The sequence below is a fragment of the Delphinus delphis genome, chromosome 13 (genome assembly GCF_949987515.2).
Source record: "Delphinus delphis chromosome 13, mDelDel1.2, whole genome shotgun sequence".
Lineage (NCBI taxonomy): Eukaryota > Metazoa > Chordata > Mammalia > Artiodactyla > Delphinidae > Delphinus > Delphinus delphis.
The window spans coordinates 45,514,947-46,091,662 of NC_082695.1; the positions used below are offsets into that span (position 1 = coordinate 45,514,947).

Consider the following 576,716-nt stretch of genomic DNA (forward strand, 5'->3'; position numbering starts at 1 on the left):
GATTTCTGTAGCTTTGTAGTATAGTCTGAAGTCAGGGAGCCTGATTCCTCCAGCTCCATTTCTCTTTCTCAAGCTTGCTTTGGCTATTCGGGGTCATTTGTGTTTCCATACAAATTGTGAAATTTTTTGTTCTAGTTCTGTGAAAAATGCCAGTGGTAATTTGATAGGGATTGCATTGAATCTATAGATTGCTTTGGGTAGTAGAGTCATTTTCACAATATTGATTCTTCCAATCCAAGAACATGGTATATCTCTGCATATATTTGTGTCATCTTTAATTTCTTTCATCAGTGTCTTATAATTTTCTGCATACAGGTCTTTTGTCTCCTTAGGTAGGTTTATTCCTAGATATTTTATTCTTTTTGTTGCAATGGTAAATGGGAGTGTTTTCTTGATTTCACTTTCAGATTTTTCATCATTAGTGTATAGGAATGCCAGAGATTTCTGTGCATTAATTTTGTATCCTGCAACTTTACCAAATTCATTGATTATCTCTAGTAGTTTTCTGGTAGCATCTGTAGGATTCTCTATGTATAGTATCATGTCATCTGCAAACAGTGACAGCTTTACTTCTTCTTTTCCAATTTGGATTCCTTTTATTTCTTTTTTTTCTCTGATTGCTGTGGCTAAAACTTCCAAAGCTATGTTGAATAAGAGCGGTGAGAGTGGGCAACCTTGTCTTGTTCCTGATCTTAGTGGAAATGCTTTCAGTTTTTCACCATTGAGGATGATGTTGGCTGTGGGTTTGTCATATATGACCTTTATTATGTAGAGGAAAGTTCACTCTATGCCTACTTTCTGCAGGGTTTTTATCATAAATGGGTGTTGAATTTTGTCAAAAGCTTTCTCTGCATCTATTGAGATGATCATATGGTTTTTATTCTTCAATTTGTTAATATGGTGTATCACATTGATTGATTTGCGTATATTGAAGAATCCTTGCATTCCTGGAATAAACCCCACTTGATCATGGTGTGTGATCCTTTTAATGTGCTGTTGGATTCTGTTAGCTAGTATTTTGTTGAGGATTTTTGCATCTATGTTCATCAGTGATATTGGCCTGCAGTTTTCTTTCTTTGTGACATGCTTGTCTGGTTTTGGTATCAAGGTGATGGTGGCCTCGTAGAATGAATTTGGGAGTGTTCCTCCCTCTGCTATATTTTGGAAGAGTTTGAGAAGGATAGGTGTTAGCTGTTCTCTAAATGTTTCACAGAATTCGCCTGTGAAGCCATCTGGTCCTGGGCTTTTGTTTGTTGGAAGATTTTTAATCACAGTTTCAATTTCAGTGCTTGTGATTGGTTTGTTCATATTTTCTATTTCTTCCTGATTCAGTCTGGCAGGTTATGCATTTCTAAGAATTTGTCCATTTCTTCCAGGTTGTCCATTTTATTGGCATAGAGTTGCTTGTAGTAATCGCTCATGATCTTTTGTATTTCTTCAGTGTCAGTTGTTACTTCTCCTTTTTCATTTCTAATTCTATTGATTTGAGTCTTCTCCGTTTTTTTTTTTTGGATAAGTCTTGCTAATCGTTTATCTATTTTGTTTATCTTTGCAAAGAACCAGCTTTTAGTCTTATTGATCTTTGTTATCGTTTCCTTCATTTCTTTTTCATTTATTTCTGATCTGATTTTCATGATTTCTTTCCTTCTGCTAACTTTGGGGTTTCTTTGTTCTTCTTTCTCTAATTGCTTTAGGTGCAAGGTTAGGTTGTTTATTCGAGATGTTTCCTGTTTCTTAAGGTGGGCTTGTATTGCTATAAACTTCCCTCTTAGAACTGCTTTTGCTGCATCCCATAGGTTTTGGGTCCTTGTGTCTCCATTGTCGTTTGTTTCTAGGTAGTTTTTTATTTCCTCTTTGATTTCTTCAGTGATCACTTCGTTATTAAGTAGTGTATTGTTTAGCCTCCATGTGTTTGTATTTTTTACAGATCTTTTCCTGTAATTGATATCTAGTCTCATAGCATTGTGGTTGGAAAAGATACTTGATAGAATTTCAATTTTCTTAAATTTACCAAGACTTGATTTGTGACCTAAGATATGATCTATCCTGGAGAATGTTCCATGAGCACTTGAGAAAAATGTGTATTCTGTTGTTTTTAGATGGAGTGTCCTATAAATATCAATTAAGTCCATCTTGTTTAATGTATCATTTAAAGCTTGTGTTTCCTTATTTATTTTCATTTTGGATGATCTGTCCATTGGTGACAGTAGGATATTAAAGTCCCCTACTATGAATGTGTTACTGTCAATTTCCCCTTTTATGGCTGTTAGTATTTGCCTTATGTATTGAGGTGCTCCTATGTTGGGTGCATAAATATTTACAATTGTTATATTTTCTTCTTGGATCGATCCCTTGATCATTATGTAGTGTCCTTCTTTGTCTCTTCTAATAGTCTTTATTTTAAATTCTATTTTGTCTGATATGAGAATTGCTACTCCAGCTTTCTTTTGGTTTCCATGTGCATGGAATATCTTTTTCCATCCCCTTACTTTCATTCTGTATGTGTCTCTAGGTCTGAAGTGGGTCTCTTGTAGACAGTATATATATGGTTCTTGTTTTTTTATCCATTCAGCCAGTCTGTGTCTTTTGGTGGGAGCATTTAGTCCATTTACATTTAAGGTAATTATCGATATGTATGTTCCTATTCCCATTTTCTACATTGTTTTGGGTTCATTATTGTAGGTCTTTTCTTTCTCTTGTGTTTCTTGCCTACAGAAGTTCCTTTAGCATTTGTTGTAAAGCTGGTTTGGTGGTGCTGAACTCTCTCAACTTTTGCTTGTTTGTAAAGGTTTTAATTTCTCCATTAAATCTGAATGAAATCCTTGCTGGGTAGAGTAATCTTGGTTGCAGGTTTTTCTCCTTCATCACTTTAAATATGTCCTGCCAGTCCCTTCTGGCTTGCAGAGTTTCTGCTGAAAGATCAGCTGTTAACCTTATGGGGATTCCCTTGTGTGTTATTTCTTGTTTTTCCCTCGCTGCTTTTAATATGCTTTCTTTGTATTTAATTTTTGACAGTTTGATTAATATGTGTCTTGGCGTATTTCTCCTTGTATTTATCTTGTATGGGACTCTCTGTACTTCCTGGACTTGATTAACTATTTCCTTTCCCATATTAGGGAAGTTTTCAACTATAATCTCTTCAAATATTTTCTCAGTCCCTTTCTTTTTCTCTTCTTCTTCTGGAACCCCTATAATTCGAATGTTGGTGCATTTAATGTTGTCCCAGAGGTCTCTGAGACTGTCCTCAGTTCTTTTCATTCTTTTTTCTTTATTCTGCTCTGCAGTAGTTATTTCCACTATTTTATCTTCCAGGTCACTTATCCATTCTTCTGTCTCAGTTATTCTGCTATGGATCCCATCTAGAGTATTTTTAATTTCATTTATTGTGTTGTTCATCATTGTTTGTTTCACCTTTAGTTCTTCTAGGTCCTTGTTAAATGTTTCTTGCATTTTGTCTTTCTATTTCCAAGATTTTGGATCATCTTTACTATCATTATTCTGAATTCTTTTTCAGGTAGACTGCCTATTTCCTCTTCATTTGTTAGGTCTGGTGGGTTTTTATCTTGCTCCTTCAACTGTGGTGTGTTTTTCTGTCTTCGCATTTTGCTTATCTTACTGTGTTTGGGGTCTCCTTTTTGCAGGCTGCAGGTTCATAGTTCCCGTTGTTTTTGGTGTCTGTCCCCAGTGGCTAAGGTTGGTTCAGTGGGTTGTGTAGGCTTCCTGGTGGAGGGTACTAGTGCCTGTGTTCTGGTGGATGAGGCTGGATCTTGTCTCTCTGGTGGGCAGGTCCACGTCTGGTGGTGTGTTTTGGGATGTCTGTGGACTTAATATGATTTTAGACAGCCTCTCTGCTAATGGGTGGGGTTGTGTTCCTGTTTTGCTAGTTGTTTGGCATAGGGTGTCCAGCACTGTAGCTTGCTGGTCATTGAGTGAAGTTGGGTGCTGGCATTGAGATGGAGATCTCTGGGAGATTTTCGCCATTTGATATTATGTGGAGCTGGGAGGTCTCTTGTTGACCAGTGTCCTGAAGTTGGCTCTCCCACCTCAGAGGCACAGCACTGACTCCTGACTGCAGCACCAAGAGCCTTTCCTCCACATGGCTCAGAATAAAAGGGAGAAAAAGTACAAAGAAAGAATTAGTAGAAGTAGGAAGAAAGAAAGAAAGAAAGAAAGAAAGAAAGGAAGGAAGGAAGGAAGAAAAGAAAAGAAGGAAAGAAGGACAGAAGGAAAGAAAGAAAGAAAGAAAGGAGGGAGGGAGGGAAAGAGGGACAGTGGGAGGAAGGAAGGAAGGAAGAAAGGAGGTAAGGAAGGAAAAAAGCAAGAAAGAAGGAAGATAAAGTAAAATAAAATAGAGTAAAATACAATAAAGCTATTAAATTTAAAAATAATTATTAAGAAAAAAATTAAAAAAAAAAAACAGAACGGACGGATAGAACCTTAGGACAAATGGTGGAAGCAAAGCTATACAGACAAAATCTCACACAGAAGCATACACATACACACTCACAAAAAGAGGAAAAGGGGAAAAAATCATAATCTTGCTCTCAAAGTCCACCTCCTCAATTTGGGATGATTCGTTGTCTATTCATGTATTCCACAGATGCAGGGTACATCAAGTTGATTGTGGAGCTTTAATCCGCTGCTTCTGAGGCTGCTGGGAGAGATTTCCCTTTCTCTTCTTTTTTCTCACAGCTCCCAGGGGCTCAGCTTTGGATTTGGCCCCGCCTCTGCGTGTAGGTTGCCGGAGGGCGTCTGTTTTTCGCTCAGACAGGACAGGGTTAAAGGAGCCGCTGATTCGGGGGCTCTGGCTCACTCAGGCCGGGGGGAGGGAGGGGTACGGAGTGCAGGGCGAGCCTGCGGCGGCAGAGGCCAGCGTGACGTTGCACCAGCCTGAGGTGCGCCGTGCGTTCTCCGGGGGAAGTTGTCCCTGGATCCCGGGAACCCGGCAGTGGTGGGCTGCACAGGCTCCCCGGAAAGGGGGTGTGGATAGTGACCTGTACTCGCACACAGGCTTCTTGGCGGCAGCAGCAGCAGCCTTAGCGTCTCCTGCCTGTCTCTGGGGTCCACACTTTTAGCCGCGGCTCACGCCCGTCTCTGGAGCTCCTTTAAGCAGCGCTCTTAATCCCCTCTCCTCGCTCACCAGGAAACAAAGAGGTAAGAAAAAGTCTCTTGCCTCTTCGGCAGCTCCAGCCCTTTTCCCGGACTCCCTCCTGGCTAGCCGTGGTGCACTAACCCCTTCAGGCTGTGTTCACGCAGCCAACCCCAGTCCTCTCCCTGTGCTCCGACCAAAGCCCGAGCCTCAGCTCCCAGCCCCACCCGCCCCGGTGGGTGAGCAGACAAGTCTCTCGGGCTGGTGAGTGCCGGTCGGCACCGAGCCTCTGTGCGGGAATCTCCCCACTTTGCCCTCCGCACCCCTGTTGCTGCGCTCTCCTCCGTGGCTTTGTAGCTCCCCCCTCCGCCACCCGCAGTCTCCGCCTGCAAATGGGCTTCTTAGTGTGTGGAAACCTTTCCTCCTTCACAGCTCCCTCCCACTGGTGCAGGGCCCGTGCCTATCCTTTTGTCTCTGCTTTTTCTTTTTTTTCTTTTGCCCTACCCACGTACGTGGGGAGTTTCTTGCCTTTTGGGAGGTCTGAGGTCTTCTGCCAGCATTCAGTAGGTGTTCTGTAGGAGTTGTTCCACGTGTAGATGTAGTTCTGTTGTATCTGTGGAGAGGAAGGTGATCTCCGCGTCTTACTCTTCCGCTATCTTCCCCTCGTCTCCCTATTTTATGATTTTTGATAGTAGCCTGTCCTAATGGGTATGAGATATTATCTCACTGTAGTTTTGATTTGCATTTGCCTAATGATTAGTGCTGTGGAACATCGTTTTCTGTGCTTATATTTTTTATACCTTCTTTAGAGAAACATCTGTTCTAGCCCTTTATCCATTTTTGAATCAGGTTGTTTTTTTGCTGTTGAGTCAGTCAATAAATTTTTAATGAATGAATAAAGTGGGAGAGAATCCCTGGAGATTTAAAGATTAACATATACACACTACTATATATAAAATAGATAACCAAAAAGGACCTACTGTATAGCACAGGGAACTATGCTCAATATTTTGTAATAACCTATAAGGGAAAAGAATCTGAAAAAAATTGACATATATGTATGTATAACTGAATCATTTTGCTGTACACCTGAAACTAATACAACATTGTAAATCAACTATACTTCAATAGAAAATAATTAATTTAAAAAATATAAACTTTAAATAGACTATATGCCTTCCAAATTAATGTACAAATTCAATGCAAAAACATAAAATTACCAGTATATATTTTTTTCACATGAAAAAAAATAAAGTAATGCTTAGGAAGCCAGGTTAAAATTTAAAAATTTTCAGTGATTTTTGATTTGGGGCCTTAAATGCTGAATAATGGCTTGCCTGGGAGAGAACAAGACATTTGGGAAGGAGAGAAAAGGGCATTCTAGAAAAGCACAAGTTTAAAGGAAGCTTCAAAATTTCCTAGGCCAGTATCAGGGCAAGAAACTTCTAGATTTCTGCTTACCTTCAAAGCTCTGTAAGTATTTTTAGTACAACTGACAATTTTATGGTTTGGCTATGAATAATTAAACTGGATGTGTTCTTTTTACTACTAAATAAATTATGTTTTTATCATTTATGTTATCTGTTTCACTGACTACATTACACCTAGGTAGTATGAATAGGTTTATATGTAAATAGGACTAGCGAATTCCTTCTATTAGCCTTAGATATAATTTGCCTTGACAATTATCCTTTTTCTGATTTAAAAAATACATACTTTTGTATGAGTTGAATATAGTAAAAAAGGGAAGGCTTACTTTTATAGAGGATTTACAGTTAAAAGTTAAATAAGTATGGCTTATCTTCTCTCTTTTGTGTAATAAGGATAAACTACTCCATTCCACTTGGATGAATGGTTAAGATTATTTCCTTCTTTTCCTTAAATTAAGTCTGAATTAGTCTCCATTTGCCTAGGTAACTGAACATCTAATTTTGGACATGTGAGAACATATCTCTTTATTGTAGGACAGAGGTGAGAAAGAGGGATGTAGGGTCAGTACTTAGGAATGTTTTGTGGACCCATCAACTGTAATTTTCATTAGGATGCTCTTTTTGGTCCATTACTACATGGTGGCAGTACGTTTACCCTCTTCCCCAAATGCGGCTACTGGACCTTGACTATCATTTCAAAGGAAATGTCATTTAACAGATCAATTATGGGCAACAGTGCAACCACCATCTTCAGAGTACCGGCTATTCCCAGGGAGCTACATATAAATGAGGTATCAATATCCATCCTCTTCCATTCTTCCAATATCAGAGTCTTATCCATGGAACACAGCTATGCTTCTATTACACTTAGGTATTAGAGTTCTCTATCGAAATAAAATCAATAGGAGATGATAGGTGATAGACAGAAAAAGAGAGAGAGAAAGAGATAATAAGTATATATTTATCATAAAGAATTGGCTGGCGTAATTATGGAGTCTGGTAATTTCAAAGTCTGCAAAGTGGGCTAGTGGTGTGGGAGCCCCAGGGAAAGCCAGTGTTCCAGATCAAAGGCCATCAGGCATGAAGATCCAGTGTTGATATGAAATCTGAAGACAGAGGGCTAGAGAGTCCTCTTATGCAGAGAAGGGTTGGTCTTTATATTCTATTCAGGCCTTCAACTGGTTGGATAAAGCCTAACCACATTATAGAAGGTAATCTACTTTATTAATTAAAATGTTAATTTAATCGAATGGTGAGATCTACCAATTTAAATATTAATCACATCCCCCAAAAAACCCTAGCAGAAACACCGAGAATAGTCTTTGACCAAATATTTGGACACCCCTGGCCCAGTTTTATTGACACATAAGATTGTCACGTTGTAAATAGAAAACTATTTTCTTACCTAATAACTATTCTTTATGTATCTTGATGACTTAATTTTTGAGCAGTGTAACCACAAAAGTGGTGTCTTCTCTCCTGTGTCAAGGAATCCCATGGCTAGAAACGTGAAGTTTTGGCTGTTTTTTTCAGAAGAGACTAGATAGGGGAAGGAAAATGGTTGTGCATACAAAAGGCACAAAAATAATCATCATTTGTAATAACAATTTCCTCTTTTTCTTTATTCTTTTACTAAATGGGCATTCATCCATGTACAATTTAGTTTAACTTTATACAAAATGAATTTCACATAATATAATGTTTGTATCTTGCTTCTTTCACTCAACATTATGTTTGTAAAAACACCTGTGCTTTTTTGTTTAGCTACAATGCATTTATTTTTATAGTACTCTTACTTTTCTATGAATACACTACAATTTATTTATCCCTTCTACAGTTGATGTCTGGACATTTGGATGATGTCTAGCTTTGAGTATTGAGAACATCACTGATGTGAACATTCTTTTTTATCTATCCCAGTGTTCCTATGCACACATAACTTTATGATATATACCTAGGTTTGAAACTGATGGGTGTCTGGTATCTGTTTACCCAACTTTACTAGGTAATGCCGAAGTATTATATAAAAAGATTGAATCAATGTATATTCTCACCAGCCCTGAGAGTTCCTGTTGCACTGTTCTTTGCCAACAGTAGTTAATATAAAATTTTAAATTTTGTCTATTTTATAGTATGTCATTAAGGCTTTAATTTTTCTCCCTTATATCCAATGTGGTTAACCATTTAGATTTTCTCTTTAGTGGCATGTCTAAGCAAGTCTTTTGACCTTTTTTCTTTTTCCAGTTTTTTTTTTTTTGAGCTATGATTGACATTGACCATTTATCTATTACTTTATTTTGTTATTGAGGTTTAGAAATTCTTTTCATGTTCTAGATCTAGTCCTTTGTCTTTTTTCTCTTTAAAAAATTTATCTTTATCTTTGTTTCCTTCAGCTCAACTACCTCTATCTAAAGTTTATTTTATTTATTCTAGTAAGCCATTAGTTGTTTTTTTTTTTTAATGATTTATCTCATCAGTTTTGGAGTCAGCTTTTATCTCTCAAATACTTTTATTGCCTTATAACCTTATAATTTCTCTCTTCTCTGTTTTAAACTTATATTAGTGAATTTCTGCTTCCAGTAATGATGGAAGTCAAGGTTGCACCTACTGTACTTCTTGCTTCTGCTGAACTCATTAATAGTATTTTTGATTGAGTGCTGGTGTTGGTCACTATGCTTAAAACTCAGAATTCTCTGGGCCTAGGATAAAAGATCTTCATCCACAAAGGATTTACGTTTGATTCTTCCATGCAACTGTGCATAAAATCTGTTGAGAGCCACCTCAAACCAAGTGTGGTTTTAAGCTACCTAGCTTATCCAGGCTACAGATGTCTGCTAGAGGAATGGTGGCTGAGCTGTGACCACAACTTCTCAGGGACTTTGTTTTTACCTTTACTGTTTTGTATCTAGCCCACTTAATGCCAAAGAAAACAATAGCACAAAACTAAACAAGCAAACAAAGAACAGAATCGACAGAAAGCCCTTCTTTGTAGACTATTACAGTCAAGGTTCACGGTGGAAGGTGGACATCAGTTTCACATTTACCCTGAGTGTGGACCCTTCTGGATCCTGGCTTCATGTGGTGAAGATTTCTGTTAAACTTCCCTCCTGTGTTAGCACTGGGCCTTGATTTCTTATCTTCTCATTTTGTGAAGCACACACACACAACCCCTTACCGGTAAAGGCTCTCAGGGCAAAAGTGAGACTCAACTGTCTGAAACTCTAACTTGAGCAGAACCCTTTTGTTGAAGTCGGTTTTCTCTCATACCTTTCCCTATTACCCACCTCCTTAGCAAGTCAGTGTTAATGCCAGGTATTAAAGAGATTCTTCCTTCTAAAGAATGTTCTGGAAATGATCTGTTACCCAGGAACGACACAGTTCTTGGCCATTAGTGATAGAGAAGCAATAGGCTGACTTTGTTTTTGGTGAGAAATGAAGGATATTTTCCAGTTTGAGTGTTAAACAATATGTTTTCAACCCTGTTGCCAAGAAGGCATTTATTGAGTGGTCATTACCTGTAAAATACCTTTACCTGTTCTCTTACACCCTAACACAAGCCTTCCTTCCCTATCACCGTTTCATCAATTGGACTCCATATACCAATATTGGCATGATGATAACATGTCATTATCATTATATGCATATTAAGAGGTGTTTAAAGACTAATTGGGTTCTTTCATGGTTATCTGGGTTTTTCATCTGAAAGTTTTAAAAAATATTTAGAAAAATCTTGTTCCTACTAGAGTTAAGTGTGATATGTCCTCAAATATAAGTAATATATATTCATTTAGAATAATAAACTGAAGTTCTCAATTCATATGTATACCGATAACATCCACAGCTACCCTTTGAGTATCATTGGACACACTCCTAGCATATTTATGTTTATTGAATGAAATAGATGTTCTGCAGAGTCTTCCATCAGTTACTTTGATCTGTTGGTATATTACCTATTATAAGAATCTCCTTACTGATTTCTTTGGTATTGCTGTTTTATCACTTGAGAAAGGAATCACGCTACAATTGGGCTGCATAAATTGTCTCTTTATTGTATTCCACTTCTGATGGGCTAAAACTTTCTTCATTACTCTTCTTTTTAACAATATATTTTTTTAAAGTACACATACACACACACTAACTCATCCTTATTCCACTTTTGATGTCTCTGTGATGGTGAAGTTGCTTAAGAGAGAAGCAAACCATTTAGCAATATTCCAAAGTGACATAGTGCTCTCAGGAAAACTCCCCTTGATAAAGGCATGACAGTTTTTCTGCCCCATAATGGCTGGCGGCTATAAAAGACACACACTATACCTGGAGAAGGGCAATATAAAATAACTGACTCCAGGCCAAACTAAGCTGCTTTATGCCATCAACCTTTTCACATTTGGATCCAAATTAAAATCTAATTTAGAGGGAGCTTAAACTTTAAAAAGCACACTTAATTCCTTCAATTTGCAGAACTATTCCATTCCATTAGGCAACTAATTTCTACCTGTCAGATTTGGAATGAAAGTGGTCTCTCTCAGGAGGAAACTTTTTTTTTTTTTTTAAATTTTCTTTTTTTAATTGAAATATGGTTGATTTACAATGTTGTGTTAATTTCTGCTGTACAGCAAAGTGATTCAGTTATACATACATTCTTTTTTATATTCTTTTCCATTATGGTTTATCACAGGATATTGAATATAGTTCTCTGTGCTACACAGTAGGACCTTGTTGTTTATGCATTCTATACATAAAAGCTTACATCTGCTAATCCCAACCTCCCACTTCATCCCTCCCCCAACCCCCTCCCCCAGGAGGAAACTTTTTACTTGTAGTAATTAGATATGGGGAGTCTGTGATGATGCCTGTGCTTTGATAGCTGCTTGTGTTTAACACTCCAAGCTTATGAACCCTTGGGTAAACTCAATTGAAGTGTCAGCTTCAATACTTGCCTGATAGGAAAGCTGAAATGAGGTCACATCTTTCATAATTAAATAACACAACTACTTTAATTTTTATTAGAGAATCATGAAAGGTTACCTTATATAAAATCCGAGAGCATAAATTCCTTTGTTGATCTATTATTCTAATAAGCTCCTGAAGAAAATCTGAAGAGGTCTTGATTACAATTAGATAAAAGCAGGGAGAATGCACATGTTCACCAGTATCAAAGTAATGACTAAAATCAGCAAGCAGGATGAACTGTAAGAGCTACGTCAAGCTCCTCTCTTTGATGTTATTCTTGACTTGTGCAAGGTAGCATGTTACAGTGGAAGTCCCAGGCTGGTAGGCGGAATACATGAGTCCCAAGCCTTGCCACCCACTAGCTATGAAACCTTGGCCAAAGCACCTGCATCACTTAGTTTCATTATTCTGTCATTTACAAAGTGATTTTTTTCTTAAATTCATGCGAGACTTAACATTTTATAGATGTACATATTTGAATGCTTCTTCCCAAAAGCATTTATCATATTCAGTGATGAATATAAAAGTTCTTGTTACATTAAAGCTACATTTTACCATAAGCTATTTTTATCCAAACTGAATCAACAACAAAAAAACTGTTGTCACCATTACTCAATCTTCATTACAGAGCAGTTTATTTTCCCTTCCTTCCTTCCTCACTTTTTCTCACTCTTTCTTTTGATATTCTGATATAGGTATATGTGAGATATAGGGCTTGTCAGGAAGAAATAAGGAAATGACCTTTTGTGGAATATATTAGGGAATTTAAATATTCACATTTAAATTCACACAAATTATTCCAGAAAGAAAAGTAAGTTTGGTGATGCTTAAATTCAAGCTTGTTATTGTTTCAGATTAAATGTTTCTTAAAATACAAGTGGGTATAAGTTACTTTAACTTAAAGAATTTATAAATATTAAGACAAACACATGTGAAAGATTTGGGGACAGAGGGTAAATTTGTGAATTCAAGAGACAAGGAAACTTTTCTCTGAGGCCTAAATGTTTTCATAGTTTTTAAATGTAAATTAAGAATATCTAAGATCCACATAAGACTAGAAATGGGCTTTTCAAACTCTAAAGTGTGCAAGATTCCTCACTTGCCAACTGTTGTAGATTTAGTTTTCAACACCTTCATATCCTGATTCTCTGAAGGAAGCTGAAAAGTTAATTCATGATGTTCATGCAGAGCTCTTTAATTTGCAAATTATTTTTGCATAATTCATTCAGAAATAAATGACTATGTTAAAAATACAGGCAACCTAAAAACATCATTGGCATCCTTTAAATGATAACCCACAAATATAGGATAGAGAGAGATGTCTTTGGTTTTCTTGTAGTATTAGATATATTTATATCTCCAAAGAAGATATCAAAATGGCTAATAAGCAAGTGAAAAGATGTTCAACATCATTAATCAGTAGAGAAATGCAAATCAAAACTGCAATGAGATATCACTCCATACCTGGTAGAATGGCTGCTATCAAAAACCATAAATAACAAGCACTGGTGAGGCTGTGGAGTAATTGAGATCCTTGTGCACTGTTGGTGGGAATGTAAAATTATATAGTCACTATGGAGAACAGTATGGCAGCTCCAAAAAATTTAAAAATAAAATTACCATATGATCCAGGATTCCACTTCTGAATATATACCCAAAATGATTAAGAGGAGGATCTGGAAGAGAAATTTGTATACCAATGTTCCTAGCAGCATTCTTCACGATAGCCTAAAACCTAACTGTTTGGAAGTACATTGACATCCATCAGTGGACACTTGGAAGCAACCTAACTGTTCATTGACCAATGATTGGATAGGCAAAATGTGGTATATACATTTAATGGAATGTTATTCAGCCTTTAAAAGGAAAGAAATTCCTATATATGCTACGACATAAATGAGCCTGGAAGACATTAGCTAAGTGAAATAAGCCTGTAACAAAAAAACAAATACTGTATGGTTCCAGTTAATAAATTACGTAAGTAGTCAAAATCACTGAGATAGATAGTAGAATGGTGGTTGCCAGTCCCTGGGAGAGAGAGAAATAGGGAGTTTTGTTTAGGGTGTATATAGTTTCACTTTTACAAGGTAAAGAGAGTCCTGGAGATAGATGGGGATGATGGTTGTACAACATTATGAATATATATAATACCATTGAACTTACACTTAGAAACAGTTAAGATGACACAAAAATGTTTGGCACAAAAATGATATACACTTAGACAAGAGTAAATCATTGCATCTTTTGGGAAAGCCACCAGGAAGCTGAAAAATCATAAAATATCCACAATAATCGTTATTGCATTTTTATGTCTCAAAATTTATTTTAAGGGAAGCCATCCAAAACATGTACAGAATTTCAGCAAAACAAATATCCAGCAAAGTTATATTTATCTCACCATTATCTAAAATAATAGTATAATTTTGTAAATTACAGAATATTGTTAATTGAGGTTTAATAATTCTAGAAGTAGGTTAATAAAGAAAAACTTTTTAAAAGAAGAAATATTTTAACATGATCTAATGTGAACTAGAGTACCCAGTAGAATTTTGGAAATAAATATATCCAAATGCTAACAGTGATTTTCCAGGGTATAGAATCATGACCTTTTGTTCTTCATACATTTTCTTATTTTCCAAAGTATTAAAGGTATTTCAATTTTTTTTAAATTTAAATGATAAAAGCCCCCAAATAACATATTTATATATGTGACTAAATTAATTGACCTGTGATACACTTACGAACACAGGAGTTTAAACATCAAATTTTAAATAAAATATGTACATTTAAATGTACACTTGATATGTATACTTATTTCCATTGACATTTAATATGTTTCACTAATATTGAACAGGAGATCATTTACAATGAGAAACTGTATAAAAATCTAAATTAAGACACATTTTTTTATTGCTAAGAGAGCAATGCAAACAACTATGGATATTTGAGATGATTCCAACTTCTAATAGCCTTGGGCTTTTTTGGCATTATGGCTTTGGTGATCACTAAATGGAACGTTGAGATGTTGGATATTTGGAATAAGATCAAATAAGAAAAACAGCAGTATACTCCAAATCATCAAGAAAAAAAATGTCTTCCAAAATAGTATATATAATTCCACCAGTATCCTGTGCAAACCACACATACATAAAATTCTTCTTTTGGCATTTTTAAAAATAATGAAGTTAAAAAGGAAAGAAAAGTTGCAGCACAGCGAAAAGTATTTTTAACTTAACTAAAAATCACAGTAAAAATCTAATTATTTTGAAGAGAGAATTGACTATTATTTTGAAAATCACAATCATGTAAAGCAGATTCTTTTTCATAGCTGACTATTCATGAATTTAAGAAAGAACTGTATTAAACTGCTATCTGTGCCTACTGAAAGACAAGTTTACATAGAAGAATCTCATACTGGCTTTTTATTAGGCCCTTAACAATAATGAAATATCAAAGATCATATCAGATCTTTAAAAATAAACATAAACTGTCAAACATACAACCTTAGCTTAGTTTAATATCTGAATAACAGATAACCTTAATGAAGAGAACATGTAAATATGCTCTAATATCATAGGTACTCATCTGTTTGTATTTGTGAAATTTTTGCCAATATAAAACATGAAAAAAAATAGTAGCAATGCTCATAAAAGTAAAAATTTATTATTGAGATGCATTTTTATTATTCCATAAGAATGTAGACAAACACAAAAGAAAGTAATCAGTCGTTATATTTCACTGTTTCTAACCTTATGAATTTCTCAGATAAATTTGTCAATTGTCCTTAATATAAATATATTTCTGGGAATACCTGGCCTTTAAAGTCAGGTATCTATTTCTTTTTTCTAAATTTGATCACATAGCACAACTAAAACTAAGTCAATTTTACCATTCCAATATATCCAAATATTTTAAATCATATTTGTCAGATTGGAGAACAATGATTGAATTCAAAATACGTTTTGAAACAATTTAAATTGGTATTAAGATTTACTTCTAATATATCCATAAACCTATGTAAAAAAAACAGAGACTTAAAAAGTATTTTAGTAGGTATTGTCTTTTTTTTTTTTTTTTGTGGTACACGGGCCTCTCACTGTTGTGGCCTCTCCCGTTGCGGAGCACAGGCTCTGGACCCGCAGGCTCAGCGGCCATGGCTCACGGGCCCAGCCGCTCTGCGGCATGTGGGATCTTCCTGGACAGGGGCACAAACCCGTGTCCCCTGCATCGGCAGGCGGACTCTCAACCACTGCGCCACCAGGGAAGACCAGGTATTGTCATTTTTGCCTTTGTACTGAATAGTTTTAAAATCCAGATCACTTTTCTATAGGAGACGAAATTATAAGAATGACTTAATTAAAAACATGTTTACATGGCATAATATGGTTTACAATTCTGGGAGATTTTCACAAGAGGAAAGTCTAAAGTTTTAAATTCTATAATGCAAGATTATATTGTAGGTTTTGTGGGATCTTTTTGCAAATTTTTGAAAGAATACAAAGATTTGACTTGAAAAGTACATCTTCAGTTGCAAATATTGGCCATGAGACTTACTCAAGTCTCCTTGATTATGTGACAGATATACAAAATTTTATCAACATAAATTCTTATGACTAAACATTCTGTAATTTTTATACGTCATTTTATTTTAGTAAATTATAATGCTGTAAATCCGATCATTTATATTTTAAACAGTGTTAAATATAAAGACTAAGTACATAAATTAAGTGATATTATAGCTTAATGTTTTCATGTAGTGGTTTCCTGATAACAAAAATCAGTAATAAGGTAAATATAAGGCTTAATTACAGAAGAAATTTCAATGAACTAATACTATATCAACTTCAGTGAAAGCACTTGACTAATGTGACTCTGGAAAATGTTAATAGGAATAATCAAATGCTGGGTTTAATACAGTGTTTTTTACCTTTTGGCTAGTGTGAATAATGCTTCAGTGAACATTGACATAGAAGTATCTATTTGTTCCCTGTTTTCAATTCTTCTGGATATATACCTAGGCGTGAAATTGCTGGGCCATATGGTAATTCTATGTTTAATTCTTTGAGGAAACACCATACTGTTTTCCACAGTGCCTACACCATTTTCCCTTTCCACCAGCAATACCTAGGGTTCCAATTTCCCCATATCCTTGACAATGCTTCTATTTTTTGTGATGATGATGATGCTTACTTATAGCTATCCTAGTGGCCGTGAAGTGATACCTCATTATAGTTTTGATTTGCATTTCTCTTATGGCTAATGATGTTGACCATCTTTTTATATGTTTACTGGCCATTCATATATCTCTTTAGAGAAAAGTCCATTCAAGTCCTTTGCCCATTAAAACATTTTTTGTTTGTTTTATTGTCATTGAGTTGCAAGAGTTCTTTATATATTCTGGATGCCAGATTCTTAGCAGATATGTGATTTTCCTATATTTTTTTCCAGTTCTCTAATTTGCCTTTTTACTTTCTTAATGTCCCTTAATGCCTCAAACTTTTTAATTTTAATGAAGTCTACTTATTTATTTTTTTCTTTAGTTGCTCATGCTTTTGATGTCCTACCTAAAAACTCACTGCCAAATCCAAAGTCATGAAGATTTATCCTATTTTTGTTTTTGCTGGGAGTTTTATGGTTTAGTTCTGATATTTAGATTGTACCAGGTTATTATTTTTTATTGTGTAATGGACACTGTATTTGAAAAGTTGTTTGTATGAATAATTTAAATCTTAAAATGATATAATTTTGCTTTTGCCAGGTATCCATTTCTCTTAGCTTTCTGAGATTACCTTATTCCAATTTCAGTAATTGAAATGATTTAATTTGCATTTCATTTGTATTCCTAAACCTTCCACACTTGAGTGTACCAATCTTAAGCACAGTGATTTACCAGGGAACCTCCTTATGATCCCTAGACTCCACATTTTGTCCCCCTGATTACTGAAGTTTCAAACTATTGATTCAGCCTCTCAGTGTCTTAGTTGATTCTTCCAGAACTCGCAAAAGTCCATGGGGGAGATACATCTCAAAGGTAGGGCTCATTTATTTGGATTTCTTTCTTCTTCAGGATCTTGAACTTGCAATTCTTCATTATCTTTTAGCTCCTTTGTTCTTTCGAACAGATTTTTTTTCCTTAATATATTGTTCAGATGTTCTGTGTGATCTCAGGAGGAGGGTTGGTCTATATATCTTTTTCTTCATTACCAGAAGCAGAAGCCAATATAATGTTTGCTAAAAGTTTATTTTCTTACACTATATGTTTAATCAAAAACTAAGATAAGCTTCCTCTTTGAAAAATGGGTGATGCTCAAAGGAACTAACATTTCAGAATTCATAACTCCCTAACACCTACTTTTCTTTAAGGGTCAGCCTGTGTGCCCAGCAGTGCCTGCTGAAGTAGTTTGTTTCCTCAAGCTGTAGCATAGCTTCTGTAGTACTGAAAACAGCGAACACACAGTTTCTTTGCTAATAGGAACTCTGTCTAGTCACAGCCAGATTTTAGAGACTGATCCTTTATTTTACTCTCAGATCATTAAAGGAAGTTCACTGGTGGTGTCTTCCAACATACAATGATTAAAAACTGACTCTATTCTTAAAGAATCCATTTTCTTTACCCAAACAATTTTTAGACATAGAATACCTTTCTGTGTCCTAATTATTAAGTCAAATCTCTACTGGAACTGATTGGGTCATCAGGTGAAACAAATTTTTTTAAAGAACAATTTCGCAGTTAATACCAACCAATTTTTTGTTATGTGTTTTATACTTAAAAATCAAATTATCAGCATCATTCTTACACTAAACTCTTTCATATATGAACAAGTTATAAACAAATTTAATTCTGGTTTTATTAAATAGTAAACTTAGCTCAACAGATAAAGAAATTTGCTAGAAGAAATGAACAACTGGTTGAAGAGCACTGTCTTACATGTTCACCCTAATTAATGTATTAAAAGAAAAACAATCTCCTATTTCCTGACTGTGACTTTTTCACATTTATTAAATTATACCATCTGTTACTTGACTTGAAGCTATAGTGTATTATATATTAGAGTCTCTATCTATGTCCAGGTGAATGATACCAGCTAGGAAGCTGACAGCAATGAGAAAAGTAGTTCAAACATGCCGCACTTCCCCTTTAGATGTCTATTTCTATTTAATATTCTCAGAAGAGCATGTGAATGTGCAATATGATTGTATGTGTTTGATAGAGAAGGTTCTATGGGAGGATGAGGGAGGTACTTCTAAATCCAGAAAGCTTGGTCTAATAGAATAATGCTGAGATGATGGGGCTGAGTCATCTTTGCTGCATTTTTGTAAATTTCACAAATATTTTCTTGGATCATCAGACCAGGGACTGTATATTTCTCTTCACTCTTGTCCTGCTACCTAGTTTCCTGAAAACTGCACAGCATGGCCAATCATTGCTCTTGACTAGCCCTCAGGACATAACTCCTTATGATACAGAATCGGAATTGTTAATCCTCCAGCCAGTTCCAATATACATTGCTCCAGCAAATACCCGAATAAATTAAAAGAAAGAATTAAGAGGAATAATGGAATAGCACAGCTTTACCATAAAATAGAGTTTACCTTTGCACTGAATGGCTATCAATATCAAGAGGCACAAACTAATGGACAAGTGAGATGAGATACACAAGAAGATAAGGCCAAGAAGAATCTGCATCCTTTCATGGAAGGCACAATCCACAGGTGAGGTGGAAAAATCATTCAGTTAATTTGTTAAGCATCTGCGAAAACATACCCCCAAACCTAATTTGAATGCTAAAACAACCCGTTCCCAATCACATGCTTCACTCCATGTTTGGCTCTGCTGTTAGAGCCATAGCAACAAGAAAATGGAAAAAAAATCTAACTTTTCCTTTCCCACACTGTTGAATTGTATCAGTTTTGTTGAACATTTGGGACTATGTACCTTTTGCAATGACAGATTGGCAAATCTGTATTGCTACAGCTAACATAAATGTTTAATTTAAAATTATGTGTTGAACAAAGAAATATTTCTATGACATTCCAATAAGTAGGTTATAAATCTGATTACCATGATATTTTTGTGACACTTTCCTAGGTATGGTACCAAGTTGATTGTCATAACTCGAATTGATTTAGAATTTAGTTGATTTCACTTAATGGATTACTTTAATTAAAAGAAAAAGCTCAGAGTCAAATCAAATACCATAAATTTTCAGGATTTTTAAATAATCTGACAGCTCATGTTGTGTTATTAAATTTGAATGATTTTCACAAGAAGTTAACCCTCCCTCCTCCATCCATCCAAATCAATGGCCCTGATAAAAGAAAACGGTCCCAGAAATATACCTGATCTATGGGTACACTATGATGAATCACTGCCATACTTTTTTTTTTTTTTTTTTGCCGTACGCGGGCCTCTCACTGCTGTGGCCTCTCCCGTTGCGGAGTACAGGCTCCGGACGCACAGGCTCAGCGGCCATGGCTCACGGGCTCTGCCACTCCAGACCGGGGCACGAACCCATGTCCCCTGTATCGGCAGGAGAACTCTCAACCACTGCGCCACTAGGGAAGCCCCCGCCATACATTTTAAAAGAAGTTTTAAAGCAAAATCACTTAGTGAACACTTTACACTCTTTCCAATTATCTGTTTCATCTCAATTTCATCTCTTCTCATCGTCTTCCCTCATTTCCTCACCTATCCCTCTTGATTTAAAAGAAATGTTCATAGTTCTGTGGAAGGTTATTGTACTGTGCGCAGAAACACTTATGTAGTGGATTTGAACCAACATGTTGTACCACAGACTAATTAAAAACCTCCTAGGGTGGACACAGACATCAGTACATTTTTTTTTAATTAATTAATTTATTTTTGGCTGTGTTGGGTCTTTGTTGCTGCCTGTGGGCTTTCTCTAGTTGCGGCGAGCTGGGGCTACTCTTTGTTACGGTTGCAGTGCACGGGCCTCTCATTGCGGTGGCTTCTCTTGCTGCGGAGCACGGGCTCTAGGCGCGCGGGCTTCAGTAGTTGTGGCTCGCGGGCTCTAGAGTGCAGGCTTAGTAGTTGTGGTGCACGGGATTAGTTGCTCCACGGCATGTGGGATCCTCCTGGACCAGGGATCAAACCCGTGTCCCCTGCACTAGCAGGCAGATTCTTTTTTTTTTTTTCACACACACACACACACACACACACACACACACACACACACACACTGTATTTTATTTTTACAAGAGATAAATAAACTAATACCAAGCATTGTAAATGGATGACCACAACAAAAGCAGCAATGATTGCAATTACCAAACACGAAACACACTCATGACATCAGTACATTTTTAAAAGTGCTCCAGGTTATTCCAGTGTAAGGCCAAGGTGGAAATCTACTATCATCTGTCATGAATCATAGTTCATAAAAACAATGTGAGGAACTGGTTAAACTGCCTATTTTCAATCTTACCTTCATAGATTCTTTGTCTGAAGGGTAGGGTGAGGCATAGGAATCTGAATTTTTAAAAATAATCTACAAGTGTTTTCAGTACAGGTGGTACATGGTCCACATTTTGAGAAACACTGCCATATGGGGACGGTACTTACTCTGCATTTTACTTTATCAGTTACCCTTCTCTCACTTGTGATTTTAGACTCCCGTTTCACATTTTAGTGAAAATAAACTTGTTCATTTCTACCTAAACAAAGTGCCTTCCTCCATAGCCCTATCTCCTTTACATACTGCTCTCTCTCTTGCAAGAAAAAAAGTTTTAAAACACAAGTCTCAATCATGTATTTGTTCTTTCATACCCCATTCATTTTCCACCCTGGACCAGCTTCATAGACATGCAACCTATATAGGCAAAAATGGTCATGAGCTTGGTAGGGAGATAGGTAGTCTGAGACGTAAGAGAAAAAAGAAAGCAGAGTAAAGGTAGATACAAAAGCATTTCAAAGACAAAATGATCAATGGTATTAAATGCTACACAAGTCAAAAAAAAAAGAAATAAAAACTTTAAAATGCCCATCAAATTAAAATATCAAAGAGATTTTTACAATGGTGAGATAATGAAGAAAGCAGAACTGGCTACGTAATTTTCAGGACCCAGTGCAAAATAAAAATGCAAGGCCCCTTGTTTAGAAAGTACGAAGAATTTTCGGAGACCAGGGCACTAAGCCAAGGGCAAGACCTGGAAATGAAGGTTTAATGCTCAGCTATATCAATACCAGGAAACCCAAAGAAACCCCTGGGTTTAAACACTGGACAATCATGCTCATCTTCTTAAACACGTGGAATGTTTTCTATTTTCCTACAATATTTGGTTCAGCCACAATCTCTAGAAGTCTATAAATAGTTTATGTTATAGGAAACTAGTTTAAAGTTTACTCCAAGCTTAATTATTAGGAAATTCAAATGATATGAAAGTTGTAGTGTGTAAGCATCATAGTTAAAACTCTTCAGAGCAGGATATGAGAGGCTTAAATTAGAACAAAAGTGCATGTCTATTGCTGATTTTCATTCCTCAAATAAAGCTTTTTATCACTTAGATATTATTAGTCACTGCTAAATTAGAAATCCATGCATAAACCTGTAATAATCATTTCCATCAGGAAAGTTATTTAGATATTTTAGTGATGTATCTTTATGGTCATTTGGATCTGATAAGTTAGCGTTTCACAAAGGGAAGGCATGGAAAAAGAATCTTTTAAAAAAGAGGTTTTCAACCAAGATTTTTTCCCCACATGTATAAATATGAATGATGGAAACATTTATTGTATAGGGAAATTAAGAATAAAGTTTCCATAGTGATAAACTTAAGATCCGGATCGGTAGAAATGGCCGCAAACTCAAAGATGGGAAGACTGACAAGTCTAATAAACAATAGTAAAGTAACATCAAAAGAACATGAGCAGTAAGACCAGCACATATCCCCACAAGCTGGATTAGTCCTCTTCAGGATGATTGACATTTCCAGCAGCTCCATGCTACTCATTGTGCACCTAGCATGGAATGAGTAGAACCCCCAGAAAATGTAGTTATTCTCTCTTCTGATTTTGTCATGAGAATCCATATTCACTGTAGGAAAAATAAAACCAGATAATAAGAAAATATTAAAAGCCCCAAGTTCTACAATCTAAGATACATGCTGATGTAGGTCTATGTAAATATATATCACTTATATAATTGATGTTCTTTATAATATAGTCTATTGCACAGTTACTGTTTTCAGATGAGAATATATTGAATTTCCCGTATCAAAAAATATAGTCTATATTATCTTTACAAATATAGTAATATATAGCATTTATTATAGAGAAATCAAATACTTTTGACATTTATTTGATATCTTGCCATTTTAAACAATGTTGGAATAAATAGCTTTGTACATATATTTTTGGGTACATTTCTGATTTCTTTTCTTAGAATGAATTCCTAGAAGGTAAAACACTGTATCAATTTAAGGAAACGTTTAAATATGTTTCCCTAATGTACCATTTGGAGACACTAATGGGACTATGGATTTGACATAGAAAAATGTATATTTGCAAATAAACACAAATTTCTGTGAAGTTCAGAGAATGCTTGTCTCTCCAGAAAGCCCATGTATAGATATTTATCCAGGGAGTTATTTAGCCCATGTTAAGAACACTTATGCTATATTTTAATCCCATTATTATACAAATATATTTATACAAATATCAAGAAAGATCTATTATAAAGAGTTACTGATGATTTTGCTGGTGACGTGGTGATAGAGGGAAATGTAGTGTTCTATTGTTTTCTTTGAGCATCTTATAAAAAACATGCTCCACTTTTATAATCTGTAAAGAAAATAATATTTCTCAGTATTTTTATTGGACAAACAACAGACCTTCCCCTGTCCTTCAAATTTTACTCGATTTATAATCATGTCCCTACCCACTCACAGCCAAAATTCTTCACATATTATTTTTATACTAAGTGCATCTACTTAATTAAAGGCTGCTCAATATTCTTGTGTGTGTGTCTGTGTTTACATATTTATTTATTTTTAGCATCTTTGTTGGAGTATAATTGCTTTTCAATGGTGTGTTAATTTCTGCTTTCTAACAAAGTCAATCAGCTATACATATACATATATCCCCATATCACCTCCCTCTTGTGTCTCCCTCCCACCCTCCCTATCCCACCCCTCTAGGTAGACACAACGCACTGAGCTGATCTCCCTGTGCTATGTGGCTGCTTCCCACTAACTATCTATTTTACATTTGGTGGTGTATATATGTCCATGCCACTCTCTCACTTCATCCCAGCTTACACTTCCCACTCCCCGTGTCCTCAAGTCCATTCTCTACATCTGCGTTTTTATTCTGGTTCTGCCCCTAGGTTCTTCAGAACAATTTTTCTTTTTTTTTTTTTTTAGATTCCATATATATGTGTTTAGCAAACGGTATTTGTTTTCCTCTTTCTGACTTACTGCACTCTGTATGACAGACTCTAGGTGCATCCACCTCACTACAAATAACTCAATTTCGTTTCTTTTTATGGCGGAGTAATACCATTGTATATATGCGCCACATCTTCTTTATCCATTCATCTGTCGATGGACACTTAGGTTGCTTCAATGTCCTGGCTATTGTAAATAATGCTGCAATGAATATTGTGGTACATGACTCTTTTTGAATTATGGTTTTCTCAGGGTATATGCCCAGTAGTGGGATTGCTGGGTTATATGGTAGTTCTATTTTTAGTTTTTTAAGGAACCTCCATACTGTTCTCCATAGTAGTTGTGTCAATTTGCATTCCCACCAACAGTGCAAGAGTGTTCCCTTTTCTCCACACCCTCTCCAGCATTTATTGTTTGTAGATTTTTTGATGATGGCCATTCTGACTGGGGTGAGGTGATATACCGCGTTGCAGTTTTCATTTGCATTTCCCTAATGATTAGTGATGTTGAGCATTCTTTCATGTGTTTGTTGGCAATCTGTATATCTTCTCTGGATAAATGTCAATTTAGGTCTTCTGCCCATTTTTGGATTGGGTGGTTTGTTTTTTTGATATTGAGCTGCATGAGCTGCTTGTAAATTTGGAGATTAATCCTTTGTCAGTTGCTTCATTTGCAAATATTTTCACCCATTCTCAGGGTTGTCTTTTCGTCTTGTTTAAGTTTTCCTTTGTTGTGCAAAAGCTTTTAAGTTTCATTAGGTCCCATTTTTTTTTTTTTTTTTTTTGCGGTACGCGGGCCCCTCACCGCCGCGCCCTCTCCCGTTGCCGAGCACAGGCTCCGGACGCGCAGGCTCAGCAGCCATGGCTCACGGGCCCAGCCACTCCGCGGCATGCGGGATCTTCCCGCACAGGGTCACGAACCCGTGTCCTCTCCATCGGCAGGCGGACTCTCGACCACTGCGCCACCAGAGAAGCCCATTAGGTCCCATTTTTTATTTTTGTTTTTATTTCCATTTCTCTAGGAAGTGGGTCAAAAAGGTTCTTGCTGTGATTTATGTCATAGAGTGTTCTGCCTATGTTTTCCTCTAACAGTTTTATAGTGTCTGGCCTTACATTTAGGTCTTTAATCCATTTTGAGTTTATTTTTGTATATAGTGTTAGGGAGTGTTCTAATATCATTCTTTTACATGTAGCTGCCTAGTTTTCCCAGCACCACTTATTGAAGAGGCTGTCTTTTCTCATTGTATATTCTTGCCTCCTTTATCAAAGATAAGGTGACCATATGTGCACAGGTTTGTCTCTGGGCTTTCTATCCTGTTCCATTGATATATTTTTCTGTTTTTGTGCCAGTACCATACTGTCTTGATTACTGTAGCTTTGTAGTAGAGTCTGAAGTCAGGGATCCTGATTCCTCCAGTTCTGTTTTTCATTCTCAGGATTGCTTTGGCTATTCGGGGTCTTTTGTGTTTCCATACAAAATGTGAAATTTTTAGCTCTACTTCTGTGAAAAATGTCATTGGTAGTTTGATAGAGATTGCATTGAATCTGTAGATTGCTTTGGGTAGTATAGTCATTTTCACAATGTTGATTCTTCCAATCCAAGAACTTGGTATATATCTCCATCTGTTTGTACCATTTTTAATTACTTTCATCAGTTTTTTATAGTTTTCTGCATACAGATCTTTTGTCTCCTTAGGTAGGGTTATTCCTAGGTATTTTATTCTTTTTGTTGCAATGATAAACGGGAGTGTGTCCTAATTTCTCTTTCAGATATTTCATAATTAGTGTATAGGAATGCAAGAGATTTCTGTGAATTAATTTTGTATCCTGCTTCTTTACCATATTCATTGATTAGATCTAGTAGTTTTCTGGTAGCATCTGTAGGATTCTCTAGGTAGAGTATCATGTCATCTGCAAACAGTGACAGCTTTACTTCTTCCTTTCCAATTTGGATTCCTTTTATTTCTTTTCCATCTCTGATTGCTGTGGCTAAAACTTCCAAAACTACGTTGAATAATAGTGGTGAGAGTGGACAACCTTCTCTTGTTCCTGATGATAGAGGAAATGCTTTCAGTTTTTCACCATTGAGAATGAGGTTGGCTGTGGGTTTGTCATATATGGCCTTTACTATGTTGAGGTAATTCCCTCTATGCCTACTTTCTGCAGGGTTTTTATCATAAATGGGTGTTGAATTTTCTCAAAAGCTTTTTGTGCATCTATTGAGTTGACCATATGGTTTTTCTCCTTCAGTATGTTAATATGATGTATCACATTGATTGATTTCCATATATTGCAGAATCCTTGCATTCCTGGGATAAACCCCACTTGATCTTTGTATATAATCCTTTTAATGTGCTGTTGGATTCTATTTGCTAATATTTTGAAGAGGAATTTTGCATCTCTGTTCATCAGTGATATTGGCCTGTAGTTTTCTTTTATGTGACATGTTTGTCTGGTTTTGGTATCAGGGTGATAGTGCCCTCGTATAATGAGTTTGGGAGTGTTCCTCCCTTTGTTATATTTTGGAAGAGTTTGAAAAGGATACATGTTAGCTCTTCTCTAAATGTTTGATATCATTTGCCTGTGAAGCCATCTGGTCCTGGGCTTTTGTTTGTCGGAAGATTTTTAATCACAGTTTGAACTTCAGTGCTTGTGATTCGTCTGTTTATATTTTCTATTTCTACCTGATTTAGTCTCGGAAGGTTCTGCATTTCTAAGAACTTGTCCATTTCTTCTAGCTTGTCCATTTTATTGGCATAGAGTTGCTTGTTGTAATCTCTCATGATTGTTTGCATTTCTGCAGTGTCAGTTGTTACCTCTCCTTTTTCATTTCTAATTCTATTGATTTGAGTGTTTTCCCTTTTTTTCTTGATGAGTCTGGCCAATGGTTTATCAATTTTATTTATCTTCTCAACAAACCAGCTTTTAGTTTTATTGGTCCTTGCTATTTTTTCCTTAATTTCTGTTTCATTTATTTCTGATCTGATATTTATGATTGCTTTCCTTTGCTAACTTTGGGGGTTGTTTTTTCTTCTTTCTCTAACTGCTTTAGGTGTAAGGTTAGGTTGTTTATTTGAGAAGTTTCTTGTTTCTTACGGTAGGATTGTATTGCTATAAACTTCCCTCTTAGAACTGCTTTTGCTGCATCCCATAGGTTTTGGGTCATCGTGTTTTCATTGTCATTTGTATCTAGGTCTTTCTTGATTTCCTCTTTGATTTCTTTAGTGTTCTCTTGGTGATTTAGTAGTTTATTGTTTAGCCTCCATGTGTTTGTATTTTTTACCAATTTTTTCCTGTAATTGATATCTAGTCTCATACCGTTGTGGTCAGAAAAGATACTTGATATGATTTCAATTTACTTAAATTTACCAAGGCTTGATTTGTAACCCAAGATATGATCTATCCTGGAGAATGTTCCATGAGCACTTGAGAAGAAAGTGTATTCTGTTGTTTTGGGTGGAATGTCCTGTAAATATCAATTAAGTCCATCTTGTTTAATGTATCATTTAAGGCTTGTGTTTCCTTATTTATTTTCATTTTGAATGATCTGTCCATTGGTGAAAGTGGGGTGTTAAAGTCCCCTACTATGATTGTGTTACTGTTGATTTCCCCGTTTATGGCTGCTAGCATTTGCCTTATGTATTGAGGTGCTCCTATGTTGGGTGCATAAATATTTACTGTTGTTATATCTTCCTCTTGGATTGATTCCTTGATCATTATGTACTGTCCTTCCTTGTCTTTTGTGATAGTCTTTATTTAAAAGTGTATTTTGTCTGATATGAGAATTGCTACTCCAGCTTTCTTTTGATTTCCATTTGCATGGAATATCTTTTTCCATCCCCTTACTTTCAGTCTGGAAATGATAAATGTAAATAATTACAAAATATTTATTTATTTCTTAAATGCTTTGAAATCAATTGACTCCTTAAAACAAAAAATAGTAACAATGCATCATGGAGTTAATATCATAAATAAAAATAAAATATGGCAACAAAAGGATAGAAATGATGTAAATGGAATCAACTTGATGTAAGGCTTGTTTTAAAGGGATATATTGTTAATTTAAGGTGGATTTTAATAAATTAAAGATGAATATGGCAATCGTTAGAACACTGAATAAAATTAAAAAATTATAAGTAAAGTGCCAATAGAGATGATAGAATGAAATATTTTAAATATTCAATTAGCCCAAATAAAAGCACAGAAGGAAAAACAGAATAGTGGGGCCAGCCACTACTGGCATAGCAAGATGCTTATCTTAAACGCAAGCATATCAATACTTACAGTAAATATAAATAATTTAAAGTTTTAATAAAAAACCAGAGATTGTGAGACTGGAGAAAATTAAGCAAATTCCAACAATATGTTGTTTATAAAGAGATATACTTTAAATAAAAATCCAATTTTGTAAATTAGATTTTAAAAATTTTTTACAAGCCAATTCACATCATGACTGAAATATATTTTTAACTATAACTAACTATAAATTAATTATCTTAGTTTTTTCATATAAAACACTTCTAGCCACCTAAATAATTTTTAAAAGAGCTATTCGGTAGTTAGTAGTCATAATAGCAAAGGCTAAAATTTATGGAATGCTTACTGTGTATTCCTGGCATTAAGAGTGGTTTATAAGCATGATCTCATTTAATAATTACACCAAATTACTATGTAGTAGATATTATATCATCCTCATTTCAGAGCTGATGTAACATATACAGAGGAGAGAAGTGACTTCTGTAAGGTCACACATCTAGTAACCGAGGTCAAATGATGTAACTCCAAAGCTCTCCAATTTTGTAAGTTCTATCCACCTTTCCATGAATCTTTCTGAACTCAAATTTGATCACATCACTTGCTGCTGAAACCCTTTTAGTGGCTTCCTATTGCTCTTGGTATAATGACAAAACTATGAGATACAGCTTTCCTTCCTTCTACCTGTTCTCTAGTCTTTCAATCATTATCCAATTCCTAAACCTGCCTTGCTATACTTCAACTATGATCTTTATCACCTGTTCTTCCTACCAGCTGAAACCATCTTATCTTTGGGTACTTACCATGTATTTATCCCTTAAGCCTCCATACAGTAAAATTTTCTTATGAAAAACCTCTCATACACCCAATCTTCAGTTTTCAATTTAACCCAAGACTTCAGTCTGGGTTAGAATCCATTCTATGTTCTATGTCTTGCTGGCTTCCTCTTCTCATAGTGCTCATGACTCACTAGGTCATTCTGTGCAATTATGCAAAAAAAATCTTACAAGAATTTGGTTGATATTGAGGGCAAGGCTAATATTCAAAATTTGCCTTTCTTATTGATATTTTTTCTAGCATAGCCCTTGAACAGAAGCTACTTTATATTGTGTTCTCTTTAAAAAGTGCTATAGTATTTAAAAACTGAAGGAAAAAGAAAACAACTAGCTCTGTTACTCAGAACCATCAAGAGTATGTGGGGCCTCAGTTAAAACATACACACACACACACACACACACACACACACGCAAACAAAACCACTTCTATGGTTGTCCGGATAAAAAATCTTTATGAAGATTAGTATTGACTTTTAGCATTGTTGACACTAGATAACCTTCTGTAGCCTCTCACCTCCTCACTCATCATGTCTATACTTCCCCCACCTCTCCTCCTTTCTTCTGTGGTCCTGGTTTGCTTGCTGAGCAATGATACATTTGTATAACTTATGTTACGGGCTAGTTAAGTTCTTTTCTTTTTTTCTTTTTTTGTAAAGTTTACGTTATGTGCTTATCCTAAGTGATAGTCTCCAAATATAAGGTTGCCATATAATTTGCGGTTGCCTTTTCCATGTTTTCCATTAGACAGTAAACCACAGGAAGGTGTGCATATTAATATTTGTATCATCACAGCTTTTCTCATTACTCTACTCCCTGGCCAATATCACCAACAAAAACAAAAGTTTTTATATTCTTGTTTGGAATCCTGTGATTTCTTAATAGAAAATTAGGGCAAGGGATAGGAGGAAGCACACGTGATGGAAGCTCAGGTAGTGATTTACAGTGCAAAATGATAAGTTTGAATTTAGTGAGAGAACTAAGAACGGTGCTTTAAGGAAAAGTTAAGGGGAGAGAAAACGCATCTATAACTTGTGACAGAAGTTTTGTTCGGGAGTAGAGAGATTTGGAGGAAGAAGATGCCATTTATATAGGGGATAAGTGAGCAGGCAGGGATAAAGACAGAATATAAGCTATCCTGAAGTGCATTTTAATGTATCTCCCATCCTTGCACTGATATAGTTGAAAGACCACTGTAGGTATGCTGTTTGTTTGAATCAGCATTGGTTGCCATTGGATCAAATAGATTCTAATTTTAAGTTCCACCATGCTTGGAAAAAAAAAATTTTCATAGAATTTTTTCAAAGAAACCAATAACTTGGTTACCGCTAACATCTTTAACTTTGGTTGGGACCTCTTTTGAAATGAATATATATACTTTGGATAAAAACTGAGAAATATCCATTCAACATAAAACTGTTCACAAATTGTAGAAATTCTGTGTTGTGTAACCAACTCTCCTCTCTCAAGGAGTTCTCAGTACTTGGGTCTGTATCCTGTGGGTATCTAAACTTTAATTGATTATATGCATTTCACTTGCATTTTCACATTCTTGCCCCAACTCACACTAAAAGACATTAAATGTAATCATTGCAAAAGTCCCTGGTCTCAACTGTTTTATCATACCTTTTAAGTTTTAGAAGATTAAAATAACAAAAGCCTCTTTGAGATTTCTGTATCTAGTTTGGCAGGTGGGTAAATGGTTCTCTGGAGTAAAGTTCTTTCTTATTGATGAAATAGCTTCTATAATGTAAGCACCTGTTAGATATCTGGCAGTATGGATTCAGATGACGGTTTCTGTGATACCTATAGAAAGTTCAGAAGATATCCCCTGGTGCTTTCCCCACCCTATGGAAAAGAAAACAGTGAGTGGAGAACCATAAAGTTATTTCTCTTTTAAATTGTCATTTACTTCTCAGATAATCATATGTAGTGATCTTAATAGGTGCAGGTTACCTTGGATGATGTGTTTTACCTGGTTTCCCTCCAGACCAGAAAGGTAATCTTAAATTGACTCAAGATAAAATTGTATCCAGATAAAAACAATCTCATTACACATTTCCTATTTATATTTTTTATAATTTCTTTTTAGTTACAATTGGTGCTATTTTTTAAGTAAACAAATATGCCACAACAATAATATTGTGTTGCAACCAAAGCAACAACTTTCAAATTTGTTAGTATAAAGAACTGTTACTTACACTCCAAATTTTATATCCTCATATTTTACAAATGTAAGTAAGTAAACCACACTTCTTGAATCAATCAATTAGTATATAGTAAAATACTTAGCACTTTAACTTTTAGGCAAATGGTCTAATAACAAAAATTGGTTAATTTCTTTTCTTTTTCCCTCCAGTGTTAACCTTCAGTGGGGGCTTTGCATGCATTTTAATTTGTATTAAATTTATGCAAAAATAGGTTAGCATTTCCTAGCAATCATTTGTTTTGCATATTTGGCGTTCAACCACCTGCTGTATTTGCCTTATGCTCAAAGTATGCTGTTGACAGTTATTAATAATGCAGATTAAATTTGCTTATGATGACAGGCCCTACACTAAGTAAAAACAAAACAATATAATCCTGCTTTTGTTTTCTCTGTTTAAGTGGTGGTTTAAACACATTTGATTTGCAAGAGCACTAATTTATTACCATTTGGAAAGTCTTATTGAACTGATAAATAGACAGTATGTGAAAGTGAATATAATTACACAATTTTTCAAGTATTGGTCTGTTTTATAAAGTTAAAAAGTATGTATGTGGTCTAAAACAAATATCTTTAGGTCCTTTTTATATTTTCAGAAGTCATTAGTATTTGCCACTAAGATATATTACCATTAGTGGATGAAAACATCTAAGCTGAAGAGAGAAATCTTTTCTGAAGGTAAAAATTATCACGGCAACCATGGATTTTCCATTTTGCATGTATTTCTGCTTTATTCTTCTTGGTATACATCTAAAAACAGCAGCGCAAAACAAGTGCTTTTAAAACTTAAAAGATGGTGATTAAGACCTGACAAAAGGGACATTTGTTATACTTTATAGGCCTGTATTTGGAGAGTAGCAAAAATGATGGATGTGGTAGATAATTGTCCCTGAGACCCATGTATTTTGACCTGAAGAATTAGCCCTGCTTTCACAGACCTTCACTGTGAATTGTGGCTATCTCTGATGTTTCCATTTATTTAACAAGAAAAATATATGGACACTCATGATCCCATAGTCCTTGCTGCATGATTGCTTCTTGGATGCTTTTAACTCAGGGATTAATTCTTTGAATTTATTGAAGAAAAAGCAATATAAGCAAGTTAGATTCAATTTATCCTTATAAATAATGTAGAAATTATAAATTTTTATGTTCATCTACATATGTCTATATATGTCAAAATTTCGTTTTTCATTTTATATTTAACATATTGAATTAATTTTTGCCCATCTATTGATATGTTATCCTGATATATGTCTTACAGATTTTTGTTTCAAAGCCATGCATAAACAGACTCATATGAAAGATTTGATTTGGCCAATGCAGTAATCAGTCAGTCCTACCAGGAGTAGGAAAATTAAGTTACATTCAACATAATGGTTTCTCACATTTGAGCATTATGTGCCAGACTTTGTGCTAACCATTTTTATTCATCATGTATTTAATTCTCATATGTATTTAATGTCTCATAGATGACATTATTTATCCCCATACTGCAGATAAAGAAACCAATGCACAGAGATTTTTTTGCAAGGGGCAGAATGTGTTAAATTGGAACTGGAACTCAATTGCAATCAAATGATTTCAGAGCCTGTACTGTAACCAACCCACTATTACCTATGTTACTCCCAGTGTGAATAGGAAGAATGGAAACACTCATTAAGACTGCAGTAGGGCCACTGTAGCCACTCGTTGATCTAGACCTTTTCCTACTTTTACATGTGACAAAAGGCAAAGGGGCAGTATCTGCAAGAAGAGAAGCTGTATCCATATACTAGAGCCAAAGATTCTGGCTTTAAAAGAAGCATTTGGTTGTTCACCCTGTGATGTTTAACTTTTCTGAGCCTCTGTTGTCTTATCCATTTATGGGGAAATAATATCTATCCACAGATTGGCAGATGGAATAATATTTTTAAGGTGTTGAGAGAAAATAGTTCTAAATAAAAATATAAAAGTATATCTATAAATATAAAAGTATATCATAATAGAAAACAAATAGAATATGACAACCAACTTCTAACAAAAAATGAAGCTAAATAACATTCTTGTTGAGGATCCACAATAATGCATAGAGTTTACCATTAACAGATCCTCATTGAAGAAATTCTGGAGAAGGCAATTCAGAAAGAAAGAAATGGAAGGCATAGGAAGGAATGTCATGCCAATAGGAATGGTACCCTAGACTTTTAAACTTGGCAAATCTAAACAGCATTGACTATATGAGGTTTGGCCCCCTTCGCTGAGCTTAAAATCTAACAAGGAGGTAAACCATATACAATTTAATACAATTCTCTTGAGTAGAAAAGTTGGTGTGTAGTATACAGACTGAGATACAACTAGCATTTCTCTTTCTGAATGTTAATGAGATAATGTAATCTAATATATGCTCCACGTGCATAATCTAAAGGCCATTAAAACGTTTGAACATTGAAATGGATGCTCTTTCACCACCAACCTCAACCCCTGTCACTAGCCATCAACTCCTCTTCTTCCATAGTTTATGTTCACTTGTAGCTTCTCAAGTGCACCAAACTGTTGCTTTCAGTCTTTATTCCTCTGTCTGCGGGGAATCCACACTTTCACCTACTTAATTCATCCATCTCCTTCAGATTCAGCTCCACGATCATCTCTTCCTGGAAGCCTTTCCTGCTTATGCCTAACCTATCCTAACCTGCCTCTTTCCAACCTTATTCAATTGAGTTAGACACCTCTCTTTGGTGCCCTCAGAAGTATACTCTATATAACTCCTTCTTAGGTATTCACAAACCATATCAAACATATTTGTTTATATGTTAGTATTCCTGAATAGATGTTAAACCACTTTAGGGAGGATAATACAGTATTAATTTCTTTTTCAATGATCACTCTTAACCCCACCCTTGTTACATATCTGTAACAAGACAATTATATGGCAATGCTTAACCAGTAATTTAGTAAGTTGAAGCGCAAACTGCAGAAACAGTAATGTGTAAACATTGCTGAAAGTTCTGATGTAGTTCCAACAAGTTTCTAAAGATCAGTCTGCTGACAAAGTCCTTGGGATTTGTAGTGGAGATTGTTTTAATTTTAATTTTTGATTTTGAAGTAGTTTCAAACTCACAGAAAAGTTGTAAGCACAGTTAAAAGAACTGCCTTTTATCCTTCATATAGATTCACTAATTGTTAGCATTTTGGCACATTTTCTTTTTCTCTATTTATTTACATTATTATTATCATTATTATTAGTCCTATTATCGTTGCTGAACTATTTGAGAGTAACTGGAATATGTATCTCTTAAGAATAAGGACATTCACTTATATACCATCAGTATGACTATCAAATTCATTTAATTTAAACTGTGTGCATTTTATTACCTAATGTAGAGTCCATATTATATTTTCCTGATTGTCCAGTAATTACCTCTATGTATTTCTTTTTCCAAGTCAGAATCCAAACCAAACATACCCATTGCATTGAGCTGTCATCTCTTCAGCCTCCTTTATTATGGAAACTGTCTTTCATGGCATTTCTGTTTTTGAAGATACAGACTTGTTCTTTTGTAGAGTGGGCTTGCCTGATGTTTGTTCATGATTACATTCAGGTTACGCCGTTTTGGCAAGAACACAGCATGAGTGGTGTTATCGTCTCAGAGTATCACATTAGGAGGCATGTCATGACAGTTTGTACTCAATATTGGTACAATATTGATGTTAATTTCACACTTGTAAAGTTGGTGTCTGCCAGGTTTCTCATCATAAAGTTACCACTTTCCATTTGCAATCTGGGAGAAAGCAACTTAAGACTTAGTAAATGTTTTATTCTCCACCAAATTGTCACCCAATATTCTTAGCATTTATTGATGATTCTCAGCTAAATTAATTATAACTATAATATTGATGATTATAGATGATAAAAAGATGATTTTATTACTATTTAACTCTTTCTACAGTTAGTAATTTATATGCCACTGTAAGAAAGAGCTTTCCCATCTTTCTTACTAATTAGCTAATTCAATTATTTATGTACTTTTTTATAAGTTTGAGCTCATAGGTTCTTATTTCTTTCCCCTTGGGTTTTCATTACTGTCAGTATTTATTTTGGTGCTTAAATGGTCTGAGATTCGACTAGTGGAAGCTCCTTCAAGTAGGCCTTTTGTCATGCTCTCATTAATTTTTCTTACTTCCCTATTTTCTAACACCCAAGAAATGCCACAGTCACTTTTTACACTCCTTACCCCAACCTTAGAATCAGACAACCCTCCCTGGATCCATCATTACTTTTACTGAGGACAGTTATTTAGAAACGGAGTTCTACGTGTTAGGTGTGCTCATATATGTATATATTTTACATATATACATGTAAATCAGAAATTCTTACTGATAACTCTATTTTCAGTGCCATTCTACTGAATTTTTCATGGCTTCCCCCATGTCATATCAACGTGTTCATTCTACAGGGAAAACTCTGGCTCCCAACATCAATATATTTATTCATTTGCTCAGTCCTATAAAACACAATGCAGTTTCAGAATTATTACACCCTTACCACTATGAACAACAAGCTTACTAATTAAGGCTCCATATTTTTGAAGTTCTTTTTACCTTTAGACTGAGGGAATATAGTCAAAGTGCTGTGTTCAAAATTATTTGTTTTTTTTTTTTTTCCTATGTGATGAGCTGTTCATTGGAAATACACTCAGGGTTTTTTATATTCAATCTTACTTTTTTCTCCATTTTTGTTGATTTAATTTCTTTTATTAATATGCATATTGACAAATTCCAAAATCAAAACTATGCAAAAGGCACACGTAAAGAAGTATCATTCATTCCTCATTCCTTTCTCCTTATTTACAAATCACCCTCTGTTAGTGACCAGTTTCTTATTATAATACCATTCTAGTTTTCATTTGCAAAAATAAGGACTGTATATGTATAAACAAACATGCATACATACATATTTCCTCTTAATTTCAGACATTAAAAAGCATGCTACCTTTACTTTTTTAAAAAAAAACTTAACAGTATATCCTGAAAATCACAAATAATTAATAATTCATACACATCACCCTCTTTTTTTGTATAGCTTGATAATACAACAATAACTTCAGTATGGGATTCAGATTATTTTCAATGTTTTGCAATTAAAAGTAATGCCACAATAAATAAACTTGTGCATATGTATTTTTGAATTATGGATGATGTATCTTTATGAAAAAATTCTTAGAAGTCAGGTTGCCAGATATGACTATGTAATTTTGTTAGATGCTGCCAGATACCCCTCCATAGGCATTGAATCACTTTGTATTCCTACTAGTGATGTATAACACAGTCTATTTAGCCGCATACACTGTATTCCCTGTTTGGCAAGTGAGAGATGGTATGTCAGTATAATTTAAATTTTCATTTATCTTATTATGAGTGTTATTTTGGAGTCATCTGTAATTGTTGTCTTTTTCTTATAGCTTACACTCAGTATGTCAACAAATCCTATTAGATCTTCAAATTTATTCCAAATCTTACTTTTTACCACTTCTGCTGCTAACATCTTTAATCCAAAGTGCCATAATTTCTCACCTAGTTTGTTGCAGTTGGCTCCTAATTCCTGCTTCCACCTTTTCACCACTATGGTATATTCTCAACAAAGCAGTCAAAACGATCCTTTTACATTTTAGCAGATATGTAACTCTGATGGTTTCTCATCTCACATTCTTCCAGTGACCCCAAGGCCCTAAAATCTCTGACCTCATTTCTCCTGCGCATCCCTGTGCTCCAGACAGACTGCTTTCCTTCTGGTTCTAGAGCACTATGGGCCTGCTCTCTCCTCAGGGCTTTGCACCAATGTTTTCTCCATCGAGAACCCTCTCATCTCAGACAATAATGTGGCATTATTGGACTGCTCACCAACTGTCTTTGTCCTAAAGTCCCTGTCCTGGTGAGGCTTCATGACCGTACTTCAATTACCTCTCTCACACCTAGCTCCCCACCTCTGTCATCTGTTCCCCACCATAGAACATGGAAAGTCTAGGAGAGCAGAGAATGCCTGGTTCTACCAAGTATTGTTGAATAAATAAGATAAAGTAAATATAATACTAGGATTGTGGGCTTTATTTATTCGTTTTTTAAATCCAATGATCAGGGTAATCACTAGGATCATAGGTAACATCCACTAATTACTCAAAGACAGAAAAGAAAGATTATTTGAGGACAATGTTTCATAGACTATTAACATATACACAAATACTGGCTCAATGCTCCCTCCTCCCTGTTAAAAGCAAGACCCTTGTGGCTAATACTGATGAAAATGTCATTTTAATATTTTAAGTAAAAAATTATACATATTTAACATATTTATTTTGCAGTTAATTTCATTGTTATACACTATATTTTGAATTACATTCAATTGATAATAGGGTTAAGCATATTTTTGTGTATCGTTTTTGTGTTTTTTACATCTGGGGTGTTTTCTAATGTCACCAACCAATCTCTGATTCTGCGGACACCAACTGGATGTCCATCCTTTCAATTTGATTCTGTCACTCACTACCTGGAGTTAGCACAGACCCCACAGGTTCAGGGCTCAGTCCCGCAAGGCTGCCCCCCACTTCAGATTCAATTGCAGGTCTGGATCACCAGCTGTAAATAGGGGTTGCCAATTCCTCCTTCAGGTTCAATAATTTGTTGGAACAACTCACAAAACTCAGGAAAGCATCTACTTACATTTACCAGCTTATCATAAAGAATATTAAAAAGGAAACAGATAAACACCCAGATGAAGAGGTACATAGAGAATCCCAAGCATAGGAGCTTCTGTCCCCATAGAGTTGGGGAGCACCTGTGTCCTGGCAGGGGGCTGTGTTCTCCAAACAGCAAGCTCGTCAAAATCTAGCTTCATCTCAAGTGTTCCTTCCTTCTGCAGAGGTCTGGGTGGGGCTGAATGTTCCAGCCCTAGGATCACCTAATTTTCCTGACGACCAGACGCATCCTGAGGCTATCTAGGAACCCCACCCTAAATAGCATAAATGCAGGTATGTACAAAAGGAGCTCATTGTGAATAACAAAACACACTCCTTGGGCTTCCCTGGTGGCGCAGTGGTTGAGAGTCCGCCTGCCGATGCAGGGGACACGGGTTCATGCACCGGTACGGGAGGATCCCACATGCCGCAGAGCGGCTGGGCCCGTGAGCCATGGCCGCTGAGCCTGCGCGTCCGGAGCCTGTGCTCCTTAACGGGAGAGGCCACAACAGTGAGAGGCCCATGTACCGCAAAAAAAAAAAAAAAAAAAAAAAAAACCACACTCCTATCACTTAAGGGTTTTAGAATCTCTGTTCCTGGAACCCAGGAAAAGACCAAATATGTTTCTTATTATACTCCAAGGTCCTTTTACAAACATTCTATTTTCAACGTATTTGCAACAGATCTTGTTTAGGGGAAGAGTTTATCAGCACTTTATCACATAGGTGGAAATTCATCCCATTAGGAACTTATTTATTTTTTTCCAAATATTTAGCCAACATTATTTACTGGGTAAACCCTGCTGTTATAGAGTTGGGCCCCAACAAAGGTCCTCCTGCCCAGTATCACTTGAGTCAATAGAGGAAGACCGAGTCCAGTTCAGAAGCAAAGAAAAAGTTTTATATTTTGATCAATAAATGGCAAGGTTCGGGATCCCACCGCTAGAGCGCATGCTCTCCCCACAGGTGTGGGCGGGGCTGCTTTATAGGGATGACGCAGTGGGGTTGGGCGGTGGTTGGGTGAGTTCTCGCGGGACGGGTGCAGCGGTGCTGCTCGGGGCTCCAGATCACAGTGCCCGGCTCAGTGGCTCTGCGCACTGCCCACCGGCTGCTGGCTTGAACTGAGTGAATTGCGCAGCCCTTTTGCACACGGCCCACCAAGCTGAGGAGATGACGTGTCGGCGCAGCCATTTTGTTTTTGTTTTTTTTGGCGGTACGCGGGCTTCTCACTGTTGTGGCCTCTCCCATTGCAGAGCACAGGCTCCGGACGCGCAGGCTCAGCGGCCATGGCTCACGGGCCCAGCTGCTCCGCGGCATTTGGGATCTTCCCGGGCCGGGGCACGAACCCGTGTTCCCTGCATTGGCAGGCGGACTCTCAACCACTGCGCCACCAGGGAAGCCCGGCGCAGCCATTTTGCACCAGGAACGTCGGCCTGAAGTGCCGGGTGAGAGGCTTCCGCATGCACCCCCCTGCGAGCACATGAAACTAGACTACACACAAAGGAGAAGAAAAAAAAAGGTTAGACTTTTTTATTATCCAGATTCTATTTTTGTTTCCCGGGTATTGTTAATGGACTTAGTGGGTGACACTCCTTCCCTCTTTATTTCATTTATCATTTTATATGGCTGTATTATTGGATTTTATATTCTGTTTTATTAATATGTTTGCCATTTTTTAAAAAGAGCACCTCTTTTAATTGCTGTCATTTTAGATTATATATTGATATCTACTCATTCAAGGCTCTTGACACACCTGTTCAAAATTTTGGGCTACTTTCATAAGTTTACACTTTCAAATGGAGTTTTTATCTCCCAATTCCAATAAGAACATTTAGGATTTTGATGATAAGTGCTTTAAATATATGTATTATTTTGGGAGGAACTAACAGCTTTACAATGTTGAACCTTCATTCCTATGAACATAATTTATTAAGTCCTTAAAAATATCATAAAGTGCTATTTATTACCTTACGTCTTCCGGAGAAGTTGTATTTTTTCTCATTTAATGGCTCTGATGGATTTTCTAAATTTCAAATGTTTGTTCTATACCTCCTGCTCCCAACTTAACTTTATCCTGCAGATAGATCCTTCTCACCTTCCGTCCGTTTAGAGAAATAGTTGTTTCTAGCCAATACTAAGTCCTTACTAAGCTCAAAAAAGACAAGGACTATTGTGTCTCTAATGCCTAGTCATGGGGTTTTTAATGCATAAATATTATGAATAAATGACTACGTGGTAAATGAATGAAAGAGGTTAGGGATTCTATCATTCAAATTATGCCCTAGATGTAATCGGTAAAGCTGTAAGCACATTCAGTCAACATAAAAGGCAGACTTTTTCATCCCCATATTTTAAGGAAAGGATTGAATTTAGCTAGTGTCTCTTGATAAGAATAAGAAAATCTCAAAGATTTTTGTTCTGAGCCGAAACAGAATTAAGTTCTGTAAGTTGGGCAATTGGAGTCAAAGCTTCTAAAAATCTGTATCTGTGTTTGTGTCTGAGTGTTTTTGGTCTCAATATAGGTATGAAATATTTCAATATAGAGTAAAAAATATTTTCTATGTATTTTAGATATTATTATGTTATCAAGTTAAAACAGGTATTACTTGTATGTATTACCATGAAGATTAGAGATTATTATAGGTATGATAACAAAATTTAGAAGTATTGGAAATGGTAACCAATATATCCAGACAATTTAGATTTTGCAATTAATATGCAAAACTTTTTATGCAAAATACAAAAACTTCTTCTGTAATATTAGCCTAAAGCAGATTTGAACATTTACTGAATAGGGTATAGAATCTAATTGCAATCTAAGTCTAAGAGGGAAAATTAAATTATGAGTTCAGTCCTTTAAATCCAGGGGAAGTAAAGCAGTTATTGATTATAAATTTTAATTTAAAATCAAGTCTTTTTTTCTAAAGAAGAAAAAGCTTAGCATTGGAGTCACCTGAGAAATATCCAAAAAGAACTGTGTTCCTGATAACAACTTTCAGATCCCTTAATAAATAATATGAGAACAAAATTAATCTGTCATTATAGTAATAAGACATGTACACCTGTAGAACTTCTCCCATTCTTGGATCCTGTTTTTTTAATGAACTGTAATATTTCCCCATCAATTTATTATTTATCATCAGTTGATAGACATTTAAATGTAAAGCGGACTCCATGACTTAGGACAGTAGTTTACAGCCCTGACTTCATATTAGTATAACCTGAAGGGCTTTTAAAAAATACTTGTATCTAGGATCCGTCCCAAACTAAATAAATCAAAATTTTCATCAGGGCTTAGGCATGGGTAATTTGTAAAAGTTCTTTACGTAATTCCAATGTGCATTTAAGGTTGAGATCCATTGATTTGGGATAGAAGATAGATATGTGAGGCATAGTCTAGAAAATTCTGGAGGTGGTCAAAGTCAGCCTCTCTTCTCATTTTACCTAAAAAGCTCATTTATCATGCACAAATGGTAAGCTGTCTCCATGAATCCTTCCCAAAGGTGGCTCACTCAGTAACAATTTAATTGGGAGAAAGTGCACTGTTCAGAACCACTCAGTCAATAGATACTTATTGAAAACTTAGTCTATTCCAGATACTAATTTTGTCAGTGGGACTTTTGTGGAGAAAAGATAAGGATTCTTGCCTTCAGTGAATGCACAGTCTACAAGGGAAAGCAGTCAATGAAGCTTTCAGTGACAAAAAAGTTACTGGGTTCTTAGTTTTCACAGATTTCATAAGAAAGAATAGTCATTTTAACATTCAGTCTGTGTTAAGAACTGTAAAACTTAGAGGGAGTGCAATGCTTTGATGAAATAAGTGAGATTTCCATCATAAGTGAAAAGGATAAATGCAAGAGAAACTCCTTCTGTTTTGTTTCTACCTTGACTCAGAAGCATATCTCTTCTTTTAAAAGTTTTAAGAGGAAGAGTGAGTAGCTGATTGGTAAGATCGGTGTGAAGGAATGGAGAATTTGTGGCCGACGCCTTCCATTCCCTTTTAGGATTTTTCCTTCTTGAAGAGAGTATATGCTGTGTCTTGTTACTGCTTCCACTTGGAAAAATCACTTGAGTCAGGGCCCAGCCTGCCTTCTTACACCAGTTTTGGGCACATTTTTCTCTCAGTCCTTTTTGTAAGCACGAACAAGCTGCGAGACAGTGAGTCTCTGTTCTGTAGACCTAAAGTCTACTTTACACATGCTATGAAAGGCCTAGACCAGGATAACAAATGTTAGAAAACTTGATGATGACTTTCTACCCTACCCTTGGTTTCCGCCCCAGCCTTACCAATAATAAAACTGGTAGTGTGATTTTGAAAACAATACTTGATTCTTAGATTTTGTTATTGGGATGATGGTGGCCAGAGGGGGGCAAAATTATGGTGAATTACTATTCTTAAAAGCTCATCAAAAAGAAAATATAGGGATTTAAATAGCCCTGAGAAAACCATAATTCAAAAAGGGTCATGCACCACAATGTTCATTGCAGCTCTATTTACAATAGCCAGGACATGGAAGCAACCTAAGTGCCCATTGACAGATGAATGGATAAAGAAGATGTGGCACATATATACAATGGAATATTACTCAGCCATGAGAAGAAATGAAATTGAGTTATTTGTAGTGAGGTGGATGGACCTAGAGTCTGTCATACAGAGTGAAGTAAGTCAGAAAGAGAAAAACAAATACCGTATGCTAACGCATATATATGGAATCTAAAAAAAAAATGGTACTGATGAACCTAGTGGCAGGGCAGGAATGAAGACGCAGATGGAGAGGATGGACTTGAGGACACAGGGTGGGGGAGGGGGAAGCTGGGGGAAAGTGAGAGAAGCATCGACATATATACACAACCGAATGTAAAATAGATAGCTAGTGAGAAGAGCAGCATAGCACAGGGAGATCAGCTCTATGCTTTGCTATGACCTAGAGGGGTGGGATAGGGAGGGTGTGAGGGAGGCTCAAAGGGAGGGGGTATGGGGATATATGTATGCATATGGCTGATTCACTTTGTTGTACAACAGAAACTAACACAGCATTGTGAAGCAATTATACTCCAATAAAGATGTATTTAAAAAAATAATAAATAGCCATTAAAGTACCAATAATAGAAAAAAATGGAACAAGAATTCATCAGTGTTTCTGCTAAAAGGTCTAAGACACCAAATGGTCTGAAAACAGATGATTAACCCCAATGCCTTAGATACAAATATCCCTACAGTGGAAAAGGACAATTCGTTAAAGAACCAGTATTGCAGAATAGCACTGAAAAAAACAGTCATCTTCTATCTAATTTTTATTCACTGGAAAAAATACTATTCTAATAAATTGTTCACCTAATCAGAATTTTCTAAAAGGAAAGAAATACGGTTTTACGTGTGAGAGGGTTTTTTTTAGTTATTATTTTAAAACTTTTTTTAGCTTATTCTGAATTATGGAGGAGGCCACAGAATGTGTTTTTGGATAAGACTACACTTTGTTGATTTTTGAGGGTAGAGGGGGAAGTGCACCCCAGGATTGTGCAAAAGCATGGAAGTAGTAGCCAAGTCATTTTTGTTGTTGTTAAGCCTTGATGTGGTGGAGGTTTTTTGCATGAATAGAAAAAAAAGCCGAGAGAAAAATATAGTAAGCATTCATTTGGCTACTGCACAGAATTAACTAATTTTTTTGTAGTGTTTTCTTTGTAAAATGAAGCAGTACATTATTAATACAGTTGAAGCCACTTTATACCAGTCATAATCCCTTTTATTTCCTTCCAGTCTAAGATTTATATAATTTCCTTCCATATTTGTCATTTTTATTAGATATATTCATATATCATTAAAAATATGAGTATGTTTTGTTTATTAATTTTATATAAACTCTACATATTATATGCATGATTCAGCAACTTGCTTTAACCACTAAAGTTTTTTTTTCCTCAATCTTGTCAATATATGAAGGGATTTTTCAAACCTATTGTGCAGTTATTTAACATTTTAATATATTTGAGTTTATTTATATGCCTATTGACAGATTTTAGGTTGTTTCCAACCTAAAAGGTTGTCTCATTTCTATTGTTTTTGTTTACAATCCTTGAACAAGTTTTCTGGTAAGCAAAAAAGGTGTTTTCTGAGATGAATAGCTAGTTAGCTAGTCAGAGAAAGAGAGTTAGGTTATATCGATAGTATATATATTTTTTCAATTTTATTAGGTTTCCCTAATATTTTCAAGACTGGTGAAAGCTGAAATGTATGCAAGCTCTTGCCATACCACATTTCTTTCAACATTTGATTTTTTATGAGTTATTAATACTGACCAGTGTAATGGGTATGCAATGTATTTATTGTTTTCTCAATTTTGTTTACTAGTGAGTTGAGCATGTTTTCACAGGTTAGTTGGTCATTTGGATTTACTCACCTATGATTTGCTTTTTATTTTTTTCTGCCAATATTTTGTAAGGGTTTTTTGTTTTTTATTATTACTTTATAGGATTTTTTTCCTTGAAATATATATCTAAAAAAAATCTGTGATGCAATTATGTTCATTCAGTTTGCTGCTTATCTTTTAACTCTGTGTGTCTTATGGTATATCTGGGGTACCAGACTACTTAATTTTGGCCTAGTCAGATATACTTGTTTGTTTATCCCTTTGCCTTAGTGATTTATGCTTTTGTTCTCTTATGTAAGAAATCTGTTTTTATACTGAAGTCATAAAAATACTTATGCACTTTCTTCTTAGTTTCACATAGTTTGGCCCTATATTCTGGGTTTGTAATTAATTTTAAGTATTTACTATAGCATGTAGTTGGGAACCATTTATAGTCTTTCTGCAGATGAACAGCTAATAATCTGCCTAATAATTCAGTTAATAGTTAAAGCCCTTTCTCCAGCAATTTGTCCACCACCTTTTATTTCTGTATATTGTATCCATAAGACAGGCATGTGTTTCTGGGCTCTCTGGTTTATATATTAATCTATTTGTCTCTTTCTATGTACATATCAGACTGTTTGGCAATTCTGGCTTTGCAATACATGTTGACATTTGTATCTTTAGTTTTCTGCCTGAGAGGTTCTTCAGCAGAATTTTGTTTTCAGGTTTTCAGTTTGTTTGTCTTTGCAATTTGAGGAATTTCACTCCAATTTTTAAATACTTATTTGTCAACCTCAAAAAATCCTATTAGAATTTGATAAGAATTATATTGAAATTATATACTAATATAATGAGGATATTTTTAGAATAGTAATTCTTCCCAGTCATGAATAAGTACTAATAACTCTCAATATTCATAAATTGAAAGATTCAGTATTAAAAGATGTTAACTCTCATAAAATTAGTCAATAAATTCAAAGCAATATCTGACAACCAGATTTTGGGGTGGGGTGGGAAATTCTACAAAGTGATTCTAAAATTTATATGTGAATATAAAAAAAAGGAAAGCAAAGGCAAATCTTTCAAAGAGTAAAGTTGGAGGATAGACTTTATCAGATAGAAATGTGTATTATAACACTGAATTCATTAAGACAGAGAAGTTTTAGTGTAAGGAATATCAAATAGACCAGTGCAATAAAATAGAGACAGACAGATGTATGGTCTCCTAATTTATGACAGAGGACACATTGAAGTGAAGTTAAAAGGATAGTATTTTCAAAAAATATTGGAGGACCAATTTGTATTCATATTGGGTAAATGAAAAGAATATTCTATTGATATATCACATAATATAATTATTCCTGACAAAAATTGGAGAAAAAATTTCCATGAACTTGGGGTAGAGAAATACGTATTAAATAAGACAAAAACAAGAACATAAAGGAAAAAAATCAAAGTTTATAAACTGTCTATATAAAATATGAACTATTTTTATGGAAAGGCAAAATTAAGACAGTGAAAAGATAAGCTGTAGAGTTGAAGTATATATGTATGTATACATGTGTAAAATCTTATAGAGCAATAAGAAAAGGGGGGGAATCAAATGGAAAATTGGAGAAAGTAGTTGAGCTCTTAAAGAAAGGGAATATCCAAATGTCCACTACAAATTGAAAAGAGGCTCTAACTCATTGATCATTAGAGAAAGTAAATTCAAAGTATAGTACTACTCTATACCGACCAAAATTAATAAAATGAAAAGATAGATAAGAGATGTATTAATAGCAATGTGGAGTTTCTGGAATTGCTTGCAGTTGTTTCACTAGAAAAGCATCTGCCAATATATAATAAAGCTACCTGTGACCCAGTAAGTCTACTTCCTAGATATATACCCCTAAAATATTTGTGCATATATTTACCAAAGTCATATACAAGACTGTTCATAAAACTATTCATATAAATCACCTCAAATTCCATTCATGAATAAATTGTGATACACTCAGATGATGGAATAATGTATATTAATGAGGATAAGTAAACAACTGTAGTCAGTAACATGGATGAATCTCAAGAGCAGTATTCCGTAAAAGAAGTTACTAAAAAGAAGCACACATTACATGATGCTGTGAAGTTTAAGAACAGAGAAAATGCATCCATGGGGTTAGGAACCAAAAGAGTGGTTATCCTTATGGTGGAGAATTTAGACACTGGAAGGAGACATGAGAGATGTGTCTTAGTTGCTAGAAATGCCTGTTTCTTGTTCTAGGTGCTTTTTACACAGGTGTGTTCACTCTGTGAAGGTTTTTGCACTCTTTTTAGATCACCCTTTGTTTTGATGTGTGTTTGTACCAGCATCCAGTTAGGAGACAGCTCATCAACTATTTTAACAGGAGTGCTTTACTAAAATGAATTGTTTACTTATTGATGAGCTAAAAAAATGCAAAAAGAAGAATCACACCATAGAATCACAGCAGCAGCAACTACAAGGAACACTCTCCCTTCTATGAATGAAACACAAAGGGAAGACATTGGCTTTTTTAAATCATGGAAGATTGAAAGAATGATCTCAAGGTACAGAAACCCAGACGTCTGGGGAGAGAGTATTGCTCTGTACTTGAAGAAGGGACCTGTGGAGCTGGCACCCAGACACCAGATCTGGAAATTCCCCATGGTTGATGCTGGTGTCTCTGAGAGACACGATGCAGCTGGTTCTTTAAATATTGCAAAAACTGCTAAGAGTTGATACAGGAAAAAAAACTGCAGTGGTAGAATCATTATGCGGGGAAATGGACAGGAATAGAACAAACAGGGAAGCAAGCAGTAAGGGGCAAGTGTCTTCCTCCTCCAGATCTGCAGTATCCCTCTAGCACTCCTACTGGCAGAGCTAACAGGGAGCTGGCAGAACAAAAATGGAGTTTCAGCATCTCTGCCACAGCATCACTAATCAGAGTACAGACTAATGAGCTTAAAGTAGAGAGGCAACAGCTTGACAACTGGCAAAATATAATACTTCAACAAAAATCATCCTCCTCCCAAAAAGGAAAAAAAATGTTATATAAGAATTAGAACAAATAATGAAAGATTATTTTGTGCCCATAATTTCTAGTTCAGACACAAAACTCAGAAGCTATAAAATAAAGCGCTTGTAGTCATTCATTAATAAGTTATGACTGCAATAATCAATATAATCAAGTTTAAATTTTAAGTGATAACCTGAAAAATAAAACACCCATTTCTCAAAGACCTAATTTTCCTAAAATATAAATGGCATCTATGATTCACTGAAAAGACCAATGATCCAATAGGAAAATGTGTGCAAATTATTTGAACATACAGTTCAACAAAAAGGAAATACATATTTCTCTTAAATATGTGCACAATGCCTAACTCATTTTAAATGAAAGTAAATGAAATTTAAAACTATACTAAAATTTTATCAGGTTTTTAAAAGTTTGACAAAATACTGTGTTGATATGGAGAAATAGGAATTATATATTCCCGGTGGGAGCCTAATTGAAATATTTCTAAGAATAACAAATGTTCAAGCCATTTGACCAACATTTCCTCTTCCAGGAACTGATCTACAGAGCTAATCAAATCTATGCAACATGCCATAAGAGAATAAAAATATATTTATGACTGTTGAGGAAAAAAATCATTATTGCTAATAAAAAGTTATGAAAAAAGTATATTATACAATTTTTATTTCTAAAAAAATTCATTTATTAATTTACCTATATTTGTATAGAATATCCTTTAAAGTATATTCAAAGAAACCTGCTAATAGTAATTGCCTGTGGGGAGGGTAAGTGCTTGGATTGGAGACAAGGTTAGAGACACTTCACTATATAGCTTCACACTATATTCAAAAAATAAATAAATAAGGATATTTTGCATTGTTGATATCCATAGATTGACAGTACTTTCAGCCTCCTCACAGGTCACTTAATTGATTAGGGTCATTTCCATTAATTTCCCTCATCCATGGAAGAAAGATATGGAAAGCAGAATGACATTATCCTTCAGAAACAATATTAATGTCAAGCCATTGTACTGTAAAGCAGTGATTTATGTAATTGCACTGATTTGAAATACTATTGACATTGTATGCTATTGACATTGGTTCCACGTTTTAATTTTTACTTGAACATTTTAAGTATTGAAATTCTTATGTATGTGAATAATAATAATGGTGATAATAATAGATAGAACAGTAGTAATTTGAAGCTCTAAGAGACTTGTTGAGCTCTTAAAGGAATATTGCATTTTTCATGCCAGTTAGGTTTAGCACAGTTAATATACAAATCTATAAACCACCTTTTTATTCTCCTAATGACAAATAGAATTATTATAATTAAGTTAATGATCAGATTTGTAGCTACTTCAACCATCTGTGAATGAGCCACAAGCACAGAAATGAGCCCCTAGTAGAGATTTAACACATTTTGCATACAGGAGAGCCTCACATCAGTTACTGCTTTCAAATACTTATGCATAACAGTAGTTAAAATAGCTATCCGTCATTAATTCTTTTTTTCTTTTTTACATCTTTATTGGAGTACAATTGCTCTACAATGGTGTGCCAGTTTCTGCTTTATAACAAAATGAATCAACCATACACACACACATGTTCCCATATCTCTTCCCTCTTGTGTCTCCCTCCCTCCCACCCTCCCTATCCCACCCTTCTGGGTGGTCACAAACCACCGAGCTGATCTCCCTGTGCTATGCGGCTGCTTCCCACTAGCTATCTATTTTATGTTTGGTAGTGTATATATGTCCATGCCACTCTCTCACTTTGTCACAGCTTACACTTCCCCCTCCCCATATCCTCAAGTCCATCCTCTAGTAGGTCTGTGTCTTTATTCCTGTCTTACCCCTAGGTTCTTCATGACATTTTTTTTTCTTAAATTCCATATATATGTGTTAGCATACGCTATTTGTCTTTCTCTTTCTGACTTCACTCTGTATGACAGACTCTAGGTCCATCCACCTCATTACAAATAGCTCAATTTCGTTTCTTTTTATGGCTGAGTAATATTCCATTGTATATATGAGCCACATCTTCTTTATCCATTCATCCAATGATGGACACTTAGGTTGTTTCCATCTCCGGGCTATTGTAAATAGACGTCATTAATTCTTTATGAAAATACAAATAATGTATTGTGCACTTTATACACAAACAGCACTGTCCAGTAAATGACCTTGGGAGCACTCTCTGGATTGCCTGGTGAAGAGCTGGTTGGAAAACGGGGGTTCTCCTTTCCAGGAGGAAAGGCTATTCTTGACCTCAGCTTTAAGGGAGAAAGATCCCAGTTCTTTAATCTCCAGGGACTACAGCCAGCTCTCCCATCCTTCCTTGAAGAGTTTCTCTCCAAGATTTTTGTTGTTATAGCATTCTCTTTGTCATTGAGTCCCGTAAGTCCACTCCCATGCTCGATTCGTTAAAAACAAAACAACAGTGGAGAGGCTTTTCTCTGCTGGAGTCATTCTGCAGAATTCCAGACTCACTGTGTGGCCAGCTGTGCCCTAGGCCAACCACATCTCTCCAAAGGATGCCAAGAGAACTTGTTCTGTTTTATAAATTCCTGCTTCAAATGCTGGAATTTCCATCGTCATAGAGAATTATATTACATATAATGACATAGTAGTTGTTATTGTACAAATGAGAAAAGGGAGTCTTAAAAAAATTACATTATTCAAGATCACACAACCTGCTAATTATAGAGTCCATATTTGAGAGAGGTTTGTCAGAACCTTAATCCTTAACTTGCCTGACTGTTTATGTGTTTTCATTGTTGTCACTTTTCTGTTATAAATTGTCAGTAGAGGGGACTTCCCTGGTGGTCCAGCGGTAAAGAATCCGCCTTCCAATGCAGGGGACGCAGGTTCGATCCCTAGTCAGGGAACTAAGATCCCACATGCCTCGGGGCAACTAAGCCCGCGCGCCACAACTGCTGAGCTTGCGCACCTCAACTAGAGAGCCCATGAGCCCTGGAGCCCATGCGCCACAACTAGAGAGAGAAGACCCTCACGCCACAGCTAGAGAGAAGCCCGTGCACTGCAACGAAGACCCGAAGCAGCCAAAAGAATAAATAAAATAAATAAATAAATATTTTTAAAAATTGTCAGATCGATTTAAAACCAGGTGATAAGGAGATCCTAAGAAGCCTACCAAAAGTAAACTTTTTTTATAATGGAAATACATATCTCACAGCTTTATTGCATGGTAGCTTTTTAAAATACACTTTTTTTTGCGGGGGGGGGTACGCGGGCCTCTCACTGTTCTGGCCTCTCCTGTTGCAGAGCACAGGCTCCGGACGCGCAGGCTCAGCTGCCATGGCTCACGGGCCAGCTGCTCCGTGGCATGTGGGATCTTCCCAGACCAGGGCACAAACCCGTGTCCCCTGCATCAGCAGGCGGACTCTCAACCACTGCGCCACCAGGGAAGCCCTAAAATACACTTGTTTAATCATCATAAACTTTTCATTGAATATATAAAAAAATTATTGCAGGCTTTTCCACAGATCTGGAATATAACCAAAATCCTTTAGTAAGGATAATTTTGCTTCTCTCTATGGAATGTCTAGGCTGTTTACCTTCCTCATTTTGGGTGCTTAGTAAATTGTCCTCCTAGAATCATGGATTATTGCTTTCCTAGATTTGACTTCAAGGTATTCTCCAGGTTATGACATCCAGTATTATACTCCCAAACAGAGACAAACGTTTCCCTGTCATCTACAAAAACAGTTTTCCATACATAATCCTCACCTATTGAGCCCTCACTCTCTCATGCCTTGAAATTCTACTCATCCTTAGCAGAAGATTATAAGATTCTACATTTTTGTAAGTAAACACTTCTTTTCCCTTAAAATGCAGAGGTTAAACTAAACTCTTGAGTTAGAAATCTTGATAGTTTTGCATATAATTTTCCTCAGTGCTAAAAAAAGTTTACAGTATCATTGGTTCATTGATAGATCAATGAAATAGGATTGTTTAATTATGGAAAAGCAGACACAGTCATAAAATAATCCAAATTTTGTATTAAAAATTTTGTACATGTACAATATATTCTCTTTTCTTAAGTATCACAATATCCTGTCTCACACTATGATACTGAACAAATTACAAGACACTATTTTAATCATGAGCAATCTCATACTACTATTTACTAGTGTCCCCCAAACATTAGGCTTTCTTTTCGATTTGATTGCTGCCTGAGAAAACTCAGCTCTCTGCCTTCAAAATCACTAATGTAAGTTGGAAGAAAATAATCATCCTTACCATATGATTTGATGATTTGTTTTGTCAATGTATTCAAATAGCATAAAGGATGATGCAGAAAGTTATCTTGATATAAGATTTTAAAGTTTCTGTTTAGTTATACCCATTATAAATATAATTATATGAATCATCTCAAATTTCAATTCAGTTTTTGAATCATCTACAATTTGTACATTGGTTTTATTGTGTCAAAGTATAGCTTTTTAATAAGTCAACAACAAGATTATTGCCCTGGGAGAAAATAAAAGCATGGAATATGAACATACAATATAGGATATTTCAAAAGTTTGTGTTGTTTCTGTCTACTATTCAAATAAGGAGTCTTGAACACGTTATAAGCATAGGAGACAACAGTGCATCTGGACTTCATTAAAGTTAAAAACTTCTGCTATGCAAAAGGTAATGTCAAGAGAATGAGAAGACAAACCACAGACTGGGAGAATATATTTGCAAAAGACATATCTGATAAGGATTGTTATCCAGATCATACAAAGAATTCTTAAAGCTCAAAAATAAGAAAACAACCCCCCCCCAAAAAAAATGGGCCAAAGATCTTAACGAACACCTCACCAAAGAAGCTATACAGATGACAAATAAGTATAGGAAAAGATTCTCCACATCGTATGTTATCAGAAAAATGCAAATTAAAATAACAATGAGATATCACTACACACGTATTAGAATGGCCAAAGGATATGGAGCAACAGAACTCTCATATGTTGCTGATTGAAATGCAAAATGGTACAGACCCTTTGGAAGACAGTTTGAAGATTCCTCACAAAACTAAACATATTCTTCCAGCAATCGTACTCATTATTTACCCAAAGGAGTTGAAAACTATGTGCACACAAAAATCAGTCCACAGATATTTATAGCCACTTTATTCATAATTGCCAAAACTTGAAAGCAACCAAGGTAGGTGAACAGTTGAATAAAATGTGGTTGATCCAGACAGTAGAATATTACTATTCAAGGCTAAAAAATGAGCTGTCAAGCCATGGAAAGACATGGAGGAATTTAAATGCATTTTACTAAGTGAAAGAAGCCAATCTGAAAAGGCTACATTTTGTAAGATTCCAACTATATGACATTCTGGAAAAGGCAAAATTATGGAAACAATAAAATCAGAGGGGCTGGGGAGTAGGAATGAATAGGCAGAGCACAGAGGGTTGGGGGGGGTGAAAATACTCCGCATGGTACCATAATGATGGATACATGTCCTTAGCCATTTGTTTAAACCCACAGAATGTACACCACCAAGAGTGAACCCTAATGTTAACTATATGAGTGCTTACCATGTGTCAGTGTTTCTTCAGTTATAATAAATGTACCGCTTTCTACTTTCATGGGGGATGTGGATAACGGGAAGCTACACATGTGTGGGGGCCAAAGGTACAGAGAAAGTCTATCTTCCCCTCGATTTTGCTGTAATCCTAAAACTGCTCTAAAAAATAAAGTCTTAGTAAAGAAAAAGATATTTAAGACATGCAAACATTTCTAAGAATGTATCATAAGAAAATAAATTGCATAGCTCTATGTATAAAAATATAGAAAGGCACAGTTTAAAATACCTAAATTTAGGGGAAAAAAACCAGTTAATATTATCAACCTAAGATTTATTAAGCAAATTATGACATAATACTTCCATGAAATACTATCCAGCCATTAAAAATGGTGATAAAGATATGTGTATTTGTAACACATGGAGTCACGTTACTGTCATATTTTTTCTAAAGAATCGTTGATGTAGGTTTATATAGGTTATGTATTTTCTTAAAGAAACATACATATAGACAAAATTTGGAAGGTTATACAGCAAGACATATGATTACAGATTTATTTTGCATTTTAATTTGTGCATTTAGCAGTATATTCCATTTCTTCTTCAAAGAACAAATATATGTTGTGTAATTAAGTAAAGGTTTTTAAAGAGAATATAAGGAATCACATGTGGCAGAAATAAATTATTTTTAATTACTTTTGGTAAATGTTGGTAATTTATTTTCATCATATACCTGAGGCTCCCAAAGTTATTTATTATACCGAGCTGAAACCAATTTGAATGCCATGATTGAAATCAGAGGCATTGGTCCTAATATTTTATCTCTAACAGTTTGCTGATAAAATGATGTGGAAAATACATTACTTTTAAATTATAGGTTATAAGATACAAAACACGAAACACATCCAGTCCTATTGGATCAATGTCTTGTTAGTTCTCTGGATATGGAGGTGCCTAATTTCCTTCCTGCATAACTGTTAATACTGAAAAGGTCCCATAGTTAAATTTTATTTCAAAGAACACTGGCAATTACTTAAATGTATATATGAAATGGTATAGTTAAGCTGTTTTAAACTATATAATCAACTGGTACCTTGAAAGAGCAAATATCTTTTTTTTCCTTTAATTATCACGAGGGAAAAAATTAAAGATTTTGAGGAAGAAACATTTTACTATTTAGAGTGCTATAACCATCTCTTTCTTCACTTTGAGCTCAGAAGCAAAACAAAACGAGAACAGAGTGAAACAAGCAGCTACTACTCCTACTTTTTCTCTTTGAGTACTTTTCTGCATGATTTCAAATTGTTTCAGGAAAATAGAACAATGTTTTTCATAATAATTGTGGCTAACGTGCATCACTACCATTTTGAGTTGGATTGAGATACTGCTGAAGGAATTTTTCTTTATCATAGTAAAATCAATTTAAAAATAAGAATATTTCTACCATATAATATGAATGACTAAATAAGGGCAGGTTTTATTTTAGAAAGTATTACAATCAGACTGTTTGTATTGACACACAGCTCATCCAAAGATAAATACCCAAAGATAACCTTTGTCATTTTTTTCATTAAGAGTAGTGAGAAGAAAAATATGACAATAGCTACTGTATAATGCATTAAAAAGCTTTATTAAATTGTCAATGTTTGTTTCCTTTTTTGGAGTTCATCTGAAATATTAAGTTTGGTATCTGATAGATATATTTTGGCAAGTGACAGAGATTCACAGAAGACGTAACTGCTGATATAAATATAATCAATTAGGGAAGATAGACCTGCTACCAAGTAAATTACAACAGAGTGTGAGGTGCATCACCAGAAGCAGAGTTGAATGACTTTTGGTTTTCTTTTACCGAACTGTGCAGGCTAGTGGCGGTTTTCAAACTTTAACATGCAGCAGAACAGCCTGGAGTGTTCACTATAAAAGAAGTTGCTGGGACCCCTTCAGAGCTTTTGAGCCTGTAGGTCTAGGCTGAGGTTTGAGAATTTTCATTTGTTACGAGTTTCCAGGTGATGCTGTTGGTGCTATGCTGGGATCATACTTTGAGAATTTGTTTTTGAGTCTTTATTGCAACCATTTCCAATACATAATACAATATACATACTATATAATGCAACCACATCCACCTGTCTCTAAAATAGCCTTAAAATGTCTTTACTTTTTCCTCCTCTACTTCTCTATTTTTTCTTTTTAAAGAACATCGACACAAGTGTTTAGGAAAATTACATTTTAAGACTCAGGATGATACGTAGAAAGCTATTCCAATTTCCTCACCTTCCTTCTTGTGATTCACACAAAAGCTTAGTGAACTCTATTCAAATTGATAGATAAAACTAATCTGCTTTTGAATCGAGCAAGTTTTCATCATCTTCTACGATAATAACATCAATATTAGTAAAATAGCTAATATTCTTACCTAAGTTTGATTTAAATAAAACTGGAAACAAAAGTAGATAATATTATGCTATTTATTTTTTTTAAACTTTCACATTTTCAATTTTTCAAATCATGAAGTATTCCATGAACAATAGGGCTAGAACACAGTTAATAGAGTCTAGGACATAATTTTTACAAATAAAATCTTTAATCTGCCTTACATTTTAAATTATGCATTAAAAACTTTTAGATGTACTCAGATGCTTCTTAACTGCAAATAACAGAAATCCCCTGTGGCTAACTTAAACATATCAGAAGATATGACAGCTTTCGGTCTAAAAGGTGCAGTCAAGACAGGAGCTCTCAACGAGTGGGCTGTAGAAAGAGGTGATGCCATTGCTCCCAGACACTAGTCCTGGCTGCCAGACCTTAACCTCTCCACAGCTGTGTCGGTAAACTGACTACCCACGACAGTTCAGTTTCACTCTTGACGAATCCAAGTCCTAGTGAAAGGATCTGATTGTCCAAGCTCTGTCATACGTGAGCCTGTAGATGCCAGAGAGTGGGGGTGATACCATCAGACACTCTTGGGCTACTAATAGAGGGAAGCAGGGCTCCACCGCGCCTGTGCGTGATTCCTTTCAAACCAAAAGGTGTTTAGATGCCTTTTAGCCCCACTATAACAGGGGTAATAGAAAAATAGAAACAAAAACCCATTATTCCTGCTGTTACCTTTTTGTTCACATTTAATGACTCACATTCTCCTTGCCCACATAGAATTTCACGGCTGATTAAATTCAAGAAAAAAAAACTTTACATGTGATGTTATCATTAGATTTCACACCTTCAGGGATGGGAATTCAGAAGAGGTATTATTACTACTTTTTGAAGAATTAAAAAATTAAGCCTCAGAGAAGCTATGTAACTTCTTCACAAACACAGACAAAAAGTTTCAAACGAGATAGGCAGCACCTTTTGACTTCCTTTTTACAGTAACATACTGGTAAAATGTTTGGTTCAAAAAAAATTATTCCATGTCTGTTTCTTTCAGTAATGGTACTATATCTATTAGGATGCATTTGATTTCAAGTTACAGAAAGCAAAACTAGCACTGGCCTACAAAGGTAGACATTTATTATATCAGAAAAATGAGTCTCAAATTGGGGTTGCTCCAGGTTGGATAATATACTTCAGTGGTTTCAGACCCTTTTCTCTTCCAACACTCTTAGCTTCTCCTCATGGCTACATCTTCATGCATAGTGCACACAAACAACCCCACCTATGGACAGGAAGTCACCGACTTGGCTTATAAACATCTTGAATTGAGAGACCCTCCCCAGAGTTCCACAGCACTCTTCCCCTTAACAACTTAACACCAGTATGGTAGGGGATGTCTAAGCCAATCATTTTTGTTTGAAGATATTGAAATATAGGTCTTCCTTTCAAAAAATTTCTTGTACATGTGTTGATGATTAGAAAGATAGCGGTGTTGTGGTTTTTGTTTGTTTGTTTTTGATTATGGCCTTTGTATTGCAGTTATTGCAAAAGTTTTCAAAGCAGTAGACAACTGCAGCATTCTTGGGCACATGCCATAAAATGTCATCCAAGACAGCTGCCCGGGATCTGTGTGTGAGCTTGACATGGCATGAAAGCTGTCTAGTAACGAGTGAATATTTAACACCTTGTGTTATGTTAGACATGGTATTAGTCCTTTCAGAATTTTTTATTTTGTTTTGTTTTTAATAGTGTGAGTGCTCCCTGTTTGACATTTAAATTTATGATTAGGAATGCTGGCAGTTGTTTGATTCACTATCGAAAAGAAACTCTCCTAATAATTTCAAATCAATCCAGAGGTTGATTTAATTGAACAAGACATTAAAATACCAAGACAAATTTGTTTTTAAAGACTATCCATTTGCAAGTGCATATGTGTGAGAATCGGTCTGAGAGGTGACAGGTGGTGAGGGGAACAGGGATGGAAAGTGTTTATGTGTTTGCTTTGAAAATATAAGGAAATATGTTTTTAATAATAGCAGAGATACAGAATCATAAGTTTCAGTTATGAAGTAAGGCTTATGAAATCCGGTGCTAGGCTACCTCATCAAGATGAGAAGAGAAAGGTTAGAGAAGTTTTCTGTTTCAGTTACCTCAGGGGAAAAACTAATAAATAGAGTGAAATTTTTCTAGAATTAAATTTTGTATTTTTTTCCTATCACAGATACAAAATTTTCTCCCAAATTTTATTCATTAGTGGGGAGATGTAAGATTGGTAAATGTAATAGTATAACCATTTAAATATTTAAGCCATGCATTTTTTCAGAAATTATATTTATCTATTTATAAAAGTTACATGTATTATGGTATACTAAGCATGTTTATTTAAGATGAAAAGTGATCACATAGGCCCTATTTTTGTTTGCCATGGATATATGTTATGTGGATTTTTTTTCTCTTACTACTCAGAAAAATTTTAGTTTTCCTTATTTATCAGTTACTGTGAGAGATTGTTAAAAATCTGCCACATGATTGTGGATGTGTCAGTTTCTTCACTGTAATTCTGTCATATTTTTGCTGCACGTAAATTTCAAAATATTTATGTTCTTGTTATATCAGGAGTTTTATTTTTCCTTTAATGCCTTTAATACCTATTTTTCTGTTATTCACATATACTAGCTTTCAATTTGTCTTTTTTGGTATTCCTTTAGTTTTCTTTCTAGTGACAAATTTTCTTTGCTCTTAAATTGTAGTCATGTCTTCTGTAAACAGAATAAAGAAACAAATTTCGTTTTTGATCAACCTGAAATGTATTAACTTTCACATTTCTGATGTATTTAGACACCACCTCATTTTGTGCTTCCTTTCTTTTTATTTTCTTTTGTAGGTGGGGGGGCTTCTTTTTTTTTCTTCTTAACACTGTTCACATCTATTGGTTAAGTTGTCATTCTTTTTTTTTGTCACATACACATACTTTCTCTATTATTTTAATGAGTGTATGCATATTCAGCTTATTTTGTCTGTACTTGATCAGTATCTTTCACGTTATCCTCAGAAAACTAAGAAATTTATGACATGATATTCTAATGTCAAATTCTGTCATTCCTTCTTTTACAGATTTCTGTTTAGTATTTAGTTTGACCTTGATCCTGATTCATTCTAAATTCTACTTAGTTTCACCAAATAGTCATTATTATTACACGTTTATGAATTCTAAATTAAATATTTATTTTCAAAGAAGTAGCTTTATTATTCAGTTTTAAATAGCAAAGTGTTATTTACATGTGCCCATTTGTTTGCCAATATCTTTACTCCCACTGCTTCTGGCAGTTCATTTCTTCTGGGATAAATCCCCTTCTTTCTCAAATACATCCTTTAGTGATTCTCGATAACAGCTGCATTTGTTTCCCTGAAAATGTGTTTTATTTCACCTTCAGCTTTGAATGATCATTTAAATAAATATGGTGTTCCACACTGAGAATGATTTTTTCTCATTGTTTTTAAGATAGTATCACAGTATCTTCTGTTTTTTTCCTGTTGCAGAGTTGGCAGTCAGTTTAATTTTCCTATATATGAGAGCAATTTTTAAGAAACTTTGTCTCTGCCATTCTAGAGCTGCAATTTCTATCCTGGAAATGGCTTTATTATTTTTTGTGGAATTTAGGAACCTGAAAAATCCTTGTTTATAACTCTTTGAATATTTTTTCCCCCTCATTTTCTCTGTTCTGTGCTTCTGGAATTCCTCATTATTATATGCTGAACCTTCTTACCCTATTCTTTATGCCCTTCATTTCTTTATTTTTCTGCAAGGACTTTTGGTAAACATCTTTTAATATTTCCCAGTTCATCACTTCTCTCTGCAGTTGTCTCAGATCTGCTGTTTAATCCTTTTTCCCCACTGAGTTTTCATTTCAATAATGACATTTTTATTTCTAGAACATCTATTTTGTTATTTGCAAAGTCACACATCTGGCTTCACAATGTGTTATCATTTTCTCATGTTTTTAATTTTATACTCATTATCAGAGACAGTTCTATTATCTAAAGTTCCTTGGCATATAATACCATGTTTGTAGTGTCTGTCGGTTCTTAGTTATTGAGGATTGCTTCCTTATATCTTACGTAATTTTAGCTAGGATACATATATACAGCGGGGCATTGATTCGTTGAAATCCTGTAGGGCTTGGGTTCAGTGTATGTCACTCCAAAGAAGTCTTTGTTTTTCTGCCTGGGGAGCACTCAAGGGTAATAACAACTGTGAAAAATAAAGACTGGAGAAATGAAAAACGTACCTCAAAACCACATACACTCAAAAACAAATAAAATACTGAACTAAGAAGAAACATGGAAAGAAAGTGAATGATAAAACTTGACATTTTTCTACTTCACAAAGAGTAATGCCTGACTCTTTGTTCACCTTGGCCAATTATTTCCATTATAGGTTCCACATTAGTCTGCTCCTTTTCATTTTAAGTCACTGAAAAGAATCTATAACTCGCTAGCTGCCTTTACGAGAACTGAAGTTTGTTTACATTAAAGAAAATTTTTAAGTGTTTTTTGTTGCTGTTAAAACTTGTTTTTTACCTTGCACAAAGGAAAACTGTTACATATTTTACAGCTCTTTTAACAGTTTTATTTACCACTACATTATATGGCAGCAGCATTATCGAGCAAGTCAGTGTACATTTATCAAGCCTCTACTCAATACACTATACTAAGTATACTTTTGAAATGTGTACTGACATTGACACTGACACTTTCTGTTATTGACAAGTGGGTTATTTTAATTCAAAATGATATAATCAGTTGGAGGAGAAGCTCTTTCACAGAGAGAATAAGTTACTCCTTTTCTAGTAGAATGTGTTTTTGCATATCTTAAAAGTTTAAGTGTATTCTGACCGTTTATATTCGGGTTTGATTAACCTTAATTTTTTAGATTCTATTGAAGGTTGTGTTTTCTAGAAACTGATTCTGGAGTGGAGTTTAGAATGCAAGATGTTTGTTAGGGTGTGACATTGGTAGAAATCAACCCCTGGGAAAGGAAGAGGAAGGAAGCAAGAGTGGGCAGAAGGACAAGTTCAGCTGCAGTGCAGGTCTGGCAACAGCCTTGACTGAACCTACAAGAGAGCTGGTGCTAAATGACCCACCAGGGTTGTCCCAAATATAATGACATATAATCCAGGATTTTATAGCCTTCTTCCATCAGACATTGGCTATATACGTCCTGGAAAGGGCATGACTTCTCAGATTGGATTGGCAGCTGAAGGCTGTCATTCCTGGAAGCTGGTCATTGAGCCCTTCTATGAGGCAGGATTTGGGCATCACGTTGCCATGTCTACTATAGATTCCAAATATTCTTAGTTGGCAATGTACTTAAATCATGTAGAATTCATTGTCTAGAAAATGATGTAATTGTCATGGTGTCAATCTTGAGGTTATACTATAGAGAATTAAATGTTAGGAACTTAACTGAAGAAATAGAGGTAAATGTATTATAATTAACACAGTCAGTTGCTCTCAGTATTTGCATTCCAAATTGGATGTGAAGCGTTTGAAAGGATTTTGTAGTCATTTTAGCCTGATTTAACAAACTATGAAAGGAGTTAGGGTATTTCCTATAATGCATCTGAATAATCAAGGATTTTACCACAATCACAGTGTTAATTCCCATCCTCCCTAATCATGAGGATGAAAGCACACTTGCTGCTACTTGTTGCCTTTTCGTCCAGGAGAGTCTTGAGCACACATTTGGAATGTAATCTCATTCCCCTTCACCAAGATACAGCAGAAGACAGGTTCTAACATTCACTCTTGTACAATTTAAATATAAAAGGTTGCTTAGTTCAGTCTTGTTTTTTAGAAGTGCTGAACTGTAGGTGCCTAGTACTCTTCTACTTCTGGCCACAGAAATCTCCTGCTAGTGGCAATTATAAAAGTGTTTCTCTTTCCTTCACTCACGATTTTTTGATATAGTGACTTTTTTTTCTTTCCAGTACATTTCACCCTCCAACCCAAAATAATTACTGTTACTTTACTGCCCACTTTACTTCCCTTTTTGTTTGTTATTGCTAACGAATGCATATGACCCATACATGTGACGTGGGTCATATGCAACCCTAAGAAACAAGTAATATGATATGAAACTAAGTCTCATATGGAGCTAAGCTTACCATCCTGGACCTTGAAAAAATATTGTTTCAAAGGGGGACAATATGAAAGTAAATATCTTTACTTTGGCAATCTTAACTGTCTCTATTACCACTAAAATTATGAATTGGCTTATCTGAGAGATTTCATGGTCTAAGAAATTCTTCAGGGGACTACTAAATTTTGAAAGCCTAGAACTAAAAAATAAATTATCAGCCTGAAATACTCTCTGAAAGAGAAGATACTGGAAAGATACCAATAGGCTTCTTTCACAATTCCAGAGTGTTCCACCTATGAGAACTAGTGATGAGAATGAACTTCTTCCCATGAAGTGCTGCTCGATTCAAGTAAATTAGTAATGAAATCAGATTGTGCTTTCAAAACTTTCCATTAACTTTAAATGTATATATATGTTTAACTTCAGTTAAATAAAAATATATGTGGATTCATTGGGAATAAATAAATAGACTGTAAGACTAACTAAAAGTATAATTTCTTAAATAGAAGGGAATGCTGCTTTTAAAATATGGCTACAAATTTTTTGACAATCATCTTATTGCGAGGTGGGCCCCCCTCCCCTTGTGTCTGAGTGGGTTTGTAATTTCTTTGACTAGGAGATTATGGTAGAAATGACTGGGGTTTTCAAGGCTAAGTCAAGAAGTCATGTATCTTCTGCCTTGTTCCGTGGAAAACTTGCTCTTGGAGTCCAGGGACATGATGGAAGAAGTTTGACTATCTTCAGGCCACCAAAGTTTGAGGAAGCCCAAGCCATGTGGAGAAGACTCAGGTAAGAGCTCAGGTCTGCAGAGCAATCTGAGCTCAGGCTGAGTCACCCCACCTAGGTGCCAAACATGCAAGTACAAGATCCTCGAGATGATCCCAGTTCTGGTCCTTTGAGTTATTCCTCAGTAGCTGAGGTTTCCAAGTTTAGGCTCAGGCCTTGTGAAGCAGAGATATGCCGTCCTTATGGTACCTGTCCAAACTCCTGACCCACAGGACTTCTGAGCATAATAAAAGGATTGTGGTTTTATGCCACTAAATTCTGAGGTGATTGTTATACAGCAGTAGGTACTTGGAATGCTCAGGTGCTACAGTTGTATGTACAATCTTACTCCAATAAGAAGGAAAAGAAGTGGAGTTCATGACAAAGCCTTAACTTCAAATATTTCCAGCACAATTCTCTAATTACAGGATGTTCCCAGAGTCAGACCCACATTAACTGTCAGTAATTTTTGTATGCAAATCAATGCTCAAATTTATAAGCTATTTTTACTTTTAAAATGTTCTGTACCAAGTTTACATTTAAGCAAGAAACTTTCTATTCTTTTAAATTATTTTATCTATTAAATATGCACTAAATGATTTCCATATATATGTAAAATAAAAATTAGAAAAATGTAAACCTTTTGTTAGCAGTGATTTAACCAATATTTCTTGATAACTCTATTCAAAAGTACTGGGATGTATGATACCCACAAGGATAATATAGCTACTTGATAAATTGATTTTGTATGTGTTACTTAGATGTTTCAATAGGCCTTCTGTTGAATGAAAATAGACATTTAGTAAAACCATTTTCAGGGTAAAATATTCAATAGCTTTTCCTATTGCTCTAAATAAGAACATTTCCCCTTGTATTAAAAAAAAAAAAAAATCCTTCCTGACTTAGCATTTTCTTTTTTAGTCTTTTCCTAAGGCTGAGAGTTTACTAGCTAATCAGCAAAATTCCCGTAAGTACTTATCTAAGAGGAGAGAGACTAAAAAGACTATAAAATTGCTGCATACATTCAAGCCCATAGTGATTTGGAACTTTTATTAAAAGTTTGCTGAAAGTTCCAAGTATTTACAAGCCTGAAGTAAGACCAAGCTACTGATAGGTTCCCTGTTCAACTCTCAAATGGCATTAGCTTTGGCCTCTATTATTAGTGCGTTTCATAAAATGCCATGGATTATGTGTAATATTATGGACCGATCCATGCACTGTCTGAGCTGGAAGGAAACTTGGTGGTCTAGTTCAAACCACCAACTTAAAACCAGAATTGAATTGCTTCACTGACTGTGTTACTACCTCAACTCTCTTAAAAAATAAGTTGCTTATATCCTTTTCACTGAGTCAGGTTCCAGCAAAGTCACAACCAAACTCCTCTCTGTATATTTCTAATATAGGAAATCTGTCTGGCATATTTTAGAAAGTTAACTACAGCACAACCAGAAATTTGATACCTCACTTTTCCATAACTTTTGAGATAGCTATCAGAAAAACTTACAAAGTATTAAACATAGACATTTACATCTATGTGAAAGGGCTCATTTAATAGTGTTGTCATATAGAGATTTATTATCTATTTACAGTTATTTGAGTAGTTGACAATTTCTGCTCGATTCTGACATCATAGAAATTCCTTTGTCAAAATCATATCACTGAAAGAAGGACATCGACCACAAGGCTAATCTTTCCTAGTCCATTTTATTTCCCTTCCTAAGTCTCTAGGTTAGTAAAACTTTTAGGGAGAAGTTTGGCATGAAAATTGCAAGCAGCTCTGAAGGTAAAATGTTATTATACAGTACCATGAACAGAGAATAAAAAGTGAATCTGATGGGACATATCAGAAATCTGAGACATAAAGCAAACATACATTCCCCTTTTCAGATTTTATTGATATTCTGGACCTAAGAGCTCCATAATGCTATATGAGAATCCTTCATGGATTATGGAGTATTAGGGGCCCATTCTTTAGGGAAAGAGTTATGAGTAGACTTCATTACAGCAGCTGAGGATATCATATTTTATCAGCCACAACAACCTGAAGTGCTTAGCCAAAAAAGAAAAAAGACATGGTATTATTCCCTGGAACTTGTCATTAATAAATAAGTAAACAAATATCATTACACAAAACATAAGAAATTGAATACAAAATGCAGATATGTTGGATGCCATATAATCAGTAGTAATTGCCATTGTACTGTTAGGCGGTTGTGTTTTTCTATTAAATGCATGTGTTTTTTAAGAAAACACATAGAACTTGCTGCTTCTTCATTCTAATAAAAATTATATATTTCAGTGGCTAAATTTCCACTCTTCAAGCCCCGAGGGTAAAAACACGGGATTTCTTTATTCCATATCTGATGGAGTGATATGTTGTATGAGAGCTCAAACTCTGGCAATAATAACAAGTAAAACTCAGAAATGCATATAATGCTTCTGTATTATCCAATCTAAAGACAAGGTAAATGTTTTGTTCTCAAAAGGCTATTCCAAAAGATATTTTTTCAAATAAAGAGCATATAACCCTCTTATTTGTGATTTCTCAAAATACAGAGTCTTTTCCTACATGTAAAGGAAAGGAATGTTCAATCAATACATTTTTGACGATATTATTGTCTATATATATCATATGATATATAGATATAGCTGTATAGTGAGTACAGGCTACTACTGAATTTTACAGTTTTTATCTCAGGTCACATGTATGATAGAAACAACCTATACATGATGTTTAAAGGACCACATAGTGCCGGACCATGGGAATTCAGCAGTAAGCAAGACAGTCTCCTTCTCCACAGGGGGTTAATAACTTAGTGAGGGGAGGAAAACTTTAAGTAAGTAAAACTTTAACTATTTAAAACTTTAAATAGGTAAACAGACAATTAACTATTTCAAATTATAACAAGGTCTGTTTAAAATGTTACCCGGATGTATAATGTCACAGGGTAGAGAAGACCTACTTTGTTTGAGTAAGACAGGTAGTGAGTCTTCTCTGAGAAGGTAGTATCTGAGCTGTAAGCCAAAGTGGGAAAGAGCACTGATTCAAAAATCCTGACTGAAAAAAGTTCAGAGAGTAGTGTGAGCCAGTGCACAGATACTAAGGTAGCTGAAATGGGTAAGTGGAAGCTAGAAAATGGGGAGAAAACAGGATCAACTGTGACTGGGAGACTGGTTACTCATCTTTTTTAGTGCTCTTTGAGAAGTAATTTTCAGCAAAGAGGATTAAAAGTTCTTGATCTGTCATAGATTTAGTGATTAAATGGGGATACAACCTTATGTATAATCACAGATGAGTGAGATCCGTGACATCTGGGCTCTACAGAGTGTTTGGGTGAATACACTTATCTTAGTTTTGGACAGCGTCTTAGGCAGCACAGCACTGAGAAATGTGTGGTAATTTTCTTCAGAAGTTCCTGTCTTTGACACAGCTCTATGAACTACAAACTTACCAGGAAAATTTAGGAGTTTTCATGTTCAGAAGGAAGAGCTGGATTGGTCAACCCAGGACCAGAGTTGTACCTATGGAGCCTTGCTCATGATGTAAATCACAGTCCATAGCTGATAAATGGCAGGACTGAGATCTGACTCTTTGTCTACATAATCTTTCTTATTTTCCTCCTGAGTTCTGTCTTAGTTATTGTATTCTTGCTTGCTTGCTTGCTTGTTTGCTGTTTTCTTTTTCTGTTTTCCTTTTGTTTTTATTTGATTTTTTTGCAGGTTATTTCACCATTTTTCCTATAACTGTCTTCCCTTACATAAGTTGTTTTCATTAAAATCTCTTCCTACGAATCATAAGGGGTGATAATGTTTCCTGTAGAGACTCCAATTGATAGACTTATGAAAACACTAAATGTCAAGATGTCAAAAGGCACACCCACATATGCGGCAGAGTCACAGAGAAAAAGAGTGGGGCAGGAGCTAAGATCTTCAATGAATAAAGTTGTGGGACCAGGATGTAGGTTGTTGATGGGACTTTGTCAGATGTCAAAGGATCTACGTTTTTTGGAAAGAGAAATGAGGAGAAATGACTTGAAAGTGACAATGGGGAGCAAGGAGATCATTTTTCTTTTCCTGACCTTGTGTTACTTGAGAGGCATGCAGGCAAAGAAGTTTGTTCAGGAAGCAGCCAGATTTAAATTAGGGCTGGAAGTGACTAGCAAAACGATAGAAGATGAGACACCAAAAGCATATACCCTAGGTTATATACAAGGTTCCTAGGATTCAGGCAAATAAGTGGCAGGAAGGAATATTCAGCTGCTATTGAAATAGACCAAGTTATTTGAAACCTGTAAAATTCAAAACCTGCGGAAAGGCACGTTTGTGGAAAGGATTACGTAAAGGCTGGGCAGGCATTTTGGAGATATTAACAGCAGCAGCATGGTAGATTTCTATGAATAATTCAAAGGAAGACACAAGACAAGGGGGAACTTTCAGCACTTGGCATTATCTAAGGGTTTAAGTAGCAGTTGCCATTCAAGTACTGGACTAAAAAAAAAAGAAAAAAAACCCCCTGAGTTTTAGAAATTCTGGGACAAATCAGGATATTTATACTCTGTGATCTATGTAGATTTATGGTACTTTTTAAAGACCATGGAGGAGACTTCCAGCTTTCCATAAAACCTCATTCTCCTCATTTTCCATCCTAATGAATAGCTGGATTCAAGGCTGTCCAGCTAGCCAACATTTTTCAGCTCCCCTGGCAATTAGGTATGGCCATGTGACTAAGTTCAAAACAATGGGTATGAGAACAATTATTAAAATTTTTAATATCTTAATGTATGTCTAGGGTTTTTAAATGAAAATGCAAGCAACTATAAATGAATATATTCTTTTTCCACAATTTATACAAATGTAATATATACCACTTTCAGTATCCTTTTCTTTTTTCATTTAACATGTCTTATAGATATACATAAAAAGTATAATCATTGGGCTTCCCTGGTGGCGCAGTGGTTGAGAGTCCGCCTGCCGATGAGGGGACACCGGTTCGTGCCCCGGTCCGGGAAGATCCCACGTGCCGCGTAGCGGCTGGGCCCATGAGCCATGGCCGCTGAGCCTGCGCGTCCGGAGCCTGTGCTCCACAACGGGAGAGGCCACAACAGTGAGAGGCCCGTATACCGCAAAAAAAAAAAAAGTATAATCATTGTTTGACTTTTTTTGTAGTGTGTAGTACTATGTTTTAGATATTTACTATATTTTTTTAAATACTCAGCTTTAAAGGATTATCTGGTATTATTCATTAATTCAACAAACATTTATTGAGTACCTACTATGTATCAGGATTATCTCAGAACTTTATCAGTGAACAAACCAGATAAAGATTAAAACCTTCATGGAATTTATATTCTAGATGGAAGAGACAGGTAATATGGGAACGCTGTTCCAATCAAAGGGAAGGGGCTTATTACAGCACATACCTCCTATGTTGGAAGAAGAGAAAGACATTGTGCCTAGAGCACAGTAAGTGAAGGGAGAATGGTAGACGATGAAGAAAAAACCAAGGAGCAGCCACTGGCAATACTTGAATAATTCTTTGAGTGAAATGCTAGAACCATTGCAGGCTTTAAGCAGTAGATTGATTTGACTCACATGGTTTTATCACTGACAATATTGCAATAAATAAACTTGTGCATATTTCCATTCATGTATGTAAAAATATTGTATGATCATTCCCAGATTCAGGATTACAGGGAAAAGGATATACGCTTTTGTAAATTTGACAGGTATTGTCAAAAATATCTCCCAATGGAAGTTGAATAATTCACATTCCTGCCAGCAATATGAGTATCTGTTTCTGTTTTTATTTATTTCTGTACTCTTTTCCTGATGTTTGTGTGTGTGTATTATCATTGTTGTATTTTTTTTTTTTTAACATGTAAGAACTTGCTTTTTCCTTTTTTCTATTTGCTGTTGTTTGGGGAATTTGAACAAACTCACATGAAGATAGAAAAGTTTCCTGGGTAAAAGGGGAAGTTTGATATTCTAAAGGAATGTGGGTTAATTAATAATGTTACATCCTAAAGAGTCAGGGCAGGACAACACTCATAAATACAGGAGCAAGTATGGGCCTGATGTTGGTGAGAGAATTTCCATTTTTAATGAAAGGAACGTGTGTGCTGGTGCTTATAGGGTTGCTGGTTTTTTGGAAGCCGGAACTAGGCTTTACTTGTCAATGTACTCTTATTTTCATTGTGAAATGAAGGCCTAGCTCATCTATTGAGAATAAAAGAGATTTTGGAAGAAAGAGAGACAAGTGTATAAGATAAAATACCTCTTGTAGGAAATGAAAAGAAACATTGCCTAGTGAAACATAATTCAATTGAAATCGCTGTTAGACAGTGATCAAATAGGTGACCATGAATGTGTAGTGTCACCAGTTGGCTCAGGTGTATGATTTTCTCCTCAGAAGTCAGTGTACAAAGAGATTTACCCAACATTAAATCCTTGCAGGGCAGGTGGGATGAAAAGATATCAGGTCAAGTTTGTTTAGAAATTCTTCAGGGAGAGCTTGAATTATTGGGTTGTGAAATCTAAGCTAGAAGGAGAGAAAATGTATTGTAAAAACTTTGGAGAAAATTTTAATTCCGTCCTTCCATTTAGCACTGTATTCCATGGCCTGTATCATGCTATGTGTTAGCAAAGCATAACCTCTGCTATATTAGTTAAAACATATTTTGGCTGGTATCCCTAATTAACAAAACTCAAGGAATGTAACCAAAAGGAATTCATTTTTTCCCCCACATACTCTTGAAATCTTTTAAAGAGTAGTTTGTCTTTCATCACAGGATGACACTCAGGGAGCCCCTCAGCATTACTGATCACTCTCAGTTAAAAAAATAAAAAAGGTTTTATAACTCCCATTTTAAGTTACAAACAGTCTCAATTCAGCAAATAATTAACAGGATGAAGGTGACTTTTTTTTTCTCACCTAGGTGTGGCTTGGTCTGTATGAAGAGAGTGTTGATTTTCTTTTTTCATGCTTATTTCCACCTTTGCTACTAGATGCCATTTTCATCTTCCTGGAAAAAGCAAAGGGAGGGAGCAGTAGTAAGGGTAGCAGAAAGTTCTTTATTGATTGATATTTTCAGATCTTATTTATGACCTCTAGGCCTGATGCAAACTTAAATCTCACACTCTCCCATGGGGTGTTTATTACTTATGGTCTTTGGAGAAATTAACATTGTTATTGGTCTTTCATTATTTTTTCCCTTAAATGGAATGGACCTGTTTTTTTGGTGTTTATTTTTTTGTGATTGCCTCTAGGAATCAGATGCTCAATGGTCAACCCCTAGCTTCTTCTCTGTTAAGACATGAAATTCCTAAATGATTCCCATGCAGCTCTTTCCTCTCTCCTGCAGGTTGTCATAGGGCCACAGAAAACTCTAAATCAATCTTTATTCTATATTTTGTGGGAGTTCAGTTACTTCTCAACAAAGTCTTGTTTCTCTCTGAATCTCTCTCTCTCCCCCTCTCCCCATCTCCATCTCCATTTCCATCTCCATCTGTATATCTATCATCTCTTTCGTGCTTGCCCCAGGCCAATGCAAACAGCTTCTTGCTTTCAGACTCCTCAACCATATATCAGACACAAGTATGCCCCTCCAAAATCTAGGGGATATGTACTAAGCTCTTCTATTTATCACATGGAAATCCAACATCTTATCTTGAAGAGAAGGAGAAAATGGTCTTGTTTTCTGTTGGAAGTTTAGATGGGTGAGTTGTAGGGGACATATCTCTTCAAACAACCATCTTTACAAATTCTCTTTCCCCCTAGTTTCTGGTATTTAATATGGGTGTGGCTGGGCCATTCCTCGGCTGTGTGGGTCCCCGAGTCAATAGTTTTTCAGAGAGTTCTGTCTATAAAACCGTTTCATTATAAATAATTTACAAAATTCATGGGTCTACGTGATATATCAATACAACATTTTCTTCTTTTTATAAGGACACCAGTTATATGAGATTTAGGGGGCACATGCTAATCCATTATGATCTCAACTTGATAATATCAGCAAAGACCCTATTTACAAATAAGATTACATTCTGAGGTTCTGGCTAGACATGAATTTTGGGGGGATTCTATTCAACTCAGTGCAATCTCTGAGACATACAGCCCTAGATAAAGGCTCCCCCTCTCAGGGTCTAAGGACAGTATATGGGTGTGAGACAATGAGTTGTATAAAGGAATTTGGGGTATTTCTTTTATAAACTCAGCGTAATGTGATCTGACTCATATGCACTTTGACATTTCACATCTATTTTACCTTGTTGCTGCACTCAGAACTTCCAATTAAGTATCCCCTTACAAGCATATATGTCCAGCCAATAATGAACTTACAATCATGTTAAGAATGTCTGTATAAAGTAAGAAGTAAATATACAAGTTATAATCAATAGTATAGTCAAGTAATATTAAAAATGTTGCAACAACAGCATATGAAAGTTTATAGGATACAGCTAAAAGATATGAGTGTTGAACAACAGTGAATATATATGGGAAAAAACCCCTGAGTTGTACATTTTAACAGGGTGAATTTTATAACATATAAGTTTTATCTCAATAAAGCTGTTTCTAAAAAGGGTGCAAGAATTGTCAACCTAAGATGAAGTTAATTGAAGCCCACCTTTCAGAGTAAATCCACCTTAAGGTGTCTTCAAGAAATTGAAAAGTATAAATTGAAATTATAAATTAGCTTTAAAAATATCTATATCTTAAGTGCTGTGTGTGTGTGTGTGTGTGTGTGTGTGTGTGTGTATGCATGTGTATGAAATACCTTTTTTTTGGAAATAAGGTTCATATTTTAAAAGCTGAATAATTAAGAAGCTTAATTTTATACAAATACTAATATAAATTTATATCAATTAAATAAAAGACAGTTTTACTCTCAACTTACACGTATCATATCCTGAAGGGAGATTATAAATCTTCAAATTTTCTAAGACAAACAGCCTAATTCTTCACAGGACACAGGCTGAAACCATGTTTTGCTTCCATCAAGACAACATGTTGTTACCTAGTTGAGGAGAGATGCTGTCAGGGTACAGAGGGCATTTTTATTAGGTTGTAATCTTATTTAACATCTTTGTTAATCATCTAGTGGGGAAAGAGACGCAAGCTAATGAAACTTAAATCACAATAAATTGTCAAGTGTTTTAATACCAATTAGTGCAGAAATGATAAAAAGGGACCTTCAGTGATTAAAGGGCAACCACAAAACAGAATTCAGCTTGGAAAATGGAAAATGGTTGACAAGTAGCCCTTGAAAGTAAAAACCAAAATGTGTAACTGTTTTTAAGGTCACCATTCTAAAGATAAATAAAGGATATTTAGGGCTTCCCTGGTGACACAGTGGTTGAGAGTCCGCCTGCCGATGCAGGGGACACGGGTTCGTGCCCCGGTCTGGGAAGATCCCACATGCCACGGAGCAGCTGGGCCCGTGAGCCATGGCTGCTGAGCCTGCGCGTCCAGAGCCTGTGCTCCGCAACGGGAGAGGCCACAACAGTGAGAGGCCCGCGTACCGCAAAAAAAATAATAATAATAAAATTAAAAAAATAAAGGATATTTAGTGAAATTCAAGAAGTCTTTACATTTTGTAATGTTAATTTCAATGACAGTTTTTGCATTTTAACTTGGTTTCCCTTTAAATTTTTAAGTAGAACATCTTTTCTCACTAGAAAGCTTATGGAATTCATGGACGAAAGATTTTGCCTTTATGTTCATAGTTTTCTTGCCTTAGAATAAAAATTTGAGAAGGTAGGAAAAGAGAATGAAGAAGTTTAAAAAAATGAAAAGGAATTTAAAAGGATTACAAGTAAGTTACCTTCATTAACCATCTTTTAGAAGTTAAAACAAAAATTTGTAAATATTTCATGAAATCTTTCAAGTCAGTTTTTCACTACAATGTGTTAAGAGAAGTCTTATAACTAGAGATATCCCAGATATCCAGGAAATGGGCTTTCATTAGTTCACTAAAAAATTCCTGACAGTTTCACAAACTATTCAGAGTGGACCTAGAGGTGAAATTTTAATATAATATCTCCAGTTAGTAAAAATGGTACTAATTATTATTTGACATATAGAGAATAATAAATGTAAGCCCAAATGGTAATTTGAACAAACAGTATCTCACAGATAACTCCTATAATATGTGAGGAGAGAGTAACTACCCTTTTTGTGTAATTATTTCAATGTGATTTTAATCATTAGCTTTAGGAAAGTCTTCAAATATTAAACTTCACACAAGTTTATTGCATATTTTATTATAAACATATAAAGTAAAAGAGCTAGTTTCAAAACAGAAGTTGCTTTTGCATGCCAAAAATCTTGTCTCTGCAATTAACAATTTCATGCCTAACATGTCTGAGATGAGCAGCCTCAAGAATAACTTGTAAAACATACAATGATAAAAAATCATCATGTATATTGTAGGGAAGGAAAATTTGCCACCCTAAAATGTCTGTTTGGATTACTTTGAACTGAAACAATCAAGGCCCCAAAGACTCAGAATAAAACTTTGACCTTCCCCTTAACTGCCTAAAAGAATATACACAGAGGACCTGTCCCAGGGAGGGAACTATCACCATAGATAACTATAGCATGAACTAGGTATGTTAGACAGGGAGGAACAAAGCAAAAAAATTCCTGTTAGAATTACTTTTTCTGTTCAGTTTTCTCTTCGTGACCCAGTAAACATTTGTTTACCAAACATTTGCTTTCCATCTCCATCTCAATGCCTTCCTCCCCTTTGAAGTCCCAAACCACTACCCCCGACATCCTCTTTTGTCTTTAGGGTAAGATGATATTTAAGGTGAGAGCTTTAACCATTTTGGTGAGTTACTGTTTTTCTGGATCTCTCCCATGTGTACATGCTGTCAGACTTTCTTTTGATTTTCTCCTGTTAATCTATACCATGCCAACTTAATTCTTAGAAGAGCCAGAAGAAACTAGAAGGGTAGAGGAAAATTTCTTCCTCCCCAACAGTATGAAATGTGCCATTTTTTCACATCTGGATATTTTATATTTGATAGGTATGAAAAAATATCATCTTTATAAAAATGACAAAGTATTTCATCTTCAGTGTATAGACAACTTTTAGAAATCTTAAAATAATATGATTTTATAGGAAAAGATTACAAACTATAAAGAATAAAATGTTTTTCTGTAGTAATCAATTTCAGGAATATACATACTTTACTGCTTTGCACAAAGCAAAAAACAGAAAAACCCACAAAATTACCACTTTTAAAAGTGAGAATAATTTCACTGAAATGAAAGTAAAATATTCAAATGGTTGAAATAGGTAAAGTTTGAACTCTCTTACCGGAATCACTTAAATTACTGACTTTCATAATTTAGTTTAGAAAAATACAAAAGTACAATGACTGTATGTTGTAAAATTGAGTAATAGCTGTATCTAAAAATCAGTACACGCTGGGCCTGATTTACATAAACTTCTGTATCTTTTGCATATCTTTACTGTGTAAGGTCCTCACTTTGAAGTTGATGACAGCATGAAAGCAAAGGAGAAATAAAATCACAGTAAAAAGGAGCAAATTTTTCAAAGACAACAGCAGATGGGTAATCTGTATTTATAGCCATTCGCCCCAAAATACACCTGGGTATTTGAGGAACTTTATAAACTGAAATTATTTTTGAATAATAATTTTGCTTTGGATAATATCTGTTGTGCACTTTTCAAAGTTTAAAACTTAATCTACACTTTTGCCCTAAGAATGGAACTTTGACAATGTCAAGTATATCAAAAAAAGAAAAGAAAAAAAAAAAGTAGCAATGGCCATGAAACAAAACAAAACAAAAAGAGGCAAAAAGGCAAAACTGTTTTGACCCTAAATTCTCATTTTGTCCCACTCATTCTATTTCCATGTACACATATTCAATCCATAATAACATCAAAATATGGTCTAGTTTCGCTTTTTAAAATTTTTTCTTGAATTGTAGGTGTATTTCAGCCGATTATAAGATATGCTTCCCCTTTAGTTTCATGTGTGATAAGACATTTAGTGGTCTCACCTTTTCCCCATAGCACACTTCGGCATGAATCTTCGCTTCACATCTAAAATGAGGTGGTGGTCTCACAGTGGAAATAGAGTATTATCAGCATGGAGTTAAGGCATATTTAAGCTCAAATCTATTGTCATCTTTCTGGAGCAAATTCATTGCTTTCTCATGGGTTCTGAAAACTTTAATAGGGTTTGAGTTTAGGATAAATTCTCTAGAGTAGCTGAAGATTGAACTTCTGTCGATTTGTGTTCATCCTAAGTGAAGCACCAGAACTCTCACACAATTACCAACGTTACTGTTGGTGTCTATAAACAGAACATCTTGGCATACTATCATATGAAGGGTTCCAAAACACTCTAATTTTATCTGAAGCCTATGTTAGGGGATTTTTCTTTCCCAGAAAATTTAAAAGATGAAGTAATATAAGTAAAAATTAGTTTGTAAGTATAAAATGAAGTTAATTATTTAAATATTTACACAAGATGGAAGTAAAATGAGAGTAAAGATTACACATTCAAAAGTTGGTAACAATTTTATGAAAATCAGAGTAATACATTTTACTTATTGATTACACTGTTACATGCCAGGCACTATACTCAATGCTTAGATGTTATGCCACATTTAATCCCTACAGCTACCCTGTGATGTAATCATTGTTATCTTTAACAAATAAAATGAGGAACCTGAGTTTATGAAGCACATTGGACTAAATTATGCTATAGTAATAAACATACGACATTACCAAATCTCAAAGCCTTAAGACAATAAATGCTAAAATCTTGCACACAGAGAGTCCAGGGTAGATCTGGGTGTTTCTTTAGGGCAGCTGCCCTTGGTATGTCCACTGAGTGATCCATCCAGCCAAAATGAGGCCGGGAAACAGTCTTGCATGTGTCTGTGAGTGGAGAGAATCATGGATGCTGGAGAGCACACTAACTTGGTGGGTCATGGTAGAGCTCAACTCTGCACCAAACCCGATTCCTTTTCTTTGTGGGCATGTGCCTTGATGAAGTTGCCCAGCTTGCTTTGTGACATTGTGAATGAATTCCAACAATGAAATGTGAGTGCTAGTGATAAATTTCATTCCCAGCCCTGGTTCATACACAATTCTCAGGCATAATCCCCCAGGTTCTTTTCCCTCCCACCATCTTCATGCAGATAATCACCAGGATCCTGGAAGTCATATATTAAAGATGGGCCAGACCCAAGATGGAAAGAATCTGGATCCCTGAATCAGTTCTCAGAAGGAGACGACAGCCACGATAAGTAACAACCATTATGTACATCAGTAACTGAGGAATAAATTTTTATCTTGTTTCAGCCCCTATAATGTTTATAGTTTATATGATATGGCTGCCTCATGCCATCAATTCCGCATTCATTCTTTTTTTTCCCCCAAATTGAACTCTTCTGAAGTCAGGATGCATCATGCAATCAAAGATATCTTAAAATTATCTGCTGGCACTTTTTCCTTCATTATAAAGCAATGTTAGTTTTCACAGTCAACAGTGTCTTAGATTTAAAGAAATATAGTAATCCACAGGTCATCTTGATTTCAAAATCCATGATCTTAATCACTACCTACAATGTGTATCCCCTTAAGTTATGGACTGCATTGGGTAAGATGGCTATTTGGTTCATGGTATCATGGTTTGTTACCAGATTCCATTTCAGTGCTTCTTCCTTCCTGCTCAGCAATTCACATGGAAAAACATGAATGTTATTGTAGACATCTTTTTTAATTGCATTCCAGGTGTGTAGGCAAAAATTGAATTTTAAGTGTTTTCTGCTCTTTAGAAAATCCAAAGAACATGATACAAATTGAAAATATTCCACATATTTTCCAGAAAAGAAGCTGCCGTGTGGTCACAAATGAAATAAGGTTTGGCACAGATTAAAATGACTTCTATCATAAATTAGAGTTTAAGTACACATAGTGGTAAAGACCACAAAGAGATAAAATACACATAGAAATAAAGGTCGAATGACCATTTGTTACAGTGGACTAATTCTACAGTAGGGCAGTAGCAGCATGGTTCGCATTATAAGAATACAGACCTTGACTCCTGCCTCTGTAATGTACTAGCTTTGTGAAACTGGGGGTGGTATTTAAGCCCACCGAACCTACTTTACTCATCTGTAAGATTACAATAATATTTATTTTATAAGATTATTGTGAGGATTAAAACAAATATATTAATAATAGGTACCCAGTATATGCTAGATCCTTCTCCCTATCCCTTTTGTCTTACAGGATTTTCAGTTGACTTTTACATTTATCTGATTTATGACTTAAATAGATGAAAGTGATTACAAAATTAGCTGCAATCTCACATTGCTTGCTTCAATAAAAAAGTGAAAGCAAAACTAAACCTTTTACTGTGTGCCTCATTAGCTCAGTAAAATCTAATTTTCTCTAATTTCTTTCACTTCCTATGGGAAAGACCAAGTGATTATTGTAATTCATAGTCACATTTCACAATTTTTTCATACCTCTCTGGACTTTTACTTTGTAAGATAGAACCTGAATTTGAGTTCTAATTTAGACCGCATAGGTGAGGGGAAGGTGATGGTATATTTTGAGGAGAAACGGCAGAAATTTCCTTCACTAATTTGTGAAATTTTCTCAAAGTTGCTAAAATCTCAGAAAGGAATTGGACACATTCTCATATCTAAGGACAAAGAAATAGGCCATTTGCAAAAGAATAGGCCATAACAACTCCCCTGGGGTAGCTATACTTCTGTCTTTCTTAAATGGGGAAAAATAAACTGCTGAATTGGATGGTAAGATATCTATGAGAATATCTTCTACTTACTATGGGCTAGGGGATGTAACTAGAAAATCCATTTTTACAAATAGTATGGTGGTGTTTTTCCATAGTGCTAGCAGTTCCCAACCATCTCATATCCTGTAATACACTGGTGCTAAGAAATTCAAGAGAGTGGCAACGTTCTTTTACAAAATGTATTAATGGAGGAACAGTCCAGCAAAATTTTGCTGGAACAGTCCAGCAAAATCTGGAGAAAGAGATATCACTGTGTGATGTGTGTGATTTAAGAGCAAAACAATGATTATAGAGTTTCTTCTTTCAGAAGTACTGATTTAAGAAACAATGTAAGTAAGCTTGTGAACTTTCAATAATACTGGAAGCAGGAAACACTAGGAAAAGATGGCAATAACAGAATTCATTAGATGAGAACTTGAGGGTATTATCATTTGGATATTAAAAGAAATGAGACAGAGGCTGAAGAGGTTAGTTGTATCATTTTTTAAAGTTTCTATTAAAGCATAATATGTGTAATATTCTATATAATAATTATATTTACATACAGACAAGTACAAAAATAATAACTGTACAGATCAATTCGTTTTTGTGACTGAGTGGATTCATGTGATCAACAGTCAGATTGAGAAATAGAACATTATTAAATATCCTCCATTATCCTGCTTGGAGTCACTGTCTCCCCTCAAAAAACACCTTCCTTTTAGCATCACTTAGTTTTGCTAGTCTTCAGCTTCATATAAATGGAATTATATAGTTTAATATTATATTTTGAGATTAATCCACTCAGTAGCTTATTCACTTCCATTGATTTCTAACATTCCATTAAATGAATACACAATATCTCTATCCATTCTTCTATTGATAGGCATCAGGGCTGTTTCCATTTTGGGATCCTTTCAAATAGTATTGCTATGAATATTCTTATGCATGCCTTTTGTGAGGATATATGCACAATTCCTGGGTTGTATACCTAGGGATATATTACTGAGTCATAATATGTGCATATGCTTAGTCTTCAAGATATAGTTAAATTTCCAATGTATTTATACTTCTGCCAGCGGCATATGATAGCTTTTACCAAGAATTGATGACGTCATTTTAAAAAAAAGTTATCCCGTTTAATGGAAATGTGATAATATACTTAGTTTTTACTTTGCACCTCCTTTATTACTTATGATATTGAACACCTTTTCTATTATTTATTGACTCTTTGAATATACTCTTTTGTTAAGTACCTATCCCAGGTTTTCACCTATTTTCCTATTTGGTTGCTTGCTATGTACTAATTGATTTGTATTCTTATATGTTCTGGATATAAAATTATGTTTGGGACTGCTGAATTTACTGATCAATTTAGGGAAATTGGCATCTTTACAGCATCAAATCTTTCAAATTATGATTGTGTTTCATGGTTTCACTTATTTAGGCCTTTTAAAATTTCTAGAGGGTTTGCACATATTTCATTGGATATGTCCCTAAATGTGTGTGATTTTTAAATACTATTATAAATGGTAATTTTGTATTTGATTTTCTTGTCATTTTTTTCTGTACTATCCTTGTATCCAAATACTTTGCCAAACGTACTGATAAATTCTTATAGTTTGTATATTATTCTGTATTTTCTAAGAACATAGTATCTTATGTGACTAATGGCAATTTTATTTTTTCCTTTTTAATTCTTGTGCCTTACATTTTTCTCTGTGTGTATTGCCTTGAATAGAATCTCCTATGAAGTGTTGAATAACAGTGGTGAGAACAGGCAACTGTGTCTTTTTTGCCCAGTCTTTAAGGGACATTCTTCATTATTTCACTAGCAACTGTATTTTTGCTAATTTTTCTAGATATAGTAATATGGTTAAGAAAGTTCCTTTTATAATGCTTGTATGCTGTTTATTTTTTAATATAAATGATATGACATTTTATCAAATATTTTCTTATATCAATTCAAATTATCATATTTTTTTCTTCAATATGTCTGCTACTGTGGTTAATTATGTTTGTAGAGTTTTGACTGCTAACCCCAAATTTTTCTTTGATGTAAGAAATGCAAAGAAATTATGATATATAATCATGTTTTATATATTACTAGATTCTTTTTGCTTGTACTTTATTTAGGATTTTGTATTTATGTCCATGAGAAATCTTGGCTTCTAATTTTATATCTTTCTATGTCCTCATGAGACTTTGGCTTCAAAATTTTGCTGACCTCATAAAATGGGGTAGGAACTGTTCCCTGTTTTTCCATTCACCAAAATAACTTTCCAAAATATTGATATTATTGTTATCTTAAATGTTTCACTAAATCACTACTAAAACTGTATGGGGCTGATCATATTTCATAAAAACGTTTTAAAATACAAATCTGGTTTCTTTAGTAAATACAGGATAATTATGGTTTTCTTTTTACTTCTGTTTCTGTTTTGGCAAATTTATCTCTTTTGCTCCTCATTCTTATATTTCTCTGTTCCCAACTCAAATCATGTTTCTTCTGCCTGATAATTACTTTTAATATTTTTAAAGTATAATTCTTGTACTTGTGACAGATACTACCAATGTATATATTGTTGTATATATATATATATCTTAAAAACATTTCATTTTGCTTTCAGTTTTAAAACTTTTTTCTGGACATAGTATTATAGTTTGCCAATTATTTGGATTTAGCACTCTAATGATTGCATTATATTGTCTTTTGGTTTTGATAATTTTTTCTAAAAGTCAGTTGGTGGTCTTATATGTTGCTATTTTAAGGTTAGTGTAGCTTTTTTCTCTTGCTGCCTTCAAAATATTCTTTCCTTTTCTTTGGTTCTCAGCAGTTGGACTAGTGTATGCCTAGTCATGATTTTCTTGTATTCATTAACAATTAGAGTTTGCAGTTTCTTGGATCTATGGGCTGAAATTTTTCATCAGTTTTGTAAAATCTTAAGTTACTATCATATCTTGAAAAATTTCTTCTGCCTAATTTTGTCTTTCCTTCTAGGGACTCTATGACAGATATATTAGATATTTCAGTGATATATGTACACACATTTTTGTGCACAGACACACACATTCTTTTTGGTCCATTCAGTTATTCTCCTTTCTGTGTTTTAGTCTGTATATTTTCTGTTGATCTATATTCTAGATCAAGGACACACTCTTCCACTAACTTGTTGTTAAATCTATCCACAGAGTTCTCTATACTGGTTATTGTGTTTTTTAATACCAGTATTTTACTTTGATTCTTTACATAAATTTCAATTATTTGGGGAATTCTCCATATTTCATCTCTTTTCCCCATATATATCTACATTTTTCTAATTAGAATACTTGTCTGATTACTCTAAAATCTGTTTCACATAGGTCTGTTTTTACTGTCTGTATTTATTTTATCCTATTGACTTTCAATCATTTAGTCCTTTCTCTTGGCATGTTTTGTTAATGTTTTGAGTGATTCCAGACATTATGTAAAGAGCATTTTTTATAGCATCTGTAGCACCTTTTCTCGGGGAAGTTTACTGTCTCTCTTGCTAGGTGGATAGGGAGGAAGCTGATCACATTAATCCAGTTAGGGGCTGACTTGGCTTGAGTCTAGGTTGTAGGTTTTTTTTTTTTTTTTTTTTTTTTTTTTTGCGGTACACGGGCCTCTCACTGCTGTGGCCTCTCCCATTGCGGAGCACAGGCTCCGGATGCACAGGCTCAGCGGCCATGGCTCACGGGCCTAGCTGCTCCGCAGCATGTGGGATCCTCCCGGACCGGGACACGAACCCGTGTCCCCTGCATCGGCAGGCGGACATCTCAACCACTGAGCCACCAGGGAAGCCCCTAGGTTGTAGGTTTGATAAGACTTCTAGCTCTGGTCTGCTCAACCTATTTCTAGGTCATAAACTTTGAGAGGTCCCACCTTAGATTTTTGGTCTTTCAAAATCTCCTCTTCCTCCACTGACCTCTGAACTATTACTTTGTTAATCACAGCTAAGCTTCTGCTGAAAACTCCACTCTTCTTTGCTCAGCCATGCTTGGTCTACTAATAAGCCCATCAAAGTCATTATTTCTGTTGCAGTGCTTTTTTATTGCTAGCATTTTTTTTTTTTTTTGGTCCTTAGGATTTCCATCTCTCTGCTGACATTGCCCATCGGTTCCTGCGTGCTGTTTACTTTATCCATTAGAGACCTTAGTGTATGAATCCTAGTTGTTTTAAATTCCCGGTTTGATTATTCCAGCATCCCTGTCATGTCTGGTTCTGATGCTTGCTCTGTTTCTTCAAATTGTGGGTTTTGTTGCCTTTTGGTATGCCTTGTAATTTTTTCTTGGTAGTTGGATATGATGTTCCAGGTAAAAGGAACTTCTGTAAATAGGCCTTTAGCAATGTGGTGATGTGTAGGGAGGGAATGCATTCTACAGTCCTATGGTTAAGTCTCAGTCTTTTAGTGAGTCTATGCCTGTGGACTGGGAACATCACAAATGTTTCTCAGGGATTTTTTTTTTTTTCTTCCTGATGAGGTAGGACAGCATGGCTAGAGTGGGTAGGGAGTTTAGGTACTTCTCTTCCCTAGGTCAGTTAGGCTCTGAAACTACCCCAGCAGGCTAGGCTCTGGTTAACTAGTTTCTCCTGAGTATAGGTCGTGTTAAGAGTGTTCGGGCATATTTAAAAATAATTCCTTTTCCCAACCCCCAGCATGAAACTCAATGGGAATTTTTTCCTCTGATATTTACTGTGGGAATCTGCTTGAACTCCTGAAGGTAAATCTCACAGTATTGTGGGGGCCCTCCTATGATAAGATCCCCCTGGGCTTTTTAACTCTCAACGGTTGTCTACACTGTGTCGCCAGCAATTTGTCAATTACAGCTCAGATTTTCCTACTGTGGCTCTGGTTCCCACAGTGGTTTTCTGTCCTTGGGTCTGAGCCCTAGGAAGCCATGATTCCCTGTATTTACCTGTCTGTCCCTCTAATCTTGGGGGCAGTGGTTTGCCCTTGTCCCCCCCTCCCCTCTCTTATGGGTCCAAGAAGAGTTGACAACTCAGTGTGTTCAGTGTTTGACTTGTTAGGATGGAGAGTGGTGATTTCCAAGCTCATTGCATGAGGACCCGGAAACTGGAAGTCTTTAGTTTGTGTAAGATTTCATCTTAGCTTCCTAGATGGTCCCTTTGACTTTAGAATTCAGTGGATTTCACAAACAGAGAAGCTGAAGAGCTTGGGACTCAGTTCTCTTCCTCTCGTTTTTTCCTTAGAATCTGATCCTGATTCGCAAATACTCTAATTTGTGCTTTTTTTTGTCATCTATCCCCGTGAAACTCCCTAACACTATGCTGTTATTCAGAATCTTGAGCACTTTGTCTCACCTTGAGTGTGGTTCCCACTCAAATGGGAGAAAAGCAAACAAACAAACAAAAAACAACTGCAGAATGTTGTCATACCTCTCCAAAAGGTTTTGCCTTCTTAGGCATTTTGTTCCCTTTAAGTCCAGGTTGCTTCATCAGCTGTCTAATATGTTAAAATACACACACACATTTTAAATTTTCTCTCTCTTTTCTAGTCTTTGGTAGGAACATGGAATTGCTAGAAGTCTTTTTATAACTTTTAGAAGCTGCTACTTAAATCGTTTCTAACATATTCACTGACACATTATATTTTTTTCTCAAATTTCATCGTCATTGCATCCAAAAAGGCCACCAAACCTCATTTTCATTATCATACAGTTAAAAATATTTGAAATTTCCATTGTGATTTCTTTTGACCCAAGTTATTTAGAAGAGTTTTCTATTTTTTAGACATTTGAGGATTTTTCAGCTTTTTAAAAAAATTATTGGCGTGTAATTGCTTTACAATGATGTGTTAGTTTCTGCTGCATAACACAGTGAATCAGCTATACATATACATATATCCCCATGCCTCCTCCCTCTTGGGTCTCCCTCCCACCCTCCATATCCCATCCCTCTAGATGGTCACAAAGCACTGAGCTGATCAGCTATCTTTTTGTTATTGCTTCTTAGCATAGTTCCACTGTGGCCAGAAAATTTATTCTGTATTATGAGAGATCTTTTAAATTTGTTGATACATGCTTTATTGCTCGGCCTATAATCAATTTTGGTAAATGTTCCAAGCATGCTTGGAATGAATACATGTTCTTTAGTTGTTATTGGTGGCATTCTGTGTGTCAGCTTTAGGCTGAATTTTTTTTTTTTTGCAGTATGCAGGCCTCTCACTGTTGTGGCCTCTCCCATTGTGGAGCACAAGCTCCGGATGCGCAGGCTCAGCGGCCATGGCTCACGGGCCTAGCCGCTCTGCGGCATGTGGGATCTTCCCAGACCGGGTCACGAACCCGTGTCCCCTGCGTCGGCAGGCAGACTCTCAACCACTGCGCCACCAGGGAAGCCCTAGGTTGAATTTTTTAAAAATAATTTTGTCTCATCTTCTATAGCTTTAGTGTTTTTTTGTGTTCTTGTTCTATTACTGAGAGGAATACCTGAAAATTTTCCCAATATATTTGTGGTAGTGTTTATTTCTTTTTTATTTCTATCAATTTTTGCTTTACATCGTATAAACCTAGGTTACTACATGCATACGAATTTAGAATTGATTACCCTCCTGGCACATTGACCCTATTATCATGTTGAAATATCTCTCTACAGCTCTAGTAATTCTTACTGCCTTAAAGTCATCTTTGATGTTAACATAACTATACCAATTTTCTTATTGTTTTTTTCATTTTATTTTGGCATATTTCCCATACTTTTATAATAACCTTTTCTTTACTTTTAAATGTCAGGTGTCTTTTTAAAGCAGCCTATACTTAGATTCTATTTTTAAACGCAGTGACCACTTTCATTTCATTATTTATTCCTCATCAAATTACTGGATTTGTTTATACATTTGGATTTATGTATATCTATTAGATTACAAGTTTTTTTCCTGTTTCTTGCACACTTTTGAATTGATCAAGTTATTTTAAAGTTATTTTTCTTCTTTATGAGATTGTTAGTTGCAAGCTCTTTTTCTGCTTTATTACCCAAGAGACCACAACAAGAATCTTTCACTTAGTAAGATTTAATATCTCTGAATACTCTCCCTGCTACCTCCAAGATGCTAAAATTTTAAAATAATGTGACATTATAGACACCCCTGCAACTTTTGTGCTATTGTTTTCAAGCATTTTCATTTAATTATTATAAATATATTTATGTAATTCAAGCAACACATTATTATTAATATTTTGTAAATTTAGCATTTTCATTGTTCTTTGTATTTTCCTGCATTTCCATGATTCTGTTCATTTGTAGCTTTCAGAGAAGCTAGGACTTCAACAAAGGAGATAAATCAAAGAAATTGGGAAGGAAAGGAAAGAGTATTAAAATCCATTGATTTACTACTACATGTCAGGGCGTGTGCACTATGTTGGTAACAATAAAATTAATGATGAATTTCCTGCATACCATGAGCCAGGCACTATCCTAATTCTCTATATGCAGTACACCTTTAAAGCTTCAGAAAAATCTTCTGGAATTTGGTTTAGCTCTTTATGATATATGGAAATAGGTAAAGCTCACCTTTCAGTCAACAAATATATATTGTATCCTTTTATGTGCTAGGAACAGTTTGAAATGTTGGGGACACAGGAAAGAAATGACAGGCAAAATCCTGGTCATTTTGGTGGCTACCTTCTGGCATGAAGAGATAGGCAATAAAAATGAACAGGTTAATATATGAAGGATCATATGATGTGAGAGATGATATGTGCTGTGCAGAAAAATAAAGTGTACATTTGATGTGCTATACTAACAGGGTGATAAGAGATGGCCTCAGTGACAAAGCTGCATATGAGCAAATTCCTGATGAAAATATCAGACTCTAAAAATGAAGTAGGGCTCAGAAAAGTTAAAAATTATAAAATTTATAAAACCAATGGAATGCTGAGTCAGTCTCCCCAGTTACAAAGTCTGGGCTTATTCCACTGGTCCACAGAGGTAGGAAGAGTAGAAGTAGGGAATACTGAAACAAACAAACAAACAAACAAACAACAAAAAAACAGGCCTCAAGGCCTTTTCCAGATAAATATTTTCTAACCCTATCATTTTTTGTTTCCTTAGCTCATCTATTCTGCTTCCTTCCTTAATGGCAAAAAAATTCTTATTTCTTAAAATTGATATGTATATATAAGATGTCCCAAAAATATTAATGCAACTTTAAATTTGATAGATAGATAAATCTACATACCCTTCATATAAATAATCAATCTTTTCATGCTATATATGAGGAAACAAGTACAGACATTCTAAATTTACTCAAAGTTGCATTTAAGAATCTCTCTCTCTGTTTCCTTGTAATCAAGAGTCAGTCACTACCAATTAAAAATGCATGCACTGGTGATAAAGAGCAGTGAATTTTACTTTCATGTTAGGAGGAAAAATAAATTGTGTTTTACAACATCTCCTATTGTTCATATATTTTTTTCTCTAGCTCTCCTAAAACTTAACTGAAAACTATTTCAGGAAAAAAATCTTATTGCAGTGGGGTGGGGAGAGAAGGAGCAACTAATGAAAAGAAGCTGAATTTCATCAAAGACTAATCTAGTATGCAATAGGTAGCATTGTCAGATATAGTACAGACACCCAGTTAAATGTATCAAATAAATAACAAAATAAACAATAAATAAGTTTTTTGTATAGGTATGTCCCAAATAGTGCATGGAACAGACTTATACTAAAAAAAACCACTCATTTTTATCTGAAATTCAAATTTAACTTAAAATGCTGTATTTCTGTTTGTTAAATATGGCAACCCTAGTAGTAGGAACAACACATAAGATGATCCAGAAATTGAACCAATTCAGCAGAAAGAGAATTTGGAGCCAGAAGGAAAATAGACTCCCAGGAAGTAGGCTGCCTTACTACCTCTGTTACTTCAGGAGTTTTGGATGTCCAAAAAGAAGAGGTAGGATATTAGGGGTGGGGGTTGATACAATTTAATCTATTGGGGTTGGGGGCAGGAAATCCCACATGAAATTTGAATTATTTTTACATAAGAAAACTTTATAAATACATTCCTTTCTCTGAAAGCAGTATGTTGACTGAGTTTCCTAGGTTAGATTAATTGATTGAGCCTCAATATCTCCATTGTCTTAATCTCCTTTCATAAATACTTTATGAAAGATTCTTCTAGTTATGTTTTTCTATTTTCTAGAGGTAAATCCACACATAACTGCTACTTGCAGCTGCCAGAACATCCTTGAAAGCCACCTAACTACCCAATCTCCAAAAGATTCTAAAGAGAAGTTATTGGTTTTTTTTTTTTTTTTTTTTGCGGTACGCGGGCCTCTCACTGTTGTGGCCTCTCCTGTTGCGGAGCACAGGCCCTGGGTGTGCAGGCTCAGCGGCCATGGCTCACGGGCCCAGCCGCTCCGCGGCATGTGGGACCTTCCCAGACAGGGGCATGAACCCATGTCCCCTGCATCGGCAGGCGGACTCTGAACCACTGCGCCACCAGGGAAGCCCTAAAGAGAACAGTTTTAATGATCATTGTTAATCATCACGTTGATTCTTTTAAAAATTAATTATCACTTTCATGGTGTATTTTAGAAAATATCCCATATATGCTTACCAATTGGTATTTTCAAATGTAAATAAATATATATGCAAAAAGCCATGCTGAAGTTATACATATAAAGTAAAAATGGTTTTATTATATTTGGGGGCAAACTCTTCAGTACTTGAAACCATATTATGCAATGTGTTATATAGATATGACTCCATGTTAAAAAGTGTTTATTAGCATTACTAAAGATATAAGAACAAAGCAACACAATAAAGAAATACAGAAATAATTTTACAAAATTATAAGTGTATACTGTTACCGTGTAGAAATGATTAAAACATTGACACAAATTACTATGACATGCAGTATTATTTGCCAGTTAAGTATTACTTGGATATATTTGTTGATTGTGTTTCTTTATCATTTAGTCAGTTTTACTGAGAATAACTAGAAGACTGATCCAAATCTATGAATTAAACTTAGATTACTCATTTTTATTTTACCGTGTCATAATGTATTTCTCATCCATATAAAATTTCACCAGTTGAGTAAATTGTTTAAAATTCTTCACAACTATAATAAATCTATACAACATGATGAAATCCAAAGCTATATGGAGGTAACAATAATTGTTAGCAACTATTAAATGTAAGTTATTTAACCAACTTGTTTTTACACAGCAGTAGAGGCTTTAAGTGCACTAAGCTTGTCAAAAATGTTTAAAGGCAGTTTGCATTTATATTCCAGTGCACTGCTTCTAAAGGTCATTTTTCTAAAGCATGCACAAAGAGACAAAAAGACAAAGAAGATCCATTTATTCTCATATTACCGTTTCATCAAAACTAGGGACTGAATTGCCATAGGGAATATGGTATTGGTGACATTTTCTAAGATAATGATATCTATTTTATATGGAACTTTTAATACTTTAGACTTAAGAGGTAGAAGAAAAAATAATATACAACATTTAATATTGTGTCACTCTGTATTTGTATCATTCAGGCTCTCCACAGGAAACAGATTTCACACACAAACAGGGTGTATTTAAAATATATCTGAGGAGATATTAGTGAAAAGACTATTTACAAGTGTGGGCAATTAAGCAAAGCAAAAAGTTTGGGTGAAGCTACTTGGGGCTAGCAAGAACTGTTAGTAATCATATATCTGAAGAGGTAAGAGGATTGAGCAGTTACTAGAACTGGAAAATGTAACTATAGCTAGCTGTAAGAGGGGGTCCCAGGAAGGAACTGTGGTGTTTAATAGATTCAACAGGAGTCAGTGTAATGTGTAGCCCAGTCTCAATGCCCCCCTTCCATCCTACCTTTTGCAAGTGTTTCCCACTGATTAAATCCAACCGTATGGGAAAGGAGCTCATTGATGCATTCTATAAAGTTAACTTCTCAGGAAACAGAATATGGTGGGAAAGGGTGAGGAGGAGACCTGGAGATGCAAACAAAAATACCCAGCACAGTCCACCCCTTTTGCTTGTCAATTTCTACTCTTACTCTTTTTCTTGATGAAAAATGTGTGAGCTCATGCAAAATACCATAAGCTCTCATTTAATCATGGGATGATAGCACTGTAGATATATTCCCACCCAAAGTATGTCTTTAGCCACCGCCATTTCTTAATGTAAGTGGAGAGAAACAATTAATATAAAACCTGACTTTAACAGTCCCATTTCTGCACCTTCTGTGTTTCAACACCCATTTAATGTTCCTTTTACCCTATGTAATTACCTAGAATGGATAAGACTCTTTATCAAGTGCGGTGACCCAAACGTTTATTCTTGAGATCTGAATCTTTTTGGCCCCATCTTTATTAGACTGAGTGTTCCATTGATTACTATTGGGAAAAAGTGTACTAAAAGGTACTAAAAGCCAGTGAATCCTCTAGTTCCAGACATTGTGTTTCTTGTCCTATTATGTAGCAGCCATCCACTTTCTCCTTGATAATGAATATCAATCACTTCATCAGGATACTGACCCTTTTCACTGAATGACGTGAGGAGCACAAAGAGTAATTTCAGGTTTTTTTGTTTTGTTTTGTTTTAATTTAAAGGAGCGTAACTGTGTTCTCTAGTAGAAGCATTTCTACCTTGGACACTGAGACGTCTAAGGCACCAAAGTCAAGGTCATGGAAACAGAAAGCAAAAAATGCTTCTGGTGATTTATTTTATGCTATAGTAAAAAAAGAACACCCCTACCTCTAACCCCTTAGTTTCCCCATTCTAAGTACTCTAGCTGTAGTAAAGGGAGACCCATATAGTGGCTTCTGGTTTATGGCATATATTACATGATAAATGGAGAATGTCGTGACCTTAAAGAGACTTGTCTGTCCCTCAGTGGTATAACTAAACTTTCAGCAGGCTGTTCCACAATTCTATAAAGCCAGCTGCAATTGAATCATGAGGACGTGCTAAGTAAGTAAAATTCATGGATGCCAGCTCATTGCTTCACTTCTTTGCCATACAAATGAATAGCATACACTTTGATTGGTGGTGATGTTATTTGACATGTTAGGATATCTGAAATTCCCTGAATAGTGTCACTGGCAGAAGTGTTACAGACAGGAAGGCATATTTGCATCCCAGATTTTATATATACATATCTACCCCTGTGTGGGGATAGATCTGATAGATACGATGAAAGGGGACAATGTAATTAGCCTGCTACCGGGAGGATGGCTACTCTTTGGGGAAATAATACATTATTAGGTGCTCAGCATTAGCCTCTGGGTTCTAGCAGTAACCAGATCAGCCTTGGTGAGGATAATTCTAAGTAACCAAAGTCATGCATGGCCTTTATGCCATCCTCCATGGCTACTTCATATGCAGCTCTATCAAGCAAGCAGAAGGATGTTTGGAAAAGAGTCAGTGACATCATCTGAAGGGTCATAGTCTCTCTCCTTTTATTTAAAGCCTCCTCTGAAATGAATCTTCTCTGACGATCATTTACAGCAAACACAATTACCTTCATCACTGATGCCTATATCCAGAAGTTCTTTCAATTATTTCTTGTCTAGACTTATCACCAATCATGCAAATCTTGTTCTTTTCGAAACCTTGATAGGTCATCCAACCCATTAGCTAGCACAGGCATTTTCTTTAGACAGACTCTCCTTTTACATGAAGGAGACAAATAGGTGTACTGGCCCAAGTTCTGTCCACTAGGAGAATTTCCCTTTACTGAAAATTTCAGTCTTCCCCTGAGTGGGGCCATAATACAGTGGCTATCCATTGCCAGGTGGTGTCAGTATAGTATGTGGGTGGCTGCTTTTTCCTCCAGCACAAGGTGCTCATAGAGAACTCCTTTTGAAGCTTGAGATGTGATATGAAGGAGAGAGAGTAAAACAAAAGGAACAGCTACCATGGGTGTCTAAGGTACATGTTTGTGTAGTGTACTTGTTTCCTCTGATCCATCTTTGTTTTGTTCTTACACACTTTATCTCCAGTTCTCAGTGGAATGTTGAGATATACACCCAGCTTTATGACTTAGTGAATTAGATAATGCCCAAATCATCATAGGTATTTTAGGTCACACTTTTACTTGGTGCTTTATTATCAGGAGTTTGGATACTAGAAACACCCCAGGAGCAACTTTTCAAATGACCTCTGAGATTGGCAGGTGAAACATTTAATAGTGGCAATATCTAGATCAGTCTGGGTGAGGGGACATCTATGATGTTGAACCCACAGTTTTATCTTTGAGAAAGAGAGCATGGCCCTAGTATAAAACTCAAACTGAGTCTGAGCCATGGTTTCTTCTTAAGTGCTGCCAGAGGCTCCACTACAAGTTTCTGTTTTCTTCCTACTGCAGGGAGTGGCAACTTTTTCTATAAAGAGACAGGTATTAAATATTTAAGGCTTCATGGGCCATACAATCTCTTTCACAACTATCCATCTTTGTCATCATAGCACGAAAGTATCCATAGACAATAAGTGAAAGGAGAAGTGTAGCTATATTCCAATAAAATTTGCTTTGTGGGCATGGAAATTTAGATTTCATGTAATTTTCACGTTATGAAATATTACTCTTGATATTTGTTTCAACTATTTAATAAAATAGAAACTATGCTTAGCTTACAGGTTATACAAAAATAGGTGATGGGCCAGATTTGGCCAACAGACTGTAGTGTGGCACCCCTGGTCTACTGGGATGTGAGGCCCAAGTAGCAGGGCAGCTTGAACTGCAGGCTGGACCTGCTGAATAAGTGGTTCTTGCTTCAGGTCCTCTCAAACTAACAGTTTTATGGATTACCCAGTAAAAGTATTGATGTAGCATACCAAATTGTGGTATAACTTGACTTCAAAATCCAAAAACATAATGACATACGGTCACTTTCTCTTTGTGGTGAATGGTGAAGTAACTTATCTCTCACTTTAGAAAGGATATTCTGATATGAATCATAGTCTGCTAGCAACTTTACCAATGTGTCAGGCCCCTAAACATTCACAGAGTATATCTCTCATCCTTTGGCATGCATAAATCTTACTGGGACATCTAGAATATTTACTGCTCCCTGATTACCATATCTATCTGGCACAGCATCTTCAGTATAAATGAGGAACATGATGTTCTATTGATATTTCTTTTCAAGATGCTTTACAGATGCTTTTTCCAGTTACAACTCTGTTGAGCGTTATTAGGCCCTGAATATTAGTTAGAATATTGGTTTAGCTGATGTAATACTGTTTTGTTGTAACAGAAATTATTTCTCTGTTTTGTGTATAATAATAGATTACAGTTGACTCTTAACACAGGTTTGAACTGCCCGGGTCCACTTACATGTGGACTTCTTTTCAATAGTAAATACTACGGTACTACACAATCTGAGGTTGGTTGAATCCACAGATGCAGAACTGTGGATACACAGGGCCAACTATAAGTTACTTACAGAGTTTTGACTCCGCAAACGGGTCAGCACCCCTAACCCCCATGTTGTTCAAGGTTCAGCTGTATAAGCAAGTACAGGCATATATACTGTACTGCTGGGTTGGGAACCTACATCTCCCTATTTTGTTAAGTAACTCTTCTTGAGTCCTGCTCTTACCTGCATAATTCACCACTAAGTCTGTATCCCTTTCAGCAGGAAGGAATATGAAGAAAGTGATGGGCATGTCCATTCCCTTTAGTGGGACAACCTGAGAAATGAACACATTGCTTCTATTAATATTCCATTGGTCAAAACCTAGTCACCAGACCAGAACTAGTAACAGCAAGGAAGGCTGCATAATGTATCTTTAGCTGGCTCCCCATGTGCTCAGATTTAGGGATTCTAACATTAATGAAAGATGGATGAACAAATGCTGGGCTAATATGTAATTTATTATTCTATAGAGACAAGTTATTTAAAGAATTCTCTGTTCTAGTCAAATAACCATGACTCATTCATAGAGATGACTAAATTTAACATAAACAGTTGTCTCATTGAATAATAGAATATTAGAACTAGAGAGAAACTTGAGATGATTTAACCCTAAACACTTATTCACATAAGAATAAAGTGAATCCCAGAAAAAAAATTAGTTAAGGTAGCAGAGCTACTTCCTGGCAGACCTGGCATTACATCCAATAATCCTACTTTATAGTCTTTCTTCTTTCCACTAGTTCATAGTATTTATCTTATATCTAGGGTTTGTGTAGGAAAGAAAAGATGGGTGAGGCACAGTCTGGCAGATAGACAGTAGCCCACTGGAACCAACAATATAATAAGAAAATATATATGCAAATAATTAAGGATAAACCAAAATGGAATAAAACAAATGATGTCATAGAATGCTGAAACAAAGAAAAAGCAATGCATTCCCGTGTGTGAAAATAGGATATTTTATGTATGAAGTATCTTTTGAATTAAATATATTTTCATAGTAAGATTATATTAATAATAATTTTTAAAATAATAAGCGAAAAACTACCTGTTATCTAGAATATTTCAAATTGCTTTAAATTGTGCTACACTGGATTAGAAATGTAAGCACCAAACTAAGACAAAATTTAATTTATAGTAATACATCAAAGACTTAATTAGCAGCAAGCCTTTATATGTCTCCAAAAATGCTAATAGAATGTATTTATATGATCAGCATCTACTATGGTCAAGTGCTATTCAAAGTACTGGGTTTAAACTGATAAATGGCATAGAATTGCACCTCCAAGGAAATGAATGGAGTTTAGAGACCTCAATGAATCAATACACAAAAAGCGCTTAGATTTTGCCTAAGCTTATTGAAAATGTTGTATGATTGTTTGATATTAGTATTGCTTTTTCTCATAATGGATATTCACTTCTGCAATTTTGCTGATATTTGATAGAAATGTCCTAATCATCAAGACATCTATAGTGTTCCAATGCAGTAACAGTTATTCCCACATGTAAATTTTCTTGTATGAATAAATATATTCATTAATAGGTCATGTTTGACTAACTTTTTTGTGATGGTAACTGTACTATATCATGGATGCTAAACCGTGTAGTTACAGCAGCCATGTGGAATAGGGAATGAATTATAAAATTATAAATGAATTATAAAATTATAAATTATACAATGTTGTAAATACAGTGTATGTCAAATCTGTGGAGAAAGTTATGGCTAAATTTCTTTTGGAAATAAGAAAATTCATCATATATTTTTCTAGAGTGTGGTGCATGAACTGAAACTTAAAAGACTAATAGAATCTTGCCAGACACATAGGTGAGGAAGGGGAGGAGAGCAGTGGGACGGGAGTGGAGCTTGTACATTCCACAGAAGAAAGCAGCAATGAGGAGAAGCATAGTCACTTTGCAGAGCTTTATAGTATGGCTTTGGATGCAGTTCTGAACACGGTGAGGAGTGAGTGAGGAGTGAAAGGAATGCAAAACCCAGTTCCAGCCAAGGTAGAAAGTTTGACTTTCTCCTCTAGTCAAATGGAAGCCATTTAATGGGGAGTAAAATAACAAGATTGGCCTTTTAGAAAAAGTCTTCTATATCCATGTAAGATAAAGATCATAGAGTAGCAAAACTTGGAGCAAGAAAACTCGTTATATGACAGTATTGAAGTGTAAAAGTGCACAAACCAAGATAGTAGGCAAGAAACGGAGATTTTCTTGAAGAAACATATGGCTGCCAGGTCTCAGGTTGAATTTAAGATGCGTTTCCAGTCATTTTAGGAACAAAAGATAACATGTAGAATATCTTATATATAAACTTTGGTGTTAATTTGGATAAAAACAAACAATATATATATGTATAAGTTGCAGCATGTTAAGGAATATATATTTTCTTTTCAACTATTTAAGAAAATAGAATGCTGTTCAGTTTTAGCAAAAATAACTTTTAGGATAGTGGGTAGGCAGTATTTGATATGAAGTGTGTGTCAGCTGATTTTTTTCTAGACTTTCATAATTTAAAGCAAAACCATTTAGGGTGTACGGTTACTGCCACCATTGTTTCCTACAATTTAACATATTGTTAATGAATTTATTCTGAACACTAAAGACTTGAGTTTTGCCTGTAGAATTGATAAGACATGGTCAATCAGGTCACATTTGTCATCATTGTCACTGATCTTTAACGCTGACCCCAAGGATCTCCTTCTTTGGAGAAGAGAGAGATGTTCAGCCTGAATGCTCATCTGATACTGGCTTTTGTACAGAAAGCAATAAACACTTTGTCAATTATAGTCAACAGAAATTTTCACTCTTCATACCTAATAAAAAATTTAGTTTCCAAATTCCTAAGGAATGTTCTTACACTCCCTCCCCTGCCCCTAGTTACTTTTTAAGGATGCAATTATATACAGAACTAGATTGAATTGTCTGATGAAGAATCATGTTATCTGAAACCTAACATGAAAGTTTGGAACCAACAGGCCAAGTTTGTATGTAAGAATTTATCCAAGAATCATTGAAGTTGGATATTATGATAGAAAAATATTTTCATCTGAAATATTCAGGGAAGACGTTATTGGATCAGATGAGATTTGAAATGGATTTTGGAGGAAGAAAAGAATTTTGCTAAGAGACATAAAGTCATCTCATGTATAAATCATCCTATAAGCCAAATCAATATGTAACAAACATAAGGTAAATTCAGTGGACAGTATTTAATACGTTATAACTTGACTGGATTAGAGAATTCAAAAGGGAAATTTTAGATAAACTAGGAGGACTGCAGAAACTAGATTATAGAAGCTTGTGAATTGTCAACATAAGAATTTAAATATCTTTTAGACGAGAACTCTGGGTAGTTTTGTGAGCAAGAAGGCAATTTTATTAGAGGCTTTTTAATAATATGACACTGGTGGCATTTATGATGATTTGATAGGAGAGGAAAGCTAATGATGGTACAGCTCTTCAGAACTTTTCAATTCTCTAGGTATGAAGAGATAGGCCCTAAAGGTAATGTTTGTAAGAGATAAGTGTGAAAAATAATTCAAAGGAAGTAGTTAAATATCATGATTAACTGTTTACTGAGAAAGAGTAGAATTAAATATGATTTTAAGTAGAATTAAATATGATTTTAAATATGATTTAAAATCAAAAGTCTGGCTGGCTTAACTGGTTTTTCTGCTTAGGCTCTCACAAGGCTGAAATAAAGGTATCAGCCAGGGTAGAAGCTCTTATTTGGAGGCTCTGAGGAAGAATCTGCTTTAAAGCTCATTTGAGTTGGCAGAATGCAGTTCCCTGTGGCCATAGGTTTGAAGTCCCTGTTTCCTTTTGGACTGTCAGCTAGCAGCTGTCTGAGCCCCCCAGAGTCACCTCTCTAGTCCTTTCCACAAAGCTTCCTACATATTCAAGCCACCAGTGGAGGACAGACTCCTCTTCATGCTCTGGAGTCCTGGCTTGCCCTTCTGCCTCTAGCTGGAGAGAGAACTCTGCTTTTAAAAGGCTCATGCGATGAAATTGCAACTTCTTGGATAAACTTCCTTTTGATTAATTCAAAACTAAGTGCTTAGCAACCTTAACTGAATCTACAAAATCCTCTTTGCCATCAAAAGCATAATCACAGTTTCTGAGATTACAAAGAAACCAGGGTGGGAGGGTCACTCTAGAAAGCCGCCTACCACCTGGAACATTTGTTTTACTTTTGTAGTAGAATTTTTAAATTTTCAAGATCTCCTAAATGTAATATTTTTCACATTTCTCTCATTTTATTATGTATAGTTGTCCTGTGGGCGTTACGAATTCCATCTTCTCAGATGTTAACACTTTTTTTTTTTAAAGCTTGGTATCTCACTTTCATAGTAGCTTGCTATAGCTCAAAGATTTGCCGGCAGTTTATGTTTGGTTTTGAAAATGCCTGTTCAACAGGTGAGGGTCTGTGGGGGATGCAGGTAATGGTGGTCTTTGTGGTGTTGACAGGACCCCCTCAAGATAGTTAGCAGTAACCTTGGATCATCCCCTTAGGCCTTAGTCCAAGCATCCCACTCAATGCTTTAGTCTTTGGCCAAATGCCCTGGTCAGTGAAGTCACAGAGGGACAGGCTGTGAAGCTCCCAGGCTAAGTGGCTCTAAGTGGCCCAGGTGACTCTTCCTGCCCCAAACTTACCCTTAAGCATGTTCTCCTCTGGCTTATGACTACTTCCAGGTTTGTTTCTTAGTATATCTAACAGTACCTGCTTTCTAGCTTTCAGGAATTCCACAACATAGCTTTCTTTCTTATTTTATTGTGATAACGGGTTTATTCTGTCATTTCATAGGATTTTAACAGGCTTGTCATCTTGATCCTCTCACAGAGCATTCACTTTGTAAAAAGCACCTTGTTGTACTGAGAAGTACAAAGATGTATAAGACATGATTGATTCTTTGATTTTGTGGGGAAGAAGTATTAAATAAAGAATTTACTCAATTTGTCATACATTCAATAAACACATATTCTAGTTCTTCAAGTTACCAGATATTGTGGTGCTTAGATAAAAGGGCAACCAATATGGGCACAGTCTCTGCCCTAACAGAGGTGACAAACTAAAGATGATATTTAAAAATAGATGAGCATTCATAAGTAGGAATGATAAGTATCATGATAGGTGGAGGAAACACAATATAGGTTAAACACAAAATAGGTTAAAGAACTCTAGATGTGGTGGGGAGGGAAGAGCTGTGAAAGAATTGCCCTCCTCTGAGATCTGAGAAAAACAAACTGACAATAAAAAAAGGAGTCTGATAAAGCTGGTATTCTATGGAGATATGTGTCTCTGGTTTGAAGTGCTATCCTTGTAGCTACATAGGTTTTTTTGGCCCTGGCCTTGGGGCTGCAGTCTTCAGGCCCATTTTCAGTTAACCCTCAGATGAGAATATATCTTACTACAATTTGTTATGTGCCAAGGCCATACTGATATGCATGACATCTACTTATGTTCCTATACAAAAAGTGAATCCACAAATCCTTTTAATCAATTACTAAGTACGTGGGAACAATTATATGCTAAGTATTGCATAACTGTATGAATATGTGTGCTTATATAAATACTTGGCACGTTGGAATATAAGAAAAAATAGACACAAAAAGGAAACTTTACCCCTGAAAATTTAGTCAAGCAGTAAATTATAATCTATTGATTCTTTTGTATCACCTTCAGTTTCTAAGGAAAGTAAAATTTCTGAACATATTATGGAATTTTCTGAGAGGATCCCAATAGTTCCCAAAGGAATCAAATTACATCCTAACTACAAGGCTGAAAAATAAAATCAAAATTCCTTACTAATTGAAGAAAGGAAATACCTTTACAGAAGAATTTCATCAAGTAAACGTTTTCTTTCCTTATTGAATCAGAGCTGTATTTAATCAAGGCATGAGTGGACTGCCAAGTTCTCTTCTTATGTTTTACAAGAAATAAAGCATCCAAAAATAGATTTCTGCTTCTTAGTACACTCTAAGTCACTGATGTTTCAAATCTCAACTAAGATTATACTTTCACAGATTAATTCAAATGGAGGGATGAAGGAATATTCCTTATAACTGAAACAAAAATAACATGAATGTAACGTGAAAGATCAGCTTGGGTTCTATGTATGGCAAAAAAGAAGATGATAATAGATCCGGTTTCCTTAATAGCTTAATTGTTGTATAATTGATATACAAAAAACTGCAAATATTTTAATGTATACAATTTAATGAATTTGGACATATGCAAACACCTGTGATACCCTCACCACAATTGAGGTCAAGGATAGATCCAACACCTCCCAGAGTTTCCTTGTGTTTCTTTGTTGTTGTTGTGTTTGTTTGTTTGTTTTGATGTGTGTGTGTTAAGAACACTTACCATGATATCTGCCCTCCTAACAAATTTTGAAGTGAAATAGGTCTGTTTTTTCAACCTTTGTTTGTAGAGATAGAAGACCCCCTCCAAAATCCTGCCCAGAGTGTGACTAACTGTTGGACTATCTCTTGACTGCCTTTCAATGACAAGTAAAACTTTGCTTTCCGTCACCCTCCTATAAGTATACTGGAATGAAATTGCAAGACTGCTCTTAAATGAACATATGGCTAAATGAGCTCTACAACAGAAATAGACTCGATATTGAGCTTTGTGCAACAATAAATTGCACGTTTAATTGCCTGAAGCAGTAGTACATATGACCTTATTTTATGGCAATTATATTTATGGAATCAATTCAAATAGGAAATCCAAGATATCTTTTTCAATGAAGAAATTGCAAGAATAAACTGCACAAGTCTTCAAATTTGGTTTAACCTTGCAGAAATGTACTGACTGTTCATAGATTTTTTTTTTTTCACGTATGAGAAATATATATGGTTAAGAAGGTGTCAGATTCAATAAGCAAAAAGCCTTGCTGTGGTTCTTCCCAAGAAGAATATTATTTCTCAAAAGAAGCAAAAAAATTCTACTCACAAATAACACTACAACAAACCAAAGAGATTAACTTTTGAAGCACATAATGCTTTGGTTGGGTTTATTTCATTATATTTCATCTACCTTAAGCCATTCATTGTAAGACACACCATTATTTTACCATCTATACCAACAATAAGGAAAAAATGCTGCCAATTAAAGGATAACTCAGTGTTTTAACAATTGTCTTACTCAACGCAGGAAATAGTCACACTAACTTTTCCTCTATTCTGGGGTTTTAGTAACGGCTCTGCCTTTAGCTACATTGTGGTGAGCAATAGTCTACTACTGATCTTAACAACAAAAGTTAAACTGCTTCTTGAGGATATCTTTCTCCCTGAGATCCTATAAGCACTTGGCTGCTGCTTTGCAAGAAAATGAGGAATTATAGCCAGTTCCCTAATGATGAATATTTTTTTCACAAATATCAAATTTACCCCCCATTGATCACTTTTCACGCCTTCCTGATTACATAGTAACCTCTTCATTTAATGCCAAATTGTGGTGTAATCCTTTAAAGACATTTTAAATGGCAATTACACTTAGCATGTGTTGTAACAAGAGGACACATAACTCTTTTGAGAGAAGAAGAATATGCAGCTATGGCTAAATGTGTCCACACAAACAAGTAATGAAACTACATCACAACTGCCACCTGCCCAAAAGTGATAATAAGAGGGTATAATTGTAATTCACATCAACTTAAGATCAACACACACACACACACAGACACACACACACACACACACACACACAAATATACAGCTAAAAAGGAATAAAGTATGATGGAAAAACATCCTGAGTTTCTTCCTTTCTCTGAAGTTCTTTATAGTTAATTTTGGTGCTCACTTCCTAGAATTTGTTATGTGGTTACAAAACTTTTATCTCAAATCCTGTCTTTTTCATAATCTAAGTACCTAAGCACCGAGATGAGGAAGAAAACATTTCAAACACTTCCTAGGTAGTAAAAGCTATTGGTTAAAAGTTTTTATTTTGTTTTTTTTTTTTTTTTTTTTGGAGAGTATAGGAAACAATAGAATTTTAAGTGTGCATCACATTTGAAAAGATGCTACTTGAAAAGATTCAACTAAGCAAGTTAGTCACCCCCTCTCTCTCTTTCCCTGAAACCTCTGGTAACCTCCATTGAGTCCTGTGGGTGAGAGATTTGCAGCCTGCCCCCTAGTGGCCTAAGGCGTTTGCTTACTGTGTTAGCCTGTTGGGCTGCCATAACAAAATATTTACCATAGACTGGGTGGCTTAAACAAAATAAATTAATTTTCTTACATTTCTAGAGGCTAGAAGTTCCAAATCAAGGTTTGGCAGGGCTGGTTTCTGTTGAGGACTCTCTTCCTGGCTTGCAGATGACTCCTTCTATGTCTTCACTTGGCATGTGCATGTGCATGGGGGTTGAGTGAAGAGAAGAGAGAAAGGGAGAGATAGATAGATAGATAGATAGATGAGAGAGAGAGAGAGAGAGAGAGAGAGAGCGCGCCTCTTCTAGCAGGGACACCAATCCTATCAAATCATGGCCTCACCCTTAAGATCTCTTTCACCCTTAATAACCTCTTTAGAGGCTCTATCTCAAATATAGCCACAATAGGGGTTATAGCTTCCAAATATGAGTTTTGGGGGTCGGTGGGGCACAAAATTCAGTCCATAACCCCCCCACTGGTTTAAAACTTCTACTTCCCATGTAACTTAATAGCAACAAGTATTGATATGCCCCTGACTTTTTTTTGGGGGGGGAGATGAAGCTGTTTAATGAACCCTACCCCACCTACAATTATTTATTTACTTTTTATTGAAGTATAGTTGATTTATAATGTTGTGTTAACTTCTGCTGTACAGCAAAGTGATTCAGTTATACCTGAATATATATACCTTCTTTTTTATATTCTTTTCCACTATGTTTTATCCCAGGATATTGAATATAATTCCCTGTGATATACAGTAGGACCTTGTTGTTTATCCATTCTATATGTAATAGTTTGCATCTACTAACCTCAAACTCCCAATCCATCCCTCCCCCCTCCCCGATGTTTAATAGAACTAATTGTAGAAAAGATTTTCCCTAAAGCCAAGTAGTTGTCTCAGCCACTTCTGTTTAGGGAAAGTAGTGCTTGCATAGTTCAAGGTCAGTTGAAAGAGTTTTTAATCCTAAAACCCCACATAGCTGACAAGGGCCACAAACTGACATTTGTTTCTCTTAGAACTGGCATGTGGCTAAGACAATTCAAGACCAGTGACTTTGCTGAGGTTTGAACAGAACAGGGACCTGGCTCTGAAAATTTTATGGCAAGAAGGAGAAGAGAAGAATGCTTTCTTCCTACAGGCAGCTCATTCCATAGAAAAGAAATAAGAAGGAACTGCTTATACATGCCAATTTCTCCTTCCAGCCTCACATCAGATAAAAGGGCAGAGAGACCAGAAGTGATACTGTTAGTTGAGTTCCTTCCACATGAAAGGAAATATCAGGAGGAAGAAAATGCATTCCTTCCAAGAGACCTCAAACAGAAAATTCTAAATATTTCATTTGTAATATTTTGCTGACAATAATTAAGACAAAAGACAAAAATCCCAATATCAGTATTACCATATGAAGTGATATCATAGAGAATAATTTAATAAAAAATCTCTATACCACTTGATTGATATCTCTGTAAAACATTCTTGTTGCAGAAGACATGCAGAGTTTTTGTGCATCCATCATCCCTGTTTTTAGTTAGACTCCTGAGTTTCCTTTGGGAAACTCTCCCTCCTTCATGGCCTGAAATCTTGGGAACTGTCAAATAAAGTGACCCAAGGTTATATAAATCGAATGCCAAATAAAAGTCTTTAAGGGTCTTTGAATCTTGGGTAGGGTTCTGCAAATAGGAAAGCAGCCCTGAAAGTAATGCTGCTTTGAGTCCATTACCTGTTTCTACTTTTAGCTTTTTTCAAAACCAGGTTGTTTAGCTTTTCCTTTGATTCTTTAATTATTCTTCAAATTTTAATAATGTGTTTAATTAGTCTTTGCTTAAATACCACTGGTGATAGAACCAATTACCTCATGTACTATCTTTATATGTTAAAAATACTCTCCCTTTTCTAGAGCTGAAACTTGAGCCCTATAGCTTCCTCCATTAGTTCTTTTATTTCCCTAGGGATATAAAAAAAGAGATCCAAATCTTCCATAGTGCCATTCTTTCAAATTATTGAACTCTTTATTTTTTCCATATTAATTCCATATTAGTCTCTAGAACACTTTCTTAGATGGCGTGACTTATATTGTTACTATCCTTTTTTAAAATCATCACTAATTTATTACTCTAAAAGCGAAATGTACAAAATTGATTATAATGTTTTTTGTGTGCTCAATTGAATGCAGAGAAAAATGAGACTATTAACTATTCATGTCTTAAGTCTCTCCTTTAGTGGTCTTGTCTCCCATGAATAGAAGCTAAATCATTTTAGATGTTAGTATAAATACAACCACTATTACTACTTTATAATTATATGTGCATAAATATATACATATAATTATTTCATAATTATTTAAAGATGCTTTCCATAGATAAGTGAAATAACTTCATATCTTTACTTGTACTTTTTCTAAGTGAAATAACTTTACCTATTCATTTGTATGGTAACACATTTTTATGTTAGAATTTAACCAGAATGCAAAATAAAAGAATAAAAGAGACAAATGGGAGCAAAGTTATAATGGAGTGAGAAAAGGAGCTCAGAGGTTGAATCCATAGGAACAAATGAAGAGAGGCAAAAATTATAATTAATAAGTTTAGCATAATAAGCTCTCTATATATGTACTTGCTATTTCTTCTCTCATCTTCCTTAAAAGACATAAAATTATATAAAGTAATAATTATAATAATATATTGTTGGGTTTATAAAATATATAAATGTAATATATATAATAATATTAACTGGAGTATCAAGTTAGTATAAATCTGAAGTAGATTCTGATGTTAAGTTGTATATGATAAGCCCTAGAACAACCATTAAGAAGATAATTCAATAACTATAATAAAAAATTATTAAAGAAATTGAAATGTTACCCTAGAAAATATTCACTAAATACAAAAGAAAGCAGTAAAGGAGAAACAGAAGAAAAGTATGAGACATATAAAACAAAAAGTAAAATGATGTGGCAATTAGGCAAGAAAAAGAAAATAAAAGTTCTCCAGATTGGAACAGAAGAACTAAAGCTATCTCAATTTGTAGATTACATGATCCTGTATATAAAAAAGTCCTAAGGAATCCAGTAAAAAATCTATTAGAACTAATACATTTGTTCAGTAAAATTGTAGGTAAAAGATAAACATACAAAATTGTATTCTTATACACTAGTAAGGAACAACATAAAATTTTAAAAAATTCCATTTAGAATATCACCAAAAAAGATAACTTACTTAGGAATAAATTTAACAAAAGAAATGCAAAACTCACTCTGAAGCAACCTCCTCAATAATGATCCTATGTGTGATTCTCTTTGAATACATACTGCTTAGGGTTTGTTGAGATTCTTGCACCTATAGATTAATTTTTTTCCAAATTTTAAAATCGTCAGCTATTATTTCTTCAAACATCTTTTCTTCTTCCTTCTTTATGGGAATCCCATTACATGTACCTTACTATGTTTAATGTTATTCTGTTAATTTTTCTTCAGATTAGATAACATCCGGTGTAGATCACACTTCATACTCACTGATTTTTTTTCTTTCTCTGCTGTTTCATATCTGCTATTCAGCACTTCCAATAGGTTCTCTCTTCCTCTCTCTTTTTGGCTACTGCACTTTTAAACTCTAGAGTTTCCGTTTAATTTTTTTTAGTAGTTTTAATTTCTCTAATAACTGAAAAATAATTTAAATTAACAGAGAAACTAAAATGGTGCTTAAATATATGTGTTTAACACAAAAGAACAGAGTACAGGAGGAACTGATACAGGAACAAAAAAATACAACATAAAAATCAAATGTGGATATTGTGATCTGCAGAACAGCTATTAAGTAAATAGTAACTCAAAATATAGTTTAAAAAATCAACAGAGGAATCAACAACAATGACAAAACAGAAGAAATATAGAAAATAAACACCAAAATGGCAGATGTAAACCCAGCTATATCAATAATTACATTAAATGTGAATGGACTAGTCCTTCATTCAAAAGGCAGAGATTGTTAGACTGGACACAAAAAAGCATGACTTTCTTACATGCTATTTATAAAGATACATTTTATATTCAAAGACACAAATAGGCTGAAAAGATAGAAAAATGTGTGCCCTACAAATTGTCTCCATAAACTAACTGAAGTGGCTATATGAATATCACAGAAATTGACTTATATTTCTTGTAAGAAATCTTTCTAGAAATAAAGAGAGACATGTCATAAAGATGAAAGAATATATTAAGAAGATATGATGATTATAAATGTATATGCACCTAATACTCCCAATAATATAAGAATTAAAAATATCTTCACATCTAAATACTCCTCTCCTGGAGTGAGGAGTGGGATGAGTTCTTCAGTCTTTATAACCATATGGGTTTTGTGCCATGAGCTCTTTAGCATGAAGGAAAATATTTTCCTTCTGACAAGTGTGATTGTTGCAAACAATTAGCTAAGAAAAAAGAAGACAGAGGTAACTAAGCTTTGGAACTCTGTCCCAAAGTCATGAGCATAAAGGAAGCAACCATTTGCTCTTAGCTCTTTTGGGAATGATTGGCTCATGTGGGCGCCACATTATGGTTATGTGGAATTTTGAGCTGACAGCCGAAGGACATACTTTTTTTTGTTGTTCATATATGACCTTAACTCTCATTTTTAGGTATTAGGAAGATTCACTCTGCTGAGGCTGAGTCTTAACCATACCAAGAATATTGTGCATTTTAGGTTTTCACAGCATACTCCGCTGATTCTTTACAGAGCTTGTCAACTTGTCATGAAAAGATCCAGCTTTAGAGAGTTATAAGCTATGCCACTTTTAATTCTTCTTCCCTAGAAGAAAGAATATGTTTGGCTGGTTTTTAACATTTCGTATTTTCATGAAGGCTAATATTATTAATTTATTCTTCCAGCTAGTTTTGGTTGTGCCATCTTTTAAATAAAAGTGAATCATTTTGGGGAGCACACGGAGGAATGATGCAGAGCACAACACATTGTCAGAAGTGTGGTTTGAGATTCAGGAATGTAATCTTGTGTTGTTTGTTCTGTTCTCTTGCCATAGAGCTAGTTTTCTCAATAATAGCTGCAATGGAAATATCAAATATGAAAGCTTCATTTCCCCATCCTTCAAAAAGCCTTTTAACCTACTTTGAAATTCCCAAAGAATACCTAGATAAATGCCTATCAACTGAAAAATGTCAAAGCTAATGCTCTGCTTCAGAATTAAAGCACAGAGAAAAAGCCTGCAATACAGGTACAAACTTCTTTGGTGCCTCTGAAGCATTCCTGCCAGTGTTAACTCACAAGGGCTCATTCTGCTTCTGAGGCCACTAACACAGTTTGCTCCCACGTCTGCTCACAGTATATCCTTTCTTGTAAATAATGGAGTAAGAATATAGAAATTGGGTGAATGAAATGGGCAGATAACCCTTGAAATAAATTAAACGACTGTGGAAGTTGCATTGATATTCCAGACCAAACCCCACGGCCTGTTTATGCATTGAAGGGGTCACATGTTGAATAGAATCTTAAGGTTCTGAAGCCTAAATTCAAAGTAAATGGCCTAGTGTCCCAGGAGAACTGGTTCTAAAAATGCCAGGTTTCAAAGCTAAGTGAAATAGCGATCATCTGAATTCTCTCAGCCTAAAGACATCCTTTACTTCAATTTCTAAAGCGTTCCTCCTGGGAGTGCTTAGTCTTTCTCTTTGGTGTTTCTGGTCATGGATGTCATACATTCAAACTCTGAGAGTAATCATGAGAGAGGAGCAAAAGAGAAGCACCTAAGAGTTCTGCATTCCCACTGCAGAATTTAATAAACGGTAATGATATCACAACTCTTACTCACCTTAGCTGGTGTTTTGGAAAATGCTCTGCCCAGAGAGTCTTGGATGTGTATACGGGGGTGAAAGTGGGGACAGGAGGTGGTCACGTTTTGTGCTTTTATTTCCAAAACTCAGCACGTGCAGTTCTTCTACAGAGGACTGCCCTTAGGTTGCCAGAGCCTCATTTGCCTGTCTTGTACAGAGATCAGGAAGCACCTGGGAATTTATATCTCCCTCACCAAGTCAAAACGACACTGAGGCATAACTTACATTTCAGAAAACCCTTGCAAGATCAGGATGAAGCCATTTTTTGCAGAAATTTGCCTGAGATGATACCTCGCTTAGATTTTCCATTTCATAACCCTTCCCTGCCCTGCTTTCCCTACTCCCTTGCCAATTCCCCATGAGGCATTTTCTTAATAAATCTCTCACCTGTCAATCCACGCCTCAGGGTCGGCTTCTGGGGATCTCAACCCATGACGCAGCCTGGCACCATGGGATTAAGCCACCCTAATAAAAAGAGCAAAGGCATTTTGGTGAAGGTTAGAGGAGCAGAGGGGCTTCAGTAACTAAAGAAAAAAAAGGGTGCTGGTAACCTTTACTATCATGTATCTTATTCTTCACCACCCTTTCTCTTGCATCTTTTTTTTGTCCCTCTTCAAGAGTACTGTGCCTTTAAACTCCCCTTAGAATTTCCTTGTGGGAAAACCATCATTCATTTCACTCCTTGCTCTCCTTCCATCAAAACATATTTGTTCATAATGCTAGTTCTCAGAATTTTGGACACTGTCCTCTAATTTGATAAAGTAATTCTAGCAAAAGTTAGTTGCAATTGTTATATTACTCATCTCTTATATTATACACAAAAATACCTGTAGCATATATATTCAAAGCAGAGCATTAAGATAAAAAATGAAAACAACTCAGTTCCTATCCTAAAGACAGGTAAAATCTTTTTAGTATAATAAGTTCACAGTAAAACTATTAGAACATTTCAAATGTCATAAGAGATACATGTACAAAGTGCTTTATGTGTTCAAAGAAAGGAAAGGAACTCTGTGGCAGTTATTTTTGCATATCATTTCATTCAGAAATTAAGTTAAATAATGTAAGTATTTAACATATTTAACATATTAATGTTAAATATTAACATTTAGAATGTTAAGTTAAATAATGTAAAGAACTGGCTCTTACTTTCTACAGGTAAGGCAGTGAGCTCAAATAAGTTAAGTACTTGACTGAGGCACATTGCAGATGAATGCCAAAGCCAAGATTGAAAGTACTCTTTTTTGCATCCAAAGTCTGTGCTCTTTCCTCTACATTACTTCAAATAAGGGCAGCAAAGAATGCTTGAAATTTAAAGTGTATTCAGGAAATTAGGTAAAAGATATCATTTATATCAGGGATTGAGGTATTTACCTTACCTGTATTATTCTTGCACTAATCCTGTAGAGTAGATATTATGTCATCCACTTAAAAATTAAAAAAAAAAAAATCAGATGAAGTAAAACTTGCTCAAGCTCACAGAACTACAAGGTGTGGGTTTGATCCCAGGTCTTTCACTCCAAAGCCTGATGTTTTACTTAATTTTCTTTTGGCTAGAAATTGAGAGGAGAGTCTGCCAGATCAAGTGGAGAGTAGAGAGGAAAACAGAGCAGGGGAGCTCCGAGTGTGTATGGGGAGAGGGAGTAGACAGTTGGCTGGGGTATCATCTGATGAACGAAGAGCAGGACGACAGCATAGACTGGCCAATGCTCTGCTTAGGTCTCAAGGGGTTTTGATGTCAATTGATGTGCCCATCAATTGTGCCCAGACTGTCACTGAAGATTTTCAACCAAGAGCATAGCATGGTCAGAGCTGAGTTTTAATATGCTAACTTCTTATATTTTTGTGGTAACATATGAATATTTTATATATATATATATATATATATATATATATATATATATATAAACCACAAAAATAAGGAGTATTTACTATTTTCGTCAGTGTGTTTTAAATGAGGTGAATTGGGGTCAGGTTAATTTCCTATTGCATCCTTTAACTTTACCATGTAGGATATTGCTTATTTTATCGTTATCTATGATAGACTCTTCATAACCTTTGGATGCAATTTTTACTAATGTCATCACAGTTTATAAATAACAAAATGCCAACTGTGTCAACTGCTGTGCATTCTCAGAGGATCTAAGCCTGACTATAAGGATGAATTGCCCATCAACCAAATACAAAACAGGGAGCGAAAATTTAATCTAATTCAGCAAGGTAACAGTGACCACAAAGCTTGAGGTTGAGAGTTCTGGATAGTGGTAACATTTGATGTTAGGTGAAAGATTAGATCATTAACAATGGCATTTGTTTACCATAAGGCAAAAATTGAGATAATCCTTGGGAGATCAACAATTTCAGGAACCAGGCAAGAGCGTCAGATGTCCCAAGATACGGCTGGAATCAAGGGCAGTTTCCAGGCTCTGTCTATCCTGGATGTGCATGTGGGGTAGCTAGGAAGGGTGAGGGGAAGGTGACAGAGGCATGAAGAAACACTGGGCAGCAGGAAACTGACTAGAAAATTCAGAGAGGAACACTTCCCTACGCCCAAGAGGAGAAAGGATAAGACATCTATTACGTGGTGTTCTAATCAAACTTAGCAAGCTGTTTATAAAACACTAAGAAATGGCTCCATGTGAAGTCAGGACGTTTCTAGGCCCAGGGATCAGATAGGAGAATATTTACTCTTACACTAAGAAGGACTGACACAGTAAGTAACCATGATTTCTGTAAGAGATACTGGGACAAAACAAGAGTGTAAATCAGTTCATTTATTCATTCTATCAAAATGTGTTGGGTACCTACTAGATGCCAGGAAGAGTTCTAGGTACTGGGGATAAAATAGTGCAAAATAAACAAGCAAACAAATAATGAAAGGTAAAAGTTCCTCCCTCTTGAAGCTTACCTTCTGGTGGGGAAGACAAACAACATACAGAGAAGTAGTAAACGTATAACGCGTCAGTTACTGGCAAGTCCTCTGCAATGTAATTACAAAATTATAGTGACATTTCTCCTTGGTATAATCCCGGGCCAAAATGCAAATGTAAGGAAGGAAGGACAGAAGAGAGGATGTAACTCCTGACTGGTTGGCAACAAGGCTGAATGGAAGGAAAGGTCTTTAAAGGATCCAGAACAATTCACGTTGTCACTTGCAGAGCAGGAAGTGAATTATTTGCATATCAACTGCCTGCCTCTCTGTCATTTCTGAAGCAATAAATGTACTGCAAGAATGTGAGAATGAATCCAATTCGCTTCCTTAGGAACAGCACAGCATAGTTGGTTTGCCACTTTGAACAGGAGCACTGTTTTATTTTTTTGAGTGAAACCATCGTTTACGGTATTATACATCTAGATGGTTAAAGTTTTCTAAATTATCAATTACAGAGACCAGGATTCTGAATTTAATAGACTGTTAATCTAGGTTCATTAAAGTAGAACTAATTTTCACTATGTTATAAACTATGTCTCTAATTTCAAATTAATGGAAACTCCTGGAAATTACTATCAAACTTTGAAAGCATTATCTGCTATTGAAATGCGTACTTCTGAAGAAGACTGCCTGTTGAACCAGTCAGCCTCACCGTTATTACCATTAACTCTCACACGTTGATTAAATACTAATGTGACCCCAAGGAAATTTCAACTAAGGGTTTTTTTGTTTTTTGTTTTTTTTCTTTCTATAGGCCTCATGCCTCCAAAGCTATTAAGGTACTCTCTTCTTCTGCTAATTATCTGAAATGTTATTAATCTGAAGGCTAAAACTCAATAGAACTTCTTCAAAGCTACTCTACAATGACAGTGGAGTTGAAGTTAAAAATATAATTAAGAGATTGAAGAAAAATATTCTAGTGGTTAATTTCTAAACTTTTAGACCTTAACACACATGCTATTATCTTCTTTTGTCTGATTTTTTTCTTTTTTCCCCAAATTGTTTTTAAATGGCGAAACTGCAGTCTTTTGCATTTTGCAAAGAGATTGGGAAATAGTCACCATTAAAAAACAAATAGGGCTTCCCTCGTGGCGCAGTGGTTGAGAGTCCGCCTTTCGATGCAGGGGACACGGGTTCGTGCCCTGGTCTGGGAAGATCCCACATGCCGCGGAGCGGCTGGTCCCGTGAGCCATGGCCGCTGAGCCTGCGCGTCCGGAGCCTGTGCTCCGCAACGGGAGAGGCCGCAGCAGTGAGAGGCCCGCGTACTGCAAAAAAAAAAAAAAAAAAAACCTTTCATATTGTAGCTGATATTTTTAACACTTTGGTTCAAAAATCTATGTAACCTATAATCTATATTATTACCTTCCCAGTGGAACCCTCACTCCCACTCCCATTGTACCACTCAAGTTGAATGTGCCCTCTGGAGAGATGAAATTCTAGTAGCCCTGGTATGGAGTTGTCACTCTTCTACACAGGTCCTGAGCCTCAGGAAATGCAAAAATAAAACAAGCATGTATTGCATCTACTTGTCTGGGGAAGAGATAAAATTCAGGATAGTCAGAAATTCTGTCTGTTTAGCTCAGAAAGAGACATAAAGAACTGTTAAATTCGGTGTTCCTGTAAGTTATAGGATAGGCATATCCTTTAAAGACTAATTAATAGTGATTTCACATTTTTGTCATAATAAATGGTCTGTAATGAATGAAACCAAGTTTTATGGATCTAGTGTAGTTGGCTTCTTCTGTGCATGAAAACTTTAAATATTTGACAGCTATCCATATCAGTAAGCATTTTCAGAAAAAAAAGAATTATTTTACATACGAAGGATGTTTCACTTATAACATCCTGGCCTCATAATACATTGAGAAAGTGGTCATTATATTCTAATCACTAGTATCAATTAGTAAGCACAATGGTCTTGACCTAAATAAGAAAAAAAAATTATGTCAAAGATATTTTTAGAATAGCAGAATTGGGTTTATTCTAGGCTGAAATAGACCAAATCTTACTTTCAGATTGTTCATTAAACCTTTGCTTCTCTGTTTATTTTTACTTAAAAAAAGTTTGTTTCCTCAGAAGTAGACATGGTTTCAGCACATTGACAGGGTATCCATTAGTCAACCATTCCTTTATTCAAAGCTTTACTCAGCAAGTATTAATTGATCGGTAAGGACAAAGAGAAGGGTGCTTGGATTCAGTCCTGGAGTTTATCCATTGTTATAAGGGTGAAACAGAAGAATGGGTTTAACCTTTACCAACTTATTTTTCTCATTCATAACATGAGAAAATAAAAGTACTTATTCATAGTGATACTATCAGTACTAAATAAAATAATGTTAAGAAAATGTATTTGGTACAGTGTAGCCCTCCTGTGCCTTTTGTTCTGATTATATTTATTTTCTTCTTTTTTCTGACAGGCCATTCATTTTATTCCTGGTTTGTTTTGCTTTTCTATCTGCACTGCCTAAAATGCACTTCTTTTCTATAGTGAACTCTTATTTAACAATGAAGTTCTAAGTTACCCATCGTCTCTGTTACAAAATCTGTATTGACTCTGCCTTCTCTGCCCATCCTCCCGACAGGTAGAATTGACTTTCCTCACTTTTATACTTCCTGTATGTGTCATGGAGGTTTCTTTCATAGCAAACACAAATTTCTGTTTCACTTTTTGTTTACATCTTTGTTTCCTTAACTAAATATAAATTCCTGAAGACTTAGAAATACTTCGTATTCATATACTCTTCCTCAGAAAAGTGCCTGAAATATATTTAACATGCAGCAAGTGTTGAATGGATGACAGCATGAATAAATGCATATTTTATGCCTTAATGTCATTATTATGGGTATAACGGGAATGTACATGATTCAGTGAGTTCCCAGAGAGCTTGCATTGAGCTTAGGAACTTCATAAAAAGTATATTATTTAACCCACTGAAACCTGTATTTATAAGCAAGAAACAAATATTAGAAAATTAGAAATAAGTTTTCTAAAAACATGGCAAAATTGGGATTGGCAATGAAGGCTGCCATGATTTAAAGCTCCAAAGTCTCTCTCTCCCTCTCTCTCCAAGGGAGAGGATGTATTATATATACATACATATAAAATATATATAAACAAGCCCTGACTTATGGTGGTTCAACAGTGATTTTTCAACTTCATGATGGTGCAGAGAGTGATACACATTTAGTAAAAACCATACTATGAATTTTGAATTTTTATCTTTCCCTGGCTAGTGATACTCCTGTGATGCTGGGAAGCAGCAGTGAGCCTTAACTCCCAATTAGCCATTTTATAATGGCTGTAAACAACCGATACGCTTACAACAACCTGTTTTTCACTTTCAGTACAGTAGCCATTATTATGTTATGTTATGTTATGGACTGAATCATATCTCCCCAAAATTCATATGAAGAGATGAAATTCCAGTACCTCAGTATGCACTGTATTTGGATATAGGGTCTTTAAAGAGGTATTAAATTAAAATGAAACCTTTGGAGCATGCCCTAATCCAATCTGACTGGTGTCCTCCTAAGAAGAGGAAATTTGGACTTACAAAGAGACACCAGGGAAAAGGCCACGTGAGCATATAAGGAGAAGGCGCTGTCTTCAGGCCAAGGAGAGAGACCTCAGGAGAAACTAAATCTGCCAACACCTTTGGTTTTGGATTACCAGCTCCCAGAATTGTGAGAAAATAAATTTCTATTGTTTAGGCCACCTAATCAATGGTATTTTATTAGGCATTCCTAACAAACTAATTTATATATGTGTGTGTGTGTGTGTGTTAATATATATTTTAATATATATATACATGTATAATATATATTTAACTTGCACTATTATTACATACATACCTAGTTTTATATAGTCAAATAATATCACAATACTTACAACTAAAAACAATGGTTATGTGTCTCACTCTGGATTCCTGTTCTCCAGAGACTACCAATTTCACCTCTTTTAGCTGTTTCCTCTTGTATTTTCTTCTTATTTCTACATAGCATGCTTATTATTATGCTATATTATTTTTACTTTCATATTTAGATATTATTATTAAATTCCCACCAGAGAAGATGGAGATTTGCTTTTTTTACATTTTTTCCTCTTTCTTCTAGGACATATATTTCATAATTTTGCTGAAATAAATATGCAGTGTTAACATAATTATGACCACAGAAATGTTATTCTAAGCTCAGTTGCAGAAAACTAGAATACTAAACAGCAATCCCTTTGATACTTCTATCCGTGAGAATCAGCAACATTCTCTTCAGCCTGAAGGGACCTTTCCTGCCTTGCTTGAAGTCTGCAATGTATTCCCATGGGACAGTTAGTTACCTTGTAGAACAAAATAATTTCTCTTTATTTGTCACTTCCTGTATACTGTTCATTGACTTCCAATCTGTAATGTTAGTCAGATCTCAGCATGTTTCAGAAGATTAGTTAGAACATTAAAGCTACAAAAGAGGATTACAAATCAAAAGTATTAAAAGATTTTGCTAAATTGTATCAACACAAATCTGGAAAACAGGTGTGGGAATGTATTTTTATGATGTTAAATCACAGAGGGAAAAAAATAATTTCAGATATATTGTTGAGAGTCAAGATATCCCCACACTCACAACCTATCTAGGTCCTATGATAAAGTCTATGGAAGTCTATTCACCATGACTTTCAGAAATACTTTGATGGGAGTAGAAATAGAATCTTTGATAACTGTTGTAATGACTAATTTCTATAGGCCAAAGGGTAATGAGAGATACTGCTAATGGAAAGGATATTTATTTTCAGTACCAATGCTGGAAGCAATCAAGAAGCTGCTCTAATTTATAAGATGAAGATATATATACTCTACTTAGCACCAGAATGAGCTAAACTAGATAAATCTTTGGTGGTTACTTATTGATCATGGAGTCCTTAGTGATAAATTTAACAACTACTCATAGAGTTCCTACTTGATTCGTGGACTGGAAATATTTTATGTGTGCCAATCAGAGATCTGATATGAGCCATCACAATAACCATGACCTGGTACCCAATTCCCAAACCTGTATCAGATCAGAGAATCCAAGTCCTTTGAAGTACTCTGGGTACACTTGAGTAAGGAAACTCTAATAACGTCATAAAAATGTACTTTAACTACTTTAAACTTCGTAGCTTCTCTTACAGCTACTTTTTCAGGTTTACTGTGCAGTGAGTAAAGTAAAATATCCATACTGTTTGAGGATGATTGAATACTGATTCTGAGCTAATGATAACTTTGAGGGATTCACAATATCACTGTGGACCACAAGGATAACGTGGTCTTATATGTGTCTGGGGATAAATGGATATACTCAACAATGATCAGAATTCCTACCTTAATTCTGGGACAGAAAGTATCCGTTAAGAGTTCCTGTAATTTTGCTTTCCTCCCAAAATAATAAATCAAAAGTAATACTATATACTTGGGAGATTGCAGAGTGTAAAGCCAACATCAACGATTTGAAAGATGCCAAGGGGGGGTGATTCCTATCACTTCCTCACTTAACTCACCTGTTTAGTTTGTGCAGCGACAGTATCCTGGACAATGACAGTATTTATGGTGAATGTAAACAAAAATAACCAAAATAGTGTCTATTCTTCCTGTTGTCTCTTTGCTGTAGGAAATCAACAAAGGCCTTTGTCTCTGTTACATTTGTGTCTACTACCACAAGGTAAAGAACAACAGAAGCAGTTTGCAGTCAACACAGATAGCACTGTATCTTTATTCTTATGCTTTAGATCTGAATAAATTATTTGAATCTGTGCCATAATTCAATTTTACAGAGCTTTGATCATCCCAGAGTTTCAAAGTAAATGAAATTGGGCTACTAAAGTGGTTGGCGAACTATGGTCAATTAGCCAAATTCAGTGTACAACCTGTTTTTGTAAGGCTTGTGGGCTAAATATGGTTGTTACTCTTGTAAAATGTTGTAAACACACACACACACACACACACACACATACACACACGAATATATGACAGGAACTAAATGTGCCCCACAAACCCTAAGCTATTTATGCTCTGGTGCTTTAGAGAAAATATTTGCTGCAGAAAATTTTTCTTCTTAGACCAAAAAATAAATAAATAAAACTGACTACATCAATAACATCATATTAATATTATAGAATCTAGTAAGCAGGAAGTGACAGCAGTGTGGATAACATTCTTTTCTACTGAAGTATAGTTGATTTACAATGCTGTGTTAATTCTGTACAGCAAAGTGATTCAGTTATACATATATATATATATATATATACATTCTTTTTTAATATTCATTTCCTTTATGGTTTACCATAGGATATTCAATATAGTTCCCTGTGCTATACAGTAGGACTTTATTATTTATTCATTCTCTATATAATAGCTTACATCTGCTAACCCCAACCTACCACTCCACCCTTTCCCCAACCCCCTCCCCCTTGGCTACCACAAGTCTGTTCTATATATTCGTGAGCCTGTTTCTGCTTCATAGATAGGTTCATTTGTATCATAGTTTAGATTCCACATGTAAGTGATATCATGGGGTATTTGTCTTTCTCTTTCTGACTTACTTCACTTAGTATGATAACCTCTTGTTGCATCCATATTGCTGCAAATGGCATTATTTCATTCTTTTTTATAGCTGAGTAGTATTCTATTGTATAAACATACCACATCTTCTTTATTCACTCATCTGTCAATACACATTTAGGTTGCTTCCATGTCTTGGCTATTGTGAATAGTGCTGCTATGAAAATAGGGGTGCAGGTATCTTTTTGAATTATAGTTTCGTCTGGATATATGCCCAGGAGTGGGATTGCTGGTAATTCTATTTTTAGTTTTCTGAGGAATCTCCATTTTCCATAGTGGCTCCACCAACCTACATTCCCACCAACAGTGTAGGAGGGTTCCCTTTTCTCCACACCTTCTTCAGCATTTGTTATTTGTAGACTTTTTAATGACGGCCATTCTGACTGGAGTGAGATAGTTTTGATGTGCATTTCTCTAATAATTAGCGATGTTGAGCATCTTTTCATGTGCCTGTTGGCCATCTGTATGTCTTCTTTGGAGAAATGTCTATTTAGGTCTTCTGCCCAATTTTTGATTGGGTTTGTTTTTTTGTTGTTGAGTTATATGAACTGTTTGTGTATTTTGGAAATTGAGCCCTTGTTGGTCACATCATTTGTAAATATTTTCTCCCATTCTGTATGTTGTCTTTTTGTTTTATTTATGGTTTCCTTTGATGTGCAAAAGCTTGTAAGTTTGATTAGGTCCCATATGTTTATTTTTGTTTTTATTTCTATTGCCTTGAGAGACTGACATAAGAAAACATTGGTATGATTTATGTCAGAATGTTTTGCCTACAATCTCTTCTAGGAGTTTTATGGTGTCACATCTTATGTTTAGGTCTTCAAGCCATTTTGAGTTTATTTTTGTGTATGGTGAGAGGGTGTGTTCTAATTTCATTGATTTACTTGCAGCTGTCCAACTTTCCCAACACGACTTGCTGAAGAGACCGTCTTTTTCCCATTGTACATTCTTGCCTCCTTTGTTGAAGATTAATTGACCATAGGTGTGTGGGCTTATTTCTGGACTCTCTATTCTGTTTCATTGATCCAAATGTTGGTTTTTGTGCCAATACCATGCTGTTTTGTGGATAACTTATAGTACAAATTTATGCCATGAGGTATAAGATAAATCCCATGAACAACTGGGTCTGCCAACTCGGTGTCATTTCAGTGTTTCTGGTGTTTCAGGACACTTGGAAAATCCACCCAAAAGTACAATACACTCACTAGAACTAAGAAAAATGTACAATGCTTTATGGAGCACCCTTTGGGTTTGGGAAGAAAGCATTTGGGTCTAACCCATTTGTTAAATGAGCTCACTGACTACCCGCTTTGAGTAAGGTCCAAAGCAAGAGAAGGCTCTCCATTCTCCAAGCATGATGCTACCTACCAGCTCTCTCGTTGGCCCTATAAACCAGAAAATCCAAAGTTACTTAAGTTTTGGGGGAAGACCGAAATGCTCTATGGAGTTAGTGACAAGCCCCAATAAGAGCAGGGCTCAATAAACTACAGCCTGCAGGGCAACTGCCTGATTTTATTGCCTTATTGGAACACCATGTTCATTCATTTACTTATTGTCTTTGACTACTTTCATGTGTTCTACAATGGACAAATTAAGCTGTTGTGACTGAGACCAAATGGGCCATATGCCCAAAGTATCTACTAATCGGCCCTTTAAGAAAAAAAATGCTAACCCCAGGATAAGTGGTTCACAGAGTATTTTCTTAATATTCGGAGAAATTTACTTGTCAGATGCTACTCTCCTTTCAAGACACAGGCTTTGGTTTACTCTTGGTCCCTAGTAGAAACTGACTGAATACCAGGTAACCAAGTGACCTTAGCTGCCAGTAATCACTAGGATGTTATTGGAAATATTGACCTTAATTCAAGAATGACCAGCAGTCCACTATCATCAGGTAGAAGTGATATGTAGAGGACTTAGTTCTAATAGGAAACAAAGGCAAAGAAAGTTTCATGAGCATGTGGCTTACACTCAGTGTACCTGCTCTTGCCTCACTGTCACTTCAGTCCCACCTTTGATCTCATGGGAGTTTCCCTATGACTGACTAAGGAGGAAAATAGCAAGCCTGGATAACAGAGGATATGTGGAAGGAGACTACTGTAGCATTATAGCTCCACTCGTATGTGACCTTGAAATAAAAGTGGAGAAGGAAAGCTTTCAAAGGGAGAGAACTTCAGGCGGTATGTTCTGTGGTTTATTTTTCCTGGAGGAAGCATCTCCCCAGAAAGGATATTTCTGGTGGAGATGCCTGGAAAGAGATATAATTTTATTCATGACTGGTGACTAATCATTTGGTAGCTGTTCAGGGACTTGAAAAGAACAATATAGAAGGATTGAAGACAAGGAGTTCTGGGAAAGAGTGACATGAACAGATCTCTCAGAATGGGACTAGAATGTGATGTTTTTGTTCCATGTAATTTTTTTAACACAAGTCTGAGTTGCAATGGAGACTTTCAATAAGCAAATGAAAAAAAAAATTAACTGTCTTGTGGTTATCAGTTTTTTCCTAAGTCACATCATTACCTGCTCAGTTAGCTTATGAATGAAGTATCCATTTTTGCAGGGATGGAGAAATTTCATGGATTCCTCAATTAGATTTTCCTCACTAAGGCTTAACTGACTATAGCCACTACTATTCAACATGCCAAAGCAGGGATTAGCTCTGAGCCCTGATGTACTGCTATATTCTGGAGCACCTATTATAACTGGGTATCTCATATATATATGTTTATTATATATGTATTTATTTTACATTTATATATAATATAAATATAAGTAATATATAATTATATTTTACATGTAAATATATATTTTATATATACATTATATATTATATATTTACATATATTATATACTCCTGTCTTATTCAGAAGAAACATATTTTAGAGAATAAAACTAAGACAATGGAGTGATAGTCACTGGTCATAGGAGGGACTCAATCACTCAGATACAGCTGGCCTTATAGATAGTAAAATCTAGACACCAGCAAGTCATAGCATTTTGTGAGGTTAGTATGTTTTCAAAGTTGTATAGTTTGTGCTCTGAAAAAGATATCAGGATGTATAGCTGCTACGCTAATACCAAGTTTACATAGGTTCAGAAGTATTAGAAATGGATACATTTGGAGTGACAATTCTGACAATTACATGAACAAACTCTAATGAGTTTAAATTAAATTTGTTCCCTCTGTCTATATAAATCTGGGCTCTATTGGTTTAGCCTTGGTAGAGCAGGGATGGTTACTTGTGCCAGGAGTCAAGAATTGTGAAGGCTCTGATATTTTATCCTGCTTACAAACTGACAGGTTAGCTGGTCACAGTTTAATGAGTGAGATGATTGGGTAAGAGAAAAGAACTTTATTATTCACAGAATAGCAAGTAGAATGAGCTTACTCCCAACGCAAGCCAATGGGTTGGCCGAGGTAGATAGATGCTGCATGTGCAGTGAGTTTGCATCACAGCTGTTATAGGCTGAATGCTTATGTCCCCCCAAATTCAAATGTTGAAGCCCTAACCCTCCATGTAGCTGTATTTGGACATGAGGCCTCTAAGAAAGTAGTTAAAGTTAAATGATGTCATAAGAGTGGGACCCTGATCTAACAGGATTAGTGTCCTCAAAGGAAGAGACATCAGAGCACACTTTCTTTCTCAGGGGCAGAAAGGCCATATGTACACATAGCAAAGAGGTGACTGCCTATAAGCCAAGAAAAGAGGCCTCGGAATGAAACTTACTTTGCCAGCACCTTGATCTTGAACTTCCCAGCCTCCAGACATGTAAGAAAATAAAATTCTGTTGTTTAAGCCACCCAGTCTGTGTTATTTTGTTATGACAGTCTGAACAGGCTAAGACAACATCCAAAGAAACTGAATCTTAGAAAACCTCAATTTTTTTTTTTTTTTTTTGTAAGAGACTGTAAGCAAATCCATCCAAAATTTGCCCCACATAGAGCTATTACCTTTATTATACCGGGCAGCAAACAAACCTGCCCTCTGTTGAGGAGGAGGAGTACTGCTTTCATGTTCCAAGCCTTTCTGCTGCACAGAAATGCTGGAAGAAATAGTCCAGAACAAAATCTCTTAGTGCCTACACTAGCAGACATACAAAAATGTCTCCTAACAAATTATCTCTCAAACCTAGTGAACACAAAAAAATCATATTGGAGTCTGTGGCTGCATTCTGGCCATTTCAGGCTTTTCATGCTCTATTAGTACCTAAAGGTTAAAAACAGATTTTGATGATGGCTACATGACTGGTGTATATTATTAAGAAAAATGGAACTGCTAACACAAGTTGGGGTGGTAAAGAGGATGTTTGAAACCCAGGGGAATGCACTAATATGCCTCCTAATTCTGCTGTACTTAGTGATAAAAGATAATATAATATCTATGAACAAGATTACCATGAACTCAGTAATGAAGTCATGAGTAAAGTAAAAAAAAAATCTTACTCTCAGGTAAAAATCCTGAGGAGCTGATATGCTGGTTAGGGGTAAAGGGAAGAGGAAATTGGAAGTAAAGCAAGAAAGTTATAAATACAAACTATAGATCTGTGACAACTTGCATAATTTGGAACTAAAGTATCTACTCATATTTTGTTCCTTATTGTGTAATATTTTCCTTTATTTTTTATTTTATTTTTTTGGCAGTACGCGGGCCTCTCACTGTTGTGGCCACTGTTGTGGCCTCCCGTTGCGGAGCACAGGCTCCGGACGCGCAGGCTCAGTGGCCATGGCTCATGGGCCCAGCCGCTCTGCGGCATGTGGGATCTTCCCAGACCGGGGCACGAACCCACGTCCCCTGCATCGACAAGCGGACTCTTAACCACTGCGCCACCAGAGAAGCCCTATTTTCCTTTATTTTTAATCCACAATTCCTCTACTTAAATAAGACATGAAGATGGTAGTTAAATTTAAAATGTAGCTTTATACTGATTTTATAATTAAACAATAGATTCTATACTTCACTTGGGGATTATCCAAAGACCTGCATTTAAACCTAGATGAAGTAATTGATGTGTCTTATTTGATTTCCCTTTTAGTGAGAGGATGTGCTTACTTTTATCGAATGAGAGAGAGTTGCATTATGTTAAAAGAAACACATTATTTGTGTTGTTTAAGGAAATGTATGCATACAAAAAGGCTGTATTTTGATTTTGAGTAGGAAATGTGGAATGTAGTGAAAAATCTGTCATGTTTGTAGTCTGTGTTTGCATTCAACGTATTTGGAAATCACTTCCTAAGTTTGGAGTACTTCATATTTAACTTGCATGTCCCCAATACAAATAGTACAGCTCATTTTCCCCAGCTTTTCTTGTTGCTAGCATGTAGGCGCATGACCTTGGTTTTAACAGTAGTTCATATACACAACTGTATGAGACTGTTACTTGAAGAACAGGACACAGATATACATAAGAATCTGTCTTTTGGCCAGCATCATGGTGGAGCAAGCTCTTTAGAGGTTCCAGTGTTGGAGCTGTGATATTTCTGTAGGATGTGATGTTAGTTACACATAAGGCACCAGTGGGATTATCACTAGAGTAATCTCCTCAGTGTGGATACGCTTCCTCTGTGTGTTTTCTGAGCTCAACTTTCTTGTCCACCTAGAGATTTTGAGAGCTACGTGATGGATTGTAATACTTTCCAGTTTATTTAAACTAACCCAAGAGGATTTTGTTGTTTGTTACTAAGAATCTTGGCTGATATTCCTGAAAATGTCCCTAACGAGCACTCATGTTGTTAATGTGTCTGGGTATAAAATTCTACTTTAGAAATCATTTGCTGTGAAAATTTTGATTTTGATTAAAAGCTTTTTATCACATGTAGGACTGATTGAATGCTGGACGTATAACCACCTCCATTGTTTTCTCCATCATCCAAGCTGCATCGTCTCTTTGTGGATTATTATAAAAGTCTCCCCACTTTTATCCTTGACCCTAAATCTATTCTCAACAAAGAGCCATAATTATCTCTATTGGACTGAAAGCCAAAGTCATCACCCTGGCACAAGACCCCGCATGGTCTCGGTCCTGGATCCCCCCTAAACGTTTCCCCTGTTACTCTGGACCTCTTTTATTCTGCTACAGCTACACTGGTTCCTTGCACATACCAGGCTTGTTCTGACTTCAGTTTTCACCTATTCCCTTTGCCTGAATAATTTCTATATCAAATAGCTGCATGGCTGGCTCCTTTATCTCCTTCCAAACATTGTTCAGATATCCTTCTCTCAGTGTGTGTGTAGTCTTCCCTGACAACCCTATTTAAAGTCATAATCCTACTATTCCCCACAGCCCAGACCCCACCAGGCACAGGATTCTCTATGTCTCTTTTGGTGTTCTGAGATTCAGTTGCCAATGTGTGTGTGGGGGGGTCCTATCTACTTGGAGATAGCATTTGATCCTATAAGTTAAGAGTGAATTCCTATAAGACATCACCCCACCCCCCACTTCAGGTGCCAGTCACAAGCCCAGCTGTGACCTGTGCTTCTGACCAACTGAGTATAAATCAGTTTCCCAAGACCTCCTCCTTAGGTTCAGTTAATTTGCTGAGTAGCTCACAGAACTCTGAGAAACATTTTACTCATGAGATTATTGGTTCATTATAAAAGAATACACTAATATGTATAAAATAGATAACTAATAAGAACCTGCTGTATAAAAAAATAAAATTCAAAAATTTGTAAAAGGAATAAATAAAAAAATAAATAAAAGGATATGACTCAAGAACGACCAGATGGCAAAGATGCTTAGGGAAGGGATGAGGAAAGGGAGGGTAGCTTCCATGCTCTCCCCACCTTCCAACTCTCCCAGTGCCTCCACATGTTCACCGACTCAGAAGCTCTTTGAACCTGTCCTTTTGGGTTTTTATGGAGGCTTCATTACATAGGCACAATTGATTAAATCATTGGTCATTGCCAATTAATTTAACCTCCAGCTCCTCTCTCCTCTCCAGAGGTCAGGGGCTGGGACTGGAAGTTCCAACCCTCTAATCACAGGGTTGGTTCCCTGGCAAGCAACCCCCATTTTTCAGTGCTTTCCAGAAGTTGCCTCATTAACATAACAGGAAATTCCAAGGCTTTTAGCGAGCTGTAAATCAGGAACGCTGGATGAAGAGAAAATATGTATTTCTTATAGAGCTGACCCTTGAACAACACAGGTTTGAACTGCACAAGTACATTTATATCTGGGTTTTTTTTCAACAAATATGGACAGTACTACACAAACAAAGTTTGGCTGAATCTGCAAACGTGAAACCAAGGATACAGAAGGCCAACTATGGGACTTGAGCCCCCTTGGATTTTGGTATATGTGGAGGCTCTGGGAACCAATGTCTTGATACCTTATTCCTAGCTTTCTCTGTCTGGGTAGCACTTATCACCATATAAATTATGATAGTATAGTATTATAGTACTAACTAGGTCATCGCAGAGCACTGAGCTGAGCTCCCTGTGCTATACAGCAGGTTCGCACTAACTATCAGTTTTATACATGGTAGTAAAGCTGAGCTCAGAAAATACACAGCAGAAGCATATCCACACTGAGGAGATTACCCTGTGAAAATCCCACTGATGCCTTATGTGCTACTAACATCACATCCTGCAGTTTAAACTCTGGCACTGGATTCATATGTCAGTCTGCCACTTAAAAGTTGTGAAATCTTGGACAAATTAATTTTTCTCTGTGCTTCAGTTACTGAATCTGTATAATATGGGTAATAATAGTTCCTCCCTCATAAAACTGATACGAGCTTTAAACAAGTTAGTGTATGTATGTGAAGTACTTAAAAGAGTGTGTTGAACATAGTAAATGCTACCTATTTGCTAATATTAGCCATTATTATTAAAAATTGCTTATTTGTTTTTTGTTTCTTTCTCTCTTTCTCTCTCTCTCTCTCTCTCTATCTCTCTCTCTCTCTCTCTCATGACTAGATTATAAGTTCCATGAGGGCAGGGATTTCTTTTTTATTGGAGTATAGTTGCTTTACAATGGTGTGTTAGTTTCCGCTGTACAATGAAGTGAATCAGCTATATGTATACATATATCCCCTCCCTCTTGGACATCCCTCCCACCCCTCATCCCACCCATCTAGGTCATCACAGAGCACTGAGAGCTGATCTCCCTGTGCTATACAGCAGGTTCCCACTAGCTATCAGTTTTACACATAGTACTGTGTATTTTTGAATATACATTACATACACATATGCATTATCTATCTATCTACTTATCTCTCTGTCTATCTCAGTATAGATATTTACTGCTGTATTCCCAACAACTAGAACAGTGCTGTGCACACAGAAGGAATTCAATATATATGTGTTAAATGGACTCCAGCCATATTTTGGAGTGGTTGCCTGGCTATGTGGGATTGTTACCCAATATCCAGTCTTGTAAATCTTTTTCAGTAGCCATCAAAATTTGCAGGGAAGACTCCTCCAGACTCTGCTGGGTGCTTTCAGCCTGGCGGTTTTCAGGCCACAAACTGTTGTTTTACCTTTCCATATGTGAATTTTATTTATTTGGTTTTGCCTCAATGGCCAGCATTCCCATGTTCAAAGACACTTCAGTTAAACCTTTCCAGACATTAAACCTTCAGCCACCAGGGAGAAGGAAGTGGAGCTACCTGGCTGAGGGGAATTTGAGAGAGGCTCTAGGTGCCTAGTAACTTTCTAAGACAGATTCTTAACCAATGCACTTGTTTCCTGCCCCTCGCTCACCTCTAGTCAAATGTAAAGGTTCTCACTGCTTCCAAATCCTGAGCTACCCAGGGTCCCGTAGGAACCACAGGCATGCTCTGAGGCTCCTGTACCCACCCTCCTTGAAAACCCCTGGGGGTCAGCTTTGTCCTTTCTTCTAAGTCAGCCATCACTCATCAGTCTACCTTCCAGCATTCAGAATTTTATTGTCTTCTCTCTAGTGTTAATTTCTCTCAACTTTTCTTTGTTCTTACAGATTTCTGCCTATAAAAATATCTTGATAGTTCTTTCAGTGAATTTTAGGGAAGAACAGATGCTAAATGTGAGTTCAAATCACTGTGCTTAATAAGCTTCTGATCTTTCCATTACAGTAAGTGCTTGACTCTGTTTGCTGATGGGAATGAGAGGGATGATAAGAAAAAAAATTAATTTCATGAAAAATGATTATGAATTAATTAGTATATCAGGGCTTTCTAGACAGAGAGAAACCAATATGCAGAAATGAGAGCATTCCATAATTTGTTTAAGAAATCCATTGCATTTTGTAACACTAATGTCATTTGTTAGATTAAGGTCAAGTTATCTCACATTAGCAAAGTTCCTGACAAAGAGTTTATATATCAGAATAACCTGGGGGAGATTTTTAAAGCACAGAAGCCTAAGTGCTACTCTAAAATCTTATTTTAGAATATCCAGGGTCAGTCTAAAATATACATTTTTAAAAGCATTACAAGCTCATCTAATGTATAAAATTATCAAGAGCTGTTCAACTAGAGTAGTGTTTAGTGACATAAGTTGAAAATCATCTTTAGGTGTAGTCCCTTGGATGACAAAATGAAACATTCATATTTCACTTACTCAATAGATATTTTAAAACAATCTTATTATTATTACATTCCTTGTTGTCAAGGAACTCACTCTCTAATGAGGGACTATTACACCCTTTAGTGTAAAATGGTCAGGACTACATTGTCTGTGATAAAGTAAAGGGACACACGTATTTCCTTGTAGGTCTATGATGTGTTCTTTTATCCTGATGTCCAAAATAATTGTAAAAAAACAACATCAAAAAATTAAGTAGAGCCAAGATCTCAAGGTGGCCCTGACTCCTATAAGAAATCTTTCCCTTAACTCAGCAGGGCACACAATGTAGGGGACAATGTGATACTTTACCTTTTGGGAATAGTTACATCGATACGCACATCCAGCAATGACTGGATAGATATACTTTTGCAGTCTAAAATTACCATCTTGTATCTAGGACAGGTAGAAGCAGGAATTTTTTTAAAAGTGGGAGAGGGAATAGTTGTGGAGGAAATCTTCCTTTCACCTCCATCTTTCCCTGCTGAGGGACACCTATTATAGCTCCAAGTCACCGTATCTCTATTCATGAATATGCTTCCCACACTTCATGATTTTGAATCAGGAGATAGATGTCTGTGCCCTTAATTAGCAATTTTAAAACCACAAGTACCAAAAAATAACAAAACTTAATATAGTCCTATTGAGAGTTAGTTAACCTACTCCATAATACTGCTGCTTCAGCATCAGTTTTGTGTGGCTAATGGCCTGCAGGGTCCTTGAAGTGACACTGGCTTCCCCCACGAATGCCTGCCTTAAAAATGACCTGCAGAGTCACAACTAAATGTAAGTTCCTGATATGATTCCCCCAACACCCCTTGTAATAACAGTGTCTCCTGCCTCCCAGCTCCTTTCCCTTGTGTGCCCCTCAGAGATTACCAAAACCCTACTCTTTTTGGTTTGAATTGACCTATCTGGCCTTAGCTTGGGAAACCCAAAGCATTCCACCTGTGGGCCTTAGTAAAGACATGTGCCCAAGTCCTGCTCTTTACTCCCCTGTACCCTACCTTGACCTCCCCATGTGACACTTCAAGGCATACTGTGTACCTCTTCCAGCACCTGTGAGTAATAAATTGCTCTATTTCAGTTTCCCTGTGGTCTTTTGTTGAACTTCATCATCCACCATCTTGGGGGTTCTGCCTAACAAATGTTAATTTCACAGAGTCACAAGTCCTCAATGTAAAAGCAATTATAATTTAAATGGATAATTTGGCTGATAATTTTTTTAAGAGAAAGCAAACAGCAGATCCTAATACTCCAGAAAATATTAGTTCAGCATATCTCATTTGTTGCTTTTGTGAAAAGCAAGTCTGCACAACACCAGATGAGGTACAGTGCTAACTGTTCCATCAGTCAAGTCAGAGGAAAATGTAGAAACGTGCAGAGCTGTTTCCTTGCAACCTGTCAGTATCTCAGTGTGACTGGAGTGACTCAAGACCATATGTCTTTCCAGTTTAACCATATTCAGTCAATGGTTGAATTCTTCAGCCAAAATCTACAGCCAGACTTATTTGAGAAGAATTCTGCTGCTGCTGTGTGTAGGACCAGATAAAGACAATTCAAGCATATGATTTATTCCTTTAAGTTGCCTTTCTGGTAATCAAGTAAGGTTGTCTATATTAACTGAACAATTGTGAAATCTTTATTCTGACTCATTCTGTGCATACTGGGATGGATCCAAGTCCTCAACTAGCTCTTGAAAATGTTTTTTTTTTTGAGTAAAACTCTACATGCTTAATAAAAATAAATAGGAAAAAAATCAGTGATCCTTGCATGTCTTTGCTCTACAATAACACCCGATGGTCAGTAACATTAATATAGTGCTTATTATGAGTCAGCCTTCTTTTCAAGTAGATCAGTTTTATAAAATGACTTTGGAAGTAAAGGATCTGAATATTGATTTATCAATAACTGTCAGGGCCTATATACTCTCTGGAAAGGTTTTCCATTTTCCCAATTTGGAAAAAAAAAGGAATTTGCAAGATCCTTATTGATCGGTCCCTCACTTCTCTTTCCAGCTTCATGCCTACATATGCCATTAACCACTGCCCTCCATCTAGATTTCAAATACTTTTGTGTTCTTACATGTTCTATTTTCTCTCTGTCTTTTACTTTTTCTCTTTGTTGGAATACACTTTGTCCTCCTCTTCCAATGGATAAGTTTAATTCATTTTTAAATCCATTCATGAATGTCACTTCCTAGGGAAATCTTTAGGTGTTCCTAAAGTCATGGCATATCCTTATGAAATACTTGTTCAATGAATATATGAATGACCTATAAATAATAGTAAATCAGCTCCCACCTTCCAATGCTTAAATTGATTTTCTCCTGTCCTTTTACAGAGCCTAGAGTTTCTACATTTGTAAAAATACTATTGGTTTGTTCTTGTTCCTAATTGTGATTGGACAGTCTCTAGTGTTTATTTTCTGAGTATACTTACCATCGATTTTACCTAGATACTTTCCCAAAATCTTCCTGTGGACTCCATTGTTTATCAATATTAATTGATAAATATCCAATATATGACGTTTCTAATATTTTAGTCTCACAGTCTTTGAAATACTCTAACCAAATGATACCTCCATAATATTTCAAGTATTCATTACTATTTTCTGTATTCCACTTTAACCACAGATTTCCAGCTATCTCATGCAGTAATTTCATATATAGCTTGTGATGGCTAATTTTATTTGTCAACTTGACTAGGCCGGGGATGCCCAGATATCTGATTGAACATTATTTCTGAATGTGTCTGTGAGAATGTTTCTGGAAGAGGTTAGCTTTTGAATTGGTAGACTGAATAAGCAGATGGTTGTCCCCAGTGAGGGTGGGCATCATACAATCTGCTGAGGGCCTGCATAGAACAAAAAGGTGAAGAAAAGTTGAATTTCCCTCTCTGCCTGACTGCTGAACTGAAAGATCCATTTTCTCCTGCCCTTAGTGCTCCCGGTTCTCAGTCCTTCGAACTACACACCAGCCTTCCTGCATCTCCGGCTTGCAGAGGCAGATCGTGACTCTGTCAATACCTTAAAATGTCTCTCATATATATATATATATATATATATATCTCCTCTATTCATTGTTTTTCTCTGGAGAACCCTGATTATTACATACATGATGACACACTACAAAAAATAATTGTTATAATAATGAAAATTTCTATTCGTTGGTTATTTTCTGTGAGTCAAGCATGCTACTAAGTGCTTTACAGGCAGTATCTCCTTAGGTACTAGCCCTGTAGCTTAGAATATAGGATCTATAAGAAAACAGAGTATATCCATCTCATTCACTATTGTGTATCCAGTGAAGAGTGTAGTACCTGGCTCACATATTTTGTTCTATTAGATATTTATTTAACAAATGATTGGTAGTTATTAAGCCCATTTACAGGTGAAGAAACAGGCACACATATGTTATATAATTTGCTTAAAGCTGGTTACTAAGTGAAAAATCTGTAATTCAAAGAAAAGTTTATCTGATTCCATATTGCACTCTTGAATATTATTATAATTTACTTTTCTGTCGTCTTTTCACCTCTTTCCTAAGTAACTAAGCCAACTTTAACGTACATCTCCTTCTCGACCTAACCATGGTCTTATTGCTTTAATTATTCTCTCTTTGAAATCTTTAATTTCTCCTTGTCTAATGAATGTTTATAAGATAAATGAAGAAATGAACAAAGACCTAGGTGTCATTCTAAGAATGCACAATAATCTGATTCTATAAGACAAATAAGATAAACACATCAGAGCAGAGCAGTATGCAAAGCATGATGGTGAAATTTGCAGACCAGAAGAGATAAAGTGAAAACATGTCACTTTGTGAACTACTTACTGGTTTAAGAAGAGCATGCAAATAATACTGTAAATAATATTAGAGATTCTTACTGTACAGCAAGAAAATTCTGAGAAAATTCAAGAGTTTCGACAATGCTTTTGATGCAGAGGATGCAGTGTTTATTGGACACTAATAAATTTTTAAATGGCCAGCATACTCACACATTTAGCATTTCATGCCACCATAAGGACTGTATTTATGATATTACCTTAAATATTTGACTTCATGACAGTGTCAAAGGCAGAAAGACACCGACATCATTAAACTATGCACCTGATGGTTAGTTTTATGTTCCAGTACCCAATCAAATACTAATGTAGAGATTTTGTAGATAGGATTAAATAATCAGTTGACTTTAAGTAAGGGAGAGTATCCTAGATAAACTCGCTGGGCCTGATTCAATCAGTTGACAGACCATAAGAGCAAAACAGAGGCTTTCCTTAAGAAGAAACTTTACCTATGGATAGCAGCTTCCATTTCCTTGTGCTCAAGAGTTCCAGCCTGACCTTCCTGAAGGTCTGTCCTATAAATTTCAGAATTGCTTTGCCAGCCCCAACAATCCCATAAGTCTGTCCCTTGCAATAAATCTCGTAATACAAACATCCTATTTCTTCTCTTTCTCTGGTAGAACCCTGACTGATACAATGCCATATGCTTGTGTATTCAGTAATAAAAATGATGGAGGAATGTGTGTGTGTGTGTGTGTGTGTGTGTGTGTGTGTGTGTATTCTTATTCACATATAATACTCATCATCCTGAAAAATTATTAACAAAGCTTTTCTGTTTTGTGAAGTTCAGGGCTGGGCTATGAATTAGAGTAAATATAAATTTAGTCTTCTTTTCTTCATAATACATGCAACTTGAGGGTTTGTCAGTATTCCAGTAGAGTCTTTTGAACATTTATCCGTCAGCATTAGCAATTTTGACAGGCCAACTACTTGCTGAATACCAAATGCAGAAGCACTAAGCCATCATTTTTAGACAGGTTATTACTTTGAAATGATTATTATTTAAGATATCTTCCTCCATATATTTAATTCAGACTCTCTACCATCTCAACTGTGAAGTGCTTTGATGTAAATTGTATCTGTATGTGGTGTATGTAATATTAAAGCTTTTAGTAAGTATGTCTTTGTAGTCAAAGGATTTTTGATTGTTCTTAATACATCAAGGTATGAGATACACAACAGCCTGTTTATGTTGATGTCATATTAATCTTTAACAATGCAAATGGAAGTTTTTACAGAATTTGATGATTACTTAGGCATAAAATATGTTTCTTAAATTATTTCTGCAAAATCCATTTCAAGGGTCATTTTAAGTCAAAATTCAAATAATGTCAACTTTTTCAATAATCATGGGGTGCAGATTTTTTTTTTGTTTAAGAGTAGAAAAAGCTTACAGCAAATTTTATTGAAAAGAGGGTGGTAGAAAAATAGACATAAGAAATGCAGACACACATGCACACATACATAGACTGGAACTATTTCTACATCATTACATATTCATAGGCTTGATTCACCCTTGTTAGGAGTTTGTATTCTTAAGCAAAAGATGAGAATAAACTCATCAGCTAGTGAAAAAGTACATTTGCATGATACCAAATCCTATAACTCATTAGAGTTTTTCTAATCAACTCATCTGAATAAGATATGATGATGATGATGATGAAAATGAAGATATAAGAGAGCAATAACTATTTTTGCATAGTAAGGCTAGTCTATAAGAGTATAGTCCAATTAGATGAAACAGAAACATTTACCCCATATGATTTATTTATCTACACAGCTGCAAGATGTCAGTGAGAATCAGAAATGCCAATTTTATTGTTTGTTCACAATTTTAGGACTGCCTCTAGTGATTGGAACCCGAATCTGGTTTTCCCCCAAGCAAGCTAGGATAGAATGTACTCAAGAATAAAGTGAAAAAACGATGGAGGTTTCTCAGTATAATTCAGAAATATATGCATTTATGAATAACTAGTTACTAAAATTATATTGGTAACTTTTATACAGGAAGAAAGAAAAAGTTAATTATAACATAAAACATATTCAAAACAATAACAGATGTTCCTAATAAAAATCAATATGAATTGTTATACTAAGTAATGAAAATAAATTTTAATGTATAGTTGCATGGGAAAGTATATACAGATATTTTGAAAAGATACCTTTATTTAAATCAATATCAATTGCCAAATCCACAAGATGCTAAGTATTTGAAACAGAAAATTATAGTGATTATCTACATCACAATAATTATTCTGATTCTGTCTATACTATGTCTTACTAAGTTTTAAACTAAATTTAATAAACAGACAAAAGAATAAACTGAATGGAATGAGCAGACAGGAAGCAGTTAAGTTTTTCTTTTTTAAAAGCATAGTTACGTTTACATAATTATCTCCTGCCCTTCAAATAAAAGGAAGCACTGAATTCAGCGATTTGCATAAGTAGATGAGTAAGGAGATGGCAGGATGGATGAGAAGGAGAAAGAGTTGAGGTGGACTACCAACTCCTAAATGCAGAGATAGGGGATAAATATGGTGTTATATTCAGAAGGGCAATGAGGGCATTACTCTACTAATAAAATCTTTGCTCTATGTTAGTAACAACCATCAGAAAATTAATGCAGGGGAAAAAAATTTAGAAGATGCTTCAAGGGAGTGTCCTAGATCAACATGTAGAAGAGCACATAACCAAATTCCAGGCAAGGGCTGGTCTGGGAGTGTTTCCTGGGAAAGGGTGAAGAGTGGGATACCTCTATCAGCAGAATAGCACTTCACAATAGGAAGCGGGATCGTGAAGAGTTCTTACAGGCCTACTAGGAAGTTTAGTTTCATCCCAAACATATAATTTATTTGTAAAAGGCACTGGTGCTTTATGAGAAAAGATTACATTGAATCTAAAGATTCAGTTTGTATAAATTGAGTTAATCTGGGGTTAATTCTCATTTAAACACATATTTGTTGTGTGACCTTAGGCAAGGCAAACCCCAAATCTACCAGCAATCTTGTCCAGTAACAAGTGGTAAGCAACAGCTACAAAATTCAAATCCCACAAAACCTAACCATATGGGATTCACATTTTCTCTCCCACAGGTTGAATTTGTGATCCCAGAGTCTTACCAAAGCCACCCAGATAACACAGATCCTGTTTACCTCTGTATTTAATTTTTTGTTTCCTTTTTCTTTAAGTTGAGGCATAACTTAGAATAAACTGCACAAATATTAAGTGTGCAGATGATGAATTTTTCATTGTATACACCCAAGGAACCACCACCCTAATGAAGATTCAGAATATCCCAGCATCCAGTAGGCTTCTTTGTACCCTTCTGATTCCATAACCCCCTCTCCCACCCTCGCCCTGGGCAGGTTAATCACTCTTCTGACCTCCATCACCATAGATTAGTTTTGTCTGCTTCAAAATTTTATGTAAATGGAATCATACAGCTGGTATGTTTTTGTCTGGCTTCTTTTTTTTCAACATGTTTTGGGATCCGATCATGTTACTGTGTGTAGCATTACGGTTTTTTTTTAAATTTATCTGTTTAATTATTGAGTAGTATTTCACTGAATATATGTGTATATATATGTTTATATATGTACATATATATATTACAGTTTATCTATTCTACTGTTGTCCGACATTCAGTTGTTTTCAACTTTAGACTATTGTGAATGGAGCTTCTGTGAACATTAAAAAAAATAATTAAAAATTCAAATCCCATAAATTCATCATCCAATGACACTGCTGTGAGTAGTCTAAAAGCTTACTAGCAGAAAAATAAAGGCATTTAAAAAAAGATGAAATTATACTTCTCAGCCTAGTCAAAGCAGAGAATTTAGTATTTCTCTTAAAGTCAGTATAGAAATTTCTAACTAATTTGGTATGAAATTTTTATAACATTGAAATCTTTATAAAATTGAGTTTTCCTATATAAATTGTGACATATCTGTCCTTTTTTTTTACTTTTTCAATAGTATTTTTTTCTGTAAAAATTTTGTACATCTAAGACTTACTATTTTTAGCTACAATTAATATACTTCTTTTAATTAAAAGAAGGTGATATGAAGGTGAGATGATTATTAACTCACCTGCAGTTGTTTGAAATAATACAAAGACCCCACGTAGCCTTCACTTATCCCCAGTGAGAACATTCTGCAAAACTATAGTATGATATCATAACCAGGATATTGACATTGAAAAAGTCAAGATAAGACCAGTAGTACATCACCATAAGGATTCCTGTGTCACCCTTTCATAGCCACATCCAACTCATACCACAGTCTCTAACCTCTGTCAAGCCCTAATGTTCTGCATTTTTATAATTTTGCCATTTCAAGACTACTATATAAAAAGAATATTGGAGTAGACACAACTTTATCATGGTATATTATCTCTTATAATTTTCTGTATTTGCTAACACTTCGTTTAGGGTATTATTTATGTTTGGGAGTGGTACCGATTATTTTTCTTGTTTTTATTAGTCCTTACTTGGTTTTGAAATTAAGGTTTTATTATTCTTATAAAATACTTTGGGAGTGCTTTCCAATTTTCTCTACTTTGAAAGAGTTTGTATAAATTGAACTTATGTATTTATTAAATACTTAATAGAACTACTCTCTAAAACCATTTCAGCAACACTAAAATTTAGATGTACTTTCTTTAATGGTTATGATTCTTTTGGATTTTCTGTTTCTTTTAGAGTCAGTTCTGATATATTGCATATTCCTACAAGTATAATTCTCCAAATAATTAAAAAAATGTATTGGCACGAAAATATCCATAAATTCCTCTTACTAACAATAAAACTTTGTATTATGATATAACACACATACAGAAAAGTATATAAAACATAAATATAGTTTAATAATTTCTCAACAAGCAAAAACTTGTATATTCAAAACCCACATGAAAATAAAGAACATTTCCAGCACCTCAGAAATCCAATATATGTTGCTTAACAATGCTAACTAAATCCTCCTTCCTAGAAAAGTATATTACTCTGAATTTTGTGATAATCACTTATGTTTTCCCTTATGATCTTAATACCTAATTAGCATTATTAATTATTATAGTTAGTGATACCTATGTTTTAACTTCATATAAGTGAATTCACATTGTATTGTTTATCTCTGGCTTCTTTTGTTCAATATTACTTTTGAAAGATTCAATCATATTTTGGGGTATTGTAGTATTTTATTAATTTTTAATTATATATAGGATTTTATTGTATGATTTTGGACAATTTATCAATTCAAATATTGATCACAGCTTAATGGTTTATTTTTCACGGCAATTGACTATTTTTTGTCAAGAAAGAATTGATTCCTAATTTTATCACTTACTTAGCTGTTTGAGTTTAACTGGTCACCTAATTTTTTTCTAAGTTATTCCATAAAATATGGAAAGCAACCCCTATTTCATAGTTCATATTGATTAAATAAAGTACTCATAATGTAAAATAATCTTCCTTTTCATCATTATAGTGTAGTGTCCTCCTTTATGTACTCATTGATAAAGTATATAATCTTTTGAAGAATTTTGGAATATTTTTTCCTTTTCATCTAACTTTTAAAATATGTGTATTGATATAATGTTTGATGCATAAAGCAATTTGGAATATAATCCTCACTTATTTCCATTTTAAGTAAAATTTTTCAAATGACTACAAAATTTACCACACTTTAACTTTTTAAATACTTTTCAGTGTTGCTAGAATATGAAAATTAAATGCTTTAAAATGTTTTTTCACCATTTGGAGTCTCCAGACATACAAATTTTCAAAAATTTTCAAACCTTTTCTTGGTTTTTGAAACCTCTTTTTCTATAAATAATTTAAAATATCTAACTCTGAACAGTTTTCCCTTCTTTGGGAATCCCTATTTGCCTCCAAATCTCCATCACTCCACTTCTTCTCAGTCACACAAAACAAACATGTAATCAGTAAAAATGCTGTACAGTTTATGTAAATGCAGCTTCAAGATGAGTTTTCCAGATCTAGATTGACCACATAACTCAGTTTGCCTGGGATAATCCCCATTTATATCTGTTGTACTGGGGTTGTTACTGATAGTCCGTTTACTACCCAAATCTCCCAGTTAGAACAATAAATTATAGGGTTACCCTACCTATTCCTCCTTTCTACTAATTTGTTGGTGACAAACCTATTATTTCACTGCTAAAGTGAAACGGCTCTTTTTTTCCCTTTGTTCCTGACATAGATTTAAACAGTTCCCTCTTGCCATATGAAATAAGTCTAGAGTAATAGTTTTTATTACATATTCCAACACATTAAGAAATAATTAAGTTCCTCAAGAATCTTATGAGATAGGTCAGCAGGTTTTATTAATTTGCATTATCCAGGTTAAATAAAATGAGTCACAAATGAGCTGAGTGACTCTTGCCCTAGTTCAAGGTAGAAAACTAAAATCCCAATTCCTGATTTTTGGTTCCTTGCTCTTTCTACCAAAGATCAAGCAGCAAATATAACATTTGGAAATAATTGGCTGAAAGCTACTCTTAAAGAGCAAAGAAGAATGAATTCTCAGCCATAAGTCCTAGTTGCATAAATTATATTTGGTAGGACAAGTAGAATTATCAGTACCTTTTTCATTTCTAGAATATTTACATATGGTAGCATGGGAAGATTGAAAAAGATTTGGCCACATCAGCCACTCTAAAAGAGGATTGCACTCTCCCATCCTAAGGCTAATGAACACACTTTATGATGCAATAGTATATTTGATTAAGCAAAGGTAGTTTGTCAACCAAATTAATTGACAATACCTATTTGCTCACGTACTGTCTCCTGTGTGGTAGGACCAGTCCAACTATGTCTACAGCCACTTGCTCCATGTTCTGCCTTCCTATGTTCCAAGGCATATTTCCTTAATTTCCACACAACTTAGTCACTGTTATGATCTCTCTGAAAACGCTCACGTGCTCATCTCCTCCTGCTTTCTTTCCTCTTTATCTTTCATTCCTTACAATTGGGTATTTGCCAAACAAAGAAGGTAGAAGGTTTTGCGTCCACACTTAGGTGGTGATAGGAAGTTTGCACTCCGATGAAACTACTGAATTATATGACTCATGAAAGTCACTCTTGCATGCTTTATTGGAAGCACGTATTATATGAAAAGTGAAAAATGCAGGAGAAAAGGGTAGAATTGCCAGATAAAATGTAGGATGCACTTAAATTTAGTTGTAGATAAACAACAAATAATTTTTTAGTATAAATTCCAAATATTGCCTGGGACTTACTTATGTAAAAAATAATTTGTTGTTTATCTTGATTTCAAATTTAACCTAGTGCTCTGTATTTTTCTTTGTTAAATCTGGCAACCCCAGAAAGGGGGAAGGCAGTTAGAGGGCTAATATTGTCTATCCTGATTTCTGGAACAGAAGACTAAAATCCCTTAACATAAAAAATTAGAATAGTGGCGATAGCCAGTTATCCTTTTTACTCCCTCTCTTCTTTCTGTTTTCTTGTTTCTCTTCCTCCTTTTCCTTCCACTTTCCGGCTCTTGTAAGTAGCAGTAATAGTGGTAGTAGTAGTCGTAGTAATAATGATAGTACTATTGATGGTAGTAATAGTACTAGCAGTAGTAGCAATCTAATAATATTACTGTTTTCCTTTGTATAATGCTTTCACATGCATCATTTTACTTGATCTTTAGTGATTTATATATTTTTCCATATAGATACTGAGAATGGGGAAGAAGGAAAATAATCACAGAGATCTATTTAATATATTTTTTGTTTAGACATATTCTTCCTATGAAAGTAGCCTCCTATTTAAGTAGGGCAGGTAAAATGAAGTTGAGACATAATCCAGATTAATTCAGAGCCCAAAGCCTCTGACTAATGATTAAAGTTGTATTGGGGCTTCATTTTTTAGATGAGTTGCTATATTGACTTTGTTCATTGAACAAAAGGATTTTAATTAAATGTATTTACCCTGGCAAAGTCTAGAGGAAATTAAGCAGACTGTATTCAGACAGCTCTGTATTAATGAACTGAAGGGGAAAAGTGAGGCAAATGTTATAAGTTAAACTACTTTTTCACTTGTTGGCCTTTGTAATTTTAGTGATATAGGTCAGAATATATGTTGACTCTGTATAGCCATGTAGTCAACTAATTATACTCTCCTTTAGTAGTAGAGTAGTAGTTTTAAGCATTTGGTCTTAAATAATATTTCCAGAACATGGGAATTTTAGTAAGTGATTGAGAATCATCATGTGAAACACTTTAGTGGATGTTGTGCTAGAGTGGGAGAGTGGTTATTAAAAAGGTGGTATAGCATATTGTTTTTGACATGATTCATATTGTTTAGATCTATCATCCAATAATTAATATTTGTTATGCAAAATTTAAATTTATGCTTAGCACTGTAATAGATGGCTAACAAAGATTATTTCATTTTTATCTTCCAATATCCCTAGAAGGAAGGTTGGTCTTAGAATGTATTAACAAGTAGCTGAAAGTCAGTCAACTGTATAGTGGTAAAGCTAATATTTAGACATGCTTGTGTTTACTTTGAGATATAATGAACGTACAATAAGCTCCACATGTTTAAAGGGTACAATTAGATAAATTTTGACAAATGTACATTCCCATGGAAAAAAATCACTACAATCAAGATAATGCACATATTCATCACCCCCAAACATTTCCTTATGCCTCTTTGTAATCTGTCCCTCCCATCTTTTCCAATCACTCTTCTTGTCCCCAGAAAATGACTGATTTATTTCATGTTACTAGAGATTAATTTGCATTTGCTAGAATTTCATGTAAATGGAATCATACAGTATGCAATATTTTTTCTGGCTTCTTTTGCTCAGGAGAATTATTTTAAGATATATCCATTAAATTTTAAGGTATAATTGTCCTTATCAATGATTATTTTGCTTTATATTGCTAAGCAGTACTGTGGTATATGGATATACCACAAATGTTTGCCCAGAAGGTGTTACTGAACATTTGTGTTGTTTCCAGTTTGGGGGCTATTACAAATAAACTGCTATGAACATTTGAATATAAGTCTTTTAATGGACATTGTTTTCAATTTTCTTGGATGAATACATAAGAGTGGATGTCTGGACCGTAGATTAGGTGTGCTTTTAATTTTTAAAGGAACTGCCAACTGTTTTACAAAGTGCTAGTACTGCTTTACATTTACACTAGCAGCGTTTTAGACTTCTAGTTGTTTTGCATCCTTATCAACACTTGGGGTGGCCAGAGTTTCTAATTTTAGACGTTCAAGTAGGTAAGTAGTTAAATCACTTAGGTTTAATTAGAAAACCCTTAAGGACCAACAATGTTGAGTGAACATCTTTCACCCCTGTATCTTCTCTGGTGAGATAAAATGTCTGTTTGAATCTTGCTTATGTTTACAGGGTTATTTGTGTTCTTTTAATTATTGACTTCTGAGGGTTCTTTATATATTCCGTATAGAAACATTTTATCAGTCGTTATTTGCAAATATTTTTTCTGAATCGGCAGCTTGTCTTTTTATTTTCTTAGGAGAGATTTTTGAGCATAGAATTTCCAATTTTGATGAAATCCATTTATTCTTTTCTTTACATTCATGCCTCATGATTTTTGTGTATCTAAGAAATATTTGCCTAACCAAGCTCACAAAGATTTTCCCGTATGTTTTTGTCTATAATTTTTGTAATTTTAGGTTTTACAATTAGGTTTGTGATACATTTTGAGTTGGACTTTTTATTTTGTAGCAAGTATGGATCTACATTCTTTTTTTTCGTAGGTATTTCCAACTGTTCCAGCACTGTTTGCTGAAAAGATTATCCTTTATTCACTAAATTTCCTTTGCACATTTTTTGAAGATCAATTGATCCTATATGGTGTGTCTACTTCTAGATGTATTCTGCTACATTAATCATTTACCTATCTTCATGCAAATAACATACTGTCTTAATTACTGTAGCTTTTTGTTCTTTTTCAAAATTATTTTAGTAAGTCCTTCATATTTCCATGTATATTTTAGAATCAGCTTGTCAATTTCTACAAACTGGGATTATATGGAAATTATAAATCATTTTTAGGAGATTGGTAACAAAAATACTGCGTGACTTCAAACCCATAAACATGGGGTATTTCACCAATTATTTCTGATGGTTTGTTAGTAATAAATATGCAGTTGATTTTTATGTTGATCTTTGATTCTGCATCCTTGCTAAATTAGTCACTTTTTTGTACATTCCATAGGATTTTCTATGTTGATGGTTATGCCATCTGCAAAAACTTTTGTTTCTTCTTGTCCAATTTGAAGTTTTTTGTTTCTTTTTCTTGCCTTAATGTATGGTCTAGATTCTTGAGTGTAATGTTGAGTAGAAATGATCAGAATAGACACATTTGCATTTTTTCTTACCTTAGAGAAGAAGAGAAGACACATTCCGTCTTCTACCATTATGATGTTAGGTCTAGGTTTTTCACATATTCCTTTCTCAGGCTGAGGAAATTTCTAAGACCTCTGAGAGGTTTTTTTTTTTTTTTTAATCACAAATGGAAGTTTTTTTCTTATGCCTTTTCTGCATCTATTGGTATAAACATATCATTTTTATTTTTCTGTCTGTTTATGTGTTTAATTACACTGAATTTTGAACATTGATCCAACTCTACATTTCTGGAATAAACATCACTTACGATGTGTAATTTTTCAAAATATGTTGTTGGATTCATTTTGCTAAAATTTTATTCAGAAAATTTTTGCATCCATTTTCATGAAGGTTATTGGCCTGTAGTTTTCTTTATTATCTTTTCTGCTTTTGGTATTAGAATAATTATAGCTATATATAATGATTTGAGAAGAAGTCCCTCCTTTTAAGTTTTGTACAAGAGGTTATGTAAAATTGGTAATATTTCTTCCATAAATATTCGACAGAATTCACTAGTGAAGCTAGGTGGGCCTAGAGTTTTCTTGTGGGAAGATTTTTAACTACAAATTGAATTTTTTAAATAGACATAAAAGTGTTTAGGTTATCTGTTTTATTTTTAGTGAGCTTGTAGCTTCTTTCAAGAAATTTGCTTATATCATCTGTTTTCAAATTAATTGGAATGGTTGTTTGTAATATTATCTTTTTATGCTTTAAATATCTGTAGAATATTGAGTGACATCCATCCACTCATTCCTAATGTTGGTCATTTGCACTCTTTATTTTCTGATTAATATGGCTAGAATTTTATCAGTTTTATTTATCTATCTCATCAAACAGGTTTGGCTTCATTGATTTTCTTTATTGTGTTCTGTTTTCTCTTTCATTATTTCCACTGATGGAATTACTTCCATCAGTGATATTTACTTTCTTCTGCTTTTGGTTTTATTTCCTCTTTCCTAGTTTTTCAAAGTGGAAAATGAGGCTCTTGATTTGACACCAGTCTTTTCTAATATAAACATTTGCTGCTAAAAATGTTCTTCTAACTACTCTGTAACTGCATTCACAAAATTTTGATATTTTATTTTCTTTCAGTTCAAAACACTTTTAAATTTCTATTTCGATTATTTGTTTGACCAATGGGTTATTTAGAAGTGTATTATTTTGTTTGCAGATGCTTGAGGGTCATTCCAGATATCTTTCTGTTGTTAATTTCTAATTTAATGCCATAGTAATATAAAAACACACTTTATATTACTTGAATCATTTTAAACTTATTGAGACTTGTTTTATGACTCAGAATTTGGCCTATTTAGGTAAATGTTTCATGTATACTTGGAAAGAATGTGTATTCTGCTTTTGTTCAGTGAAGTATTCTATAAATGTCAATTAGGTCAATTTGGTTTATAACATTATTAAAATCTATACCTTTTGATCATCTATCTAATTATTCTATTAATTAGGGAAGATATCTGAAAACTTTTACTATAGGTGTAGCTTTGTCTATTTCTCCTTGAAATTCTATCCATTTTCACTTTGTGATTTTTTAAGCTATGTTATTAGTTTCATAAACTTTTAGGATTGTTAAGTTTTCCATATAAGCTTGTCACTTTCTCATTATATGACTTCCTTTCTTTCTAGTAATTTTCTTTGCTCTGAAATCTACTTTATCTAATCTTAATAGAGCCATTTCAGATTTCTCTTAATCAATGTTAAGAATATATGTACTTTTCCTTCATTTTATTCTTAAAATATTTGTGTTTTTATATTTAAAGTTATTTTCTCATAAGTAGGATAGGCTCTCTTCCTTTTTCAGTCAATCTGAGAATCTTCACTTTTTAATTTGTTTGTTTCTGTCATTTATATTTAATGTACAATAATTTTTGATATGATTTGGTTTAAAATTTTCTCTCCATATCTTCTTTGTTCCTTTTGTCCCCTTTTCTGCTTTCTATTGAATTAATTTTATAGGTGTTATTTTATCTCTTTTCTTCATTTGTGAGCTATAGCTCCTTGCTGTGTTATATTAATGGTTTCTTAAGGAATTACAGTACACATCTTTAACATATCATGAGATATCTTCACATTATATTATACTGTGCTGTTTCATATATCGTAAAAGAACTTTACAATAGTGTATTTCTATTCCACTCTTCTCAGACTTCGTTATATTATTGTTCTACAATTTACTTCTGGCTATACTATAAACTCCACAATATATTGCTATTACTTTTGCTTGAAACAGTTGTTTCTCTTTTTAAATATTTTTAAAAACAAGAAAAATTCTTTATATTTGCCATTTCCAGTTCTTATTATCCCATTGGGTAAGCCCAGATTTTCATCTGCTATCATTTCCCTTTTACCTGAAGAACTTCTCTTAAAGTGCAGGTCTACTGATTGATATTCAATTATTTCACTTAGGTATATTTGAAAAAGTCTTTATTTTTGAAAAGTATTTTTGTTGGGTAAAGCTATCTAGATTGGAGATTCTTTTTTTAAACTTTAAAGATATTTTCATTTGTCTTCTAGCTTGTGTTGTTTCTGACAAAAAAAATCTGTCACAGTTATCTTTGCTCATCTGAATTCAATGCTTCTCATTTCTCTTGGAGTTTAATATTTTCTTTTTATCTCTGGAGGTAAATAATTTTATCACGATGTGCATTGGTGTGTTCTTTGTGCTTGGGTTCATTTTAACTTTTTGAATCTTTGGGCTAATACTTGTCATCAAGTTCAGGAAAAAACATCAGTCATCACTTCTTCAAGTAATTTTTTTTTTAACTTCTCCTTTAACTCCTGAATTTGTCCTGTAGTTCACTAAAGCTCTGTTCTTTTTTTTGTCTCTGTTTTATTTTCAGTACACTCTATTGCTATGGCTCCAAGCTCATTACACATGTTTCTGCAGGGCTTAATGTACTGCTAATTATATCCAGGACACTTTCACCTCAAATATTATATTTGCATTTTTTAAAAGTTAAATTTGACTCTTTTTTAAACCTTCCATTTCACTACTTTATATGCTCAATTTTTTGCTACTTTCTCAAACATACAAAAGACAAACATAATTGCTATTTTAATGCATTTTTGTACTAATTATATCATCTTTATCATTTCTGATTCAGTTCAGATTAATTAATATTTCCCCTTATTATGGGTAGCATTTTCCTATTTCTTTGCATACTTGGTAATTTTTGTTTGACTGCCCAACATTGTGAATGTTAGATGTGGGATCTTTTTGTATTATTAACAATATTGTTGGGGCTTCCCGGGTGGCGCAGTGGTTGAGAGTCCGCCTGCCGATGCAGGGGACACGGGTTCGTGCCCCGGTCCTGGAAGATCCCACATGCTGCAGAGCGGCTGGGCCTGTGAGCTATGGCCGCTGAGCCTACGCGTCCAGAGCCTGTGCTCCGCAACGAGAGAGGCCACAAAAGTGAGAGGCCCGCGTACCGCAAAAAAAAAAAAAAAAAATACAAAATAGGATCAGTTACAAAAAAATATTCAAATTAAAACTAGAATTTATTTTGTGCTGGTAGGAATATAATTTCTTATATTATTTCTGAAGGCAAAATAACCACACATAGCAAAATAAAAATGTCCATTGCTTTTAGCTAACCATTTTTGTCAATCAATATTTGATTAGATAGGTTAAGAAAACAAAAGAATGTGCACAACAAATGTCATAGAATAAGAAATGGTCAATTCAATTAGCTGTGTTTCTGTACGTAGACTATTTTTTTTAACATCTTTATTGTAGTATAATTGCTTCACAATGGTGTGTTAATTTCTGCTTTATAACAAGGTGAATCAGCTATACATATACATATATCCCCATATCTCCTCCCTCTTGCATCTCCCTCCCACACTCCCTATCCCACCCCTCTAGGAGGTCACAAAGCACTGAGATGATCACCCTGTGCTATGTGGCTGCTTCCCACTAGCTATCTATTTTATGTTTGGTAGTATATATAAGTCCATGCCACTCTCTCACATCGTCCCAGCTTACCCTTCCCCCTCCCTGTGTCCTCAAGTCCATTCTCTACATCTGTGTCTTTATCCCTGTCCTGGCCCTTGGTTCTTCAGAACTATTTTTTTTTTCTTAGATTCCATATATATGTGTTAGCATACGGTATTTGTTTTTCTCTTTCTGACTTACTTCACTCTTGATGACAGACTCTAGGTCCATCCAACTCACTACAAATAGTTCAATTTCCTTTCTTTTTATGGCTGAGTAATATTCCATTGTATATACGTGCCATATCTTCTTTATCCATTTATCTATCAGTGGACACTGAGGTTGCTTCCATGTCCTGGGTATTGTAAGTAGAGCTGCAATGAACATTGCGGTACATGACTCTTTTTGAATTATGGTTTTCTCAGGGTATATGCCCAGTAGTGGGATTGCTGGGTCGTATGGTAGTTCTATTTTTAGTTTTTTAAGGAACCTCCATACTGTTCTCCATAATGGCTGTATCAATTTACATTCCCACCAACAGTGCAAGAGGGTTCCCTTTTCTCCACACCCTCTCCAGCATTTATTGTTTGTAGATATTTTGATGATGGCCATTCTCACTGGTGTGAGGTGATAACTCACTGTAGTTTTGATTTGCATTTCTCTAATGATTAGTGATGTTGAGCATCCTTTCATGTGTTTGTTGGCAGTGTGTATATCTTCTTTGGAGAAATGTCTATTTAGGTCTTCTGCCCATATTTGGATTGCGGTGTTCATTTTTTTGATATTGAGCTGCATGAGCTGCTTGTAAATATTGGAGATTAATCCTTTGTCAGTGCTTCATTTGCAAATATTTTCTCCCATTCTGAGGGTTGTCTTTTCGTCTTGCTTATGGTTTCCTTTGCTGTGCAAAAGCTTTTAAGTTTCATTAGGTCCCATTTTTTATTTTTGTTTTTATTTCCATTTCTCTAGGGGATGGGTCAAAAAGGATCTTGCTGTGATTTATGTCATAGAGAGTTCTGTCTATGTTTTCCTCTAAGAGTTTTATAGTCTCTGGCCTTACATTTAAGTCTTTAATCCATTTTGAGTTTAATTTTGTGTATGGTGTTAGGGAGTGTTCTAATTTCATTCTTTTACATGTAGCTGTCCCATTTCCCAGCACCACTTATTGAAGAGGCTGTTTTTTCTCCATTGTATATTCTTGCCTCCTTTATCAAACATAAGGTGACCATATGTGTGTGGGTTTATCTCTGGGCTTTCTATCCTGTTCCATTGATCTATATTTCTGTTTTTATGCCAGTACCATACTGTCTTGATGTCTTGTAGCTTCATAACTTGATGTCTTGTAGCTTCGTAGTAGAGTCTGAAGTGCGGGAGGCAGATTCCTCCAGTTCCATTTTTCTTTCTTAAGATTGCTTTGGGTATTCGGAGTCTTTTGTGTTTCCATACAAAGTGTGAAATTTTGTGCTCTAGTTCTATGAAAAATGCCATTGGTAGTTTGATAGGGATTGCATTGAATCTGTAGATTACTTTGGGTACTATAGCCATTTTCACAATGTTGTTTCTTCCAATCCAAGAACGTGGTGTATCTCTCCATCTGTTTGTATCATCTTTAATTTCTTTCCTCAGTGTCTTATAGTTTTCTGCATAGAGGCTTTTTCTCTCTACTTAGGTAGTTTTATTCCTAGGTATTTTATTCTTTTTGTTGCAGTGATAAATGGGAGTGTTTCCTTAATTTATCTTTCAGACGTTTCATCATTAGTGTATAGGAATGCAAGAGATTTCTGTGCATTAATTTTGTATCCTGCTACTTTACCAAATTCATTGATTAGCTCTAATAGTTTTCTGGTAGAGTCTTTAGGATTCTCTATGTATAGTATCATGCCATCTGCAAACAGTGACAGCTTTACTTCTTCTTTCCAATTTGGATTCCTTTTATTTGTTTTTGTACTCTGATTGCTGTGGCTAAAACTTCCAAAACTATGTTGAATAATAGTGGTGAGAATGGGTAACCTTGTCTTGTTCCTGATCTTAGTAGAAATGGTTTCAATTTTTCACCATTGAGAATGATGCTGGCTGTGGGTTTGTCATGTATGGCCTTTATCGTGTTGAGGTAAGTTCCCCCTATGCCTACTTTTTGGACGGTTTTTATCATAAATGCGTGTTGAATTTTGTTGAAAGCATTCTCTACATCTGTTGAGATGATCATATGGTTTTTATTCTTCAATTTGTTAATATGGTGTATCACATTGATTGATTTGTGTATATTGAAGAATCCTTGCATTCCTGGAATAAACCCACTTGATCATGTGTATGATCCTTTTAATGTGCTTTTGGATTCTGTTTGCTCATATTTTGTTGAGGATTTTTGCATCTATGTTCATCAGTGATATTGGCCTGTAGGTTTCTTTCTTTGTGACATCTTTGTCTGGTTTTGGTATCAGGGTGATTCTGGTCTTGTAGAATGAGTTTGGGAGTGTTCCTCCTTCTGTTATATTTTCAAAGAGTTTGAGAAGGATAGGTGTTACCTCTTCTGTAAATAGTTGGTAGAATTTGCCTGTGAAGCCATCTGGTCCTGAGCTTTCGCTTGTTGGAAGATTTCTAATCAAAGTTTCAATTTCAGTGCTTGTGATTTGTCTGTTTATATTTTCTATTTCTTCCTGGTTCAGTTTTGGAAGATTGTGCTTTTCTAAGAATTTGTCCATTTCTTCCAATGTGTCCATTTTATTGTCATATAGTTGCTTGTAGTAACCTCTCATGTTCCTTTGTATTTCTGCATGGCCAGTTTTTACTTCTCTGTTTTCATTTCTAATTCTATTGATTTGCGTCTTCTCCCTTTTTTTCTTGATGAGTCTGGTTAATGGTTTATCAATTTTGTTTATCATCTCAAATAACCAGCTTTTGGTTTTACTGACTTTTGCTATCGGTTCCTTCATTTCTTTTTCATTTATTTCTCACCTGATTTATGATTTCTTTCCTTCTGTTAATATTGGTTTTGTTTTTGTTGTTCTTTCTCTAATTGCCCTAAGTGTAAGGTTAGGTTGTTTATTTGAGTTGTTTCTTGTTTCTTGAGATAGGATTGTATTGCTATAAACTTCCCTTTTAGAACAGCTTTTGCTGCATCCCATAAGTTTTGGGTCATCATGTTTTCATTTGCATGGAATATATTTTTCCATCCCCTCACTTTCAGTCTGTATGTGTCCCTAGGTCTGAAGTGGGTCTCTTGTAGAGAGCATATATACAGGTCTTATTTTTTTATCCATTCAGCCAGTCTAGATCTTTTGGTTGGAGCATTTAATCCATTTACATTTAAGGTAGTTATCAATAGGCTTGTTCCTATTACCATTTTCTTAATTGTTTTGGGTTTGTTATTGTAGGTCTTTTCCTTATCTTGTGTTTCCTGCCTAGAGAAGCTCCTTTAACATTTGTTGTATAACTGGTTTGCTGGTGCTAAATTCTCTTAGGTTTTGCTTGTCTGTAAAGGTTTTAATTTCTCTGTTGAATCTAGATGAGATCCTTGTTGGGTAGAGTAATATTGGTTGTAGGTTGTTACCGTTTATCACTTTCAGTATATCATGCCACTCCCTTCTGGCTTGCAGAGCTTCTGCTGAAAGATCAGCTGTTAACCTTATGAGGATTCCCTTGTATGTTATTTGTTGCTTTTCCCTTGCTGCTTTTAGTATTTTTTCTTTGTGTTTAATTTTTGATAGTTTGATTAATATGTGCCTTGGTGTGTTTCTCCTTGGATTTATCGTGTGTGGGACACTCTGTGCTTCCTGGACTTGATTAACTATTTCCTTTCCCATACTTGGGTAGTTTTCAACTATAATCTCTTCAAATATTTTCTCAGTACTTTTCTTTTTTTCTTCTTCTTCTGGGACCCCTATAATTTGAATGTTGTTGCATTTAATATTGTCCCAGAGGTCTCTGAGACTGTCCTCAATTCCTTTCTTTTTTTTTTTTTTTTTGCGATACGTGGGCCTCTCACTTTTGTGGCCTCTCCTGTCGCGGAGCACAGGCTCCGGATGTGCAGACTCAGTGGCCATGGCTCACAGACCCAGCCGCTCTGGGGTATGTGGGATCTTTCCAGACCGGGGCACGAACCCATGTCCCCTGCATTGGCAGGCGGACTCTCAACCACTGTGCCACCAGGGAAGCCCTGTCCTCAATTCTTTTCATTCCTTTTTCTTTATTCTGCTCTGCAGTAGTTATTTCCACTCTTTTATCTTCCAGGTCACTTATGTGTTCTTCTGCCTCAGTTATTCTGCTTTGCTTCCTTCTAGAGTATTTTTAATTTCATTTATTATGTTGTTCATCACTGTTTGTTTGCTCTTTAGTTCTTCTAGGTCCTTGTTAAACGTTTCTTGTATTTTCTCCATTCTATTTCCAAGACTTTGGATCACCTTTACTATCATTATTCTGAATTCTTTTTCAGGTAGACTGCCTATTTCCTCTTCATTTGTTTGGTCTGGTGCATTTTTGCCTTGCTCCTTCATCTGCTGTTTGTTTCTCTGTCTTCTCATTTTGCTTAACTTACTGTGTTTGGGGTCTCCTTCTCACAGGCTGCAGGTTCATAGTTCCCATTGCTTTTAGTGTCTTCCCCCAGTGGGTGAGGTTGGTTCAGTGGGTTGTGTAGGTTTCCTGGTGGAGGGGAAAATGCCTGTGGTCTTGTGCATGAGGCTGGACCTTGTCTTTCTGGTGGGCAGGACAGTGTCCGGTGGTGTGTTTTGGGGTGTCTGTGACCTTATTATGATTTTAGGCAGCCTCTCTGCTAATGCGTGGGGGTGTGTTCCTGTCTTGCTAGTTGTTTGGCATGGGGTGTCCAGCACTGGAGCTTGCCGGTCGTTGAGTGGAGCTGGGTCTTAGCGTTAAGATGGAGATGTCTGTGAGAGTTTTGTCATTTGATATTATGTCGTTCTGGGAGGTCTCTGGTGGACCAATGTCCTGAACTCAGGTCTCCTACCTCAGAGGCACAGGCCTGACATGCGGCTGGCGCACCAAGACCCCGTCAGCCACAGGGCTCAGAAGAAAATGTAGAAAGAAAGAAAGAAAGAGAGAAAGAGAGAGAGAGAGAGAGAAAGAAAGAAAGTTATTAAAATAAAAAACATTAAAAATTTTTTTTAAGTAATAAAAGAAAGGGGAGAGCAACCAAACCAATAAACACATCCACCAATGATATCAAGCACTAAAAACTATACTGAAAATAATGCACAGACAGAACCCTAGGACAAATGGTAAAAGCAAAGCTATGCAGACAAAATCGCACAAAGAAGCATACACATAAACGCTCACAAATAGAGAAAAAGGAAAAAATATATATATATCGTTGCTCCCAAAGTCCACCACCTCAATTTTTGGATGAATCGTTGTCTCTTCAGGTATTCCACAGATGCAGGGTATATCGAGTTGATTGTGGAGATTTAATCCGCTGCTCCTGAGGCTGCTGGGAGAGATTTCCCTTTCTCTTCTTTGTTCGCAGAGCTCCCGGGGTTCAGCTTTGGATTTGGCCCCTCCTTTGCGTTTAGGTCGCCTGAGGGCGTCTGTTCCCGCTGAGACAGGACGGGGTTAAAGTAGCAGCTGACTGGGGGCTCTGGCTCACTCAGGCCTTGGGGTGGGAGGGGTACGGATGCGGGGCAAGCCTGCAGTGGCAGAGGCCGGCGTGATGTTGCAACAGCCTGAGGCGCGCCGTGTGTTCTCCCCGGGGAAGTTGTCCCTGGATCACGGGACCCTGGCAGTGGCGGGCTGCACAGGCTCCCGGGAGGGGAGATGTGAATAGTGAGTGACCTGTGCTCGCACACAGGCTTCTTGGTGGCTGCAGCAGCAGCCTTAGCGTTTCATGCCCGTCTCTGGGGTCTGCGCTGATAGCCGTGCCTTGTGCCCGTCTCTGGAGCTTGTTTAGGCAGTGCTCTGAATCCCCTCTCCTCGTGCACCCCGAAACGATGGTCTCTTGCCTCTTAGGCAGGTCCAGACTTTTTCCCGGACTCTCTCCCGCTAGCTGTGGCGCACTAACCCCCTTCCGGCTGTGTTCATGCAGCCAGCACCAGTCCTCTCCCTGGGATCCGACCTCTGAAGCCGGAGCCTCAGCTCCCAGCCCCCACCCGTCCCGGCGGGTGAGCAGACAAGCCTCTCGGGCTGCTGAGTGCTGGTCGGCACCGATCCTCTGTGCGGGAGGAAACTCTCTGCTTTGCCCTTTGCATCCCTGTTGCTGCGCTCTCCTCTGTGGCTCCGAAGCTTCCCCCACCCCCCATCCACCCACTGTCTCCAACAAGTGAAGGGGCTTCCTAGTGTGTGGAAGCTCTTCCTCCATCACAGCTCCCTCCCAGAGGTGCAGGTCCAGTCCCTATTCTTTTGTCTCTGTTTTTCCTTTTTCTTTTGCCCTACCCAGGTACGTGGGGAGTTTCTTTAGTTTTGGGAAGTCTGAGGTCTTCAGCCAACGTTCAGTATGTGTTCTGTAGGAGTTGTTCCACATGTAGATGTATTTCTGATGTATTTGTGGGGAGGAAGGTGATCTCCACATCTTACTCTCTTCTGCCATCTTGAAGGTCTCTCCTGTAGGTAGACTATTTAGTCAAGAGAATATGAAAGGTAACATCTTGAGCAAAGATTTTTGTCATAGATAGTTCTGAAATGAGGCAGTAAAATATAACCTTAAATACAGACAAAAGCAGATCTTCTTAATCTCATTAGAATCTTATTTATAGGAATATATTTATCAGAATAGACCAGTGTATTTTACCTTTATAGAAAAATATGCCATATTTAAAATAAAATCATGAAATATTGTCTATAAAATATATAGTATAGGGAGTAATCTTTTGTAGGAAGTAACCTAATTTAGGAAAAAGAAAGTTTTTGTTTGTTTCCGCAGTGAAATTTTAATAGCTCATCTATTTTATAAGACCGTTTAAGTAGACTTTTAGTTAGTTCAGTTAGGGGGTTAATTAGCATCACGTTTATTTGCTTTATTTCCATTATTTCCATATTCTAACAAACTGAAAAAAACTTTTTTAGGGAAGATGAAATGTAACTGTAGATACAAAATAGTTTAGAAAAGAGGGGACATAGTAGCAGATAGAGATTTTTTAAAATCACTGATTTATATGATAAGTGGCAATGGTTTGGGGTCAGATAAGGATGTAACATTTTTAGAAAAACATAAATCAGTAAAGTATTATTAAAAATAAAGAAAAACTTGAACATTAGAGCAGTTAAATCATTAACACAATAATGCTGTTAAAAACATTTGTAGGCTAGGCACTTTGCAGATTTACTAATTTTTAAAGGATGGAGACTGTTCATCTTGTAAAAAAGTTTTTTAGGTGTAAAAATACAAGGAGAGCCATGTGATTTTTTTTTTTATGGCTTTCATTGACTTCACAAAAGAAGTGGGAAGAATTAAAAAAAAAAAACACAGAGCAGTGTTACATTTGAATGTACAGGCTGAAATATTGAATAAAATTTTAAAACTGAATGCACCTTCATCAAGTTAATATAATACTTAAGTTTACTGAAGGAGAACAAGGATATTCTAGCATTAGAATGTGCTATCATTATAAGTTTCTTCTATTACATTGATGATAAAAAGTATTATCTCAAGAGGTGCACCTGAATGTTTGATAGAATTAATAATTAATTCTTCTTTTAAATTCTCATCAGACTACAAATGTAAGGGAATTCCCTTAACCTGATGAAGTTTATGTACCAAAACTTTATACATCCCATAGATAAGTCATACTTTAAAAAAATTTAAATAAAAGACTGAACAAAAGTAAAGGTGACCTCTATATCCCAATTATTTCACATTGAACTGAGAATTCTGGTAGCTAACCAATTAAATGACAGAAAAACAGAAATAGAGGCACAAATATTTTAAAGGAAAGCAAACTCATAGTTATTTGCAGACTCTGTCTACAGGATAAACCTAAGACAATCTGTAAATCATTAGAACCAATAAGAACATGCAGCAAATGTGTTGTATTCAAAATCACAATCTGAAATAACTAAAAATATACAGTATTAAAAAATACTCCATTCACAATATCAACATAAACCAAAATATTAAGAGCAAAAATTGCCGGTATATATGTGCAACTTCTTTATGAAATAAAAGATTATGAAGTATTGAAAAACATAAAAGAAGCTCTGAATAAATAGAAGTAGATAATAAGTTCATGAGTGAAATATTTTATATCTTAAGTAAGTTAATTCTGTCCCAAATATATTGATCAGTGCAATGTAATTACAATGAAAATCTAAAAAAACAAAGTTTTCTTGTAGATCTTTAATGAGAATGCAACAAAAATATCTAGGATAGTTCTGGGGAAAAAGTAATAATGGAAGGTTTCTTCTTGCCAAATATTACAACTTATTATAAGTATGATTCAAGATCAGAAACGGATAATACACAAGTAGAATAGAATAGAGAACTTATAAATAGACCCAGGAAAACACGTTCTCTTGGTAGAAGGGGACATTACAAATCAGTAGGCTAAAGTAGAACTATTAAGTAATTGATGTTACAACCATAGTCGTTGCATAAAGGAAGAAAAAAATTGGTTCTTATCTTACATTATATGAAGTTTTTCCAGATGGAGGAAATAACTCAATAGGAACACTGAAATTTAGAAATATCACAACAAAGTTGTAGGAGAAGGTAAAATATCTGATATATGATAGTGAAAGAATTTTAAATTGAATACATAAACACATCTTATAAAGGTTGATGAATTTGACTATCAAAACTATGAACGTCCACATGACTAACATCATCATAAACCAAGTTAAAAGATAAGCTAGGGTTGACTAGGAGACAATATATGCCACTTTGTAGCAGATAATTATTATCCAATTGCATTTCTGAATTCAATAAGAACACATACATCCTAGTAGGAAAAGAATTAAAAGATTCAATGATAAGCAATTCACTGAAGAGGAACCCAGGAGTCCCATAAAAGTATCAGAATATACCAAAACATTTTCAACAATATGAGAAGTACCAGCTTACAAAGAAAATAATATCTCTTATTCATACGGGCAAAATTTATAAAAATTTGATAACATGATATACTGTAAAGGGTCTTGGGAAAACTGTCATAGCTATATATGGGAGTATAAAATGTTACAATAACTTAAGAGAAAAATTGGCGAAAACATTATAATTATATCCCTTTCAAACCAATCATTCTATTCTACCTATAATCTGTTTTTAAAAGTTGGTGCACAGGTGCACAAAAATATACATATGATGATTTCCATTTTAGCTCCTTTTGTAATAAGAAATAATTGGAAACAATTTTATATGTCCATCAACAGACTAACAGATAAATAAAATGTGTTATTAACTCTATGATGGAATACTATATATAGAAGAAAAGGAATTAACTACATTAGCATATACTGATACAATAGAGAGCAAAACAATTGTGAAAAAAGAGAAATTGCAGTATTGTGCTCAATATTTAAATGAAACTCACATAAAGTACTATTATATGTTGCTCTCTCTCTTACACACACAATCAAAAGACATACTGGGTAGTTGCTTGTAGTACTGGGAAGGTACAAAGGGATAGAATTTGGGGTGAGGGACACAGGTCACTTTAGATTTATTTACAGTGTTTTATTTCATTAAAATAGACTTAGAAGAAATATGGTAAAATGTGGCCAAACAGAGAAGCAACAAGAAGAAATATTAATCATTCCACCAACGAGGCAGCGCTAAGCACCACCAAGAGAGTTGAAATTTAGTGAACCTTATTTCAGAGTTTTGTTGTTGCTGTTGTTGCTTTTTTATTGAGGAAAAGTGGTGAAATGGTCTTAAAACTCTTAAGATTATAGTTTGGATGAGTTTATAAGTAAAGCAAGAGCTTACATTGAAAAATATTTAAAGTATATCTTATTATTGTGATTCACAATCTCTTTTTCCATCAACCAGATCACTTACCTTTTCATATGTAACTTGTTTCCATGGACCAACAAAGTTTTACAGATTAGAGCATAGTGATAAACGGTGCACCATGTGATAACATTTCATTTTTTTCTCTATCACTGATCCAAAATACCAGTGTTTCTCACAACATTCCTAAAAAGACTCTGCCTTAAATACTTTTAGAATTTTTTTAATAAGAATTGGAAAGAGAAATTGATTTTTAAAGCTTCTTTGTTCAGAGCATTTGTTTAATTCAGTTTAAGTCTCACTTTTTTAATAAGGAGTTGGTATCTTTCATGTCTGTTGAAAACTGTTTTGGACACACCTAAGTATTGACCACTTCAACTATGTGGTAATGAATGAGACCTAATTGCAACCTGCTGGCTGCGAATAAATTGTATGATTGATTTTTTTGATAAAAGAATAAACCATTTTAAACGTTTGAATCTACAAATCCACAGTTATGAAAACACAGCAGGCATTACATGGCTCCAAGCAGAGATTATGAGAGATGAGTGAGTAAAGTTTGTTGTTTTCACACGCAGAAATTATCTGTCAGGACTGTAAACTGGTAACCATTTAAGAGCATTAAACTCAGTGTTTCCCTATTTTGCTTAATTTTTTTACCTTCCTCTTTTATTCTTCAGTGTGATTATTCAAAATTTCTGTTGTTTATGGGTCATTCAGTCCTGCAGGCAACAATTCAGTTCCATTATTTTGCTTTCTGCTATTGAAATTACCTGTTTTTCAGTAATGATGGTTTTCTGAGATGTGAAACACCCAGATGCTGCAATGATGAACATCATTTAAATACCTGAATAAACAGACTTATCCGAAGGCTATCAATTTTTCTTTTTGAAGCTCCCTGAAACATTTCTTAATGTATCACCCTTTGTTAACAACTTCATCACGTTTCTAATTAATTGTGTCCCCTTCTAGGCTAAGAAATAATCTAACTAAGTATTTCTGTGGTTAGGGGAAGAAGTATTGGGAATTCTGCAACTTTCTTTCTAGAGACCAGGAAGAAAAGCCTGAAATAACCACCATGTCCTATGTGCTTCTTGTGTTTGGCACTGTATTCTCTATCATTTGCAGAAGTCACTCTTTGGCACGCCACTTAGTGCCTGGCATATAGCAGACATTATTGATTATATTAGCCTGTTTCTTTGATTTTTGTGAGTCTTCTTGTACATTCAACGTCTTCTCTAGAAACTAGCTCCCCTCTCCTTCACACCTTGGGTCCTTGTCTTAACCATGTTTGTAGCTTCTGTAAACTTCATGCTTTAACATCTACCCACTATTCAAATGTCCAACACTCTGTTCCAGACAACATGATAATGCGCCTGAGTCACCTTGCCTTGGCTTCTGCCTCCTTCATTACCCTCCCTCTTTGCAAGGAGTCCTTCTCCTGGGAGCCCGCCTTTCACATACAAACCAACCAGTCCAGAGGCTACACCCCCAACCATCACCCCTGTCAGACTGTCTCACACTCTGGGTCATTATCTACCTGCCCCAATCACCCAGGGCAAAATTCCAAACAAGAGAATGTCCCTATGCCCCAGCGCCCACTGAAATTATTCAGTCTAGCCAGTCCTAAGCCTGCTTACCCAGCCTTTCCTATTCCTTCTCACAAAACCACACTAAACCCTCTTGCTGACATTTCCCCTCTCCTTCTATCTTGTGACAGATCCATCTGAGCCCCCCACAAAATGAGTGTTCCCTTCCCCTAGGAACTGTGAGTAACAAATATCTTTTCAGTGATAAGCATCTCCTGATCTGTTGGCCTTGCTATACCTCAAAATTTCCATTAACACACTCTATTTTAAAACAGTCCCAGCTTTTACTTTTTATATGTTTTTAACTGGTTTATGTCTGCTCAGTTTCATTTAAACCTTCCCGTAGTAGAGTATGTTTCTGTCTGTACATTGGCTCTTGACCAAATTTATCCTGGGTTCATCAATTTGGCATATTGGTGAGTTGACCCACCCGATCCTGATCTTTTCACCATTAGATCTGATATCTAAGGGCCTACTGAATATATCCTTTGGATGGTCTAGAGGCAACTCAAAGTCAACATATACTTAGATGAACTCAAAATCTCACTTGAACCTCTCCTCCGTCAGTAATTCCTATCTCAAATCTTGGGCCAGAATAGCAAGAACTACCTGAATATGTTCATTCCACCAGTTTACCATTATCCTAGTTCCAGTCCTATCACATTTTGTTTGGACTGTGACAATGAACTTCTCATTTGTTGTTTTGCCCTTATCGTCACATTATTTTTCACACTGACTCCTATTTTTTTGAAATACGAATGTGAACACGACCTTCAAGATAAAGCCCCAAATTTGTAACTTGACATTTCAGGCCTTTCGTGGTCTGATTATTGCCTGCCTCTCAGCTTCACCTGCTGTAATTCCCTGTCTTTATTTTCTTTCACTAACAATGCTGAATTGCTTATAATTTCCTACCAAGGTGACGGAGACTTTGTGATCTTCCATCTGCCAGCTACCTTCTCCTAATTGTTCCCTTGGCTATATCCAACTCATTCTTTAAGACTTACCATGTATCATCTCTTCTAGAAAGACTTCCCCTGAACCCCCCTGATCTAGGGCTGTGCTTTTGTGCTTTTATAACTTGTGCCTTTGAAATGCTCGGTGCAGTTTACACGTGGTATTTAATATATTTCTTAAAGATTCTCAGCTGTATAACACATATACTAATGAATAGTACATCTTAACTTTCCCCCTCTAGTGCCTGTCACAAGGCCTGGAGCCGTGTAGTCATGTAGACAGTATTATTTCAAGTGAAAAATAATCATATACCTGAATATGCCTGGTAGAGGACCAGTAGACTGTACCTCTCTTGGTACAAAGAAGATGAATCAACATGAAGAGATTTAGTAAAAATATCTCCAATAAAAGATTCACCCTGAATGGCCTGTTGGATTCAGAAAAGCAGAGCTAATTAAATGTGCAATGAGAATTAAGGTTCAAATAGGTGGTAAGGTAAATATTGATAAAGAATACTTGCAATAGAAAATAGTTTCCAGGTTTCCTTTTACATTTATGCTCATCATATAAGTTGTACTCACTTCTATACCATTCTAACAACAAGCCCTTGTTCTTGACTCTTCACCTTTTGCCTTTGGCGTAGCATTTGTTTGTCTTAGTGATTGGCTTGTGGACTAATGACTGCTCTTTGGTAGTTACTGCATTTGGAGTGAACCTTAAGTCTCACATTTATCTCTTCCCATCTGGCTCTTCCTAGCTGTTGGACCCCCACATTTGACTCTGACTGAGTAACAATCAGGATGTGAGCCTCCTCCAGATTCATAGACATCAATATCAAGAAATTATGGTCTCAACACCAATTCATTAAAATAATGCATTCAAGCACTGCTACATCATAGCACTAGGTAGAAGGTAAACTAAAATCAGGCTCCCTGTCCTTGTGTTATTCCATTTTGCCTTAGAACTATTCCGTAGCCCAAACTTGAAACAGCCATATGAACTGCTTAAAGAAATGGTCTTTTTCACCTTCATCCACAAAGCAATATAGTTTTAGTGATATTTTTGTAAAAGAGGCACAGGAGATTGAATAGTGTTAGTTTTTAACACTATGTAGCTGAAAAATACCACACAATTATTCCCAGCCTCTACTGAGTTTGAAAAGAGAGAGATAATGGAAGAAAATATTTTTTGTCAAGCAAATTGATAACCATTTCTCCTTCTTTATTCTTACTTGTGCTGTACAGTATATTTATGTTATCTTTTATCTGTAAATTATTGTTGATTTTTAAATTTTATTATATTAGATATATTTTATATATTACTTTTATAAACTTAACGTATAACTTTACATATATATTTTTCATTATAACATTATATATACTGGTAAATATTTAGTGAGAAAATATATAAATTCTTTTTTCATTTTTTCTTTTTGTCCCATAAAACAAGAAGGAATTACATCAGCTGAGATTAGGCAGAGTAAGAGGTTATGAAGATTTAGAAAGTGCACTAATAAGGAAAATATATAGAGTTGCCAGGCATGGCTAAGGGCCCAATATATATTTATATATATATGTGTTTATAGATAGAGAGAAAGATACATACAGACACATGCACACATACTTATATTTAGTATTATTCAATTTTCAAACAAAGGTAAATTTTATGTAATTGAATATAAAATTCATGGAGAGTAATTTTAAAGATGAGTGACTTTTGGAATCTCTTTTTTAAATAAAAAGAATAGGCATTTTGAAGGTACATAATGACTGTTCTTTTTTTAGATGCACTGTTTTTGTCTCTTACTAAAATAAACTCACAGACTGTAGTTCCCTGAAACACCCTCTAAAAAAAGTTAAATTTGCAAACAAATAGTCTTCTGGCACAGTGTTTCTTTGTAATGATTGGTTGCACATGGCCAACAGTTTCTCAGTTTCATCCTAGAGTTCCTTAAAACCCTCAGGTAGATACCATCTGGTCCTGGTGATTAATCTACATTTACTTTATGAATTTTGTGAAAACATCCTGACTGTGGACCAATATTTGATCTTGTATATCCAACCTACTCATTTCCTGGAACAAACTGGATTTGGGAATCTCCCTAATATCTTCCTAATAAAAATCTATGGCAAAGATTTACTTCTGTCTATCATACCTCACATTTTTATCCTGGAGTATATTGTTTGTCCCAAAGTCACCCAAAGATCCCAGGGATGATGCCCCAGCTGGATTTCTACACTAGATAACAATGAAATACTTTTCTATTGGCTTTTGAGTCTCTCATGAGGTATCCTTTGCCCAGCCTGCTTGTAGGTTACATTGATGAACTTCTCTTTTCTCCTCATTCTGTCTATCTTTGCACTCCTAATGCATATTTCCTAAGCAGTCTATTTTTTTGCAAATACTTGGTGTTTTTGATAATTGGCACACATTTTTGGTGTTCACAAAAATGTGTATATCAATTGTAACCAGACATTTTATACATATTGATTCTGAAAAAGGCCCCCTATTTTTTTTTCTTGACATGTGAACATCTTTTTTTCCTCTTTTTAATCAGGTGTTGAATTTTCATAAAAACTATAAGAGATTAGAAACTATTACTATAATGAGAATTTTTTATTCTTTACTGTAAGTACCTGAAATTCCTGACATTGTCAGTTGTTTGCTTAGCTGCACACAGAATAAGATAGCAGTGATTTGGGCTTCCTTGTATAATATATAGGAATAACTAAAGAAGCTTCAATACAGAAAGAGTCCCATGTCTTTTCTGAAATTCCACTAATAAATGAATGTCTAGAAATACTAAATTCAAGGTGATTAGATATTTCTATTAATTTGCAACATGTAGAACTAATTCAATAAATTATACTTTTTCTCTGAAGAACTCAAACATGTAACAGCTTCATCACTTGAAATCTCACAGTCAGAACTGTGAGCTGGGGACGTGTAGTGAGAGAGGTTGGTCTGATCAGTATCACTTACCCCAAGATTGCTATTTTCTGCTGCTCTCATTCTGCTCACAGATAGACATGCTGATATTTTCCACAAGACACCGCAAAGTATTTCAGTACAGCAATAACCCACTAAAGCTCTTCACCTGTGCAAAATCTAAAAGTCATTTTACTTGCAGCCATAGCCAAACATTTATAAATATCACAAAAATAAAACTTTAGTAATTGAGCAATTTCAATTCAGTATTCATGTTTAGAAATTATTGCTTGCCGTGCATCAGCAACCACATCTAGTAAGTAAATGAAATTGGGAGCCATCAATGACCACAAAGGAAGTGTAAGCTGTAGAGGGAATAGTGAAAACTATGATTTGCCACAGTATTCATTTCAGCCAGGTAAATAACTGCTTATCATACTCTCCCTAAGGGAGCAATTAAAACTGAGTCTCAGGTGATGAAATGTATTTTCAGCAATGGAGACACACTCATTTTGCCATTGCTCCTATTTTGTTTGCATATATTCATCATTAATTAGCATAATCATATTTTTTCAATTTATATACATTAAGTAAAATACATGAAATCAAATGAAGAAAAAACACATACATATTACATGCATATACACACAGACATGTATACACACAACATGCATGTATATTTTACTCAACTTTGTCTAGTAGAGCTATAGGTGAATTTTCACCTTGGATCTGTTGTTGACATGATGTGCAGCTCTAGGCAAATTATTTTAATGCATGAATTTTAGAACTTTTTAGAAGCAGTTAAGATAATTTACTGAGATCAATGCTACTAATTCAGTTACTAAATTGCATTTGCATATTGAGGATTATGCTCGAAATGGATAAAAATTGATTTGGATTTCCATAGTATACAATTAATGGCACTTGGCCATCTAGAAGAATAGTCTTAGACCATCTTTTCTTTCTGCAGACTTGATAACCAACTCTGTACCAGTTCTCTTCATCCTAGTCTTCTGCTTTTATATTTTGAAGCTTATACTCTTGTTTCTGTTCAATCACTATTTACTATGGCCTACTGCAACCCAAAATTCACCTCTACTTCCTTATTAAAATGTTCACTCTCACCTCCCTCCTGCCATCTTTCTCAATGACTTCTGCATTCACATAGAAAATTTGTTACAACCCACAAAATAATTATACATGTTTGACTTGTTGCCAGAGGGCACCTTTTTTCTGTCTGATTCTCAGGGATTATTGACTTTGTTATCTACCCTATTTTATACACCTAGAATATATGCTTTGTATCTCTCTGGGGGCATTCTACCTCCCATTATTACACCTTTTTCTTAGATTGAGACTTTCTGGCCACATGAGATTTTCCTGTCTACCATTAGTGTTCTATTAATAGTTGCTTTAATAGCGCTGTAAATAGTACGTAAGACTCATTTCTTCCTGGATCCTTTTTTAGACTGAACGTTCCTCTTCTGTCAAAAAGGGTATATTAGTCATCTGCATGTATGCCTTAAGAACCAGCACTATGCTTTGATCTTGATGCATTCTCAGTAAACTTGCAAAGTTCAACTGAATAAGGAACTATTGAGAATTATATCAATAGAAGGAACTTCTGTTTCCAATGCTAAATGCATGTGTTTATCACCCATCCCACCCCATATGCCATTGAAGTGATAGGAACAATACTTTAAAGAATTAATATATAACAATCCTGGAAAATAAGAAAGAGTTCCTTTAGTTTATCAGAACCTTGGGGGAATTTCTATTTTCAAAAAGTGGTTTTAGGGCTTCCCTGGTGGCGCAGTGGTTGAGAGTCTGCCTGCCAATGCAGGGGATGCGGGTTCGTGCCCCGGTTCGGGAAGATCCCACATGCCGCGGAGCGGCTTGGCCCGTGAGCCATGGCCTCTGAGCCTGTGCGCCCGGAACCTGTGCTCCGCAACGGGAGAGGCCACAACAGTGAGAGGCCCGCGTACTGCAAAAAAAAAAAAAAAAAGGTTTGAAAATGATGCTGGAAACAGATCAGAGAAACCACAGTCCAAAAACAAGTGTAGGCAAGAACCGCTGCATAGATGAATGTCCTCCCTCCGTACTGAGGCCTGAAGAAACTCTACTCTCAGAGTCATCAGGTACAAAGGGTAGTAGGGGCCCATGGGGCAGTCAAAAAAGTAAAGAGCAAATTAGAGCAAATATATATATATTTGCTCTTTACTTGTTTGATTTTTTGATTGATATATAAAAATGATTACAATTACAATACATGTGTATTTTAATATAAGAAGAAAACTGAAAAAAGTTTTTAAACAAATTAAAGTTAAGAAAAATTAATTTAAATTAATTTTTTTTTAAAAAGCAAAGCAATAATAAGGTTTCATACTGGATTTGAATTGAAGGAAAAGAACAAGGACTTCCCATCTTTAGTCTTTACTGTATAGATTTTATTGTCATTGCTTTTTTATTACAATGAGTATGTATTTGACAGACACAGTTTCGTTTTCTGACTTCCCTGCTAATAAAATAATATAATCCAATGATCAACCAATAAAATCTCACTTAGTCCCCAATTTCCAGCCCTCTTTAGAAGCTAGCAGTTGGCATACGGTTTAGTCCTGGCCAGTGGAGTACACTGAGAAGTTTGCTGGTTAAATTCTGATAAAGGATGTTCCAGCACAGCCCTGCTTGCCCTTCATTCTGCCTTGAAAGTGGACATGATGGCTGGAGCTATAGCAACAATTTGCATATGTGAGGAAATAAACATGAGAACAAAATAATATAACTGTCTGTGACATTGTTGGCAGCTGTATGGCTGGTTGTGCAACTCCGGCCTCAAGACTATTGGTTAGGTGAGAAAATGTAATTCCCCATTTGTTTAAATGAATGTGTTTCTAGTTATCTGCTGGTTGTATTATAAGTTAATAACTTAAGAAAAAAGTTAACATTTCTAGTTCCTCAGTTTTTTAATTTTTTTAATTTTTAAATTTTTTTTTAGTTCCTCAGTTTTAAAAGTCTAATTGAACATATAAGAGAAACATAAATTGTAAAAGTGCCTACAGAGATAATAAACATTGTATATGAATATGAAATAATATAGAATAAACCAGACCTAACTTACAAACCAAGATGGTTGATAATTTTCATGTTAAATTACTGTGAGCTTTTTATTTAAAAAAAAAACCTAAAAATTAACCTTACTTTTAATAACAAGATTTTGTCAGAATCCTGTCAAGCCCATTCAACTGAAGTCATTTTATAGCAATCCACCGAGTCACTAAAATATTCCTAAGTTTAAAAGAATGTCGGTTTTTTATCCAGTTAGCCCTAGAAGGATAGTCTGTGATACTGAGATCCTGGACTTTCCAAACTGACAGAAATGCCTAGTTAACTTGGCACTGTTATAATACAAAACACACCATGTTTTGTGACTCGGGGTCTGTCTGTTCCTCTCTTTCTGACAAATGCTGGCACTATCAAAAAAAAAAAAAGCTGTCAATTCTCTTAGATGTGTAATTTTATAAGGGGCTAATTTCTTCTCACTGCCTAATGAGATTTTGCTCCAAATAAGTGCATAAAACATATGGAGATAATGTTCATTAGATCTAAGGGAACTGTTATCTTTAGAACTGTCAGAGTTGAAATTTTAAACAGATAAAACAATATCTTTTTTTCAAAATAAATGGCTTTTGTTTACCGTTCAACACGTGTTAAGGCTAAAGAGAATTTGTGATAATATCTACAACCATCTGATAATTCATTAAAAGAGCATCGTGTTCACAGTTTTTTTGGAAATGACCATTTTGCTTGCTCCATCCAGGTCCCCTGAGTTGTCTACTGGCAACTTTCAATATTAGAAAAGTATTATACATCCCTAAATGTTTATCTTTCTTTGTGTCTATAAAATATTTTAGCCTCACGGTTATTATTTTTAGAGTACAACGTATTTTATCTACACACTGTCTCTCCAAATTAATTGTAGGCACTCAAAAGAGAGATTGTTAATTTTATTTTTAAGTAAAAACATGGAATTGTTCTGCCAGAAAGAGAGTTCAATTTATTTATGGTTGATGCTGATAATTATGGTATTTAATGATAGAGTAAAAATAATATGCCTGCATTTTAAAGGTATTTAAAGGCACACACGATTCACTTTTTGGTTGAGAGTTTGCTTCGATCAGTATACTCTGTATTATCACAGAATGGGAAATCTCAGGTAGAAACTGGCTCATGCCAAAGTGCCTAAGTAAGTAAATTAACACTTGTATACTATCACAGAAGCATGCCTAAGTGAGAAATAGCCTAAGTGGGAAGAGTGTTGGTGCTGGTGTTTTAGCAGTTATCACAAGAAACCTTCCTTGAAGACTACAATATTTTTTTTTCAACGCCTAGGATGTATACAACATACAGTCAGTGTGCACTTTTTTTTGGCCTTGAATCACAAGGAATGTGTCATAGACTACTGTAAAGACCTTGTCAGGTCTTTTGGGAAGTTCAGCCTGCACCCTTCTCAGGGGACCTTGATAGCCTTGTGGCTGGATCCAACTGTTCCTAAGGTTTATGGAAATTCTGATATGTGCCAGTGGGGTAAGCTGTGGCCAAAAGTGAGCCGTTAACAACACTAGATGGTATAATTACCAGCATAAGGGTATCTTACCCCTGGAATATTCATTCCCATCATTCCTATTATCTGTGTAAATAAGACTTTCCAGGCCCACCTGGGTTTAATGTGAAATAAATCCCAAGTGTCCCTGGGATATAAAATCAGTAGGTCTAGACTTCAGCACAGTCTTTCATGGTTGGATTTGTGCTTGCATCTCCTGGTTCCTCTCTTTATTTACTCTGTTTGTCTCGGACAGATAACTTCATCCCTTGGGTCAGGCTCCTCATTTATAAAAGAGGGGTATAAAAGCAATGTAATTAAATGAGATAGTGTACACAGGAGCCTTAGCATAGTGCCTCATATTTTTTTGTCTCTCAAGAGATAGAGGAAGAGAGGCTAATTCTTTTCCCACATTTACTTCATGAAATGCTGGATGGCATTTCCTGTTAAGATTTGTAGATTAGATTTGGTCTTAGAATCAACACAGTATCAAGAGTTAATGTCAGAGTGGGGAGCAATATTTATATAAAAGTTAAAATTCAATGAAATTTCAGCAAAGGCTCGACAATATAGTCACAATTTTTTTCTTCTCCATCACACAGATCATACGTCTATCCCTTTGTTAATGTTTCAGCGTATCTATAAGCACTAGAATCAAGAATGCAAAGGCATTTTGGTGATTAACCATTTATTTACAACCAATTAGTTATTTTCTTTTATTTACAATAAACTCAATAAGCAGAATCTCACATTTTATACCATGTAAGCATCCTTAAAATTTTAAAAATAAGATCTTTTGAGACTTAAAATGAGTTCTTTCAGTAGGACTGTTTTGATTTAATCATAAATGTCATTGGGAAAAAAAATTATGCTCAAGAATTCAGAATTACCTACTATATTCTACGCATAATATGAAAATTTGACTTTTCTTATTTAAGCATAGGCAAATACACTTAAGTATGTGATTGTGCCTTGCCCCTGTAAATAATGAGTGGGGAAATTCACTTAACCTGGTAACATGTCAAAACATTGATTGCTTTCTAACAAACCCAGTACCCAGTAATCATACTCAGTATCCACTAAGCTACATTTCATTTGTTTTCTTTAATGAGAGGTGAGAAATTCATTCCTAGTTCAAATTTTTGTGGCAGGTTAACATGAATTTGGTTTACAGCTTCACATTCTATCTCTTCTTCAAAATCATCCAAATCTATTTACAGGGAAATAAAGTCAACATTGATGGCATTGTTGGCCAAAGTGATGTCAAGAAAATCTGGCAAGAATATTAGAAAAATAGAAGACATAATAAAGAATAGTGAATTTAAAAAAAAAAATCTCCTGAAAACTTTATGCAGTAAAAGAAAGAGCACAGTAGCCAGAAGCAAGAGCACAGAGGAGAAAATAACACTTTAATCCCTTGCTAATTCTCACAGATCTGAGCTCTCTGTGGAAACTGAAATAGGAAACTCACTGGCCTTAGGCATATAAAAAACATCAAAAGTGAAAAAGGTCACACCAAGTTTGAGAAACCTTGATCTTTATGTTAAAAAAAAAAAATGGGAAAGCCTAATCTTTTGCTAGCTCAATGTAAGATGAGACATTTTCAGTCAAATCGTGAATGTTAAGAAAATACTTTCAAAAACAGAAATAGCATTTTTGAAAGCCTGAAACCAAATATATAACAAAATAAAATCATTTAGGGTATCAAGGAACACATAAAACTACTGTACTAAAATGGTGTCGTTTTAACAATAACATATAACAATATTGTTATACAATAATATACGACAACTGAAAAAAATTTAAAGACTATATTTGAAGATACAGGTTATAAAACAATACCCTAATGAATGAAATAAGTTATGTAAAATATTTAATCATTTAGAGTTTTATTTTAAAGGATATTTTCCCTATAAAGTTGAATTGTTTAAAATAAGATATTTAGTAGTGATTTAAATCAAGGTCATAAAATAAATTTTGATCATTGAAGAAAATTTATGATTATTGAAAAAAATCAAAGTTTCCCTTAATAACAACCAACTTCTCATATCTCTTAATGATAATTTTATTCACAATATTATAATTCTGGATTGGGATGGTCATAGAAGGTAAGACACCAAATGATGTAATTTCTACTGCAATTAATTCATCACTGTCTGTCTTTCATATGAAGAACAGCAATGTCATTTAAAAAATAAAATGACTCATCATGGAGAGAGAATCACCATGAGTTGCTTTTTTTGTTTTCTGTGTTTTAAATTTTTACTCCTATCATGTTAAAGAACAAATAGTAGCAGTCTTTGAAGAATTGAAATTTGGTCACCTGTGACTTTAAAATGAAGTATCATCTTAGATTTTATGGCAATAGTGCTCAAATTGAATGCATGTAAGGAACACCCACCTTACTTGATGAACGTTAATAAATTTCTAGGTCATGCCCCTGAGAGGTTGATCAATGGGTCATCTAGAGGCCTGGAATCTACAATTTTAACAAGTTCTCCAGGAGGTTGGGTTACAGTTGCATGTTGGGTCTAAGTTTAAGAAACTGTCCCAGAGGCTCAAGTAAAAACCCACTTCCCATATTTTTACTCCCTGGTAGTAGAGAGAATCCTTACCATATGAAATATGGAGAAAAGACTATTGCATTGTTCATTTAAGGAAAGTCAAGGTGGGAGATTGTCCATCCACAAAAATCTATTCTCTCCTTTGCCCTTAGTAACTATAGCTGTGACATGATTGACCAGTCAGCCACACTTGCAGATAGGTGAGCACGTGACCAAGCTCTCACCAGTAGAAAATGATTGAAAACTGTATGTCCCGTTTCTGCTCAGTGCATTTAAGAATGGCATCATGCTTCTTTTACATGCCCCCACCCACCCCCTACTTCATGGGGCTTGCATGGTGATGATCAGAGAGAATTTAAAAGCCATGTTATAAAGTTGGAAGAGCTGCCATCAAATGGCTGCCACTTGTTGATGCAGATCACCATTCCTGAACTGTTAAGTGAGACGGAAATCAACTCTATGTTTTAAAACCTCTGAAATACTGTTGGATCACTTATTAGTCATACTAACTACTCCACAAAGTATAAAGAAAAGTGTTATCATTTTAATACTTTTACTGTAATTAATATTATTGAACTCTAACTCTAGGCCAGGCACTAAGCTATTGCTATAAATATCTCATTTCATCATTCAAACAATCTCATAATATGACACATTTTCCTCATTTTACCAGTAAGGCAACTGAAGGCGTAAAGAGGTCACAGAACTGATTTCCGGTTACTCATCCAGCAAATATTAAAGTCAGAATCTGCTAGAGCCAGGATTCCAACCCAGATGTGTGTATACTGAGATTTTTGCTCTAACCAGTATAAATTCAGAAAAAAATTAATATTTGCATTCATTTCCACAGAAAACATAGTAATTTGTTGTATCCGTAGACCTAATGATGACATTTGTCGGCATCATATTTAAATTGATAATCCCAAGAAAAATGTCTCTTTCAGTGACAGGGAGATTAATATTTCAGTGACTGAGAAGGGACATTAACAGCAAAACAACCTGAGGTAAGGTCTGAAATAAGATATTTCCAAGAGGACTGGTCAACCATAGAGTTAAATTAAGGATGGCATGGGGGAGAGGCTTCTAAGAACCATGCCAAATAGACTGTCTAGGCTTCACAAGATCAGGCTATACTTAGGAAAATCAGTGTTTTCTGCTCAGGGCAAGGAAATAAACTGGGATCTGGTCTCTGGGTAAAACAGCAAACTGAAAAAAAATTCTTTATTTCCTCTTGTTTCTTAATTGTATCTTTTTTATGATTCCATTTGTACTGGCTATAATTTGTTCTTAGGAGTAAATGTTGAAAATTATGACAAGGAAATAATGATTTACTCCTTCTCAGGCGAGACTGACAAAACACAGGAAGTCCAGTGCCCAGTCCTATTGTTCCCAGCAAGAGTCCTACAGGGGAGACCTGACAAACCTGTTGTAGCTTGCAGAAGCTTATGCTCTGGACCACAAGAATTCAGGGCAGAAATAATTGCTTATTTTTCTTTATAGGATCAACTTTCTTAAAGGCCTACCTGAACTTGAAATTCTGGGGTCCTGGGTATATACTGAGCAATTCCCTTCACTCTTTTTTCCAGGTGTTATAGAAAACAGATCAGAGCCAAAAACAGTTCAGGTGTTCTGACAGGGCAATGAATTGATGGCCCTTCAAACAAATACATTTAAAGTACCTATTCATCATTATTTTAGAAAAGCAGTTGAGTAGTCCAGGGGAAATGCTTTAGCTCACATACTCTTTTTTTTTTTTTTTTTGTGGTACGCGGGCCTCTCACTGTTGTGGCCTCTCCCGTTGCGGAGCACAGGCTCCGGACGCACAGGCTCAGCTGCCATGGCTCACAGGCCAGCCGTTCCGCGGCATGTGGGATCTTCGCGGACCGGGGCACAAACCCGTGTCCCCTGCATCAGCAGGCGGACTCTCAACCACTGCGCCACCAGGGAAGCCCTCACATACTCTCTTTAACATAGAAAAAGTTCTGTACTTCACAGGACTCTTGCCTCAGAAGGCATTTCCTGGGGTATTTTGGATAAAAGTAAGGATACTTTTGACTATCACAACTGAGGGGCATTGCTGGAATCGGTTGAAGGAGCCATGAATGGGAGACACTTTGCAACATAAGGGATAGTTTTTCTACACAGTAAGGAACTACCTCTGTCCCACGGATTTTAAATGTCTTGCTGGAACTTCATGGGTCAAAAATGTACTTATGACTTTCTGAACTTATTTTTGCATGATTTTAGAAGGCATTAAATTCTACAGTCATATAACTGGAAATTTAGGGAAATTTTTAACACTGTTCTCTTTAGAACATTAGCAACAGTTGTTTAACATTTAGAGAAATTAAATTGCCAATGGTGGTGTTTGATTCACCATTTAAAGATACCTATCAATGTAAGTTTGTGGGTGTTGTATTCATGATAAAATATAAATTTATATCGACAAGATAATTATATACACACGTGTGTATATATACGTGTGTATGAGTGTTTAAGTAGTTCTCATCTCAAAATGCCAAATAGATGCAAAATGTTGACAATATTTAGTTGAAATTTGAAGTTGAGTTTTATAGCTTTGCCCACAAATCCAGTTACGAATTACTCTGCCAACACTTTTTCTTTTTTTAATTACACTATGGAATGGTCAAAATTAAGTGTACATTTTACAAAAATAAATACCATTGTGTCTGACAAAATTATACTTCCAGGATTTAAAGTAATGTCCGAGAGCTATAATACTGTCCCTGGAATGCTTATAAATATTCCAATCTGAATAATAAAGCACTCGTTTCTTAAAGAATAGCAAACTGATACAAAAATATCAAAAGCTAAAAAATATTGGAGAAAAAGATAAATTTATCAGCTTCAGCAGGTCATTAGTTTAAGGAAGGAGAAACACCCAAATCAAATTATTTTCTTCTCTTGAATTAAGCAGTGAAAATGATTGAAGAAGAATCTATAAGATAGTGAAAGTTAAAAAAAAAAATCCATCTCTGTAATGAACAGCAGATAAGCATCTTTTCTTTAGAAGTGAATGAAAGTATCCTCATAAAAATAAAGTTCTACTGCTTGGAGATGTATGGTTTATCACTAATTAAAAAACCATAGAGGAAATGTGACTTTCAGAATTGCTAACTTGGCAGCTATGGAAATATGCTGCTCAGATCTGCTACAGGCTGGCGACATTCACTGATGTCAGCTGGACTTGTCTACCCTCTGGATCTACCATTGTATTCATACTGAGGCCATACTTTCTGTGGGCTGTTCCAGTGAGTACAGTGGAGGTACCAGCACAAGTCCATTCTAACAGGGCAGTAGGTTCCTGTAGCGGGTGACTTTAGCTTGAGGATCTCCCATCTGCCTATTCTAATTTTTCTTAAAACTGCTCCGTAATCCAAGGTTCTTTATTCCCAGTCCTCCTTCTTTTCCTCTCTCCTTTCACAGGTGTCAGACCTGTGCTGCATTCTGAAGACACTCCTTGTCTTCTTCTGTTTCCTTCCCTTTGTTCTTCATAGGCATTTCCTCCAAGAAATTTTTAAATGTCTAATCCTGCCTTGGTGTCTGCCTCTTGAAGAACCTGAGCTGACACCCTAGCAATAAGTATACTTGTTGACAATTTTTATAACGTTTATATATCAGTTTACATGAAAAATTTCCTCTCTCCAATATCATTGCTTATGAAACAGATGGAGCCCTAGGGTTAGGAAGTTAGTAAGGTGGGTTTAAAGTCTCATTTTAAAGTTGAATCAAGTATTTTAGCATAGGTTTCAATATTCGTCAGTCGCACTTAACCACCAAGAATTAAAGACTTCATAAACCAAAGAATGTTGTTATTAATGATAACAACATTATCATGGATAATTAATGTAACCCACTGAATGATAAATTTTATAAACTGTGAAAAGACAATAAAGAAATGAACAACTGATCCTAAAATTATTCTAAAAGAATTTTGTTCACTAATTGATTCTGTTGTAGAATTCTTTTAGTTAATCAAATAAAAATTGAATACCAAAGTTAAAATATTATGAAATGATGTGACATATTTTTAATATGTATTTGAAAAGATAAGTGAGGTTCTTTTATGCCATAAAGTAAAGGGAGTATTAGTAACTTTATTAACAATTGTATACTATTTTAAAAATCCTTGCTTGCCAGGAACTTTCACTTTCTATCTTTGCAGCAGTTAAATAAGGATAAGCTCAAGCACACAGAAATGGAACTACACTGCTCTCATTTGTGTTCTATCTAAAAAGATATAATGCTTAAATTTAAAAATCTGTATGAACATGTAATACTAGGTTGGATGATTAATCCACTTGAAATGGATATGAAACATGCTAGTCAATAATTCAGGAAGAATTAATTAAAAGATGATTTTGAACCCAAAGCATGATTTAATACATCTAATTATGATAAGTTTTGGACCCCATTAAAACTTACAAAATCATTCCTTGGAAAGAAACTAAATTTCTTATTAGAGCATTTCCAAGTATGTATTTCGATTAAAACAGGTGTTTGAATGGCAACAACACTAGTTGCAAATAAATAACAAAGAAATTTCAGGATTTATTTTTTAACAGCAGAGGAACAAAATCCTTTCATGTAACAGACACATGAAATGCAGAGATTTCATTGAATTTCTTTAGTAAAGGTGATGTAAAATATATTTCATATTCACTTACTAACTTGAAAAGTATACATTAAAATTGTTTGTTAGAGGCATCATTGTTTTTCAGTCTACAATGACACAGTCCCAGAAGGTCTACTCTATATCTCTATAGCCTGTTGTATATTGTCTTTTTCTTTAAAATTTCCAACTTTTCCTCTAGTTCTATATGATGACTAAAGTCTTTTTAAGTTGCAGAAACTGAATATTTGCCTCTACAGAGGAATTTTGTGTCAAAGATTGCTCCCTCTTCCTTTGAGCAATAAATAAATCCCCCCTGCATTTTCACTGGTCACATGGTCACATTCCCAACTCTCTTCTGCAGCTAGGTATGTCCATATGACTAAGTTTGGTCAATGGCATTACAAAGAGTTAATGTCTGCACTTTTGAATCATCTCCTTAGTGATGGAGCCGTGTATCTGGGTGCTCCTTCCGCACTTGCTGGTGGCTGGGAAATGGGTGATACTGCTGCTTCCTTGAAAGCGACATGTTGGCATTGGCCATCTGATCTGCCTCTAGACGATATCATAGGTTAAATCTATTGCGCGTAAGCCTCCACATTTGAATCCCATCATTAGCCTCTTTCTTAACAATACAAATTGTTTATTTGTATGACTTGTTTTCTGTGATCCTTGTGACTACCCCAGTCTATGTCATAACACAGAGGAGTGTTTTGACGTTAACTTACACCTAAGGACCTGCTTATTTGTGAGAATACTTTCTTCTTCATTGCTTCCAACCTCCACAGTCTGTAATTTGTCTTGGCATGTTATTCCTGTGCCCGTTAATGTCATTTCCTTATTTCTCTCATCAAAAACAAAAAAGAAAACTAAAACCTGGTATATTTTTACTTTTCCTAACACCAATTTTTATTCTGTATTTTTCTGTACTTTTTATATAGATGGTCTCTGATTTTTTCTTTTACTTTTCTTAATTAATTATTACTGAGTTCCAGTATCAGGCTATTTCATTATGTCTTTATGTTTCATCATGTCCAGGCAATTTACATTGAAATGCAGTGTTCTATTATCAATTATTTTTTCATTTGCCTTTATATTTTAGATAAGAAATATATATAATTTTTTGGAAATTTTGTGTTATGTTATCCATAAACTTTATTCCAGGATAGTAAATGGGGTATGCCTTATAGAACTAACATTTTATAATAATGTGTGTTATAAAATGTGAGTACTGAGTCTAAAAGTCTTGAAATCATCTCTGTCATGTCCCTCCAGAGATCTCACCCCCTAGCCCAAGTGGCTTATCCAAGATTCTCTTGCAAATACATATATTACATTTCCCAGGAGGAAATATGGTAAATGCAATCTATCTGGGCCAGCAGATTGGTGTCTGATGGATTGGGACTCATCACTGGGGTTCACGTAGGCCTTAAATCATTCAGCTCTGAAGTATCCACATCAATAAGAAATGTTGCAAGGAATGAGTATCATGGGAAAAACTAGATATCACGTAAGGCAAAGTAGTGGAAGCAGTATCATGACACGTGGATCATGTTGAGGAATGTGTTCTAGAGAAACAGAGATACCACAAGGGAATAGCAGGACAGAAAGGTATAGCATGGGAGCTGGAGTCTCATAAATAGTTACAAGGATTAAAAACTAGAAAAACAAAACAAGGGGAAATTTTTCAGCTGGAGAATAGGAACATAAGAGGAATTTTCATTTATATATCCTTTATCACATTTGGCTTCTATCTCTTCCACAGTTTGGAGTAAGCATTAGAGGGAGATTATGAAGCAAAAACAAATCATGATTTTTATGAATCTTGTAGTATAGAGGTTAGAAATATGAACTGGATAGACTTTGAGATGATGAGTAGCTTTTTACTGAGATACTATTTTATGATATGCAATAGATTAGGCACTTTCTATATTATCTCATTTACTGTCAACAATCATTGAATTATACACTTTAAATTGTAAATTTTAATGTATGTAGATTATACCTCAGTATACCTGATTATTTAAAAAAAAAAAAAAACTCCATGTATACTAACTTAGATGGAATTCTATTACCAGAACTAGAGTTTATTTATTTTTCAATTTGATTAATTCTTATTTTGAGAAAAACACATGAGTTTATTTATTTGGGGGAGGAGTGACAGTACCCTTGCACCTTAATCTGGTTGCAAAGGATGGTGAAAAAAAGAAATTATATTGAATCTTTGGGAAGAAGAACAGGTACCAAAAATGGTATGATACAGGTTAATTCTCTACACTTTTCAATTTGCCTAAAGCTGTCTCTGAACAGGCCATTCTGAATCAGGAACACTAATTTTGATCCTATTCCCTCTAGGCTTTATTTGCATATATTTGTTATCTTACAGTGCATTTAAGTAAATCAGACTAATTACTATAAACAAACATACATAAGAAACAATATTTGGACAGTGATGATCATCTTAAAATGCGACTACATAAGGTGATTGGAATTTCATTAAAATTAAAAATAGAAGTCCCCAAGGATGAAAACTTATATATGAATAAAGTTGATTCTTTAATATTATATTAACTGGGCATGTTAGTATTGTAGCAGGGAAGGGATACAATGGTTGCCACACAACCATTTAGACCTTTTAATAATCTTTCAGTGGAATAAAAAAGAGATAGTATTTGGTGTGCACAGATGGTTTAAAAAGTGTTTAATTGTACATTGTTTTGGCATTAAAGAATTATTAAAATATATCACTATCTGAAAGATAACATTACAAAATGTAAATAATTTCTCAACATACAAGATTGAAATGTCTTATCTTAAGCAAAGTGATACTTAGCAAATATCAGGAATGTACATTTAAATGGAGTGAGGGGATCATTAAATAAACATTTACTGGATTCATTTTATGTTTCAAGCACTTACATTACTGGATATTTTACTCTTTCTGCTTTTCAGAAAAAAAAAGGTAGTCAAAGGTACTTAAATAACATACTTAAGATAAATTATTTTAGGCATTATATATACAAATAATTCATTTCACTTGTTTTAGAGCCTTCAAAGTTCGAATGAAAAAACAGAAGTGTCAGTTAAGGAAAACATATCCTAAAGGATGGTGAAGGGGAGCAGAATTTTCTACCCCAAAATATCCTTCTTTGGCAGAAAGATTATCTTGAGCTGTTTTGTTTTTTTCTTTTCTTTTTTTTTTTTTTTTTGCGGTACGAGGGCCTCTCAGTGTTCTGGCCTCTCCTGTTGCAGAGCACAGGCTCAGTGGCCAAGGCTCACGGTCCCAGCCGCTCTGCAGCATGTGGGATCTTCCCGGACCGGGGCACGAACCCGTGTCCCCTGCATCGGCAGGCGGACTCTCAACCACTGAGCCACCAGGGAAGCCCTGAGCTGGTTATTTTTAAGGAACTGCAGACACAAGAAAAACTCTGAAAGCCAATAGAATTTATCCTTTTGTAGGAGAAATTTACATTTATAAGGGAAATCACCATTGTAAGGGTGTCTCCCTCTCTGTACCAGGAAGAGGACGATGACTAATTCTCTAGAAATTTATCAATGGAGAATGCAGGAAGTTAAGTCTGCATAACAACTGTACCCTTTTTTACTGTGCTTTGCCTGATAACCTCCCAGAACAGCTTCCCGACCCAAAACATCTTCTTTGTCTTTAGCTGGAGATGGTATTTAATGTGGTAGCTTGGGCCATTTCCAGGAGTTATTCAGTTTTCCTGGATATCTCCCATGTATAGGGGAGGTATACACGTTATTAAACTTCTGTTTGTTTTTCTCCTATTAATCTATTTTTTTATTACAGGGTGGTCTCAGCCAAGAACCTAGAAGGGTAGAGGGAAAATTATTTTTCCTCTCCTACAATGGTCTGTTGCTATACATAGTACTGGTAGGATAGTGTTAGAGTCCATTTCTAATTTAGTTTATTCTATTCATAGCACCCCTTCCTTGTCCAGAATTTTAAATTATATTCACAAGTTATAGTCATTATGTAATTTCCTTACAATTTTACTTAAATTAATTAGACAAAGTTGATCAAATGCTTACTAGGTACAAAGAGCTACTGTAAGTAAATACACTGATGACTAAGACAGAAACTTAGCCTGTCCTTATGGAGCTACATTTACATATTTTTATTTGTGTTTCTTTTTGCCTTTTTATTACTTTAATATCAACAGTCTCTCCTGTATTAAAATACATGAAAACGTAGATCAAGTCCATTTTATTGACTACTTATATTTAGCACATAGCACAGTGCTTGGCACATAGTAATTGTTCATTAAATACTTTTAAATGAATGGACAAATGAATGACTTCTTTTTCAAAAGCTTAACAGTATTGCTAAAGTTAATAAATAATGGGGGGTGGTGGTGGTGGGATGAATTGGGAGATTGGAATTGACATATATACACTAATATGTATAAAATAGATAACTAATAAGAACCTGCTGTATAAAAAAATAAAATAAAATAAAATTCAAAAAAAATAAAGTTAATAAGTAGTAACCTGAAAACTCAGAAACAAACCAATCTTATTTTTTAATTCACTTTTTCATTCAACTACTCAGAGATAAAACAAAAACGTAATATTTATACATGGTGCCTATACTCAGTGAATTTAGAGGTTAGATAGACTTAGGTCTGGTATAGACAGACTTATAAGGAAATAATTGCTCTAAAGCATCATATGTCTCTGAAAAAGAGAATTCAAGATGATGGCTACCTGATCCCTAATAAATGAACACCAGGTAAAACCAGAGAGGGAAGACAGTTTCCTCCCTTCCTTTCTTCTTTCATTCCTTCCTTCCTTCCTTCCTTCCTTCCTTCCTTCCTTCCTTCCTTCCTTCCTTCCTCCCTTCTTTCTTCCCTTCCTTCCTTCCTTCCTTCCTTTTCAGAGGCTCAAAAATGTTCTCCAAGCAGTCACTAACATAACTTTCTTTTCCCTCTATTATAATTTAGGATCATGCCAGGTTTATTCCCCACTGTGATTAGTATATGGTACTAGCTTATCAATAAGTTGGTGAATTTTGAATGAATGTCAGTATGAGAAATACTCCAAATTATGAATAATACAAGTTGTTCAACAGAGCGATTGGTTCTCATTTTAGTCATATGCTCTTTGATTAAGCAAGGACCAAATCCTTGTAGGATGTCTGCAGTGATATATTTAGCTGCTGTTTATTGGATGTGTGGGATGGCACTGAGTACCATAAATATTCAGAGTCACCTATGGCAAAAACCTAAATACATATTCCTGCCTGAGTGACAGGAGTAGAATGTTGGGAAAAATAGGAGGGAGGAAATGATATTAAAAAATGTGGCAGGGCTTCCCTGGTGGCGCAGTGGTTGAGAGTCCGCCTGCCGATGCAGGGGACGTGGGTTCGTGCCCCAGTCCGGGAGGATCCCATGTGCCGTGGAGCGGCTGGGTCCGTGGGCCGTGGCCGCTGGGCCTGCGCGTCCGGAGCCTGTGCTCCGCAGTGGGAGAGGCCACAGCAGTGGGAGGCCCACGTACTGCAAAAAAAAAAAAAATGTGGCAGTCTCAAAATGCTGATATTATTTGGTCAAATAAGCTACAGTACATATATGTGATAGCTATTTTTAACACACAAAACAGCAATTGTAATGATATACCATAAAGTCAAGAATCAGAAACATATTATTAGTCTTCCCAATGATAACTGTTCTACAAGATAGAAATAATAAGATGTATTCATTAGGAACGTGATTTGATTTGGTCCAGTTTTTACATGTTCTATGGCCTTAGAGGACTTATATGATCCCCATGAGCCTCAGTTTCTTCCTACTCTCCATCTTTCATAGTATTCTTTGGGTTTTACAAATTGTTAGCAGTAAGTAAAGTTGTTTTTGGCATATGGAGGTATTTTAAAAATATAAAAAGTAATAAAACTCAAAGAAGTTTAAAATTTTGCATGTTCAATACTGGTACCCAATACAGAACAACTTTACCAGTTAAGAAAACAATAACAAAACAAAATACCTGACATGTCCAAATATTAGAGTATCTTATCAGAAACATTTTTAAGAAAAGCTAAAATAATATAGGTGACAATGTTGAACTTCATCTGAGTCCAGAAACAAAGATGGTTAAGAAATACCTGCCGCTTTTGTGTTCCAGAAAAGGCTTCCCACAAAGAGCCTCCCTACCCCATATGACTTCATGGTAAGATTCGTTGTCCACTGAACCTCCTGAAATGCCAGATGCAGATCCTCCAACTCCCAGGTTCTGTCTCATGACTAATTAGCTGACATTAGAACTGTTGGTCCTCCTGAAACTAGCTAGACACAGGGATAAACATTTTCTGTTCGGCTCACTGACTGAGACATCTCCTGATTGCAAAAACAACCCCACCGGTAAATCACCTCACCTTTATCTTGTTTACTCCTCCCTGTAGAAGTCTAAGGCAAACCCACATGGCTAAGACACTGACTTTTAGATCTCCCTAATGCAATAGACTGAATAAAGTCAGTTCCCTTACTTGCTTGGTTTTTTTCCTATCCAAAAAGATATTCATTTATATATTAACCAAACATTTACTGAGTACCTACTCTGTGCTAAGTAGTGTTTGAAGTTCTTAGAATTTGGTAGTAAAACAAATTTTTCCTGGTCTCAAGAAGCTGATATTCTGGTGTGAGGTGAAAGAAGATAATAAGAATGGTAGCAAATACATATTTATATGTCAGACAGAGATAAGTATTGTGAGGGAAAAATATAGCATGGTAAGGAATAGTGGCAGAAGGAGGAATACTACGTGAAGGTGTTAATACACAGGGTAGTCAGAGACAAGATGGCCTGAATGCCTGAAGAGGCTGACATCATGTGGCTAGCTGGGGAAATTGCATTCTAGGCTGAAGGAAAGGTAAGTGACAAAGGAGGCCCGAGTGACTGGCACTGCAGAGTTTAGGAAGAGAAGTGGGAAATAAAAGAAATGGGGGCCTAGATCAACGAGGACCTTGAAGTGTAGAGGGGAAGACATTGGTGGGTTTGAAAAGAGAAATAACAAAATTTCACTTAAATTGTAAAGACTTGTTCCTACTTTCTAGAGAAACTTATGAGCAAGACTAGTTCAGATTCATTTGCTATGATCAAGGTCGGGGGAGATGGGTAGAGGGAGCAAGTGATTGTGACTTCCTTAGATTTTTGAGGTGAGGATGATGAGACATGGTCGGATTCCAGATGTATTTCCAAGGTAGAGCCCACAGATTTCACAGAAAGAGAAAAGTAGATGGGTCTGTGATAACTTCAAGTTATCTGTATATTTTTTCAGTTTTCTTTTTCAATAGCACTTACAGAAATGGAAATAATGGAGAGAAAAATATTAGGTGGTCTGGGAGTATTTTTTGGGGGAATATGTTTGGTTTTGAGATGCATATTTGACACTGTAGGGGTTCAGAATAGGCCTCCCCAATTTGTTCCACCTTTGCAAGAGAATTCTTTTGAACTAAAAGCAATCTAAATCCTGTGGGTTCAAGAGAAACTATTATCCCTCCCTTAACCACTTGGAAGAATTTAAATTGGGGTTTTTTTCCCCAGAAAAAGAGTTATTACCAGAGATAAATGATATCTGAGTGGCTTCATCTATATAGTGCAAATACCTAATTACCAAACACCTGCTCTTCTTACCGTCCTGTGAATGACCCTCCTCTCTTTGGAAGCCCTGGAGCCCTGTCCCATTCCTTAGCTCAGGATGGCATGGTCTACCTCATTTTACTCTTCTGTCTTTGAACCTCTCATGTGTGGGATTCCCACGGGTACAAAATTAAATTAGATTTTCTCCTGTCCATCTGTTTCATGTTAATTTAATTATCAGACCAGCCAGAGAAACCTAGAAAGGTAGAGGAAAGTTTTCTTCCTCCCCAGCAATATCTAAGTAGATATGCCACATGTAAGATTGTGTATATGAGTCTGGGAGTGGAGATATAAATTAGGTGGTACTCAGTGACATGATATTATTTAATGCCATGAGACGCAAGAATATCCCCCAGAGGAAGCTCTTAGAGGAGAAAATAGGCAAAAGATTAATTAAGTCCTGATACTTAAGCTTAGAGGCAAAATAGGACAGTGGGCTTCAAACCATGTTTCCCTGTGTCCCCTGAAAGGATTTTGAAACAACCAGCTGTCCCTTTGCACATTTTAAAATAATGTTATCATGAGCCCAAGATGTTATAAAGAAGATAATTTAATGTATTATAGATATTGACATTTTAAAAATTTAAAATAACACTGTTATATCACATTTTTTGTTTTTTTTGCTTTTTGGTACGTGGGGCTCTCACTGTCGTGGCCTCTCCAGTTGTGGGGCACAGGCTCTGGACACGCTGGCTCAGCGGCCATGGCTCACGGGCCTAGCCGCTCCACGCCATGTAGGATCTTCCCAGACCGGGACACGAACCCGTGTCCCCTGTATCGGCTGGCGGACTCTCAACCACTGCGCCACCAGGGAAGCCCTGTTATATCACATTTCAAGCATACTTACTGATTCTAAGATGATGAACTTTGATGGTTACCCTCGTTCATCTAAAAATACCTGATCAAGTGCTTCTTTGATAGTCAGGAATTTTACACTTTTTCTATTCAGCTAATATTTCTATTCTACTTAGTTTGTAAAATATATTTAATATTATGTACTGTTGTGCTTGAAAAACTTTTAAGGTCACCCACTAAAATATTTCTCTGGCAAAAAAAAAGTTTATATTTTTAAGTGTAAATTTGTTATGTCTTGTAATCATTGGGAGATAAGACTTCTCTGTAAAAATTTCCATAAAGTTCTAAGTGTGAAAATTATTTTCTGATTGAATTATTGTTACGATTATTAGTAGTACAATTATTAAATATAAAAACAAAAACATTAAATTTTGATTACAAAGTTAATAAGATAGGGGGGCTTCCCTGGTGGCGCAGTGGTTGAGAGTCCACCTGCCGATGCAGGGGACACGGGTTCGTGCCCCGGTCCGGGAAGATCCCACATGCCGTGGAGCGGCTGGGCCCGTGAGCCATGGCCGCTGAACCTGCACGTCCGGAGCCTGTGCTCCGCAGCGGGAGAGGCTACAACAGTGATAGAGGCCCGTGTACCACAAAAGAATAAAAACATAAAATAATAATAATAAGATAGGGTTAGCATCAATTCTATTAATATTTTTCATTACATATGTGTGTGTGTGTGTGTATAAAATCTTCAAAAAGCCTTGCTCAAATAAATATGTAGATGGGAATCAACAGTCACTTGATTTTAAAACCCTTAGATTTTTTGCCAAAGACATGTAATCTACAAAGATTGGTTTTAACTGTCAAATGCCAGATCTCCAAATATCACCAACACAAACTGTTGATAAGTCAAAGCTGAGTTTAGGTTTATAGTGGTAAGAGAGAATGCCACCCAGTCAGAGCTTTGTGGTAGGGTCTTGCAGTAATGCCAAAAACATGGTCGGATATTATGGAGAATTTCAAGTCTGGCTTAAGGCATGAGTTTCAGTAAATGGCAGGAGGAGGGTACAGTGATTTGATTAGAATTGGGTAAGAATCATGATATAAGTTTATAATTACTGGAACCAGAATTCTAGTATTTTGTGAAGCAGGGTAACCTGCCTGTTGATGCTTTCTACTGAAGAATTTATGAGTCTTTCAGGAAATTCCTGTAGTGAACACTTAAGTTATTTGTCGCTGGATGAGTCTCTCCGGGAATAATAAAGCTATAAATATTTATAACTTTAATTCTTATAACATTAAAACGGTAAAGTCACCTTAATGTAGACTGTAGGATGTGTGTATGTTGGGGGTGGGGGTGGGGATGGAGTCGGTGGTTTTGATTCTCAGTGTCCAAGCTGTGTTTGGTGGTTCATGAGTTCTGGTTCTCATAAGATTCTACCTAATACATCACAGAGTTCTCCTTCAATTTCGTTAAAAATAAAGATTGGAAAGATCTGGCAATCTATTGTAAAGCTATTAGTCACTCAGTTGTTATAGTCTTTCATTTTCTCAGCACCTACATTAGCATCTATGTGGCACCCTCTTGTGTTTAGGGCAGTTCATTATAGTGAGTTTCAGGAAAGGCAAAGGTATATTCTTCTTTGGTAAAGTTAGAAGAGTGACTGTGAAAGGAAACAAAAAAGAACCAGCATGATTTAGTCTCAGGCAAAAATAAAATGGATACAGTGATTCCCTTAAAAGTGTTTGTCATTGTAATACTTGAAAAGTCTTTGTAGACCCCTGTAACTATGTACTCATAAATTTGAAAATCCCTGCTCTAGAGGAGAAAGCCCCAGAAAAGAAGAACCAACTGAGAACAGTGTCCAGAAAGTAATTGGAGAGAGAGTTTTAAGAAGGGGGAGATGGTCAGCTGTATCAGGTGATGAGTTTGGTTGAGTAAGATGAGGATTAAGTATTAACTGTAGGATTTAACAATGTATAGTTGTTGATGAGCTTGACAGTGGAGTTTTGATACTGCAGTTTAAGAAAGAATAGGATAAAAGTTACTGGAGCTAGTAAGACTGTATAAAATTTCAAAGGGAGCAGAGATATAGGGCAATAAATTGCAGATGAATCAGGGACAAAACTTTTTGGTTTTGTTAATTTTCAATTACAGCACTTATATAACTATACGAAGTATATTTGTGGTTTTAATTACAAAATATAATTACTGCATGTGTACAGAGAATGTATATATTATACATATATGTAGTCAATGCCCATTATTCACAGATTCTGAATTTGCCAATTCACTACTTGCTCAAATTTATTTGTAACCCCAAAATCAACACCTGGTGAAAACCCTGAGTGGCCTGACATGTACATTCTCCATTGAGGTCAACAAGGCAATGTTCTGCCTTCTTGTTTCAGCTCTCAAACTGTAAACAAGTGTTTTTTTTTTTCATGGTCTACTTAGTGTCACAATTTTTTCATTTTTGTGCTTTTTGTCTAGTGATTCCCCTGTTTAAAACACCCTCCCAATGCGATACTAAGTACAGCTATCTAGTGCCCCTAAGCATAAGAAGGTTCAGTATACCTTAGGGAGAAATGTGTATGTTAATAAGCTTCATTTGGGCATGAGTTATCATGCCATTGGTTTTGAGTTCACTGTTGATGAAGCAACAATACAGTACAGTTAGAAAAAGGAAGAGGAAATTCAATGAACTGTATGTGAGTCTCCTCCATAAACTGTGTAATGAAACTATGGTAAATACGGAAAAGTGGCTAAATTTGTAGATTCATGAGATGCTGACTGATTTTTAAAAAGGCACAGTGAACTGTACTGTAGTGAGGATGAAAGCCAAAGAAATTTGTCCCATTATCCAGGTTCAGGGAACTGTTAAACCCATCTCAGCTAGTTCTGGCTGGTTCACACATTTCAGAAAAAGGATCTGGTATGAAAATGTTAAACTTGAAGGCAAGGCAGATTCCACAGATCAGGAGGCTGTGGGAGAATTTGAAAAAATAACTGCTAAGCATTATACAGGGAAAAAGTTATATGGTTAAGTATGTTTCAACACTGATGAGACTGGCTTGTTTTACAAGGACTTTGGAAAACAAACCTACATAATGCAAATAAATTTCAAAGTTCCTAACCTTAAATATTCAAAGACCATGAAATTAATTATATTTAAGAAATATGTATTAAATACGGTTCCTTTAAACAGAAACACATGTAAAACAAAATGCTGTAAACTGAGGCTCTCAGGAACATAACCCTGTGTTTCTACTAGGAGCAAAGCTTACATATTCACTAATTCAGCACTCCTGGTGAATTTATAGAACAAAACTAGTGTGAATAGAACTGATTTTATATATATATATATATATATATATATATATATATATATATATATATATATGTATATTTATATGTATGTAGTCATATATATGCATTTATATATATGTATTCATATATATGTGTATTCATGTGTTGTATGAATTCATGTGTGCTTATATATTCATAAGCATATATACACATACACATACTCTTTGGAATTTTCCAGTAGATATGAAAAAATCTGATAATGATTGAGAGAAAGAACTATTTAAGGAGGAAATTCTTTAAATTAATGTGATGTTGGAATCCAGTGCATAAATTGAGGTGCCGTCAGTATATTGTGGCGGCCAGCCCATCTGCTGTAACGTGAGGAAAGACAAAATATATATCTACAGATACAACTGAGTTGGTAGACATGTAAATGGAAGCATCTGGAAATTTTCCAATTTCTCTATTAATGAGAAGCGTGCTTAGTAACTGAGAGTGAGAAGGAGAAAAGGTTGTAGAGGCTGGAGGAAAGAGGAGCAGATGAGAAAGAGTTGAGTGACAGAGTGACTCTACCAGGGAGACAGAGAGAAGGATTGCCTGGAAGGACCTAAGTCCCCTTCAGGTTTGTAATTATGAATTTAAAGTGAGTCCAGTTAGCATTTTTATGGGTTTTCTCAATCCACTTTTAGTTTTTCAGGTGCAGGCAAGGAATATGTGCAGAGTCGCATTTAACCATGTTGAAATTTTGCTAGAAGGAAGATTGTTAATGCTATGATTTAAATATATTTTTAGAATTTTAGAATTGGAAGAGACTCAAAGTTTTTATTAGCTTTGGGAGAAAATATATTTCAGAACACAGTTTTTGAAGCTGGGTGAACTTGTTTCCAAATGCCAGATACATCTACTATTAGACTTAGCAAATTACTTAAAAAAAAAAACAACAGTAAATTGGAAACAATAACATATTTCTTTCAGAGTTGTTTAAAGATTAAAATAAGACAAAGAAGAAAAATATAAAGAAAACACCTATTACAGGACCAGGCACATAATTGGTGCTCAAGACATGCTGGTTTTCTTCTACCTTTGTCTACATTTTAAAATGATAGACTGGGGATGTTTAGAAACATTTTTATAGAGTCTCAAAAATATTTACAGCTTTTTTCTCTGCTTCTGCTGACTGGTTTAAAATTTTTCAGTGGCCTAGGCAAAGGAGAAACTTTAGTAGAAAAACTACAGTTCTCTGACTCTTCCTAATCACCCAAAATTTGCCTTTCCTTAAGGTCAGAGAGTGAGAATAATGACTCTGTAGTGATTTGTCCTTTTGCATTTTGCTCATTACTTTCTTCTTGGCCAATTTTTGATGTAAAGCAAAAAGCTTTCTCTGTAGGCAGTTCACCATCAACAGAGAAAATGTCAACTATGTAGTTTCTTCAGGAAAAGAGTAAAACTCTTCAGCACCTCAGTTAACTTTAGAATAAATGTTTTAGCACAGGACATCGGCATATTTAACCAACCCCCTTTTGGTGATTATCCTTTCTATAGAAAAGACCAGTGCATTCTCAAGTCTGCTGAGAGTTCTGTGAGCCTGATATTCAAACCTCAGCTTGAGGTTTTAAAATTGCTTCAATTTCCTGGATGTATAAGTAACACAATCACCCACTATGTTTGTTCTCTTCTGATGCTCTGCCTCAATTCTGTGCACACACTGCTTAATTTGTGCTAAAATTAAGCCCACCACAGGTCTGGCAAGGCAGCCTTTCCTTCTGACACCACCTGTTGATAAGACATCACTAGTCAGTAAAAGACTAGGCACTATTGTCTTGGTCCTACAGCCCCTCCTCCCTCCCCCCCCCCTCCAGTACACAACACAACAGTTACGCTAATATTGTTTTAGTGAGAACATACTGTATACAAGTCACCGTACTCAGCACTTTTCTTGCATCATCTATTTATTCCCATGGTAGAGGCTACTATTATAACAATTTTACAAACATAGACACCCAAAGGAAAGTTAACTTGCCCCTGCCCTCTTGAAGCTAAATTCTAGCAGCAGAGATAATTATTAAATAATTATATAATAATAAATAGCTAATTACAAAATTAATCATTAAGTGATCATAGCAGTAAGTGCTATGACAAGGTCAGACACACTGGGAATATATTGCATACTGTAGACCTGACTAATCTGGGGAGTCTGGAAAATCAGGGAGAGCTTCCTTGAGGAAATGTTATTTAAACTAAATTCCAAAGGGTGAGCTGAAGTTAACTCTAATGATAAGGAAGGAGTAGAAGGGTGGTCATTTCAGAAGAAGAAACATCTCTTCTGAAGACCTGACAAAAAGGACTGAGATAAACACAGAGGGACTAGAGTGCCAAGAAGTAAGAGTGGCATGAGAACAGGCTAGAAGGCAGAAACCAGATCATGCAGGACATTCAGGCTGCCCTAGAACTTTGTAATTTATCCGGAGAACAAGGGAAATCCTCTCAGAGTGATTTGGGGAGAGTGAAGGGAAGTGGCTCTAGTGAAAGCCGGGAGACCTGCTAGGAGGTATTGCAGTATTCCAAGGCGAAGAGAGATGATGGCAGCATGGACTACTATGGTGGCAGATGGGAAGGAAAAAGTAATGGGTTTAAGAGAAATTTGGTAGGAGGAATCAGCTGGACATCATGGCTGAATTAGCTATAGGGCTGAGAGTAATAAATGAGTGCCAGTCAACTGGATGGAGTACTCTAATGACAGCTTCAATACACCAGAAAAGCCATGTTTGTTTACCCTACAGGGATACAAGGGATACATTTTAGAATGATTACCTTTTAGAGTGTTTAAAAAATATTCTTATTTCAGGATATGTTTCAGGGATTTGAAATGTTTCCTTCCATGGTGCAGCTCTGTCACCTGGGATTGTGAAACAGAGGGCAGGCCTAGATTGGCAGGGTGAGGACGGAAGTTCAGCTGTCGGAAGAACCCAGCTACTAGGTGGCAGAAGGGTCAAAGATCAAAACCAGGGTTTAATTATTTGACAGTGCAGTTTCAGGTATTGAGTAATTTACTTAGAACTCTATATTACTGACACTTTGGATAATATATTGATATATTATTTATGAACACTATAATAACATAATAATTGCTATATTGAGTGTCTACTTTCTACAGAGTACGCATGTAACCTGATTTTGTCAATCCTTATGCTAACCTTCTGGGTTAAATACTCAGTGTGATCAAATGGCCCTTCCAAAGTTAGTAAAGTGGTAAGTGGTGGAGGAAAGGTACAACCTAGGTGTGTGTTGCTCCTCAGCCTGGCTCTAAGTAGCTCTGCCTCGTATCCAAGCACAAAGGGAAAGCCACTGAGCAAGGCGCCCCATTCCCTCCCGCTGATGTCCTTTGTGACTTAGAACTGAAATCTCAATTGTGACCCAAGTCTAGCTAAACACTGAGGTGAGGTTTTCAAGGAATCCTCTCCTTTCCCTTTTGATTAGAGTTTCACATTCTGATTTGTCTCAGGGAAAATGGGTTGAGTCCATTTCTGTCTATTATCAAAAGCTCTATACAATGAGGAGCGGATGATGGTAGTAGATGTATTTGAGACAACTATGGTTGAAAAAGCTGGGTACATTTTGGGTAAATAGATAGGACCTCAAGAAAGTATCAGGCATCATATAAAAATACCTGGCACTTTCAAAGTACTAAATGAAAGCACAAGTTATAGTTTGTTTTACAGTTTCTCTCTAAAAATAAATCTATTGTTCACTGTTAAAGAAAAATCTTTAGTTTCTTTTCAGATATGGGACACAGATTCTTTCCCTATATTGCATTAGTGTTCAGATGTCCATGTCTTCCCAATCCCTTTTTAGTATTTTTTAACAAAAAATTTACTCTTTCTAGAAGATTGACCATATATATCTTGTTTTAAAAGTTCTTTAGTTCAAGAGTCTAAGAAGCCAGGAATATTTGTGAAGATACAGTTTATAATGGGATTATCCAATGTGTTTTTATAGTTTGCTTTTTTTTTTGATATAAAAACTACAGTCCAATCCTGTCTTTAGGTTCACGTCTGCTGAACCCACTTTTGCACACACCACCTTTCTAGGCTGTCTGGATACAAGGTGATTGGTGCAAAAAGACAATGGTAAAAGTCTGAACTACTTTTCCTGCCCTTCACTGAACTTTCTCTTGAGCTGCATGTGGCACTGTAGGTAATGAGTTAGTTCCAACTGTGTGTCACCATCTTCACCTACAGAGAAATAGCATTCAAATGTTCTGAGTCAAGAACTACCAGAGAAACTGTAAAAAAGTATAGCTAAAAAATAATTAAGAAGCTTAATTTTGGAACCCAGCAGCACTGTACATACACTGTTACATTGTCTTATGCTCCGCTAAATGAAGCCCTTCAGAGGAGCTAATGGAGAAAGACATCCAACTAAATAGCTCGTAATCAAAACCCAAAATAAAGGTTCTTAATATAATTTGCTCCAACTTACCTTATTTAGTGTGTGATTGGGTCAGAGATCTTTGTAATGCAGAAGATAAATCCATTTAGAATTTTCACATACACCATTAGAATCACAGAATTTCAGAGCTGGAAAAGCAAAAGCTGATAAAACAGTTAAAATTAAGTCACTCTTTTAACCTGGGTAAATCAGCAGTAGCAGGCTCTGTTTATTCTTGGGGAATACTCTAGGTTCACCTTAGGGGACTCATAACTTGACTTAACATGTGGAAAATATATGTACATGTATGTGTGTGTGTGTGTATACACACACACACACACACACACACACACACACACATATGACTACACAAAGATGATTGGCATTAGAAAGAAAAACACTGGGCCAAACATTGGGAAGGACCTCATTGCAAATCAGCAAATAAGCTGTGGTAAACTAGTTTTCTAATTTTCCTAAACACTGTCAAGGAAGCAGTTTATTTAGATTACAAAAGATATTTGGATCAAATAGAAGAGCAATAACAGCTTGGCATTTGGTACAGTGTAGGTGACTTTTCACTATAGCATCTGAAGTGTTTTCTTACAGATTTCTTCATGCATCTGTTTGGCATTGTAACGAAGAAGAAAAATTATCCTGGTTTTACAGATGGAGAAACCAAAGCACACAGAAGTGTTGTGACTTCCCTGGTATCAGAAAGCCTTTTACAGAGACTCAGAACTAAAATCCAAATATCTAGGTTTCTAGTTTAATACTTTCAGTCATTAGATTTCACTGTTTCCTGACCTTGGGCCTCACTCAATACCTGAATGTATTATTAGTGTTCTGTGAAATCTTCCCCAAGGATCTCTGAGAAAAATCCACACTGTTATTTTGCTTTGGGTACAGTCCTACTTAGAAGGTGGAGAAACACTATTTTTCTGCTTTTTAAGAGCTGAATCTTTCTATCTCAAAGTAGGTCAACAAAGAGTATGCAGTTCGCCAATATGGGAAGCAGTTCAAATCACCCACAGTGGATTTGAACTTTGAATTCTGGAATAACAGATTCACATTGGCCTAGTTCAATTTTATTTTCTCAGATGCCTACAAGCCCCATTGTCTAAAATGGGGTTTATATGGTACCAGGATAAAAGGGTCTATAGCAAACATAAAGCAAACGCTCTTTAATCTGACTGTTCAAGCACCAAATAACCTTTAGAACTGTGTTTATTTTGCATGTATTAAATTGTATTGGGAATGAAACACCAACTGATCCAGACCGATCATATTATTGAAGATAAGAGATTTGCTGAATCTCAGGAGCAAAGGATCTTAGAAGTCACCTATATCAATGCTACCCTCATTACTAGCTCTATAATATAATCATCTGGGAGATTTAAAAATATATATTTCCACGGCCTCATCCTACACAAACTGAATTTGGTCTGGAGTAGAGAGATCATATTAGTACTTTTTTCTTTTAAGTTCTCCAGGTGATTTAGTTATTTAGGCAAGTTTGAAAGACACATATATATAGGCACTCTGCCAAATTGAGAGGAAAAGAAACCCAATCATTTTCTAGGAGAAAAACCAGTGTTCTTTGGGCTGGAAAAGTATAAACCAGTTCTCCAACAACCTGCCATTCCTGGAAGAAGAGACCACAGGGGTCTCAGACCATCTGAGTTTGGAGATTATATTCTCAAACCCAGAACCCTAGCAAATAAAAACTGAAAATTTTACTTAAAATAAGAGTAGTTATAGTTCTATGAGAAAATAGTTTATTTTTAACAAAATTACAGACCAGTGCAAGATTGTATAATACAAATTTATTAAAGAGTGTCCAAAAAGACATATAGAATGTGCAGTTTCTGAACATCATAATACAGTCCTGGATGCTAAACAAAAAAAGTCCTATTTCAGTATGAACTGGTGTTTAACTTAAAATAGATGCATATGGTTACATACAGAAATATTTGTAGGTAAGTGAATATATACATATACATGGTATCTTTTTGCTCTGTCATCTGAGAGGTCATAGAAACAGTGATATCCCAGTTTCAATGAGCTCAACTAGCACCAAAACCTTGTAGTGCCAGAAAGTATTAAAAGCAAACAAACAAAATTCAAAATAAAACAAAGTTGGAAATATGTCAAAGAAATACAAAAGCCATCTGAAAGAGCTCTTGATGGCCAAAGCTGGAATGATTTCAGCAACAAAATAAGTAAACTCATATTGAATTATAACCCAACATACAAAATAGATATTCATGAGTCCATTAGTTATAAATAAATGATGGATCAAATAAATTAAAAGGAAGAAAAGAGACAAATCTCCAGTGCAAAAGAATTCCAAGTAATTGATGTAAATGTTCTGTTTTTAAGGAGGTAGGGCATAAGCTCACTCCTTAAATGTGGGCTCTGCACAATGACTTTCAAAGAATACAGTACAGATAGGGAGAAAAAAAGATAAGTTTATGGTGGGTAAAACTGACAAACACTACATTAAGTGGAGTGATCGCTAAGATCAACAATGATAAATCATACTGATAGTATGTACCCTTGATGTGAGGAAAATGGCAATTTGCCTCTATGGTCTTCCTCCTTAAAATATATCACACCAGTCTAATTATGAGAAAATACCAGACAAATCCCAGCTGAAGGAGATTTTACAAAATACCTGACCAGCACTCTTCAAAACTCTCAAGGTCGCCAAAAACAAGAAAAGTCTGAGGAACTGTTACAACCAAGAGGGACATGACAAATTGATATAATTAGGTATCGTGGATGGGATCCTGGAACAGAAAAAGGACTTAGGTAATAACTAAGGAAATCTGAATAAAGTATGTAAGTTAACTAATAATGTAACAGTTCATTGTTCATTAATGGTGACAAATGTAGCATGCTAATGTAATATGTTCATAATAAGAGAAACTGAGTGTGGGGCAAATGGGAACTCTTGCACAGTTTTCACAATAATTCTACAAATTTAATACTGTTCTAAGATAAAAAGTATATTAAAAAAACAAATTTCCTCCTCCCTTAGGAAAGGATGGATAACCAACCTGTTCTTCGTTCTTGCACACAGCTATGCATGATTCTTATTTAGAAACCAAAGTTGACTAGATATTATCACTAATTTCAAAACCCAATCATGGAGAAATTTTTCTACATTAAATCTAGAGCCAGCTATTACAAATATTATCTATGCTATAATAGCTTCACATTACTGGGGACCAGTTTCATATTCTATGGAGAATAATTCAAGTTTTCAAGATAGAAAATCTCCAAACATTGTTCTCCCACTAGTAATGAAGCCTATATTTTTTCACGGTCACTAGTCCTGCCAAGCTATTTTTCTCCTGGATATTCTCATGGATTTTTTTTTTCCAACAGTGGCTGCTGTTCAAACTTACATAATAGAATTGTCACACTTTATAAACTGTGTTGAATATTCTGATCCCTTTCATTTGAAGAGGTCCTCTATTTCATGCCCAACTAGCTTTGAGGTCCTTCCGAGATAATCAAGTAGTCATTGGCACCTTGCATGTAATAGCCCCTGCTGCGTGAATAGTCCATAAATTCAATTCTCTGTGCAAAAACCATGGAAAACAGAGCCTTCCAGCTTAAATCACTGGCAAGCTACTCTATTAGATATCTGAGGCTGACCCTGATAAACAAAATTTTGGAAGAAATCTTCTATTGTTGATAGTACAATATCAGATGGCTTAGATGTAAATTTTAACAACTGCTTTCTCCATAGAGTAATGTTATACACTGGTTTTTCAGGCTACTTTTTTATATTATATTGATGCTATTTTAGTGGTTTAGCTACCTCAGTGATTTGTGATTACAGTTCCTCCAGCCCTAGAGAGACCATTGTCCTGAGTCAGTGTGATAATATGATCTACTCTGAGAATTCAGTCTGCACTATTATTCCTGCTACACATCAGATAGTGAGCTGCTGTTGCACATCCTAAACTAGTTACATTAGAATTCCATCTAACTAGTATAGTTTGCCATTTATTTATTGCTGACCTGAGGCAGTTTCAGACACATGTGACTCTCTTTAACTTGCTGTAATTGAAGTCTTCCTATATTCTCCTGAAAGTAAATATTAGAGACTCAACTTTGCCACTATCTGTAGATCTCACCCTAAAACCTGTGTGTGGTGCTCCTCCAAAATGCTTCAGGTAGAAATATCTTTTTAAATATATATTTCTACTTTATCAGAGCCACACATCTTCCCCATATCATCTTTCCCTATTATAAAACAGCAGGAGAAAAACAAGTTCTCTTTCTCATGTTTTCTGTTTTATAACAGGAAAAAATGATATGGCACCATTAAGCTAGTCTAGGCAAACAACAAGCAAACTGACAAAAAAATCTTCAAGTTGAGGACTAAATGAAAATAAGCATAGCTGATACACATATATGTACACATATATGCATACACACATGTATGTTCATAGCTAGTACAGACAAACACATGTATGTAAATCTCTGAGCCACAGAGAATTCATATATTTTTTTTTACTTTTTATTTTCAACAGACCCGTTTTAACTTAGTGATGAGGATGCATTTTAAGTTAAAAGATAAATAAAAGAAAGCTTCCAAATAGCAAAAAAAAAAAAAAAAAGGTATTTATATATTGACACATTCCTTCTCACTAAACATTGCTAATTTTAACTCAGATAGCAGTTGAATTTCTAATCAACATTATACATACTTTCTATTCTTGTATCAACCTGAAATTTAGTCCTCATCCTCATCAGTACCACAAAGAGGGTAAATAAAAAGAAACTCACTTTTGCACTTAATTAGGAATCCATTTTTATAGATTATTGATTCTGTTCTATTAAATAATTGAGTATGTCTAATCTACACAAAGCATAGTAATAGTCTCAAATCACTCTAAATTTTCAGTAAATTCAACTGATTACTTATGTGCTGATCACGATAACTTTACTAACACTAATAAATTGAAACATTTAGATTTTTCAGTGATCTAAACAGTGATCAGTTCACAGTTCAACTGAATACAGGATGATTATTTTTGTGTCTTTCAACATCCAATTAGCATTAGTGTGAAAACATGCAATTTTTAGTTTAAAATATTCCTCAAGCTTACTTTTTAACTATAAGGTGTGTATATCTTATGATAAAATGAAAATAGCACAGGTTTTGATATTAGACAACATAATTTAAACATCAGGCCTAGCGCATACTGACAGTGGGCCCCAGAACAAGTTATCGATCTTGCCAAACTCAATTTTTTATTTGTGATGTAAAGGCAAAAAGAATTTTCCTTTCAATAACGATTTTATTTAAAGTATAAAATAAGAGAACACCTTCAAAATGGCAGAGGAATAAGACGTGGAGCTCACCTTCCACCCCCTAAATACATAAAAATACATCTACATGTGGAACAACTCCTCAGAAAACCTACTGAATGCTGGCAGAAGACCTCAGACTTCCCAAAAGGCAAGAAACTCCCCACGTACCTGGCTGTCTGGCTGACAGGGTCTTGGTGCTCCAGCCAGGTGTCAAGCCTGAGCCTCTGAGGTGGGAAAGCCGAGTTTAGGACAGTGGACCACCAGAGACCTCCTGACCCCACATAATATAAATCAGCTAGAGCTCTCCCAGAGATCTCCATCTCAGTGCTAAGACCCAGCTCCACTCAGCGACCAGCAAGCTCCAGTGCTGGACACCCCATGCTAAACAACTAGCAGGACAGGAACACAACCACACCCATTAACATAGAGGCTGCCTAAAATCATATTAAGGTCACAGACACCCCAAAACACACGACCGGATGCAGTCCTGCCCACCAGAAAGACACGATCCAGCCTCATCACCAGAACACAGGCACCAATCCCCTCTAGCAGGAAGCCTACACAACCCACTGAACCAACCTTACCCACTAGGGGCAGACACCAAAAACAACAGGAACTACGAACCTGCAGCCTGCGAAAGGAGACCCCAGACACAGTAAGTTAAGCAAAATGAGAAGACAGAGAAATACACAGCAGATGAAGGAGCAAAGTAAAAACCACCAGACCAAAGAAATGAAGAGGAAATAGGCAGTCTACCTGAAAAAGAATTCACAGTAATGATCATAAAGATGATCCAAAATCGTGGAAATGGAATGCAGAAAATACAAGAAACATATAACAAGGACCTAGAAGAACTAAAGAGCAAATAAACAATGATGGACAACACAATAAATGAAATTAAATTCGCTAGAAGGAATCAATAGCAGAGTAACTGAAGCAGAAGAATGGATAAGTGACCTGGAAGATAAAATACTGGAAATAAGTACTGCAGAGCAGAATAAAGAAAAAAGAATGAAAAGAATTGAGGACAGTCTCAGAGACCTCTGGGACAACATTAAATGCTCCAACATTCAAATTATAGGGGTCCCAGAAGAAGAAGAGTAAAAGAAAGGAACTGAGAAAGTATTTGAGAGATTACACTTGAAAACTTCCCTAATATGGGAAAGGAAATAGTCAAGTCCAGGAAGCGCAGAGAGTCCCATACACAATAAGTCAAAGGATAAACATGCCAAGACACATATTAATCAAATAATAAAAAATCAAATACAAAGATAATATATTAAAAGCAGCAAGGGAAAAGCAACAAATAACATATAAGGGAATCCCCAAAAGGTTAACAGCTGACCTTTCAGCAGAAACTCTGCAAGCCAGAAGAGAGGGGCAGGACATATTTTAAATGATGAAAGGGAAAAACGTACAACCAAGATTACCCAGCAAGGATCTCATTCAGATTCGACGGAGAAAATAAAACCTTTACAGACAAGAAAAAGCTAAGAGAATTCAGCACCACCAAACCAGCTTTACAGCAAATGCTAAAGGAACTTCTCTAGGCAGGAAACACAAGAGAAGGATAAGACCTACAATAACAAACCACAAACAAGAAACAAGAAACATCTCAAATAAACAACCTAACCTTAGAACTAAAGCAATTAGAGAAAGAAAAACAAAACACCCCAAAGTTAGCAGAAGGAAAGAAATCATAAAGATCAGATCAGAAATAAGTGAAAAGAAATGAAGTAAAAGATAGCAAAGATCAATAAAACTAAAAGCTAGTTCTTTGAGAAGATAAACAAAATTGATAAACCATTAGCCAGATGCATCGAGAAAAAAATGGAGAACTCAAACAGAATTAGAAACGAAAAAGAAGTAACAACTGACTCTGCAGAAATACAAAGGATCATGAGAGATTACTACAAGTAACTATTCACCAATACAATAGAAAACCAGGAAGAAATAGACAATTCTCAGAAATGTACAACCTTCTGAGACTGACCAGGAAGAAATAGAAAATATACACAGACCGAGCACGGGCACTGAAATTGAAACTGTGATTAAAAACCTTCCAACAAACAAAAGCCCAGGCCCAGATGGCTTCACATGTGAATTCTATCAAATAGTTAGAGAAGAGCTAACACCTGTCCTTCTCAAACTTTTCCAAAATATAGCAGAGGGAGGAACACTCCCAAACTCATGCTACAAGGCCACCATCACCCTGATACCAAAACAAAGATGTTATAGAAAAAGAAAACTACAGGCCAATATCACTGATAATCATAGATGCAAAAATTCTCAACAAAATACTAACAAACAGAATCCAGCAGCACATTAAAGAATCATACACCATGATCAAGGGGGTTTATCCCAGGAATGCAGAGATTCTTCAATATACACAATTCAATCAATGTGATACACCATATTAACAAATTGAAGTAGAAAAAACCATATGATAATCTCAATAGATACAGAAGAAGCTTTCAACAGAATTCCACATCCATTTATGATAAAAACCCTCCAGAGAGTAGGCATAGAAGGAACTTACCTCAACATAATAAAGGCCATGTATGACAAACCCACGGCCAACATTGTTCTCAGTGGTGAAAAACTGAAACCATTTCCACTAAGATCAGGAACGAGACAAGGATGCCCACTCTCACCACTGTTTTTCAACATAGTTTTGGAAGTTTTACCCATAGCAATCAAGAGACGAAAAAGAAATAAAAGGAATCCAAATCGGAAAAGCAGAGTAAAAGAAGTAAAACTGTCTGCAGATGACATGATACTATACATAGAGAATCCTAAAGATTCTACCAGACAGCTACTAGAGTTAATCAATGAATCTGGTAAAGTAGCAGGATACAAAATTAATGCACAGAAATCTCTTGCATTCCTATACACTAATGATGAAAAATCTGAAAGAGAAATTAAGGAAACACTCTCATTTGTCATTGGAACAAAAAGAATAAAATACCTAGGAATAAACCTACCTAAGGAGACAAAAGACCTGTATGCAGACAACTATAAGACACTGCTGAAAGAAATTAAACATGATACAAACAGATGGAGAGATATACAATGTTCTTGGATTTGAAGAATCAACACTGTGAATATGACTATACTACCCAAAGCAATCTACAGATTCAATACAATCCCTATCAAACTACCAGTGGCATTTTTCACAGAACTAGAACAAAAAATTTCACAATTTGTATGGAAACACAAAAGACCCCAAATAGCCAAAGCAATCTTGCGAAAGAAAAACGGAGCTGGAGGAATCAGGCTCCCTGACTTCAGACTATACTACAAAGCTACAGTAATCAAGACAATATGGTACTGGCACAAAAACAGAAATAGGGATCAATGGAACAGAATAGAAAGCCGAGAGATAAACCCACGCACATATGGTCACTTTATCTTTGATAAAGGAGGCAAGAATATACAATGGAGAAAAGACAGCCTCCTCAATAAGTGGTGCTGGGAAAACTGGACAACTACATGTAAAAGAATGAAATTAGAACACTCCCTAACACCATACATAAAAATGAACTCAAAATGGATTAAATACCTAAATGTAAAGCCAGACAATGTGAAACTCTTAGAGGAAAACATAGGCAGAACATTCTATGACATAAATCACAGCAAGATTCGTTTTCACCCACCTCCTAGAGAAATGGAAATAAAAACAAACAAATAGGACCTAATGAAACTTGAAAGCTTTTGCACAGCGAAGGAAACCATAAACAGGACGAAAAGACAACCCTCAGAATGGGAGAAAATTTTTGCAAATGAAGCAACTGACAAAGGATTAATCTGCAAAATATACAAGTAGGTCATACAGCTCAATATCAAAAAAACAACCCAATCCAAAAATGGACAGAAGACCTAAATAGACATTTCTCCAAAGAAGATATAAAGATTGCCAACAAACACGTGAAAGGATGCTCAGCATCACTAACCTTTAGAGAAATGCAAATCAAAACTACAATGAGGTATGATCTCACACCAGTCAGAATGGCCATCATCAAAAAATCTACAAACAATAAATGCTGGAGAGGGTGTGGAGAAAAGGGAACCCTCTTGCACTCTTGGTGGAATGTAAATTGATACAGCCACTATGGAGAACAGTATGGAGGTTCCTTTAAAAACTAAAAATAGAACTACCATATGACCCAGCAATCCCACTACTGGGCTATACCCTGAGAAAACTATAATTCACAAAGAGTCATGTACCACAATATTCATTGCAGCTCTGTTTACAATAGCCAGGACATGGAAGTAACCTAAGTGTCCATCAATAGATGAGTGGATAAAGAAGATGTGGCACATATATACAATGGAATATTACTCAGCCATAGAAAGAAACGAAATTGAGTTATTTGTATTGAGGTGGATGGACCTAGAGTCTGTCATACAGAGTGAAGTAGGTCAGAAAGAGAAAAACAAATACTGGATCCTAACACATATATATGGAATCTTAAAAAAAAAAAAAAAGGTTCTGAGCAACCTAGGGGCAGGACAGGAATAAAGACACAGACTCTTAGAGAATGGACTTGAGGACATAGGGAGGGGAAAGTGTAAGCTGAGCCAAAGTGAGAGAGTGGCATTTCATATATACACTACCAAATGTAAAATAGGTAGCTAGTGGGAAGCAGCTGCATAGCACAGGAAGTTAAGCTTGTGCTTTGTGACCACCTAGAGGGGTGGGATAGGGAGGCTGGGAGGGAGACACAAGAGGGAGAGGATATGGGGATATATGTACACGTATAGCTGATTCACTTTGTTATACAGCAGCAACTAACACAACAATTCAAAGCAGTTATATTCCAATAAAGATGTTAAAAATAAAGTATAAAATAAGAAAATAAATGTCAAATAAGAAAATAAGTGCTTGTTCTCTAGGAAAAAAAATATATTAGGTACTAAATATTTCCCTTCCTCATTACCTTGTACTAGAAAGGGCCTTGGACTTAGACTTTCATTTCTTCCCTCATTCAACAAGTACACATAGAGCACCATAACCATTTACATTAGCACCCCCAAAACAAAATACTTAAGTATAGTTCTAACAAAATATGTACAGGATCTATATGAGGAAAACTACAAAACTCTGATAAAGATATCAAATAAGAATTAAATAAATGGAGAGATATTCCATGTTCATGGTAGAAGATTCAGGGAGGGGCACAATGTCATGTCTTCCCAAGTTAAGCTATAGATTCAATGCAATCACTGTAAAAATCCAAGCACGATTATTTTGTGGATATTGACAAATTGATTCTAACTCTTATGTGGAGAGACAAAAGACCCAGTGTAAGCAACTTAATATTGAAGGAGAGAAACAAAGTCATTGTACTGGAATTACCCAATTTCAAGCCCTATCCTAAACCAGCAGTAATCAAGACATTGTGATATTGGTGAAAGAATAAACAACAGCCAAGTAGAATAGAATAGAGATCCTCAATATAGGCAACTGAATTTTGACAAAGGAGGACAGACAATATAATTTTAGTATATATATTTATATAATATGTAAGTAGTATTAATATATAAAATATTTATGTTAATAATATAAAGTTTATTAATTGAAGTAATAACTACAAATGTAAAAAGATTAAACACAGTGAGAAAAGTGACACATAAACTGTGTATGAAAGAAGATTCAGCAATATGTAGCACCAAAGAGGACTATTTAAAAGAAAAGATAAAGAATATTTGAAAAGAAAAGCTGAAAAAATACAAAGATAGGGCTTCCCTGGTGGCGCAGTGATTGAGAGTCCACCTGCCGATGCAGGGGACGCGGGTTCGTGCCCCGGTTCGGGAGGATCCCGCGTGCCGCGGAGCGGCTGGGCCCGTGAGCCATGGCCGCTGAGCCTGCGCGTCCGGAGCCTGTGCTGCGCGACGGAGAGGCCACGGCAGTGAGAGGCCCGCGTACAGCAGGGAAAAAAAAAAAAAAAGATAAATACTAACCAAATCAAATTGCTTAGATAGTAACTTCAGTATTAGGTAGAATAGAATAAAAGGTGAAGGAATCATAGAGAAATAATATACATTGAAAAAAGTAAAAAGATCAAGAGGATATGTCACACATGCAAATATATGCATTTACAATACAGCTTATATATTAAAACAATAATTTACAGGATTATCTGGAAGAAACAGAAAAATCAACAGCTATAATTAGACATTTTAATGTACTATTTAAGAAGCGAATATATCAAATTAAAACTAAGCAAATTATTGGAAAGGTAAAAAAAAAATCACAATTTATAAGTTTGAGTTTATATATGTATATGTATCTATGAATATATGTATACGTACATACACACATATAACAACTGCTTACAGAGAAAACATGGAGTGAATAAACATTTTGAGTCTACGTGAAACATTCACAGAAATAAGCTATGTACTAGACCAAGATAGGATATTTTAGCAAGACCACAAAATACAGATTGTTTATGGTCTCTAGCAAAAGTATGATACAATTAAAAATCAATGGTAAAAATTGATGTCTGAAAATAATCCCTACATAACATTTAGCTAAAGAGCATTTCCTAAGGAAATTATAAAATATTTAGTATTTAATGACAATCAAAGCACTAATGGTAGAAGTGTTAGGGGATATAGTTTAGGCAATACTTAGAGGAGATTTTGTATATTTTTATCTATAAGGAAATGAGAAAGACTAAGAATAAATGAGCAAAAATGGTGAAAAGCAAAACAGTTATTCCACGAAAGGTAGAAAAAATTAATTTAAAAAGACCAGAAATGAGTAGAAAGGACAATAAAAGTAATTTATGAAAAACAAAACTGATTGTTTGCAAAGATACATAATCTAGACAAAAAAATGAAAAAAAACTGATCACCAAAATACAAAGAAACAAAACAAATAAAAACCAGAGGGAGGAGGGACAGAAATTAAAGATAAAACAAAGAGACAAGCGTTACAAAATACTATTACAAACATCTGTATGTCAAGAAATTTTTGAACTATAGGATACAAATACATTTTGGAGAAAATAGAGTAGCCTTGTACCAATAGAAAAAATAAATCAAATTTTCCGTAATAATGAAAAATTTAACCTCTGACACAACAAACATTATTCTTTAAAGTAATGTCAATTCTAAAATGAGGCTTCTGGATTTATTCTTGTGTTCTTGTTTAGAAAGTATGTTTTGATTGTTATAAGACAACTAATGGGGAAAATTCAAATGTCCTTATAAATAAAAATTAGAATTGAGCCACTTAACTCATTTTACCATGTGTTTCCTAAGGGCATCTTTATGACTATTAAATCTGATTGGAGACAGAGCTTTGAACCTTTGGTCAGATAGCTTGCTAATATATGTACTTGAATTACACAGATTTACTCAGCAGAGTACCGCACAGGAACATATCCTACCCTACCAAGACTCCCATAAAATTGGAAGCAGTCCAGGACACACTATCTCTGCAGGTAATTTAAAAGGCAAGAATTAGATAAGGCTGGCTTTCTTGGATGTTCACACCAGGATGTTTTTTAGTAAAAGTTTTTTATTCTAAGGGCCTAGAGTATTTTCTAACTGAAAACCCTTCAGCCACAAAAACTGAGGAAAGAAAGCATGGTGTTCCTGGAAACTGGTTAAGGAGTTTCTTTAATAATATTATATTTCAGATTCTGGATCTAGAGGTACTGGGATTCACATATCTTGTAAAAAATGAATAGGATTAATGCAGGTTTTCTGACTGCAACTATGTTTAAGTAGAGTTGTTTCTGAGGAGTCAATCAGAGCTCATCCACGTATGACTACCTCATTTCCATGGTAACCTCAGCCATAGTAAATAAAACCAGGATCCCAGAAGTAAGCCACCAAATTCTCTGATAACACAAACATCTATGAACCAAAATGTATGGACCACTGCCTTTACTTTTTGGAAAACACGTTTTGGAAAATTTTTACTTAAGGCTCTCTTTATTTTAAACCAAAATTTGCTAGGTATGGCTATCTTGAATCCAAGGCTAGAAATAAGTTCACTAAAATATAACAGCAAAGGAACTGCAAAAATCAGGTATACGGATTAGGTGCCATAAAATAACCAAGAAGGAGGGACAGAAAAAGATTTTTGATAAACATACAAATTAAAAAGGCTTAACAGTCTGGGGCCATTTTTGTAAAGCTAATTAGCCATGTACAGTTAAATAGCTTCCAAGTTCATCTTTGTAATAAAAGTAGAATAATCACCTATGTTAAATTATGCTTTTTATACTCTGTTCCAAAGTCCACAAAAAATTGGTGTCAAAGTAAAAACTTTACCTCAAAAAGTTTTAAATGTAGAACATACAAACAAATAATGACTTTTACAAGAAGAAGTTTCATTTATGTGAAATGCTTTATTTCTATATAATGCCTGAGAAGTAAGCCATTGTTTTACTCTAGAGCTGACTAAATGTCAACTCTTTGATTCTATAACATTAACCATCAAGATTTTAAATGCATTAAATTCCATGTTGCCTTAAGACAAGTAAACTTTTCCTTTACTTACCTGATTGTCTTCCCCACCAGGATGGGAATTTTTGTCTCTGTTTATTGGTATATCCGCAGCACCTAAATTAATGCTGGCACATACTAGTTGTGTAATAATTTTTATTTTTGATTTATAATTCATGAGGAATAAAGGAATATTAAAAGCATATTTTGTGATACCACTCTGCAAAACTAATATTAACCCATAGCACTTTTGTAATTTAAGCCTCCATCTTTAATTCCTGGGAGCAAACCTCTTCAATTGAAAACCCATTCCTAACAAAGTTAGTAACATGCAAGTAAATAAAATGACAAATAATGCTAATAGAAAAAATAGTAATAGAACTAATCCTAGTGTGATCTCTAGCATGTTAAATAAAAACAATTCTTTCTCTGTGTATCCCTGGTAGAACTTTTTACTTTATTTTGTGTCTGTCTTTGCTTTATTTTGTCTTTCTTCCCTTTAACATTTAAAAGTTAACTACATTTTCCTAATGTACAGTTAAATAAAACAAAAAAGAAATAGATGGATAGATCTGCTTTCAAACCTATAAACTATATATATATGAGTCTCTTTATGCAAAGCACATGTGCATACAAACAAAAGCTATGTGACTTTCTGGACTACTTTCTAAGACACACAAAATAACGTGCAGGGTACTTCCCAAAGTACAAAACACTGCCATAGCCAAAGAAAATAAAATATTGTTAAAATAATAACTGTAATTCATGGAATCCTTACTAAATGCCATGTTGCATATTTATGTACCTAATTCATCTATCTAATCTCATTTAATACCCACAAAACTCCTGTATTAGTTTTCTGTTGCTGCTGTAACAAATTACCATAAAAAGTAGTGGCTTAAACAACATAATTTATTATCTACAGTTCTGTAGAAGTCTGACTCAGGTCTCACTGGGCTTAAATCAAGATATTGTCAGGGTTGTGTTCCTTTTGGAAGCTGTAGGGGTGCATGAAAGTTGGAGTTAACTAAATGTAGGCTTGAAACACATTTCCATTCCAAGAAGGGCAGCTTTGGGCAAGTTATGCACAGTAACCTCATATGTGTAATGGAGATAATTCCTTCCTTACAGCAATTTTCTGACAAATAAGCCATTATGTATATAGAGCATCTACCGCAATGATTGACACATAATAACTACCTACCCACCTCTTGAATTTCACTTATTATGCACATATTGACCAGTGAACTAAATTGCGGATTTGCTGTTTGTGAGTCACATGTCCTAGAATAAACCATTTTGCCTCTGATCCACAGTTTCTTTACCTATGAAAGAGGACTTACAAAAAATCAATTTGCCCTGAGAATTAAGTGAGATCCAGGGTATGAAAGCACTTGTAAACTGTTAAAATAATTCGCTAATGTTATTCTAGGGCCACTAGTTTAAAGTTCAGGAATTCTTAAATCTGAAATGGTTATCAGTGTTCCACATCTCAGAAGACAAAGGGCCAATGAGCTGTCTCATTTTCAATTCCAACATTGCATAATTATTAAAGCCAAACCCAGGAAGTATTTCTGAGCCAAAATTCAGAAGTTTTTCCCTAGGCTTCTAACACCAATTGTCCTTCTATGTAATACACTCTAACAAAAAATTTCTAGGAACTGTTCTCCAAGTGCATGTCTGCAATTTCAAACAGACTCACGCTGCCATCTGCTCCTTCTGATAAGAGACTCATCTGTCTGCTGAGAAAGTAGGGAAAAGGCTCACTAAGAAAGAATAATGCGATTCTTCAGCCCCTACAGCCTTGCTGGGTGGCTCACGGACATGCACCAACTAATTAGGGGTCAAACCAACATTTTTAGGGTGTATTTGAATGGGATTTGAATTCATTGTGACTGCACTCTGAACAGCACTACATACAGCTACTGGTGTAATTTGGACAATAAGCCCAGCATCTGCTACCTTTCAGCAATAAGGCATAACAAGAGAGAAGTATGATTAAGGGAATTCACCTAGCTCAGTGGTTTTCATGATTTTAAAAAGCTGAAATGAGAGGTGTTTCTACATAGACAAAGGACCATGTATATGTTTGTGCTTATGTATATATGATCTAAGAATAACTATAATGTAGCTTTCTCATGTTAATGAAAATTATAAAATTAATCTTTTTTTAGATTTAAGGGAAAAATTAAACTTTAAAAAATAATCCAAATAAAGCCTTCAATTCACAATAATTATCAGGATTTTAGTCATTAACATAACACATTAAATTATATAAGTGATACAATTCGTATTATGTCTACATTGGGTTTATAGTTAGAAAGGAAATTGAGATATTTACCCACATATATATGCCTGTATATGCACAGAAAATTCCTGGAGGTACATGCAAAAAAATTGTTAATAACGCATATCTCTTGGCAGCAGAATAAAATTTTGGTTGGCAGGGAAGTTTGGAGAGGAGAAATTTTAACTTTTTATCAATTACCTTCCTGTACTCTGTTTTGAAATCCTGAACCTATATTACTTTATATAATTAAAAGACACTCATCTAATTAAAAAAGGGAATTGGAAATTAAATCTAATTTGATCTAATCAGTCTAATTTTAAAGAGTAATTTTGCACTTGGAATCAGGAAATCAAGTTAGTTTTTCTCTTCTACTAGCAGTACTGCAATTGATATTGAGGGACTTCATCTGATTGATCTTTCTTTCTCATCAATGAAATTGCAACAATATAATCAGACCTAGTCCATCTTTCAGAGCTCTATTAGGGCTAAAACCAGACTTACTGTAACATACTGTATTATTAGTATTATGGTAGTAAACTGTGGTCGTGTCTAGCTATCAAGAGATGGAGGCAGTTTTGTATATATTCAGAAAATTTCCATTTGCTTGAATAATTCAAATAATGCTACCAACAAAACCAGATATTCATTCAAAATATCAAAATTATATTTTTAAATGAAGGCTATATGCTGACAATGTTGCAGAATATTTTTACCTTAAAATAGCTATTTCATAAGTTTTCAAGACAAAAAGTACTGGAGGATTGATATTGTTATTCAAAATCCCATATTTGACATTTCTTTCACTTAGCATTCATTTTAACTCATTAGGAAAGACTCACCAAGAGTGATAATAAGAATATAGGTCTTTGACTTTTACCAATATTTTGCTTTGTTTTTCTACTCCCATAGGATACATTAACTGCAATTCTTGATTTGTATTTTTGAAAGTTCTACAAAACAACCTCCCAGCTGAAATGGGAAAGTAGGCTATAAACTGGAGAGATAAAAGAAGGCTGCAGTTTCCCATTTTATCCCTTTCTTCCCCCTTAATTTTTTTCTCCGGCTAATTCTGAGCCTACCTGAGTTTGGGGATGGAGGGGAGAAGTAAAAATCAGTCTAAATGAATGAATGAATAAATCAAAGAATCAACCAATCTTGACAACCTGGGCTTCATGTCTTCAGCTACAGAGAGATGATGAAAAGGGATATTTATTTGTTTTAAGGCAGAGAAAGACAAAGAGTAAATGTAACTAACAGGGGAAATCTTCACAAAGTTTGCAGGATCTATATCTTCTGAGGTTCTGTGAATGCTTATATGCTATTGCTCACATAATCCCCATGTTTCTGCAGCAAGTAATAGGTGTGTACATGTATTTTAATTCTTAAGTCCTCTACTATTAGTAGGTGTGTTATGAAGCTAGATGAATCATCACATTTCTGTGATTATTTGTATGGTTATATGTATGCTATGGTTGGATTTTTGTATGCCCCAGTAGAAAATGTCAAAATAGAATAATGGAAACAATAATGGCAAAAATAATCCATACAGGGAAAAGGGCTCCTTTTCTTTGCACAGGTTTTCAGCAACTTAGAGGAACATGCAACATCCTTCCCCAATAGGACATTCTTTTCTTCCAGCCAAATACAAGCTAATAACAATATAATACCTAGTATATTTCTAATACCTCTTCCCCAAGGAGCCACAGCATTTGCAGATATTATCTCATAAATCTCCAGATTTCTGTGCGCTTTGGAGAAACTATGTATTATTAAAGTCACATTACGTAGCTGAATCAGGGCACAGAGAGGGAATATGTATTCCAAGAAAAACAGCAAGATGGTTATAGGACTTAAACTTCATCCCACTGAGTCTGTGTTTTTGTTTGTTAGTTAGGGATTTGTTTTCACGTAATGATGGTGGTTTTGATCCTGAGATCCATGGATGAGTAGTATCAGCTTCACCTGGGAACCTATTAGAAATTAGACTCTCAGGCCTCACTTCAGACCCACTGAACCATAATCTGCATTTACCGAGATAGCCAAATGACTTGTATGTTCACTGAAGTTTGAGAAGTAAGAGACTATTGCATTAAAAAGACCTAACAACTTTCATGCTTTTAAAAATTCTCTCTACACATATGTAAATGGCAGATACTGGGTAGCTATTCACCAACCTCATTTCTCTTTCCTTCTGAGAACACTGCCGTATTACATTTACCACTTTCTCTTGCAGTGAGGTGTGATCACGTATCTAAGCTTTGGCGAATTACACATGGGTGGACGTGATAAGCGCTCTTTTTAGTCTTAGCCCACATGACCCTATGCTCGTTGTCTCTCTTATTCTTATCTCAGTTTAGAGAGTGACCAGGAATGTAGTGAATGCACTGAAGTTAACAGTTTTTTTTTTTTAATATTTATTGGAGCATAGTTGATTTACAATGTTACGTTAGTTTCAGGTGTACCACAAAGCGAATCAGTTATACATATATTATACATATATCCAGTCTTTTTTTAAATTCTTTTACCGTATAGGCCATCACAGAGTTCTGAGTAGAGTTCCATGTGCTATAGAGTAGGTTCTTATTTGTTATCTATTTTATATATAGTAGTGTGTGTATATGTCAATCCCAATCTCCCAGTTTATCCCTCCCCCCACCTTGTCTCCTGCTAACCATAGTTCGTTTTCTACATCTGCGACTCTACTTCTCTTTTGTAAATAAGTTCATTTGTACCCTTTTTTATATTCCACATATAAATGATATCGTGTATTTGTCTTTCTGTGTCTGACTTACTTCATTCAGTATGACAGTCTCTAGGCCCATCCATGTTGCTGCAAATGGCATTATTTTGTTCTTTTTTATGGCTGAGTACTATTCCACTGTATATATGTACCACATCTTCTTTATACATTCCTCTGTTGATGGACATTTAAGTTGCTTCCATGTCCTGGCTATTGTAAATAATGCTGCAATGAACATTGGAGTGCATGTATCTTTTCGATTTATGGTTTCCTCCAGGTATATGCCTAGGAGTGGGATTGCTGGGTCATATGGTAGTTCTATTTTTAGAACTACCATATTTTAAAGAACCTCCATACCGTTCTCCATAGTGGCTGTACCAATTTACATTCCCACCAGCAGCGTAGGAGGGTTCCCTTTTCTCCACACCTTCTTCAGCATTTATTGTTTGCAGACTTTTTGATGATGGTCTTCTGACCGGTGTGAGGTGATGCCTCATTGTAGTTTTGATTTGCATTTCTCTAATAATTAGTGATGTTAAGCATCTTTTCATGTGCTTTTTGGCCATCTCTGTGTCTTCTTTGGAGAAATGTCTATTTAGATCTTCTGCCCATTTTTTGATTGAGTTGTTTGTTTTTTTGATATTTTTGTTGTTGTTGTTGGTTTTGCGGTACGCGGGCCTCTCACTGTTGTGGCCTCTCCCGTTGCGGAGCACAGGCTCCAGACACGCAGGCTCAGCGGCCATGGCTCACGGGCCCAGCCGCTCTGCGGCATGTGGCATCTTCCCGGACCGGGGCACGAACCCGCATCCCCTGCATTGGCAGGTGGACTCTCAACCACTGCGCCACCAGGGAAGCCCTGTTTTTTTGATATTGAGCTGCATGAGCTGTTTGTATATTTTGGAGATTAATCCCTTGTCAGTTGCTTCATTTGCAAAAATTTTCTCCCATTCTGAGGGCTGTCTTTTTGTTTTGTTTATGGTTTCCTTTGCTGTGCAAAAGCTTACAGAGTTTTAAACAGCTTGGATCCCTAAATGCCTTGGACTGCATGAGGAAGAGAAAATGCTCTTGTGTTTAGCCATTGAGTTTCAGGGTTTACCTGTTTGAGGTAACATTTTAAACTTTTTCAGAGGTAATTATTAAGCTTTAAAAATAGTAGCTTGAATTGTGATACAGTTAAAAGAATGTTAGGTGAATAATATTTGGCTAGTTTTATCCCTTTAACTGAATGAGCACAGCCTCAATTCCTTTGGACTCATTTTATGTCATGTTTCCCTTTCTTCATAACTTCCTTATTCATCTCTACTTAAAATCTATTATTCATGACTTCTTAGCTCTAGAATTCTTTACATTGCTTAATTCTCATTTTCAAAGTCAGGGAAAATTTAGAGAAAAATTACTAGTTATGATCCCAATTTTGTAGATGCACCGTGCCCCCGATCTACATTATTACGTATGTATGGCACCAGGAAGACTATGGTGGTTTATAAGCATAATAACGTCCCTTATTCATTTTTACTTTTGAGAATATGTTTAATAATTTATGTATCTATCCAGAATGTTTGTTTATTTAGTCTTTATTATAAGTGAGCCACTTGTGGAAAAATTATAGATATCCCCACTGGCAGAAAAATACCTCTTCTGACTGATGGAGTTTTAATAAATGATTTATAACTAGCTCTCTGATTTCTTGTTATGACTGGTCTCCTCAAACACACCACACTTTCAGACATAGATACAAACACAGTTTCTATTTTGAATAGAATCTCTACATTCACGTGGAGAGAATGATCTAAAATGGAGAATCATTGACTATCTTTTTATAAATATTTCTCTGTAGAATAAAACCATAAAATGCACAGTGTCTGATTATGTACTACACAGCTCAAGCCATTTGTCAGCCGTTCAATAGTAGTGACTTTTTTTTTTTTTTAACAGATTTGAAGAAAGGAAAGAAGGGAAATAAGACCTTACCAAGAAAAAAAAAAAAGATTTTTCAAAGAAAATTTTTTGAAGAGTAAAATCAATGCTGGTTTATTTCTCTTATCTTGTTTTACTTATAAAACATTCATAAATTGAAACAAAAATTAATATTGATTAGTAACCATAATTAATGTAGAGTGATTTGCTTATGCTATTTAAGCTAAATTAATTTGAGACTAATAAAAAACAAGAGTATTTTAAAATATTTTAAAGATTTTGAGGGAAATTATCTTTTTATTTTTTTAATTTTTAAAAATTTTTGGCTGCATTGGGTCTTCGTTGCTGTGTGTGGGCTTTCTCTAGTTGCAGCAAACAGGGGCTACTCTTCATTGTGATGCGTGGGCTTCTCATTGCGGTGGCTTCTCTTGTTGCGGAGCATGGGCTCTAGGCACGTGGGCTTCCGTAATTGCAGCATGCAGGTCCTAGAGCACACGGGCTTCAGTAGTTGCAGCACACAGGCTCTAGGGCATGTGGGCTTCAGTAGTTGTGGCATGCAGGCTCAGTGGTTGTGGCTCGTGGGCTCTAGAGCACAGGCTCAGTAGTTGTGGTGCACAGCATGTGGGATCTTCCCGGCCCAGGGATGGAACCCGTGTCCCCTGCATTGGCAGGCGGATTCTTAACCACTGCACCACCAGGGAAGTCCAGAGGGAAATTATTTTTAGTACTACATAGATTTCTCAATTCTTTTCTTTGAATTTTTAATATAATTTTAATCCTTGTGCCAAGATTTTAATTCTGTTCTTGCCTTGGTTTTGTTCATTACACAGCCGCTAATTATAATAATAATAATAAATGGGGTATTTATATCATCTCACCTGGAGATCACAGAAAATATTCTTAGTCAGTTATTATGGGACAATTCTCAGGAAACTTTGTTCCAGGTCGATTTATTGGGGTGCTGAAGGGGTAGGTCCAGAGCTCAGGTCTGCCTTATAAAAAGAATAAAACTTTAATTGTGATCACCCATTTTAGACAATTATAAAAATATGTTTATTGAATATATTCTGCTTTGGGGTTCCAGAAAATGAGTTATTTGAGGTTAAGTTTGGGGCTTTTTGTTTTTCCTATTATTTAGAGGTTTAACTCCACCTGAAGATACATCAGAAAATGTACTTGGCTTTGTTTTAAAAAATAATTCTCAAAGAATAGTAAGGGCTATTATTTTCTACAAGGCACAAGTTGTTCGTTCGCATCATTTTCTTAATTTATCCCGCATCCTCTTATACCTTGGAATGTGTAAACACATTATACCATGCATCTTCTTTCCCTTTTTCCTTTCTGTACACCTTTCAAAGTTTTGAAAAAGCTCAAACAAAAGTCAAGCCATCCTCTTCAGAGACCCAGAAACGACTTCTTTTTCAGAGCCATCACTAGTTTTTCCTGGTGATCCACTGTTGCTAGTGCAGCTCTCTGTGATTTCAGGAGCCACCTGCTCAGGGTCATAGATGATCTGGCCCACACAAGAATTTTTCTCTACCGTCCCCTACATCCCACTCTTTCTCCAACCCTCCGCCATTCATCATTCATTCTTAAAACTTTGATTTGTGGAAACTTTATGACTCTTCCACTAGAAAACTGAATATTTTGTACAAACATTAAATTCCAATTCCAATTTTCATAGGTCCACAGACTACTTAAAGTATTTTCATTGACCTCTGTTTAAAAACCTCTGTTTTAGATGGCTTGACATGATTGCTTAATCAAGTCTTAATTTTTACTTTCCTTTCTGGATTAGAATCACACTTGCACTGCCTGCACTTCAAAATATACACAATCCAGTGATTGGATAGGACTTGGAACGTGCCACTCAAAGATAGAACAGGTTTGGGAATCATTTCCACTTCCAAATTCCATGAAATATCTGCATTGTCTGCTCAAAGCCTGCCACTCCACACAGCTGATTGGATTTACCTCCTCTTCTGTTGCAACCTTTTTCTTCCCTAATATTAAGTTAACCAAAGTTATGGGAGGTGTTCTAAGATGCCCCCCCCTTCCTGTATTTTTTCATTCTCTGGTAAATTATAAGGGAGATAGAAACAGAAAAAAATAAACAAACACCTTTGAAAGGTGTTTAATACATTTTTGTCTATCTGTATTTATCATTCAGTAATCTTGAAACAAAATCTTCTGCTTGAGAGGAAACTTAGGAAACTTTAATCAGGGTTTTGGAACTTAAATCCAAGGCCACCACAGTTATCGATGGTATTGCATTGAAGACTTGACTTTGTCATTGTTGTCCCCCTTGAGTAAGGCATTGCAAGCAAATAACTCCCTTTGTTCATTCTTAAAATGTGGAGACGTGTCAGGGAAAAATGAAAGCAGAAAATACTATTCATCTCTCCACAGAGAAGATGAATAGGCATCCTTGTTTGTAATGTCTGGGATTTGGCAGAGCTATACTCAAGGAAGAAAAATAAGTATGTGTGAGTTTCCAAGGAAGAGCCCTTTGTAGTGGACAGTCAAACTCAGTTGTCTGTGAATAAATCATTAAAGGATGGAACATTTATTTTGAAATTGAGAGCCAAAAAGAGGAGGACTGGGGTCCTGGAAGGAGACTTTTGGAAGAAAGATGAAACAGATTTGAGTCCAGTCCAGTCCACAGTATAGGTTCTAGGCTTTGTTCCTGACCCAGAGGGAGCTGGTGGCAGGGTACCAGGGGAACAATCACTTTGAAGCATAACATTTCATCATCCACACTACAGGACCCATCCCAGATTACCCCACCAGGTAAAGAGGCTTATCAACATTTCCTCATTTTATTGCTACCACTCCACCATTATAAGCATGTTAGGACAATTTCAAAAAATTATTCCAATATATTTCAAGACCTAGAGGACTAATGGACATGTAATGGTTCAGTCAATTATAAGTCAATTGTTAAATCCAGCAACTAAGAGGTATGGATATACCTATTAACATGTACTATGTTTTAAGCAACATCCTAGTGTTATTTGTGCTATTATTTCTAATTCAAATAAATGTACTGAATAAGTAATTATTGTGTTAGGCATATTGTGTGTGATAGACATGTACTATTCCTAATTCTGACAACAATGCTGAGATACTGTTTTCCTCATTCAGCAGCTGAAGAACTTGGGATCCCTAGGGTTAATTAATTTGCCCAAGGTCAAGCAGATATAAGGCTGCAGGGCTGTGATTTAAATCAAGATCTGTGTGAAATGCATAGCTGTACAGAAAATTAGATACATGTGTGTCATATTAACTTTTCACCTTCAGATGAAACACTGACTCAAGTTATTTTAAGATGAGGTTATCATTTTTGATGGCTCACACACTTTAATTATCATCAGATATTATTCTTAGTACTGACCAATTTGAGTAAACTGCTTATTATCTGCCTACAGTGCTCTTGGTCACCACAGAGACTGAGTATATAAGTCTAATCCAGCTTTATTCCGCGTTTAAGAATCAGACTTTTTGCCTTCCCTATTCCTTGTTAGGGCTCTTTAAAAGGACATAAAGGTATTTGTAGAACAATATTATGACTGGAGTTGAGGCAATTTCCTTGAGCAGAATTATAGTAGATGTCTTATGGTCATCTCCTGTGAAACAGTAGCTTCCAAACATCATCATAAGCCTAAATTTCAAAGCCTAGATTTTTTAAAAAAATTTATTGTGGTATAGTTAATTTACAATGTTGTGTTATTTTCAGGTGTACAGCAAAGTGAATCTGTTATACATATACATATATCCACTCTTTTTAAAATTCTTTTCCCATATAGGCCATTATAGAGTATGGAGTAGAGTTCCCTGTGCTATACAGTAGGCCCTTATTAGTTATCTATTTTATATATATATAGTAGTGTGTATGTGTCAATCCCAATATTTCAATTTATCTCCCCCTTTACCTGCGAGTAACCATAAGTTTATTTTCTACATATGTAACTCTATTTCTGTTTTGTAGATAAATTCAGCATACTTCGAAAAGATACATGCACCCCAGTGTTCATTGCAGCACTATTTACAATAGCCAGGACATGGAAGCAATCTAAATGTCCATCAACAGAGGAGTGGATAAAGAAGTTGTGGTACATATAAGCCTGGATTTTTTAACATAATAAACCATCTCCAGTCTTTAGCCACCCACCCCTCCCCCACCAATTACTGTGCCTTTTACCTTTTCAATGACCAGAACTAATACACTGCAGAAATTTTTAATTCCAATACTCCATTCATTCACTGTAACTTCAGCCCCACAACTTAATTATTCCTAACAAATATGTTCATCAAATCAGAAATTTCCAGGCTCTAGATTGCCTGGTTTTTAATCCAGGCTCAATATAGCCACTTGGATCTTCTTTCTCTCTTCTCTGTATTAGAATCTGTGATTGAGCACCTGAACTAAACTCTTAACAATACCTTGTATTTCCTTTTTTTTTATTATGTAAGTTTCAGGTGTACAGCATTATAGTTCAACATCTGTATACACTACAGTGTGATCACCACCACAAGTCTAGTTACCGTACATCACCATACAGTTGACCTCCTTCGCCCATTTCTCCCACCCCCCAACCCCCTTCCCTCTGGTAACAACTAATCTGTTCTCTGTAGCTATGAGTTTGCTTTTGCTATATTTTGTTTGTTCATTTCTTTTGTTTTAGATTCCACATGTGAGTGAAACCATATGGTATTATCTTTCTCTGATTTATTTCACTTACCGTAATACCCTCAAAGTCCCTCCCTGTTGTTGCAAATGGCAGAATTTCATTCTTTTTACGGCTGAGTAGTATTCCACTGTATATGAATATCACACCTTCTTTATCTACTCATCTATCAGTGGACGCTTAGGTTGTTTCCATATCTTAGCTATTGTAAATAATGCTGCAGTGAGCATAGGGGTGCATATATCTTTCCAAATTAGTGTTATTGTGTTCTTCGGATAAATGCCCAGAAGTGGAATAGCTGGGTCATAAGATAGGTCTATTCTTAATATATTTAGGACTCTCCACACTCTTCCATAGTGATGGCACCAATTTATAGTCCCACCACAGTGTACAAGTCTTCCCCTTTCTCCAGATCCTCTCCAACATTTGTTGTTTCTTGTCTTGTCTTATCTGTTAGCCATTCTGACATGTGTGAGGTGGTATCTCATTGTGATTTTGATTTACATTTTCCTGATAATTAGTGGTGTTGAACATCTTTCCATGTGCCTGTTGGCAATCTATATGTCTTCTTTGGAGAAGGGTCCATTCAGATCCTCTGTCCGTTGTTTTTAAATGGGTTGTTTGGTTTTTTGTTGTTGAATTGGATGAGTTCTTTATACATTTTAGATATTAACCGCTTATCAAATATACTGTTTACAGATACCTTCTCTCATTCAGTAGCTTTCCTTTTCACTTTGATAATGGTTTCCTTGATGTGCAGTTTTTAGTTTGATTTGTTTATATTTACTTTTGTTGCCCTTGCCTGTGGAGTAAGATCCATAAAAACATCACTCTGACTGATGTCAGTGAGATTACTGCCCATGTTTTCTTATAGGAATTTTATGGTTTCAGGTCTTACATTCAAGTCTTTAATCCATTTTGAGTTAATTTTTGTGTATAGTATAAGATAGTGGTCTTGTTTAACTCTTTTGCATGTGGCTGTCCAGTTTTCCCAACACCGTTTATTGAAGAAGCTGTCCTTTCTCCATTGTATGTTATTTGCTCCTTTGTCATAGATTAATTGTTCATATGTGTGATGGCTTATTTCTGGGCTCTCAATTCTGATAGATTGATCTATGTGTCTGTTTTTGTGTTCCATATTGTTTGGATTCTTATAGAATTGTAGTGTAGTTTGGAATCGGGAAGCTTCACACTTCCACCTTTGTTCTTCTTTCTCAAGATTGTTTAGGCTATTCAGGATCTTTTGTGGTTCCATACAAATTTAATAATTATTTGTTCCAGTTCTGTGAAAAATGCCATTGGAATTTTGAGAGGGATTGTATTGAATCTATAGATTGTTTTGGACATTTTAACAATATGAATTCTTCCAATCTATGAGCACAGAATATCTTCCTATTTTGCACGTCTTCTTCAGTTTCTTTCATTAGTGTCTTACAGTTTCCAGTGTAGAGGTCTTTCATCTCCTTGGTTAAATTTATTCCTAGGTAATTTATTCTTTATGATGCAATTGTAAATGGAATTGTTTTCTTAATTTCTCTTTCTGCTGGTTTGCTATTAATGTATAGAAATGTCAGAGGTTTCTGCATATTTATTTTTAACACTACTTTGCATTGTGTTACAGCTTTATTTCTTTATTTTTTAGTTATTTATTTATTTATTTTCGCACCTAGGCAGCAAAACTCCACTTTTGGGTCCTCTGGGTCAACAATGCAATCCCATTTTTTTCACTACCTATCACCAAGTTATTGAATGCTAGTGCATAGATTAGAGCTAAACCAGTATGTAAATTAGCACCAGTAAAACTGCAAAGTGTTTCAATTACAATTTTAGCTGCTCCATTCGGTCATTTTAGACATTCTTTTTTATCTTGTTTTTTCATTTCTTTCAAGTATTACAGAAATTCACCTCTCCTCTTAAGTCATTTCAATCTCCATCAACTTTGCTTTTAGCAGACAAACTAAAAATGATAATCTCTCTAATTTTCTTTCTTTTATAATTTAAAATACATATTATCACCATCCTTACCCCTGCCCTTACTTGAAAATGTAAGAGAATAATGCAATCTGCTTCATAATAACATGGTTCATTCACTAATGCCTTTCACATCAAGACCTCCCATCTTTTGCTTTTATCCAGTGCTTTGTTCCACCAGTCCTGTACCCTCTCTAGCTGTTTCCTTTGCAACCTGTAAACATATCTGAATCTCTGTTTTATCTTAAAAATAATCTCTCTCTTAACTATATGCCCTCTTTATACTCCTGAAAAATCTTTTTCCTCTTCATACAAACGTCTAAAAGAAGTAAACATCTTTCTTGTTTTCACCCTCTCATCTGTTTCACTCAACTAAATACAATAATTCAGTTTTTATCAGTACCACACTCCCAAAGCAGCACTTTCTGAGATCACCAGAGATGTTCTGATTCACCCTATGAATATATAATGTGTTTATCGTAACTCTGCTAGATATTGCTAATTGCATTTGCTTATCTGTCACTGCGTTCTAAATATTCTTTATATCCTTGGCTTCTGTGATTCTCTATTCTTCTAGTTTGCCTTGTACTCCTCCAGTAACTCCTATTCTGTCTCTTTTTTAAAAAATACACTCTGGGGGCACTGAGAAAATGGTGAAGGAGTAAGAAATGGAGATGACCTTCCTCCCCACAAATACATCAAAAATACATCTACATGTGGAACAACTCCTACAGAACACCTACTGAACGCTGGCAGAACACCTCAGACTTCCCAAAAGGCAAGAAACTCCCCATGTACCTGGGTAGGGCAAAAGGAAAAACAGAGACAAAAGAATAGGGACAGGACCTGCACCTCTGGGAGAGAGCTGTGAAGGAGGACAAGTTTCCACACACTAGGAAGCCCCTTCACTGGCAGAGACAGGGTGTGTATGGGGGGGAAGCTTTGGAGCCATGGGGGAGAGCACAGCAACAGGGGTGCGGAGGGCAAAGCGGAGTGATTCCAGCAGAAAGGATCGGTGCCAACCATCACTCACCAGCCTGAGAGGCTTGTCTGCTCACCTGCCGGGGCAAGTGGGGGCTAGGAGCCGAGGCTCCAGCTTCTTCGGAGGTCAGAACCCAGGGAGAGGACTGGAGTTGGCTGCGCGAACACAGCCTGAAGGGGGCTAGTGCGCCACAGCTAGCCAGGAGGGAGTCCGGGAAAAAGTTTGGACCTGCCTAAGAGGCAAGAGACTATTGTTTCAGGGTGCACGAGGAGAGGGCATTCAGAGCACTGCCTAAATGAGCTCTAGAGACGGGCGTGAGCCGTGGCTATCAGCGCAGACACCAGAGACAGGCATGAAGCACTAAGGCTGCTGCTGCAGCCACCAAGAAGCCGGCGTGCAAGCACAGGTCACTATCCACATGTCCCCTCCCAGGAGCCGGTGCAGCCCACCACTACCAGGGTCCTGTGATCCAGGCACAACTTCCCCGGGAGAACATATGGCACGCTTCAGACTGGTGCAACGTCTAGCGGGCCTCTGTCGCTGTAGGCTCATCCCTCATTCTGTAACCCTCCCTCCCACCAGCCTGAGTGAGCCAGAGCCCCCTAATCAGCTGCTACTTTAACCCTGTCCTGTCTGAGCAAAGAACAGATGCCCTAAGGTGACTTACAAGCAGAGACAGGGCCAAATCCAAAGCTGAACCCCAGGAGCTGTGCAAACAAAGAAGAGAAAGGGAAATCTCTCCCAGCAGCCTCAGGAGCACCGGATTAAATCTCCACAATCAACTTGATGTACCGTGCATCTGTGGAATACCTGAATAGACAACTAATCATCCCAAAATTGAGGCGGTGGACTTTGGAAGGAACTGTAGACTTGGGGTTTGCTTTCAATATCTAATTTGTTTCTGTTTTTATGTTTATCTTAGTTTAGTATTTATAGCTTACTATCATTGGTAGATTTGTTTATTGATTTGGTGGCTCTCTTTCTTTTTTTTCAATATATATATATTTTTTTACATCTTTTTTCTCTTTTTGTGAGTCTGTATGTGTATACTTCTTTGTGTGATTTTGTCTGTATAGCTTTGCTTTTACAATTTCTCCTAGGGTTCTGCCTTTTTTTTTTTTTTTTTTTTTTACAATTTGTCCTACAGTTCTGTCTGTTCATTTTCTTTTTAGTATAGTTTTGAGCACTTGTTATCATTGGTGGATTTCTTTTTTGGTTTGGTTGCTCTCTTTCTTTCTTTCCTTTTTTTATTTTTAATTTTTTATTTTTATTATTACTATTTTTCTTTGCTTTCTTTCTTTCTTTCTTTTTTTTCTTCTCCCTTTTCTTCGTCACAACTAAAAGAATAAAATACCTAGGAATAAACCTACCTAAGGAGACAAAAGACCTGTATGCAGAACACTATAAGGTACTGATGAAAGAAATTAAAGGTGAAACAAACAGATGGAGAAGTATACCATGTTCTTGGATTTGAAGAATCAGTAATGTGAAAATGACTATACTACCCAAAGCAACCTACAGATTCAATGCAATCCCTATCAAACTACAAATGGCATTTTTCACAGAACTAAAACAAAAAACTTCACAAAAGACCCCGAATAGCCAAAGCAATCTTGAAGAAGAAAAATGGAGCTGGAGGAATCAGGCTCCCTGACTTCAGACTCTACTACAAAGCTGTAGTAATCAAGACAGTATGGTACTGGCACAAAAACAGACATACAGATCAATGGAACAGGGTAGAAAGCCCAGAGGTAAACCCACGCACATACGGTCACCTTATCTTTGATAAAAGAGGCAAGAATATACAATGGAGAAAAGACAGCCTCTTCAATAAGTGGTGCTGGGAAAACTGGACAGCTACATGTAAAAGAATGAAATTAGAACACTCCCCAACACCATACACAAAAATAAACTCAAAATGGATTAAAGACCTAAATGTAAGACCAGACACTATAAAACTGTTAGAGGGAAACATAGGCAGAACACTGTATGACATAAATCACAGCAAGATCCTTTTTGACCCACCTCCTAGAGAAATAGAAATAAAAATAAACAAATGGGACCTAATGAAACTTAAAAGCTTTTGCACAGCAAAGGAAACCATAAACAAGTCGAAAAGACAATCCTCAGAATGGGAGAAATTATTTGCAAATGAAGCAACTGACAAAAGATTAATCTCCAAAATATACAACCACTTCATGCAGCTCAATATCAAAAAAACAAACAACCCAATCCAAAAATGGGCAGAAGACCTAAATAGACATTTCTCTAAAGAAGATATACAGACTGCCAACAAACACATGAAAGGATGCTCAACATCACTAATCATTAGAAAAATGCAAATGAAAACTACAATGAGTTATCACCTCACATTGGTCGGAATGCCCATCATCAAAAAGTCTACAAGCAATAAATGCTGGAGAGGGTGTGGAGAAAAGGGAACCCTCTTGCACTGTTGGTAGGAATGTAAATTGATACACCCACTATTTAGAACAGTATGGAGGTTCCTTAAAAAACTAAAAAAAGAACTACCATATGACCCAGCAACCCCACTACTGGGCATATACTCTGAAAATACCATAATTCAAAAAGAGTCATGTACCACAGTGTTCATTGCAGCACTATTTACAATAGCCAGGACATGGAAGCAGCCTAAGTGTCCATCGACAGATAAATGAATAAAGAAGATGTGGCACATATATACAATGGAATGTTGCTCAGTCTTAGAAAGAAATGAAACTGAGTTACTTGTTGTAAGGTGGATGGACCTAGAGTCTGTCATACAGAGTGAAGTAAGTCAGAAAGGGAAAAACAAATACCATATGCTAATACATATATATGGAATTACAAAAAAAAAAAAAAGATGAACCTGGGGCAGGACAGAAATAAAGACACAGACTTAGAGAATGGACTTGAGGACCCGGGGAGGGGAAAAGATAACCTGGGACGGAGTGAGAGAGTGGCACTGACATGTATACGCTACCAAATATAAAATAGATAGCTAGTGGGAAGCAGCTGCATGGTACAGGGAGTTCAGCTCGGTGTTTTGTGACCACCTAGAGGGGTGGGATAAGGATGGTGGGAGAGAGACACAAGAGGGAGGGGATTTGGTTTATACATACAGATGTAGCTGATTCACTATGTTGTACAGCAGAAACTAGCAAAGAGCTGTAAAGTAATTATACCCCAGTAAAGATGTTAAAAAATATACCATTATTACAACTGGCGAAAGACATTCAAAAATTCCTAATCTGTAAAGAAATGATTCTCATCTTACCTAAATTAATGGAGAAAAACTCTATGAGCTAAATACATGTGATAGGGTCAGGAAATGAAGAAAAAGGAAACATAAGAAAGAAAAATGATGGGTTTGGGGCAACTCTGGATATTCCCATCAGTTTGCATATAGAAATATTTTTGACAATTTCAAAGTTATAGAAAGGCCACTTACAAAATATCTATCTATAAAGAAGCATTCATAAGATAGCATTCTTTTGAATAGACCCCGGATAAACTAAGAAATCATGGATAAAATTCAGTGTTATACGGAAGAGAAAGAAGTATGCTGAAAAGACCGCATCTTAAAGTTCATATATAATTTTAAAAATATGTAACAGTAGAGAGCCTCTGGGAGAAATGAATCTACCAGGGAGAAGAAAAAGCATCACCTAAGATATAAATATATTTACAACCAACCAATAAAATACTTTGAGTAAATAGAGGGGAAATATACCAAAGGCACGTTTTCTTTTTAGAAATTCTGTTTATTTCAACAATGGAGCAGTCAAAGGCCAAGTCCAAATGTCCAGTTCAGTCCAAAGAATATAATTTTATAAGTCAAAAAATAAGGCTTTTATAGAATACTTTCTTTGTAGTTATTTGGCCATGTCTACAAAAGGAAACTCATATTTGTTTCTTTATCTTCTTTTGTAATAATCTGGGAGAACGATGAAAGATAAAAATGAAGAAAGCTACTAAAGCTTTGGAAACATTAAATAGTTTCTGTGTCCTTTAAGTTCCACGTAGCTATGAAATTGGCCCTTTACCAACATAATATATTACCTATATGCATAGATTTGCTGTAAGAATCTTCATAACTTCTTTAAATTAAGAATTCTGTGTGTGTGTGTGTGTGTGTGTGTGTGTGTGTGTGTGTGTGTGTGTGTGTATACTTGGACACATAGGATTTTTTTTTTTTTTTTTTTTGCGGTACGCGGGCCTCTCACTGTTGTGGCCTCTCCCGTTGCGCAGCACAGGCTCCGGACGCGCAGGCTCAGCGGCCGTGGCTCACGGGCCCAGCCGCTCCGCGGCATGTGGGATCTTCCCAGACCGGGGCATGAACCTGTGTCCCCTGCATTGGCAGGTGGACTCTCAACCCCTGTGCCACCAGGGAAGCCCCATTGGATATTTTTAATGTCTACAAATTTTGTTTAGACTTGCTTTTCATTTTACTCACATTATTGAAATTAGAGTGTCAGTTTTCAATTTTCCATGACTAATTATTTATTTGGGTATATTTTTAGTTATATGTCAACCAACTCCTACAATGCTAGGAGTTGAATGAAGTCAAGAAAACATCAGTGATGGCATGAGTATGTGTCTGAGCTTCTGTCTCCGTCTACGTTCTTAAAAAAAAAATACAAGTTGACTTTTCACATTTTTAAAAACTGTATGTAGCCCTCATCATTTCTACAAGTTTACTAAAATGGTAATTAACTATATAAATTTGAGATACAGATATTATAAATTCATATCTACACATTTCACTAATAATTTTCAGAAGACAGTGAGATGAAAGAGGACAATAAATATGGGTAACACAACCTCTAATAGATACGTGGCACAGAGGCCAAAAGAGCTAATGTGCCATTAGATTGAAGAGTGAAGCTAAATCCAACACAAAGGAGGTGATAATCCTTGGCTGTTGTGTACAGGAGTATTCAGTTCCACGTAGCATTTAGAAGAGGAAAATAGGACACTAAGAGGTCAGTTACCAAAGTGGAAAGGAAAATCACAATCTCACCATTTCAGGAAGAAAAAAATACAGATCTGAAAAAATGAGACATACAATTGTCCACTATTGTTTAAAAGACTTTTATAAGGACTAAGGATTAGATACCCTTTATAGTTCAATAAGCTGGAACTGTAACTGCTATATTAGATTATTCTTAAGAGGAACTTTCTCATACAGTTGGAAGGATTAGATGAAATTATGCAATTTACTGTGTTAAAGTTGTTTAACACAGTAGTTAACACATAGTGATGACTCAGATATTTCCCACTGATTACTGCTAGTAGTAGTAGTAGCAGCAGCAGTAAAAATAAATTATCTTTAACCTAGAATTTCCATGATTTAAAAATTGATAAAATGGAGTGAATTTGTTTTAACATTGTGACGCTGTCTGAACATTATAAACAGACATGCTTTATTATTTATTGACATGCCAAATTTTAAAGAAGTATTTTAGTTTCTTTTCTGCCCTGATACATCTGCTTAGAATTCGCAGTTGGATGTATACCTTGGATATATACCAATGAATACATGAGCACTTGGATGAGGAAGCAACATACTGTCATAAACCTTTAAATTAGTGGAAAGAACTTTGTCATTTATCCAAACATAATTGAAAGCAAGTATGATTTCATAGAAATTCACATTCCTGACATGTGATTTCAGAAAGTCTTTATAAGAATTGGATTTCATAGGCCTGAAACAGTGAATTTTTGACAGAAGTTGATATATCAAAATCTCTGGCGCTAAAGATCTAGCAGAGAGAATAACAGTTGAAAATGTTACCCAGCTGATTCTGACACATACACATTCCCTCTACTAACTGGTGAGAACAATTTATTCAAATACTTACTAATAAATTCAGGGGAAAAAAGCCCACTTCACAGTAGAAAGATGGAATCAAGAACTGAATTCATTACACACAGATTAACCTGATTCATAAATCAGGTTAATTTATGATTCGGGTCAGTTAAATCTTTTGTTTTTAAAGTTCTTGTTGTTAGGACCTTTGTGTATCTTTTATATATTTTTTTGACTGTGGAGAGAAAACCAACATGGATTGATTACCTGCAGCACGCCTGGCACTAGGCACTGTGTTTCACATGCACAGCTTAAACAGATTTACAAGATTCCATTGTTTAGGAGATGGATGGCAGTGCCCCCATTTTACAGATGAGTATGTAGACTGTCAGAGTGATTGACGCTCCCAAGGTCATTACAGCTAACACATGGTAGGTATTCAAGCCTGGACTACCTGATTGCAGTACTAACTTTACAATCCCTAGCTGTTCAGTAGAGGTGGAATTCAGAAGTGGTAGGTCTTGAAGCCGTACATTTTTAATATGTGCATGGAATTCATAACAGATAGCACTGCAGGGCAAAATTCAGTGGTGCCAGTTTTCCTGCACTGAATTCTTTCAAAAGAATTGTTTCTTAAAATAGTCCTTTATAGTAAGTTTTTACTTACTATAAGTAAAAAAAAGTAAGTATAAGTAAAAAAATTTACTTACTATAAGTAAAAAAATTTATCTGTAAATTATAATGGAAGCTCTTCAGAGCTTTGGAAAACATAGTCCATATCACATCACCCCCAAAATTCAGCAAATGACAAATAATCGTATATAAAAGTCCACTATTATTACAGGTTTTTCATAGAAAGCAGAATCAGCCTAATCCAGGGAAGAGTAGTAATTAACAGATAAGAGGTTCATTAAATGAATATGCAGTGTCATGACGTTGGAATTGGGCACTGATCACTGTTAGATACAGATTTTCCCCTTGTCTGGAAATTCTGACACCACATCTATCTCTTGATCTATTTTTAGAACTTTAATGAGTAGATCACTAAGACTTACCTCATTAACTTATGTTCTGAGAAAACATTATTTACAGAGATAATAGTAGGTTAGAAAAGTTACTACTCCCAAATTTGTGAAGAAAAAATACATGCAGAGAAAAATAACATTTATTTCATAGTGGGAAAATCTGACCTTGTTTAACAGGTAAGCTTTTATAACATTTGTTTTCCTAGAATTAATCATCTTAAAATATATATATATATTTTTTTTCAAGGACATGAGAAATATTTACCTAATTTTTATAGCTCCTATAACTCACAGCAGCACATCATTTAAAGTAATATTTAGTATTTACTCTCCTTCTGCACTTGTGAATTAATAATTATTACATATTAATAATAGTACTATTTTCAAAAAGTATTTAAAAGCATCTTTAGTGTGACTTTGTGTAACTGTGGTAATAGAGGTTCCACTATAATTACATGCATTTTAATGTATATTTTGAAGTTTAAAGTCATGAACTCAGAGTTTTAATAAATTAAATATAGCATAGAGAAAGCATGTACCCCTTCCACCAATTCTATAAAAATGATAGTGAAAATTAAAAATAATGGTATAAACCCAGAGGGAAAAGGGGGAAAGGTGATGGGAGAAGTAATATGTCTTCAATAGTTTGGACCTTGGAAAGCAGATGGATAGACGTGGCAATTGACTAGTAGGTCCGAGGAGCCTGGAGGAGGCGGAAGACCAATCCGAGGCAGGTCAATTCCCTGCATGGGAAACAGAGAAAGTCTGGGAACGAAGGCATGAAGGAATCTTTGGAGAGCAGGACAAAAGAAACCAAGAGAATTGATTGCACATCATTATAAAGAGCGATTATACCCCAGATTCTCTTCTTGAGGCCCTTCAACAACAAAATTATCCCTTTTCCATCTGGCAAAAGGCAAAAGTCTTTCTCTGTAAAAATATCAGAGCTGGGAGTGGTGGTGAGATAGGCTGGGGAGAGGGTGTGGCTCTATGAAATACAAAGGGATCCAGTGAAAGTGTAGGTCTTAAATCCTGAGCCCCGCCCAACCCCATTATCTTGCTCAGCAACAAAGCAGATTTTTAATATCCAGTCATATAATTAAAAGAGTTTTCTTTGGGGAAAATAACCAACCCAAGAGAAAAGGCACACAGATACTAACAGCCATGGGCCTGGTATCGTCCCAGTCAGGTTTAGGGAATCTCAAATCAGCAAGATCTACTCAAGTATTCGGTTTCCTATGTGCTTTTAGGATGTTGGTCTAAATATAAACTAGACTCAGAGATCATCAAACAGTTGAAGAGTACCTCCAACACAAAACATAGAAACCTAAGAAAATAAACAGAAATGAAAGGAGTCAGGAGAAAAAAAGATAATGGAAGACAAGGATAGAAAACATTTTTAAAAATTTAATCTTCAGAGAGATAAAAAAAGATACACATTCCTTAAGAGCAGAGTCCTTTTTAAAAGAAACATTTGGAGAACAAGAAAGAGCCTTTAGAAATTAAATGTAATATGGCAGAAATATTTTCAAATCCATTAGTTTGAAATGTAATGTTGAAAATTTTTCCAGAAAATAAAATGTAAAAATGGAAAATTGGTGAAAAATAAAGGATGGATTCAGAAAGTTTAACATATTAAAACTAGGGGTTCCAGAGGGAGAAAACAGATGAAGGAAAATTATTAAAGAAATAATTTTTTTTAAAATACTGGATCTGAAAATCATCATTTTCCAGATAGTAGCAACCCATTTAGTATTTTACACAATAAATAAAATAAAGCTCATATCAGAGCATCGTGAAATTTCTGAATTTTGCAGTGAAAATAAGAGGTGAGAAGCTTTCAAAAAGCTAAAAACATTTCTTAACAATAACGTTAGAGATTAGCAGGAGAAAAACATCAAAATTCTGAGAAATAATTTTAACCGATAATTTTTTGTTTGATCAAAGTATGAATTGATTCTAAAGGACAGAAAACAGTGTTTCAGATTTGATGGTTCTTTAAAAATTTATATCCATCTATTATCCTTTCTTAAAGTGCTACTGGGGGATGTGATCTTCTGAAATGAGGGAGGAAATAAAAAACACAAAAGGTACAGGGACTCAGGAAAAAAGTTTCCAAAGTAGGAGACAGACAAAGGGAATTCCCAGGATGGTAAGGAGACATCCCAGGACAATAGCTGTACAGCAGGCTTAAAGCATCCTGATCAAGAAATTCCCTGGAAGTCCAGTGGTTAGGATGCTGCACGCTTCCACTGCAAAATCTTGCATGCCTTGCGGTGCGGCCAAAAAAAAAGAATCCTAATCAAGATTGAAGCATAGCTAAAGGCTCTAGTGAGAATATCTCTGTACTGACTGAATGTTGTTGAGTAAAAGCCACTCCCAAACTTAGTTATTTAAAATTTTTTTTTATTATTACTAACATTTATAGACTGACTGAGCAGTTGATTGCATATCTGGGCTGGGCCAGACTGATCTTGGCTAGACTTGTTCACTGATCACTATGTGATCAGCTAGTAGATCGTCTGAGGGCTGACTGTGCTAAATTGGTCTTGTGGGACGACTCCTCTCCTTTATATTTATCTCATACCTTAACAGCAAACTAACAAAAAATAATCTCATGAAAGGAAGCAAAAATGCACAAGCACATTTTCAAGCTGCTCCTGGTACTTAGTTTGCTACTCTCCTAGAGGCCAGTGCAATTCATACGGCCAAGCCGGGAGTCATTGGAAGAGTGCTATCAAAGGGCATGGATGCAGGCAGATGTGAAAAACTGGGGTGATTAATGCAATCTCTCTGCCATAATCTCTAAGAAAAATGTAAAATGATACCTTTTTGTATTTCCTGATATTTTGAGAGGAGTTTTAATAGTTCTGAGTGAAAGTTTAGGGTTAAATTAGTAATAGACACATAGAAAACCAGGCACACAAACACATTCAATAATTATTAATTCTAGGAAAAACAGAACTATAATAATGTTGAGACTTGAAAAAATCAAGAACTAATATAGGCATGTAATTAATATCATAAGGAGTGTCTGGTGGGTGGGCAATAGGAAAAGGAGATTGCTGAGTTGGTTACAAGCCTTACAATAACATTTGAGTTTTTAAACTACGTACATATATATATTTTTTTAATCTTACATGTAAAACAAAAATATATCAAAAGAACAGTAATAAGATATCTTCATAAAGAACACTTTACAAAGATATCAAGAGCTGAAAGACCCTGAACTTCCTTATCCTCATTTCCCTTAAAAACAAACAAAAAACAAATGAGCTAATCAATCTCTATCATTCCTTTTTATTTAAAAATTTCAAGATCCACAGTTCCGACAAATCTTGTCAAAGACTTATTCTTTAAAATCACGTCTTTAATTTTATTTTTAAATAATAATTTAATGTCTCAATTTAATGTCTATTCTTCTGTTCATTTCTTCTATATGTGTTTTGTCTATATCTATTTAACCCCAAATTGTGCTGTTTTGAGATCATCATTACTTGTTTGTTTAATAGTAGGGCCACTGTCCTTGTTCCCAAACTGCCTGAACCAAAATTACTCCATTTATTTCTGAGACGAAAAAAGGATTTTCAAAAAGGGCTAGAGAGTGATATAAGTACCTCAGGCAGGGAGATAATTTAGAGCTCCTTCAGACAGATGTCTTTTAAGTTTTGGCTCAACAACTGTATAAAATAGTCAGAAACATTTTTTGTTTGTCTTTTAAAGTTATTCTTAAGGGCATTATCTACTGCAGGAAGAAATGAATGCATTTCAATAGTAAGGTGTTATAAATGGATGTACCATTTGGTATCATTTCTAATTTATTTCAGTGATAATTTGTGCTTCTTATGAATTGGTGCTCCAATCAGCTTCCTGACTGGCACTCCTTGTTATTGAGTTTTGGTCTCAAACACACTAGAATATCTGCAGTGCTCAACAAATGTCAGTGTGGTTCCTTCTTTCTTGCCCGGGGTCCATTTTTCCATGTTCACAGTTTATAAAGCTTTTTGGATGTTTCACCATTATCCTTGCTTTTCCTAGAGTGATGTTATACAACATGCTAACATAATCATAGACTCTTTCCTCTCCTAACTAGCCAAAGAAAAACCTTTCCAGCTTAATCACCTACTCCTTCCTACCCATCACCATTAAGAGAGACATTTAGTGTGTGTCTAAATGTTAGGTTATTTATTTATTTTTTTTTTAGGCAGAATCAGTGAGCAGACAAAAAGGATTGTAACAGAGATCTGGAGAAGAAGAAAGGTTCAATCATGGTAGTTTAAGTCAATCTACACCCTTGTTGAAGATCACTTCACTGTGCATGGGTGAGTTTATTTCTGGTCTGTCTATTCTGTTCTATTGGTCTTTATGCCAGTACCATACTGCTTTAATTACTGTAACTTTGTAATGTATCTTGAAATCAGGAAGTTTGATGTCTCCAGCATTGTGCTTTTTTTTTTTTATAAATTTATTTATTTTTATTTATTTATTTTTGGCTGTGCTGGGTCTTCGTTTCTGTGTGAGGGCTTTCTCTAGTTGTGGCGAGCGGGGGCCGCTCTTCATCGCGGTCCGTGGGCCTCTCACTGTCGCGGCCTCTCTTGGTGCAGAGCACAGGCTCTAGATGCGCAGGCTCAGTAGTTGTGGCTCACGGGCCCAGTTGCCCCGTGGCATGTGGGATCTTCCCAGACCAGGTCTCGAACCCGTGTCCCCTTCATTGGCAGGCAGATTCTCAACCACTGCGCCACCAGGGAAGCCCCTCCAGCATTGTTCTTTTTTTTTCAAGATCACTTTGGCTATTCTGGATGATTTGTTGTTCCACATGAATTTTAGGAGTGTCTCGCCTACTTCTGTAAAAAATGTCATTGGGATTTGGATGCAGATAGCATTGAATCTGTAGACTGCTTTGGGTAGTATGAACATTTTGACAACATTAAGTCTTCCAATCCACAAATATAGGATGTCCTTCCATTTATTTGTGTCTTCTTTAATTTCTTTCATCAATGTATTATAGTTTTCAGTGTACCAGTCTTTCACCTTCTTGGTCAAGTTTATTCCTAAGTGATTTATTCTACTTCAAATGGCACTGTTTTATTAATTTCCTTTTAGGATCGTTTGCTGTTAGTATACAGAACACAACTGATTTTTGTATGTTGATTCTGAATCCTTCACCTTTACTGAATCTGTTTATTAGTTCTACCATTTTTTGTGGTGTCTTTAGGTTTTTCTAGATATAAAATCATGTTATTTGCAGAGATAATTTTACTGCTTTCTTTCCTGCTTGGATGCCTTTTATTTCTTTATCTTGCCTAATTGCACTGGCTAGAACTTCCAGTATTATGCTGAATAAAGGCATCTCACAATTGTTAGGATGGCTGTTATTAAAAAAAAGAAAAAAAGATAACAAATGTTAGTGAGATTGCTAAGGAATTGGAACACTTGCACATTGTTGGTGGGAATGTAAAATGGTACAGCTGCTGTGGAAAATAGTATGGACATTCCTCAAAAAATTAAAAATAAAACTACCATATGGTCTAGCAATTTCACTTCTGGGTATATATTTTAAAAAACTGAAATTAAAATCTCAAAGAGATATTCTTCACTCCCATGTTCATTGCATCAGTATTCACAACAACCCAAATATCCATCCACAGATGAATGGATAAGGAATAAATTGAGTGGATATATATACAGTAGAATATTATTCAGCCTTAGAAAATGAAATTCTACTATTTGTGACAATATAGATAAACTCTGAAAATAATATGCTAAGTGAAATAAATCAGTCACAGAAGGACAGATACTGCATGATTCAGTTTATATGAGATATCTAAAATAGTAAAATTTGTAGAAGCAGAAAATAGATTGGTGGTTGCCAAAGCCTGGGAGAAGGGGGAAATGGGGAGTTGTTGTTCAGTGGATATGAAGTTATAATTATACAAAAGAAACAATAAGTTGTAGAGATCTGCTGTACAACATAGTACATAATTCGCAATACAATATTGTGCACTCAAAAATTCGTTTAGAGCATAGACTCATGTTATGTGTTCTTACCACAAAAACAAAAGGACACAGGGAATTTTGGAAGTGATGAATATGTTTATTACATAGTATTATAAGTCCAAACTCATATGTCTAAACTCATCACATTATATACATTAAATACATAAATGTTTTGGTATATCAATTATACCTCAATAAAGTTGTAAAAAATCAATATACCTCAAAAGAGCAAAGGATGGGGGGAGGAGGGAGAGGGATGGACTGGGAATTTGGGGTTGGTATATGCAAACTATTACATTTAGAATGGACAAAAAACAAGGTCCTGTGGTATAGTGCAGGAAACTATATCCAGTCTCCTGGGATAAACCATAATGGAAAAGAATACTTTAAAAAAGAATGTATATATGTATAGAGGAAAAAAAGCAAAGGATGGGTGTCTGAGGGTGCGCAAAGAGTTGGAGCAAAGGAGAAGAATGCTGGAGAGAATTTTGTGAGACTGTTTCGTAAACAGGATGATCAGGAGTGTGTTGTTATGCTGGAAAATTGGAAATGAAAAAAAGGGAGGGTTTACGAATTATATTTTCTTTAATTTCTTCCAGGAGCTATGAGGGAGAATAGAATTTTTATTTAATTATTTTTACCCTCTCAAACTGTGCTTCTTGAAATGTTATTCTGCTATAGAACCAAACACCACGTATCACACTCAGTAGAGCCACAGTGGACTGTCCTTGCCAGGCTGTGCCTCCTGACGCCTCTAAAGTAGCCACCCCTAGAGAGGAGTGGATGGGAAAGAGTCAGCTTCTCAGCTCTTGCCACACTTTGTCACCAGGACCCTAAGCTGCTTTGCTTGTCTTCAGGTTCTCACGAGTTCTCTCCTGAGCTACTCTAACTTTGGTCCATCCTCCACAAAGAGCGGCATCAAGCACAACAAGCTAACTGATTATCACTCCATCATCCCCAAATTCCTCTCTAGTTACCGCCAAATTAAAAAATTAAACCTTAAGAGAAAAAAATATATATGATAGGTATGAGAGCTTCTGCCCCTAGAGCAGTTGGAACAATGTCCCCTGCTATATTAAGAGTGTCTATATCATCTACCCTGAAGGGGCATGATGAAACAAGGTTGGGATATCCAAGTGGGCAATGGGATAGTGTATTTGTTGCTCAACAGATGTCAGGGCTGAGATTAAATATCAAAGAGACAGGAGGAAGTCCAAATAATGATTTTAAATGGCTATAGATTTAGGGGGCAAATATGAATTTGAATTCTGTCATGGTCACTTTCTAGCTGCTTCACCTTGAGCACAACTGTCCTGCATCTCAGTTTCCCCATGTATAAGAGAAAAAGTTACATATGGAAAACTGTAAACTGCCAAGAGGTAAAGCATTTGACAAATAGTAAAAGCAAGTGCACAGCTTTTCATGTACTTAACAAAAGATTTACTTAGTGGATATCATGTGCAAAATTTTTGAGATTGAAAGGACAAAATAAATATAGCACTGATTCTAAAGAAACCAAAACTCTAGTAGAGGAGATAAGATGTGTGTGTGTGTGTGTGTGTGTGTGTAAATACCCAGAGAAATGTCACTAGTGTTGTCATTGAGAAGAACACAAGTACTACAGAAACTCAGGGAGAGAAGAGATGATGTACAGCTAGAGACATGGAGAGAAGTTTGCATTTCTGAAGAATAAAAAAGCTGGGAAGTGGGATTTGAAGTGTCTCATAGATGTTAACACTGGGAAAAGGAAACAGCTCTTCTTCTCAGAGCAGTAAGATTACGGAAAGATTAAGTAAATTAAAAAAATGTTGATATGGAAGGAAAATATTGTAGGTATTTATCAATTGATAGAAATAATTCAGAATCTTTTAAATAAATTCAGAGGTAAGTCATCATTAAAGTAGAAAAAAAGAAAAGATGAACAGAGAAGTGAGAGTACTAGAAGGAATCAATAGAATTTGGTGAAATGATGGATGTTTTTTTCTCCCTGGATTGTTGTCTGCCTGCCCCCTCTCTAACCAATTAAAGCCTACATAGCCTTCAGCGATAAATTAGTTGTGTCTCCTTAAAGTAATCTCTGTTCCTTTCTTTTCTCTCTCTTCTGTGATTTCTCTTCTTAAATGTTCTTATCTTATATAGTCTATCCTGATAATATAAACTTATACCATACACGCATGACATTTTCTTCCAAATAGTTCCTGGATATATCTTGTCTGTAAAAGCCTGTAAGCTCCTCAAGGCTAGAGATGCCATCTTATGCTTATCTTTCACTGTTCCTCAGTGTTCAAAATTGACTTCTTATACAACTCGTACAAAGATTTGGGGGGGAGGTTTGTGAAGAAGTAAAGAAAGATTATATTCCTTTTACTATTCCAGAAACTATTTTATTTTTATGGGACTCGAATGAATAAAAGTTATTAAATCAGTCATATTTATATTGGTATATACATAAAACAAGATTGCAACTGTCTAGATCATGGGATTTTATGACTCTGTATTTATATATAATTCTTAGCAAAATAGTGAAAAGTATTTTGTAAAGATTTTCAGTAAGGTAGAAAATGAGCCCCAGTCTGGTTAGTTTAATGTCAAGAGAGGCTGAGTGGTCTATTACCTAACCATGCCAAATTCTGTATCCACCCTAAAAGGAGCATAATCAAAAAGACTATAGAAAAGACAAATGCAAAGTTAAATAAAACAATGAATCTAATACCCATTAAGGGCAGAGACTAAGTTGATTATCCTTTTGTAAAACAACTAGAATAGTTATGATGATCATTTATTTATTTAAAAATTAATATAAAATATCTTTTATAATTTCAAAATTGATGTGAAATAATTTTGGGAAATTTAGAAAAGTATAAAACAATTAAGGCTATCCATGAACACTCCAACAGAAATAGCCAGTGGTAACAGTGCAGTATATAATATTCCAAAGTTTCAATGCCCGTAAAAATCTCAGGGCACTTATCTTGCTGAGAAATTAAAGAAGCTGAAGAGAAAGATGAAACCAGGACTAGAGTCTTAAAGGCACCTTGGGAAATATAAGATTTTCTGCTACATTATGATTCAATCTAATAGCATGGAAACAATATACACTGTATAAGAGACTCATTGGTAAATATTTATTGAGTTCTTACCCAATTCCAAAAAATTGGGCCAGGCAGAATGGGGATACAAAAAAAAAAAAAGGATTCTGTCCCTGTTCTTAGAGAATCATAATCTGGTAAGAAAGATAAGATAGAGAAATAGGTGAAATATTAAACATCACTAAAATACTTAAGTAAAAATTCAAGGCAACAATGAAACAGATATCACAAGATTTTATCTGATAAATTACCAAATGAAGTCCACAGACAGTAATTGCTATTTGAGTTCACAATCACTTGAGTGTGACTTATGGCAAGGCACATTTAGATCGCAACTCTGTTATAACTCCTAAACTTCCTAGGAGAACTACATGTACAAAGGATCAGTGCATATATACTTTCAAGTGCACACCGATAAATTGAAGTTATCCTGTTTTGGTTGGTTTGTCCTATTTTCCCCACTTTTATGCATTGCAAAGAGCATTTGGGCTAGGAAACCCAGTATATATACCATGTTAATAACAATAAATAGTACCCATTGGCCAAAGAAGCAGAATCCTGACCACCAAGAGTCTCATCCTTGTCCAACCACCTACAATGGTTTTAATCATCTTTTACAAGAAAAATTCATGTGCAGAGGACCAATCCTGACAATAGAAGTCTTTATTATCATGTGGTTTTCCTAACACACACCCTAGGCCTTGTGGAAACCTCTGTTTTCCTAAGCTAATAGGAAGTCTAAGTGACTTCTCTTTCTTGAAAGACCTCTGTCTCTTAACAATATAATATTGAGGGGAAAACAAGTTCTGGGAAAACATCCTGAAGACCAGAAATTCATAAAGGAAGCAGTGTTTCTTCCTAGGTGTTACTGCGGTCCTCACCTACTCCAACAATCCAAGCCTAAGGAGCCAAGAGTCCACTCATGAGCACACCCAGGCCCTGTGCCATTGAGGGAGGAACGAATGGATTTCGAATTGTCTGAATCCCAAAAGATGGCTTCTCTTTGAATTTCACAGAAGAGCTGAAATCTCTCTTGGGCGTGGGAAGGAGCTGAGAGCGAATCACACTCATTAGCAAGAATTCCTAAAGCTTTGGAGCCCTGAAAGAGATGATGCCCATTTGAGATGCAGTTGTGTTCTAGCACTCCACCTGTCTACATCAACATTTCCTAATTCTGTGGATGGAATAATAGTAGATAAGGGATGGGGAAGTGGTTAAAGATGGAGTTTTTAGGTTTCCTTAGAAGCCAACAATATGGGCTGGTAGAAAACTCTGTAAAGGCATTACACTACAATTTTCAGAATTCTGCCATTGTTATTTCTAGTGCCCAAGGTTCCAGAGAAAACAGCTGTAAGCTGTTGATAGATTGATTTCTATTGGCTCAAAAAATGCTAATTCTTTCAACTATACATTTGAGGGTGTGGCGGGATATTACAAGATTCCTCACACAACACTCTCTGTCTTCTAACTTGACATCATCTAATGTGAAAGCTGAAAAGACAGAATGACCTTTCCCAGGCTCCCCTCAGCCCAAGATCATCTATGTCACTTAGCGTTCCATCAACTATGGAATTGTGAGCTGTGTGAGATGAGGACATCAGATCTCTGGGGAACGACAGTAGCAGAGGCATCTGGTTTTTCAACAGTGGAGTTCAGGCCTCTAGGCAGCAAGAACACTGATCCTTCAGGGAGAGCAGCCCTGTGTCTGTGTCTGTGTCTTTTTCCTGGCCAAGGTATCTCTGACTTCATTATTCTTAAATAAGTAACTTCCAGAGTGTACTTTCCTGACTGATTAAAATTGCTGACAAATTTGGGAAAAGTTGATGATCAATAAAGAGCAGTTTACCTGGTCATTCTGGGAAAAAAAAAAGATTTTAACCAAAAAAGCGTAGATCAAAAAATCATTCTACAACTGAAACACATTCAGCCATCCCTGAGCATTTAACGAGCACCTGGTATGTGTCAGGCACCATGCTAAGGTAACGGGACTACAAAGATGAAAAGATCTAGTCCTCAGTTTAAAAAACTCACTGGTGAGGGAAACAAATACCTTATAATAAGGGCAATGACTGAGGAAAACAACAGATGCATTATAACATAGAAAAAGTAAAGAGTTCAGTGAAGGGCGATTGTCTCAGGAAGAATGCCTGGAGGGGAGGGCGTACACCTAAAGCTTAGAGTAGGGGTGTGGGGCATTTCCAGCAGACTGGAGAATATGAAGGAAGCATGAAAGTAAGCCAGAGCGTGGTGTATGTTCAGGTGCTAAGTGAAGTGCTTGGGAGGGAGAACTACAGGATGAAGACAGGAGGTACCTGCGAATAGGAGTCAGATGACAAAGGTCATTGTAAACCATGCTGGAGAGCTTAGATGACACCTATAGACACTATGGGAATTATTTATGGAGTTTCAAAGTGGTATTAAAATGCAGGTGTAAATTTTAAGCAGGTCACTTAATGGCAGTGTGAAGAAACTAGCAACAGCGTTGCGAAGGCTGGTGCCATAGCGTCTATGTGACACAACATGGCTTGGAAGTGAAACAAAATAATGCAAGAGATGTTTGAAAAATATTTCAGAGATAAATGATGTAGGACTTGATATTAAAAGTGCGAGGAGACTTTCCTGTGACTTCTAAATTTCTCTTTTGAGCATGTAGGTAGAATGTAAGAAACAGCACAACACACTTGGATGTTAGTCAATGGAAAAATATTGTCCAATTGTCCTCAGGTAGAGTTTAAGAGTATGGCAACCCCACTGGGAGAAGATTCTATGGAGACAGTTTACAGTTCCAGAAACAGTGCCTAACAGAGTGATCGGATGGTGTAGTACGCAGGTTATAGAGGCTTTTTTTCTCAATATTGTTTTTTCTTTACATTCTGGAAACGTAGTCTATTGCTGGAAAATAGTAATCTGGAAATAGTAATCTGGAAATAGTAATCTATTGCTGTTAATTATACAATTGAGCATGTACAAAAGAAGTAAAAATACCACATCTCTTCTCATGGGAGACAAGAAAACAGAAGAAAATGATTAATAAACATTCCATGTCAACTTCAGAGTAAACATTTGCTTCAAAACATATTACCCATATTACTGATAGGAGTGTGAGATGAGTGTCACACCTCATGGGTAAATGGAAGTAGACACTATATTGCATTGTTAAAGAATTATGAAATTATCCTTCTAATATATCCGTTTCATGCTTTCTACATACTGCTCAAATTTAAAAAGATTGCCTCTCACAGAATTAATGCTTAAACAACTTTAATGTAATTTAGTGATTCTGTCAAGTGAATTCAGCAATGAAAATATTAGGACAATCCCAGTTAATATGACAGAATGGCAAGAGAAGCAGCTAGCTGAACAATATTTTCACCTCTGGATGTTGTCTTCAATTAAATTTTCTATCAGATGAAAGAACTGATTAGTCTTTTCAAGCAAGAAGTCTTGCTTCCTGCAGGTAAACAAAACTGCTTCCATTAAAGCTTTCAGTGCCTTTAAGAGGTTGTCATCTCTGGCTGGTGAAACAGTTTATGGCATCTCAGCAGCTGCTTTCATTACATGCACTTATTTTGCCACCAGTGGCATGCTGCAAGTTTGGGAGCATCACCTACAAAGGCCATAGTTGGACTGCTGAAAAAGAGACCAAAAGGCCAGCCAGTTATTGTTGAACTCTATGATGTGTATTTATTTCTATGCTTTGATATGTAGTTGTGTAAACACAATCTAATTAGTGCCAACGCTAGCTTTATAATGAAAACAACCCATTTTCTTACTTGATATCTAATTTTCTCATTTGCAACATATTTGATTAAAAAGAGCACACCACACCGTCTTGTTGATTGCAGCAAGAAGGAGTTCATTATTACATTATGAAGGCAATACACTGGGTAATAAAATGAATTTGGCCAGGAAAAAATCACATGTAAAATAATTATGTTGAAGTGGTTTTAATGGAGATAATCACACATTTATTTAAAAACACACTTGAGCTCCTAAAGCATGGGGTAAACTTTGAGTAAATATCTTGAATATTCGATTTGTAAAAATGTGTAAAAACTAATAAAGGTGAATTTGGTAGTTCTCATTTAACATTAGGTCTAAATATGATTCAGTTCAGCCTCGGCTGTATATGTATCTTAGTCATCAATTATTTTTTAGCAATTTTTAAAAATTGTGCTCACTGATTACTTATGTTAACTTTCTGGTATTTATTCATGATACACTACTTGAGGAATACATTCTTATATTTACATAGACCACATGCTTTTATATAGTTTATGATGAGCATCTACCTACCTTGTAATGAACCTCTATGGTAAAGAATATTGTGCTTCCAAGATTTCTTTTCCCATTCTGTTTATGTATCATTTTAAGAAATGCACTTTTATATAGTCTACTATCAGGAATAGTGTGGCAGTCAAAAGACTATAAACATATTGTCTATTATTACTGAGTGTCATTTACAACTACCATGCACATATAGCAGATGTGTAAGTAATAGAAACAAGGAATGTGAACATGTATTTTTAAATAAACCATATTTTATACTTATAGTTGTATATAAGTATAATGTTACCATATAAAGAAAGGTGATGTTTTTTTGTTTCAGAACCTCATAATCACTGTCATTTAATATAGTACATAGGTGAGTTTGCAGACACTTCCCATACAAGTATAATTCATGTTGTAAAGAGTATTCTTAAATAGAAATCAGGCATCCCCGCGCGCGGAGGGCGATGAGGCTGGCGCCGAGGGCCAGCGATTCAGCACGGGAGCGCGGCATTGACGGGCTGGCCTAGGTGGGGCTCGTGGCCCTACGTCGTCTGGCTGCGACGCGGGTCCTGCGCACGCTGCGGGGTCGCAGCCGCCGGGCAGTGAGCGCCCGAGGGGCCGGGAGGCGAGCCGGGGACCCCAGGCGGGTGTGGGCATCATGTCCACAGCTTGCGTCCCCGGAGCTGCGCTCGGGCCATGATCACTCGGTGAAGCTGCGCTGCAACACCGGGGCCGACTTCTTCCCGCGCTGTGAGGACCTGTTCGCGCTGCAGGACTCAGTGCCTCTGCCCACCTTGCGCGCTTCCCTGCGGGAGGGCCTGCTGGAGTTAATGCCGACCGCCTCCGCCGGGTGGACTGGGCGGCGCTCCTGAGCACCCTCTGCCCCTGATCTGTATCCAGAGCTTCTTCCAGCCACGGCTGGGCGAGACAGTAGCAGTGGATAACTTCTCCATCGGTGAAGGAACCATCCAAAGCTGCTAGACAGAAGAAGAGAACTATAATTTTGGAAAGTGGTCGAAAAGGAAAAGCTACTATTACAATTGATGTCCAGTGGAGCCCCAGAATAGAAGCAAGAGGAATATTCCATTCCACATTGGCAACACCGAAGGAGATGATGCTTTAGAAAAAAGATTTCTTGACAAAGCTCTTGAACTCAGTATGATCTCCCTGAAAGGGCATAGGTGAGCACATGTCCCATCCAGAAGCTTGTCACAGAATTGGTTTAGTTTTCAGATGCTGAAGGAGACACATCTAGAAGCCTGCCCATCCTGGAGTAGCAGTTATTGTAACTAGTTGGGAAAGACCGTTTGTTACGGGGGTGCTCCTGCTGCTGCTTACAGGCCCCTTAGCACGATTCCACGGCCGGGAGCATGGGGGGGCCACACCTTCTAGGAGCTTTGGTCAAAATTACCTTTGAAAATCTCTGCTCTGACAGCACAGAGGTGCCATCCCATCTCTGGTGCAGCTGGCACAGCCTGTTCAGTGTAAGAACGGACACTGCTGCTCCCCTGAACGTCAGAGACAGTAGTTAATTCTGTCAGCTCCATGAAAAATGTATGTTCTCACGCATGAGAACAGCTGCCCGCTCCCTGCCCCCTGCACGGCAGGCTCATCGAAGAGTTGAGCTAACCTAGGTTACCTGTGAGCGTGATGGTCCTTCACTGGGTTGGAAAGGAATTTTCTAATGACTGAGATGTGTGACGCTCCTGGCCACCTGCGGGGGCTTTCAGGTGGGAGGTTGGACATGATGGCCTCAGGTGCCATGACTCTCGCAGGAGCTGGTGACGGGAAGGAGGGTCGTCCTGATGCTCAACCAGATGTTCCTGTTCTTAATGGCTGCATTGGTGGTTCTTCTGGGTCCGTGGGAGGCATTCGGGCCTCTCTGCATAATGCTGTCACCATCGAAGATGTCAGAAGCTGGCAGCCTTCATGAAGCATTTTTTGGAGATGCACCAGCTATGAGCACATCCTAACCAATATACACTCTGCCCTTGAACAGTGAACAAAATTGAAAGTCACTTGGGCATGTCTAAAATACTAAACAAACACAGTATTTTTCTCGAATGAACATACTTATGATAGATTTTCTTCTTTTTTCAGAGAACAGCAAAACATCCACAGCTATCCCAAGCTGTTGAAAATTAACCTTAATTCTGACTTGAACTGGAAGCTTTTAAAAAGTCTTCTCTTGCTTTTCTACCAAATTCCAGCTACTGTTGTCTTTGCTGCTACTTTTTCTGCCAAGATCTCATATTCAAAGCTGCCTATGGGTTTAATTATATGCAAATTGCAGGTTGTTGTTTTTAGAGACACACAGACACACAGCATGGAGGGTTGGTGGAGCCCTCTAGGTGCTGAATTTTGATCCTTTGCAAGATGACAGCAGTGAGGTCTTCTGGACTTTCTTTATACGGTTATTCTCATAAAGCGATAAAAGTGACTTTCTATATGTTTATATAGCAATACCAAATACCAACTATTTAATACCAAATAGTTTATATCTTTATGCATTTATATCTCTGTACCTTTATGTTTCTAATAATATGGTTCTTGTTGGTATATGTTGAGACTTTGAGAATTTGTTAGGATCCCTGACCTTGTGCATTAGAGTGTTACGTTCTCAACAGTTGTGTGCCTCCCCTTCCCCCTCCCCTCTCCCTTTTTAAGCTGCTTCACAAGATTTGGAAGCTCTCTGATTCACTTTTACTTTCCTTTCAGTGGGTAGAAGAATGGTTGGTTGGTTGGTTGGTTGGTTTTGTTTTTCAGTTATGTTGTTAAACTAAAAATCTGTGTTAAATTCCATTACTGTTTCTTCACGTGACTGTTCTCTTTCTGGTGTTTGACCAGTGATGCTGTGAGTTCGAGAAGATCTTTGCTGAAGAGTCTTTTCCCCTATTGTTCATCCATTGTCAGTGTTTTATGTTGACCGTATGAAGGACATTAGAGTCCGAAAACATCTAAAAACTAAAAATTAAAAATTAAAAAAAATAAAATAGAAATCATATGTAAGTCTGAAACTATCACAAAAGCTAAAAATTATTCTGTGAGGTAGCTATTAAATATAGGCATTAGCTGGAACTATAACTGTGCTGTGATTTTATTCTTGCTTTGATTTTTATTTTGATGACTTTGCCAGTGTTGTGTGTTCCTTTAAATACTTTATATCAAAGGAACACTGCCAAGTCTCTGCTCTGTAAATCCTTACGTCTAGAAAAAATGCATCTCTTAGTTCTTTGATCCATGAAGCATCTTCTTGCTTTTCTTTTTATTATAAAATCAATGTGTATCATTAAAGAAAGTTGGCAAACTGATAAATATAGGGGAAAATCACCATAGTCATACCACCTAAACACAGATATTATAAAAGCTTTGTTGTGTTCCTATTATTTTTTTCCTAATACATGCTTCCATTTTCAGACTTTCAGCATACTGGACATATAATTGCATGTCCTGCTTTTTATTCTATTTATACCACAGACACTTTCATGGATCAACATCTTTTTAATTGAAGAATAGTTGACTTATTATATTAGTTTTAGGTGTACAGCACAGTGATTTGAAAATTTTATACATTATGCACCATACAAAGTTATTATAATATAATTGAATATATTACCTGTGCTGTACATTACATCCTTGTGACTCATATAACTGGTAGTTTGTTTCTCTTAATCCCCTTCACCTCTTTCACCCATTCCTCCACTTCCCTCCCCTCTGGCAACTACTAGTTTGTTCTCTGCAACTTTTTAAAAAAATAATACACTTTATATTTTAGAATAGGTTTAGATATTTAGAAAAGTTATAAAAATAGTACAGAGATTTCCCATATAACCAATCCAATTTCCCTAATTATGAAATAATATTGATGTATTATTATTAACTAAAGCCAACACTATATTCACATTTCCTTAGTTTTCCCTAATGTCCTTTTTATCTTCCAGGATCCCACCCAGGACACCACATTACATTTAGTGGTCATATCTTCATAAGCTTCTCTTGGAAGGGACAGTTTCTCAGACTTTCCTTGTTTTTGTTAACTTTGACAGTTCTTGAAGACCACAATCACATATTTTGTAGGATGCCCTCTATTGGAATTTATCTGATTTTTTCTTATGATTAGACTAGGATTATGTGAGGAAGACCTCAGAGATAAAGTGCCATTGTTATTACATCATACCAAGGATACATACAATCAACATGACGTATCACTGTTGACATTGACCTTGAGCACCTGGATAAGGTAGTGTGTGTCAGGTTTTTCAATGTAAAGATAGTCCTTTACCCCGCTTAAGATACTCGATACTTCCTTCTGTGCATAGCCCAGGCTTGAGGTCTGCTGCACTTTTGAGAACAGTATATCTACATAAATTATTTGAAATACTATTCATCGGAGGTTTGTATATTCTTCCCCATTTATTTGTGCAGTCAATATCATTTATATCAGTGTGGACTCATGGATATTTACTTTATACTTTGAGTTATGATCCAATATTACTTTATTTTGTTGCTCAAATAGTTGCAGGTTTGACTATTGGGATCTCTTCCAGTAGTTTCTGTACCCCTTTGACATCCCCCTATCAGTGCGGTGGTGGTTTTTTAACACTTTCTGATTTTCTAGCATAACAAAGAATCAACTTTTCATCTGCTTTTCTGTATCATCAATTATCTAATGTAATACTTACTCCTCAGACTGCAGCAGCTGGGGGTTCAATAGAGTCATAACAACTGTTAATAAAATATTTGCTTTCAGACACCTCACCGTTTTGCAGCAGAATCACTGGCATGCTGTGTCAGATTCCTCCCTATGGTTCTATCGAATGGCAGAGGTTCCCCTCAAGCAGATGTGAAGAACCATGATTGACCACATCTTCCGCCTCAGAGTTTAAATCATTTATTTATCCCCAAGGGTTAGCTCTTTATTCACCCCTAGTGACAAGTGCAGTTCATGTCATAATTCTTGATATGATGCCTGGTGATAAACCTTGGACAAGTTAATTCTTGCTCTGATTGTTTCCTCATCTGCCCACTAAGAGAAAAATATCCTTGTCTAGCATAGCTATAAGGAAAATTAAATATTGTATGTATCACATAGATAGATCATATCACATAATGGACATTTAAAGAATATACAGAAATCAAAACATAAAATGTATTCTTTACGCTCACCTTATACAAACACACACACACACACACACACACACGTGCAGTAGATATTTAATACATGTAAGTTCCTGTACTTTTGTCCTCAGATTAGTGCATCTCTGTGATGATACAGAAGCTTCATTGGATGGCTTCTTTACCTAGCTCTTCTTATTCAACATGCTAGCCCATGTTCCTAAGGTCTGGTACAGAAAAAAATTGACTATCACTTAGTGATAACCTTTTCCTGAGCCCAGTTACTGTCTCTGAACCGAGTTTGTGTCAGCTTCTTTCCCTGTCCCCCTTGAGTTCCTGATTAAGGAGACTAGATTGTGTGATGAATGCTTACGGAACATGGCCCTGGATAGACGGGATACTGATGTTTGCTGTGATTGTGCCTCTCAAGGGCACCTTGGGCTTTCTCATGAATACGCTGCCTGGCTCGCACATGATCTCCATATGACCAGCCAGGTTGGAGCCACAATGGCACACAGGTTGCTCGCCCTGAGCCCTGATCATTTTCCTTCTCCATATCTGTAATACCACCCCCATGCTCTTCTGGAAATATTACTTAACCCTTTGCGCCTCTATGAACACTTCCCTGTCAAAGTGGAGCAAAGTGAGAAAGTGCCTATGATTCCTAAACAAGCCGCCAGCTCTCAGCTGAAGCTGCATGAGCTAGAAGACCTGAAATGAGGAGAGAAATAGTGAGAAGTGTAGAGAAAGGGGAAGGAACCCATTTGAAGTTATTTTCTTCTTCCTTTGCTCTCCTAGTTTATTTATTTATTTTTATTTTATTATTATTATTATTATTTTTGCGGTACGCGGGCCTCTCACTGTTGTGGCCTCTCCCGTTGCGGAGCACAGGCTCCGGACGCGCAGGCTCAGCGGCCATGGCTCACGGGCCCAGCCGCTCCGCGGTATGTGGGATCTTCCCGGACCGGGGCACGAACCCGCGTCCCCTGCATCTGCAGGCGGACTCTCAACCACTGCGCCACCAGGGAAGCCCTATTTTATATTTTTAAGAGAAAAGTAAAACTTTGTTTTGATTTTTGAGTATATGTTAAATCAAACTTTCTAAGGTTACTGCTACTGAATGATAAAAAACTAGGCTTTATATGTGGAAATTTCTAAACATACACAAAAGTGGAGAAAATTGAATTCCCCTGATCCCATTACCCTCTCCTATTACATTTTAAGGTTTCCTTATGTTATGTGCCAAATATGGTTAATTGCCTAACCTAGAATCATTCCTTCCCACCCCATCCACTTCCTCGTTATAAAGAATCGTGATTTGTGTTGAGATGGCAACATGCCCACTGTGGTAAGCTTAAAGCAGCCTTCCCTTTTGAAAGACAGTTTCCAGCCAGCCCAACGTATGATCCAGTTCTGGCCAATGACATGTAAGAAGAGTCTTCGTTCTTTTTGACAAAAGAAAGCCTCATTTTGCCCATATTTGTCCTCTTTATTTTATATCACATGTATTTTATATGTGTGGATGCAATACCTGAAACTCTAGCAGCTATTTTGTGATCAGGAGGTAAAGAAGGTCAAGGGAATGGCTGAGATGCCAGTCTAGGGCACTAATACTATTCAATCACTTTACCAATCCTGGAACTGCCTACTTCCAGATTATTTATTGTGTGAGATGATAAAAAGGATAAATTGCTGCATCACTGTTGCAGGTAGCCAAAATATTTTGGTCTGCTTTTACAATGGATTAATATATTTGGTTTCATATCATAAGAAATTAGAATCATAAGATTAGAATCAAAATTATAAATTAGAATCATATCATAAGAATATAGAATCTCATATTTGTCATGTCCTAAATTTTGAGTTGAGATACACCTCACAATGTGACTGGTAAATCAGTGAAAGTACTTAATGAAAATTCCCCAGTGGGAGCTAGAAGGAAGAGATACTACAGTGAGCTCCAAAAAGAATGGTCAGAAGAAGGCATCTGAGGACTTATGCCTGGCTTTTAACCTGTGCCAGCAGCTCACCCAATGTGAGAGATTTACCTTTTCTGTACAGTCCTGGTGGTATAATGATGTTTGCTGCTACCCATCTTGGAAATAATATTGAGCAGCTAATGTGGAATATTCTCTGTGTCAGCATATTCCTGCCAGCTGCTCTCTATACATATACAGGGGATATTTTGACCTAACACAGCAGTTAAGGCATTTTGAAAGGCTAAATTTAATTTAACTTATTTTTTAAACTGATTACTTGATTGTTAACTGATTACTATGAAGTTTTGATTATATTTTCCCCCATGAATTTTCTTTGGAGGATGAACTAGGTAAACTCCTAGTTTGAGTCTAGGGTCTTTACTCTCTGGCCCCTCTGGCTGGAAAACCCACTCTAGCAGTCTTCTTTACTTGTCCATATTCTCACACCTGGCACCAGGCACTGATTGCACTTAAATATGCACGGTCTGATCTAACTGCTTCCAGATCTTCTTATTGTGCTGAGACATCTCTGGTATGTGCCAGAACTGTTCTTTTCAAAATTCCAGGGAAGAAGTCTATTTCCTTACAGCTGTACCTCATTTTTGAGGTGTCCATGTTCATTTCCAGGCCCCGAACAACTCCCATACACTTGGCCTTGCCCAGGCCTCACTATTCTACTTATTTCTCTCTTGTCTGAGTCACTTAGGGCTTTGATGGTCAAGGTTTAAGCAAAAGGTAGTTCCAAGACATGCCTTAACCCAAAGTAGTAGGTGGGAGTGGAGAGGGGGACAAGAGGACCCTTCCAATAAGCATATTGAGTGCTTATTACGTGTCAGGATCTCGGCTAAGTTCTGCACCTAGGCCGTTCCAGCAGACTGAGAGCACAGAACCAGGAGTCAGGTGATACGGTCTAATGGACAGATGTTGCAGCACTCAGATGCCACTCCAGCCAGATTAACATGGAAACACTCACTCCCCTCCACAGATTGTTTTTGGATGAAGAGGGCTGCCTCATCTAAGATCATGTCCTTCATGCCCCATTCTCAAAGGTGGCCTGTATCCAGCGACTGGTGAATACAGGTGTACATAGGTCCCTTTGCCCAACTCTGCAAGGCCATCCCAGACCCAGAGCTCTGGAACTGTGACCTTCGTTGTGGCTTTATTCCGGCTCAGCTTCTCCCTCTGCCTGTTCTGTTTCATTCACCCTTCCAGGATGTTGATTTGAAGAGCACTCCCCCAATAAATGTCCTACAGGCTAATTGCTAATTTCCTTCTCAGTGTCTGCTTCCCAGAGTAACTCACCTGCAACCCCTCTGCTCACCACATTGGGTCTCGTGTTTCTAATTGGAAAATTAAGGAAGCTGGTTTTGTTCTCTAAAGCCTACCTCCAGCTCCATAATTCTAACTTGAAAGGGGGACTCGAGGTGGGGAGAGATTTTGGCGGCCTTAAATCGCACCAAAGTAGCCTCCTCTTCCTGAATCAAAGCCTTGGTTCTGAAGCTGTGTGAGGACCTGTATGGGTCAGAAATCCCTACAGTAATTCTTCACTGTCACTGATCAATGTGACCTATTATATATTTTATTCTTTTCGAGGCTTTTCTTGTTTTTCAACATGTAGTTATGTATGCCATGTGTGAGGTCATTTTTTCCTTTTCAAATAAATCACGTAACTTCTGTGTTTGTCAAGAAACCCAAACTAGAGAAATGTGAAATGTGAATTGAGAAAAGTTCAGGTGACTGAGTTCCATTAATTCTCAGAAATGACGAGTCAAGGTCAGTCAAAAGAAGAAGAATGAGAAATATCATAAAGTGATTTTCTTTTAAATGGGGGAAAAATAAGCCCTAGGAGGGTGTTCACCTTAGTTCTTTAGAAATATTTTATAGCTTATAAATAAGATGTAGGAGTTTATAAAACAAAGCCCACAAATTCAATACTTTAGAGAAGTAAAAACTTGACAATTCGATATATTTTGACTATATTTAATATAATTTAAAATAAAATCATTTGATTCTCTCTGCATGGTACCAAAGCTTCCTGAAAAAAAAATTTAAAAGGCATTGAATGAGCATATTAAACTTTCAAATTTCATTAAATGGACATCAATATATATTTAATAGAAAATTCTTGTATTTCAATTTGTATATTTAATATTTAGTGGTAGATATTTGACATCATTTAAGAAAACATTTAGTTGATAATATAATTTTTTAATCCACTTATTTTAACATCACATAAATAAATAAGTGCTGGGAACAAGGCCAGAGATAATGAAAGCATAAAATTGCCCCAGATAAATTTTGTAGGGCATTTTCACTGGACCTTTTAATCTTTCTTCCTTCTTTTTTCAGGTCCACAGGCATCTCAATAAATAAAGCAAAAAAATTACACTTATTGGCCCCATACCAATAACAGTTCTTTAGAAAATGACATTTCTGATAAACTTTAATATATTTATCCAGTGTTGAAACCAACCAGTGATCCTGAGCTTTGTCCTGAGCTGTATGAACAGGCCACTGTCACTTTTCCTAGATGACTGTCATAGTCTCCACACTGATTCCTCGGCTTCTCTTGTCTTTCTGTTATTCAAACAGCAGCCAATGATGTCTTACAACTTGAATATGATTTCACCACTCCTCTGCTTAAAGTCCTCTAAAGGAGCCTCATCACTTAGAAAATACACACACACACACACAAACACACACACACACACACACACACACACACACACACACACACACACACACACACACACATTCTTTTTTCCCCATGGCTTAGAAGTCCTCACATCTCCAGTCTCCTGTCTTTCTCTGAAGCCTCATCTTCTTACATTTCAATCTCTCTCTCTCTCCCCCACCTCTCTCATTCCCCTGTTTGTATGTACTGTACCATGAATTCTCTATTTCTTTAACACACCAAGCTTTTTGCCACCCCAGGGCCTTTGCCCTAGTTATTTCATCAGCATAAACATCACTTTCATTTTTACTATACTAAGGAGATGAATTATAAACCATTCATCTTAACATTTTCTTTAGATTTACGTGCCCCAAATTTTACATCACTGGCTTCCTTTGGTATTTCTGCCTCAGCTTCAATTCAATTTCACATCTTAGAAAAGCTTTCCCTGACCACTGACTCAAGCAGCCTCCTTCCTCCCGCACATGCATTATCACTTTAGTCTGTTTGTTTTCTTCTTTATTAATCTCTGAAATTGTCCTATTTAATAACTTGTTTAACGTTTGTTTTTCCTCACTCAATAAATGTCCATGAAGTCAGGGAACTTGGTTGTATTCTTAATATGTAAAACAATTTCTAGAACATAACAGACACTATGACCGATGTTCTAATAGATGTCGAATCAAAAAGAAAAAAAATATGACTTTACCTCAAAAGCTGTAATCAACAGATTTATTATCAAGGGATATAATAGGAATGTTTTAATTGAATCATTATAAACTAGCTTTTAATCAATTCCCAAATAAAGTGTATTATTTCCAACACTCATCTATGACATGTTTTTTCTAGTCCCTCGTAATCCATTGAATTTGTTTACTCCATTGAGTGACCAATATAAAGGTAGTCCTATATAAAAACCAGTTAAAGCACAAGGCTGTTTTATTAATTTTATTATTCAAGCAATACAAGATAATTGTATAAGGTATAGAAAATGCTGATAAAGAAACAAAAATGGTAAAAATCTGTGATTCTATTAACTTTAGTTAAGAATTTATGTACATTTTCCCTGGGGCTTCTCTGGTAGCTCAGTGGTTAAGAATCCACCTGCTAATGCAGGGGACATGGGTTCAAGCCCTGGTCCGGGAAGATCCCACATGCCGCGGAGCAACTAAGCCCATGTGCCACAGCTACTGAGCCTGCGCTCTAGAGCCCGCAAGCCACAACTACTGAGCCCATGCACCACAATGAAGAGTAGCCCTCACTCGCTGAAACTAGAGAAGGCCCACGCGCAGTGCCAAAGACCCAATGCAGCCAAAAATAAATAAATAAAAATTTTAGAAAAATTTATGTACATTTTCCCAGCTTTTTGTTTCTTTGTTCTGGATAATTACAGAATTGGAATTTTGACCTACAGTTTTGGCAAATCAATCCTGATGCTTTGGGTAGAAGTTACAATATAGAAAAGAATGGAAATAAGCAGTTATAGAAGATATTGCAATATCAAAAAAGAAATTTAATAAAGGTATAAATTATGATTGAGATAGTGGGAATACAAATGATAAATTTGAAAGATCATTCACAAAATCTAAAACAACTAGATTTGAGGGACAAGAAAGAAAAAGCATTCAAAATTAATATGGAAATTCATGAAATTATGAATTCATTTATTTACTGAATAGTTCTTTATAATACTCTTCCCACATTTGGGCTAGTTGTTGAGTTGAGCAGAGAACAAATCAGAAAAGAAATATCCTTTCACAGGAGTTTATATATAGGCCTAGATGATATTCTTAACAGAAGCAGCGATGTAAAGGGAAAAGATGTCTAATTCAGTTATGAAAAATGCAGTTTGGTGCTGGAGGAGAGAGGTGGCCAGTGCAGGAAGTTGAAGAAGTATAGAACCTTCAGCAAAGTGAGTCACTGGGATTCTATGAGAAGAATATTGTCTCATTTTATGAGAGTGCAGATAAAATTTCCTGAGGAGTTTTGCTCCAGGCTACACAGCACAAAACTGTTTTCACTCAAAAATTATTTCAAAGATCATCCCCAGGGTTAGGTTTAAAAATAAAAAGAGGATCTTGGCATTTTAGTATGTTAAAATGACACCAAACTGTGCTGATATTCCCCTGCACCACCACCATGTCTTGCCCGTTCCCCATAGCTATTTTTTCATTCTCTTGCTTTCTCCTCAGGGTGCTCAGGGGGAAGAATCACAGGGAGATTAGAAGGCAGAAGGGGAAAGATGCTGTGCTTGTTCTTCCCTGCTGCTTCACTTGGGCAGTGGTATCACATCGCTCATTCCCACCCATGATGACAGCTCCTGCCAGGTCCCCTTCATCCTTGGCTCTTGGCTCCATCTTGCACTGGGCCCAAGGAACACTGTCCCCACACTTGTCCCTTCAGACCTAAAGTTGTTAGTAGCTTCCCGCTGCTACTGGTAGTCTCTGGTCTCTGGTGCTTAATGTTCTTTCTCTGTTCCTTACACCATCCACACTTCTACAAGTAGCGCCTTCAATTAAAGTCTCTTGAACCATCTGAGTTGGATACAGTTGCCTTCTAGGACCCTGACTGATACACTGGAGGTTTTGTTTACTATTTTTAAATAGGAATGAGTTTGAATTACTATTTTTAAAAGATATCACTCAAGGTTTGTTAGGTGAGGAACTTCTGTTTGTTGTGAATCTGCAGCTACCTGTCATTATAATGTGAAGTAAATGATTCTGAGGGAGATCCACAAAATGAGGATATCAGCACGGACTAGAATGGTCACCTTCTTGTCCAATTTATTCAGTGCATTTGGTCTTGACAGTATGAAACACTCAAGCTGGCAGCTGGCATCATTTTGAGCAACTGCAGGTTCACAGCCCAGTCAGGGACTATTTAGAATCCTGTTGTCCTGGATCTATGTGCGTGGGATAAGGGTGTTGTAGCCTTCGATGTTTGTTTAAAAAGGGGCATGAGGAACTGACTTCTTGTAAAACTCATTTTATGACTTCATAAAGAAAGGTTTTCCACAGTTATTGGTCTTCTGTCACTCATTAGCAAAATTGCTTCCCAAGGTCAGTGTGACATGGCTCAATATTAGAGTGCAGTGTTCATACTGTAGTTGTCTGATAGCACATGGGATGGTAAACAGTGAAAAATCAGCTCTTATTCAGGGATGAATGCTTAATGTTATTTGCCAGGAGTTCAGACTAAATAGATAGAGTAGCTTTTGTCCAAATGGATTAAAGAAAACTCCATTTGTGATTTACAAGAGAAGAAATGATGAGATGGTTATGGGGTTTTATTGCACGTTTTGTTCTAAGAGATTTATGGATAAAATTTTGTCCTCAGATTTACATAAAAGGTTTATTGGCTCTGTGCATATTAGAGCAGAAAATTGCTTTTATTTAGTGATGCTGTTTTCCTGAAATGATATTTCCAAGCAAAATTCATTCATCATAATTTTTAAAATTCATATGGGCCTTAGTTACTCCAAAATTAACCCATAGTGCATTTTTAATCAAATCATAAATGTGGTATTTCTCAGTGTAAGTGCAGTGGGTCTTCCTGAAAATCTTATCACAATGTAGGAGAAAAAAATAACATTTTCTAGTTATCCAAATTATGAAAATTTGGGGAGTTTCAACTATGAATACTGTTTCTGTCTTTACTGAGAAACAGTAACCCCAAACTTCACTTCACATTTGAAAAATGAAGACAAGAAGGGGCACTACCTCATCAGGCCAACACAATAGCCAATACAAATATAGTAAGCACTTGCTAAATATTTATGAGTATTATTATCTCAAAGTATTGAATGGTCTCTTTTTTGTAATTCTGTTTGCCTGGTATTTTTACATTTTGCCTCATTTGGATTCCTTAGTCGATAAAAATATCTAGTAATTGCACACGCTACTTATGGAAATGAAAATGTTTCTGCTATTTTCTGCCTACGGTATTGAAATATTTGATGTTGATAATGAGTTTTATTAAGTGAAGTGAAGCATACAATCAAATAGAAAACATGAAGAAAGTTGAAATTTAACCAGGCCCTGTAATGCATTGTGCCCTAGCCCAATAGCACAGTAACAGCATGAATTTTGAAAATATGTTTTTTACATTTATTTACAGTACATGTTAAATTTGTCCATCTCATTTCAACTTCCACAATGTGTCTCTTATCAAACCCACCGTTATCTCCCACCTGCATGGTTGCAATGGTTTCCTAAATCACCTTTCTAGGTTCACTAGAATCTAACGAAAGTTGGGTCCCTCCAATTCATTGTCCACACAAAAGTCAGAGAAATGCTTTCAAAACACAAAAATGTTTGTGCCACTCACTTGCGTAAGGCCTTCAGTGCCTGACAATTGTACTCACAATAAAACCCAAAGACCTCAATTAGGCTGTCAGGTTCTGAAGGCCTTCCAGCTTCATGCCTTGCCATGTTCCTTCATGTCCTATATTGACCTTCTCCCAGTTCCTTGAACTGATCCAACTCAGAGTGTTCAGAATGGTTTGCAAAGCTATATCTGTCTGACTATTTGTTTAATATGTGTCTGTCTCTCCCACTAATCTAATATTTCTAGGAGTGGAGTGTTGCTTCTATATTGTCGCTCTCATGCCCTCAACACCTTACACAGTGCCTGGCACAACTAAATGATGTGTGATAAAGATTTATTCAAGAAATGAATGAATATTGGTTAGGCACTTCCTAAGTGTCAAGCACTGTGCTAGGCACTGAGTTATACATGAATATGAAAGTGTGCCTGTCTTCAGTGAGCCCCTAGTCTAGCGGATTGGGTATGAGGTGAGTAGGCAAACAACAGTAAACAGTATTCTACCAGGACAAAACATAGGGTGCTAAGAGAGAAGAAGGAGATCAGGAAATTTTCTCAAGAGAAGTGGTTTCTGAGCTGAATCTTAAAGGATGAGAGGAGTTAGGCAGAGAAGGCAAGGGAAAGGTACAGTAGATAAAAGGCAAATGAGTGCAGTCATGCCAACGCAAAGCAAATGCAAAGTGGTCTGGGAAGATGGACAAGAAAGAAAAAGTGAGACATGTATCAGTGTTCATTTGGATCCCTTTGCAAATAAGAAAACATCTCATTAAGAGCTTTATTATAATTTCAATTTTATGTTTATTATATATAATTATTATTCGTAATTATTGGCAGAGAAGTTAAACATTTACCCAAGGTCCACAGCTAAGCAATATATCTGGGATAAAAAGTTGTATGTGTATATTTGTTATTGTTTACTCCAAAACCCATTTTTATTCTTTTTATGGAAAGGTAGATTTTTAATTTAAATATCAGTATTATTAGTAAAATGATATAAATCTTCACTATTACTCATTGCACTAAAATTACAAATCAATCCACCCCTTCATCCAATTAACTTTTAAGAATACATCAGAGTAGGAATACAGATCCATCTGTGGCATGGGTCCTAACTACACCTTTGCTTGCAAGACCATATAATTTGCCTCAAGACTTTTTTCCAGAAAATATTGTTTTGTTGGTTGGCCTTCATTTACTATCCCTCTTATAAACCATAAATCATAATCAATTTGTGTCTTTGACCATTTTTAGTCTTCTTCCCTAATAGAATAAGCTAGAAAGCTTTTAAATCCTCGATAACAAAAATGTGCAATGATGCATTTCATCATAGATAGCCCAGAGATTTGGGTGGTATTAATGATGCAATTATAGTGGAAACGAAGGACTCTAAAACTGAAAAGATAAATAAGTATATCTTCTCTCACCCTGAGGGTCTTAACTATCACATTTCTTGAAAATTAAATTCCCTGTCCTTAAATGTAATAGACTGACAACAGCAAAACAAAGATCAACTATATATATTTAGAATGGAATACTACTTAGCCATAGAAAAAAAATGAAATTTTGCCATTTGCAACAACATGGATGGACCTGGAGTGTATTATGCTTAGTGAAATATGTCAGAAAGAGAAAGATAAATACTGTATGCTGTCCCTTACATGTGGAATCTTAAAAACAAAACAAAACAATGAATATAACAAAACAGAAACAGACTCACTGATTTAGAGAACAAACTAGTGGTTACCAGTGGGAAGATGGAAGGGAGCAGGGGCAAGATAGGAGTAAGGGATTAAGAGGTACAAACTACTAAGCATAAAAGTAATAAGCTTCAAGGATATATTGTACAGCACAGGGAATATAGCCAATACTTTACAATAACTTTAAAATGGAATAACAAATCTATTATAAAAATAATTATTTTTATAATCTATAAAAATATTGAATCACTTTTTTTAAGTCTTCTAATCTTGCCAACTGACATTAACATAATCTATCCAAAAATGACTCAAGATTTTAGAAACCCATCCCACTCACCAAAACATTCAGGATCCTGCCCTATCCAAAAACTTGCCAAGTTGTCTTTGGTAGATTCAATTGAAACTTGGTCTTTCTGATTTTAGTTAATATCATAGTGAACTAACTCAACATTAGTACATAAGACTAATACAGAATGAATTACAACATGTACTTACACACACAGCCACAGAAAACCAACAAAATCCCCACACCAGGGTCTCTGCTATGGAGATCTAACTGTATGGGTCTTGTTTTGCTTCATTTTGTTTTTTAGATGAGCATGAATATAGTGATGAAAGCTCAAGTACAAATCCTTTGTCTTTGAGCAAATTCAAATTCCATCAAGGTCTCATATTGAGATTTTGTACATAAAGCCTCTAGCAGTAAGCCAGACAGTCACTTAACAACACTTCCTGAGTTATCTATCAGATGGGATCATATTACGGGGTGACTTAAACATCAAGGTAAACTCACGTACAGAAAATCTGGAAAATAACAGTTATTCCCCAAGAGGTCATTGTTTCAGAGATCATTTGAAGTAGAAAAAATGAACTGTCAGATCTAAGCAGTGAACACAGTATTATAATATTAACCTGAAGTTTCTGCAAAGAGGAACTTCCCTTAAGTGATGATCAGTATTGGCTATTTTCAGCCGATCATTTTTATCATTGCTTATCTTCTTCCTAAAAGTGAACTCTAAAGTTGTATAAAAAGTTAAAATGTCCTTTGACATATAAACTAGTTTTTTATATCAATCATCTCCAATCTGACTTAATGCAATTTAAAAGGTAAGTTAAAGAGAATAAAGTTAATACAAAAGTTTATAAAAATCTAAAAATATGTTCTGAAATTTTTGTTACCAGAGAATGTAAAGTATGTTATTTATGCTGTTTTCAGCATTATACATCCATTTTGACCATACTGTGATTGGATCAATCAAGTCGATTACTTGTTACCTTTGAAAAGAGAAAATCAGAAAATTTATACCTTGATTGAAAACCTCTGGAAAAATTATTATATGATACAATGATGAAATGCACTTTGAATTCATTAAAAAATTGCACATCTTTTCACTTTCATATGAAGCTTTTAGATGTACACCAGGCTTATAACTTTTTATGAATAAGGGCCTTGGTAAGGCTATAACACACTCAATTTATGATTCAAAGATAACTGACATCGTGTATTTGTTATAGTAGAGGGAGAATTCATTGTCCAAACTAGGGCATAGAAAGACTCCCAACATAAACAAAGTTTGTCTCAGCTACTGAAGAATGGTCACTCTAGAACAAAAAGCAAATTAATTTAATCTTTGATATTAAAAGTATACACATAAACTGTGTATATACACACATAAATAAATGTTTTAGGTATGTAATATATATATATCATATATATAGCACATGTTTTATAAAAAGGCAAATGTAAGGAAGGGACTTAAAATGTATATATAAATATATAAAACTTTTTGTACTTCTTTTTTCCATTACCTAAATTATATTCCACTATTTCAGATATATAGTGTTATAACATATACCCTAATGGATTAGACACCCCTCAGAGTAAAGTTACTCTCTAATGCTGGGAGTGATAGCTAGGGAGGTCAAGATTTACAGCTGTTTTAGATCACTGGGCTGCCACTTAGAACATATGATTCCAGGGAGTTAGAAGTTAATTATACCCTATCTGACGGACGTTAGTAAATTGTCTTTCTTGAATTGAATTGGCACTTCGATAGGCTAGGTCTTCACGACATCATAAAAAGAAAAAACAAGATAATTTAGCCTAATCTATTAATCAGTGCATTAATCTTTGATGTTTATTTTTATCCAAAATTTCACATCATACAATGAATTGAATGATACAGTGAATAGACTGACACAATGAATACATCAGTAATTTTAGGATACTATTTTAGACATGGGACAGAAAAATAATTCATTACACAACACTTCTTGTATATTGCTTGGTTTTTGACATTTTACCATCCTCATACGTTAATTGATTCAGAACTTCACAATAATGTGTTGGGAACTTTGGATATTAAGTCTTTTACTTAGCTGACTGAGACCATTATTGTAATGGCCTAAAAGACACAATATGCTTCTCAAACCTTCTAATTAATCCGGTATCCAGATCATAAATTATATTAAATTGCAGAGTCATAGAATCCTAGGTCCCATGAGAACTATGTAAGTCATTTATTCAAACATCCCACCAGATGAATCAAGTGGAAGCACTGGTTTGTTCTCAGAATGATTAACTAGCTCATTAGTTCTATAATTACCCCATATACCTCATCTCAGTTCTGTGCTGTATTAATCTATCCTCTTTAACCATGTCCTTGTCACTTCCTTTAACAATATAGTTTAAACATCTGAGTTTTAGATCTATTTTTCTATAAATATTTTCAGTTAATAATAATAAATCAAAATATTAAGATTGGAATTCACATTATTGTTTCAAGGCTCAAGAGCTTCTTAGTAGTTGATGTCTCGTTAGTAGTAGTAGCTGCTTAGTAGTAGATTTCTGATCCTACTACGGTAAAATGCCAGAAACACGGAAATACAGATATATTGCAATTCTGACACACACAGATGATTCATTCTGCTCTCAGAAAAAATGTACAATTGGCACTTTCCACCATTATGGGAATGTTTTTTCTCCCTCCCCCCAATATTGATTTACTGTAACATTTGGATTACTGTAGATTGAATCACATTGAACTAAAGGTAATTCTTGTCCAGGAATTTCATACCAAGTTTTATATCAAGGAATGAAATATTATCTACACTGAGATTGTGAATCCATGACATAAATATAATTACTGTTTTAATAATTACTAATTTAAATCAGTTATAATATTCACAATAATGTATATAATAAATACATCTTATATTTGAAAAACTATTTGTAATAATTTAAAAAATAGTTCATTGTTTCCCTTGATCACAGTAGTGCAATTTTTCAACCTGGAAATAAAATTATAATTTTACTCATGAAATATTTTACTGCCATATCTTGTATGGAATATGATATTCACCAAGCAATTCAATTCAGTGATGTAATTTTTCCTGGTTAAAAACCGAGGATATTTATTAAATTACCATTAAATTGCCATATATATATATATCTACAATTGAACAACGAAGAGAAATTTATAAAATAACCCATAATTTAAAAGAGATGGCTGCCTGATCACTTAAACTCCCTGGAAATTTGACAAGCCTCTCTTTAGAAAACTGATCTGGAACTGGATTATAGAAAACAAGGACATTGGTATGGACTGCCCTTGAACTTATCTGTAAGGTTTAGATATTGATTTGATTACTACCAAATAATGATCAGCAGTATGTGGTACAAAATGAATAAGAAAAAATCAGCTGAAAAAATAATTAGAATTAGGATAATAGATGAACTTTATAAAATAAGATGGTACAAATTACAAGCACTATAAGTCTGTGTTTAGCCCCTACCACATTAGTAAAATCCTTTTAACATCCTGTGAACTATAGCCATAAAAAGAAGCAGGTCACGGGCTGAGTCAAAGCCCTAAATATTTTATTCCTCTTCCCTTTGAATAACATCTTTCTAGTGCCATAGGTGAAACTTCCCATTATTTCATCACTTTATGCCTGAGGAGTGAGAAAACCAAGATAGGGAGGAAAATATAAAGGGGGAAAGAAGGTCAAGAGACATGAAGAAAGAACATAATATCAAAATATTGCCTTTTCTTTTCCCTCACTTTCTCTTTCTTCTCCCAGATACCACGTTTGCAGTTGAATGCTAATTCTTTAGTAGAAAAACTAGACTCAAAAGTTGTGGGGTTTTATCAGTAACATGAGAGAGAGAGAAAGAGACAGACAGACAAAGACAGAGAGAGACAGAGAAAGGGAAAGTTAGTTAATCAAAAGTCAAAGAAGGAGATCAGGAACAAGACAGGAATGCCTACTCTTACCACTTTTTTTCAGCCTAGTACTGCAAGTCCTAGCCAGAGCAGTTAGGCAAGAAAAAGAAATAAAAGGCATCCAAATCTGAAAGGAAGAAGTAGAATTGTCTGTATTTGCAGATAATATGATTTTATATATAGAAAACCCTAAAGACTCCACCAAAATACTGTGAGAACTAATAAACAATTTTGGTAAAGTTATAGGATACAAAAATCAATATACAAAAATGTGTTGTACTTCTACATACCAACAACAAACTATCAGAGAGAGAAATTAAGAAAAAATTGCATATACTGTAGCACTGAAAACATTTAAATACTTAGGAATAAATTTAACCAAGGAGGTAAAAGACCTGTACACAGAAAACTATAAGACTGATTAAATAGATTGAAGATGATACAAATAAATGTATAGATATCCTGTGTTTATGGATTGGAAGAATTAATATTGTTGAAATGTTCATACTATACAAATTAATCTACAGATTCAATTTAATCCCTCTCAAAATTTCAATGGCATTTTTCACAGAAATAGAACAATCGTAAAATTTGCATGGAACCACAAAAGACCCTGAATAGCCAAAGCAACCATGAGAAAAAAGAACAAAGCTAGAGCTATTACACCTTCTGATTTCAAATTGTATTACAAAGCTACAGTAATCAAAACAGTATAATAGTGGCATAAATGTCATATAGATCATATAGACACATAGATTGATAGAATAGGAAGCTCAGACATAAACCTATGCATATATGGTCAATTAATTTTTGACAAAGGTGCCAAAAATATAATGGGGAAAAGGTAGTCTCTTCAATAAATAGTGTTGGGAAAACTAGGTAGCCACAAGCAAACAAATGAAATTGGACTCCAATTGTATACCATACACAAAAATCAACTCAAAATGGATTAGACTTGAACATAAGACCTGAAACTGTAAAACTTCTGAAAGAAAACGTAGGAAAAAAGCTCCTTGACATTGGTCTTGGCAATGATATTTTGGACAGCAAAAGCAAAGGCAATAAAAGCAAAAACAAGTAGGACTACATCAAACTAAACAGCTTCTGCATGACAAAAGAAACCATAACAAAATGAAAAGACAACCTATGGAATGAAAGAAAATATTTGCAAACAACATGTCCACTAAGGGATAAATATCCAAAATATACAATGAACTCAATACAACTCAATAGAAAAAAAGCAAACAAACAAACCTCAATTTTTAAAAATAGGCAAAGGATCAAAATCGACCTTTCCAAAGAAGACACACAGCTGGCCAAAAAGTACATGAAAAGGTGCCCAACAACACTAAACATCAGGGAAAGACAAATTAAAACCACAGTGATATATCAGCTCACACTTGTTAGGATGACTATTATCAAAATGACAACAAATAACAAGTGTTGGTGAAGATGTGGAGAAAAGGGAACCCTTGTGGTGGGTATGTAAACTGAAACAGCCACTATGACAAACAGGATGGAAGTTCCTCAAGAAATTAAAAATAGAATTACCACATGATCTGGCAATCCCACTTCTGAGTATATTTCCAAAGGAAACAAAATCATTATTTTGAAGAGATATCTTTACTCCCATGTTCATAATAGCAGCATCATTTACAAGACAAAATATGGAAAAACCTAAGTGTCCATCTATGGATAAATGGATAAAGAAGGTGTGGTATATATATCTCTATATATACAATGGAACATTATTATCCAGCCTTAAAAAAGAAGAAAACTTGTCATTTGCAAAACATGGATGAAACTGTAGAGCATTCTGCCAAGTAAAATAAACCAGACAGAGAAAGACAAATATTGCATGGTGCATGGTATCACTTATACGTGGAATCTTAAAAAAAATGTCAAACTCAGAAACAGAGTAAAAAAGTGGTTGCAGAGACTAGGGGGTGGGAGAAATAGGTAGAGATTAATGAAAGGGTACAAACTTTCAGTTACAAGATGTACAGTTTTGAGGATCTAAAGTGTAACATGTTGACTATAGTTGATAACATTGTATTATATAGTAGAAATTTGCTAAGAGAATAGAAAAATGTTCTCACACAGACACAAAAAGGTAAATATGTAAAGTGATGGATGTGTTATTTACCTCAAGAGGGTGAATCCTTTCACAATATATATGCATATCAAATCATTCCATTGTACACTAACAATTTTACATTTTTTTGTCAATTATACACCTAAATGAAACTGGGGAAAAAAATCAAAGAAATTTCTGGGTTTTAGCTGTATAGATCATCTTATAATCAACACCATTCAATTGACTTTTCATGTCACTTCTAAGGTTAAAACAAGGTTCTATATGTTGTGAATTCTTAGAGCTATTTGCAAGACATTTAATTTGTTCATAAGGTAATATGACTATAGATTAAGGGCCAATTATTTTACTGTATACTTTGTAAAACTAAAACATGGACTTTTCACATATTTTCCATTTAATCTTTCAGCATCTGTTTTTCATCTGTAAAATGAGTTATTAATATCTCCTCAGGTTATTTTAAAGTGTAAAATGAGATAGCAGATGAGAAATTGTTTTCAAATTTAAAGGCCTTAAATGAATGTTTAGTGATGCACCCATCCTTTAAAAGCAAAAATTTGAGCTTAAAATAGAAAACTGCTATAAAACTTGCACCAAATACGTATTTATCTAGAATGTTATACGATAAGATTTGCTTTCATTTTTGTTTTTTAAAATGACCAAACACCAAATTAACTATATGTAGACCTAAGTAACTAATGGGCTAACAGAATTTTACTTGAATACCTGAAAATTACATTTCCTAACACAAGGATTTTTTAGAAATTCTGACTTGGGAGACTCCTACATATGTATGTTAACATCACATGTCAGAAGAAACAAAATTTGAAACAATATTTGAAAGCCTAATTGTGCTTATTTATTAAATAATTTGAAAATGAATAGATACATGTACATGTATAACTGAATCACTTTGCTGTACACCTGAAACTAACACAATATTGCTAATCAACTATACTCTAATATAAAATAAAAATTAAAACCCAAAAAGACTACCATGCTTAAAAATGAATTATTCCCATAATAAAAGACAAAACCCAACTTTCATTCAAAAAAATAAAAAATACATGATTCATGTATAGAAATGTAATAACCCAAAATAAAAGTAAAAATATTCAGTCAAAGGAAACTATTTAAAATAAATGTATCTATAGATTATTTTCGCTAAGCTGTGTTTTAAGGATGAATCTAATTCTTCACCTTTGGAAAAAGAAGGGGTACCTACTCTATGCACAGATTCAAGAGAGACTGTTCCAAAGAAGGAATCTCTGCCTTCAAACAGAAACTGGTGCCAAGCCCTCCTTGGAGGCAGCTGAAGAGCAGAGAAAATAGTCACGTATGAATAATGTGTCCGTTGCTCAGAGTGGCCATCAGTATTTTCTCTGGTGGGAATTCCCTGCTGCAATTTTTGAGTCAGCATAATTAATTTTTACTTTATTTTTATGAGAATAATAGTTACATCATCTTATCTACAACTACTAGGCATCAACATGGCTGTACCATAGATTCCTGAGACTCAACATTGTCATAACAGTTCTCTCGGGCTTCCCTGGTGGCGCAGTGGTTGAGGGTCCGCCTGCCGATGCAGGGGACACGGGTTCGTGCCCCGGTCTGGGAAGATCCCATATGCCACGGAGTGGCTGGGCCTGTGGGGCATGGCCGCTGGGCCTGCGCGTCCGGAGCCTGTGCTCCACAGGGGGAGGGGCCACAACAGTGAGAGGCCCGCGTACCGCAAAAAAAAAAAAAGAAAAAACCCCATAACAGTTCTCTCTTGTTGTTGTTGTTTTCATAAACTTGTTCGTTTTTATGTATTTCCTACTCACCCTGTTACCAAATGTAGTTAATCATGGAGTTATTCCAAACTGTTCCCCATCCACCACAGTATATTATCCAACTGAATTGATTCCATCCCTGAATTCTCTCTTGCTTTTCTTTTCTCCTCTCCTTCCACATTACTACTGTTTTAATTAAGGTGTGTTTACTTCCTGCCACACTTCTAATAACTGTAGCTCCTCTCCCTATCCAGTTTTTTCTTCTCCAATCTACTCTTCACAGTTGCCAGTTCTCATTAAAGCAGAGCTTATTTTGGCACTTCCCTGTTGAGAAATCATTTGGAGGTTCTATATACGCATAAAGAAAAGTCTAAGTCTTTAAGGTGGTTTAACTAGATTGTTCTTGACCCACTCCTATACACCTGTTCAGGCTCATCCATTTTCCCTCCACTCCACACCTTGGGGTCAGAAGCCTCCTCTCTTCAGACAGCCCACCATCCTCAGACACCAACATTTACTCAATCCCCTTGCTAATCCTATTTCCTCTGCTGTAATCATCTTCCTTCACTTGTCCTGGTGAATAACTCTTCACCCTTCAACATCATTCTCCCTATGAAGGTTTTCCATATATTTTCCCTTTTCTAATTTGGTTTAAAGTCAATCACTTCATACATCTACACTACCTTAAATTTTTATACATACTTCTATGTCAATACTTGTCCCATTGTAATAATATAATTGTTATGAGCTTTGGCTTTTGGAGTCAGAGAGTCCAGGTTTAAGTATCTGTTCTGCCATGGACTTGCTAGGAGACTTGGAGCAAGTTAGCTTCTTAAGCCTCACTTTCCTAATCTGACAAATGGCATTATAATATCTACTTCATGGCATTATGGTGCTAGTTAAATGAGATCATTTATGTAAAATGGGAAGTACAGTTCCTGATGCATAGTAAGCACTCCAAAGATGGAAATTATTACTATTTCTTATCACAATCAGTAATAGTTAATGCACTGCTCTCCTTTGCTGGACAATAAGCTATTTGAAAGGAAAAAAATACATTTTCATTATTTTATCTCCAGTCCCTGATTACACATTGCTCGGTATATACAAAGCAAGTTATATTTATCAAATTAAAAAAGAACTTGGAATAAAAATGTCAAAGGAAAGATAAAATCTTACACTCCTTGAATTTATCTTTATCACATCCTGACTTGTAACATTACAGTACCATTAAGAAACCAATGACAGTCTTGATTCCAAATACAAGATAAGAGACTACATATGTAAACAACAATAAAACACATCCTTTCTTCCTGCTATCTCCTTAAATTCAGATTGATCAACTTTTTAATGCATGAGTTTAGCCAACTGAGACACAGCTGAGGTGAGGTATTTTCATTACAAGTTAAAAGAATTGACTACATTGGAAGATGATGAAGGTGAACAGTATGACACTTTTCAGAATCATATTTCTTTAGAAGCACAGTGTTTTAACTACAGTTCTCACGTTATCAATTTTCAAAGCCCAGTTGCAAGATAAATTTTATTTTACTAATGCCCTACATATCATGTCTTTCTTTTCATTTACTTGCATTACTCATGCACCATTTAATAATTTATCTTTGCTCTGAAACTTACACTGTGTCACTTCTAGAAAGATTCATAATTGTTATTTTTTTTAATAAAAAAGCTAGAAAAGGGTTTGAAAAGTTAGAAATGACAATATGATTAGTATTTGAGAAAATATATTTGGTGTAAAATATCCAGTTGTGTTAAAGTGCATTTATCACTAAGTGCATAGACAGCAATGTCAGTTTTTCGTTAACCTAACAAAGCCCAGAGAACTTGGGGAATGCTGAGGACTGGGGGAGCTGATTTCTAAATTGCCTGGGTTTTCATTCAAGAACAAACATGAAAAGAAAAACTGTATCAAACTGCTGAAACTATCACTGACATTTCAAAATTTAGGGTGGATTATTGAAGCATAGTATATGGCTAAAGTGAAATTTAAAAGCACCAAATTATGCTGAGCTTCAAAGAAAAGTTTTGAGCAGGTAGCAGGGCCAGGTTTATCACATTTATCCCTACAGTTTATACATGAGAAAATTAAGACTCAGGTAAGTTTCTATGTTTAAAATCAGGTCGATTTAGGAGACAAGTAAGACTAGACCATGTATGTTAACATATATATTACTTTCATCATTACTCTTTCCTTTAAGTTCATGCCTTACGTTCACATTCTCACTTTGTGAGAAAAAGTTTCATCCACTTTTGTCCAAGAAGGTAGAGTATTAGCATCTGTTCTGATGCTGCTGAATTAAATAAATCAAACATTAGTTGATAGATTCCCATACTTCCTGTTGATTGCATTCGATTAGGATTATGTAGAGTTAAGTAATGTAGATATCAAATAATGGTAGAAGAGACTAATGATCAGTATAGTGGTTCCTATACTCACACTTAAGGTCATTCACAGAGTGGTTTACCAAAGAAGGGTTTGAAGTATGACCAGCATCCTAGAGTTCTCTGGGGAGCCGAATCCTGCCCAATCCCAGCCAGGGAAAGTCCAGATGAGCACTCACTGCTTTTCCTGGCCACAGTTGCCAATAACATCTCACTGAAATATCTCCAGTCTTTCTTTTTGTCAAACAACTCTTCTGTCAAGTTCTTGAACTAATACTGTTTCCTACTGAATACTTACTCCACACATAATTATTCAAAATTAGCAATTACTGACTGAATAAATTCTAAGCTTTTGATATCTCTGAGATATAATTTAAAAGAATGTTATAATAGCAAAAATGTGCAAACATTATTTTGGTAAGAAAGAGAACTTGAATGTCTGGAAAACACATATATCCATGCTGATTTCAACGAAATCCAAGTAGTTTGAGCACCATACACTTGTAGAAGAAAACCTTTAATCTCTTTTCTTTAAGCTAGGCTCAAACCCAGCATAATAAAAAATTATCTCCCAACTCTTCATACTCAGTGAAAGCCTGGAAAATAGCCATAAAGTCAAGTACATAGCTGATAATAATGCCTTACTTTATATACTGCTTTATAATTTGTAGAGTTCTTTCTTAAAGCTATCTCATTTGATCTTCAGAACTGCCTTTCACACTATACAAGTATAGATGTATGATCCTTTATCTCCTCTTTCAAAATTCAAAAATCTCTGAAGACCAAAAGGTTTTTTTTTTTTAATTTTTCAAAGTTTGTTGCCAAAACTCATTTAAAGGCAAAACTAATCTGAGCTTTCATCAGTATGTTTATAGACCTTGCTTTCCCCACTTAGTATAAATATTCATGAATCACTGCAAATATATGAATATGTTTCTTTGTGGGATGCTGCTCCAGACCCTATTTAGTATTAAATAAATATGATAGATGCACTACATGATTTTCCTAAATTTGAATTTAAACACAATTGGATCCACAGGTTTCACATAATATGTTGTGGGCCATTGTTTATATGGTCAATTTAATGCAGAAAAAACCAGTTCCTAGTGGTTAAAGAAGCTCACCCAAGGTCACACTTCCAGGTAACTCTCATTTCAGGTCCAGTGCTTTGATGGCTTTCTTCAAAAACATATTTGCTAGATAAAGAAGATTTTAGCCAGTGCAATAAACACTTAAGAGATTTTAGATCACAGTAGCTCCGTTTCAAATATACTGCTTGTCCAGAATGAGTAAAGGACAACATATAATTTTTATTCTTGTGTAAATTGGCCTATGGTCAAACTATTCACAAGTCCTCTAAGAAAAGATATATAGATATGTCTCTCAGTCTATAACTTAGTAAAGTGACAGTCCTTCAAAACTGTAAGTGGATATTTACCCAAAGTGAAAGTCAACTTTTCAGTTAATATGCTCCACCATCAAATAAATATTTGACTAATAGTAGACACTCACTGATGTTTTCAAAATAAGCATGTCAACTGAAAAGGAACATTTCTTTACAGATCCAGCTATCCTAGTTCTTCTACCCTCAACAAACTTAGAATTCTCTTCAGAGATATGAAAGTTTACATACCAAAATTAATTAAAGAACTTTTTAAGGGGTTGTTAATGAAGTAATACACCAGCTTCTAATGTCTCCTTTACCCACAAGTGGATAACATACTATTAGTTATAAAAGACGGTGTTGTGGATATGAACATAAAACTTTATCATTTTATGTATCAGTACTTCCCAGGTTTCCACTCTAAATGTTCACAAGACAAACAGATTTTTTTCTCGCTTGATAAACAGAATTGGGGCCTGTAGCATGTAGTGTAGGGGTAAAGAAAGTCTTCTCTGCCTAAAAATGTTACTTAGAATTATGTAGGTCTTTAGAATCAAAAGACATCTAAGAGGCCTTCTAGTGTAAAGAGTCATCTCCTGCACTTCTAGAAAGGAAAATTTAAATGCTGGCGTTGCATTTTTGTCATCTGTATTTATTAGAAAGTCAAAAAAAGCCTTCCTGTAGCTTCCATACATTTTAGCATATTGTCTCTGAAAAATAGAGAATAATTTCAATCCCTTCCATATAACAGTCCTTTAGATGGTTGAAGCCTGATGCTACGGCCTCCATTTCCCATAACTTTTACATCCCCACAATAATATAAATAGATACTTTACTTGATTTTGTAACTTGCAGGGTTTTTTTATAGCAATGAAAATAGCAAAATTGTATTAAAAGGAAGTGATAAGTTGCAAGGTTGGATTAAAGACAAATGGTAGTTATTGATAATAATTAATGTTTACATGATTCTTACAATTGCCAGGAACTATTCTATAACTATTCTAAAATGTGTCCTGTGTAAGAAAATTTAATCCTCACTCTCATCTTATGCGCTATTTACTATTATTATTCCCATTTTATAAAGGAGGAAACTGAAGCACAGAGAGGTTAATTGACTTCCTCATGGTCACACAGTAAATGGCCAAGCTGGAATTTAAACCAGCCATATCATTATGCTTATCCTCTATGCCATATTATAGAATCTCTAAAGGGCTAATGGAGCAAAGCATGCCCCCAAAGTACTAAGCAAATTAACAATTGATAACCCAAATAAATGAGGACAAAGAGAAGGAGCAAATGAGAAAATCCACATGTTGTCAGATGATATAATTAAACTAGTACAGTAGTGAGGTTAACTTCATGCAAAGTCACCTGAATTTTAAACTTTTAAAACCTCCAACCATCAATTAATAATTTGTTTAGAACAAGTTATTTCTCTGTAGGTGGGATCACTTGGTCTCAGAATTAGATTATTAGAGAGAAAAGAAACCTAGAAATAATTAAATTGATCTTTAGTGGCTTCTTCAGTGGCATCTTAATTTAATATATATCATCCTTTTTTTATAAAAATAATGAAATAAAAGCAATTTTACTCTCTATTATTGGTTCACCTTACATAAGACCCAAACATTCATTATATAAATCATTACTGTGTTATTACTATATTCCAGATACTACTGAGCATCAAAATACCATAACAAAAGACACTATCTCTGTCTTTAAATAATTCATAGGCTGGTGAGGGAACAGAGAAATAAATCAAAAATTATAATCCACTGTAAGTGCAGGGTAGGTTTAATCACAGGTTTAGTGAAAATAGACATTTTAGGTAACCTTGAAGGAAAGGAAGGAATTATTGCCTGGAGTCTTAAAGAATTTTTCAAGTTAACTATGGGGAATAATGGAGAAAATAAGCCTTTGAACAGAAGTAAGGCATGTTAAAAAGCCTAGAGGTAAGAGAAAGCATCTAGCATTGGGAAAATGGCTAAAAACTTGTTCCTATTTAGAGACCAGGTAAAGAGAGAATGCTGTTACATTTCCAAACAAGGTGGACTAAAAGGAACCATATTTACCCACTTGCCTTGCACAACCAAAATCAATCAATCAATCACAATATATATAAAAATATTATTTTAAAGACAGTGGACATCAGCCACTGATCAAAGGTGATTCCTGAGAAACAGAAAACAGACAATGAGAGCACTATGTCTGCCCCAGCTTACTGACTTCAATTTGTTTCATGGCCATGGTGCAGGCAGGGGACCCCAGCAGAACACCTGAGTTGAACTAAAAGTTCAGGGTGACCAAAAATGCTAGCGTTGGCAGGACTGAGTACCTATGAGGAGAGTGCTGCTCCGAAAGCATACTCTAGATATGTAAAGGGTCCTTCTCAAGTATTCAGCTGAGTACTGATCAGCATACACTTCCAAGGAAACTAGTTCAGGGCCAAGGGCAATCCAGAAGGATTAAAAAAAAACAGTGCTGATGCTTACACATGGCAGAGGATAGTGACTGATCCCACTAGCTAGATTGAAAGACCTCATGACTCACTGGGCATTGTCTAGAGTACTCAGAAGAGTCTTATCACAGTAGTAGAAAATAGCCAGACACAAAATCTTGGTCTGGTCCCATAAAACAAATCTTAAAAGTAAGACCTAAAGGATAAAACTGTTCCAAGTACATAGCTGCATCCTACAACAAAATTCAAGAATATCTATAGGAATACAAGAATATCCAGGACCAACAAGTTAAAATTAACAATGTCTGAAGTTCAATAAAAAATTTCCAGGTATGGACAGAGACAGAAAAATATGTCCCATAACAAGGAGTAAATCAATCAACCAAAACCAACTCATAACTGTCACAGTTGTTAAAATTAATCTCTTCGTGCAGAATGAAATGATTCCACATGGAATTGTGAATACACAGAAAGAAATGAAGGATATTGAATATACATAAATATCGCCTATTATTTTAATCTTTTAAAAGGTAATTGCTTGTTAAAGAAAAATAGTATCAATTTTTGTGGGGTTAATATATATTTAATACACAATATATGATAATAACATAAAGACTGGAATGGGAGAAATGCAAGTATACTATTGGAAAGTACTTGTACGGGAAGTGCTATAATATTACTTGAAGGTATACTGTGATAACTTAAAGATGTATACTATAAACCCTAATGCAAATACAAACAATAAAGCAAAGATTTATAACTAATAAAATAACAAAGGAAATAAAATAGAATCATAAAAAGGATTTAATCAAAAAGAAGGCAAAAAAAGAGGGAGACAGCAATAAAGAACTGTTGGGGAAAATAGAAAAGAAATAGCAACAGGAAAGACTTAAAATCAAACTTACCAATAATTACATTAAATATAAATTGCCTAAAAATTCATTTCAACTATAGAGATTGTAGGACTGGATAACAAAAACAAGAGTCCTCTATATGCTGCTTATGAGAAACACACTTTAAATGTAAAGACAAGCATGGATTAAAATTTAAAAGACAGAAAATATATACCATGCTAATATTAATCTAAAGAAAGTTGGAATAGTTATATTGATATCAGATAAATGAGACTACAAAACAAAGAATACTGCCAAGGCTAAAGAGGATCATTTTATAATGACAAAGTGGTCAAGTCATTAAAAGGACATAACAATCCTCAAAGTTTATGAACATAGAAACTGAGATATGAAATGTTCATAACAACTTTATGAAAAAAAAGTTTCAAAACTTCTAACCTACAAAGAATTCACTAACAAACTACACTTGACCTTTGAACAACATGGGTTTGAACCGTGTGGGTTCACTTATACATGGAATTTTTCAATAGTAAATAATACAGTACTACACGATCCATGGTTGGTTGAATCCAAGGATGTGGAACTACAGATACGGAGGGCCAACTATAAGTTGTATTTTCCATTATTTTCTAACTGTAGAGGATATTTAGCAAGCTTTTTCTTTTTAATGTATTCTAACATTTTAGGACTGGAAATCTACTAGTGTAAATTGTTAGAAGTCATCTCTTCTTCTTCACATATCTAAATAACAAACTCCTATAACAATGTTATTCTATCCATAGTGACAAATTAGGCTAATTCAGACTATTACATTTATGTAGCAAAATTATAAAATAAAGTATAATCAATTTTTCTGTTACATAACTTTTTAATGTAAATAGGTAATATTGCATATCTCATGTACATTTACCCTAATATAACTCTAAGTCATGACATTTAAACAACTGTCATTTTTAAGATAGCACAGTTCAGATGGTATATAACTTAAAAACTCTAATTTGAACTATACTTGTATAGGAAATATAGGCAAGATGTTTTTCCAAAATATACTCATTATAGTCCCTATTTTTATTCATACATGATTAACCAGCCATTAATGAAATTTTCTCTATCACTGTAAATATGATTATACCACTCTATTTTATCATGGGATCTCTCCTTTGCTCTCTTAGGCACTAATATATACTGCATAAATTATTGCAAATGGATTTCCTACTGTTATGTGCAAAAGCTAATAAAAACATAAGTTTAAAAAGACAGAAGACTTAAAAGCATCTACTGGCAACTCATGATTACAAATATATTGTCAACAGGGGAATAATACTTTAAAGCTATAAAAGCCAATAAAATTTTAAAATATAAATCTTTGGCTTCTACCAGAGAATACAATTTTTAATTGTCTGTGCCCCTAATGGCAGTTAAAAATTTTAGTTGAATATTCTTATCATCACAAATCTTAGCAAAAAAATATAAGATGCATAGATTTTTACTTGCTGTTAAATTAAAAATAAAAGAAATAATGACCCATTTTATACAAACATAAAACTAGCAGATGCATTCCATCAGGAAAATACCACCCACCTCTATTTGTTACCAGCAAATACACTGGACCAGTCAGTGTCTGTCTCTGGTCCAAGGTGTCCTTTAACTAGAGGTAAGGGTAAAACACAGCATGATCTATGTGAAATTTAGACATAAACTTGATTTAACCATCCATATGTTGAACTTGACTAAATAAACTTTTGTAAAAACATTAAGTTGAACATGCAACTTATTAAAAAAATAAAATAAGAGGTTGGCAGTCACAGGTCACTTAAATCTCATTTTTATGGGAGAAAAGTTGGAGTTTCCACATATAATATCTGTATTCAAGTTCTAAAGTTTGCTTTAATTACAATGTATTCTTCTCAATGTTATTTCTTATTTGCAAAAACAGCCACATTCTCTGACTTTGAATGCTATGTTAAATTAGGCAGCACTTGTGGAATCTGGTTGCTATGAAAAGTTCTAAACACCCCTTGTTTTATTGGAAGGAAATTGCATTCATCAGTGAATGAGTCATAAAGATATGTATATCCACCTCAGCTGTGTTATCATGAAGGATAGGGCTGAAAGCTAAAGGCAAAAACCAAACCTCTCCAATAATTCTAAAGCGGACATCAGTCTTTTTGTACTCAAAATCTCCAGAATTGATTATACCTGCAAAGTGAATTTTCATTAGCAATTTTAATGATTAAAAAATTTTTTTCATATAAAAGATCATGCAGGGAATAGGTTAATATTTTTAAATTTCCTTATTTTTAATCATGTTCTTCTCTATTGCTTTAGAGACTATGCATCCTACTTGGATTTTGAAATCCATTGCAGCTTCCAGTATTTCCCCTATTTGAGGCTAAATCAAGGAATTGTTTAAAATTATATCAACTTACAATACTGAATAAAGATAATAAAAATTAAAGTTTAAACCCATCAAAAATGTTTTGAATTATATAACAATGTTCAAGGTATGAAAATTTACATACTCTTCCATATAATTTATTAAATGGCTTTGAAGTAACTGGTACATTAACAAATATTTAACATAACAAATATTTTAAGTTAATATTCCTTAAAAAGAATTTGAGAAAAAATTAAGACCCAAAAACTTATTTCAAAACATAATGAGAATGTCCCTTGTCTGTACAACACTTCATTAGTTTAATGCTATCTTTAGATTCCCAACTTCTTGCTATACATTACATGGCATACTGTGCTATATAATATAGTCCAGAAATGGCATGGATTCTAACAAATGTACTCAGGAGCTTTTGTTACATTCTCTGAAGGCTCTGTCTATATATGAGAATTATTTATAAAAACATGGTTTATAAAGTCCAAATTACTAGAATGAACTTTACACAGGCAACTCTTACCTTGAAAATGAGATTAATTTCCAAACAACCATTTCCATACCATTTTGGATACCAGATTGCCACCTTCATGTCTTCTAGCCATCACCTCTGCCTTGTGCTATTATCCCTTCCCCTAGACTGTTTCTACAGAGATATTTTCTCTATGTGTCTTGTCTTTACATTCTTCACATTACCAAGGCTGCAAGGAAGGTATTTGGGCCAAGATGTGTTGCTTTTGCATAATTGTATTGTTAATTTATTCATTTCTTCCTCCCTCTACCTCCTTTTCAACATGGGACTGCTGGATGAAACTTTCTTTTTAATCTGGCCTTGTTTTCCTCTAATCAAAAACTACTGTCACTGGTTATGTCTTATCCATCTCCTTTTCCTTTGGAGAAATTCTTTTTCCTGGTGTCAACTTTTATGCTTGCTTCTTTGACAACATGGCTAATTGAATGGATAGGAAGGCAAGAAGATGATTTGTGAATGGGTGCTCTCTACTCTGTCCTCTTTAATGCCAAATTTCCATTTCTCCAAGTGCCTTTAACTGTCATGGGTGTTACTTTAAATTTTATAGTAAGAAATGCGTAAAATATTTAGACTTCTTAGCTTCATTTTCCACAGCATCATTTCTCCTTGGCAATTACTATCTTTCTGTTTCTATATCTTTTCTCTTAATTTTTGATATCGGGGGGAAATGTAAGGGATTAGGCTACCTTTTACCTCAATCATCTTTCTGAAACTTTCGTATAATTTTTATCTGGAACTAGTCCATCAAGACAAAGACGTGTAGGTTATTCATCTATTTGATACCTTTAATGCCTTTACTAGATAGTAATATTTTTAAGGAAAAAAAGCCAATAATGGATATTGCTCCATTACCATTTATTGTATCTATACACTTTATCAGCTACATTACAGATTAAAACAACATTTCTGGATTTGTCTAGGAATTTAAGGCCATTAATGATACATTGTTTGAGTTCCTTAGACTACAAATTGGAAATTGCCCTTTTTATTAGAAAATTTTTAACCAATCATTAATTAAAGGTCTTACCAACTTTCCATTTCAAAGAAAACAGATTTGTGTGTGTGTGTGTGCTTTAAGAGAGTATCTTACCCTCACTTGCTGAACATGATTCTTTTAACACTAAGAAGCTCATGACACTGTGATGATGGATTTTATTCTTTCATTGAAAAGTCTTAAGTCTTAGATTTCTTTCTGTGTACATCTTCTTTCCTAAAAGTTTCTTAGGATCTGACCCTACAGCCTGTATCTATGCTGAATAACTATGTTATGATCTGAAAATAATACCTGAGAACTACTTATCCCAGAAGAGTAAAAACTTACTTTATTACCTTTTTACAAAAAGGAATAAAAGCACAAAGGTTTTGTGAAATCAATAGACTATCACGACCTGTTTTAAAATTTGTATGATCTGAATGGAATCTATGGTTTACTTCTTCACTAAAGGGAAACAAAACTGAACTTTAGCCACATAACAGGGAGGACTCTTAGGAAAAGTTAAGTTGACTTGCCTGAGAGCTGTAGCAGAATCATGAAGACCTAACTTAATTATGCATGAGTAAGGAAGAGCCAGAATTCTCAGAAAAATCACGGATCAAGGGAGCAGTTAGTTAGCCCTGGCTGGTAGTTTCAGGATCTTGGGAATGATAACTTAACATAGGCATGTTCTTTCCTTGGGATTTTTCTTTAGAATTTTTATAAATTTGAAAAATGTTCTTCAACAGCCAAAGTGCTATTCGCATTTAGAGACAAAGGATCCAAATATAACTGTTGCTAGGAACTATCTTCTTTATCTTAGCAGTAAAATCTCCTGATGGAAGAGCCCACTGTGTGGGGAATGAGGGGAATGGGGTGGGTATTTTGACAGGCACATACAAAGACTTTGTCTCTACCACCTGGCCCTGCAGTTGTCTTTGAGGAAGCTGGAAGAAAGCCTTTTCTGTGCTCCAGGAGGACAGATGTTCACAGAAAGTTCAAAAGGGATGGAGGATAGGGGGCCATTGAGGGACATTAGAACTGTATATTTTTGGGTGACCTAAATTCTTATCCTTTTCCTGCTAAGGATTCTTTAGTAAAATCTACATTATTCACTAGTACTTTGCAAAATTGACTATTTTTTTAATGTGATAAAAATGTTGTTTCAATATTGGCATAGAGAAATAATAGAGGCTGCCTCCAGGACAGACAACCATAGCTGGATTAAATGTAGCATGAAAAGGAGATTGTTAAAAAGCAAAGATGAATCTGGAGTCCCAAACTCGTTTGTCTGGATTTAGAGGAATGCTGAGAGCTGGAATACTCTCTCAGCTTGGACAATAAGAACATTAAGAGCTTCTCATAACAACTGTGGCTGACACATTATTGGTGGTCATCAAAACTGCAAAGAGCACTCTTAAGAAAGTTGTAGATGTATCAAGAAGCATCAGGATGATGGTGATCAAGATGGCCTTACAGTTCCTCTCAGCTTGAATGAACTTCAGACAGATTTCTTTCTGACTATAGGCCCCTATCCTCCACTTCCTTAGAGCATTTATTTTATAAAATTTGTAATTGTAAGTTCTCTCTCTGCCCCTTTGAAATGTATGTGAATCTTCTCCTAGACTTTTGCCAACTTAAGAAGCCAGGAAATGTCTTTCTCAAGACATTTCTCCCATGCATATTTTCCTCTGAGTATTTCTTTGATTATGTGATTTCTCACATATGTTTAGTAATGTATCTCTTTCATCCGGCAGCATGTCACCCAGGCAGCACTACAGAGTTTCCCAGTATGCCAATATGATGACAGTGTCTGTCTGGTGACCTCTGTGGTTCCAGCCACTTATAATGCTCTGATGGCAGCACATAGTAAAGTGGGGGGGAAGTGATACATTTGGTTTTCGTTTCTCACTATGCTTTATTAATGGGTCTCATGGTAGTGTTTCTTCTGCTCCCATGGTACTGGTCTCGAGCCAACAATTCAATAATACCAAGAAATATCTATTCATCTCAGAAAATTATGTTTAATATTCATGGGGCATTCTCCCCTCTTGTGGAATGAATTTTCCTCAGAGACTCCTCATTCCTTGTGTAGCCAGAACACTGGCAATGACTCAGGGTTCAGGCCCCTCTATTTTACCAGACATACCCAAGCACATCTGATTTTCACTTGGTCTCTAGAGGGGCCCTGACACATTAAAACTAAACTAACTAAAGGGAACTTTTACCAGCTACCTTTAAATGTAAATATTGGTCACCTCACTTTCTAACTTTTTTCATTACATTACTTTATGTCTTAATTTACAATACTAAACCTAATAGAGTTCACCATTTGATCAACTTTTCTTATTAATCATTTTCTTACGTTCTCTATTTAATCTGATTGTTTTAATTACAACTTAAAAATACTTTCATATTTTTGAATTCAACCCAGCTAATATTAGAATTTATATATGTGCTGAATAATAATATCGTGTTAGTAAAATAGAGATGGACTCTATAAAAATGGGAAAATATTGCTAAAACCCTCTTTTAAGATATTTTGCTCTGTTCTTTGTGAGGTGCTATATAGGAACTTAAGTATATTTGCTCTTAACAAATAACTTTTAAATATTTAACCATCCTGACTTTTGATAGAAATATTCTTCATGTAAGTATGCATGATAAGTGGCTGCACTTCCAGATTTTTAAACCTGTGCCTGATATTTAGAAAAACATGGGCAAAAATAGAATTTATGGTTTTCAAAAAATAAGTTTATTACATCCACACATCTTGAAAATATGCTTTGCTAACCTCTCTCTCAGAGCATACACCTGGCATCTCCAGGGCAGATGTTCTAATTTGCTTGGTGCTCCTAAGCATGAGCCCTAATGCTCAAGAGAATATACTCTGTAGAATGTGGAAAGTCCTCATTTTCTGTATTAGAAAAGTAATGTTGTTAGTTAGCATCCTCCAAAATGTGTTTAGAGGTGAAATCGGTATTTTCCATGATGTTCTAAAGTTTCATGGAGAAAAGTTGTTTTAAGAAACAACATTACATCTCCAAATACAACTTATCACTTCATTTCTCTGCCAGGTAAAATCAAGTTTTAGGGTTGATGTTCTAATAAAAGAAAAACCTCTAAAGAATGATATATTTTGGCAATTCTAAATCAAATATATTTTGTCACCAAGGAGAGGTCATGCTTTCAACTTGTTGTTTTATACCAGATGTCCATTTAGGCCCATTTCCAATTTTAAATAAATCTCAGACACATCAGTTGATACCAATTAATCTGATTCCATGTACAAAGGTTAGCATCCATGTAGTAAAAATTTAAGAAACCCAGCAAATAAAACTGAAGAATAACTACTTAAAATGACATGGATAAAAAGAACTGTGGAAATTAAAGGAAGTGAATCCTGCAATATTATCCTAAATTCTAAATCAGCAAAGCATGAAATCCAACTCTTGGAAGGATTTTGAAAATGTATTTAACACTACAACATTCCTTGAACTCCATTCAGGCTTACTTTTGTTCCATGGTTTATACTGTGCCAATCAACTAATTTCACTTAGGCTTTACAGAACTCATACAAGTAGAGATTATAATTACCTAGCAAGTTAGTACATGGCAAGGCTGGAACACAACTGACTTGGAAGACTGTGTCAAGAAATCAGTATTTATGATTAATGTTGATTTCCAAGACACCAACATTAATACTTTCTTGTCAAAAGATCTCTTGTATCAGTACTTTCTTACCAAGTGAGTATTGGTGACATTTATCCAGAGTTAAATCCATGACTTGAAATCAAAGGACAATCAGTAAGTCAGTGGTTAGTGTCTAAGAGTCTGAGCTTTGGAGTCAACGAGACCCAAGACTGAATCCTAGTCTTGCATTAATTAGCTCCATGGCATTTAGCAAGCTACTGATTCTCCCCATTGTGTGAAATGGGTCAAATGACAATTACCTTAAAGATTTTTTGTAAATAACAGTGTAGTCAAATGGCAGCTACTGAGAGCACTATATAAATTATTTCAGGATACATGAAATAATGGAAAGCAGAGTTCCCCAGAATGATGAACATGTACTTTGAATTGATCTTATGTCATATGTGAAAGAATCTAGTTTGATAGTTACTTATTTTACAATAGAACAGCAATAATCATTATCTTGAAACTATGACTTTATGGGTGTATTTCTTTAAGTTGAGTGTTCCTTAGTTTGAGGCTAAGACAATTCAGTGAGTTGGTTTAAGGTTAATTAAAAAAAATGTATTACTATCTTTCAATGGGACCAAAAGATTTATAACTTGTTAAAAATATTTAAAATAAATTTAAAAAATCAATTTGGATGTTCCTCAAAACCCAAATTAATGTATTTGGGAGAATAAAAGAAGAAAGGGGAGAAATAAATAAAATAATCTTGTAATCATGGTATAGAACATATGACTTGTAGGTTTAGCTAAATTTATTTTCTAATATTACATACAAAACCTAATTACATATTATCATATGAGTGACCTATTTTGATTCTACATAAAAATCTCACTATAATTTATAGAGATTGGTTCAAGATGGCAGAGCAGAAGAATGTGCTCTCACTCCCTCTTTAGAGAACACCGGAATCACAACTAACTGCTGAACAAACATTGACAGGAAGACACTGGAACTCACCAAAAAAGATACCTCACATCCAAAGACAAAGGAGAAGCCACAGTGAGATGCTATGAGGGGCGCAATCACAGTAAAATCAAATCCCATAACTGCTGGGTGGGTGACTCACAAACTGGAGAACACTTATACCACAGAAGTCCACCCACTGGAGTGAAGGTTCTGAGCTTCTCATCAGGCTTCTGAACCTGGGGGTCAGGAAACGGGAGGAGGAATTCCTAGAGAATCAGACTTTGAAGGCTAGCAGGATTTGATTGCAGAACTTCAACAGGACTGGGGGAAACAGAGACTCCACTCTTGGAGGGCACACACACAGTAGTGTGCACCTAGGGACCCAGGGGAAGGAGCAGTGACCACATAGGGGACTGAACCAGACCTACCTGCTAGTGTTGGAAGTTCTGCTGCAGAGGTGGGGGGTGGCTGTGCCTCACCATGAGGACAAGGACACTGGCAGAAGAAGTTCTGCAAAGCACTCCTTGGCGTGAGCCCTCACAGAGTCATTAGCCATTAGCCCCACCAAAAAGCCCAGGTAGCTCCAGTGTTGGGTCGCCTGAGGCCAAACAACCAACTGGGAAGAAACCCAGCCCCACCCATCAGCAAACAAGGGGATTAAAATTTTACTGAGTTCTGCCCACCAGAGCAAAAGCCAGCTCTACCCACCACCAGGCCCTCCCATTAGGAAACATCCACAAGCCTCTTAGATATCCTCATCCACCAGAGGGCAGACAGCAGAAGCAAGAAGAACTATAATCCTGCAGCCTGTGGAACAAAAACCACATTCACAGAAAGATAGACAAGATGAAAAGGTAGACGGCTATGTACCAGATGAAGGAACAAGATAAAACCCTAGAAAAACAACTAAATGAAGATAGGCAACCTTCCAGAAAAATAATTCAGAATAATGATACTGAAGATGATCCAGGACCTCGGAAAGAGAATGGAGGGAAAGATCGAGAAGATGCAAGAAATGTTCAACAAAGATCTAGAAGAATTAAAGAAAAAACACCTAGAAGAATTAAAGAACAAACAAACAGAGATGAACAATAAAATAAATGAAAACTACACTAGAAGGAATCAATAGCAGAATAACTGAGGCAGAAGAACGGATAAGTGATCTGGAAGACAGAATGGTGGAATTCACTGCTATGAAAACAATAAAGAAAAAAGAATAAAAAGAAATGAAGACAGCCTAAGAGACCTCTGGGACAACATTAAACTCAACAACATTCACATTATAGGGATCCCAGAAGGAGAAGAGAGAGAGAAAGGACCCGAGAAAATATTTGAAGAGATTATACCTGAAAACTTCCTTAACATGGGAAAGGAAATAGCCACCCAAGTCCTGGAAGTGCAGAGAGTCCCATACAGAATAAACCCAAGGAGAAATGCACCAGGACATATAGTAATCAAATTGGCAAATAAAGACAAAGAAAAATCATTGAAAGCAGCAAGGGAAAAATGACAAATAACATACAAGGGAACTCCCATAAGGTTAACAGCTGATTTCTTATTAGAAACTCTACAAGCCAGAAGGGAGTGGCGTGATATACTTAAAGTGCTGAAAGGGAAGAACCTACAACCAAGATTACTCTACCTGGCAAGGATCTCATTCAGATTCGATGGAGAAATCAAAACCTTTACAGACAAGCAAAAGCTACGAGAATTCAGCACCACCAAACTAGCTCTACAACAAATGCTAAAGGACCTTCTCTAAGTGGGAAACACAAGAGAAGAAAAGGACCTACAAAAACAAACACAAAAAGATTAAGAAAATGGTAATAGGAACATAACATATTGATAATTACCTTAAACGTCAATGGACTAAATGCTCAAACTAAAAGACACAGGATTGCTGAATGGATACAAAAACAAGACCCATCTATATGCTGTCTAAAAGAGACCCAGTTCAGACCTAGGGAAACATAAATACTGAAAGTCAGGGGATGGAAAGATATTCCATACAAATGAAAATAAAAAGAAATCTAGAGTAGTAATACTCATAACAGACAAAATAGACTTTAAAATAAAGAAGGTTACAAGGGACAAGGAAGGACACTACATAATGATCAAGGGATCAATCCAAGAAGAAGACATAACAATTATCAATATATATGCACCCAACATAGGAGCACCTTAATACATAAGGCAACTGCTAACAGCTCTAAAAGAGGAAATCGACAGTAACACAATAATAGTGGGGGACTTTTACACCTCACTTACATTAATGGACAGATCATCCAAACAGAAAATTAATAAGGAAACAAACTTTAAATGACACAATAGACCAGATAGATTTAATTGATACTATAGGACATTCCATCCAAAAACAGCAGATTACAGTTTCTTCTCAAGTGCGCACAGAACATTCTCCAGGATAGATCACATCTTGGGTCACAAATCAAGCCTCAGTAAATATAAGAAAATTGAAATCAGATCAAGCATCTTTTCTGACCACAACGCTATGAGATTAGAAATGAATTACAGGGAAAAAAACGTAAAAAACACAAACACATGGAGGCTAAACAATACATTACTGAATAACCAAGAGATCACTGAAGAAATCAAAGAGGAAATCAAAAAATACCTAGAGACAAATGACAATGAAAACACGATGATCCAAAACCTATGTGATGCAGCAAAAGCAGTTCTAAGAAGGAAGTTTATAGCTTTACATGCCTACCTCAAGACACAAGAATAATCTCAAATAAACAATATAACGTTACACCTAAAGGAACTAGATAAAGAAGAACAAACAAACCCAAAGTTAGCAGAAGGAAAGAAATCATAAAGATCAGAGCAGAAATAAATGAAATAGAAACAAAGAAAACAAGAGCAAAGATCAATAAAACTAAAAGCTAATTCTTTGAGAAGATAAACAAAATTGATAAACCATTAACCGCTCATCAAGGAAAAGGGGGAGAGGACTCAAATCAATAAATTTAGAAATGAAAAAGGAGAAGTTACAACAGACACTGCAGAAATACAAAGCATCCTAAGAGACTACTACAAGCAACTCTATGCCAATAAAATGGACAACCTGGAAGAAATGGACAAATTCTTAGAGAGGTATGACCTTCCGAGACTGAACCAGGAAGAAAGAGAAAATATGAACAGACCAGTCACAAGTAATGAAATTGAAACTGTGATTAAAAATCTTCCAACAAACAAAAGTCCAGGACCAGATGGCTTCACAGGTGAATTCTATCAAAAATTTAGGGAAGAGCTAACACCTATCCTTCTCAAACTCTTCCAGAAAATTGCAGAGGAAGGAACACTCCCAAACTCATTCTATGTGGCCACCATCACCCTGATACCAAAACCAGACAAAGATACTACAAAAAAAGAAAATTACAGACCAATATCACTGATGAATATAGATGCAAAAATCCTCAACAAAATACTAGCAAACAGAATCCAACAGCACATTAAAAGGATCATACACCATGATCAAGTGGGATTTATCCCAGATGCAGGGATTCTTCAATATATACAAATCAATCAATGTGATACACCATATTAACAAATTGAAGACAAAAAACCATATGATCATCTCAGTAGATGAAGAAAAAGCTTTTGACAAATTCAACACCCATTTATGATAAAAAACTCTCTGAAAAGTGGGCTAGAGGGAACCTACTTCAACATAATAAAGGTCATATACGACAAACCCACAGCAAACGTCATTCTCAATGGTGAAAAACTGAAAGCGTTTCCTCTAAGATCAGGAACAAGACAAGGATATCCACTCTCACCACTCTTATTTATTTGACATAGTTTTGGAAGTCCTAGCCACGGCAATCAGAGAAGGAAAAGAAAGAAAAGGAATACAAATTGGAAAAGAAGAAGTAAAACTGTCACTGTTTGCAGATGACATGATACTATACATAGAGAATCCTAAAGATGCTACCAGAAAACTACCAGAGATAATCAGTGAATTTGGTAACGTTGCAGGATACAAAATTAATACACAGAAATCTCTTGCATTCCTATACACTAATGATGAAAAATCTGAAAGAGAAATTAAGGAAACACTCCAATTTACCACTGCAAGGAAAAGAATAAAATACCTAGGAAAAAACCTACCCAGGGAGACAAAAGACCTGTATGCAGAAAACTATAAGACACTGATGGAAGAAATTAAAGATGATAGCAACAGATGGAGAGTTATACCATGTTCTTGGATTAGAAGAATCAATATTGCGAAAATGACTGTATTACCCAAAACAATCTACAGATTCAATGCAATCCCTATCGAACTACCAATGGCATTTTTCACAGAAGTAGAACAAAAAATTTCCCAATTTTTTTAGAAACAAAAAAGACCCCGAATACCCACAGCAATCTTGAGAGAGAAAAACAGAGTGGGAGGAATCAGGCTCCCTGACTTTGACTATACTACAAAGCTACAGTAATCAAGACAGTATGGTACTGGCACAAAAACAAATATGGAACAGGATAGATAGCCCAGAGATAAACCCACACACATATGGTCACCTTATCTTTGATAAAGGAGGCAAGAATATACAGTGGAGAAAAGACAGCCTCTTCAATATGTGGTGCTGGGAAAACTGGATAGGTATATGTAAAAGTATGAAATTAGAACACTCCCTAACACCATACACAAAAATAAACTCAAAATGGATTAAAGACCTAAATGTAAGGCCAGACACTGTCAAACTCTTAGAGGAAAACATAGGCAGAACACTCTATGACATAAATCACAGCAAGATCCTTTTTGACCCACCTCCTAGAGAAATGGAAATAAAAAAGAAATAAACAATGGGACCTAATGAAACTTAAAAGCTTTTTCACAGCAAAGGAAAACAAACAAGATGAAAAGACAACCCTCAGAATGGGAGAAAATATTTGCAAATGAAGCAACTGACAAAGGATTAATCTCCAAAATTTACAAGCAGCTCATGCAGCTCAATATCAAAAACACAAACAATCCAATCCAAAAATGGGCAGAAGACCTAAATAGACATTTCTCCAAAGAAGATAATACAGATTGCGAACAAACACATGAAAGAATGCTCAACATCATTAATCATTTAAGAAATGCAAATCAAAACTACAATGAGATATCATCTCACACCAGTCAGAATGGCTATCATCAAAAAATCTACAAACAATAAATGCTGGAGAGGGTGTGGAGAAAGGGGAACCTCTTGCACTCTTGGTGGAATGTAAATTGATACAGCCACTATGGAGAACAGTATGGAGGTTCCTTATAAAACTACAAATAGAACTGCCATACGACCCAGCAATCCCACTACTGGGCATATACCGTGAGGAAACCATAATTCAAAAAGTGTCATGTACCACAATGTTCATTTCAGCTCTATTTACCATAGCCAGGACATGGAAGCAACCTAAGTGTCCATCAACAGATGAATGGATAAAGAAGATGTGGCACATGTATACAATGGAATATTATTCAGCCATAAGAAACGAAATTGAGTTATTTGTAGTGAGATGGATGGACCTAGAGTCTGTCACACAGAGTTCACAGAAAGAGAAAAACAAATACCATATGCTAACACATATATATGGAATCTAAGAAAAAAAATGTCATGAAGAACCTAGGGGTAAGACAGGAATAAAGACACAGACCTACTAGAGAATGGACTTGAGGATATGGGGAGGGCGAAGGGTAAGCTGTGATAAAGTGAGAGAGTGGCATGGACATATATACACTTCCAAACATAAAACAGATAGCTAGTGTGAAGCAGCTGCATAGCACAGGGATATGAGCTCGGTGCTTTGTGACCACCTAGAGGGCTGGGATAGGGAGGGTGGGAGGGAGGGAGACATAAGAGGGAAGAGATATGGGAACATATGTATATGTATAACTGATTCACTTTGTTATAAAGCAGAAACTAACACACCATTGTAAAGCAATTATACTCCAATAAAGATGTTAAAAAATAAAATAAAATATTACTGGGTTTTTGAGCTATTCATACAATTTTGTACTTATATCCATTCTATTCTCATTTCTTATTGGATTGGATCATGCTAGTAAATTTTCTGATAAATTTTTTTATACAGATAATACATTTTTGACCAGTAAGATCAAACTGAATTATTTAAATCCATGGGCATAGACTTTTGACATATATATATTTGTAAAATATAACAGTTTACTTATATGTAGCCCTTCTTTCTCACTATGTAGTTTCACATAGCCTACATGCTTAAGAATGTGGGTTTTCAGTATTAGAATTTCAGTTGTGTTAACTTAGGGAACACCAGCTACTTCTGCACCTTCTCATCAATATTGCAACCATCATTCTTTCAGAGCTCCTAATCAAACCATCTTCTAATCAGTTTTTATTTAAAGAGCATAGCATACTTCATATTTAACCCTCTAAAAAAAGCATGCTTTTTTTCTTCTGAAAGAGTCAGAACAATGATCTTTTAATTCTGTGTCACTCTGAAATGACAGTGTAACTTTGATTTTTAGATTTCTTCTCATCAGAATTAATAGAACAAATTTCAAAAAATAATTTACTATAACTTCATCTTTATTTTCCAGTGTCCTTGAAAAACAGAGGCCCAAACAACAGTCCAAAATTTAAACTTAGACAAATATGTAGGGCACAACATCTTTGTGAATCTAAATTCTAATTTGGTAGAATTAATTAGTGAAAAAAGATTCCATTTGGGAACATTTCAGAGAATCAACAGATATATTTAAGTGCCACACTACTACCATCACTTCAAGTAACGAAAAGTAATTTTCAATAAAGAGCTATATGTCAGAGGCAATAACACAACTGATGAGTTATTTTCTTAACTGCCATTTCTGCTGTTAAGATTTTTTTGCCAAGGAACCAATTTTAGGAAAACTCAAACTCTGAGCAAATCAAGCTATTTCTTCCGCTCACTGACTTCAGATTACCTTAAGGTCCTAGATGTATAATCCATTTCCTCACTTTTTTCACAAAACTAATTTGAATTTTTGCAATAATTCCAACACACACGGTGACAAAATATGGGCACAAAACTGAGAGACTAGCCAATAAGCTACTTCGGAGAATTATGTTGGACAAGAAAGTAGTAGCTAATTATTCTGTCAAATTGTCAATGCAATGAATTGAAAGATTGGTTTCAATGACTTTTTTCTTTTGAAAACAATCCCCAAATCAATAAGATAATTAATTATGGGTATATGGAGATTAATTTGGGAACGGCATTTTTTGTTTAATGAAAGTAAAAAGATTGATCTCAGTCTTCCAGGATTCACGAACTACACGTAGAAAAAGACTGTATACAACACATTGCATGTTGAAATCTAAATAGGTGAGATCAAGGGGAGCTTCAATCATTTAAGACACCTTCATGATTTCTTCATGGAGGAAGTAAGACCTCATCTGGATGAAGAAGGAGCAGGAAAAAGCATCATAAATATCAGAGGACATAGCAATTTTGACAAAAATGTGAAAGCATAAGTAAATATGCTCAGAGCACAGGGTTTCTGTAGGACAGTGAGGCTGTTTTAAGGGTGGGGTTGTAATTCTGCATTAAATGCTAAGAAATTTAGCATAGGGTTGGGAAACTTTTGAATTTTTTTTAATTTTTTAGCTATGGAATGAATTTAGAAGGCAAGCATTTGTTATGGGTCACCAAAGTGATACTTCTATAATAATAATGTATGATCAAAACTTATTTTTTCTACTCCTCAATACTCTAGGAGTGTGTAGTGACTGTGCACTGTGCCCATTTGTAGGACTATCATTTTATGATGTTACGGCTGAGTGGGCTGCATCAAAATCTAGCTTTTGTCAATCCCAATCTCCCAGTTTATCCCTCTACTCTGTCCCCCTGGTAACCATAAGATTGTTTTCTACATCTATAACTCTATTTCTTATTTTTGGAAATAAGTTCATTTGTACCATTTTTTTAGATTCCACATATAAGCAATATCACACAGTATTTGTCCTTCGCTGTCTGACTTACTTCACTCAGTATGACAATCTCTAGTTCCATCCATGTTGCTGCAAATGACATCATTTCATTCTTTTTTATGGCTGAGTAATATTCCATTTTATATATGTACCACATCTTCTTTATCCATTCATATTACTACATATAAAATAGTTAACTAATAAGGACTTACTATATAGCACAGGGAACTCTACTAAATACTCTGTAATGACCTACATGGGAAAAGAGTATTAAAAAGAATGGATATATGTATATGTATAACTGATTCACTGTGCTGTACAGCAGAGAGTAACACAACATTGTAAATCAACTCTATTCCAAGAAAAATTTTTTTAAAAATCCAGCTTTTGGGATGTCAGTCTCATTTTGAGAGATAGACTCTATTTTGGGCTTGAGCAATAAGCTGGGAACACTGGTGTCCTGAGGAAGTGCACATCACCTCTGCTTGGGAATTCAGTCAGAGCCACCAAGTCTCTGAGCTACAGTGCAAAACCCTAAATCCACAATACATTGTCTAATCCAGTTTTCAGAAAGTAAATATTCCAGAATAAAAACTTCGATCGAAATATAATTTTTTGGAAATTGAGGCAAAATGAGTTGAAAAATCTAGAGATATTGGAAAAAGGAGAAAAAACAGTTCCAAAACACAAACAAGAATGTTAAGGATTTGGGGAGGTTTGATGGTTTGACAGCACATAAGCAAAAGCAGATAGTTGAAACAAATTTTGCCCAGTATAACCTTGGTAAAGTAAAGGATAAATAAGTCATGTTAACTTAGAAAATTTCACAGATAGGAAAACCCTTCTTTCCAGAACAGTATTTCCACACTGCTCTGATACCTTAAACTGGTGAATAAATATTCCTGCTCTTGTATCCCTAGAGTAGAATGAAATCAGAAGAAATCTGTTAACGGTAATGCCTTCCTCTCAATAATAACAGTGTGAAAACTATGCATTTACAATTTCACCATTTTCTGCTCATCAACACAGTTGGAACTTTAGATTAGTTCGTGCAGAGAGCCTCACTGCCCTCAAGTCTTGGCACAAGAATCTGGACTTATCTGTGAGTCAAAAAAAGGTTTTCTTGACAGACTGCTACCCTAGGAGAATCCAATATCCCAAATGTAAGGCCCTGGATTCAACCACCTGGTCTCAGTTTCAAAACCTTGAAGTTAATATCTGTAAAAAAATTCAGAGTTTTGGATAATAAATTGTACAGGCTAAACTGTCCAAGCTTCAGAAAGGAAATAAAGAAAGGGAAAAAACGTTCATTCATTTAACAGTTACTGAGGTCATTTAGCATAGAAATAGTGTTCACATATAAACCTCACATGTATCTCATCTTGTAAAATTTCCACTTTGTTCGGTTTTTAATATTTGCTATTATAGTCCTGATTACATGCCAGAAATTTCCATTTAAGTTGAAATGGAATTTTATGATTATGTCTTGTGCCCGGGACTAATTTGGAAAGTAGGAAGTAATAAATTCTTAGAGGCAAATTTTTCATAGAACCAAACAGGGGAGGAGCATTCTTGCCACTAAGTGGTAGCACTGAAATTCACCTTTCAGCATGCATGGGCTTCCTCAGAGGTCAGTACACGACCCCCCAGGCAATCTCGAGACCGAGAAATGGAACTGAGCATCCCTTCAGTTACTTTGCTGCGCATCTCTGAGGTATTCAGAGACAGTGCATATCTGACAGTTATGAAGCTGGAGACTGGGGACCACAATTGCTACCGTCGAGCATGGAGGCTGCAGGAGAGGCGTGGTGGAGGAAACTCCTCTCCCATCTGTCTCCTGGCACATTTTTAGTTTGATATTTAAAGAGCAGAAAAGCATTACTTCAAATTTAGACCATTACTTCATGTTGATCATTCTTGAATTTATATCACTTTGGTCCTATCAAACTCAGTTAAATATTCAAAAATAAAATCTTTAAGTCTCCAGTAAGGTACGACTAGTCAAGAATTTCTAGTTAAGGAAGAGCAATTCATTATTTGTCTCTGGTCCATCTGTAAGCCGAACTCAGTTTAAATGGTATTTGTTTTAATAATTTTTTAAACGTTCTGAATATATTTTAAAGCTAATTAAAATATGATGCATGCAACTGATTATATAGTTAATGTTGATGTGGATAGAACAAGATCATTAGAAATATTTCAAATGATAGAAACATCCTGAAATAAGAAGATATATTTGACAAGTCTATTTGTAGATCTAAATAAGCAGTAATAGACATTTAAAGTACAAAATAAGCATTCTATTTGTGTCTGCATTTGCAACAGAGAACAAAACTGGAGGCAATGCATATCAGTGCTTAGCATTGTGGGGCCTTCATAAGGTGGTGTAACTTTCCTTAGGACTCATGCTACATAAAATTCCAGGCCGGAGAGGCCCTTTTGCCATAATAACACAAATTTCTCCCTCATGCAAAATAACACTCACCCCCACCCCATCCAAAAACCCTCAAAAGTCTTATCTAATCACAGTATCAGGCTCAACGACTGGGACCTGGTGTTATATATCAAGTTTAGATATGGATCCTCTTGATCTAGAGACCTATGAATGTAAATAGATTGAGAAAGAGAAAGAGAGCAATAAACAAGTCAACTTTTTTTTACCTCATACATACATCACACAATCTGTGGAATAGAGACGAGAACTCTCATAAACAATCACATTTGAAAAGGAGAAGCACATAGAAATCACCATTCCATGGTAACTCAGAATCCTGCTGTGCAGGTCTGTCCAGTCCCCCCTATCTGGAGGTTAGGAATGGTCCTTGATTAGGTCCAAGTCCTGGGTGTGGCTCTCATCCTCTACCTCCCCGTGGCTTTAATCTTACTGCTATGAGGGATTATTCTTTTTTCATTATCGTTATCCAATTCTAAAAAGGTTAATAAAGAAGATACGCTCTGTGGCAGCTAAGTAGCTTTCTTAGTCTAATTTCTGCCTGCAAAACTGGAGACCAAGAGTTATTTTAGATTTTAAACAGCTTCAGTCCCTTTTAGCCTTGGCTGGTGGTGCTTTAGCCCTGTTCCCCAACATCCCTGAGGGTTTTATGTACTTGATTACAGTCAACTACATTTGCAAAAGTAACAAATTTGTGAGTTTTATTATATATTCTATTACCATAAACTATATTTACAAAAGCCACAGACCTTTGGGTGCTTTGAGTACTATTGGCCCATCAGGAATCTGTGAGACCACGCTTTCTAGAGGCCTTTAAGCCCTGTGAGGATGTTCTAGGTGCCACCTTAATTCTTTCAAACATCTTAAGAAAGCATAGGAGGGTTATTCCTTAATTTGATCTATACCCCTAAGCTACGTCTTAAAGACCCTTGATTTTATCTTTGCCCCAAAGCTGTATCTTAACTTGATAATATTTTACTGTCTGGCAGGGTTAAAGAGGCAGAAGAATTTTAGAGTTTTACAAACCAGCACATTTGGGGAGCTCTCTATTTTCTCTTCATTCTCTTTACTAACTAGGTAGTTCTTTTCTGAGATCATCTCTCTTTTGTTACCTTACTAAATACATCCAATGAAGCTAGATCACTCATTCTACATTCTGCTTGGAATCCAACTTGCCCAAATCCACAAATTAATTAAATCTGATGTCAGCCTTCCAGATGAACACAAGTGACAGTTTTTACAAACATTTCATGACTATATCTTATGGGCTACCATTTTCTAAGCCTCTTATATTAGCTTCCTTTCACTTGCCGTCCAAGCCTGAAATCAGTGCCCCATATTTTAATTTCTTGTTTTATCAGCACTCCACTTCAAGTACCAATTTTGGCATCAGATAACTTTTGCTGCAATAACCACAAAAATCAATAACATACCAAAACAAGAATTTATTTCTCACACATCTTACACATTGACTGAGGTACCTCTGCTTTTGTTGGCTGGACTCACTCCCACATCAGTGGGCCTATTGAGTTTAGTTGGGCTTACCTGAGTAGTTCTACTTCAAACATAAGGCTGTGGGTTGGCCAAGCAGCTCTGCTTCATGATTCACACAACCTCCTTGGACCTGCAAACCAGCCAAGGCACAGTACTCTTATGCCAACAGCAGAGGTGCAAAAGAACACGTCAGGCACACAAGCACATTTCAGTCCTACATGCTGGAAAAGCCCTTGCTTTTAACATTGGCCAAAGCAAGTCATCCCATTATCCAAACCCCGAATCTAAGTGTGGCAAAGAACACTCTGTATGTTTAGGGAAGGATTGCAAAATTATGTGAAAAAGGTATCAGTTGAGGAAGGAATGGGATCTACTTTACTACCAAAACACTTCTGTAGAAAAGATAATGAGTTTGTTACATTTTATACTCAAAAATGTATATAAACATTTGGGTATATCCAGGAGGCAACTGAGGTCAAAGACTTGGTGATATCAAAGCTAGGGAAATAGATCTGGGCAACACTGCTATATAGATGTGCAGAAGCTTTGCAATGCATACAATATGACAAGGATAAAAGGGATAGTATTTTGGAATAAATGCAAATGTGCGATGATAGATTGTGGAAAAGAAGATAGAAGAGGAGTCTAAGAAGGAGCATCCATGTATAAAGTAAAGTACATGTCAGCAGTGTGGTAGATACCAGAAGAAAAAAAGAATTTGAGGGAGGAAGAAGTCATAAAATGTACAAAAAGGTAAACAGGGCTAAGGCCTAGAAATAGATAATTACATCTGGCAATTAAGAGGTATTATTTCCAAGCTACACATATATATGAAGTAATCACATAATCTGTACATGGTTTAATGATATCTAAATACAAATTATGGATCACAGCATCTGACTTTAGGGCTGCCTACCCTAAGTCCAATTTAATAAACATTAGACTTTGCCCTTCATATCTCTAGAGGCAAATCAAATATTAAGATTCTTTGATATTTATATCTAATATACTCTTATAATTAGATGCATGTGGAAGGAGAGTAATTCAAATCACAAAAGTTGAAAAAAACAGTCTGACAATGCCTCTTCAGTCTATCTCATTTACAATATGGGTAATAAAAACTATAATTAGAATAAAGCACATTAGGAGGAACAAATTCCCCAAGCCTACCCTACAAATTTTGACTCTGTGCTCCAGAGGGAACTTATTTAAATGAGCAAAAAGGAAATGCAATTCACTGGGAATAACAAAATCATAAGTAATATCAGTAAAGTTGTTTGCTCCCCACAATAATATCAGTTGGGATATTATACAAAGAGAAATAACAATGTTAGATTCTAACCCACCAGGAATAATTTTTCTATCAAAATTTGTTCAGCTAAATTAAACAAAGAGAATACTATACATGGAATATGCCTAGCAAAGGTTCATCTACCTTCTTTATACACATGGCAAGAAACATAAAGTAATTTTGGCCACAAATGTTGATTTTCATGTATGCAAGCATTAGGAGTTAAGTTGTGTGCCTTCAAAAAATGTATGTTGAAGTCCTACTCCCCACTACCTCAGAATGTAACCTTATTTGGACATAAGTTTTTTGCAGTTGTAATTAGTTAAGATGAAGTCAACCTGGAGTAGAGTGGGCCTCCAATCCAATATGCCAGTTTTCACAAGGTCACGTCCCTTCCTAGGGTGTTCTACCTCCAATGACTCATCAGTGCGTGCACAGAATGTCCTGATCAACTTGGCCTATAACTCCAAAAGGTCATGCTAGCTCAGAGCTCACCATAATGTTGGCTGAGACCATGATTGGAGTTGCATCCTCCACTGACCCTTCTGGTCACTTCTGCATCATCCCCTCCCTTTCACACGTATTGATCCCAAGAGCTGTCCTTAAGAGGACCTTGTTCAACCAACTCCATCTCACAGTTGGCTTCCCAAAAAATAAATCTGCAATGCCCACCTAAGCCAGCTTTATTTCAAAGAAGATATCACCATGAATGCTTGTCAAGACAGGCCTTTCTTCTCCCTTTAGCAAATTAATCACACTCATGCAATCATTTATTCATTCACGTACTTGTTTTCAAAGATGAGTAAGCCGTGCTTTCTTCCCTGTAGGCTTCTTTCCCTATAAACTAAGAGAGGAAAACAAACATGTAAAATAAATGTGAATAAAACAAGATAGTTGGTTTTCCAGAGCTAGGTGTGAAGTCCAGACAAGCACACATGAGGAGCTAGAAATCGCTGTTGCTGTGCTGATTCACAGGCCATTTTGCCAGCTTCCCTTTTCTTCTCTCCTTATGTAAATCCTACACATCTGATAATGACAAACTTGACGTTCATCTCCTCTGGAGAACTTCTCCTGGCAAGTCGTCTCACTTTATTTATTTAGATTTTCACTGCCAATTATGAAAATCTTTCTGGTTAAAATATCATTACCTTTACTTTCAATTCAAAATATGTGTCTGCAGTAGGCAAAGTATAAAGTGCAGAGTTTCACAGAATTGATTGGAAAAATATGTATAAGTCAACTATTTTCCTGAATTCCAAAGTTGTCAGTCTGCAGAACTTTCTGGAGTGTATAGAAATGTCAATAAGAGGTTTCAAGATAAAACAAGGCAGGCTCCCTTAGAACAGGGTTCATTATTTTCCAAAGGAAAAATAATACTGATTTCTACAGTTCTGCTAAAATATTCTCTGTCTCTTTCCATATTGCCAGATAAAGGCTGGGAAGTGAAAGGAAACTGGGGAAATAAGAAAAGTTATTTCACCTGACCTACACATTTTTCATTGATCACTTCATTACCAAATTATTCTACATACATCAAAATGACACTATATCATCTTACTCAGAATCAGTGGTACAAATTAGGAGCTCAGTAAACATGTAAAATGAAATACTTAATGAATAAATTGATAGAAAATCACCTGCAGTTTACTTCCCATTAAAAAAATCTCAAAATTATACTCTTTGAAAAGCATTTTTGCATGTATATACTATGAGCATGATGCATTATAAGGCTTTGTCTCTAAATTTTTAGGGTTAAGTGAGTAAAAAATAGGGTTGCCAAAATAAAGCCAGGTAGGCAAGTAAAAAACTATATCCCATAGATCTGTGGAATTGCTACCATACTCCAGCAGAAGCAGCAACATATGCAGAAGTTCTACTTTGCACCTTTTTCCTTGGGTAACTGCATTTTCAGAAATTATATATTTAAAGTTATTCTGCGCTATTATATTTATAGAATATTTCAGTGATAGTTCTGCCCAAAGTCATGTCTAAATAACCATTTCTGTATAAATTTGCTCTAAAATTAATACTGTACTCAACACTTGTTCCTATGTGCTCTGGCAGCATTTCCGCACCTTGAAGAGAGGATATTTAAGAAAATTATAGATATTCTGTTTCTGATGAGCACACTAATCAATTACCCTTCCCAACACACTTAAACATAACCTCAAAGAAGTAAAAATTCTTGGCTTTTTTCATTATTATGTGTGAGTAGCATGAATAGCTTTGAAATAACAAACTGCAGTGAGCTGACTACTCCACCACCATCAGACCACCATAAACTATAAGAAAGGGCAACCAAGCCTTAACCCCTTGTGTGTTTCTACTGCAATGAGATTTTTACTGATTGTCTAAGACCTTCCACGAAGCATCAATATTAGAATACTTAGTTTGAGCTCTGTAGGATTCTGGAGTAAATGGAGAATTTAGGGCTGAAGCAGCACAGCAGGATCTGGGATAAAGCAATTGATGGCGGGGACGGGGGGTGATAGATTTGAATCTAATTTTAACATTTGAATTCAAATGTGATCCTATACTAATCTCTCTAGCAGTTTACTGCCTACAGTGAAATTAACCTAGAAAATAAGTCATTAAATGCAGCCAAAGAAAGGTACGTTTATGTAGAATCTGGACAAGTTGGCAGTGATTCAACTCAAAGTAACCTTTTTCATACACTCTGCATTTATCTTTTTTAGTACATTTGTATACACAGGAACAAACATTATTGCTAAAAGCATCTTTGGATGGCAGCATTGTAAATTGGGTGAAAATATTTAATTACTGGTGCTCAGTTCCAGGGAACATGAAAACAATATGATTGAAGGGAATGGGAAAAACATGAGTTAAAGGAAATATTCTTTCTAAAGAGCATCTGATCCTTTTCTCTCCTATTTTTTTCAGGTTCAGAGGTTGGAACACTGTGTCTCATTCTTTGATTGACCTTTCTTTCCCACTTAGTGACTAAGCAAGCAAAATCTGCAGGGCATGTTTTACAGAATTAGTATAAGAAATGTGAGAAATAGCAGGCAAAATCTATAAGGAATTCACTATAAATATCTTCCCAAGATTTGTCAACCTTGAAAGTGATTACAAATCCTATTAAAGTTTATAAATTCTTAATACTTGCAACCTTTTTATAGTGAAAGATTTTAGACAGCATTTAAGTTGCCTAAGTTCTTTTGTGATCGAACCAAAGATCTTTGAGTGAGGATGCTATATAGGAGAGAAGTAAAAAGAGAGTAATGGAAACGAGAAAAAGAGAACCAAAAACAGATCAAGCTTGGACACAGTGCCCTCCAATTACCTATTCAGTTACAATAATAGTTAATTATTGTAACTGAAATGAAGATAGGAAGAAACAATCAATGTTCAGCTTTTGTATCAAAGTAAACAAATTAACCCTTTGGCCAATTCTTTAGCTTTTTGAGTTGCAAAAGGCTACATCACTAGAGCAAGAGCTAAGTTCTTGTTATTCATATAGGCAGAGGTGAATAAGTAATTGATCAGTTTATGATATCCCCAGGCATCTAAAACTACTAAAGATTTTTGTGGTTTGGGAAGAAGGGAAAAAAGGCAGAAAGTGAGAGGCATTAAAGGGACATTGGGTCTTGCCCAACCTAGCATTAGCTCCAGAGTGTATGTGCACTGAGGAGGAGATTGATCCTACAGATGTTTCAAGGGTGACATGTGTCTTGCGTGCTAGGAAGCAGCCTGTGGCAATGTCAAGAGAGTCCCCACATGCTCCGATAGGGCACAAGGAGCAACCAACCCCCTACCCCTTCCATGCCCCTTGGTGGAGAGTGTCAAGGATATGACACTCAGCTGGTGGTCTTGAAAAAGATGCCTTGTTGGGATTGGAGAATGAATCAGATGGGAGGTCTCTGGGGACAAGCCAATGGGAACGATGCCAACAGCACTGACTGGGAGCTTCTACTCTTCTGGATATGATTCTACGTACAGTACATGGAGGAAAAAGTGTCCCTGGGAAGATGCAGGGTTGAGAAAGAATCCTAAATTCATTTTTTTAAACCTCAAATTAACTGAGTTTGTATGAATTGACTGAGGAAGATTATATTTTTCTCCAATCAAGTTGAATGGGAACATTTCTGTTGAAACAAACAAAGTTACCACTTGGCACACCCGAGTTGTAGCTTGAAATTGTGTTCACAAAATTAGGTCTCTCTTTTTGTGAGCTTTCAATTATTTGCTTATGTTGTCTTTTGAGAAACTCTAGTCTGGTCTCTAGTCTCTACCTTATTAAATTTACTTGTCCTTGTTATACCTCCAATGCCTTGAGTTATACCTGTGGCATTAAGTTGGCACTCAACAAACATATAGTAAGAAAAGAAAGAAGGAAGGAAGGAGGGAAGGAAGGAAGGGAGGAGAGGAGGAAGAAAGGAATAAAGGGTTACTTGCTTCCCAAAATAATGAAAACCATGATTTAAGTCTTAGCCTGCCAGTTAACTTACTTTAACTCTCTAAGACTTATTTTCTTAACTGTAAAATAAAGATAATGATACCTCTCTCCCTGGATGCTTATGAGAATTTAGTCAGGTAATGCCGGTACAGTGTTTGCTATGGTACAGCATTTAAAATCAGCCTTAAATATACGGTGGTTATTATTACCATTATTGTTTGTATTATTGCTAATAGTGTACACTGTCTATATCTCATCACTTAGCATTTATTATTTTCTAATTATTTTCCATTTATTCATTCGCGAATTTAGTATGTAATGTGCCAGGTACGTGCTAAGCATGTAACAAAATTAAAAATATTTAATACCTAAACAACAACCCTATAAAGTAGATACTTCTATTATTTTCTTTTTACAGGTGAGAGTATCAGGGCACAGAGAAATTAAATAACTTACGAAAGATCTCACAGTGTACAAATGGCAGAGCCTTCTTCACCCCAATATTATGAGGCCTCTCACTTATAATCATCTCTTCCCTCCTACTAACTTTCAGGTTTTTGAAAACAAACTCCTTGTTCGAAATCTGCTTTTAAATCTCCTTTGGCTTCTAACATAGTCCTGAAAACATGGCTGGTACTTTCTCTTTTTTTCTTTCTTTTTTCACTTTTTCGCATACTTTGTTACAAACGTATAATTTTTAAAATATAGACTGTAAAACTCCATCTGCAAAGGTCTGCTATTGTAAGGAGTGCATATCAGCAGTAAGGATTCTTTTTTCTCTATGAGTTTTTCTGTCAGTTTTGCTAGATAGTGGTAAATACAGGACCCACCATTTTACAGACCTGACTGAAGCTTCTGGCTGTATTCACATTGATCTTTTGAAGCATCCCTGCTCGCCTCAAAATTGAATGGAGTCTGAGCTTCAACCTCCAGGCAGTGAGATCAACAGCCGCCCATCTAGACTCTGGTTTTGAATGGTTTCCAGGAAGTATGATTTCTGAATGGGTACTGTACTTCACGGATTTGTTTGAATTGCCCATGCAGCTCTGTGTTTGTTAAAGAGCATTCTTCTTTTAAAAAATAAGAGGAATAAAAATCTTTACTCTTTAACCAAGGTACTTTAAAAAATGACCTTTTTGGTCTCTCAGCAGATATTCCCAAATTGATCCTATCACTACAAATTTTAGTGTTCTACTTCCAAATATTTATAGGGTAACAGGTGGAGGGGACCTTATAAAATTAAAGGTACAGCTTCTCTTGAAATGGCTGTTACTTTCTCAGCACTGATTAATTGATTAGTATAAATTCATCTATTTATTTTGACCAGATGATGGCATCATTTCAGTTGTAAGGACAAAATGTGTTTGTGGTACTTACATTTTAAAAGATACAAAATCAGTGCTTTGCTAGACCCTTAGTCATTGTATATTGATATACCCTGTACATTATCCTATTCTATTTGATTGTGGTTGCCATGTTTTCATGGTCAATGTCAGGAGTTACAGGCATGTGTCTGTAATGAAAACTTTGGAAATTCCAAATAGACCTGAGACAAGGGATCTCTCATTCATTGGGCTAATCATTGAGAAACTAATTTATTATTTGTGGAGATTTTACTAGCAGAGATAAAGCAAATTAGTAATGCCTAATAGTGTGTGGGTGGCTAACACACATTCTGCCTAAAAGAAATATCTAGCAGCAGAGACATGCTGTCACTTGAGTTGCATCTACTGCCATCAGCTGACCAATTTAATAATTACTAGCTACCTATTTAGTAAATGGGGCCTGAAGGAGTATTGGGTCAACATAAGGGAAGATATTGAAACCCAAAAATAAAAAACAGAGATGTATGTTCTACTATTCAATGACTGGCCAAAGTAGCCAGCTGTATAGCATTGCAGTCCGGTCATTGCAGAAAGGTCTTCCATCAGATGTTCTGCTGTTCCCCACTATGGACCACATCCAGTCATAGATCCCTCCACATTTTTTTCCTTAGCTCTTTCCCCAATTTTGCATTATTCCCTTTATTAATATCCTACTTCCCATGTACTTTTGGGTATTTACCTGTTCTTTCTGTTCAGTGGTAATGGATTTCACTTGATGGCTATAGAGATACCATTGTTAGCCTCTTTGGTATTTGCTTATTCAGGAAACTGCTCTTGTAAAAACTTCAGTTCAAATGCAGTTGACCAGCAGCATGGACTGTGATCTGAAACTTCAACATGAAATTGCTAACATCCTCTAAGGCTGTAAAACCAATGCCTCGGCATATCCTACTCAGTATCTCCAAATGCACTGGAAATTCACTGCTTATTTTGCCATCATACTTAATACTTGATCTACCTGTTCCACTTTAAGAAGAAAAGGTAAAGCACATTCGGGAAGGAATAAGATACTAGTAGGGACACTAGTAGAGACAAGTAGTCCCGTGAAAGGGGTTTCTGTCCGGGAATCGACTGCATCTACATGTATGATGAGTTTCAAAGGTACTACAAGAATGTTTGGGGACTATTTCTTAAACTCAGGTTTGAGGAGTAATTTTCTAAGATATAAAACTAAGCCAGATATCATTAAGGAAAATATTTTAGATTATAGAACACAGCAAATATAAATTGAAAGATACACTTCAAAAAGAGGAAAATATTTTAGTGCATAGGACAAGAAATATTCCAAGTCAAATACAAAAAGATAAAATTAGAGAGAGTAAGCAATGAAAATGTATAAGAAATCATTAGAAAGTTACTTTAAACATATGGTCATTAAAATATGAGAATTAACCTCACTAATAATCCAATAATTTAAATTAAATGAGTTTTTTCAAAAATTAAATTGGCAAATTAAAAATTGATAATAAAAAATGAGAATAAAAATGATAAAAGCCCAGTGCCAGATCCAACATTTTGGAGGGCAATTTGACAATAAGTGTCACAATTTTTAATGTGCATATACTTTGACCTATAAATATCACTTCTGAAAACTTAGGAAATAAATAGACATATTATAAGTGGTAAATATATTGCAAGGATATGCACACCTGAGTTGTTTATAGTGGTGCAAAGTATCATTAGCCTAAATGCTCATCAACAGTATTTAGTTACATAGTCTAGATCCATACAACAAAAAAAATATTCTGCGGAAATCAAAAATAATTATGTCATTGACTTTTGGATGGGTCCAAATTATATTAGGTGAAAAAAGGAAACAGAACTAATCTAAATATTAAACTGTCTTTACAAAGAAATGAGATTAAGAAACAATATGTCACTTTAAAAAGGCAAATTATATGAACAAGAATCTCACAAAAAGTAAACACAAAATGGAAATAAATTTAAAAATTAATGCTCAGATTTATTCACAAGAAAGAAATATACTACAGAACAACAATAATGCCCCATTTCTAAAATGATTCAAGATAAAATATTTTATAAAATCATGTTAGTGAAGCTGTGAGAGGGTGGATATCGTCACCTATTGTTGATGAGATATGTCTAATTTTGAAAAGCAATTTGGAAGTATTCTTACTGCAGATCAACATATCAGCAAGCCCACTTTCAGAATATATCCAGCAACTTTAAAGCTAAAAGTTTTAAAGATATAAATATCTGAAAACTCCTTTAAATATTAAAAACAATATTAATATCAAGAAGTAGGAGACAGATCTAATAAATTATTATAATCTATACAATGGAGTATTATGCAGGGATTAAAAAGAATGTGGTAAATTGACAAAAAAGTGGATTGTAATAAATGCTCAGTAAACATAAAATAAAGGGTAAATCACAGAACGGTGAGTTAAGAATAATCATATTGTATGAAATAAGCTATTAATGAGTACATGTTTTATCATACAAAACTGGCTAGTTCTGTGAAAGAGAGGATGTGATCATAAAGACTGACTTTTTGAACCTTTATTCATATAATATACCCTCTGTATCTTTGTGTGTGTGCTATTGGTTTGTCATATACTGGTTTGTATTACTACTTTTTTAATGGACCATTTTAAGTTATTGCAAAATACTTAAATATAAAATGCCAAGCAGTATAGTAAAAATACTGGTCTTCTGTGATACGGTCAAATTTCTATTTCTATACTTATCCAAATATAAAAGCCATAATCAAATAAATTTTAAAATTCAAAACTGGAATAATACACTCTAATATACTGATGCTTTATAACTTTATATCTTGATAGTCCTAATGCTAAGAACACACAGAATTAAAGCTAAAAGTATTCTGTGTCATAAATATAGAGTAATTGTTAGTACTTACATAGTAATAATAATAATATTTAACTTTTTTAAAGTTGTCAAAGGCTCATAATGTCAAAGGCTCATATCTTATTTGAGCTTCATAACAGCCATGTAAATTATAGATGAATATAATACAATTTTAATGGAAACTACTCCCAAATCCCCACATTCCACACACACAAACATCTTAGAGACAAAATGTTGCATTTAAAAATGCATTGTAATATAAACTGAAACACAGATTTTAAAAATGTATCTACCTTAAAATTTACCTCTCTGAAGGTTTAGAAGAATAAAAAGTACCATATTAGCATATCTTATGTACAATAGCAAATTGTTTATCCATATTTAAAATGAATACTTATAATTGTTCTTGTATATAAATTAAGTCTAGTTTGCTCCACCTGCAGTGAATTTGTATAAATTAGGGTAAAAACAAAATTTCCTCCTTCCTAGTTGCAGCAGTATATAAAGCTGCTACAAGACACACTTGTCAACACCACACAGGTAGGACTCATGCAATAATGAAGCAAACTGATTTTTTGTCTTCCACTGTCCTTGCAAACCCTTTCAGTGAGGCTTGTCTCCTTTTCTGAATGAAATCTCAAGCAGAGCCCATATATTTTTCGGTCACTGTCTGCTTTTATAAAGGCCTGCAGTCACATTACTCTCTCTAATCATCCAAGAGATCCATTCCAGTAACTGGTATGTTCAGGCAAAGTAATAGCCAAAACTCCAAACTTCGATAAAATTCAAAGCTTCTTCCCTCCCTTTTCTTGGGCCTATTGAAGGCAAGAACACTTCAAGTGGAAATCAGTAGGGAGCTGCCTGGCCCCTCTCCTTATTCTCTCCTCTTCCCCTTTCCTCCTCCTTCTCTAAGCTATTGATAGAACAAGCAAGGAGTCAGGAAAGTCTTATTTCTGTCTATTCTGAGGCCATGGTAAGCCGTCCATGGATTCCCTCCCACTTCCTGGGAAATACGTCTTTCTTTTGGGCTTTCTTATCCCCCATCATACTTCATATCACTCCAAAGAACTATTGGATAGGAAATATGTATTTGCTTTTAATTTGTCAATTCAAAACGTTTGGCTGGAGAGGCATGACGGTGAGTGTAGTTGAAGACGGCAGTACCCAGACAAGGAAGGGGGATCTCTAAACCCAGAAACCAAACTGGGTGAGTGATTTGGGAGAGTCATTTTCACACAGCACTACACCTAAGGCAGCACTTATGCTCAAACTCTGAAAGCTTGCATAAAAATGTATTATCCAGTGTATTCATACTACTTCTCAAGCACCCATCATGGTATCTTAATCTTGGTTGTAATTATATTTTGTGTATATACTTATAAATACAAGTTATAGATGTGATATATATTATATATATAATAAATATGTAATATGTGATATCTTTAAGCTTTTTAAAAATAACTTTAGCGTTAGTTTCTACATTGAGTGGTATGTAAGAAATTTTTCAAAGTATTTTCTAGATCAGGAAAGACCCAAGAATAAATTATTTTAATACTTCTCCTATATATGCATAGAGTCAGCTTATCAGGAACTTCAAAATAACAGCTTAAAAATAACCACTAGAAAAAAGAAGCAATTAGTCAAGTGAGGGATTTTCAAGTCAAAGTAAGTTGACATTGTAACTTTGTATTAAACTGTTTGCAAAATATGCTATTTCAAATTTTAAAAATTCAATTTTCATATTTGTTGACAAAAACTAACATAGGGATGAATAAAGTATTGCTTACGTCTGTATCCCTAGCAACTACCTAACTCTACAGGATCTAATCAGTAAGCTCACCACCCACATACTACAATCAGCGTCTATGTTTTTGAAATTGTTAACGTATCTCGCCCTAGTCCTTGTAGGGGAAAATGGAGATGAGTATCTTATCACCTACTTATCATCACAGGAAAATAAAATACACATTTCTATTACAGCTTTGATGTCACAGAACAAATATATACTTCTGAATTTAGGATTTCTGCTTTCTAATAGACAAGATTTTTTAGTTGATATTTGTCTGGCAACCAGTGGGAAATGATTCCCTTTTTCTCACTATTGTCAAAAAGGATGGCAATGTCAGTGTCTATGTAGTTTGTCTCTCACAAAGACCAAAGAGTTTTAAGAGCTGGGGTTCAAGATGTGGTTATGAATGAGGAATTATTTAATCATATTTTGGAAAAACTATCAAGTGTATTTCTATACTTGCATTCAAGAAGAGATCATTTGGTAAATTTGTTTATTCTACAAAATATGTGTTATGCATCTACTCCGTTCAAGCACTACGTTAGGTACTCAGGATACAAATATTGGGGAAGGGGGAACTAGTTTCTACCTTCTAGGACTGTATAGAATGGAGATAGAATGAAATAGGCATGCTAACCAAAAGTTATAATGCGAAGTGTTGTTGCTATAATAAAGTCACATACAAACACAAGAAGAATTCAAGACTGACAGGATGAAGGGGCACTGGGTGACAGCGAGCACCAGGCCTGACAGATGCAAGGACTATCAGATGTGAAGGCATGAGTCTGACAGGGTCTGGCAACACTAAGTGATTCAGAAACAGGAAGTGGAATGTTGAATCAGGTGAGATACAACATTTATGTAAGGGTCATACGAAGAAGAATCTGGTATGTTAGCAGAAGACTAGATTTTATTCTTTAATTAAGTTTTTTTAATTGCATTTCCATTTGTAGGTGACCAGTTAGCTTTCCGTGTTGAAAAGATCATTCTGGAGATGATACTGAGTCTGGACTAGAGAAAAGTAAGCATAGAAGAAGAAAGATAATTAAAGAAATTAATATAATTATCCAAGTGAGAAGAAGGAGGGAAGAGAATTAGGGCAGGGGCAGTGAGGATGAAGAGAAGGGGACCAAGAAGAGAGATGTTTAAGACATTGAGAAGGTGCTAAATTTTTGATTCCAGAAGGTAACCAAGAGGAGATGTCTAGGCTGAAGTTCCTCTGTTTCTGGATTGGGCTAATGAGAGGATGATCTTAAGACAAGGGATATAAAATGGAAGATAAATTTGTTTTATTTTGTATTTAGCAAGAGTTTGAGGAAAAGAAAGTTCTCTTTATGTTACATTGAAATGGAAGTTCCTATGAAAACCTTTATGGATTTTCCTACTGGAGAGAAAAATACTTTTAAAACTATTTTTCTTTTTGTTTTACATGATTAGGAAGTTTTCATAAGATCTCTATAAATGGCCAAATAAAGCTGATATCTAATGTTAGTAATATTTAAACCACTGATATTAGAGTAATTCATCCAGAATTGTATTGGAAGTACATGGTTTAAAGAAAATATAAAGTATTGGTTCTCTACTCTTTAAAAAAAGAATGTTTTTTAATGCCAAATTGTCATTTTTAGTATCATGCTCTAAGGCTTTGACTTCAAATGTTTTTGAAAATGGCTCAGCCAATGTACCCATTCACACCTTCCAGGGGAGTCAAGGGGAGGTAGACGTGAGAAAATTCAGTGATAAAATGAGTGTCACCACCATCAGCCAAATTACAGCAGGACCTATAGGAAGCTGACCCAGGCCCTGGACCTGGAGTGCAGTAAGATGGATAACATTGCATTACCAAAACTCATCTTGAGCAGAATATTAGACATGGTTGGAAGGAACATGTTGATAAATCATGTAAGGTCAGGGTGGAGGTTTATAGGAATCCCATGGGCCATTCTTGAATAACAACATATGGTCACTAAATAGTCTTCCAAGAAAGGTGAGTCCTATTATATATATGCAAGGGCTTTCTGGAAAAGAGCATGCAGTTTCTGAGACAGAACTAATTTCTTAGTCATAAAATAGGAAACAGCCGACTCTTCCTCCATGGGTCCTCCTTCTCTGCCTCAGTCTCAACCTCTCCTCTAAAAACTGTCAAAATTTTATTTGTTTAAAATGGTGCCAAATTACTTGGCCTGTGTGAAGCACCCAATTATTAATATTCTTAGAGTACTCATGCATTTAATCCACTTAGTCCAAGAAGATAAATAAAATGCTCAAAAAAAGAGTCCTTCATGGTCTAAAAGGTTTTGTTTTTCCTTCCATTTTTCACGTCTACCCATTTGCTATTATCTATGGTGTGCTTGCATGTGATAGAAACCCCTCTTTTAAGGTCAGTATGTTTTATATTGGCATGTTTACCTCTAATATCCAAACTTGAACAGGTTTATGATTATGAAAAAGGGGCAATATGCTGGGGATATTAGTACATAAATCATGTAACATAAATTAGTACATAAATCATGTCAGGAAACCTATCCTGTGTTTCAAAGCAGCAAAAAGCTTTGAAAGTATTGATACAGGTCCAAACAAAAGAGCATGCAGAATTTTTTCTTTTGTTCTAATTGGATATCTCCTAGAGATGTGGCATATTTTAAGTCTTAAGAAATTCCACTGATTGTAAACATTCTTATAAATAGATTCATTTAACAGACTTTGATGAGAGAAAGGTTGTCAAAAACTGAAATTCGTTTCTTAATATTTGCCATTTTATACTTCATTCTGTAAATTTTAGAGTTAGAAATGTAAATTGTTCTTCTAGAACTAGAGCACTCAACCAAAACAATAACTACAGTGTTTTTCTAAAAGAGCAGAAGTAAAGACAATCATTTTAATTCACGTTAAGAATTTAGAAGAGTAAAGATTTACTGTTAAGTTTGCTCAAATTCTAACATGCCAGTCATGCTGAGATATTCAAATAATGTGTATTTTCTTCAGCATCGTTCAAAGCCTCCATTAAATTGCTTACATTTAGCCTATTATTTCATCCTTTGACCTTATGAAGCAAGTTTTCCTGAGGGATATAGTAAAACATGATCTGAATGACAATGTTGAACTTTCAAGTCACAATTGTTTTCTTCATTAAGACATTTCCACACTTCCTCTGTATGTAAGACAGGATCAGAAGGACAGACTCTAGTGAACAAAAGAGGAGAACATCTTTAAATGTCTAATTAAATTAATTTTTTTTTTTTTTTGTCTCTCAAGTTAGAATCAAAAGACTTGAGACCTGGTTCTGCTATGGGTTGTTTGTGCCTTTAGTTTGAATGAGCTTTAAATCCTTACATCTCAGTTTTTCCCAAACAGAAATGAATGGAAAAAAACAAAACCATTTCTATGCACCTAGTTTATTCCACTGTTCTATGGTTTTATGATAAAATAAGTTTAAATAATGAACTTTTTGTTCTTTTTGTTTCCCAAAATCATAAACTCTGAGACAACTCCTTAAATTTTCTTTTGATAAAAATATAAATAAAATTAAGTTAAAATCATACGAGAATTCTCTTTTCTTTAAAGAAACAGTGACTATCCTACACAACGAAAGTAAAACACTTTGACAATAAAATTACCTTTGCCTGATTAAACACCATGGTGAAATGCAAGTAAAGGAAAGAAATCCATATCAACAAAAGCAGTAGAACAAGTAGAAAGGGAAAATAAATTATTTGGAAACATTTCTTGCACAGACATAATAGTACAACAGATTAGTTAGCAGATGATAGAAGTAGACATGAGTTTGAATTATGGTACCATAACTTCCTAATTGTATAACCTCTATCAGATAAATTATCCAGCCCTTTAAACCTCAGTTTTCTAATCTATACAATGGGGATAAAAATAGAAAACAACTCTGAAATTGCTTTGAGGACTAGATAAAATAATGCATTGAAGTTGCTTACTATAGGACCCAGCAAGCGCTCAACAGGTAGAAGGGATCTCAAACATGCCTGGAATTTAGTCTTGGTAGAAGCCTCAAGAATACTTGAAAATTTAATCTTCAGTTTACTAGTCTCATGGCAAATATTCAAGAATGAACAATGATAGTCTTTTAACATTTCCTTGCTTGTGGAGACCAGAAAGACAGGTAGCAGCATCTCCAGAGACACTAAAAAGCAAAACAACCACGAGAGTATGGGAGAGAGCAAGTTTTCCCATCGGTCAGAATTCTCACCTGAGTGAGTGGAAGTATCAGTAATTCACGTCTCTGTAGGCAACAGTGAGGTAACTGAGAACATTGTATCTTCATCTCGAATCATGACACAGCCATAATTGTATATATGATTTATAGCTATTGCCATTAAAGAAATATTTTATTTTTTTTCACTTTCCATCACTCTCATTTTCTTCCCTTTTTTCTGGCAAGGAGAAAAAGCATAAATGTAGGGTTTCCATGTTAAAGGCTTACTTACTCTAGCCAAAGTTCCCCTTTCAATCCCAATCCTCTGTGGAAAGTCTCATGAGGTGTCTTAAGTCATGGACCAGGAACTAGACCTAAAATTTCCAGGATGGACAAGCTGGGAAACGGTATCGAAGGCAAATCAGAGATGGTTTCAACAAAGTCTTTAACAATAACTTTCACTTTTGTAAATAAATATTTTCCTGAATCTTTGCATTTCTTTAGGTTCAACTGCTCAGAATCATCTTATTTCCTCTACAATGGCATGTCTCCCCTCCCGCCAGATCCCCACTTACAATTTGTTTCTAATTATTGATTTACAAGTGTGTCCTCCCCTGTGTTATTGGCTTGAGACTTTCAAGTAACACCCCAGTTGAATCACATGTTATCTTGAAATCACCATCCTCCAACTGAGAAACCCTTGGACTTTTGCTTTGGTTTTGGTGGTATTCATTTTTGATAAAGATGGGTACCTGTCCTTTTGGTCAAATATTGTCTTTTGGAGGAAATCCAAATGCCCTAAAATAGAGTTATTTCTATCATAAAATAAATAACAAAAACTCCAAAGAAAAATTTAATTTGAATAGAATGAGCTTCTTAAATTTTAATTTTGGGAAACTGAGACTTTTCAATGAATTTTCTGTTGCAAAATTCAGCTTTTCTTGGTCCTAGCAAAGTGAATTAGAACACAGGCAACTGTTCAAACTTCTAAATTTTGAAACAATCTCTATGTTTTACTCAGTTTGTTATTGCTCCTTCATGCTGTGACTATGGTAAATACTTCTAAGATGTGTTTGTTGAATGAGTCTAGTCCAAATCCATACCAAAACCATATATCATGGAGCAGAAGGTACATTTATTTGTATTGCATTGTCTGAAGTGATTTTCTACACTGATTTAATTTAAAAGATAATTATTTTTCTCTTCATTCTGCCTAGTGGTCTTATTTGCATGATGGTCTTCCCTTGTTGTGTGTGGTTTTTTATTTTTGGAGGTGGGATCATATTGCAAAATTAAAACTTTTTGGACTATTGCATGAGTAGTATGTATTAAAGTAGTACAAAGCTAATAAAATCATTGTGAGTTACATGACATAATCAGCTTTCAGTAATAACAACAGAAACAAAAATCCTTGATTTATGTATAAGAGTATTTGGATACTGCTGTCCAGAAAGTCACTCAAATTATTACACAAGCTTGAGTAATGAACAACGGACCCTCTGCCAGGTTTCTTTCTGTCTTTTAGAAATTGCAAAAGATACAACAAATATGTGCTATTGTGGTCTTTAAAATGTTGAAATGTCCTTGCATCGCTGGGATAAATCCCACTTGATCGTGGCGTATGATTCTTTTAATGTATTGTTGGATTCGGTTTGCTGGTGTTTTGTTGAGGACATTTGCTTCTATGTTAATCAGTGATATTGGCCTGTAATTTTCTTTTTTTTTGGTATCTTTTTCTGGTTTTGATATCAGGGTGCTGGTGGCCTCATAGAATGAGTTTGGGAGTGTTCCTTCCTCTGAAATTTTTTGAAATAGTTTCAGAAGGATAGGTATTAACTCTTCTCTAAGTGTTCGATGGAATTTGCCTGTGAAGCCATCTGGTCCTGAACTTCTGTTTGTTGGGAGTTTTTTAATCACAGTTTCAATTTCAGTACTTGTGATTTGTCTGTTCATAATTTCTCTTTCTTCCTGGTTTATCTTGGGAGATTGTACCTTTCTAGGAATTTGTCCATTTCTTCTAGGTTTTCCATTTTATATAGTTGCTTGTAGTGATCTCTTATGGTCCTTTGTATTTCTGTGGTGTCAGTTGTAGCTTCTCCTTTTTCATTTCTAATTTTATTGATTTGACCCCTCTCCCTTTTTTTCTTGGTGGGTCTTTTTGTAGGTTAGAACATCATGAAAATTTGGTTGACGTTCCATAACTGGTTAGACAGAGGGCAGAGGGAACAAAGGAAATGAGGCAGTGGATACTTAGAGGATAAGTCATAAATTGTGTTCATTTGAAACACACACCTGTACACAGACACACACATATATACACACACATATGTATACACACATTTCTTAAGGCGCAGGGTAACTTCAGCTGACATCTGTGTTACACTTAGAATGTGTTAAGTGTAAAAGACTAACATCATAAGATCAATAATTTCTAGAGCTGCAAAAACACGTGTGCAGTATAAACATCTTTCTTGAAAGGGTAAATTTTACAGTTCATATAGAATAGTTTGGTTTTCTAAAACTGCATGCGGTATTCAAATGTATAAGCTTCAACTTTATACCCAATATCAGACTCTATATAAATATAATCATTTCCCATGATGTTTATATAAAATGAATGTAATAAAATTTTTGATTACACATTATGGAAATCCATATGAAACGACAGAAGATACCATATGTATAGAAAACCTTTCAAGTTCTCATAATTTTTTAAATCTCATTTTTCCATAAAGAATAATGGTATCTCAGGATAAACTTCAAACGGTTCTCTTTTACTCTTTTTTTTTGTAATCATGTGAAAAACACACACACAAAAATAAATGCTGAGCGAAAATGAGCTTAACATTTAGCTTTAATGTCATCTCTCCCTATAGAGTGACTCTTTAGGTGAGTAAAACATTCAGTCAGTATATCACACAAGCAGTAAATTTTCTGGAAGTTTCTTCTCATGTGGACAGCAAGTATCCTCATGAGGCTTCCATAGTTATTCTGCACAGTCCTTTACATTCTCTTCATAATTTGAGGAAGGTGTAAAACAAAAGCCTAGAAATCTAGATTGATATAACGTACTTGAAAAGAAAACTGTTAGAAGTAGTTGAGATATATTTATGCCTTTGTACCAACCAGGCACACATGTATTAAAAGCTGGGTGACAGAAAATCAATAAAATGCATTAAGCCTGACTTGCTTCCACGAGTTAAAAAATAAATAAATAAAAATGAAAAAAACCTATTATTCCATTCAAAATACATGGTCGCCTGCGTGGTGTTAATCCTCTAGGAACACGCCTGTCCTAAAGGATTTACTGATAAAACTAGTAAATAGGAGGGTCAAGATTTACGATCCACTCTACGTTTTACTATATTTGTAAAGAGTATTCATTTTCCTCAAATAGCTGAGAAATATTTGGCCCATAACAAAGAAGTGCCACATTTGATCCAAATTGTTAACATTTTGTATTAAGGATTAAGTACTTTTACGGGCTTCCCTGGCGGCGCAGTCATTGAGAGTCCGCCTGCCAATGCAGGGCACACGGGTTCGTGCCCCGGTCTGGGAAGATCCCACATGCCGCGGAGCGGCTGGGCCCGTGAGCCATGGCCGCTGAGCCTGTGCGTCCAGAGCCTGTGCTCCGCAACGGGAGAGGCCACAACAGTGAGAGGCCCGCGTACCGCAAAAAAAAAAAAAAAAAGGATTAAGTACTTTTTAAAATACTAGCTCTGGTTGGTTTCTTTGTACTCAGCGTCAACCAAAGCTATCATGTCACTTGGCAGAGAAGCTTCTATGGGAGCAACTTTGCCCAGGGCTGATCCTTTGTGCACTGAATCGCTATCTCAGAGACGTGTTTGGTGTTCTGTCTTGCAAAAGCTGCTGCTGCTTTGCGGATCCACCTGATGTTTTAGACTCTGTTTGGTCCTTTGGTCTCAGGTGGTTATCTATAGCCCTGATGTAAAAAAAAGCAATTTGTTTCCACACAATTTGGTGTAGACCCTTCTGTTTGCAGACATTCTGAAACCATCACTCTTTGTTGGCTTTGATGTCCTATGAGCCTGCTTAGAGTGTACGAAATTCCTTCCACCGCCACGTGCTCAGTAAAGGAGTAGAAACCCTGACTCCCTTCAGCTTCCAGCTACAGCTAGCTTAGCAGAGGAATGCTGCAATTCCTTACATGAATCCTAATGGACTGACTTTGCTCCATGACCTCAGTAATATCAACTTGTCATCTAATGTTAAAGTTTGTTCCAGGATTGTGTGTCCTTGAACATAACATTTCTTATCAGTGTGTGTCAAATTACTCATGGGTAAAATGGAGGACGTAAGGGATAGACAAATTCATGTGGTATTCTAAATATGAGAAACGAAATAAATCATTATTTACTGTACGTCAGTCAGTCATTCAGAAAGAAATAGCAAAGGATTAGTTACTCACATTAATTCATTCATTTATTCACTCATTAAAATATAAGCTCCATGCAGACAGGAGACTTGTTTTTCTTCTCTGGGGATCCAGTACTAAAAAACAATGTCTGGCACATATGCTTACGTCAAGAAGATACAAAGACGTATTAAAGAAATAAAATAAAAGTAACTTCTTACCCTCAAGTAAGTACGCCAGTTGTATTACAGTGAAAAAAGCTTGGGGTGGGGTGGGGAAATTCAGAAAACCAGAGTTCCTCCTTCCACTTAGAAACCTACTTGATATATGATCTTTGACATCATTTAACCTCTAGGTGCCTCAGTTTAGTCATCCGGAAATGGAATAATGTGCAGTGCATGAGGATAATATATTGAGTTCAGTCATATATAACAGAAAATCCAAGTGAGTAATAAAGTCTTAAACAGGATGAGCATATATTTTTCTTCAAGTAATAAAAATTCCTTTATTGGCAATTGAAGTCAGACTTTACAGCTCCACGGTACTATCAAAGACCCAATTTCTTCCTGCCCCCCTGCTCAACTGTCCTTAACATGTTCACCTCATTTTATGGTGACAGATGGCTGTTGGAGCTTCAGTATCACAATATTGCAGGCGGAAAGATGGGAAGAACAAAAGTTCAAAGGGTCAATCTGGCTGAGTTGGCTTCCTTTTAAGGAGTTAGGCACATGCTATACCTTCCCTTATATCTCAGTGGCAAGAACTATATCACATATTTACAAGGGGTGCTAGGAAATATAGTTTTTAAACTGTTCATTTGCATATCCAACGAATTCAAAACTCTGTTAAGGAGATTGGGAAGAATAAATCTTGAGTAATAAACTAGCTCTTTTAGTCACAAGAGTAATCTGTTTATGTATATAATCAATATTTATTGCATAGGCATTTAGGGTTAAGTATTTTTCAGTGGTTGAGATGGAGAGCAAAGAATGTCCAGTGATGAATAAGATAAGTAAAATGCTTTCTCTAGACTATTTGTGTCCCCCAAAATTCATATGTTGAAACCTAATCTCAAAAGTGTTAGTATTAGGAGATCGGACCTTTGGGAGGTGATTGGGTCATGAGAATAGAGCCTTCATGAATGGAAATAGTGACCTTTTAATTTTTTTATTAATTTTTATTGGAGTATAGTTGCTTTACAACATTGTGTTAGTTTCTTCTGTACAGCAAAATGAATCAGTTATATGTCTACATATATCCCCTCTTTTTTAGATTCCCTTCCCATCTATGTCACCATGGAGCACTGAGCAGAGTTCCCTGTGCTATACAGTATGTTCTCATTAGTTATCTATTTTATATATAGTAGTGTATATACCTCAATCCCAATCTCCCAATTCATCCCACCCCCCCTTCCCCCTTGGTAACCATAAGTTAGTTTTCTACATCTGTAACTCTATTTCTGCTTTGCAGATAAGTTCATCTGTACCATTTTTCTAGATTCCACATAAAAGCGATATTATACGATATTTGTCTTTCTCTTTCTGACTTATTTCACTCTGTAGGACAATCTCTAGGTCCATCCACGTTGCTGCAAATGGCATTATTTTGTTCCTTTTTATGGCTGAGTAATATTCCATTGTATATATGTTAAACAGACCCCAGGAATCTCCCTCACCCTTTCCATCATGTGAGAACACAGGACCATCTATGAATGAGGAAGTGGATACTGGATCTGCTGGAGCCTTGATCTTGGACTTCCCAGCCTCCAGAGCTGTGCTATTAAATGTTTCTTATCTAAGCCACCCAGTCTACGGTACTTTTGAGGGCACCTATTTAGTGTTGTTCCTAATGTCTTGGAAAAGATAATAAAATAATATTTATAAATCTTTTTTCCCATCAGCAAGTCTATTTTAAAAGCTTAATAAAAACTTGGTGCAGAAGTCCCAAGGCTAATATAAAGGGTGGGGAAGCTGATTCTGTTACAGACTTGGGTTCTTCAACTCTTTAATCGATAGAAATTGATAAGAGGCCAGATGAGAAATTCAGGTAAGGCTTTATTGGGACTCCTGCTGCAGCATATGGAGCAAAAACAAGAAACAGGTTCCCTTACTTGCTTCTTGAGGGGAGGGCAAGCTGTACACTTAAATGAGGTAAGGGTAGGGTGGGATCATTGGTTAGGGCAGGAGGGGTGGCTTAGGTGGTCTGCCCACCCTCTTGGTGGTGTTGTGTGCAGGGATCATAGGCAGTACCCTGCTTTTGCTCCCAGCATCTCAGAGGTGGCAGTTGGATTTTGGCCTTTTCGTATCTTATTGTTCATAGGGCTACTGACTACTGGGCATGTGTGAAGTTATTTTTAGTCCCTTAGTGTTTCTTTGTGTTCTGTTGCTCTAGGAGACGTTTGTCCACGTGCAAGCCCTCCAGTAAAGGGTACCAGGTCCCAGGTCTCAACCTGTCTCAATTCTACGTCTTTGTTAGAGAAGCATGGCAGGAATTTCTATACCCATTTATGAAAACAATTTTGTACATTTCATAAGGTGATCAATGTTATTTTGGTAGCCTGAGTGAATGAATAGCCACCTGCTATGTTAGCTTTCCTTACCAAGGTCAAAATTCTCTGAAGTATGCAATCACTAGGAGACAGTACCCTGAGACTTAACTAATTTTAAAGTCTCCACCTACATTTTTCAAGGATAGTTGCCCCATAAGAAGCATAAAATTCTCTACCATACTATTTTGTTTCATTTGACCCATTCTGTAAATTTCAAATTGGCTATCTTGATTATGATAGTTAATATTTTATGAGTTTTCTAATATTTAAAATTGGAACGATATCACCTACCTCATTAATCAAAACAAGTTTACATGTTAGATCAAATAACGGAATGAGAGTTTTTCACCAGCCACAAATTACTGTACAAATATGAATTGTTGTTATTATTATACTTTGCTTTGGCTCCTCTTGTTCTGCGCTATCAACATTATTCCTTCTCCCACACAAATTCTTTGCTCAATAATGATTTCATAAAAACACATCATCTTCTAATGGCATGGCAATCCTTCATAATTAAAATGAAAGTAAAAGAAATTAAATACAGCCATGATTTTATATTCTTCTGAAAATTCTCCCCTAATTTGCCATCCTACTTATTACTCTCACATCTCACTGCACTAACCAACGTGAATTTCAAAGTATATTTGAATAGTTATTTATTCATTTCTATAATTTATACTCTTTGCAATATATCACCCTATTCAAATAATTTATTTACAGAAAATTCAGCTATTAGCTATAATGAAGAGAAGCGGGACACTGATAATCTAAAAAAGTGTTTAGGGCAGTTCAGATTTGCTTGAGGGAGGTGAATTTTTTCAGAGGATTTGTTTTCGTAATTATATACTTTTTTCTACCTAGAATTAAACTTTATTTGCATTCCTTGGGCAGGAAAGTGTGAGATACTGAGGAGAATTCTGAACACAGAGAGAAGATGGTCTGGATATAAACAAAATTCCATCATGAAGAAGCAACACAGTTTTAAAATATACCAATCATTCACAGCTGGTCACATAACACATTTGCTTATGTTCATTCCATTTCTCCACCATATTATAAAGTCACTGAGTAGATGGACCAGCTGCAAATAAATTATATAACTATTGAAGTGAAATGTACCATACCATGCCCTTGGATGGTATCCAAGTCTGGATATGTTCAGTAACTTTAAGTAGCAAGAATATTGTCACCTAATTCTGGGGTTGACCCAAAAGCTAATAAGTTCTTGTGATTTTAATGTGTCTTTTATCCTCTCTTTTCTAATATAAATAGTTGGTGTGTGTTTATGCATATGTATATGTGGAGAAAGGGAGAGAGAGGGAGGAAAGGGGAAATTGGATAGGATAATGAAAGAAAATGATGTTCCAACTGATTTTTCTTTTCTGCCAAAATTCACAGTGGCATAAAGAATGATTTTGGAGGAGAAAAACAATAAAATAAACATTTGAAACTCATATTTCATAAATATAAAGTGATTTTGGAGTTTACCTCAATGAATATAATGGAACATTTATTGCTTTTATTTAATTTAGAACAGGATATGCATTAGCTGTCTCTTTGCTAGGTTCATTTATAAACTATTAATGATTTAATTTGCATTTTCATCAAGAAGGAAAAAAAAAACAACAGTTATTGCACAGGTCTCTTTTTCTCCAGACTCTGAGTCATTATTTAATTAAGTACTGTTTATGGTTTTATATACCACATTTGCATTTTCATCTAGGTGCTGCAATTGAGTAAATATATTTAATTTATCACCTTATATATTTTTTAATCTAGGTGTATGGAAATCATTAGCTTTTCTTATAATGCCATGTTTTCTTTAAATTCTTTAACTCACAGACAGTAGTTTCACTTCCTTTTCTTTGAAAATAGTGTTGCTAATAAGTTAGAGACCAAAAGAAAACCAAAATATTCTGTACAAATTTTCAGTGACCTAGTTCACAGATTCCATTTTTAAAGTAATTGCATTTTTACTATATATTGTGTAGTATTTCCAATTACTATTTTACACAGACTTAATTTTCCCACTGCATGTCTCCTTTTAAGAACTATGTAAGTAGTTAACCATGTTTTGAAAATTCTACAAAATCCTTAATAAAGCTTTAGCTAACATAAAAGAATATTATTAAAATGGAAGAAATGAATACAATATATGAGCTCAAGAGATTGTGATTATTATCTACAATTACAGAAAGAATTGTTTTCAGGAAACAAGTATAAAATTACAAAAAAGAAAATTGATTTTGAATATTAAGGAAATAGTATGGAAGTCTTTAAATTCTGTGATACTCTACTGAGCTACATAAAATAATTCCCTTATGTGGAATAGTTTATTGGCTTCTTTAAAAGAATATGAAATCAAAGTGGCAGAGAAAACTCTATAGCTACCTCTATATCATCTATCTATCTATCTATCATCTATCTATCTATCTATCTATCGTATATCATCTCTGTCTCTATCTCTATGTCTATATGCAGGTGTTTAAAGAGAATATTGAAAACTTACCAACACTTCACCAGAGTGGTGAGGTGTCCCCAACCTAAGATTCATTCTTTATGCCTATTGCTTTCTTCAGAAATGGTAAGAGGAGTCTTCAGGCTCAACTTCTGCCACCTCCCCCACCACAGAAAAAAACAAAAACACAAGGTCAGGGGACCAAGAATTAGAGCTTCAGTGGCCTGGAGTTGGAGCATCAGAAAGTTGGACTTGGAGATGGGGCTGAGAGATTTGGAAGCATAGGGCCAAATACAGAGCAGCAGAGAGTTGGAGCAGACAAGCTGGTGGGCTGGCCTGAGCCTAGTTGCCCTTTGTCATATGACTATAGGAAAGTAGTTAGGTGAGAAAGTGGAACTTGAGACATCTCTTCTGAGTCAAAAGAGGAATGTAAGAGCTGTAAGTCAGGGGTGGCCACTGTCAGAATTAAAAGCAAACTATATCTGGAGGAAAGTTTCCCCAAGATAACTGCAGGATTAGGATCGCAGACAGAGACTATCAAAAACTATGAAGCCAAGCCTCTATCATGATAAACAGCAGGAACAAGACACAAAAATTTGAAAGCACGGATGGCAGATTTAGGAACTGCCAGATATAGAGGGTAGGATAGCTATGTATAAAATGTAAGGAAATGAAAAATACATTTATAAGGTAGGCATAGAACAAGAAGCCATAAAGAATGATGGGTATATTTGAAAAGTAAATTGAATTTCTAGAAATGAAAGACATAGCCATTGAAATAAAAACAAACTCAATGGACAGGTTAAATGACAGATTAGATGCATTTGAAAGAGAATTTTATGAACTTGAAAAATATATGTTTAAAATTACTTCAAAAGCAATAAGAAAAACTCAGAAGGTGGAAAACAAGAAAGAGAAATTAAGAGACGTGGAGTACAGAATGAAAATTCCTAACACATCTAGTTGAAGTTCCAGGAGTAAAGATTAAGCAGAATGCTGAAGAGACAATATTTAAAATTATAATAGCAGCAAATTTTCCAGATTGTCAAAATATAGATCCACAGATTAATGCTTCCGAGTCAGGATTAAGAAAAAGAAATCTATGCCAAGACACACTGTAGGAAAACTGAAAAAATTACCAAAGACAGAAATCTTGAAATAGAAAAAAGGAAAGACTACCTACAGTGGAATGACTGTTAAAAGGACCACAGCATCTCAACAACAGCAACAGAAGTCAGAGACATGAAATGGTGTCTTTAAAGGATTGAGAGAAGATCATAGTCAACATGGATTAATACTTAAAATACCATGCATTATGTTATATTCTTATGATATTCTTTTATATAATTCCAAATTATTAACCTAAACACTGTATGTTATATAGGATTGCATATATGTGTGATAAAACTATGCTTACTGTATTTTTGGAATAGTGGTTATGCTAAAAGGATGGGGAGGCAGATAAAAGGATGGGATAAGGGAGGAGCACATTCACAGATGTATGTTACAAGCAATGTTGAATTTTTTATATGTGAGTTGGTTCATGGGTTTACATTGTATCATAATAAGAAAGCAAGCAGTCATAGGCCAAAATAATAGTGCATCATTAACCAAGGTCTGGGTTATAATAAAACACCAAACAAAAAATAATCTTTATCCATTAATTAACTGAACATAAGAAGTAGATTACGAGAAAAAATAATTACTTAATACAATTATTTAACTGTTAATAATTGTTAAAATCTTACGAAAGAAAGAAACAGCTCTCAAGTTTATAGATGTACTCTGTGAATAGTCCTCATCAACATCGATTGCTTTTCTCCCCTCAGGGTTGAGATGGAAAGCACAGCAACAGCATGATTTCCTAGCGTCATGGACTCTGAACCTCTTTTCTATTACACACAGAAAAGACACTTATTATCAAAATAAATACTTAATAATCTGCTTCTAATGGTTGTACACAGGCTCAGAAAGAAATAAGGTGAACTTGAAATGCTGCAGTAAGTACAGGAGCCACTATATGGGGGAAATACCTTAAGGGCAATATCAATTATAAATACCTAGAGAGAAATGATTCAGGATGACTATGTTCATGAACGTTCTCTGATTTCATTTTGCAAATTATTGAGTTGTTATTTTAGATCACGATGCATTTTGAACTACTGTCTCCATTAGTTCTATATCACTTAATATTATTTCTGTCATCACTTTGTGTCACCTTGGCCCTGAGTAGCAATATAGAGAAAGAAAGACACTGATTTGGATCACAGAGTCTTGCCAGGATTTGTTGATCCCATGATAGCTGCTGACAACATTGGCATAAAGCTACAGATAAATTCAGCCAAGCTCAAATGATATATTTTTGACCAAAATTTATATAAGCTAAACACACATATTTCAACTTGTTTTTTTAATTAAAACAATCATATACTTGTAAAGGAATCTTTATACTTAACTTTACTAGTAGTTTTTTTTTAATAATTAAAAAAAATTTTTTTAATTTATTTTTGACTGCATTACGTCTTTGTTGCTGTGCGCGGGCTTTCTCTAGTTGCAACGAGTGGGGGCTACTCTTCATTGCGGTGCACGGGCTTCTCATTGCAGTGGCTTCTCTTGTTGCGGAGCTTGGGCTTCTCATTGCGGTAGCTTCTCTTGTTGCAGAGCTCGGGCTCTAGGCGCACGGGCTTCAGTAGTTGTGGCACGTGGGCTCAGTAGTTGTAGCTTGCAGGCTCTAGAGCACAGGCTCAGTAGTTGTGGCACACAAGCTTAGTTGCTCCGCGGCATGTGGAATCTTCCTGGTCCGGGGCTCGAACTTGTGTCCCCTACATTGGCAGGCAGATTCTTAACCACTGAGCCAGCAGGGAAGCCCTACTATTAGTTTTTAATAAACATTATCAAGGGACTATATCAAATTCTTACATTTTCCATATATCATCTGCATTAAATTAACAAGTCTTTCACATCTGAAAATACAGATATTAAATGTTTGTATTAGCATATTTTTCTATCAAAAAAATCTTTGATGAGGTTTAATAGAAGTAAATATGTTCCTAGAAAACTTGTCATAGATTCTTTCAGAAAAGAGTACTGCTTCAAAGACTTGAAATTAGCCTAATACATATATAGTAATCTTTCATGATAGCTGCTGATGTAAGAATAAGACTGTAAATAACTTCAGTTCAAAGAAGCTTTATAATGTAGCTTCCAAGATTTCTTTCCTTGCATCATTGAAGATTTTAGAGCCAACAGCCAATTTTTATACCATAGCAAGAACTTGAATAGCTCTATAGAAATATAATATATTATATTATACAGGCATAAATGAGATACACAGGCATAAATAAATATAATAAGACATATTATTCAATGTAAGGTATGTTTAGCCTCCAGATTAATCTGTGCTGTCACAAATGGCAAGAATTCCTTTTTTAAGGCTGAATAATATTCCATTTCTTGTATATATCACATTTCTTTATCCATTCATTTGTCAATGGACATTTAGTTAGCTTCCAAGTCTTCACTATTGTGAATAATGCTTCAGTGGATATGGGAGTGCAGATATCTCTTCAAGATCCCGATATCAATTATTTTGGATATATACACAAAAGTGGGATTGCTGGATCATGTGGTAATTCCATTTTTAATTTTTTGAGGCAATTCCATACTGTTTTCCATAGTGGCTGTGTCATTTTACACTCTTACGAACAGTGCACAAGGATTCCCTGTTCTCCACATTCTCAGCAACACTTGCTTTTTGTTTTTGTATTTTGGTGGCAGCTATCTTTACAGGTGTGAGGTGGTATCTCATTGAGGCCTTGACTTGCATTTCTTTGGTGATTAGTGATGCTGAACACCTCTTCATATACCTGTTGGCCAGTTATGTGTCTTCTTTGGGAATATGTTTATTAAGTACCTTTGCTCATTTACTAATTGGATTATTTGTTTTCTTGCTATTGAGTTACATATTTTAGATATTAACCATTTATGAGATATATAGTTGGCAAATATTTTCTCTCATTCTGTAGGTTGCTTTTGATTTTGTTGGTTGTTTCCTTTGCTGTGCAGAAACTTTTTTTTGTTGCATTTCTTTTATTTTCTTAAACCATTGTATTGAGCTATAATTGACATTAAAATCTGTACATATTTAATATAAACAATATGATGGGCTTGAAGATAAGTATACAGTTGTGAAACAGTCACCACAATCCAGACCTTTTATTTATCAGGAGTTTACTTATGGTTTATGAGAAATTTATAAGGCTTTACTTTTATGAGAAATCTAGCAGAAGGGGAGAGGCAGCACGGTGAAAGGAGGGCCTCTGGAGTGTGGAGTTCCAGAGTTTGGAGTCGTGTGGCTGACAGGGTCTTGGTGCTTTGGCCAGTGTCAGGCCTGAGCCTCTGAGGTGGGACAGCCAAGTTCAGGACATTTTTACAGCAGAGACCTCACGGTCGCATGTAATATCAAACAGCAAAAGCTCTCCCAGATATCTCCACCTCAATTCTAAGACCCAGCTTCACTCAATGACCAGCAAGCTACAGAGCTGGACACCCTATGCCAACCAAATAGAAAGACTGGAACACAACCTGCCCATTAACAGAGAGGCTGCCTAAAATCATAATAAGGTCACAGACACCTCAAAACACACTACTGGACGTAGTCCTGGCCACCAGAAAGACAAGATCCAGCCTCATCAACCAGAACACAGGCCCCAGGCCTCCACCAGGGAGCCTACACAACCCACTGAACCAACCTTAGCCACTGGGGACAGACACAAAAACCAATGGGAACTACGAACTTGCATTCTGTGAAAAGAAGACGCCAAACACATAAGTCACGCAAAATGAGAAGACAGAGAAATACACAGCAGATGAAGGAGCAAGGTAAAAACCTACTAGAACAAACAAATGAAGAGGAAATAGGCAGTTTACCTGAAAAAGAATTCAGAGTAATGATAGTAAAGATGATCCAGAATCTTGGAAATAGAATGGAGAAAATACAAAAAACGTTTAACAAGGACCTAGAAGAAATAAGGAGCAAACAAACAATGATGAACAAAACAATAAATGAAATTAAAAATTCTCTAGAAGGAATCAAGAGCAGAATAATTGAGTCAGAAAAACGGATAAGTGACCTGGAAGATAAAAGAGTGGAAATAACTACTGCAGAGCAGAATAAAGAAAAAAGAATGAAAATAATTCAGGACAGTCTCAAGACCTCTGGGACAACATTAAATGCACCAACATTTGAATTATAGGCGTCCCAGAAGAAGAAGAGAAAAAAAGGGACTGAGAAAATATTTGAAGAGATTATAACTGAAAACTACCCTAATATGGGAAAGGAAATAGTCAATCAACACCAAGAAGTGCAGAGTCCCATACAAGATAAATCCAAGGAAAAACACGCCAAGACACATATTAATCAAACTATCAAAAATTAAATACAAAGAAAACATATTAAAAGCAGCAAGAGAAAAGCAAAAAATAACATACAAGAGAATCCCCATAAGGTTAACAGATGATCTTTCAGCAGAAACTCTGCAAGCCAGAAAGGAGTGGCAGGACATATTTAAAGTGATGAAAGGGAAAATCCTACAACCAAGATTACTATACCCAGCAAAGATCTCATTCAGATTCAACGGAGGAATCAAAGCCGTACAGACAGGCAAAAGCTAAAAGAATTCAGCACCACCTAACCAGCTTTACAACAAATGCTAAAGGAACTTCTCTAGGCAGAAACAAAAGAGAAGAAAAAGACCTACAATAACATATCCAAAACAATTATGAAAATGATAATAGGAACATACATATTGATAACTACCTTAAATGTAAATGGATTAAATACTCCAACCAAAAGACATAGACTGGCTGAATGGATACAAAAACAAGACCCATATGTATGCTGTCTACAAGAGACCCACTTCAGACCTAGGGACACATACAGACTGAAAGTGAGGGGATGGAAAAAGATATTCCATGCAAATAGAAATCAAAAGGCAGGTGGAGCAGCAAATCTCATATCAGAAAATATAGACTTTAAAATAAACACTATTACGAGAGAAAAAGAAGGACACTACATAATGATCAAGGGATCAATCCCAGAAGAAGATATAAAAATTGTAAATATTTATGCACCCAACATAGGAATGCCTAAATACATAAGGCAAGTGCTAACAGCCATAAAAAGGGAAATTGACTGTAACAGAATCATAGTAGGGGACTTTAACACCCCACTTTCACCAATGGACAGATCATCTGAAATGGAAACAAATAAGGAAACACAAGCTTTAAATGATACATTAAACAAGATGGACTTAATTGATATTTATAGGACATTGCATCCAAAAAAAACAGAATACATGTTCTTCTCAAGTGCTCATGGAACATTCTCCAGGATAGATCATATCTTGGGTCACAAATCAAGCCTCAGTAAATTTAAGAAAATTGAAATCGTATCAAGTATCTTTTCTGACCACAACTCTATGAGACTAGACATCAATTACAGGAAAAAATATATAAAAAATACAAGCACATGGAGGCTAAACAGTACACTACTAAATAACCAAGAGATCACGGAAGAAATCAAAGAGGAAATCAAAAAATACCTAGAAACAAATGACAGTGAAAACACGACGACCCACAACCTATGGGATACAGCAAAAGCAGTTCTAAGAGGGAAGTTTACAGCAATAAAATCCTACCTCAAGAAACAAGAAACATCTCAAATAAAAAACCTAACCTTACACTTAAAGCAATTAGAGAAAGAAAAACAATAAATTCCCAATGATAGCAGAAGGAAAGAAACCATAAATATCAGATCAGAAATAAATGACAAAGAAATGAAGGAAACAATAGCAAAGATCAATAAAACTAAAAGCTGGTTCTTTGAGAAGATAAAAAAAAATTGGTAAACCATTAGCCAAACTCATCGAGAAAAAAAGGGAGAAGAGTCAAATCAATAGAATTAGAAATGAAAAAGGAAAAGTAACAACTGACACTGCAGAAATACAAAGGATCATGAGAGATTACTACAAGCAACTCTATGCCAATAAAATGGACAACCTGGAAGGAATGGACAAATTCTTAGAAATGCACAACCTTCCAAGACTGAACAGGAAGAAATAGAAAATATACACAGACCAATCACAAGCACTGAAATTGAAACTGTGATTAAAAATCTTCCAACAAACAAAAACCCAGGACCAGATGGCTTCACAAGCAAATTCTATCAAACATTTAGAGAAGAGCTAACACCTATCCTTCTGAAACTCTTCCAAAATATAGCAGAGGGAGGAATACTCCCAAACTCATTCTACAAGGCCACCATCACCCTGATAACCAAAACCAGACAAAGATGTCACAAAGAAAGAAAAATGCAGGCCAATATCTCTGTTGAATATAGGTGCAAAAATCCTCAACAAAATACTAGCAAACAGAATCCAACAGCATACTAAAAGGATCATACACTATGATCAAGTGTGTTTTATCCCAGGAATGCAGGATTCTTCAATATATGCAAATCAATCAATGTGATACACCATATTAACAAATGAAGGATAAAAACCATATGATCATCTCAATAGATGCAGAAAAAGCTTTTGACCAAATTCAACACCTATTTATGATTAGAAACCCTCCAGAACGTATGCATAGAGAGAACTTACCTCAACATAATAAAGGTCATATGAGAAACCCACAGGCAACATGTTCTCAATGGTGAAAAATACAAAACATTTCCACTAAGTTCAGGAACAAGACAAGGTTGCCCACTCTCACCACTGTTATTCAACATAGTTTTGGAAGTTTTAGCCAGAGCAAGCAGAGAAGAAAAAGAAATAAAAGGAATCCAAATTGGAAAAGAAGAAGTAAAAATGTCCCTATTTTCAGGTAACATGATATTATGCATATAGAATCCTAAAGATGCTACCAAAAAACTACTAGAGCTAATCAATGAATTTGGTTAAGTAGCAGGATTCAAAATTAATGCACAGAATTTTCTTGCATTCCTATACACTAATGATGAAATATCTGAAAGAGAAATTAAGGAAACACTTCCGTTTATCATTGCAACCAAAAGAATAAAATACCTAGGAATAAACCCACCTAAGGAGACAAAATACCTGTATGCAGAAAATCATAAGACACTGATGAAAGAAATGAAAGATGATACAAACAGATGGAGAGATATACCATGTTCTTAGATTGAAAGAATCAACATTGTGAAAATGAGTATACTACCCAAAGCAATCTACAGATTCAATGCAATCCCTATCAGACTACCAATGGCATTTTTCACAGAGCTAGAACAAAAAATTTTACAATTTGTATGGAAACACAAAAGATCCCGAATAGCCAAAACAATCTTGAGAAAGAAAAGCGGAGCTGGAGGAATCAGGCTCCCAGACATCAGACTACACTACAAAGCTACAGTAATCAAGACAGTATGGTACTGGAGCAAAAAGAGAAATATAGACCAATGGAACAGGATAGAAAGCCCAGAGATAAACCCACGCACATATGGTCACCTTATCTTTGATAAAGGAGGCAAGAGTATACAATGGAGAAAAGACAGCCTCTTCAATAAGTGGTACTGTGAAAACTGGACAGTTCCATGTAAAAGAATGAAATTAGAACACTCTCTAACACCATATACAAAAATAAACTCAAAATGGATTAAAGACCTAAATGTAAGGGCAGACACTCTAAAACTCTTAGAGGAAAACATAGGCAGAACACTCTATGACATAAATCACAGCAAAATCCTTTTTGACCCACTTCCTAGAAAAATGGAATTAAAAACAAAAATAAACTAATGGGACCTAATGAAACATAAAAGCTTTTGTACAGCCAAGGAAACCATAAACAAGACAAAAAGACAACCCTTAGAATGGGAGAAAATGTTTGCAAAGGAAGCAACTGACAAAGGATTAATCTCCAAAATTTACAAGCAGCTCATGCAGCCCAATATCAAAAAAGCAAACAACCCAATTCAAAAATGCACAGAAGACCTAACAGATATTTCTCCAAAGAAGATATACATATTGCCAACAAACACATGAAAGGATGCTCAACATCACTAATCATTAGAGAAATGCAAATCATAACTACAATGAGGGATCACCTGACAACAGTCACAATGGCCTTCATCAGAAAGTCTACAAACAATAAATGCTGGAGAGGGTGTGGAGAAAAGGGAACCCTCTTGCACTGTTGGTGAGAATGTAAATTGATACAGCCACTATGGAGAACAGTATGGAGGTTCCTTAAAAAACTAAAAATAGAACTACCATATGACCCAGCAATCCCACTACTGGGTATATACCCTGAGAAATCCATAATTCAGAAAGAATCATGTACTACAATGTTCATTGCAGCAGTATTTACAATAGCCAGGAAATGGAAGCAACCTAAGTGTCCATTGACAGATTAATGGATAAAGAAGATGTGGCACATATATACCTTGCAATATTACTCAGCCATAAAAAGGAAACGAAATTGAGTTATTTGTAGTGAGGTGGATGGACGTAGAGAGTGTCATACAGAATGAAGTTAGAAAGAGAAAAAACAAATACCATATGCTAACACTTATATATGGATTCTAAAAAAAAAAAAAAGGTTCTAAAGAACCTAGGGGCAGGACAGGCATAAAGACTCAGATGTAGAGGACGGACTTGAGGGCATGGGGCGGGGGAAGGGTAAGTTGGGACGAAGTGAGAGAGTGACATGGACATATATACACTACCAAATGTAAAATAGATAGCTAGTGGGAAGCAGCCGCATAGCACAGGGATATCAGCTTGGTGCTTTGTGTCTACCTACAGGGGTGGGATAGGGAGGGTGGGAGGGAGATGCATGAGGGAGGAGATATGGGGATATATGTATACATATAGCTGATTCACTTTTTTATACAGCAGAAACTAACATAACATTGTAAACAATTATACTGCAATAAAGATGTTTAAATAAATAAGCCAAACTCATAGAAACGGAGAGTATATACAGGTTGCCAGAGACTGGGAGAAGGCGGAAAAGGAGAAAGTATTAATCAAAGAGTACAACGTTTCAGTTCTACAAGATGAATAAGTCCTAAAGATCTACTGTAGCACGTAGAGCCTATAGTTAATAATAATGCAGTATATACTTAAAATTTGCTGAGAATAGATGTTAAGTTTTATTATTACAAAATTAATACTAATAAAAAGGGTGGGAGGAAACATTTGGAAGTGATAGATACGTTATGGCATAAATTGGTGATGGCTTCACAGATATATACTTATCTCCAAACTTGTCAAGTTTATACATTAATTATATACAGTTTTTGATATGTCAGTCATACCTCAGTAAAGTTTTTTTTTAAGAGCATTTTTTCCTAAAATAACCCTACCTTTTTCTCTATGTTTTCACATATGCATCCAAAAATCTGAAATATCAATGATTGCATTATGATACTCTATTTACCCTAATAAATTAAATGTTTGGAGGAGACCTCAAATATGATGCAATATACTGGTGGATATGCAGTATAGAAGAAGAGCTTGCAAATATAAACATTTAAGATAAATGTCATACAGTCTATGAGCACAGGCATAAGAGCTAGAACTGAATTTGAAACTTGGCTCCATTGCTTCCCAGCTGGTGACATTGGGCAAGTTTCCGTATCAGAAAATGGAGATGGTAACTATCCTAGAGGTACGTTTTTAACATTAAATGATAAATGCACATACTGTCTCGGCAGAAGATCTGTCACTTAATAAGCACTCAGTAAATGGTCCTTATGTCACTAGCTATTTTGAAGGGTAGCATAGGAAGAGAAAGAGAAATGCTCATCTGAGTGCTGATAACCTAAATACTCAGTGAGCTTAATAAAATTCAGGGTTTAGTCTGAGGCAACTTAATTAAATATAGTCATTCTCTTACTTCGTTTCCCTATAACTCAATTTTGGAAGGAATCTAAATTTTAAAGGAGATGGACTCTACTTTTTTGCAAGTGCTTGCTTTAGCTTCATGATGTGAAACAGCAAAGCAGATGTGATACTAGGAAATATGAGATGGCAGAGAGCAAATTTGGTGGGCCAAGTAGAATTTCTGTGGGTGTAATGATTTTTAGGAACTGACAGCAAGCTGTCTAATACCATATTTCCATATTCATCCTCCAGTAGTATGAACCACAAAATTCCTAGCTCAAAACCTTCCTGGTTGGCTGGGTGATAACTTTGGGAAGTTTTATAGCTGAACTTTAAAATAAATCCACATGATTTGGGGCTTTAAATTCAATTTTTGGAATACTAATCTAAGAGAACAACAGACATTTATTCTGTCCAAATGTGCCATTGGCTCTGTTAAAACCATGCTGCATAATTCTGTGAATGATTGAGAACCTTATATTGCCTTCTTGTCACCATAAGTTCCATGAAAGGCAGTAACTCCTTAATGGATATTTGTTCACCTGTCTCATCTATTCCAATAAAAAGCTGAAATAAATATACACTTGAATTGCTTTGAGGATTTATTCACAGAGAAATGATCTGTCAGGAAGTTAGTTATATCCATGAGACATTCATTTCTTCTCCGTGTGTAGTCGGCCACCAGATGGTAGCTCTCCACTGCTCTCATGGACTGCGAATTGGCAGTAATTGAAACATCAACACTCGCTTCAAGGCTCCGATAGAGGAACCACATCCCCAGTTCTCCAAGTCCTCTGAACCATGAATTTGGAGTGTTCTGCATTTAATGTCATTGTTTTTATTTTGCAAAAGTCAATAACATCTTCACAGAAAATGTTATACATGTGGTGGAAAAAATCCTTGAAGTTTTATCACTTACATTTTACATAATTTTATCCTGATTCTAAATGGCTCCAAATGGCATTTTTTTCAAGACGGTATAAAACATTGCATGTGATGAGTTTCACTCTAAGAAGGATATTACTTTGAATTGCTTTGATTTCATTGAAGACATACGTAGATTTTTTTAATGATGGGAAATAAAAATAAATTACTATTTGATTACCTCCTGTATCATTTTCATGATTCTGAGCTAGACAGACAAAAGGACACAAACTGATTATAGCTACTCAAATAAACAATGCCCCATCTCCTTATTTTTCCAGCAAATACTTTATATTGGTCATGTTCCTAACTGTTGACAAAATACTATAATAAAATCTTGCTTCAATTTATCAAATGTTTATTGAAAACTCACATGTACTATCCATCGTGCTTGGCGTGGCAGAAGAACAAAGATGGCTATGAAATAATATCTGACAATTTGAGGCTTCCTTTCCAGTGGGAGAAACCGAGCATAGAAGAAGACACAAAAAGAATGATTTCAGGGAAATTGTGATGTTATAACAGAGGCACAAAGAGTAATTTTTCCTGGAAAGAATTTTTTAAAAATCATTGGAATGTAATAAAAAATAAATTGGATTATAATAGATGAAGATGGGGCAAGGACATTCCAGACAGAGAGAACAAGATAATAAAAGAATAAAATATAAAAATAACGGCATAAATTCCAGAAAAGAGACTGAGTACACGAACAAAAGGAGAAATGGACTCTGCTCTGGAGGTTAATTGGTGACTTTACAGGGATATAGTTTTCACTGATATGGAATTTTCTTGATATTACTAGAAAATAAGACAAAATAATTATTTTTATTCCGAGATTAATATCAATGCTAGTTCATTTTTAAACAAGTATTCAGTATTCTTTAAGCACCATACTGGAATACTTTGCATAAATACCTGTATTGTTCACATTGCTTCATTGTGCCTTTCTTGGTTCTCATTGCCAATATCAGGACAGAATCTATATAAATCTCTAAAATCCTTAATCATTAACACCATTTCCCTCACGTTAAACTCCAACTCAGTTATGAAAATATTAATGAATCTTAATATGGCTCCATGAAAAGTCTCAACTGTGATGGTCCTGAGTGTGTGACCAGTGTGTGTGCCAAGCTGATTGAACCATTTTTTTAACAATAGCTTTTTAGTTCAGTGTAGGGAAGGAAAGAGCCTGCTTTTACACAATGCCAAACCTTGAAGAGTTCCAATTTCAGCCTAATCACACAGTCCTTAAATTTTCACTCTGCTTGAATAATGAAAAAGGGTGATATGAAAATTGTATGAAACTAGCATGCCCCAGGACAGGTAGGGTAGGATGCAATTACATATGCTTCAACAGCTGTAGCAATGTGCTGTAAGGAAGGCTTTTAAGGTGGCAGAAGTTAACTGCACGGGTTTTAGGGAAGAAGAAAATGTATGTGAAGAAGCAAAGGGAAAGGACACAAACTCCGAAAGGGTGTCAGATTTAGAAATTTGAGAGAAAAAGGATTATTCCAAATTAGAAATGGACATAAAAAGGTAAATGGTGAGCCTCTTTTTTCAATAGAAGAAATAAAAAGGAGAATCTTGGCTGAGTGGAAAGCACTGTATTCCTTGCTCGCCTCCCAAGCATAAAGCTCTTTATGATGTACCTGTATATAAAATAGGATGTCCTCCTGTAAGCCAGGCTGTGATATTTCCCCAGTGACACTGGTCCACAAGGCAGCTCAGTAAGAAAGAGCACATTTTACTGCAATATCTGTAATGACAGTGGTGTCTATCTTGGACTAGATATTTAGGGCCATAGAAACCGCAATGCATTCAGTCTTGCCTCCAGCTGAAAAACACAAAGCTTTTGAAAGCGACCCTCTGGGTGGCATTTCTCTAATGAAGGCTGAATCACTTTTGGCAAGCTGTGTGAGTTTGTCACAAAGAAGAGAAAGAGACTGTGTATGATAGTAGGTGTCACATTGAAAATAAAAGTTTCAAAAGGAAAAGGAGTAAGTTGTGTTATCAATCTTGGTCTAATCCATCTTCCCCAGAGGGCTACCTTTTTACAGAGCTAGCTGGACATGAGCTATGCTGTTCACTCCTTGTGGGTGTACAATAAACACAATATCTTACAAACATATTCTTCACTTCGCAAATGTTTTCAGAAAGAGTATGTGATAAATCACCAAAAAAGAAATCTTCTTGGATTTTGTATAATTACTGACTCTTCTAGAAATGTGGAGAGGTGTACAAGTATTTTTAATAAGCCTGATACTGTGAATTATAACATTTGCTAAAGGATATTATCACTAGATCTTTAATTGATACTAATAAATTAATTGTACGGCCCTAAAATAATAAAGACGGAGGCTTGCTCAGAGAATGAAAGTTTACTGTTGAATTTTAATGCATAATTCAAATATATCAGTTTAATTGCTCATTCTTCCCCATTCTTTGGACACTTCATTTTGATTAGCTAAATGTGTTTTGAAGACATTTTTTCAGTTTGCTGAAAAAGTCAAAATCTTTCCTAAGCTAGAATGTAAACACAAACACTAAATCATTTGTGAAATATCTGTCAGCAATTTACAATCTCATAACCTCATTTCAAATTAAAATCTCTTAATGCTCTGTCATTCTCCCCAGGGGAGATCAGCTTGAAATTCTCAAGGCAAATACAAATTTTTCATCCAGATTCAACTTAATCCTGATTTCTCATTAGAAGTCTTATTTAGAGTAACATGATGTAATCTGCTTTCTCATTATGGACAGCTGTGTTTATCAGCCTCCAGCTATATTAAAGGTACAGATATATTCATTCATGATTTTTAAAAAATAAAGCAATTTGAGTCACTTTTGTAGTTCTTTTGTATACCCTTTCATGAAAAATTTCACCTTAATTCTGTATGTGGTCAACTTCATTTTTATCTCAACAGTAGGTTATTTTTAAAAAACAGAGTATTTGGGAAAGAAAGAATAACCCAGATTTTACTTGTCCTTAAAGTGTTTTTTTCTCCCGTTGTGGAGCACAGGCTCCGGATGCGCAGGCTCAGCGGCCATGGCTCACGGGCCCAGCCGCTCCACGGCATGTGGGATCTTCCCGGACCGGGGCACGAACCCGCGTCCCCTGCATCGGCAGGCGGACTCTCAACCACTGCGCCACCAGGGAAGCCCCTTAAAGTGTTTTTAATGAGTGAATCTATACACTTTCAAATTAAATTATAAAATTAAAGTACAAAATTAAAAGATCCATACCACATTAATGCATAAGATACAGAAATATTTGGGAGATTCATGGAGTGGGGTAGTTGAAAGGAATTAAGGCTCATCTTTAAATTATCCTCCAATCTCTAAGCAAGAAGATACATAAATCATACCAGAGGAAAATTTTGAAGTTTTAAGATCTCCAAAGAAATTCACTCACTGGCCTGTCTCCAAAAGACTCTTCCTTATATATACATGAAATCTAGCATAGTGTAAAAACTATTTTTTCCTTATCCTTTTCTTGGTATTGATGAAGAGTAATGAATTATAATTTCAAAATAATAATCTTTCTCATACCAGACATCTTGCAAAGTGGACCAGGGACCAGTTACACCATAATATTTACCAGTGTTGGTTGCCAGCTCTATTCCAGAATGTGCATGAGCAGGGAACCAGTCCAAAAACAGATTCACATCTCTGGGGCCTGCAGGGAAATGGAATAGTCCCCTGAATCTCTCTGCTGCTTTGACAAGAAGAAGGAGTTTATAGGGCATAGCTTTCCATCTCAGAGGGTCAAGAGTAAGCTAGATACTGCCTTTTGATGTTGACCTCATTTTAAACCCCTAAATCATCTCTGATTCTAGAATAAATTCTCTACTCTTCATTGATTGATATTTAACTGTACATAGCACCAGTTCCAGGTATAGAGATACAGAAAGATGATTCTGATTTCCTTCTTATTAGCTATTAATCAAGTTAATTTAAAAAAATTGTACCACAATTACTTTCTTATAATAGTCAAAGTCTGTTTGATGAATTTCTTACAAGCAAAGTATTTCTCTGCTAAGCAGCTATTTCTTGAACACCTGTCATATGAACAGGATTGTTGGAGACATTTGGGGGACACCAAGGAAAGAGTAAAAAATAATGCAGTTGCTGGCCTCTAAGAATATATAGTCTCTGAAACAATACATAATCAAGTATAAGAGATTGTCGTTGGGCTTCCCTGGTGGTGCAGTGGTTAAGAATCCGCCTGCCAATGCAGGGGACACGGGTTTGAGCCCTGGTCCGGGAAGACCCCACATGCTGCCGAGCAACAAAGCCCATGCGCCACGATTACTGAGCCTGCACTCTAGAGCCCACGAGCCACAAGTACTGAAACCCATGCACCTAGAGCCCGGGCTGCACAACTAAAGAGTAGCCCCCACTTGACGCAACTAGGGAAAGCCATGCGCAGCAACAAAGACCCAATGCAGCCAAAAATAAATAATAAATAAATTTATTTTTTTAAATATGTTGAAGAAATAGTCATAATTGTATATTGTTTGTATATATTTATGTACATATATACACATATATGAATTAATAATCAAGTATAATTATATATTATATGTGCATATTGTATATTGTGTATACGTACATGTGTGTATATGTATGTATATGTATATGTGTGGGAGAGAGATAAAGAGAAAGAGGGATATGACATTCAGAAGTGATCTAATATTTGGGCTAGGAATTTCTAGTTGGATAAGAACCATTGATGGAACAGAGAAAACTTTCAAGAAAAGAATAACAAGTGAAAATTAAACACAAAAGATAGAAAATGAGTTGAGACATCTAAACTACCACTTTAAATCCTCTTGTTATTCCCATTTCCTAGACTATTTTGTTGATGGTGAGTGGTTTCAGGTTTTAGATGGGCTCTTCTGCCACAGATAGATATTGGTGTTTGATCAAAGGAGAGGACAGGAGAACTGAAAGGAACATGCTGCTTTACTGACACGTTAACTAACACAAAAGTGGTAAGCTCAACTCTTTTCTTTCATCTTTTTACATCCATTATAAGACAAAGTTAAAAAATTTAAGAATTTTGAAAACAATCCAAAAAAATTAATGTCCATTTTTATTGGTTAATGATCATAAATCAGTCCTTTATACAACTGAAAATGTTTTTTCTTGATGTAAGAGATACAACTAATTTATTCAACTGAAAGTCCCAAATATTAGCTAAATGTTTACAAGATATTTCAAAAACACAATGCAAATATTGTGAATTCAATTCTAAGTTCAGAAAATCTCAGGCAAACTTACTGGTCAAAGAATTAGGAACCTTCCTTTGCTGAACTAGCTCACGAAGGTGCATGCACCAACAAGCCACAAGGTGACATTTTCCTAGGATTAATAGTTGTGGTTTAAAATGTCTCATACATCATCCTACAAGAAAAACGGAAAACATGCATTAACCTGGCACCAGCATGCACCACCTAATAATGCTGGTGCTCACTCCTGCTCTCCTGTAATCTGAATCCTTGTTGAACAGGCTATGGCTTTCTTACCTTCCCTTTAGCTGAACTTTCCATCTTAACAACTTTCTTACCTAGACCCACAGTATTTTATGGCCTTTCCCTGGCCAGTCAGACTGATCCTTACTCTTGTTGGTCAGTCTTATCCTATTGTCTCCTAAACCCCAGTGTGACAAAAAGGCATCCTGCCTTTACCCAAAGTTACCACAAGTCCTCCATTCTTTAAAACCCTATCAGTGGGCTTCCCTGGTGGCGCAGTGGTTGAGAGTCCGCCTGCCGATGCAGGGGACGCGGGTTCGTGCCCCGGTCCGGGAAGATCCCACATGCCGCGGAGCGGCTGGTCCCGTGAGCCATGGCCGCCGGGCCTGCGCATCCAGAGTCTGTGCTCCGCGGCGGGAGAGGCCACAACAGTGAGAGGCCCGCGTACTGCAAAAAAAAAAAAAAAAAAAACCCTATCAGTTATGAACAGACAATGCAGTTAGACAATGTAAATAGTATTCAATGATCACCAAAGACTAAACTATTTTTTGTTGGAAAAACTCACACATTTATATATCAAAATAATGCTTTCCTTGGATCTTGAGCAAACTCAAAACATTGGCGAACAATAAGTGGAAAATAGGGGAGGGGAAAGAAGAGAGAGGATATCTGTGTCTATCTGTATTTGCTTAGATGTGCCTATGATGCTCAGAGTTTTATGAATGATTAGGGCTATAGTTAGGGCGAGCATTTATCTTGATTTGCCAGAGGCAGTGGTAAATTTTGCCTTTTCCTGGTATAATTACTAAGAGCATCTTTATTACACTTAAAGGTGTTCCCATTTGAATAATAAATCTCATGATCATTCTACCTAGAGTCAGAGAAGTTGTCGTTGTGAGGATGCGTTATAAAAAAAAAGTTTTGACTGAGAGAAGAGTGTCATGACTTGTGGAAAGCAATGAGTCAACAGTAGGCAGTGAAATGATAGGAGACCAGGACTGGAGGTTGAGGCTGCTGATTCTTATGTGGGTGAGAGTGAATATATTTGCTTTTGTGGAGTGCAGTGTTTGACTTTAAATGTTACAGAAAATGAGATCAAGTAAGCAGAGAGAATCCTAGTGATTAAGAATTTTGAAGCCCATAATTTAGAATTTTAATTAGACTTTAGCTAGTAGTCATTTTCCTTCTCAGAAGAGGAGCTTGGCTGTCCAATTTATACAGATGGATTCTTGATTCTTTTTGCTTTAGAAAGTCTCAGTTGAAGGCACAAGATACTGACATCAGCATAAGTGGCTGTTATCCTGGTCTAGACACAGTATGGGTAAAATACAGACCATGATTGTGCCTGTGCAGGTTAAGAGGGGTCAAAAAGAAATAAAAACCTCAGCTATAGATACTGTGAGGGTGATACAAAAGCAGCATCCCTTCTCGAATGATACATATGCATTTCATTTATTTTGAGAGTATAAAGAGAAAGGCATTTGAAATATTAATTAATGTGCATCAAGATTTTTAATTTCAATGAACCCCATTTCTTTATTGACTTTTCTCCTATTTGTGTCTCAGGAAAAGAAATAAAAGCAAAATGTTAACCAGCTAATATAAATACATCTTAGGTTATTTATTTACTATACACACGTCTTACATATTTTAATGTTCATGTGTTTATTTTGTGCCAGTCTGTGGACTAGGTGATGGAGGAATGGCAAGGGGCGAAACAGAAAAAGATTTCTTTGCCTTCAATGGGGCTCCATTGGTAATAACATGGAGAATTGGGACCATGCTTTTGGGGGAAGTAACATAGAAATATATAACAAGGACATATATGTCCATATCTTTTAGGTTATTAATGTTCCTCAACAATTAATTCTAATGAAATAAGGACAATTATAGATGATAAAGCCCAGTACACAAGATCTTTCTTGCAATGGTGTCTGCAGTACCAAAAGTTAGGCAACCAACAGACTATTAAGTAAACACACACAAACACACACACATATAATTGCATGTCTGCTATTTCTAGATTACTTTAAAAACTAGAATGTAAAAATACAAAAATAAATGTGATTGTTTTGGAGGACAGTGATTTTATAGATTTTTTTCTCTATTTTAAAAACTTTCTGTAATGTCATTTTCTCAAGTCCATTTTTAAATAAAAATAAAGAATAAATTCACATTAGCCTAACAAATAATTAAGAATGTAAGACACTGAGGCTTGAAGTTACTTTCTTCAAGATGAAAAATTAAACACTTATGAAATGAATATTTCTTTGCTTCATTCTATACATAATAATGAGATGAAGCCTGTGTGATTAAAAAAAAAAAAGACCATGGGCTGAGAGTCACAGGCTGGGGTTTTTGTTGCTTTTCTGTCAATAGCCAATAGCTAACTCTGACTAAAATTTCTTGGACTGTAACTACTTATCTATAAACTGATGAATCTGAACTCAATTAGCTATTAGTCTATAAAAAGCTTTAAAAAAAGAATAAAAACATTTTAAGTCTATGAAAGGCTGCTATTACAAACAGCTACAACTAATTACACTTCTGTTATAAAGTGAACCTCATTTGAAATAAGGTTTACATTTGTAAACCTGCATTTATCTTTTTATGTTTAAAATGTAATTTTATACATCACTGATAAATCCAGATATACACAATTTTAAAATAAATCCATAAAAATAGTAGGCAGTATCATCCTCAACTTAGAAAAAATAGCTATCTTGCCTTCTTTCTTATTGTAAGAGTACTGGAGTGTCAAGGAGCCATTTGAAAAAAAGTCTCGTGTACCATATGACATTATAACTCTTCACTAAATGAAACAAAAAGATAGAGAGTCCCCTGGGTAGCATGTCCCTAATGAACAGAGAGTTGACATTAAAATGTGACTGGTTGACAGGATAATCTGAAAACCTCGAATGTACTTGGTGCATTTGTATGAATAGCCACGAGACAGGAGCTAAACAAAATTACTATCTTAATTTATTTTGTCATTGTTATATGCATTTTAATTGACACAGAAATTGTTTAAACATTCTTTTTTGAAGAATTTTGCATTCATAAAAAACAATCATGTGGAAAATGCATAATAGATTAAGGCAGGGCCTATTCCGTATACATATTTCTATGTATACATAGATTGTCCTCAATACATATATATTTAACAATTAATAACTAATACTGAAAAGTAAGTTCCATAGGAGCAGGAATTTTTGTTTTTTTGTTAACAGATGTATACCAACCTCCTAGAAAAGGGACTGGCACATAGTAGGTGTCAATAAATACTTGTCAAAAGAAAGAGCAGATGATACACAGGAAAAATACCCAATTTCTCACCTAAGCTCATTGAGTTATATTATTGTTAAAATTTCCCTCTCAAAAATGTAGTATTTAGAAAGAAGCTTAGTAGTTTAGTTGTAGGGGTAACAAAAAGGTGATGGTGAATGCAAAAGTAGATGAACACAGGCCCATGAACTACCTTCAATCTTCAGCATGAATTATTAGATTACTGGATATGTAAATGCTTTCAATAATTTCTTCATAAAATGGAGCAATAAAGATACTAGCATGTGATATATCTATCTGAGTATGTTTACTGGTTATTTATTTCTTCATATCCAAAACTTAGTGGCTTAAACCACAGTGAACTTTAATAGTTCTTACAGTGTCTGTGTGTCAGCTATGTGAGGATGGCTCATCTGGGAAATTCTGACTCAGGGTCTCTTGTGAGGTTACAGCCAAGATGTCAGCCAGAGCTGGAGTCATCTGTAGGTTTGTCTCAGGTTTGCAGGTCTGCTGTAAGGAAGGCTCACTCACAAGACTGACACGTTGGTGCTGACTGTTAGCAGGAGATCTCAGAGTGCCCCCACCCGGGCTTTTATCATGGCTTCTGGAACATGGTCAGAACATGGCAGCCTTGCGGCCTGAGAATGAGTCATGAAGAGAGCTAAAGATAGAAGCCATGGTGTCTTTTGCACCCTAGGCTCAGAAGTCACACTCTGTCACTTTCATGATATCCCATCTTTTGAAAAGGGTCACTAATCACAGCCCACATTCGGCAGAGGGGAAGAGTGAGGCTGCTCCTTCTGAAAGGAAAAATATATTTGTGGACATATTTTAAAACCACCAAAACTATTTAACTGATTTTATATGTAAGCTCCTTATCCATTGCTATATTCATGAAGGGGAAATAAACGAGGTTGGGAGATTTTCAGTTTTACAATACAATGAGTCATATAATCATCCAAATAGACATTCCTGCACACTAAGAATCTTCCCCCCAAACTAGCCAAGTTATTATCTCCATTTTTCATTTCATTTTGTCTATGAGCACATATTATATGTATAGGAAAACTTTATTACCAAAGGGTCTGATATTTACTGTGTGGACTATTGTAGGTATCTATAAGAACCTCCTGGGGAACGTGTATTAACAATGCAGATCCTTGGGTTCCATCCCAGCCCGACTAAATTAGAATCTTGTGTATAAGATAGTGGAATCTTTGTGTTTTTTTTTTTGTGGTACGTGTGCCTCTCACTGCTGTGGCCTCTCCCGTTGCGGAGCACAGGCTCCGGACGCGCAGGCTCAGCGGCCATGGCTCACGGGCCCAGCCACTCCGCGGCACGTGGGATCCTCCTGGACCGGGGCACGAACCCATGTCCCCTGCATCGGCAGGCGGACTCTCAACCATTGCGCCACCAGGGAAGCCCGGATCTTTGTTTTTGACAAGCTCCTAAGGGTGATTCTGATTCTGGGTGGTCCATTAACTCTCATTTAATAGGCTCAGGTAGAAAGAACCGGTAAAACAGGGCATCATTTTTAGTGTAACCGTGCTAAAACAAATGTCTGGATATAATTTCCCATGTCAGGGGCTAGTTAATGGAAATAGGATTGCAAATGTGTTTTGTTCCAACTTTATGAACTACAGCATCAAATAGAACTACTAGAGGAAAATCATAATGTTTTCCACAACTCTGCTATAGGTTAGGAACCAAGCAGGAAATATTGATAGGTTTAAATCGTTACAGAAACCTGAAAATTTTTGAAGTGAAAAACTGCATCATTTAAAATTAGGCTTCTGAGTTACAAAGCAGGAAAGGCAAAGAAATCAAGCATCACTCGTCACCAGTTACAAAAGATATTATGGGGCTTCCCTGGTGGCGCAGTGGTTGAGAGTCCGCCTGCCGATGCAGGGGACATGGGTTCGTGCCCCGGTCCAGGAGGATCCCACATGCCACGGAGCGGCTGGGCCCGTGAGCCATGGCTGCTGAGCCTGCGCGTCCGGAGCCTGAGCTTGGCAACGGGAGAGACCGCAACGGTGAGAGGCCCGCGTACCAAAAAAAAAAAAAAAAGATATTATGGAAAATGTTGCATCATAACAACAAAAGGGAGGAGAAAGTCCTGACAGTGACTCTTTCTATACAACAGTAATGTTTGCAACTATCTTCTGAAAATAAAGAAACAAGCCATTGTTTAATATTTGTAAAATGTCAGGAAATAATTAAACAGCTCTAACTTCATTAAATTTTAATTGTATTAAAGCAATTTTCAATGCATATTATTTTACATTACTTTTTAAGTAAATTTGGAGCTTTGTGAAAGATGGCCTACAGCTCTATCTTTTTCCATTCATTCACAATACTGGAGGAATGCAGGCAACAATATATAACATGGATATAAAGGTAGGACACATATTTTTAATGGACTCCTCTGAACATATACATACAAAATTTATATCCTTGCAAGATACTCATTTTATCAGCTCATAGACTTCTTGCATATACCCTCATGCATTGAGGGGTTACATTCAAAATCAGTTAATAAATTAACACAAAACAATGTTATATGTATGGTATGTAGAAGCTACAAATATGAGTCCTAAATACAAAAACTAGTGAGTGCCAGAGCCAAAATTTGAATATCTTCCGAGCCACAAATCCCATTATACCATCATCGCACAACCCTCCCTCCCTGAAGAGGTAGGTACATGTTACTTTTGACCACAAAAGCCTTATTCATTTGAATTCCCACGTTTTCACCAAACTTTGTGTAAATGTTTTATTTTTCCTTTGCAATTAGTCTTTCCTTACCTATAATTCTATGTCTTCCTTTCAATGTAAATAACATTTTACATGCGATATGTATATAGTTCCACAAAAGAAAGTATAGGTGGTGGTGGTGATAGTGGGAATCAATTTTAAAACACTAAGGTATTCATATACACACTTTATATGTATGAATTTAGGAATGTAATTGTAATGTCACGATGATACCTTAAAATTTGTACAGATAATTATATTTTATGACATTTACTGAAACTTATGTTTAGCCTTTTTAATAGGCTTTACGTTATTAACCCTAAAGATCCAGGACCAAACAAGTTAATTTGATTAGAATTGTAATACTCAACAAACACTGTCTGATGGAGCTCACATTTCGGAAGTAAGGGGTTCCATATTCACCTTGCAAATGCAAAGTCCCTCAGCATATTTAACACTGTCTGTCTGGAAAAGAAAATCTTTTCTTACTTTTCAATACCTACTGGCTCTGTATACTAGTTTTAAAAAAAAAAAAAAGAAACTAGCAATAGGTGAATGATTAAGTGACTTTATTTTAAATTTTAATAGGTTTAAAAAATGTTATCTGTTTTTAGGTTATATAATGCTACATAACAAATTACTGCAAAACCTAGCCATTTTGGTATAATCTAGCATGTTTATGAGTCAAGAATTTAGTCAGGGCTCTGACTAAATTCACTAAATCACTAAGTGATTCTTTGGCTCTATGTAGTGTCAACTCAGTGGTCACTCAGTGGTATTCGGCTACTTATTTTCTCTAATTGAATAAATAGATCTCAAATGGATGAACCAGCCTGGAGAGTCTAAGACAGCTTCGGTCACATTCCCTGTGCCTTGGCTGGAAGGCTGTTCTCAGCTGGGACTGTTCACCAAACTGCTTACCCCTGGTCTCTTGAGCATATTAGTCCCAGGGCTGCTGGCCTTCTTTCAGTGTCTCAGAGCTCCCAGAGATTGTGTTTCAGAGAAAGGATACAGAAACTGCCAGTTTCTTATGGCCTGGAGCTGGAAGCTGACGTAGTGTCTCTTTTGCCATTTTCTATTTGTCCTGGCTGTCACAGAGCACCCCAAGATTCAGGGAGGTGGGTCACAGATTCAGCCTCTAAATAAGGAGAGTAACAAAGAATTTGCAGCCATTTTTAAGCTGCCATAATTAACCAGGGCTCTTTTGCTTGCAAATAACAGAAAACTAAATTGAAACTGAACTAAACAATAAGGGGACATTGTTGATCACAGAACCAAAAACAGACATGGGCTTTGTGTGCAGCCTGATCCAGGGGCTTGACCTCTGGATCTAGGAACTGGTCATTTCCCAACTTCTGGCTCTTAGTTTACTGTTATCAGAAGAGTGAAGGATGTGGAGCAGCAGAAACAGCAAATGTTCATCACACAATTATATCTTCATCCATCATATGCATGCATATGTGTGTGTATTCATGTGCTTTTAAAGCATCGAAAAATAGTGGTCAGATACAAGACATGCAGAATAGACTTGGAATAAGAAAGCCTGGCTGGGCTGCCCTGGTGGTGCAGTGGATGAGAGTCCGCCTGCCGATGCAGGGGACACGGGTTCATGCCCCGGGTATGGGAAGATCCCACATGCCACGGAGCGGCTGACCCCGTGAGCCATGGCCAGTGAGCCTGCGCATCCGGAGCCTGTGCTCCGCAACGGGAGAGGCCACAACAGTGAGAGGCCCGCGTACCGCAAAAAAAAAAAAAAAAAAGCCTGGCTGTTCTCCAATTCAGACCCTGAAAGCAGTGAGACCAATTATGCCACTTCCCAGAGTCTGAGTTTTGTCACTTACTGGAAATTACCTCTCCCAGGAGACTGAGTTGCCTTGTATTGCCAAATCTGTCAAGAAAATACTAAAGTGCGCCATGCTTTTGGAGACACTTTACCTGCCCACTCTTCTTGGGGGTCAGTCTTACACCAGGATTCTGACTCCAGACCTACATCCATGATTCTTCTCTTTAATTACCACACTTTGTCTTGTCTGTTGTAGCCTTGCTTATGTTAGAATCCAGCTGAGTTGTATTTATATCAGAAATTTTATATTGTATTTATATCAGAAATTTTACATAAAAATCAGTGTTTACCTTCTAATTAATTACCCTGAGTGACTGTCCACCCATTCCAATGATGTTATACAATTAAAGACTTTTCGTAAGTTAAGTTATCATTTGAAATGGTTCTTATAGCCTGCACACATTCTTCTAAACATCTTCAGGAAATGAAATTGTTGACTGTTTTGAAATAGCAAAACTCACTGATAACCATTTTGTAAACCTGTCCTTTGAATCAGTGTCCAATGAACTTTCCCCTACAGGACTACATTATACTATGGTGAGTTCTTTAGTTTAGTCATTAAATTTAATTCATGTCATTTATATATACATGGATAAATCTTAATCTGTATACAGTAATTAAAAATTGTTTTTATTACTTTCCTAATTATTGATTTTCTCTAAGTGACTGAGTGTAACACTAAAGTATACATTAGAACCATGGAAGGAGTGTTTTAAAAGTTAAAATTCTAAGACTTTCATTCCAAAGATTCTGATTCAGAAATTCTCAGGCCGGGACCATAACATACTTGGTTTTTTCCTTTATAAAAAATTTCTTAGTTATTTTTTAAACAGCACATGCTTGTTTAAAAAAAAAAAAGTTGAATCTAAATATTCATAAAGCATAAGTTAAATATTCCCCTGTATACTTTTCTTCCTTTTTTATACCTATTAGGTAACAATCTGCTGTGGATCCCTCTACAATTTTGTTTATGCTAAAATAAACATATTTATCTGTTTTACTTGTTTATAAATGGGGTTATATAATAGACATTCTCTGCAGTCTGCAGCTTTTTTTCACTGAATAATGCATTACAGATATTATGTCAATATATTTAGGCCAAACTCATCTGCATTACAAACATTATGTCAATATATTTAGGCCAACTTATACAATATTTCATGCCAAGATATGCTACATTTTTTTAAATCCTTTACACACTGATGAATGTTTAAGTACCATTTCTTCACCTGTTCTTTGTCCTGCACTGAGTGCCCCAGAAGAATTTTTTAGGTGGCCTCCAAATCCAATATATTCTTGAACACAATATAGTTTATTGATAATTACAGAAGAAGACATAGAATGCAGGTAATATAAGAGAAACACAAATAACTTTAGCAGGAACAAAGGCCATCAGCTTTTTATATTGTCTTGTATTCCTACTGTAAAAATGTCTTCAGTATGCAATATCTTTATCTGCTGGTGTTTTTATTTTGAAATGTGATTGCTAATCAATGGTATCCAGCTTTTAAATTTAAATAAAAATTTCCAAGTTACTTTTTAAAATGTTGCATCAATTCAGACTTCATAAGCAATGTAAGATGGTGTTCATTTCCTTGCATAATTAATAGCACTAGATAGTATTACTCTTTGTAGTTTTTCTAAATTTGAAGAGATAATCATGATACCTCATTGTTGGTTTAATTTACAAAATATATGACACAAAATGTCAATATCTGCAAAATGCAATAATCTCCTATAAACTAATAACCAGAGAAAAAACCCCAATGGAAAAATGTACAAGGATTATGAATAAGCAATTCAAAAAAGGAAATCCAAGTGGCCAATAATCAGACTAAAAAATGCTCAGCCTCATGAAAAGTAGACGACATATCTCCTCAAAAAGGATGTAAGTCTCAAGAGGGAGTAATTTCTGTCTGTTCTGTTTACTGATGGCACAACCCCAGCACCAAGAACAATGCCTGGCACGTGATAGGTGCTCAATAACATATGGTGAAAATTTGGTGTCTGTGCAGAGAGGCTGAAAGTAATGGAAGGAAGGAAGCTGGTTAATAAAAGCCAAAATGACCCCAGACTCACTTATGTCAGATATAACAGAGGCAAAAAAATTAGAAGTGTGGTAAAAAATCAGGTACTAATTGAAGGTACTCTGGCATGTGGAAAGGCCAATAGCTAGGCTTTTAACGAAGGAAAAATGTGCACAAACTCTCTGTACTTTTTGTGTGGTATAGTGGAAGAACACTGTAGATTCAGGCATTGGAGGAGCCTTCAGTGAAATAACCAGTTCTTCATGGGCTAAGCAGTACTTGCCACCCAAAAGTTCTATCCATGTGAACAAAAACTCAAGCCAGCTTCTTATTCCTTCGTTCTTATTATGAAAGACCAAATGAGAATCACTAGACATTTGAGGAACTCTTACAAGCCAGAGGAAGAAACAAAGATAAAAAGAAAATGGACCCTAGAGGAAACAGAGGTAATTCAGGGAACAGAGAATATCAATGAAGGAAAGAAAGGAAGGGAGGATGGAAGGAAGGAAGGAAGGAAGGAAGGAAGGGAGGGAGGAAGGAAGGAAAGAAGGAGCCTAATTATCGTCTTCATGGATATTCAACATTGCATCCACAAAACAAGAATCAGATCCTATGAAAAAGTAACAATCAGAAAAAGTAAGGACTAAATCCTAGCACAGCACCAAGTCAGAACACAAATCTAAAGTTTCAAACCAGGAAATACTAGTATAATCATTTTTTAAATATGAAAAAGATAAGTAAGAAATATATGTGGTTAAAAGTAGTTGCCTCTGTGGAGTGAAACAGTGGGAAGCAGTGGTACTAATTCTTCTGGGATATTTAATTTTTGACCACATGTATGAGCATAATTAAAAATATTTAAATGATGAAAGGGTATTCCTTCCTGGATTATGAAGGAGGAAAAAAGAAGGACCTGAACTAAAGTGGTGGCCACACCTCTACACTTTAAAATAATAACTCTTTTTTATAAATTTATTTTTGGCTGTGTTGGGTCTTCGTTTCTGTGCGAGGGCTTTCTCTAGTTATGGCGAGCGGGGGCCACTGTTCATCACGGTGCGTGGGCCTCTCACTATCGCGGCCTCTCTAGTTGCCGAGCACAGGCTCAGTAGCTGTGGCTCATGGGCCCAGCTGCTCCGCGACATGTGGGATCTTCCCAGACCAGGGCTCGAACCAGTGTCCCCTGCATTGGCAGGCAGATTCTCAACCACTGCACCACCAGGGAAGCCCAATAATTCTTCTTTAAAGCAAGATTGTATGAGAACTATATGAGATAATCTGGAAAAATCATTTGTGACCAATTTAAGCCTTTGCCACTCTTTTGCTGTTCATCAGTCAGCTGTTTCTTAGAGTGATAATAAAGAAATCACAGGGAAGGTGCAATCTTAGTGATATAGCGTTGTGTGCACTGAATGGATATCCTAATTGAGGAAATCAAAATGAAATTAGAATTCATTAGTGAACTATTCATTAGCCAGGTAACAGCTTACAGGAGGCCAAATACAGATTTATAACCCATCGGCAGACCCCTGTTAAATAGGTGTCACAAAGCAGGTTCAAGGTAAATTTTTGAATGATTATTGGATAGTTCAAAATAAAGCTGCTTGGATTTCCAAATTATGCAAGTCTATTTTGCTGGAAAGTCAATTCACTATGTCAAAGCTACAACCTTAATGCTTGAAAAACAGCATGGCAATAAGATTATATTTTATTTCTCCTATGCCAGAGAGAAGAATTCTGAGTGATCCAAGCCTCCAGATAATGTGGAAGAAGAAAACTGCTGAGGAGCCACTGTTTCCAGCATGAACTGTAGGAGCATGATGGGGAAAAAAAGTGAGTGTATGGACCATTATTGACCTTCTTATATCTCCATTAAACAGCCGGTCTGAGTTTCTTTTGTTCAGGAAGCTTTTGTTACCCAGGTATCCAGTAAGCAAATCTGACAACCTCCTTGTACAAATTCAAACGGCAACTAGTGTGTGTACTATCTTTCGCAGATAATGGATATTTTAATCGTTACTTAATGTAAATAGTGCCTTAATTAGAAAGTACTCTGGTGGTGGAAATTTAGATGGGCTAGTGACAGAGATGATTCCATGTAGCAATCACTGAACCCTTCAAACTTATCACAGTTGGTCACTATTCTGCTGTAGGACCTGAAGAAGTGAATGACATCCAGGGATTGGGTAACAGTGTTGGTGGAAACATGAGAAAGTTGAGAAAATACTCATTGCTTTGTTGGGGGGTTTTTTTGTTTTTTGTTTTTGCGGTACGCGGACCTCTCACTGCTGTGGTCTCTCCCATTGCGGGGCACAGGCTCCGGAAGCGCAGGCTCAGCGGCCATGGCTTACGGGCCCAGCCGCTCCGCGGCATGTGGGATCTTCCTGGACCGGGGCACGAACCCGTGTCCCCTGCATCGGCAGGTGGACTCTCAACCACTGCGCCACCAGGGAAGCCCTGTTGTTTTTTTCTCATTCTAGATTCTCCTCAAAATCTTCTACTTCTATGTTTATTGAAATTGAGACATAAAGTCATTTCAATTATTTTCTTAGAAATAAAAAGTGAGATACAAAATAGAACGAGAATTTACTTTTTCTCATAACATTCAAAAAATTTAATTTAGTGAAACATCAAAAAGAAATTGAGAGGCTTCCCTGGTGGCACAGAGGTTAAGAATATGCCAGCCAATGCAAGGGACATGGGTTCGAGCCCTGGTCCAGGAAGATACCACATGCCGCAGAGCAACTGAGCCCATGCTCCACAACTACTGAAGCCCACGCACCTAGAGCCCATGCTCCACAACAAGAGAAGCCACCGCAATGAGAAGCCCGTGCACCACAAGGAAGAATAGCCCCCCCTTACTGTAACTAGAGAAAGCCCGCACGCAGCAACGAAGACACAACACAGCCAAAAATAAAATAAATAAAATAAAAAAGAATAAAAGTTCTTATAATATAAAAAGAAAGAAAGAAAGAAAGAAATTGAAAGGCAAACTGCTAAAACATTTCTGGGCTAGAAGTTGAGGATTATCACTTATAATTCTGTCTTTGTCATCAAACACCTGTATGTTCTCTACCTGTCATAGGGTCACATGTAAATCAAATGAGCAGTTTGGAAAGAGAAAAAGGAAAAGAAAATGTTATTTATATTTGATAGTTATTATTGAACTGTTTCATAAGGGATAAGATACAATAAAAATACTTGGTCAATAATATACTGTTTTGATAGAACCATACAGTTAATCTATCAAATGATTTAGCACTTCTCCAATCCCAAAACAAGTTACTTTTAAGGTTTTTTTTTTTCATTTTTGAGGTAGAATCACATAGGAAACTATCTTTAAATACTATAAAATACCCCCAAAAAAGTATAGTGCCATCATCCTAGCAGAAGTGACAATTTTGTACCAAATTTTATTTTAAAATATGATGAATTTCTGTGTATATATTTTTTTAGGTTTTTATTTGTTTGTTTTTTTATACAGCAGGTTCTTATTAGTCATCAATTTTATACACATCAGTGTATACATGTCAATCCCAATCACCCAATTCAGCACACCACCATCCCCACACCCCACGGTTTTACCGCCTTGGTGTCCATACGTTTGTTCTCTACATCTGTGTCTCAACTTCTGCCCTACAAACTGGCGCATCTGTACCATTTTTTCTAGGCTCCACATATATGCGTTAATATGCGATATTTGTTTTTCTCTTTCTGACTTACTTCACTCTGTATGACAGTCTCTAGATCCATCCACGTCTTAATAAATGACTCAGTTTCGTTCCTTTTAATGGCTGAGTAATATTCCATTGTATATATGTACCACATCTTCCTTATCCATTCGTCAGTCAATGGGAATTTAGGTTGCTTCCATGATCTGGCTATATAGTGCTGGATGGCTAAATAGTGATGCAATGAACATTGCAGTGCATGTGTCTTTTTGAATTATGGTTTTCCCTGGGTATATGCCCAGTAGTGGGATTGCTGGATCATATGGTAATTCTATTTTTAGCTTTTTAAGGAACGTCCATAGTGTTCTCCATAGTGGCTGTATCAATTTACATTCCCACCAACAGTGCAAGAGGGTTCCCTTTTCTCCACACCCTCTCCAGCATTTGTTGTTTGTAGATTTTCTGATGATGCCCATTCTAACTGGTGTGAGGTGATACCTCATTGTAGTTTTGATTTGCATTTCTCTAATGATTAGTGATGTTGAGCAGCTTTTCATGTCCTTCTTGGCCATATGTATGTCTTCTTTGGAGAAATGTCTATTTAGGTCTTCTGCCCATTTTTGGATTGGGTTGTTTGTTTCTTTAATAATGAGCTGCATGAACTGTTTATATATTTTGGACATTAATCCTTTGTCCGTTGATTCATTTGCAAATATTTTCTCCCATTCTGAGGGTTGTCTTTTCGTCTTGTTTATGGTTTCCTTTGCTGTGCAAAAGCTTTGAAGTCTCATTAGGTCCCATTAGTTTATTTTTGTTTTGATTTCCATTACTCTAGGAGGTGGATCAAAAAAGATCTTGCTGTGATTTATGTCAAAGAGTGTTCTTCCTATGTTTTCCTCTAAGAGTTTTATAGTGTCCCATCTTACATTTAGGTCTCTAATCCATTTTGAGTTTATTTTTGTGTATGGTGTTAGGGAGTGTTCTAATTTCATTCTTTTACATGTAGCTGTCCAGTTTTCCCAGCACCACTTATAGAATAGACTGTCTTTTCTCCATTGTATATCTTTGCCTCCTTTGTCATAGATTAGTTGACCATAGGTGCATGGGTTTATCTCTGTGCTTTCTATCTTGTTCTATTAATCTTTGTTTCTGTTTTTGTGCCAGTACTGTATTGTCTTGATTACTCTACCTTTGTAGCATAGTCTGAAGTCAGGGAGTCTGACTCCTCCAGCTCCATTTCTTTCCCTCAAGACTACTTTGGCTATTCACGGTCTTATGTGTCTCCATACAAATTTTAAGATTATTTGTTCTAGTTCCATAAAAAATGCCATTGGTAATTTGATAGGGATTGCATTGAATCTGTAGATTGCTTTGGGTAGTATGGTCATTTTCACAATATTGATTCTTCCAGTCCAAGAACATGGTATGTCTCTCCATCTGTTGCTATCATCTTTAATTTCTTTCATCAGTGTCTCATAGTTTTCTGCATAAAGTTCTTTTGCCTCCATAGGTAGGTTTATTCCTAGGTATTTTATTCTTTTTGTTGCGATGGTAAATGGGAGTGTTTCCTTAATTTCTCTTTCAGATTTTTCATCATTAGTGTATCATTAGGAATGCAAGAGATTTCTGTGCATTAATTTTGTATCCTGCTACTTTACCAAATTCATTGATTAGCTCTAGTAGTTTTCTAGTGGCAATTTTAGGATTCTCTATGTATAGTATCATGTCATCTGCAAACAGTGACAGTTTTACTTCTTCTTTTACAATTTGTATTCCTTTTGTTTCTTTTTCTTCTCTGGTTGCCGTGGCTAGGACTTCTAAAACTATGTTGAATAATAGTGGTGAGAGTGGACATCCTTGTCTTGTTCCTGATCTTACAGGAAATGCTTTCAGTTTTTCACCATTGAGAATGATGTTTGCTGTGGGTTTGTCATAGACAGCCTTTATTATGTTGAAGTAGGTTCCCTCTATGCCCACTTTCTGGAGAGTTTTTATCATAAATCGTGTTGAACTTTGTCAGAAGCTTTTTCTGCATCTATTGAGATGATCATACGGTTTTTATTCTTCAGTTTGTTAATATGGTGTATCACATTGATTGATTTGCATATATTGAAGAATCCTTGCATCCCTGGGATAAATCCCACTTGATCATGGTGTATGATCCTTTTAATGTGTTGTTGGATTCTGTTTGCTAGTATTTTGTTGAGGATTTTTGCATCTATATTCATCAGTGATATTGGTCTGTAATTTTCTTTTTTTGTAGTATCTTTGTCTGGTTTTGGTATCAGGGTGATGGTGGCCTCATAGAATGAGTTTGGGAGTGTTCTTTTCTCTGCACCTTTTTGGAAAAGTTTGAGAAGGATGGGTGTTAGCTCTTCTCTAAATGTTTGATAGAATTCACCTGTGAAGCCATCTGGTCCTGGACTTTTGTTTATTGGAAGATCCTTAATCACAGTTTCAGTATCATTACTTCTGATTGGTCTGTTCATCTTTTCTATTTCTTCCTGGTTCAGTCTTAGAAGGTTATACCTTTCTAAGAATTTGTCCATTTCTTCCAGGTTGTCCATTTTATTGGCATAGAGTTGCTTGTAGTAGTCTCTTAGGATGCTTTGTATTTCTGCAGTGTCTGTTGTAACTTTTCCTTTTTCATTTCTAATTTATTGATTTGAGTCCTCTCTCTCTCTTTCTTGATGAGTCTGACTAATGGTTGATCAATTCTGTTTATCTTCTCAAAGAACCATCTTCTGGTTTTATTGATCTTTGCTATTGTTTTCTTTGTTTCTGTTTCATTTATTTCTGCTCTGATCTTTATGATTTCTTTCCTTCTGCTAACTTTGGGTTTTGTTTGTTCTTCTTTCTCTAGTTCCTTTAGGTGTAAGGTTAGATTGGTTATTTGAGATATTTCTTGTTTCTTGAGGTAGGCTTGTATAGCTAAACTTCCCTCTTACTACTGCTTTTGCTGCATCACATAGGTTTTGGATCATCGTGTTTTCATTGTCATTTGTCTCTAGGTATTTTTTGATTTCCTCTTTGAGTTCTTCAGTGATCTCTTGGTTATTTAGTAACGTATTGTTTAGCCTCCATGTGTTTGTGTTTTTTATGTTTTTTTCCCTGTAATTCAGTTCTAATCTCATAGCGTTGTGGTCAGAAAAGATACTTGATACGATTTCAACTTTCTTAAATTTACTGAGGCTTGATTCTTGACCCAAGATGTGATCTATCCTGGAGAATGTTCCATGCGCACTTGAGAAGAAAGTGTAATCTGCTGTTTTAGGATGGAATGTCCTATAAATGTCAATTAAATCTATCTAGTCTATTGTGTCATTTAAAGCTTCTGTTTCCTTATTTATTTTCATTTTGGATGATCTGTCCATTGGTGTAAGTGAGGTGTTAAAGTCCCCCACTATTATTGTGTTACTGTCGATTTCCTCTTTTAGAGCTGTTAGCAGTTGCCTTATGTATTGAGGTGCTCCTATGTTGGGTGCATATATATTGATAATTGTTATATCTTCTTCTCGGATTGATCCCTTGATCATTATGTAGTGTCCTTCCTTGTCTCTTGTAACATTCTTTATTTTATGGTCTATTTTATCTGATATGAGTATAGCTACTCCAGCTTTCTTTTGATTTCCATTTGCATGGACTATCTCTTTCCAGTCCCTCACTCTCAGTCTGTATGTGTCCCTAGGTCTGAAGTGGGTCTCTTGTAGACAGCATATAGATGGGTCTTGTTTTTGTATCCATTCAGCAAACCTGTGTCTTTTGGCTTGAGCCTTTAATCCATTCACGTTTAAGGTAATTATCAATATGTATGTTCCTATGACCATTTTCTTAATTGTTTTGGGTTTGTTTTTGTAGGTTCTTTCTTCTCTTGTGTTTCCCACTTAAAGAAGTTCCTTTAGCATTTGTTGTAGAGCTGGTTTGGTGGTGCTGAATTGTCTTAGCTTTTGCTTGTCTGTAAAGGTTTTGATTTCTCCATTGGATCTGAATGAGATCCTTGCCAGGTAGAGTAATCTTGGTTGTAGGTTCTTCCCTTTCATCACTTTAAGTATATCATGCCACTCCCTTCTGGCTTGTAGAGTTTCTGCTGAGAAATCAGCTGTTAACCTTAATGGAGTTCCCTTGTATGTTACTTGTCATTTTTCCCTTGCTCCTTTCAATAATTTTTCTTTGTCTTTAATTTTTGCCAATTTGATTACCATGTGTCTCAGCATGTTTCTCCTTGGGTTTATCCTGTATGGGATTCGCTGTGCTTCCTGGACTTGGGTGGGTATTTCCTTTCCCATGTTATGGAAGTTCTCAACTATAATCTCTTCAAATACTTTCTCTGGTCCTTTCTCTCTCTCTTCTCCTTCTGGGACCCCTATAATGTGAATGTTGTTGCGTTTAATGTTGTCCCAGAGGTCTCTTAGGCTGTCTTCATTCCTTTTCATGAAGTTTCAGGAAGTTTCCTGATGGGAGGGACTGGTGGTGGGTAGAGCTGACTGTTCCTCTGATGGGCAGAGCTCAATAAAACTTTAATCTGCTTGACTGTTGATGGGTGGGGCTGTGTTCCCTCCCTGTTGGTTGTTTGGCCTGAGGCAACTCAACACTGGAGCCTACCTGGGCTCTTTGGTGGGGCTAATGACAGACTCTGGGAAGGCTCATGCCAAGGAGTACTTCCCAGAACTTTTGCTGCCAATGTCCTTGTCCCCACGGTGAGCCACAGCCACCCCTCACCTCTGCCGGAGACCCTCCAACACTAGCAGGTAGGTCTGGTTCAGTCTCTCCTGGGGTCACTGCTCCTTCCCCTGGGTCCCGATGCACATACTACTTTGTGTGTGCCCTCCAAGAGTGGAGTCTCTGTTTCCCCCAGTCCTGTCAAAGTCCTTCAATCAATTCCCATTAGGCTTCAAAGCCTGATTCTCTAGGAATTCCTCCTCCCGTTGCCGGACCCCCAGGTTGTGAAGCCTGACCTGGGACTCAGAACCTTCACTCCAGTGGGTGGACTTCTGTGGTAGAGGCGTTCTCCAGTCTGTGAGTCACCCACCCAGCAGTTATGGTATTTGATTTTACTGTGATTGCGCCCCTCCTAGTCTCATTGTGGCTTCTCCGTTGTCCTTGGATGTGGCGTATCTTTTTTGGTGAGTTCCAGTGTCTTCCTGTTGATGATTGTCCAGCAGCTAGTTGTGATTCTGGTGTTCTCACAAGAGGGAGTGAGAGCACGTCCTTCTACTCTGCCATCTTGGCTCCTCTCCCTCTGTGTATATTTAAATAATAAAACGTATTTTCCTTGTTTTCAGAGTTGGAAGATAGAAGCAGTACTTGGTTAGACACAAAAATAATGTCTCAGTTTAAAATATTATCCACAAAATCCATTCCCAAGAGTGTAAAGTCAAAAACTGTATGTTGAAGATATAGGTTAATTTTAAGAAAATTTAAATTATTTTAGGCAAATTATTTTGAGAAAAGGGTTATAATTATTCGTTCCATTAAAATATTTTTCCTTATTCCACTGCAGTTTAACCAAATAAGAAAAAAACTAAGGAATTAAATTTTTTTTTGGTTTGGCTAGTTTAAAGGATAATGAGCAAATGAGGTAGAGACATGGAAAGGAATCAGATTTACAGTACATAAATTCCAGAAGGAGAACTTGAGACATTATTCAGTAGGCAGTGTTGAACCATAAAAGAACACTAAGGTAGGCAGTGGCAAAATTATAGGCTACTTTAAAGAAGATTGATCTTGACTATCTGAGAATTGACCTCTGAGAGTTGTATTTCAGAAAAGCATTGTTAATAAGTCTTTGCTATACGCCAACATCTAAGAAGTAAAGGTATGTGAAGGAACCCTTACTTTGGTCCTGCCCTTGAAGTAAACAGTCACTCAATACTTTAAAATGCCTTACAGATGCCACCACATCACCTTGGTCAGCTAGGTATACTTGACTTGAATATTTTTCAGTACCAGGTCCTATTAACATCCAAAAAGATCTGCAGATGTCTAAGACACGTTTTCATGGTTCACTTTGCCTGCTAGGCTTCTGTTTCTGTGTATGTTATTTCTAGGCTTTACCATGTCTCTCCAGATACTAAACCCAGAAGAATCTTTGAGATGATCCCAAGATCCACTCCCAAAATTTTACATAATCATAGAAAATTTCACCAGAGGAGATGGAGGAGTGCTTTGTATCACAGCAAGACAAACAACCTTTAAGCGAACATGAACTAGCATCATTTTAAATTATCTTTTAGTCTACTCACCTCCCCAAAGCTTACTGATCTCCATCATTCCAGCTTCTTTTCATTTTATGAGCATCTCTTTCCCTTTCTTTTTCATCACTCCTTATTTTTCTCTTCTCCATTCTGGACCAAAAACTACAAATTACTAATCCCCCACCCATCATAAATATAGCTTCCTTCCCCTACATATGATGATTTGGTATCTCACAACATTCATGCCACCCTGGCCCCATCTGTTCCTAAGAATGCATACAAAGTGTTTCCAAATGAAAATACATCGCTTCCCAAAAGGTCTAAGTGCTAGCTGGTAAAATAAATAAATTTCTCCCCCAATTAACTGCTTCAGAGTTGAAATCTATGTTCAGTACATAATCTATGCACAATAAAGAGTGAATGCTATTTTTTCCAGCTTTATTGAGATATAATTAACATAACATGGTGTTAAAGTTTACAACTTGTTGATTTGATACATTAATATATTACTAAATAATTACCATTATAGCCTTATTTAACACATGCATCATGTCGCATAATTACCGTCCTTTGTAGTGAGGAGACATTTAAGATCATACCAACTTTCAAGTATGTAATTATTAAATATAATCACTATGCTGTACACAGTAAAGATTGGATGCTATTTAGTTAATTTCTTGGGTTAACGGGCTGGGGGCTGTTGGGGGGCAGAGGTAAATTTTCAATCCAACTCCAGACCTCTATCACTTATCTCTTTTTGTGTCTTCTTAGAGTGTGCATGTGTTTCATTGACTTAATCGAAGGATAAGACCCTTTGAGAATAATTAGCACAGATCTCAGATTTGACCTCAAGATCTGGTCTTTTCATCCCTCTGACTGTAGTTTCTAGAAGTAAATTTCCAAGTGACTGTGTTTTGACTTATGTCTTGGACTGGATGCAATAATTATAAAAGTAAATACAAAGAAAACCTGGAATCCCCACTTCTTTCTGATCTGAGCTACAGTGTTCAAGTCTTAGACTCATGGTCCTTGGTTATAGTAAGGAAAAGAATACTAATATCTGGCCAGAGCCCAGTAGAGCTGTAAGAAAAAAAAATTTTTTTTCCCAAGAAAACACTGTTAAGAGTTTCAAATTAACATTTTGTAATTATAAGTAACACATGTTTTATAGGCAAAAAAACAGTTAATTTTTGCACATTTGAATATTTTTCCAAGATAAATAGAAGACTGAAATGTTATTAGATGCTGATACTGAAGTATAGCTCATATGGCTACACACCATGCTTGACAGAGAGGATGGACCAATTTTTTAAGTTGACTTGATAAATATATTTGAAAGTAAAGGCTTTAGAAATTTAACTTTTATTCCAGCAAGTAATATGACTAAATATGATTACAGATGGAAAAGGAGAAAGATACATTTATAAGGGAAGTATTATCATTCCACCACTAACACCATCAATATCGTAGTTAACATCTTCGAGCAACTTTCATGTATCAGCTATTGTGCTTGAACATATACACAATGTTTTAATTAATTCTTTCAGAAACCCCATTTTAAAAATAAAAGAGGTGAACTTTAGGATTTTTAGGTCAATGACTTAAGGTTACGCAACCCGAAAAATGTCAGGTTCACAAGGTTCTAGGACAAGATACCGCCCTGCCTTCCAGAACTAATATTTTATGCTTATATAAACACTGTCTTCTGAGATCCAGACACATTGGAACTATACTAAAAACTTGGGGTAATCTCATGTTTCTGTAATTTAAACTAATGAAGAGTCTAGGTGCCTTGGCAATAGAGAGGAAGCAGATAAGAAGTAGAAACGAATAAGACAAAACTACATATTTGGGGTGATTGACATCATTAGCCTTCGAGTGTGACTGATTAATTTGAATTTTATTATCACTTGTTCAGTCTTGCTGTGTAGTCTGTCATATATTATTGTAGGTAGCTAGCTGCATATAATAATTTTTTCATTTCTGTGAAATCTGCCTAGGTGCTATGGTGATAGTCATTATAAAATGAGTAAAATAAAATTAAGACCACTACGTGTATAGGAAAAAATCAATAAGGTAATAATTTAAAAGTAGACATTTGGTTTTTTATATATTGTTAGAGCACAGAAATAGAATTACATTTGCCCTAAACAGTTGGTGTCTCCAGTTTTACATTAATGCATATGAAAGAGGTAGAAAGAAAAAAAGTTAACATAGAGTGATTGCATGAAAAAAGTAAATCATGTAAGATGTTCTATACTGAGACTAAGAGTATATAATAAAGCATATTGTTTCTGGTTCGGGGGTTCTAAAATTAAATTTCAAAACTTATTTTGAAATATCAGTCCGTACCTCGTACAAGTTTTCCTAAAAGTATGGTTCCGCCCTTTTTGTTCATCTATATTCAACAAAAGAAAATGGAAAATACCCCCCTTTTTCTTTTAAACTACTGACTCAATTACTACTTGGTATTTGGCAGACAACCAAGAGTAGACAATTCTCCACGTGACAGTTTTTTTTTTTCTTCCCACACATTCATCCTCCCTAAATTCAAAATATGTGTCTTCTGATGACAACAGATTGAACATGTCTTTGGAGAATTTGAGAAAATATCCTAGAACTACTGTGATTTCACTATCTCCTGTTCACATCAAACACTGCCCATCCCTTTCTCAGGAGCAGAGAAGCTTATGGGAGCTTGAAGAACAGAGTCCATAAAGTTTAATCTGCTCTTTTACATTGTGAGCAGTTTGTAAATCGATTCCTTACCAGATGCTGTAATTCTTTTGGCCTGAAGATAAATTGTTGAATTCCAAGAGAATACAATACTAAGAAAACCATTAACCTTGACAATTCAGAGACCAAATAAAGCACATTATTCATTTGCTGTTCTTGTAAAAGAGTATCAAAAAGTTAAAAGAACATTCATGTACATCTTTTCACCTATTTAGGAAAAATAATTGGCTTATTTATGAACGACAAGAGTAGAAATTTCATTAAGGAATGTAAAATTAATGGAAAAATGAAAGCTGAGGAATCTCACACAAGATACAGCACAGTCTTATCGGTATGTTGGCAGTCAGGGCTTCCTTTTTTTGTTTTGTTTGTATTGTTTTTGTTTTTAATAATCTTGCTCTAGTGACTTTTTTCTCAACTGAAAACTCAAAGAGTCTGAGGCACGTTAGCTATTGGTGATTGGGTCTGGAGACTTTCATTCAGAAAACTTTACGAGATACACTCCCACATGCAGAAAAAGCCCAGGATTCCAAGAGAGAAGCATTCTTATTTTATTATCACACACTCATCTCCAGCCTCTGTGAATTTATCATTCCCTTGACGACTACCTGTCTCACCTTAGAAATTAACATATATTTTACTTTTCTTTCTCTAACATTAAAAATTCATTGCAATGAATAATATAGCAGGGCTGTGTATAAAACTAAACTATCTGCATCCTCTTTTAAATGTTTGTTCTTCAGCAGAGAAACTCTGAGGAAAACATATTGAAAGGATGAACAGTAATTTAATTTTTTATCACAAGCATTAGTGGCAAATAAAGGACAAAAGTACTTTGCAAGGCTAAAGAAAAAAGATGAGATATTCATTAAGGGAAAATACTGCCTTCATACTGACTGCCAGGTCATGCATATTCTTTTTCTTTTCAAACAGAAAATCACAAGATTAATATGCAGACCCTGGAAATATTTTCTATGTATGTCACAAGCAACAAAATTTTTTTTTACATCTTTATTGGAGTATAATTGCTTTACAATGGTGTGTTAGTTTCTGCTTTATAACACAAGAAACAAATATTGAAGACACTTGCTATACATTGTTGGTGCTTTTAGGGATATCTTAAAGCTTTTATGAAAAAAATGAGGTTACTAAACAGCCTTTTTATTAAAATATGAATCTAAAATTCAGAACTGTATTGTTTTCCAAAGTCTCTTGAATCATGATCTTTTCTGAAACTCAGATAAGGGAAAAATCTGTTATCAAGTTAGATTGTTAATTAGCTGTGTAAAGTAAGAACAAAACAGAATCTTAATTTTGACGGTGCCCAAAGTCATCATGACATATTCTACTTCTCCATTAATTTTGCTAATTTGACTAACAGGAAGCTTAAAAATCCTACAGATCAAATTCAATGAAACAATACTGCCAATCATTGCTTTAGAATTTTGCAGCAGTATTAAAAAGAAGGATTAAAATAAAGTATTATCTTACATTTCTAAGGGAAAATTTAGAAATTATTTTACATTTGCCTGTCATATTTCTAGGCTCTATAATATTTGATCCATGGGTAATGAAAAAAATATTTAATCAGGAAGGCTTTATGGTCTGTGAGGAAATAAAACCAAGTCTCATGTAGCAATAACTCTATTAAACAATAATATAATTAAATTGTTCACCTAGACTTGAATTGAAGGTCTCTGTTTAATTATCTGTCCTGACCTTTAATTGCAGACCAGTGTTGAGGAAAAAAACTGTAGTACTGGCAGCATCCCACCTTCAAAAAACTGAATCTTCTCATCCTAGGCTCTGTCTCCAGTTTTCCATTTTTCACCCTTGAGCAAAGTTTCCCAAACATGGGACCTTTAGTGTCTCACCAATTTCTTAACAGTGCCCTTAAGCCAAAAGAAATAACTGAGTTCCACTTATTAAGTTGTGATATGCAAACAGCTTAATAAGTATTTATGTCATAACAGCTTAGTTGACTATTGAAAAGATAATACACATAATTGAAAGAAAAAAGTAATAGCATTATTTCATTCTTAAATAACTGTAATTTCTTACTTACCTGCTGGGCACTGCACAACTTCCGATATTTTGGAACCAGATTGAACATTTCGAGTACTGATTTGTTCTTTTTATGGCAACAACTGACATAAAAACCCCAGCTTTTCAAAGATATTATGTAATTGAATGGAATATCATATGATCTAATGTCCAGCCTATGAGAACAACATTGAGCTAGTAATTTTCCCAGCGTTCAACCAATGTCAAGTTTTGGCACTTCCTTCAAAAAATTAAAATTCCCATAGCAACTCTAAATTCATTGAAGACCCCAGAGAAACAGCACAGAGTTTGGGACTGACCTCCCTCAAAGAAATTCTAGAGGGTAATCAGACAAGCTAGTTGTATGCCTATCCTTCTCTTTAAAGCTCAGATGACAATCTTTTGCTTCCAATTCCAATTTCATCTCCCTCTCTCTCTCCTCTCTCTCTCTCTCTCTCTCTCTGGCACACACACACACACACACACACACACACACACAACTGATCACCTTCCACCACTCATTTCATTCATTCATTAAAGAAATATTAGATATTATAGGGCTTCCCTGGTGACGCAGTGGTTGAGAGTCCGCCTGCCGATGCAGAGGACACGGGTTCGTGCCCTAGTCCGGGAGGATCCCACGTGCCGCGGAGCGGCTGGGCCCGTGAGCCGTGGCCGCTGGGCCTGCGCATCCGGAGCCTGTGCTCCGCAACGGGAGAGGCCACAACAGTGAGAGGCCCGCGTAACGCAAAAAAAAAAAAAAAAAAGAAATATTAGATATTATTAAATGTCTACTATAGATACCTTGATTAATTTTATGGACACAGTGATGAACAAAATTCAGTCTTTGCTCACAAACAGAGGTAGTGGGAAAAGCTATATAAGCAATTACTCAATTATAATGCTATTCTCCTAAGTAGGAAAGAGCATAGCGCGTTATGGGAATACATACACAAGTCAACTGGCCAATCTGGGGAATTTGAGAAGTGTCATATAAACCAAAAGTCTAAAGTTATCCTTATATATCATATACAAATAGTATTCTCTGTAGGGCTCAGTTTTCACTTAAATGATGTACTGTAACATAAACATACTTTTTTCCATCCTTTAAAAATAAAGTCTCTAAAATCAGGAAACATTTGAAAGAGTTGTACCTTTTAAACCATTAAAGGAAAAAAAAATAAAGCCTACACCATAGTGCACCTCCAAAAACGGTATCAGAGCTAAATAGACAAAGGCAAAGTATGTAAACCTAAAGGGCTCCTCTTTGCGATGGTATTTTGAGGCACTTTGGAAAGTAGACAATCACTTCATAGGAATTCTGATGGAAGAGTATCAGATTCACCAACTCACTGGAAAGGATCTTTAGTATCCAGAGGATCTCCAAACACATGCTTTTGTTTTTGTTTCTGTCAATGTTTAAGATCACATATGTATATACTCACTTAAGTATATGAAGATCTCAGTACAGCTATACCAAACATCATTTTTTTTTTCTTTCTTAAAATATTTCTGTTGGGGAAGTCATTTAGGTACCAAATTAAGTATACATCTTACAAGCTTATTGTCTCTGGCTTTCAAGTGGCAAATTACTGCCATCATTTGACATACTTATTACTTCTGTCTATACATTTACACAGTGAAGCTTAAAGCACCTGTGATGCCAGAAGCCCCAGGGCATATTCCAAAAAGTGTTTGTGACATGGCATAGAGAATGGGTATCATCTGAAAGAAAGCATGCTCGCTGGTAAGGCTTCAGCTCTATGCATCCTTTCACAGCCTTCCCTAAGTGAACAAGAATAATAATTGCAAGCTCTTATGCCACACTTACTATGAACCAGATAATTTTCATCATGCTTTACCTATGTAAACTGATTGGCTTCCATACAACCCCATGAGTTAGGTACTCTCATTATCCCCAGATGAGAAATTGAGACCGAGAAAAGAAACCAGCAAATGGTGAAAACTGATTTAAAATACAGACAACCTGATTTCAGAGTCTGTTTTCAAACCAGTATATTATACTGCTTCCTGCCCCAGATTTTTATGCTAGTTACTACCACCAGAGATACACATTCACCTACAACCCCTGAAGAAAGGGAACCTAAGGAAATGTTGGGGATTTTTGAAAAAGGAGGACATCCATATTCTCAAGTTCTGTGGAAAGATTCAAGTTTACAGTTATTGCTAATTAAGATTCTCTTCTTGTCTGAGCTTTCCTTCAAAGGATGTCACCATGTTTCACAAGATATAAACAGATCTTTCAAGCTAAACACAGTTCTCCCAAATTGGTGTTAACTAATATGTTAATAGGAGGCATCTGGACCTCTCTCTCAGTGACTATATATAAAACCCGCCTTGCTGTCCTTTGACTCTTGCTGCCTACATTTTTAGTCAGTCTATGGTTCCCTAGATTTGATTTTTAGCTCTAATCCTTACTTTTAAACTTTAAAACTGCTTTGCAATATCGACCTGTTTCCATGATATCACAGGTGATTGTAGGTGAACAGACCTCTATCTTTCCTGCCATGCCCTAGGTCTTTCGCGAGGACGTGAGCCTCTGTCAACATCTGGCACTGTCATCCCTACCCAGAACCATACCCAGAGGCCTCAGGATATGACCCCAGTACATCTGGCAGGAGCAGGGGAAGGCAGGCTCCTTTCCTGACACCCGAGCTGGCTTGAATAGCATGCCACAGACATGTTTATCCAGTGAACAACCTATAGTCAGAAAACATTTGTTCAGTAGTCTGTGTTCGAAAACATTAATATTCAAATGCAACAATATTGCATTGGTTTTCAATGTCTGGCTTTTTCTTGTAACCAGTGAGTCATTCAGGCTTGCAGTCCTTGCAGATAATTTTCAACCTCACTGCATAAAAGGAAACAACACGTCCTATATTTTAGAACTTATTTTTTTTCATGCAGCTTCCAAGATTTACATAAATAGCAAGAATAACATGGTTGCATTCTTCAGGTTGGTTTTAAGCAGAGAAGTAACTGAAGTCAAATGTCAGAATAAGTTCCGGTTGACTGTGATTTTTTTTTTCTGTTCCATAAAGAACGATTGTGATAACTTGATCATGAGTTTGATAGAAAAGTGTGGGCTTTGTATTGTTCCTAAGCAACAGCACCACCTTCTGTCTGCAGAAATACCAGGTCCCAGTGAAAGCAAAACTTGCTTTGCCATGTGGGAGCCTAATTGGGGGCTTAGGCAAATAATGTAAATCCCATTTTCTCCTTATTTGACATCAGTGAAGTCAAAATTATATTCAAGTAGCCCAGACTGCATTTTAGGAAAAATAAACTAAAAATTGCAATGAAGCACATATAAAGAAACATCACAGCTTCACTATAGTTCTGCTAGACCTGCTAAGCTCTTCCAGGTATATCCTTTTATCTATTCTCCCCACGTGGAAATTCTCCAAAATAGGCTGCAAATTTCGTGGTTTTTACAAAAAAGAAAGTGTGCGCTCTAGTCTGTTACAGCTGGAATAATTTAGAGAACCATGTCTCAAATCTTGTAGTCGCCTCCATCTCCTGTTACAGTATGGGGAAAAAAAGAGATCTAGGGGTGTGAGTAAAATCACAACCCCTTGAAGTATGTGTGCCTTCCAAACAGAAAGCTGTGTGAAGCACACATTGTTGCTGCTTTCTGTTTTAAGTGAAATAACTGAAGCCTTGAGCAATTAAAGAAATTATAAAGCCAAAGTTAATTTGCTACTAAATTCATAAAATTCATGAAGTAATGTAATGAATAGCAATGTAAATAAATGTGGAGGAGGTCACAGCAGGAGTCTAAGTGGTCCTTGGATAATATCTGGGTAAGTCTATAAAACCAGGGACATGGTTTCTCCAGGAGTCTGTCTTCAGGAGAGCTCTTGGAAGAACTCATCCTGAGGTGAAATGAATTCAGGTACCATGATCTTAAACTAGTCCTTCATCCTAAACCATCGGCAGTAGGACAGTTATGAAAACATGGCTTCCATCCTCAGATCTGCCTCATAAAAACTGAGAAAGCTATGACACTAAAACTCTGTAACACGTTAGGACATGGGCAGACCTACCTCTATAAAAAACATCACTTAAGAGGAGTGAGGTTTTCTATCCAAATTTGCCACACACCACCGTGCAATATTGAAATTGTAGAAATCCTGTTCATTATTGGTGATGATGTCAGGCAAAGTATCTCCAGTGCTTGGAGAGAGAACTTTGCAGAAGACAGTTTTGGTGGATCCATTTGAAAAACATCCTAGTAGGACTTCTGAAGATACATGATACCCAAAATGGGCAGGAAGGGTACATAAGGAAGAAGGATTTGCAGGAGATAGTGAGGCTCACTGTGAGAGAAAGAGAGACAGACAGACAGAATGCAATTGCAGTTATCATTGTTATCATAAGCCCTCCGTTTCCACTTGTGAGATTATAGAACCCAAGTGTGAACATGAGAAGGCTCAATTCTGCAAAAACAGGAGAAAAAGGTACATATCATTGATATTTTATTTCTCAAAGGGCTGTATCCATCCTTTTTGAATTATCTCTACATAGTTGAAGTATTATAGAAAGTTATGAGTTAATTTAAGATGGATCCTTCAGGCAGAAATGTAATCTTTCCCCTTAAAAAATTACCTACATTTCCCGTGAAGTCAACCAAAATTCACTGGCAAATTATACAACTCTCCATTTAGTTTTGGTTAGATAAGTAAACCTCGACATTATTAAGAGTTATTTTTTTCACTGCCTGGAGACATAGAAGGGAATAAATGATCTCTTGAAGTTCCTTCCTATCTGTGATTCCGTTTGTTAAAACTTTCTACAGAAAGAAGTTCCAATTAGAGCCAAAAGTTTCATGGCAAAACTCTGCCCAAGTCCCAAAGTCACTGATTCCCAAGGACTAAGCCACAGTGCCAGTATTCCTGTGTACACCATAGGAACCAAAATCGTGCCAAGTATAGAAATGTAGGTGTCCCAAATGTCATTTCAATGGCAAACAAGTGACTTTTCTTCCAGAATAGAACTGCTTACATAAATTTCAATCCCTGCAATTCAATTTTTAAAAACCATTGGCTACAGGAACCCACTGATCAATGCAAAAATACAAGCAGAATAATAGGTTGCAATAAAAAGTAGATAAATTAACCATCAGGTAGAAATATTCGTGAGTTTTTCATAATTTATACTTCTCTTTAATCTTTCACAGTCTACATTAAAATCTCATTAAAAAGTTCTCAGAACCAATACTCATGGTGCTATATTTTCTTAGTTTCCCTCTTATAAGAACACTGTCAGCAAGTAAATTATCCTCCTTGTAAATAATATTTTAAGGATACCTGCTTTTCAAAGAGTCTTTTAATGAGAGATGAGAATGTTATTTTAAGGGAATATTCCTTAAGTTTTCCAAAGGGTAGACCATTTTCAAACTACCAGCAACATAAACTGCCACTTGGAGGGTATTTTTTTTTATGGTTAATATCTGAACAAGTACCTTTCAGCACATTTGCCTATGTTGCAGACTTACTGTGAGTCTTTCACCAACACACAGTGACTTTCTGAGATAGCACAGCTACAGCCGTTCAGTTTATAAAAGCATCATCTGCTTTGTTAACCAGGCACTAGGCAGCTATCTCTAGTGTCTCCCTTTGCCCTGTGTTCCCTGCCAATTTTAATCCAGGAAAAACAGGCCATTTCACATTAGGATTCAGCTTTTCATTCAAAGCTGCTGCCCCTTATTCTCCTTTGGATTTTAGTCATATTCTTAATGTGAAATAGTGTCAGGGAAAAATCATCCAGGACAGAAGGCAAATGCTTAGCTCCTACTTTGCTTAACTATACCACTGCTTTATTCAGCTCTTACAGAATTGGAAAGAAATTAAGTATGTGAATTCTTTCTGCTCAGAGCAGGACCCTAAAGATTAAGAATACTAAAGTTGGTTCTGAATGAATCCTTATGCTAGGTGTTATAAAACCAGCCCTTCTGTACCTCCCTCTTAGAACTCAAAATTAATCAAGATACTGATTAGAACGCGCTACAATAAGTGAGCAACTTCAAGGAATCCATGAAAGGGAAGGACTCTGGTCCAAAAGAAACAAAATATTGGCCTTCCCTTTCCCCCATAATATCAGGAAACACTGATATTCTTTGCCTCTTCTAATACCATGATCTGTTTGTTGCTTTGTAAATTCCTAGATCAAGAGAAGGTAAAAAAACTCAAGGGTAAAAGCCTATCAAAATATATCCCATAATGTGATTGTTCCAGAAATATGCTGGCTTTTGAAACCAAAAAGCCATAAATAAGAAGTTTTGTTACTACCTTATAAATAAATATAGAGATTATCACTGGCCAGACTGAAATCAGTATTTGCCAAATTGGTAATTATTTGAGTAACTTCTTTTCTAAAACTACAGTATTACCTTCTACCATTAATAATCTTTTCTGTTTGTATAGCAAAAGTACAACTTTACACCAACATTACAGTAACTCTAAAATCACTCTGCTCTTTTTCCCTATTTGCATTAATTTCAACTACAGATATACAGGAAGGATTCACCTCCCTTTAGGCTGGCACCTGTCTAAGTATTACCTATGAATGAATAAACCATTCATTAAGAACAGAGATATGTATGTAATGTGGTGGGCAAGGTTTCATTTAAAAAAGAAATTATTAGAATTTAGTGATGCTAAAGAAACTAAAATCCAACTGTTCCTTTCTAAATTCTTAAACGGACACATGCCAAATCTTTACACGTTACATACATTCCTTCCTACTTTACCAACTTTCTGCTCTATCAAGCAAATAAGTATTGAAAGTATTTATCATATTTCTTCCTTGGGTATTTGCTTAAGCAAATTATGAGCTGCCACTTTAAAGTATCCTTCTGTTGTCATAAATTCTGAAGAATTCACTGTTCAGAATATCTGCTAAGAAATTTTCCTTCTCTGTCATGAAGAAGGGTCTGAAGCAAAGACAGACGTGAATCATTTTAGAAGATAAATAAGGGATTATTCATTTACAATGAGATTATCAAGAAAGGCAAGTCGATTGAAGTAAATGGGAGCTCATTTTTTTAAAATGCAGGGAAGCTAAGAGCCTAAAAAATCATTATAGCTTATTTTACATTGGAGAATTGGGAGGTCAAGCCATTAACTTTGTGAATTTGTAGAGGTTTCCCAGAAGCTTACTCAAATCCACTCCTAGGCCAATGTTAAATTTATTCAGCTTATTAGCATAATAACATAAATGACCATTTGCAAAATGAAAACTGATAAGGGTTTCTAAACACTGCTAGTGAAAGCTCAGGGTCACACTGAAAAATGGTAAAGTGATAAACAAGGATCTACACCAGCACCAAACCAGGCAAAAGACAAGCCAGTCTTTTATCCTCCTATAAAAAATAACTAGTCTTATTTCTCTGTGTAAACTTGTTTTTATAATAATTACTAGAAATAAAAAGTAGTAGACTCTACAAGTAATAAAAAATGAGTTGAAAAGAAAATTAAAACTCCAAGTATTTTTATTAAATATTCTTAAAGTACTTACTAAGTAAGTTTTAAATTGTTTTATGTTGCTTGGCAATTAACAGAAAAAAAATAAGTGATAGTGACTGATAGATTTTAAACAACACATTTCTTTACTTATTCCAGGCTAAATCATAGCTGTATTTAATTCAAGGAACAAAAAGAGATGAAAACATTTAGCCATGACAACTCTTGACAACTCTTAACAATTTTGAAGCAAAATTCATAGTTTATATGCATGTTCCATCTATGATTTTTCCTCCAGCCAAACATCCAATATATAAGAAAAGATATTGCTTTGCCAATGCCTAAGAAATACCTAGAGAGAAAAATATACATCAAAAGCTCTATATACTACTTGGCAAACTACAGAATCCAAGAAGACTGTATTACCATAAAAAAGCAGAGCATTTATTCAAGACTTCAGATTAGAAATGCTGACAGATAATCATTTAGGTTGTATGGATTAAGCAGAGATATATGCAGAGAGGCCTAGATTCTAAATTTAGTTCTACTACTTATTCATGTGGTTGTAGTCAGGATTAGATTAGGTAATATAGATGAAGTACTTAGAGCCTATTGCTGCAAATAATAAGATTGTCTGGTATCCTATTCAACTACTTGACAATCAATAGATACTTACAGCATACTTTGTAGACAACACTGTGCTGGGTTCCATAGAGAAATCACAAAACTATATGACACAACTTCTGCCCTTAAGGGGCTTACAGAAAAGACAGGCAGTTAAGAAACATACAGCTAGGGACTTCTCTAGTGGTCCAGTGGTTAAGAATCTGCCTTCCAATGCAGGAGATGTGGGCTTGATCCCTGGTTGGGGAACTAAGATCTCACATGCCGTGGGCCCGCATGCTGCAACTACTGAGACGGTGTGCTCTGGAGCCCGCGGCGTAACTAGAGAGAAGCCCGGGTGCCACAGTGTGAGATCCCACGTGCTGCAACGAAGGTCCTGCGTGCCACAAATAAGGCCCGATGCTGCCAAATATAAATAAATAAATATATTTAAAAAAAGAAAGAAAGAAACATACAGCTAATAAGAAGGAACAAAATAATGCCATTTGCAGTGACATGGATGGACCTAGAGATTGTCATACTGAGTGAAGAAAGTCAGAGAAAGGCAAATATCATATGACATCACTTATATGTGGAATCTAAAAATATGGTACAAATGAACCAATTTACAAAACAGAAATTGAGTCACAGATGTAGAAAACAAACTTATGGTTACCAAGGCGGGAAGTGGGGGAAGGATGAAGTGGGAGTTTGGGATTGACATATACACAGTACTATATATAAAATAGATAACTAATAAGGACCTACTGTATAGCACAGGGAACTCTATTAAATACTCTGTAATGACCTATATGGGAACAGAATCTTAAAAAGAGTGGATATATGCATATGTGGATATATGCATATATAACTGACTCAATTTGAGATACAGCAGAAACTAACACAATATTGTAAATCAACTATACTCCAATTAAAAAAATAAATAAAAAAAGAAACATAAATTATGCTTTGAGTAGAAAAAAATTTGTAGTTCAGATTAAACAGTGATCAAAGAAACCAGGAAAAGAATCATAACATCAGAAAATGTTCTAATTGGAAGAAGTCTTAGAATTTGAAACATCCTCCAAAGTGGAATCCTTCTTAGGTCATCTCTTATTTCCTAATTGATAAAGATCTCTAGCTTTTTTTAAGTCAAAATCTTCCTTTTTGGTACTCCCAGTTTTGTCTTCAGGGAAGTCTTCAAAATTTAGATATTTTGATGTTCAGAGATTTTCTGAAGAATAAAGTTTAAAATAAGTACATTAACAAAAATGATTAGGAAAATTAAGAAAACTATTGTATGCTTTCTATCAACAGATATGTTTCAACATTATTTTACGTTGTGTTAAGAAATTTGTCATCTATATGTCATCCTCTAAGTCTGATGTGAAGTTAATTCTTCACTAATTATTTGGCTGGATGCCATTCTGAGAAGCACTTACTAGGAACCTATGACTAACACAGATTCATTCACCGATTCATTTATACAACAGATATGTATGAACGCTTCTATGTACTAAGCAGTATTATAAACCCTGGGGATGGAGCAGTGAATATAACAGATAAAATACTGTTGTTGTCAATTTATCCCTCAGAAATCATGTTAACAACCACAAGAGTGATTTCACTTACCTTCTATTTGTTTGACTCTCCTCCCAATATGTGAAGAAGTAGGGGGGAAAAGTCCATTCCTAAATAAATCAGAAGACCTCACAGAGTACACGTACAGACTGCCTTGCTGATAGTGAATTCCTGAAGCGTTTGAGGGAATAAAGTAATTTGTATTCTAATTCCAAATTCATGAAGAGTCTTAGAGTGTCAAGGAAAGTTGTGCTCTTTGAAGATGATCTAAGTAAAGATATACAGTTCAGCCAAATGTGCTCAGATTACTATAAACTCTTTTCTCTTACCAATTCCTAAAAATGAGGATATCATTTGCTTTGACATGTGCTTTATATTACAGTGACATATCTTAAAGAATTGATCTTGGCCAAGTAAGAAAAATGCTAAACCCTTTGTTTTTTGCGTATGTCCACCACGGAAAGTATCCTGTATGCTGTCATTAAAACTGCTGGGCTAATAGTAAAGACTAAACAGTTTGTTTCAAACAGATCTGTATAAATAATTGAGAGTTCCGAATGCTTAGCCACTTTTTCAAATCACACAAAATCCTTGAAACTTTACAACTGATATACATCAAAACAACCAAACACGGAGCTTTTCATCAAATAAATCAGGCTGAGAATTTTAACATTTCTGCAATTTGTTATTTTTTGGCTATTAGTGTAATTGAAAATTGCTCCTAGAGACACAAGTTTGTCCCATATGAGTCACAAGAAAAGTTCAAAGAAATACCATATGAACTAGTTTCTGCATTGAACCTAGATGAAATGACAGCAATGTACAAAGAGGAAGCACCCTGCTTATTCTCTTGTGCAAATTCTGATACTGTTTTCCTAGTTGGGAGGAAAAAGAAAGATCCTTTATTTATTTACACTGTTCCTAGCACAGCTTTGCCCTTTAGTTCTTTCCAATCCGTTTCATGATAATTTGGTCATCAACCATATCATTAGGTCAACCATCCAGCATACGAAAATACTATTTCACCATCGTGTGAAGAAGCAGCATGTAAACTATATAAGTGGAGAGCCCAGAATTTATCTCATGGAGAGCCCAGAATTTATCTCTGCAGAATAGAGAAGAGGAATATAGATTATGTTCACATTTCTTCAGATTCTTTTCATTCTACTCCTCAATGACTCTTCTTCCTAGTCTAGGTCTGTGTCTGCTTAATTACTCATGTTATAGTCTGTGTATAAGTTTAATCTACTCCTATTAGCAGTACCAAACATTCCCCTTTTCCTCCAGGAATCTAAGTACATAATTTTTTCCCACTCATTGTTATAAAGTAGTCCCCTGGCTTCTCATTCATTCAAGCTTCTCTATAATCTTGTAAGTTTTCCTAGCCAAGCAAATCACTCAAAAATGTTTCTTCATCTATAAATAGGAACACAATTCCTAGGCCATAGAGTTGTTAGAAGAATCACATTGAATAGGATATGTAAAACGCTAACACTATGCTATGCCAGGCTCCTGGCAAAAAAAGGAGCTCCTATGTTTATTCTGTTACTTACCTTTTCTTATTTACCTGCTGTCTACAACCCACGTCATCCTTTCCCACCACTTAAATGCTCATGTGTTGTTCTGCTTTCAACTGATCCATTCTGATTCATTATTCTGCTGCTCATGTATTGCTTATGAATTTACGGTTACATCTGTCCATCATAATTAACATTTATGTGAGATTTTTCTAAACAATAACATCAGTACAGAGATTCACAATACAAATTTAATACTCTTATCAGAAAGTACTTACTCCTTCCTTTACACTACCATATCTCTTTTTGTAATTATAAGTGTAGGGCTTGTTAGCATATGCATCATGTATGTGTGTGTGCTTATGTGTATCTATTACATATATATACATAAACGTGTGTGGGTGTGGGTGTGTGTATATAGAGAAAGAGACAGAGACAGAGAGAAAGACACACAGGTGAAAAGGGAGAGACAGAATATTCATTTTTGAAAATAAAAATAAAACTCTGTTTAACATTATGGCAGCAGTGAGACCCGACAGGGTATATTACACATGGCAGCATATATTTTAAAATGTTTGCTGAATTAAATTTAATAAGGACAGGATTTGCAAGTCACAAAAGATTAGGATGCCACTGAAGTGGTGAGTCACAGTGCTTCTTAGAAATACAAACATTTTGTAACATTTATCCAAGTGGCAATTCCATTCTCGTTCCTTGAATCTCAACATATTCTTCATACAACTTGCACTGGTTCCTAACTCCTGTGCTGCATGGTCCCAATAGATGACCTCTCTTTGCCATGACTATACATATACCCCTAAGAGGCAAAAAGAGATTACTTGTTTCCTTCTGTTTCTTTTTAATCACCCATAGTGTATAGGGCTTGAACAATTGGACACTCAATAAAAGTTATTAATCGTCACATTTACTTAACTGAGGTCCCTCATATTCCTAGGATCTTGAAGATTTCTGCCTATGAAAACTCATAGGACCAATACCGACAGGGATATGGCAGGGGTGTGGGCAGGGGGCGGGGGGAGGGGAGGAAGGGGGGCACAGTTCTACTTTGCCAGTGGCCAAGCACGGCTGTCAAATTTTCCAGGAGGAAAACATTTTGGTTGTGTTAATAAACTCATATTAATTATTATGTTAAATCACTTAGAGATACCTGTCCAAGTCAGTTTTATTGCTATCACAGAAAATTACTTATGACATCACATGACAAATATTTCCCTAAAATGAATTGAGAATATAAAGTTGTATTCTTTCCTTATCCCCATAAGATACATTCATGTTGCCAAAGTGTCAGACTTCATAACAGCCCGTTTGCAATAATTCTGCCCATGCATAAGTTAGTGTTATATTTTGCAACTATCCGTGTTTTGAAGTGCCCCCTTCCTAACCACGTTTGTCATTTCTTGGCATCTCTAGCCATCTTTTGGCATCAAGTAGAGCCAGCAGAGGTTTACTGGTCATCAATAATGCACCGAGAGCAAAGTAAAGAACTGTAGCACTATAGGGACTAAAGGACAGGTCTCCTGATGCACAGGAGAAAAAAAATCAACCGTGGATCACATAAAGAAAGCCCAGCCTAATCTAGCCTTTAGCACTGTTTGAATTGTGGTTTGTTTCTGAAAAAAAAAAAAAAAACTCTAATTAAGATAAATAATATAGGACATACAAGTTTATTAAAAATGCAATGATTTATTTAATAATTTAATTTAATAATAATGCAATGATTTATTTAATAATTAATATTATTATTTAATATAAATAATTTATTTATTAAATAATTGTTTAATAATAAATAATTATTTAATAATAAATAATTTTATTCAATAAATTTAATATTAAATTTAATAATAGTTTTATATTATAGGCCAATTACTGGAGAGTCACAAAGAGAAAAAATAAGAAACAGGTAAGGGGGATATGTAGGTTTTTTAAAAAGGCATAGAGAAAAAGAAAAGAGACTCAGGGGAGTATTGATACAAACAAAATGTTTTCATAGAACTGTTTTATTTTGTAGTTTGTAGGAAAATTCTTCCCAAAGCTTTTAGAACTTTTTGTGTCCTTGACAGGAAAAAAAAGGAAATTCCAGCCGTTGGCACATGATCCATTGGTACAAGAAACAATGAGCCATATTCAGAAACTGAATGTTGAAAAGGCAAACTATTTTAGCATTTCAATAGGGCTAATTGCATTATTAAGTTATAATGGCAAATGCTAGCACTTGATTAAAGAAGCAATAAGTTAATTATTATGCTTATGATAATATATCAGTCAGGACAAGGACTAGAATATAGTCGGAGAGAGTACAAAATTGATTAAAAGTGGTGTCAAGAGTTACTAAAAATTAAAAGCAAAGAAAATCCAATTAGAAGAATAAGTAACAGTAGAAGCAAACTTAACCATTAACATTTAATCTAAATCCTACAAGGTCCTACAACAAAGAAAAGTTAAAAATAGGATGCATAGTTGGGCAGAAATGATTTTTAATCTCTTTCAGAGTTTGTATCCTGGGAATAGGAAGTAAGAATTACCAAGAAGAAGGCAATGCTAAAGCAGGAAAGCTTAGACACATTTATCGTGTTTTGCATAAAAGGGTCACTCCATTGAAACCACCACTGAACAGGAGTCTCACTTTTCTATGACTCTAGCTGGCCAATAGGTGCTCCTCTGAGGAGATTCTTCAAAATTGACACTAAATCAACCAAATTTTAAAGATAATATATTGACATGATTGTTAGGACTGTGACGAAAAGTCATTAGAAGGAGCAGTATGAGAACAAGATCATGAGAATCAGAAATTATAGGCAGAAGAGGCACATTTCAGGCAAGGCATGCATCCACTTCTCCTATCTGCTGAGTTCCTCCCATTCACTTTTTTTTTTTAATTTTATTGAAGTATAGTTGATTTACAATGTTGTTCCCATTCACTTTTATTTTGCTGCACTAAGAAACTTGTAGAGAATGAAAACGAAAAACATGGAAGATATTTAGAAAGCAATTTGGGTTGTATTAACTTAAATAGTAACTTATACCATGTGAGAGCACTTTGTTAATTTATAATTATATACATTTAATCATGCTGTCTAGAGAGAACCTTTAACTTTAAAGTAAAACTTTAAACTTAAATAAGATTGATATAAATTTAACACACAGTCCTCAGAGTCTGTTCTCAAAGTTAAAAGTCCAAAATACCTGATGCAATTCTTTTGTTTTCTAACTGTAATCATCAACTGCAATCAAACAATAGCAAAGATTAAAACAAAACAAAAAAGTGTGTTTGTATTTATAAATGTCAGGCCTGTATATTAACGCATTTAACTATTTATACATTTCAGGCATTCTGCATTACAGTGTTTATAAGTGTTTCCAATTAAAACATTCTGATTAAAAATTGGGGAAAAAATGTTCAGATCTAATTTTAATGCTTTAGCTGGAAATCAGTTGTCTCTATACATGAATTCAACCATTGCATCTCTCTGTTAGCTGGTTGAACACTCCAGAAGAGGTCATATCTTCTGAAATTATTAAGAACTAATAACATAAGCCTTGTCTTTTCCTAATATTCTCCAAAGTACTCTATCATACCGCACTATGTACATATATGTTTATAATGATGACCTTGTTACCATTGATACACATTTTATAATAATTTTACTTATAAAAATGTAATAATTTTCTATAAGAAGTATAATTTATGTCTCATTTAAAATATTCTAGAATATGGCCCTGGAAAAATTATATAATTAATTTAAATATCACCTTATCCTCTCATTTGACTAAGGTGGCCTCAACAGAAACCTCAGCTTGACTAAACTGTTGGCAGGTTGTTTTCTGACTCTGGACCACTGACCTCCCTTTGCTTACAGCATTTACTTTAGAAAGCTTGCAATCATAAATTCTTTCTCTGCCCCTTTGAGATGTAAATAGTCTCCCAGATTTTTGCCAGTTTTACAACCCCAGAACATCTTTCTCAAAAACCTGAGAGCTGTTCCTCTGAAATATAATCATCTAGAAAGACAGTGCCTTTATCTCCCAGTCAGTCTCTGAGGGATAAGTGACACTTAGCAATCCTGTAAGTGACAATTAGCAACCACAGATAACATAATCATATTGACTAATTTCCTCTCTAACTTCCTCCAGTACTTCTCCAATAGCCTACACCGGTGCTTAAAAATTCTTTCTACTTTTTGTTACAGTGAACTTGAGGTCAGTCTCTCTCCCCTATTACAACAGGTTGGAATAAAGTCTTTTTTGCCTGCTTAACTTATCTAATTGAACTTCTCTTTGAGACATTACACCCTGTTTCATCTCAGTGGAGGAACACATTCTCTAAAAGAAGTGATATTTTAACAGAATTCTTCAGAGTGATACTTTGATGTGCCATTATTTTTATTAGGATGATGAAAGACAGCAGAAGAAACAATGTGGAAACAAGACTGTGATACATAAAGAAGGGCTTTAAGTATGCTCATTCCCACACTGGCTCTAACCATAGCCATAGCCTGGCCTCACCCTCACATGCTGACATCCCCTGATGTTAGAATCTGACTACACCTCTGTGAACACCAAGGATTACATACTACTTACAGGCAGAATCCAGCTAGGAGTCATGTTTGCATATGAATTTGAATGTCACACAGTTCACCATTACCCATATATCTTACACAATTTCATTTGTTTACATTACCTTCTTGAGTTCATTTGATATATAAGGCTTTTAATATATAGCACCTTTTAAAAATTGAGTCAGAAACTTTTAGTGAAACGATATTTTTTCCTAAAATGGAAATAATTTCAATATTTAATAGTTTCAGACTTGTATGCTTTTTCTTTTTGAAAATGTAGAGGTTTCTTTTCTCCTTGTAAAAGTAACTTCAGACTTTTGGTTTAAGGTGGTGGACTGAGCACATGCATTGTTTACCAACCCCACCAAAATCTTGTTGAAACAGAACTGAAAAGTTACATGAAGGAATAAATCATAAAAGCACTGAAAACAGCAGAGGGAAAGAGAAGATTAGTAGACTGCAGACTTTGAAGGATGTTTAGAAAAGATAAACAAAGTGCATTAAATAAATTGGATATGGAGATCTGAAATTTAGAACATGTACTGTAGGTGGCTACAAAATATATAGTAGACATTCTTCCTGGTTGAGCCTTAGAAAATTTCTAAGCTTGTAGTTACCAAAGAACAGTGAGCAAGTGTGAGATATGGGGAAGTCAACAGATTAATCTGTTCAAGAACATCCTGAGGGATAACTATGCCAATTAGTTCCTGTTATCTCACCAACATCAAAAAACATAATCAACAGAAGTATCTCTCTTAAGATATCTCTATATCTCTAGAGAAACTGAGCAATCTGCATAAGGTCTCTGGTGAAAGATGTTTATTTCATCCCAGAACCCCCAAGTCCCACAAAAATAATACTGGTACCATTGACTACAATAGTTCATTTAACTAGTGGCTATGCATGCTATTTTGAATTATTTTATATTGAATATAGTTCTTCAGAGAATATCATTGTATAGACTTGTGTATGTTCTTTGAGATTAGATTATAATTACTTTAACAAGTTCATAAAAGTTCATTGGAATTGGAAATAAATTCTATGTCTAGATTAATTTGGAAAGCATTGACATATTTACAAATGGAGGATTTGGAAGTGACAAGGGCTCATATATTGATTTGTAAGAACCCCAGCCCCTTAAATTAAAGGGCATTGATGACAGAGGGTAAAGAATGACTGTTGGTAACTAGATATGTTATTACAACAATTGTTTGAGTGGGAAACAGAACAAAGCCATATAGTAGGAGAAAATAACAGCAAAGTAGAGCAGAGCTCCAACTGCCAAATGTCTGCTAAAAATTAGAATTATGAGTTGCATACATCTGCTCTCTGAAAATACAATTTTCCCAGCCCTAAGGTGGAGAGGAGACAGAACCAGGGCAATAAAACCAACTTCTTATTTAACAGAGTGAAGAACAATCTTGTCTTAAACGAAAGTGAATAAAGAAAAGAATCATAAAACCAATAAAATTTGTTTATACATTGTGAAAAAATTCAGAAAAGGGAAAGAAAAAGAACTTTAAAGAGTCAGAAAAAGAATAAAGAATTGTCTTCTAAACTGTATTTGGTTCAGGATCTAAAAAACAATAGCAGAAAACTGCTAACAGTAGTTTATGTCATGGCTTTTCTGAGAAGGCAACAGGATGGAATGGAATATTGACAGAATGAGAAGAAATTTAGGTAGATGGAATAAGAAAGGATACAAATAAACCAAAAAATTAAAATCTACTTTAGAGGCTACAAAGTTGAGAGAATATGAAGACCCATATTAGGGATTCAATAAATATGAGTTAAATTATTCAAAGGCTAAAAAACTAAATCTGTGAGTTGTAAACTTGTGCTTTCTTGAAATATAAAACCAAGTAGATAAAAATAATAGAAACTGATAGATAGGGAGACTAGAGAATAGAAATCCTATCTACATGCTGATAAATTTCCTTAAGAAAAGACTAAAACAAATGACACTAGAAGAAATAGTCAAAGACATTTTAAAAAAGATGTTTCCCAGAGAAAAAAGAACTGGATCTGATAGTTCTAAAACTTCAGCATATTCAAAGCAAAAAATTAGTAAAGAGACATATTTTTCCACATTTTATAATGTGTTAATGACAACAGTAAGGTCCTACCATCAGACAGCTGGGGTAAAAAAGACAACAACCAAGTTACTTACCAAAAAAAACAGAGCAGGGCTTCCCTGGTGGCGCAGTGGTTGAGAGTCCGCCTGCCGATGCAGGGAACGTGGGTTCGTGTCCCGGTCCGGGAAGATCCCACATGCCGCGGAGCGGCTGGGCCCGTGAGCCATGGCTGCTGAGCCTGCGCGTCCGGAGCCTGTGCTCCGCAACGGGAGAGGCCACAACAGTGAGAGGCCTGCGTACCGCAAAAAAAAAAAAAAAAAACAGAGCGAGTAACATTAGACAAAAATGTTCATAAAAATCAATGTTCATAAATAATATAAAATTGAAACCTCACCAATGTACACTGTTAGGAGAATGGCTAAATCTTAATATATTCATAAAATAGAATAATAATAAGCTATAAAAATAAATGATTCACAACTAAAGAATGTGGTTGAAATTTTGATATTAATACAAGGAATACTCATTTTTATACAGCTAAAAAAACACAAACATTACATTGATTAAGCATACATGCACTGGATAAAGCTACTTTTAAATATCAAGGGAATATTAGACATAAGAAAGAGGTATTATTAATACTGAAGGGATGATACTGTTAAGAAGTGAAATGGCATAGGGAAGAACACATGGGTAGCTGCAAGTCATCGATAATATTGTATTTCTTGGGTTGCATGGTGAATTCACTGATATTATTTATATTATTCTTTATAATTTACATATATTCTTTTATGCGTCAAATATCATAATAAAAAAACAAAGAGAAGAGACTTTCACTTCCAGCAAGATGAACTAATAAGGACTGGTTTAACTCTCCTATCTAAACTAAACTACTGAAAATCAATTAAAATACAAAATCATTGTTTTCCAGTATACTAGATATCGGTCAATAATAAAAAGTAATTTCTAAGATATAGAAAACAAATGCAGACATCCACAAGCAAAGAGATAAATCTAGAGACAAATCTTATACCCTTCACAAAAATTAATTCAAAATTGATCATAAACCTAAATGTAAAATGCAAAACTATAAAACTTTTAGAAGATAATATAGGAGGAAACCTAGGTGACCTTGGGTTTGGTGACACTTGGGTTTTAGATACAACACCAAAGACCTGATCCATGAAAGACATAATAGGTAAGCCAGACTTTGTTAAAATTAAAAACTTCTGCTCTGTGGAAGACACTATCAAAAAATTAGAATACAAGCCACATACTGTGAGAAAAACTTGCAAGAGACACATCTGATGAAGGACTGTTATCTAAAATATACAAAGAACTCTAAGAACTCAGAATTAAGAAAATGAACAACCCAGTTAAAAAATGACCCATAGACCTTAACAGACACCTCACCTAAGAAAATATAAAGATGGCAAGTAAGCATATGAAAAGATGCTCCACCTCCTATGTCATCAGGGAAATGCAAAATAAAGCAACAATGAGATACCACTAACCATCTATTACAGTGGCCAAAATATGGAACACTAATATTACCAAATGCTGGCAAGCATGTGGAGCAACAGGAATTCTTACACATTGCTGGTAAGAATGCAAAATAGTACAGCCACTTTGGAAGACTTCAGTTTCTTACAAATCTAAACATACTCTTAATATGCAATCTAGCAATTGTGCCCCTTGGTATTGACCCAAAAGAGTTGAAAACCTATGTTCACACAAAAACCTGCACATGAATGTTTATAGAAGTTTTATTCATAATTGCCAAAACTTGGAAGCAACCAAGATGTCCTTCAGTAGGTGAATGGATAAGTAAATGGTGGTACATACAGACAGTGGAATATTATTCAGTACTAAAAAGATATGAGCTATCGAGCCATGAAAAGACATGGAGGACACTTAAATGCATATTATTAAATGAAACAAAGCAATCTGAAAGGGCTAGGTTCTACATGATTCCAACTAGATTACATTCTGGAAAAGTCAAACAATGAATACCATAAAAAGATCAGTGAATGCCAGTAGTCGGGGAGGGGAAGGATGAATAGGCAAAACACAGAGGATTTTTAGGATAGTGAAAATAATCTGTATGATATTATACTGATGGCTATATATCATTATACATTTGTCTAAACCCATAGAATGTACAGCCCCAAAAGTGAACCATAAAGTAAACTATGAACTTGGAGTGATTAAAACATCCCAATGTAGGCTCATCCTTGGTAAGAAATATACCATTTTGGTAAATAATATTGATAATGGGGGGATGGGTGGCTATGCACGTATTGAGGCAAGGGATATATAGGAAATCTCTATACCTCCCTCTCAATTTGCTGTGAACCTAAAACTGCTCTGAAAAACTTAATTTTGGGGAAAAAAAAGAGAGAGAGAGAGAGAAAGGAAGAAGAAATAAAGATACAAGAAAGGCTTGTATCTAAAAAATAAAAAGAATACCTCAAATGCAATCATAAGAGAACAAATAACAAAATTTTTTAATGAGCGAAGAATTTGAAAAGGCACTTGACCAAAAAAGCACATGAAAAGAAACCCCAAATCATTAATCATTAGGAAAAAGCACTTTAAAACCACATTGAGATATCACTACACACCTACTAAAATGCTAAAAATCAATAAGACTAACCAGCCATACCAGTTATCATTCAGAATGTGGAGGACCTAAAACCCTCATGTATTGCTTTAGTAATATAAAATGCTACAAACACTTTGGAAAATAGTTTGGTGTTTTGTTTACAAATTTAATATATACCTATATATTATCCAGCCACTCCACTTCTAGGAATTTACCCAAGAGAAATGAAAGCATATGTCCCATACAAAGATTATGCACAAATATTCACAGGAGCCTTATATGTAATGCCCACAAACTAGAACAACCCAAATGTCCATTAACAAATGAATGAATAAGTACAATTTAGAATATCCATGCAATGTAATACTACTCAGCAATAAAAGAATAAACTATAGACACAAGCAACAATATTGATGAATATTACAATTAATGACAACTTGATGAATCTCAAACTGCTGCGTGAAAGAAGACAGACCAAATGAAAAGAGTACATATTGTATAATTCCATTAACATAAAATTCTTTAAAAAGCATACAAATCTAGTGGTAGAAGGAAGATCAGTGGTTGCCTAAAGAAAGAAAAGAGTAGGTGGCAGGGAAGAGCAAGATAAGAGGGTTACGAAGGAACAGGAAGAAACTTTAGAAGGTGATGGATATGTTCATTATCTTGAATGTAGTGATGGTTTCACAGGTATATGTATATATGTGTGTATGTTTAAACTTAAGAAAATTACATAGTTAATACCTATGCAGTTTATAGTATGTCAGTTTTACCTCAAACTGTTTAAAAAATAAGATAAATGAATACCCATTCATGATAAAATCTCTCAGCGCACTGTGAATAGAGAAGAATTGCATCAACTTGATAAACCACAAAAAGACCCTACAGCTAACATCTTACTTAAAAGTGAAAGACTGAATTCTTTCCCACTGATATCTGGGAAAAGGCAAGATTGTCCACTTTTATTTGTATTCAGTACAGTTGTGGGAGTTCTAGCTACTGAATAGGCAAGATAAAGAAATAAAAAGCATACAGATTGGAAAGGAAGAAATGAACTATCCCATTTGTAGATGATATGATTGTCTACATTGAAATACCCAAGGAGTCTGTAAAAGTCTCCTAGAACTAGTAAGTGAGTTAGCAAAGTAGGATACACAAAAATCAATCACATTTCTATATACTAACAATGAACCTGTGGAGATCAAAGTTAAAGACACAATGTCATTTACAAGCACCCCAAAGAAAATTAAATACTTAGGCATACACTCAACAGAACAAGTGTAGGATTTGCATGTTGTTAATCACAAGATGCTGATGTAAAAAAGATCAGAGAAGACCTAAATAAATGGAAAGACATATCCATGTTCATGGATTGGAAGACTCAACATAGTAAAAATATCAATTCTCTCCAAATAGGTCTATAGATTTAATGTAATTCCTACCAAAATACAAGCAAGGATTTTTATAGACATTAACAAACTTATTCTAAAATTTATATGGAAAGGCACAAGCCCTAGAATAGTTAAACAATCTTTACAAAGAAGAATGAAGTGTGAGAAGTCACTGTATGATACTAAGCCTTACTATATAGGTATAGTAATCAGAATATGTGCTATCAATAGAGGGATAGATACAGAGATCAATGCATAGACTAGAGTACTCGAAAGTAGCCCACACTAATGTGCCTAACTGATTTTTGACAAAGGTGCAAAATTAATTCAATCAAGGAAGGATGGCCTTTTCAATAAATGGTGCTGGAACAAATGGATATCTATAGGCAATTGATGAAACTTGACCTAAATTCAAAATGAATGATGGACTTAGTGTAAAATGTAAAACTATAAAAAAACTTTTAAAATAAGAAACTCTTTGATATCTAGGGCTAGACAAAGAATTCTTAGACTTGATAGCAAAAGCACAATCAATAAAATGATAATTTGATAAAAATGAATATCATCAAAATGAAAACTTTTATTCTTCAAAGTCCATATCAAATAGATAAAGATACAAATTACAGACTTGGGGAAAATATTTGCAAACCACATATCTGACAGAGGACTAGTATCTAGAATATATAAAGAATTCTCAAAACTCAACAGTAATAAAACAATACAATTACAAAATAGTAAAATATGCAAACAGACTTTTCAACAAAGAGAATATACAGATGGCAAGTTAGCACAGGAAAACATGTTCAACAAGATTAGCCTTTAGGGAAATGTAAATTAAACCATAATGAGATGTCACTACTTATCTTCAAAATAGCTAAAATGAAAAATAGCAACAACATCTAAAGCTGACAAGGACACAGAGAAACTGGATCACTCATATATTGCTGGTAGGAATGAAAAATGGTATAGATGCTGTAAAATAACTTGCAAATTTCTTGTAAAACTAACTGTGCAATTATCATGAAACCCAGCAATTGCACTCTTGGGCATTTATAACAGATATTCAAACTTATGTTCACACAAAAATCTATGCAAGGATCATCATAGAAGCTTTATCATAATAGCTCAAAACTAGAAACAACCCAGATGTCCTTCAACAGGTGAATGGTTAAACTGTGGTCCATCCATACCATGGAAAATTATCATCAGTAAAAAGGAACAAACCTTTGATACACTCAACATCCTCAAGGAATCTCCAGAGAATGATGCTGAGTAAAAAAAGAGCCACACCAAAAAGGTTACGTGCTATATGATTCCATTTATATAACCTTCTTGAACTGATGAAACGATAGAAATGGACATGAGCTGAATGGTTCCCGGGGTGGGGACAGAAGGAGGTAGAAATGGCTACAAAAGGGTAACAGGAAAGATCCTTATGGTGATGAAAGTATTCTGTAATTAACTGTGTCAATGTCAACATCCTGTTGTAATGTTATAATATCTTTTCATAAGACGTTATGGTGAGAGAAAACGGTAAAACATACAGGGTATCTTTCTGTCTTATTTTTCACAACTGTTGCGACTCTATAATATCTCAAAATATAAAGTTTAATTTTAAAAATAAAGGGGAAATGTTTAGGTTCTGCATATGTCATACTAAGCAAAGTTATTTGTCAAGTGTGAAAAAAACAAGAACAGAGCTGTAAAAATACACTATTTTAAAAAATACTTGAAGATATTATCAAACAAAAAAAATGAAGCAAAATTAAGTCTCAAGGATAGGATATACAGGATATTTTTTAAGTGATTAGCTCTGAAACCAAGGAAACAAAGACATACATCTGAAGAAATGCTGCACAGCTGGCTACAAAATTGATGTGCAAATATAACAAATTACCTTTACAAGGAAGGAATATAAATGAAAATAACATTTTAATAGAAGTAATCTATATTTAAATACCAAATGTTCTATTAAAAACAAAATATTAAGGATCAGGCAATTTAATGGCTTCTGTTCCACATTTAATTCTAAGAGTAAGATAAATAGTTGCTTTACAGATCTGTGGCGTTGGATAACAATTTTTGAATATAAGATTTTTCTTTAATCACTTTCTCACAATTTCTCTATTATTCACTATAGCTTTTCTCAAAACGAAAGCAAGATCAGATAAATATCATAATTACCTATTAAATTTTATATAAAGTTACATGTATCTGTGTTTACTTCATTAAGTACCTACCTAAAGTTAAAATAAATGTTTGCAATATTAAGTTTAACTTCTGCATCCAATTATTAAACACAAGTTCATCCAAGTGAAGCTCAATAAAGCTTCATCATCCATAAACAGTATTTATGGTTTGGCACTATGTGCCATTGTTTGGATCTGTTGTTTGTTTATGGTTTTGCATTAGGTGCCATATAAAAAGTGATGCATATCCTAGGTGACAGAGTGCCATGATGAACACATAAAAACAGCAAGCAATTTCTCAGTTCTCCATTTCATTGTTCATTTAAATTAAAGTGACTAAACGTACCCTGTAATCCTACATAAAATTATGTGACTTTGACACTTATTAAAAGTTCATAATGAATATCACAATAAAAATGCTTAGATCTTAGGCCTTAGGCATCTGAATACCACATCCAAAGCAGAACTGTAGAAATTGTCTTTATTCAGGGAGAGAGCCAGAGAGACAGAAAAAGATTCAAAAAATTCAATCTAAATGTATTTTATTTGGATACTAAGGCAAACATTAAAATGATGCTCTGAGATAAAGCCTAAAATACACAATTCTATTGCCTGTATTATCCGTCTAATTGTCTCAGCCATTTATCATGTTTTGGTTAAGGTCCCTTAGTTTGTATCATCACCTTTCTTTACATTCTTAATATTCCCAGCCAGAATAATATTTTCTTACAGCAAACTTTCCATGATGAATTCTAAGACCTGAAAGTAAGCCTATGAAGTGACCTAAACAAAATCTTGCTCTTATCTATTTTCTACTATACATTTTCTATCCTACCTTTATTTAAAAGCTGTACTTAGAGACATTATACTATATCCCACAGTGTTTCCTTAGCAACTTCTGCAGTGCTCCTGAGCTACAAATTTTAATTCCACCACTTTCTTTGTGGTGGAATTTAATTCCATGTTACTTTCTTTGAAGTGTAACATGTCTAAAGCTTAAGCTTTTGTATATACAAAATTCAGCACATTTTCAAGTTTTCCTATAGGTAATTGTAATAGCATCTGTTAGTAGCTGTAGATAGAAGTAAGATAAGCTCAAAAAACAGACAATGAATAGCATGATTTCATAAGAATAACTAAATTACGGTTCTTTTGAATTTAACATCTAAATCCTCTTATAAAGATCCACTATGTTGGATCCACATTTAAATCTTGTTTCTGTGCTTGGTCCAAAAGAAGAAATACTGTCATCTGAATAGCTTGAAATGCATCTCTCTCATAGATAGCTTAAGGATATTACTTTCTGAGCCCCTTAATCCTGAACATGAAAGCTTTTGTATCTAAACTGAGTCCGAGTGCTTTTAAGCTTTAATGTGTACAATTATATAACAGTGATTTTGCATCATTTTTTAACTTAATTTCTATCCATTGCATTTCAAAAGGAAAACAGAAAAATGTAAGAAATTTTCCTGTCATATTATCAATTTGCCATTCTATTTCTGTTAATCTTATCACCCATTTTCTCCATAAAAACAAAAGAACAGATGTTTAATCACAGTAGGTGCTGAAAAGGAGTAACTAAAATAGCAATAATGTGTGTATGTTGACTGCATCTATTGCTAATAGTGAGCCTATTTATTCTGTATACACAAAATCACTCTCAGTCCTGTATAGAAGATGCAGAGTGATGACATGGAAAGAGCATGGACTGAAGAGGTTGAAAAGGTTGGTTCAAAACCCAGTGTCAGGTTTTTGGAACCCTTCATTTTGGTAAATTACTTACTTTCTCTTTACTTACAGCTTTGGCTCTATAAATGCATAAAATGCATCTACTTTAAAGACTTTGAGGGAGAGGAAATAGGCAGTCTACCTGAAAAAGAATTCAGAGTAATTATAGTAAAGATGATCCAAAATCTTGGAAACAGAATGCAGAAAAAACAAGAAGCATTTAACAAGGACCTAGAAGAACTAAAGAGCAAACAAACAATGATGAACAAAACAATAAATGAAATTAAAACTTCTCTAGAAGAAATCAATAGCAGAATAACTGAGGCAGAATAATGGATAAGTGACCTGGAAGATAAAAGAGTGGAAGTAACTACCGCAGAGCAGAATAAACAAAAAAGAATGAAAAGAATAGAGGACAGTCTCAGAGACGTCTGGGGCAACATTAAATGCACCAACATACGAATTACAGGGGTCCCAGAAAAAGAAGAGAAAAAGAAAGGGACTGAGAAAATATTTCAATAGATTATAGTTGAAAACTTCCCTAATATGGGAAAGGAAATAATCAAGTCCAGGAAGCACAAAGAGTCCCATACAGGATAAATCCAAGGAGAAACACGCCAAGACACATATTAATCAAACTATCAAAAATTAAATACAGAGGAAAAAAAAGCAGCAATGGAAAAACAACAAATAACATACAAGGGAATCTCCATAAGGTTAACAGCTGACCTTTCAGCAGAAACTCTGCAAGCCAGAAGGGAGTGGCAGAACATATTTAAAATGATGAAAGGGAAAAAACTACAACCAAGATTCCTCTACCCAGCAAGGTTCTCATTCAGATTCGACAGAGAAATTAAAACCCTTACAGACAAGCAAAAGCTAAGAGTACTCAGCACTACCAATTCAGCTTTACAATAAATGCTAAAGGAACTTCTCTAGGCAGGAAACACAAAAGAAGGAAAAGACCTACAATAACAAACCCAAAACAATTAAGAAAATGGTAATAGGAACATACATATCGATAACTACCTTAAATGTAAATGGATTACGTGCTCCAACCAAAAGACATAGACTGGCTGAATAGGTACAAAAACAAGACCTGTATATATGCTATCTACAAGAGATCCACTTCAGACCTAGGGACACATACAGACTGAAGTGAGGGGATGGAAAAAGATATTCCATGCAAATGGAAATCAAAAGAAAGCTGGAGTAGAAATTCTCATATCAGAAAAATAGACCTTAAAAATTACAAGAGACAAAGAAGGACACTACATAATGATAGAGGGATCAATCCAAGAAGAAGATATAACAATTGAAAACATTTATGCACCTAACATAGGAGCACCTCAATACATAAGTAAAATGCTAACAGCCATAAAAGGGGAAATCGAGAGTAACACAATCATAGTAGGGCACTTTAACACCCACACTTACAAATGGATAGATCATCCAAAATGAAAATACATAAGGAAACACAAACTTTAAATGATACATTAAACAAGATGGACTTAATTGATATTTATAGGACATTGCATCCAAAAAAAACAGAATACATGTTCTTCTCAAGTGCTCATGGAACATTCTCCAGGATAGATCACATCTTGGGTCACAAATCAAGCCTTGGAAAATTTAAGAAAATTGAAATTGTATCAAGTATCTTTTCCAACTACAATGCTATGAGACTAGATATCAATTACAGGAAAAAAATATGTAAAAAATACAAACAAATGGAGCCTAAACAATACACTACTTAATAACCAAGAGATCACTGAAGAAATCAAATGGGAAATCAGAAAATACCTAGAAACAAATGACAATGAAAATATGATGACCCAAAACCTATGAGATGCAGCAAAAGCAGTTCTAAGAGGGAAGTTTATAGCAATACAATCCTACCTTAAGAAACAAGAAACATTTCAAATAAACAACCTAAACTTACACTTAAAGCAATTAGAGAAAGAAGAACAAAACAACCTCAAAGTTAGCAGAAAGCAAGAAATCATAAAGATCAGACCAGAAATAAATGAAAAAGAAATTAAGGAAACAATAGCAAAGATCAGTAAAATTAAAAGCTGGTTCTTTGAGAAGATAAAAAAAGTTGATAAACCATTAGCCAGAATCATCGAGAAAAAAAGAGAGAAGACTCAAATAAACAGAATTAGAAATGAAAAGAAGTAACAACTGACACTGCAGAAATACAAAGGATCATGAGAGATTACTACACGCAACTCTATGCTAATAAAATGGACGATCTGGAAGAAATGGACAAATTCTTAGAAATGCACAACCTTCCAAGGCTGAACCAGGAAGAAACAGAAAATATGAACAGACCAATCGCAAGCACTGAAATTGAAATTGTGATTAAAAATCTTCCAACAAACAAAAGCCCAGGACCAGATGGCTTCACAGGGGAATTCTATCAAACACTTAGAAAAGCGCTAACACCTATCCTTCTGACTCTTCCAAAATATAGCAGAGGGAGGAACACTCCCAAACTCATTCTACGAGGCAATCATCACCCTGATACCAAAACCAGACAAAGATGTCACAAAGAAAGAAAACTACAGGCCAATATCACTAATAAACATTGATGCAAAAATCCTCAACGACATACTAGCAAACAGAATCCAACAGCACAATAAAAGAATCATGCACCATGATCAAGTGGGGTTTATCCCAGGAATGCAAGTATTCTTCAATATACGCAAATCAATCAATGTGACAAACCATATTAACAAATTGAAGGAGAAAAACCATAAGATCATCTCAGTAGATGCAGAGAAAGCTTTCGACAAAAATCAACACCCATTTATGAAAAAAACCCTCCAGAAAGTAGGCACAGGGGGAACTTTCCTCAACATAATAAAGGCCATATATGAAAAACCCAACATCGTTCTCAATGGTGGAAAACTGAAACCATTTCCTCTAAGATCAGAAACATGACAAGGTTGCCCACTCTCATCACTATTATTCAACATAGTTTTGGAAGTTTTAGCCACAGCAATTAGAGAAGAAAAGAAATAAAAGGAATCCAAATTGGAAAAGAAGTAAAACTGTCACTGTTTGCAGATGACATGATACTATACATAGAGAATCCTAAAGATGCTACCAGAAAACTACTAGAGCTAATCAATGAATTTGGTTAGGTAGCAGGTTACAAAATTAATGCACAGAAATCTCTAGCATTCCTATACACTAATGATGAAAAATCTGAAAGTGAAATTAAGAAAACACTGCCATTTACCATTGCAACAGAAAGAATAAAGTATCTAGGAATAAACCTACCTAAGGAGACAAAAGACCTGTGTGGAGAAAATTGTAAGACACTGCTGAAAGAAATTAAAGGTGATACAAATAAATGGAGAGATATACCATGTTCTTGGAATGGAAGAATCAACATTGTGAACATGACTCTACAACCCAAAGCAATCTACAGATTCAATGCAATCTGTATCAAACTACCACTGGCATTTTTCACAGAACTAGAACAAAAAATTTCACAATTTGTATGGAAACACAAAAGACCCCAAATAGCCAAAGCAATCTTGAGAAAGAAAAACGGAGCTGGAGGAATCAGGCTCCCTGACTTCAGACTCTACTACAAAGCTACAGTAATCAAGACAGTATGGTACTGGCACAAAAACAGAAATATAGATCAATGGAACAGGATAGAAAGCCCAGAGATAAACCCACACATATATGGTCAACTTATTTTTGATAAAGGAGGCAAGAATATACAGTGGAGAAAAGACAGCCTCTTCAATAAGTGTTGCTGGGAAAATGGACAATTACATGTAAAAGTATGAAATTAGAACACTCCCTAACACCATACACAAAAATAAATTCAAAATGGATTAAAGACCTAAATGTAAAGCCAGACACTATAAAACTCCTAGAGGAAAACATAGGCAGAACAACCTATTACATAAATCACAGCAAGCTCCTTTTTGACCCAGCTCCTAGGGAAATGGAAATAAAAACAAAAATAAACAAATTGGACCTAATGAAACTTAAAAGCTTTTGCACAGCCAAGGAAACCATAAAGAAGATGAAAAGGCAACCCTCAAAGTGGGAGAAAATATATGCAAATGAAGCAACTGACAAAGGATTAATCTCCAAAATTTATAAGCAGCTCATGCAGCTCAATATTAAAAAATTAACTCAATCTAAAATTGGGCAGACGGTCTAAATAGACATTTCTACAAAGAAGATATGCAGATTGCCAACAAACACATGAAAGGATACTCAACATCACTAATCATTAGAGAAATGCAAATCAAAACTGCAATGAGGTATCACCTCACACCAGTCGGAATGGCCATGGTCAAAAAATCTACAAACAATAAATACTGGAGTGGGTGTGGAGAAAAGGGAACCCTCTTGCACTGTTGGTGGGAATGTAAATTGATACAGCCACTATGGAGAATATTATGGAGGTTCCTTAAAAAACTAAAAATAGAACTACCATACGACCCAGCAATCGCACTACTGAGCATATACCCTGAGAAAACCATAATTCAAAAAGAGTCATGTACCACAATGTTCGTTGCAGATCTATTTACAATAGCCAGGACATGGAAGCAACCTAAGTGCCCATCGACAGATGAATGGATAAAGAAGATGTGGCACATATATACAATGGAATATTACTCAGCCATAAAAAGAAATGAAATTGAGTTATGTGTAGTGAGGTGGATGGATCTAGAGTCTGTCTTACAGAGTGAAGTAAATCAGAAAGAGAAAAACAAATACTGTATGCTAACACATAGATGTGGAATCTAAAAAACAGAAAAAATGCTTCTGAAGAACCTAGAGGCAGGACAAGAATAAAGATGCAGACGTAGAGAATGGACTTGAGGGCACAGGGAGGGGGAAGGGTAAGCTGGGACGAAGTGAGAGAGTGGCATGGACTTATATACACTACCAAATGTAAAATAGATAGCTAGCGGGAAGCAGCCACATAGCACAGGGAGATCAGCTCAGTGCTTTGTGACCCCCTAGAGGGGTGGAATAGGGAGGGTGGGAGGGAGATGCAGGAGGGAAGAGATATTGGCATGTATGTATATGTATAGCTGATTCACTTTGTTATAAAGCAGAAACTAACACACCATTGTAAAGCAATTATACTCCAATAAAGATGTTAGAAAAAACAAGAAGACTTTGAGGGTGGTGTTTTGCTTTTTAATTGAAGATTTTTTTTTTTACATATTATGTCTGAAGAGCAAGCATTGATTAGGACTCAAGAAAGGTGGATTCATCTAACCTGAAGAAGCCTGTATCCTTTGCATATTTATCGACTAGGCATTGGCAGTTATTGCTGAGGCTGTCCTTCAAGATTGGACTATGCTACATGAGCAGACTTGGAAAGAATGGGAACTTGGATGTATTTTCATGCGTGGTTCCAGTAGAGCTGATGGTGACCCATCCTGATTTCAGAGGCATAACAACACAAAGGATGGAAATTGTTTTGATAATTAAATGAGACAGTGTAATTTTCATACGCAGAGATGTTCATAACACATAATAGGCATTTGGAATAAATATTAATTATCCTTTGTTTTGTCCATTTAATTTTCAAATAACACCTTCTGAAAAATAATAGTGTAAATATAAATAATAAATAGTGTAGTATAAGATTAGGAAATAATATAACATTTTCTAAGTGTTGCCATATGTTATATACACATTTACATAGATGGAAATGTAGATTCTAAGTAGACAATCAGATCGTTATTCGTGGATGTTTACTCGGTTCCAAGTCCTGTTCAGAAAGTTTTAAGTTAATCCTCAAATAGTTTTATGAGATGGATACTATTATTGTTCTACTTTTCAAATGAGTAAACTGATTTGCAGAATAAGTTACATGGGTAGGAAAGATGAGGCCAGGCAGGACTAAACTGTCCAACTGCAGGGCCCACTTACAGCAGATGTCAATAATAAACCACAATAATTGCACCAAATACATGTTTTAAAATATAAGTTTAATAAGGATTAGACACATGTCTCTCTTTAACATATAACTTTAAATTTATTTCAAAATCCTCTGGCTTATTATACAACTACCTTAAGGTTCAGGAAATAATTTTAAAGAATATTGCAAAACTTCAAATCCTATTTGTTCTCACAGATTTTGAATCAGAATTTTCAGATCTTTGTCAGGAACTATACTGATATAATCACAGACTACAAATATGAAAAAAAGTTTCTGCTTAAAAAAAAACTATCAAATACCTGCTATAAATCCCACCTCCAAACATAAACACTGTCTTTTTAAAAATCTGTGCACTGTGTTCTCGAAAAGATTAGATATCTATTGGGAAAGACAGCCTGTCTTAGAAGTCAACCCCGAACTATCTAACTCTGTAGGAGACAGAGATTTGCCTGGAGAGGGAAGCAAAATATTGCCATGAATAATCTCCCTTACAGCAGTTCTGAAGCTTTTAATTTTCAGCATTGCTGGTCTCCAGGTACATGCCCTTGATTTACAGTTAACAGAAATTGAACCAACTCCATGCAGAGTTCTCAGTATTAGTGTGTAACACTATTTTCAACAGTGTCGTCCTTCTTTCTCCTCCTTCCTCTTGCCCTCTTCCTAAATTTCTACTCATTTCTCTTGCTTTATTCTCTTTAAAAATTTTTACATTATTTATTTATTGCATGAATATCTCAAACATATTCCAGACAAACTAAGAAATGCATATATGTCTGAGTTTTTTGTTTAATTACTCTTTTTCTTCTTCTTCCACCATCACTTCCTAAACCTTATAAGTAAACTGATCAGATCTTCTCTGGGAAATGACTCAGCAAGGATAATTACTGCCAAGAATAGCCTCTATCTTCCCATCCTCTCCTTTGTTTCTTGTTCATTTTTTATTCATCATTCTAGTTTCACTTATATCAATTTTCCTGTGTTTTATCTCCCTGGGGTACTTGGCTTTCATAGTGTTTAAATACTGATGCTCAGATTTTCCAGAATCAGGCTTACAGAGTCTCTCAAGAAATTTGGTGGCCTTATTTGAGTTTGTATATACCATAAAATGCATTTATTTTCTCTCTCTTTTATTTTAAGGCAACTGTATGGATTTTTTGAAATGTGTCACATATATTTGTAGATAATTGTGTAAATATGTTTAATTAATACATTAGCAACCAAAAATAGTAGTAAGAAGGATTATCTTTTGGAGCGTCATTCTAACCTCCAACAAAAAACTTAGATAATAAATCTGCTGGGAAATCTGATACCTACCATGATACTAAATTTACGTAGTGTGAAAGACGATGTTATTCAAAGACAGGGTCAACATCAAATTAGGAAATAGCTGCTAGACATAAAGAGCCCAAAGTTTCATAAAATAAGTATTTCTTAATATCAATTATAAGCTCTAGAGAAAAACATGTAAATAAAATGTGTTCCTTGACTTCTCAATCTCCTACTAAATGCAGGGATGAAATATGCTCAGCCTCAGCCTCTCATTGTAAACCCAGGGACCTGCTTCTGTGCCTTGCTGTCCCTGCAGTTCTGCTTCCTGGTGGGTAAGGTAGCTGCACTGGTGATTTCCAGAGCACTGTAATCCACTCGCAAGTCTTCTCTGCAGGTTTAGTCAGCTTTTGTGTCTTTGCCTCCTTTTTGTCTCCTAAGGCTGGTCCTGGTCATTCCAAAGAAACCAGAGCTTCCCCATCTCTCCTTAGCAGGCAGTTCTGTGTTCAGCAACTGGTCTGTCCATCTTCTGCAATAAAATCCAGCTCTTACAACAAATGGCCAAAACCCATCAAGAGGATGGGGAGTTATCCAGAAGCGGTCCAGCCTGTATATATCCCCTCTCCTTTGGTGCTTACCCTAACCCCTGATCCTGCCCAAATCACTGTACCTTACTCCTCCTCCTATGGCATTGCCTCACTTGGCCCTGTGGTAGGTACAATGTGACCAGAATCATGAATCATGAGTCAACTACAGTTGATGCTCAAATGTTGTACACTGGCTTATATAGCTAGAAGAAAACTCCTCTTCTTCCAGAGCTCAAACAATTTTACATTTGCAAAACACACAAATTCTTAGGTAAATGCATGTTAAAACCACGTATTAGCAGAATGCTCAATTGTGTATACATTGGCAATAAATGTTTTCATCTTTAATGTTTATCACTAAGATTTTGGCTAAATGTCAGTTGTATGCTTTTGCATGCCTAAACATACTTTCTAAAATTAATTTCCCAAGGAAGTAATTTGGAGTTAATTGCATGGTAAGTGAATTTTAGTGTTTTTAGTGTTGTATACTTAAGAAACCTCAAGCCATTTTCTCCCTTGGATCAATAGATATTTGACATATAATAGCTGCATTTTGTAATCTAATTAAAGGATTATTTGACATACTTATAGCTTTGACACATTGAATCAAGACTTCCTGACAGAGAGCACTGATGTTGAGTGTTTATTTTCTTAGGAAATACTTATACACTGAGGACTTGTCTCATAATGAAATACCTCATGTATAACATTAGCAGTCATTGGTATCAAAAAGTACTGAATAATTTGTAGATTGCTTAATACCATCCATATGACAAAAACTGTTGGTATCATATGGAAAACCAGGAGAATCAATAATTTCAATTAAATCTCAAGATTAAAAACCCTTCTGAGAAAAAAAATAACCAAAATATTACCTTATGATTGTAATTTAAGTCACTTCCAATTCTTCAAGTTAGTACTTGATTTTGTATAGCCAAATTTTATGATCTTTTTCTCATTTAAACATAATTCTTATGATGCAATTTACTGCTTCCACTTGGAATAATAGTTATGTTATCCCCAGGTTCATCATAATGATGAGTCTTTTATTTATATATTTATATTTTTTATAAAATACAAATTTTCACAATATACTTTCCACTTGTGATACAGATGATATTGATCTAGTTTTATCAGTGAATGAAATCAAGGTTCAAATGTCTTGCCTTAGGTCACATAGCTAATAAGAGTTAGAGCTGAGACAGGAATAAAATCTGTTTTCAATGCATATATTCTCGAAATCACATACCCTCTTGTTGTGCCCTCAAGGGAAGCTTAGCAGCAATATGGGGAATGAAGACCAATAGAAAATGTGCTCATCTAGGGTGATTGACACTTCCATGTGCTTCATTCCTTGTGCATATTTTGCGATTGTTTTTGAGGGTTCTGAACTAAATCTTAAAGCCATTCACAGAGATCACAGATAGATGAACATGATTTTACAAGTCTTGTTCTTGACTTTGGGAATATATTTTTTCCTCGCTATACATGTATTCCAATCAATTATCAAATTCCTTCATTTATAATAATTAATGAGAGTAGTTATGTTTACTATTTATTCACTCATTTATTCATTTAACAACTATTATTGAGAACTTACCAGGTGTCAGGAACTTCTCCAACAACTTGAGGTGCAGCAATGATAAAAGAAGAGCACAATGGCAATTTACTTTAAATTCTCAATCTTTCAAGTGACTACCATGATTCTGATGAGAAAATTCAAGCTTAGAGTTGTTACTCACTGAAGGACTCAAAACTTTTAAGTATCAGAGAGAGAATTTAAATCCAAATAGGTGTCACCTAAAACAATACTTTCCCTTTTTCTTGCTCCATGACTTATATCCATTCCATTGACACAAACCATATTTGGTGTTTGCCACCTCACAATTTAATTGCTACATCAGTTTCCTATCTGACTGTTTAGCCTCTAGCATCTTTCTTTTCAAATTGATTTTATATTACCATAGTCAGACCAACTTTTTAAAACATCAGTTCCATCATTTCAATCATCCACTCAAAAATGTCAATACTCACCATTCTCTTTTCCAGTAGGTGAAGCCCAAACTGCTTATTCAGGTATTCCAGGTTCTGTGTATTTAGTTCAATCATACTTGTCTAAACTTATTTCCCTCACTATTTCTCCTTACAACCCATGCCTCTACCCCTCCCCTTGTAAGATCCCTGTCATTCAACCATGTCATACCCATCCTGACTTCTAGTCTATATTAGCTTGTTTCTCCTACCTTGTGTCCTTCCCCTCAGTTTCAGTTATACCCATCTTGGCTTCTAGTCTACATTAGCTTGTTTCTTCTACCTCAGGGGTCCTTCTCCTCAACTTCAGTTCTCCATGTCTTACTTCAAGTTCAGCTGAAGTCCCAGTTCATTTGCTTCGCTTTTTCCATCCTTTCTAGTACAGGGTAGTCTCCCTTTTCTAAAATCTTAATGCACCTTATCAATCCATTTGGTTGTGTTCCAGCAACATAATTACTCAACTGCTTTCTGCATCTATTTCTTATGTTAGTAACTAGATTGTAATTCCTGGAAATCAGAAACCATGTCTTAACGTTCCTTTTCAACTTCTCCTCAGTAGTACAATGTACACACTTAATAAATACTATTAATTTAATTTATTAATATAGTAACTGTACTTAATATACTATTAACTAATATATTTCTCATTAAAATCTGCAATTACAGACTGACTATAATTTGGGCAGATTTTCTGTTTGTATGCACAATGATATCTTGCTAGTATTGTATTTAATTGAAAAAGTATAAGGCATCGTCATTTTACCTATATCTTTAACTGTTTTTTATTCCATTAACTTAAAAGTATTTTCATTGTTACCACATTTTTCATGTTTTCAATTGAAATACATTTTATATTGATTCTTCCTTCTACATTTGCATAGTTACCAATATATTATAGTCCCTCATCATTTTATTTCAGAATTACTTTTTGGCTGTCTATGAAACGATTGTTTACCTCATTAACAAAATAAAGAATGAATAAGAACAAAAAAAAGACTCTCCAAAGTTCAAGCAATTAAGAAATATGAAGGCATAGTACTACAAGAACTTACAGTCTGTTTATTAAAAAACAGGCAAATAAATAATTACAATACTTGTATGATAAAATATGTATAGAAAAAACACCAAGCATAACTGGGTAGTGGGAAAAGAAAGGTGGACAAGAGAAAGAAAATGGAGAAAAGGAGAAGAGGTGCTCAGACTGAGTCTGGAGGGCTTACTAAGCTAACACTAGGAAGATAGGAAGGTGTAATGAAAGAATTCTGAGCAGGAATAATAGTGAAAATATTCTTCCATTGTATTTATACTTCTTTCCATAGAATACCCAAGATTGCACAGGTCATTACTAAGACTTTTAGGGTCCTGGTAGGACATAGCACACTCAGAGAGAGTGATTGACTATTATAGGGTTATGGGCAGGGTTAAGGGAAACTAACAGGGAATAGTGAATACCAGGACTAGCAACAGGGGGAGCTGTTACAACCCTTGGGCTTAAAGGAACAATGGGAGGGAATAGTTACCTGAACCTGGAGTAAATAAGCTCTGAAAGGCTCTGCAAGGAGCCATGGCCTTTGCCAGAGAGATGCTACCAATCTGTTGCACTCAAGCATGGAAGGAGGCAGGGCAATAAAAATCTTAACCTTAATTTCTTCCCAACCTCTGATCTCCCAATAATGTCTCTCATGGGTACAGGCAAATGGAAGCCTGCAAGTAAGCACTGCTGTTCATAACTCTGCTTCGTGGAGCACAGAATAGAGAGGAGATCTGAAAGGATAAACAAAATACCCAGCACAGTTCTTTAATTTCCCACAGCACTGAGAAAAGCAGGCTGTATCATTTTAAATATTTTTACAAAGCACTTGAGGTTAGCAGCGAAGAAAATTACCCTTAGAATCTTTCACAACTGGCTCTTAGAAACAGTGTTCCCAGAGCTGAAAAATGTTGGCCATCCTCAGGGGTTGCCTATACACTTGCTTCTCTACCTCAGGCAGGTTTCTCCTCCTGCCTTGCTTCCTCCTTGCTTTCCTGCGACAGAGGTACACTTTATTTCCCCTGTACCCAGGACGGTTCCAAGCTCACCTAGACTCTCCAGAGTCCAGACCTAACAAAGGAAAACTGGTGGTCCCAAGGCTAATTGACTTGCCTCGGGACTTGCCTCTTTCCACTATGATTGAAATTAGAATTACACTTACTTTAGTAGACACCTCACCTTCTACCTATGACTTTAACCTATGGCCCTGGGAGAATAATAATATACAGTTGAAGTAGCCCAGTATCTGTACAAGGGGTGCAATAGCAGAGGGGTGATTTTCATCACATTTCACCCTTCTGAATTATCAAAAGAAAGGACAAATCTTTCCTCTTACATTTCTCAATATTTGGATTATTTAACTTTAAATGACTACAGATGTCCTTGTCAACACTACAGTCCTGCTAGAGCCTCACAAAGACAGAGAGTTGGGGTTTCTCCCTAAAAATAAGATAAAGAACATAACTCATATCCTTCCTGCAGTTTGTAAGTCTCACTTCCAGGCTCTTCCAAGCTGCATCTTTAAAAAAAATATATGTATCTCCAAAAAACAAGCAACAATTTGCAATCACACTATAATTAAAATCTATTTTGAAAAAGATACTTTTCTCAAGAGGAAACATAACATAGAGATGCAATTCTGCTTACAACACAAAAATATTATACATTGCTACCCAGGGTAATTTAACTACTTAGAGTCACAACTTCTCACATATCTCAACTTCTGCTTGTGTTGGGGGTCCCCAAGACCACCCTCAGGTCTGATGACACACTAGGCTTCACAGAACTCAGAAAAGCTGTTTTACTCAAGGTTAGAGTTTGTTAAACAAAAAGATGCAGATTGAAATCAGCAAAAGGGAAAGGAACATAGTGCAGAGTCCAGGAGAAGCCAGACTCAAGGTTCCAGTTGCCTTCTCTTGGTGGAGTCACACGGACAGAACTTAATTCTCCCAGTACCATGTATGACAAGACATTCAAAGTGCTACTCACCAGGGAAACTCATCAAGCCTTGGGTCCCGGTTCTTTTAATTGGGGCTCAGTCACACAGACATGGAACATCTGCATGACTGACCTTGGCTATTCAGTCTCCAGCACCCCCAGAAGTCAAACTGATACAGCACAGCCCTGGACCCCAGGCAAAGAAAACAGGCATTCACCATAAATCACATTGTTAGCCTAAACTATCTGGCCCAAGGTGCCAGCTATACAAAGCTACTCTTACTAGACTGGATATTCCAAGGGCTCTGAGGTTATCTCCCAGGAGCCAGACAAGGGCCATCTGAAGACCTTTGAAATGTGCAGAGTTTGGACAACCTAGGCGTGCTGAGTTAACCCTGTAATTCACACTGCTTATAAATATATCTTTGCTTAAGGAAACAGTCCTTTGCTTTGGTCTGCCATTGCAAAAACCATTAGCAAGAAAAGTGTGTTCAGAGCTCTGCTTCTAAGATAGAAAACTGCTAGTAGCTTTAAAATAAGAATGTTTCAGGTATCTCTTAACCCCAAGCCCAACTTCTTATGATTTCAAAACTCTCAACGCCAAATTTTAGCTGTAGCTCTAACTTAAAGTACCTTGCACTTCCCTTTTCCTCAGTCATTGTTAAAAGAAGAAAACATCCACCATCCACCACTATGTGGCTAGAAATAAATGTTTAGTTCTAGGAAAATAGCAAATTAAAGTGAATTCTCTTTTTGCAGGGTGCTCTGCAGATTCCTGCCATTTTAGCTTTTAGGAACTGAACTCTTTGTCAAGTCTCAGTTTGAACCCAGCAAGTCAAGGACGTTCTCTTACAGAAATCAAGTAATAATATCATACCAAGGTAACAGTGGGACCTCGGTGACACTCAAAAGAGGGAACAATTCATAAAATGAAAATAAAAGTCAACACTATTAATATTAAAAATAGATTATCTTACATCGGTAGTAAGTCAATGTATTGATATTAATTCTTCTGTTTTATAAGCACTTTTTGATAAATATTATTTTCTTTCCTACATTTATTATATTTGACACACATTGATTTCTATTGAAACATATTTCTGAAATATTCATCTTTCAGACAAATCATATTGAACTGAATTGTTCTATGAAAAAGATAGTATTTTTATAATCCAGACTTTTGAATTGTGTTCTACTGCCCTTAATGGGTCTGAAATAAAAAAGGTAAGATAGAATATAATCAAAATAAATGAGACAGCCTATAAAGAATGCCCACCTTTTATTTGGTGGCCCTGTAACAGAACATGCTGTTGTATTGTAGTTTAAAGAACAAAACTATAAACACATATAAGCCCTTGGGTGAAGGTGACATATATAACAAGTGATTCAACTACCAGGTTTGTCCATCCACTGCTAGAACTGGAAATTAGCCAATAAAAGTATAAATTCAATTGCATTATTTTGAAGCAATTAAACTTGCCTGACCTCTTTGGCTGTGATAGAAAAAGAGCATTTGCTGTGACAGGATTAGATCAGTGAGAGGAAAGATAGTACAGCAGGAGATAAAATACTGATTTAAATTTTGCTGCAAGGTCTAGAGAGACTTGCTTTCATTTACTAGAAATAAACAAAACACAAGAAGGTTTAGTGTCGAATAGGAACAGTTATCAATCAAGATCTCTACCTAATGCCAGTAGACCTCAGGGGAAAGTTAAATGACTTGTATGCAACACAAGGCTTACTGAACATCAGAAGAAAACCACAGCATGATGGCGAAAATCATATTTCATTTTTATTGAACCATTTATTGTAAATCATAAAATAACAGCAAAGATTAAACAGGGAAAATGTCTGTTGTTTGAAAAGTATTTATCTTTCTCCTTTCAAGAACGCAGAAGATGTATAGATTTATTCTGCCATTCTGAGCTCAAAAAAAAAAAAAGCTGGTGGTCAAGTGTTTTGTGTTGGATTTCTTGGCCTAAGTTATGAAGAAATTAATTTGACAATTTATTTTTAATGATGAATTGCTCTCCTGTGTGTCTTTGTGCTTGGGTGATCAAAACATCTTTACAGGGAACCCTCTTGCACTGTTGGTGGGAATGTCAATTGATACAGCCTCTATGGAGAACAGTATAGAGGGTCCTTAAAAAACTAAAAATAGAACTACCATATGACCCAGCAGTCCCACTACAGGGCATATACCCTGAGAAAACCATAATTCAAAAAGAGTCAGGTACCATAATGTTCATTGCAGATCTATTTACAATAGCCAGGACATGGAAGCAACCTAAGTGTCCATCAACAGATGAATGGATAAAGAAGATGTGGCACATATATACAATGGAATATTACTCAGCCATAAAAAGAAATGAAATTGAGTTATTTGTAGTGAGGTGGATGGACCTAGAGTCTGTTTTACAGAGTGAAGAAAGTCAGAAAGAGAAAAACAAATACTGTATGCTAACACATAGATGTGGATCTAAAAAAAAAAAAAAAAGTTTCTAATGAACCTAGAGGCAGGACAGGAATAAAGATGCAGAAGTAGAGAATGGACTTGAGGACACTGGGAGGGCGAAGGGTAAGCTGGGACTAAGTGAGAGAGTAGCATGTACATATATACACTACCAAACATAAAATAGATAGCTAGTGGGAAGCAGCCGCATAGCACAGGGAGATCAGCTCGGTGCTTCGTGACCACCTAGAGGGGTGGGATAGGGAGGGTGGGAGGGAGACGCAAGAGGGAGGAGATATGGGGATATATGTATATGTATAGCTGATTCACTTTGTTATACAGCAGAAACTAACACACCATTGTAAAGCAATTATACTCCAATAAAGATGTTAAAAAATAAAAATAAAATAAAATAGCTTTGACCCTTAAAAAAAAATACTCTACAGATTGAACAGAGCATGATTTCCTTTTCAGAGCTTCCTATATGGTAACTATTTGAAAACGTGTTTTTAACTCTCAATGCTTTAGCCAATACAATGTTTAGCAAAATCATTTGATTAGTTATTCCTCCCAGCATTACAGCTGTCTCCTCCTCTGTAAAACAACTTTATTCTCCAGGTCACTAATAACTTCATAATCACAGTATTGGCACTAAGCCAAATTGACCCTCCTGAAATGTCTCTTTCCTTCTCTGAGCTTCTGTGTGGCTACTTTTGTCAAGCATCTCCCCTTACCTAATAGATCCATTTTTACCTCTTCTCCTCCTCTTTCTCTCACCACTCCATAAAACAGGGCGCTCCCCACATTCCAGCCCTCCACTTCTGTACTCTTTCTTCTTGAAATTATTTCTCTTAGTAATATGGTAACTTTCATTGTATAGGAATGACCCCCAACTTGATGTCTCTATCCTCTCCCCCTCCTTCATGTCCCAGTGTTCTGTCTCCCAGCGCCTGATCGATACTTGTCAATAGATGATCCACGGGAACCTCTAACTAGCCAAATCACACACATACAAAAAGCATTAACCTTCCTTGGTCCAGTTCCCTTTCCCTTTATTCCTTCATTCAGCATATACTATTTGAATACCTACCATGTTCTGGCTTTCGTCTAGATCAGGTATCAACACACTTTTCCTATAAAATCCAGATAGTCAAATACTTTAGGTTTGCAGGCTATGTCTTTGTTGAGACTATTTGAGTCTGCTATTGTAGCACAAAAGCAAGCATGTACAACGTGAGCACGTTTGAGTTAGGATAAAACTACTTGCGCATCTGAAATTCAAATTTCATATAATTTTAATATGTCATGAAATATTACTCTTGATTTTTTGTCAATGATTCTTAGCTCATAGGCCATAGGTAAACCAGTGGCAGACTGGATTAGACCCATGGGCCACAGTTTACCAGCTCCTGTGGTAGATAGTAAGAGATTCAGCAATGAACAAGCAAGACAAGCTCCTTGCCCTCAATGATCTAAAATTTTAAAAGAACTTCCCCTACGTCTGCTAATAGTGACATTCTCCTCTGCTTACACAGCAACCTGTGTCAAGTTTATGCCCTGTTATTTACTATAACGCGCTCAAACAACAAGCGCTTTGATCCCTCTTTATCTCAGGTCTTCACATTATCAAACAAAACAAGTTTATACTGGGAAAAAAAGAATCTTCTAGATATTAATCTCAGTTTTGTATCACTTCAAATTCTCTCAATAACAATATATAAATGTTTGTATTTATAAATAGTTGAAGATATTTTATATTTCCAAATTTAATCTTATTTTTTTCTCTTGGCATTTTCTATATAGCTATTATTTTTTAAAGGTTTTTTTAAAACAGTTGTATTGAGGTATAATAGAAATATAATAAGTTACAGATATTTAAAGTGTACAATATACTTTTACTTATGTATTAGTTTTTTAATAACAGCTTTACTGAGATGTAATTTGCCTATCACAGGAGTCACCCTTTTAAAGCAAACAATTCAGTGTTTAGTATATTCAGAATCATGCAACCATCACCACAATCTGATGTCACAATTAGATCACCACAGGAAGAAAGCCCATACCCTTACCAATCACTCCCTATTCCCCACTCCTCTCAGCCCCTAGCAAACACCAATTTACTTTCTTTCTCTATGAATTTGTCTTTTCTGGGTGTTTCATACAAATGAAATCGTATAATATATGCCCTTTTGTGTGTGGCTTTTGTCACTTAGGAGAGCATTTTCAAGGTTCATCCTCACTGTAGCAGGTATCAGTATTTCATTCCTTTTCATGCTGAATAATATTCCATTGTATGATATGCCGCCTTTTGTTTTGTTATTCAACAATGATGGACATTTGCGTTGTTTCCACTTTTTGGTTATTGTGAAGAGTGTTACTATGCACATTCATGTATGAGATTTTTTACATGTAGACATATGTTTTCACTTCTCTTAGACCTACCCCTAGGAGTGGAATTGCTGGGTTATGTGGTAACTCAGTGTTTAACATTTGCAGAAATGCAGCTGCACCACTTTACATTCTCAGCAGCCATGTATGATGGTTCCAATTTTTCCACTTCGTATGTATAACTTTTGTTTTCTCTGACAGAGTGGGTACTGGTTCAAATCTTTCCCGCCTTATTCCTGGACTATGGAAATAGCCTCAATTTTTACTATTCGTCCTCCATCTTTCATCTATTTCAATTCACCCCACAATCCCATGAACATCAGTTTCATCCTAAACAATACTAAGCAAATATCACTGTCTTACCCCACAAAAGTCTCAGCAGTTATTTACTATCTAGCGGATAAACTGCTAGTAGCTCATTCTGCAAATCCCTAAAAATTTGTAGACCAACAGAACTGGATATCTGTTCACCAATAGCCTGTAGCATTCTGCAACAGAAACTCCCCTGTTCAACCAAAACTGTTTATGCATAGTCTTGCTGGGTTACATCTTCTACCGGCAGGGCTGGCTTCATCACCTGCTATCTGTGTAGTCACTCAGGGACCCACACGTAGAACATCCTTGCACTGAGTTCTGGGCTTTCCTGTCACCATCTTGAAATTTTAATAATGTTTTAACAAGAGGCCCTACGTTTTTCATTTACAGTGGACCCTGCAAATTTTGTAGCCAGTCCTGTCTGTGGAAGTTAGGTTTTAGTGTCTAACCCCATCCAATTCAGCACACACTCTTTGCATCTCAACTGCCTTTGTTAGGACTGCAAAGCAGGACTTCCCTGGTAGCACAGTGGTTAAGAATCCTCCTGCCAATGCAGGGGACACGGGTTTGAGCCCTGGTCTGGGAAGGTGCCACGGAGCAGCTAAGCCTGTGCGCCACAACTACTGAGCCTGCACTCTAGAACCCGCACTCTAGAGCCCGCAAGCCACAACCACTGAAGCCCGCGTGCCTAGAGCCCATGACCTGCAACAAGAGAAGCCACAGCAATGAGAAACCCATTCACTGCAACGAAGAGTAGTCCCCGCTTGTGGCAACTAGGCAAAGCCCGTGCGCAGCAACGAAGACCCAACACAGCCAAAAATAAATAAATTAATTAAATTTAAAAAAAAAGATTGCAAAGCACATTTCAGGCTAGTCAATTCTTTATGTCCCTTTTATGATATTAATGCTCACCAAGTTTTCATTCTGAGTTCAGTTTGCATCTTTATTCTTCCAGAGAAGTCATGATACTCATCATTATTTTATTTTTAGTTCACAGCCCAAGCTGACATATAACCTTAAATAGTTTAGCAACTTTATTTTTGACTTTGAGATACAGAATCTTTGGGCATTTCCTTTAAAAAAGTACTCTAGCTTAGAAAAAAGGCTCTCAGAATAGAGGTTTTGATCAAATATATACCTTGATGATGCTAAAGCCCCTTAGGCAAAAAAAAAAAAAAAGAAAAAAGGGGGGAAAAAGTATACACTTAGTATATACACTTAGTATTCTCTAATGGGGAAAAATGCCTCGCCTACAAGTGTCTTTCCTATCCTAAAAAGCAGATAACCCCTTTCAGCTTTAGGGAGCACATGATTTTGGCCAAGATGTAGAGATGTACTTCACTTTCTGAAAAGTGTCATGCTCCAAAGCAAGTATATGTGAGTTGAAGTTTTATAAATTAGATACATCTTTTCACTGCTGTAAGTTGTAATCTCAGAGCTAGGAGGTAGAATTCCACAAGAAATTGTTTAAAAGGAGGCTTTAGACCTGCATTTTAAAGTCTAATCTATTTCATTTTACTGCTGCTCAGAATGTTACAGCCAACAGTGGAATAAGCCCATTTTTAAAACTAGTTACATTGTTTGCATTTGGGGAGATTTTAGATACATGAAAATTGGATTCTATTTTTCTGGTCTAAAAAAACAAAACAACACCCAACAAAATCTTGAAGAATTATCAGGAGTTAGCAGCCTTATTGCCTATTCCACAATAAGCAAAAGGTTGGGGTTTTTTTTAAGTCTTAATTTTTTTAGAGTAGTTTTAGGTTCGCAACAAACTTGAGAGAAAGGTACAGAGATTTCTCCTATACCCACTGCCCCCATACGTGCTTATTCCATTATCAACATCATTCACGACAATGATACATTTGTAACCAAAGAGGAGCCTACATCGAGACACCGTCATAACCTAAAGTCTATAGTCTACCTTAGAGTTTGCTCTCGGTATTGTACATTCTGTGGGTTTGGAGAAGTGTATAATGATATACATCGATCATTATAATATGTACAGAGTATTTTCACTGTCCTAAAATTCCCTCTGTGCTCTACCTATTCATCCTTTCCCTCCCCTTCCCCTGGCAACCACTGATTTTTTTTTATCATCTCCATAGTTTTGCCTTTTCCAGAATGTCATATAGTTGGAATCATACAGTATACAGCCTTTTCAGATTGGCTTCTTTCAATCAGTAATATGCATTTAAGTTTCCTCTACGTCTTTTCATGGCTTGATAGCTCATTTTCTTTTAGAACTGAATAATAATCCATTATCTGAATGTACCACCATTTATTTATTTATCCATTCACCTACTGAAGGACATCTTGGTTGCTTCCAAGTTTGGGCAATTAAGAATAAAGCTTCTATACACATCTGTATGCAGATTTTTGTGGGGACATGCATTTTTAACTCTTTTGGGTCAATACCAAGGAGCACAATTCCTGGATCATATGATAAAGAGTGTGTTTAGCTTTATAAGAAACCACCGAACTGTCTTCTGATGTGGCTGTACCATTTTGCATTCCCACCAGCAGTGAATGAGAGTTCCTGTTTTCCCATACCCTCATCAGCATGTGGTGTTGTCAGTGTTCCAGATTTTGGCCATTCTACTAGGTGTGTAGTGGTATTACATTGTTGTTTTCATTTGTATTTCCCTGATGACATGTGAAGTGTTATATCTTTTCATGTGCTTATTTACTCTCTGTACATCTTCTTTGGTGAGGTAGCAATATTCTTTAAGATGTGGCCTTTGTTTCTTCATAACAGTCACTGGCTGTATTTAACCAAAATTTAATGCAATCACTCTCTGTTTATTAGACAATAAATTCTGGTAAAGTTTCTCTGGATCCGAAATAAGTAAGTGAAAAATGGAGTATTAAACATGCATTATTATTTCCCATCAGGACTTAAGAAAAAATGGAATTCCTTGCTCCTGGCTTCCAAACTGGGTCTTTGCATAGTTGTAAATTACCACCTTCTAATCTATTTGCTAAGTAAATAGTACTGGCTTATTTTAAAGCAGAATAAACCTGTAAAAACACCACATCAATCAGTCTACTAAAAATGTAGAAGGAATTTCTCTGTTTGGCCAAACTAACCTCTTTAGTCAGAACAATTAAGTTCAACTTCCAGGAGTCTCTTGTACCGATACAAAAAAGAAAAAGAAAAAGGTTCTGAAATTTCACTTAATAGCGCTTCAATTCTGCAGCCCTAAGTTGTTTAGATCTTAAAATCAACTGGATAGTTTGTCTTCACTGACTATTCCACACAAGAATGATTACTAATTAATTACTCATCATCAAAACCACCCCAAATGAGAACGTGCAGAGAAAATACACACAGTTATGTCATTACTTCAAATACAGAGACAGTATAACTCAGTGGCTTTCAGTATGGCGGCATATTAGAATCATTTACACAGGTAGTAGAGGTGGAGTGGGGAACAGAGATGAAAACATACCCTAAGAATTTCTGATTTATTTGGTTCTGATGGAGCTAAGGGGTGAATTTTTAAAGTACTCCAGGTATTTCCAATGTGCGATTGCAGTGCATAGAATTATTTTTTTGATTTATCAAAATCAGAACAGATCAAAATCAAGCCTGTTTCAAGACAGGCTCAGACTGACGAGTTGTGGATTAGTTGTGGTCACACTAAAGGTTTAATGAAATGAAAAAGTCTCAGTATCCTTGTTCCATGTGAAATAAGTTGTTCTGTCTCATGTTAAATGCAGGCACATTCCTTAAAGCAGAGCCCACCACTTGTGGTGGTGAAATTTCTGTTTGCTTTGTTTCACTTTGTGTTTCATCTATGGGTAGGATAATTACAGATGAGTCCCTGCAGCGTATGGCACGGTGGGCTGGGGAGAAGAAACCAGATGAGGACAAAAGCACAAATACAAAAATAAACATAAGTCAAGTTTGTGCTGCTGGGTAGTTTTCTTTCATCTTTCTGTGGGGTTAATTAACTGCGTGATATGTCTTTACCACTCTGATGCATCTGAAGCATCCCAGAAGTCTCCTCCTCCATACTCTAAATTATAAAGATGTATGATGATAGTAGAATATTCAGTTCAACTAGAGTTAAATGAATCTCTCTGGGCAACATGGATGTATACCTTCACCACTATCCTTATCGTAAACTGAACCCCCATTGCAAGGTCTCACTGAGGCCAAGAGTTGCTGGTGGGTTTCCCCACGTGCAGGGTGCACTCTGGCCTCATCCCTCATCGTACTAAATTCACCAGATGTCCCCATGAACCACACTAAGTTCGCTTTAAAAGTTTTTACAAAGAGTGTTATAAATTTGCTTTTAAAATTGCTCGCCTGAAAAAAAAATTTTGCCTGAGCCCATCATTTAATTATAATTGACAACAATTTCTGTGCAACTGTTGCCAATTGAGAAAATTTTAACCCACAAATTCTTTGCAAATTCGAAGATGACATATTATTACATTTTGTGGACAGTTAAACGTTATTTATTTTACTTGTTTAGATTCTGTCTTTATGTTTTGCACCAAACATTTCCTTTCTAGTCCAAGATATTTTCAGAGGCCACTGAATTCTCTGGGGCCTTAGACTTGTGTCCAGGTGTCTGATGGATAAATGGGTCTTTGTTGCCCCAACTCTGAGATTCCAGTGAGAAATTAATTATGCAAAGGGACAGCGGCAGACCGTATATGACAATAGAACTCTGAGCAACAACATCTATGGCAACCAGCTCAGAACAGTGAGGACACGGTCACTGCCAGCTTCTCTATTCCCTCTCCTATCTAATCAGAATATGCCTGAAGGCTTCCTTTTTTCCACTATAAAGACTTCCCACTTCCCTACCTGCCTTTGAGTTTCTGCCAACCACAGGTGATGGTGGCTGGTTCTCCTGCCATAGAAAGCTCTCAATAAATAGCCCTTGTATGTTCTCATTCAAGTGATCTTCATTTATTTCCAGCCATCAAGGAAATAGTGGGAAGGGGCTGGTGAGTGAATCTACATCTGACTTCTCATGGCATCTCTCTTTCCTGTTTGCATCTATGTTTGCAAAAGAATTCTAGAGGATAATAAACAACAAATGAAGGAGGAGGGAGTCACTGTACATTGTACATTTCATTGTACAGACTAAAGAATTTGTTAATTTATGCCACAGCAGTTACTATTTTAATTGATAAAGTATTAAATTCATTTTATCTTGTTTTTTTAACACCTTTACTGGAGTATAATTGTTTACAATGTTGTGTTAGTTTCTGCCGTATAACAAACTGAATCAGCTATATGTATACTTATATCCCTATATCCCCTGCCTCTTGCATCTGCCTCCCACCCTCCCTATCCCACCCGCCTAGGCGGTCACAAAGCACTGAGCTGATCTCCCTGTGTTATGTGGCTTCTTCCCACTAGCTGTCGACTTTACATTTGGTAGTGTATATAAGTCCATGCCACTCTCTCATTTCGTCCCAGCTTACCCTTCCCCCTTACCCTTTCCTCAAGTCCATTCTCTAGTAAGGTCTGTGTCTTTATTCCCGTCTTGCCCCTAGGTTCTTCATAACTTTTTTTTTTTTGATTCCATATATATGTGTTAGCATACAGCATTTGTTTTTCTCTTTCTGACTTACTTCACTCTGTATGAAAGACTCTAGGTTCATCCACCTCACTACAAATAACTCAGTTTCGTTTCTTTTTATGGCTGAGTAATATTCCATTGTATGTATGTGCCACATCTTCTTTATCCATTCATCTGTTGATGGACAGTTGGGTTGCTTCCATGTCCTGGTTATTGTAAATAGAGCTGCAATGAACATTGTGATACATGACTCTTTTTTGAATTACGGTTTTCTCAGTATATGCCCAGTAGTGGGATTGCTGGGTCGTATAGCAGTTCTATTGTTAGATTTTTAAGGAACCTCCACCTGTTCTGCATACTGGCTGTATCAATTTACATTCCCACCAACAGTACAAGAGGGTTCCCTTTTCTCCACATCCTCTCCAGTATTTATTGTTTGTAGATTTTTTTACCATGGCCATTCTGACAGGTGTGAGGTGATACCTAATTGTAGTTTTGATTTGCATTTCTCTAATGAGTTGTGATGTTGAGTACTCTTTTATGTGTTTGTTGGCAATCTGTATATCTTCTTTGGAGAAATGTCTATTTAGGTCTTCTGCACATTTTTGGACTGTGTTGTTTGTTTTTTTGATATTGAGCTGCATGAGCTGCTTGTAAATTTTGGAGATTAATCCTTTGTCAGTTGCTTCATTTGCAAATATTTTCTCCCATTCTGAGGGTTGTCTTTTTGTCTTGTTTAAGGTTTCCTTGGCTGTGCAAAAGCTTTGAAGTTTCATTAGGTCCCATTAGTTTATTTTTGTTTTTATTTCCATTTCTCTAGGAGCTGGGTCAAAAAGGAGCTTGCTGTGATTTATGTAATAGGTTGTTCTGCCTATGTTTTCCTCTAGGAGTTTTATAGTGTCTGGCCTTACATTTAGGTCTTTAATCCATTTTGAGTTTATTATTGTGCATAGTGTTAGGGAGTGTTCTAATTTCATTCTTTTCCATGTAGCTGTCTAGTTTTCCCAGCACCACTTATTGAAGAGGCTGTCTTTTCTCCACTGTATATTCTTGCCTCCTTTATCAAAAATAAGTTGACCATATGTGTATGGGTTTATCTCTGGGCCTTATATCCTGTTCTATTGATCTATATTTCTGTTTTTGCGCCAGTACCATACTGTCTTGATTACTGTAGCTTTGTAGTAGAGTCTGAAGTCAGGGAGCCTGATTCCTCCAGCTCCGTTTTTCTTTCTCAAGATTGCTTTGGCTACTTGGGGTCTTTTGTGTTTCCATACAAACTGTGAAATATTTTGTTCTAGTTCTGTAAAACCTGCCACTGGTAGTTTGATAGGGATGGCATTGAATCTGTAGATTGCTTTGGGTAGTATAGTCATTTTCAGTGTTGATTCTTCAAATCCAAGAACATTGCATATCTCTCCATCTGTTTGTATCATGTTTAATTTCTTTCAGCAGTGTCTTATAGTTGTCTGCATTACAGGTCTTTTGTCTCCTTAGGTAGGTTTATTCCAAGGTATTTTATTCTTTTTGTTGCAGCAGTAAATGGCAGTGTTTCCTTAATTTCTCTTTCAGATGTTTCATTATTAGTGTATAGGAATGCAAGAGATTTCTGTGCATTAATTTAGTATCCTGCTACTTAACCAAATTCATTGATTAGCTCTAGAATTTTTTTGGTAGCATCTTTAGGATTCTCTATGTATAGTATCATGTCATCTGCAAACAGTGACAGTTTTACTTCTTTTCTGATTTGGATTCCTTTTATTTCTTTTCTTCTCTGATTGCTCTGGCTAAAACTTCCAAAACTATGTTGAGTAATAGTGGTGAGAGTGGGCAACCTTGTCTTGTTCCTGATCTTAGAGGAAACAGTTTCAGTTTTTCACCACTGAGAAAGATGTTGGCTGTGAGTTTGTCATATATGGCCTTTATTATGTTGAGGTAAGTTCCCTCTATGCATACTTTCTTGAGGGTTTTTATCATAAATGGGTGTTGAATTTCTTCAAAAGCTTTTTGTGCATCTATTGAGATGATCATATGGTTTTTCTCCTTCAGTTTGTTAATATGGTTTGTCACATTGATTGATTTGCGTATATTGAAGAATCCTTGCATTCCTGGGATAAACCTCACTTGATCATGTTGTATGATCTTTTCAACGTGCTGTTGGATTCTGTTTGCTAGTATTTTGTTGAGGATTTTTGCATCTATGTTCATCAGTGATTTTGGTCTGTAGTTTTCTTTCTTTTTGACATCTTTTTCTGGTTTTGGTATCAGGATGATGGTGGCCTCGTAGAATGAGTTTGGGAGTTTTCCTCCCTCTGCTATATTTCGGAAGAGTTTGAGAAGGATAGGTGTTAGCTCTTCTCTAAATGTTTGATAGAATTCTCCTGTGAAGCCATCTGGTCCTGGGCTTTTGTTTGTTGGAAACTTTTTAATCACAATTTCAATTTCAGTGCTTGTGATTGGTCTCTTTATATTTTCTATTCCTTCTTGGTTCAGTGTCAGAACGTTGTGCTTTTCTAAGAATTTGTCCATTTCTTCCAGGTTGTCCATTTTTTTAACATATAGTTGCTTGTAGTAATCTCTCATAATCCTTTGTATTTCTGCAATGTCAGTTGTTACTTCTCCTTTTTCATTTCTAATTCCATTGATCTGAGTCTTCTCCCTTTTTTTCTTGATGAGTCTGGCTAAAGGTTTATCAATTTTGTTTATCTTCTCAAAGAACCAGCTTTTAGTTTTATTGATCTTTGCTACTGTGTCCTTCATTTCTTTTTCATTTATTTCTGATCTGATCTTTATGATTTCTTTCCTTCTGCTAACTTTGGGGGGTTTTTGTTCTTTTTTCTCTAATTGCTTTGTAAGGTGTAAGGTTAGGTTGTTTATTTGAGATGTTTCTTCTTTCTTGAGGTAGAATTGTATTGCTATAAACTTCCCTCTTAGAAGTGCTTTTGCTTCATCCAACAGGTTTTGGGTCATTGTGTTTTCATTGTTATTTGGTTCTAGGTATTTTTTTATTTCCTCTTTGATTTCTTCAGTCATCTCTTGGTTATTTATTAGTGTATTGTTTAGCCTCCATGTGTTTGTATTTTTTACAGATTTTTCCCTGGAATTTATATCTAGTCTCATAGCATTGTGGTCATAAAAGATAATTGGTATGACTTCAAGTTTCTTAAATTTACCAAGGCTTGATTTGCAACCGAAGATATGATCTATTCTGGAGAATGTTCCATGAGCACTTGAGAAGAACATGTATTCTGTTGTTTTTGGATGGAAAGTCCTATAATTATCAGTTAAGTCCATCTTGTTTAATGTATCATTTAAAGTTTGTGTTTCCTTATTTATTTTCATTTTGTATGATCTGTCCATTGGTGAAAGTGGGGTGTTAAAGTCCCTTGCTATGATTGTGTTACTGTTGAATTCTCTTTTTATGGCTGTTAGCATTTGCCTTATGTATTGAGGTGCTCCCATATTAGGTGCATAAATATTTAAAATTTTTATGTCTTCTTCTTGGATCGATGCCTTGATCATTATGTAGTGTCCTTCTTTGTCTCTTGTAATAGCCTTTATTTTAAAGTGTATTTTGTCTGATATGAGAATTGCTACTCCAGCTTTCTTTTGATTTCCATTTGCATGGAATATCTTTTTCCATCCCCTCACTTTTAGTCTGTATGTGTCCCTAGGTCTGAAGTGGGTCTCTTGTAGACAGCATATATATCTATATCTATATCTGTCTATCTATCTATCCATATATACAGCATTTTGTATCCATTCAACCAGTCTGCATCTTTTGGTTGGAGCATTTAATCCATTTACATTTAAGGTAGTTATCAATTCTTAATAAATATCGTTCTTATTACCATTTTCTTAATTGTTTTGGGTTTGTTACTGTAGGTCTTTTCCTTCTCTTGTGTTTCCTGCCTAAAGAAGTTCCTTTAACATTTGTTGTAAAGCTGGTTTTATGGTGCTGAATTCTCTTAGCTTTTGCTTGTCTGTAAAGATTTTAATTTCTCCATCAAATCTGAATGAGATCCTTGCTGGGGAGAGTAATCTTGGTTGTAGGTTTTTCCCTTTCATCCCTTTAAATATGTTCTGGCATTCCCTTCTGGCTTGCAGAGTTTCTGCTGAAAGGTCAGCTGTTAACCATATGCGGATTCCCTTTTATGTTATTTGTTGCTTTTCCCTTGCTGCTTTTAATATTTTTTCTTTGTATTTAGCTTTTGGTAGTTTGATTAATATGTGTCTTGGCATGTTTCTCCTTGGATTTATCCTGTATAGGACTCTGTGAGCTTCCTGGACTTGATTGACTATTTCCCATATTTGGGAAGTTTTTCATCTATAATCTCTTCAAATATTTTCTTGGTCCCTTTTTTTCCTCTTCTTCTGAGACCCCTATAATTTGAATGTTGGTGCATTTAATGTTGTCCCAGAGATCTCTGAGACTATCCTCTATTCTTTTCATTATTTTTTCTTTATTCTGCTCTGTGGTAGTTATTTCCAGTATTTTATCTTCCAGGTCACTTATCTGTTCTTCTGCCTTGCTAATTCTGCTACTGATTCCTTCTAGAGAATATTTAATTCCACTTATTGTGTTGTTCATCATTGTTCGTTTGCTCTTTAGTTCTTCTAGGTCCTCCTTAAACGTTTCTTGTATTTTCTCCATTCTATTTCCAAGATTCTGGATCATCTTTACTATCATTTCTCTGAATTCTTTTTCAGGTAGACTGCCTATTTCCTCTTCATTTCTTTGATCTGGTGGGTTTTTACCTTGTTCCTTCATCTGCTGTGTGCTTCTCTGTCTTTTCATTTTGCTTCACTTACTGTGTTTGGGGTCTCCCTTTTGCAGGCTGCAGGTTCATAGTTCCTGTTGTTTTTGGTATCTGCCCACAGTGGCTAAGATTGGTTCAGTGGGCTTTGTAGGCTTCCTTGTGAAGGGGACTGGTGCCTGTGGTCTGGTGGATGAGGCTGGATCTTGTCTTTCTCTTGGGCAGGACCGTGTCCAGTGGTGTGTTTTGGGGTGTCTGTGACCTTATTATGATTTTAGGCAGCCTCTCTGCTAATGGGTGCTGTTGTGTTCCTATTTTGCTAGTTGTTTGGCATAGGGTGTCCATCACAGTAACTTGCTGGTCATTGAGTGGAGCTGAGTCTTAGCTTTGAGATGGAGACCTCTGGGAGAGTTTTTGCTGTTTGATACTACTTGGAGCTGGGAGATCTCTGGTGGACCAATGTTCTGAACTCAGCTCTCCTACCTCAGAGGCTCAGGCCTGAGGACCTGGTCAGAGCACCAAGATCCTGTCAGCCACATGGCTCAGAAGAAAAGTGAGAAAAAAACAAAGAAAGAAAGAAAAGAATAAAATAAAGTTATTAAAATAAAGAAATTATTAAAAATTTAAAAGTAATAAAAAGAAAGGAAAAAAAGAAAGGAAGAAAGAAAGGAGAGTGCAACCAAACCAAAAAACAAATCCACCAATGATAAGAAGTGCTAAAAACTATACTAAAAAAGAAAAGAAATGGTCAGACAGAACCCTAGGACAAATGGTAAAAACAAAGCTATACAGAACCTAGGACAAATGGTAAAAACAAAGCTACAGTCTTCTGAAGGAATTAACAGCTCTTAACCCAACAATGGCAAGATTGATGATCCACAAGCTGTAGAGTCAGTGTCATGTTAACAGGCAAATTGTGCTTTTCTTATGTAAGACTAGGATGTGTTATCAGATATAATGGCCTCCTTAGTAACTAGGGAGAAAGTTAAACCTTCTTTATCTTATCAACTCAGAGCCTATGTATGCCTCATTAGCATTTAGCAGAAGACCAAAATTTTTTTCTACTTTTAAAACCAAAGTCTGTCAATGAACTACCTTTTTTCCCCATTCTGTTGGTGATGGTAAGTTGCTTTTCTTTCAAAATGTTTGTTTTTAATTTTTAGAAAAACTAGAATTTCAAATATGAGAGCTTAAACAATGGCCATTTCAGAAACAGGAGCTATGAAAACGGGCTGTTTCAAGCTGCAGCAGCTTCAAATGATTCGCCTTTTGAGACAGCAGTTGTTAGATTCAGCAGGGTCCTAATGCCAGGAGCACATTTACATTCAAATTAAACTGCATATAATTAGAAGTTATTTCTTCAAAGTAGGAACCCCTTTGTGTAAGAAAATAATTGCACTTATGCAGAATTTGAATTAAATTTTTACACTTAAAACACCCATCTTGGCCATACTAATAAGGATGCGGAAAATTGGCTCAGTATTTTCCCCTTTTGAGTAGTACTATGTACTTACCCTTCCGTTAACTTTCCCATCATTTACTTTGAATTTTAGTGTGAAAAATCAAAAGTGTAGGCCCATATGCAAAACAAACATGACGAAAAATCAAATTTCAGTTATGATTAACAAAGTTATTTGAAACTTTTTTAAATGAGGAGACAAACTTCTATGGCTCAAGAAAAAACCCTTCACCCAACCCACCTGCCCGCCAGCAGCTACTCTCAATACCTCTACTGAAACAGTTAAACTTTCCTTCATGTAAAGTCTGATTGTGATTTATCTGACCTGATCCCCTTACAATATTAACACCATGACCACTCCTTAGAAAACATTTTCTCTTTCAGCAAATATTGATGATGCCACACACACACACAAAGAGGGTACAAAAAAAAAGGTTTCTTAGTGGCATAATGAGAATTCAGGAGGAACAGGCAGATCTCCCCAGCTAGTCTGAAATGGCCTGAGAGAAGAAGGAAAGTAAACTGACTTGTGGTTTTTATTGTGGTTAGGAGGTGGGGACAGTGAGGGATCCCATATGCAGGCAGGAGCTCGTGTGGTCTGAATTTTCCACCAGGCCCAAAAGGGGGAGAATCCAGGCTTTCTTAGCTTGCTCAGATGTAGAGAAGAAAAGGGAGGGGTGAATCTTAAAAGCTGTCATCTGTCAAACATCAAAAACATGAAGTCAGGTTATTTACTGCAAAGGGATTTGTACAATTTGAGGAAGTTTACCAATGTGTGATGCAGGGAATCTGCGTAGAGATACTATGAAGATGCACATCTGAATTATTACATGCACCATATCCAGGTTTTCATTATCCACTCAACTCACACAGAAACACAAGTAATTGTGTATTTAATGTCCCTATTTATTAGCACTAGACTTTGAATAACCTGAGGACAAGAAATATATTTTATATGCCTTGGTATTTCCAGATTCTAGCATGGTGTCTGGCACATAGTGAATGTTCAATAAATGTTTATTGAATAAATGAATCCATCTACTATAAAATTTATTTTAAAATACTTGAGCATAAATGGTGTGATAGCTGGCATAATAGTTCACCCTAGGGGCAATTAGATAAAATGTGCAATACTTTCATCAGGATTACACCCTCCATAGTCATTGGTTAGCATTTTAAAGACTCTTAATCAGTTCTCATTCTAGAGGCAGCTTCGACAAAAGCTTTAATTGTCTTTATTTATCATAAGCACTTTTAAGGTATGAATTGGCATAAAGGATTAAGAAGTGATATTTAATTGGTAGAAAGTGTTTTGTCCACTATATGTGGATTGACTAAAAACACATCATAGGTCCCTCAGCCCTGGCAGGAGCGTGGTCTAAGAATCTATCATGCCCAGTAGCCCATGATGTTTATAACTTAGGGCTCTGTTAGGTCTCCTCCTCAGAAATGTACAGAGGAGTCTGAGCCTCAGGGCTCCTGGGTACAGCCCTAGGTAGCCAAAGCCCGTGGGCCGAGCATCCCTGGCTTTGATTAACCTCATCCTTTCCCCACAGTTGTATCAGAGTGTCATGATATAGAAAAGGTTGGAGGAGCTGTTTTAGATTATTGTTGCATCTGCTTCAAGTGAACCTTTTAGAGAAGATGCTTATTGGAGGGCCTAAAAAGACAGAGGTGGGAACTCATGGGTCTTAACAAGCACAACATGAATGACTGTTTTGTGCCTGCTCTCTAGTATCTGCTTCAAAGTATGCAGAATTTGGTTTGCAACTTGCTTTATTTTAAAATACAACCATGTAGTGAGGTTGTGTGGGAAGCCTACAGCCATCACCCACCCTCAATAATTAAAAGCACTTGACATCACAAGAAGGAAATATAATAAATGGAAACCACCAAAGTGGCTTAGATAAGTTCACAACATCCCATCTCTAAAATAAACTAGTTTATTATAATATAAAGGAACATTCCTTAAGACCTTTAGATTTATAATTAAGAAATACTTCATGAGGAAGTTCTGTATTAGTTTCCTAGGGCTGTTGTAATAAAATACAACCAACTGGATGGCTTAAAACAACAGAACTTTACTGCCTCACAGGTCTGGGAGCTAGAATCCAAAATCAAGATGCTGACTCTCCCTCTGAAACGTGTCAGGGATCCTTCCAGGCCTCTCCCTACCTCTAGTTAGTGGCTCACCGGCAGTCTTTGGCTTGTAGATGCATCACTTGGGTCCTCTGTCGTTCCATGGCTTCTCCCTATGTGTCTTTCTCTTCACACAGCTGTCTTTCTGTAAAGACACCAGTCATCTTGGTGTAGGAGTTCACCCTCCTCCAATATAACCTCATCTTAACTTAACCAATTACATCTGCAATGACATTATTTCTTTAAAAAAGGTCACATTCTGAGGTACTGGGACCCAGGACCTCATGCCTTTTTGGGGGCGGCGGAGGGGGACACAATTCAACCCATAACAGAGTCTATTTGTGAACTTGCCTATCTGAGAGTTCCAGATCCCAAAAGATAGCTGATTTTTAATTTATTAATCAAAGGATAGTTTTTTTTGAGTTTCTCTTATGTAACAGAACTAAAATCTCAATCCTTGTTCTCAGTGAGTTGTTAGTCTAATGATAAGGCAAACATATAAGCAAGTAAATGCCGTAAAGTCGCTGTTCTAATGGAAGCATGTGCCTCATTATGGTGAAGCATAAAACTTAAGAGATGAAAATAATTATAACAGATTGTGTTACCACTTTATTGAAAATTTTTTGAAAAACACACATTGCCCTGAATTCTAAAATGCTCTAAGCTCTCATTAAGAACTTTCGTTTGTCCTGAAAAGAAAGCAAGACTTTTTAATATCTCAGAGAAAGTAAAGCTAATAACAGAATAAGATGATTCAGCAATTTTGAAAGCCGTTTTGGATGCAAAAAAAAACAGCATCCATTTTTCAGCTCCCACATGTCTTGTATTATAGGAAGTAATCAGTATTGTCAGCCTCAGAGAAGAAAATGTGACTATAGCATTCTTGTTTTCACTGACAGATCAAATCATGTTCCAAGCCCATCACCTAGAAAGCATTGTTCCTTTGAAATATAATTTCTCATACATTTAATGCTTGTGTAACTCCTTTTTCCTATGTACTTAACATCAGAAAGTCAGGGCAGCACATTCATTTCCTATAAAGAAAAAGAAAGAGCAATAATAATAATAAAACCTCAATTTTGTACTTCAGTGGCACAGATGAGGAAGGTGCAGAAAGGTATTCAGAAAAGCTCTTAACTCCAGGCTGGAGCCGTGGGTTGCAACGTACAGAGTCCTCCACAGACAGGGAATCTCTGTACCTCACTCACTTGCCCCTCAGCTGGTGAGCTGCCTGATTTTTATCCTTAGCGTATCCCAGGCTCTCTCCAACACCATCCGTACTGGTCTCTGAGGCTCTTTTTTTTTTTTTACATCTTTATTGGAGTATAATTGCTTTACAATGGTGTGTTAGTTTCTGCTTCATAACAAAGGGAATCAGTTATACATAAACATATGTTCCCATATCTCTTCCCTCTTGCGTCTCCCTCCCTATCCCACCACTCTAGGTGGCCACAAAGCACCGAGCTGATCTCCCTGTGCTATGCAGCTGCTTCCCACTAGCTATCTATTTTATGTTTGGTAGTGTATACATGTCCATGCCACTCTCTCACTTTGTCACAGCTTACCCTTCCCCCTCCCCATATCCTCAAGTCCATTCTCTAGTAGGGCTGTGTCTTTATTCCTGTCTTACCCCTAGGTTCTTCATGACATTTTTTTTTCTTAAATTCCATATATATGTGTTAGCATACGGTATTTGTCTTTCTCTTTCTGACTTACTTCACTCTGTATGACAGACTCTAGGTCTATCCACCTCATTACAAATAGCTATACTACAAAGCTACAGTAATCAAGACAGTATGGTACTGGCACAAAAACAGAAATATAGATCAATGGAACAGGATAGAAAGCCCAGAGATATACCCACGCACATATGGTCACCTTATTTCTGAGGCTCTTAAACCGATTATCTTTCTCCTTCCCACGCCCCGCCCCAAGGTCCCTCCTCTTCTCCTCACTCTCTGATCCAGAGGCCCCATGGTTTCTCTCCAGCATTCTTACTTTCTCTGATGCTGAAGACTTCAAAAACAACGCACCTAGAAGCATTTATTTTGTGCATTATGCTAAAAATGTCTGTCTCTTTCTTTGTGTTAAATTGCATTGGGGTGGGAAAGCAGTGGGCAGCGGAAGCCCTCTCATCCCTTAACCTGGGAAGTGACTGGTCACAGAATTGAAATGGCAAGGACATGCTCCAGCTACAGGTGGAGCGGAAGAAATAGTCGTCCCATATGTCATTTTGAGGAAAAATTTCATGTCATATAAAACTTGGGACAGAAGACATAAAGAGTTTCTAACCATGCCCTTTTATGGTGTAATCTTCTCTTATATTTGTCACAGGAAGAAGTACTGTGAAAGAAAGAAGGAAAGTGAGAGAAAGAGAGAGAGAAAGGAAGAAAGAAAGAGAGAGAGGGAAAGAGAGAGAGGGTAAAAGAGAGCAAGAAAGAAAGGAAGAAAGAAAGAGAAAGAGAAAAAAGGCAGGAGGGAGGGAGAAAAAGAGTAAACAGGAATTATTCTCTCAGAATGTAACAAAAAAGTGTTCCTTATATGTATTGATATTCTGAAGGCTGAAATGAAGGAGAGAAATCTCTACTATGACTTTAAGAATTGTAAGACTAATAATAATAATACAGATTATTTTTTCTCTTTGAGCCACTCATGGAAAAGTTAATATATATCACTTTTAATACTAACATAGGATATATTAGAATTATTTTTAGGTAAAACAAACAAAAAAACCTTAAGTTAATGATGTTTTCAATCTCACAGTATCTTCTAATACCCTAAATGTCTTCATAATATCCTAAATATTTTCTAATTATAAGAAATGTTTTTCAGGGACTTCCCTGGTGGTACAGTGGTTAAGACTTCACCTTCCAGTGCAGGGGGTGCGGGTTTGATCCCTGGTCGGGAAGCTAAGATCCCACATGCCTTGGGGCCAAAAAACCAAAAACATAAAAATAGAGGCAATATTGTAACAAATTCAATAAAGACTTTAAAAAATGTTTTTTAAAAGTAGATATTGTTTAAATTCTCTCTTACCCTCTTATTTAAATCCTTTTTTCTAAATTACTGTAATTTAAGGTTGAAGTAAATGGTCTTTACACCAGGAGTATTTTATGTAGAAATTTTTAAATGGGGTGATATAATTATCACATATGATTATAAAACAAATTCTCCAAGTCTGGTGAATATTAACTGATAAAGAGTTGCCCTAGGCAGATGGTGCTTGAATGAAAGAATTGATCTCCTAGGAGGAGTTTTGCGTATCAACTTTTTAAAAAATTTTTATTGGAGTATAGTTGCTTTACAATGTTGTGTTAGTTTCTACTGTACAGCAAGTGAATCAGCCATACATATACATATATCCCCTCTTTTTTGGATTTCCTTCCCATTTAGGTCACCACAGAGTATTGAGTAGAGTTCCCTGTGCTATACAGTAGGTTGTCATTAGTTATCTATCTTATACACAGTATCAATAGTGTATATATGTCAATCGCTATCTCCCAATTCATCCCACCCCTGCCTTTCCCCCTTGGTACCCACACGTTTGTTCTCTACATCTATGTTTCTATTTCTGCTTTGTAAATAAGATCGTCTATACCAATTTTTTCTGACTCCACATATATGTGTTAATATACGATATTTGTTTTTCTCTTTGTCACTTTTTACATTCCCACTGGTCAAAGCTTGCAACCTACAGATTCACAATGAGTTTGGATGATCAAATTTATTGAATTGTATCACTCTATTAATAAGATGCTTTACGGCCATACATAGAGTTTGCAGCCATTTTCCAAGACATGTGCTAAAAAGTACTTTTTATGAATATGGCAGGTCTCCACCAAAGATGCCATATCCTAATCCTCAGAACCTGTGAATATGTTACTTTACATGGGAAAAAGGACTTTGCAGGTGTGATAACCTTAATGGTCTTGGGATGGAGAGATTTACTAGATTATCCGGGTGGGTCCAATATAATCCACAAGGATTATAAGAGGGAGGCAGAGGGTCAAATCAGAGAAGGAGAAGGGACACAGAAGCAGAGGAATGCAAGCAGCCTCTAGAAGCTGGAAAAGCCAAGGAATGAACTCTCTCCTCCAGTCTCCAGTAGGTACTCTGCTTTTCTTTTTAATCCTGTAGGACCCATTTCAGACTTCAGACTATAAAATAATGAACTCGTGCTGTTTTAATCCACTAAATTTGTAGTAGTTTGTTGCTGTAGCAATAGGAGACTAATAAATGGGTTATATCACTTGGTGTAAGAGAATCAATAAAGTATAATATTTGAGAGCTTAGGCTCTGAATTCAGACAGATCTAGTTAGAATATACTTCTCTGCCTCTTGTCATGTACTACCAAGCTAGGCAATTAACATCCTCCAGCCTAAAAATGTTTCTAATTTGTAAAATGGGTATTAAAGTAGGCTCTAAAGATTAAAGGAGATATTTGTAAAGCACTTTAAATCGGGTCTAAGTCTTTAGCAAGGCCTTGCTACGACTATTAGCCACTGTTATCACATATTATAAATATATTAAGACAAATTTTTTACCAGGCATTAAAGAGAGTTTTTTACTCTTATCAGGTGAACACTGGAACCACCTTGTCTTAGGTAGCTATTATTATCCCTTCATTGCTGTGAAGGAAGTGAAACCTCAAAAGTTGAATTGAACCAAGTTATACAGAGCCATTCTCACAATTTTATGGTTAAATATGAAGCAGAAGATAGAAGTGCCGATTCTGAGAAATATGATCCATCTGTAACATCGGAAAATGGAGGGAAAAACAGAAGATTAAATTGTAACGTGGATCACATATTTTTTCAATATTCTTTTTCAGAAACAAAAGCATAATCAAGCAATTTGTAGTCAGCTTTCTATTATAGATACCAAATCATACTCTTGGAAAACTTGAACGTAATTGACTTTTTATTCATTTTTAAATACCTGGAGCCATGGGCTTCCCTGGTGGTGCAGTGGTTGAGAGTCTGCCTGCCGATGCAGGGGACGTGGGTTCGTGCCCCGGTCCGGGAAGATCCCACATGCCGCAGAGCGGCTGGGCCCGTGAGCCATGGCCACTGAGCCTGTGCGTCCGGAGCCTGTGCTCTGCAACGGGAGATACCACGACAGTGAGAGGCCCGCGTACTGCAAATAAGTAAATAAATAAATACCTGGAGCCATAATTTTTACCTACCTTATAAAACAAATGTGGCTTTTTATTTTCACATCAGGATATTTTTAAAAGATTAGTGTGAAGTGCCTATAAATATGCAAAGATTTCAACAGCTAAGACAAACATCTCAGTAAATAACTTAATTGAGCTGTGAATATTTAGTGATTGAAATCCGATTACTTTGTGGCTTAATTTGTGTACTGCTTGACTGCTCTGCAGTTTCAAGCAATTTAACAATGTAGACAGTATATGAAGATAGAATGTTAAATAGTGAGTGAGGCATTCAAAGTAAAAATGTCTGAGTTGTGCTCATTTTTTAAAAGCGTCTCACTGAGTGGGTTGCAGGCTCAATTTAAAGGCTCCATTTAGGCAGAACACATAAAAGTCATGGAAGGCACGGATTCTTTCCCCTCACATCTTTGGATAATTAGTTTTACCTTCTTGTTGAATTTTGGTGATCTTTAGGCTCATAAAGATTAATAGCATAGCACACAAAATCACCTTCACTACTGTAAAATACAATTCTCTCTATGACTGCAAATGTGTCAGTAGGGTCAGTGAGTTTTTTGATGATCTAATGCTTTCAGAAGACATAGAGTACAGGCTCTCCTGAGAGATCCCTTGTTATCCTAAAATGCAGCTAAATGTGTTTCTGATATTTTACAGAGCTATATACCCAGATACGCTGAATTTTAAGTTAGGTCAATAAACAGGGCAAATTTGGAACTTGCATGCCAAACAAACTGGACTTTTCCCTTCATATGTCTTTGTCTAAGCACATTCCAGAATATTGCTTCTGTCATCAATTTATTTTATTCTACCCTCAAAATAAAGCCATCAGTCTGTCCCTCTCCCCACTCAGCACTCACACCTAAACTGCTTGGATTAGTGAAAGAATCCCAGTTTTTCTACATCAATCTCACTCCCCCACCCCAATTCCATTCTTCTCACAGAAGCCAAATTATCTATTCAAAAACCAGTCTTGGGCTTCCCTGGTGGCGCAGTGGTTGAGAGTCTGCCTGCCGACGCAGGGGACACGGGTTCGTGCCCCGGTCCGGGAAGATCGCACATGCCGCGGAGCGGCTGGGCTCGTGAGCCATGGCCGCTGATCCTGCGCGTCCGGAGCCTGTGCTCCGCAACGGGAGAGTCCATAGCAGTGAGAGGCCCGCGTACCGCAAAAAATAAACCAAAAACAAAAAAACAGTCTTGTTACTCTCATCTCAAAACCTGTTGATGTCTTCTTAGGCAGTTAGGAAAAAATCTAAAATCCTTAGTATGAGCCTCAGGGTTCTATTGTTTTGACTGCTGCCCGCCTCTTTATTCATACTAACATATCCACATATGATTATTTCAACATGTAGCCAATATAACAATAGCAATAACATACTTTATACATATTTTGTCATACTAAATAGTCAAAATCTGAATCAGCCCTCCGCCATTCAGACTGACCACATCTCTAGACCTCAACAGCCACATGTAGTGTTTATGCTGGATTCATAGTTCTAGAAAACCAATTCGTTAATGTCGATGAGAGTATCAGATGAGGAGAAACACAGGTCACTAAATAGTTTCCTTCACAAACTAGAAAATTTTTTTCTAGAGTCAAAAAGATGCCTAAGAAGTAAAATCTTTCCTCCTAATAAGTATTCATTGCTAAGCTAAATTATTTTATGTCAATATAAATTACAATTAGCAATCTAATAAATTCTAATATCTTAGATTTAATAGCTGTTCCCTTTATGAGTATTACCTTTTTGTTTTATAATGATTACATATTAATGTTGTAACAAGTTATGAAGTTTCAATACAAGTACCACATACTAAATGTGCTTTACCAGCAAAGAAGTATTTCATGAAAACCATTTTGGCATTTATAACCAAATTAACGCAACAGTAAACACAGTAGCAAGTTCATAATTACTGTGACAAATGTGGAATAATCGTAGGAGCTAATAACATCTATCCTTCAAATATTGTAACTTAGCTATTAAAGGAATTTAAAATGGATTTAAACATTTTCTAATTTTTATTTTCAATAATTTAAAAAGACAGAAAACTGCTAAAATTGATTGCAGTGTGAGCAAAACTGCACTTAATTAGTTCTGCCCTAAATTAGCTTGTTGTCTGGTTGCTTATACTTTTTCGGCTTTTATATTACTGAGAACTAGGCAATTGTTCAGTCATGAAAGAAAGTTTAAATTTGGTGCTTTTAAATGGTCATTTGGACTTAACTGAATAAAATTCTCAGTGCCAAGGTCTAAATTGCAGTGATCATTTAGCAACTGACTGATGGGTCATCTATTCTCATAGCAGAAACATCTCTTCAAATTAATCAGTGGTCACAGGCACAGCCAGAAATGGGAATTTAAATATAACCCCATTTAAACCATATCTCAAATGCAGAATTAACAAGAATCATTATACTCTGAAATGAGGAGCTGTTGTTGGCCAATTACTAGGAAAGAGCCAGGTTATAAGAGTTTGCCAAACTCTTGCTTTCTTTTTCCTAACGTATTTTAGCTCCAGCCTGGAGAGGCTATTTCTTGAGTTCTTGATAAAGCAAGATTATCCTTGTCTGTAATTCAGATGCAACTTCATGTTTCAAGTAGAGACTGTTTTCCTAAAAGCCACCTGACACTCCAAGCTGCTAGTGTTCTTTCCCTCCATTGTAAACACAATCTCATGAAATCATCTGTCCCTTGTGGTCCTGTCCTAGGTACAATTTCATTGTCACTCTTCCAGCTACTTCTGGTTTGATTCTAATATCTTTCCAAGCTTCTGTTCAGCCTCATAGATTTTCAGATAATGTTTCTAGATCCTTCCCTCTCCTATCTGAATTCACACTTCTTTCCCAGGAATTATCTCAGCCCTAAACTTTCTGCCTAGGATCATTCTTTCTTCTTTCAGTAGGTTTTTGTGACATTATAAAAATAATATTCCCAAGATCAATATGTTCGTCCGATATGCAGGAATTAACCTGTTAAAACAGGTATCTTGGTTTTCTTCACACTGTGCAGAAGAACTAAAAGTCCCAGTGTCTATAAAGCGATACTTCTCAACCCCAGCTGCACAGAAGAATCACATGCAGGGACCTGGGTCCTACCTCAGAGATTCTGATTTAAATGGTCTATGGAGAGGCCCAAGCATCTGTATTCCTAAAAGTAATTCTAATATACATTCAAGGATAAAAACCCACCCTCAATTGTCAGAGAAGCCTTGAGTAAGGAAATTACTACCAGCTTAGACACCATGGAAAACAGGTGCTGAGAACAGATGTTGTGAAGTGGACTTGCCCGAGAGGAAGGACCTGAGAATAGCTGGTGAGTCTGGGAACCAGAGAATGGGGAAAGTTGTCTATGTTAGAGCTTAAAGACCCTTTGTGAGCAATTTATATTCAGAATTAAAAAGAGAATTAGAGGGCTTCCCTGGTGGCGCAGTGGTTGAGAGTCCGCCTGCCGATGCAGGGGACACGGGTTCATGTCCCGGTACGGGAGGATCCCACATGCCGCGGAGCGGCTGGGCCCGTGAGCCATGGCCGCTGAGCCTGCGCGTCCGGAGCCTGTGCTCCGCAACGGGAGAGGCCACAGTAGTGAGAGGCCCGCGTACCGCAAAAAAAAAAAAAAAGAGAATTAGAAACAGACATTAAGGTGGTATTTAGTGACTTAAACTAGCAGCAAAGTGTAAATTAAAATACTGGATCAGGCCAAAATCAATTAAAAATGTATCTTTTTCATATGTTAAAGAGAGATAATAAACCAACTCTTTAAATGATAGATGGTCAAAATTAATGTGCAAACAAGTTAATTTTTAAAAGTCCCTTCTCTGGACCCTGTGACTGCCTCTACCTAGTTGCCTCTTCCTCTTCCCTCCACAGTCCAGCCGGCATCTCTAAGAAATATGGCACTACTTCTTTGCCTCCAATCCACTGTCCACTCACTGGCACTCTGAAGCCACCTCCACCCAGATCAACAGTGACTATTGGTAAATCCCATGGACTGCTTTCAGTTATCTTGCAGGGACTCAAGCAGGTTTTGACAGCATTAACCACTCTCGTGAATTCCTCTCTCTTACCTTGGTTTTTGTGACACTATCTTACAAGGACTAGCCTTCCATATCTTGGAAATTCTTACTATTTTTTCCGCTAGTGGTTAACTTGTCCCTTACTGTCCCATTCTTATAGCTCTTGGGACTCCGTCTTTGGCCACATCCACAAATCACACTTTACCCAGGCAGTTTTATCAACTCCTATGGTTTCTGCTACTCTCAAGAGGCTGATGACATAAACATCTTTGTCTCCTGCCCAGATATTTAGTCCAAGCTCTAGAACCAGCATGTTCTCTCATAGTTTTCCCAGGCACATTACATGTTATATGCTCAAAACTGAATTCATGATCTTTCTCCCAACTTTTATTGCCAGATTTTCTTACTCATTCTAATCAGAACTAAGAAGCCAGGGACTTCCCTGGTGGCACAGTGGTTAAGAATCTGCCTGCCAGTGCCAGGGACACAGGTTCCAGCCGTGGTCCGCGAAAATCCCACATGCTGCAGAGCAACTAAGCCCGTGCGCCACAACTACTGAGCCTGCACTCTAGGGCCCACAAGCCACAACTACTGAGCCCGCGAGGCACAACTACTGAAGCCCACATGCCTAGAGCCCGTGCTCCACAACAAGAGAAGCCACCACAATGAGAAGCCTGCGCACCGCAACGAAGAGTAGACCACGTTTGACGCAACTAGAGAAAGCCCACGTGCAGCAACGAAGACCCAGCGCAGCCAATAAATAAATAAATTTATTTTTTAAAAAAAGAAACAAGAAACCATTCATGACATATTTTCTCTCTCCCTCCACCCTATAAAGTACATCATTTTGCTCCACAAAAGATGGTCTAAAGACTAAAAGCTTTGACATCTTCTGAGAGCTTGTTAGAAATGCAGATCTCAGCCCCCTCCCTAGACCTATGGGAATCAGAATCTGAAGTTTTTGCAAGATCCTCTGTTTATTCTTATACACAGCCAAATTTTAGAAGCACTGCTCTACAATTCACACCTTAAAAACTCTCCAATTCAGCTCTCCATCTCCGCTCCTACTATCATAATCCAGGCCATGAGCTCCCCAAATTAGCTGCATATTACAACACATTGGGGATGTTTTTTAAAATACCCATGCCAGGTTCTACCCGTGGAGATTCTGATTTAATTCATCTAGAGTGGAATACAGGAATCGGTAATTTTGAAAAATTCCCCAGGTTGTTTTATTATGTAGCCGGCACTGAGAGCCACTCATTTAAACCATCATCACCCTTCAACCAGACTATTATAATAATCTCCTAACTGGTCTCTCAGTCTTCAGTCTTTCCAATTCTCCTTATTCATAATAGAGTGATCTTTCTTAAAATCTGTGTTTCAGTGGCTAATGTTGACCCCAGCACTAAGCCCATATACTGAAGCATGACAGACACAATCCTCCAGCATCCATTCCCAACTTATTTAGCCAAAGTCATTTCTCGCTATAACATCTCCTCCTCTTGCGCTCTTCTGCGTCGCAAACTGAATTGTTTGCAGTTCACCAAATGGACCATGGTGTTTCGTAATTGTTTCTCCTCTTTTTACAGCTGTATTGAGTTATAGTTGATATACAAAGGACTATACATATTTAATCTGTACAATTTGGTGAATTTCGACATATGCAAACACTCATTATACTATCACCACAATGAAGGTAATAGTTATGTCCAACACCTCCCAGAGTTTCCTTGTGCCCCATTGTTTTTCTGTTTTGTGTGTACATGTGGGTTTTTTTGGTTTCTGTGTGTGTGTGTGTTAAGAATACTTAACATCTACTCTCCTAACAATTTTGAAGTGTTGTTAATTATAGACACTAGACACTGTTGTATAGCAGATTTTAAGACCTTAACAACTAGCGTAACTTAAACTCTATACCCACTGAAAAACTCGATTTTTCCAGCCCCCAACTCCTAGCAACTACTTTTGTATTCTCCACTTTTATGAATTTTACTATCTTAGATACTTCGTATATGTTGAATCATGAGTATTTGTTCCTCTGTGGCTGGCTTATGTCACTTAGTATAATGTCCTCAAGGCTCATTCATGTTGTCACAAATGGGGATTTCCTTCTTTTTTTAAGATTGACTAATATTCCATTATATATATATATATATATATATGTATGTAGTTACACCTGTCTTGACCCTTCTCTTCCCTCCCTATGGTAGAATTGACCACCCCATCCTTTCAGCACTGCTAGATTTCAGACATATCTACAATACTGCATTACAGTTATATTGAAATTGTATTTATTCCCGCCTCCTTCTTTCGGCCTGCAAGTTGGGGCAAGAGCCATACCTAATTCACTTCTGCATCTTCAGAGCTTCCTATGTAATAGGGACTCAATAAGTGCATATAAAATACATCTACAAAGGAATAAAATAAAATTCATACTTCTGTATCATTCTTAAACATTTTAAAAGGATATATTTCATAATGTACAATATGTGCCTTTGTCACAATAATATGGCAATACCTAAATATCAAAATTTCCAGGATCAAAGGACTGACTGAATTTTTATCTTAAGGTAGCCTCCTGCTTGACTGTAAGATTAGAAGATTATTACACCGCCGATGGTCTGCATCACTCAGATGACATTTAACCAGCATCCCTTGATTGTGAAATTAGTAGAGGGCAGTGGTTAGAGTGGGGCCTTGGACGTTAGACAACACCTGGTTCAAATCCCACTTCTCCCCCCACCCCAACAATAGCTGGGCAAGTTTCAGCAATTTCTAAATCTCACTGTGCTTATCTGTAGTAGAAGGGCTTTTATCATAATAATAGAGAGCAAAATGATCTATTTTGACATGGTTTTAAATTTTGGTAGTAAGAAATTTCTACCTTTCTCAACTAACTTTTTTCTAAGAAATGTATCTGCTGGGAACTCCTTACCCAAACGAGACACCGCTAATCAGTTGATGGACAGTATCAGAGGTAGAGCTTGGAGGCTTTAAAAACCTAATCTACACTAAAAGGAGGCATTATATAACATAAGAAAATTTTGTTATAATTATTAAATAATTACTGAGTACATCCTGTATGCTAGGCATACAGGATTTTAAGCCAGTTCCTGACATTAAAGACATTAATACGTGAAAAAAATAAAATATGCATGCAACAGTGATACCTAATATTTACTTAAAACTTGTGTGTGGTTACCAGTTGGGAGAAGGAAGAGGGGAGAAGCAATATAGGAGTAAGGGAGGGCTTCCCTGGTGGCGCAGTGGTTGAGAGTCTGCCTGCCGATGCAGGGGACACGGGTTCGTGCCCTGGTCCGGGAGGATCCCACATGCCGCGGAGCGGCTGGGCCCATGAGCCATGGCCGCTGAGCCTACGCGTCCGGAGCCTGTGCTCCGCAATGGGAGAGGCCACAACGGTGAGAGGCCCGCGTACCGCAAAAAAAAAAAAAAAAAAAAAGGAGTAAGGGATTAGGTATAAAATAAGCTATAAGGATATATTGTACAACACAAGACATATAGCCAATATTTTATAATAACTATAAGTATAACCTTTAAAATTGTGAAATCACTATATTGTATACCTGTAACATATAATACTGTACATCAACTATACTTCACTAATATAATACTGGACATCAACTATACTTCAATAAAAAAGAGATATAGTTAAGTACTTATAGAAAAACTTCAAAATGAGCAATAAATTACTAAGTGAATACACACACACACACACACACACACACACACACACACACACAAACTTGTGTTATGTTAGACAGTGTCTATAACCCTCATATCAACTCTAGAAGGTAGACATGATTAAAATCTTTGTACTGTAAATGAGAATAGCAAGGTTTTATGACCTGCTCGAAGGGTAGCCTGCTAACAAGACGGAAAGGTGGGATTTGAACCTGGTACCGTCTAGCTCCCAAGGCCCCACTCTTAAGCACTGCCCTCTACTAATTCTTTACAATCAAGGGATGCTGGCCAAAAGGCATCTGACTGATGCTGTCCATTAGTGGTGTTAATAATCTTCCAATCTTTCAGTCAAGCAAGAAAGCTAATTATCATAAGATTAAAAATTCACTCAGTCTTTTGATGCTGAAAATTTAGATACTTGGACACATCTGGTTAATTCACAGAACTTTTACTTTTCATCCAGATGGCTTGTCATTATAGATGTCATAACATAAATCCAGCAAAACTTGAACTACTGAAGCTTTTCTAAAAGGACCTCAAAGCACTCATTACTCTTTCAGAAGTGTAATGGTGACTTTGATACACTACCATCTTTTGTGTGAAGCTCTATAAGTAAATGAAAATGGTCTCATTGCAAAGATATAAAAGTAGAAAATAGAAAGTTGTATTGATGAGAAATCTTAAAGTTTCTTTCTTTCTGAAGAATCTAGAAAATAGAGAAGCACCTCTGGTGTTGGAGTCCCCTCTGTGGACTGAGGAACTGGTGGACAATACAAGCATCTTAATATTTTAGTGTTTCAGTGTCTTAGTGTTTCTGTTCAGACATTCCCCAAGGGTGTGGCCAGGCTTAATCCCAGCAGTAAGACCATAGGTCATGATGTCATTATATTAGGTAGTCCAATAACCAGTATTCTTTGTTTTCATATAGACAGCCATGAAATGTAAACAAGATGAGCTTTGTTGCTCTTTAGACACTTTTAATATTTGTAGGCCACATCTCACATGAAAATGGAATGATAATACCTGCTTGTGTTCATATTCTTAGAGCTAACATTGGCAGAAATGTATCTGTTCTCTTCTTTGGGGAAGGAACTGGCATTTTAGCTAATAGTCATTTATCTTACACTGATTAATTTTAAGCTTTTATTCACATTCATCATAATTAGAATCAGATCATGGAGTTCTGTGTGAGGCACCAGCATCCTCCTTTAGAAAATCAGATTGTAATTAGGAATTGTTGTGATATTTGGCAGAGCCGTGGAGCCTTCTGGGTCACTCTCTGTTTGTTCTTTGTGCAGAGCCACCCACATGAAGCAGCTGGAGCTCCAAAAGGACATTTGACTGGTAAACTGACTTGATTGATTCAAATTTGATTACAGACTGGAAACACATTTTAGTTCAAGTTAAGCACATTAATATATATCAGTCAGAATAAAGACCCAATTGCTCCTTTGTTATTCATTAATGAAACTTAATGACTTCAACAGAACATTAATGAAGAGAAAATATTGGCTTGCATAATTCATTTGGAAAAATTAATGAATTGTTGTATTAAGGGCAGCCTGTTCCACACAGTAATTACTGAGGCTTTGATGGAGAATTACTTTTTGTTACTTATTTAGCAAGCTGTTGTTTACTTTTTTCATTTTATATTGATTTGTTATGCATATAGTTTTTTTCTCCTACAGAAGGAAATTAAGTATAATTTGAAATGATTATAACTATGTACTTAAAATTGATAAGGTGGCTACATTTTAATATGATGTTTACTAAATTCGACATGCAGTACAAAGATAAAAGGATTATTTAGTGGTAATATCATATACAACTAGATTTTCAACACAATATCTGACAGATAATATCCTTATTTAGTAGGTAACTAGAAAGCAGAAATGGGATAAAATAAACTCCAGCAAGTTAGCATCACGGCTTTCCTTTTGACTAGGCAAAGTCATGATTTGTTACTATTTTAACAGAGGTGTCATATATAGATATTTCATAAGAAAATTCCAATTATTAATGTTTTCTAGAATGCAGTATCAATGGCTATATGAATGAGTAATTAAACATGAAGCTGAATCAATAGTTTAGAATTCTCATTTTCTTTCAACTTCTGTGTTCTTCTATGACTTTGATGTACATACTAAACTTCATCACATCTATTTATGTAGAATAGAAACGTTAACAGAAAAATTCTTGATTAGAGTGTACCGACTAATGACTAACTGGTTTGACAATACAGTGGTAAGATGATGATGATGATTATTAAGATTAATCCTTAATATAATGTTCATTAAATTATCTTTTCATAAGCTACAACTCTGAAAGAACAAGTAATTTGTTTTAAATTATAAACAAGTGATCAAGAGCTACCCTTCTTTTAGAAGATAATTCATTATCTGCAGTGAATAAATGAAAGTGTTTCTACATTGAATTGCCTCAAAGAGACATTCATTCCATTACAGGGTAGATTATTTGCCCTTAATGTCCAGATCACCTGCGTAACAGCACCATGCTTCATTAAGATAAAAAAGGATAAAACCTGAAGTATTCGCATTCCAAAGTAAATCAACCCAGCTCTCTGCTGGTGGGTTTTAGCTTTTTCATTACTATATGGATATGACGGATACTTTTCAAAACCTAGTTTAGATAAACTGTTCAGAAAGAAATGAGTTCTCCTGATCAAACGAAAATTAGGGTGAAAATTGATGTCCTCCTTTCCTCCCCCCATGGAAATATTTAAGAATAAGAGACAATTATTTCTCAGAACGGTTAAGTCCTCTCAGGATTTGTCTCCTTCACACATTATGCAGCGACTATTTTAAACTCAGCCTATCTCCGAGGGGTGAAAGATAGAGAAAATAAATGAAGGAATGCCACCCAATATCGTTATTTCTGCAGACAGGAGGCACGTGCGTGCTTGAGTCCCTTATTTCTCTTATTTCACAGAAGCAGAGAGCTCAAATCATTTATTTAAACATTAGATTTCTCCACTTTATTCATTTCTCAAGTAACCACTGGATGGCAGCATAGGATGATAAATCAAAATTGATTCCTTAATTCAAAATCATCCACCAGAGGTTATTAATCAACGTGAATCCTTTCATGCCTAACACATGGAACTGGTAACAAATTTATTCATGGAGAAAAATGTGTGTGGTATTTAGTCCCACCGTGTGTGGTTGCAGTGACACCTTACCAAGTAATTTCTCAATTTGGCCTGGTAGAAACCATAACAGAATCTGTCTTTCACGCTGCAGTATCTTGCAGGGTGTTACCAATGTGAACATGAATTTGTAGTGAGAAATAGTAGAGTTTTTACAAGAAAATGTAAAAGATCTGTCCATGACAGCCTGAGAGTTTCCTTTCTAAAAATCAATCCCAGGTTTCCTGTCTCCGGCCCCATTTCCCTCTCTCATAAAGAAGTAAGTAAAATGTGCAGAAATCCATTCTGATTATATCGAGTGACTTGGGCTCATTAACACAAGATTTTTAATATTCCCAATATCTTCTGCAGAACAGGATGTAATTTATCTTCAGGCTGGATGATCAGCCGATGAATTTTAGGTACTTTTTTTTCCCCCCCTGTGCCTTAGGATGCCTCAGAGGGCGTGTTCCTCACTCCTACACTAATTCTGCTTCTCTTTCTTTTGGGAACCATTATCTTTGCTCATCTCCTTTCTTCTGCTCTCCATCTGGATGCCTTTGTTTATCAAAGAAGCTCTGGTCAGCTTTTGAGTACCACCTACCCATTTGGACCACTTGAGACTTTCTTGCCTGGCCATATTTTCTCTTGCTACCAAGTTGCTCTTTGAGAGATTACACCTTAATTTCTTATGAATTGAAATATAACTGACATATAACATTATAATAGCTTTAGATGTACAACAGAATGGTTCAAAATTTGTATCTATCATGAAATGATCACCACATTTAACATTTTACACCACAGTAAGTCTAGTTAACATCCATCACCACACAGAATTACAAATTTTTTTTCTTGTGATGAGAACTTTTAAGGTACTTTTAGGTACTTCTTAAAAGTTTACAAACTGCAATATTTTAAAACATTAGTTTAGATTTAGAACCCCCATATTCTATATTTCCATACTTTACATGTATTTCCTATTTTCTCACATGCCTACAATTGCTTCACATGATATTATTTGTCATGCTTAGAAATCCTCAGAATGGCATTTTCATTGGGATATTGTGGAGTACTACTTCCTAAGGAAATGTTTCACAAAAGAACGTCCATTGGAGGAATTATACATAAGATTCCTTTTGAAAAGAAAGAATACACATTAACATATGAAGTCTGAAAAGTCTCACAAAAAAGAACTATTTTACCTTTTATAAATCCAGGTTTTTAAACTCTGCTATTAATTTGCATTAAGAAATGCAGATTTAGAACATATAACTCAAAGAACTAAGATTACAGTTCAAGATCCATAATATCTCTTACATACAAAACTGGCATTTTTGACACCACAAATACTGCGATTACAATTCACTTTGTTATCAACCCAGAATATTTGTTAACATTGAAAATACCATCAAATTCCAAAATTCCCTAGACAACAGTTTTAGACTATTTTTTTTAATTTCTCATATATCTTAAAAGATGTAAATCATTCAGTTAATTTAAAATAAATCTTTTGTGTGAAAATTGTGCACCGTGTAACTCTGAGTTGACCTGTGAAAACTGTCTAATTTATCGATATATGTTGCCATCTAGTGGCCACTTCTTAAATCACAGTTTGAACTCTCAGAAAGGAGTGGGCCTTTGCTTGGAAGGTGTCATACAGTAATTACTTTCAGAAATAGAGTAGATTATCACTAAACTCAGATTAATTTATAATTCTATAAATTTAACTTGTGATGAGTATTTTCTTCATGAAATCTTCTATTTGATTTTCATTTCACTTATCCGCTTTTCTAAATTTACTGAGTACCTCTAAGTGTAAACAGTAGTTTACTATTTTAGGGGGTTGGACATCAGGGTGATTTTGACCTGCCCAAAATCAGGAGGCAGTGGAGAGAGAGAGAAAGAGAAAGTAGAGTTTTCACAGCTTGCTCACTTGGAAAGAAGTTCAAAATTACCGGGGAAATATAAGCATCAAATATCGCATGAGAGGGGAAAAAAGTTAGATGTGTAATACAAATTAGGACAAGATACAATGTTAACACAACCTGACTAAAGTCTGAGATGACCGGCCTAAGAAAGCAGAGAAATTAGAGACAGAATGAAAGAGTGAGAAAGAGGCTGATTTTTTTCAAAGTGAATATTCTTAATGCCTAACCAATAGAGTTTCAACATTTCAAAGCTTGGCTAAAATAATAGAACTGTCTCCATCTTGTTTCAGATATTTTTAATCTTTGCAATTTTTTAAATTGTATTTTATTGTGGTAAGAACATTTAACATGAGATCTACCCTCTTAACAAATTTTTAAGTGTATAATACAGTGTTGTTGTTACAGTGTCACACAGCAGATCTCCAGAACGTTATCATTTTGCATAACTGAAACTCTATAACCATTGAACAGCATTTCCCCATTTTCCCTTCTCCCAGCCCCTTGCAACTACCTTTCTTACTCTTTGCTTCTATGAATTTGACTATTTTAGATTCTTCATATAAGTGAAATTATGCAATACTTGTCTTTCTGTGACTGGTTTATGTCATTTAATGTCCTCAAGGTTCATCCATGTCGTTGCATATTGAATAATTCCCTCCTTTTATAAGGGTGAATAACATTCCATTGAATGTGTATACTACATTTTCTTTATCCATCTGTCAGTGGAAACTTGGGTTGTTTCCACATCTTGACTATAGCGAATAGCAATACAATGAACGTGAGAGTGTTAAGATCTCTATAAGATCCTGACTTCAATTCTTTTGGATAAATACCCAGAAGTGGGATTGTTAGATCATATCATAGTTCTATTTTCAATTTTTGGAGGAAAAAATATACTATTTTCTATAGCAGCTGCACCATTTCCTATTCTTACTAACAGTGTAAAGGGTCCCAATTTCTCCACACCCTACTTTGTTGTCCTTTGTTTTCTTGATAATAGCCATCCTGACTAGTGTGAGGTGATATTTCATGGTGGTTTTGACTTGCATTTCCCTGATGATTAATGATGTTGAACATTTCTTCATGTACCTATTGGCCATTTGTATGTATGTCTTCTTTGGAGATATAGCTACTTAAGTCCTTAGCCTATTTTTTAATCAGGTTATTAGTTTTGGTTATTGAGTTGTAGGAGTTCTTCAAACATTTTGGAGATTAACCCCTTATTGGATATGTAGTCTGCAAACACTTTCTCCCATTTCGTACGTTGTCTTTTCACTCTGTTGATATTTTCCTTCGCTATGAATCTTTGGAATTTTAAACGAAGACTTTGGAAGCTATCAAACTCCTTTAATTTAAAAAATGTATAATCACATATCACACAGCTTGTATTTACGTTACGTAGTTTGAAAAAAACAATAAAATTAATTTAATAAATACGTGGGAACTTGGTAACAAATATTCAGGTTGAATATTATATCTATTAGCTTGCCGCTAAGTAAAATACTAGCTTATAATATCCCCAGTGTGTATTTTCCCCACTATTGTTGTGCTGTCCACAGGAGATAGAACAATGACAGAAGACATAGGTTGCAGGTGTTTCTGCCAATGTTTTAGCTTGTTTCAAATTGCCTTCTGAAGATACTTCTGCTTTTGAAGATACATGTGACAAAAACAGCGTGCTTCTCTGGCACTGCCCACATGTTTGTGCATCCCCAGGTGTCTTCACACTGTGCTCAAACACAGCAGATGTCTGAGTGGTACCAAGTGGCAAGTGGCACTGAGTAGGGAGACAGTCTGGTGGTTGGTCACACAAGTGGTCATTAAGGCAGCTCTTAGTCTGATCAGGGTTACCTGGATGGCTTAGACCTTGAATCTCTAGGTGTTAATTCTCTGGCACACGTACACAGAATCTAATAAAAACAGAAGGACTTAGTTGCTTAAATGGGCTGTGGGTTGGGGAATAAAAACAACCTATCAGAAAGAAAAACATGCTATAGAATTGTTTTGTGTATTATGAGCACAAATTTTGGGGGGAATAAGTGTCTCTTCCCCCCTCCTCCTTTTCTCCTATATAACCATAACCTTTTCTCCAAAAAGAGATCAGATATTGTTTTGTATTATATTCAACTACATAATTTTACTTCCTATATACATAACATTCATAAATCTTTTACTATGTACAGGCAATGTTCTACATGCTTTAAATATATGAATTCATTTAACCATCCCCACAACTCCGTAAAGTTGGTATTGCTTTTTTGATTTTAAAGATAAGAAAACTAAGACTTAGAAGATAAGTGGCCTTTCTTAAGTTACACACTTAGTAAGTGGCAGAGCCAGGATTCAGATTCAAACAATCTGACTCTAGATTCCATGCTTCTCAGCCACTATGACCCCAAATCTAACCAAACGAATTCTGCTGGACATGTGGAACCAAGAATGGAATATTGCTTGATTTTTTTTTTAACTCATAATGTTTTTCCTTGACTACATTGCTCCTCCAAGTAAGAATCCTGTATCACTGTATTAATTCTGGAACATTCTGCAATTACAACCTTACAATACTTCTTCACCAGTCAAAATCAGCTGATAGTTAGACAGATATATAGACAGTTAGCAGACAGTTAATATTTGTAAAGCTGTGCCCCAAATGGTGACCTCCTCCCAAATAGTATAATGATGTTGATAATTTGGTAATGACCCCTTCTCTAAAGTATTTCCCTATAAATACAATGAAACTATTACTAAGGATCTGTTTCCATTCCAGTCTTAAGCACAATTTTGCAGCATGACCACCTTGGAATAATTTAATCTCTAAAAACAGCAAAGACAAGAAATCAAGTTAACATTGTTTTATTATATCCCAGATCTGTAAATATTGCGTTACACATTAAATTTTTGCTTATTTTAACCTGCCATGCTTCTCTAAAAGCAAAGTAACTTCTCTGAACAGCAAAATTAAAGCTCTGTTAAAAAACGTTGCAAAATCTCACTGCATTTTAGACAGATAGCTGCTTCCTTACAAAAATAAGAAAAAAATAATTTGTACATTTACATAAAAATTCAAGAACATTCACTGGAAGAAAAATTAAAGCTTCAAAAAGATATTTTCTTTCACACTAAAATAGCATAATTTTCACCTTACATATGTAAGGAAAAAAGAATACTATATGTTATAAATGTTTACATTAAAAATAAGAAGCCCTTAAAAGGAAAATTACTCTTTAAAATGTCTAAGTCTAAAAAGCTAGATTTCAGGAGCAAATTAGAAAACAGAAAATGGAGCATCAAATAGAAAATTCAGACACCTGTTTAATTGAAGACATCTAGCTCAGTGACCAGAGGGCCTCATTAGGAATCCAGTATTCCCCATGAATGCCGTATTTGTCCTGCACAACCAGTTCAGGCCCGTCCTGAAGACACTTTCAGACTCAGCAAGGAGTCAGCTCTCTTCTTGATTCCACACTCCAAGTAAGAAAGGGTTGGTGACACTTCACCAAACTCAAATGGCAGCTGCCACTGGCCTGCGAAAAGAGGAAAAGGAAGGGCCTGGCCTAGGACAAATTAAGAAGCAAACAATGTTGCTTCAGTGTGTACCACTCATGTCCCTTTTGTGGCCTCTCTTTTTGCCCTTGAAGGCCTGGGCTTTCATGTTCCTCTCTGACTGTGCAAATACTCCACTTGGGCTTGCCCTCTCCTGGAGTTCTCTGTCCCCACCTGACCACGTGATCTTTTTCTTTCATGAATTCAAACTTCTTAGTTCCTCTATTATTTAAAAAATCCTCATAAGAAAGCAAACCCGGAAAAAGTAATTTATACTGAAGGGTGATTGACAGCCCAGAGTATTTGCCAGCTAAGTGTTATTGACAAGGTTGGGAGAGAGATTAAAGAAAGGGGGCCTGATGGGAGGGCTGATTTCCTTGAATCACATCTATGCCTCTTTAAAACAGGGCAGTGATTAGGGAAATGACATTTTATAGTTTCCAGGCTTGGATTAGAACGCAGTGTAAAGGTGACAGATTTGAGGTCTTAGGACAGTCACGCCCCACTTTCGTAAGATTTACCCCACCCCAGCCCCCTTTAGCCTTTAAAATCTGACCCAGAGAACATGGTTGTTTGGCTCTATATTTTTTTAAATGTCGATTGGTAGGAGAGACAATGAAAATGGTTGTAGAAGATTTATTTTTACCAGAATTAGGTTAAAAGAAGTTTTTAGTGTTAGCTCCAAGAAAAACATTTCATCTCTGGAAACCTGTCACTGGAAGTCAAGGAGCCCTAGCTGTGATAGCCAGTCACCAGTTTGCTCCCAGTCTGTAGATGCAGAAGGAGACTGCAAAGCAAATCTACAGTCCCACGTGATCCCTTCTTTCCTTTCCACTGAAACCAGAAAAGTTTAATTAACTGTATACAATTTTAAACAAATTACATAAATGTACATGAACTATTTCCTGACATGCTTAGTTATCATGCAGCACCTAAGAACCAAACATAAGTTCTCTATTTTTTAAATCCCGGATATTTATTATAGAACACACCACACCCCTGCCTCATTTAAAATTAAATGTTTTTCACTTTGTTTAAAATGTTGTTTTTCACTTTGTTTTAAATGTTGCATTGATTAATTATTTAACCATTAATGACTAGTGGTTATATATTTAACCATTAATGATTAATGGTTATATATTTGACCATTAATCAATAAACATCAATATGTATGTATGTGTATATATATATATACATATATCCAGTTCAAACTGTATTCCTATCGAACATTGCTACTTCATGGGCTAGCTCAACAAATTCTGCCTCCAAAGTAAAATAAAGAATTTTTTTTTGCAGGGTCGGGTATGGGGAGCAGGTCCCAATTCGTCATAGCTGCAATATCTTAAAATTAATTTAGTCTTAATTATTTTTCTTTCAAACTTTTCTTCAACTAGTGGTACCTATTATTTGTTGTCTATTTTTTAAGCTGTCATTTGAAGTGAGTATATAATAATGTGCTATTACGTTTATCATAAGATTAGATGTTAATTATTTTAAGTTTAAACGTCATTGCTTTTGGGGAATTTTGCAAGGCCTTCCAGAGGCTGTAGCATGTGAACAAATTTGAGAAGCACAAAATTTAAGCAACACCTTGGAAGATATTAAATTGCACCTAAGGTTTAAGTTTCCCTATATTCATTTGATTCATTATAGCATTGTGTAATATTTACCTGCTTTAATAAGGAATAATGTATTTCATTTGAAAATGGTAGTGAATAGAAATAATGAATGTTAATGCTCATTGCTACTGTAACTACGATGGGAGTCTGTTTCTTCAGACTGATTCAATGGTGTAACTACAGTCCATCTAAGGATAAGATATTCTAATTGCAAATGACTACTGTCGAGAGAAAATAAAGAGCCATATGTGCTAAACTTGCAAATGAAAATATGAAAGTATAATTCTCAAGAGAAGAAAAGCAACTTTTTCTCAGCATAATTCTCATTACTGGCAAGTTATCAAAGGTAGTTCTGAATCTCAGGAAAAAGACTTGTGATTACAATCTCAACAGAAGATCTTTACATTAAAATACTGGCAATAACTCTGTATGGTGAATATAGTTTTCTTTCTCGAGATTAAGGAAATTTAGATATATTCCTCATAACAGGACTTTTGTAAAATATAAAACACACTTTCAAAAGTATAAAAGCAACAAATTTTTTTTTTTTTTTTGGTCTACACTTTCCTGGTGTAGTTTTCACATTGTGGCTCTGTGTTTTTGAGACCTTATTAGGGCAATCTAGTATCTAGAACTGCTCTTCATAATCTAATTGCTACCCAGAAGAAAAACAAAATTCTAGTAGCCTTCAGAGCAAATGACCAGGTGCTACTGATTTTTTAGAGCTAAAAAAATCCAACATAATTTACCATAACGATTAAGATTCTACTTTTATCTAAAGCTGGAATAAGGATGGAATTTCTAGCCCAGAGAGCTGTTCTACTATAGTCAGTCAAATACAGCTTCTATTGTTGGACTAATATTTAGCCAATGTATTTATTGGAAAAATATATGCAAAGAAGAGGAGGTCCTTTATAGACCTTAATTCCAGTGCTATAGCATGAGATTTGCTGGTTGTCTATTTACTCAGCAGTAAAAGAGGCAAAATCTGTTTTAACATTTTAAACTTCCTGAAAAGATAAGTAACAAACTGTTTTAAAGTAGAAATTGGTATGTAGCATAATTCAAAAATTTTAGAAAAATTCATACATATTCATATTCATAGATATCTAGATATCTAGATATAAATTAAATCTTATAATATGCCTTTCAGAAACCTCCAGAATGTCTGACAAAGATATGTCTAATTGTAGCACTGTAACATTATTTCTTTGTGCATGTTTCTGCTAAGGCAGTAAATTTGGTTTCCAAATTATTTAAAAAGTCAAGGCCATCCTCTTCCTGTTTTTCACTGCAGCAACCTACAGAACCAGCTGGAGACCCTCTTCCTTCATAGTTATACGTAAGAACATAATCTTCAGATGGCATATGGTCTTCATCCTGATTACACAGATGCAGTTTCTGTAAAGTTTAAAAACAAGGGATTGTATTATTGTTTTAAACACACTGAAAGATAAACATAAAATTTATTTTTTATTTACCTTTTATGTTTAATTTTTAACCAGTGTGTCCTCTAATGGATTCCTACATACAAAAAATGCACATGGTTGGTCTACATCACAGCCATACTACGAAGTCAGTATATTTTACATTTCTAGTAATCCATACAAATCCAAAATTATGTATACACATTATATTTAAGTACATTTAAATTATTACTAAATTCTTACCCCTAAATTTTATATCTAGAGGTCAGGCTAGTCCACAAAACGGTGGCAATATGCATAGCGGTTAGGAATTTGAGCTTGGATAGTCAAGCAGTCCTGATTTGGAGTCATAGCTTGGCTTTACCAACTAGCTACATGACTTTGAGCAAGTTATAATACTGAACATCTTTAACTCTCAGTTTCCTCGTTTCTAAAATAGGAATACAGACAATGAGTATCTCACAGGATCATTATTAAGTGATGAAATAATAATGCATGAAAAATACCCTTATTATGTCCAGCACATAGTACATGTTCAATAAACTAAAATCACTATTATCTGCAGATATAATGTCAGTAATTACCACATTGTCTTCAGAATCAAGCTTCCGAGAGAGCCAAACCATGACAAAATAAAAAGATGCACCAAAAAGTTTCAGTGAAATTTAAAATAATCAAGATAACTCACACTGCAAAAACCTGGCCAGAATAGAGGCCAAGCATTCGGCCACATTTACCCTCGCTCTTTGTCACTGGCCTGTGTGCCAACTTGTCAAACTCGTGCACCTCTCCCCTTTCTCACCTGTGTACACATCCCCTCTCAAACCCAGCGCTTATTACCTTGGCTTATGTTAGCAAGTGCCTCTCTTCGTGACCATTTTAGCCTCACATCCCATTACCTGACATGCACATTGGAGAACACCCCTAAGAGTGTTTCTTAAGCTTCCCTCCTCCTCAGCCTGATCTTACATGGCTACTGACTGTCTAGAAACAGAAAAGGGATTAACATTTGAATTTGATGAAAAAAATAAATATGCTGTGGACCTATGATAACCTACAGCCATGTCACAGAATGTTGCCCATCTACAGTCCATCAAAGGCTTTAGGGTTTCTGGACCAGTGTTTGTATTACAACAGCACTGGTACTCTCTGATAGAAGAAGTGAAAACTTCGTACCAGAAAGAATACTTAATTCAGTGGTCCTCTACTCAGGCTGCACGTTTGAATCACCTGAGGAGCTTAAAAAAAAAAAAAAGCTAAACCAATTAGAATCGGAATCTTTCAAGGTGAAGCACAGGCATTAGTATTTTTTAATTCCCAGGGAATTTTGATGTGCTGCCAGGAATGAAAATCCCTTATTGAACCCCCCTATCTTTCACATCCTTGCTTTCCTCTGAATTAGAAAACAGTTTATATATGCATGATGCTTTTTACATGAAAAAATAGTTCATATGAACCATATTATTTAATATTCACTCCAGAATTCTGTACAGACGCTTTCTTTTCACAGAGAGATGCAGATTTGATTTGGGGATTTTTGTGATTGTGGAGAATGAGATTTTTTCCCTATTCTTCTATATTAAAAGAGTTCATGAGATAAACACACACCTAAAAATGAAATGCAACTTTAGTGAGGGATAGTAGAATCCTCCAATTTTCATGAGATTTTAGAAATTAAGAGAAATGTGACACATGAAATAAAAACTTTTATATCAAATACTGTAACAAAATCAAAGAGCAGGGGCAAAAATAATCAGAGAGTGAGAGAGAAAGGATACATTGGAGAATCTGAAAAAGAAGTTTCTGAAAATATATATTAATCTCAATTTCCTAATGTCCTCCACTTGGACATTTAAATTTCAGGGTCAAAACACTCAAGAAAACTCACTTCACCAAGGCGGGGCTGAGTGAAATTGTACCACTCCGAGTGGTCCATCTCCACAGTGCCTCCTCTGCAGGAATCCAGGGTGTGATGATGCCCGGCCCCCTGGCACAATTCCAAGGTCTGGTTTCCTCCTTTTACCATTTCAATGGTTTCCTGCCTGCCATTTTGAACTTCTGATCCCATAGTGCCACAAAAGCCTTGGCTAGAGTTGTTGACTGTATGGGTCGTAAAGCCACTGGGAGAACACTGAAATAAGATAAAATAAGACAGTTCATATAGGGAGGAAATGGATTCCAAGTAAAGTGGCAAGAAGGCAAAGGAGACAGCTCGTTTACTCAACCTTTTATTCATTCATTCATTCAACAGACATTTATCACTTTCCAATTAGATGCAAAGATAGAGACAAGGTCCCTCAGTGGCTTCAAGAAGCTCTTACTCCAATGAGGCAGAAAAATAGACAGTTACTTTAAGAATGTGATTATGCTGATGTACAGGTGAACACAGAATGCTATAGGGACACAGAGGAAGAGCATGAAAATTCAAACTTGGAGAAAGTAAGTGGAGCAAACTGGGAAAACTCTGAGCTGAGGGATTCCTACTGAGAAATAGGAGGAAGAATGCATTATCTGTAAGAGGGTCTAGAGGCAAAGCCAAATGGGGTTCCTTGGGGGTTCCCAACTTCAGCCTGTCGAGAATGCCTACCACAGAAAGTTCAAAGAGAGAGAGGAAGCTAGAGAGGTTATAAAAGGCCAGAGGACATAAAGATCTATATGCCATGCTAAAATTTTTAGACTATCTTGAAGATTATGGGGACAAAAAGAATGGTTTTAATAACAGGCAAGGGACATATTTAAAAAAAATCATTTTAGGCAATAATGTGAAAGACAAATAAGAAGGAGACAAGTTTAGAGTCATGGATATCAGTCAGTGAAACATTATAGGTGAAAAATGATAAGGATCTAAGCCAAAGTCGAAGCAGCGATGATGAAAAGAAGAGGATGGACTCCATAGAGTGCTTACTGGTGGTTAGACGGATGAGGCAGCAAAGGGAAGGGTCAGGAGTTATTCCTATGTGTCCTGCTTGTGCAACTAGATAGATGGTATGATTCACAGAAACAGGGAGGAAGGATGCACTTGCGGGTGAGAGGAGGGTGAGCAATTCAGTTTTGGACGTGGTAAACGAGAAACCTGTGGATTTCCAAAATGAGTATATGAATATGTGGTCTGGAGCTCAGGTGAGAGATCTGAGCTGGAGTATAATTCTGGGAGTCACGTCCACGTAGGGGGGAGTTGAAGCCATGGGAATAAATTATATCACCCAGAGAAAACTGCAGACCAAAAGAAAAAAAGGCTAAGAATAGAACAACAAGAAACATCATGTTTTAAAGGGTGGATAAAGGAATTAGAGCTGTGACAGAACTGATGTGGAATAGCCACTGAGATAATACGGAACCAAAAAGCCATGACTCTCTAGCCAAGAGAGGATTACGGTAAAGAGATCAATGGTGTAGAAAAAATCCAAGTAGGGTAAGAACTGGTTCAAATAAAGTAAGCACCCATGAGAGTCAAGTAAAAAAGTGGCCAGTGGTGACCTGTGTCAAAAGAATTTCCACGGAGTGTGGAATGAACAGGAAGTAATGTCATAGAGAAATCGAGTAAAAAATATTTCTCTCAAAAAATTCAGTTTCAAAGAAAAAGAAATATGGAGGGATCTAGGGGAGGACAAAGAGTCAAGGGAATATTTTAAAATGGAAAAGACTTGATTAAACATTAACTTAATGCTGGAACTGAACACCAACCCTCCAGGCCACAGGTGAGATGTTTAGTTACAGCAATAACCTCTGCATGTCAGTTTGAATTCTAAACCATCACTTTCATGACAAGACCTCCACTATAATCAGGTGTCATTGTGTCATCTTCTTACCAATTTATTTTTTCTATCTAATATGTAGAGTCTCTATCAAAACAAAGATTTTCAAGTTCAGATAATTTACTGAATCTGAAATATATCTATAAAAGTCAAACATATTATTTTACTGCCTTTGAAAAAAATACCAGAAAAGAGAACTGAAAAGTAGCCATTTGGTGGCACTGCTACCCTACATTTTTTGCTTAGGTCGCTGCTACAGTAAAATTCTATCTCACACTCACACACACACACACACACACACACACACACACACACACACACAAATCCTGTTTGTCAAATCTCCTTGATGGGTATAATTTTGTCATTATAAATACATATTGAGATCATATTTCTAAGCTAATAAAGGGAGAATTGAAAATAAACTAAAATCAAAGCTGAATCCACAGTACTGTTTCCCATTCTCTAATCTCTGTTCCTTCCTCCAAGTTTATTCTCATAGGGCATCAACAACTCCTTCTCCATGTTAGTGATTTTCAAATTTACTTTTCCAGTCCTGATTTTTCACACAACTCCTAACCCCATCTGAATGCCTTTGACTTAAACTCAGATTCAAAACTAAAGTTACCACCTTTACTCATTGTATTAAAATGAGTTTACACATTCACCGTGAAATTTTGTTGCATTTTGTAAAAATATGCCTAAAATTATATACTGGTATAAATTAACAATTTCAAGTCCTTTTGAGAAGTGTTCCTAATAGAGAACAGGTAAATAGGTATATGTTATGGTGAAGTGGCCAATCAATGCCACCGACTCCAGCACCAAATGGCAAAGAAAAAAAATTAAGTACAGCTCAATCATTTCATTCTCAGATATAAAATAAGAGCTTACTATGAGTCAAGGACGATCATGGGGCTAAATCTATTTCCTGAATGGAGAGATAATTACAGGGTTCCACACATAGGCATGTCAAGCATAGAGGAGTCATGATTTTCCCTGATGGTGGGAAGGAAGTGAAAGAAATAGTCGATAAGAAAGGCATCGTCACCTTGAGATACCGAAAAGGCCTGATATAAAGTCACTGTCCCGGGCTATAGCTTCTGTCACATTGACTCCACTTTTTATTTTATTACTTAAAAGAAAACAATTTTATTTATACATTTAAAATATTTCTTATCCATCCCTATTTTAATTTTCCAATAACCATTATCCTAGTAGAGTTATCTCATGCTTAAATTATCAAAAGATCCTAATCCTTTATCCTCCCCATTCCTAACGTCTTCCTGTTCTTGTTGGTCACCTACTGATTCAGTATCACACTGCTCACGTTATGCCACTTTCGTGCAGAAAGCCTTGACTGGCTCTCCCTTACCAAGAGAATAAATCCAAAATCCTTAGTGTGCCACAAAAAAGTTTCATCCCCCATCCCTCTCTTATTGTATCTTCTCCCTCCAGAACCTAAGTGTCAAGCCTCTAGTCCAAAACATCATTTCTTCCATTTCAAATCAATTTATTTACTATTTGGTGAATAATCCCTAAACTTTGTCATCTCCTTTTTTATTCATTAGGCTGTTTTTCTCCATCTCTTCACTTTCAAACCCTTCGTGTTCTTTATGGTACAGAGTAATCTGTACCTCTTCCACCAGGCCTTTCTGGTTGATATCCAGACATCATGAATATACTTATGTATCATCAGTATCTTTGAACTCCACCAGTGTCCTATCATATTGGGGCTAATAGTTTACTGTCACATTCCTATTTATTTTTCAATTTCTCAAGAATGAATTGAAATCTTTTCGAGGGAAGAACATGCCTTGTAATAATTTTTTACATACTTCCCGCAGAACAAGAAGCATAGTGCCAAGCACCTCAGAGGTCCCAAGAAATATGTAAGAAAAGAAAGTGGCAGTATTGTTCCAATCTGCCCCCCCAAACACACACTTTTTTGTAAACATATATCTTTTTGATATTTTTAGTTTATCTTGAGAACTTTCAGCAAGTTCTTCCTATTATAAATGGTCAAAGAGTTAGATAAACAAACAATATCTGAAAATATACATTGTGGAGAGCAGTCAAAAAGATTCTTCTTATAATAAATTCACAACATCAAATAATAAGTTTTAAACCATAACACTAGAGAGTAGAAAAAAGATAACTAAAACAATACATCTGGTTTAATAAATGCCCTATAAAAATATTTGAATATTGACAGATAACATATTTATGTCTACAGAATCTGATCAAATGAAAAATAGAAATTAACTCCTAAATTCTGAAATAACTTCATGAGGATGAGTTAAAGAAATTGTGGGAACTACTCAGAGATAAATAGCCGTATAAAAAAATTAATAAAATAAAATTCAAAAATTCAAAAAAAAATTACTTACCACTTTGTCATCTCCAGGTGCTTCTGTGTTTGAGATGATTAAGTTTTGCTGTGCCACATCTTCAGGAAAACTTTTTTTATTTCTGGCACTAACAAGTCCACATACTACAGTTAGCAATATAGCTGAGTTAAAAACAAAAACAAAAATGTTTAACATGCACACAATAAAATACTCATCTTTTATTTCTTATTACCTAAGGTGCACAGGAGGAAAACAAGTCACTGAGCGTGGTGTCCCACAAATTACCCTGGCCCTTCTAAATGAACAGGCCATGATTTAGCTTAGATTTTAACATTTAAAGCGATTATATGTATATTTTGATACACATATCTTCAAGAGTTTGGATTCCACCCATCATTTAAGTATTTTGAATCATGAATTTTTAAAAAATCAATGACTTTTTTTTTTTTTTTTTGCGGTACGCGGGCCTCTCACCGCTGCAGCCTCTCCCGTTGCAGAGCACAGGCTCCGTGGGCCATGGCTCACGGGCCCAGCCGCTCCGCGGCACGTGGGATCCCCCCGGACTGGGGCACGAACCTGTGTCCCCTGCATCGGCAGGCGGACTCTCAACCACTGTGCCACCAGGGAAGCCCCAATGACATTTTTTAAGACAGAGACTTTAAAGAGATTTACTGATTCCCAAAAGAATGGTTTGCCAATACGAAAAGATAACAAAGCAGACTTTTCTTCCCAGAATAGATTTATCTCCAAGTATCTTAATTAAACTTACTTTGTATTTTGCCTATTCAGAATTTTCATTCTGCATCATAATTGTGGGAGGTTGAAATATATGATAATAAAGCTAAGAGCAACAACAACTCTTTACAATGTTCTACAAGCCCCTATACCAAGGATTGCCAACCTACGGCCCCAAATCCAGCCCACCATGTTTTGTATGACTCAGGAGCTGTGGGTTTTATATGTTTAAATGACTGAAAAAAATCAAAAGAATAATAGTTTATTACACGGGAAAATTATATGAAATTCAAATTTTAGTGTCCATAAATAAAGTTCTAATGGAACACAGCCATGCCTGCGGTTTAAATGTTTTCTATGGCTGCTCTCTCGCTACAAGGGCAGATTTGATTGGTTACAAATGAAACCATATGGCCTGCAAAGTTTAAAATATATACTATCTTGCCCTTCACAGAAAAAGTGTACCAACCCTTGCCAACTGTGTGTGGCCCCTTGTTACCTTTCTGGTTCCACTTCCTACACTCCTCTTCCCTCATCCTCTCTCTACTCTCAGGCCACACTGGTCTCCCTGCCTTCCTTGATTTCTCAAGCATTCCCTCACCTTAGGGCCTTTGAACTGACTTTCTCCTCTGACTGAAAGCTCTTCCTTAAGTATTCTTGGCTGACTCTTTCACCTTTTCCAGAAACCATCAATGATAACCTTCTCAGTTAGGCTGGCCCAACCATCTATTGAGAATTACTATCACTAGCACCCATCCCCCGCACTCACCCACACACACTTTACAGCACCAGAGACCCTAATTATCTGGCTCTATTTTTTTCCTCCACAGCATTTAATTTATTTATTACTTTACTGTCACAAGGAAGACTTTGTTTTGGCTTGTTTGCTTTTGTCTGCTTTGTTCATTGATGAATCCCAAGCACCTAGACAGTTCTGGTATATAGTAGGTGTTCAATATATATATATTTTTTTGAGTTGATAAAAAATAATAAACACTTATTAGAAATGTACCATGCACTGTTTTAAGCTCTTCACATGCATTAACTCAATGAACCTCCGGTGCTACCCCATAAAATAACCTACTACAATTATCCCTTTTTACAGATGAGGAAACTGAAGCACAGTGAAGTAACTTGCCCCAGGTCACATGTCTTACAAATAATAGAGCTAGGGTCCAAACCCAGACAGTCTGGTTCCAGAGTCTTACTCTTAACCACTAGTCCTATCACAGAATAAAGGAACAACAGCTAAAATAAGCTGAAGGATTGAATGGAAATGAAAAGAGAAGAAAAACTACGGCACCATTGGGAACTACATAACTGGTTAGGAGGAGGTTAATAGAATTTAATCAACCTGGTAGGATACACCCAAGAAGAGATATTGCTGTGATTTGAACACCTCCCATAAGTCTGTAGCTGAAATGAAAATGACATGACACGAAAGTGGCTTTTAGTGGACTTGCATATGGCAGAAGTTTTAGATTGTTTGATTTAGCCTTAAAAGGGGTAGTATGAGGACCAAGAAATAAAAGCTATACATTGACAGGTTTGGCAAAATCTAAGGCATTTTCAACAGTTCTGTCCAAGAATGAAATCTTTGATCTCAAAAAGGATTTTGCTTCTTCTCACAGAAAATATTCACTCAGAACTCAGAAAATAATACAAAAAGAATTTGTAAAGGGGACTCACACCTGACAGATAGCTGGACAAGATTTCTTTTCAAAGACCTTTTCCTGCACTCAGATATTTATTTTATATTTCAAAGTCAGGTAAGTAAAAGGACTTACAGAAAAGCAATGCTATACCCAGAAGTATCGCAAGGATCGCCCATGTGCCAAGTATCGCTCCTGCAGCCATGCGACATTGATCTGGGTAAGTACAATCACAGAGGTTCACTCTCAAGGTTTTTGTTGCAGATTGACCTTCTACATCTTTTACAGTAATGGAAATAGGATATTCTTGAAATTTGGCATTTTTCCGATATGAAAGACGGGCAGCTGTATCTGAAAGAAAAGAATGATATTTTTAATGAACATTGATTCCTCCTCTAACATCTGTTCCACCACACCTATTTTTAAAGACACTATTCTCAAGGAACCACCTTCCATGTGAAAATGGATAAAAAAAGATGACGATCTTCAACCTTTTCAGGCACTAATATCACCAGATGTATGTTGCCCACTGTAACTTTTTAGAAGAGAGGCTTAAAGAAATAATTTGGCATTGGAGTGACCCAGCAGCCTTTCAGCAATATTTAGTATTCCCTTATTTCCTCCCTTATCTACAAGCTAATGATTGGCTCTTGACATACACTCCAAGCATTTCTCTAAAGTACCAGTTTATGGTACTCATAAAAAATTAACACCAATAGTTACACACAAGAGATGTCTTAAGTTCATATTTTCTTATCCATTTATCTTCTGGTACCTGTCCACTGTCTTTATGTATAAGGTAATTTCTCAAAGGGCAACTGACCCTTGGTATTTAACACCTTCCCTGTGGAAGTAATCTCAATACCAGAAAACTAATTAACATCACCCAGGCTAGGTATAAGGCTTACATAAACACAGACATATCTATATCCTAACAATACAAGTTTTTACGAACAGCGATATTTCCCCAATGAACTTGCTACCTTATTTCAATGACTTTATTATCAACTGACCAAAAGCTCCACACACTTTCAATGGCAATTGCAATCTTTTGGGTTTTTCAATAAGTGAAATGACAAAATACCATAATGCACCTCCTGGAAGTGATCTGTACTTTCTAAGCCTTTCTTAAATGCACGGTTAGAGCTGTTGAGAACTTCAAAGATTTCTGGCTACACCTCAGACACAAAGCTCCCCAGAGGAATGTGAATTACCACTAAGGTTTATTTGGAACTTTTCAGGATTATATTGTGTTTAAAGTAAAATCCTTCAAATCTCTCTCGTCCCTCAAGACCACAGGCTTATTCATTACCTCAAGACCAAGAGCCATATTCATGTCCATTCACTCGTACTAGTGCAGCAGCCTCTGACTTTCCCTGCTACTCAACTCTGCACTCTTCAAACTGGCCTCCTAACTGTTATCAATGTCACTGTTTTTAAGACATAAACCTGGTACAGCATTGCCTTACTTGTACACTCTCAATGCGTACCTGCTGTCACCAACCATACAAAGGTCAGCCTCCTCAGCTAGTACATAAGGCCCTTCATCACCACTCCCGCCAAATCTCTCGGCATTCCTACTAAAACCTTCTAAACTCTAACAACCCTGATTTACTTATTGCCCTAGTATTTTCCTGATTTCATGCATATTTGTTTATCAATTATTGATTAAACAAACATTTATTAAGCAGTTAGTGTCTACCAAGCACTGGGCTAGGTGCTGGAAATACACAGATGGGTTACAAATGTTCTGAGAAAGTCATGTATTAGAGCAGAAAGGTAAACAAATAAGAATACAACACGTAGATTACATGTAGATACAACAGGTAGACAGTAGGTGCTCCATAAATATTATGAATTAATATCAAGCTAAGAAGTGGGAAGGAGGTAGTCTAGGCAGAAGGAACAGCATATGCAAAAGCTGAATTGCATGAAAGAGCACAGCATAGCAACAAAACAGCAGGGAACTATGGCTATAACATAGAAAACTGTACACCTCAGAAACCACTACTGTAGCAGTCTGCACTGCAGGCTTCAGTGCCAGGCCTCTGTCCACAGCCCACCATGTTTCCTTCCAGAATGTTATAGAGTGCTTATCCCACATACCCAGACCCCTCATTTCCAGAGTCTGCTTACACTAAAATTTAAGCCTCCCACCTTCTGTTCTTTCCTCATCGCACAGTAGTTACTTCAAAAACACAGCAAGAACAGTTTGTTTTAATGATAAGTTGCTCAATATTTTAACAAGGATTTTTTGTCTTTGTTGTAAATGTAAATTCTGCCTTCATAAAAATTATGATTTTGTTTCATTTTATGTACAATATAAAACACAGGTCCCACACAATGTGTGCAAAAGTTACTTCTAAAATATGTTCATGAGAATCCATTTTACATTATGCTTCACGTGAGTAAAGCAGTAAATCCATTCTCACTTATTTCAGAGCATATAAATCATTATTTTTGATGAAATACCATTAACTTTGGCAAGGGTCCATAGTCTGTTGATGACTGGAGAAGCTTTTGCCAAGCTGAAGTGAAATGGAGCGCCGTGCATGGGCTCGTCAGGATCAACGGCTGAAATGTCAACATGTTCCATCTTTGGTTTGCAAATTACTAGATAATTTTGAAGTATTTCTGGCGGATTATCATTCTCATCTACAATTTTAACTTCAATGGTTCCAGTACATGATCTACTATCTAGGAAGAAAGGAAAAAAGTTTAGTGTAGTTCATAGACTTTTATAGTTTCTTAAGAAAAATAATCAACTAGATTCTACATAGGATGTATGGGTTTTTTTTTTTAAATAAACTCTGATCATTAGAGAAAATGGTAAATAAGAAGGTAGATGGATAAATGAAACCTGTAGATCACCTAAAATGAGTATGCTGTTGATAGTATCAGATATAACTGGCCATAAAACTTTTACCAGAATTATTACCAAAAAGTAAAACCAAATGTCTGAATTTCAAACTCTCTATTTCCTTGGGTTTCGTTTGGTCCAGATGTTAAGGAACAGTAAAGTGACTACAGAAAAGTTACTCTAATCCTGGTACACATTTAAACCACTTAGGGAGATTTTAAAAAATATACGATGCCCAGGCTCCCCAACCAGGGATTCTGATTCAGTTGGTCTGAGGTAGTGTCTACACCTTGATATTTTTTTAAATGTCCCAAATTATTTTAATACGTAGCCAGGGTTGAGAAACTCTGGGTTACTTTAAGGAACAGAATTCAAGGAAAGAATTATTTTGACTTAATAGTCAGCTGAGCTATTTAACAGCTCAATTTAAAATGAGGTAAAGAGATCTAGAAGAGTCTGGTGAGACCATTTCCTCTAGTCCTAGACTTAAGTTTCATCTCTGTCCTCTGACATAGAGATCTATAGGCATTTAAGATGCTGCCATGCTAGGGATATAAAGATAAATAAGGCATGGTTTCATGTCACCAAGCAGTTTCACCTTGTTTGATGATTAAGATAAATAGAAACAATCTTTAAAGTAATTTCTAAGAATTCTGTATACTTAGCACAAGGATAATTCTGCACAAGAATAAATGAAGTTTATTCTCTAATTCTTTTATAACATACCAGATGAAAGCTGGTGTCTTACCTTTATCTATTGCCAGGACTGTAACATTATACAAGGCACTTGTGGGAGTTACAGCCTCCCTGTCTAAGATTTTGGAAGTTTCGAGTGAGCCCGTAATTTCATTAATGGTGATCCACCCTTTCGGGTCATGCAATAATTTGTACCTGTTAATAAAAAGTAAAAATAGTTTTTAGCACTATAAAATGTATTAAAATATATTACTGTCTCATTATTACAAATACATAATTAGTATGTGGTTATAGATTTCTTTGTACCTTAAACCACTGCTACTTCTAGTGTCAGGGTCATATGCCTTATATCCATCGATCTTTGAACCCACTGGGGAGTTTTCTTTAATCTGTACACATTGGACTGCAGGTCTGCATTCAGGCCCTTCGTCCTGATCCTTCACATTAACTGTGACCACGGCTCTGTTCATGTTTGCCATTCTGAGTGTCACATCTCCAGTAAATGGAGCTTCATTGCTTACTCCAATTTCCAGGATCACTTGACGGATTTCTTCATAATTCAGTGGCTTTAAAAAAAGGACAAGTATATGAACATCAGTGTAAAATACATTAGCTATTTTAAATAGCAAGTGATCTTTTGTCGATATGAACAGTGCTACATAAATTCTGTGCTCTCACTTAGCTAATATTGACTTTTATCCTTTGCTAAAGAGAGAGGTGATTCTTCACTAAGCCTTTAGCAAGAGTGGTCAGAAAGTTTCTGCAGGTGGTTTTATGGAGTTGTGGGAAAGCAATTCCTAAAATATTTTTATAGCTCATTCTTACTAAGGAAAATTATTCTGAACCTGAAGATAATGCGAAAACATGACCGTGTTCTTCTGGCCTTATTTAGAAGACCGGCCTAAGGGTCATCTGACTCTCGGAGAAGGTTCAACTTACTATTTACCACCGATGAGGGCCCAGACATTTTACAGCTCTTATAAAACTAGATGTTGACTTAAAGCTGAAATGGTGCAGTGATTTTATTTTCTCTCTGATAGAAATGGTATTTCAAATGCATGTTTTAATTGTCCTCTAAGGCATATAACTAAGCAATCTTTATTTCAGCTTTTCCTTTTATAAAAATCCATACAGCTTCTCATTTCTTCTAGGAAGCTGCTTTGGCTTTTTGCTGAGTCCCTCACTGATAAGTTAAGTAAACTTTTTACCGATGCTAACTATTTTTATGAAAATTTTATTTTTGACAATTTGAGAATTATACTTTGGCATTGTTTGTAGTTTATCCAATGAAACTCTCACAGTGAAGAATGCAGAGGGGTAAGAAAAATATAATGTGCTATTGGCACTATTATTATCGTCATCCCCATTTTAGAGAGCAGGAAAGTGAAGAAGAGGAAATAAACTGGGTTTCTCAAAGCCAAAAGAAACTCATTCAAGCTGGAGTTTCAAGCCAGGTAGTCTGGTATGAGTCCATTTTCCTAACCACCACACTATAATCCTTCTGCTTAATTGACTCACCAGCCTCTAAAATCTTCTAAATCAATTCTTTGGTTACAATTGATTTTTATACAGCAAACAAGCCAAATCCATAAAACAGTATTTTACACTGTACTGAAAAGCTAACGCACTTTTTCTTTCATTCTCTTTCTGCTTATCAAAATAATCACTGGCTGAACATTGAACAAGATCAAAACTGATGAGTAAAATTTTGGGTTTAAGCCTTTCTCCACATCTCCACTTCTAGGCAGTATCAAGCTGAGATACTAATACCACAAGTCCAATAAGAAGTCAAGAAAAGTTCTGAATCTTAGAATCTACAAAATGTATGTGAAATTCTTTTTGATTCTTTTATTAATATCCCAGAAACTGGAGCGCCAAGAGAGAAAAGGATTAATATCTGTTTATTTGCCGCTAATGAACACTACCTCACAAATTGCTCGTATTGCTATGATCAGGCTGAGAGTCTGCTAGCAATGAGAAATGGATGGAAATTTAGAAAACAGCTGCTGCCCTAGAAGAGGTGCAGTTATTCAATCTAGAGTTACTTGCTAAAAGCCCTAGAGATTTTTAATGCAATCTTTTAAGGCTTAAACTGGATATTGCTGTAGTAGCTTAAAACTCTGCAGTAGCTTAGAAATCTGATGGGATGAAATCAATGATTAATGAAAAAATATGAATTCTCTTCAACCATAGGATACCTTCTTGTTTCATCAACTGAAAAACAATTGTCCAAAAATATCCCATATCTGCACTAAGATGCTAACAATTCCCTAGAAAATGTATTGTTGTGAAGATGGATGTGAGGACTTTCTACGTTGAGAATGACCAAGAACTGTCCTCCTCACTCAAGCTCTGATGCACTGCTGCTGTTGCTGAAATGCAGAGAAAATACTAAGATGGAAAGATTACCCAGGACACCCAGCTAAAGACTGAATTAGCTCATACTCTACAGTTTCAAAAAAGTTATCTATTATGGAAAATTATAACACTATTCCCAAGAACATGATGTGACTTCTAAAAATATAATACTAATATCCTATAGTTTACCAAGTGCTCTCATTTTCATTGTCATATTTGAACAGCTACTAGGAAGGCAGAGAGAAATATTATTTATATTTTACAGATAATACAGAGGCTAATTTTCCAAGATCACAGAGCTATGCAAAGCAATTTAACACAGGGCTTGAGAGCAGATAACCTGGAATCAAAGAAACATAGATTCAAATCCTCTCTCTACTACATCTGAGCTGTGTCACTTTGGGTAGGTTTCTTAATGTCTCTGAGACTAAGTTTTCTCTTCTGTACAATTGTTATAAGAATGACATTTAACATTAGCGCACACAGTAAGTGCTGCTTTACACTACAGGACAATTTTCTTTCTTTTTCTGGGTAAGGAATATAAAACCAAGAGTCCTTCCCAAAAGAGCCTTTTCTGCCCTTATAACCTGGACCCTAGAATGTAACAGTACTACCGAAAATACAACATATAAAACAAAGAATATGTTCATTCAGTGCTGTTTGATGTAATACTATATTTCATCCTCAGTATTACCTTTAAGAAGTTCAGATACAACCAGTCATATATTCAAGAGAGAGAGAGACACAGAGAGAAGAATATGAGCCTCTAAATTATATCATGTAAAGAATAGTTAGAGGAATTGGGAATATTTATCTTAGAGAAGGTAAATCTCAAATAGACATCATAGCCTTTTCAAAGGATTATACCTGTTTTGTATAACATTAGAGATAAAACCTGGTCCAAAGACACGGGTTACAAGGAGAATAATTTAGGCACAGTAAAAGTAAGGCCTTCTGAGAATTAGAGTTCTCCAGACATGGAATAAGCTGCCAATGGATATACAGAGATTCTTACGATCGAGACTGTTCAAGCATAAGCTAGATGCCTAATAGCTGGTAACAAATTATAGACGAAAGGCAGCATTAAAGCAGAACAAGTGAACTAAATAGATTAAGTTCTCTTCCAACTTGTAAAGTCTATGATCTGAAACTACTTAGTTGATTAAACCATTAGTTGATTAAAACTTAACTTGCCAAATTGTCTATTACTCATTATTACTTTACCTTTACAACACAGAGAACACCTTCATTAGTTTCTTTGTCTGTACTGATTTTGAAATGTCCATTTTCATTGCCCTTTAAAATAGTAAAATTGGCTCTCCAACTGGCAGTGTTAATTAAATCCTTATCTTCTATAGGTATTCGTAAGATTTCCACATTGAACGTATTTTCCTCTACTGATGCTTCATACTGAAACAGAGAAAGCGCATTAAAAACTTACTTTATAAAGGAAACTTTTACAAAGAAAGTAAAATGTTTCTTCCACTCCATAAGTACTTGTTCTTACAGCTTTTGCCTAGATTATTTTAAAACATGAATCACAAAAGCATTGTTTTACTAAGGGTTATCTTTTAAATGAATGAAGAACTTTGTTACAAATAAAAGACTAATGCTATGGTCTTTAAGAAAAGGGAGAGAATATAAATACTATTATGAATAAATAAAAGGTATTTATACATCAGATATTTCATTTTATTGATAAAATAAACATGCATACTTCAAAGTATGATAAATATTTTATTAATTCAGATTAAATAAAGATAACAATAGAGATCAATTTTGATATTATCTACTTACAGCATTTTGTCTGAAAGTGGGTAAATTGTCATTTGAATCTTTTACTGTTATGATGCAAGTTGCTGTATTCATCAATCCAAAAAATTGACCATTCATGTCTTGCACTTTCATTATCATTGAGTACTTGTCTACAACCTGAAAACAAAGCAAATATTTAATTAGCTTTAAAAACCTTGTTTAGATTTATAAAGGAAACCTCAGTTGTTCACACTTCTATTGGTGTGTATCCATGCTTTTACTTGATTTCCCTATTTGTATATACCCAACGACATGGTAGACGGGAATAAAGCTGAAAAGGTAAGCAGAAATTCAATTACAAGATCCAGAGTAAGAATGTAGACTTATGCTTAAGCAGCAGGTAATGGGAAAGGTTTTATGCGAGTCATAGTGGGAGCACAAAATAGAAAGAGTTGAGTTTGAGAAAGAATATATTTAAAAGAAGGTCGAGCACAATTTGGAGTAAGCTGAGCTGAGGTTCAAAGAAACCAGTTAAAGGCTCCTGAAATAGTACAAAGCTGGGGCATTTGCAATGAGGACAAAAGGAAAGGGTGAGGAACGAGAGAAAGAGGGGGTGGAAGATGCTGCTCAGGTGTACTACCTGGATAACAGGCACACAGAAGTATCACCAACCAATACAGGAAGACAGCGGTTCTCTGAGGAAGTGAACACTGGCAAGGTTGGCAAGGAGAGGCAAAAAAAATGAGTTTTGTCTGGTGGATACTGAATTTTACGTTCCTATGGGAAATCTAAGGAGAAAGGTCCAGAAGACAGCTGGATAGATGGCCCTATAATTCAGGGGAGTTCAAGGCCAGAAACACCAATCTGGGAGTCAGCAGTATGTAGATAGTGGTTGAGATTATGGCAAGAATCTGATTTCCTGGGAGAGGTTAAAGGATGAGAAGAGCTGAGGATATAAGGAACAACAGCATTTCAAGCAGGAGGGAAGTAAGAAGACAAAGCAAAGGACAGACACTCAAAACAAAAGATCAGAGAAGCAGGAGGAGAACCAGAAATCCAAGAGAAGAGAGAGTTTTTATAATTGCCAGCACTAGAGAGAGTTTTAATGATTAACCTTTGGATTAGGCAGTTAGGTGGTCACTGTTGACTTCTGCGAATGGAGTTTGCAAATGGTGTGTTGATGATGAAATGGAGTCCCTGGTCTGTGACACAGTCACCTCTGTTGCCTTTCCTTCTATTTTACTCTTCTTTAGCCACTCTACTCCTTTTGTTCTTCTTCATTTTCTATTTCCCTCTCTCCCTTCCTTGGTCTTTATTTTACTCATCCTTCTTTCACGGCGGAAACCAACATTCCCACCCCGAAACGCTCCTTCCACAGGCTCCAGCACTCTCTGAGACCCTGCTTTTTCTTCCTCTAAATGCAGTTTCTCTAGCTCCCTTGTTCATTTCTTTACTTCCTGTATTGTCCCCTACAACACACCTCATGGTTGTTCCCCACAAAATCCCATTATATTTTTTTTGATCAAGCAAGCATATCTGGATTTGACCCCAAATCTGTATCTTACAAGCTGTGTAACCTTAACTTATTTAATTTCTCTAAGCCTCATTTGTCAATATTGAAAAATTAGGAAAAATCCTTGTTTTCACTTGATTACCGTATCATCTCTAAATATTCCACAGATTCAAAACACATTCATATTGTTCCCTTCAAACTTTCCCATTTATTATGGCCATTATGTATTTTATCACATAGCATGTCCTGACCCCACAAAAATAAAAATAATAATAAATAAAAGCTTTGTGCTCTTTTTCATTCTTTTTTATAGGTTCTCACCACCTCTCCCTTTTGCTCTGACATCAAATCCTGCTGATTTCTTCTTTATAATATGTCTCCCAGTCGTATCGATCCTTCCATTTATGTTACTCTAGTTTTAGTGGGAACCACTGAAGTGTTCTAATAAAGCTACTTTGTACATATGAAATTGATTGATCTGCCTCAGTCAATAATGCAAGACTCTGAGTTAAATATGGGCTGATGAAATGGACAAGAGCAAGATCAGAAGATTCAGTGCAGTAATCTGACCTGGGCAAGTCAATCAATCCTTCTGTCACCTTTCTCCCCTATAGATTGGATATAACCTCTATCTAATCAAACAAGGAAATTATAAAGATGAGATCAAATTATGCATAAAGAATTTGAACATCAAGTGCTATACACGTAAAAATATGCTATTACTATCATCCAAATAGTGTTACAGATTTTTAATAATCAACTTTATCTCAACTAATCCTTTCCTGATTAAAAGTACATATCTATAATAACTGGATAGGGATCAGGGTATAATCTATACCCATGGAACAAGCAACACTAATTGTCCTACATGAGAATTGAGCTGGAACACTGAGCTGGAACCAACTAGCCATACACAAGAAATAAAGTATTATTCAATAATATCAACATTCATAGCAATATCTTTTTTTCTCACCCCTTCTGAACACCAGTTGATCTTTATTTCTATTCCTCATGGTTTCTCTTACATAAGGAAATAGAAATAATATAAAAACAGGTAACATAGCCAGGAATTCTTATTGTCTTATGCCTAAATAAAATAAAATGAGAAACTCCTAATCCACAGGATAGCAAATTATAGTAAATTGGGGGTGGTGGGTTCAACCCCAAGTAAAATGATAATCTACGGATTGTGAAAGCTACCTCTCTGTCCAAATAATGAGAGACTGTGATTACACCTGTGCTGGGATGCACAGAAAAGATCCCAGGTTTTCCTGGCGTCTGCTCCAAAATGCTATACATCAGGCGCGTATGCATCGTGTCTGGTTCATCTTTGTCTGTGGCACAAATCACTCCCACTGTAGTACCTACATGTTTAAAAAAAGAGTCTTTACTTTCCAGAATTGCAAAATATGTTTAGGCATATCTACACTTCTCAAATTCTTAACAGTGATGGTGGAAACCTAATTTACGATGTATTTCTTACCAGAGATATTCCATCTTTACACAGTACTGATGAAGATGACTTCAAATTTATAATATGAAACACTTTGATGCTGAGAATCAAGGCATACTCTTACTTTGCTCACAGCTTAAACTATTTGATAGTAAATTTATTAAAAACTTATTTAAATGGCATCCAAGAATAATTTCAACACATATTCCCACATACTGCAATAACTAACCTAGCTGGAGAGAGAAACCATGTCTCCTAAGCAATCCGATTTTTTTAAATCAAAGTTTTGATTAATAACTAAATCAAGGCTGACTTGGGTTATAACTGGATAGATGATGAAGTTGACCTTTTACATCTCAGTCTCTTTTCTATTCTATTTTTTGCTAGTTCTTGATTTGCTTCCTTCTCTTTCACCAGATTTGTATCCAAACCTCACTGCCCCCAGCCCCACTTAATCTTATTTCATACTATTTACCATTTAGGGAGAATTTAAGTTAACTGTTTCTGCAGTTAGAGCTATTAGTATTTTTCATCAGTATGGAAAGTAAGAATATTGCTCTGATAAAGGACTTCAGGTATCAAAGAGTACATACAGGTGGTATTTTTATAGTCTAAGGATAGTGTTCCAATGCCCATGAAATTATAATACATAGAACCACTTTGCCTATAGCCCTGTATGTGAGGTTGGCCTGAGGAACAATACATAGACACATACAATCATATACATATATATATGTGTATATATATATTCATTGAAATTTTATATTTGAGGGAAATAAAAGCCAAGTAAAACTATTAATGCAAGGAAGTATTAGTTTTAAATAATTTTGTCATTATATCCTTAAACTTTATATATGTGTGTATATGTGTGCTTAAGTATATATATATGTGTATACATATATATGTATACATAGATATAGATATAAATTTGTAGAGAATGTCCAAATACATACTTAAAAGTAACAAAAAGATTTCTGCCGTGGATCAATAGGAAGACATGAAGTAATAATCTTATTATTATAAGAAAATAAATTATCTTTTCATAGAAAGCTGTTTATAATCTTTATAAGACATACATTTTCTTCCTGCAATTTCATTGACAGTCAGGAAGACATAAACACTATTTTAATTCTCTGGATACAGAACTCCTTTACTTACTACATAAAACCTTCCTAAAATCTTGACTTGAAAATTCTTTTCCATGAGTGCTATATTTCACTATTCATTGAGCACCCTTTGCCCAAACCCTCTGTGTGTGAGTTAAGGCAAACTCAGAGAACACCTTCAGAGTACCACAGCCTTAACAGGGCTGAACCTACTGGTGTGATATGCTTAAAGTATTCTGGGTTAATCTGGGCATCAAAGTGTTTGCCCTAGATCCTTCTCTGTTACTACCAAAGAGAACAGAATGTTCAACAAAGAGTCTAAAACCAATCATCCCTCTTTGAAAACAGAAAAATGTAAGAGTCATAGACTTGTGAGGTTAAAAACATTATAAGTCAACAAACATAATTAACTCATTTTATAGATCAGAGAACTTAAAGGAACTTCCATTAGTTCCCACAGTGAAATAATAACAGACCCTGAATCAAAAACTAGGTTTCCTAAACTCCAAAGCAACAATAATTTTTTTAATTGTACCACGTGAGTAATAAAGAGGTTAACATCTATGACATCAAATTATCAAACTAAAATATAAAAGGAAAGAGCAGTTACAACAATCCACTGAAGATCTAAGTAACTCCTAGAAACTTTAATAAGCAAGTTAGCTAATCCTCTATGGTTGAGTTCACTTCCTTTCAACTTTATTGTGAGTGGTTATTCTCCATATTGCAAGTCTCAGAAGACATTAAGAATGCCACATTTAAGGGCCTATTGAAGTGAAACACTTTGGTTTTCCACATGTGAGAGCAAGTGTTTAGGATGGAGAACACACAAAGTTTCTCTGAAGTTATTCCTGTATTCACTCTAAATTGGAAGTAGTAAAGTAGTAGTTTAAAGAGAAGAGACAATATAGATAAGAGATTAAAAAATTGTATCCTCAGTGGATATCATTCAATACCTTCCTAAATAAAACCTAATAAAACTATGTACATTGATTTTAGTTTTATCGTACATTCTACCCTGCATGTCCTCCCTTGGAGCTAGGAATAATGATAAACCCACATAATAATAAGATGAAATAAAGTATATAAGCCAAATATGGTACAAAGCTTGAATAACTGTTATCTGCCTTTATAATTCATTGGTATCATACCAACAACACTACAAACTCCTATAATACCTTGTAAATTACACATTGATTAGATTTGATAGGATTAAATGTATTCTGGTAAGTAGCTATTGGTCCAGTGTCATCTCAGGATGATCTGGCTTTGAGTAAAAACTCAACCTCTCAAACAAAGTATATAAACATTTAACATAGCACATTTTACTCCTAAAAGTTGTCTTACCAATTCTACTGCTTTCTGAAACTTCAAAATTATAAATTGCTTCTGTGAAAATAGGGTAGTTGTCATTTTCATCCTCCACTCTGATGGGCAGTGGAAGAGGTAAGTCTGCTGTATACCCATCTGCAGTTGACGCATGGGCAATCAGCTGTAAAACAGTGAAAAGCTAGTTCAACAGTCCATTATAAAAGATTCCAGCATGAAAGAATACTATGCTTTATCTACTACCTTCTCTGCAAATCTTTTCAATAATAAATCACTTCAAAAATTCCTGTTCAATGCTTCTTTAGTTATCAAAACATCAAACACAGAAAGACTTTAACTACAGTTAAAAGTATCCAATGTTTGGTAGAAGTGCCTACACTTCAAATAAAACCTAGGTCAGAGTACAGAGAATCAGAGACTACTCAGGTCATGAGACTAAGGAATTAAATGTGAATATGGAGACGTGGATTACAGTCCTTATTCTCCCCATAATCATAAAATTGTATTGGGAAGAACAGTTAACCTCCCTGCAATGGGGAAAATCCTGACTATATCATCTAAATGAGCCAATGAGTCCCGACTTTGTCACTACTGAGCGCCTTTATTGTTTAATCTCATAGATCACATATTTGTAAGAGGTTTTCTAACAAAATACATTTAACAGTTTCCACATTACTAATTAATCAAAAGCAATGTAATGTCAAATAGAACTTATTTCTTTTTTTCATTTTTAAATGATTTTTTAATATAAACAATTTTTCCATAGTTAAAGGTGCACTATTTCAATTATAAAAGAAACATCCTTATCATGATAAATTTAAAAATTCTGTAAAGTACAAAAGAAGAAAAGAAAAATCCATGACCTACTACCCAGAGATAAGTACTGTTCACATTTGATGTATTCCTTCAGTCCCTTCTGTGTATATATTTGTACACAAAAATTGAGATCATACTACTGTAAGCTTATATCCTTTTTTTCCAAAAAGCAAACAAACGACTTTATGCTGTAACCATTTCCCAAAGCCCTTAAACATGCTTTGAAAATGGGATTTATTGGCAGTCTAATAATCTACCACATAGACATACTGTAATTTATTTAACTAGACCCCTATCGGTGGACAAATAGAACGTATTTCTATTCAGCATGTGATTACAACACTGAGTTGAAATTTTTCCAGCCAAGAGCAAAGAAATGTCATGTGGTGAACATCAGTCAAGTTTACTTACCCAGCATCTCTTCCCTCTTCATTTAGGAAGAGAATCCCTCTTTCCTATGGGGAATCGGTCCCCCTGTACCACATGACCCCAGAGCATTGACCATATTACACTGAAAATTGTCTGAATGATTCCCCATTGATGTAAGTTCATCCACATCAGAATGCTGGCTTATTATGCCTTGTTTGGACTTGGTCTCCCAGTTTTGCTTCCTTATATACTTCTCGGATATCATCAGATAATTAGACAGGTGGAACAAAGACCAAAAAAGGAAAAACAAAAAACACAGAGCAGAAGAGGGACACTGGAAGAGGACCCTTCCAATCAACTGTGGCCCTGTCTTGGAGAGAGGAGAAAGTACCACGACCAGAGAGAGAAAGAGAATCTCATAAGCAAAACCAACTCCTGCAAATTTGCTGGAATTTACATCCAAATACAATTAAATTTCTTGGCTTCATTTGAGGCTTACCTAATACAAGTTGAGATAAAGAGCAGACCAAGTATTCCAAAATATTACACAATCTATTTCCTTTGTCTTTCAGATCCCCTCTAAGAAGAAGTTCAGAAGACAGGAAAGAGTAGATGCGCTATCAGAAGTTTAGTTTAAACTATGATTATAGTTTAATCATTTAAAGTTATGTGTATCAATAAAAGTCCTACATCAAAAACATCATATTCTTCACGATCCACAGGCCGGTTACAATACAGATTTCCAGTGTCTCTTTCTATGAAAAACAGATTTAGAGGTTCTTGGTCAACTCCACGCCCACTTATTGAGTAGAAGACGGTATAGTTCTGTGCCGCGTCAGATTGAACCTAAGAGGAAAAAGCATATGTAAAAAATTTTTCATGAAAATGCTATTTTTAAATACAACTTATATGTTTATATATATTTTTATTTTAAAGAAATGACTTTAATAATATAATAATCACCTTTGTCACTTCATCAACATGCAAAATGGTAATGAACAATGGTAATTTGGCAAAAGATTTTTTTAAACTGCTCAAATTTAATGAAAACAATGTTCAACATAAATAGTAGCCAAAGACAACCTCATATTAAGGCACAGTTTCCCATCTAGTGATTTGGCAAAGGTAGAAAAAAGCAATAATACCCACTGTGGACAGGGGTGAGGTAAACAGGGATTCTCATATACTGTTGAAAGGAATGCCAGTTGTAATGTTCCTTAGGGAGGGGAATTAACAAAAATTAAAAGAATGAGAATAAATAGGGAAGACTCTTCCTGGTAGAGGAAACAGGAAGCGCAAAACAACCAGACCAGGGTCGTTGGCCACTGTAGTTGGAATAGACAGAACTATGGGAAAAGGAAGTCGGAGAGGAGGACGAATGCAGTAATAGGGCCACGGCATGTAAGAGATTCCAAGGATGCTGACTTCTGCTTGGAGTCAGATGGGGAGCCAATGGAGAATTTAGACAAGAGTAGTATCTGATTTATATTTTAGAAGGAGAATTCTTGGTGTTCTGTTAAGATTAGACTTGGGTGGGCAGGTAAAGGAAGAAGCAGGAAGGCCATTTAGAAAGTTACTGCAAGAATTCAGGGGAGAGAGAACTGTTTGTTAGACCAGCGTGGTAGCAATAGGGGTTGTGAGAAGTGGTTAGATTCTGGATATAATTTGAAGATACAGCCAACAGAATGTGCCAGTTGGTTGGCTGCATGGTGTGAAGACAGAAGTCAGGGATGACACTATGTCAGTGGGTGCAAGTATCCCCGATGTCTATTCTGCCTATCTTCCTTAGTATTAGAATTTGCAGTTGAGCACAAGGTTGCCTGGAAGAAAGACTTTTCTCAGTCTCCCTTGCAATTAGGTATGACCACACAAAAAGGTCAGGTCAATAGGGTGTGTGCAAAAATAATACATGCAGGGGCTTCCCTGGTGGCGCAGTGGTTGACAGTCCGCCTGCCGATGCAGGGGACACGGGTTCGTGCCCTGGTGCGGGAAGATCCCACATGCCGCGGAGCGGCTGGGCCCGTGAGCCATGGCCGCTGAGCCTGCGCATCCGGAGCCTGTGCTCCGCAACGGGAGAGGCCACAACAGTGAGAAGCCCGTGTACCGCAAAATAATAATAATAATAATAATAATAATACATGCAGGATCTAGACTGTACTCTAGAAAGTGGAGGAGTTGTGTTCCCTCAATGGGACACAGTGATGAGCCATCTTCAACCTGGAAGGATGGCCAAGCTTAAAACGGAAAGAATCCTGGGCCCCTGGTGATTTCTCAAATTAGAATCTCTTTACCAGATCACACGTTGACATGAAAGGACTAAATCTCTGTCATGCTTTAGCCACTACGATTTGAGATCTTGGTAAAATGTGGCTATATCCTTATCCTATTATAATACAGGAATTAAAATTTTAACTATAAAGAATGGATGGATATGGTAAATTGGGGCTCAACATCGATTTCACCTCCTTCTACTGTGTCCTCTCATAGTGTAGATATTAGAAAGATTCAGATAAAAACAAACCAAAAACTCTCCCTTTTCCAGGGTCTCTTGAAACAAGAGTTCTGAATTAAAATACAGACAGGTGCGCTTGCATGAAATTTGGAAGCCATAAGGGAGATAGATGCCTCCTTTTTGCTGCTTCTACTGTTTTTGCTGACTCTTTGTGGTGCAATTTTTTCTTCTTTTTTCCTGCAGCAGCAGAAGTTCTAATGGTTTTTCACAGACTTCGTGGATGCTGAGAGACAGGATATAGATCAATCTTTTTGTGAACACTGATGGGAGCAGTTAAGATTGTTTTGGAGCTGCAGTTGGAGGAGCAGCTTCCTGCCTGTGGTGGTTCCTTGCCCAGTGCAGCTTCCTGACCATGGCAGTGGCACTCTGGCTCTAAAATGACTGGCTTCCCCATCATGAAGAAAGCAGTATGTCCCTTGGCTATAGATTCTGTGGGGTAGATAGGAGATTCGTTCCTGAAAATTCAACCTAAAGTTTGTTTCTTGAGCCTTCCCAACAATTCTGTAAACTGTTTAATACACGATCGTAAATCCCTCTGTTAATTCCTTAAAGAGAATTGTGCTCTCCGCAACTAAAACCTTACCGAATGGACTCTACTGCCCCAAGAACTGAAAGGATGCAGCTGCCATTAACTGAGAGGGGAGGATATTTTTTATAAGAAAACGCAAACATTTGATTTTTATACGTTAAGTTTGAAATGTCTACTGAAATTCCAAGTGGGAATATTAATTAGGCAACTTGGGCTGGAGATATGAAGTCTTAAGTTTCCAATGTATAAAAAGTACTTAGGGGCTTCCCTGATGGCGCAGTGGTTGAGAGTCTGCCTGCCGATGCAGGGGACACGGGTTTGTGCCCCGGTCCGGGAAGATCCCACATGCCGCGGAGCAGCTGGGCCCGTGAGCCATGGCTGCTGAGCCTGCGCGTCCGGAGCCTATGCTCCGCAACGGGAGACGCCACAACAGCGAGAGGCCCGCGTACCGCAAAAAAAAAAAAAAAAAAAGTACTTAAAGCTATGAGGCTGGATGAGATCACCGAGAGAGTGAATATAAATAAACATTACACAAGGTTCATAGTCTGAGCCCTGGAGCTCTCCAAATTTAGAGACTGAGGGGTCAGGGTGGTGAGGGTTAGGAGGATGTGGGAATGAAGAAGAACCAGCGAAACATACTAAGAAGGAGTGGCCAGTGAGAAAAGTGGAAAACTAGGTGAATGTTGTCCTAGAAGCGATGTGAAGGAGGGACAGGTCGGCTAAATCAAATGGACACACGACAAGGAAATGAGGACTAGAAGTGGTGACTGGTTTAACAGCGCAAAGACCAAAATTACCTCTGACCAGTATAAGTTTGGTAAACAGAAGTCATTTCTTAATACGCTTTCACCAGTGCTTAAAGTACAATAATCTAAGAGAAGAAACCAGGGTCCAGAACTGGATAGAATTTTCTACAAGTGTGAAAGACACTGGAAGCATAGTTAAAAACATAAACAAGTAGGACACAGGTGGCACCACTGGTATTAAACATCAACCACAGTAATAGAAATGTAAGGGAAAAAGGCAAGCATAATGCCATAGCCTCAACTCAGTCGTTATTTCCATTGTGTATATTCCATTTGGATCTTTATGCAAAGTAAACCTGACCCTGCTTAAAAACGTCTTGTGTTTAGGAAAAAGTTAAACTATCTAGCAGAGCACACCTGGCCAGTTCTGGGTGGACCCTACCTGCCTCTTCTGCCCCATCTCCCTGCTCCACGCCCATCACACACAGGAAGGCTAAGCTCCGTGAGCTCCTGCGAGGAGCCGTGCTTGCTTGCACCTCTGTCCCCCTCTCTTCTTCCACAGTGATTTACCTGCATGACACTCTCCCATCCTTCAGGCTTTAGCTCAGATGCCTCCCCCTCTAAGTCTTTTTTCTGTTTTTTACAGCATTTCAGCCCATGAATTCTCAAATCACCCCGACCCAGCCCCATCTCAGCACTCATCATGCAGTATTGCAATCATTTGCCTACTTCTGTCTTCCTCACTAGACTCATAAAATACATGACAGCAAAGGCCATGACTAAATGTATTTCTAGCTTCAGTACTTAGAGCAGTGCCTTCCACAGGACAGGGTAGGTGCTCTATAGCCGGCTGCTAAGTGAATGAATAAACTAATAAAGATCATTTAGTGGCTGTAGAGTCTTTCTCATATTATTATTATTAGTTTTTTAGTGATTTTCTAGTTTTTCTCATTATTAGCTTTTTAGTGATTTTCCCATTTTATGTACTTTTATGACTCTCCATGAATATCTTCAATCAAATCTGTTGATTTTTAAATGTTTAAAGAGTTATTAAAACCTGGACAAAACAGACTCTTGGAACTAATTTAGCAATCCCAATCAGAAGGAATGGAAAACCTACCTGTTGAAGGAACAAAGGGAAAGGGCCCAAGGAATTCTCTTGCATTGAGCAGGGGATAGGCGCCCATCTCCTCTTGGAACGCCTGAGAACAGTCTCTTTAGTGTGTCTCTTCCTCAGTACCTGAATTTAGAGAAAGAAAATTAACAATAAACAAAAGCATCACAGCCTACTTCATTGTAAAACAGTGGATGGACCATAAATCTAACACCTCTCTGGAGGCTCAGTGTCAGGAATTTCCATGCTGAAACTAAAGACCAGATAATAAGGTCTTCTTTGTGTTCGAAGGATAAGAAAGAATGTATCCAGACTTTAAAGGTTTCATGAACCAAAGAATTTAATTTCACATACCTTTCCAACACTGACCATACTTTCAGGTTAGGAAAATTATCACTGTACTCTCAGTTCTTCCTGTTCCATCCCAAAATGAGATGGAGAACACATCCTCTTTCAGACAATCTATAGACAGCATTTACTTGTTCTTTCTGCTAAAACCTCATGCTCTCAGGTGAACTATAGTGAGATAATGCATGTTCTTCATTGCCTGAACACTCTACCTGCACTGTCCAATATGGTAGCCACAAGCCACATGTGACTATTTAAACTAATTAGAATTAAATAAAATATAAATTCCACCCTTCAGTTGTACTAGCCACATGCTAAGTAGCAGTAGCCATTAATATTGGGTGGCCATATCACACAGTGCAGATTACAGAACATTTCCATCACTGTAGAAAGTACTATTGGAGTTTTTAGTGATTTCCATCTAAGCAGTCATTTAAGAATTTAGATGACTTTTTCATTAATACACTTCACATCGATTAGTTGTAATCCAGTGAGTACTTTCACAACGGCATTCCTCATGACACGGAATTTAGAACTACAGTCAACAATCACTGAGTGGTGGCTAATACCATTCAGACGCATACATACTCCAGGATTTCCATCCTATTTTAACATCAGAATCACTGTGGCACTTGAAATCAACCTCTTATTCACTGGGAACTACTGCACTTAATATTAATTTAACATGTACCTATTGACTATAGGTCTGGTGTAAATGAGGCTATAAACACAAAAGGGATTGATTCGTGCCCTTAAACAACGACAGGTAAATTGTTTGTGCTAATAAAAAATGCCCAATGCTACAACAGAGGGATAACCAAACTGACACTGGCACACAAAAGCAAGTAGACTTTAGAGGTGGAAGAAACCTTCACAGAGGAGGTGTCATTTAGATTTAACAAAGTAAGATCCAATGTCTAATCAGTGTTGAAAAGGGAAGGAGAAGGAGGGAAGGGAGGAGGAAGGAAGGGAAAGCAAACAGAAGGAAGAGAAAAGATAAGGAAAATAAAGCCTATTTTTTCTTTTGTCTTCTTTGCAACCTTTAATGAGAGTATTTAAATGAGAAGAAAAACATGCCTGAAAATATCAATGTACTTTGAATACCTTCTTCTGATGTTCCAGGAGCACAGGAATCTCTTTCTGTGTCTGTTTCTTTGAGTCAGAAAGCCATATGGTGAAAGATCTTTTCTCATCAGACAACACAACAGCATGGGCTGTGTATACTGACCCATCTTCTAGAACTCTGAAATCAGGATCACTGGATTGGATGTGGTCTGCAGATCCGAGGCACTCTTTCAAATTAACTGCAAGTAGGAATTTCCAAGTTGTAACGTAAGAAACACAAGCAAAAAGAAAAACAGTGTTAACATAATTTATACAATCTTCTTCAAAATCCTGAAGTGAAATGAAATGAACCAATCACTCTGCATTTATCAAATATCTTAAGACTCTTTACATGTATTTTTTTAAAGTGATAATACTTTCTCTGTTAAAAAAATGACAATTCTGGATTGTATATTTGTATTAAATAAGGTTTTTTAAACCTTTATATGCTTCTAAGAGGCTTATGAAAATGATCTTCCTATTAAAGACGTCTGTGTGTTGCAATCATGACAAAGCTGAGCTACATGCCCGCCCACACAGCTGGATAAACAAACAGAAAAGTTTTCCTTAACAATATAGTCTGAGTCTTTTAAGATACACCTGTGTGAAGCCAGAAGTTTCACACAAAGAGTGACAGAGTGTATGAGTTTGGCAAACAGTCAAGTAAGAAAAATCTTTAAATTCTTCCCACTAGCGCTTTTCTGTCACATCTCCCCCACCCCCCACCCCTACCCTCACCAACGCCCCAGGGGCCCAGAGTTCTCTTTGTGTTCCTGTTCCTTGCTTTCCAGGGCTCCCCAGTGAAATGCTATGTGGAATCCTCTCCCCCTGGAAATTTTCCCAAGTGAAAAGTCATAAAATATAAGTATCATACAAGTGTTTTGATACTTTTATCAAAAGTATCAAATCCATCCCATTCGTCCACTATCTGCTTTGACAGAAACCAAACTGATACATCAATACACACTTAAGTAATAACCTAATACTCACTTAAGTAATATCATCTCAAAAGATTCATGTTACCCATGTATAGTGTTTTCACTTTAATCCAAATCTGTCACAGATGGAAACGTTAAGTCAAAATGAAGTGAACATCTTTAGAAGTGATGACACATTTCTCTCGTGTTCACATTTTTAGCAGAGTGATAACCTCTGGTCTATTCCCCTGGAGGAACATCCCCGACTTCTCTTTACATCCTCTCCTTTCTTCCTTCCCAGAAATGGGACACTGTTGAAAATTAATGTGGCGTCTCTGGGACAAGCTATATCTCTGAAAAAAACATGATGCTTTTCCTCCAATATTCCCTGTACCACAGGGAAAGTCCACCTGGACAGAGCTTCCCAGCTGTTGGGAAAGGTTGAGGTTCCCTAACTTCTCAAGTGTGCAAATGGCTGATTAAGCGCAGTTTTGAATGGAATAGTTCACCTTGTTATATTTCTCACTGCAGCTATGGCATTGATAAAAATACCGCTCTGATTCTCTCAGGTCCTTACCTATATCTCTCCAGTGCTTAGAATCCTAGAGTAATGAAAGGGCTACATTCTACATGTAATTCTTTATGTAATTTTTACTGTTAAAACATAAGTGACTACAAAAGCACGGATTAGCACATGTTCATTAGAATCGATGACAGAATTCTATAGAGTTCTAAAGAACAGAACATATATTTTAAACTTGACTTGTATCTAATTATTGGTTCCGGCTAATTCCAAAAGGCAAAGATTGGATAACATGCTCTTTCCAGCGTAAGTAAATTAAATTTCTGTTTTAAAAACACTGTTTTGGGCTTCCCTGGTGGCGCAGTGGTTGAGAGTCCGCCTGCTGATGCAGGGGACACGGGTTTGTGCCCTGGTCCAGGAAGATCCCACATGCCGCGGAGCGGCTGGGCCCGTGAGCCATGGCCGCTGAGCCTGCGCGTCCGGAGCCTGTGCTCCGCAACGGGAGAGGACACAACAGTGAGAGGCCCGTGTACCACAAAAAAAAACAAAAACACTGTTTTGAAATTGCTCACCTCTGCCAACCACTTTGTCTGCCTCTAGTTTGGAAGGTATATGAAATATCACCTTTTTGCAAGCTTCACAAGCAAAACCGAAGACCTAGGAAAAAATGGTCACATTAATACAGTATAGAATAAAGAACTAAGTTTTAGATATGCAAGATATATAAGTCCTAGAGATTTACAGCTAGCAATACTGTATTGTATACTTAAAATTTTTGCTGAGAGTAAATCTTATGTTAAGTGTTCTTACCAAAAGAAAATAATAATAATATATAAAGAAGGTGAGAGGAAACTTGGAGGTAATGGATATGTTTATGGGATAGATGGTGATGATGTTCTCACGGGTACATACTTATCTCCAAGCTCATCAATTGGTGTACATTGAATATGCACAGCTTTTTGTGTGTCCATTTCACCTCAATAACATAGTTTTTAAAAAAGAATAAAGAACAAAGCCATATGATCATCTCAATAGATGCAAGCAATTGACAAAATCCAACACCGACTTACAATTAAAAACTTTCAACAAACTAGGAATTCAAGAGATTTTGCTCAATGTGATAAAGGGCATCTATGAAAAACATCCTACTTAACAGAGAAAGACTGAATGCTTTCCTCTGACATAAAGAACAAGACAATGATGCCTACTCTCACCACCTCTATTCAACATTGTACTGGAGGTTCTAGCCAGGGCAATTACACACACACACAAATAAAATTAAAGGCATCCAGATTGGGAAAGAAGAAATAAAATAGTCTCTATTTTCAAATGATATGATCTTGTACATAGAAAATCCTAAGGAATCCACTAAAAACTATCAAAAAAATAAGTGGTTTCAGCAAGGTTGCAGGATACAAGATCAACATACAAAAACCGATTGTTTTCCTATATACTAGCAATAAAAAAATCTGAAAACAAAATTAAGCAAACAATTCTATTCACAATAGATATCCCACCTTCATAGATTAAAAGACGTATTCCCAAAATTCAGCTAACAAATTCAATGCACTCCCTATTGAAATCCCAAATAACTTTTTTTGCAGAAATTAAAAATCAATCCTTGAGGAAATGCAAGGGACCCAAAGACCCAAATAAACTTGAAAAAGAACAAAGTTGAAAGATTTCCCAATTTCAAAACTTACTACAAAAATACAATAATCAAGGCAGAGTGGTACTAGTGTCAGGACAAACATATAGATGAATGGAATGGAACTGAAATTCCATAAATAGGCCCTTACATATTTAAAAATACATTATTGGTTTTGTTTGCTGCCACTTATTTTAGTATTTCAAATATATGTCCACAAGTAAGATCAGGCTACTACTTTTCAACTTCATACCATCCTCATAAAATGAGTTAGGGAGAGTTCCACTTTTTTCTGTTCTTTGAAACAATGTATATAAGGTAGAGATTATCTGTTCCATATAATTATGGAAAAATTCACCCATCTCAGGTCTGGGCTTGATGGATATGACAGTGTGTGTATGTGGAGACATTTGGCTTCCAATTCAGTGTCTTTATAAGTCTATTTACAGTTTGTATACCTCCTCGAGTCAACGTTGGTAATTTGTATCTTGTAGAAAATTGCCTATTTTGTCTCTTTTCAAATGAACTAGAATAATATATTAATATTATTATCTACTTTTTAAAACATCTGTCCTCTCCACAACTGTGCCTCTTTTTATTCCTAATATTGTCTTATCTGTGCCTTCTCTATTTTTCACTTGTTCAGTCATAGCAGGTTGGTCTATACTTTCAAATGATAGCATTTGGTTTTGCTAATCCTCTATATTGCTTGTTTCATTTTCCTTTTTTAACTGTTCTTCATAAGATATATTCTAAGTACACGTGTATTTTAAGAAATAATAAAAGAAACACTAGGGCACTTACCTTCAAAGTTAAGAAATAAAACATTACTATTATTTTCAAAGTCCCTATATAACTCTCCCTAACTGCATTTTCTTCTTGACTTCAACCTCTCCAAATATCAATAATGAATGATATTTTTTTGTAAATCATTTACTTCCCCATTTCTGCTTAATTTTATCCCATGAGTATGTATCCCTAAAGAAAATTGGTTTGTTTTGCCAACTTTAGGCTTTAAATATATGTAGTCATGTGCCAATTATATGCAACTTGATTTCTTTCCTCAAATTATGTTTGTGAAATAGATCCATGCTGAATATATAGCAGCAGCCCATTCATCTTTGTTGCTGTATAGTACATCACTGGAAAGTAGGTACAATTAATTCATTAATACAAGGGATCGATATTGGAAAGGATGATATTCATATATAGATTTCAGTTATGCCATGTTTCCTGAATTATAAAGAAATTTGATACTATGTTTGTGGGGACTGGATATATTACTGAAAATAAAGTAAAAACATAAAATAAAATAAAACCACCATTAATTAGCAATGATGAGCTAATGACTTTTAAAGGTATTTTAAAAGTAACTTTTGTACAAATTAGTGCCCAACAACAAAAAAATACAACATACAAAAAAAATTTTAAAGATTAATGAATTATGGATTGACTATTTGAGTTATAAAAGAATTTATTTTAATGAAGAACCCTCCAGGACAACTTTAAATATCTGACATAAAACTTAGAGTTGCGAGCAACTTTAAATTAAAATGTAACAAATTAAGTTTTAAAAAATGATAATATAAAGTATTATCTACTCTAGTCTGGGAAAAATGAATTGCTTTGTTTCACTTTACAGTACTGTCCAAATTGTATTAATTGTATCATAGAAAGCTTATCATACAAATCATTAAATCCTGATAGAACTATCTAATGCCAAAGTGAGAGTGAAAACACAGGCATACGTGTCAGTGTTTCATTTTTGTGCTGTTGTTCAATTTTAGAGTGAATAGGCAAGGTAGGCTTTCTAAAATAAAATAACACCTTTTTCAATAGAGGAAAAAGAAGCCAAAGAACAGAAATTTATAGAGTATCTGAAACATAAAGGAGATCTTGACTGAGCATATCGGTTACAGAATTTTCAATTCGTCGTTTCTCCTGTGGACACTTGCCTGCCACCTTAGAGACGGAAATATTACTTTCAAGTTCTTACCACCCTGAATTGTAGGATTTACCTTTCTGTATTCTCAGTGCTTTGATGATTCTACTAAATTTCTTTCTAACCAAACTCTGTATGATGGGATTCTAGTTAAATGGAAAGTATGATTAGCTGCAGGTCACCAGAGATGCCATATATGGGATGGCAACTGACACAAGGATTACAACAGGGCCCAAAAATGTGCACAGCTTACATGTATTTAGTGACTCAGAGAGTGCTGCACCATTTAGCTGTATCTCAATATGAGCACCAATAATCTCCATTAAAGAAGGTAGGTGATAATGAACTAATATAAATATATACTACAACTCTGACTTCCTTAAGATGGTGGTTTTGAAATAAACTAGTTCGCATTTACTTATTTTATTTGTCCTAAGCTTTTTTCCCCACTAATGCAAAAGATAATAGAAAGTATTATACTCACTTTTATTTTAAAAATTGAATATGTCAAATGTTATCAAGAACAATAATAACAAAAAAGTCTGTTAAAGGAGTCACATTATTCTCAAATGCTATAAAGTCTGAAAAGATAGAATGCCCGTTTGTCAACATAGGTTGCAGGCAGAATTTCACATACTCCAAGGGGAAAAGCATGTTATGTTATAAAGAAAAATACTATTTTAATTCCTTTTGAAGAGCCCTTTTACCAAGTGATAGATTAACCATGTCCAAGTACATACCATTTATAATATATAATAGTAAATATAATTCCCAAAGTGTATTTGATATGGCAAACAATATTCAACACACATATAAAAGGATCTCATTATTTATAACAGGGCAGAAGACATCTGAGCAACTGAGCTAATGTGAATTAGTTTTCACCATTCCTAACAATTTTGCTACTTTAAAAGGAGAAACATTTTAAGAGATACTCAGTGCTTTCAACAATAATGGGATGATCTGACACGTTTCTTTTCTAGTTTCCCCCTCTCCTTTCTTCCTTTTCTTTGTATATGTGTATGGAAGGATGATTAGGAATTGTAGTTAATTGTAGCAGTTTGGAGTATACTGAGGATAGAAAGGTGGGAAAGGGATGCAGATTCAGGAGAAAAGTGCAGAAGGGAAGATTCCACAACCTATGGGGCAGCTCAGTGGGAAAGCTAACACCTTAAAAGTCTCAGTTTTCTGTTGAAGAGCTCACTTCAAACAAGGAATTGTCTTTGAGAAATCCATTAAGGGGTCCATAAAATGAAAACTGCGTTTCTAAAATGTTATGCCCTTAATATTATACCAAAGAGTCCTAGGAGTCAAAAGGAAATACAGATATAGGATGGTCAACAGAAGTCTTAATTTATCCGTCTGGACAGAAATTGAAGTTGTCTGTAAACTGGGGATTGCAGGTGAAAGAAATTATTCCATATACACTCTCTAGTATACAAGTCTCCAGACAGACCATTTAATATAAACTTTAGGAAATTCTTTTTTTTTTTTTTCCTTGTGGCATAGTGGTGGATCTGGCTGTCACACAGTAGGGGCTTGAATGTTAGTGTCCTCTCTTTCTGTCCCTGCTTCGCTCCTCTATCAGCCAGTGCCATGGCTCCTGGGAGTGTGGCTAGGTGTCATCCCAGTCTCCAGACTCCAGTCTCCTCTAGAGCCATGAAGGACATAGAACCCTCAAGGGGCATCATTCTTTGGAGGAGAGCTTCCCTTGGCTCCTCTTCTATTTAGGTTCTGGTTTAGGGGCAGGTGTCTCTGCTAAAACTAAACAGTATGTTACAGCCTTTAAGGATTAAGTAGCATCTTAGAATTTTAGACCTACAGAATTTATGGGGCTCTTCTAGTCAAGGGGATGGCAAACACAAGCAGGGAGGCCTCCTTTCTCCCTTTCCTTGACCATGGTATGACATTGCCAATCAATCACAACAATATCACAAGTTTGGGATGTCTTAGAATCCTCAGCAGGACACTAATACAGCAGGACACAGAACTGACATTTAAAATAAAACATTTCTTATCCTTGATCTAACACAACTCCTTATTTTAGGAATAAGGTGAGGACCTCTGTTCTCCATGACCCTCATTCCTCAACTCTGTCCCTTTATCTCTAGTTAATCTTGACCTGGGATGATTCCCACTGATCATTTCATGAACATTCTTAGATGGCTCCCTTCCCAGCAAGTCTTTCCTGAGCAGTCCTATTCCTTGGAATAAAGCTCTAGACAATTTAGCACTAAGAAACTTAGCATGTTTAACTTCAGAGAGCTGCTACAATCTCCTCACTTGTTTGATGGAAAGTTGAAGTCCAGAGATTGAAGAAAAGTGATTTGCCCGAGACCTCAGAACAACTTATGAATATGCCGGGTAAAGTCCAACATTCTAATTCTTGGGCCATGGCTCTCCCTATTATACCTTCTTGTGGCTGAGGTTCATTTCTTATTAATACTCAATGCATGGAATCATAGACTTTGGAGTTAGGGTTAGGGTTAGCGTTAGAATTATATACAGTACCTTTTCCAAACTTCCACAGAAGACAGAACTTCCTTTCTCCATGCTCCATTTCATGTGAGTGTATCAAAAGGGACATGTTAAAATCTAGAGGTCTTAGGAAGCAGGAGATGGGTGTAGTGGAGAATTGCTGAATCTGTATCAGTCAGTTGCTGTTCATCCACTGCCTGACTATATGACTTGGGCTCTGGGTGGGCACTCCCTTTGCTCACACTTTCCTAGACCAAAGCCCTGTCCTGAAATGATCACACATTAACTGACCAGACGATTTAGGGCTCTAGCCTCTCCCATTTAAATGACTGTTTCCCTTAATCTTTAGGTAACACACATCATCTACAAAAAAAAAAAAAATAATCCTAAAGGAAGTCATACACTAAAGCTGATGCTATCCCTGTTTAGATGTACAGGCACCTTCCTGCCTTGCCGCGCCCCAGTACTCCCACCACCACACCCCGCCACCCGGACAGATACTCGCATTCCACGCCCTCCCCTCCAGCGAATACACGAGAAATCTTGAGAACACAGCACCTCCGCTGTTTTCTTCTCACAATTCCGGTATTCCTTTCGCAGGGAAAACACAAAACACTAAATTCATGCTTTTAAACATATTAGCTGGAAACACTTTCAAAGATATCACAAAAGAGCGCACTTTGAGAGCAGTTCCCACTTGTAAAGAGTCATTTCATCAGCTCATTTTGTTGGAACAGCTGCCTGACAGGTCGACGCCCTCACCTGTACAATTTCTTGTCCATAAATATATCTTAGATCATAACTACTAAACCATTATTCATAACTTGATGATTCAAAGAGAGGTCAAAGCTGGCACCCACACGCCCTGCTTGGGGGCTGAGAGCAGCAAGAATCCAAGTAGCCAGAGTCGACCTGCTCCCGAGCCAGGCTGGTCCTCTCGCCACCGGACCAAGCGCGGGGCAGTCGGGAGTTCGCAGCTTCTTTCCAGAGCACGTCTTGAGCGCAGCCGTGGTCTCGCCCGCAGCTCCGCGTAATCGCACAGAGTTCCCGATTTTTCGTTTTGTGTATCGCGAGTTCTCCGAGACTTGTCCGTACCTTCCTCTCGGGGTGGATCTCATCTTGGGTCTCAGGTTTCCTGGGCACAGAAGACCCCCAGGCTGGGCTCTGGGCTTGCGCAATCCTGCCTGGAGCCGGACAAAGAACCACCCAATCCCACGCCTCTCCCAACACTCCTCTCAGCCTGATTCTATCCCCTCAGCCCCACCCAACTCCCCCATCACACCGCCGACCCAACCCCCATCCCTAATGGAGCCGCGCACGCCTCGCGCCCCAGGTATACTCCGGGTGGCCAGCGCTGGTGGACCGCTCAGGTGAGCTGCTTCAACGGAGGCAAAACCTGGAAGCCATTTTTCAGAGGTAACTCAACGCCGGGACCCAGGGGCACCGCTCCAACCCCTCCTCTCACCAGCGTCCCCATCCCAGGGGACCCTGGGGTAGGGGGTCAGCCCCTGTAACTCACTCAGGGATCCTCCAAAACCTAACCCAACACTCTTCTTCGCTCTCTACCCAAACCCACCCCAACCATCATCACCAGCCCTAGGAGCCAGGAAAGGAGCGCGAACCCCAAGCCGGCCCACTCGCCACGGCGCACGAGAGAGCTCAGCGAAGCGGGAGCCCATCCCGTAATTCAAACAATCGAACAAGTCCGAAACAAAACCCTCAGTCCGGAACTGACTGAGGACTCGTTTCCCATTCTCATCCCTCAGACCCCGAATCTGGCTCGTCTGTGCCCCGCCCGCCCCCACCCCCAAGATGGAGCTGAGCCGCGGATGTCACCTTTCGGTCGGCTTCCCCCCACCGCTCCCCCTGCAGGACCAGGGCCCATTCGACCCCCTGCCGCATCCCGGCTCCGGGTAGGTGGTCGCGCCCCACCCCGCCCGGGCTCCACTCACCACAAGGGTCAGCAGTAGCTGCCTGCAGAGAGCTCCGCGCAGGGAGCTGTGGGGCCCGGCGGCAGCCATCGGGGTGCGGGGCCGGAGAGGAGGACGCAGGCACCGGGCGGGACGTAAGAGACCAGAGCCCGCCGAGGTGCGGCGGCGCGGAGGTGCACTTCTTTCAGCTGCTCGTTACGTCGCCCGGGACTTTTTCAGGTTTGCGTGCGGAAGGGCGTTTTCACTCCTGAGACAGGATTGGACTCGGGAGACGCGGAGCCGCCCCTCCTCGTTTTTTCTCAAGTTTTATCACCGCGAGAAGCTCTGGGGAGCTGCCCAAGACTGCCCTTAGGCTTCTCGGAGGCCGCGCCGGGTGCTCGCTCGCGGGAAAGCTGTCCAGGCCACCCCCTCTCTGCCAGCTCTCCCACGCCCCTCCCCCGCCCCCGGCTGCCACGCCTTTCGCGCAAAACTCAGTGGGGTCTTCCTCGCAGACAATGCTTGGCGCGTTCCTACTGCGGAAGCCAAAACCGCCTGCAGGGATCCCTGCCCCAACACGGGCGCTCCTGGGTGCCAGCAACACCCTTGTCATTGGACCAGCGGATCCTCCCTTCAACATCTGATCAAATGCTGGGCAAAGTCTCCTGGTTAATGCAAAATATATGTATTCTACCCAAATTTGCCTCACACGTTAAGATAAAGGACGGGAGGGGAAATTATCCCAAGAGGCATGAATAAGCTGACACTTGTTATACCAGAAATTAAAAGCAAATAAAGGAAATTCTGATATCTTACCATTTTCACGCACCCAAAATATGAGGGATTACACTCAAAGCTTTCATTTCCTGCCAATCTCGTGGCCTTACCTGAGTCTTCTAAGAATTTGTTCTTCTTATATGAAATTACTGATTTGAGTAATTACCTGGTAATTATACTAAGACGCAATTTTTCGGTTTGTGGTAAAAGAAAAATCTACCACACAAAAGCTTCTAGTCTAAAATGAGTCTTACAGATTCAATATCATTCGACAAATGTTTATCACTGCCCAGAGTTGCACAGGCACTGGGGCTGGAGGAAAGAAAATGCACAAAACCCAGTTCCTGCCCAAAGCAATTCAAAGTCTGTGAGGGAATAAAGGCATTCATCATAGCCCAGTATGCTAAACCTTTTAATAGAAAGGAAGCTTACAACACTAGGGCACATTCCTTTGTTTCTCTCTAGACTGAGTTTTGTGTCCTCCAAGGCCCCACCTAGTAGACTCAGGATGAACTCCCTCTTACATATGTGCTGTTGCTTCTTAAAGTCCGTGCACAAGTTCCAAGGTCAGGACCCTCAGACACTGCAGATTAATCAGAGAAGGCACTAAGGCCTTCATTCATCCCACCCTAGTCACCCCAATAGGCTGCTTGTCTAAGCCACGTGTTTCCCTAAAACTCACAGGCCTAAGCTCTCAGGTCTCAAACCCTAAGCTGAGCTTCCCAGTCCCACCTCTGAGGCATGCAAGGCTCCTATGCACCCATCAGAGACCCTGTTTCACCTCTGGAGGCCTCGTATGGAAGAGCTCTTCCAACCTCAGAGAACGCTCTCCATACTTCACTCCAACCATTTTCACCTCCCATCCTCCAGACCCTCACCTTGACCCATGACCTCAAGACGGAGCCTCTCAAAGTGTCCTCTGGCCCCAGGCCGACTTTAGAAATAAGCCAGGATGATAGCTCTCATCAGAAGGCAAATTGGCTAGCACTTGATTTTGGACCCTCAGCCTCCAGAACTAAATAATGTTTGAGATAAGAACCAAGGAGAAGGTTAGGAACATGTTTTGGGCAAAGACCATAGTAATAGCCCTAGCGGAGCTCTCAGGAGTCTTGTAAGGGTTTCCCACATCAAGGAAGTAGGAAAGAGTTTCTTCAGAACCACTGGATGGAAGACCTGTGCTGAGAATCAGGTTAGAAAGGTAGTCTTCTAACAAACCAGGCTGAGGAGTTGAATTTCATCCTAGAGGAGATGGAGAATCATCCACTCAATCTGTAAGAAAGATGATCACTTTGGGTGAGTTAATGGGCTCATTAACTTCATTAATGAACCTGTTTCTGCCATGATATAGCTTTTCCTTAATATTTAGGAAATAAAAGATTAGAAATGTTTTTCTTTATGCTCAGTAGCCCTAGTTTTCAGTGATTTCAACTTTGTCTAATAGTGTCTGACCTGATTACTACTGTCTTGCATGTGACTAAAACCATAAGATAGCTATCATTTGCTGTATAATTAAGGCGATTGTTAAACCTACTGACTATATATGACAGTTACTCTGAGCTTCTATGTTTGGCTTCTACAAAATAAAAATTATAGGAATCTATTCCAGAAATAGTGTAAGAAAGCATATTGGTGATATTTCCTATTTGTATTGTAAAATTCTAGGTGCAATATGAATACTGAATAATAACATTATGGAATATAACTATCTTGGAATTTCCTGTTTTGCTAAGACATGTATTTGTCCACCATGAGTATATTAAAGTCCTAATAAAAAGCAATGTGTTTTTATAATTTAGAAAAGAATCTTCATAGGCAGTTATAATTATAAATATGACTTGAAGACAAATTTAAGAATTGCTTTTATTTCTGCTGTGGAGATTATAATTTTAAATGAAATTGTTGAAAATTTATTTAAAACCTGAGCTTTAGTTTGAATATAGTTAGAACTGGATGCCTTCTATAATAAAATTAATTTTAAATCATCATGAGACATCATAAAGCATAAAGAGTTATTCTGAAATGTCTTTATTTTAATACCCTGTACCCCAAACTGGAAGTCAGTTGGAAGTCACGACTAAAAGAATAATGTACAAAAATGGGAAAGAAATATGATTTTTCCTTGTTATCTTCTTAGTTTGAGGGTAAGAGCAGCAATAAATAGAAGATCAAAAATGGAAGATGATCTTAAGCTAACGTCTAAAACTTCAGGGATCCAGGTGAATTGTCAAATTTTCAGTAGAAAGCAAACTTAAGGTCATCAGGAAGAGTTCTCTGTAGCTAGGAAGGATCTCTGGCCACAGAAAGGGTAAAGACCCTAGGAGCTGGGAGCCGACTCCTAGCCCGCTGAGAAGGCTGCCTTGCACAACTCCGCGCCCACAGGTGCTGGTCTCACACACCCACTCACCTCAGTGGTTTATATGGGCGGTGACACCGCAAAAGTGGGTCCCCTCACACACGCCTATAAAACACAACCAGTACAACTGTATGATGTTTGGAACAAATTTGCTGGTAAGGGAAGAGATATTTATGAAAAGCTTAAATTAAAAGCAAGTAAAAGTTTCATGTTGAATAGTCCTACTAGTGACACAGAATGAGTTCTGCCCTGAGACGTTAGCTCCGAAGCATTTGTAGAATATTATTTAGGGTAAATAGTCACGGTAATGAACAGTATTCAAACAAATTGCTTGCTGGAGCAAGAGTGGGAAATACTGTACAAACATGTACTCAAATGCCAGGAGCATTCTCAGACTTAATTTTTAGAAATTAGCTCCCCTTAGTGTATCCACTTGCTCTTTTAGAGAAGCTCTTCCCTGGTGCTTGGCAACTGGGCGGTCGGATTCTCTCATCTCCACTACTGTTTTCCTCTAAGAGTACTAAATTCTGCTACTGCCCTTCCAGCCTCCAGGAGAGGATGCTGCTTTTCCTGTAGCACCTTTCCCAAAGTGTGGCGGTAGGTCCTCCACAAATTTCCCACAGCGCCGCTAAGAACGGCCTTGATTTTTTTGTGTGTGTTGCATTTAAAAAGACTGCTGGAGACAGTTGACGTCAAGAGTAACCTATAATATTGCATTGATGCTCAGGACGAGAGCCATCCACGATCTCCATCAACCTCACGGCAAGCACCCCTCCCAGCGCTATTTCCACCCCCATGGAAATGCTCCGGGAAACAAACAGAACCTCGCGCCTAGACCAGAATGAGCCCTGGCCTCCCAGGGAACAGAAGTTTACCTTTCCTCCTCTTCTGTGCTGTGTCCTTACTCCTGAGGATTAATTTCTACCCAGAGTGATTGACAGTAGGATTACCCATTTCTTTCCGGAGAAAACACTCCCAGCCACAGAGGTGTGACCTTTCACTCTAACCTTGCAACAAACATTCAAAAATTGAACATTTGTACATCTCTCAAACTCAGAAATATCCAGTTTAAGAAACACCATGATAATAGTCCAATCCAGATAGGGTGTGCCAGGCTCAGAAAGGCTCCCTTTCAGTCTCTCCTTATTAATAAATGATTCAAGGACTATTACAATAGTTTTACTCTTTCTCCATGGAAATCTTCAGACGCCCTGACAAATAGCCTCTCTTCTGAAAACAGGCCTTTCAAGGAGAGAGGAATGTTCTCCTGGTGACTTCTCACCAGGCTGGAAGGAAGACGGATTTCCACACAGAAAACAACTCCATTGTGTGAGTGATAACTTCTTACATTAACTACACAAACCCAGGGTAACAAAGTCCTGCTACAGGGTCAATTTAGTCCTTCCTATCTTGGAATCATCCCATAATCCTTCGCTTCATGTCAGCATGAAAATCTCTTCCCACCAGGTGAGGCTTTAGTTTCTCCTATATGTTCTCATGTCGCCAGGAGAGCACATTGTGTGCATCTGTTGTTCAAAGAGCATTACTCACGGATGAAGGCTACAGGTGTGAATGGGCCAACTTCCAGATGCCATGTGTCATTCATCTGATTCATTGGCCCGTCAGCCTTCTTTTTTCCCAGAAGTTTAGGAGGACCATCCCTCAAAATCAGCTTGGGGAAGTGGCAGACCCCCAGCTCAGATGCCTATCAGCTAGCTCAGGAGTGGAGAAACAGATTTTCCCACCAGTTCTCTATGGGCAGTAAATTATTAAATTCAGCAGTTATTATTTATTGTTCTTAATTGTTGATTTTATTTTAAATTATCTACTCATTAATTTTATCTACTTAAGATTTATTCAACTTGATTTGTTTTTTTCTTTTCCGCCTGCCCATTTTCCCAAGCCCTCTGTCACTAGATAAGGAGTAGCTTTCTACCAATTAGCTACTTAGTGTTCACTGAACAAGCCAAACACCAAGGTTCTCTCCTTGCACTGCTTTCAAGCATCATACTTGTGTTTGCCTTTGAACATTATGATAAGCTGCACTTTTCCCTAATTGATAAGTTCTAGTCTTAACTTACACACATCTATGTAAGGTTATACCAGATCCCTATTCCTCTAAACAACCCTAATGCAGGGATCTTACCTGAATGTTAAAAGAAAAAGAGAGAGAGAAGCTAGAAATATTCCTATTAGGCATGTAGGCATGTCCCAGAAAGCCTATTTTGTTGTCCCTTTCTCCTAAGGTTGCAGTGTTCTTGACATGTGCAATAAAATTGGCTGCTTCTCCCAGATTCCAAGTTCTGTTTGGATGGTGGTCCAAGAAAGACTTGATCTTAACTATAATATTTCACTTTAAAAATGAGAATCTGTTACCAAAATCACCCTTTCAGGCCCCCAAAGTAATAAATAGTACTTTTAGACATCTCAAAATAAATTATTCCAAACTCACAGAGACATCCTTAAGAACTTTATTTCCTACTCAAAACAATGTTAAGTAGAGCCCTGAACCAAGATGGTGGAGTAGAAGGATATTCTCTCACTCCCTCTTGCGAGAACACCAGAATCACAACTAGCTGCTGGACAATCATCGACAGGAGGACACTGGAACTCACCAAAAAAAGATACCCCACATCCAAAGACAAAGGAGAAGCCACAATGAGATGGTAGGAGTGGCACAATCACAGTAAAAGCAAATCCCATAACTGCTGGCTGAGTGACTCACAGACTGGAGAACACTTATACCACAGAAGTCCACCCACTGGAGTGAAGGTTCTGAGCCCCATGTCAGGCTTCCCAACCTGGGGGTCCAGCAACGGGAGGAGGAATCCTAGAGAATCAGACTTTGAAGGCTAGTGGGATTTGATTGCAGGACTTCAACAGGACTGGGGGAAACAGAGACTCCACTCTTGGAGGGCACACACAAAGTAGAGTGTGCATCGGGACCCAGGGGAAGGAGCAGTGACCCCAGGGGAGACTGAACCAGATCTACCTGCTAGTGTTGGAGGGTCTCCTGCAGAGGTGGGGGGTGGCTGTAACACTGGTAGCAGAACTTCCAGGAAGTAGTCCTTGGCGTGAGCCCTCCCAGAGTCCACCATTAACCCCACCAAAGAGCCCAGGTAGGCTCCGGTGTTGGGTTGCCTCAGGCCAAACAACCAACAGGGAAGGGGAAGGAACCCAGCCCCACCCATCAGCAGTCAAGTGGATTAAAGTTTTACCGAGCTCTGCCCACCAGAGGAACAGTCAGCTCTACCCACCACCAGTCCCTCCCATCAGGAAACTTGCCCAAGCTTCTTAGATTGCCGCATTCACCAGAGGGCAGACAGCAGAAGCAAGAAGAACTACAGTCCTGCAGCCTGTGGAACAAAAACCATATTCACAGAAAGATGAAAAGGCAGAGGGCTATGAACCAGATGAAGGAACAAGATAAAACCCCAGAAAAACAACTAAATAAAGTGGAGATAGGCAACCTTCCAGAAAAAGAATTCAGAATAATGAGAGTGAAGATGATCCAGGACCTCGGAAAAAGAATGAAGGCAAAGGTCGAGAAGATGGAAGAAATGTTTAACAAAGACCTAGAAGAATTAAAGAACAAACAAACAGAGATGGAAAATACAATAACTGAAATGAAAGCTACACTAGAAGGAATCAATAGCATAATAACCGAGGCAGAAGAATGGATAAGTGACCTGGAAGACAGAATGGTGGAATTCACTGCTGTGGAACAGAATAAAGAAAAAAGAATGAAAAGAAATGAAGTCAGCCTAAGAGACCTCTGGGACAACATTAAATGCAACAACATTCGCATTATAGGGGTCCCAGAAGGAGAAGAGAGAGAGAAAGGGCCAGAGAAAATATTTGACGAGATTATAGTTGAAAACTTCCCTAACATGTGAAAGGAAATAGCCACCCAAGTCCAGGAAGCACAGAGAGTCCCATACAGGATAAACCCAAGGAGAAACATGCCAAGACACAGTAATCAAATTGGCAAAAATTAAAGACAAAGAAAAATTATTGAAAGCAGCAAGGGACAAATGACATATAACATACAAGGGAGATCCCATAAGGTTAACAGCTGATTTCTCAGCAGAAACTCTACAGGACAGAAGGGACTGGAATGATATACTTAAAATGATGAAAGGGAAGAAGCTACAACCAAGAGTACTCTACCCAGCAAGGATCTCATTCAGATTCGATGGAGGAATCAAAAGCTTTACAGACAAGCAAAAGCTAAGAGAATTCAGCACCACCAAACCAGCTTTACAACAAATGCTAAAGGAACTTCTCTTAGTGGGAAACACAAGAGAAGAAAATGACCTAAAAAAACAAACCCAAAACAATTAAGAAAATGTTCATAGGAACATACATATCGATAATTACCTTAAATGTAAATGGATTAAATGCTCCAACCAAAAGACACAGGCTTGCTGAGTGGATACAAAAACAAGACCCATATATATGCTGTCTACAAGAGACCCACTTCAGACCTAGGGACACATACAGACTGAAAGTGAGGGGATGGAAAAAAGATATTCCATGCAAATGGAAATCAAGAGAAAGCTGGAGTAGCAACACTCATATCTGATAAAACAGATTTTAAAATAAAGAATGTTACAAGAGACAAGGAAGGACACTACACAATGATCAAGGGATCAATCCAAGAAGAAGATATAACAATTATAAATATATATGCACCCAATATAGGCGCACCTCAATACACAGGGCATCTGCTAACAGCTATAAAACAGGAAATCTTCTTTAACACCTCACTTACACCAATGGACAGATCATCCAAAATGAAAATAAATAAGGATGCAGAAGCTTTAAATGACACAATAGACGAGATAGATTTAACTGATATTTATAGGACATTCCATCCAGAAACAGCAGATTACACTTTCTTCTCAAGTGCGCACGGAATATTCACTGGGATAGATCACATCTTGGGTCACAAATCAAGCCTCAGTAAATTTAAGAAAATTGGAATCACACCAAGCTTCTTTTCTGACCAAAACGCTATGAGATTAGAAATCAATTACAGGGGAAAAAACCATAAAAAACACAAAGACATGGAGGCTAAACAATACGTTACTAAATAACCAAGAGATCAATCACTGAAGAAATCAAAGAGGAAATCAAAACATACCTGGAGACAAATGACAATAAAAACACGACGATCCAAAACCTATGGGATGCAGCAAAAGCAGTTCTAAGAGGGAAGTTTATAGCAATACAACCCTACCTCAAGACACAAGAAAAATCTCAAATAAACAATCGAACCTTACACCTAAAAGAACTAGAGAAAGAAGAACAAACAAAACCCAGAGTTAGCAGAAGGAAAGAAATAATGAAGATCATGGCAGAAATAAATGAAATAGAAACAAAGAAAACAATAGCAAAGATCAATAAAACTAAAAGCTGGTTCTTTGAGAAGATAAACAAAATTGATAAACCATTAGTCAGACTCATCAAGAAAAAGAGGGAGAGGACTCAAATCATTAAAATTAGAAATGAAAAAGGAGAAGTTACAACAGACACCGCAGAAATACAAAGCATCCTAAGAGACTACTACAAGCAACTCTATGCCAATGAAATGGACAACCTGGAAGGAATGGACAAATTCTTAGAAAGGTAGAAACTTCCAAGACTGAACCAGGAATAAACAGAAAATATGAACAGACCAATCACAAGTAATGAAATTGAAACTGTGATTAAAAATCTTCCAACAATCAAAAGTCCAGGAACAGATGGCTTCACAGGTGAATTCTATCAAACATTTAGAAAAGAGATAACACCCATCCTTCTCAAACTCTTCCAAAAAATTGCGGAGGAAGGATTACTCCCAAGCTCATTCTATGAGGCCACCATCACCCTGATACCAAAACCAGACAAAGATACTACAAAAAAAGAAAATTACAGACCAAATCTCTGATGAATATAGATGCAAAAATCCTCAACAAAATACTAGCAAACAGAATCCAACAACACATTAAAAGGATCATACACCATGATCAAGTGAGATTTATCCCAGGGTTGCAAGGATTCTTCAATATATGCAGATCAATCAATGTGATACACCATATTAACAAACTGAAGAATAAAAACCATATGATCATCTGAATAGATGCAGAAAAAGCTTTTGACAAAATTCAACACCCATTTATGATAAAAACTCTCCAGAAAGTGGGCATAGAGGGAACCTACCTCAACATAATAAAGGCCATATATGACAAACCTTCAGCAAACATCATTCTCAATGGTGAAAAACTGAAAGCATTTCCTCTAGGATCAGGAATGAGACAAGGATATCCACTCTCACCACTATTATTCAACATAGTTTTGGAAGTCCTAGCCACAGCAATCAGAGAAGAAAAAGAAATAAAAGGAATCCAAACTGGAAAAGAAGAAGTAAAACTGTCACTGTTTGCAGATGACATGATAGTATACATAGAGAATCCTCAAGATGCTACCAGAAAATTACTAGAGCTAATCAATGAATTTGGTAAAGCTGCAGGATACAAAATTAATGCACAGAAATCTCTTGCATTCCTATACACTAATGATGAAAAACCTGAAAGAGAAATTAAGGAAACACTCCCACTTACCACTGCAACAAAAAGAATAAAATACTTAGGAATAAACTTACCTAGGGAGACAAAAGACCTGTATGCAGAAAACTATAAGACACTGATGAAAGAAATTAAAGATGATACCAACAGATGGAGAGATATACCATGTTTTTGGATTGGAAGAATCAATATTGTGAAAATGACTATATTACCCAAAGCAATCTACAGATTCAATGCAATCCCTATCAAATTGCCAATGACATTTTTTATGGAACTAGAACAAAACATCTTCAAATTTGTATGGAGACACAAAAGACCCCGAATAGCCAAAGCAGTCTTGTGGGATAAAAACGGAGCTGGAGGAATCAGACTCCCTGACTTCAGACTATACTACAAAGCTACAGTAATCAAGACAATGTGGTACTGTCACAAAAACAGAAACATAGATCAATGGAACAAGATAGAAAGCCCAAAGATAAACCCACGTACCTATGGTCAACTAATCTATGACAAAGGAGAAAAGGATATACAATGGAGAAAAGACAGTCTCTTCAATAAGTGGTGCTGGGAAAACTGGACAGCTACATGTAAAAGACCTAAATGTAAGTCCAGACACTATAAAACTCTTAGAGGAAAACATAGGAAGAACACTCTTTGACATAAATCAGAGCAAGATCTTTTTTGATCCACCTCCTAGAGTAATGGAAATCAAAACAAAAATAAACAAATGGGACCTAAGAAAACTTCAGAGCTTTTGCACAGCAAAGGAAATCATAAACAAGACAAGAAGACAACCCTCAGAATGGGAGGAAATATTTGCAAACGAATCAACAGACAAAGGATTATTCTCCAAAATATACAGACAGCTCATGCAGCTCAATATTAAAAAAACAAACAACCCAATCCAAAAATGGGCAGAAGACCTAAATCGACATTTCTCCAAAGAAGACATACAGATGGCCAAGAAGCACGTGAAAAGCTGCTCACCATCACTAATTATTATAGAAATGCAAATCAAAACTACAGTGAGGTATCACCTCATATCAGTTAGAATGGGCATCATCAGAAAATCTACAAGCAACAAATGCTGGAGAGGGTCTGGAGAAAAGGGAACCCTCTTGCACTATTGGTGGGAATGTTACTTGATATAGCCACTATGGAGAACAGTATGGAGGTTCCTTAAAAAACTAAAAATAAAATTACCATATGATCCTGAAATCCCACTACTGGGCATATACTCAGAGAAAACCATAACTCCAAAAGACACATGCTCCCCAATGTTCATTGCAGCACTATTTTCAATAGCCAGGTCATGGAAGCAATCTAAATGCCCATCGACAGACGAATGGATAAAGAAGATGTGGTACATATATAGAATGGAATATTACTCAGCCATAAAAAGGAACGAAATTCGGTCATTTGTTGAGACGTGGATGGACCTAGAGACTGTCATGCAGAGTGAAGTAAGTCAGAAAGAGAAAAACAAATATCGTATATTAACGCACATATGTGGAACCTAGAAAAATGGTACAGATGAACTGGTTTGCAGGGCAGAAATTGAGACACACATGTAGAGAACAAACGTATGGACACCAAGGGGGGAAAGCAGTGGGAGAGTGGGGTGGTGGTGTGATGAATTGAGTGATTGGGATTGACATGTATACACTGATGTGTATAAAATTGATGACTAATAAGAACCTGCTCTATAAAAAATAATTTAAAGAAAAGAAAAGAAAAAAAACACAAAACAATGTTAAGTAGTGATCAGATATTATCTGGAACAGCTTCTCAACCATCTAATGATGAGTTATCTGATCTCAACTGCTGTACTGTTCCAAAGGTCCAAGGAAAGACTGGAGCCCACTGCCTCTCCCCATTTGTCTTATCCTAGGAAGGGTGGACAAAACGAAATTGGAATGGACAAGCGCTGTGGATGTAACTATGACATCTTTCCCCTTATGGTGACCTGCCTTTCTGTAATAGTCCCAAGATAATTGACACCAATGTCATCCAATATCAACTTTTCCTTTCTCATTTGGCACACCGAGAATAAGGTTTCCTCTCTTCAGAGAGATATTGAAAAGTGATAAGGACACACATGTTCTCATGACATAATGTAACATAAAGACATCTTATTTTCTGCCACATTCATTTATCATAGTATACAAAGTATTCCCTGAGAATAGGTGGCCTGAGCCTTGCTCTATTGGGCTCTCTCAGCAATAGTTTTCCAGACTCATCTGTTCAAAGGAGAAGGGCATACTCTATCATGGCATTTAGCAAGGAATATGCCAGGTTTTTTTATTTTTCCCAAGTTTGTCCAAGGCCCTCTAGCTTTTTCCTTCCCTTCCCCTCCAAATGTAACAGGGATCCCAGTCAGCCTGACCTGGGTACTCTAACCCCATCTGTCTAGAGATTCTAACTGAATTTTTAAATTGCCTGTTAACTTGTTTGACATAATTGCCCTGGGGTAGGTAGTTTTTAAATATCTGGCCTCTCCATCTTGTAAAAATGTAAAATTTTAGAAAAGATTTTTCCTTTTACATCTGGATTACATAGAGTAAATTTCATAGACCTTAAGCATACACTTCAATAAGCTTTTTTTCCTTCAATAAGTTTTGACAAATATATACATAAATATATATATGGTTGGCCAAAACGTTCGTTAGGGCTTTTCAGTAACATCTTACGAAAAACCCGAACGAACTTTTTGGCCGACCCAATTATTTATCTATATATAAATACATAGTGTTACCTTCATTCAAATCAAGATAGAGAACATTTCCTTCACCCTAGTCAATACCCCCACCCTGAGGCAACCACTGTTCTGCTTTCTGTCACTAAGGAGTCGTTTTGGCGTCCTTAGAATTTCACATAAATGGAATTGCACACTAACTTAGTTATCTATTACAGCATCACTTTTTATCTATTGGACATCACTTTTGCATTATTCCACAACTTAGTGGGTTAAAACAACTAGGACTTGTTATCTCACAGTTTCTGTGGAATTCAGGCTTAGCTGGCTGTCTCTAGCTCAGGTTGCAGTCAACGTGTGTAGCTGAGGCTACAGTCATATCAAGGTTCCACTGGATCTGTTTTTAAGTTCCTGTACATGACTTTCGGCAGGCTTTCCTTGATAAATGTTGGCTGAGACATCAGTTCCTTGCCACATGGGCCTCTCTAGGGCAGCCCACACCATGGGTACCTGGCTTCCCTCAGAACAAACCAGAAAGATAAGGTGCCCAGAATGGAAGCCACAGTCTTCTTGTAACACAACATCAGAAGTGAGATTCTGTCACCTCTGCCTAATTCTGTTGGCTAGAAGTAAGTCACTAGAAACACTCCAAAGTCAAGGGATGGCGATTACACAAGGGCACGAACACCAAAAGGCAGAGATCGTTGGACACCATCTTAGAGGCTGACAGCCCCCCAGAATGTATGCTTTTGTGTCCGATGTCTTTCATTCAACATTGTTGTTGAGTGTATCAGTACCTTGTCCCTTTTATTACTGAGTACTATTGCATTGTCTGTACACCACTGTGTGTTTAATTCTTCTCTTTTGTGTTGTTTCCACATTTTAGCTGTTATGAATAAAGCTGCTATGAACATGTGCAAGTCTTTTTGTGCGCATAGAGTTTCATTTCTCCTCCATATATCCCTAGTAGTAGAATAACTAGGACATAGGGCATAGGATAAGGCTATACTTCACTTTCATTCAAACTGCCTGACCAATTCCCCACCAGCATATATCAATATATATGAGTTCCAGTTGTTCTACAACCTTGCTAACACATTTTTTGTTTGTTTGTTTGTTTGCGGTACACGGGCCTCTCACTGTTGTGGCCTCTCCCGCTGCGGAGCACAGGCTCCGGACGCGCAGGCTCAGTGCCCATGGCTCACGGGCCCAGCCGCTCCGCGGCATGTGGGATCCTCCCGGACCGGGGCCCGAACCCGTGTCCCCTGCATCGGCAGGCGGACTCTCAACCACTGCGCCACCAGGGAAGCCCCCTTGCCAACACATTTTTGTCAGTCTTACCACTATGGGTATCTGATTGTGGTTTTCATTTGCATTTCACTGATGAAGTGATATCTTATGTTTTAAATTTGCTTTCCCCTGATGACTAATGATGTTGAGCAAATTTTCAAGTGCTTATTGGCCATGTTAAGTACAATTGCATCGTCTGTCTCCTCATTACTGTTTTGTGACAATATTTACTACATATTTTTAAAATTAAATTATTTATGTGTAATAAATATACAAATTATTTAAATATAAATTCAAATTTTGTACACTTTAAATAGAATTTTATTTGTTGAAAATGTAATTCAAGTCCTCCTCCTTCCTCTTCCTCCTCTTCCTTTTCATCTTTATATTGGCTAATGTTCATTACAAAAGTGGTTCCAGAGTCACAGGAGCTGTTAAAATCTTGTGTTTCACAGGTTGGATTTACAAGTAGGAAGATGGAGGCAAGGGTATCTTCTAGAAAACGTTATTGTCTAAGCTTTTGGACCACAAAACATTTTTTAAATTTCTCTTTGGATGCCAAGATAAAATTTATAGTTATGGAGGAGAATGTCCCAGTTCTGTAATTGACTCAAAAGTTTGGGAAGGGGGCTTCCCTGGTGGCGCAGTGGTTGAGAGTCCGCCTGCCGATGCAGGGGACACGGGTTCGTGCCCCGGTCCAGGAGGATCCCACATGCCGCGGAGTGGCTGGGCCCGTGAGCCATGGCCACTGAGCCTGCGCGTCCGGAGCCTGTGCTCCGCAACGGGAGAGGCCACACAGTGAGAGGCCCGTGTACCGCAACAAAACAAAACAAAAAGTTTGGGAAGGCTGCAGTGGGTCCAGGACTGACTACAGATTTAGGAATATCACCACCAGGAGCAGTAGTTCGTAACTCTCACTGCGTATTGATATCTCCTGGGGAGCTTTTAATAAACACCAACGTTCAGGCCCCCCCTCAGATCAATTACATCGGATTCTCCGAAGGAGGGGCTCTCTTAAGTGCTTTATTTGAAAGCTTCCCAGAGTATTCTACTGTACAGATCAGAAATGAAATTCTTGCTCTAGATGAGCAGTTCTCAAAATGTGGTTGTTTAACCAGTAGCACAAGCACCACTAGGAATGTGGAAGTTCTTTACTCACTCTGAAATATGACAGATACAAAACCCAGGAAATGATGAAATTGACGTTGGAAGAATTCAGGCCTTTGGGTTTTTCTAAGATGCAGATTCTTAAATTTTTTTTAAATGTTTCATTTTGATTTAGATGTAAATCTCCTTTTCCCATTTTTTAGCCCTCTTTGTAGCATTTATATAATCTATTTAATCAATACTTTATAAGAAAGGCTTAGGTCTGCTTTTGTGTACTTCATCAAGTCCTTTCATGGTGGGCATGATGAAATGTACTGTGGTTTCCAGTTCGTTTATTACCTGGACTGTTGTTACCTGTATTCGTTTATTCTTACTTTCAAAGTCTTTCCCTAGATTTCAGTAAATTACAGGAGAAATATATATCAAGGAAGTATTTCTTCCACACACCCATTTAGGTCTAGATGTTTCCTATCCTCGGTGAAATATTAATGGCTAAAAAGATTCTAATGGTTCCACTTTCCTATCTCAAGTGCAAGAATATTTATTGTAACTCTTGGGTCTGGGTCTTTTAAATGGTTTCCAGATAAACTGTCTATATTATTAAGACTTCCCTCTGCTTACAATTGACACAATTCTCACGATTTATTTTGATGTCCACAGCTATTGGCAAAAAGGAAAAAAAAATCAGGTATTGTTTTGGTGTTCTTTCCACTTAGATAACCAAAGCTATCATGTAAGACTTTTAGCATCATGACACAGTAAACACAGGACAGAGATTGGTGTTTCCATTGCCTTCATACTAAGTACTGAAATACAATATCTTATTTCTCAGGGACTAATGCCAGTCTTGAAACAAAATCACACTTCCCTTTGAGATAGCTCTGTTCATCTCTACCTAGATGTTATGGGTCTTGCTTTTCATTTTGGTTTTTAAAAATCTCTTCCTTTAGCTCATGCTTTACCTACTTTTTCATCTTTCCATTCCACACTCTCAACTGGGACAATAAAAATGTTCTCAAGACACATATAATTGACAGTGGTGAAGGCATGCTTCCTGAAACCACAAGTTTTCTGCCACACCTCTTTTAGGAAAACCAAACAGTCCTGACACCCAAGCTAGTTTAAATATCCTGAGAAATGGGTATTTTATAGGGGTCATCTGGAAAGATGTACTGAGGTGTGAACTTGGAGATCTGAATGATAGAGGAGACAAATGATCTGGAGGGAAAGCATCCCAGCCTGAGAGAATACCAAGTATAAAAGCCCTGGAAATCAAGAACAAGCTTGTCTGTTCAGAGAACAGAGAGAAGCCAACAAGTGTTGGAGTGGAGTGAAGGCTACTAGCATATAAAGCAATAAAAAGAAGCAACAGAGATTTAAAAAAACTCATGGGCCCCGTTAATAAGTTTAGGTTTTATTTTAATTTCATCTGCTCATAAAAAGGCATAGAAAGGCTTTTGGGTGGTGGTGGGGGAGGAAGGCGTGATCTGATGTATATATTTTATTAATCACTTATGGCTGCTGCAAGAAAAGAGATTATAGAGGACAACACTGGCAGATGTAGCAGTTCAGGCCGAAGGTGATGATGGTTTGACCTATGAAAGTCAGTGACGCAACTAGTGATGGAGTTTGGATTTGTGGTATAACTTGAAGTTAAACCTCATAGGACTGGTTGATAGATTGGAGATGGGATGTGAGAGAAAGAGAAGATTCAAGGGTGCCTACCAAGGGCTTTGTACTAAGCAGCAGTGTGAACACAATGACTGAATGAAGGAAGGAAATTGGGAGAGGAACTGGTTTGGCTTAAGACATGAAGGGTTTTATTTGGACATGTAAAGTTTGAGATATCTATTACATACCCAAGCTAAGATGTATTATTTAAAACTTTGAGAGTGAAAGAAAATCTAGGGAATGAGTGAAGATAAATCCCTTAGTTACTCCAAGAGTCAGGAAGGAAAAAGGAAACAGCTTCTCCTAGACTAAGGAGGAGTGGCCAGAGACTAAGGAGGAATGGAATGATCTGTGAACATGGTGTTCCATAAGCCAAGGGAAGACAGTTTGTCACCAAGAAGGAAGTAATTAACTGTGACATAAGCTTTTGAAAAGTCAAGTAAGATTAAGGCTAAAAACAAGTCATTGGATTGGACATGACTAAGCCATTGGTGATGACAGGAAAGTGAGTTTCCTTGGAGTGGTGGTGATGAAGGTACAATTGCAGAGCTGCACATGGGCTAGGCGAGGTGATGAGGAAATAGAGACAAAAGCGACTCTCAGATCTTCGCTTCCTTGCACCTGTCACACTTTGGTCCACCTGGAAACAAAGCCTGAAACACAGATGTGAGAGAAGCCAGTCTACTGGGAGATAATCCTGGAGGCAGAATCAGAGACTGGGAAAATATAAAAGTCACTAAAAGTTGTGTTATTGACTTGATTAATGCTGTGGGCTCAGTCCCATTTGTCGCACTCTGAGAAAGGAGGTCTACTGCACTTCAGAGTTGTATTCTGGAAAGAGAGTACGTGACCAGGCAATTCTAAGCTACCACAAACTTAGAGGCTTAAAACAATACACATGTATTATCCATAGTTTTTGTGTGTCAAATATTTGGACATGCCTTAGCTGGGTGCTCTGCTTTATTCTCACCAGGCTGCAACCGAGGTGTCGGCTGGGCTGCATTTTCATCCAGAGGCTCAGGTGGGGAAGGATCCACTTTCAAGCTCATGCTGATTCTCGGCAGGTTTCCTTATGGCTGTGTAACAAATGGCCTGCTTTTTGTGGCTGTTGGATGGATGGTGGGCAGCATTAAGTCCTACAAGCCACCAGCAGTTTCTAGAGGTCACGCCAGTTCTTTGTCACATAGGCTTGCTTAATACGGCTGCTTATTGCAAGTCAGCAAGAAGAAGTTCTTTCCCCGGTCCACTAAAATGGGATGTTATATAGCATAATCATACGCTATGTGGGTGAAGTCTCATCCCATTACCTTTGCCATGTTCTATTGACTAGAAGCAAGTCTAGTCAATAGACTTGCTTCTAGTCAATAGAAGCCCTGCCCTGCCTTCTAGTCAATGAGGCCCGGCCCTCATTCCAGAGGAGGAGATTACTCAAAATCATGGACACCAAAAGGCAAGGAACCGTTGGAGGGTCACCTTAACAAACAGGAATCTGGAGCACATGTCCACTGACTTCTCTTCCCTTTATGGTGAGGGTGGGCCCTGAGGAGCAGTCACTCCTCTGACTTTCTGGGCTTCATCTACACACAAGACTGAGAGATGCTGAAGCAGGTGCTCCAGGTGGACACTGGCAGGTGTGTGGAGCTGTCGGCCTCAGCTATGTTAAAATTGGGTGTTGAAGGGTTGTCCTATGGGACTCAAAGCCTTCTGCAACAGCATCATTTGGGTCTCTGTTATGTAGGTTTTTCTATGAAAAGAGACGGAGAAAATGAGGCAAACGCTGAAGGACAACTTGAGGTAAACAAGTTTTATGCCAGAAGCAAATTGCAGGGTGGCTAAGAGTGTAGATAGATTCTGGGGTCAGATTGCCTAGTCAGATACTGATTCTATCATATCCTAGTACCACTACCCTGAGCTAGTCATTTAACATTTCTGTGTCTCAGTTTCCTCATCTATAAAGTGGGAATAATAATAGTTCTTAACTTGAATGAGCATAAAAAGAAATAACATATGCAAAGTTTTTACAATATGGCACAAGAAAACTACTATATCCATGTTAACTATTATTTCTATTAAGCATTTCTGTTTATTATTGGAGATGATCCAGGCAAGAGCAGATTATGGACGATGTAGGAGAGGTTAATTTCATGAACAAAGATCTTGAGGAAGGAAAAGGTCATGGGAACCAGTGTATTAATGGAGAGGTTGCCTTAAATAGGAGCAGAGCAAGTCATCCATTATAAAGGATGGAGGTCAAAGTACATGGTATAGTTGTTGGTAGTCTGGTAGAGTTGGTGGTGGAAAGATGAGAGAGTTCTGTTTCTATTTTGTCATTAAAATCAGTTGCAAAGTTATGTTAAGCAAGGAAGGTCGTCTAGAGACTTAAGCAGAGAGTAGGTGTAAAACAGGAAATTGACTAGACCAGTCTTTTGAATTGTTGACTCTAATTCATAGTAAGAAATATTTTTTATGTTGTGAACTGGTACATAGCTCATACATGTAATCTGGAACTTAAATTTCATGAATAACACTTACTGTTCCCATGTGTAACACACACTGACCATTTCTGTTCATTGCCTTCTAATTTATTAATAATGCAGGTGGCCATCCCTCGAGTTAATTGGCTGTGTTTCAACCAATTGGCTGTATCTCACTGTTTGAAAAACCCTGAACTTAGGTAACAGGGCAGAATTGTGGGTCAGCACTGACAACATGGTTAAATGTTTTTTCTTGAGCCATGTTCCAGGGTTCATGTAAAATTCATGAAAGAGCTGGCAAATCCAGTGATAGGGTTTTGCTGAGTAATTACTCAGCAAAAGAAGAGAAGGGAAAAGAAGTTAGAGTTATAGTGGAATAGATTAAAGCAATGAATAAATTGAAGTTGAGAAAGGAAGGAAATGATGAGATCAATGAAACAATGAAAAAGTGGTAGGGTTTTGCAAGAGACTGAAAATTGCCAAAGATGTTATTGGAAGATTTCCTAAAGAAACACAGCCAAAAAAAAAGAAAAAGGGAACTTCCCTACATAATTGAGTTTCAGGCACATATCCAGACAAACTATATAAATCAAAGCATCAGAAGAGTTCTGGGATAGACGTGTGCATTTATCTGTTAAAGACATTTTATCAGGGCTGCTTACCAGCTTCATGTTGGCATGGAGCTAACATCAAACTAATCCAACTATCTTTGCCCTGTCCTTGACATACATCCCCACACACCACAGCCATTGCAATACAATCTCTTTGACTTGGAGGACGTTTGGAAATCAATGATATACTAAGACTGAATTACCACTTCACTTATATTTGATTAACATGGAATCATAGAAAATTAAAACAAAGTGACTAGATATTTAACCTGGTTTAACTCCTCATTTTATTGAAGAAACATACACCCAAAGAAGGAGTTATGTGATTTTCCTAAAGAGGCAGATGAGTTTTTAGAATGTTGAGATAAAAATTCAGAATTTTGGACCCATATACCCTCTCTTAAAAAATCTTTATGGAGATAAATTAATCTGTTAAAACCAAAAATGGTTGAAACACATAATGTTGTTTTTTTCTTTCCTGCTTAAACCTAAGATGTATTGGCAGGTTTTAAATTATTATTATTGTTGGAAGAAACAGCACCCAATTATAACCATAAGAAACAAAACTGTGTCTGCAAGTTAAATCCTGTTCTAGGAAACTATCCAAATTCTTTTACTGTGAACAATCAATGAACCATATAAAGAGTTTTAGAAATAATTTTATTAATTAGAAGTTTTTAAATGATATTTATTCTCTAAGATTTCTATATGCATTATGCAAAAAGGAAGAATTTAAATTACTGATGTTTATATGAAAATTTTGCATAAAGGAGACATTAAAATAATTAGAAAATGACTCCTATTTTTCAATTAAAAAAAGAAAGTACAGATTCCAGGGACTTCCCTGGTGGCTTAGTGGTTAAGAATCTGCCTGCCAATGCAGGGAACACGGGTTCAATCCCTGGTCGTGGAAGATCCCACATGCCCTGGAGCAACTAAGCCAGTGCACCACAGCTACTGAGCCTGCACTCTGGAACCCGCGAGCCACAACTACTGAGCCCACGCGCCACAACAACTGAAACCTGCGTGCTTAGAGCCCATGCTCCGCAAGGAGAGAAGCCATCGCAATGAGAAGCCCACACACTGCAACAAAGAGTAGCCCCCATTGGCTGCAACCAGAGAAAAGCCCGCTCCCAGCAACGAAGACCCAACGCAGCCAGAAATAAATTTATATAGATATAAAAAGTACAGACTCCAGACCAGACCACAATGTTACAATGTTTAAAATGTAATGAAGACTCAGCAATCTTTTTAAATTTTATTTTATTTATTTATTTTTGGCTGTGTTGGGTCTTCGCTGCTGCGCGTGGATTTTCTCTAGTTGTGGCGAGAGGGGGCTACTCTTTGTTGTGGAACACGGGCTTCTCCTTGTGGTGGCTTCTCTTGTATGCGAAGCTTGGGTTCTAGACACGCGGGCTTCAGTAGCTGTGGCTCGTGGACTCTAGAGCGCAGGCTCAGTAGTTATGGCACACTGGCTTAGATGCTCCACAGCATGTGGAATCTTCGTGGACCAGGGCTCGAACCGGCGTCTCCTACATTGGCAGGCGGATTCTTAACCACTGTGCCACCAGGGAAGTCCTCACCATAGGTCTTCTTTGTGCAGAGATTAACTTTGTGTCTATGGCAGGAGGAAGAGGGAAAGCTAGGCTTGCTACAAAATGAACAATTTATTTGGTTCACCCTTGCACTCATGCAAATACTGTTTGAAATATTTCATTTGGTACATCTAGTAAATTGGTTACTTTTTCTTAGTCTAGCCAGCACATGAAAATTTACTGATCATAAAATTTGTGTGCTAATGCAAAATTTTTAGACGAAAAACATGAGTGCACTCAATTCTTATGAGATGATAAAATATTGTTTTTGCTTCAATTCAGTCATTTACTGTGAATGTAACATGTTCCTTGTAGCCTTGATGTTGTAAGGCTAAGATTTAAAGGTTTTTTTCTCACAGGTCTATAAATCTCCAAAAATCTAAAACCTATGAACTTTTCTTGTTATTTCATTTATTATTTCCCCCGATTTTATAATAAATGCTCATTGTAAAATGGAAACACAAAAACACAATAAAGAAATATTTCATCTGCAGATTACCACTCAATATTTTAGTATATTACATAGAATCTTACATTTATATGAATTTGGAATTATACTAGAGAATTGTCCTACTTTTTCATTAATACTGTATTTTGTCTTTTCTTAATTAAATAGCCTTCAAAATAAAATAATTGCATGATATTCCATTATCATCATAACAATAGTAGCAATAGCTATCTTTATTAATTCATTGATGAGTCAAACACTAAGATAGGATCCTTGGGACGTCCCTCGTGGTCCAGTGGTAAAGAATCCGCCTTCCAACGCAAGGGACACGGGTTCGAGCCCTGGTCCGGGAACTAAGATCCCACATGCCACAGGGCAACTAAGCCCGCATGTCACAACTAGAGAGAAGCCCACGTGCCACAACGACGAGTCCACACAGCAATGAAAAGATCCCGCATGCCTCAATGAAGACCCCGTGTGCTGCAACTAAGACCCGAGGCAACCAAAAACAAATAAACAAATTTTTTAAAAAGATAGGATCTTTACATGTATTACATCATTTATTCCTATTTTGTCCCCATTTTATATGTAACAAATCTGATGCTCCCATGATTTACCAAGGTTCCTCAGTTAGTGATAACAAAGTTGCAATTTGGATTCATGTCTTTCAGACTACAAAGTCAGTGCCCATGGTCACTACATCCGTTATCCTCATTTATGGTAACTTGTATCACAGTAATGTATTATAAACCATTTACTTTCCTATCATGGGACGTTTAGCTTATTTCCAATTATCCACATATTTCATACTACTGAGATAAACATCTTTGCATGTGTGTGGAATCTTTGCACCATTATCCTACCTTTTCAGGATAAATTCCTTTTACCTGATTTACTGGTAATTTTGCATCAGAATTCTGTAGGTTGACCCCGCCCCTCTCCTTTCAACGATGGCTTTCAGAACATCTCATTCCCTGTAGGTTCACCTCATGTCCTTGGTTCTTAGAAAATTTCCAATTGGCCCACTTCCGATGGGAACACTCTTTAAGCTGCAAGTCTTGACTCTTCCACCACATCCCTTCCCTGTTTCATAAAACCCTCTGAAGCTCCTAGCCATCATGGTTACCCAGTGAGCACTGCCTGTCACCCTGCCCGACACGGCTTCCACATGACAGCATAGCACTGCCAAGTATCTGCCACTTCATGGACAGAGTCACCTGTTGCACCTGGTGCTGACCCTCCTTGCCCATTTGTCTCTGGAGATTTGACAACCTGATTTGTTTTGGGAAGAGATGCAACATAATTTGCATGCATGTTATTGGTTAGCAGCATTTATGTGGCAAAATTAGCTCATTTTCTTTAGTGTTTACTGATTGTCTTCATCCCACGATTCTACCTTAAGACCATGCCTCCACTTCCCTTCCATGTGGTTGGCAGGAATCACGGAGCAGAGTTCATTCTGAAATGGTTAATCAACTGAAATTGTGGAGTTTTACAAACTAATGTGTTTCAACTCTTTGGTACATTTCTAGCATTTTGTGTAATGTATCTGATATGAAGAAGCAAACTTTAAATACTTCAGTTTCATAAACTTCCAAATAATCACCTAAATCCAGATACTAATCCCTATTCATGGTTCTCAAAATTTAAAGGGTATAAAAGTGACCTAGCAAACTTATTAAAAAGTGTGGCCTTCCATACTTCTTCCCAATAACCTGTCATCCCTGTGATTCTGATTCAAGGGATTTTTTTTTTTGGGGGGGCCACTTTGCCTGTGGGATCTTATTTCCCTGACCAGGGATCAAACCTGCACCCCCTGCAGTGGAAGCACGGAGTCTTAACCTCTGGACCACCAGAGAAGTCCCAAAGGGATCTTTATTTTAACAAACACAATGGGTGATTCTGTGGTAGATGATCGGTGAACCACACTCTAAAAAATAGTGCAAGCAAATATTTCAGCAAGGTCACCCTACTATTTGTCTACTGTGAAAGAACCAGCATTTTGCTCCATCCTCCTTCCTGTATCCTAACATAAATAAAAGCAAACAGGCAACTAGCAGAAATTCCACAGCTCTAACCTCTTAGCTCTGCGCAGGTTTCCTGTAGGGATGTAAGGGACAACTACACCATGCCTTGTCCTGTGCAAGAGGAGCTGATTCAGCTTGTTCCTTCTCATATGAGCACAAACTGTCTGTATTAGGAAGGCCTTACATGGCTGTAAATGGGAGCGCATTAAATGACTGTATGCAAAAAAATGAATGAATGAAATTGTGTTTAAAATTCTCAGAAAATTTGGCAGTTTGGGGCAACGAATAGGATGTGCTATGCGACAAGAAAGAGAAGCTAAGGCTTCTCAGCTTCAAGCCTAAGTAATAAGAAGGAGGACACTATTTATACAGGAAACTCAGGAAGGCCTGATTGGATGGGGCAACATGCTGTTTGTCTTTATGCATAATGAGTTAAAAGTACTAGCCTAACAGAGGTCTTGACCTAAAAGTAAATAATAGGATAAAAGAGGTCTTAAAGAAGAACTGGATAAGAGCTGTAGCTCTACACAGATACCATGTAACCTCTTACAGCTTCATTATTCAAGGAGGTAAAAAAAAGGATGGTTCTAGGTACATAGAAGGAAAAGCATTTTGTCCTCAGGACGTTACTGCCTAAGGGGTCGACCAGGGCAAAATCTGGGGTCGAGATTTCAATCTTGAGCCCAGGAAAAGGCTGGAGGTAGAGACTAAAGGGAAAGTTTGTGGTCAAAGTCAGATTTTGCACTTAAAAAAAAAAAAGAAAGAAAAGGAACGAAGATAAAGCCCTGTCTTAAAACAGGGAATCCAATAAAGCAGAAAATGATTATACAGAGATCGCAAAAGCAGATTGCACTGAACTAACGGCAGATCCCCGTTGGCTTCCTCTGTTGAAGCAACATTTTGTAGGGGAAATCTCTAAGAGTTTTGCCTCCTTTTTGCTTCCTGAGGCAATGTATGGCTTATTAGGAATTTTATCTGCTTTTCATTTAAGTCTTAAGACTGATCACACACTGATCTGTGGGCTATGGGTATGATGTAGCTTCCTGACTACCAAGAATCAGAGAACTGGAAACTATTATTAGCCATGAAGTTCCTAAAGGCCATCACAGGTAAAAACACTGATCGAGCTTCTGGGGAAAATGAACGGGAACATGATGGCAAGTTGTCAGCTGTAGAGAAGTGGATACAGGAGCTATGATTCTTCCCAGCTATGGCATCCTCTGCTCCTATGATAATAGCAGCAGCTGACACATATATTGAGGGCTAACCCAGTACCAAGTCTTTTCATGAATTAACTCTTTTAACTGACAACAAAACTATGAAGTAGACTCCTCCAACCCCCTCAATAGGTGTCATACAAGTGAGGAAACCAGACTCAAAGCTTGAGTGACTTCTCAAAACCCACAGCTAATAAGGGTGGAGCTGGGAGTTTGCATCAAGGTAGTCTCTCTGGAGTTTTTGAGTTTTTGCATTTAGATTACCATGGTGACTGCCAAGAGTCTTAAACTCCCAGGCAAGCAACTGCTTGCCTCGGAGGCAAACCATTCTTTAGCAGAACAAGGTAGCAGAGCAGCTAAGGATGGGCTTGACAGGAGGAATCTTAAGCACAAGTAATTTTCAAAGAGCTTTAGAATTAGTGCCCTTTTTAAGAAGCGGATGTTCCTCTTTCCAGGCAATTTGAATAGAGTAGTTTCACAGTATTTCAAACAAAGCAATCCTTTGCAGATACTTCAGCAACCTTTGCAATGTATGTTCTGAACCACTGGAAATATAAGACCCAGTCATCAGATGATCATTATGGAGAAACATATGCTCAATTGACAAACATTCAAAAATGAAAAACAAAAATAAAAATAATCCCCCCCCAAACCCAACCTTTTCATTATCCTGTTTTCTTAATTGATTTTTGTTAATATGAAATGGGTTGTATATGTGACTTATTTAAAATTATTTGGTTTTATTAGGAGTGCCTTTTAGGTGGACCACTCTGACTTTCATGTTTAAAAACCATTTTTTATTCAAATGTCTTACAGCCACCCTAATAGAACCCTAGGAAAGGAGTTCTATTATTATTCCCCATTTTAGATGAAGAAAACCAGACACAGCGAAATTGTGCAACTTAACCAACATCCCATAGCATCATAGTCTTTAGAATAGTAAAATTAGATAAATGTAACAATGGACCAATTTCCTCTCCAAATCAAACTCTAAAATTCTAAAAAATGTAGAACAGGATTCTAAAAAAGAGACTCACTTCTCTAAGTAAGAAAAATACAATCCCATAAGCTCATGTCAGACACATGATTAACAAACACACTGATTTTTAAAAATTACTTGATTTACTTTATCATAACTAGTAATATACAAGAATTTTATACATAATGTATTAAAAATAACTTTGAGAAATAGTATTTTTGACTGAGTAGTGATGAAACTATTGAAAAGATAAACTGATTATTGAATAAATTACCCAGTGTTAATTTTTAAAAATAACTGTTATAAGCCAATCCTGTGAATTCAAAATAGGCATATTATTAACAATCCTAAATATCAGAAATACTTTAAAAATGTCCATATGGTTAGCACGGATAGAAAATTCATTGACTGAAATCAGCTGTGAAATGTAGCCTGGAATTTGGTTGGCTATTAAGTTTAATTTTGTCTTATTATTTCAAAATTTAAATAGTTTGAACCAGTTCGACATCTGTTAAAAAACTGTAATCTCAAAATATTTAAAAAAAAAAACTTTACAAACACATAGCTATAACTAGCCACCTCATCTAAAAAGCTATAAAAGTTATTCCTAGAGATTTCACAATCCCTGTATTGCAAAGCTTATTTCAAAAAAATCACTATTTTGCATTTATAAACTGTATCCTTGCAATAATGAACTGTAAATATACTATCTTATACTAAACCAATTTTAATTACACTATTCCTTTTGTTAACATAGAATTTTGCATCAAATAAAAGCATGGCATACTTCTACAGTTGAATGGCAAAAGTAAAGGGTCTTTGTTGAGGAGATAATGAAGCAATCACCAAAATAGTTGAAACAAAAAAATCGACATTACATTGATTTTAAGAAAAGCCAAGAATACAGGTGCTTACGTAAAACAGAAACACAGAATAAGTCACTTTATAAGCGAGGAAAAAAGAGGCGGCTTTTAAACATATTTAGATTCTCCAACCCAAATCGGAATTTTAAGAACAAAAAAGAAGAGAAAGAGAGAGATAGAGGGAAAAAGAGAGGGAGAGGGGGAAAGAGGGAAGAGAGAGGGTGAGAGGCAGACAGAAGGGGTGGCGGGGAGTGGCGGGGACCAAAGACCAAAACCTTGCAGGAGTAAAAAATACATTCTTCAGCATTTTTTTAATTTAAATTTTGCGGAGAAGGTGGGTAACAGAGGAAATGTAGATTCAGTGCCGGATTTCACAGAGAATACAACACAAAAACTGAAGTCCACCAAAGTGGAATTATAGTAACAGTCAACGCTTAGTTGGGAATCTCCCTTTGCTTTATGAGGCAAGGTCACGTTACAAGACTAAAACAATAGCAAGAATGCAGTGTATACACTTTAGAATGTTTAGGAGAACAACAGTCTTCAAGCACCACACAAACAATTAATTTAGGTAACTGAAGATAATGTTAGAGCAAGACCTCTTCAACTTTCCATTCGGTTATACTCCAAGTAGTCTATGATATAGACTTGAGTTAATTACATACTATTGCACTATAAATTGGCTGCTGTCACTATACCCAAATGTAAACAGTAACGCAGACTTTCTCAACTTGTCTATCTGCAGGTGTCCTTAGGTGGAAGACAAGTATTTAAAAACTACGGAAAAATCAGGAAATTTGTGTAGTTGTTCACAGCATCCCTCTGTAAAAGCACATTTGGCTAAAGATATCTCAACAAAATAAAGGGGAAAAGCCCCCCAAAACAGCATCTTCTATTTTTAAAAAAATCCTGGCTTGTAATAATAATTTAAAAGAGACAATTAAAGCCACTGGCTTTTGTAGACTAAATAGAACACACTCATCTCTTCATGCATGCTTCTGCTAGTGTCCTAAATTTGGGTTCCAAATGATCCAAAAATTCAAGCCCATCTTCTTCTTGTCGTTCACTGCAACAACCCACAGAACCAGCCGCCGATCCTTTTCCTTCATAGTTATACGTCCGGACGTAGTCTTGTGCATGCGTATGACTGTTATCCTGATTACACTGCTGGACCTTCTGCCAAGAGGAAAAACACAGCATATTTTATTACTATTTTAAACACCGAAACTTACTAGCATAAAAATAATTGCTTTGATTTACCTTTCATTGTTTAATTTTTAATCAGATTGTGTCCTCTAATGGATTCCTACATATAAAAAACACCCACAATTGGTCTATATCATCAATCATACCATCAATTCACTACATAGCATGTTTCTAAAAGTCACACATGTGGCAGCAAGTATACAAGTGTTCGTTTTAAGTAATCACTGCTTTCTCTTTCAAGATTATGGCTAATGTGAAATGCATCCCTTACACTGAACCTGAATGAATGTGGGCTCAGAGCTTTCCAGATAGGCATAGTGGCTGTGCAGGCTGGAATTGCCTTGGACCCCACTTTTGGCCTTTAAGACATGACTTGTCTGATGACAATGGCATCAGAGAACTGGCAACACAAAGTCATGAGAAAAAGAATTTGAATATCATATGATTTCAGAAGCAATTAAAAAGCAAACAAAATATGAGGAAAAGTCAATATCCACTTAACATCTGATCATAACTAAATCAAAATTAAGGAAAATCAAATTTCTTATTAGTAGGTTAATCATTAATTGAAAATAAAGATCAGGCCACTAAACTGTAATCATTTAGAAAGTTGCAAAGGAAGCAAAATAGATTTGTAGGTCACTTAGGGAAACCCACTTCACCAAGGCGGGGCTGAGTGTAGGTGTACCAATCGGAGTACGCGTATCTGCAGTTGTCTGCCTCTACTTGTCCTCCTCTGCAGGAATCCAGGGTGTGCTGTCCACCTCCCTTACACGATCCCAGGGTGTGATGATGCCCGGCCTCCTGGCAGGACTCAATGGTCTGCCCTCCTTTCACCATTTCAATGGTCTCCTGCCCCCCGTTTTTCACTCCGGATCCCGGGGTGCTGCAAATTCCCTGAGTGAAGCCTCCCGCAGTATGGGTTGTGAAGCCGTTGGTGGAATACTGAAACAAAACAGTTGGCATTGGGGAAATACGGAGGAGAACAAAAAATGAGAAAAAGAGCAAATCATGCAGATAATGCTGTGACTTTTCATGCTATAAGGTAAGCATTCTGAGGGCAGGAACTCCATCTGTCCTGGCAATCCCAAGTACCTAACTACCGTAACCCCAGTACTTCACGTAGCGTCCAATACAAGAAGCAAACTATAGATGCCAAGTGGTCTGAGCCTTGAGACAAGTCAGAAAGCTTGATGTATACTCCTTCTTCAAAAACATCTTAGACTACTGTACAACTTCATTTGTGAAATCCTTCCAGCATCTCACATCTCAAGATCAGGGTTGTACACTATTGTCTCACATGGATTGACCCTTGATTCCCTTCACCTGACTAGAACAGAAACAGAAATAATAATCAGTATTTTTATTTAGTGTCTAACTGAGTTCCCTTCAACTGAAACAAAATCAGTAGAAATAAAAGTTGCTGTAAAAATCTTAGCAGCAATACTAAATCCGTGTGATCCTATTAAATACAAATAAATCAGCAGAGAAAATAAGAACACCAAAGCTCTGGCCACTAATTTTCCATGTTACGTTTCTGTAGGAAACTCTAAGTTTTATTTTTTCAAATACCTTCCTAGATGTCAACATCCTTTTGTTTTCTAAATCCTTCCTGCTCTAATCACCAATTATGCTTTTTGCAGGGAATTTACTTGTTCCTCAACCACATATTAGGCTGGAAAACAAAGCGGAAGCAGTGTAATCACCTGTTAGCATTACTGCTTCATATAGTTGACTTCAGGCTCCTTTCTAACCTATTAGAGCCTGAAAGCCTCCATTAAAGTTCTTCCCACGATGATCAAAGCCTGCAGTCATTTTATCGCTATTGCCAGAAAAAAAATTAAAACCATATGCTGATGATCTGTGAATAACTAAATGAAACATTTTTACACACAACCAGCAGCTTCAACATATAAAAAAGACTGGGTCTGAAGTTGAAGCCATGACACCCTTGAAATAGAAAATAATAATGACATGCCGAAGGATTTTTACTATTAAGTGACACTATATGGCCGAATTGAAATGCCATATATCACCATAGGATCAATGTCATTTTATCTGTCTCCTGGGACTGATGACATTTTATATATTGTAAGTTACCAGATTTGAAAAGAACTTTGCCCAGAAAAGGTCATTATTGTTGGTTAGGCCAATTTATCGTCTGTATGTATTTTGAAAGGACAAACAATTTACCACTTTGTCATCGCCGGGAGCTTCAGTGTTTGATACAATGAGGTTCTGCTGGGCTAAATCATCGGGAAATACTTTTGGCTTTTTGGCTGCCCCAGTAGCCCCACAGACTAAGGTAAATAGGACACCTGGAGGATGAGAGAGATGTTCAGTTTATCGTAAAACAATGTTATGAATTTATGATGACAAATATGAAAACAACTTTCCAGAAAACATAAACATTATTGCTTGTGTCAAAGTAGCATCCAGTAGAAAAGTCTGCCCTAACCAGATATGCCACACACAATGCTAAGTGCTGTATTTGTGTTGAATTTTATGTCTATGCTAATTAGGATAGCACTAAAATGATACCTAAATGCACTTTCAATAAATAAATTAAATATGTGTGTGTTAAATAGAAATGTAGCTATATACAAATGAGCAGCCATAGATAACAGTGCTGATCCTAAGAATGTGTCCTGAAAGTTATTTTAAAAGCTATCATTTGAATTCATGAAAGGACTTACAAAATAGCAATGCTATGCCCAACAATATTGCAAGGACGGCCCACTTTCCAAGCATCAGTCCTTTGGCAGTCCTCACAGGTGATGGAATCTTGCAGTCACTTCGGGTAACACAGTCACATAACATCACGTCTAACTGAGTGACACGTGATTGGCCAAGCCTATCTGCAACTCTGACAGGTACTGTATATCGTCCAAACTGGGGGTCATTCAGATAGGAAAGACGTGCTGCTGTATCTGAAAGGAAATAAAACCAAGCATTATAGAATGTCATTGATTTCTCCTGAGCATAAATAAGTAACTAGTGACAGAATATTCATATTTCCCTACAACTGGATATTCCTGATGGGAATGGCACAAGTGCTACACGATTGTAAGCGTGAATGGACGAAGTCTTTCTAATCATATAAAAGCTTGTCTACACTGCCTCTTTTTAGAAAGGTCTTTCTTTTGGCTTTTGTAATAATATATTTTATCTGTGGATAAACAAATCCTTCCTATCACAAATAACAGACTTGTTTAGAGACTGATTTTTATCACATCTTTAAAATTAAAAAATTTTTAAAATACCAGTCAGTGTATATTTTCTTTTACGCATGATTCATCAGAGAATTTCATAGACTAAAATTCTGGATGTTTCCCCTTACTTTGTTTTCTATACATTGTGCCACACCTTGAACATATTTTCAAGGCATGAGTCATGCTGCTGGAACATCTTCTCATGGTCCTACAAGACACTGGGACCAACTGTATTTTTTTTGGTTTCGATGTATGTTATCTTAGGTCAATAGTAGAAAATATCCAGGTCAAAATCCTAGTCTTGGGAACGCCAAAAATATACTACTCTACATGTAGATGACACATGCCCATGCCCAAGAATAATCCTCCCCACTTAACTGGCTCAGTGTGACATTTTCATTATTTCATAATTTGAAGCTCTAAATATAAACTTGGATATTTGGGTAAAAAAAAAAAAGTCACTGAATCAAGTCAATTTTAAGAGAAAGCATGGTTAACCCAGTGAGTCTATGTATGTGTAAGAAATCATAAGACTAACAAAACCACAATTTATGATTCAAAACATGCCATGGTCTATTGCATTGACTATCTTGTTTACTTCCCCCAAGAATCCCATTTTACACATGAGTAAATTGATGCCCAAGAAGAATAAATAGCAATAAAAGCCTCTTTAGGATACGTTCTTCTTAACTTGGCATTTCCCAGGCTTTTGGGCTCTTTCACAGCCCAGTAAAACTTTAAACTAACAAAGTTTTGACCAACATAATCCTGACAACGTTTCATTGTACTAAGTAGGAATATTTTTTAAAATTACCACCTCCTTTAACATTATGTAAAAAGAAATATTATGACACCAAATAAGTAGAAAGGACATCTAAATATAAGGTTAGTTCTCAAGCACGCACACGTTAGAATGCTGTTACAGACACTGAAAATGTTGTCAGTTCACAGAGCAACTTGTCATAATAGGAAGTCAAGGAATACTCATCGAAAGCATGGGAATGAAAACCTTTCAAGGGCATCCACTCAGCTTACAGTGGATCTTGAGTCGTGAAAGCTGGAGTGACATGACATCATGATGCACAGGTACTGTAGTGCGGTCAGGAGACGCAGAATGTGCTGGAAAGTTAAAGAGCTGACGTAGAGAATGAGGCCATGGTGGGACAAAGGGAGGTTCCCTTTGTCTTCGCCATTCTTGTCACCATAGATTCTAACATGGGTAAAGTCAGAAGTACAGACTGGTACCAAGTGGGGGAAGAATCCCACATAGAAAACAGTAGACAAGAAATGGTCAGAAGTCAATGCAGTGCAGAAAGAAGGGATGCTACGGTGGACACTGTGATGCATACCCAGATCCCCTGTAATCAGGGATGTATTGTCCCAGCTGCTTGGGAGGCTATCAGCACCATCAGTGACTGTGCCTTCCTGCCAAAGGTCACATCCCTGCGGGCAGCCCAACCCACTGATGAAGCAATGTGAGAGCACAGAACAGAATGGCCACTCTGAAGGGCCATTTAGTTCAGACTCCCCGTGAGTCAGCCGAGGCTGTCCTTTGGCCTGAGCTACAGCTTGATTTCTCTTTTTGCTAAATCCTGCTTCCCTTCCTTTCACACATATTAATGCCAAGGAAACTCCTTGATAAACATTCAGCCTGGAAAGACTGTCTCAGAGTCTGCTTCCTGGGTAGCATACCTGCAAGGGATGGGGATTCCCTTATGACTTAGGAGACCACTGTCATAGGAAGACTCTGTGTAGGTGGGAGTTACACAAGTCAGGAAGTGGTTACATCAGACCTAGTCTGGGGTGTGGGGGGGGGGGTGGAGTACGAATGAGAATTCACCCAACACCAAAGGGAATCCCGGCACAGGACTGATCAGAGACCGGCACTTCCCACCACATCAACACTGAGAAACTCATGTTCTTTTGTTGGCGGTTACCATTCAGTGAATTATTCTTCTACTCCAACAAGAAAAAAAATATTTTAGATATCCTGATGCTGAGAAGGACAAAGTAATGTTTAAAAACACATACCGTTCATTTTTGTCAGTCTCCACATTCTAAGTACTTCTGAATCAGAAACACCTTCCAAACTGAAGTCAAAGGGTGGGCCGTGTGTGGGTTCATCGGGATCTACGGCCACAATCTCCGCCGATGACATGACAGTTTTACACATTATCACTGTCCTTTCAGGTATGAATGGGCCGTTATCATTCACGTCTTCAAGTATAATCCCTAGTGTCCCAGTACATGTTCTCTTACCTAGAAAATTGGATATGAAAATACAATTTTTTAATGTTTTGAGTTTTCACTGGGACATTACACACTGCAAAAAATTTATTACTTATTAGGCACTTGTACCATATAAATGAGAGTGACAAGCACAGTCCCAGGCTATGTCCTTAAGGTAAGTTAAGAGAAAGACATTATCAATTTCAAATGGGTTGTACAGAAAATAACTGCTGTTTAGATTTGTCATTCATTCACTAAAGAGCTGCAATAGACATGGGAACTTTTATGGAGGTGAGCTTTGACAGATTTTTAAAAAGAGGAAGGAAGAGGGGACCAACAAGGATATTTCTGGTATATTTAAAAGCACAAAGAGATTTAAGGAGGTGGGAAAGCACATACACACACCTATGTTCTGGACATAATGAAGGGGAAGGCACATTGGTGGGAGCTAACGCTGGAAAGAAGAACCAAGGGTCCTTGAAAGCCAACGTAGGGAGCTTGGAGTTTAATATGCATTTAGAAAACACTTAAGATTTGGGAGCAGGAAGAGTGAAAGACAGAAGGCATGTATTTGGGAGATTAGAACAAAACTAGTACACGGAATTGTTCAAAGCATGAAAGACTCCAGAAGTGGAAAAACACTTTCAAACCAGAATAATCACTCTGAGGTGTAGCCTAAGGAAGTCATCTATCTACATATTCAATAAAAACTTACTGAATAGCTACTTTGTACAGGGCACTGCAGTGGAAAATCTGGAGATTCAAAAATGAAGTGGTCATGGGTCCCGGCCACAAATTAGTAACACGGTTGTGAAGTCTGGAGTGGAACATAAATCCAGGACTTGTGTCTCTAAATCGTTTATTCTTTCCGTTTAATAAGAAGGCCTTGAACATCAGGGGTGGAGAAGAGGATGAAAAAAACCTGTGCCACCCGCGATCTGGGGCTATGCCTTATACGAAGCTGCCCACGTAGGAAAGCGGGAAGACCGGGCACTGGCGTGCAGTCACAGCCTCGACCCAGCAAAAGAACCTGTGATATTCCCAGGGTCATCATGGGCCAGGAGCCATAGCCCACCAAGTTAAGAAGGGGTTCTGAAATGTGGGCCACAGAAAAGAACATGGTGGAGGCAACTACAAGACCACTATGAGGTAAAGTGGAAGAAAGAAAAGAGTCAAAAGCAGAGGCAAACCAATACCTCCCATTTAATGTAAGCTTGCAAATTAAAATTCCTGAATGAGCAAGATTAATGCTTAAAGGAAAACCAACAAAATCAACAATCAGAAGATTAATTCACTCTATGCAAGATATCTTCGAAACACGTATATTTACTATCTTCAAAAGCATAAAGAAGATTAACTGTTTAAATAAGCATGAAAATGACACTGAAATTCCAGTAGAAATAACATTCATCTAACAGGGACTCTAGAAAAAAAGGATAAATAGAATGGTAGGGAAGTAATACTCAAAGAAATACTTGCTGAGAATATCCCAGAATTAAAGAAAAAAAATGGATCTTCTAAAATATATTCTGACTGTAGTGTTGGGTAAATAAAAATAAATTCTCAGCATAAGACTGAATTAAAACTATATATAGAACACAACCTAGGGAACTATAAAAGTTATCTGGATGTATTACCTATAAAGAGACAATAATTAAACAGACAGTAGAATATGCGTGAGCAACAAGTAATGCCAAAAGATGATGGAGTACCACTTGCAGGGTACTGAGGGAAAGAAGGGGTTAACTCAAAATTCTAAACCAAGTCAAATGATCAAATCAAGCATGAGAACAATATTAAAATATTTTTCAGAACAATAAAACTGACAGGGTTTATCATCCACAATGCACCATTGAAGGAACTAGTAAAGGATATAGTTGAGCAGGAAGAAAAGGGAACTAGGAGAGAAGAAATGAGATACAAGAAACAATGCAACTATCTCTCACTTTGGATAACTTTTATTTATTTATTTATTAATTTTTTGCGGTACGCGGGCCTCTCACTGTTGTGGCCTCTCCCGTTGCGGAGCACAGGCTCCGGACGCGCAGGCTCAGCGGCTATGGCTCACGGGCCTAACCGCTCCGCGGCATGTGGGATCTTCCCAGACCGGGGCACGAATCCGTGTCCCCTGCATCGGCAGGCGGACTCTCAACCACTGCACCGCCAGGGAAGCCCTGGACAACTTTTAAAGAAAAGACAGAGACACAAAGGAAGCAGGGAGACATGTATACATGTATTTTATCCATCTGACAAACTTTTCTATTAGGACAGAATAATCTCGTCTCTCAAATTCTCTCGTTCTTATGCCATGTGGTATTTTCTTGCTCTGACAATTGTTTTGCAAGATGTCTTGACCATTTCTTTCCATTTGAGGCCACACACGGTGTTGAAAACACATGTCTTACTGATTAAATCTGGTTAATTATAAAGTCTTTAAAAATTGACCTCGGGACTTCCCTGGTGGCACAGTGGTTAAGAATCCACCTGCCAACGCAGGGAACACGGGTTCGATCCCTGGTCTGGGAAGATTCCACATGCTGCGCAGCAACTAAGCCTGTGCACCACAACTACTGAGCCTGTGCCCTAGAGCCCGGGTGCCTAGAGCCCGCTCTCTGCAACAAAGACAAGCCACTGCAATGAGAAGCCCGCGCACCACAACAAAGAGTAGCCCCCACCCACCACAACCAGAGAAAGCCCGCGCGCAGCAACGGAGACCCAACGCAGCCAAAAATAAATTAATTAATTAAAAAAAAATTGACCTCTACAGTGTTTGCTGTGCTACCACGGTGCTAAATGCTTGAATTTCCCTTCCATGAAATATTTAGAGTTGTTCAATAAACTCCATTGTTTTTGCACATTGTGATGAGTAGTGGACAATATTTCAACCAAAGATTTTAGACATCTAACTCAGTGTTTCACAGCTCTGCTTTTCATCTGTTAATAAATAATATTCTTTTATTCACTGGAACGTATGCATGCAATGCTCACCTTCTAATATTAATATAATTCTATACGGGTAAATATCAATTCCTAAAATGAAGTCTTGGAAGGTGAGTTACCTATGGGTCCATGATTTATGTGCATGGCACTCTTCTGATAAATGTTTTTTAAAAGTTTGAAAGCACACTCCTCCTCCCCAAAGTTAGAATCTTACAACAAAAGTAGAAACCTAAAACTCAGCTATACAGAGGAAACACCTGGGCGAAACTGCCAACTGAGGTTAGATTGAGAAGAGAAGAGAAATTGAACTTAAAGCTTAAGAAAGAGCTCTGTTTAGAAGAGGAGAAGGAAGTAAAACTAGAATGCATGTAGATAAGAGAGAAATGTGTGGAAAAGTTGAGACATAGAATCCTTGAGGGAGAGTTTTAAAAAGAGGAAACAAGCGCTGTAGGAAAGTAGGAGAGGGAGTGAGCACAGGCTCAGAGGTCAGTGCTCACAGGAGAGAACATTTCTTGTACGGAAGCAGCAGCTGGGAGGGCTCAAAGGGAATGAGCCAGGATAGATTTTAAAAAAGGTAAAAGACAAAAACAAATAAAAAACATACTTTAGTATGATCTCAGTTCAGAAAATAAAAAGATGTGGAGTTATTTATCCCCCACCAGCTTCAAAAGAAATTAATGGAAAAGGCCCTGTTACACATTTATTCTCGACCACAATGATGATTAACCGTGCCTCTCTTCTAAATGCCATAAAAACATTTGTTCAACAGAGGAAAATGTAGAATAAAATTACATCCAAAATCTCTCATTCCAGACAGTAAATTTTATCTCATTGATAAAAACGATTTGCCAAGTGCAATTAAAAATGTAAAAATAATGGATTTGATTTTCATATTATTTCTCTTCTTTTCACTTGCTTTGACCAAAAAGCATGTTTTGACAAAGGGACAAAGGAAGTTGAGGCCTTAAAGGGCAGTCTTTAATTGGTTGAAGTTAAATTAACAATGATTACAACTTTACCAATTCAATCAATGGATATGAGCCATTTCTCTTTAATTTAGAAAAAGTTGAAATATCTAAAACATCTTCCAAAATCACTTCTAAATTCTAATTTTGCAAGCTATAGTATAATAATTTATGTTTACTGTAGTTAACATTTTTATTTTACAGAGGCAAAAAGTTCAAATGTATATTACGGTAAAATTATATTTTATGCAGTAAAAGGATCTCATTCCTAATCATTGTGCTCACATTCCAATTTTACAGGGCTCATAGAAAATGATTTTCCATTTTATGTGATTTTGTGGATTCACAGAATTCTTCTAATTTTATAATATCAGAATACTAACCCCCAAGTATATTGTCAGTTTCCTGTAGAAAGATATAACTTTTTGAGTACTGACCTATGAGGCAGTAAGTATGTTCTCTCTGTAATAAATTTTCCTGTCAAAGTGAATATTTTAAGAGATATGACTAAGTAAATTGAAGCTAATTTTTCTAAAGTAATTTTCTCAATTTTTAATGATTATTTAATTTTAATAAATTATAGTCTCAAGTATTTTCTATGACTAAATTATTTTATACCGTAATTACATACAAAACTGAGGGTACTATTAGAAAGCAGACATGAGTTAATAAATTATAGCAAACCTCTCAATTACTCTATTTGTCATCTGGGGTGAAATAAATTTTGAGAATGTATGCAGCTGACTTAAAAATGTATGTTGTTTAAAAACTGAGGATGTCTGGAGTTGGGGGTGTATACAGCTGGCTTAAACACAAAATTCTTACCTTCGTCTGAGGCAAGGATTGTGATATTATATATACCATTTCTGATGGTCTTTGCCTCTCTATCCAGGCTTCTTAAAATTGTGATTGATCCTGAGTTTTCATCAACACTGACCCATCCTTCTGGATCACTTAATTTCTCATACCTGTAAGTAATGAATTAAAATAGCAAAATGGATCGTAAGCCAAATTACAATACTGGTATCACAATAAGTTATACATTTTAAAAACATGGTAAATTTGAAATCAACTAAAATAGAATTACAAGTACCTTATGCCACTGCTACTATTTGTTTCCGGGTCATGTGCTTTATATCCAATGTCCTTTGTGCTCACTGGTACATTTTCTTTAATACGAACAATTTGCACTGCAGGGCGACACTCAGGGCCTTCATCCTGATTTTTTACACGAACAGTGACTGTCGCCATGCTCCCGGTTGATCTCGAACTAGCAAAATTTGGAGCTTCATTAACTACACTGATTTGTAGGGTCATCTCTTGTTTTTCTTCGTAATTCAGTGGCTACAAAAGCAAGTGTGTTGGAAATCAGATCAAGAAATAGTACTTGGCAATGTGAACTAGTGTGTAACTAGTTAGCTGTGGAAATATGTAAGTGCTGTGTCGGGAACAGTCATGAAAATATTAAACATATACCCACAAATATGATGGTGGTGGAAGGAGGGAAATCCTTCAACTGATTGAGCATTTGGGTGGAGCCAGCAAAAAAAAAAAAAAAAAAAAAATTCCTCAACTGCAAATTTAACAAAAGTAATATTATAGGTCCTGATGGCGATTTCAGATAGTATTTAATGAAATACTATTTGAAATATTACTTTAGGGACTCCGTACCCTAATCAACAGTAATTTACTAGTCCATTAATTTTGGAACCACTTTTCCTACCCTTCTGAGATGAGTACAATTATTCGTACCTGGTTTGGGGTAGAAAACGTGGGTCAAATTTTATGAAATGTATTCAAGATAAGAGAGACAAGAAAATAGAAAGCTTATGGGCTTTACACTTTCCTTTTTAATCTCTTTTATCCCAGTTACTCTCTAAAACATGGGTACTACCAAGTTTAATGGAAGGTTTTCATTTTATTTTGCCTGATATCTAAAGAAAGAGATAAGATTTAAGGGACAATCCCTTTGCTGTTTTGAAACAGAAATTAACCCACAAACTGCAGCTAATTTTCATCATTGTAAGAAAAAAAGAATTCGTCATGTTTGATCCATTCTCCTTGTGAATATGTACAGCAGGGAAGCTACAGAGACCCAGGATAGAATCATGTTTTAGTTAGAGGCAGCAGAAATAAGCCCATGGTTTTGTCCAAAGCCAGAGCTCAGATCACTTTATGGGCTAACTCTGCCTCCTGAATTCGCAGTGATGTCTTCTGAGATAATTGTAGAATATTATTAGAAAGAGGTTTTAGAAGTATTTACATCTTCAAGTGGGTGAGGATTCCCATTTTGAACCAGGAAGCTAAGAATGTAATGTACACTGGATACAGATGAACAGATCTATAAACAGCTTTCCTATGGGTCTGACCAGGAATAACTCATCATCTGGGAAATTCAGTAATTAAGTACAGGCTCCTGGACACAGCTATAGATAGAATAGACTAGGAAAGTTTGGCAGTGTCCCACTGGTGTCAAAGCTGTGCTGGTTTTTTAATTGTTAAGAGATACTGGTTACAAAGTGGGTACTATATCGTATTCATTGAACATGCATATATAATCATTTTAAACTATCATGCCTTTATTAAAAAAATGTTCTCCAAAATTTGTATATTCATCCCACTATATATATGAAAAACATAGTGTTTACATTTACCTAAATATCTATTTTATTCCTACATTTACCATAATTCCTTTCTTTTCATTAAGCTCTAGTATGCTAATCTGTGACATTATAAGCTACAAATAACTAATTTCCTAAGTTATTCTTACCTTAACCACACACAGAACTCCTTCATTGGTTTTGGGATCTGTTACAATTTTAAAATTTCCATTTTCATTGCCCTTTAAAATGGTATAATTAGCTCTCCAATTAGCAGTATTAATTAAATCCTTATCTGTAACGGCAACACGTAAGATTTCCACATCAACTCTATTTTCCTCCACTGATACCTCATACTAAAATAATAAAAAACAACAAAAAAAAGTTTAATTAGTAACTCTCACAAAAACAAAACACCAGGTAAAGCCAGCCCAGTTCTTCTAATTTCTAAAGTACTATGTTAACATGACTTTAAACCCCAAGTCCAAACTACTGACACGTGGCTGGGAATACTTCCTTTGAAATCATGGGGCATGGGTGGAGGTGCACATATGTAGCAACTAACACTACATTGTACATTTTTCTTTTATTAATATCACACACTTACAGATAAACGGTTGAATGTTGGCAAGTTGTCATTCACATCTCCAATATTAATGATGCAAGTTGCAGTTGTCTGCAAACCAAAATATTGACCATCCATGTCTTGTACTTTTATTTTCAATTGGTATTTATCAGTTACCTGAAAAGTAAGTATTAATTACTGAGTGAAAGCAACATTGTAAATGAAATCTTAATTTACACCCTATAATTTCCCTTGCATTCAAAATTTAAGAGGTACACTATTAGATTTCATAGTTTTCATGTACTGGCAGAAGAACAATTTCCTCACACTAGTAATTTTTAATTAATTTACAAAAATAGAGTAGTTTCTCAAATTGAAAGTGCTACTCATGGAAGTAACTGGTTTTAGCATTACTTAACAGAAAGAGAAGATATAGTCATAGTACATTTTAAATTGCCTAGTAATTAATCAAAATCGTTATCTCCTATGCAAAGTACATTCTTATATTCAAAAATACACAACAGTGACTCTATACCAGTCTCGTAATGAAGCAATAAAGGTATCCTCCTGTAAAAAAAAGGTGGATTTTAAATATTTACTTTACATTTACTAAAAGATCATTAAATTAGCATGAAAACAAAGTTCTGGAACTATGTAATTTTTTCTTCTTCATGGAAAATAGATTCTGGTTCTTAAGCGTTTTCCGTTCTTCAGAGATTGCAGAAGGCTCATCACTGGTTTTAAAAAATGTGTATCTCCGGGCTTCCCTGGTGGCGCAGTGGTTGAGAGTCCGCCTGCCGATGCAGGGGACACGGGTTCGTGCCCCAGTCTGGGAAGATCTCACATGCCGCGGAGCGGCTGGGCCCGTGAGCCATGGCCGCTAAGCCTGCGCGTCCAGAGCCTGTGCTCCGCGGCGGGAGAGGCCACAACAGTGAGAGCCCTGCGTACCGCAAAAAAAAAAAAAAAAAGTGTATCTCCTCATAATGGTTTCATTTGTCACAAGTGTTGAGATATGGAAGGATTAACAACAACACTAATAATAATGTCTCTGGACTGAACATTTAGGAGGCTTGGGTTCTACTTCCAAGTTCAAAAATAACAAATGTACTCTTGGGCAGTTGGAAACGTATTTTTCCCTAGCTTTCCTCTTCTATAAAATTATAACAACACCTTCCTTTATAATTCACCTCTTTTCATAAGACTAAATTATATGTAAAAAACTATCCTAACTGTCCACCTAGAATATTCACCCTTCTCTTAAAAAGCCACCTTCTTTGGGCTTCCCTGATGGCGCAGTGGTTAAGAATCCACCTGCCAATGCAGGGGACACGGGTTCGAGCCCTTGTCCGGGAAGATCCCACATGCCGCGGAGCAACTAAGCCCGTGTGCCACAGCTACTGAGCCTGCGCTCTAGAGCCCGTGAGCCACAACTACTGAGCCTGCGTGCCGCAACTACTGAAGCCCGCGTGCCTAGAGCCCGTGCTCCGCAACAAAAGAAACCACTGCAATGAGAAGCCCGCGCACCGCAACAGAGTAGCTCCCACTTACCGCAACTAGAGAAAGCCCTCGTGCAGCTATGAAGACCCAAAGCAGCCAAAAATAAAATTAATTAATTAATTTTTAAAAAAAAGCCACCTTCTTCCCTTTAGATCTCTTAAATTTTCTAGCCCTCATGTATTACCTAAAATAAAACTAATATTTCTCTCGATCACTATGCTTTTTACAAACCCAATTTTTCCCAATTTATTCTTCTCTCATAATCAGTCACATGAGAGTTAAAAATTCATGGCCTTATTCCATTAAAAAAATTTTAAAAGCTCATACTAGTATTACGTATGGGAGGGAATATGTATTCTGTTTGTAATAAACTATGATTTATTGGGAATGATCAACTGGCTGATAAAACAAAGAAAGAAATCAAGTTTGGGACCTAAATATTAACTTGTGATATCTTCAGATGGAAGAAAAATTCTGATGTTTAAAGAGCTTAAAGGGCTGAAGGCCAACAATAAAAAAAATTGGAAACCTGGGATCAGAAAGTGAGTCCAGAGCTCTCTTGGGTAAAAGCACTCCAAGACTCCTTCATTAGTCAAATGTTTTCCACTGATTTATCAGAAGGATCTATTCAAGGCTTGATGATAAAAGAGAATTTGGTCTATAATCTGCTCTTTCTAAGCACATAAATTCCATGAAGAATCTGTATAATTTGTAGAGCTGTGACAGCAATTCATTCATTCAACAAACGAAATTGCATTCTTCACTGGCACGTACTCATGGTAAAAATAAATAAATTATAAAATTGAATTAAAATTAAAATTTACCTAGGAATGTCCTTGTAAATGCAGTAAAAATGATTAATTTTAATAAATTTTATTAGATTTCAACCCATAGTCTATCTAAAGAAATGGGAGGTATATATAAAGCACTTCTGCATAACATAGTATGATGTTCTTCTCATGGAAAAGTACTTGTGTGATTGATTTATAAGCTGAACTAGCTATCGGGTTTTTTTTTCATAGAATACCATTTTTACATGAAAGACACCTATGGTTATTCAGACTGGTATATTTGGAAGACATTTTGTCATAGGTAAGGTGAATATGTCATTTCAAGGAAAACAGCTATTTGTTGCCAATGGTCAATTGGAGTTTTCAAGCCAAAATGAGGATTCCGGAAAACTTTTACGAACCATCGTGATATTAATGGAGATGAGGAGGTGATTTTTTCCAATATTGTTTAATTAGATGTGTCAGTATTTGGAGGATCTACATAACTCAGTGAGTCAATATTTCCCATATGACTAATGCACGATGTTACAAAATCACACATGGTAAACTATCCACTCATAGCAGAAGAAAGACCAATGTATTTTGATGTAACAAAGTAGGAAAGTTCATGGACAAGCCTTCTTCAGAGTGCACATTGCAAAACCCATTTATGACACTACCACCTGTCAAGATTTGGTGTATCAAAGAAGACTATCCACAATGATCTGAAATTACTGTTAACATACTCTTTTCTAACTTCATATCATGTTGGATTTTCTTTACATATTTCGTCTAAAACTATATAACAGACTGAATGCAGGAGATGTGAGAATCCATTGGTCTTATACTAAGTCAGGTATTGAAGAGATTTAGAAAATGCATAATAATGCCACTCTTCTCACTAAATTACTTATTGTTTTAGAAATGTAATCATTTCTTATAAAAATATTATTTACATTAACATGTAATATATTATTTTAATTGGGTAAATAAATACATAGTTTAAACTTTTATAGTTTTAAACACTTACAGATTAAATAGTGATAAATATAACCCACATAAACAAAAGACCTTTGGAATTTCCAATAATATTTAAGACTGTAAAGGGGTCTGAGACCAGAAAAGTTGCAGACCACTTCTCTAATCCATGCGAGAGGGAGAGGAAATGAATCGATATGAGATTTAGGAATCAAAGAAAAACGTGACAAACACATATTACTATATTTTAATATTAAGGATTATAAACGTAGGAAGTAGGCCAGAATAAAGGTTTGGGGGAGGAGGTAATAGTTTAATAACAAAATGAACAATTACTAAACTGGGGTAGTTGCAGTAGAAATGGACAGAATGTGAATGTTACGATCACTTTGGAGTCAATATCAAATGCTTTGGAAAGTAATTTGATCTGCAAGAGGAGACATCAAATACAATTTTGAGAACATGAATCCAAGGTGACATTAGAAAAAATGTGTGAAGGAAAAGAAGGTACTAATGGCATTTTAACTAGAGAACATGGGAAGGAGAGCATGTTTAGAAGGAAAGAAGAATTCATTTCTAGATGTACTGAATCTTAGGTACTTGTGAAATGTTCAAATAAGGATTTCTAGCAGTCAACTGAAAATGTTAAACCAGAGATCAGAGACAGATAAACTTTCATTTAATCTATGTAAGGGGAAAGAGTGTAGATGAGATTGTTGATGAAGAAATGACACAGATAGAAAAAGAAGCATTGTTATCTGTAGATAAGAAAATTCTGAAAGTTTTACTTTTCATATATGACATTTCTTGTTTTTTACAACTATAAATAATTATAGTTTGTATAATTATTTTACAACTATAAATAATTATAGTTTGTATAGTTTGTAAATTATATCAATTTATAAAATTTGATTTTATAAAACATACAATTCAGGAGAGAATGAATTAGCGGTTCAAATTCAGAGCACTGCAAGGTCAATGACCTCCATCAACCTACCTAAAATAATTTTTGTTAAATTAGATTCACAACATGCTTTTCAAAAGCACATCTGCAGGTGGTATACAGAGATATGCAGGTACTGCTAAGTAGCCATGTGATAATCAGGCTTTATTTGTTAATATTTATGTTACCTCTCTGTCTAGCCGAGATGATGTTGTGGTGATCACACCTGTAGCTGGCTGCATAAAAAAGAGGGTGGGTGATGCTGGTAACTGCTCGATGATGGAGTACATTAGACGCGTGTGCAGTGTGTCAGGCTCATCTTTGTCAGTTGCACAAACCTGTCCCACGGTAGTACCTACATATAGAAAAATCCTCTTTAATTTCAAAAACTTTTACAGTTTCAACTTTCCCTTTATTTGACTCCTCTCCATCTACCACAAAAAAGTTTTGGACCACATAATTGGTAATAGTAATAGGTTTTTTACATTTTCAGACTTCTATATAAAATAGCACTTACTTTTAAATATCCCAGCGTTCCAACATTTTGGAATTTGGTAACCATATTTGTATTTACTGTATTTATTGTATAAATTTATAAATGTTGATAATATCCCTCCATGGCCTTTGTATTCCTAGACTAAAGAATTCCAATTATTCTTTAACCTTTTTCTATTTGTAAGCCTACACTTAAATTGATCATATGGGTCAGTTTACTCTGAAAATTCTTGGTTTAGTTAGATTTTTCTAAGGGAAGACTCAAAATCTGCATTCCGACTCCTAGTTGAAATGGTCAATTTTCAAAAGATTGAGAAAATATATTATTCTCCATGACCTTTATGATAATGCTCAGAATACTGTCTATCATTTAATCACTATAGAACATCAGCCAGCTCTCTTCAAGGCCAAGACAGCCGTTGCTCAAAGACTTACTCTTTTTTAGAAAAGAATATTCTAAAAATATTCTTAGAATATTTAGAAAATATGGTCTCTTAAAAGTATTTATTTTACCTCACACAGGAAGGCAAAGTAACATTGAGTCACTCCTATTTTTCAGGCACTGTGCTTGGCCTTCAAGGTATATTGTGCTTCATTTAACCTTCAAAACAACCTTGTATATTAATATCCCATTTTACAGATGAGAAAACCAAGGCTTGTCAAGATTAGGAAACTTGCCCAGGGTCATGTCAGACAGCTAGCAAAAGGCAGAGTAAAATGCCACCTACAGCCGCCCGTCTGGCAAGTCCCTTGTTCTTGGCAGCAGGATGTGCCACCTCCCAGTGGCCAGAGTGAAACTCAGCTAATGAATTTAAACATTCAGTTGCCGTGTATTGCCACGGTGGGTACTCACCAACTCTGCAGTTTTCAGTAACATTAAAAATGTAAGTTGTTTCTGTAAAAATTGGGAAGTTATCATTCTCATCCTCGATTCTGATTAGTAGGGTCAGTGGATATTCTGGAGTATATCCATCCTTAGTTGTTGCAAAGGCAACGAGCTGTGAAGAGAGTAAAATGGAAAAAAAAAAGCTACGGTTCAAACTTGCTTTCGCTTTGGCTTTCATTTGGAGACTGTTCAGCATCACAGTGTGGATTTCACCATTTGTTACTGTTTTGGGATGTGAACATAATCTTAATGCCAGAAGAGATGGTTAATTTCATGATGCACTATAGCATTTTATGTTTAAATTTATCTAATATAATAACATAGCTAAATTTGGTTACCTCACCATTGCTGTATTGTTGTTCATGAGTGTAAGGGTTTTTATTATTATTTTCCCGAAAGTGTCTTGAGAACTATTTTGCTTTGTTTGAAAGTTTCAGGTGCATGAATTTTAAATACAATTTTCTGGATCTTTTATAACTTTGAATTCTTAGGATTCCAAATTCCCCAGGTGCAGTTAACTGAGATATTATTTTATTTTCTAATTAGAATTTTAGGCATATTGATGATTGTATTTAGATAACTTTCTTCATAAGAATTTTTTAATTTAAAAAGGGGGGAGTCAGAAATGGACCAAATGAGTGGTTATAAATTGGGTCTAGAATGCGATTTATTCTTTTGATTTTATAATATGAATTTCAATTCCAATTTTTCTCGTAACAGCTATCATAGAAAGAACAGACCATCACAGGTACTTAGAAGGTCATGTTGTAGTAATTCTAAAGCTAAGTAATTACATCATCCAAAATAGATATAAAATAATTAAAACTAAGTTAAGCAAAATGACCAGCTCCTGTTGGAAAAGCAACACAACATTAGGTTAAATTCTTATATATTAACGCTCATCCCACCACAGGAGGTTGCCCAGATGATGAAAAGACCTAGTTATCCTAGTTAAGCACTGTCCACACTCCTTACTTGCTCACCACAAGTTAACTTTCTCTCATTGCAAAGGTACCAAGGCTTAACTTCTGAACTTGACTTACCTCCTATGGTATCACTCTCAGTACCATAAAGAGGTTCACAGATCTTTTCTGCCAAATAAATAACTACTGTTCAAAGTGGTACTCTTTTTTTCTTTTGAAAAGAAAAATAGTAAACTGTAATTCCCAGAACAATCTAATAGAATCGAAGGCTATTTATTCTATAAAATTCTTTTTGCTGCCAGTCAGGTCTGTACTATCAGATGTACCCAGAGCACGGATGCCAAAAGTCAGAAAACAGTCAAGAGTAAATGAATTGAGGAAGGGAGACGAAATAGCCACGTTTAATTTTACTAATACAATATGTAAACTTTAGACTTTACCTCAAAAGATGGATACATTTCACGATCTACAGGACGAGTACAAAACAGGTTTCCAGTATCTCTCTCTACATAAAATAAATTTAGAGGTTCTTTGTCAACTCCAGGCCCACTTATGGAATAGTAAATAGTGTAGTTTTGTGCTGTATCAGATTGAATCTAGAAAGTAGACATCATATACATAAAAGACAAATTTGTATTTCAGCAAAACTTTCATTTATATACTTATGCAATCATACTGACATTTTACAATAAGTAATTGCCCTCTTTAATTTATTATTATGTCTGAATAAAAAGCAGCAATAGAATAAGGAAGACTAATAATTGTGAAATTCAAGAGCAAGGCATGAGGAAAATAATGTAATAGCATCTTAGCTTTCCAGAATAACTAAGAAGTACTTTAAAGGCTACGTGTAACTACATGGATCAAGCATTTTGGACTTTCCCTGTCTTAGATAACAAAGTATTCTGAGCATGAAAAGTTATCCTTCTGTCAAAGTTTTACACCTCAAGTTTTATTATATATAACATAATATTTGAGACACTGGGTTTAAAGTATACTGTCGGCAGGCAAACATCTGGAAAGTGGTTTCCTTAATTAGTTTTTGTTATTTCTCAGCATCTTCTCTATTATAGGGGCTAAATGGGAGGATGAAAATGAGTGAGAATGGAAATGACGTAATATCCTGGCAAGTGTGCTACTTTGGTATTTGATTCAAAAAGAAAATTTTTTTCCAAATTGTTTTCATCCTCTTAGTAGGATCCTTATCTATTAGGATGACTAACAATTATTTTCTAACAATTTCTTTCTCAACTTTAAAATGCTCTTTTCTCAGCTGCATTGAATTTGTTGATGGGATATAAACAAGGATTCTCTCTCACCATTTCAAGAACTGGGGGAAAAGAAACCTAAGAGCTAGACTGAATGGTAGTGACCACTGATAAGGGAGGAAGGAAAGAAGATTTGCTGGGGTTTCCACTAAAAATGAAACAGGGGAGAGAAAATGTGGATCCAGTCTGATTTAAGCAGTGGACCTGGGAAGAAACCATGGAAAGGTGTATGTGTCTTTCCCCTTCATGGCATTTGACCTGTTATCAACAATTTCATCCTTTGTTATGGAAGATGTTTTGGGATTTTCTAGACTATGCCCAGGCTCTGAGATACCCTTGATGATATGAAAATTCATTAAGGAAGCATGCGTTTGACAGTGCTATATGGGTTTTACAGTTTTATAAATGGCTTTTGCATGACTAAAACTGCAAAAAAAAAGTATACATAGGTATAGAGAGATGCATTTATACCATATATTGAAACATATGATAGACATACTCACCCATACATTCATACACACATACTTTTTAAATAACTGCATACTCATTGTCTAAATTTTTTACAAAGATGGAAACCATAGACTCTCACAGTGGAAGGAAAGTAAATTATACCTGTTGAAGAAAGAGTGGGAAAGGACCCAAGGAATTCTCAGACACTGAACAAGGAATAGGAGCCCATCTTCTCTTGGCACGTATTAGAACTTTTTCTTGAGAACGCCTTTTCCTCAGTACCTCAATTTAGAAGACAAAAAAATATTAATAATAAATATTATTTATTTAAAAGCCAACGACTACTTTATTTTCAAACTTTAAAACTCTGATACATCTTTCTCCTCTCATGAGGATTAGCTGGGGAGGCGTAAGACCATGGTAGTGCTTGAAAACCAAACGAAATGTCAATACTAGAAAAAAAATAACCAAGAAATCCCTGCCCTAACTGTTATCACAGCAATCCTATTGAGAAAATAACTTGGTGGGAACATGGAAGAGAGAGAGATGAAATTGGAAGCCTAGAAGCAAAACTGAAAAAAAAAACACTGTACTGTTGCCACACTACCATGCAAAAACATGGGAGGAGAGATATGCAAAGAATGTAAGTAGACAGGTGCCCTTCTAAATTTAGCGTAAGCATCTTCCACTCACCGGCAACTAGGAAGAGCCAGGGGACCAACAGAGAGATCTGTGTCAGAACGAGGAGAGAAACATGGTGACAACTCTCAAACAGCTGTCATGAGTAATGGCCAGTGGTTGAATGAAGTCATTTTGATCTTGGATGTCAAAAAGTCATAAGTATGTGTGAAGTCCAAACCTTAACCTAAAATAGTCCTCCATTTTCTAAGACTAAAAATTATGCTAAGATACATGAGACCTATCTCTGGATGCCTCATGTATCTCAGAGTAATTAACCATGTCATGACCCTATACTGCTGCCCAGAGTAGGACACCATCCTAAGTCATTAACATGCCATATGAGTTCTTGAATAATTAAAAGCTACAAAGTCCAAGTTATATACAAATATCTTAAACAATAATGTTTCTTGTTTTGGAAACCTATTCCACAGTGAAGATCAAGAAATGCTTCTCTGTGTCTAATCTCAAGTTCTCATGCTGTCCCATATCCCAATTTCTCCTTTTATGTCCCAAATAAAAAGAAATTATAATCTGTGATAACATATGTTGAACAACCCTTTTCCATTTCAAAAATGTTAACTTGAGTCATGGCTTTTATTCTTCTTCAAGCTAAATTATCCCATATCTTTTTTGATTCACACCTTCCCTGGTCATGTTAGTTCCACCTGAAGAAAACAGTTCGTCATACTTCATTTTTATACTTTGGTATACCTTTGTTTGTTGCTCTAAAAGGACAAGTATTTTCTTCTCTTCTTGGGTCTCTGTGTTGGAAAGTAATACGGTAAAAGATCTCTTCGCTGAGGACAAAAGAATGGCATTTGTTGTATAGACTGAACCATCTTCTAAAATTTGGAAATCAGGATCACTTGAATGAATTAGATTTGCAGATTTAAAGCACTCCTTCAGGTTAACTGTAGAAAATGTACACAGCAATCATTTGTAAGGTAAAACAAAGCAATATACAGCTTTAACAGTAAGCTATGCATTTGAGGTGGGGCAGTCAAAGACTTTAATTACACTGACACTTGTAAGTTTTGCATTTTTAAAAGGATATATGAAACTATACGGTTAATTCAGTTGTGCGTAACTAAACGTATCCATCACTTCTGATACCTACTTCACAGCCTTTTAAAGAAGAGACATTTGTTCTGAAATCAAAGCATGTGAACTCTACAGTCTGAATATTAAACTCACACCAAAAAAGTTTTTCTTTATTAACTGAAACTAGCCACAGAGCAATACATGAGAACACTTAAAACAAGTTAAACAGAATCTAGAGATTAAAACTGGTAGTTATTACATTAAATTATTGCTGAACTCTTTGCATCTGTTGTTAAATAGTCATCGTATTCTGTGTCTTCATTGGTCTGATCTTTTGGTATACATTTGAGTTATACGAAAAAAAATAACTGAAAAAAAAATATGTGGAAGTAAATGTTGTAAGATGCCAAAATATTTTAGGATAAAAATCCAAAAACAACACCTTTAAACTCAAGAAATAGTTTCAATACTATTTCTCAATTTCATAGACGTGTTATAACATATACCATATCCTTCGTCTAACGTAAATATTAGTAATTACTCAAACTAAACAATTTTAACTACTTTATATAATCATGTTTTTCAATAAAGTACAATATTCCGTTCATTGGATTGACACCATATATATTTTTTAAAAAGTATTGGAATGTACTATATTAGTTTTAACTATTAGTTCCAATAGAGTTATCCTCCTAAAGATTACATTAATTTTACAAGATCAACCAAATTAGGATTTATTACATATTCTGGCAGTTTCTTACCTCTACCAATATATTTTACAGCATCTAGTTTGGAGGGAACATGTAGTGTCACTGTTTTGCAGGCATCACAGGCAAATGTTAAGATCTAAAAAAATCAGTATTATACATTAAAAAGAGCCTTTTCATGTGTACATAGTTTATACAAATTTGTATAATTATAAATCTGTTTATATAATTAGGAAAATAAAATAAAAAGCATACACTGGATTAAGAATTCAGAAAAAAACTGCATAGAAGAGAAGAATAAAAACAACAGACTAAGAGCCATGGATCCCTCCCTCACAAAGCATGTAAACTCAGAGAATTGCTTATCCTCTTGGGCTTTGTTTCCTAGTCTGTAAAATGAAGTTAATAATAATTTCACTAACTTAGTGGATATACTGAGAAACCAATGACACCCTTTTGTGGGAAAGCACTGGAAACTATTAGGAAGGCAGCACAGGTATGTAAAAGGAAAGAGAAACAAAAACAAATTTAATGAGCCAGCAAGTTGTTTCAATTAACTGTCAACTGTCTATGAGTTTTGTTACCAAATCAAAAATATCCTAAAGAAAATTCCAATGCTTTTAAAGAGAAGCACTGACTCATTGCCATGGAGTGACTTAAAAAGTATTTACATATGACCCCACACATATAAGCACACGACTTTGAAATATGAACTTATTTTGAAGTTCTCAATAATGAGAATTAAGGTCAATGTTAAAAGTATTTCACTTAAAAAATTTAAATGATTTAGTGATTTATGCTGAACCAATTCCAATACAATACATATTTGAGCACACTGAAAATAAATTCTGTTCTCTCTGAAACTTTATAATGGATGCTTCTGAAAGTTTCACAGTTTTTTGCAAAGGTTTTTGATGAAAAGCAAAACAGCCAACCAGCATTTACACTGTTATTTAAACTTTTATTTTTTTGGGCCATACCGCACGGCCTGCAGGATCTTAGTTCCCCCACCAGGGATCGAACCCATACTCCCTGCAGTGGAAGCTCAGAGTCTTAACCGCTGGACCGCCAGGGAAGTCCCTACACTGTTATTTAAAAGTCTATAAACATAAATTAAAATCATCAAAATTTGGATGAAAATTTTTATTTCCAAAATACACTAAAGACCCTTTAAGTATCTAATTTAAATTATGTATGAAGGACCAAGCATGGCAGAGATTACATTTCATTTGGAACTCAGAGATGGACATGACAAAGAGACTGTACTTGAATTAGAAATAAAAAGATGAAAAGAATCTTCATTGGTTGCATAGCCCAGAGAGAATAGGAGTAGAATCAGACATGTGAAGAGTCCAGCTCAAGGTGACAGAAGGCATACACCCACTGATTCATTCAACCAACATTTCTTGGTTTCTGCCTAGGTGCCAAGAAGTGTTCAAAGGCTACTACGGTGAACAAAGAGAACTCGACCTCACAGAGATTATTTTACACTAAAAGACAAAAAGTAAATACACAAATGCACAAAGGTCACACAATGCCAAGAGTAAGTGTTACGAGAAAAATAAAACAGGAAGAGAGGGTGATAAAGACCAGAAACTTGAGTGAAAGCAGGATGCAAACCAGTTCACTAACTGGGGAAGAGTCTTCCAGGTGGAGCGAAAAGCCAGGCCAAAGGCCCTGGGAGGGGACTTCACCTGGTGCGTTGAAGGAACAAAAAGAAGGGTGTAGCAGTAAACACAGTGAGGGAAGAGTGAGAGGACATGATATTGAAGAGACAATCATAGGCATATCATGTAGGGTCTAAAAGGCCACAGTAAGGAGTGCAGATTTTATTCTGAGGGCAAAGAGAAGCACAGTAGGTTTAGACACTGTGGAGTGGTGTCACGTGGTGAGCATTTACACAGACTCATTCCGGTGGCCATGTGAGAACAGACTATGGGGAAGACAGAGTGGAAGCAAGGAGACCCATTGGGAGGAATCTATCTGAGAGGAGAGGTGGTGACTTGGACTAAGGTAAAAACGATGGAAAAGGTGAGAAGTGGCCGAATTAAGACAATATTTCAGATAACAGTATCCTGGACATCCAGTCATTCATGCATTCAACAAATACTTACTGAATGTTCTAATATGTACTAGACACAGAGCAGTAAAAGGGATTCTCATGAAACATTCAATTCAAGGATAAGACTTATTTGTAATTTCAATAATGGAGGATAAAAGCTATGACAGGGAAGTACAGGATGCTTTGGGAGAGCACTAGCAACCAGCCTCCTCTAAGAGCCAGGTGAAGAGGGGCAACAAGTTAGCCATGTCACAGGGAGGCAGAGCTTGTATGCTGCAGACATAGGAACTGCATATGCAAAGGCCCAGAGATGACACAGACTTGAAAATGCAATTTGCGATGGTTGATGCATATAGCACAAGAGGGGCAGGAGTTTAAAATGGATTCACAGAAGTAGGTGTGGGACAGGTCCTGAACAGCCTTAACAAAGTACACATATAGATTTTTCTTCCTAAAGATAATAAGAAACCAAAGATTTGTTTTAAGCAGATAAATTACATAGCAGCTTTCTATTTGAATAAGGTTAACTCTGACCAGTGTGACGAATGAAGTAGGGGAACAATTTTCATTTCCAATAATGGGACTTAGGGCATTCAGTCCAACCCCCAGGCCAAAACTAACAATGATGGATACATGTTTTTAAACCATCCTAAAACCATCCAGCTAGGCAAAAACTGAGGAGAAAGCTGGAACACAGTAGTAACCAGAAACAACTTCTAATCTGAAAAGATTAGATTCTGGCTTTTTGGCCTCAAGAGAGGGGAGTGAAATCAAAGCACAGACCTGCCTAAGATCTAAGAGAAGATCTGTCCACATTAATCTGGATCCCCAAATGCGAAACCTTCATTGTAAGAGTAAGCTAGTAGTAAACTGGTCCTCACATGGATTTGTGATCCACATTCACATCTCTCATTTGTTCTAGGAAACACAAGCCGCTAATTAGTTTAAAGAAGCCCTGGCATGTGACCAGCACCATAGGTGATGAAAACCATTTGACCAAGTCAATAACCATTCTTAAATTTTAAAAAAAAGTGCCCCCAATAAGAATTGATAAGTGCTACTTCAATAGAATTATATTATAATGACATCATCAATGGAAAAGCATTAGCAGTAGCCTCACTAAACTCAGAAACAAGGTAGACTTCCCAAGGGTCATCATCTACAGCTAACATTACATTAAAGTATATTAGGCAAGAGAATGATATTAGATGGCATATGAATTGAAAAGAAAGAGGTTAAAAAGAACCACTATTTGCATTTGATATGACTATTTATCTGGAAAACCCAAGGAAATTAACCACAAAACAATAAGAAATTCATAAGGGAGCAGAAACAGCTATTAAAATACAGAAATCATTAGTCATCATACACATAAACAAAATCTGTTAAACAATATAATGGAAAAGAAGAAATCATTTTCAAAAGTGATAACAAGTTAGAATACCAAAAAGTAAACTTAACAAGAAACATGTAAAGTTTATTTGAGAAAAACCTGAAACTATTTCTGAAGGACACAAAAGCAGACTTGAACAAAAGAAATATATATTATTGTTTTGGATAGTAAAAAATCAACAACGTAAGTATATCAATTTACACTAAGTTAAATTATAAAGTTTATGATCCCAAAAAAAATCCCATTGGGCTTCCCAGGTGGCACAGTGGTTAAGAGTCCGCCTGCCGATGCAGGGGACACAGGTTCGTGCCCCGGTCCCGGAAGATCCCACATGCCGCGGAGCGGCTGGGCCCGTGAGCCATGGCCGCTGAGCCTGCGCATCTGGAGGCTGTGCTCCGCAATGGGAGAGGCCACAACAGTGAGAGGCCCGCGTACCGCAAAAAAAAAAAAAAAAAAAAAATCCCATCAATATTTTTTCTGGAACTAGACAAGCTGATATAAAATGTAATAAGGAAAAATAAACAATTAAAGATAGAAACATTATGAAAAAGAAAAGCAATGAAAGGATATTAGCTTTAGCAGATACTGAAAGGTCTTATGAAGTCTCAATAATTAAAACAATGCAGTATTTGGTATATGAATAGACGGAAAGAGAGTAGATGCATATAAATTGGAAAGGAAGAAGTAAAAGTTTCTATTTACATTTGTTACAATTGTATATAGACCATAGGGGTTGTAACTTTTTGTTAACACTCACTAGCCATTTATGAGTTTCTATTTCTCCACATTCTTGCCTACAGAGCCTGTTGTCAAACTTCTGGATGTTTGCCAAATGAGAAATGATATTTCAATGTATTTCTTTCTCTTTTTTTTGTAATACCATTTTTAAATTATTTATTTGTTTGTTTTTTTAAAGATTTTTTTGATATAGACCATTTTTTTTCTTTTTTCCTTTAACATCTTTATTAGAGTATAATTGCTTTACAACCAATGTAGTTTTAAATTCATCTTTCCTCACTATAAGTAAGGCTGAAATATTTTATGGGACATTTTTATTACTTTATGGTTTTTCAGGTCCATGTTCATGCTGGACTTCTTGATTTAGAAGAGCTCCAACCACAAGATGGAATTGTATAAGGAATGATTTCGATTTAGCAGTGGAGATCCCTGATGACCTTAGAGAGACAGAAACTTCATTAGGTGTTTAGGTAGAGGCAGCGTTCAAGTGGTTACTAAATGTGTGAGGTGAGGCAAGATGAGGAAGTTGGGAGAAGCTGATTCACAGAAGGGTGATGGAAGGGAAATGTAAGGGGTGTCCCCCAAGCCATTTTTATTTAGTAATGTTCCTACTTTTCTTTAACACGTCTATCACACATGAGGCTCACAACCACAACAAGCATCTGAGGCTAGCAGGACTTTGCGCAGACATGCACATGAGCATCAGAACAGCTTAAGACCCACCAAGCCTTCCAGCCAGAATGCAGTAGGATGAGGGGGGTAGCCACAGCCACCCCACTTCTGGCCTATCCAGCTTTGAAGCTAAGGAAGGCCAAAGAATGAGGATTATTCAACTTTATTCAACTTTATTATTATTCCCTTATATGTGCTTTCTTCTAAAAAGGAAGTGAGAACACACGGAAAGTTGTGTGTGTCAGTATATAAGATCCAAGCTATTTATGGCCTGCGCCTTTTAGTACCCGTGCCTAATCATGCCTTTTCCTTCAAGGGCAATGTTTAAAAAGAAGTGTCAAAAAAAAAAAAGTGTCAACTTTATTAAGAATCTAAGCAAAATCCGTTCCTCTTGTCATCAAAGACATATCTTACGACCGTTATTTACTCCCTTCTTGATTTCCTCAGCTGTGAACTATTACTTGCTGTGCACCCGGCCCTGTGTATGTTATTAATGTGCCCCGGTAATTTAGTTAAGAGTTTGAAGTCCCTGGAGTTCCATGGGAAAGGCATTCTAATAATAGTAACAACTACAATTTCATTAGTTAAAAATTTCAGGACTTCGTTGTAAAACGAGAGCGGTAGAGTAAGGGAAATTACACGGATATTTCCCGCCGCCAGTTGCACCCCTCCCAGAAGGAATCCTCCCTCTGTCTGTTCTCCAGGTTCGTCCCCTTGTCCTTCAGGGTTAGGGACTGCAGTCCTAACGCCTGCGGCTCAACGTGAAAGGACACTATGCGCTTTGACCTCTGTACTTGGCCTATGTAAATTTTGTCCTTCCAGGGGACCCAGGAAGCCCTGACTGGGGAACCTCTGATCCCACAGTCTCCCAGGGGCTGCTCTCCCCGCACTGGATTCCTATGCCTTGAGGTCCCCCAAAGAGACCTCGGTCTTTCCTGCCAGGGAGGGGGGCTATCCCTTCCGAATAAGGCCACCTCCTTTTTCCCTCCCAGCTTTGGGGTCTTTGCTATTGGGTTCTTTAAAGCGGGAAGGAAACTAGAGCTGGAGGGCTTGGCGGGGGATGGGGGAGCGGGGAGAATCTGTATGCCTCCGAGGCGAGAGATCGGGAAAGCCACTTCCCCGAAGTTCAAGGGGGATGAAATCTCACGTGCTGACAAACAATGGAAACCGTACCAAGGACCACCGAGGGCCGGCCCATCTACTATCTTTAGGCGCAGAGGGTGGAGACCGCCCCAGCCCCAGCTCTTCCCTCCCCCCTTCACTCACACACTAAGATCAAAAGGCGCCTAGTCCTTTCACCCAAGGACCTGCGATTTCGATCCCCAGCGGCTCCCCTCGTCTGCGGCCGGAGCCCGGCACTGAGGTCGGATGGACTGCCCCGCCCGGGGAGGTGCGCGAGGCGCAGAGGCGCAGCGCGGGGCGCGCAGCGCTCGCCGGCTTGTACACAGAGGCCACGGTTTGGGACGGGCGTTTGCAGCCGCTCATCTGCCTGCGCTGATCACATCTACCGGAGACACCCTTCTCCTCCCCTGCGGGATCGCTGCGCCCAGCTCGCTCTCCTCTGTCTGCCCTCCCCCCTACCCCAGCCTACGGCACTTTTTTCAGCCAGCCCCAGGCCCAAGAACCCCCGCATGGGCCGCCGCCACCACCGCCCCCCGCCCCCAAAGTTTCCCCTCCCTCCCCCATGGGTCCGTGCGCCCACTCGGGACCGGGGTCCGGGCAGCCACTCACCGCGAGGGTCAGCAGGAGTTGCCAGCAAAGGGCTCCGCTCGCGGAGCCTGTGGGTCGCGCTGCCGCCATGGGAGGACTCGGAGGCAGGTCGCCGGCCGAGGCACCCGGAAGGCCGGGGTGGGAAGGCGCAGCCGGGCGAAGGGCCGCGGGCCAGGCGCAGGCTGGGCCGGCCGCGCAGGAGTGCGAGGCAGAGAACGTGGCGCGCGGAGGGAGCTGCTTTTCTTCTCGGTTTTTCTGAAGCTTCTGCGTCTCACCCCAGGAGCTTTTCCTCTGACCGAGGGTGGGGTTCCAGGCGCGTCCGAAAAACACCGATCGGCCCCTCCTTGGTATTTTCTCAAGTCTTTATTTCTGGAAGAACGCCAACAGGTGGGAACTCCCTCTCGCCGCCACCCTTTTTCTGTGCTAGGTGTTTCTCACCGACGGACACCACCCATATGCCCCATCTCCCCACCGCCCCGGTATCCGCCTTGAGGATTAACAGCTGGCCCTGCTCAGCAGAAGTCCTGACTGTACAGAGACTCGGTCCTCGAGCGCGTCCTGCCGCAGGAGGGGGCGCGCTCCCGGCCCCGACTCCGCCCCGTGCGCAAAGGCCAGTTTCAGACCCGCAAAGGCCGCCTGGGAGCTGGAGAGGTCGCGTTTTGTGTCACAGCTAACTAAGGCCCGCCTATTAGAGGGTTGACCCCAGGTAGACTGTTTTATACACTCTTTGCTGGAGTTAATTTACTGCAGACATCCAAGTGCAATTCAGACAGAGGTTTCATCTGTGACACACCTTTCTTGGGGTCTTGTTTGGTTGTTGTTGGTCTTTTTTTTTTTAACAGAAATGTCCTGGCCAGTATAGCAATGATACAAGGAAATTACAATAATTAATCAATTAAAATAAGGGAATCCAGGCATCAAGGGTGAGTTACTACTGAAAATACATCTTGTAGACGTTGGTTAAATGTGGGCCTACTGATTTCATCTAAGACCTTCCTTTGTCACAGTTAAAGCCAACCACTGACCTTCTTGTAACTTACCTCCTAAATTGGACTCCTGGACGTCTGAGATTTCTCTCTTCCCTTCCCACCATAAAAACCAGAGTTCGTGGTAAGAAAAGAAAAAGAATAGGATAAAATGTATGTTTTGGTTTGAAGTATACTTAAACTAGATGAATTATAGGAGTACTTAACCTGGAAGATTAAAATATAAAAGAGGTATGCTTGCAGCTCTTCAGAAAGCAATGACAGGGCATTCTGAATCTCCTGCACTTCTTTTCAATTATGGCTTAAACCAGGGAATTCTGACCACAAAGGAGAAACTTGTCTGTTCCATTTCATTTGGTTTGTCTCCACAGGGATGTGTGGAGAAAACTTGTTTGAAAAGCCAGCCGTGATACATTTCAGCTCTTGAAAACATGTACAGTCCTAATACCATTATACACAGAGCCAAAATTATTATAATATTGACCATATACTTAAATTCAAAAGTATTGTCAAACAGTACCCGCGTTACATTCTATGTATTAGTCCCATGCTCTATTTTATTACTGAATGACACATAATGAGCTGTTCTGTTATCTCCATGTATATAAAATTTATCATTGAATCTTTGCTTGTAAAATAAGCCTGGGTCATCAGCATGAGACTATGGTTGACATCGTTCTGTTTCCATAATTTTTTAAACCTCATGTTTTTTCCAGCAATGCTTTCATAAACACACCTCATCCTATTAATGAAGATATCATGATCTCTAGCGTGAAGCTTTCCAGAGGAAGAGAAGCAAGCTAGTTTCAGGTTTAAGAAATCTACTCAGGCTGTCATCATACCCCTTGACAATAGGACATTTCCAAACTCTTGCCTACCCCTCAACCTTTAATGCCTAAGGGTAGCTCATGTTTTTCCACATTCCAGAAAAGGGGAGAAGAGCAATTTGAAAAGAATTCACCTTAGATATTTATTTTCATCGTTCACATTACGTAACTGATTGAGGCTACTAAGATGGTGATTTGTTTGTTTCATTGTGATTCTTTAAACAAAGAAATGAATTATAAACTCTAAACAAGGGGCCCAATTAATTTAATAGATTTAAATTAGACTATATGGCTTCTGAAATAGATTCTTCTATACTACAGTCTTGAAACAACAGGTATAAATTTGAAGAGATAATGAAATATGGGAAGATGAAATTTTTAAGTATGTCTTTTGGCTGTGAAGATGATTTTGCTGACTTGAACTGGTTTTCCATTCTGCTATAGTAAAGAGAGCACCGGACCAAAAGTCAGGACCAAGTTCCTTTGTGTCTTGGGCCACTCATGTAACCTTAGCGCTCAGCACGCCTGTTTGTTAAGTAAGATAATTAAAGTAATACTAGATGCTGTCTATGGCACCTTCCACATCTAAAGTTAAACTACTTAGACTCCTTGTGGCTTATTTTTGAGAAGTTGGCTGGAAATAGGTGTTCCTTTCCAAGTAGAAAGTCAGAACCAGAGTTGTCCTTAAAAAACTGAACAAACAGCAAGGCACTTGGGGCACATCTCTGCAACCTAGCTTAACAGTTTTCTAATTTCAGAAACCGGAAACTGAACATATTAATGGCAACAAAAAATACCACTTACTGATATGTACACAGGGACAGCTCTCTTTGAGCTGCGTGATTCCACTGTTGAAGCCTGGGGAGAAGGGTCCATGTGGACACGTGATCTTTAGGGTGCCTCTATCTTGGCATGGCCCATGACACAGAATGGAACCTCAAAGCAAAGGAAACAGACCTAAGGGGGGAAAAATGAGGTTGAAGAACGTTGTCTAGTTACTTTACAGGTGAAAGTGAAGAGGAAAACATCAGATAACCATAATAAAATGAGCACAATTAGCCTATTTACCTCTCAGAGTTGTTACAAGATTAAATGATGCAGAATAAAACCTAGCATATTCTAAGAGCTCCATGAATGTTGGTTAATATGGGTATCCCTCTCCTGCCCACTGCTACCATACCTTTACAACCCACTCATCGCCCACCAGGCTTCATGCTCATGACAGTTCCCTAGTTCCTGTTCTTCCTCTTTGCTCAGGTACTGGTCTAGGGCTGAACCCCAGTGTTAATTCACTCACCACTCCCAAATCCTTCAGGCTCTGTCCCCCCAACACGACCCCCAGACCTCATCTGATTCAGAAGGATTAACTATGCAATACCAAAATGAGATGCCACAGCTCGCACTGGTTTTGTACTTACTGAAAATTGGGACCAATTTGTTTTCAACATTTAACGAACATTTATTGAATGTCTACCCTGTATTCCCATAGCCCTCTTGGCATGCATTCCTAGTATTGCAGTTAACATACTGAATAGAAATTCTGTTCACTTTTTCTATTTCTCATTTTACACTGTGAGCTTCTTAGGGCAAGGACCATCAGAATTCTTATATGATGGGAGAAAAGCTTTTTAAGTGCTGCCTTGTTCGATAAATAAAATATTTATTTTTTAATGCTGCCATATTTCTTTGAAGTTCTCTTCAAAATTGTCCTCAATAAAAGAGTGTACTAATCAAATTCAACTTCCATTACCTTTCAAAATATATTTTTGAAATAAATAAGGGGTAGAGTGTGAAATAAACAATCAGTCCATTCTTATCGAAGTACTTTCACTTAAAAGACCCTCAATTAAAAAACAAGCCAATGAATGAATTCTGAGGCAGTTGTGTTGAACATGACCGTGTCTGCTCTTGCCTTTAATAGAATGCCATTGACATGTGCCACTCTGGAGTGCTGTGAGCAAATATATCCTTAAAACCACAGAATTTTCAATTATTTGCTTTACTAACTAACTAGTTTGACAAGTATTTATTCAGTATCAACTATGTCTCAGGCACTTTCTCAGCCCTGGGAATGCTGTGGTGAGCAAAACAGAAAGGGCATGTGCTGGAAGGAAACGCCTAAGGAAGTACAATTGGGCTGAACAAGTACTCTCCACCTGCTATTCACCTCATGCGGACTCTTTTGTGAAAGAAAAGACTAATCTCAAGTTAAGTGCAAAATGATATATAAAGAGTGTTCTATAAGGATGAAAAATCACCAACTAAAATTCATGTGTTAAATTCTGAAACGGACCTAGGGACAGGAAACTCACTGTTTTGTGAGATCACTTCACTTAGAACATATTTGCTCTTGGCTTCTTTGACAGTCATGTCTCCTGTTTTTCCTGCTTTCTTCTTCCCTTGCTGGCTGGGTCTGTGCATTCTCCTCGCCTGGATTCCTCTGCTCGACCTGACTTCTAAATATTGCCACACACAGACACGTTTGCACTTTTTCAGATCTGTACTCGAGAGGCTCCTACCATGGGTGTTTTGTATATGCTCTTCCCTTACCTGGAACTTTCTTCTGTCTCTGGCCTGGCCCATCCAATAAATAGCAACTTTTATTTTCTCTCCCACCAGGTCAAATCCCTCTCTGATCAGGTCAAATCTTCCTCATTAAAAAACTGCCTGGGGCTTCCCTGGTGGCGCAGTGGTTGAGAGTCCGCCTGCCCATGCAGGGGACACGGGTTCGTGCACCGGTCCGGGAAGAACCCACATGCCGCGGAGCGGCTAGGCCCGTGAGCCATGGCTGCTGAGCCTGTGCGTCTGGAGCCTGTGCTCTGCAACGGGAGAGGCCACAACAGTGAGAGGCCCGCGTACTGCAAAAAAAACAAAAAAAAACCCAACTGCCTGTTCTTTAGAGCACTTGTCACAATTACAATGTTAAATTTGAGTAATTATTTGATTAATATTTGTTTTTCACCAAAGACCATACATTTTCATGACTGTACTTGACCTTTTTTGGTTCTCCCTGTATCCCTGGCACTAACCAGCATGAATCCTGGCACATCGTAGATGCCTAATAAATAATTGTTGAATGAGTGAGTAAATGAATAAATGAATGAATGACTCCTGGGAGGTTTTTTTGGTAAGTAATTCTTTGTTTTTCTAATTTTAATGTTTATTGGCCTACTAAAATGATGTCTTGAGTCAAATTTAGCAGGGTGAGTGTTCCTAATCTGGTCTCAAACATAATGGACATGTATTAGTATATTTGTTAAGATGTGAGCTGGGCCTACCAAGAATTTCTAGTATGGTTTTTGCACAAGAACAGACAAATAGGCTAAAGAGTTTTAAAATTCAGAAAGAGACCAGTGCAGAAATAGGAACTTAATATATGATAAAAGTGTGGACAGCACACACCACTGAAAAAAGAAGAAATTATTTAGTGGTGTCGTTAGGAAAACTGATTCTTTATTAGAGAAAAACAGAACCGATTCCCTACTTACCATCATGTACAGAGTGGACTCCAGATGGGATAAACTTCCTGTGGTGACGAAGATATAAGTTAATGGAAGACAATATAAAACATCTATATGACCCGGGGTAGAGAAAGATTTTTAAAATAACGCCCAAAAAGCATATACCATAAAGAAAATTTTAAAAGATACATTTGATTACATTAAAATTCAGGCTTTCTATTCAACAAAGGACACCATGAATAAAGATAATAGGTGATAGATTGGGAGAATACATTAGTTATGACTAAAACAGACAAGGGAATAATATCTAGAATGTGCAAAGAATTCTTACACATGACAGGAACCACAATAGAAAAAAATGGGCAAAGGGTGTGACCAGGCATTTTACAATAAAGGAATCCCAAAGCCTACAACGCACATTTTAAGAAACCAGAGAAGTGCATTTTAAAATCATAAAATATCCTTTACACCTGTTGGACTGACAAAAATTAGGAAGCTGATGCTTCCTTGTCAAAGTGACTCCCTGATTAACTCTCCACCCTCCCAACTGCTACTCAAACCTCCCAAACACCCTCCTTTATCCTTAGTTTCCTTTACTGACTTAGCTTTCAATTTCACATACAAAATAGCTTTCAATTTCACATACAAAATAGCTTTCAATTTCACATACAAAATATCAAGGAATACTACAAGCTTCCCCACACCTACCCACCTGTCTGCATCTGTGCCATATTTATTATATATGGGCTTTTCTTCTATACTGTAGAAGAACTGCCTCTGTTCATGGCTAAGTTCAGCTTGTACACTTGGGCATTAATTCCCATCTCCTCCCACCTCCTTGAGAACACTGCTCTAGCAATTCTGTTCCTTCTCTCCTATGTCATCATTTAATCCATCTCTATCTTCCCCAAGTGTATATAAACAAAACAAATTCCTAACTACAACATTGATTTTTAATTACAGGCATGGAAATGTAATTGCAGTTCATAGAGACAATTCTATGTAACTCACTCCAAAGAAAATAATAGCAAGGAAAGTAATAGTAATTTATTTAAATGTGGGTAATTTTTTCATCTATTCAATTTTGGGAAGCCAGCTAAAAAATATAGATATAGAGATAGATAGATAGATAGATAGATGATAGATACATAGAGCTATAGATCTATATAGATATCTTGATGAAGATTAAAATGTGGTTACCAGGGGGTCTGGGAGGTAGGGAAATAGGGAAATCTGGTCAAAGGGTGCAAGCCTTCTTAAGTATATGAGTTGATGGATGTGTTAATTAACTTAATTCTAATAATCATGTCATAAAATATACAGATATTAAATCATCACATTGTACACTTTATGCACACCAGTTTTGTCAATAATACCTCAATAAAACTGAAAACAAAAACAAATCCAGTCACTCCCCAAACATTTACCTGGCCAGCTACCATGTTAGTGTTCTTAGCCTACGCCAGCCCCGGGTCCAGTCCCAGCAGAGTGGGCTTTCTAGGAAACACAGTCCAAAATAAAGAAAACCTGTTCAAGTACTTCAAACCTTTTCCAGTGTTGAGGCTCAGGGCAGGCCATCCCCAAATATGCCACCATGGCGTAGTGATTATTTTGAGTTAAAGTTATTGAAGAAATGGCCCATGCGAGAGGGACGCTCTAACCCTCCTTTCTCTCTCCCTGAAAGCAGGAAATAAATCTCCTGTGAAAGGTGCCCTCCTGCATCTGGAGGTAGAAGGACACCCCTATCTCCAGAGACAGGGAATTCGGGCTGAGATCCTGTATAAACCAACCTTGCTACTTCTTTAATTTACCACCCAAGCCCAAATTCTGTTTAGATTCTTTACTCATTAAGCACCCAAAACCGAAGTTTCTTTGTCCTGTCAATTCCTCACAAATTTATTGTTTCTTTGCCTAAAAAGTATAAAAGCTGCCTGCTTTGGCTACTGCTTAGGTCCATTTCTATGACACTTCTGTGCATACAAATTAAAATATGTTTCTCTTTCTCCTGTTACTCTGTCATGTGTCAATTTTTTTTTTTTTTTTTTTTTTTTTTTTTTTTTTTTGCGGTACGCGGGCCTCTCACTGTTGTGGCCTCTCCCGTTGCGGAGCACAGGGTCCGGATGCGCAGGCTCAGCGGCCATGGCTCACGGGCCCAGCCACTCCGCGGCCTGTGGGATCCTCCCGGACCGGGGCATGAACCCGCGTCCCCTGCATCGGCAGGCGGACTCTCAACCACTGCGCCACCAGGGAAGCCCCATGTGTCAATTTTGTTATTAGTCTGGCACAAGAACTCAAGAGGGTGAAGTGGAAATTGCCTTCTCCCTGATGCTAGCCTTTTCAGGGGGTATTCTTAATACCTAGTAACCTTCTTAAAAATGCTTTCGTCCCATGGCTAACATTCTGAGTGCCCTTTATACAGTTTGCTGCTGTTTCCCGAAAATTTAAAGGTACCTTTTTCCTACTTCTCACTTTCTACTCCTCAACAGCAACAACCATCGCCACATAAATAAAATAAACCTTCACATCACATCAGTCTCCAGCTTCATTGCTGTGTTTAATCCCTCATCTCTCATCTGGACCACCTTCACTGGTCTTCCAGCTCTACAACCCCTCCAATCCAACCTCCCTAAGAGTGGTTTTAAATTTGTGTTGTTTGGAACTTTAGTAGATCTTGTTTTTTGCTTGTTTCGTTTTGCTTTTGGTTGGTTGTTTTGGCTTTATTTGGCCTGGGAAGCCTTACTTCCACTCCATCTAGAATGTCTTCTGCTTTGCTCAGGGAGCCTTCCCTGCTTCCCCATGGAGGGGAAGCACTTTGAGTCTTCTGCAGCTTTCATATCTGCCTCTGTAATTGGTTATCTGACCAAAGTGTTGTAATTATTTCATTTATAAATCTGTCTCCTCTGGAGTGCATTAACCTTCTATTCTTTATATACTCAAATAATTGCAGAATTCTGGGTTTGATTTATGTTTGGACAAAGAGTGTACAGTATTGTTAGTAACAAAGATAGGAACAGCAAGAAAGTGCTAGTTTGTGCAGGAGTTAAATAATTTGCTTTTGAAGGTACTGAGTTTGAGATTTCTGTGAGCCATCAGGCTGGAATAATTAGTAAGCAATATGGATGTGGAATTCAAAAGAGACATCCAATCTGAAGACGCAAACTTGATCATTATCAGGATATGAATAGTTAGGGCAACTCCAAATGAAAGCCATCTATCTGTTTCACCCATTGATTCCGCTGTGGAGAGAATGGCTCTAATGTGAGGAAGACTGTGTGTCTTCCACCTTCCCACAGAAATGTACCAGCTGAAGATTGAAATTTACATTGTAGAAGGATGTATGTAAAATATTTAACACAGATTCATAGGAAGTATTTTTTCTTTTAGGATTGATAAGCTAAAAACACTTTCCATTGTAGTATGGACCTGAGAAGGCCATTTCAGGAGAAATGTTCAGAGGGTAATCACTGGTCAGCCTTACCTTTAAATCCTTGCTCTATGAAAACCTAGCAGTCTGATCTTGTTTAAGTCACCTAACCTCTCCCAGCCTCAGTTTTCTTACTGGGAAAAGGAATAATAAACACCTAAACTTGGAAGTATGTTATTAATATTTTCAATGAGATAACATTTGTGATAGTTTCCTGTAATGCTTGCACAGAGTAGGTGCTCAGTAAATGTCTTCAACAAGCATTTACTGAGTTTCCTCCATGTTCCAGACACTGTTTTAAGCACAAAGATCTCTGCCCTCATGGAGCTTACACTCAGATGTGGGGAGGGGAGAGAAAACAATGAACATAATGAAGAAACAAATTATATTGTACACCAAATGGCAACATAATCCATTTTATATAGAAAATTCATGTAGTGTAAGTAGTCATAGCCTTTAACACCTGCAGGGTCCAGGAAAGTAATCAAAATAAATAAGTTAGGTTGGTTGAAAAGAGCAGCCTTTTTTATTATTCTGCTTTTGTGAAGATAAGAGCACAAAAAATACATCTCTTTTCCTTCCTACATCTACCTTCAGAAAACAATAGTACAAGTGTCATGATAAATGGCAATTGACAGCCTTCTTATCTGAGACATAAATGGCAAGCCTCCTAGGGCTCTGGCACTGGCAGAGACCCTGGGAAAGTCACTTGTCACTTCCAAGCAATTGGTGGTCTTTGGGAATATGGACTCCGTGTTGCCAGACCCGCCAATTTTTCAAGTAAAGTCACAAATTTGCATTTGGGGTGAAATATCCTGATTTTTAATATAGCCGTTTATTTATAATTTTTTCAACTGTAAAATCTTCTCCTCTCCTCCCCCCAACCCCCCCCAAAATTTGCAGACCACATATGGTTTAAGGAAGTAATCAGGTTTAAATCTCTGAAAAAAACTGAGGTTTTATTTATGTCACTTTTAAAATAAGCTTTAGCTCTGCAGTATTTTGTAAAACTTGGCACGTGAAAGTGTGAGCCACTCAAACTACTACATAGTCACTAACTATTTTTTTTTATTGGAGTGTAGTTGCTTTAGAATGTTGTGTTAGTTTCTGCTGTACAGCGAAGTGAATCAGCTATATGTACACATATATCTCTTCCCTCTTAGACCTCCCTCCCACCCCCATCCCACCCATCTATGTCATCACAGAGCACTGAGCTGACTCCCTGTGCGATACAGCAGGTTCCCACTGGCTATTTATTTTACACATGGTAGTGTATATATGTCAATCCTAATATCCCAATTCATCCCACCCTCCCCTTCTACCCGCCCCCCCCCATCCACATGTCTGTTCTCTATGTCTGCGTCTCTATTCCTGCCCTGCAAATCATTATATAAGGAATAAATATTTTGCTAAGAATCTTACTGATCTGGGGTAGGAAACACTGGTTAAGAGTAAGAAACAATATTTCTCCTGCATATTTGCCCCCAGATTACCTCCTATCATTATTAAACGTCTTCCTTAGTTACAGTGCCCTGATTTTGTTCAGCTGATAAACCACATTTCTCACTCTCTCTTGCAGCTAGGGATGGACAAGTGACTAAGTTCTCCCAAGGATATGTAGGCAGGAGTTGTTGGAGGGAGCTTCTGGAAACGCTCCCTAAAAAGAAAGTCTTCCTCCTTCCTCTTTTTTCTGCCTCAGACTCAGACGTGATAGCTGGAGTTGCATGAGCCATCTTGTGATTGTGAAGCAATTTGTACAAAGGATGGTTGAGCAGAAAAAGTGAAGGCTCCTGGGACATTGATGATATTAAGAAGCCCCTGTAGGGCTTCCCTGGTGGCACAGTGGTTGAGAGTCCGCCTGCCGATGCAGGGGACATGGGTTCATGTCCCGGTCTGGGAGGATCCCACATGCCGCGGAGTGGCTGGGCCCGTGAGCCATGGCCACTGAGCCTGCGCATCCGGAGCCTGTGCTCTGCAACGGGAGAGGCCACGGCAGTGAAAGGCCCGCGTACCGAAAAAAATAAAAAATTAAAAAAAATAAAGAAGCCCCTGTAAGTCCAAGACTCTGAACTTGTTTTACATTAGTGAAAATGAAATTTTGCCTATTTAAACCACTTTATAAGAAATTGATTCTTTACAAGAAATTGATTACATTAAGAGATAATTAAGAGGTAGAGTGAACTGGTTGTAATTCTATGTGGGATGTTGGATGGGGGAGGGCAGAGGGGGAAGAGTCAAGGGTGATGCCCAGGGTTCTGGCTTTGGCTACTGGGCGACAATGTGCCCTGAGCAGGCAGGATCAGGTGGTTCATGATGTCTAAATAAATAAATAAGCCACTTTATTTCTGTTACCAAGTAGTCTAATACAAGTCCTGAGATCATTTTAAAAATACCTTTTTATATAGCCTCTAATGTGGAAGAGCAGAATTCCAACTAAGTTAATAGGCATGTGGAATCACCATTTGTCATATAGCAAAACCATAAAATTGTCTTGTCACCTGCTGAAACCTCCTCAACTTCCTGTGTTTGTTAAAATCACCTTTACTCATTTTGAAGTCTAGTTGAATTGGCATAAGAAATATTTTAGACTGTGATGTAATTTGTTGGATTAATTAATAGGAAAATAAATTGTATTTGCTTTTATTTACCTATATATTAATTAACTGAAAAATGAGATCATGCCTCAAGCTATTAGAATGCAACCAAACATTGAATCCCTCAGACTTAAGGGAACACATCCATTTGATCACACAATTTATAGGGACAGAGACTGAAGCAGTGGAAATAGCATGCTAAATCTTAAAAGGTGTGTTTTAAAATTAGGGAAGATGTTTTCACTGAAGTTTTTAATTTAATGCATCAATTAAATACTAAATGCCATGTATATATATATATACTACTGACACACACAAAACAAACAAACAAACAAAAACTCTTGTCAAGCACAGGTGTAAGGGAGAGCACAGTGATGACTGAAACATAATCGCTGCATTGAAGAACGTCAGTTTGGCTTATAAAACCAACAAATAAAATCCTTTTTATAGTTGAGGGGATTGAAGTAAATGAGCTTCAATGACTTGTTAAAGATCATACAACAGGTTAATAGTAAAGTGCAGACTGCCTCACTCCTAGACCCATGCCTTCTGACAAAGTCAGGCTTCTGACTTCAGGGAGAACAGAAAAGAGTATTTTCAAGTGAAGAAAAGGTACACCTTTTTGACTTCCATTAAATAATTAATACTTCATTTTGCCTTGAGACTATTTAGAGAACACAGAAGTATCTTCAAGAACAACCATTTTTGAAATCTTAGCCAAAAAAAAAAATGAGTTCCCAAGGCAGATTAAGTTGATTGAATCATGACTTAAGTAAAACAATTATTTCCATCCAGTCTCTGTTCTCTCCCTATATCAGATTAGACTAGCTACATTTAACAGAAAATCTAAAATTTCATTGCTTAAACACAGAAAGTTTTAGTCACTCAAGTGGACAGGTCCAGAGGCAGGAAGACCAGGGCAGGTTTGGAGGCTCCACAAAGTCACAAGTGATTTAGGCTCCTTCTATCTTGATGCTCCACCATTCTCAACAAATGGCTCATGGTTTCCAATCTGAAGCATCATAATATGGCTGCTTGAGCACCAGCCATCACATCTGTGTTCTAGAAGTCATGAAATTCAATTGAGGGATGCAAAAAACAAAATAAAACAAAATAAAAACAAACAAAAAAACCTAAAAACATCTTCCAGCTGAATCAGCTCCTTTAAAACACCTACTCAGAAATTTCATACACAGCAATTCACTTGCTTCTCGTTGACCACAATCTAGGACACGTCACACTTAGTTCAAGGGATTGGGAAATACTGGTCTCTTAGTGAGGCCCATAGCCATTCTGAATGAAATCAAGGTCCATCTCTAAGAAAGAGTTAGGTTAGGGGATAGTTGGTAAACAACCAGAAGTCTCTGTCACAACTGTCACAAAATATCAAGGGACATGTGTTTGTCAGTGGCAGGTGTCCCCTTGATATTTAACTTCAAGTGTATTTAATATTAAAATATCAATACCAAATTCATATTTGATTTTAATAATTATTTGTTATCTATTTAATATTAATGACACTTAAATATTAGATTAAAATATTAAGATTAAAATAACTCTGAAAATTTGTCTTCATTTCCTTCTGCCTGATTTCCCAGTCTGAAATGAAAAGAAATAATCGTGACAGAATATGGTTACTCAGTAAAACACAACTGGTTCTGACAGCTTCCTAGCCACACCTATGATATTCAAAGTCAGCTACACCCAGAAAAATAAAAGCTTAAAAACATACATGGTGATGAACTGGCTCAGTAAGAAAAGAATACATCAAGTCATCTATTTGCCAAAATGATCTCAGGATACTGCGAGTGCATTGCTTAAACTATCCAGGTTATTCAGGTTGGTTTTTAAACATAATTTAGTAAATTTGTTGGATAGACCCTGACCAAAAATAATGTCAAAATGTGATTTTTTTCCCTCAATTATGGGTTGGCAAAATATATTCACTAAGTAAAGTGGCAGTGAGTATGCCATGTACCTAAATTTGGTTACCCTATGTGCCACTGTATACCCTCCAATATATGCAACCATAGGGTACAAAGTATACAGAGAGTCAGTTACAGTTATTCAGGTACAGAAGAACACAGAGTAGGGTGGGAGATTCTGCTGTGTGGGTGGACAGAAGAGATGTGGCCTTGAATTGGGGTCACCAGGTGAGCCGGGACAAATTTCCTTACCATTTGGCAGCCGTAGACCTGCTGCCTGAGACTACCAGTGTACTCACTCTAATTGGCTAATTGTGTTGTTCATCTATTAGTTTTTGCAGGTTCTAACCAAGGGATCATCTATACAGTGCTTGTCAAATTTCACATACAAAGGGATCTCCTGGGACAGCTTGTTGAAGTGCAGATTCTGATTCACTGGGTCTGGGGTGGGGCCTGAATCCACTTTCTTCACCTGCTGTCAGGTGTTATGAACAGCACTGAGTAGCAAAGACCTAGTACAGAGGTGAACTTGTACACTGGGAACACCTGCAAGGCCTCCCCCACAGAGTTTTTTATTCAGTGGGTCTGAGAAAAGACCCAAGAATTAGCCTTTCTGGCACATTCCCAGGTGATGCTGATGCTTCTGGTCCAGGAATCACACTTCAAGAACCACTGATTTAGAATTTCATTATGGATCTCAAAGAGGTGAGAAATATGGTGGATGTAGAATAGTAACCTAGCTCTCTTACAGAACGCCTACTATGGACGAAAGGTCTTTGTGAAGTTGGATTTTAAATTTTATGTAAATGAACCATATAAATGTCATCCACTCTTAATTCCTAAGCTTTCTACATATTTTAAGAGAGACAAAGTCAAAATAAGAAAATTCTTTCATTTCCACTTTGGATTAGAGGGTTCCTTTTAGTTTTTCTTGAACTATACGTGGCAGAAAATAATTCTATGTGAATTTTTGGTATGAATTCTAGGTAAAAATTCAGGTATCTCAAAGGAAGCCTTGAAATTTCCTTTTAAGAATAATTCCATGTTATAGCATTTAATGGTCCCTAAACATGGACAAATAAAAACACTCCACAATTACAGGTATTCATTGTTGCACTCTGACAACTAAATTTTTAAAAATTTGAAATCTTATGTATCTCAGACCAAATATGGAGGAAGGTCACACTTATTTTTAATTGTTTTTTTCTCTAAAGTTAGTAAATAAACAACGTCTAACTCCGTAGATTGATTTTATAAAGGACATTTTATTCCTATCAATCAAAAAACTTTAAGTAAAGATTTTAAAATAATTTGATCTATCCACATGAAATGCGTATAATAAATATACTTTGCACATAACATTTCTTACACAATTATTCTATCTATATATTTGAAAGTGGTTATTATTTTATTGGTAGTGGCAAGGATTTGAGATCAAGTGTGGTTTTTATTTTTTATGCAACACTATCCTTTCAAAGAGTTTTTTAAAACTATGCTCGCTTAAATTTACTGGGCCCTACAAAGTATACAACGATCTACCCATTCTTTTTTTTTTTTTTAATTTTTATTGGCGTGTAGTTGTTTTATCCATTCTTAGTAGTGCTTTCTCCTGCTATATGTAGTACTCTTTTCTTTAACCTAATTATGTAGAAAGACAAAGTCAGTTTCTGCTCAAATGCAATGTTCCTTCACATTTATTAGAAAAGCAGATAAAAGAAACCAGAAACATGTAGCAATATACATAATTTGTTTCATTGCCCTAATCTAATTGAGGATTTTCAACTAGTACAGGACTTTTATAACTAACACACACCAAAATGGAGTTAGCTTTTCCTCTATGATAATAAAAATCCTCAACTCTAGAACATCTATTGTGAACATTTTCCAAATAACATAGCATATTCCATTTTCTACGAGTAAACATATGCATAGATATCAAATTTTACAAAATAGGGCTTTCCTGGTGGCGCAGTGGTTGAGAGTCTGCCTGCCGATGCAGGGGACACGGGTTCGTGCCCCGGTCCAGGAAGATCCCACATGCCGCGGAGCAGCTAGGCTAGGCCCGTGAGTCATGGCTGCTGAGCCTGCGTGTCCGGAGCCTGTGCTCTGCAACGGGAGAGGCCACAACAGTGAGAGGCCCGCGTAACGCAAAAAGAAAAAAGAAAAAAATTTTACAAAATATTTTTAATAAACCTAGGAGGAATTAAAAGCTCAGCAAAGTTAAGGAAGTATTTAACAAAGCTCATTTATAACAATTATATCAATTTTCATCTGTCTTGGTGTTTCCATGGAATTTTTTCACATGAAATAGTTTGAGATCTTGATCAAGATAGGAAAGTTTAACTGTACATTTTCCCTAGCTATAGATTTAATTCTTGAAAACAATTCAGAATGATTAACTTACTGACAATTAATTAACAGACAATTAACTTACATGAAATAATCCATCAAATACAATGTTCTATTAACAAACTAAATTTGTAAACAGTTCAGCAGAGTTTCATAAATTTCATCAATCATACAATTAACATTTAATTTTGAGTGTAAATAAAGAATGACTTTGAATTTCCTAAATAAACCCAAAGGCATCATAGTTCCTCTGTGAGATAAATTTTAACGATATTTTGAAAAAATTTTAAAATAGTCGAAACTGCTTAATACAAATTCATTTCCTACACTTTCTAATAATTTTTTTTTTTTGCGGTACGCGGGCCTCCCACTGCTGTGGCCTCTCCCGCTGCGGAGCACAGGCTCCGGACGCGCAGGCTCAGCGGCCATGGCTCACGGGTCCAGTCGCTCCGCGGGATGTGGGATCCTCCCAGACCGGGACACGAACCCGTGTACCCTGCATCGGCAGGCAGACTCTCAACCACTGCGCCACCAGGGAAGCCCTTCTAATAATTTTGATTATAGTTTTAGAGTGTCTTCTCTTGCCGATTGAGAAATCAGCCTTTGACCTTTAATTGTATTTTATGTTCAGATACAAATTTTCTCTTTCATTCTTAAATTTAAGAAATATGAAGACATAAACAAACATGTCAGTTAATGTTTGACTAGTGAGTTTTAATTGCTTAGCAAACATACTGCATCTACATTCAAGAATATAACTTAACACGTTATTATTATATATTTCCAAAATTTTAATATTATATTTTAAAATTTCAAAACTGGTATCATTGTCAGAGTAACATGTACATCAAATAACAGATATCCAGAAATTGCATTACTCTCCAAAATTATTTTACTGACAATGGCTATAAAAATGGACACCTTTTAAAATATAATCTTACTTATTAAAACTTTTCTTTTCTGCTCTAATATCCAACTTCATATCAAGAAACCCCTTTACTTAGAAACTGTGACTAACAGTAAGGAGACTAATCACAAAATTTAAGAAAATCAGATACTCATTTGTTTCAAAGGTTAACTAGCTAATAGATTAAAAAAATTATTTTTGTCTGAACGAGAAATATCCTTGTGATATATACAGTTAATGTTTATAAATCTATAGAGTTTGGCACAAAACACTATTAAAATATTATTTAAACATATGGTTTCTTTCTAAATTAATAAAATATAATGTCCTATTAAAATGTTATATATTCAAAATAGTTTATTAACTCATGTTCTCATTTTTTTAATCCACCACCATTCAAAAAATGTTTGGTAAGAATTGCATTAATAGATTTCAATTTTTTAACATATATATGCCAGACACTTTTTCTGATTTAACATTTTCTGAAAGTGATTACCAACGCAACCTGAATATTAAGCTCCGGGTAGGATAGTCATTCAATCTTTAGCATACTCAAAGGGCTAAGCACTGTGTATCAGGATTGTAAGCCTAATTCCTGCTGGGCTAGTTCCCCAAATGCTTGAAGATGGTGGGCGCGTGTCACACTAGAGAGAGCATGTCCTTGCCAAGGTATTTATATTTTTAAAAAGTAATAATGCATCATGGTGGGCAAACAAAACACATTTATGGGTTTCAATCAACCCACGGGCATCAAGGCTGCAATTCTTTAATGGAAATCCTCTCACGTGATCCTTCAAAAAAAATCTCAGAGGCTCAAATTGCTGTGAGCTTGTTCTGGTCCATGTCTTTCCAACAATTCTAGAACCTGTAGGAACCTGATGATGCATCCACATGGACAGAGATCTCAGGATCGAGCTGGGAGCACCTCCGGAGGGTGAAAAATATAGTGGGAGATGAGCCTTATTCACCAGTTGGAGATTGTATCAAAGAATGTTTAAAAAATCCTTCAGCACAGAGCCATGCAGATAGAGGAAGCAATTCTCTTGCACCAAAGACAATACTTCTAAAAGCATAATTGTCCCCAAGACGGTGAAGAAAATATTTAATTTTCATCTAAAATAAAAATGTACTTTTCACTAGCTCCCCATATACTCTTCCAGAGCATACCAAGTAACATAAGTTTTCAAATAGAAGGTGCAAGACAGCACATAGTACAGTCCTAGAAAGGGCAATATGTAAATGCATATAAATGGAAATTAACAAATGAAACATTTATTTCTGGAGAACATGGAAGTTATCTCAGACAAGGAGAATTAGAGGAAGCTTCGTATTTATAGTATCCTTATCTATATGACTGGAAGTTTACCTCCAATAAACAAACAGTTTAGCAGATGCTGCTGTCATTTTACATTCAATAAACTCCTACATATGCATCGTAGATGTTACTCTATTAAAAGGCACACTTATTTCTTTACACGTGTCTTTGCTAGGGTCCTAAATTTGGGTTCCAGATGATCTAGAAACTCAAACCCCTCTTCTTCCTGCGGATCCCTGTAGCAGCCAACGGAGCCAGCCACAGACTCTTTTCCTTCATAGTTATAGGAGTGAACGTAGTCTTCAGAATGTTTATGCTCCTTGTCTTTTCCTCACAGATACACCTTCTGTTTTGAAAAAGCACATTTTATTATTTTTAAAAAAACACCTAAACATATTAGCATAAAAATAATGTCTTTGATTTACCTTTTACTGTTTAATTTTTAATCAGAGTGTGTCCTCTAATGGATTCCTACATATAAAAAATGCACGTGGGGGCTTCCCTGGTGGTGCAGTGGTTGAGAGTCCGCCTGCCGATGCAGGGGACACGGGTTCGTGCCCCGGTCCGGGAAGATCCCACATGCCGTGGAGCGGCTGGGCCCGTGAGCCATGGCCGCTGAGCCTGCACGTCCGGAGCCTATGCTCCGCAACGGGAGAGGCCACAACAGTGAGAGGCCCGCGTACCGCCAAAAAAAAAAAAAAAAGAAAGCACATGATTGGTCTGTATTATATTCATTATTAAAACATAGCAAATATATAAATGCTCCTACTGAAGACATTGACGAAAACAAAAGCTCCACATACATCACACAACTAGTTTACAATTTCCCATTTAAACATGAGATTGTATAAGTGAAATGTATCTCTGCAACTTTTTCACATATTTGGGGGAAACCAAAATAAGCTATGATTCTTATGTTTATACACTATTATATATCTATAATAATATAATACATTAACTGGCTAATATTAGTCTATGTTGATTGATCTGAGCATAAAACAAGGAGCTAAAACCCCTCATAAAAGCTTAACAATCTATCTGGTTGATGGCGATAGGATTTCATAACCACATGGAGGATTCAACATACTAAAAATATTTATAATTTGTGATCTGCACAGTACTCCATAACAAATATTTCACTCTAGGTGATTTTCCTGGCAACTTTTAGGGAGGAAGCTATCAGTCTTTTTACACGTCCTAAAGTATAAAATGCCTACATATGCCACTTCTAGATCAAGTTTTGTAAACCTTATTTTAAAAATTGAACTTTACAAGATCGTTTTTCTCTTTGGGTTTGGACCTATCATCCACCTATCTCTATGATAATTCAACATGAAAAGGTAATGAGCTCCAGATGTATGAGGAGGAAACCTTTGGGGAAATCCTGATTTATAAGTAGTGTTTACTTTCATGTAATATGAACTTGAAGACACTGGCACTTACTTCGCCAAGCCGAGGTTGGGTGAAGCTGTGTCATTCGTCGTATGTGTATCTGCTGGTGTTCGTCACTCCTTGTCCTACACCCTTGACAGATTTCAAGGTCTGATGTCTGCCTCCTTTGATGGGGTCCAGAGTGTAGCAGCCTTTGACCACCTCAAAACTTTGATGTGTTTTGACTCCCTGGCCACCAAGTGTGCTAACAGACATTCTTGTGTCACAGATGTTGGATTTCTGTGTGGGGAGTCTAATATTTGCTTCCTAAAATGAATAAATCAAATTGAAACTAACAATTTTCTTTCATTTATTTCCCACCATGGGCAAATCACTTACCTGCTGTGCCTCTCTGTTCCCCATGCATGAAATCAGGATAATAATAGTACCCATATCATAGGTGTTATAGGTTAAATTGTATCCCTTCCCCCCAACACATATGTTGAAGTCCTAACCCTCAGTGCCTAGAATGTGGTCTTATTTGAAGATAGGGTCGTTATAGATGTAACTAGTTAAATTAAGATAAGGTCATACTCAATTAAGGTGGGTCCCTAATCCAAAAGGGAAAAGTTGGACACAGACACACACACATACAGAATGCCATATGAAGACTTGATTTATGCTGTCACAAGCCACGGAACTATCAGAAGCTAGGAGAGAGGACTGGAACAGAATCCTAGCACCTTCAGAGGGAGATGGTTCTGTGATACCTTGATCTCTTAATTTCTATCCTTCAGAACTGAGACAATAAGTTTCAATTGTTTAAGTTACTCAGTTTGCGGTACTTTGTTATTGCAGCCCTAGGAAACTAATACAATAGAATTATGAAGTTTAAGTGAATTAATACATGCAGGGCACTTGGAGTTCTGCTTGGCATAATAAGTGCTCAGTAAGCATTAGCTGTTATTATTATTACTATTTTACATAATAATCGACTGTTGTCATTGAACCACCATACAAACCAAAGTGAAATCTGATTTACCATCACTTCTTCTCCGGGTGCTTCAGTATTTGATACAATTAAGTTTTGCTTGGCTACATCTTCTGGAAAACATTTCTTTACTGTACTCTTAGCAGTAACACAGATATATGTAAACAAAATACCTAAAAAATAAAAATATATAAGTAAAATAGCATTTTTTCATGCTAGTATATATTAAATCATTTGAATCATTTGATTTATTTTAAAGTTTCTTCAGAGAACTTTTAAAAATCTGTTCCTAAATTGAGATCTCTTTGGGTCATAAAATTTTAAACAGAATATTAACAAATGTATTAGCATACAGACCAGCTCTGTCTTAGTGAGGTTATGTTATTAGGCTAAATAAGATACAAATCAATAAAAAGGAAGAAAGATGAAGTGAACATAGTTTATTAATAGCTCTCTTCCCAGGTTCAGAATTAAATGCTTTCCTTATTTCCTCACACTGAAATAGTAACTTCATTTGATTGGAATTTAAGCTAGTATTATTTGTATTTAAAATCCACACAGAACAACTCAAAGATCTTAGAATCACAAAACAAAGAACATTAGTCATAAATCAAACAGGAAAGGCAATTATGTAAAATCAGTGTCTGGCTTTGAAAGTGTACATCAAGTGCTAAGAGGAATATCCAGTTTAACCTGAAACACAAATCAATGAACACAGACAAAGTAAAGACTATGGGAAAAGTTTGTAAATGCAAATAGGCTGTATGTAGTCAAATAGATTGTTAAAAATAGAAAGAAGGGGGGAAGGAAGGGAAAAGGAGCAAACACAGGAAAGAAGAGAGAGAGGAAGAGAGGGAAGGAGGAAGGAAGGGGAGAAGCCTGGGTAATGATTTCCATCACTTTTGCATCTCCAAAAACCAGTTTGCAGAATGCAAAATCTTAGCATTCTTTGCATCCTTTTCCTCAGTGGCTCACCATATGACCATTTCCCCCACGTTGGAGCCTTATTAAGATGTATGCTAAATCACTTCATTAATATACATTAATAACGTTGAGCATAAACATCTAAGTAAATTTTGAAGCTACTCTTTTCACTAACTCTTTTTGTGCATTCACTACATGAAAGTGACTGGTTGAGAGACTAAGTAGTTACTGATAATAGTTGTTACTGATATAAGTAGTTACTGATAATAGTTGAAGATTGTGAAAAGGTAATTGAGTGTGTATGTTTGTCTACTTCTAAACCTTATTTTAAATTAAGCACATAAGCAAATACCAAGTATAGTTGAGTAAGGAATGTCATAATCTTGGAGCTAGAAAGTACATCTTGGGTTAACTAAAATCTAAACTTACTTGTCAGCAATAGGGACTCTGAAATGCCAGAGTTCCCCATTATTTAAGTTTCCAGGAACTGGAAGTTCACTGTTATGAATCAGCCCACTCCATGTACAGAACTCTTTAATTAACCACTAGAAAGTTTTCAGGTTCTTTCTTATCAAGCCATAATACACCTCCTAATCATTTCCAATTTTTTCATGGGTTATTTTGGACTATACACAAAATGTTTACCTCTTCCACATGACAACCCTGAAATATTTATTTTAAGAAAATTCTTCTTACAGCCGAATATAACAAAGCATTTGTAAACTTTTGAACTCAAGTTTCTATAATACGTGAAAACTAATTGTTCCAGGTGCCTGTTATGCACCTGAACTTGCAAAGCTCTTGGTAGTGAAATTCACAACCTGGACCTGGAGATTCACAGGGCTCTCAAACAACAGAGGAATGACAAATATCAGTACGTACATGAAGCAAACATGCCAAGATCTCGGCCAGATGCTTGGTAGAAAAGATATTTAGCAATGATAAGGGTCCTTGTATGAAAATGAGTTTAGAGTCTAGCTAGAGGAAAAGAATGTACACGAGAAACAATGAGAGCACCCTTTTATAGAGAAGACACATCACCTGTGATAATTACGATATTATTCCCAGGGAAGGAGGGCATAAAAGGTGTTCATAGAAGAACTGAACAGGGACTTCCCTGGTGGTGCAGTGGTTAAGAGTCCGCCTGCCAGTGCAGGGGACATGGATTCGAGCCCTGGTCTGGGAGGATCCCATATGCGGCAGAGCAGCTAAGCCCGTGCGCCACAAGTACTGAGCCTGCATGCCGCAACTACTGAAGCCCGCACACCTAAAGCCCGTGCTCCGCAACAAAAGAAGTCACCGCGATGAGAAGCTCGTGCACCACAGCAAAGAGTAGCTCCCACTCACTGCCAACTAGAGAACGCCTGCGTGAAAACTGAACAAAGACTAGTGAGAGCTACCACAGAAGATGTCACTGCCATTCATTTGAAGAAGCAAAGGGACCTGAATTTCAAACAGGAGGGGCAGTCTAATTCTAGGTGGAAGGTGTATAAAACGGTGCTTTCTAGAGTGAAAGCAGGGAAACCAGCCTTACTGACAAAAAAATTAACACAAAAAATACAAGGAAATAAACTGGATTCTAAGAAAGCTGGAATACCTAGATCATCATCATAAAATATTTATGAGTATCAAGACTAAACATTCATTTGGAAATATAAGTACTTACTTATATATTTGGCCCTTGGAAGCATATATTAAATGGATTAAAGTTCAAATAAACAAAATCCTTTATGACACCATACGGTCTTCCATTAACATTTACAGCACCCTTATCTTTACTTCTTGAGCACATCCAGGTTATCAATGGGCCTGGGACATAGACTCACAAAGTTTAGATTTGACATTTCATTTCTTTGTGCTATGATCACTGTATTTAAAGACATTCTTTTGTCACCAAAAGACCAAGTTAATTTCTTATATCTCTGTTTTCCATATTTTCCTTCTCTCCAAAAAGTACTTCATTTTCTATCACCAAGCTTCTGCATTTCCATGAAGTTTCCTCGCTTTATCCTTTAATCTGGGTGGGCAACTCTTTAACTGATTTCCACTTCTCATGATATGCATACATTCTTTGATGGGGAAAATTTTCATACCAGGGAATCTGTTATGAGAACATAATAATCCCTCAACTGATATTGTGTGAAAATTTGACCTTGTCTTATGAATCCTAATTTTCATGGCCTAGTACTTGGAACTTAAAAGACAATCAACATTTGTGGAATAAGTGAGTAAATATAAATCCTTGTTTGACATCATAATTGTGTTCCTGAACCATTCAGATTTCACTTTTGCTTATACAGAAGCAGCAAATCACCAGGATTATAAAGGAGTGGCAATGTTAACTATATTTCTCAGTTAATGTTTCCCCCTTTCTTTAGTAGATTTTTTTTCCTACTTATACTGAAAGAATTACATTAAAAGATTGTGTGAGAGTTATCAAGAGGAAAGGAAGATCATATGCACATGATTAAGTAATAATATTCAAATTGAGGTTTTCTTTCAGGTTTTGAAACCTAAAAATTTTTGGCTTACGGGCATAGTTCTTTCAAACTGCGTGGTCATCTCACTAATTATGATGTGCAACAGACCATTTCCATCCCAGGGTAACAGGAATAGACCAAGGCTGAGAGAGGAAGTAAGGAAAAAACCTGAATGGGACACATGTAGATGAACTGGCTTGCCCTTCCTCTATAAATCATAAGCAGCAGTATCTTCATTAGCTTAACCTTTGTCTCTCATCAGAGAATCTATTTTTTTCATAGATGTGACTTTTAGTGTAAAGCTATAGAAAAAAGTATGGGTATAATATATGAGAAAACATCTGTCTTTATCTTATTATCAAAATATCAAGGGGCAAAATGAATAAACATGAAACATTTCATGACTTACTTTCAACTTTTGTTTATTTCCGTGAGATTTGATATGTGTTTGTTCATACACTCGCCCATTCCTTCTAAAGAAATTCAGTGATTCTATAGAAAAAGACCACAACATTGCCGTTCCAACTTGTTTGTTTTGAACATCTAGTGTATAAAAATATGCTAACCATAAAAATAATGGAAACCACCTTGGATTAAGCAGATAGTCAAAAACATAGGCTCTGTCATAAAAGCCCAAGTTCATTCACCTTTATCATCAATGGAAATTTACCCCAAATGAGTGAGTGTGTAATTGGTGTGGTGGAACGCCATATTGTAACTTCTATTTATATTTTTTATCATCTTCTTTTAATATCTATTTTTATGATATATACATTAGCATAGTAGTATATGTATATAAATAAACACACTAGTAAATATATGGGAGTGGTTATGGACTGGTCTCAGCCTATCAATAACCAAGGTTGTGGCTGAACTGGCCCTTATGGTTCCTCTTATGATTGCAAGATGCCCTAAGTAATAATGATCAGGAAACATTGAAAAAAAAAAAAGTTTATTACTTACAAGTCCCGGAAATTACATGGCACACTTGGGGCCACAGAGCAATTGTAAATTTGTGGGGAATGGAGGGGGTGGGGCAAGGGAGTGACACCTGGGATTCTTCTTTTATTGAGGTGGAGGCTGGGGCCTTGTGTTTCACAGGCTCACTCTTAATTTAAAACACAAGAGCAGGAATTTAAAGCACAGGGAGAGATAAAACCAGCAGCCCAAATGGTGAGTTACTGAAATCAACCAAGATCTCTAAAACAAAGGAGCCTGGGGAGATGGGGTAGGGGTCAGCCTGGCTCTTGATCTAGTTCTGTGGTTAGCAATGTGTTTATTTGAGATATCAATCAAAGCTTAAGTCAGGCACTTGCATTACAAAAAGAGAAGCCAACTGACAGGGCTTACACTGCAAAGGTTCATATTCAAAAATGATTTACTGCTTGGAGGATATATTCAAAAGAGTTTTGAGATCTCTACATTAGGACATTTGAAGGACATTTCTTCACAAAACAGGTTCTAGAATTAATCTTGGAGAATGATTGCAAACCTCAGCAAAAGACGTTAAAAATCATTGTTTGACCATTTATTTAGGAAATAGGATAAATGTTTTATTCCCCAGTAAGAGAGACTCAGAACAAATCTATCTGAATCCAACTGTTGAAGGTGGGCTGAATCCCTCCAGCAAGTTCAAATCAGAATAATCTAAATCCGTACTCCTGAGAAAAATAGGGATCCTTGATGATGCCACTATGTCCATGGAAGAAGTCAAATAATATGGACCTCGAAACTGGGACTTGGCCCATTCACCACCTCCTAGTTTTGCATTAGTGATGCACTGGGACCTAAACTGGGTGTTTTCCAAGCAATTAATCAATCATAATGCAAACATTTTTTGCATTAAATTTTGATCTGGAAACAAACAAATTTAAATTTAGCCCCAAGATTTCCTAAAATATGTCCTATATTTATATTTTATTTCTAGAAAATTGCACTCACCTGCATCCATTGCAATCACGGAAACATTGTATTGGTTGTCTTTTACAAATGTTGATTTTCTATCTAGAACTTTTACAGTTTTCAAGTCACCAGTGTATTCATTAATTTCAAACCAGTTATCTTCATCTCTGTTTTTTTCTTTTTTACATCTTTATTGGGGTATAATTGCTTTACAATGGTGTGTTAGTTTCTGCTTTATAACAAAGTGAATCAGTTATACATATACGTATGTTCCCATATCTCTTCCCTCTTGCATCTTCCTCCCTCCCACCCTCCCTATCCCACCTCTCCAGGCGGTCACAAAGCATCGAGCTGATATCCCTGTGCTATGCGGCTGCTTCCCACTAGCTATCTACCTTACGTTTGGTAGTGTATATATGTCCATGCCTCTCTCTCGCTTTGTCACAGCTCACCCTTCCCCTCCCCGTATCCTCAAGTCCATTCTCTAGTAGGTCTGTGTCTTTATTCCTGTCTTACCCCTAGGTTCTTCATGACATTTTTCTTAAATTCCATATATATGTGTTAGCATACGGTATTTGTCTTTCTCTTTCTGACTTACTTCATTCTGTATGACAGACTCTAGGTCTATCCACCTCATTACAAATAGCTCAATTTCATTTCTTTTTATGGCTTGCCTTCTTATACATAGTTTTTAGAAATCAAATGTAAATGCTCAAACCAAAGAGTGGACATAATCTCAAAATCTGTCATCCTAATAATACATAGAATGTTCCCAAATTTGAAATCAATTATCATCACAATTAAAAAGAAGGAAATTTTGAAAATACATTACCTTAAGCCCTCAGCAGTGCTGCTGTCCGGATCCACTGCTTCGTATCCAAGGAGTGTTGTGCCCACGGGAGGCCATCTTTACTCTTATTAACTTTTACTGGTGGTTGGCATTCGGGGCCCTCATCATGGTCTTTAACTTTAAGAGTGACAGTTGTAATGCACATAGTAGGAGTTTGTGAGTTTGCTGCTTTAGGGAATTGTGCTTCGTTAAGTACACCAATTTGCAAAACCATTTGGCGATGTACTTCATAGTTCAATGACTGTTCGATAAACATACCAAAATGAGTCTCTCTCTATATATATATACATATATATAGAAGACATAACTATGATTCCAAGTTTTAGCACGAAAAGGAAAATCATTTTTATGTATTAAATGTTACCAAAAGTTGTTGCTAATGTATTAACGACGAATAATTAGCTTCCTATAGTGACAAACACTATCAAATGCAAAATTGTTGATTTTTAAGATTCAACAAATTTTTCTTCTCACTTTCCTTTGGAAAGGTCCTGCTTTCATTTTTTTTTTTTATTACAAGTTTAAATACTAATAGAAATACAGAATAAGTGTTTAAATAAATTCAAATGGACTATTTCTCTTTATTTTATTATTATCAAATGCGATAACAGTGATAACTAAATTAGCAAAAGTCCCTCTAAGCTAAGTATATAAAATAATTAGATAGACTGTAACCAAGCAGGACCCTATGGGGCCTTCCCAGGGCAGACTTCTCCCCCATATACTCTGCTTTAGCTCCTTTCTGTAGTACCTAGATAATAGTACCTGATGCACACTTCCTGAGTTGTTTTAAAGATGTGAAAAGCCCCCACCAAATGGAAGATGTTAACTACTTGATGACCATGAGCTCATAGCCCACAGGCCTAAGGACTGATAATGTTAACCCCTATGACACCACCCTGTTACCTCACCATCAACCAATCAGAGAATTGTGCAGGAGCTGATCACATACTCTGGGATGCCCCTCCCTCACCTTGCCTTTACAAATGGTTTGCTAAAATCCTTAGGGGAGTTTGGAGGTTTTGAGCACAAGCCACCTGTTCTCCTTGTATTGGCACCTTTTCAATAAAGCTGTACTTTCCTTCACTACAACCTGGTGTCAGTAGATTGGCTTTACTGCCAGCGGGCGAGCGGGCCTGAGCTTGGTTCGGTGATAAGACTACTAGGACATGAGATTTGGCTATAATGGAGCAGTTACTCTGAGTATCTGAGTCAAAAGATATAATCATATTATCTAGCAGCACCTTTTCAAAGTGTATTATATACGGATTTGTTAGTTCATGAACTGAGTAACTAGAAAGAATCCCAAAACAATAAATGACTAGAGACTAAAATCTATCAAAATAACAAAAAAAGAAAGAAAGAAATCTAGAAAAAAGTCCAAAAATATTTTTAAAAGAAATTTAAAAAGAGAAAGGAAAAATAAGCAATATTATAATTAAGGGACAGTTTCTAAAAATTTTATAAGGAACGCAAAATTTATGCATATCACTTCTAAGAAAATACGTACTCTAATTTCTTTGGGAGTTCATGATCAGTTTACACATAGTTTAGTGACTGAGAAATTAATTAAGCAATTCATTACTTCTCTATCTAGTAAACATGTAGTTGTGGTGATGATGTCTGGATGTACGGAGAAATGCTTTGAATTGTCTGGAATTTGCTGTAAGATTTTATATTTCAGACAAGTATGTAGAGTATCAGGTTCATCGAGGTCTATGGCAGTCACTTTTCCCACTGAAGTTCCTGTTAAATAAATCCAATACTGTCAACAACTTAAAATAGCGATATAATTGAATTACAAACAAAAATAAAATCAAGGCATTGCTGTGGCATATTCTCCCAAAAAACCCACAAGTTGACTGATTTTACAGATAAGTGGAGAAGTATCTAAATGCTCTCCCACAACTCCAAGTTCCCCTAACCTGGAAACTTCAGTTAGGTGGCTACTGTGAATAACATAATTTGTGTTCTGCATATGTGAGAACATCCACCCCACCGATGGTAACAGAGGTTCTCAAATTCTTCCTCTCAATCCAGTTCATGGGCCATTTTTTGATGGGACCTTCTCTGTATATCTTGTTTCTTTAATACCCCACTTGATAGTGTTAAAGGAAAAGCACAGTTTTGCATATAACAAAGGTTTTATGCTTTTATATTTTAATAAATGTGCTGAATTGTTAATACATATAAGACAAACATTATGCAACGGTCTGAATATCATTTGGACAAGCTTTATGGCTCAGAAATCAGATTATTGGCAATATTACTTTAGCAAACCATTTACTGTGGGAAAATAATATTAAATATGCACACAAAATAATATTAAATATGCACATAGAAACTAAGAACATATCTTATGATTTTTGAGAATGAACTAGACTTGCTATGCCCTTTGGTTTGATGAGGCCACAATCTTGGCTGGTGAGAGCATCAAACCAGTTTAAAATTTTTTCAATTTGTTTGGGAAATAAGCTAAGTAAAGAAATGCAGGGCTCCCCTCGTGGTGCAGTGGTTGAGAGTCCGCCTGCTGATGCAGGGGACGCGGGTTCGTGCCCTGGTCCAGGAAGATCCTACATGACGCGGAGTGGCTGGGCCCGTGAGCCATGGCCGCTGAGCCTGCACGTCCGGAGCCTGTGCTCCGCAGCGGGAGAGGCCACAGCAGTAAGAGGCCCGCGTACCGCAAAAAAAAAAAAAAAAAAAGAAATGCATACGTTGTTATAAGCCAGATCAGCATTTCCATACCATAATCTATTTCTGGGTCCTTGAAAATGTATTGCGACTTTATAAAGATTCAGATGCTCTATTGCTTTATAAATACATCTGGGACACATATGTACATGATCAAAATAGAAAATATAAACAGCCTTTGTCTGTCATTGTGGATTAATCTAACAAAGCTAGTAACTTTGTGTATCAGTTAGCTGCTTTCTACATGTGCCTAGAAAATGAGCACAAAAAGGTTTGCCTTTGAAGAGCCTATGATCTTATAAGGCTACAAAGTTTTATGTAGAATATCCATGAAAGTCAAGCATTTAAAAATGTTTTGCGTAACTGTGCCTAAAACATTAATGAAGAATTCAACTGAAGTAAAATTCTCATGTTTTTCCTAAGATGTGAACTTACCGGTTTGGCAATTCTCAGGCACACTAAAGACAGTCACTTTGTCTTCAAAATATGAGGCATTATCGTTATCATCTTCAACTTTGAATAGTAAGGGGAGTGTGTACTCAGGTGCATAACCGTCCACAGTAGTTGCATAGGCGTAGATCTGAAAGGTAGACAAACACCCTCAGCTAATTCTTGAATAACAATTAGGCACAAAATTAAACCTAGCGGTTGGGGAAATATGTAATATTTAAAAAAATCATTGGCAAAGGCCTATGTAACTAAGAACTTATGCAACAGAGAGACAACACAGCAGCACAGACTATGCCTGCCCTATGGCTTCAATCCTTTCTCATTATTCTCTCACCAAGTACCATGCACTCCAGCTGAAGGAGGCTACTCTGTTCCCTGAATTAACTGCATGCAGTTCTGCTTGTTAGAATGCATGTAGACTTCCCCTAGTCATGCTAATAACAAGTATTTTTTTCTAAAGTTTATACAAAATATGATTCTAGTTATTTTTAGATTTATATACACATATAAATATCAACTATTTCTGGGTGACTCGATTGTGTTCTTTTCTCTACCTGTATTTTCTCATTTTTCTATCAGTAACATGTATTTCTTGTGTAGTAAAAATGCTAATAAAATCATATATATATATATATATATATATATATATATTCCAAACTCTATCTCAAAATGATATATCTTGGTCCCAAATGTGAGGATTTAATGCCCTTTTTCTTTAAATACCATAAAATATTTCTGAAGTTTTCTGGTAAATGGTTGAGTTAAACAGATTTTCTTCACTGACAGGAACAACTAAACCTGCCCAAAGTGAAGTCTGTATTAACTCAGTTCTTCACCACAACTAGCCTTCCTGATTTCCCTACCTTAACCATTTTCTAAAATGAACCAGGATTAAAGTCTCAGGTATCTAATTCCTCCCCCTCTTTAGCCTTATATTAGTCAGTTGCCAGGTTCTAGAGATTACAGCATTTCTGTGTCTCTGTCATTCACTTCTCTTTTCTATTCTCAATGCCATTATCCTCATGTGACTCCAAATGTATCCTATCAACTTTCCTATTGTATCCTACACACGTGTCCTACCAACTTTCCTACAGTTGTCCTAACTGACCTTCTCCAAACTATGTAGCCCTCAGGAGTCAGATTCATTTCCACAAAGCACAATTTTAATCATGATATTAGCTAATTAGACTTTTCAGTGATCTTCCTATCATCTACCAGAGTAACACAAAATCCTCACTGTTGTGTGGAAAGGAAACATTTCATCTTCACATGCTAAGCTGGAGGGGAAGAAATTTCCACTCCAATCTCTAGGACAGAAGGTTTTGAAATAACCATTCATGTTCTCTCTGTTCCCTTTTTCACTTTTCCCCAAACAACCTCCAGCTGGGCTTTTTCAGTAATAAACTTATACTTTGATTTCTGTCAGTCTGATCCCTGTATCTTAATAAATTCTGCACTCAGGGATACAGGAGTGTATTGTCACCACTTCACCACCACCACCATCACCACTACCACCACACTATTCAGCCTTCCTATCAATCTCTCCCTCTCCCCTCATATTTGATGTAATTTTTTCTTCCTTTAACTGCTGTCATTTTGAGAGTTTTGGCTAGAGAAAACTATGTAATTGTTTTATGTCCCTATTAGTTTCCAATTGTCCTCAGGGGTGAAACCTGAGACTTCGGATATTTGTGTGACTGAAGCACCTAACACAGTGCCTTACATTGGGTAATTCACCAATAAATAGCTTGTTGCATTCAATTCCATCCATCTTTTTTTCCTTAGGAAAATAAACCACCCCTTAAGTTTGCCCTCTGTAAAAACTGTTGTAAACATTCTATGGGACCACTTGTAATGAATTCTTCTACTTCATCACGTTGGTATTAAAACATCTCCCTATCTAACCTAAGTCCATCCTGCTGTAATTTACACAAATTTTTGCTAGTTTTTCTCTTCAATGGAAATGATCATCTACTTCTTGCTGTATAATCACTTGTAGTTTAAAATAGGTCCTGATGCTCAACTACAAATAAATATCATTATTCCACATTCCACTGATTTTCAGATGTAGTGATTTTGTTTCTGGTACTATTTCAGGTACTAGTTTGATTTTTTACTATTAATGTGCTGAGCATCTCCAAAATAAATAAAAATTCAAATAATTATTGTAAAGATGATTTAAACTAGAAATGCAGCCGAACTTTAAACCACAGCCTGGATCCCTAGGAGAATCCAGTAATATTCATATGATAAAGGAACTAATTATAAATATTTTCATAATTAGTCACTAAAGCAGCAGTTTCAGAAAGCTCAGTACAACTAATGATTTTGCAGTCTAGTTCCCATTATTCTATATGAAAAGCAATGATAATATATTTAAACATTGTTACAATACCTATAAATAGAATACTGTACTTTAGTAGAATTAGTCATATTTTTAGCTAAGTTAGAAGAGTATTATTTAAATTTCTTGTGTCTACTATTGTGATATTTCCCCCTTGAATTCTTCTGTAGCTTGAAGAACCTCATCTCTTTTAGCCCTTTTGCCCTATAATTTGCCTTTATCTCTGTAATTGCTCTCATCTTTGGGAATGTGTAAACAGTTGTCAACAGAAGTTGGGGCTTGAATTTACCCTTGTAGAGAGGGTTATTGAGTGTAGACTGGGCAGAGGAAGGGAGAGAGCAGTGACACCAAAGCTGAGTGTGTACAGAATGTAACTAGCAACATGAATTTAAAGACAATGGATAGACTTGTGTGTCTGAAAAAGAAATCATATGTTACAAGATAGTAAGGCTCTGGCTGGATAGGTAAGAAGGGATCAGATTGAGCTGATTTTTCCCTATAAACTTATAAAAGGTACAGACTCTCCTCAAAATTCAAAGAGGAAGAGTGTTTGCAGCTGCTTTCTTTCATAAAATAACTTGGAATTATTGAAGAAAATTCACTTCTTATACAACTCTTCTTTAAAAAACTTGCAAAAGGGCCTTATATAAATCCCTAAAAGATTAGACGCATTGAATGGTTTAAAACAAATTCCTTCAACTGCAATAATGGTGTGACTCATCCAGAAAAATCTTTACCTGCCAAAATTAAACAATACAACATGAGGCAATAGAGCAAATGGGAGCACAGTAATGATATGTATTGAATTAGACCCTGTTCCCAATAATCAAGGAAATCTAATTATTTCAAACAACAATAATTTATTAACACTTAACATTCAAATAGGTTAGATAAAAGCAAAGAATTGGAAAATCCCATCAAAAGCCCCAGGCTTGAGGACAAAATTCTGGAATATGTGCATTATTTGATCTCTGCCATTGGAATATTTTTAGGGAGCTTTACTGTTTATATGGTGATTTTGCCAGCATTATGGCATTTAATGATCACAACAGCTCTGAGGTAGATAAGACAACAATTCGCAGCCCATAACACAAAGAAAACAGATTCTTGAAGTTGTGACTTGTCCAAGACTAAAAGCAGAAGTGGCAGATACTGAAGATCCACTAATTTCCAGAGAAATAAGCTTTCCAGTAAAAAACAGTAAATGAAACTGATCTGATAGAAAAGCAAAGACATACTATTTTGATTTTAACCTCTACGTTGACAGAGAAGGCTTCTATTCCACATTGTCTCAAGAGATTTTACAACTTGCACCATGTTTACATCTGGTTGTTATACTTTATGAATTTTGTTGATTTGCAGTTGGTGTTTCTTAATGTCAATTCAATCTTAAGCATGTTAATGGAAACTAGAGAAACACAAGTAATTCTGAAGGAAAATTACTCAAAAGGCCAACTTTGAGCAAAAATTCCAAACTATTTTATTCCTTTGTCCTTTAAAAGACGTCAAAAAATTGTGAAGTAACTTTTTAATTTTGTTTTATTTTATTTTATTTTAGGCCACACCGTATGGCTCTTGGGATCTTAGTTTCCTGACCATATATATCCCCTCAGCAGCGAAAGTGCAGTGTCCTAACCCCTGGACCGCCAGGGAATTCCCAGTAGCTTATTTAAATTATAAACTATTCTCTTTCCCTTCCCTCTTGCAATGATCTTAATAAGAAGCCAAAAGAGACAGCAGATTGACCAGTGAGAAGCAGCTAAAGACCTCAAAAATCCATAAACAGTATGTTATCAGCAGAATAAGAAATGAAGTGTACATCACAACGAACAGAGCAGGCAGCTTTCTTTCTCCACAAGAATGACTGCTAGTGTTAGAGCTTTTCTTCCTATGAAGAAGCTATAAAAGCAGCAGAAAACTTATATATTTACATGTGCGTGTAGGTAAATATACATATTTATCAATTATTTATTTGGCTTTTTGATAAAAAGGTCAAAATGTTTAAAGTGAAGAAATATAGCATTGCTTATCATTCTAGATACTATGATTTTCACATACATAGTAACGTGAAGAAAATAAGTAACGATTGTATATAACAATATCATGGATAATGCCCAAACAATTTCTGTTTTTCATAAGTTCTGTTTTTTATCAATAAGACACACACACACACACACACACACACACACACACACGGAGTAAGAACCAGTTTCACCTATTTCCTGATTTAATCACTTGTCACTTAACCAACCAGAACTTTATAGGGTTTTGGTGAAAGATGCTATCTTGAGAAATATTGACCCGCCTAAAAAGAGAAAATCCACTTACAAATATTAAAGAATTGATTTTATTCCACTAGAAGTGGGATGATGAAAATTTGTTAAAATACTAGCTACTGTGCAAAGCACTTGTATACCTATATAAAGACCCACAGGCGGGCTTCCCTGGTGGCGCAGTGGTTGAGAGTCCGCCTGCCAATGCAGGGGACACGGGTTCGTGCCCCGGTCCCGGAAGATCCCACATGCCGCGGAGCGGCTGGGCCCGTGAGCCATGACCGCTGAGCCTGCGCGTCCGGAGCCTGTGCTCCGCAACGGGAGAGGCCGCAACAGCGACAACAGCGAGAGGCCCGCGTACCACAAAAAAAAAAAAAAAAAAAAAAAAGACACACAGGTCAGCGTGTGTTCCAGCATATTTTATTTTATGTGATATGGAGACTCTTTACAATTTGGACATAAAATAATATTTTGTAAGCCTTATTCTAAATGTATAACAAATGTAAAGTACATGTAATATGTAAGCATATTCTAAATTTGATGAAGACTTCTTGTAATCAAAACAAATTTAGCTGGGAAACTCTCTTATAAATCGAATCCCTTATTAATAAATCATCTCATAAGACCAGATTCATTGTGCAGAGTTTGCTTAAAGTGAGATTTATGTGAATTCCAGCAACTTTCTCCCTTCCCACTCTCTGGTTACCACCACTCACTGCAAGAAGACGAGCTTAGAGTCAGGACATTCAAACCAATCCGGTGGACTGGCCCTACTGCATTCTCTGAAGAGAGGGACCTCATAGAATGTTCTATTAAGATGGGAATAAACTGTAGATGGTCTCATCCCCTCTTTAAAGAGAGACTCAAATCCATAGTTACTTGGGAGAAAGCCACACAGGGTGGAGCACCACATCTCCAGCCAGAATCAATCTTCACTGAGCCACTTTGCCTTGTTCTGCAGGTAGGTCCCTCTTATTGCCACACCTGAAAACATCTGATATTCTGACTTTGCTCCCTGGCTACTGCGTTGCTCATTTTTACACCAGTTGTAAATAGCCCTATTATTCCTTAAAACCGTCTAGTCTTTATGTATGTTAATTATAGGTGGAATAGACAAACAAGTGAGCATTCAAGAGCAGTAATTTTAGCACAGAAGGAAACAGATGAGATGAAGGGCTCTTGTGAGCAGATTATTGTGTTTAAGTCTTGCCTAATATACCTTCCTTCCTCCTGCTTCCAGTACAATTTCTATCTCCTTCTGTTCCTGTCTCTGAGTGTCTGAAAGCAAAATGGAAAAACTCTTCTTTTCAGAAGACAAAATGAGGTTATGTGCTGTGTAAGTGGAGCCGTCTTCTAGAATGCTGAAGTCAGGACCACTTGACTGAATTAGGCTCGCCGACCGGAGACGCTCCTTCAGATTCACTGCAGGGAAGAAATGTCACTGTAATTTGTAAAACTTGAATAGAACAAGTTTTACAGGAATGACAACCTCCAGTTAGTGCATGAGAAGCAAAAAGGGGGAGGTTACGCTTGGAATGTGTGGAATAATTACTATTCTAAAACTTAGAGGCCATAAAGATTAAGTAATTAAACTGATGGAGTCACCGTTTCCACTGCTTTCATCATTTAAATATTTTTAATGTCACTGGATTTATTGTTTCCACTTTAACTCGTGTATATGTACAAATGTGTTGTTTTCTATTATGTGTAGTAAACTGTATGATGTCAGATTTTGAACTTGTTTGCGATAATCTGTGATAGTTAAAACTATCTCGCAAAAAATAAGAAAATTGGTCTATACTTAAGTAATATTTCTCAGTAATACTGCAAGTACTAATTCCATAAAACCTTTTGGAGGCTTAATAAACCCCAAGCTTAGTAATGCTTAGTGGTTGTATCAAAATATTTCCTTTACTGATTCATATTTAATATATTTACCATATTTACTATGTGTCTTTAGAGTATAGACTGTGTACCATTTAAGTGCTTTTAAAAGATACAAGGAGGGGCTTCCCTGGTGGCACAGTGGTTGAGAGTCTGTCTGCCAATGCAGGGGACACAGGTTCGAGCCCTGGTCTGGGAGGATCCCACATGCCCAGTTGACATGCCCACATGTCAACTGGGCCCGTGAGCCACAACTACTGAGCCTGCGCGTCTGGAGCCTGTGCTCCGCAACGAGAGGCCGCGACAGTGAGAGGCCCGCACACCACGATGAAGAGTGGCCCCCCGCTCGCCACAACTGGAGAAAGCCCTCACACAGAAACGAAGACCCAACACAGCCAAAAATAATAATTAAAAAAAAAAAAAGAAAAAAGATATAAGGGATTAATTCAAAACCTCAAAGCACTGGGCAAAGTATATAGAAGTATACCACTTCTGTATACAAGGTGTGTTTTTCTTGATGTAAACTTAAGGCTAATGAAAAACACTGATGAAAGGAATGTTACCCCTGGACTCAGAACAACCAACCCATGCCTCAGGTATGGCTGTGATAGTAAGACTACTTAAATTTTTATTTGACTTTCTGAAGCTATTCTATGAAATAGATCACATAAATTCTTGATGGTTACTTGGTCATTGTAATCAAACTCAAGCATAAATTTTATTTTGGGACATTTCAATTTTGACGCATCTGTTTTATATGTAATCAATTAAAGAATGTTGGAAGCAGATCAGTCATAGGAAACTAAAACATGTTTCTGGTTTTGGTGCCTCTCTTTGTTTGTACTAAACTAAGATAATTTAGTCCTCTGATGCTTGCTAATTTTTCTGGCAAGAAAAGTGTACAGCTAACTTGGTACTTTGTTTCTAACCACTACCAAAAAACAAGTAGTTTATCTTTCATTTCATGTCGAATTTTAATGCAAGTAGCTACCATATGGCTTTTATCCCAAACTTTACAAGAGCAGCTGGAAGCTAAATGTAGTAGTTAAAACTACGAAATTCGTAACATGGTTTCTCACCTTTGCCTACAAGTGCTTCAGCCTGAAGATGAGAAGGAACTTGAAGAGAAATAGTCTGACAGGCACTGCAAAATAATATTAAAACCTCAAAAGAAGGAAAAAAATCAGGAATTACATTTGATCACAAACTTTTGCATTACAGTTTTGTCTTATTGATAAAAGTATTGTCAATTCAGAAACAAATTAATCTTCCAATCCCTCAATATTTTTTGTATTCATTTTAAAAGGAAACAGCAAAGGAAGTGGCTTTAGGGACACAACAGTCATTTAGTATCAATGAAAAAATTAAAATGAATAGAGTTCTTAGAACCAGAATTCTATTGCATCCTTTCAAGAAAATGTGTTACAAACCATTGACTCTATATAATGTTTATCATCTCTAAGACCATTTGTAAATGTCATTCTGATTTCTTAGCATGAAGAAAGTACTTAACTCTGGAATACAATAATCACATATTTGTACACAAATCATCATTTTCACAGCCCCAAGCAATTTGACCTGTAGTTAAATCGAGAAAATATTCGAGGATATTTTTAACCGCCTGAAGACCAACATCCATAAATATTCGCTGATCTCAAATTACTCCTTAGACTGTCTTTGCATAAACTTCAAAGTCTAAATGATATCATTCACAAAACTAGTCTAAAAAGAAATACATTTCAAAATTTAGAGAGTAGACTTCAACAGGGTAAAGATTTTTTTTTTTTTTTTTTTTTTTGCTGTACGCTGGCCTCTCACTGTTGTGACCTCTCCCGCTGCGGAGCACAGGCTCCAGACGCGCAGGCTCAGCGGCCATGGCTCACGGGCCCAGCCGCTCCGTGGTATGCGGGATCTTCCCGGACCGGGGCACGAACCCGTGTCCCATGCATCGGCAGGCGGACTCTCAACCACTGTGCCACCAGGGAAGCCCCAGGGTAAAGATTTTTAATTAAATTCAAGACACAAATATTGCTTTAAAAAGCTATATACCTAACTCAAGGAAAGAAGACAGAGACTATCTGAAAAATACGAGAAAAGCTATCAGTTTAAAAGTGAATGTAAGTTCAAAACCTATTTTACTTATTTTTCTTGGCATTTTCTGTTTATTTGCTTGTTCTACTGTTTTTCCAAATGACAGTTTCGTTATTATTTAAATATAAAACAGAGCTAGGACAGGGCTTCCTTGGTGGCGCAGTAGTTAAGAATACGCCTGCCAATGCAGGGGACACGGGTTCGAGCTCTGGTCCAGGAAGATCCCACATGCCGCGGAGCAACTAAGCTTGTGTGCCACAACTACTGAGCCTGTGCTCTAGAATCCGAGAGCCACAACTACTGAGCCCGCGTGCCACAACTACTGAAGCCCACGTGCCTAGAGCCTGTGTCCGCAACAAGAGAAGCCACCGCAATGAGAAGCCCGCGCACCGCAGCAAAGACTAGCCCCCACTCGCCACAACTAGGGAAAGCCCGCGTGCAGCAACGAAGACCCAATGCAACCAAAAATAAATAAATAAAATAAATAAATTAAAAAAAGAAAAGATTAAGAAAAAAACCCGTCTTGACCAATACAGATACTAATTAAGATGCAATTAAAAAAATAGAGCTAGAACAGATGGGTCAATATTATTACCAATTTTTCTCTGAGGACATATTTCTAGAGTTATGGGACCCACTATTTGGGAGAAGGAAAGAAAATCAGCCATATTATGGATGTATATTTCTTTTCTAACTCAACCCAAGTTTATTGGCTATATGGTGTCAGCCTATTTAAACAGTCTGTAATTTTACAATAACTCAGGCAGATAATACTAAAAACTGGAATTTAAAAAGTTACATTTGTATTCCGCTTTAAGTAACCACTTTTTAAAAAATGAGTCTTGGGCTTCCCTGGTGGCGCAGTGGTTGAGAGTCTGCCTGCCAATGCAGGGGACACAGGTTCGTGCCCTGGTCCAGGAAGATCCCATATGCCGTGGAGCAGCTAGGCCCGTGAGCCATGGCCAGTGAGCCTGTGCTCCGCAATGGGAGAGGCCACAACAGTGAGAGGCCCGCGTACCGCAAAAAAAAAGAAAAAAAAAAGAAAATAAAAATTGAGTCTTATTTCTTGACTTATAATATTTTTATTCCTTTTTTAAAAAATAATGATTACTTGTTTTTATTATAAATTTATTTATTTTTGGCTGCATTGGATCTTCGTCGCTGCACGTGGGCTTTCTCTAGTTGTGGCTAGCGGGGGCTACTCTTTGTTGCGGTGTGCAGGCTTCTCATTGTGGTGGTTTCTCTCGTTGCAGACCACAGGCTCTAGGCACACAGGCTTCAGTAGTTGTGGCTTGTGGGCTCTAGAGCACAGGCTCAGTAGTTGTGGTGCACGGGCTTGGTTGCTCCGCAGCACGTGGGATCATCCTGGACCAGGGCTTGAACCCATGTCCCCTGCATTGGCAGGCGGATTCTTAACCACTGCACCACCAGGGAAGTCCCAATGTTTTCATTCTTAATACCAGGGAATGAAGTACACAGTTACAAAGTTATTAAAAACCTAAGTGGAAGCCAAGTTTCTGTATTTTTTCAAGACTGTCATATTTTTCTTTATTATTTTTTTTCAAGTTAAACACCTTGCTTGAACTAAGAGCTCTGCCCTTCTTTTAGCCCTTCCTGGGTAAGATTAAGAAAGTCCTGGATATTTCACCTCTCCACCCAGAATCCTTTTCCTCTTCTAGCAGCTCAGTGGAACTAAGTATGTTAAATAAGTACAGCTTATTTACTAGTAGCAAAAGCAAACCTCAGAACTTCCTGGGTCAAATGGCTGAGGAGTGAATTCATTCCATCACTCCTTAGAAAAACACCACAGCAAGACTGAACAGGGGATTCCCTTGAAAAACTAACAGGTTGGCAGTGGAAACTTGAAGAGCAAACCAAACACCTGCCATCCCAGGTCACAAGTCTCTCAACTCTTCCTTGAATTTTTCTCAGATCTGTTTTTGTTCTCCCAGTCTGCCTTCTCTGCCTTCCACTACCACTCTACTCTCTTTCAAGCCCAGACTAAAGGAGGGAAACGCACAGTAACATGCTTGAACTCCCTAATCCTTTGCTTGTTACTCACCAGGAAAGAGAAAAGGAGCTGCTTAGAGAATATGCTCTCTGGGGCAGTGGAGGCCACAGCCATCAGAAGTAGTCCCAATGGTCATGGGTGGTGGCTGGATACCAGGGAAGCTTGGGATGCACAGGGTGGCTTCAGCAGATTCCCGACAGCTGGCACTTGTACAGGATATTCTGCTGCCACCTTGACGTGGATGAGCTTGATTTGGAGAAGAGTCAGGAGGCAAGTGGTAAAAATGACAGGAGGAGGAGCCCCAGAACAATTGCTTTCCTCCTATTCTCAGGTCAGTCCTCCTCCTTCAATTCAATTACCTCGGAATGGAAAGAGGTTTTCCTAGAAGTGGGGAGGGTGGGGTACCACTAGCTCTTCCTCACAGCTTTCAAAATTTCTACTGCCACTTGACACATAGGCAGAAGCAACAGGGAGCACCCTCAATCCTCAGCCTTCCTCCCTCTCCCCATGTTAATGCTCTGAAGTCCTCCCTGGCTATTACCCACTCCCATGTCCTCCCCTCCTTCTTGGCCTTGTTAACCTGTCTTGGCCCTGGGTACAAACATAGATTGTGTGTGCACAAACTCCACTCAAAGAAGTGATGCCTCCTCAGCTGCCATTGGCAAATCGGGAATACACAGCCTGCAGTCACATCTATCAGAAGTTATCTCCCCATCTAAGCATTTTGGTGTAGTCTGTCACACCTAGCACTGCAGTTCTGCCCGAGGTCTGGCGCTGTGGTCCACAGCAGCAACTTCACAGATGTGTTGTATCTACTCCTTATTATTGTCTGCATGCTGTGGTTTGATTCTCTAGATGTCACAGGAATTTCCTACAGTGCATATTGAAGTTATACAAGTAAGTGAATAAAGAAATATCTGGGGGCTTCCCTGATGGCGCAGTGGTTGAGAGTCCACTTGCCGATGCAGGGGACACGGGTTTGTGCCCCGGTCCGGGAAGATCTCACATGCCGTGGAGCGGCTGGGCCCATGAGCTGCAAAAAAAAGAGGCCACGACAGTGAGAGGCCTGTGTACTGCAAAAAAAAAAAAAAAAAAAAAAAAAAAGAAAAAAAAAGAAATAGCTGGGATATAATTTTCTTATTGCAGTCCTTAAAATTTTTTAAATTCAGTTTACTTAAACTAAAAAAGGAAAAACCCAGTTCACCCATTTCTCCCACCATTTCCCATCCCCTGCTTCTTCTTTTAAACCACCAATCTATTCTCTGTATCTTTGAGCTTGGCTTTTTATTTATTTATTTTTTCTTAGATTCCACATGTGAGTGAGATCATGGGTATTTGTCTTTCTCTGACCTACTTATTTCGTTTAGAATAATGGCCTCTAGGTCTGTTCACGTTGTTGCACATGGCAAGATTTCACTATTTTTATAGCTGAATAATATTCCATTGCATATATATACCATCCATTCGTTCATTGATGGGCACTTAGGTTGATTCCTTATCTTGGTTATTGTAAATAATGCTGCAATGGACACAGAGGTGCATATATCTTTTCAAATTAGTGTTTTCATTTTCCTTGGATAAATACCCATAAATGGAATGGCTGGATATGGTAGTTCTATTTTTACTTTTTTGAGGAAGCTCCATACGGTTTTCCATAGTGGTTGTACCAATTTACATTCCTACCAACAGTGCACAAGTGTTCCTTTTCTCCACATCCTCACCAACATTTGTTATTTCTTGTCTTTTTGATGGTAGCCACTCTAACAGGTGTGAGGTGATATCTCATTGTGGTTTTGATTTGCATTTCCCTGTTGATTAGTGATATTGAGCATCTTTTCATGTACCTACTGACCATCTGCACATCTCCTTTGGAGAAATGTCTATTCAGATCTTCTGTCCATTTTTAAATTGGATTGTTTGCTTTTCTGCTATTGAGTTGTATGAATTCTTTATATGTTTTGGATATTAGCCCCTTATCAGGTATATGACTTGCAACTGTTTTCTCCCATTCAGTAGTCTGCCTTTTCATTTTGTTGATAGTTTCCTTTGCTATGCAGAAGCTTTTTAATTTATATAGTCCTGCTTGCTTGTATTTGCTTTTGTTGTTTTTGCTTTTGGATTAGATTCAAAAAATCAAGGCCAAGATATATTTCAAGGAGCTTACCACCTACGTTTTCTTTTAGGACTTTATGGTTTCAAGTCTTATGTTTAAGTCTTACTCATTTTGAGTTTTTGTGTATGAAGACTGTGGTCCTGTCTCATTTTTTTGTATTTGGCTCTCCAGTTTTTCTAGCACCATTTATTGAAGAAACGCTCCTTTCCCCATTGTATATCTTTGGCTCCTTTGTCATAAATTAACTGACCATATATGTGTAGGTTTATTTCTGGGCTGTTTATTCTGTTCCATTGATCTATGTGTCTGTTTTTATGCCAGTACCAGAATTTTAAAAAAAAAAATGATATTAGGAGGTACTTCTCATAGACTGCATCCTGGTCAGGGCCCTCCTTGTCCTCATTGAGGAGGTAGTGCCCCTTGGCCGACATTTTCCACCCTTGGCACACCCTCCCAACAGTCTACTAAGGAAACCCCAAGGCCTGGGGAGCTTCTGTCTGCCCCTGTGCACCCAGACCTCTGGCCTCTCCAAGCCTGGCAGGAGGGGCTGAGGATGCACCCCCTCAGCCTGTAGTTCCACAGGCACATGGGCCTGCACTGCTCCAGCTGCCAGGCCTTACTCATTGCATCACTGGACTCTTCCTTTGCATCCTTTGCATCCAGGCTCAGCTGACCAGACATGTGGGTCCTCAGCTCTGCTTCTGCTGCTCCACTCTGCTTCTGCTCCTGCAACCATCACCCGAGTGCAATACCATGCTATTTTAATTACTCTAGCTTTGTAATAGAGTTTGAAAGCAGAAACCATGATGCTTCCAGCTTTGTTCTTTCTCAAGACTGCTTTGGCTATTCTGGGCCTTTTGTGGTTCCATACAAATTTTAGGATTGTTTGTTCTATTTCTGTGAAAAATACTATTGAAATATAAATATTAATTCTTTTCTTACTGCATTCTTTTTATTACTCATGAGGAGATTTTTTTCTTGAATATCTTTACTCAAGAACACCTACGATCTAAGACCAACTCTTTTTAAAATCACTCCATTCATCCAAATTACTTGTACATTGCATGCAGGATATCCTAGTGTAAAAGTACATTATTCCATCGAGCTAAGTTTTGTAAACACTTATGACCCTTGCAATGGAGACTTTAGAATCATTTCTCCTATCACAACTCAATGAGTTCAATATCAGTCTCACACAACAGCAGTAATGGAACTTAGGAAAGGAGGGTAGATATTTTCAAATGGTAATTGTTTAATTTGGGTTATAGAAAGGGAACTAAAATTCATATTTAGGGAATTCCCTGGTGGTCCAGTGGTTAGGGCTCCACACTTTCACTGCCAAGGATGTGAGTTCAATCCCTGGTCGGGTAACTAAGATCCCCACAAGCCACGTGATGTGGCCAATGAATAAATGAATGAATAAACAAATAAATAATAAAATTCTTATTTAATGAGCCACTGTTAAGAATCAGAAACCATGACAGACATTTCACTGAATCCTCCCAAACATCCCAGTGAGGGCTCCTTTCAGATAATGAAAACTTGAGAAAGTAAGTAACCCATTAATGCAGAGATGATGGAGAAGTAAACGTTTGAGCCCAGGTCTGACTGCCACCAAAATGCTACTCTTTTCACTCTCTTATGCTATTTTGACAATAAATGTATATCAATATATTAAAAATGAGCAGAAAATGATGACTGAGTATGTGAGAATTCTGTCTTGTTGAGCAATAAGCCTGTTTGAGGCCAGTGAAATGTATTCAGAAGCAGTTATAACCTACACCTCTTGATTACAGTCAATCATCCTAGAATACTGTGAGCATCTGGCCTCTTTTGTGACCATTACTGTAGTCAAGTAAAATGGCTGTTTGACTACTTACTTTGTAAATGTTTATACTTGAAATTACTCTTCCTGCTCTTGTTACTTACATTTCTACCTCATGTTTGACTGAAAAGGAAAGGTACAGCTCAATCCCCATGCTGCTGAGAAAGGAAAAATGGAAGATTTACTTTTGCTTATTTGACTGTGAATGTAGAAATGGAAATAATAATATAATTGCTTCTTTGGAATTAGAGGCCAAGAAGGCTTGGGAAATAAAACGTTCTGGAAAAAGAACTAGATGATGCCTTGTAATATATTATTGCCAAAGGTACAACCACCAATAAATATTTACTTTGAATCTGCACTGGAATTTGATTTCTCAATGAGAAAATAAAATCACTTTAATTAGGGACTTCCCTGATGGTCCAGTGGTTAAGAATCTGCCTTCCAATTCAGGGGATGTGGGTGAAAGATTTAAATCTAAAGACCCACCTGACCATTGCAGTTCTTTAGTTTTTAGCTTAAGAGGTGTCAAGAATATAAGCCTTTCTATAAATTTCAAAGAATGTGTCTTATAGAAATACAGTGACAAATTTCATAAAAGATATTTATTCATAGCTAACTTGCAGAAATTACTGGTTATCAATAAATTCAAGGCCTCAAAATAGCCTCTTACTCATAAAATTATTATCTGTTAGGTGACCCAATTTATTCTAACAGACTTTGGACTGGTAGCAATGCTTTATACATTAATAAGGCCCTAACAAGGCATTTTGGGTTAAGTTTACATGGTTGAAGATAACAGAAAGTACAGGGGTAAAATAGGGTGTGTGGTCTTAAAATAGAAGATTAGAAGTGTATGAACAAATTAAAAAGAAGTCAACTATAGAAGACATCTGGGTCTCAGGAGTTTAATTCTCAGGGGAAAACCCCTTCAATTCCAGTGAACTCATGGACTTTTATCTGGCTAAAAGCTTATTAAAACTTAGAAGCAACTCATAGGTATTGAGGATTACTAGCAATGATTTCTTAAGGCTGTTTACATAGAATACTGACTAATTTTACATAAAATGACTACTTCCCATTATTATCAAAATTGTTGGCAGACTTATGAAATGTCAGCATAAATATCCGTATAATTTAGAACTCTATTCAGCACACACACCAAACTCAAATCGGCTTAAGAGAAACAACAAAACAAAACAAAATTGTTGAGGATAAAGGGATTTGTTAGGTCATGTAATTGGAAAGTCCCGGGATCTCCTAGATTCAGGCATAGCTCAAGCCAAGTTATCAAATGATGCCACCAAGATACTGGTTCTCTCTATCTCTTAGCTCTGGCTTTCTTTGTGTTGGTTTCATTATCATTCAGTTTTTCTCAGTGCAGAGGCAAAGATGGTCACCAGAAGCCCCAAGATTACATTCAACTGTTCAGTAGTGCATAGTTGAAAGAGCATGTCTCATTTTTAATAGCTGGAGCAAAACACAATCTCACTGGAGAATCTTGCGCAAAAGGCTAAAGT

General features: G+C 36.3%; 3 protein-coding genes and 1 long non-coding RNA gene across 11 annotated transcripts; 1 reads left to right on the forward strand and 3 right to left on the reverse strand.

Moving 5' to 3' along the window:
- The first annotated feature begins 39,193 nt into the window (after positions 1 to 39,193).
- On the forward strand, positions 39,194 to 443,703 carry LOC132436207 (uncharacterized). 3 transcript variants are annotated; one of them, XR_009521735.1, is made up of 5 exons: positions 39,194 to 39,397; positions 225,289 to 225,406; positions 340,023 to 340,129; positions 424,722 to 424,767; positions 443,032 to 443,703. It is a non-coding gene; the product is annotated as an uncharacterized lncRNA (long non-coding RNA). The 3 variants fall into 3 exon arrangements; XR_009521736.1 differs by having other exon boundaries at positions 443,558 to 443,703; XR_009521737.1 differs by lacking the exon at positions 443,032 to 443,703 and adding an exon at positions 436,952 to 437,062.
- Positions 431,337 to 474,419, reverse strand: LOC132436206 (desmocollin-3). 2 transcript variants are annotated; one of them, XM_060028841.1, is made up of 17 exons: positions 473,647 to 474,419; positions 466,199 to 466,283; positions 464,187 to 464,386; positions 462,741 to 462,860; positions 458,524 to 458,679; positions 456,667 to 456,811; positions 453,961 to 454,124; positions 451,290 to 451,424; positions 450,717 to 450,902; positions 447,441 to 447,700; positions 447,187 to 447,329; positions 446,051 to 446,275; positions 443,714 to 443,929; positions 441,231 to 441,352; positions 436,977 to 437,219; positions 435,143 to 435,185; positions 434,929 to 435,062 (listed from the first exon to the last, which is right to left on the reverse strand). In XM_060028841.1, the coding sequence occupies exons 1-16, from the start codon at positions 473,713 to 473,715 to the stop codon at positions 435,159 to 435,161; spliced, it is 2,496 nt and encodes an 831-aa protein (XP_059884824.1). In that variant the 5' UTR covers positions 473,716 to 474,419; the 3' UTR covers positions 434,929 to 435,062; positions 435,143 to 435,158. The 2 variants fall into 2 exon arrangements, with proteins under 2 accessions (XP_059884823.1, XP_059884824.1); XM_060028840.1 differs by lacking the exon at positions 435,143 to 435,185 and having other exon boundaries at positions 431,337 to 435,062; positions 473,647 to 474,418.
- Positions 474,420 to 499,210: 24,791 nt separating this feature from the next.
- LOC132436208 (desmocollin-2) lies at positions 499,211 to 531,563 on the reverse strand. 5 transcript variants are annotated; one of them, XM_060028846.1, is made up of 17 exons: positions 531,230 to 531,563; positions 524,688 to 524,772; positions 523,597 to 523,796; positions 522,367 to 522,486; positions 520,927 to 521,082; positions 519,531 to 519,675; positions 518,371 to 518,537; positions 514,037 to 514,171; positions 513,600 to 513,785; positions 511,923 to 512,173; positions 511,655 to 511,797; positions 506,727 to 506,954; positions 504,180 to 504,413; positions 503,677 to 503,801; positions 502,141 to 502,428; positions 501,538 to 501,583; positions 501,323 to 501,453 (listed from the first exon to the last, which is right to left on the reverse strand). In XM_060028846.1, exons 1-16 carry the CDS (start codon positions 531,296 to 531,298, stop codon positions 501,548 to 501,550), a joined length of 2,568 nt encoding a protein of 855 aa, XP_059884829.1. In that variant the 5' UTR covers positions 531,299 to 531,563; the 3' UTR covers positions 501,323 to 501,453; positions 501,538 to 501,547. The 5 variants fall into 5 exon arrangements, with proteins under 5 accessions (XP_059884828.1, XP_059884825.1, XP_059884827.1 ...); XM_060028843.1 differs by having other exon boundaries at positions 502,172 to 502,428; positions 531,230 to 531,434; XM_060028845.1 differs by lacking the exon at positions 501,538 to 501,583 and having other exon boundaries at positions 499,211 to 501,453.
- A 15,867-nt stretch (positions 531,564 to 547,430) lies between these two features.
- LOC132435743 (desmocollin-1-like) lies at positions 547,431 to 572,036 on the reverse strand. The gene is given in 13 exon segments (XM_060027773.1): positions 547,431 to 549,342; positions 550,440 to 550,694; positions 551,410 to 551,531; positions 553,161 to 553,260; positions 555,172 to 555,254; positions 556,704 to 556,841; positions 557,492 to 557,566; positions 557,569 to 557,788; positions 559,100 to 559,260; positions 560,641 to 560,785; positions 566,492 to 566,694; positions 568,236 to 568,320; positions 571,310 to 572,036. Coding segments are annotated over 13 exon segments (1,848 nt in total). The 5' UTR covers positions 571,373 to 572,036; the 3' UTR covers positions 547,431 to 549,144.
- Between the last annotated feature and the right edge of the window lie 4,680 nt (positions 572,037 to 576,716).

Coding starts and splice junctions, on each gene's coding strand:
- LOC132436208 (XM_060028845.1), bottom strand. CDS start 531,298: ATGGCGGCAGCGCGACCCACAGGCTCCGCGAGCGGAGCCCTTTGCTGG. Junction 524,773..531,229: donor AACTCCTGCTGACCCTCGCG/GTGAGTGGCTGC, acceptor TGATTTTTTTAG/ATCTTAACATTTGCCTGTGA. Junction 506,955..511,654: donor AATCCTTGCCTCAGACGAAG/GTAAGAATTTTG, acceptor CCAATTTTCTAG/GTAAGAGAACATGTACTGGG.
- LOC132436206 (XM_060028840.1), bottom strand. CDS start 473,715: ATGGCTGCCGCCGGGCCCCACAGCTCCCTGCGCGGAGCTCTCTGCAGG. Junction 458,680..462,740: donor TCCCTTTGTTCCTTCAACAG/GTAGGTTTTCCA, acceptor TTTTCCTCTTAG/GTTCAATCTGACGCGGCACA. Junction 446,276..447,186: donor AGTCCTGGCAATAGATAAAG/GTAAGACACCAG, acceptor CTTTCTTCCTAG/ATAGTAGATCATGTACTGGA.